The 576,716-nt window shown below is 39.4% G+C and overlaps 2 protein-coding genes across 22 annotated transcripts; one reads left to right on the top strand and one right to left on the bottom strand.

The window, feature by feature from the left end:
• The first annotated feature begins 257,193 nt into the window (after nucleotides 1-257,193).
• WDR44 (WD repeat domain 44) lies at nucleotides 257,194-371,965 on the top strand. Its single transcript, XM_036929949.2, has 20 exons — nucleotides 257,194-257,693; nucleotides 282,410-282,443; nucleotides 300,290-300,364; nucleotides 304,397-305,033; nucleotides 305,502-305,632; nucleotides 306,723-306,818; nucleotides 308,086-308,222; nucleotides 316,852-316,935; nucleotides 325,556-325,662; nucleotides 326,422-326,573; nucleotides 334,841-334,979; nucleotides 336,232-336,296; nucleotides 351,668-351,781; nucleotides 355,215-355,337; nucleotides 358,067-358,258; nucleotides 358,442-358,543; nucleotides 358,759-358,874; nucleotides 359,682-359,809; nucleotides 362,113-362,247; nucleotides 371,832-371,965. Exons 1-20 carry the CDS (start codon nucleotides 257,617-257,619, stop codon nucleotides 371,924-371,926), a joined length of 2,739 nt encoding a protein of 912 aa, XP_036785844.2. The 5' UTR covers nucleotides 257,194-257,616; the 3' UTR covers nucleotides 371,927-371,965.
• Nucleotides 371,966-372,666: 701 nt separating this feature from the next.
• LOC118934450 (dedicator of cytokinesis protein 11-like) lies at nucleotides 372,667-535,718 on the bottom strand. 21 transcript variants are annotated; one of them, XM_057495483.1, is made up of 42 exons: nucleotides 497,287-498,287; nucleotides 494,289-494,405; nucleotides 494,116-494,205; nucleotides 493,611-493,693; nucleotides 492,586-492,655; nucleotides 491,870-491,965; nucleotides 480,607-480,741; nucleotides 478,208-478,385; nucleotides 477,734-477,813; nucleotides 476,098-476,181; nucleotides 472,548-472,688; nucleotides 471,179-471,391; nucleotides 466,090-466,212; nucleotides 464,544-464,626; nucleotides 461,944-462,066; nucleotides 461,665-461,741; nucleotides 458,368-458,552; nucleotides 458,211-458,276; nucleotides 456,479-456,571; nucleotides 455,255-455,378; nucleotides 451,772-451,893; nucleotides 451,179-451,265; nucleotides 449,620-449,709; nucleotides 442,198-442,316; nucleotides 441,359-441,428; nucleotides 441,153-441,278; nucleotides 439,908-439,979; nucleotides 438,844-438,990; nucleotides 435,816-435,899; nucleotides 434,864-434,975; nucleotides 434,314-434,352; nucleotides 432,495-432,673; nucleotides 427,907-428,023; nucleotides 426,228-426,303; nucleotides 425,550-425,659; nucleotides 424,922-425,033; nucleotides 419,638-419,704; nucleotides 418,258-418,305; nucleotides 416,688-416,830; nucleotides 415,302-415,417; nucleotides 411,671-411,740; nucleotides 395,635-395,878 (listed from the first exon to the last, which is right to left on the bottom strand). In XM_057495483.1, exons 1-42 carry the CDS (start codon nucleotides 497,404-497,406, stop codon nucleotides 395,853-395,855), a joined length of 4,413 nt encoding a protein of 1,470 aa, XP_057351466.1. In that variant the 5' UTR covers nucleotides 497,407-498,287; the 3' UTR covers nucleotides 395,635-395,852. The 21 variants fall into 21 exon arrangements, 19 of the variants coding, with proteins under 19 accessions (XP_057351464.1, XP_057351475.1, XP_057351469.1 ...); XR_008995060.1 differs by lacking the exon at nucleotides 411,671-411,740 and adding an exon at nucleotides 412,613-412,833 and having other exon boundaries at nucleotides 395,742-395,878; nucleotides 497,287-497,508; XR_008995059.1 differs by lacking the exons at nucleotides 395,635-395,878; nucleotides 411,671-411,740 and adding exons at nucleotides 399,203-399,327; nucleotides 412,613-412,833 and having other exon boundaries at nucleotides 497,287-497,508.
• Nucleotides 535,719-576,716: the final 40,998 nt, after the last annotated feature.

The following is a 576,716-nucleotide window of genomic DNA, read 5'->3' as shown; positions in this document are numbered from 1 at the left end:
CTCACCAGTGGGAGGAAAAGAGTCAGAGTGGGGAGGGAGTGGAAGCACAGGACTGCTAAATAACCAGCCCTAGTAATCTGCCCCAGGAGCACAGAAACACATTGCATGGTGCACTAGATATTAAAGGAGCAGAAAAGCAAAATCCGAGATTAAGACTGTGAACAGGTTCCCACAGCCAGCTGCCCTGGGACAAAAGAAAAGAAGGTGCTTTAAAAGTCTTAAAGGGACAAGGGTTTTAATAGGTGGATAAAATCTACCTGGCACACTCAGCCCAGCAGGCTGGGAACTTTAAGGAACTTCAGGAGTGCTAATCCCCAGGTGGCAGTGCAGCTCTGAAACTCCTCACCATGATAAGCAGCCTGTCATTCCTTGAACCCCACCAGCACTGCAAGGAAACCAGTTGACCCACCATTGCTGCAGAACCAGGGAGCAGTCCTGTGTACAGCAACTACACAGCTTAACATAGAGGCTTCTCCCTGTGTGCAGCTAACCAGCCCAGACACAGAGACTACTCCCTGCATGCAGTTGAAGAGCACAGACAACAGAGATGGGCTCAGAGTTGAGGAAGCATGAAGGGGCTCTCTTCTCGTGACAGAACACACACTGCTTGCCTGTGACCCCTGCCAGTACCCTAGGCCATCCAGAAGACTGCCCAACCCAAGGCAGCTCAGGGGATTAACCCAGAGGCTCCTCCCTGCATGTGGTTGATGAGCAGACAGGGGAGATAGGCACAGAATCCAGGAAGCACAAAGGGGCTTTTTTCTCAATGGTAGAACACATGCCGCCCACCTGTGACCCCCGCCAGGGCCCTAGGCCATCCCGAGGGCCGCCCCACCCACAGCAGCTCAGGGCATTAACCCAGAGGCTGCTCCCTTCATGCGGTTGACCAACAGAGACAGAGGAGACAGGGGAAGAGAATGTGAGGCATAAAGGGGCTTTGCTCTTGCAGCAGAACACATGCTGCTGGCCTGTGATCCCCACCAGTGTCCTAAGCCAACTCAAAGGCCGCCCTGACCACAGCAGTTTAGGGAATTAACCCAGAGGCTCCTCCTGGTGTGCGCTTAACTGGCACAGACAACAGAGACAAGCAAGGCGACCGGCAAGCAGGAAGGGACTTTGTTCTCCCAGCTGACACATGTGCCACTCACCAGTGACCACTCCCATCACCATGAAAAGGCAGAAGAACCTTGTTCAGTGCAAAATACCTCAAACACCACAGGGAGGGTTTGGTGAGACAGAAATCACCAATCTTTCCGAAAAAGAATTCAGAATAAAAGTCATAAGCATGCTGATGGAGCTACAGAGAAAAATTTAAGAGCTAAGGGATGAATTCAGGAGGGAGATAACAGAAATGAAACAAACAATGGAAGGATTTAAGAACAGACTGGATGAGGTGGAAGAGACTGTTAATGGAATAGAAATCAGAAAACAGAAATACAGAGAAGCTGAGGCAGAGAGAGATAAAAAGATCTCTAGGAATGAAAGAATATTAAGAGAACTGTGTGACCAATCCAAACAGAACAATATTCACATTATAGAAGTATCAGAAAAAGAGAGAGAAAAAGGAATACAAAGTGTCTTTGAGGAAATAATAGCTGAAAATTTCTCCAATCTGGGGAAGGAAATAGTCTCTTAGACCATGGAGGTACACAGATCTCCCAACACAAGGAACCCAAGGAGGACAACACCAAGACATAAAATTTTTAAATGGCAAAATCAAAGACAAGACAGACTAGTAAAAAGAGCCAGAGAGAGAAAAAAGATCACCTACAAAGGAAAAACCATCAGGCTATCATCAGACTTCTTAGAAGAAACCTTACAGGACAGAAAGGAATGGCATGACATATTCACTGCAATGAAAAAGAAGGGCCTTGAACAAAGAATACTGTACCCAGCAAGATTATCATTTAAATTTGAAGGAGGGATTAAACAATTCCCATATATGCAAAAGTAGAGGGAATTTACCTCCCACAAACCATCTCTACAGTGTATTTTAAAGGGACCGCTACAGATGGAAGTATGCCTAAGGCTAAATAGCTGTCACCAGAGAAAAGAAAACTATACCAAAGAAAGTACATCAACCAAATACTAACTAAATGCAAAATAAAATCAGCTATCCACAAAATCTGTCAAGGGAAACACAAAGAGTTCAGAACAAAACACTTAACATATAAAGAGGGAAAGAAGAAGAAAAAGAAGGGAGAGAAATAAAGAATCTTCAGACTGTGTTTATAATAGCATAAAAAGTGAGTTAAATTAGATGGTTAGATATTAAGGAAGCTGCCATTGAGCCTTTGGTAACCATGAATCCAAAGCCTGCAACAGCAATAAGTACATATCTATCAATAATCACCCTAAATGTAAATGGACTGAATGCACCAATCAAAAGACACAGAGTAATAGAAAGAATAAAAAAGCAAGACCCATCTATATGCTGCCTATAAGAGACTCACTTCAAACCCAAAGACATACACAGACTAAAAGGGAAGGGATGGAAAAAGATATCTCATGCAAACAATAAGGAGAAAAAAGCAGGAGTTGCAGTACTTGTATCAGACAAAATAGACTTCAAAACAAAGAAAGTAACAAGAGACAAAGAAGGACATTACATAGTGATAAAGGGGTCAATCCAACAAGACGATATAACCATTATAAATATCTATGCACCTAACACAGGAGCACCTACATATGTGAAACAAATATTAACAGAATTAAAGGAAGAAACAGAATGCAATGCATTCATTCTAGGAGACTTCAACACACCACTCACTCCAAAGGACAGATCCACCAGACAGAAAATAAGTAAGAACACAGAGGCACTGAACAACACATTAGAACAGATGGACCTAACAAACATCTATAGAACATTCCACCCAAAAGCAGCAGGATACACATTCTCCTCAAGTGCACTTGGAACATTTTCCAGAATAGAGCACATACTAGGCCACAAAAAGAGCCTCAGTAAATTCAAAAAGATTTAAATTGTACCAAACAACTTCTCAGACCAAAAAGGCATGAAACTAGAAATAAATTGTACAAAGAAAACAAAAAGGCTCACAAACACATGGAGGCTTAACAAATGCTCCTAAATAATCAATGGATGAATGACCAAATTAGAACACAGATCAAGCAATACATGGAGACAAATGAAAACAACAGCACAATGCTCCAACTTCTGTGGGATGCAACAAAGGCAGTTCTATGAGGAAAGCATAGAGCAAACAAGGCCCATTTAAGGAAGGAAGACCAATCCCAAATAAATGGTCTAAATTCACAATTATTGAAACTGGAAAGAAAATAACAAATGAGGCCCAAAGTCAGCAGAAGGAGGGATATAATAAAGATCAAAGAAGAAATAAATAAAATTGAGAAGAATAAAACAATAGAAAAAATTAATGAAACCAAGAGCTGGTTTTTTGAGAAAACAAACAAAATAGATAAACCCCTAGTCAGACTTATTAAGAAAAAAAGACAATTTACACACATAAACAGTATCAGAAATGAGAAAGTAAAAATCACGATGGACACCACAGAAACATAAAGAATTATTAGAGAATACTATGAAAATGTTTATGCTGAAAAACTAGATAACCTAAAAGAAACAACTTTCTAGAAAAATACAACCTTCCATGACTGACCCAGGAAGAAACATAAAATCTGAACAAAACAATTACCAGCAATGAAATTGTATCAATAATCAAAAATCCACCCAAGAACAAAACCTTGTGCACCAGATGGATTCACTGCTGAACTTTATCAGACATTTAGAGAAGACATAATACTCATTCTCCTTAAAGTTTTCCAAAAAATAGGAGGGAATACTTCCAAACTCATTCTACTAAGCCAGCATCACTCTAATACCATTACCAGGTAATGAAACCACAAAAAAAGAAAACTATAGACCAATATTCCTGATGAACATAGATGCAAAAATACTCAACAAAATATTAGCAAACTGACTTCAAAAATACATCAAAAAGATCATACACCATGACCAAGTGGGATTCATCCCAGGGATGCAAGGTTGGTACAACATTTGAAAATCCATCAACATCATCTACCACATCAACAAAAAGGTCAAAATCCACATGATCATCTCCATAGATGCTGAAAAATCATTTGACACAGTTCAACATCCATTCATGATAAAAACTCTCAACAAAATGGGTATAGAGGGCAAGTACCTCAACAAAATAAAGGCCATATATGACAAACCCACAGCCAACATTATACTGAACAGCAAGTAGCTGAAAGCTTTTCACCTAAGATCGGGAACAAGACAAGGATGCCCACTCTCCCCACTTTTATTCAACATAGTACTGAAGCTCCTAACCATGGCACTTTGACATCAGAAAGAAATAAAAAGCATGCAGATTGGTGAGGAAGAAGCCAAACTGTCACTGTTTGCAGATGACATGATATTGTACATAAAAAACCCTAAACAATCCACCCCAAAACTACCATATTTAGTATCTGAATTCAGCAAAGTTCAGGATACATAATTAATATGCAGATCTCTGTTGCATTTCTATATACTAATGATGAACTAACAGAAAGAGAAATCAGGAAATCAATTCCATCGACAATTGCATCAGAAAGAATAAAATACTAGGAATAAACCTTACCAACAAAGTGAAAGACCTAACCTGAAAACTACAAGACACTTTTAAGACAAATTAAAGAGGACACTAACAAATGGACATTCATCCCATGCTCTTGGGTAGGAAGAATTAATATTCAAAATGGCCATTCTACCTAAAGCAATCTACAGATTCATTGAAATCCCTATCAAAATACCAACAGCATTCTTCAATGAACTGGAACAAATAGTTCTAAAATTCTTATGGAACTGCAAAAGACCCCGAATAGCCAAAGTAATCCTGAGAAGGAAGAATAAAGCAGGGGGAATTATGCTCCCTGACTTCAAGCTCTACTACAAAGCCACAGTAATCAAGACAATTTGGTACTGGCACAAGAACAGACCGATAGACCACTGGAACAGAATAGAGAGTCCAGATATTAACCCAAACATATATGGTCAATTAATATATGATAAAGTAGCCATGGATATACAATGGGGAAATGACAGCCTCTTTAACTCCTGGTGTTGGCAAAATTGGACAGCTATATGTAAGAGAATGAAACTGGATTACTGTCTAACTCCATACACAATAGTAAATTCGAAATGGATCACAGACCTGAATGTAAGTCATGAAACCATAAAACTCTTAGAAGTAAACATAGGCAAAACTCTCTTGAATATAAACATGAACAACTTCTTCATGAACATATCTCCACAGGAAAGGGAAACAAAAGCAGAAATGAACAAGTGAAACTATGTCAAACTGAAAAGCTTCTGTACAGCAAAGGACACCATCAGTAGAACAAAAAGGACACCAACCTACAGTATGGGAGAGTATATTCATAAATGACATATGTGATAAGGGGTTGAAATAAAGAGCTTATGCACCTCAACAAACAAAAAGCAAATAATACAATTAAAAAATGGTCAGAGGATCTGAACAGACACTTTTCCAAAGAAAAAATTCAGATAGCCAACAGGTGCATGAAAAGATGCTCCACATTGCTAATCATCAGAGAAATGCAAACTAAAACCACAGTGAGATATCACCTCACACCAGTTAGGATGGCCAACATAGAAAATACTGGGAACAACAAATGCTGGAGAGGATGCAGAGGAAGGGGAACCCTCCTACACTGCTGTTGGGAATATAAACTAGTTCAACCATTGTGGAAAGCAGTACGGCGGTTCCTCAAAAAACTAAAAATAGAAATACCATTTGACCCAGGAATTCCACTCCTAGGAATTTACCCTAAGAATGCAGCATCCCAGTTTGAAAGAGACATATGCACCCCTATGTTTATCACAGCACTATTTACAACAGCCAAGAAATGGAAGCAATCTAAGTGCCCATCAGTAGATGAATGGATAAAGAAGATGTGGTACATATACACAATGGAATATTATTCAGCCATAAGAAGAAAACAAACCCTATAATTTGCAACAGCATGGATGGAGCTAGAGGGTATTATGCTCAGTGAAATAAGCCAGGTGGAGAAAGACAAGTATCAAATGATTTCACTCATCTGCGGAGTATAAGAACAAAGAAAAACTGAAGGAACAAAACAGCAGCAGACTCACAGAACCCAAGAATGTACTAACAGTTACCAAAGAGAAAGGGACTGGGGAGGATGGGTGGTAAGGGAGGGATAAGGGGGAAAAGAGGGCATTATGATTAGCACACATAATGTAGGGGGTGGGTACGGATAAGGCAATATAGCAGGGAAAACAAGTAGTTTTTCTATAGCATCTTACTACACTGATGGACAGTGACTGTAATGGGGTATGTGGGGGGGATTTTATAATGGGGGGAATCTAGTAACCACAGTGTTGCTCATGCAGTTGTATATTAATGATACCAAAATAACAATAAAAATAATTATAAATAAACACAGATTTATTCTCCTACAGCTCATGAGGCCCATCTGAAATCAGTCTCACTGGGCTAAAGTCAAAGTATTGGCAAGGCTGTTTCCTTCTGAAGGTTCTAGGGGAGAGTCCTACTTACCTTTTTCAGCTTCTAGTGCCCTGCATTTCTTGGCTTGTAGACCCTTTCTCTATCCTCAGAGCACAGATTCCAACCTCTGTTTCCATCAGCATATTGCCTCCTCCTCTGTATCCTCTTTTGCTGAGCACTGTAATTACACTAGGCTCACCCAGATAATCCTGGATGATCTCCCCATATCAAGATCCTTAATTTAATCACACCTGTAAAGTCCCCTTTGCCATGTAAGGTACCATTTAGTTTCCAGCATGGACATATTGGGAAGGAAAGCATTATTTTCTGCGTACTACAGTAGATGAGGACATTGGGGTCCAGGAAGAGGTAGTGACCTGGCCCGTGTCACATATCTACTAAGTGGCAAGGCATTGCCTAGACACTATGTCTCTTGACTTTCCAACCACTATTCACTTCATAGCCTGTCTTTCTAGGGTGAAGCTCTGTGTCTTTCCAAATAACGGTTAGCTTCTCTGATAAACCATCTTGAAAAGCTTGACCATGAGAATCAGGATCTCATCCCTTTCCCAGACAATATCCATATAGTTTAACATAGCCTTCGGGACTTACTTTCCTGGTAGAAATTACAGAGCAGGTCAAGAAGTGAAGGTCAATAGGAGCAACATACAGAAGAGGTAGACCAGACCAGACTTCTGAGAATGATCCAACATAACAGAGGGTGAGCTGATTAACAGGACCATATAATCCCTTTAAGAACTCTGAAAATTACTTCGTACAAGTATTACAATCCATATATGAACAAATTAATAAGTAGCATATACTCTCTTCTATTAGCATCCATGAAGGTCTGAAGAAATAGGTATGTTTCAGCAGGAAACATACATAAAATAAAACACAAAAGGGAAGTGACTTATATTCATGGACAGTGAAACAAATGGATATAATTAAGCTTTTATCAAAACAGATGCATTTTTCTTTTAATATTTAATAAGATTTTTTAAAAAGATCTTTTGAATAGCAGTAGACTCATGGACACTGAGAAGTGACTAGTGACCACTGTGGAGGAGGGGTGTGGGTGGGTAGGTTGGTGGAGAGGATGTGGGGGATAAAAAGGCACAAAACTCCCAATCATAAGTTGGTCACAGGGATGGTAGTACAGCATGGAGAATATAGTTAATGATTCTGTAACATCCTACGATGTTAACAGATAGTAACTGCACTAGCGGGGGTGAGGATTTAATAATATGGATAACTGTTGAACCATGTTGTATACTTGAAACCAATATAAGATCATATATAAATGATACTTCAATAAAAAAAATCTTATCATACTTAAGCGGAATTCATAAGTCTCATATTCATGTCAAATTTAATTCAATGCCTTCTAACCTGGCTGTGAATGAGTGGCTGTGACTTTTCTGAGACCATACTAGGAATAATGAAACTTCCACTTTCCATTATTCTGATTACTACAGAGAAAACATAAATTCTATTTACAATAAAGAGCCATGACAAAGAAGCATTCCAACTTTTCATTACAGTTAAATTCATGCTAAATATAAAATTATTGATTGCTGTGCAGATATAAGCTACAAAGCGTAATTCTAAAGATCAATGAATTCAAAGGTGCCAACTGTAGTGAACATAAAATCAATCAATACATTTAGTGCAGAGTCTCCCTTTAGGGGAATTACCACCAAACTCAACACTTATCTCTGTGGGCAAACGTGTCCATACATAAATTGTGCATTCCTCTCTGTAGGCAAGCCATAGAAATCAAGTTTATGTATTCCATTACTAACAAAGAATTCACAATGAAAACAAAAAATAAAATGGCAGGGCCTCCAGACAAAACAACACAAAACAAATTTGATATCTTCACACATATATCTAATTCCCAAACATCAGATCCTTATTGTTTTTTCTCCAAGTTAATCAGCTACCACATAACCCTGTCACTGGAGAGAGACAATCCCTCCTTAGAGGATTCAGGCCTTATCCTTGTTTCAAACCCAATTCATACTCTCTTCAGTCACCTCAAACCCAATCTACCATGGCTCTGGGAGCCGCCAGCACCTCTTTAACAATCCTCCTTCGTCCTGTTGTGTGGGGAGAGCCTCCGTCCTCTCTCCAAGTCTCCATTTCCTCACCTGAAAGGTGGGGATCAGAAAACAATAATATCTCATGGGTTTATTGTGAGAATGAAAGATGTAACTGGTTGGGTACCTGCCACACCATGGATGATTACAAAAAGTAATTATTACAAATAATTACAAAACTAACCTCAAGAGCAACAATAATAGTCATAATGAGCTTTCTCCATTTAACTTATCTCCATTTGGATACATGAGATCCTCACACTTTCTGTGTTTCCATCAGTTTAGATACAATCATGCCTCCTCCTAATTCCAGTTTTCTCTGCAGAAGTTTTACTTGGCCAGCCCTACTGGCCAGATTGGGTTTCCCTTCTTAGATTGTCCTACGGTCCAGGATAGTATTGAAATCTTTCCCACAGAGAGCAAGAGTAAGAGTGAGAAGGTGGGGAAAGGGCAAGACACAAGCCAGGAGTCAGTTTAAAGTTTTCCCTTGCTTGATTATGAATTGGGTGTTTGGAAAGATCAATCAAGTTCAGCCTCTTCTGATTATAGAGGAGAAATCTAGGAGCAGGGAGGTTAAGTGATTTGCTCCAAATGATACAGAAAGTTAGTGGCAAAATTTGAATTAGTATGCAAGTCACCTGGCTCCCAATCCTGTGCTCCGGTGTTCTTTCCCCTACAACAAGCTGTCCTGGGGCATATCCTTGTACTTGAATAGACTCTACAGACCAGGAAGCTGCTATTCTGGGAAGAAATCAGAGCAGTAAGTTTCTTGTTAATAACTAGGAAGACTAATAAGAAACTTAATATCTCTTCAAAGATAAACATTTTGGGACCACTTAACAGGTGTACATCCCTAGCCCTTTGTCTCTCAACCGCCTATAAAACCCCTAAACAACGCACCACCCCGGGACTCTCTTGTCCCCTCCTGGTGTGAGCCAGGAGCTCTGTCTTCTCACTTTATCTCTAAATAAAAGCCTCTCACTTGCTCTCCTAAAAGAAAAAATGCTTGAAAAAGGAGACTCAGAGAGCTTGTAGTTTGGGGGATTAATTGAAGCACTGGGAGGGTGGTCCACCCAGAGAAGGCAATGGAAGCTCTGTGCTCCCCCTCCCATTCTTTCCCTATACATCTCTTCCATTGGGCTATTCTTGAGTTGTATTTATTATAATAAACCAGTAATTATAAGTGCTTTCCTGAGTTCTGTGAACTATCCAACCTGGTGGTGAGGTCATGGGAACATCTAAATTGGCAGTCAGCCAAGTAGAAATGCAGGTCACCTGGGGACCCCATTTGTGGCTGGCCTCAGAAGTGAGGACAGTCATATGGGACTGAACCCTTAACCTATGAAGTCTGGGCTAATTCTGGGTAGTAAGTGTCAAAATTAAATCAAATTATTGGACACCCTGTTGGTGTCAGGGAATTGGAGAATAAGTTGGTTAGAAAAAACACCAAGTATTTGATGTCAGAAGGAAAAAACAACAGACTATTCATAATTCATACAGTTGTTATGAGGATTAAATAAAATAATCTGTGGCATACAGTAAGTGATTCATAAAAAGCAGCTTTTACTACTACTTGCATATCTGTACTCCTTCCATAGTTCCTGAATCACAGCCGATATCTTGTGCTGGACCTGGAATCCTGCCTGGAACCTCACCAGCTTGGCTAGGTCCCTCACTCCCCATGTTACTCTAGCCACTCCTTTTCTTCTTGGATTAGATGTGTCCAACTCTCCCTACTAGTTGAAATCTTGCTGAAACTGGACCAACATCTATACCCACCCAACTATCCCAGTAATTCCACTCTGGAAATTAATCCAAAGAAAACAAACTCCCTGATTCAAAAAGATATATGCACCCCTTTGTTTATCACAGCATTATTTTCAATAGCCAAGATATGGAAGCAACCTAAATGTTCATCAATAGATGAATGGATAAAAAAGATGTGCTACATATATACAATGGAATATTACTAGGTCACAAAAAAGAATGAAATCTTGCCATTTGTGACAACATGGATGGACCTAGAGGGTATTATGCTGAGTGAAATAAGTCAGAGAAAGACAAATACCATATGGTTTCATTTATATGTGGAATCTAAGAAGCAAACCAAGCTGGACCCAAATACCTGCCCAATTCAAGATGAAATTTGTCCCGTTTCTTCAGATGCTAGGATTTGGATAGCTGGCCATCCTCCTTGGATGAGAACCTTAACCCTGGTTCAGCTCCATCTTGGCCTCCTCCCCATTCCTACTGAGTCTCAGCATGCTTCACAGCTGAGTACATATGGGTTTGACTTAAAGGGCAGAACAAGACAGTAAGGTAATGGCACTGTCCTTACTTTCAGAGGGACTTACACTCCAAAAGGTCTGGATAGTAATTTCCACAAAAATTTAAGACTATGCACGAATCTTTATTGGGATGTTCAGAAAGGTCACCTTTTGTTTAAAAGATCACAGATCTTTTCCATGTGATTCACATATTACCAGAGGGTTCTGACTTCTTTTTGAGAATCTAGATATTCTAGCAAAAAGATTTTCAATACTACACTTTCTGCTAACACCCGCAGGTGCATAGAAAGGACCACTGTGACTCCCCTGCCACAAGAATCTGCTTGTCTGAGACCACCACAGGAGTCAGAATGAATGGTACTACTCTGTTATTTTTTGTTTTAAGACTCCTAATCCAATTACCTTCAGCTCACAAAATCAACAAAAGACTTTCCTGGACAAAGATAGAAGTGAATTCATTTTGATAAGCTAAGTCTGTTAAACCCCAAACCATCATGCATATGTATCTTTCTTTATATAACAGGCTTGTTTCTAAATGCACTGCATGTGAAAAGACTTTTTAAAAATAAATTGACCCATATTTTAAGCACACCCGAGGAGCTAGCTTGCTATTTAAGGGAATCTCTGTGACTCATTCTGTAGAGCAAATAACTACCCACTAATTTCTTTGTGAAATCTGATTTCCACACATTGCTCTTACTTTAAGAGAAAAATGGTGACATATTTTCTACCGATTCCCAGAAGCACAATATCACGACCAATAGATCATGCCAGAATCTTGCCATCTCTGTACTGTAGCTATAGTCAGCTGAAAGATCTGCCGCAGTTCCTGGTCAATGACTGCTAATGCTATAGAATCTGAAAGGGCCCTAAGATCAGGCTCCCACTCTATGAGATGTCTCAAATAAGCTTCTACCCCAAGGTCAGGATTACAAAAACGACCAAGCTGGACACGAAGATATTTTTATGCCTAATTCCAAGCACATAGATCACAGATCACATACCAGATAAAGGTACGCATTCTAATCCAGAAGATAACATGCAGGCACATGTGCAAAGGTGGCCCCCAAGGGGTCCGCGCAACACTCACAAGCCAGTACGATCAACAACGTGTAAGCGGGCTTACACAGAATCCCCAGGAAACTGCAGCCAAAGTATCTATAGGAGGTGTCCTGGAGCCAGTAAGGAAAGAACCGAAGCCCAGTTCACGATGGCTGAGCTGGGGGACCTTTAAATTAGAAGGGGAAGGAATAAAGGGAGAGCTTTCACCCCCTTTCCCAGGCAACCAGTACCCTGCCCACAGCCACAGCCCTTAGCTTTTCTATTTTTCACAACTTCATACATTTTAACACTTCAGAAGCCACAGGCATCCAAATGTTCAACATTTCCCCACAACTACCTCTCGGCCTGCTCCCAGCTACCCAGTAAACAAACCCTTCAGTTTCCTCCTCTTCACTAATACATACATGACTCAAATTATGGGGATAATTTTGTCTGTTTGAAACAGCAATACACGTTAGGTGTTTATGTATATGCTCTACCCTTCCATCAAGAATGTGGGATAGCTTTCACTTAAACATATGATAGAACATAAGGAAAATATAAACACAAACTAACATTTGTGGTGAAACAAAATTTTATAACATGGGGTGGGGAGTACGGGAGGAGACCAAAGCACAATGGCTCAACTATATAACTTTTCTGGTGATCGGACTGGATATAGGGATATAGATTAGAGGATTCTCGGAAATAAATGGTCAATTTATGGCTTGGAGTCTTCCTCTGAAATATCAACTGGCTCTATCAAGCTTTTGCTGGGAGAACAGGGGTATACTTGAAATGGTTCTATCATTGGGGAGGGAGATTTCATGTTAGGTGATATATAATTAAGTGCCAAACCAAATGGCAGGCATTGTGAGCAGGTGATCAGAAACAGAAAGATCAATGGGAGTTCTAGGGACTGCAAAAGGCTTCCTGGAGCAGCCAGGGAAGAGGGTGGAATTCTGCATATCTTAATTGCTCTCTAACAATGAAGACAGAACTTTTCCCATTTGTTTTCCAACGCTTTCTAGTGATGACACATACCCTTCCAGAGCCTTGGCAAAAAGGGGGGCTGCTTCCCACCCTGTTACCCAGGGAATGAATGAACAAAATTCCAGGGAATTCAATATAAAGCTTCATATGTGGAAAATACAAACATTTGGCCATTTGGTGTCCAGAGAAACATTGCTGTATCATGTAATTTGGTGATGTAATCACACATCCTTCCCTATCTCTAAATAAAAGCCTCTCACTTTTATTTAGGGTGGGAAGCAGTGAATAATCAAATAAGTTACTGTTGTCTGTGGCCCAGGTAAACTAGCCTATAACTTGCTCAGGTGCATGACTCTCACCAGAACTGATATTCAAGAGTACTGAGGTGCATATGGGGTCACAGGCTGGGTTCCCTACCCAATCTGTCTAAACACCGTTTCTTACCCTGCCTGATCTGGCCTCCCTGACAGTACTCATATTTACACACATATCCAACACAGTCCTCACCAGAGGACATATAATAATACAAATACTGCCAATAATTTTAAAAAATAGCTGACACTTCTGAAACACTCTATGTCAAGAACTGTTCTAAGCTATTTACATATATTAAATCATTTCATCCTCATGATAAAATCCTGTAAGTATTGCCCATTTACACATGAAACAGAGGCTCAGAGAAGTAACTTGCCCTGGGCTTCACAATTAGTACATTGTCAAAGCTGCAGCTCCAGTGCAAGCTGTCTGGCTCCAGAGTCTTTGTTTTTAACAACAATGCTATACTGCCCAATCTATAGAGCCAGAGGCAACGGACTAGCCTGTATCACTTACCCAGGCAGCATGTAGCATATAGTCCAGATAGCAGGTCTATTCTCCGAACACAGACTAGGCTGCCAACGACATGATATGACTTGAGAAGAACTGGGCAGAATCTCCTGCACAACAATACCTTCCACCTTCTGCAAAAGTATCCCAAACTCCCACCAGTGGAAAGGTGCTTCCCTACTTTTTAAGGGCTTTTCCATTTTCAAGAATCCTTTATGAAAAGGTAAATAACACTGGGCAAGGTAATTCCTTAAATCATTAACAGGCATCTACAGTGTGATTTTTTTTTTAAGTTCATTGAACCTACACTCATAAGAATTGGGTTCTAGCTTTGACTGCCAATTACTACCTGTGTGACTGTGGGCAAGACACTTAACTTCTCTGGGACTCAGTTTCTTTATCTGCTCAATGGCAAGACAAACACCTGTACAACTCCCTTATAGGATTATTGCAGGAAATTAATGGTTGCAAAAGCATTTTGCAGACTTTAAAGGACAGTACAATTGTAAGGTGTTACTATGATCAGCTAAACTTCTGGTAAGATTAAAAGAATTAGGTGACAACCAAAGAAATGTATGCAGTCAGCTTAAAATGGACACACAGACAAGACACAGTTCAGACAGAATTATGGCCCAGGCAATTCAAAACTTTCAGCCTTGGCAGAAATGGCCTTCACCTGACAGTGTCTTCCAGTATGTTCAGACTTAACCATGAATCTCCACAGGTCTGGCCCTGGCTGTTCTTGGCTTTGGCACCTGTGACTAGGCACTCCCTGACTCAGAGTTTCAGACCCCAGAGTCCCAGGTGTGGCTCTAGCTTCTGGACCCTCATACTAGTTCTGGACTAGCAGTCCACTCCACTCGCACCTGCAACCCAACATGCCTTCCCACTGACTGACTCCCTCAACTCACTCAGCCCCCCACTCACACCAGCGTCATAGAACCCCACCTCCCTGCCTCAGTCAGACAGTATCTGTTAAGCGCCTACTATGTGACATATGACAGGCGCAGCATTCCCTCCACCAGGCAAGTGGTTTGTATGGCTACAGTGGGGAGCTGGAAGTGACAGGCTGGGCGCGGGGGCACCAAGATTGGGGAGAGGGTCACAGAACAGTGGGACAGAAGGTAAAAATATAGTCTTTGGCTTTAGTCTTTTGCCGAAGAGTTTAACTGCTGTAGAGAAAACTGTTGATTTAGTACCTACTCTGTGCTACACATCTGGAATATAATAGATGAAAGGCATGCCTTCTGACCACGAAGCCTTACCATGTAATGGGGGAGATGGGCAAATCAAGAGACAGGCGTCTCCCCAGGGACCTAAGTGCCTCTAAGGAAATACTGTTTTGTAAGGAACCTCTGTCTTTGATCACCAGTCTGCCCCCTAAAGGCCTTAGAGAACACAGAGCTCTAATACAGCAGTCTGAAGGTAGGTGCCATGGCTTTGCTTGAAATATAGATTTTGATAGGCTACTTTTTCTGCTATATATATTTACCCATCATGTCTTTTTTAATTTTTTTATTGGGGTATAATATACATAAAGTACACAAATCTTAACTGAATCACTCAAAAAAATTTTACCTATGTACACACCAGTGTAACTACCACCCAGACAAAGATATAAAATATAATAGCACAGATATAAAATATAGCAGAAGCTTCTGCTGTGTCACGAGATCAATCACACCCCCCATGATGAGGTTACCATTGTTTTGATTTTCATCTAATAGGCTTTTTATATTTTTAAAGCAGTGGCGAGCTCTACTTGTTTGGAGATCTCTAGCATCTAAATGCTGGGTATCTCTTGATACACTTGGGCAGCCCAGCTTCTTTATTTGGTCATCCTCAATGTGCTTAGGTTACCCAGACCCTATTTGTCTGGCTACCTCAACTCCCTCATAACAATCAGGACAATACCCAGCTGTTGCTGAAAGGAAGGACAGCCCAAACAACAGGACACAAAAAGGGCCAAGGCCATTGTTGGAACTGACAAAGGGTCATCACTTTTTTAATGGGCAAGAAAGGAGATAGCTTTGTTAAGAGGCCATGGGCTGCTAGAATAACTCCACTTAATCTGTTCCTCTGCTAATAGCATGCCTTACTAGGAGCAGAAGTAAGATGTCACCTTTACTCCTCCTCTTGGTTAAGGAATGTACCCTTATCTTCTCCACTGGATCTCAGGAGAATGGAAGTTATTATCAAAGCTTGCTTGTCTTCTATCTATAGGCTAGGAATCTGTGTCTTGCTCTAAAGGTGCACTCACCTAACAAGAATGACTGCCCCTTGCTTCATCTCTAGAACTAGAAAATGAGTATTTAATCAAACCAACACATAATAGAAGCAGTCATTACTATAATGAAGGTCTATATATGGCACAGTGGGAAATTAGAAGAAGGAGAATCTGAGTTAGAGAAGACTTCCCAAAGGAAGCTATGCTTAAGTTGACTTAAAAGAGGGAACAACCTGGGCAAAGGCTTAGATGCATGAAAGGACGTGGTATCATCAGGCGACTCATGTAGCAGTGTTGCTGAGTTAAAGGATAGATGTGGAGAGAGATAGCAAAAAGGGAACCTCGAGAAAAAGGGAAAGAATATGAAGGCCTTATATATGCCCTACAAAGAAACTTAGATTTATACTATAAGCAATGGAGAAGCACTAAATAATTTTGAGCTGAAGAGCGAGCCAAACAGGTTTGTATTTTTTAAAATATCACTCTGCCAGCAATGTCGAGAACTTCATAGAATAGGGGTGAGCATTAAGATTACTGCACCAATCGAGGTGGGACACCGTGAGGTACCTACAGGACATCCAGGTGGAGATATTCTACAGGCAGTTGAATATGTAGGTCTGGAGTTTAGAAGAGACATCTGGCCATAAAGTAAGGTTTGCCGTCATCTGTATAAATGATAGTAGTTTAGATTGCCTGGGAAGAGAGCACAGGACAGAGAACAAGGCTTAGAGTCTTCAGAAACAACAACATTGAAGATCCCAGCCAAGGAAGAGGAGCTAGAGAATGAAGTAAGAGATAAGAGAAAAGAAAAGCAAAAAAAAACACAAGAGTTTCACAGAAAACAAAGGAGGGAGGATTCTCAAGGAGGCATTGGTTAATATTTCACATGCTGTTACTGCTACAAGACAAAAACAACTACACATTGGTCTGGCAATATGGAGGTCACTGGTGACCCTAGTGAGACCAGTCTCATTGCTAGATCACCCTACATTCAGTAGTGAATCGGGAATGAGGAAGCAGAGGTAGGCAGTTTAGAAGCTTAGCTGGAGCAGGAAGACAAGAAATCGAATAATGAGAGGCGTATTCTGTTATAGACAGAGTGTATCACCCCAAAATTCATATGTTGAAATCCTAATCCTCAAGGCGATGGCATTTGAAGATGGATGGGACCTTTGCAGGTGATTGGATCACGAAAGCCCTCATGAATGTAATTAATGCTCCTTTAACAGAGGACCCAGAGAGCTCTCACCCCCTCTTTTTTGTGAGGACACAGTGAGAAGACAGCCATCTGACGAATTAAAAACTCTCAAGAGCGAGAGCACTCTGGCATGAAAGGGTCTACTGAGCCTTTACAGATAGAGCCAGAAAAGGACTGAGTCCTGAGACAGGAAGTTCTGCTTCCCCAGCACCAAGGCCAGTTCACAGAAACAACTTGTCCCCCAGACTCAAGAAACAGGGCACATTTATGAGGGATCTCAAGAAAATGAAGTTTTCCACATAGGCTCCAAATAAGGAAGGTGGCTAAGCTGGGAAAGTCTGGGAATAGGCGGTTACTCTACCAAGCAGGTTACTCTACCAAGCAGGCTTGTGGATTGGTTGTTGATGATAGTCAGACACTGGTCACATGCAAGGGGGATGCAGTGACCCTGGGGACATTCTAGATGCTTGTTGAAACTATTTCATCCAGGTACATGGAGTTTTGGATTAGCTATGGCCCATACCTATTGACTGATGACCTTCCCTTGTTGCTCTTCCTCATTCTCTGGCCCTTAATATCACTTAATTTAGGACATTTCAGAATTTTTGCCATGTCACATCTATGAACCACAAAGCAGGCTCTCACCAGACACAGAATCTGCTGGGGCCTTGATCTTGGACTCAGCCTCCAGAATTGTGATAAATAAATTCTTGTTAATAAGCCACCCAATCTACGGTATTCTGTTATAGCAGTCCAGACTGACTGAGACAGAACCATAGTTAAAAGAGGTTGTGTATAAGTCAGACCTGAACTATTGCCAGAAAGTATTGTTCCACTAAAAGTACTATGAAAGGGAGTTAAGCATCAGATAAGAGATTGGCCAAAATAACTTTAAAGGCTTAAACTCAGAGATTTTATGTGATAAAGGGTGGAGCCTCCAGCATAAACGTTTCTCTCAGGTTCAGAGGAGCTTCCTGAACTCTCTAGGTGGAACAGAAGAATTAAATACTTAAATAATACATTTATCTTTTGCTATAAATATAGAGTAATGAATGGAAAGTGAGAGTGTGACAGAAATCATTTTTGAGGCCTTCGATTTTTATGTCTATAAGGTTAAACAAAAACACACAACCTATGCTAAGGGAGTATACAAATTATTACTGTCCCTAGGATTTTACCTGATTTGTGTATAGATAACTTTTTAAAAATCCCTCAGGGTAACAATTTACTAACAGAAAAAACAAGTCAATTGGAATGGCCTATAAATAAACATATTACTTATTAAGTAAATTTTACTCCCCGGTGCCTCAAAACATCTTAAACATCTGCACAATGTGGGTTGGAAAGCTATGTATTAAAACTGACAGTTAAAACACTCATGGAAGAGTCATATATGTATGCTCAGCCAATCAATACTGAACACCTACTATGAGCCAGGCATTGCTCTAGTCATTGGATGTTAAGAAAAAATAGACACATCAATTTGTGTAATTCCTTCTGGAATCTGATCAAAACAGTTGGAAGAACTACTGTCATTTCCAAACTATTTGGATTTGTAGCCATTTCTATTCTAAGGCTATATTTATCTTACTAATAAAGACATGGAGTATTAGAGCTGGAGGGACCTTAAAGGACTATCAGCCTATCCTATCCCATTTCACAGATGGCAAAGTTGAAGTGCTGAGAAGTTTAAAATAAATTTTTAACTATTAGAGCCAGGGCTAAAACCCAGAATTCATTAATGCCAATTCAGTCCTTGTCTACCAATGAAAATTATATCAACAAAACCACATCTCTTCCCAACACCTACATTTGCTTCCACCTTTTCTGATCAGCTTTGCAATAATAAATTCTCCATTTTTCTCTAAAATAAACAGCAAGATTCTATGACCCATGGGCACTTGTTCCAGGTTTAAAACATTGAGCTTAAGGATTTCAGACATCGCTCATCAGTGTGGGGGCGAGGGAGGGGCAGCTGGCAAAGATCTAGCGTTGGGCATTTAGCTAAAACGTCCAAAATTCCAGGAAGATACTGGGGATGTTTTATCTCTGTTGTCTGGCTGCTAGGGAGGAAAATGTGTTGTCTTAAAATTTCTATTCAGAATTTTAATTAAGTTGTGGCCTGCAGCAAAATAGAAAAACATTAAAAGCAAATGCTAGTGTCTTTTTGTTTATTTTATGAGCTCTCATCTCTAACTGGTTCTCACTGAAATAATTAAATGTCTTTTCAGCAAATGGACTGTTCAGGCTATTTGGTTTAATGTTTCTTATAACCTGGCAAGTATGTGCTTTATAATTCAGCTGATTTCTGCTCTTCCCCCATCCCCTACCCCCACTACCACATCCACACTTTTCTCCTCTCTCCCTATGTAGGCTGGCTTGAAGGTTTCTGAGGATTAGAACGGCATTAATACACCTGTAGGCCAAAGCACCCTCACACAGACTGGTGGAGATTTTTGGAAGCAGAGCACACTGCATTTGACATTAATGGGTCAGAGGTTCATCTAGGATGAAATTGGGGTAAGTGGGGCAGACACACAGAGTAGTCTAGGAGACCTCTTGGTCTAAGACTGATGCCTGAAATTGCATCTTTACTGACCCATCATATTGCACAAAGGGAAAATGGCTTTTTAAAAATTATAGAATCCACACAGAAAAGGAGACAGCAGAATTTACCTAGAGAGTGTGTTGGGGAGGGGGGAAAGGGATGCTGTTCTTTTGTTTCATAAAACACCATTATGGACCCTTTGTGGACAGAAGCATAAGCCCAGTGCATAGTCCAAAATGAGGAGATATAGTCAAAGAGGGTCGAGTTGCCTATACAGCTAAGTAGAAAAGAGGTCTTTCTAGGGATGAAGAGATTGTTCTTGTGCATGGTTTTTTGCTTCCTCTGAACTGAGTCCCACCTCAGAAACAGGAGATAGAAAGGAAATGAAAGAGAGCCTACAGAGATGTTAGAAAACTAACTGTAATTCTAATGGCTAACTTTTAATGTGTGTTTACTATGTTTTTCCAGGAACTGAGCTAAGTGCCTTTCCTCAATATCTCATGTAAGCTTCCCAACAGTCTTATGAAATAGGAACCATTAGTCTTCTCATTTTACAGATCTTAAAATTGTGGTTTAGTGATATTAAATGACTTACCGAAGGTCTTACAGCTACTAAGTGGCAGAGTTAGCATTCTTATCTGTTACCCCCACTGTTGGGTAAACGGCAGAATTTCCAGAATTTCCTGCCTTGCCTTAGTTCCTTTACATATCAATAGGTGTTTACCACTACGGCTTCCTGCAGCCTCTGGGGCAAGGGGTGGAGAGAAAACAGCCATTTTCTCCTCCCCTCTGTTCCTGGTAAGTAATTGGTCTGGTGTCTGCCACTCACCAAGGACCCACAGTGGCTGCAGGAAAACGGAGCACAGAGCAGGCTTTGCTAGTGGGGACCAGGGAGAAAGAACCTGGACAAACGGAGCCAGTTTTAGGAGACAGAGCCTTGGCTGGAAGAGACAAGTACAGCTGCAGCAAGAGGAGACAAATGGAGCTGCGTCTGGAGAAGACGGATGGTGCTAAGCATGGCTAGCAGATGTAAGGATAAAAGACTTTCTCCCAACCTACCCTGTCCGTTGATTTATTTTGGTTTCACCAGTTTCATAGGATACTCACTCCAGGCCAGGAACTTCCCCTGCCCAGAGCCTCACCTGTCCTTGCCCAAATGAAAGGGGAAAATGATGTGAACATGTAAAAATCTGACCTAAAAATTGTTAGACTTATTAAATTAACCTGAATAATAATGATGGTGATAATATAATGCTGGTGAAAGGTGAAAGATATTGGGTACTTATCTTGGAAAAGTAAGCCTTGGGACACTTATGCCTCACACAATGGAACAAAATAGAGAGTCAAGAAATATTTGTTGAATAAATGGATGGATAAATGAGTGAAGGCTAATCATTGAGACCATTTTATCATTCTGTGTCCCTATAAGCTCCAAGTCTCTATTATGAACTGAATCTTTTCATATGAGTTTTAAATACACTGAAGTTTTGAATATTCAAAATTAATGTATAAAACATGGACATATTTGTGCTTAGATAAATAGGATATAGAAAAATCTTAAAGTAAATAGCTCTTCCAAGTCCCTCAATGTCTTGAGAAGGGGAAATTTGTTGCAGGGACCAGCCATCCAGGGAAGGAAGAAGAGTTAAGAATGCCAAGAAAAAAAAGAAGAAGAAGAGTGCCAAGAGAACACACCTATATTTATTGTGGTATTATTTACAATAGCCAATATATGGAAGCAACCTAAGTGTTCATCAATAGATGAATGGATAAAGAAGAGGTGGTGTATGTACACAATGGAATAATACTCAGCCATAAAAAAAGAATGAAATCTTGCGATTTGCAACATGGATGGAACCGGAGGGTATTATGCTAAGTGAAATAAGTCAGACAGAGAAAGACAAATACCATCTGATTTCATTTATATGTGGAACCTAAAAAATCAAACAAATGAAGAAGCAAAACAAGCAAACTCATAAATACACAGAACAAACTGGTGGTTGACATAGGAGAGAGGGGTTGAGGGATGGGGGAAATAGGTGAAGGGGATTAATAGTTATAAACTTCCAGTTATAAATTAAATTATGGGGGTGAAAAGTACAGCATAAGAAATACAGTCAGTATTATAATAACTATATGGTGACACATGGTAACTACACTTATGGTGAACATTTTGTAATGTATATAAACATCAAATCACTACATTATATACCTGAAACTAATATAATATTTATGTTAACTATACTGCAATTAAAAAAAGGAATGCCAAGAAGAAGAGTGGTATAAGCCAAAAGAGAATTGACAATTTTCTAGACCTACAATGTACTAGGGCTTTTTACATACTGTAACTATTTTAATCCTCACAGCTATCCTGGAAGGCAGGTATTATCTCCACTTTATAAATAATAAAATTGAAGCTCATAAATTAAGTAACTTGCCCAAAGTCTCACATATAGGAAGTGGTGGAGCTGAGGTTTCATCTGTGGTCTGACTCCTTCTAGAACACTCACTGCCTCTTAAGTAGAATTGAAAACAGAAGGGCATTTTAACTGAGTGAGGAAACAAAAAGGTTTCAGGTTTAGAAAGACAAAAAATATGATGAAGTACTTATGGAAAGGCCCAAACCAAGGAAAACAAGATTTTAGGAAATTGAATGACAGACCTTGACTGAATGAGATCATCTTTAGGAAAGTGGTGAAGCCTGAATTCTAAATTATCTACTATGTTACCCATATTTCCTCATTTGATAATTGTAGCAATTCAATCTGGAGCAAAAAAGTGATGGCTAGGAAGGACCAGAACTAGCAATGCAGGATGGTAAAGAATAAAAATATCAATGTCCTCTAAGACCCCTGCTCAGAGACCTTTCCTCAGCCTTTGGATGGTAGAGGGGAATGGCAGGCTTGCTATCAGCCCCAAACATTTACCTCCTCACCTCTCTTGAATTTATCCCTGATAATCTGGTCTTACATACACAGCTACCAACAATCAGTTTTTTGAAGCCTCAGAGCTATTGGTTTTCCTTTCAAGTCATGCAAGTCAAATCTAAGCCTTGGAAATAAACACTGTTCTCTGCATCTCAAATACCCAGGCCACTTGTGTTATTCCAGGTCCTCTAAGAAGCACATGTCAAAATAGGATTAAACATGGGAATATTTTATTAGAAAAAATGACTATCTGAAATAAAATAGGGAGGGAGTTGTTTTGGAAGCCTGACCCTGAGTGAGGGAGAGAGGAAAGAAGTTTTGAGGGAAGCAGTCTAGACTACCATGTGACCTATGGAAGCTTCTGTAAATTCTTAAGCCAACATTGGCCAACAAAGGAGTCCACATGTCTCCCAGGAGTGTGCTTGTATCCCCACTGTACTCAGTCATGAGAGGGAACAGACCACAGGAAGTACCAGAACCCAGCAGCTGGGACCCACAGTCAATTACACTTCCTATTATAGATGGTCTGCCAAGCACACTCTAATGGGCCCCCACACAACTGCTGTTCATAATTATTCCCCCAATTCTCAGCATCCAAAAGGAAGCCTTTCCTGACCCCAACCCCATGTTAGACAAGGTAAACTTACTTTTTATATGCTCTCATAAAATACATTTCTTTCTAGAAAGGAGATATAAAAAACAGAAAACAATAAAATGGAAATAAGTACACATCTATCAATAATCACCTTAAATGTAAATGGACTGAGTGCACCAATCAAAAGACATACAGTGGCAGAATGGATAAGGAAACAAGACCCATCTATATGCTGCCTATAAGAGACTCATTTCAGACCCAAAGACATATACAGATTAAATCTGAAAGGATGCAAAAAGATATTTCATGCAAATAATAGGGAGAAAAAAGCAGGAGTAGCAGTACTTATATCAGACAAAATTGATTTCAAAACAAAGTAACAAGAGACAAAGAAGGACATTACATAATGATAAAAGGATCAGTCCAACAAGAGGATATAACCATTATAAATATGTATGTACCAAATATAGGAGCACCTAAATATGTAAAACAAATACTAACAGAATTAAAGGGGGAAATAAACTGCAACACATTCATTTTAGGAGACTTTAACACAACACTTACACAAATAGATCAACCAGACAGAAAATAGGTAAGAAAATAGAGGCACTGAACAATATAGTAGATCAAATGGACTTAACAGATATCTACAGAACACTCCATCCAAGAGCAACAGGATACACATTTTTCTCAAGTGTACATAGAATGTTCTCCAGAATAGATCACACAGTAGGCTACAAGAAGAGTCTCAATAAATTCAAAAAGATTCAAATTGTATCAAGCAGCTTCTCAGACCACAATGGTATGAAACTAGAAATAAATTACACAAAGAAAACAAAAAAACTTACAAACACATGGAGGCTAAAAACATGCATTTAAATTATCAATGGATCAATGAACAAATTAAAACAGAAATCAAGCAATGCATGGATGACAAATGAAAGCAAAAATACACCCCAAAGGCTGTGGGAAGCAACAAAGGCAGTTCTAAGAGGAAAGTACATAGTAATACAGGCTTACCTCAAGAAAAGAGAGCAAACCCAAATAGACAGTCTAAAATCATAATTAAAGAAACTAGAAAAAAAAGAACAAATGAAACCTGAAGTCAGTAGAAGGAGGGACATAATAAATATCAGAGCAGAAATAAATAAAATAGAGAAGAATAAAACAATAGAAAAAAATCAATGAAACCAGGAGCTGGTTCTTTGAGAAAATAAACAAAATAGATAAACACCTAGCCAGATTTATCAAGGAAAAAAGAGAGTGTACACACACAAACAGAATCAGAAAAAAAAGAAGGAATAATGGATACTGCAGAAATACAAAGAATTAACAGAGAATAATATGAAAGAAAAATTATATGCCAATAAATTGGACAACTTCCTAGAAGAATACAACCTTCCAAGACTGGCTCAGGAAGAAACAGAAAATCTAAACAGATGAATTACAAACAATGAAATCAAATTGGTAATATCAAAAACTCCCCCAAAACAAAACTCCCAGTCCTGATGGTTTCACAGCTGAATTCTACCAAACATTTAAAGAAGAGCTAGTACCCATCCTTTTTTTCCTATATAAGTATAATTTATATACAATCTTATCATGGTTTCACATAAACAACACTGTGGTTTCAACATTCACCCTATTATCAAATCCTCAGCCCCCTATTGCAGTCACTCTCTATCAGTGCAGTAAAAAGTCATGGAGTCATTACTTGTCTTCTCCATGCTGTACTGCCTTCTGCATGACCTACCTATATTATAATTGCAAATTATAGTGCCCTTTAATCCCCTTCTCCCTCCCTCCTCACTCACCCTCCCTAACCCCTTCCCTTTGGTAACCAATAGTCCCTTCTTGGTGTCTGTGAGTCTGCTGCTATTTGTTCCTTCAGTTTTGCTTTGTTTTTACACTCAATAAATGAATGAAGAAGTCATTTGGTACTTGTCTTTCTCTTCCTGGCTTATTTCACTGAGCATAATACCCTCTAGATCCATCCATGTTGTTGCAAATGAGTACCCATCCTTCTTAAAGCAATCCAAAAAGTAGAAGAGTAGGGAATACTTCCAAACTCATTCTACGAGGCCAGCACCACTCTAAAACCAAAACCAGACAAGGATACCACAAAAAAAGAAAATTACAGACCAATATTCCTGATGAACATAGATGCAAAACTCCTCAACAAAATATTAGTAAACCAAATACAAAAATACATCAAAAGGATCATCCATCATGACCAATTGGAACTTATTCCAGGGGTGCAAGGATGGTACCATATTCATAAATCCATCAACATCATCCACCACATCAACAGAAAGAAGGACAAAAATCACATGATCATCTCAATAGATGCTGAAAAAGCATCTGACAAAATTCAATGCCCATTTATGATAAAAACTCTCAATAAAATAGGTATAGAGGATATGTAACTCAATATAATAAAGGCCATATAAGACAAACCCACAGCCAATATCATACTTAATAGCAAAAAGCTGAAAGATTTTCCTCTAAGATCTGGAGCAAGACAAGGATGCCCACTCTCACCACTTTTATTCAACACAGTACTGGAGGTCTTAGCCATGGCAATCAGACAACACAAAGAAATAAAAGGCATCCAAATTGGTGAGGAAGAAGTTAAACTGTTGCTATTTGCAGATGACATAATATTATACACAGAAAACCCTAAAGAATCTACCAAAAAACTGCTAGAACTAATTACTCAATTCAGCAAAGTTGCAGGGAGCAAAATTAATACAGAGAAATCTATTGCATTCCTATATACTAACAATGAATGAGCAGAAAGAGAAATCAGGAGAACAACTCTATTTAAAGTTGCATCAAAAAGGATAAAATACCTAGGAATAAACCTAACCAAGGAGGGGAAACACCTATACCCTGAAAACTACAAGACACTCATGAAAGAAATTTTAAAAGATACCAATAAATGGAAATGCATCCTGTGCTCATGGATAGGAAGAATTTATACTGTCAAAATGGCCATCCTGCCTAAAGCAATCTACAGATTCAATATAAACCCTATCAAAATACCAACAGCATTCCTCAATGAACTAGAACAAAGAGGTCTAAAATTCACATGGAACCACAAAAGACCTGAATAGCCAAAGCGATCCTGAGAAAGAATAAAGCTGGGAGGTTATACTCTCTGACTTCAAGTTCTACTAGAAAGCCACAGTAATCAAAACAATTTGATATTGGCACCACAACAGATCCATAGATCAATGGAACAGAATAGAGAGCCCAGATATAAACCCACATATCTATGGTCAATTAAGGAGCCATGAATATACACTGGGGAAAAAACAACCTCTTCAACAACTGGTGTTGGCAAAACTGGACAGCTACATGTAAGAGAATGAAGTTGGATTATTGTCTAACTCCATACACAAAAGTAAACTCAAAATGGATCAAAGACATGAATGCAAATCATGAAACCATAAAACTCATAGAAGAAAACATAGGCAAAAGTCTCTTGAATATAAACATGAGCAACTTTTTCCTGAACACATCTCCTTGGGCAAGGGAAACAAAACCAAAATGAACAAGTGAGACTACATCAAACTAAATAGCTTCTGTACAGCAAAGGACATCAGCATCAGAACAAAAAGGCATCCTACAACATGGGAGAATATATTTGTTAATGATAAATCTGATAAGGGGTTACCATCCAAAATATATAAAGAACTCAGATGCCTCAACACCCAAAAAAACAAATAACCCAATCAAAAATGTTTTGAGGACCTGAACAGACATTTCTCCAAAGAAGAAATACAAATGGCCACCAGGCACATGAAAAGATGCTCCACATCAATAATCATCAGAGAAATGCAAATTAAAACCACAATGAGGTATCACCTCATACCAGTTAGGATGGCCACTATCCAAAAGACAAGAAACAAATGCTGGAAAGGGTGAGTAGAAATGGGAACCCTCCTACACTGTTGGTGGGACTGCAAATTGGTGCAACCACTGTCAAAAGCAGTATGGAGGTTCCTCAAAAAACTAAAGTAGAAATACCATGTGACCCAGTAATTCTATACCTAGGAATTTACCCAAAGGAAACAAAATCCCTGATTCAAAAAGATATATGCACCCCTGTTTATTGCTGAACTGTTTGCTATAGCCAAGATATGGAAGCAAATTAAGTGTCCATCAATAGATGACTGGATAAAGAAGAGGTGGTACATATGACACATATTGTACAATGGAATATTATTCATCCATGAAAAGAAAAGAAATCCTACCACTTGCAACAACATGGATGGAGCTAGAGGGTATTATGCTCAGTGAAATAAGCCAGGCAGAGAAAGACAAATACCATATGATTTCATTTATTTGTGGAATATAAAAATCAGGGAAAACAGAAGGAACAAAATAGCATTAGACTCATAGACACTGAGAAGTGACTAGTCATTACCCAGGGGAGTGGAGTGGGTGGGCTCAAGGGGAAAGGGGGACTGCTGGACCACTGTGATATACATTTGATACAATTTTTACAAATATATATGTCCTTTCTTTCATAGAGCTTGTCTCAGTTTGCACTTATATATTGATCAGTGTGATTATTAGACTTAGGACTATCTATCTCTCTTGCTAAATTTTAAACTCCGTAAGAGCAGGGACCGTGACTGCCTTGTGCACTGCTTAATCCTTAGTCCCTACCACAGTGACTAATAGTAGATGCTCAATAAATATATTTTGAATGAATGGATGTGAATGAATAAATGTCAAAGAACAAATTTGAGTTACATAATCAGTTCTAATCACAAACCTACTGGAAGCTATGTAAGGCCCAGACCAGGACAAAGGAAACATCGTTTGAAGAGGTGAGAGTGAATAGGGAGTGTTCAAGGTAAAGATGGCAACAAAGGCTTCTTAAACTGATGTGAGCAAATACAAGCTGTGGCTAGTGCTTGCTAGGCCAAACCAACTGAGATTCATGTAAGAGAAATTAGGGTAAAAGAGAAAGAGTGAATGTGCTTGGGGAGTAAATCAGATCATAAACATAAACAAACCAAATCAGCACCCTCTTACTTGAGCAAGAAGGCTTCTCCAGGAAATGTGAAATCAGGGCTGTAGCCGACACACAGGGAGCCAGGGAAATGGAAACCATAGTTAGGGAGAATCCCAGTCACCCAACCCACAAAAGCCTCAAGGAGCTCTCCAGACAAGTGAGGTTGTGTCCACAAGATCTTTGGATCTCGGCCAGGGTAGCTGAAGTCTTCTCTGGTAGCCTCTCCTCGTCTTAAAGGGAGCACATCCTTTGATAACTAGGGCAGAGTTTATGGGGTGGTAGTCATAGCTTAACAACTGCATCTGCTGACAGCGTACAGTCCTCCAGGACCACTTGAAATTTTACCTTTCTAAGCCACAGCTTTCTCCTTTCAAAAAAAGGCATAAAATTTAACCTCATAGGATTACGTTAGGATTAGAGAGAATAATACGAGATTACTTATAGTAATATGTAATGGGGTCTAATGTGGTTCCTTGCAAACTCAGTATTTTTGCACCAAAAAAACAAATTAAACTTAAACAAAGCAAAATCTTGCCTGTGATTCCACTGATGAAAAAAATAGCTGTGGACACACAGTATACAGAAAATGCTTAGAAAATCTTGTTAGAACTGACAATCCCTGATCTAGTTGACTCAATATTAACCAGAAGGTGTAAAAAATCAGAGAAGTCTAGGATCTCTGAGCTGAGGGGGTCCTTCAAGATTAGTCCAGACTGCATTAATGAGCTGTAAGAATGCTGGGGGAAATCGCTCTCAAGATCCTATGAATCTGTGCATCTTCACATAAAATGTGACTTTATTCCACATCCAGGATAGCAGGGATAGAGCTAATTTCAGCCTGGGACTAGGGTATAAACCCATGCGTGTTTGTTATAAGAGTCATGCTGGATTATTAGCATAATGAGTCAGCCAAAGCTACTGAAAAATCACATAAAAAGTTAGTCTGTTCTAATTTCTCCTTGTAATTGAGTTGTTATATGGCCCTAAATGCCCAGTCTTGTTCTGTTCTTTATTTCACTTAACCTTTCTGTGTCTCTTTCATCATCTGTAAAATCTGGGCGACAAATACTTACCTGTGTATAAAGCCATGTTTGCTTCATCAGTATCATTCACAGCATAACACACCACCTCTTAAGTCAAAACAATAATGCTTTTGTTAAAACACATTAACCGCAAAGATAGACTTCAACTGAATTTGACGATTATTTCTTGGAACCCAGCACAATGGGAACAATGACTCCTAAACACTGGTCCAGAGATGGGGACTAGTCCCTAACGATATTTCTCTTCCACAATTTTTTTCTTGGCACTGATATAATTTTTATTTTATGGTGGCTGTTGTCTCTTTTTAACACCCTCACTTAGCAAAACAAAAAAATGGCAACTCAAGGTCAGTCCTTTTTTCTTCTTTTAATTTTTGTTGGTGTGTTAACTCAAAATGTATGAGAAATGCTAAACCACTTACTGCCTACTTAATATGATTAATCCAGTTTATAGTTTAGTCAATAAAATTGCTTAAATTTGTTATTTAGAAGTTTCTGTTCTGAGAATTGTTTGTATTTATAATTAGAAGTTCCAAAAAAAGAAAGCACATTTTGAGTTCAAGCTACTACTAAAACGAACAACAAAATAAGCAAAGCCAATCATGCCCTAATGGTGCCTGGCATTGTCTTGCCAATGGGTTTCAGCCCCTGGCAAGTTCACTATGGATTCAATGTGACCAAAGAAATTGACAGCAAAACCTTCTTGGGGTGAAAGGGTTATACCCAACTTTATTTCCAGGTGGCAGGTCAGTCATTAGAATCCCATTCACTCAGAGCGAGTCTGCATGCAGCAAGCCGGTCTCTGCCTCTGGGCCCCTCTGCACAGCCATCCTCTGGGCCGCTCTGCACAGTTGTCCCACACAGCCATCCTCTGGGCCTCTGTCCTCAGCACTGCTACCACTCCAGCCTCTGCTCTGCTCTCCTGCAGCCTTGCAGCCCTGCCACCGTGTCGCGCCCAGAGCACTGGGTGGAGCTCTTTATATAGAGTCAACAGCCATGTATTGCCCACAGGTGTGCAATGAGCTAGTCAACCAGGGCCAGGTGAGAATCCTGGCCACAGGAGCTCTCATTTTATCCACTGGCATGTAGAGCACCCTCAATAAATATTTGTTGAATAAATCAATATATTATCAAATGAAACAAATACAAATTCAAATAATACCTAGCCAGCAGCTACTGAAGAAGAAAGACTGATAAACAAGAGGAAGGTTTTCACTCTTTGATCAGGATAACATGGAAAATGGCTTTTCTATTTTAATTTTTTCTTTTCAATTAGTCATAACTCCTAAGCATTATGTCCTCTGGCTAAGAAAAGCCAAGAGGAAATAAAAGAGGTGGTCAGAGGGAAATGAAAACATTTAGTAATTTAGATTTACTGAAGTTACATACAGAGACTTTAGAAATCACCCAACTCATTCTCTTCAACTTACACATAAGGAAACAGGCTCAGAGAAACGTGCCAAGTTGCTCATGTTTTGGAGTTGGAATCATGAAAACAAAACCAAGGTACTTCTTGACTGGTAGCTACCATGGGGGAGGGGTTGGAGTGGGTGGGTGAAACAGGGGATAAAGAGGTTCAAAATCTCAATCATAATGTAAATTAGTCACAGGGACGAAAGTACAGCATAGAGAACATAGTCAGTAGTACTGTAACATCTTTCTATGTTGACAGATAGTAACTGCACTAGTTGGGGGTGAGGATTTAATAATGTATATAACAGCTGAATCACTATTTTGTATACTTGAAAGAAATATAATATTGTCTTTCAACTATATTTCAATAAAAAAGTAAAAAACAAACAAAAGCTAAAAAAAAAAAACAAGCTACTTCTATGTAGTAGCAGTATACCCTGATTGCAGGGGAAAGATAAGCATTGTTTAAAGACCTCTTGAATACTCAAACTATGAACTCAAATTTTTTTAAATAAATTCAAAGGACAGAGGAAACAGACATAATGATAGAAAACATTCACATTAGAATTCATGGAGGAGGGAAAGTATTCTGGGGCTAGTGGGTTGTAGAAGCACAAAGGTCCAGAGACTACAGTGGGTATGATATGTTTAGGGAATGGTATGGGACAGTGAGTTACAGTAATGTGTGACTGTATCTGCTATCTTCAGGGCATCTCCTTTGATAGCATTCATCAATACTTGAGTAGCAAAGAGCTCTTACTATTGACCAGCCACTAGGATACAGAGATAGTTTTGCTCAACTTAAACTCACTTTAAAAATTATATCCACATTATCACAAAGATATAACAATAAAATACAAGATATCATATGTACAAGGCCATTCAATGCAGCATTATTTGTAATAGTAAAGGACTGAGAACAACCCCAATGTCCACCAATCAGGGACCTCTTGAATAAAACTATGGTACATCCATAAAATGGTACTATATAACTATTTTTTTCAATAAAAGAATGAGATGAGGAAGATTTCTATATACCGATATGGCATATCAACAGAATTAGGGAGAAAAGCAAGGGTAATACCAATGAGTATAATATGCCACCTTTTGAGTGGCCTATTTTAAGGGGAAACACATATATACCCCACATATACACATTAACTTATATTTTCAAAAAGAAACAAAAGAAGGACAAAATATAACTAATAAAGATACTTATCTACAAGGGGGAGGAAGGGACAGGGTGGAGCAAAAAGGATGGCCTTGAGACCTCTTTAAATACACCTTGTTATATACTTTGACTTTGGAACAAAATTAATCAAAAAGAAAATACATTCCTAAAAGTAGAAAGCAAACTGAAACAAATGAGCTGAACTTTATACTAAATTGGTGACAAACCCATACAGAGAAAATAATTATTTCAACTTGACTTTAAAACACAGAATCTTGACTGTATATCCTCTCTCTTACCTGAGGGTTTCAGCCCTGAGCAAGTTTACTCTGGATTTGGTGAGACCAAAAAATGACAAAGGATCATTCTTGGGGTAAAAGTGTTTATACCCAGCTTTATTCTTGTGGTGGCAGGTCAAGTGCTAGAATTCTATCCACCTGTGGGCCAGTCTGCATGCAGCAAGCTGGTCTCTGCCTCGGAGCACCTCCACCTCCTCACAGCCCTGCAGCCCCAGAGCACTGGGCAGAACTCTTTATGTAGAGTCAATAATAGCCCATTTCCAACACATGTGCAGTGGGCGAGCAGAACAGGGTCAGGTGAGAATCCTGGCCATGGAATATCCATTTTCTCTATAATCCCTAATCTGATATATTCTGATTACCACAACCACAAAGAAATTCTAAACCGCATTCAGTAGTTTTATATTTAATGGTTATTTTGTTATTTTTATTTTACAGGAACTGTAGGGAAAATTGAAGTTCCTATGGCCAGGATCCTCACTTTAACATAAACTACGTGATGATATAACTGGCCTGCTGCTAGGCTACTGCTTCTACCCCGATAGGCAATAAACTCTTTTGACTGAGTCACTATAAAGAGCTCTGCCCAGTGCTCTTGGAAGAGGTAGAGATGAAGGAGGATTACAGACTGTTGGATGCAGACATAATTCTAGTGCTCTACCTATCTCTGGGAGAACAAGTGGGGTAATAAACACTTTCATCCCAAGAACGTTCCATTGTCATTCCTCAGTCTCACTGAAACCATAGTGAACTTGCCTGGGGCTGAAACCCATTGGCAAGACAGGAACTATTATACACAGCTATGTTAATGCTATCAAGAACCAAGATGTGCAAAATAAGAGAAAGGAGATGCAAATGTAAATTCAAAGTTATGTAAAAACCCTATAATCTTAAATTTAATTTGGAAATATCACTTGTAGGGAAAATGGAAGTTCCCTTGGCCAGGATCCTCACCTGACCCTAAACTGCTTGATGATGTAATTGGCCTACTACATAGGCTAATGCTTACACACCCATTGGCAATGAGCCATTATTGTCAGTGTTACTATATAAAAAGCTCTGCACAGTGCTCTTCCCAGAGGCAGAGACAGATTGCAGACTTGTCCGAGGCAGATGTGATTCCAGCACTGACCTGCTGCTGTGAGAACAAAGCTTGGTATAAACCCTTTTACCCACAATGTTCCATTCTTGTTATTTAGTCTCACCAAATTCAGAGTGAACTTGGCTGATGCAATCCCCCTCAGATGAGACAGCACTGTAAACTTATTTTTTAACAAAAAAGTTAATTTTTAGCACTGTTCACTAAAAAGTCCTAGAAGCAATGACCATATAATGAGCACCCTGACACACAACTTGTAACCTCTGAAAATCATTCTCCACTGAAATCAAACCAGGATTCCTTGGAGAAATGGCTGACTCCAGGTCTGGGGTAGGGACTATACTAGTAGAGCCTGGATTCCTTCTCATGCTAGAAAGCAAGGAAGCTAACATCAACTACTGTGGTCATATCAAAAGGCCTCAGGAGTCAACTTTAAAAGGGCTCCCACTGGCCTAATATGGAACAACTTGAGTATCAAAGTGAGAAATCACTGCAATTTATTGAGACACATCAATTATGTAGAAATTTATAAATTTATAATGAGCTAATAAAAACACATTAATCAACATTGGCGCTTACTAGGACACCAAGTCATTCTGAGAACTGACAAGCAAAATGCAAGAATCAAGCAGTTGTCCTACCTTTCCTATATGAAATGTATTTCAAGATAGACACATAGTTGATGTAGAAATTTCTTCTTTGAATTCTATCTAATAAATGGAGAAGAAATGACAACATTGGAAAATCACTTTCTCCTACCTCTAAAGGAATAATGGATGTAGGAATGATCATCAGTGGCTGCTAAAATCATTAAGCTAAAGGTTGATGGAAAACTTTATAATGCAGATATCAGGCAGACACCACCTGAACTCCAGTGTTCAAATTTAAAAAGTGAGACATGTATACATTATAGGCCTCCTGATATGATGATGCAATAAGGGATAGAGAGCACTACCCATGAGAGATTTTTAACTTAGAAGTGAACCCAAATCTAATCAAATATCCAGAAAAAAATGATAGTCATGAAAACAAAGTTTCATTTGTCTTTGAGTGAAAGAGCAAAACAATTCTCACAGCTGAGGCCACTTAAGTGCCCCAACCCCTCTCGTATAGACTGTTCAGTGTGCCCCACATTCTGAACCAAATCCTGTTCACTTATTAAGGAGAAATTAAGAAGTCTGAGTTTCCTAACTCAGATGACTGCATGCAGTCAACCTGGCCATTGACCCTACTCTAACATTGTGCCTTGTATCCCAGCTCCAGTTACTAGCTGTCTGCCTTAGTCTCTGTGACTGAGTTCTTGAATATATTTCTGTACCTCCATGAGTATGTTAATGATTTTTATTTTGAACTCCCTTTCAGGAAGATTCATGAGGTTTATGTCATCTTTCTCAGGAGTTGTATTAATAATTTTACTCTGAACCAGGTTCCTTTGGTGCTTCATATTTGTATGTGGCACACTTTAGTGTCCAGAAGCTCTACTCTCTGGAGCTGCTCAGCCCCTGAAGCAATGTTGGGAGTCATAGGGGAGCGGTATTGGTGCCTTGGAGGAGGAAAGAGCTGTTTCCTGATTCCCAGCTACTATGCCTGTCTCCATTGCCTGATCCAGTGGACCAAGCACACAGGTATAAGCCCCTGTGCTCTGTGTTTGCAGCTGCTATAGACAGATCTTCCCTCTGGCTGGCCTAATGTCAGGGTAGGGTTTGCCGGTTTGTGAGCCAGGTGGGGCTGGCCAGGAGAAAGGTGCAGTAGGCTGCGTATCATGGAGGGGGTCGTTGGAGCTGTGTAGCCAACCAGGGAGCTGGAGCACCTGAAAATCATGAAAGCTCCCAACCTGCTGGGCAGAGTGCACCTTGACTATTTTGTCCACCTGTCCTTCCTCCTGAGCAGTAAGCTCTGTACAATCCTTGCCCCTTTAGCAGCCCTCTTGCTAAGGGTTTCCTTGTTAGGAACTCTTTCAGACTGCCCACTTTTCTTTTGTCCCAGAGCAGCTGGATATGGATCCCTGCTTTCCACAAGCAGCTGGAATCTCAGTCTCTCCAGGAATTCTGCCTGTCTCAGCTTTTCAATCCCCTAATCATGAGAGTATCATGAAAGCACCATGAAATGTAGGTTTGTGCTCCCAGAGCAGATCTCCAGAGTTAGCTATTCAGCAGTCCCAGGCCTCCACTCCCTCCCCACTCCATTTCTCTTCCTCCTGCCGGTGAACTTGGGTGGGGGAAGGGCTTGGGTTCCACTGGGCCACAGCTTTGGTACGTTACCCTGTTCCGTGAAGTCTGCTCTTTTCTCCAGGTGTATGCAGTCTGGCACAGTCCTTTTGCCTGTTTCTCTTTCAGGATTAGTTGCATTAGTTATATTTTCATATTATATGCAGTTTTAGAAGGAAGCCTCTGTCTCACCTCTCACACCGCCATCTTTAATCCCCTCCACCAATATTATTCTTTACAGTGAAAACCTGAAAGCTTTTCCTCTAAGATCAGAAAAAAGAAAAGGGTGCCCACTCTCCCCACTCTCATTAAACATAGTACTGGAGGTCCTAGCCATGGCAATCAGAAAACACAAAGAAATAAAAGGCATCTAGATTGGTAAGAAAGAAGTTTAACTGTCACTGTTTGCAGATGACATGATATTGTACATAAAAAACTCTAACGAATCCACCAAAACACTATGAGAACTAATAACTAATTTCAGCAAAGTTTCTGGATACAAAATTAATATGCAGAAATCTGTTGCATTCCTATATACTAATGGTGAACTATCAGAAAGAGAAATCAGGAAAACAATTCCATTTACAATTGCATCAAAAAGAATAAAATAACTAGGAATAATCCTAACAAAGGAGGTGAAAGACCTATACCCTGAAAACTACAAGACACTCATGAAAGAAATTAAGGAAGACACCAATAAATGGAAATATATCCCATCCTCATAGATAGGAAGAATTAAAATTGTCAAAATGGCCATCGTGCTTAAAGCAATCTACAGATTCAATGCAATCCCTACCAAAACACCAGCAGCATTCTTCAACAAACTAGGGAAAATAGTTCCAAAATTCATATGGAACCACAAAATACCCTGAATAGCCAAAGCAATCCTGAGAAGGAAGAACAAAGCTGGGGGATTATTCTCCCCATCTTCAAGCTCTACTACAAAGCCACAGTAATCAAGAAAATTTGGTACTGGCACAAGAACAGACCCATACCCTAGTGGAACAGAATAGAGAGTCCAGATATTAACCTAAGCATATATGGTCAGTTAATATATGATAAAGGAGCCATGGATATACAATGGGGAAATGACAGCCTCTTCAAAAGCTGGTGTTGGCAAAACTGGACAGCTACATGTGAGAGAATGAAACTGGATTACTGTCTAACTTCATACACAATAGTAAACTCAAAATGGATCAAAGACCTGAATGTGAGTTATGAAACCATAAAACTCTTAGAAGAAAACATAGGCAAAAGTCTCTTGAATATAAACATGAGCAACTTTTTCCTGAACACATCTCCTCAGGATTGGTAAACAAAAGCAAAAATAAACAAATGGGACTACATCAAACTAAAAAGCTTCTGTACAGCAAAGGACACCATCACCAGAACAAAAAAGCATCCTACAGTATGGGAGGATATATTCGTGAATGACATATCCAATAAGGGGTTAACATCAAAATATATAAAGAGCTCTGAACACCCAATAAGCAAATAACCCAGTTAAAAAATGGGCAGAAGATCTGAACAGACACTTCTCTCCAAAGAAGAAATTCAGGTGGCTAAACAGACACATGAAAAGATGCTTCACATTACTAATTATCAGGGAAATGGATGTTAAAACCACAATGAGATATCTCCTCATACCAGTTAGGATGGCCATCACCAAAAAGACAAGGAACAGCAAATGCTGTTGAGGATGTGGAGAAAAGGGAATACTCCTACACTGTTGGTGGGAATGTGAATTAGTTCAACCATTGTGGAAAGCAATATGGAGGTTCCTCAAAAAACTCAAAATAGAAATACCATTTGACCCGGGAATCCCACTCCTTGAAATTTACCCAAAGAATACAACTTCTCAGATTCAAAAAGACATATGCACCCCTATGTTTACTGCAGCACTTTTTACAATACCCAAGGTATGGAAGCAACCTAAGTGTCCATCAGTAGATGAATGGATAAAGAAGATGTGGTACATACACACAATGGGATGCTATTTAAACATAAGAAAGAAACAAATCCTACCATTTGCAACAACATGGATGGAGCTAGAGGGTATTATTCTCAGTGAAATAAGTCAGGCAGAGAAAGACAAATACCAAATGATTTCCGTCATTTGTGGAGTATAACAACAAAGCAAAACTGAAGGAGCAAAACAGCAGCAGACTCACAGACTCCAAGAAGGGACTAGTGGTTACCAAAGGGAAGGGGTGGGGGAGGATGGGTGCAGAGGGAGGCAGAAGAGGATTGTGGGGTATCATGATTAGTGCACATGTTGTGTGTTGGTGTCATGGGGAAGACAGGGTAGCACAGAAAAGACAAATAGTGACTCTGTGGCATCTTACTACACTGATGGACAGTGACTGCAATAGGGTGTGGAGGGGACCTGATAATACGGGTGAATGTAGTAACCACAATGTTGCTCATGTGAAACCTTCATAAGATTGTATATCAATTATACCTTAATAAAAGAAAAAAGATCATTACAAATGAAAAAAAATTATACATGTCTTTGAAGCCTCTTTTAATCCATGGATTCTCTCCCTTTCTCTTTTCCTTACAATTTATCTGTTGAAACACCTAGGCTATGTGAGTAATAGAATCTCCCAGTCTGGATTTTGCTGATCAGTATGCCAATCTATTGGTATTTTAAAGAACTTTGCCTTCCCCACTTCCCTCTCATCTTCCTAGGGCAGGCTTGCAGCTAGAGGAGCTCTGTGGGAGCTCTCCTCACTGCACTCTCCTGCATGACTGAGTGAAAGAAGGTAGGGCACCATCTTGCTGTCTGGGTGGCTAGCTGACAGCAGATGGACTAGTGCTAGTGTGCTCCACAGCGCGTCTGTCGGCCTCCAGCGCCCACCTCATTCTTTCCTTTCCTCTTGGTGAGAAGTGCGTTTTGACTCCTGAGACCTGGAAAAGTAGAACAGGAAGCATGCAGAGTGTCAGGAAACACCATTCCCTTGCATTGCTGGCCAATTTCTGGGGGTGAGTTTGGGGGATTGAGCAATATACAAAACCCTAGCTGAGTTCCTAAATACGGGCCAGGCTGATTGGGATCCAAGGGATTTGATATCTTTTAAAGGTATTTTGTATGTTTAAATATATTTTTAAAGCTTCAAAGACAAAATAAGTTTAAAATCATAAATGCAACAATATGTCAGTCATGGTCTGAGTTAAGTCGAGATTTTGTAGGCCCACCTTGAACCCTAATCAAATATAGCATTGTTTCTATGGGAAACCAAGTGCCACATTCCAAACATCCTACTTAGAAAATGTGGGAATAGATCCCTTTTATAAATTTGAGGGTTGCCTGTGTGGACAACTGTAACATCATAGATTCCAGTTTATGCAAGCAGGAACCTGAAATTATCTTCTTGAGTTTTTTTCCTAAAGAGGGTCTACATATTCTTACCCTCAAGAATCTCCTCAGATGACTTAAAGCATCATTTCTTTGTCTATATCCAAATCACAGAAAATAATGGTTCCTTTGTGATCTAAAAGGAAGGCCAAGGAGATTATTGTTTCAGGAAGCTAATCTGATCACCATAGAGAAAGTCACAATACTCACTAACCCTCTAAAAACTCTAGAAACCAACACTGTTGTTATACAAACTGACCATGTCTCCAGGGGAAACACCCCCCCAAAGTCTTTAAATTCCCAAGCAATATATGGAATTATTCAGGACATAAATGTGAATTAGTGGCAGCTGGGAAATTTTTAGATTTTGAAATGTGATAGTCTCCATTTGCTTGTATCCAGTTAGTAGTCTCCGTTCCACTTTAAAAGCATCACATCAAAGATAGAGGCAAAAATGTAATAATAACAAAAAAAGACTGATTTCATTCTGGAGCCCCATGGTAATGATTCTTTAGTTTCTTAAACTCACTACAAATTACATTGGGTCTAAGAAAACCAACGCATTTTGTAAGGCCTTTCAGATAAGGCAAACAAAGGTATTCAGCCACGGCTCATTCATATTCAGGTTTCTAGGACACTCTGACTTGATAATATATTTCCATACAACGTAGTAATAGTTAAATCAAGGGTCTACTGAGGCTTGAGACTCCTGTAACAGAGCCACAATTTAAAGCAACACGGCCTTTGAGTGCTGTAGCAACAGCATTTGCTATCTTATTTTAATAAGCCCCAGGAGATGTTCTGGAGGTTTCCATTTTACTAAATTTTCACTTCAAGTTCTAGCTCTGCTTAATATTCTTGTAATATGAGAAGGGAGCAAAAGACTTTAGCAAAGCTAGGAAGATTCAGAATTTGCTATGGGAATACCAGGGAGTCCAGGAGAGTATGTTAGGATGGAAATATAAATATGTTATGCTCGCCCTATTTTAGTGTGTTATAACACATAACACAAAAATGTTGATACTTAAAAGACTATTTGGCATGTGTACTTAATAATCTAATCCATGCATTAAAAGAAAAATATTTAGTGACTAAAACAAATTACATCTTTTGTGATCAACATGAGTGACATGATATTTATATCATAGTACAAAGAAGGCCTCAAAGCCAGAACTTTAGACTGTAGTAATTACATTTAAGAGTTGAACAAAAAATTATACTTTTTAAAAGATATATTTATATGATTTTGCACATAACAAAAAAACACATTTATTTCAAATACATATGGAACACTTACAAAAAAACTGACCCTCTAATAGGCAATAAAACAAGTCTCAAAACACACCAAAGAATCAATATCCCACTGACCTCATTAGAGAAGAATAACAAGAATAACTTTAAAACATACATTGGAAATGAATAACACTTCTAAATGACTCATGGGCCAAAAAGAAGAAGTCATAATGGAAATCAGTCAATGCTCAAAACAGAAAGTGAAAACCAAAGGGATATAGCTAAAGCAGGAGTTATTAAGTAAATTTATTCCTCAGATACTTATCTGAGAAAGATGAAAACAATTAGTAAATATGATATACAATGCAAGAAGTTAGAAAAATAAGGAAGTAATAAAGATTGCATGTTAATATAAAATAATTTCTTAAAACCATAAAGATGAATAACAAAACCAAAATCTTATTCTCTACAAAGACTAATAAACCTGATGAAGAGACTCAGCAGAAACTTTAGGCTCCTCAAGCATACAGCTGATTTTGCCCTCAGGATATTTTACAGTATCTGTCAAGACTGGACTGAAAAGTAATGTAAAGCTCACTATATACAGATCAGACCTTGAGACCCACCCAGGAGGTGGTCCCTACAATGAACACATTTAATAAAATAGAGGAAAAGATGGAGAAAATAGATGAAAAGATGGAGAATCTCATCACAGAGTTGAAACACACACACACACACACACACACACACACACACACACACTCTCACATCTTCAAATAACAACTCTAAAATTGAAAAATATAATATCCGAAATTAAAAGATCTAAGGGTAGGGAAGAAAAAAAACACTGTCATTATATACAAATGATATGATTGCATTGCCTACATATGAGAAACTAATAAGAGCTTTCAGCAACATTGTTTTGGGTAAAAGATTAATATAAAATTATCTGTTGCATTCCTATACACAAGCAGCAAACAATATATGAATTAAAAACAAGATAAAACTTTTAAATAGCAACAAAATTATAAGATACCTGCAATTGTTTATTTTGTGTGTCAACTTGACTAGACTAATGGATGCCCAGATGACTGGTAAAACATATTTGGGTGTGTCTGTGTGAGTGTTACCAGAAGAATCAGCAGTTAGAGTAAAAAAGATCACCTTCACCCTGTGGGTGGGCATTATCCAATCATTGAGAGCCAAATGGAACAAAAAAGGCAAAAGAAAGGCAAATTCTCTCCTTCAGCTAGGATGTCCACTTTTTCCCCTGCTCTCTGACATCAGAGCTCCTGGTTATTGGGTCTTCAGACTCTGGAACTTATACAAGCAAACAGCCCAATCTCAAGCCTTAAGCAATTGACCGGAAGTTATTCCCTGGTTCTCAGGCCTTTGGACTCAGACTGAATTATACCACATGCTTTCCTAGCTCTCTAGTTTGCAGATTGCAGATTGTGGAACTTCTTGGGCTCCATAACCATGAGAGTCAATGTGGGTAAAATTGTAATATTTCCAGACTATCTCACCTGGCTTTAGTGCAGGGATGGAGAGAAGTATGGCTTTTGGTGCATCTGCATATCAATAGGCATTCCTCAGGGGGTGGAGAAAGGTTCATCTCCATATCAATGTGTAATTACTTGGGCAACTGAGAGCTTATCTGAACCTGAGGTTAGGAGGGGTACTTGTTTTGCTTCTGCTGGAGCAGGAAAGAGAGAAGACCCTGGACTGCAGTTTGTAAGCAATAAACGGGTTTTAAACTTTATTTCTCCCTTTGACTGATTTCGGTTTTAGACATATTTTGTCCCAGGATTTCCTCTCCCTGGAGTTACAATCAATTCCTATAATAAGTTTCTTCTTACATATATTTATACATATCCTATTTGTTCTGTTTCTCTGGAGGACCCTGAATATATAGTATCTAGGAATAAATCAAACAAAACATGTACACTACCTTGTGGGGGAAATAATAAAACTTTACTAAAAAACAAAAGAACTAAAAAAAGAGCATACTGTACCACGTCCATGAATGGAAAGGTTCAATATCGTTAAGATGGTCAATTCTCCCAAATTAATCCTTAAAGTCAATGCAATTCCAATCAAAATCCCATCAAGATATTTTGTAGAAAATAAACAGTCTAATTGAAAAATGGGCAGAAGACCTGAATAGACATTGTTCCAAAGATGACATGCAGATGGCCAACAGGCACATGAAAAGATGCTCCACAGCACTAATCATCAGGGAAATGCAAATCAAAGCCACAGTGAGATTTCACCTGACACCAGTCAAGAAGACTGAAATTATGACTTGAAAGATAAGAAATAACAAATGTTGGAGAAGATGTGGAAAAAAGGGAATTTTTGTACACATTGTAAAATGCTGCACCAACTATGGAAAACAAGTATGGAAGTGCCTCCAAAAATTAAAAATATAACTACCATATAATCCAGCAGTTCCCTTGTGGGTATTTATCCAAAGAAAATGAAAACACTAATTCAGAAAGACATATGCATCCCTATGTTTATTGCAGCATTATTTACAGTAGCCAAGATATGGAAGCAACCTAAGTGTCCACCAATAGATGAAAAGATAAAAAAGAAATGGTATACATGTGCAATGGAATATAACTGAGCCATAAAAAAGAATAAAATCTTGCCATTTTGTTACAACATGGATGGACCTAGAGGGTATTACACTGTGTGAAATACATGAGACAGAGAAAGACAATTACTAAATACTGTATGATTTCACTGATATGTGAAATCTAAAAAGCAAAACAAACAAAATAAAGCAGAAACAGACTCATAGGTACAGAAAATAAACTGATGATTGCTAGAGGGGTGGGGGTAAAGAGTTGGATGATATAGATGAAAGGGATTAAGAGGTACAAATTTACAGTTATAAAATAAGTAAAACACTGGGATGTAATGTATAGTATAGGGAATGTAGTCAATAATACTGCAAAACCTTTGTATAGTGACAGATGGTAACTAGACTTATTGTGGCTATCATTTTGTAACATGTACAAATATCAAATCACTATGTTGTATACATGAAACTAATTTAATATTGTATGTCAATTGTACTTCAATTTAAAAAGAAGATTTTTTGTGGAATTTTACAAATTGATTCTAAAATTCATATGGAAGAAAAAAGAGTGAAGAATAGTAAGAACATTTATGAAGAAAAGCAAAACAGAAGGAATTTGCTTTACATATTTTACTATAGAACTAGTCATGACAGTATGGTAATGGTACAGAGACAAATATAACCAAATAGAAAAGTACAAAACAGACCCTCACAAACTGGACACACAGCAGAAGTGACATTACATATCAGTGGACAAAGGATGGACTGTTCAATGAATGGGGCCAGTTATCCTTTAGAAAACAAACTTCAGTTTCTACCTTGTGCCATACACAAAAATAAAGTCCATGTAGATTAAAAAACTTAAATGTGAAAACTAAACCTAAAAAATTTTATAAGAAAAGAGACTATATTTATGACAGGGTAGGGACTTCTTTAATGGGACACAAAACATACAAAAACATACAGGAAAAGAGTTATAAGTTTGACTCTTTGAAATCTAAAATGTATGCACACTATAAAAAATGAAAACACAAACTACAGAGAAAATATTTGCAACTCACATAACAAAGGATTTCAAAAATACATAAGAATTACAAATCAATAGAATCCAACAGAAAAACAGGCAAATAATAATAGCTAAAACGTATTGTGTACTTCCTATTAGTCACTGTTCTAATTGCTTTACTTATATCATTTCATTCAATCTTTAAAGGACATGAATTGATAATTCATGGAGGTGGAAAACCAAATGATCAATAAATTTATGAAAATATATGTAATCTTGCCAATAATTATTAAAATAACAGAATAACTAAATTAAAATAACTAGGTATTTCCTAGCCATTAGGTTGACAAACACTGTAAAACCTGACATTATTAATGGTTGATGTGAATGTAAAACAGTATTAACTCATATACCAGTGCTGGATTTAATCTACCAGTATAATTACTTTAAATTTGTACAATTACATCTAAGAGCAATTTGTCAATATCTGATAGAGTTGAAGATGCACAATTCCACCCCTGTATATTCCCTAGAGAAACTCTTGCAGAGCACACAACGTACAAGAATGTTCATTGCAGCAATAGCAAAAAAGAAGAGGAAAGAAGAGTAAAAACCTAAATGTCCATCAACAGGAGAAAAGATAAATTTTAACATTCATACAATGGCATTGCATTTTACTCTAGTGAGATGAATGAATAAAACTCCATGTATCTGCATGAATGAATTCAAGAAGAATGGTGATGTTTAAAAAGTAAGTTGCAGAAGGTTAAATATGGGTGGTACCATGAGCAAGGTTTAAAACCTATAAAAGAATGTTGTTTATGGATATAGTCACAGGTGTTCAAAGTACTAAAACCTACATAGGCATGATAAATATCTAACTGAAGATTCTGGACTGCTGCTGAACAATTCCAGGGAGCATAATTCACATTGTATTCCACAGAATTGTATTCCAGGGAGAGGCATTCATGGACTGGAAGGGAGCAAAGAGAAGTGTCCAGGGGGCTTCTGTATGAGGGGAGGCACTCATGCAGTAGCACAATTGCTGAAAACAGAACCAAACTGTGAGAGAGACCAAAAGAAAGAGCAACAGTGAGATGGGGTATACTCATCATTGATTGAATTAATTAAAAGCTATTTTTCTTGGATTTTCTTCCAGAATCTTTATTAATTTCATTCTTCCTATGCATATTACACTCCTACAGACCCTACCCTTACTCCCCAGAGCAACCCAGATGTTTCCAGCCTGTGTGTTCCCTAGACCTCCCTCATGCTGGGTCCCTCCTTACTTTCAATACTTAGGGGGAAAAAGGCCCTAATCCCAGTCCAAGTACTACTGGAATGCCCTGCTCTTTCCACAGCTAACATTTATCATGCACTTAATTATGTGTCTATCATTGTTCCAAATATTTTTTATTCATTATCTCACTGCATCCTCATACCCAGAAACCTCATGAGGCAGGTTCTATTTTTGTCCCCACTTTCAAGATGAGGAAATTGAGGTCTAAAGGTTAGTGGGCTTTCTCAAGGCCACACTGTTACAATAAATAGTGGTCCCTGCTTCGTCTAATGACAAAACTCTGAGACTTCAGATTTCTTCTTTCCAGTAGGCTCTTGATCTGAGGAACATCTTGCTTTTTGTAGTCATTCAGTCCTCTGTCCCATATAGACCTCTGTTCCATATACACAGAATGCAGCTTTTTTTCCATTAATCCCCCTAAACACCACAGTCAAAAGAATATTATGCATGGAACACTTTTGAAAGGAAGGGATCACCTTACTCATAGTATAATAAAAACTTAAGTTGAATATTATACATCCCTTGCACTCCCATTATACTGAATTGTCCAACTTTATTTCTGTTTCCTATTTGTCATGTTTGATTTTTTCTCCACCCTTCCCTTTCTCTTTACCCCCTGTCTGATTACTGTCACCCTCCTTCCTCACACCATCTCCACCAATCCCCGTTTTTCACAGTCAACATTTAGTATAATGAGAAATTTAATCCTTTGTTTTATTCTCCCTTTCAAACAATGCCAAGGGCCAGGGTGAGGGATGTGTGGTTCACTATTCAAACTCAAATATGCCATCAAGAGGTTTTTCTGAACGAGACATCTTCCCAGACATGAATAATGCCTCTTTTCATGATGCAAAAATGTCTGCAGTCAGTTCTTGTCTTAGAATGATTTTCTTTTTCTTCTCACCATACCATCACCCATGAGATTTATTACCCTCTTTATTTCATATGATTTGCATCACTCGATTTTATGTACCTGATTTGAAAATCTAACATTAAACAACAATTTTCTCAAAGCAGACTCCATAAAACCACTGAACCATCTGCCTGACTAGTGTTACAGGTTGAATTGTGTGCCCACCTCCAAAATCATATGTTGCAGTCCTAAGCCCTAGTACCTCAGCATGTGGCCTTATTTGAAGTTAGGGTCTTTACAGAGGTAATCAAGTTAAAATGAGGTCATTAATGATTGGTGGGCCATAATCCAATCAGACTGGTGTCCTTAAAAAAAAAAAGAAAATGTGGACACAGTCACAGAGTGAGAACAATGTGAAGACACATGGAGAAGAAGATCATCTACAAGCCAAATCCTTTGTTCAGGGTCCTCGGAGGAAACAACCCGGCTAACTCCTTGATCTTGGACTCCTGGCCTCCAGGACTATAAGACAATGAAGTTCTGTTCTTTAAGCTATCCAGTGTGTGGTACTGTGTTGTGGCAGCTCTAGTGAACTAATACACTACAAATTCTTCAGCTTGGAATTCAGAGACCTCCAAAATGTGGTCCCCACCGCTCTCTTCAGTCTTCTTTTCCCGTATAGCTCTTCAACCACTGGGAGCTCCAGACAAACTGCACGACTTGCTGTTCCTGCCCTTGGCTCTGCCCCCTACCATGCGCATGCCTGTACTTAGGATCTGCCCTCTTCGAATGATGCATACCTGTGGCCATCTACCTGTCCTTTAGGGTCCATCTCAAATACCACCTGCTTCATAAAGACTGTCCTGAGCCACCCACCTAGAAACTCTCTGAAATCAACCATACAGATCTGGATTTGAATCTCACTGATTACTAGCTGTATGACCTTGGACAAGATGCTGAACTCAGAGTTACCCGTGGGCATGAGAAAAGTTGCTCACTCCAAATGGTAAGCATGGTAGAGACTGAGTGAAATGCTGACTATAAGGCACTTAGCACAGTACTTGGTACAGAGAAAGCATTCTGGAAATGCAAGCTTTAATTATTATTTTTTATTTGTCCGAACCCCAATGACACCTTACATAAACCTATTTTATGCCACCTACCATAATCTGTCTTGTTTTGTTAGTGGGATTAATCACTACTGATGTAAAACAATCATTCACCATCTCCTGCAGATTCAAAAGAGAGCTATCAATCTGTCAGTCCTCACTGTATCCAGGCCAGGTGAGGTTTCCACCCATGAATAAAATTCAGCCTCAGGCTCCACACCTGGTGATGCCCTTCCAGCCATTCCTTTGAGTGTCAACTCTACAATCCTTCTCTGTATTCCCCCACCCAAAGGGACCCATAGTCTTTGGTTTCCTGGAGGCTACCCAGGAGGTTTTCATACCAGAATCACTTAATAAGCTTTGTATTATAGTTTGCTGTCAGTTAAGAACTCCAGCATCAAAAGAGACTGGGCTTTATCCCCAAGGCCATGGTTGTAAACTGTCTGAATGACCTTGGGCAAATTATTTGACCTCTCTAGGACTCACTTTATTTATCTGTAAAATTAAGATAACAATACTACTTAATAATACTACTATTTAATAGGATCCTGTGAAGACTAAAGGAGGCCATCTGGGGAAACGGTGTTTGGCACCACTGAGCGCTCTATAAAAGCTTGCATTATCATCATATTTGTTATAATTCTTAGTAGGTTATAAACTTGAGAACACGAAATATGTGCACATAGTAGACTCTATAAAACTTTGTTAAATTAAGTTCTGAATTTTGATGTAAACAAACCTGAAATGCTTATATCTACAGCATTTATCTGGAAAAAATAAAACATGTTCTGTCTATACGAAGTTAGAACAGAGAAGTACAATTTTTTAGATAACAACAAATTGAAGCTACAACACCATATAGATAAATAAAATTGTGCCATTTTGCTATTCATGAAGAGGACCAATTAAAAATGTTGAATAAATAATTCCCTGGGTTGTTTGATTTGATCATCATTTTCAAGTTAGGAGATAATACCACTTGAAAATTTGTTATTGAAGTATAGGCGATATGAAATAATAGTTTCAGGTGTACAACATGGTGATTTGACAGTTATATACATACAAAATGCTCACCAGAGTAAGTGTAGTTACCAGCTGTCACCATTAGAGACCACTTGAAATTTTAATTGACTTTTCCAGGTGATCTGAGGCCAGATCTGGTAACATGAATTAGCCGCCATTTTTAGCATTATGTTTTTATATTTGGCATTGTTAATGCACCTTTCATCTTACAGGGCTTTAAGAGTAAAAAAGCCTTTATGTATAATGGTACAAACCCAGGGTAGAAACTGAGCCAGGGCAGTTGATCAGTAGAATGGGGGTCTCTGGGCTACAGCGTTCCAAGGCCCTATGTGAAAATCCAAACCATTAAGATATTTTTAAAACTTTGGTGGATAAAGCTGAGAAGAAAGAAAGACAGCAACAACAAAATCATTTCCAAGCTACAAGCAGTTTCTTTCTAGAAATTGGTGGCATGGCCCATGTCCCTTTAAAGCAGACTCTCTCTTTGTTCTAAGAAAAAACACCCAAATAGGACCTTCACAGAGACCTTAAACAAAGACCCTCTTCTGAAATGGAAATGAGAATTCAATTTCCCCATTCAGGGGTGATAATGTTAAAGGTACCCTTTATTGGAAGCAGAGCTCTGGCTCTGAAGACCAGGATACTTTGGGAGAAAATGCATCTTGGGTGGAAGAGGGAGAGGTGGCACAGTGTTGATTCCCTGCCTGGTTGCCTGGACTCATTTTAGGTCTTGTGTTTAGAGGAATGGGTCAGAAGTTTACTGCAGCTCTTTTCAGAGGAGATTTTATAAGAGTGTATGCCTCAGATGAGCTGCTTTGGGGGCCTAGGTGACAAAATATGGCAGAGCTGGTAAAAGGACAATTCTCTTGTCCTCTTCATTCATTCATTCATTTATTCAAGTATTTATTGAAAGTCTACTTTGCACTACACTCTGTGCTAAGTATCACAGAAATAGAGTAGTGAACCAGATGTTCTAGGTGCCTCTCTTTGCATCCCTTGCATTCTAGTGGTATCCTATTCATCTATTGCGGCATAAAAAATTACCCTAAAATTTAGGGGCCTAAAACAGCAAATGTTTATTATCTCAGTTTCTGTGGATTAGAAATCTGGTTGTGGCTTAGCTAGATGCCTCTGTCTCAGGTCTCTCCCAAGGCTACAGTCAAGGTGTCAGCTGGGGCTACAGTCACCTCAACGCCTGATTAGGGGACAAACTGCTTCCAAACGCACTCACAGGACTGATGGCAAGGCTTCTGATTCTCCTTGGCTGTTGGCTGGAGATTTCTCTCCCTTGCCACATGGACTCCTCCATTGAGCTACTAAAAAGATGATATCTGGCTTCCCCCAGAGTGAGGGCTCATAGAGGAAATGAGGCAGGAAGGAAGTCACGGTCTTTTTGTAACCTAGTCTCAAAAGTTACATCCATCACTTTTGTGAGATGCTGTTCATTAGAAGCAAGTCACTAGGATGAGCTACATGCAATGGTAGGAGGTTACACAGGGCATTATTGCCTGGAAGCTGGGATCCTTGGGAGGCATCTTAGGGACTGCCTAACCAGAGGTACAGTCAAACATTTCTCTGGCTGCCCCATAATAACTGGTCATTGTGAATGTATCTTCTACAATTTTATTCCAAACTCGTTTTTGTTGGTATGTAGAGAAAATATACTCTTTTTTAGGTATAGGTATCATTCATTATCAGAATCTATTCAATGCCTAAAAACATGCTGGCTAAGAAATTTTCTAAGAGCAGGAACCTATGGTCCATTGTTTTAAAAGAAATAAGTATGTCCCCAGCCCTCCCAATAATTCCAATTTCCTCAAATACCACTAAAGCACTCTTAGCTACCTATGTAACCATCCATCAAAGGTTTCAACACACTACATAAAGCATTTAAAACAGTAATTATTTAATTACTTCACACTTATTGACCTCATTCATGTGTATGTTTGCATGCAATATGCACTAACTATCCATCATCAGATGCAATTATTTTCCTCCTACATTGCAACAACCACATAGTTTAATGTAAATAAACAAAATATATTAAAGATATGTCATTACATAAATGTTACAAATGACATTTGGCAAAATAAAATAAGTCTAGTGGTACTTTTTTTAATTGAAATATAATTGAAGTACAATATCCTGTTAGTTACATCATAGTGATTTGATATTTTTATACATTATGAAATGACCTCCACAAAAAGTCTAGTTAACATTTATCATCATATGAAGTTATTACAATATTAATACAATACAAAACAAAGTATAGAAATAAAAACCAATATATATGGGACTTTGATATATGACAAAGGTGGTGATTCAATTCAGTAGGAAGGGGCAATATATTTAATAAAATGAGTCTAGCACAATTGGCTACCCATCTAGAATAAAATTAATTTCAACTATCTCCAATACCCCACTTTTAAATGTAAATTTCAGACATAGTAAAAACATGAGTTTAAATAACAAAACAAGAAAAATTACAAGAAGTTTTACGCAAATATATGTTTAACTTGGGCACTTTGGAAATCTTTTAACTGAGATAGCACACCAGAAACTATAAAGGAAAATTTTAACATATTGACTATATAATTTTCTTTTTAAACATTTCTATGGGGGAAATACCATAAACAAGTTTAAAAGACAGATGATATGCTGAGAAATAAACTTACAATGCTTATGCCAGATAAGAGTTTAAAATCTGTAATACTCAAACAGTTCCTTCAAACTCATAAGACATAAAACAAACTAGGAAAATGAACAAAGAACATGAAGTGCAAATGCAAACGGTCATTTAACAATAGCACTTTGAGAAACTTAAATTTTTAAAAATCATAATGAGGTATTTCTCACCCACTAGGTTGGTAAATATTTAAGTACTAACACCTACTGCTGCAGGATGGGGAAAGAAGAATGTACTTTCATAACACTATGTTGATATGACTATAGCCTTTTGGGAACCAATCTGGGAATATCTATCAAAGTTAAAACTATACATACACTTTGTCCCAGCAATTCCACTCCTGTGAATCTACCTTAAAGAAATATAAATACCCATATAAGAAAACTTGCATAAATGCATGCACAAGTATGTTTACAGCAGCATTGTTTCTATAGTGGTAAAAAAAAAAGTAGCAAAAGGACATCCTTCCACAGAGAAATAACTGAATACATTATAAATCCACACCATGGAATATTGTGCAGACATTAAAAGGAGTTAATTAATCTGTACCCATATACTTGGAGAGATTTTATTGTTGAGTAAAAAAAGCAAGAGGCAAAGAAGTATATAACATGATACTTGTTTCAAAATGAATAATGACTTTTAAACCCCTCTATGTATATGTCTATTTATGTTTAACATAGTTATATGAACCCGAAGAGATGAAGGATATACACTCTCAGCAAAAGCCAAGAACTTAAAATTGCATTTGTGTGTAAATACATACAAGAAATGAATGAAGAGATGATAATCAACATATTTAATGGTGGTTATCAGGGTGGTGAAATTTCAGGCAATGTTTTATTTTATTCCTTATATTTTTCTGCATTTCATCTTTGCACTTTTAACAGTAAACTTGTATTAGTTAATTAATCAGAAAAAGAATAAATCTATATTCATTGAATAAAAGACAGTTGGAAAGAAGAAAGTAGTGTTCAATTTTTGAACAGCTATGCATGGATGGATTTGAAAGTAGCTAGAAACAGACAGAATAATGTAAAAGCTATTGCAATAGTCTTGGGGCACTATGGTGACAATCTGGGCTAAAATCATGGCTAAAAAAAACAGAAAAGAGGAGACATATTCAAAATTTATTTTACATGAGGGTCTGAGAAGGCTTGACAACTTGGAGGTGTATCTGTGAGCACACCACTCCAAAGCTTTAAACCAGTGGCATATGGGGGAGGTTCTTTTTAACCTTATTGAGGTATGATTAACAAATAAAAATTGTATATATTTAAGGTGTACAACTTGCTGTTTTGATATGCATAGACATTGTGAGATGATTGCCACAATCAAGATAATTAATATACTCATCACCTCACATAGTTACCGTTTTTAAAATTTTGTTCGTATATGTGTGTGGTAAGAACACTTAAAATCTATCTCCTTATAACAACTGTCAAATATATGATATAGTATAATTTACTACAGTTGCCCTGCTGTACATAGATCTCCAGAGCTCATTGATCTTGCATTATTGACACTGTAAGCTCATAACATCTCCCCATGAAGAGAGGCAGGGAAATTCTTTGGTTGTGTGGGTCTATGGTACCTTTGTCCGTGGCACTGAGGTTTCGGCTTCCTAATATCTGGTGAGTTTGTTCCCATCAGCAAAGTGAGCAAGGGTATGTCATTTTTCTATTCACTAACAACCTCATCAGTCCTCAGTTTAACACATTTCCTTTGCTCAAAGGAGAAACGGGGGAAGGTTTTGTTTTTGTTAAGTGGGGTAGGGAGTACTATAGTGGAATTTGCTTGGGGCCATTTTTATCAATTAAGGCAGAGTCCAAATTCTAAGTCGTTAACTACTCATGTATGCATGGATAAGCATATGGGTATTTATAGATACCTGCTTCTTCTATCATCTTACCTATCTGTATACATACCTATCTATTTAAACCATCACTTGTTCAAGATATTTAAAGTAGTTATTAAATATATAACAGTTTGTACTTTCAAAAGAGCTGCTGCTTGAAAAAGAAGTTCTTTCAGCCTTTACTTTCAGGCCATGCCTCCCTGTCTGTAGGGACGAGGAAATAGCATCGTCAATCTAGTGACTTTGGCTAACTGAAGAGCTAAAGTGTGTCGTCTGAGAATCATTCCAATCTATCACTGAGCCAATGATGGTGAAGATGGCCAACAGCCCACATCCCTTGTGCTGCAGCCAGTTCAGTCAATAAATGCTTGCTGAACTGGAACGTTATGGTTAATGTCAGCAGACACTGAACAACTCCTATTTCAAAAGCAGATCTAAAAGGAAATAATCATCCCTAAAGTGCTCCAAAGTCAGGAGCCCTGGTCACAGCTGAAACTTTTGTTTCTGCCTAGCATGCCTTTTCCACATCCCCACTGGCCCCTGCTTCTTCCTCAGGAAGACAGCTTGATGTAGTGGAGCCAGAGAAGCTTCAGTTCAAAGCCTAACTTTGACATTAACTAGACACTGACTAGCTATGCGGCCTCAGATGAGTCACTTAGTCTTTCTGAGCCTCAGTTAGACTGAAGCTGCCAAATGAAATAGTAATTACCTGGGTCACAGCATTCACTGAGCGCTAAGTGCAAAACTCCTAGCTCTGATTAATGTTACTTCACTCTCTTCCCCCTTCTCTGCCTTGAGAAAGCCTATTTATTCTTCAAGGCCCACTAAGCATGGCATCTTCTTTGTGACACTTACCCTCACCCTCTCTACTGACTCAGTTCATCACACCCTCCTCTGCACATTCAGAGCACTTTCATCAGATCCCTTTGGAGTACTTACCACATTTAATGGTTTACATATCTGTCTTGAGAGATTAGAGGTTTTTGTGAGGGTATGGCCTATATCATTTTCAGTTTAATATGCCCCAGTATCTGGTAATAGGGCCAAGGCCTGGCATATAATATATGCTCAGTAAATACTTGCTGGATAAGTATTCAACTATAAGCAAGGAAATTGTATCAGTTCAATAGTTCAAATAGATCTGGTGTCATGACCTCGTTAGGTGTCATACTTTGGGGTTTCGGTTTGCTTTTGCATCACTCATCTACAGAGTTCTCCAAGAGGGTAAATAGACCTCTTGGCAAAAGAGGAACCAGTGTGTCTACTTTATTTAGATTTTCAAAGGCCTCTTTGACAACTAGGCACAATTCCAAAGGAAACACTTCCTGCAGGCAGAGAACTGCCCCTGCAGCCTCTCCACCTGCACAGGCTGAAGCCCTGTCCTTTGCAGTGTGTCTTTCGTATCACTTCCTTCAGGCAGTCTTTTCTGATTCCTCCAACCTCATGAGGCTCCGCCCTTCTCTGAAAGGCAGTGGCATTTTGCCTGTCCTCCCTTGGGGCACACAGCATAGTTTTCTTTAGATACATAGAGCACTTTGACTATGCATATAATCCCCCCACCCGACCAAGAGCAAGAGGCAGTAATTGGATCTTATTTCTGATGTCCCTGCAGTGCCTAGGATGGGGCTGTACACAGATTATGCTTATACTATACAATCAACAGATTGGTTATATAGACAAGTGCCCTGCTGAGTGGAAAACACAGCACATAAAAGCCCTACATTCACGGTCAAGGGTGAATCTCCCAGGAACATAGATATAAGAGAAGGAGAAGAGGAAAATAAGGAAACCAGCTTTTTGTTGAATATCTGCTCTTTAAGCACTTTAGGAAAATGGATTTGTGCTTCTGCTGTGTGCTAGGCTCTGTGCTATGTATTTTGACATACACCGTCTCATCTGGTACTCCCAACAACAAAGACACGCGGTCTGGCCTCTCCCCATTTTTTTCCTTTCAACAGATGTGTATATTAAGCACCTTCTATTATTTCAGACCAACAGCCAAGGAAAAGGCCCCAAACCACAAGAGCTTCACAAGATGAATGGGAAAGACATCCATGTAAACCGACTATCTCAATACAGAACAATAATGAAATATTATATAAAAGGCATTTGAGAAGGTTCCATACTTAAGGAATCAAAAAAAAAGCTTAGTATGTTTGTTATCAAGATAACCTTTAGAAGTCCAGTCACTCTCCCTGAAACCCTTTCCTTCCTCCATTTCCTTTTTTCTCAGCTGATGACCTAGTTTCTTCGCTGTGATGATAAAGACCATCCTGTATGAGCAATCAAGCTGCCTTAAGGTCCTTCTAAAGCCAGGCCTCAGATAACCTGGGGATCACAAACTGAAAGCCTACACAGGCCAGGCAGGCCATGTCAGACTGTGAGGGCAGGTTCCTGGTGGATTGGAGAGCAAGCCCTACATCTACAGGGAACACCTAACTTCTCAGTGCCAGCTGATCATAACCTTGCAGGCCCAGCATAGCAGAGCTTCCAGATTCTCTAGAGAAACCAGAAATCTTGATTTTCTAATGTAAAATCGTCTGGTTTCTTTTTTGAGAGGCATCTCTCATATTTATTGATCAAATGGTTGTTAACAACAATAAAGTTCTGTATAATATAACAATAAAGTTCTGCACAATCATTAATCAACCCCAAGCCTAATTCTCAACAGTCTCCAATCTTCTGAAGCATAACGAACAAGTTCTTACATGGTGAACAAGTTCTTACATAGTGAATAAGTTCTTACATGGTGAACAGTGCAAGGGCAGTCATATCACAGAAACTTTTGATTTTGATCACACATCATGAACTATAAACAATCAAGTCAGATATGATTATTCATTTGATTTTTATACTTAATTTATATGTGGATCCCACATTTCTCCCTTAATTTTTTAAATAAAATGCTGAAGTGGTAGGTAGATGCAAGATAAAGGTAGAAAACATAATTTACTGTTGTAAGAGGGCAAATGTAGATGATCAGGTCTGTGCCTATAGACTAAGTATTAATCCAAGCTAGACAAGGGCAACAAAACATCCACGGATGCAGAAGATTTCTCTCAAAACAGGGGGGGGTGAGGTTTTAAGCCTCACCTTTGTTGATCCCCAATTTCTCACCTGATGGCCCCCCTGCGACTGTGCCTGTGTTAGGTTGTTCCTCCCTTGAGGAATCTTACCCATCTCTGGCTAACCAGCCGTCTTCCAAGGCCATACAGGGAAATATAAAGTTGGTGAGAGAGAAGCAATATTCTTTGAAAAGGTTAGCTCTTTACTTCTTTGCAGATTTATGCCCTGTGGCTTCTATGCCCAGCATTTGTCTTGAGGTATCTTTACCACTTGGAAGAATTATGATACTGGTTAATTTTTTATATGAGGCACGAATTCTACTAAAGGGTTGTAATTAGGAAGGAAGAAGAAAAGCTTTAGAAGTAGCAGATGGAAGAAAACATGGGAAGATTGATTATTTCTTTGACATAACGTCTTGTAGAGTAACATAAGCATGTATAGGTTTTAAAATCGTCTGGTTTTTAATTGTTGATTCAAGATGCTTAGAATGCTATGTATGCCAAGTAAAACACCAGTCCGTGCTTTCTAACACAAGCAAATCAATACAAAAACGTAACCATGCTGGACTTGACCTCAGTATACTGCATCTGCTAAGCTGTCTGAGACTCTGCCCTTGAAAGCGCTGCCTGCATCACTTTTTGCTATACTTACCCTTTGTGCTGGCACCAGTGACTTCTTTTGAGACAAGCCCAGGGCCTTTTCTCAGTCCTTATATGCCTTGATCTCTATAGCACTTCAGTCAGTATTGCTCTTAGTACTGCCTCAGCAAGGCCAAGTTTGAATCTTTGTCTCCACTGCTTCTGCTTTATACCCAACCACCTCTCCATCTCCTGGACAGAAACTGTGGGTATCTGCCACATTTCCTAATTGGTTTCCCGGCATTGTGCTTAAGCATCTTGAATCCTCCTTCAATACTGTATTCCCCAAAACACAGATGTCATCATGTTGATTCCCTACTTAAAGCCCTTCACTAGTTTCCTGCTCTCTTCCAGCATGATGTCCAAGGCCCTTTGTAACTCAGCCTCTACATAGGTCTCTAGCCTCATCTCTTGACACTCCACCCCTTAATCCCTACTCATAAGTCAGCCAAGCTACTGCATCTCTCTATAAATGCCAGGCTCTCCATGGCACATATTGCTTCCTCTGTCTGAAAAAACCTAGTCCCAACCCCCTTCTCCTGGGAAACTCCAACTACTCCTATGACCCTCAGCTCAGATGTCAGTCTCCTTTGAAGCAGGCCTACCTATACCCCCAAATGTTGGATGCTCCCTTGGCACCATCTATGAAACGAGCAGAGCATTTATTTCACTACTGGAATTGGCTCCTCTGCTAAATGTTAATTTCCTAAAGGATAGGAACTTATTTTCTAAAACCCTGTGTCCTCACCCTCCAGCTTAGTGCATTGCATCACACAGAACCAGCACTAATATATGTTTGCCAAATGACTGTGGATTTCCTGTCGATTAATGAGGGTCCTAAACAAAAAAAGCACTCTTCCCGGAGCAGCTTGGCATGAGACAAAACTGGCATGGGACATAACAGAAGAGGCTCTATAGGACTTAGATGAGAAGAAGAGTATAGAAACCCAGAATGGACCAGAACAGCAGCGAATTCCAAACCACACAGAGCTAAATGTTCCCCTCAATTCCTTGGTGAAGAGGAAACTGGAAATTAACATTAGAATCCAACAATACAGGATCTGTGGTTTAATACAGATCATTATGCTTCAGTTTAAATTACACTAAATTCTATATAATCCTTGCCTACATTGAATCATTTCAGCTAGATCTTTTTGTCTTCAAGTACTGCTAACAGGATTGCATGAATCCCACGTGGCAAATGCAGTTAAGATTTTGGTGCCCAGAGTGGGAAGGCCAAGGAAGGAGCTGGTTTTCCCAGATGGAGCCTCCACGAGGCTTATTTCCACATGGGAGTGCAACCAGGACATTACAGCCATTATGGCATTTGCTCCTCACAGCTGCCCTGAGCACTAAGCAGAGAAGGTAGAACATAAATTATTCCCATTTCACAAATGAGGAAACAAAAACTATGAGGTTAAGTGACTAGATTTTTTTCCCCTCCTGCTTGGAGACCCCAAGCCTAACAGCAGCAGTGTTAGCAATATTCCTGCACCTGCTTTAACCTAGTCCTTCCCATGGTAATCCCCAAATTTCAGAGCTAAAAGGCCTCAGAAATTACCTGGTTCAAGCCTCTGTTTCTCAGAGAACTCATGTTTCCAGAGCTTCCATCAGCCTGAGGGAAGAAGAGCAACAGGAACTGGCTAGATACCAGCTCCCTAAATTCCTTGATTTCCCCAGAGGGGCCCCTGGGGGCATCATATGCTCTTGCTGGCCACTGAGGTTTTCTTCTACAGTTGCTGGTATCCATCTGCTCTACTCGTGGCCTTGGCTCAGCTCTGCCAATGCAGCCCCGAGCCTCAGTGTATTCAGATGACATTCAGAAACTGACCTGCAGAGCAGTGGTTTGACTTGCCCTAAGACTCCCAGAAAGTTAGGGGGCATAGGGAGGACCTGACATTAGTTTTTGGACTGCCCATGCAGTTATATCTACTACAGCATGCGAAACAGAGCAGATGCTGGGACAGTATCTTACAGATACTTACGGTGTACTCAGAGAACACGATCTGATCACATTAAGAGCTTTTGCCACTGGTGCCTTGAGTATCAAATGTTCAGATACGGCACTCTTGGTCAAAGGTGTAAAATAGAATCTTAGCATCCCTTAGATCATGGAGAAATTTTAAATTCAAAAGGACTGTCCAGAAGGATAATTAAAAATACAACTGGACGCCCAAATAAGAAAATTAGAGGTAACATGTTGCTCTGGAAAGAAGGTGTTAGACAAACCACAAAACAGTGTATCAGCAAAACAACTTCTCTTCATTGTAGCACCGGCAACCACTGGCCACAGAAACAATGCACATGCTGGCCCTGGGGGAGCCTGGGGGTGGGGGCAGTCAGCCCAGCACAGGGAAAGGGCAGGCCAAAGAGGCAGAGTTCAGCTGAAGGGAACTGATGACTACAGCTCTAAGCAGGAAGTGACAGAGCCTTTAGTCAATCTGGAGAGATAAACTGTGTCCTCATTAATTTCTCTTTTTTATAGTCCAGTAAGCACTGTCAAGTGTCTTAAAGCAGATCGTGACAGTGGCTCTGGGCCCTGCAGTGCTACAGAAAGGCAGTGTTGGCGGCAAGTTCCCCCGAGCGTGTGCACGTGTGTGTGTGTGTGTTGTGAGCCAGGTCTTGCAGGGCTATGTAATAGATATTTTATAGATATAAATCTCTATAGAGGGTTGCATGTGTGTGTGTGCTTTTATATATATATATATATATATATGCATATACAATATGTGTGTGTTTATATGCACAATACAATTTATGGTATATATACATGTATATATATATAAGTTATCTATAGGCATTTTATCTATAAAATAACCATTAAATAACCCTGCAGGGCCTAGTTCACAGTGGACACTAAATTAAGTTGATAGAATGTTAGCAAATATTTATTGAGCATTTTTCATGTATTACCTCCTTTAATCCTCCCAAGTAACCCTGTGAAGTTTGCTGACTGTCACTACTCATTTTACTGCTTGCACAGAAAGGTGAGGTGACTTGCCCAATGTCACACAGCTTGAGTTGGAGATTTGGCTTCTAGTTCCAAAGCTGAAGCTCTAAACCACCATGTCAGAAGGCCTCTCCATCTCTGGATTTTATTTCTGACTGAACACATCCTTCTCTACTTCTGAAAGAAACTGAAACACAATGAGTTTTTTCCATTTTGTAATAGTACAGCTTCCATTTATTGAGTATGGACTATATGCCAGGCACTGTTCAAGATACTGCATTATTTCATCTAACGCTTACAACAAACCAATGAGGTATGTACTATTATCATCCCCAAGTTGTGAATGAGGATATTGAGGCCCAGAGTAGTAAACTATTTGTTTGGAGTCACACAGAGAGAAAATGGCAGGCCTACCTGAAAGTAATGTGAGAAATTGCATAAGGAGTCTCCTTTCTTATAGTCACACTTGGTACAATCAACCGGTAGTATGCTGATGAATGTTTAACAACTGGCTGTCCAGAGAAAAAAGAAAGGTCCCTTAGCTCCAAGCAGGCAATACACAATAAGCACACTCCCCCCTGTCTCTCCCACTTAATGCAGCTATAAAACCTGGGCAGATTCATGGAGCAGCTATTTGAAGATGCTGAAAAGTAAATAGTAGCAAGCAGATTGAGGATGAAAACCAGAATCCAAAATATCACCAAATTAATGGTGTGTTTACCATTTTGTCCTTAGTCTAAACACAACACATCATGAAACCCAAAGGTGGGCATCAGCATGAAGAGAGAAAGCTCCAGAAGAAACTCTCTAGTCCTGTCTCAAGGGTGGGGAAAAGAAACTTCTAATGGTCAAATAGGTTTTTTTTTTTCTCTCTCCATTCTCTCATGGCATAAGTATCAAGCAACCCAGTGGCAATGGTGGCAGAGGAGACTACATGGTGAAAACCTTCCTGTGACTCCAAAAAGGTGGGGCAAACTCCATTGCACAGAAGTACATAGCAGAGTCAAGGAACTAAAGCCCCTGATTTCTGGCTGGTAGACCAATAAAAGGAGCCCCAGGGAGCCATAAAGTATTGAGAATATTGTAGAGAGAGAGGAACTCAGGAAAGTGACCCTACATAAGGTTTTTTATAAACTCCTGGGCTCACCCCTGACCTGTACACATGTGGATCTGATCCTAATCACCCTGAACCTAATGACCATGCCAAGAACTTTAAGAAATGAAGCTGAAGAGAGATCACTGTCCACATCTTACACTGACCACTGGGTAACATACAATGGGGACGGATCCAAATAGCAATGCCAAGCCTTTGAAAATAGAACAGAAAATTGAAACTATAGCTCACAGAGGTGGTTTAGAAATTACAGTCCAAACCTAACCAGATTGATGGACTGCTAAAATATTAACATATTTCATAGGACTTAAACAAAGACCTGGAGTCTTATAACATAACAGCCAAAACATCCAGGATGCAATTAAAAAAATACTTGGCATACAAAGAATGAGGAAAATCTCAATTCATATGAGAATACACAATCAATAGATGACAGTGTAAAAATGGCACAGATGTTGTAATCATCTAACAATAACTTTAAAGCAACTATTATGAAAATTCCCCTGCAAGCAATCATGTATGTTTTTGAAACAACTGGGAAGATGGAAGTCTAAAAAAAGAAATAGAAGATATAAAGAAAATCTAAATGTAAAATTTAGAAGTAAAAAATACAGTAACCATAAAAATGCACTCTATGAAATCAGTAGCAGATTGGAGATGACAAAGGAAAGAGCCAGTTAACTTAAGACAGATCAACAGAAATTATCCAATCAGAATCAGAGAAAGAAAAAAGATTGAAAAAATTAACATCCCTGATTTATACTGTTTGCTGATTTCCATAGTGAAAATCCTGGCCAATGTCAAGGTATCAACTGGACATCACTGAATGCAAAGTTGGAGAGAGATGAACATAATTGCTTCTTACCCATAAACATCTCTCATCCCCCAAGGCTACTGGAGTCTATTGAGTCTGAGCCTTCTGACCACACACACCCTGAGGCTGTTGATCTCCCTTTTACAGGCACTCCCAACCCCATCTGAGTTATCCCTGGTGTTATTCCTTCACCCTGATTTCACCCTACACTAAGCATGTTATTAGGGCATAAAAAAGACTCCCAGGGGTCAGTCCCTCCTGTTTTAAGAGATGCCCCTAGGTGTGAGACAACATTTCCCCAAGAGGGCAATGAGCTAAATGAACCCAGCTAAAACCAGCAGTGTTGCCCAAACTAGCAGCCTGATGGCTAACACAGATAAAGTGTGAAAACAGAACCTAGATGAGCACCTCCAGGGTAGGAGCATAGCCTACATGAGTGACAAAGCAGGACTTAGAATTAATTCTTGGGTTTCATCTTGTCATTCTTGAGCCTTTAATCAAAGGCTGCTGGGGCATTCTGAATGCAGCACCATATTAGGATTATGCAGCACCCTCAAGAAAGGCTGGAAAATGAGGTAAGCTAGAAGTTTCGAGGACAGGGATCCTATTTGGTGTAAGAGTTGATTGTTTGGCAAAGAGCAGTTTCAGGGTAGGGGCAGTTGTGAGATCTTCCACAGGGTTTAACTGCATCCAGGATCTAAGATCCAGAATCCCTGAAATGGCTTATGAGTAGTGGATCCCCATTGTTTGGGATCACAGATACTCCAAAAAGGCCTCCTCTAACCTGTCTTAATCGTACATATTAAGACACAAAATTCCAAAGAGAACAGATGACTTTCTCAAGGTCATGCAACTAATGAGCTAGAACAAAAAAGGAGGTCTCCTGATTCCCAGTCCTGTGGATTTTTCCTGATGTCACACTTCCTCTTACACTTCCTTCCATGAACAATATTTATCTGGCCAGTGGTAGCAGGGATGAAAAAGTCTTTGTGTGGTTTTGAGGAGAATTAAAAAACAAAAAACGAAATAGGCCATTTACAGTTGACTCTGATGGCATGAAGGAGGAGTTCAAGCTAGTGGTATGTTGTGCAAGCTAGAGAATGGAAAGTCTTACGGAATCAAGGAATTTGGATAGGCCCCTCTGAGAAATGAGCAGGCACACCGCTTTGAGAAGTGCTCAGGGTGCAGCTGCTGTGTTATTACGGAGCTGCTGCGAAAGCTTAGCTCCCAAGGTGGTGAACATATCCTGGGTGCTCCCTGCCACCACCCTGCCTCTGCAGCTTACACTGCCAAGTCTGGCCAATTGTCTGACAAGGCAGCTGTGTGTGTGCCTGTTAATTACACTGTGGGGCACCAAAGCGCAGTGTCAGGCAGCTGCCTAGAATATCAAATGGCTGCTAGTGGGAACAGGCAGCTAGAAGGACTCTCTTCAGGGAGGTCCATTCTGCAGCTGACTTCCCCTCCTCTCACGTCTGCCAATGCAGCCCCCTTTAAGGTCCTATTATGAAGAATGCAATGATATATTTTCACAGTTAGGTTAGAATCCATAATGGAACCAGTGTTGCTGATCTTTCTGACATGCCTGGATTGAATGAATATAAATGCTATCTTATATTTCTATGTCTCTAATAATGTCCCCTTGAAATCATCATACCTTTTGAATTAATATATTTAGCTAATCTGATCAGAATTAGTTGGAAGCATTAAAGCTGCTTCCAAAATAATGACAGCTAACATTTATATGGGGCTCCCTATCGCCAGGCACTTTATATAGATTAATTCATTTACTCCTCACAGCAACTCCAGGTAGGTATTATTGTTATCACCATTTTACAAATAAGGAAATCAAGACTCTGGGGTTAAATAACTTGTCTAATATAACACAGACAGCACACAGCAGAGCTAGTATTCAAACCTAGGCCACATGGTGCTTCCATGCTTTTAACCACTACACCCTACTGCCTCAAACAAAGCTAATGGTCTAGGCCCACCATTCAATACTTCCCTAGCATCTGTAATGTGCACGTATTTGGTTTTTATGGTCTAGTTGCTACCTTTGGAGTCAAAACAATATGTATTTTCTGTGATTCTGCTAAGTACAAGGAAGGAAATTTCACTTCTGAATGGGGTGATTGAATAAGGCTTCATGGAGGAGGCAGGTTTTGAGGTGGATCTTGAAAGATAGGTTCAGTTTTGCCTGTCAGAGATTAGGAGAGTCAAAGTAGATGGGACGTATCAGGCAAAGCCTCCAGTGGGCAAATTCACGCAGGTAGGAATGTTCATAGGAAATAAGTAAAGCTGTGAAGCTGGGTTATTGGTTGTGTGCCTGGATCACAAAGAGATTTGGCCCCAGTGTGAAGGATGGACTGATATGCTAGTGATAATGATAGAGAGGAGGAAGAGGAAGAGGAAACGGTGGAGTGCACATTCGGGTATGTACATGTGTGTGTGAATGTGTGTTTCTGTTTTGGTGTGCAATAAGGAGAAACTAGAGAAGCTGATGACCATTTATTCACAACTGGTTTTCTCTCCCCACTGCTTCCACTGTGATTTTATCTGCCCAGCACACTACTAAGCAAAGGCCTGATGTTGCTGTATTCACAATTCTCTGCAAGTTGAAACTCAGATGACTAAATTTTTGTGCTCCCCCCAAAACAGAACTAAACATCCTATAGAATTCTAATGACTAACTGGATGTTTTAACTTACTGAACTCCTGAAATGTATCCACAGTACTATATTTTCCACAATTTTAAAGCTTGCTTCATTTTAATACTCCCAACTCTTTTTTTAAAAAAAGGAATTATTTATATGGAGTAAAATTCACCTTTGTTTCACTGGTTCTGTGAGTGTTGACAAACCACCAATAAAATCAATGTGTAAAACAGTTTCATCACATTTCAAATTTCCTTCATGTGGCCCCTTTGTAGCCAGCGCCTGCCCTATCCCACAGCTCTGTGTTCTGTCCCTATAGTTTTGCTTTTTCCAGAATGGCATATAAACAGAATCACAGTATGTAGCAATTTGAACCTGGCTTCTTTCACATAGCATAAGGCACTAGACTTTCATCCATATCATCATGTGAATCAGGCATTCATTTTTATTGCTGAGTAGTATTCCATTTCATGGATATACTACCATTTTTTTAACTGTTCACCAGTTGTGAGATATTTGGGTTGTTTCCAGTTTTCAGCAATTATGAATAATGCTGCTACAAACATTTGCATACATGTTTTTCATCTCACTTGGGTAAATACTAATCTGATAAAAGGCTTGTACCCAGGAGATATAAAGAACTCTGAAAACTCAATAGTAGGGGTAAAAAGTAGCCCAATTTTAAAAAAAGAAAAATATTTGACTAGATGCTTCACCAAAGAAGATATATAGTTGGCAAATAAGCAAACAAAAAGATGCTCACTATCATAAGTTGTTAGGGAAATGCAAACTAAAACCAAACAATATACCACTGTGCATCTATTAGAATATTAAAGTTTTTTAAAACTGACAATGCCAAGTACCAATGAGGATGGAGACCAACAGAAACTCTTAAACATTACTGATGGAATACACAAAGTTACAGCCAATTCAGAAAACAGTTTAGCAGTTTCTTATAAAATTAAACATAAACACACCATATGATCCAGCAATCCCACTCCCAAGTATTTACCAAAGTGTTTTTAAATGAATGTTTTAGGATGGAATTTGCTTCCTGCCTTCTTAATTGGAGTAGCATTAATATAATCTTATTTTTGGTTGACTTGAGTTTAGCATTATGAACACTATTGGATTATACTGGGATACTACTTTCATGTCCACCTTCCCAAAAAAGCTTAGTATCTCTTTTACACTACTTTAAGGGCTCAATGTTGAGAATATATCTAGAGAGGCAAGATAGCTCCTGTTCTTAAAGGCAGAGATGCACTCCAGGGCTACTGTGGCCCACATGGCAGTTTGCCCCATCACTCAACAGCCTCAGACTGTTGAGTTTTTCTCAATTCCTGTGTATGTCCTTTCAAATGGCCACCCTTCCTCTGCATTCAAACTTTTTATTGTAATTTCTCCTGGCTTTTAGTGGACCTGCTACTAATAGCCTCTATCAAATTTACTGTGGGCCAGCAAGCCAGATAATGAAGTCTATTAGAATTGGTTACAAAATAAGGTTACTGATTAAAGTTAGGATCTGCCTGCCTCTCCTGATGCTTACCCTACAGGGTAAAGTCCATGGTCTTTGTGATAGTTCTTTTGAACTCTCCAAGGCCTGCTTTTGTTTCCTTCCAGGTCTGGCCATCTTCCAGAGAGGCCAGTTAAGATTGCTGGAAGTCTAAACTACAGATAAAGGGTATGTTACTATAGTTCACATCTACCTAGTCTAATCTGTTGAAATATTTGTTCTATCTTCGTGCTAGACAGAAGGACAAGTGAGCCTTACAATCTAGGGGAACTAGATTTGCATAAACATTATGTAGTTAGCAACAGAACAATAGAGAACAAGCCATAACCCAAAGAGCAAGGCCTATTAGAACAAGAAAAAAATGAAGATAAAATAAATGCCAAGTTCTGCCGCCCACACTCAGACGCCTCTGTTGCTCACTAAAGACTACCATATTTCAAAGAAAGCGCAAAGTTCTTAAAAAGTGCACATATCCCACTTCTATCCATCTTGACTGAAAGCCATTTGACAGAAACATCAACACCTCACTATAATGTGCAATTGTCCTCTTAGATTTGAATGGCTTTGTGGCTTCACAGAGGGACTCCATTACAACTAAAATTTAGCAGTAGAAACAGTTGTTCTAACAGATGCTTTTTCCCCACTCCCATCTTGTTAGAGAAGAGAAAGTCTTCAGAAGAGAAAGTTAAAATAAAGCAAGCATTTACCTTTTAAAACAACTTCTGCTCTACCAAAGCCACCTGGGCCTTCTGCTGGCTTTAAAAAAAAATCATCAGGCTTTGGGCAAGGTTTGCTAGAAAAAGGAATCTAAAACTCATCTCTGCTTTGTGCCAAATACATTGTCTCAAATACATCAGTTATTTCCATTCCAAAGAAAGGTTCAGTCACTTGCTGAATAAAGTAACTTTCCACAGCACAGGAAATGAGGTGATTGGATATTCTATCAGATGGGCAACTGAACAAACAGGGCTCCAAGTGGCTAATGTCACAGGGATGAAAGCACCCAGGGGAATAAGGAGGCTTCTGGGTTTCAATGGCCTTCTCTCCATCAATGTTCAGCACAACTCAATTGCATTTCCCCCATGATAGCAGCACTCTTCCAACCAACCCCTAGATAATAATCTATTCTAATATATGCAGTTTCTTCAGAAGGACACAATTTATTGGGACACTGAGCTATTTATTTCCTTCCATTCCTTTAATTATCTCTCTTTAACCTTAGTCTGTAAAATATCGCTCTCTTCCTTGGGTAGTTCCAGGCAAAGAGGCCAAACACTGAAAGAAATGCATTTCTTTTATTTCTATGGAAGACTTTAGAAGGTTGAGAATATTATTTTGTCAGTTTTATTTTAATGAAAATTGACTATACCATTTTCCCTTCCGAGAAACATCATTGCCAATCTCTGCTTCTAATGTAATTGCATGCTTAAAAAAAAATCTCTAAATAACTTTGTGTCTGTGAAGTGCTTCATAGCATTCACCACTCATAAAAAAGGGTTCATTTCTGTTATCTGCATTTAGGTAACTCTATGCAACATCAGTTCATTCAATTAAATAACAATATTTTATACTTAGGGGAGCAACCATTCTTTTGTGGGTTGAATACTACCCCAGTCAGGTCATGCTTTCTTCAAAACCCTTAAATTGTGTTAAAGAAATATTGTCAGTTCTCTTCAGTGTGGTTATGTTTTGGTGTCCTGGTTATGTTTTTCTTTTTTTTAAAGAATCCTTATATTTTAGAGATGCATACTGAAATATTTAATGTGACATAATAGGATGTCTGGGATTTCCTTCAAGATAATATGACAGAAATGGGGCACACAGATGAAACAAGAGTTGCTGTAAGATCACAGCTGCTGCAGGAGGGTGATGGCTCCATGAGGAGTTGCCATATTGCTCTGTTTACTTTTACATATGCTTAACATTTTCCATAGTAAAAAGTCAAAAACATTTTGTCACTCTAATGCCTAGAGAAGCAGCAACTCCTTAGTCTGTCTTTCAAAGCCTTGATTAAGCTTTGCATTTGAAAAGTTAATTTTTAAATCTAATCTCTCCCTATTCCTACTCAAGCAATCCATACACCAACCAAACGGGACGACTGACAACTCGCTGAACACACCCAGTACATCCCCACTTTTGAATTTTAGCACATTTTATCCCATCTGCCAGGAAGGTCTTACCCTCCCCACCTCTATTTCTACCTGTCAAATTTCATCCAGTCCCATATCAAATACCAGCTGTTACATAAAGACTTTTATCACTCACCCATGAGAAAGCAATTCTCTCCCCACCATATTCCCTTTGCACTGTCTGTTAAAGTAATTATTAAATGATTACCCCATTAAGTGATATATAAATGTAATGGTAAAGTATACAAAGAAAATAATGATTTGGTGTGGTTCAGTGTCAAAATGGTATTATATCAAAATATTATTGAATAGTCACCTGACATATAGCACTGTGATTCATTCTCAGAGCATTATATAAAGAATATAATTTGGTACCAAATTAAATATATTTTCATTTACCTTTTAGTCAAGAATTTGAATGACGAAAGGGAAAACATGATATTATCAATGAGCATTTTCTAGCTGCCCATCCAAAAATGAGATTTCCCAAAGACTACTCATAATCATTTGTATAGAAACAGTTTCTATCACTCCAGAGCCTTCAAACTAAGCCTCAAAATGGATATAGATGGGACAGACTCAGACCAAAAAATGTACTCAGATTCTTTAAGAGTAAGCACATTTTACATGGGAAATTTTCTCATGATATAATATTGAAGAGCAGGATACTGAACAGTGTATATAATATGATCTTGATTTTGTAAGAAAAAAAGACATGTTTCTATATATACATAGAAAAAGAGAAAAAGAAAATACAATATGTTAACAGAAGCAATCTCTAGGTAATGGAATGATAGGTGATTTTTCCTTCATTTTGTTTTTCTGTATCTCCAAATTTTTTTAAAGTGAGCAGCTATTATTTACTTAACCAGGTGGAAATGATGGTTAAAAAGTATACTTGGAAAATTAAATCAGTATGTCCTTACCAAATAGAGTAAATATTTACATCTGAAATGATAGAACCATAAAAACACTAGAAGAAAATATGCATGAAGTTTTTAATAATTCTAGGAAGGGAACGACCTAAAATGCCTATAACCCAGAAGCCATAAAAGCAACTATTGATTAACTTGACTATATAATCTAAAAATACTGCATCAAAGAGAAATTATCAGAAAATCAAAAGACAAACCGGAAAAAATAGCAACATGCACCAAAGACGAAGGGCTACTTTCCTTAATATATAAAGTGCTCCTACAAATCAACAAGACTAATGTCAACAATCCAATTAGAAATTGGGCAATGGCACATATCTGGTAAGTGGCAAAAGAGGTATTCAGACCCAGGCTTGCACAGGTTCAAAGACAGGGCTTTTTCCACTGAACCTCTTTTTGAACCTCATATTTATAAGTTAAATTTTAAAAACCTATTATTACTGCTTTAAAAAAATGGGGCAATGGATAAGTATAGATAATTCACAAAAAAAGGTAATACAAATTTCTCTTAAACATATGAAATATGTTCAGTCTCATTCAAAAGGGAAATGCAAACTAAATCTAGAATATATAGATCTATAATATATCAGATAAATAAAGAAAGATAAAAAATTTTTATAACACATTCTGTTACAAAACTGTGAGTAAATAGATATTCCCATGCACTGCTGATGGGATTAATAATTCTTTTCTCTCAATGGAGACAATTTGGCACTTTCTGTCAAACTAAAAATACATCCAGCAATTCCCTTTCTGAGGATTTATGCTCCAGATGTACTCCAAGAACAAAAAGGACTTTACAAAAGTATATATTAGCTTTGTAATAGCAAAAGATTGGAAACCATCTAGATGTCCCTTAACAAATTATGGTTCATCTAAACAATGAATCAGCCATTTTTACATGTACTAAAAATACATTGAACAATTCCCTTTGTGGGGATTTATGCTCCAGAAATACTCCAATATGTGCAAAAAGGACTTTACAAAAGTATGTATTAACTTTGTAATAGCAAAAGGTTGAAAACCATCTAGATGTCCCTCAACAAATTATGGTTCATCTAAACAATGAATCAGGCGTTTTTACACGTACTAATAGGAACTGCCTGCAAAATAATGTTAAATGAAAAAAGTTGGGTATAGAGAGTATATAAAGTATGTTATTGCTTTTATTGTATAAGTGCCTAGAATATCTTTGGGGAATAAACAAGAAATTGGTAGTAGCTATTGCTTCTGGGGAAGAAAACTGGATGGCTGAGGTTAAAGCCAGGAGAAAAGCTTTTTATACTTTTTGAGGTTTTTTTTTAAAAACATTTATTTAATTTTACTGCTTGGGTTTTGTACCATATGCATGTGTTACTTATTTAAAAATTATTTTAAAATGAATAAAGTTTTAAAAAGTAGGTATATAGCGACACTAGCTCAAAATATCCATGTCTCAACAAGCTTTGGATGAATGTATGAAAGCTTAAGCCTGCAGATGGAAGGCAGGGTCACTGGTTCCTTAGAATACAGGAAGAGAATGTTAAGCTATCATAGATGACTTAAACAAAGATGATCTGAGAGCATGTGTAAGTTACGAGGGAAGAAAATCCAGAAAGCTCTACAGATATATGGTAAGAAACATTCAGCAAGACTCATGAATAGAAGGGATAAAAAACTTAGAAAGTTATACTGTACCATAAGAAGGACTGAAAGTATGCTATCTGAAAAGATCACATGATACTAATGACACTGAGGAATAATAAGAGAAATTAAAGAAGACAGCTTTCCCGTGTATTTGATATAGATATAACCTGTTTAGTAACCATGGCCCAATTTATTGATCCAGGCTGTTTCTATAACCAATAGGCAGTTCTTTGGTGATCTGTGGTTAGGCATGCCATGGAAAAACCTGTGCCTTTTATTCCCCCTGGGAATCAACCCATCGCCAGCGTGCACATGTACACACGCGCGCGCGCGCACACACACACACACACACACACACACACACACACACACACAGCCACCACAGTTCAGCAAGTGCTTTATTTCCTTTGTTGTTTTTGCTTCTGCCCTCTTGACCCCAATGCCATGCTGATGAGTCATCTGACATCACTGCCTTTAACCTTTGCTATTTATGATCCTCACTAGAGTCTAACCCCTCGGTGCTCCCCTACCAGACCCACCCAGTCTGACCAAGGAACAAACCAAAAGAAGTGGAACTTAAAAGGGAAACTGTAGCCAATTAGAACCAAGCTGGTCAGTTTGAGGACAAAGAGCAGACAGGATCTAGGGCAAATTGCTTAAACCTTCTAAATAAGCAAATTAAATATTACTGAAGAAACAGTAGTTTCTTTCACATGAACGCGAAGGCATCAGAAACAGGAATTAAGAACCACAAAAATCATCTAACTTATAAAAAAACAATAAATAAAATCCCCTCTGCTAGGCCGCTGATGAGTATTCTAAGTGAAGTGCTGTCTGAAAAGTGCAGAGTACAGGTTACACCTCAGGCCACCGGGAAATGCACAAAATACCCTCTGTGGACCACCATAAACTGTTTAAACAAGCTGGCAGTATTTCATTTGGCCTCATGAGAACAAACTATGAGTGTATGTTGTATATTTTCCAAAAAAATAATTTAGAATATTTATTATATCCTGTCTGCATTTTATGTGTCAATTCCTACATAGTTTCTGCTATTGTTTTCTGTTTCCATCAGGAACGCTAACCAAGTAGAAGGTCGAAGCAATCAGTAGGAGCCTTGACATAGTCTCTCCTGACATCTAGTGGATGGATACCAGACCCCACAGCAAACAGAGTATTTTCAAAGGATCAGTTTTGGTAAAGTGATTCAATCTCTCTCTCATGCTTTCTAAAGATTATCTAAGATCTTCTGATCATATTTCAAGGTGAAAAGCAAAACTAAGTGTCTCCTTCTGATGGGCCTGAGTTACACATTTACACTAGTTATGTTTGTACCCACCAAATGGCCATGTTTTTTGTTTCTCCTTAGGATGGTTACTAATTCCATAAGCTCTCTTTTCATAGGCATCCAAGATAGCAGGGCCTAGTAATCAAAAGCATGGGATGGCCTCCATATTCATTTTCTGTGGTTGCTGCAACAAATCATCACAAATTTAGTGACTTAAAACAATGTACATTATCTTATAGTTTGTAGGTCCCAAGTCCTAAAATCAAAGTGTCAAAAGGGGCTGAATTCCTTCTGGAGGTCCTAGGGAATAATTCATTTCCTTGTCTTTTACAGCTTCTAGAGGTTGCCCACATCCCTTCGCTCATGACTCCATTGCTCCATCTTCATATTTCAGGATATATATCTTAGTGACCCAATCTTCAATGACATGGTAGCATTTGTCTTGGACTAGGGTCCAGTTTGCAGCAATTAAATTTTAAGGACATTCCTGAGGGGGTAAGCATTGCTCTACAAGAGAACATGACCTTTATTCCCTAAAAGCTATGTTTTTCACTCAGTAGCTTTTGAGATATATAGGGCATTATACTGGGGCTCAGGAAATCAGGCTCCTATTTCTAGATCTTTTACCTAACATGACACTTAGATGGATTAAGCAATGTCCTAACTGACATGGCAAAGACACCAGACAATTCCTATCTATCTCCCCACCTCTCCTCCAATTGTTTCTTGAGGCCTGAATTTGAAGGAAAAAGGGGGGAAAGGTAGGAAGAAGGAAACCATTTTTTCAACAAATGGAGGTAAGACTTAATATGAAAGTAATCCTGGGAAAAGATGACACTGATTCTTCAATGCAAATAAGAAATTACCTACACAAGATCCTATCCTGCAAACACATTTTGATAAGCCAGAAGAAAGAGACAGTCTGACTGTCCGAGGGGCTGGGGGCATGAAGTTGTGGCAGGAAAAGAGGCTAAGAACACCCATAACCTCGTTAGCTTTATGAAGGTGCAGATGGCTGTCCCATGTGAGGAAATGGGGGTTTTAAGATCTTCAGAAATATTAAGACAAACACAAAAACCTTATTGCTCCTGAGACAGTAACTCTGGGGATGGATGGCATGTGACAAGACATTCACTTGCCTCTCGAGGAAGGCCCTTTCACAAGATTACAGCCACCTAACCCTCCACTTCTGCACCTTTCCAGTGAAGCAGCACTGTGAATAAAAAAGAATGCTGTTCCCTTTAAACAAAGGGGAAATAAATGTGGGCAAGGCTCATCCAAGGCCACTGGTGTGGCCACAGAGAGACAGCCAGAATTGGTAGGAAAGTTAGAGAATGATAATCAGAAAGCAAGGTACCAGTTGCATCATAAAGAGAAGCTGACTGCAGGATGACAGGCTTTCACTGATTACAGCTTTTGGCAAAGTTCAAGCAAAACGAAAAGCTGACACCCCCTCCTAAAGGGAAGTCAACATGGAGTGGAGAGAAGAGAGGCATTTCAGTCTTTCCTTGGCATGGCATTTAGTACATACATTTGATGATGGCCTGAAAAGCAATATTCCTTTTCCAAGCCTCATGCCTACCAAGGCACAAGGGTCACAGCTTCAAAGCATCAGTAGATCTTTAGCCATCCCAAGATGGCTCCATTTCATACACAGTCTAAAAGGTTTTGAGATCTACTGAGATGTTGAGTTCTGGGGCAATTTAAATGGGAGAAATTGTGCTTTCAGGGTATCCAACTCTTTCATAGGCCAACAGCCAGGCCTAATATTGTGAGAAACCAATCAACACTGAGGAAGCAGTATGGGTTCAGTCTGCACAGTTACTCATCCTGACATTCATGATTCAACACACTAATGACTCTAAAGTCCAGAATCACAGTCAGACCTCTAGGTGATAAAGGTAAACAAGCTGCCATCCAGGAGAGAAGGACAGACATCCACAAAGACAGTAAAAGTGTTAAGTGCCATAAAAGCAGTATGAACAATATGCTACACAAGGTCAGACAAACCAGAGATCATTTCTGCCTTGCGAAGGAAAGGAGGAAAGACACGGGGAAGATGAACTCAGGAGGAGTTTGCTTCAGAGCTAGAACACTGAAAGGTGAGAGTCCTCCATATGAATAGGATTATTTATTCTCTTCCATTATTTTGCTTTTACTTCAGTGAGTGTAGTTTGGCCCAAGCCCCAATACCTGCACCATTCTGCTATACACTCTGCTTGGGGCTTTCCGTTCTCCTCTTAGTCTGTTCCCACCTATTATTGCCAGCTTCCCTGGCTCTCACTCCTGTCACACCTCTCCTATCTCTTTCTTGATGCTTAAAACCACCCGTTGCAACAGTACCTCTTTGACACATTAGTATAATACATGATGCAAGTTGCTTACATCAACACACAACGTTCCCCTTTAACAAGATCTTAGTCTTCTTGCATCTGACAAATGTTCTATAACTGAAGAGTTGAGAATGAAAGAGTCCAAGTTTAAAGAAGCAACAAGCTACCACCCCAAACAAAGAAGGGAAAAGAGGCAGTTTTTGCTCCCCTCTAAACTTAGAAGCCTGTAAAAGTGGAGTTAGGATAAAAATATCCTTGTTCTCCTTGGGATGCCCAAGTCAAGAGGAGCAGTCCAGCCAAGTATCAAAGACATACAATAAACACTAAAGTAAATGTTATTTCACCTGAAAAATGTCTGGTTTGTTTATCTATTTACTTGTTTATTTTAAATATATTTATGTTCTATTTACAGTCTCCTTGCTTCTGAAAGAATTTGATACAAAATAAAGTTTAAAAAAATAATGTACTTGAAGATGGTTAAAATACAGATAAAAATAAGTATGAAACTCTAGTAGAAATATGAAAAGAGGATTGACCAGGAACCAGGGATGAAATAATTCATAACTGAGCATACAATTTACTTCTGAGCATCCTGAGAACCAAGACCAGCTAAGACAAGACTCAGCCCCCAAAAATCTATAGCTCCTACTGTCTCAACAACTTATTCACAGAAACAAGCATTTTCCTGTTACTAAGATGGCATTTTTCTTAGAAGTTCTGAGTTAAAAGAGAATGAGTATATTGCAATCATTTTCAACAAATCATCCTCTGAAAGAGGCAGAACTGCTTTATGTGACCATTTCTTAATTCTTCCTCTGGATAAAAGTCACAGGTATTCATTTGCAACAACATGGATGGAGCTAGAGGGTATTATGTTCACTGAAATAAGCCAGGCGGAGAAAGACAAGTACCAAATGATTTCACTCATGTGTGGAGTATAAGAGCAAAGAACAAACTGAAGGAACAAAACAGCAGCAGACTCACAGAATCCAGGAATGGACTAATAGTTACCAAAGGGAAAGGGACTGGTGAATGGGGGAGAAGGGAGGGATAAGGGGATTAAGGGGCATTATGATTAGCACACATAATATGGGGGGCACGGGGAAATCAGTATAGCACAGAGAAGACAAGTAGTAACTTAAACCATCGTACTACGCTGATGGACAGTGACTGTAATGGGGTATGTGGTGGGACTTGATAATAGGGGGAGTCTAGTAACCACAATGTTGTTCATGTGAAATCTGAGCATAAGATTGTATATCAATGATACCTTAAGAAAAAAAAAAAGAAGGCGGAATTACATCATTGTTTCCTTGAAATTTTACTTTTTTTTCCCCTGGAATGTTTTCCAAATTATTTTCATGATTGGCATTTATCTTAGGCCCCTTGTCAAAATTAATGTTTAATTTCAGGAAGAATTATTTGGCTTGTTTTCTCCACATTGGATGTTGAAATCGCTGCTTTTGTAACCACTGTCGAATAATGGTTTCCTCATGAATATATCACATATAAATTGTTGTTCACATTTCAGAAGAGAAAAAAAAAGTCACAGGTATTGTGTCCAACTGTATTTAGAGAATCTGAGGGAGTGTGCACTTAATATTTTAGTGACTGTCACTCAGATATCTTCAACTATTCTTTGACATAAGCTGCCAGGAAGTCATTTTGAGATGTTCTCTGGTGAGGACATCAAACACAATATTGGTGCTGAGGTAGGGGGGGTTGGTCATTTTTCCTTTATATGTCAAAGTTAATACTTTCCCTATGTATATATATTTTTTGGTATCATTAACATACATGACCTGAGCAACATTATGGTCACTAGACTCCCCACATTATTAAGTCCCCACCACATACCCCATTACAGTCACTGTCCATCGGCATAATAAGATGCTATAGACTCACTACTTGTCTTCTCTGTGCTACACTGCCTTTCTTGTACACACTCCCTACATTATGTGTGCTAATTGTAATCGCCCTTTTTCCCCCTTATGCCTCCCTTCCCACCCATCCTCCCCAGTCCCATTCCCTTTGGTAACTGTTAGTCCATTCTTGGGTTCTGTGCTTCTGCTGCTGTTTTGTTCCTTCAGTTTGTCCTTTGCTCTTATACTCCACACATGAGTGAAATCATTTGGTACTTGTCTTTCTCCACCTGGATTATTTCACTGAGCATAATACCCTCTAGCTCCATCCATGTTGTTGCAAATGGTAGGATTTATTTCCTTCTTATGGCTGAATAATATTCCATTGTGTACATGTACCACATCTTCTTTATCCATTCATCTACTAATGGAAACTTAGGTTGCTTACATTTCTTGGCTATTGTAAATAGTGCTGTGATAAACATAGGGGTGCATATGTGTTTTTCAAACTGGACTGCTGCATTCTTAGGATAAATTCCTAGGAGTGAAATTCCTGGGTCAAATGGTACTTCTATTTTAAGTTTTCTGAGGAACCTCCATACTGCTTTCCACAGTGATTCAACTAATTTACATTCCCACCAGCAGTGTAAGAATGTTCCCCTTTCTCCACATCCTTGCCAACATTTGTTGTTGTTTGTCTTTTGGATAGTGGTGATCCTTACTGGTGTGAGGTGATATCTCATTATGGTTTTAATTTGCATTTCTCTGATGATTAGTGATGTGGAGCATCTTCTCATGTGCCTGTTGGCCATCTGAATTTCTTCTTTGGAGAAGTGTCTGTTCAGATCCTCTGCCCATTTTTTAATTGGATTATTTGCTTTTTGTTTGTTCAGGTGCTTGAGCTCTTTATATACTTTGGATGTCAACCCTTTATCGGATATGTCATATATGAATATATTCTCCCATACTGTAGGATACCTTTTTGTTTCACTGAAGGTGTCCTTTGATGTACAGAAGGTTTTAAGCTTGATATAGTCCTACTTGTCCATTTTTGCTTTTGTATCCCTTGCCCTGGGAGATATGTTCATGAACAAATTGCTCGTGTTTATGTCCATGAGATTCTTGCCTATGTTTTTTTCTAAGAGTTTTGTGGTTTCATGACTTACATTCAGGTCTTTGATTCATTTTGACTTTACTTTTGTGTATAGGGTAAGACAATAATCCAGTTTCATTCTCCTACATGTAGCTATCCAGTTTTGCCAACACCAGTTGTTGAAGAGCCTGTGCTTTATCCATTGTACATCCATGGCTCCTTTATCATATATTAATTGGGCATACATATTTGGGTTAATATCTGGACTCTCTATTCTGTTCCACTGGTCTGTGGGTCTGTTCTTGTGCCAGCACCAAATTGTCTTTATTACTGTGGCTTTGTAGTAGAGCTTAAAGTTGGGAAGTGAGATCCCCCCTGCTTTACTCTTCCTTCTCAGAATTGCTTTGGCTATTCACAGTCTTTTTTGGTTCCATATGAAATGTAGAATGATTTGTTCCAGTTCGTTGAAGAATGCTGTTGGTATTTTGATAGGGATTGCATTGAATGTGCAGATTGCTTTAGGCAGGATGGCCATTTTGACAATATTAATTCTTCCTAGCCAAGAGCATGGGATGAGTTTCCATTTGTTAGTGTCCTCTTAAATTTCTCTCAAGTGTCTTGCAGTATTCAGGGTGTAGGTCTTTCACTTCCTTGGTTAGGTTCATTCCTAGGTATTTTATTCTTTTTGATGCAATTGTGAATGAAATTGATTTCCGGATTTCTCTTTCTGCTACTTCATCATTAGTGTATAAGAATGCAACAGATTTTTATGTATTAATTTTGTATCCTGCAACTTTGCTGAATTCTGATATTAGTTCTAGTAGTTTTGGAGTGGAGTCTTTAGGGTTTTTCATGTACAATATCATGTCATCTGCAAACAGTGACAGTTTGACTTCTTCCTTACCAATCTGGGTGCCTTGTATTTCTTGTCTGATTGCTGTGGCTAGGACCTCCAGTACAATGTTGAATAAAAGTGGGGAGAGTGGGCATCCTGTCTTCTTCCCGATCTTAGGTGAAAAGCTTTCACCGTCTCACTGTTAAGTATGATGTTGGCTTTGGGTTTGTCATATATTGCCTTTATTATGTTGAGGTACTTGCCCTCTATACCCATTTTGTTGAGAGTTTTTATCATGAATGAATGTTGAATTGTGTCGAATGCTTTTTCAGCATCTATGAAGATCATGTGGTTTTTGTTCTTTTTGTTGATGTGGTTGATGATGTTGATGGATTTTCAGATGTTGTACCATCCTTTCATTCCTGAGATGAATCTCACTTGACATGGTGTATGATCCTCTTGATGTATTTTTGAATTCGGTTTGCTAATATTTTGTTGAGTATTTTTGCATCTATGTTCATCAGAGATATTGGTCTGTAATTTTCTTTTTTGGTGGGGTCTTTGCCTGGTTTTGGTATTAGAGTGATGCTGGCTTCATAGAATGAGTTTGGAAGTATTCTGTCCTCTTCTGTTTTTTGGAAAACTTTAAGGAGAATGGGTATTATGTCTTCTCTGAATGTCTGATAAAATTCAGCGATGAATCCATCTGGCCCGGGAGTTTTATTTATGCGTAGTTTTTTTTATTACCGATTCAGTTTTGTTGCTGATAATTGGTCTGTTAAGATCTTCTGTTTCTTCCTTGGTCAGTCTTGGAAGGTTGTATTTTTCTAGGAAGTTGTCCATTTCTTCTAGGTTTTCCAGCTTGTTAGCATATAGATTTTCATAGTAGTCTCTAATAATTCTTTGTATTTCTGTGGGGTCAGTTGTGATTCTTTTCCTTTCTCATTTCTGATTCTGTTTATGTGTGTAGATTCTCTTTTTTATCTTAATAAGTCTGGATAGGGGTTTATCTATTTTGTTTATTTTCTCAAATTACCAGCTCTTGGTATCATTAATTTTTTCTATTGTTTTATTCTTCTCAATTTTATTTATTTCTTCTCTGATCTTTATTATGTCCCTCCTTCTGCTGACTTTGGGCCTCATTTGTTCTTCTTTTTCCAGTTTCAGTAATTGTGACTTAGGCTATTCATTTGGGATTGTTCTTCCTTCTTTAAGTAGGCCTGGATTGCTATATACTTTCCTCTTAGATCTGCCTTCACTGCATCCCACAGAAGTTGGGGCTCTGTGGTGTTCTTGTCATTTGTGTCCATATATTGCTTGATCTCTGTTTTAATTTGGTCATTGATCCATTGATTATTTAGGAGCATGTTGTCAAGCCTCTATGTGTTTGTGAGCCTTTTTGTTTTCTTTGTATAATTTATTTCTAGTTTTATACCTTTGTGATCTGAGAAGTTGATTCATAGGATTCCATCTTTTTTAATTTACTGAGGCTCTTTTTGTGACCTAGTATGTGGTCTGTTCTGGAAAATGTTCCATGTGCACTTGAAAAGAATGTGTATCCTGCTGTTTTGGGGTGTAGAGTTCTATAGATGTCTGTTAAGTCCATCTGTTCTAGTGTGTTTTTCAGTGCCTCTGTGTCCTTACTTATTTTCTGTCTAGTGGATCTGTCCTTTGGAGTGAGTGGTGTGTTGAAGTCTCCTAAAATGAATGTATTGCATTCTATTTCTTCCTTTAATTCTGTTAGTATTTATTTCACATATGTCAGTGCTCCTGTGTTGGGTGCATAGATATTTATAATAGTTATATCCCTTTCTTGGACTGACCCCTTTATCATTATGTAATGTCCTTCTTTATTTCTTGTTACTTTGTTTTAAGTCTATTTTGTCTGATACAAGTACTAGTACCCCTGCTTTTTCCTCCCTATTGTTTGCATGAAACATCTTTTTCCATCCCTTCACTTTTAGTCTCTGTATGTCTTTGGGTTTGAGGTGAGTCTCTTGTAAGCAGCATATAGATGGGTCATGCTTTTTCATCCATTCTGTTACTCTGTTACTCTGTTACCATGAATCCAAATGAAACCAGAATAAAACACCTAATGTATAAAGAATGGAGGAAGAAGAATAAGAAGGGAGAGAAACAAAGACTCATCAGACTGTCTATAATAGTGTAATAAGTGAGTTAAAGTTAGATGATTAGATAGTAAAGAAACTAACCTTGAACCTTTGGTAACCACTAATCCAAAGCCTGCAATTGCAATAAGAACATATCTATCGATAATCACCCTAAATGTAAATGGACTGAATTTAAATTTGAAGGAGGAATTAAACAATTACCAATCAAATGGCTGGCTGCTTATCACCATGAGGGGCTTCAGAGCTGTGTTGCCACCCAGGGGATTAGGGTACCTAAAGTTCCTTAAAATTCCTGGCCTGCTGGGCTGAGTGTGCCAGGATGATTTTGTCCACCTGTTAAACCCTTGTTCCTTTAAGACTTTTAAACTGCCCGCTTTTCTTTTGTCTCAGGTCAGCTGGCTGTGGGGACCTGTTCACAGTCTCAGTCTCGGATTCTACTTTTCCGTTTCTCTAATATCCAGTACACCATGCGATGTGTGTTTGTGCTCCCGGTGCAGATTACTAGGGCTGGTTATTTATCAGTCCTGTGCTTCCACTCCCTCCCCACTCTGATTCTTTTCTTCCTGCCGTTGAGTTGGTGTGGGGGAAGTGCTCAGGTCCCACCAGGTCGTGGCTTTGTATCTTACCCTTTTCATGAGATGTTGAGTTCTTGCAGATGTAGATGTATCCTGGCTAGTGTACTGCATCTTCTGGTCTCTCTTTTAGGAATAGTTGTATTTGCTGTATTTTCAAAATACATATGGTTTTGGGAGATTTCTGCCACCCTACTCATGCCACCATCTTGAGAAAACAATTCAGTATGTTTTATGTAACAGAAATGTGGGGGCCACAGTGGAAAATCAAGGAACATGAAACACATTTTGTCACTGATGCTGCTTGTTGGTAGGACCAATTTTTGTGTGTGTGCCTATTTTTTACTTTTCCAACAAGAGTGATTATTCTGCTCAAAATGTTAAGAGAAGCTAGAAACTCTCAAGGCAAGACTATGCCCTATGATTCCATTCTCTGGAACTTTTCTACCTCTTTTTTCATCAAATTTTGCCTGCCATATTTCTGTCAGTGCAATTCTGCTTATTAACAGTTATCCTGTAAAAATAGTTTTAGTTGTCCAATAAAGATGCAAATAAACAGGTAACTATTAATCAGTATCTCCAGAAAGCAGATTCCAATGTATTACCAAGAGTACAAGTACTATCAACACCTTAATTCCAAAATCGTCCTGGAGAATCTTTGGGTCAACAGTCCCTGCCTTAGTAATATACACTCAGCTTGACCTTGAAAAGTGACTAGACTACAGGGCTTCCTGTTGAGCAGTATTTCTTCTCAATGGAGGTAGAAGTAGAGAGTGTAAAAAACAGTGGTATAGCAAACAGAAGGTACAGGGGTGGTAGGTGTAACTGTGTCTTCTGTGAATGAAATTTAACAATGAATCTATTTATTTGTGTCTCCAGCAATAATTTGAAGTCTCATTCCCATATCCTACCTTGCACTCAATCTTTCAAATGGAACATAAAATTGGATCCATTCCTCATACCACAAACCAAGAGAAATTCCAATGGATCAGAGATTTCAATGTAAAATTGAAACCATTTATTAAAAATGAACTTTTTCTCAGTGAGGGGTTGGGTGAGAGAAGTGAAGGGGATAAAGAAGGACAAACTTCCAATTATAAATTAGCCACAGGGATGGAAAGTATAGCATAGGAAATATACTCAATAACATTATATCTTTATGTAGTGACAGTTGGTAATTACACTTATCACAGATGAGCATTTTGTAATGTATATAATTGTTGGATCATTATGTTGTACACCTGAAAAAAATTTAATAGTATTATCCACTATACTTCAATGAAGAAAAGAACTCTTGCTTACCTCCTTAGCCAAAAATGTGGTGTATCTTTACCTTCTTTCTCCAGTAAAGAGAACTAATATTAGGTTGTCTGTAAGATGGTAAAATATACCTTATTAAAACCTGTAATTAATAATTACAAAGCAAATTTGGAAGAACAAACAAGAATATGCAAGAAAACCTTGAAAAATAAGAGCCCAGGAGAGGAGGGCACTAATACAATCTGATAATAAAATATACCATAAAGCCTCTATAAATAAAATAGAATCATCAGACAGACCAAGAACAGAATAGGAAGTCCATAAAGAGACCCAATTACATATGCAGGTTTAGCTTAAAATAACAGTAGCACCTTAAATCAGAGAGGAAAATATGGGTTTATTAATAAATGGTACTGAGATAACCAGACAGCCATAAGAAAAAAGATAATATTGGATCTACTCCTCATACAACAAACAAGATAAATTCCAACTGGACAGAGATTTAAATGAAATGAATAAACAACATCAGTACTAGAAAATATGGGTGAATTCCTCTATAATCTGGGAGTGAGGAAATCTCTCCCAACTACGACTCAAAATCCGAAAGCAAAAAGGGAAGATGAATTTAATTACATAAAAGTTTTTTAAGCTTTTGCATGTTAAAAGTCATAAGCAAAGTAAAAAGATAATAGAAGATATTAACATCCTGTCCTGAACTTTAATCGAGAATAGAACATCTTGTCATATTAGACAGGAAGGAAGCTATCTAAGACTACTAGGACCATGTCCAAAGGTCTCAGAAGCCAGAGGGAAAGGCCCCAGTGGCCAGAGATGGAACAAGTACAGCATCAATGACAATATTAGCTTCAGTAGACTGAAGCCCATCAAATATATTTAAATCCATGAGTTCAAAATTAGGTTAAAGTAAATATAAAAAACGGTAACTGTTGAAGGATGCTATAAACCAATTCCTTATTTTGAAAGGTGGTAAATAAGGGGAGGAACACAAGCATTTTATCCTGCCTTTCCTACATACACTAGACCTCAGGGTAACCAGGTAATATCTATAAGGAAGTTGTATTCTTTGTAGAAGTAGTCCATCTAATAAAGGAAGAAATCGTGTTAGAATCAGAATATCCCCATTTTGCAACCCCTAAAGAGTTAGTGTATCGAAGTATTGATCATCCCTGGTGGGTGACTAACATTCTCAACAAACAGACCTTATGTGCTTCTTGATGGAAAATCAACAAAATCACACAGTGGATAAAAGGACCAAGGATCCAGTTTTAGCACAAAGGATCCAGTTTCTTCCACAAATAAATGACATTAAATTAAGAGATGGAGAGGGAACTATAGATTAAAAGCATTAAGACACCTAGGAAACATGCACAATGTGTGGTCCTTTTTCTATTCCTATGTCAAACAAGCAATGGGAGAAAAGGGTACTTATGAGACAATTGGAAATATGAACACTGACCTGATATTTGATTATATTAAGGAACTATAATTTTAAGTACAATAACAGTATTGTGGTTAATTTCAAGCATCCTTGCCTTTTAGTGTCACATGGTGAAATATTACTGATAAAAATTTTATCAAATGCAATTCATCAAATATTATTTGCCTCAAAATAATATAGGTAGGAAGAAATGGATGAGGGTAGAGATGGAACAAGACTGGCCATGAGTTGATAATTCTTGAAGCTGGGTGGAATACATGAGGCCTCATTATTCTAGTGGTGGTGTGCTGAAGCTGCCTAGTATCTGCTCACAAGGGCCTATTTTCAATTTTCAGGAATTTTGACATCACACTGGTAACTGGAAACTGGCCATGGTGGGAGTATTTATATCATGGAAACCAGCATGTATTATAAATCATCTCCCTCCCTGAGAGCCAGAGGGTAAAAATTTTTCCAGCACACCACTTCTGATTTGTCTACTTCTGTACATTTTTTCATTCAACAAATTATTTATTGAGTACCTACTATGTGCCAGGTACTGTGCTAGATGTTGAGCATATAGCAGTCAACAAAAAAGACATCATCCCTATTTATATTAATTTCCTAGAACTGCTAAAACAAAATACCATAAACTGGGTGACTTGAAACAATAGAAATTTATTCTCTCACCATTCTGGAGGCTACAAGTCCTAAATCAAGGTGTTGGCAGGGCCATGCTCCTTCTGAAAACTGTAAGGGAATCCTTTCTTACCTCTTACTAGCTTCTAGTGGTCGGCTAGCAAACTGGTGTTCCTTGCTCTGCAGCTACATTAACTCTAGTCCCTGCTGCCATCATCTCACAGCATTTTCCTTGTTTGTGTCTTCACATGGTCAACTTCTTATAAAGACACCAGTCACATTGGATTAGAGGCCCGCCCTACTCCAGCATGACTTTGCAATGTGTTCTTTCACATACAACAACGATAACAGTACTATACACAGCAGTAACAGTAGTACGATTCCGTTCAGGCTCCCAGACCAGATTCCAACGTGTGTGTATGTGTGGGAGGGGGTCTTCCCATATATAACAACAAGCAATTCTTGAACACCAGCAGGGTGTCAGAGAACTCAACTCGATTCTGATGCTATCTGCCCACAGACAGCACCCAATTCCCTAGGTTAAGGGCTCCGTCCTACAAGACTGCCCTCCACCCCCAGCCCCAGATGCCAGTCACAAACCCCAGGCTGTTACCCGTGCTTCTGACCTACCAGCTACAGATTGGAGGTTCCCACAACCTCCCCTTTAGGCTCCATTAATTTGCTAGAGGGGCTCACAGAACTCAGGAAAACACTTACATTTACCAGTTTAATAAAGGTTACAAGTTAACAGCCAGAGGAAGAGAGAGACACAGGGCAAGGTCCCAAAGAAAGGAGCTTCTATCCTTGTGGAGCCTGGGGCCTGGCTTGGTGGCACGTGGAGGCATTCTGGTTCCCCAAGCATAGAAGCTCTCCCCAACTGAGAAGCAGGATCTAAGAGAGTGATAAGCTCTTCTCAGGGGTTCTTGGAGGGCTTCATTGCATAGTCACAATTGACTAAATCATTGGCCATTGGCTGATTCAACCTCCACCCCTGCCCTTGGGTGGGGTCCAAAAGACTCCCACGAACATGACAAGACACCCATTTGACCTTTAAGACTCTGCAGTGTTTTCAGGAACTCTGGATGAAGATCAAATATACCTGGGTATGCAAATATCTCTTTGAGATCCTGCTTTGAATTTTCTTTTGTACATGTTTTAATATTCCAACAATAAAACTTTTAAAATATGTAAATATTAGGAAAAGGGCTGAGATTTAGGGAATAAAATGATTAAAAAGCATAACACCAAATTATGTTACAAGTGGGTTTTTTATAGACAGTAGTTAAACCCAATGTTTAAATAGTCAATCTTTTCAACAAGTATTGATTTTTATCTAGGAATAGAAGCAATTAAAACTAAATGAGATTTTCTAGGTGAAATTGCCTTTTTCAATATAAACATAATTGATTACATGTATCAAATAGCAACCCTTCACTCTAGCACACAAATCAATGAAAGTAAAGTATTTTCTTCTCATATTCATTTCAAGCACATGCTTGTTCTCTCTATTATGTGTACAGGAACAAACACTTGAAATGGACTCCTGATGTTTCTTTTGACTGTGAACACTGAATTGTAATTAAGATGCATACACTTTGCTCCAATATTTGTATTGTCTCAGTATTTGTAAGGATGTCAATTCAGTTTCAAAGGAATTGTGGTTATTAGACTTAAAGTGGCCCTTTTAGTCTTTGTGTTTTGCTTGACTTTAAGTCAGTATAAATTAGCATAAAATAGGTAGTGAGTGATAGGGTTGAAATATGGTTATTCTTTTCATCTAATGCATTACAATGGAGGAAAATAAAACAATCATTAGTGGGTAAATGAGAAATTGGATGGAAGAGAAACCTGTGCTCTGTGTTTCAATAGTTGAGAACAAGATGTATGCTTTAGAATTATGAATATTTGTTTCCAGAGAGAGTCTTTTCCAAGGCTGCCCTATATTTATATGACTTGGCTCTACATTTATTAATTTCCTATAAATTGTAAGTAATAATATGATTCTAGAACTGTATTTGTTTGCTATTCTTGGTCTTGCATCCCTTCAATGTTTATGCATGCCAATTCACATGTAGGTCTAGGGCGTTCACAGAATTGGTATTAGAATTCATGCCTTCAGCAACTTTTTTCTTAGATTGGACTATATATTTGATCCACATTCCACTGGACACCTATTAGGATTTGGCGCTACAAAATGGCTGCAGAGATCTCAAAGCTTAATAACCTGGGCAAGCAAATGCAATTCAGCCGGACCACACAGTGGACAATGATGTCAATAGGTCCTATCAATAACATGGCCCGGGTTCCAAACACAACCCAGAGCATGCTGGAGGCACTGAGTTAGCCACGGGGAGAAGAGAGCAAGCTGATGGAGAATGCATCATGCACACCCCTTCCAGTCTTTGCCTACTAGTGCATCGCAACCCACTGAGGAGTATTGCCCTCCACTGCATAATGGCAGGACTAAAATTAAAAAGTAAGATGGAGGTAGATGCAGTAGAGGATAGAGAAGAGATCTGTGGACCTTGTAAGTCTGGCCTGGAGAATGTCAGCATATAATTTTGGGGGGTATGTGTAGTGGAAACTAGCTCTAATTCTTCTCCCAGGGGACAGACTTGCCACCTGTTCTCTCCTCTAATTATCTTTGATCAGGCTTATGCAGTAGGAAGTTATGTTTCTGTGGCTGTGATTGGGCCCAGGACATAGCTAAGTCTATAATTACTAGCTGGTTAAATCAGAGCTCTTCTGGAATTTAGCAGCCATTTGTGTAAACTGCCTCAATATTTTTAGACTGTCCTTTTATACTTCTGTGAGAATTCAGAGATGAAGTAGTAGTTAAGGAGAAGCAAATTTGTCAGTGAATTCACAAATGTGAAAGATGAAGAGAGCTATCCACAAGCAAGAAAAATGAATTTTCATTGTAGAGAGAAAGTAGATGCTTGATAACTATTCGTGAGGTAGAAAGATACGCCTTTAGGGGTACTTCCGATTTTAGAATCCCAAAACTTTAAAATGCATTCTTCCAATTAACCACTGAGAACAAATACTAGGTGAGGTATAGCTATCAGAAAACCTGGAATTCAAACCCCAACTCTTCCACTCATTTTCTGACTGTGTGATGGTGTGGATAAAGTGAAGGTTCCTATGGCCAGGATTTTCACCAGGCCCTGGTTGGCTAGCTCACTACACACGTGTGGGCAATGCGTCATTATTGACTCTATATAAAGAGCTCTGCCCAGTGCTCTAGGCGACATGGTGGCACAGCTGCAAGGCTGCAGTAGAGCAGAGGCGAGGCTGGAGTGATGGCAGCACTGAGGACAGAGGCCCAGAGGCAGAAACCAGCTTGCTGCAGGCAGACTCGCTCTAAGTGAACGGGATTTTAGTGACTGACCTGCCACTGTGAAAATAAAGTTGGGTATAACCCTTTCACCCCAAGAACATTCTGCTGCCATTTCTTTGGTCACACTGAATCCATAATGAACATGCCCAGGACTGAAACCCATTGGCAAGACAGATGGGCTCCTCTGTGATCCTCAGATTTCTCAAAAATAAAAAAAAAATTCATAATTACACCGCATGACTGTTGTGAAAATTAAATGAAATAACAGAACATTTAGCACAGTCCTTGGTACAGTAATATACTCAATAACTGCTTGGTAATAATAATGATAATTCTCATTGTTGAAGTAAATTGGTTTTCTGGGCTCTCTAGAAGGGTGATTCCTTTGCCCATATCCCCTCTCATCTCCATCCAGTTGCTAAATTAGAATTATATGGCAGAGTCAATAAAGGGAACTCTTTCAGGCTGAAGTAAGAGAGCCCTGCTCCTCCTTGAGATTGAGAAAGGCTATTCCCAAATGGTGTGGTTTTTCCTTCCTCTATACTGCCCCTGAAATGGTACCGTTGATGAGGTTAAAGAAAATGGGGCATAAACAACAAGCTAATTATTTCCAAAGGAAATGAATCCTCATATAATTTAATGCAGGTGGTGCTTAATAAACAGTCCTTTCACTGAGTAAACAAAAGAGGGAAACTGAATAATTTACAGGCATCTAGGTGAAATAGCTTATGGTGCCTTATGCATGTATATCTTAAAACCTATATTCTGTTTTACTGCTCACCTCTCAGATATGTGTCATTGGAAGAGTCTGGCAACACAAACATGAAAATATCCTTAATCAAGTGCAGATGTGTAGACCATGCACTTCGCCTAGAGAGGTGGATGAAAAAGCACTGGAGTCACTTGTTTATGCACTTGGGCAGCTGTGAAGTTGGACCAGAGCCACCGATTCCCCACTGAAACAAAGGAAGCAAACTGTTTTCAAGAAAATAACGCCTAACACTTCAGCCAGACAGTTGCCTCCAAATCTTAACCTCCTTAAAGAACACTGTAATAATGATAGCTGTATGATTAAATGACATTTGGGAAGATTACCTCTGGGCATGTAAGATGTTTAACTTCCCTCATTTGAAGCCACCAGGACTGTGGTCATTTACTCGGGCTTTAAAGGGCAACACCTGACATTTGTTCTTTGGTGGATTTCACAGGCCACTTGTAAGCTTAAAGGTTTTGCCTGTTTAGATCGGGTTTTATCATAGGCTATTTACAACTTTATGCTCTGTCTCACAGAAATGTCAATGTTTGCCTTTGCTCTGAACAGGGCATAGCAACTCCAGGTTTGTCCCTGAATAGCTCTGAAAATAGAGGATCCTTGGCTTTACATCTATGTTCTTAACCCGCCATGAACAACCAGTTTGAAGCATTCATTTTCACTAAGGGTGCTCTGTGGCTGCTGGGTGACTGAGCAACAACAGTCTCCTTTGGGAAACACTGAGTGGTCATGAATTTGTCACATTGGAAATTGCCAGCATCTTTTCCTTTATTCTTTTCCTGGTGAAAAACAAAACTCATATTTTAATAATAAGCTTGAGAAATACATTTTCTATGGATTCTGTGGAAATAACTATCTCATTCGGTATGTGAAGTTGAACCTCAGCTGGGCTTGAACTGCAGCTTGGCAGGCCGCTTGTTGACTCCCTCGGGAATTTCTTAGAACAGTTGTTCTAAATCCAAATTGTTTCCACTGTTCTCAAGTCCCCAGTCATACCCCAGCTGTCCCCCCTCGCAGATGACCTCACTACTTCGCTGCAAAGACCATGGCCATGTAGGCTCCCTCATTTCCTTCTTCCTTCAAACTGCACAATGCTTGGTGCATTTGCTGTTCTGCACCACAACCCTTCTGTCACCAAGAAAGCCATATCTCTTTTTCTTGCCAAGGCTGTGTCCTCTACTTGGACACCTGATTCCATTCCCCTCTTCACTCCCAAGAGAAATCGTTCCCTTGGCTATTTTTAGTGGCTCCTTCCCTGCGATCTATAAGCACGTTCAGGACTCCTCTTTGACCCAAGTTACCATCCATTCTCTCACCTTCCTTTCACAAGTCAAACTTCTCAAAAATGTACTCAGTGCTCACTGACTCCTTTCTCAGTATTAGTTCACTCCCTAACTGTCTTGCCAATGGATTTCAGCCCCAGACAAGTTCACTATGGATTCGATGTGACCAAAGAAATGACAGTAGAACGTTCTTGGAGTGAAAGGGTTATACCCAACTTTATTATTCCCATGTGGCAGGTCAATCACTAAAATCCCGTTCACTCAGAGTGAGTCTGCATGCAGCAAGCTGGTCTCTGCCTCTGGGCCTCTCTGACCCCACAGCCATCTCAGTCTCTGTCCTCGGCACTGCCACCACTCCAGCCTCTGCTCTGCTCTCCTGCAGCCTTACAGCCATGCCACCATGTTGCCCAGAGCACTGGACAGAGCTCTTTAGAGTCAGTAGCAACATACTACCCATACATGTGTGGCGAGATAGCCAACCAGGGCCAGGTGAGAATCCTGGCCACAGAAACCTTCATTTTATCCACACTCCACCCCTCCAGGATTCTTGCCTCTCAATCTATGTGCCCTCAATCCTCTGCAATGGTCCCTGTGCAAGGAAGCTGGAACATTGTAACCAAATTCCATAATCTACAACAATATACAAATAACAAAAATTACAACAAATTATAATAACCCTCAAGCCTGATGAGATCCATTGCCACCAAGTGGTCATCCTGGCTGTATTCAAACCAGTTCTACTCAAAGGAGTTAACCAAAAGGACTATGGGTGGGCCTTACAATACCCACCTTCTCCAGCCTCTCCAGCAAAGTGTCTTGGAGACACACAGGCTGATCCTGTTGTTTTGTCTCTGGCTTCTGCTTCATCCTCAGCAACTGGAACCACTGCTCCAGTCCCAATCACTGCCACAGCTCCAGTCATCCAATTTCTTTCCATCTGCTCCTACCTTTTCAAACCAACCCACATCTGGGTCCTCATGACCTTCACGGGGCCCTTTAAATTCTTCCTTAGAGAAGCAGACCATATTTCCCTTTGTGCTTGAGCCTGAGGATAGAAGCAGAGCATGGATCACTCCACAACCTGAGGAGGGGGCTGCATTGCTCCTGAAAGAACATGCAGTTGCTGAGTCCTTCTGGCTTCCCACTAGCTTTCAACCAGGTGGCGTCTCAACTGAGGAGGGGCCACCCCCCCCACCTGTTCATCAAACCTCCACTCCTCCATTTCTGGGGCTAATAGCTCCACTACGTCCTTCACCTGCCGCATGGCACTGGCAGCCTGCACTCTTGTGCTGCTGCTGCTTGTGCGGCTCCTTCTCAGGCCTCTGCTCCCTCTTGTGCTGCCTCCTCTTGGGTCTTCCCTACTTCCACAGCACTTTGTAGTGACCCCATCCCAGGCAGCAACAAATTTTCTTTCTCTTGGGGTGGACCCCAGTCCCCCACCCCTTCACAGCACCACATGTCCACAGGGGGACACTCGAATGTCTCCCTGTCCATAGGTGTAGCCCACTGAAGCACCCCTCCCATAAGGGCAGCGTGTCTTTTTCCTTGGTCAACAATGAACCCTGCCGACTTCACCAATTGTCTTGCCAATAGGTTTCAGCCCCAGGCAAGTTCACTATGGATTCAATGTGACCAAAGAAATGACAGTAGAACGTTCTTGGAGTGAAAGGGTTATACCCAACTATATTTCCACAGTGGCAGGTCAATCACTAGAATCCCGTCCACTCAGAGCGAGTCTGCATGCGGCAAGCTGGTCTCTGCCTCTGGGCCCCTCTGTCCTCATAGTCATCTCAGTCTCTGTCCTCGGCGCTGCCACCACTCCAGCTTCTGCTCTCCTGCAGCCTTGCAGCCCTGCAGCCGTGCCATCGTGTCGCCCAGAGCACTGGGCAGGGATCTTTATATAGAGTCAATCACAACGCATTGCCCACACGTGTGTGGTGAGCTAGCCGACCAGGACCAGGCAAGAATCCTGGCTACAGGAACCTTCATTTTATCCACACTAACCCCTTACCACCCACCTTCCACCCCACCACTCTGTTACACTCTATTACCACTGCTGTCTTGAAAGTCAGAAATGACCAAATAATTGGCAGATTCAATGGCTTTTTCTTGGAATTCACCCTGCTTGACCTAGCTGAAGCTTTTACCAATGTTGACCACTTCATCCCTCTTAAAACTCTCTCCCTGACTTCAGTGAAACTGTCCTGATTTTTCTCCTACCTCTTTGACTACCTCTGGTTTGTCTCCTTTGTTGATTCATTTTCCTCTCTCTGTCCCTTAAATGTAAGCATTCCCCACAGGTCCTGTCCTTGGTCTTCATCTTTTCTATTCTCCCTCTTTTGATGAATTTACAAATTCCACAGGTTCAGTTATCTTCTCTATGTGGATGACTACCTAATCTCTATCGTTTATTCATGTATTCGTGCATCAGTTACTTACTGAATGCATGCCACATAGGTAGAGTGACTGTACAATTTATCATTCTAACTGGGACATTTTGAGTATAAAAGAGGCACTATTAAAATTTACATCAAGCAACAGGCATAAACCCAGATCATCCAGGCAAACTAAGACATATGGTAACTCAAGTATTGTGAAGCTACAAAAGTAAATCATAAAGACATCTTGCCCTCAAAGAACATTAAGTCTATTAGAGTGATAACACATGATCATACATAAACAGAATACTATTAAAACATGATAGAGACAATGAAGGTTCCTATGGCCAGGATTCTCACCTGACCCTGGTCGGCTTCCTCACTACACACATGTGGGCAATATGTTATTATTGACTCCAAAGAGCTCCGCTCAGTGTTCTGGGCTGCACAGCTGCAGGAGAGCAGAGGCTGGAGTGGTGGCAGCACTGAGGACAGAAACTGAGACGGCTGCGGGGACGGAGAGGCCCCGAGACAAGAGACTGGCTTGCTGCATGCAGACTCTCTCTGAGTGGACAGGATTCTAGTGATTGACCTGCCACTGTGGGAACAAAGTTGGATATAAACCCTTTCACCCGAAGAACGTTGCATTGTCATTTTTCAGTCTCACTGAATCAAGAGTGAGCTTGCGCGGGGCTGAAACCCATTGGTGAGACAATACCCTAAGAGAGGTCCAGATAAAATATACTAGATTTTCAGGGTGAGAGATTTATTTTCATCTGTCTTGCCAATGGGTTTCATCCTCGGGAAAGTTCACTATGGATTCAATGTGACCAAAGAAACGACAGTAGAATGTTCTTGAGGTGAAAGGGTTATTACCCGGCTTGTTCTCCAGGCAGTAGGTTGAGCACTAGAGCCTCTGCCTCAGCCCAGAGCACTGAGCTGAGCTCTCTATATAGTGCAGTAATAGCTTATTGCCTCTGGGTGTGGAAGCGGTAGCCTAGCAACAGGCCAGTTACATCATTAGGTGGTTTAAGTCCAGTGAGAATCCTAGCCATAGGAACTCCAACTTCCCCACATCATCTTAAAGAATCAGGAAAAGCTTTGTGAAATGACATTCAAATAGCCCTTGGACATATGAAGGTGGTGGTGGGTGAGAGTTACAGATGTAAGGAATGGTATGAGCAGGACCCCACTTGTGGTTGTTCAGTGTGTGTGCTGCAAAAAGAGTGCCACATCTAAGGGGGCACTGCTCACATTGTTGACATCTTGATTATTTGGAAATTTTCATATCTTAATAATTTTTTATTCCTCCAAAGATGAGTGACTTGTATATTTATTATGAAAAATTTCTAGAAGAAAGGAAGATGACAGGAAAATGCCATTTTCTAACATTCAGTACATTATGACAACTTTCTGACAGATGGAAGTAAAGTGTTTTGAGGGAGAGACTTCTTTTGATACTTTACACCAAGATTCTATGTGGGCTAGAGGTGATCCTGAATATGTGCAAAGGCCTAAAGGAAAAAATTATGGAGCATCAATTGGACAGAAAATACATCAGTCTAACTAAAGCATGGGGTGCATGAGAAGACAGGATGAAAATCTTGGAAACCTGGATTCAGACCAGATTGTGGAAGGCCTTGAGTGTCAGCGTAAGAAAATCGGAATCTAGTCAATAGGCACGGGTCAAACTAGTTTCAAGAAGTTACCTTCAGAACTATATATAAAATACTTTAGAGAGACAATCACTGGAAGTGGAAAAACCAGTTAGAAGGTTTTGGCCAACGTTTTCCACAGCAGCTCTGGAACGAACTCTGTTTCTTCTGAATTTGAACACCAGACAGCAAGATAACAGAAACAGAAAATTACATGGTTTAATTCAGCCCTACCATCTCTCCATAGCTCTTGTACATTTCTCCCTGAGTGACCTGTCAATGTTTCATATTACATACCCAAAATCAAACCCATTATCTTTCCCCTCAAAACTATTTCTGCAGTAGATACCACCACAAAATAAAAGTGGCTTAAATAGAAACTTCAGAGGCAGGCAACCCAAAGTTAGTATAGCAGCCCATGAAATCTTCAGGGATCCAGACTCCTGGTGTATATTCTGCCATTTTTAGGGTATGAATCTTCAAGGCCCAAGATGAATGCTAGAATTCCAGCCATCACATCCTTGTTCCAGACAGTGTGTTGGAGGAAGAAAAGAAATGGTGATGGTGATTGCTACTTTTTTAAGGAGACTTCTTGAAAGTATCACATGACACAGTCACTTTTACTCATCAACCAGAGAACTTAGTTACACGAAGACATGCATGGAAAGCTGAGAAATAGTGCTTTTTAGCTAAGTGACAATGTGCCCAGCTAAAAATCCAGTTTCTGTTATTAAAAAAGAAAGGAAGAATGGATATTGGGAGGTAACTGGCAGTGCTTACCACACAAGGTAAAATCCATAAGATTGCGGGGCAGAACAATGGAAAGGAGGTGTCAGGGATGACAAGTTTTCTAGTCTTGGTGGTCAGGAGAAGTTTTTGTTTATTTGCAACTAAACCTAGTCCCAATATATTTCAGAGTAGATTTATGTATTTTAAAGAAGAACTTTAAAATAGTTTCCCCATTTGGAGCAACTCAGGAGACACTACTCTTTACACTGTCCCATCAGCAGGTTTGGTTATAGCTACACATATAAATTAGAACTAGAAGAAAGCCATTTGGAGTTGTGGCCCTAATATACTGCATTAGCAGGAATCACAATCTACATCATCAGACCTTCAAACAGATGTTGTAATAAAATAACCATCTTTTATTATGATCATGCCTTCAAATTATATTTCCAAGGATTTCAAATACATTACTGCTTCTTATAATTTTAACCTAATATATATGATAGGCATATGAGTTACACAGGAGACAAGTAATTTAATACTCACTTTATTGACAGGATCAGGAATAAATTTATACTTATGGTCATAGGGTTTCTCAGAGGGCTTCAAGCACCAAGTCCTCTTCTGGGCTTTCTAGCAGGCAAGCTCATTTCTCCTAAGCATGTTGGTGACCCCAGCCTTCCCTTCTATTACCCTTCTGAAGGGGCTTGGGTATGCACTGTTAACCATGGACAGGACTGAGATTAGGTCTGGATCCCTCAGTATACCCAGTATAGATCTACATGGGCCACATAAGATGATTCAAAACATTTTCAAAGACCCATCACCCAAAAGTATACCCAAAAGATGCTTCTGGACTGTTCAAGAACCAGTACCAAGAAGGAATGAAAGATATGTTGCAAAGGGAACTTTTCTACTCTGGACTTGATCAGCAGATACAGGAAGGGAGGGAAACAGGGAGCAAGAAAGGGACAGGGAGTACAAAAAAGGGGCTAATTTTGTGTTTTGCTTTGCTTTGCTTTGGGGCTTAAAAAATGTGCTGGACATAAACAATATCTTAATGAGGCAGGTCAGTATTTACAGTCCTTCGAACCCCATTTAACCTTTCTGTGCCTCATCTGTTAAGCATGTTGGCCAAGATCACATACCAAATCAGTGACACAGTCATCATGAGGCCTCAAGTGCCTGGTTCCCAGTTTCATATTTTAAATAAGCCAAGTGACAGAAGAGGGAGAAAAACTGGGTCAGAGAAACAAAATTGGCCTGAAAAAAATATGTGTTTCAAAATAAAGCCAATTATACAAAGACATGACATTTCTCATTTAAACAGAAAAATAAGTCAGGGTCCTAAAATCTGTCTTTTCCAATGGACATACAGAGACATGATTCAAAGGTGAGAAGGGCAAAATGATGGATCTACCATCGTTTGTTCTTCCACCTGATGAAGCTGTTTCTTGGAGTTGGGAAAACAAGTTAAGTAATTGACTAATACAACATAGCTATGAATGTCCAACTAAGCAAGAAGGTGTATATGCTGAGTGAAACATGTATAACACCAAAGACATATTTAAAATATTAGTTTTTAGTATCTATCCTTTAGATCCTGCTCATCTACATTGTTTCCACCATAGGTTAGGAGGAACACCGGGGTTGGGGTTGGGGTTGAGGACAATAACTACCACGGCTTCTAGTGCTTTGATGAAACCTCAGATGTGAGGCCTTCTGGCCAAGAGTCTGTGATTTCATGTTGTTGGAGCATTCACTGTATTGCTGAGGGTTGCAGCTTTCTGTAAGTTCGCTCTGGCTGACCCAAGAAAGAAGGCATATGCAGATTTCTACAGAAATGATGACTCTGTGAAAGACTTTGAGGAGATGAAGAAGGCTGGTATCTTTCACAGTGCAAAGTGATTTGGGAATGTAAGCAATTTCTTTGGGTTGAGTTCCATGGAGGTCAGTTACTGACCTGTATTCCCTAACTACAAAACATGAATATTTGGGCTAAGGAATAGTTCCTCTTCATAAATAGTTAACAAACAAAAAATAAAGATAAAAAAATGAATTGTTTCCACCAATTTCTTCTCCTGTTTCCTTAACTTTAGTTTCTAAATTTTTAATCCAGCTTTGATACCTGCCTCTTATCCCATAAATCATGGTGCCCCATTCATGATAATTTCTGAACTTTGGTTTTCTGGCCCAGTTATCAATTCTGCTAAGCCTTTGACTTTTGTTCTCTCTCTCTATTTTAAACACACACTTGGGCATGTGCACGCACACACACATATACACATACACACATACACACAGAAGAAGAAGGAACTCCAACTGGTTAGACAGTTTTCCAGTACTTTCCATCAGGTGCCTGGGGAATATGGAAGAGGTCCAGTTTTTCTTATGCCTGGGACTAAAGCACTGTGAGGAAAACAGTAATGGGACCAAGTAGCTTTACTCAAGGCAAAACTGACTATAAAGCCAAGGCAAAGTTGCTAGAATGAGTGCGAGTGCACCTGTTTGCCTCTGCTTCTCTACCCTCCATCAGCTCCCCTGGACTCCAGCAAACTTCCCGGTTTTCTCCTACAACTATAGCTGTTCAGAGACAGCAGGACTCACAACTGGGCTGGGACGGGACAGGAGACAACCAGGCAGATAAATATTGTCAGGTCCTCCTTTAACCAAAGTGATTCTTCTACACCAGAGAGCCCCTCTGGTGTACTACCCAGCATTCCCAGCTGTTATATATCATGGGTATAACATCACTGCATTCCAGGGTATAGAGAATACAGGAATGCTGCTGATAAAACTGTAACTTCAGAGTGTCATATGCTAGGAATGGCCCAGTACACCAGGAACAGGGAGGGCCTGCATCTGGCCCACTGAGACCCTCTCTGCTGTTCCCCAGCCCTGACCCACACCACAAATCCCAGGCCAGAAACTTGAGTACTGGCCTCCCACACACAAGTCAGGGGCTATAGGCCAGGAGCCCAGTTGGGGAGCTTGACTTCTGCCTCAAGCACACCACATAACTTGTCAGGCACATAGGTGAACCTGGGAAGACTTGCCTTTGCTCACCCTGAAGGGATAGATTCCTTGGAGGAAGCACTCACTCAGGATTACCCAGCACCACCATCCCCATTATTCTCAGATCAATTTGTTTGCTCTGATCACCTTGAACGTGGACTCTGGGCTCCATACCCTAATGTCAACACCCCTACTTAACCTCCTTCAATTTTGGTGATATGTAGGGACCCCCTGCAAGACCAGAGGTTTGGATCTCACCTAGTTTTTGACTTTGCTTTATTTGTTTGTTCTTCTAAAACTGAAATTGGGTTATTTTATTTTCATTGCAGAAATACTATATACTCACTGTAAAGAATTTTTTTTAAAAATCAGCCAATAAAGAATGGTATAAAGATGAAATAAATTATCCATGATCCCACGACCTAGATGATGCCCTCTTCTAACGCAGCTAAGAATTTCCTGATCAAACCCACCCATCCATGTTGTACCAGACTCTGATATACTCCATGAAATTAGGTTTGGTCCATTAGGCACAGAATGAGAAGACCCAAAACTTTGGTCATGAACAGGCTGAGAGTATTTGGATTTTCTCTCTTTCTCATTGTGGGCTGGCCACAAGGTATAACCCACAAGGTTGGGTCCATCTTCCTCATCAGCATTTAAGGACTAAAGCCATGTTAGACACCTAGAGCATACACCTGCAATATGTAAGCCAGTGACTTCAGTCTACTGATGTGGATCTGTCCAGTCCTCCCAAGAGCAAACACATTCAGACAATTTGAGATCCTCCAACAATGTTTGGGAGATTGAGATGTGTGTATACACACACACACACACACATACACATACTTACAATTACATTAAATATTCATTTGTAAAGTGGCTTATATTATGCAACTCACTTTAGATTGCCTGATTTTTTTTTAGAATTTCTCATGTTTATGATTGAATCTAAAATTTTCAAATAGATGTTTTTATTTTTCTAGAAGCAAGTATCTGTCAATGGCAACATATTTAAAGTTCAAACTTTTACAACTTTTTTCTTTTAAAAAACAGGACTGCTTTTAATGTACCAAGACCCCAATGAATTTTAGTTTGTTTTCATTACTCTCCTCCATCTATTCAAGTCTTAAAAGGCTGGAATTCAAGCCCCTTGATTCTAGAGTAAGGGAAGAGCGCCACCTCATGGCAATATTTTGAAGTACACAAAGAAAATGCCGGTAAGCTCTCTGAACCCAATTTTCTGTCCTTTCTCACTCCACCTGTAAGATTTTTAGAATTATACTAACAACTTGTATGGGAAAGGGATTTTTGAAATGCAGACTATGTCCTCCAACAATATGCATATCCTCTTCCATAATATGTTCAAAGTGCCAAAATGGCTAAGGCTGAGTTAAGATTAAGCAAAACCTTTCACTTGGTCATTTGCACTGAATATTGGATAAGAACCTGCACTTAAACCAGTAAAACAACTGGAGCCTTTTTTAACTGATACCAATCCAACATCATCATTCGTTTAAAATCATGTTGAAAATGACACATTTCTAAAATCCACCAATGTTAATATAACTCAAATCAGAATTTGTCCTCAAGCATTTCTTTCTAAGAAAAATTGGTCTCATGCTATTTTTATTTAATTTAGTGAAATCTATAGGTTGGTTTTCTTTTCCAGTTTGAGAAAGCACTAGGTTTCACAAAAAATCTGAAATGGTATTTTCTAGTATTTTCAACATTAATACCAAAGTCATATTCCATTAAGGAAAAAACTGTTTCTTATTCATTCATCCAACAAAAATGTACTGAGCTTTTAGCTACACCTAGGCTCTGGGGACACAACAAAGAAAAAGCCAAATATGGTCCCTGCCCTGACAGAATCTATGGTTCTGAATATTGTTCAAGATAGAAAAGAAAGAAGGAGCAAAACTCTGACCCAGGGATGTCATCTAGATTTTTTTTTTAATAATGTACTAACTTCAAATAAGATTTACTAGCATGCACATTCTTCAGCTAGGTTTCAAAAAAAGTAAATTTACAATCTTTGCAACTCTACTGACAGAAAGTAAAACCTATTAATTCCAATAGGGGGAAAATAGGATTGTATTCTAGAGTCAAATTTTACCAGATCCCATTTTTCTCAGTTTACCAAAACAAGGAAATTAGAGAGAACTGGGGCTGCCCCGGAAGCTACCCGGCCATGGGTATCTTGCCTTTGGAATCTGGAATTCCTTGCTAAGCTAGAGGCAAGCTGGAAGTAGCTCAGTCTGACCCAGATGAGAACTTCCGGTAAATTCCTCCTTGCCTTTTTATGCCTGTGATCCTTGGGCGCCACCCAAATTGCAAATTCTGGCTAAGCATCAACAATCCAACTGTTTTCTCAATGCTATTCCTCTCTTCCTCCCTTCTATATCCAATTTCTTGCTAATTCTCTTTCTCCCAACATTACCATTGCACAGTCTGGAACTCTTATTCCGTGGTAAACAAAGTCCTCTCCTATGTCTGCCACTTCTTCCCTGAATACTCACGCCACCTCCTGTTGCTCTTTGAAAGCTGGCCAAGTCCTATATAGCTTATCTCAAAGGTCGTTTTCTTCCTCAGCTTGCATACTGGGCTGCTGTGGGGGTTAGGGAGAGCTGTGTTACCATTTTCCTTACTCCCTCATCACTGCATGTTCCAAACCAGAGGTTAACAAACATTTCCTTTAAAGGACCAGATAGTAAATATTTTAGGCTTTGTGGGACATACTGGATCCGTTGCAACTACCTGGCTCTACTGTAGTAGTTTGAAAACAGTCATAGACCATATGCAAACAAATGGGCATGGCTGTGTTCCAATAGAACTTTTTCTACAAAAATACATAGCAAGGGAAAGCAGTACGGAGGTTCTTCAAAAAGCTCAAAATAGAAATACCATTTGACCCAGGGATTTCATTTCTAGGAATTTACCCTAAGAACACAGCAGCCCAATCTGAAAAAGACAGATGCACCCCTATGTTTACCACACCACTATTTACAATAGCCAAGAAATGGAAGCAACCTAAGTGTCCATCAGTAGATGAATGGATAAAGAAGATGTGGTACACATACACAATGGAATATTATTCAGCCATAAGAAGAAAACAAATCCTACCATTTGCAACAACATGGATGGAGCTAGAGGGTATTATGCTCAGTGAAATAAGCCAGGCAGAGAAAGACAAATACCAAATGATTTCACTCATCTGTGGAGTATAAGAACAAAGCAAAAACTGAAGGAACAAAACAGCAGCAGACTCACAGAACCCGAGAATGGACTAACAGTTACCAAAGGAAAAGGGACTGGGGAGGATGGGTGGGAAGGGAGGGATAAGGAGGGGGAAAAAGAAAGGGAGATTACAATTAGCATGTGTAATGTGGGGGGAGGCACAGGGAGGGCTGTGCAACACAGAGAAGACAAGTAGTGATTCTATAGCATCTTACTATGCTGATGGACAGTGACTGAAATGGGGTTTGTGGGGGGGACTTGGTGAAGGGGGGAGCCTAGTAAACATAATGTTCCTCAAAAAAAAAATACATAGCAAGACCAGATTTGACCCAAAGGTAGTTTGCTGACTTCTACTCTAAACTGCTAATCTTTCACACTTGTGCAAAACAAAACAGAACAAAAATCCCTTCTTAAAACAAGTAGTGACCCTATAGCATCTTACTATGCTGATGGACAGTGACCGCAATGGAGTGGGGGTGGGGACTTGATCATATGGGTGAATGCTGTGACCACAATGTTGCTCATGTGAAACTTTCATAAGATGGTGTAGCAATGATACCTTAATTTTTAAGGTCCCTTCTTATTTGAAAATCACACTAACAGTATACCCCATCTTACCTCTCCTTGCTCCTGTCATGTACCCAACCCCTGGTTCAGCCATTTTTATTGAGGAGTTTAGCATCTGGTTGACAATCTACCTATAGTCCCACGGTCATCCTGGATAATTTCTAAATCCATAAGGATGGTCAATATAACACCATGACTTCATGGTATCCTGACATCGTCTGTGCCAAATGACTTTCACCTCCATTCCATTTCAACAACCCACTCTTTTGGGGAATATTACACCTTTGATACTGTCAAACCTATTTCTCATGCTGAGCACAACTCCTGTCTTACAGACTTTCTGACTCTTCTCTCTGCAATATATCTGCTCTTTGGCCTCAGAATCCCTCCACTTTTTCCCAGTTAGTTGGCCCCCACTTGGCCTCACTTTTCCACTACCCAGTCTGGACACCATGATCAGTCACTCTCTGGTTGTATCCTCAATCCCCTTGCTCCCTTTCCTTTCCACTGCACCTCTTTGACTGTCAAAACCGTACCTCACTCCTGAATTAATTCGGTCATCAGACTTCTTTCATCATACAACCAAATACCTGAACACAGCTGGAGGAAACTATACCAGTGTATTAATTTGAGCCACTATAATCTCATAATTTTAAATCTTAGCTGGGCCCTCACTAACCCTAGTCTGTCTTTTTTTTAATGGTCTTCATTTAACTCCCTATCACATTTATCTTAGGCAAGACAACATGGGCTGTAAAGAGACAGCAAGTGTGGAAACCAATCAGACTCGAGTTTGAAATCTGGCTCCACTATTTACTAGCTGCACAGTCTTGAGCAAGTTATTTAACATCTTTTCACCTCAGTTTCCTCATGAGTAAAACAGAAATAATAATACTCATGTTATATGTTAAATAAGATTATGTATGTAAAACAATTAACACTGTACTTTACACCCAGCAGGTGCTCTATAAATGATAACTATTAATAAGTGCTCACATTCAGCAGGGGACTATACCTCCTACTTCACTAAGACTATTGTTTCTTAGCCTGACTTCCTTAAAACGCAGAGCAATGGTTTATATGCTGTTTGGTTGAACCACATGAAAGTGCTGAAATTCAAACCAGAGGTTTTGGTTCAGCCTTATCCATTATTACAATGCAATCCCAGGGAAGCAGGAAGGAGGGAAAAGGGGGAAATAAAGGGATGTAAGTGTCAGTATGAAAGTACATTGGTATCACGCTCAAACTCAAGGGACCATTTTCCGAGAGATCTTAAATACATGACTTGCATCTCAGATCAGTCGACAGGGAGGATGATAAAAGAATTTAAAGGCTACCTCTCTTTCTTTATTGACCAAAGCTTTGCACCACTGGGCTGTTTGAACCCTTCTGCATTTCCAGGCTATACCCCAGGGTCTCATGAGGTCTCAAGCTTCAGCATCCACAGGAAAGCACCAGGGCATGTGGTGAGAAGCTGACAGGTTGACAGGTGGTACCAGTGTAAGTTCATCAGAGCCCACTCAGAGAAGGGGCTGGGTGGGAAGCAATAGCCAAAGGCCCCTGGGACAATAAGGCTAAGAACATCTGAACTGGTGAGTAGAAGTAGTTGGCAAACTGTGAATGCCTCTGATTCCTTTTCACTTTGCACTTTCCTGTAACTGTAATTCACCCTTTCTTTTGGTCAGAGAAAGGGATAACCCTCTTCCTTGTTTAGGGCTAACGCCTTCTCCTCCACCTCCCCCATTCTTCCCACCCCCACCTGTGATCTCAATTTCAGTCCCTTTTCCCTCCCAGGACCTTTTACCTTCAACTTTTCTCACTCTACTGATCCTTTCCCCTCTACCTATACACCTTCTTAAGTCTTTCATTTCCTTAAAATATTCTTCCTTTGTTTGCACAAGCTTTTAGCTACTTCCTTTTCTCTGCCCTTTCTCAAAATAGCTTAAATGAGTAATTCAGATTTACTATCTCTACTTGCTCACCTCAGAACTACATGAACTGATCTCATCTCTCTTCCAAAACTTTGCTGAGGCCACCACTGACCTCCATATGGCCATGTCCAATAGACACAATCTAGCGATATCTGTTTTGGTTTCTCTGCAGCATTTGGTCCGGTTGATCCCTCCATCCTTATGGAAACTCTTTCTCGGTTCAGTTACCATGCCACTATTATTTGCTGCTTCTCCCAATTCTTTTACTGGCCTCCTTTCTCTCAGCCTCTATCCAGTCCTTAAGTGTTGGTGCTCCTGAGAGTTCTTTCCTCAGCCCCCTCCTCCTCTTCTCCACACACTCTCCCTGAGGACATCATCCATTCCCTGGATTTCAAGTGTCACTTTTGCTGATGACTTCCAAATTCATACCTCCAGCCAGACCTCTCCCTCTGCTCTCATCTTGGAAATGCCCACCAAGCAGCTGGATCCTTCCACTAGAGCGAGATATATCCAACTGCGTGGGGGGCTCTCCCAAAAGGCACCTCAAACTCTACATGTTGAAACATGAATCATTATCTTCCCAATCACTTCCACCCTAATCTTGCAGATAATACCTGTCCTCCCCATTACACTTTTCATTTTATTCAAAGATGAACACTTCAGCACTTACTCTATGCCATACAGTGTTCTAGATGCTTGCTCTGGTGCCTCTGGCTCACCATACCCCAACACTTGATATCCTGGTCCCTTCCATTTTGGCTACCCTTCACATTCTCTATCAAGGGAGGGTTTGGGCACTGAGAACCAGAATCATTCATACAAAAATATCTTGGACTCGTCCTGGCACCGCTAAGGTCAGCTGAAGGATCTGGGCCAGAATAGGGCTGTAGGCCAAAGGAGCATACCCTCCCTACCACCCAGTAAGGGCATATGGGGACATGCAGTGGGGAATGGAGATGAGGATAAGGAATAGTGACCTGTTCAGCATGGCTCTTGTAACAAGCTGTACCTACTCCTGTGAACAGGCACTGGGCACTACATTAAATGTGTCACCAACAACTTCAGTCATACCTGTAATTCAAAGACTGAGTCCCAAACTTCCCAGCCTGGCATATCTTCCATCCCATTCTCTTTCTTTAGTCTTCCTTACACTGACTGTAAATAGTCTTTCTCTGTATTATGTCCTGGAATTGGATACACATAGTTGAATCCCAAGTCATAGTTTTGGTACTTTCCAGTTAAAACTCCGCTGCTGATCCCAGCAATGACCTGACCTAGCTATCCTGGCTCAACAGTTAACACTCAAGAACAAATTACTGAAATGGGGTGGTGGGGGGAGGTTAGGCAAGATTATGACGTGCCTTGAATCCTTGAATATCAGTTTATGAACTATGGACTTAAACTAATAGGAAGTAGGGAGCCTGTAAAATTTCTAAGCAGGAAAGCAAGAGGATGGAAACAAAAGCAGTGTTTTCAAACCTAGTAGAGTAAGAGTAGTGTAGTGAGGATAGAGGAAGACTGGAAACAAGGAAGTCTATTAGAAATCCTAGTTCAGGAATCCAGAAACAAGGTAATCAGCCAGTCCAGTCAACCACACCTACCTCATCTTTTCATGCTTAAACCCTTGTCAAACAGAATCTAAGTGGGAGCCCTCAGCCAGCATTGGAGAACACATGGCCGTATTTAGAATAAGTTCAGAACATCACAATGAAATAGTTATCTCTATAGGTCCCTCTTTCAATGGTTAAAATTTTAAACAGAAGTCCTTTGCCACTTCAACTTAAATGTCCAAAGTGTCCCCTTCACTTTGAGGACTAAAATTTGGGGCTATTTACTAGGGCACTGTCAATAATAGAGGATAGTTATCTACTGGATTGTTCATGCCTTGCTTTGCAAAGTGCCTTCCACTGGGCTCTCATTGTAAAATTGAATTATAAGATTTTTTTTAAATCTCTCTAAAGACTCACATAGCTTCCACACATATGGCCCTGAAAAGGGAATATTAATTCGTTATACCTCCAGATATGACAAAAATTAATATAAAAATATTTATAATGATATTTGACCGGTCAACTCCAGTTTTATTTACTCATGTAAGGAAAGAAATTTTACTCACTTATCCCTATAAATAACTGACTTCTCACTGAAATCTTACCACCAATGATCCATAGCTACTGTAAGCAAAATATAAAATGTAGGGGTAGAAAGAGTGGTAGACAATCTCACAGCCAAAGATTATAAGCTTTTAATAGGTACTAGGAAACCAATTTGATAAACTAATTCAACTAAAAAGATAATTAGAGTTACAACAGAAATATCCATAATTCACCAAAACAAAATATCTTGTACTTGAGAGACTAAATTAAATAAAGATATTGGAACACATTTTTTTACCTCAGCTGTAATGCACACAGGATGCATGGTATCTAAAGTCTCAGAAATATTTTACATTATGTACAAAAAATTAGTATGAATCAGTTTAATAATATCATCTGGATATAGATAGAAATAATTTCAATTTCAATTTTTAAAAATAAGATCAGCTAGCACATCTCCCTTGATCACTACACAGCAAAATAGAGCAAGGCTATGTCCAATCCAACAAGACTGGATCATAATCAAATGCCACATAAAATAAAGAGTTATGAAAATGGAGCATTTTAATTGTTTAATACTAAGTTTTAGATGATCCAAAAAGCATTTAAATTATTAGAAAATTGAAGAGCAAATCAAAATCCAAAGCATGACCTATGATTTTTCTGTCCATGCTAATGCATATTATTAACTATTTTAAGCTTTATTATTCTTAAATGTAAGGGAAGACACATTTCTGAACATTGACAATTAGTGTGCCTGTTTCCTATCAGTTTTCTGAGAGGTCCTGAAGATAAGCTGCATGTAAATTTATCCTGCCTCTAAAAGGTCAGAAGTGTAGTATGGTCTAAGGTTGTCGACACTGTTTGAAATGCTTGAAATTTTTAGGTCAACCAACAGATGTAACAAGTGGTATAAGTGGTGGATAAACCCTATATCTGTGTCTCAGGGTAGGCAACCTGGCTTGTAACCATGCCTATAGAAAAGGAACTCTGATTCATTCACTTTCACTTTAGGATGAATAAAATGAAGTCAAAATAATAGGTGATTTCAGCATGGACAGAGAGAGTGAGAACAGGTTTCTTAATAATTATTTGATCTTTATTTTTCATCAATCAAAAATGTATTGAGGGGCTAGACTGTGCTTAGTGCTAGAAGGAAGGTAAGGTGAACAAGATACAGTCCTTTCTTCCATTTACCAGTGGGAGAGTAAATATATAAACAGATGACTATGATACAAAATAAGTGCCATAAGAACACAAAGCCTCATTAGATTTCAGGGTGGAAATAAATGACTGTTATTTAAAGAATAATATAACAAAACCTTGAAAATATAAAAAACCCTCTAGTTTATCAGTATCCTCTATTAAAGGAACAAACCATGGACACTATAAGTCCATTAAAGGAGGATTAGTGATATTAGTCACTGGGCAGATGAATTCAACATCATCTCTCATTAGGAACAAAATCTTCCAGATTAGGCCATCCTGGAGAGTAGGTGATCGCTTGTCATGGAGTACTTTCAGAGTCACCAGAAAGATCCCCCACTTTAAAAAATTTTCCCTGGAGACCAAACTGCAAGACTCTTTAGGGATTCCCTACTTTGGTTATTGCATTTCTAGGAAGTAAAAGGCAAATACTTCTTGTAGGAGTAAGACATGAACTGTTACCAATAGCAATTAGCTTCTCTTGAACATGATAGATAACTGAGTGAGAATGACTACTTGACACACATATGACTTACTAAGGGCAATGGGAGAGAATTTGGGATCACGCAGAGCTATTTAAAAAGCTAGATGACAGCATAAGAACATTGCATGATGAGAGCAAAGGGCATCTAGAGGGAGGAGAAAAGACCTTACACTAGTTTCACAATTTTCCCAAAGGCCAGCCTGCTTCCAGACGTATGAAACAGACAAACTACTGCCTAATTATAACAATTCTACACACTTTTTCTAAAGATGTTCTTGGTATTGGAATTATTTTTATCTGTAGCTCAGTGAGACTGGGAAAGATGAAAATGTACAAAATAAACCCCAAAATCATATGATTTTTAGATGAAAATGTAGGTGAACTTTTTAAATAATTTTGAGTGGAAACTGTCTCTCTAAACATGGCACAAAACCAGAAGCCATATATATAAAAGAGTGATATATTTGACCAACCAAAAATAAATAAACAAACAAACTTGTACGACTAAAAGAACCACAAAGTCAAAAATAAACTATGTCTCATTCCTAAAATATATGGATAACTATTACAACTCAATAATAAAAAGACAAATACCCAATTTTAAAATGGGTAGAGAGACTTCCAGTTTCCAATCAGGCGCATAAGGAGCTTGGAAGTCATTACCTAAACCTAACAAGGGAAAAGCTGACCAAACTAAAAAATCAACAACTCTTCTTAGCTCCATTAGAGAGGTAAAGTCCTAGGGCAAAACACTGCCCTAAAATTGGAGACAGTAAAAGATGAATACAGAAAATCACAATGTACTAGGGCAGGAATCCATAAGCAGAAACCACTATGGGAACCAGTACCGGGGTAAGAAAACCTATACTATTACTGACAAATTCCTGGAGGCTCAAGAGCAGACAAGTACGAGAGTTAAAAACTGCAGGGGCCCCAAATCATAGGGGAACCTAATTTTGTAAGTTTTACCACCAGAAGCTCTATCAGGTTCACACAGAGACTATCAAGAGATATTCTCTTCCAACAGAGAAGGAAAAAAGTAACCACTTTGAAATAAACCAAAAGATTCTGTTCTTTTTTTTTTATTTCTTTTTTACTGAAGATTCTGTTCTTCTTAATAAGGCCTGCCCTCAAAATAAACTATTCTACCAGAGCTTAACCTATTGGAGTCTGATTATCAGAGTCTAACCAACCCAGAGAAAGGGAAAAATACAACTCCAGCCCACTCTGGACATCCTTTACCATCAAAGGGAGAAAAACTAAGAAGGACTTGTGAAATTCACAGCTCAGGTGCATAGGCTCACTAAGAGCCTGAAACCTAATCATACTTCCAAAGAACACTCTCCCTCTCCCCACAACTTACCACCACATTGCTAAAGACATATTTACCAGAGATCCTTTTACCCAATACATCATGCCCAGCTTTCAGCAAAAAATTACAAGGCATACTAAATGGAAACAAAACAAAACAGTTTGAAGAGACAGAGCAAGCATCAGAACCAGACTCAGAGATATCAGGAATGTTGGAATTAATGGGCCAGAAATTTATAACAACTATAATTAATACGATAAAGGCCCTAATGGAAAAAGCAGACACATGAAAGAACAGGTAGGTAATGTAAGAAGAAAGATGGACATTCTAAGAAAAGAATCAAAATAAAATGCTAGATATCAAAAAAAATTGTAACAGAAATGAAGAATGCCTTTGACAGGCTCATTAGTAGACTGGGCAAAGCTGAAGAGAGAATGTCTGAGCTTGAGAATATCTCAATAGAAACTTCTATAACTGAAAAGCAAAGAGGGGGGTAAAGGCCAGAATAAAAAAGAGACCAGAATATCCAAGATCAGTGGGACAACTACAAAAGGTGTAACATATCTCATGAGAATACCAGAAGGAGAAGTAAGAAACAGAAGAAATATTTGAAGCAATAGAGACTGAAAATTTCTCCAAATTAATATCAGGCACTAAACCACAGATTCAGAAAGCAGGACAAATGCCAAAAAACTACACTTAGGCATATCATATTCAAACGTCAGAAAAATCAAAGATAAATGAAAAAAAAACTTTTTTAAAAATCTTATCTATAGAGGGGCGAAGATAAGAACTTCATCTGCCTTCTCAGAAACCATCCAGAGAATTGAATGGAATCCTGGAAGTGTTAGGAGAAAAAAGCCACCAACCTAAAATGCTGTACTCTGTGAAATTATCCTTCAAAAGTAAAGGAGAAATAAAGACTTTCAAAGACAAACCATAATTGAGGGAATTTTTTTCCCAGTAGGCCTGCCTGGCAAGAAATGTTAAAAGAAGTTCTTCAGAGAGAAGGAAATGATACAGGTCAGAAATTTAAATCTACATAGAGAAAAGAAGAACATTGAAGAAGGAATAAGTGAAAGTAAAATGAAAACATTTTTTTCTTATTCTTATTTAATCTAACAGACAACAGTTTGTTTAAAAGAATAATAGCAACAATGTATTCAATTACATATACATGTATATATAGCTTATGTACACATATATGTATACATACTTATATATGCTTACATATAAATTAATGAATGACAAGCAATGACACAAGGGACAGGAGGAAGGAACTAGGTTTATTTTGTTATTAGAAGGTGCTCACACCACCTGTGAAGTGGTATAGTAGTGGTATAGTCTACTTACTTGAAAGTAAGCTTGAATTAGTTGTAAATACATATCACAAACTCTAGGGTAACCACTAAGTAAACCATAAAAATAAGTATACCTAATATACTGAAAAAGAAAATGGAATCATATTAAATGCTCAAATAAAACCAAACAAGGCAAATGGATAAAGATGTGGTACATATACACCATGGAATATTATTTAGCCATAAGAAGAAAACAAATCCTAACATTTGTAACAACATGCGTGGAGCTAGAGGGTATTATGCTCAGTGAAATAAGTCAGGCAGAGAAAGACAAGTATCAAATGATTTCACTCATCTGTGGAACATAAGAACAAAGCAAAAAATGAAGGAACAAAACAGCAGCAGAATCACAGAACCCAAGAAGGGACTAGCAGTTTCCAAAGGGAAAGGGGTTGGGGAGGGTGGGTGGGGAGGGAAGGAGAAGGGGATGAAGGAGCATTATGATTAGCACACATAATGTAGGGGGGTCACGGGGAAGGCAAAACAGCACACAGAAGACAAGTAGTGACTCTATAGCATCTTACTACGCTGATGGGCAGTGACTGTAATGGGGTATGTGGGAGGTACTTGATAATATGGGTGAATGCTGTAACCACAATGTTGCTCATGTGAAACCTTCATAAGATTGTATATCAATGATACCTTAATTTAAAAAATACAAGGGATAAAAAGTATAGAAGACAAAAAATTAAGAACAAAGAAAAGGAGGAACACAAACACAAATATGGTAGATATTACTCCAACTATATCAATAATCACTTTAAAAGTCAGTAGTCCAAATACACCAATGAAAAGGCAGAGATTGTCAAAGGGGATGAAAACACAGACTTAACTATATGTTGTCTACAAGAAACCCACTTTAAATACAAAGGCACATATAGGTTAAAAGTAAAGGAATGGAGCAAGATATCATATATATGCAAGTAATCATATAAGAAGATGTTCAACATCATTACTATTAGAGAAATGCAAATTAAAACAACAAAGAGATTCCACTATACACCCATTAGAATGGCCCAAATCCAAAATACTGACAACACCAAATGCTAACAAGGATGTGGAGCAACAGGAATTCCATTAATTGCTAATGGGAATATAATATGCTGAAGCCACTTTGAAAAACAGTTTTGCAGTTTCTTACAAAGCTAAACATACTTTTACCAAATAATTCAGCAGTTGTGCTGCTTGTCATTTACCCAAATGAGTTTAAAACTTATGTCCACATAAAAACCAATATATAGATGTTTGTAACAGCTTTGTTCATAATTGCCAAAACTTGTAAGCAACCAAGATATCCTTCAGCGGGTGAATTTATAAACAAACTGTGTTACATCCAGATAATGGAATATCATTCACCACTTTAAAAAAAAGAGCTGTCAAGCCTGAAAAGACATGGAGGAAGCTTAGATGCCTATTACTAAGTGAAAGAAGCCAATCCCAAAAGGCAACATACTATATGTTTCCAACTATATGACATTCTGGAAAAGGCAAAACTATGGAGACAGTAAAAAAGATCAGTGATTTCCAGGGATTGGGAGGGAGGATAGGAGAATAGGAGAAGCATGGAAGATTTTTAGGGCAGTGAAATGATTCTGCATGAGACTGTAATGATGGACACATGTCATTATACCTTTGTCCAAATCCACAGAATGCACACCACCAAGAGTTACCCCTAATGTAAACTATGGACTTTGGGTGATTATATATCAATAATGGTATGGGGTGTTGACAGTGGGGAAGGCTGTGCATGTGAAAACAATTAAAACAATAACAATATAGGGGAAACATTAAATGAAATGGGTAAAGTGTGCTAACATCCTTGTGGTGGTTGGCAGGGCAGGACCACTGAATAACTTGTTGACTTTATTAGAAAAAGTGTATTTAAGTATGCATCATAAAATACTAAAGGATAACTTAAAAAGACAAAAATACAATATATAGCTTCTAATCCAGCAAAAGACCTAATGGGAACACAGAAAGATTTGTTAATCCATCAGAAGATTGGAGAGTAGAACGTGAGGAGGAAGAAAGAAGCAAGGAACAACAGTTGGTCAGCAGAATCTAAATTGAGTAAAAAGAAGTAAGTCCAACAACAAATGCTGGTGAGGATGTGGAGAAAGGGGAACCCTCCTACACTGCTGATGGGAATGTAAACTAGTTCAACCATTATGGAAAACAATATGGAGGTTCCTCAAAAAACTAAAACTAGAAATACCATTTGACCCAGGAATTCCACTCCTAGGAATTTATCCTATGAAAATAAGATCCCTGCCTCAAAATGACACACGCACCACTGTTTATCACAGCACTATTTACAATAGTGGAGAAATGGAAGCAACCTAAGTGTCCATCAGTAGACCAATGGATAAAAAAGAAATGCTACATATACACAATGGAATATTATTCAGCCATAAGAAGAAAACAAATCCTACCATTTGCAACAATGTGGATAGAGCTAGAGGGTATTATGCTCAGTGAAATATGCCAGGCGTAGAAAGAGAAGTACCAAATGATTTCACTCATATGTGGATTATAATAATGAAGGAAAAACTGAAGGAACAAAACAGCAGCAGACTCACAGAACCCAAGAATGGACTAACAGTTACCAAAGGGAAAGGGACTGGTGAGGATGGGTGGGAAGGGAGGGATAAGGGGATTAAGGGGCATTATGATTAGCACACATAATGTAGATGGGGCCACAGGGAAGGAAGTATACCAGAGAGAAGACAAGTAGTGATTCTATAGCATCTTACTACACTGATGGACAGTGACTGTAATGGGGTATTTGGTGGGGACTTGTAATAGGGAGAATGTAGTAACCACAATGTTGCTCATGTGAAACCTGAACCTAAGATTGTATATCAATGATACTTTAATTTTAAAAAAGGAGGAAAATAAAAGAATTTTATATAAATAAATATATAAAATTCAAATCGACTTTATTATATATATATAGTATATACACATATGCATTATATATATGTATATATATATATATATATAAAATTACATACATATATATAAAATGACACAATTCATATGAAGTTCAAAAAGCCCAGAAAACAGTACTGTATTGTTTATGGGTACCTAAATGATAAACACAAAATTTGCGATAGGAGTTAATCTCTGGAAAAGGGAATAAGATCAGTAAAGGATATATAGGGGATTTCAACTGTACATTTTCATTTCTGTTTTATATATATGTTTTTTAAAATAATAAGACATAATATTAAGATTTTATGAAGGTGGGTGGTAGGTGCCCAGGCATTCATTGTTTTATTTTCTATTCTTGTCTCTGTGTTTTAAATAATTCTTACTTTTAAAAAAATGAGTTAAAAAAATAAAAGCAAGACAATAAAAAATGTCTATGTATATATTTTATATGCATAATTAAAATAATATATATGTTGGAATAAGTATGCAAATATATGTACTTAACTCTAAAGGATAGAACTGCAACCAGGTTCCACTACCTGTTAAATATTGCAATTTTTTATTTTGTTTTGTTTTACAATGAGCATGCATTACTATGGAAGGCAGTAAAAAAAAAGGTTTTTTAAGAAGGGACAATAAAAAAGAAATCGAGTCTGAACACAACTTTAGTCTTCATTAGGAAAACTCAAAGCAACAACAGTTAAAAGAAAAAGGAAAAGAATATTCTGGCAAATGTTTTCAAGCAAGCCCTCTCTGCATTTAGTGTTATACTACATTATGTCAAAATGCTGGAAGAAGCCATTTACAAATCAACGCAAAATATAGATACTTTCTTGTACTCTGGCTCAGCATTTCATTATTGCACTGGACAAAAATGAAAGAATAATATGTGGTAATTCTGATTAAAGCAATGCCTATGCTGTCCTATGGCAGCTGGTCTTGAAGATTCAGCCATTCTTAGGCTGTAATTGGATAATGCTGGCTTTGTTGATTTGTAGAAGGCTAATCTAGGCAGTTTACAGTGACAACAAAAACGTTAGATTGCTGCTATGGTAACAAGAGGAAAAAAGCAAAATGTAAGGAGAGACTGGAACAGTCCTGTTTCTCATGCCAGTGGCAGGTACCATTTATTGTACATTGGGTTGCAAATATGTTTATCTTTAATATAAATATTATATATTTGCAAGTGTAAATATAGATCAGGAGTGAATATACGATAACATGCATTTTGTGTGTGAGGGCTAGTTTAAAACAAAAATCAGTTTTGAGATGCAAATTTTGTGCTATGTGAACACATATTGAACAGAAATATATCATATGCAACAGAGATATAGGATAATTACACTCTATCAGGATTACATGCAAAATCATTGTGAACATGTTTTATAAAATATACCCATGCCTGGGTTCATTATCTTTAATGGAAAAGGAGAATTGCCATAATCATAACTCCCAATCCTGTTGCTGAGATGAAAAATGAGTCACATGCTATCTGTTAGAAGAGAAGACCAAAGGAAAAAAAAAAAGGATTTGTATCAAACAATACAATGTCAAATACTTAGGTTTTTCCAACATAGGTAGTACATGTCTCATTCAAATTTTTTAAAGTCTAATGGCCAAGGTTTAAAAGGAAATTTTAGATTAGCATTTCCCAAAAATGGATATGGAAATTACCCAAAATGGGCCCCTCAAAAAGGAGACAGAAGAGAGTCTACCATGGACCTCTAAATAACATTTTGATTCACCTAGAGGGAAAGTCTCTGCCACAGGCCCTAAACCTGCAGGAACTGACTCCAAGTTAGAAACCGCTGAGAAATTTGGCCACATTTTTTAAAACTGTAAATATGTATAACCTTTGAATATAGTTTAGTTTCCAGGAAATTATTCTACAGAATCTCAAAAGAACACAGAGATGAAAGCACAGTGATGGTCATTGCAGTATTGTTTGTGGTTTTTTGCAATAGCTAAAAGTTGGTAGCAATCCAAATAGTCACCAATGGGGATATTTCAATAAATCATGGTACATGCACATAAGAACACACAATATACATATATATATGTATATACTTTTAAATGGCACAGATTCATCAGTATCACCATGAAAAGATGCACCTGCTATATTAAGTGAAAAAGTATGCTGTAAAAATGCTGTGTTGAATATGATCCCATTTTCATTGTTGGTACCTGTATGTAAGGAAGAAAAATTAGAGGAATAAACTGTAAACTGCTGACAGTGGAGGCTATGAGGACTTTCACTTTTCAGTTTATGTATTTCTCTAGCACTTGAGAATCTTGTGTAATGTACATATATTAATTTTGCAATCAGAAAAAATAATTTAAAAATTATTGTTAAGAGACCAAGATTTTGTATACATACAAACACACACATACACTCAAACTAGTTTGAGCATTTTAACTGTCTTAAGCTCAAATTGATCAAAAATATGTGTACAAAGAAACTAGGCTTTACAGGCTTGATTTTTTTTCCTTAAGATACTGTTATGGACTGAATTGTGCCTGTCAAAATCCATATTTTGAAGCCCTGATGCCCAATAGCTCTGAATGTGACTGTATTTGGAGATAAGGCCTTTAAAGAGCTAATAACATTAAAATGAGGTCATTAGGGTGGGCCATAATCCAATATAACTGGTGTCTTTATAAAAAGAGATTAGGACACAGACCTGCAGACAGAGCACAGAGACTCCATGAGGACACAGCAAGAAGGTGGCCATCTGCAAGCCAAGGAAAGAGGCCTCAGAAGAAATCAATCCTGCTGACACCTTGATCTTGGACTTCTAGCCTCCAGAACTGTGAGAAAATAAATATCTGTTGTTGAAAATACCACCAAGGCTATGGTGTTTTGGCAGCCCTAGTTGATTAATACAGATGGTAAGCTGTTAAGGGAAATTATAAAAAGCTTATAGATCTACAGTTTAAAACTTACTTTATAAAAACATGAATGACCCTTGAAAACATGCTAAGTGAAAGAAACCAGTCACAGAAGACCACGTATAATATGATTACATTTATATGAAACGTCTAGATTAGGCAAATCCATATGAACAGAAAGAGATTAGTGTTTGCCTAGGCCTGAGGGCCTTGGAGGGAACTTAGAAATGGCTGCTAATGGCTACAGGGTTTCTTCTTGGGGTGTAGAATGTGTCCTAAATCTGATTGCCACACAGGATGTAGATCTCTGTAAACATATTAAACTATTTAAGTTTACATTTTAAATGGGTGAATTGAACTGTGAATTAAATCTTATGAAAGCTGTTCTTTAAAACTTACTTTATAGAAATAGACTATCACAAAATTAAAAATGCAGAAGTAACATAGACAGATGAAATCAAAATTATTATTGTACAATAATTTACTGAACAAATAAATTTAAAAACCTGGGTGAAATGGATTATTTCCCAGGAAAATTTAAAGCATGAAAATTAACTCAAGAGATTGGAAATAAACCAATTACTATGAAAGAAATTTAAAATGTTGTCAGAACACCCCCACAATGTATGAGACACAGAAATTTCAGATAAATTCTGTCAAGTCTTCAAATACTGAATAATTCCAATGTTATTTTACCTGTTTCGTAGCACAGAGAAGAATCCAAATTACCTTCGTCAAATTTCAAAGAAAGCTTGAGCTCAATCTCATTTATGAATATTAATGCAACAATACTGTACAAAATATAAGCAAATATAATTAGATAGCCCATTGAAAGAATAATGCACCAATGACTGAGTGGGTTTATTTCTGGAAGGAAAATTTTTTTAATATTAGGAAATCCATTAATATAATTCACTATATTAGTAGATAAAGACAGAAAAGTAATATGATCATTTCCATAGATGCTGAAAAAATATGGCAAAACTCAACATCCATTGCTGATTTAAAATACTCTTAATAAACTAGGGATATATACTTGCTGAGCATTGTGGTATTTTAAAATAGTTTGATACATAAACAGACAAAGAGACATAGCAACAGAACAGAACACAGTCCAGAAATAGAACTAGATATATATGGGACTTTAGGAATAAAAGCCACATTTCAAATGGTAGAAGAAATGGTTGTATTCAACAAATGGTGGAGTGACAACTGGCTAGACATACGCTAGATCCCTACCACATTCCTTGCACCAAAATAAATTCCAGATGGAATTAGTTTTTAAGAAATTAAAACATATTAGAAAAAAATCAGTTGGATATGTTTATGACATTGGAATAAGAAAGGCCCATTTATACAAGATACAAAATACAATAAGTCATAAGGAAAAATTTGACCACATTAAAATTAAATTTTGCTACAGGGAAAAAGCATTACTTACCTCAAAATAATTCTAGATGGATAAAAGATTTAAACATTTTTTTAAAAATAACATGGAAGTTTTATATATATATATTTTTTATTTTGGTATCATTAATCTACAATTACATGAAGAACATTGTTTACTAAGCTCTCCCCTTCACCAAGTCTCCCCCACATACCCCTTCAAAGTCACTGCCCATCTGCGTAGTAAGATGCTGTAAAATCACGACTTGTCTTCTCTGTGTTGCACAGCCCTCCCTGTACCCCCACACACTATACATGCTAATCGTAATGCCCTCTTTCTTTTTCCCCACCCTTATCCCTCCCTTCCCTCCCATCCTCACCAGTCCCTTTCCCTTTGGTAACTATTAGTCCATTCTTGGGTTCTGTGATTCTGCTGCTATTTTGTTCCTTCAGTTTTCCTTTGTTCTTATACTCCACATATGAGTGAAATCATTTGGTACTTGTCTTTCTCCGCCTGACTTATTTCACTGAGCATAATACCCTCTAGCTCCATCCATGTTGTTGCAAATGGTAGGATCTGTTTTTTTCTTATGGATGAGTAATATTCCATTGTGTATATGTACCACATCTTCTTTATCCATTCATCTACTGATGGACATTTAGGTTGCTTCCATATCCTGGCTATTGTAAATAGTTCAGCGATAAACACAGGGGTGCATCTGTCTTTTTCAAACTGGAGTGCTGCATTCTTAGGGTAAATTCCTAGAAGTGGAATTCCTGGGTCAAATGGTATTTCTATTTTGAGCATTCTGAGGAACCTCCATACTGCTTTCCACAATGGCTGAACTAGTTTACATTCCCAACGGCAGTGTAGGAGGGTTCCCCTTTCTCCACAACCTCGCCAACATTTGTTGTTTGCCTTTTCGATTATGGGGATCCTTACTGGTGTGAGGTGATATTCATTGTGGTTTTAATTTGCATTTCTCTGATGATTAGTGATGTAGAGCATCTTTTCATGTGCCTGTCGGCCATCTGGATTTCTTCTTTAGAGAACTGTCTATTCAGCTCCTCTGCCCATTTTTTAATCGGATTATTTGCTTTTTGTTTGTTGAGGCGTGTGAGCTCTTTATATATTTTGGATGTCAATCCTTTATCAGATCTGTCATTTGTGAATATGTTCTCCCATAGTGTAGGATACCTTTTTGTTCTATTGATGGTGTCCTTTGCTGTACAGAAGCTTTTTAGCTTGATATAGTCCCACTTGTTCATTTTTGCCTTTGTTTCCCTTGCCCGAGGAGATATGTTCATGAAGAAGTCACTCATGTTTATGTCCATGAGATTTTTGCCTATGTTTTATTCTAAGAGTTTTATGGTTTCATGACTTACATTCAGGTCTTTGATCCATTTGGAGTTTACTTTTGTGTATGGGGTTAGACAGTGATCCAGTTTCAATCTCTTACATGTAGCTGTCCAGTTTTGCCAGCACCATCTGTTGAAGAGACTGTCATTTCCCCATTGTATGTCCATGGCTCCTTTATCAAATATTAATTGGCCATATATGTTTGGGTTAATGTCTGGAGTCTCTATTCTATTCCACTGGTCTGTGGCTCTGTTCTTGTGCCAGTACCAAATTGTCTTGATTACTGTGGCTTTGTAGTAGAGCTTGAAGTTGGGGAGCGAGATCTCCCCCCACTTTATTCTTCCTTCTCAGGATTGCTTTGGCTATTCGGAGTCTTTGACGGTTCCATATGAACTTTTGAACTATTTGTTCCAGTTCATTGAAGAATGCTGTTGGTAATTTGATAGGGATTGCATTGAATCTGTATATTGCTTTGGGCAGGATGGCCATTTTGACGATATTAATTCTTCCTAGCCAGGAGCATGGGATGAGTTTCCATTTGTTAGTGACCTCTTTAATTTCTCTTAAGAGTGTCTTGTAGTTTTCAGGGTATAGGTCTTTCACTTCCTTGGTTAGGTTTATTCCTAGGTATTTTATTCTTTTTGATGCTATTGTGAATGGAACTCTTTTCCTGATTTCTCTTTGTTTTAGTTCATTGTTAGTGTGTAGGAAAGCTACAGATGTCTGTGTGTTAATTTTGTATCCTGCAACTTTACTGAATTCCGATATTAGTTCTAGTAGTTTTGCAGTGGAGTCTTTAGGGTTTTTTTATGTACAGTATCATGTCATCTGCAAATAGTGACAGTTTGACTTCTTCTATACCAACCTGAATTCCTTGTATTTCTTTGTTTTGTCTGATTGCCACGGCTAGGACCTCCAGTACCACGTTGAATAACAGTGGGGAGAGTGGGCATCCCTGCCTTGTTCCCGATCTCAGAGGAAAAGCTTTCAGCCTCTCGCTGTTCAGTATGATGTTAGCTGTGGGTTTATCATATATGGCCTTTATTATGTTGAGGTACTTGCCCTCTATGCCCATTTTGTTGAGAGTTTTTATCATGAATGGATGTTGAATTTTGTCGAATGCTTTTTCAGCATCTATGGAGATGATCATGTGGTTTTTGTCCTTCTTTTTTTTTGATGTGGTGAATGATGAAGATGGATTTTCAAATAACATGGAAGTTTTAAAACATAATCCTAAAGTGGGCAAGAACTTTCCAAACAGGGTGAAAAATCCAGAAGCTATAAAGAAAATATTGACAAACTTGAATGCATAAAAATGTTAAAGGTCTGCATGGAAAAAACACTATAACCAAAACCAAAAGATGTGCAGGGCAAAGATAAGCTGGCAATTAATATCACAGATACAGCACTAGTTCCCTTAATATATGAAGAGTTCCTACAACTCATAAAGAAAAAGACCAATAGGAAAACAGGCAAAGAATATGGGCTGGCAGTTCACAAAAAAGAAAAAAGAAAAAAAATTGCATTTAGAATGCCAAAATTACTTAAGTTCACTCATGAAGAGGTACACACTTAAAATGAGATACCATTTTCACTTATTAAATTGTCAAAGATCCAAAATATTTTTTTATTAAAGTAACATTGATATACAATCTTATGATGAGTTCACATAAACAACACTGTGGTTTCAACATTCACCCATATTATCAAGTCCTCACCCCTCTATTGTGGTCACTGTCTATCAGCAGAGTAAGATGCTATAGAGTTATTACTTGTCTTCTCTGTACTGTACTGCCCACCCTGTGATCAACCTATATTGTGAGTGCTAATTATAGTGCCCTTAATCCCCTTCTCCCTTCCTGCCTACCCTCCCTGACCCCTCCCCTTTGGTAACCACTAGTCCCTTCTCATAGTCTTTGAGTCTGCTGCTGTTTTGTTCCTTCAGTTTGGCTTTGTTTTTATACTTCACAAATGAGTGAAATCATTTGGTATTTGTCCTTCTCCGCCTGGCTTATTTCACTGAGCATAATACCCTGTATATCCATCAGTGTTGTTGTGAACAGTAGGATTTATTTTCTTCTTATGGCTGAATAATATTCCATTGTGTATATGTACCACATTTTCTTTGTGTCTATTCATCAAAGATCCAGGAGTTTGATAACACTATTTTTGATAAGGGTGTGGGAAAATAAGCACTCTTACATTTCTGATGAGAGTGTGAATTGGTGCAATCAGCATAGAGATTTATTTAACAATATCTACTGAAACTTAAAATAATTGACCCAGCAATTATATTTTAGAGAATTTATCCTACTGTTATACTCCCACTTTTACAAAATGACCTATGTACAAGGGTATTTACTGCATCACTGTTTGCAATAGCAAGGGCTGGAAACAACCTAATGTCCATCAAATGGGGACAGCCTAAATAAATAAAAGATCTACCCAAGTGATCTCTACAGAATACATGAAAAATGGTAAAAATGGCTATTCATGAGAAAGGAAACTGGGGGGACTGGGGATCAGTGATTAGAAAGAGATTTACTTCTCATTTTATACATTTTTTAATACTCTTTGAGTTTTTTACTATGTCCATAATTTACCTATTTTTAAACTATTTATGTATTTAACAAATATGTAGAAATTAGTATGTGCCAAACACTATCAGCTTTCCAAATATCAATTCATGTATCCTTCAGAACAACCCTTTGAGGTAGGCCTTACGGTCATCTCTATTTCACAAGTGATGAAGCCCAGGCACACAAGCTCATGTTATGACTCCTGTGGCACTTTGGTCACTGGGGGATGATTCCATTAAAAAAATGTTGAAAATTATATTTTGCAACTGCTTTTGTATTTAAAAACAAACATAATCTGGACTGGATTCATTTTTATATATTAAATAGTTTTATATTTACTTTTCTTCTGATTGTAAGAGGAATTAAGCTTAAAACATGTCACAGGCTAAAAGTACAATAGGTCCCAGGCGCCATCCCTCCTGCAGTGCAAACCACAGTGGTAAGTTGTGTGTGTTGCATGGAATCACCTAAAGATAAATTAAGTGAAAAAATCATGTGTACATATTATGTGTTTTTTAAAAAGAAGCTTTATACACACACACACACACACACACACACACACACACATATATATGCAACCTCTGGAAAAAACTTTTTTGAATGTCTGGAGAAAAAGACCGGGCCCTGGGAGCCTGGGGGACTTACTTGTCATTGTATGTCCCTTTGTGCTCTTGCATATTTTTTTTTACCATGAGCATATATTTACAGCTGAGGAAACTGAGGCTCAAACAAGGTTAAGTAATTTGCCCAAGGTTACACAGATAGTAAAGAAACTACCAGAATGTAAATGTGAACAACTATTCAGCCAATCAATAATACATCACCATTCCTAAGTATAGACTTTCTACTGTATCCCTGTTAAATTTCATCATTTTAACTCACAGGACCAGTTGGCCAGAGTCTTTTTGTATCATGATTCTGGATCCATTGCATTCAATGGCACACACTGAAATCTGCCAAGCACGCTTTGTGTGTGTTTATCTAAGTTATTGATGAAAACGTTTCACACATGACAGGACTTAAGCATAGCTCTTCCTGTGAAAGTAGGCAATACATCTCTTTGGGTAATGAACCACCGATCCAGTTGATTGTACCACCTGTCATTCCAGTAGCATCCCCCATCTCCCTTTGCCCAGAGGATATCTGAAGATCCATTTTACTGCAAAGTGTCCACAGCATTCCCTTGCTTGCTAAGCTGCTCCAAAACCCCTTTTACAGCAGGTATTTAAAATGAATAAACAACTGGTTTCTTTACTATGTTCTGCAGGTTTATGAAGTTTACAACCTATGCAATTAAACAGAACTCAAACATAAATGCTTTCCTGCACCCCCAAATTTTTTATAACACATTTGAACAAGACGTTTTAAAAAACAGATATATAATCAACCCACCACCACCCAAAATAACCCAGGCAACTGAACACAGCAGCTGGCAAAAGGACAGATGTCTCTAGCCATGGGGGGAAGAGAGCTAAATGCATACCTCAGGGAGTTACCAAAGAAGCACCCTCTTTAAGTGCCCCTTGCTCTATTTTAGGCTACAACACACTAGCTATAGTCAGTGTTGGAAAAAGAACTAATTTGCTGGTTTCCCCTATAATCACACACTTTGGCGTTAAATGTTTGTAAAGTTAACCTAACTGAACACAGTTGCCAAGTTTCTGAAAAGTTTACTATAAAACAGATTTACTGAATAAGTAATTCATTTTTTCATTTATTTGCCTACCAAATTGCAGCCACAGTGCTCCGCAAAGAATTTTGTCCCCTGGTTATTTTAAATTTTTTAATTACACTTAAAAATGCAGCAAAATTTTCAATTACATATTTTAGAGGGAGAAAAATGTGATGAACACTAAGATCATAAATAACATGTTTTACTCAAAATGTCACAGAATGACTAAAAGTGAAAACAAAGTAGAATGTCAAAGATTCTGGTAATAGGATTACTATTTTTGTAATGTGATGCTAATTTTGCTTCACATACTGTTCTAGTATGAAAGCTCAGTTTTGCACTATTTCTAATATTTTCCTGTTTTAGATTTACCACTCCCTTTTCAGACCTCTTCATCGGATGAAATCTGTATGGTTTATTAAAGGATTTGTTTTGATAGGAAAAAGTAGCTTATGTAAAGTAGGTCTGTTTAGATATGCAGTTGACTGGCAACTGGTTAATTCAAAAAATGATTAGTAAATTAAATTGTGACTATACTACTCCCAACCTAATGGTTAAAATGGTGGTGCTACTCTCATTAAGATATGCTATTGTATCAAAATAATGTTTACTGAGATTGATAAAATGTTGATCACAATTGGGTATTACCTCTTTGCTGTCATTTATCATTCCAGGATAGAGTGATAATAGCTAGCTTTTATTGAGCATTTACTTATAATACCAGAGCCTGTGGAAGTGTTTTACATGTACAGTTGACCCCTGAAGAAAGTAGAGGGGCTATACGCAATGGCTCCCACAAAGTCAAAAATCCATGTATAACTTTTGACTCCCCAAAACTTAACTATTAATAGCCTACTGTTGGTTGAAAGTCTTACCAATAACATAAACAGTTGATTAACACATATTTTGTATGCTATATGTATTGCATACTATATTATCACAATAAACTAAGCTAGAGAAAATAAAATGCTTTTTCTAATTGTTGCAAATCTCCAAAAAAATTCCAACATATTTATTGAAAAAAGTCCACGTATAAGTGGGCTTACACAGTTCAAATCTAGGTTGTTCAAGGGGCAACTGTATTATCACATTTAAGGCTGACAACAATCCTGTAAGGTAGAAAGCATTATTAACCATTTGATAGAAGACTGAGTCACAAAGGAGCTAAGTAATTTGACAAAGATCACATAGCCAATAAGTGAAAGAAGCTGATATAACGCCAGACTAATTTCAGAGCCTGAACTCAACCACTTCACTGGAAGAGGACTTTGGCATTTCTGTTGATGATGGATGGGGGGGCAGTAGATAGAATAGCAGTAGCTTTGTTTTTTTAATCAATCAGTAATGAATAAGAGACACCTACATCCTTAGACTGGACTTTGTCAATATTCTATGCACCTGTAAATGGCTTTTACATAGGTTACAATCGACCTAACCGCACCCCCACCGCAATACTTCAGTTTGATGCCTTTAGGATAAGTGACCTAGAGTGCATTGCTGTAGAGAAGAGGTAGTGGGATGGGAAGAGAAATGGGAAACACTGTTTTACTGCAGCTTGCCTGAGGGGTATGGCAGAAAAGGCATGAGGTACATTTACTGGGAGCACATTAGTCTAGAGCTCATAAGATTCAACTCTCTTTTGCATATATACTATTAAAAATTCTCACACAGCTAAGAATAACAATCTTCATTCTATACTGTATTCAATAGAACACAGTTATAACTAGATATGTTAATAGACCTAATACTAATATTTCAGATTATTGTTTTGTAGTTAAGAAATCATATTAGAAAATAGGGATTCTAAAATGATGATCCTGACTCTTTTTTGAGTGATATACTAATAAAAAATAGACTAGCCAATTGAGCTGTATCCTGACCTCTGAATTACATGCAGGTTATTCCCCACCCGCTCTCCCAGTTTCCAAAATAATCTTTCTTCTCTATAAGGTTTGTCAAAGTCCATCTTGAATAACAATTGACAGATTATCACAAAACCAGTCCTACTTTTCCCCTAAACTATATACAAATTACTTATTTTTCACTCTCACTCCAAAAGAAATAAATCTCTCATCAACATCCAAAATCAGCTACTGCTTTTCTGTTGTTTCTCTTGATATAGGGGTGGTAACAATTGTTATTATTTCTGGTATTAGTCACAGTCTTCCAAAGAACAGCAAGGCTATAATTCATGCTTTAGTGCAATTGGTAAATCAGGCAAGTGTAAAATAGCAGAAGCCCATAATTTAAATCCTCTTTGGGGTTCTTAACCTAAGTCTCTGACATTTGAATTAGGATCAGTAATATATGGCTAAAATTAAACCATGAAGCAAGCTATATAAATTACCATAAAGTCTATCATCCAGAAACACATAAATTAAGAAATAAGATTGAAACTTTTAATTCTTAGCATTATACCTTAATATAGTATATACCATTCTAAATAAGTGTATATTGTTTTCATTTACACTGCTACATAGAGTAAGTCCTTTTGATCTAAACTAAGCCAGTAAATTTCATCTGACAAGTATTCCTTTGACAACATATTTTTCCAATTAATGAAATTCCAGAAAGCATTTTCATGTTATCATATCTACACTCCATTTATCCTAATAGGAAATTATATCTTGTTTTCTTTTAGTTGTGATTTAAGTCTAGACTTCTTTCTTTCCTATCCTCTCCTTTTTCCCTTTGATGCCTGTTTTCTAAGAATCATCCATAAGTTAAATTTGCATGAGGTTGAAATATTGCTTGTAAACACAAGAATTACCAGACTACTTCAGATGAGTCAGACCCTGACTCTAGGTCCCCAAATTACATATAAATGGCTGTCCCACTGGGGTGGAAATGAACATTTCCCTTTTCTTCTTCTGTCCCTGGGACCCTCCTCTTCTCCTAGTTCCCCTTTGTTCACTGCTACATTGCCTACCACTAGCTAGTACCTCTTCTACTAGTCCCAGTCCCATCTTGCCTCAGTGCTGGCTGGCAAATGGAGACTGGTAAAAGAAAGGGATGCTACTAAAGAGATAGGGAGGAACTAACATTCCTTGAATACTTTTTCGACAGTCACTGGGCCGAGTATTTTATACCTGTCATTCTCACTTAATTCTATAACAGTCTACAAAATTGGAGTTATTATCCTCATTGGAAAGATGGTGAAACTGAGGCTAAAAGACCTTTAAAAATGTGCCCAATACTTACACAGTTAGCAAAGGTCAGGAAAGGAAACAAGGGGAAATTTAAAAACTGAAGGGAAGTCAAACTCTGCTCACCTTACTTCTTACAACCTCTCCCCAGCCTTCAACGCCAGGGTTCATCTTCCTGGGACCAGGAGGCCTGTTGCCTCCAGCCTCATTGTCTCAATGAGCCTTCAACTATAACTCTTAATATTATCTTAAAATTAATTCTTAAATATTACCAGCAATAAAGTCATACATGCAGACAAATGAAAGTAAGGAAAGATCTTTGGACGTCCACTTCCAGGAGTATGGAGGACTAGACTTCCTAAAAACTCTCCTGCTACAAAATAACTAGAAATTCGGTAGGTTTATTTTTAATCTTTTTGATGTATAGCATAACTTGACCAGCAAGATATAAGAGGAAATTTCCAGAGGTCAAAAATAAAAATAAGCTTATAGCAGAAGAGTAAGCAGATGTTAATGCTAAAACAGCCCGTGGTATTTTTGCACTTGTCAGTAACCAAATTCCAAGAGATTTTCCAGGGAAATTTTCAGAACTTATGAAAGTCATGAATCCTCAAATTCAGAAACTATGAACCATAAACAGGACTAAAATTAAAAATTACAAATTTTAAAGGAAAAACACAGATTTTTTCCCTCCCTGTACAGGGAAAAACCTCAGTTCAGTCTTCCTCTTGGCCTGGGAAAAATCCACTTTTTCCCTCATGTGTTTCTCCTTTACTTTTACATAGATGCCATACTCACACAGCACTTCACTTCTGATGTGTCTGGTCACTAAATGTATGGACGTGACCAAGCAATTTTCTGTGATGTCAGCTGGGTGTCCTATAACTAACTCAATTCTAACACTAACTATCTGGAGATAGTGTCCAACCCCATAGGTTAAGGGCTCAGTCCCACAAGACTATACCATCTACTTCGGATGCCAATCACAAGTATTAGGCCCCCAGGTAACCTACAGCCTCTGTCCAATTTGGCTACAAACTGGAGGTTCCCATGAGCCCCTCCTCAGGTTTTTTATTTCTAATTTGCTAGAGCAATTCACAGAATTTAGGGAAACATTTACTTATGTTAACCAGTATATTAAAGGATATGATGAAGGATACAAATAAACAGTCAGATGAAGAGATACATAGGGCAAGGTCTGAGAGGGTCCTGACCATAGGAGCTTCTGTTCCTGTGGAGTTAGGGTGTGTTATCATCCTGGTATAGATGGGTTCACCAACCTGAAAAGTCTCTGATTCCCCTACAAATGGGGTTTTATAGAGGTTTCGTCATGTAGGAATGATCAATTTTTTTAAAAGTATCATTGATGTACAAACTTACAATTGTTTCACATACACAACACAGTGGTTCAGCATTCTACTGTCTTATCAGCTCCTCACCCCCTCCATTATGGCCACTATCTATCAACATAGTAAGACCTTAGAGAGTCCTTAATTGTATTCTCTATGCTGTGATACAGTTCCTGTGACCCACCTATATTGTGTTGTGAATTGTAGTGCCCTTAATCCCCTTCTGCCTCCCCAACCCCTCTGCTTTCGTAACCACTAGTCCCTTCTCAGGGTCTATGAGTCTACTGCTATTTTATTCCTTCTGTTTTGCTTTGTTTTTATACTCCACAAAAGAGTGAAATCATTTGGCATTTGTCTTTCTCTGCTTGGTCTATTTCACTGAGCATAATACCCTCTAGATCCATCCATGTTATTGCAAATGGCAGGATTTGTTTTCTTCTTATGGCTGAATAATATTCCATTGTGTATATGTATCACATCCTCTTTGTCCATTCATCTACTGATGGACACTTAGGTTGCTCCCATTTCTTGACCATTGTAAATAGTGCTGCGATAAACATAGGGGTGCATATGTCTTTTTCAAATTGGGCTCCTGCATTCTTAGGGTAAATTCCTAGGAGTGGAATTCCTGGGTCAAATGATATTTCTATTTTGAGTTTCTTGAGGAACCTCCACACTGCTTTCCACAATGGTTGAACTACTTTACATTCCCACCAGCAGTGTAAGAGGGTTCCCTTTTCTCCACATCCTCACCAACATTTGTTGTTGTTTGTCTTTTGGATGGTGGCCATCCTAACTGGTGTGAGGCAATATCTCATTATGGTTTTAATTTGCATTTATCTGATAATTAGCGATGTGCAGCATCTTTTCATGTGCCTATTGGCCATCTGAATTTCTTCTTTGGAGAACTGTCTGTTCATATCCTCTGCCCATTTTTTAATAGGGTTATTTGCCTTTTGGGTGTTTAGGCATGTGAGTTCTTTATATATTTTCGATGTTAATCCTTTATAAGATAAATCATTTACAAATTCTCCCATACTGTAGCATGCCTTTTTGTTCTGCTGTACAGAAGCTTTTAAGTTTGATGTAGTTCCACTTCTTCATTTTTTATTTTGTTTCCCTTGCCTGAGGAGATGCGTTTAGGAAAAAGTTGCTCATGTTTATATTCAAGAGATTTTTTCCTATGTTTTCTTCTAAGAGTTTTATGGTTTCATGGCTTACATTCAGGTCTTTGATCCATTTCAAGTTTACATTTGTGTATGGGTTAGACAGTAATCCACTTTCATTCTCTTACATGTAGTTGTACAGTTTTGCCAATACCAGTTGTCAAAGATGCTGTCTTTTCCCCATTGTATATTCGTGGCTCCTTTGTTGTATATTAATTGACCATAGATGTGTGGGTTTATATCTGGGCTCTCTATTCTTTTACACTGATCTATGGGTCTGTTCTTGTGGTAGTACCAATTGTTTTGATTACTGTCGCTTTGTAGTAGAAATCGAAGTGAGGGACCATAATCCCCCAGCTTTGTTCTTCTTTTCTCATGATTTATTTGGCTGTTCAGGATCTTTTGTGGTTCCATATGAATTTTAGAACTCTTTGTCCTCGTTCATAGAGGAATGCTGCTGGTATTTTGATAGGGATTGCACTAAATCTGTAAATTGCTTTGGGCAGGATGGCCAGTTTGACAATATTAATTCTTCCTATCCATGAGCATGGAATAGATTTCCATTTATTGGTGTCTAATTTCTCTCATGAGTGTCTTGTAGTTTTCAAAGTATAGGTCTTTCACCTCCTTTGTTAGCTTTATTCCTAGGTATTTTATTACTTATGATTCAATTATAAATGGAGTTGTTTCCCTGATCTCTTTCTGCTAGTTCATCGTTATTGTATAAGAATGTGACAGATTTCTGTGTATTAATTTTATATCCTGCAATTTTGCTGAATTCAGTTATTAGTTCTAATAGTATTTTTGGTGGAGTCCTCAGGGTTTTCTATGTATAATATTATGTCATGTGCAAACAGTGACAGTTTAACTTCTTCCTTACAAATCTGAATGCCTTTAATCTCTTTGTGTTGTCTGATTGCCATGGCTAGGACCTCCAGTACTATGCTGAAAAAAGTGGGGAGAGTGGGCATCATTGTCTTCTTGCCAATCTTAGAGGAAATGCTTTCAGCTTTTCACTATTAAGTATGATGCTGGCTGTGGGTTTGTCTAATATGGCCTTCATTATGTTGAGATATGTATCCTCTATACCCATTTTCTTAAGTTTTTATCATGAATGGATGTTGAATGTTGTCAAATGCTTTTTCAGCCTCTATTGAGATTATCATGTGGTTTTTGTCCTTCTTTTTCTTCATGTGATGTATAATATTGATTGATTTATGAATACTGTACCATCTTTGCATCCCTGGAATAAATCCCACTTGGTCATATGGATAATCTTTTTGATGTATTTTTGAATTTGGGTTGCTACTATTTTGTTGAGAATTTTTGCATCTATGTTCATCAGGATATTGGTCTGTAATTTTCTTTTTTTGTGGTATCTTTGTCTGGTTTTGGTATTGGAGTGATGGTGACCTCATAGAATGAGTTTGGAAGTATCCCCTCCTCTTCTACTTTTTGGAAAACTTTAAGGATGGTGGGTATTAGCTCTTCTTTAAATGTTTGATAAAATTCAGCCATGAAGCCATCTGGTCCAGGAATTTTGTTGTTAGGTAGTTTTTTTATTACCAATTCAATTTCATTGCTGGTAATTGGTCTGTTCATATTTTCTGTTTCTTCTGGGTCAGTCTTGGAAGGTTGTATTTTTCTAGAAAATCCATTTCTTCTGGTTATCCAATTTGCTAGCATATAATTTTTCATAGTATTCTCTAATAATTCTTTGTATTTCTATGGTGTCCATTGTGATTATTCCTTTTTTGTTTCTGATTCTTCTTGTATGTGTATACTCTTTTTTTCTTAATAAGTCTGGCTAGGGGTTTATCTATTTTGTTTATTTTCTCAAAAAATCACCTCCTGGTTTCATTGATTCTTTTTGTTGTTTTGGAATGATTCATTATTAACTCCATTTCCAGTTCCTCTCTCCTCTCTGGATAATGGGAGGTAACGCTGATGGCTTGAGATTTCTGGTGACAAGCATTCAACCAGGAACCATCCAGAAGCCCACCCAGAGTTGCCCGCTTAGTAGAACAAAAGATGCTCCTAGTGCTCTTATCAGTTAAGAAATTATAAGGGCTTTGGGAGCTCTGTGCCAGTGACCAGAGGAAGAGACAAAAATATATATATGTTTTCCATTATCTCACATAAATCTAAACACATTGCTATCAAACATGAAAAGCAAACAAAATATCTTCAAGTAGCCAGAGAAAAAAGATAGATTATTATAACGGAACAACAAACTGGCAGCAAGAATCTCAATAGCAACAGTAAAAGCCAGAAGAAAATAAAATATCTTCAAAGTGCTGAAAGAAAATATTGTTAGCTTGGAATTATATAGCCAGCAAAACTATCTATCAAGAGCAAGGACAAAATAAAAACACTTTCAGACAAGTGAAAAAGCAGTTTTAACCAACAGACCTTCACTAAAGGAAATTCTAATAAGTAAATTTCAGAAAGAAGAAATATGAACCCAAATGAAAGGGCTGATATTAAAGAAGGAATGACTTGGAAGAAAACTGGAAAACATGTTGTCAAAGCTGAACAACCACTGACTGTATGAAATAATATCAATGATGTATAATTTGGATAAGGTAGAGGTATAATACTGACAATAGTAGCAAGTAAAATGTGGGGAGGTTGAATGGTGTTAAAACATCCTAAAGTTCTTATTTTGTTTTTGAAAAGGGCTAGGAATGTTTGTTTTGGTAGTAAAGATATTTGTTTGGTCGAATATGCACATTAGAAATTTAAGGTAACACTGAAAAAAATGTTTAAGTCTCAAATTAAAACAAAACAGTTTCAGTCAAACCAAAGACAGGAAAGTAGAAAAGTGGAAATGCAAACAAGCAGAACAAATGACATACAATAAGAAAAAAAATGCAAATGTATCAGTCAATCTAAAGAAATTTCAGAATAGAGATTTCCAAGTCAGACTAAAAAGAAACCCAATGTTTCCAGAAATATGGGTAGATGTACTTTTTCCTATTACTCCAGCTAAGTACAACTAAAAATCCTGGGCATTATATATAAAACAAATATAGGAAGGCTGTGAAAGGTAGAAAGAAGAAGGCAAAAGGGAACTTAGGATCCAAGAAACAATAGGATGATGACTTTCCTGGGTTCTTTTTGCCTCATTTATGCCAGACCTGAAGATGAATAACGTGGCACCCCAGAATTACAATGGGCACAAATACAAAAAGCTCTCAGAAAAGGTTGTTCTCTCTGTCTAAAGGACCAGGAAAGGGGCAGCCTCACAAGACAGAAAACTTTCAGAGAACAACTACTCTGTGGCAGCCAAACATCACAGACAAACAAGGCTGTAAAATACTCTCTCCAAGGTGGTGTCAGAGAAGGCTGAGTAGGGTGGCAGGGCTTTCATTTCCGGTAGGCGATGAGAGACATCCCTCCACACCCAAAGGTAGAAGTAAAGACCACCTGGGGAGCCTGGCAGGAACAAAGTGCACTTTGTCCTTCCTGCTGGGGTGGTGTCAGAGGAGGCTTGATGCAGAGTCAGGATAATCACCACTGCCCAGTGGTAAAGAGGCCACTCATTGCCCTGACTGAGTCATCATTGGATCATGTGGTGATCAAGTAGGGAGGTATGAGAGGACACCTAGGGGGAACCAGAATTCTTACCCCCACCTAGCATTTGCAAGGAGCAAACTTCTCTTCCACAATTGTGAACAGAGGCCAAGTGTGGAGCCGGGACTCCTATAACCCATCTGGCAATAACAAGACACTGCCCCTCTCTCCTTGACAGAGTGGGATCAGAGGAAGCCACCTAAAAGAGAAAGTTTAAATAAGATCCAGAGTCTCATAACATAATACCGAAAATTTCTGGGTTTCAATTTTTAAAAAACTCCACATACCAAGAACCAGAAGGACATAAAACTGAATTAAAAATAGCATCAGTAGATACCAATACCAAGATGACAAAGATAGTAGAATTGTGACAAAATGTGTAAAGCAACCATCATAAAAATGCTTCCACAAGTGATTATAAGCACACTTCAAACAAATGAAAAAATAGAAAATTTTAGCAAAGAAATAGAAGAATAAAAAAGAACCAAATAGACTATTTGAAACTGAAAAATACAGTAAATAAAACAAAAATTTCACTTTTTTATTTGTGAAATGAATGGACTAGATAGCAGAATGGGGGTATGGGGTACAGAGGAAAACATATCAGTGAATCCAGAGACAGAATAATGAAAATTGCCCAATCTGAACAAGAGAGAGAAAAATAGATGGAAAAACAAAATGAATGAACCTTCCTGAGACTATAACAAAAGCTATAATAATTTATGTCATGGAATCCCAGAAGACAAGAAAGAGGGCAGGGCTGAAAAAGTACTTAAAGAAATAATGGCTGAAAAGTTCTCAAGTTTGGCAAAAAGACATAAACCTACAGATTCAAGAAGTGAGTGAACCCCAAACAGAATAAACTCTAAAGAATTTTACACCAACACACATCACAGCCAGACTTCTGAAAACTAAAGACAAAGAAAAAATTCTTAAAGGCAGTAAGAGAAATGACACCTTACGGATGTGCGAAACACAATTTGAATGATGGTGGATTTCTCTGAAGCCATACAGGGGCAGAAGGAAGAAGTATGACATATGCCACATGCTGAATGAAAACAACTGTCAACCTGAATCCTACAACCAGGGAAAACAGCCTTCAGGAATAAAGGGGAAATCAAGGCGTTCCTAGATGAAGGAAAACTAAGAGAATTGTCACCAGCTGCTCTTTCCTAAGAGAATGGCTTAAGGACATTCTCTAAATGAATAGGAAATGCCTTTTTTTTGGTATCATTAATCTACAATTACATGAGGAACATTATGTTTACTAGACTCCCCCCATCACCAAGTTCCCCCCACATTGCAGTCACTGTCCATCAGCATAGTAAGATACTGTAGAATCACTACCTGTCCTCTCCATGCTGTACAGCCTTCCCCATGCCCCCACACACTCATTAGGCATGCTAATCATAATGCCCACTTTCTTTTTCCCCCACCTTATCCCTCCCTTCCGACCCATCCTCCCCGGTCCCTTTCCCTTTGGTAACTGTTAGTCCATTCTTGGGTTCTGTGATTCTGCTGCTGTTTTGCTCCTTCAGTTTTTTCTTTGTTCTTATACTCCACAAATGACTGAAATCATTTAATACTTGTCTTTCTCTGCCTGGCTTATTTCACTAAGCATAATACCCTCTAGCTCCATCCATGTTGTTGCAAATGGTAGGATTTGTTTTCTTCTTTTAGGAAATGCCTTTTTTTTAATAAAAAAAAAAAGAAGGAATCTTGGAACATCAGAAAAAATACGGCAAGTAAAATTATAAGTAAACAGAATTTACTTCTCCTCTTGAGTCTTCTAAATTATTTCGGACAATAAAAGCAAAATTATAACCCTGTCTGATGTAGTTCTGAATTTATGTAAAGGAAATACTTAAATCAAATATACTGTAAATAGGTAAGTGTAAAAGTACATAAAGGGAGGTTAAGTTTTTTGCACCGCACCGGAAATGGTTAAATGAAGACACCAACAGTCTATGATAAATTATGTATATATAATATAATACCTATAGCAATACTAAAAAGGATACACAAAGAGATACACTGAAAATCAATAAATTTTATAATTTTACATAAGTTAAAATGGAATTCTAAAAATGCTTATGTAACCCACAGGAAGAAAGAAAGTAAGAAATCAGGGAACTAAAAAGAAAGAAAGAAGAAAACAAAAAATAAAATGGCAAATTTAATTCCAAAATAAAAACAGTTTAAAGTTAAATGGTATAAATGTACCAATTAAAAAACACAGTAAGTCATGAAACCATAAAACTCTTGGAGGAAAACATAGGCAAAATTCTCTTAAACATGAGTGACTTCTTCATGAACATATCTCCCCAGGCAAGGGAAACAAAAGCAAAAAAGAACAAGTGGGACTATATCAAGCTGAAAAGCTTATGTACAGCAAAGGACACCACCAAGAGAACAAAAAGGCATCCTACAGTATGGGAGAATATATTCATAAATGACAGATCTGATAAAGTGCTTACATCCAAAATATATAAAGAGCTCATGCACCTCAACAAACAAAAAGCAAAAAATCCAATTAAAAAATGGGCAGAGGAGCTGAATAGACAGTTCTCCAAAGATGAAACTCAGATGGCCAACAGACACATGAAAAGATGCTCCACATCGCTTGTCATCAGAGAAATGCAAATTAAAACCGCAATGAGATATCACCTCACACCAGTAAGGATTGCCACCATCCAAAAGACAAACAACAACAAATGTTGGTGAGATTGTGGAGAAAGGTGAACCCTCCTACACTGCCGTTGGGAATGTAAACTAGTTCAACCATTGTGGAAAGCAGTATGGAGGTTCCTCAAAAAGCTCAAAATAGAAATACCATTTGACCCAGGAATTCTACTCCTAGGAATTTACCCTAAGAATGCATTAGCCCAGTTTGAAAAAGATTTATGTACCCCTATGTTTATCGCAGCACTATTTACAATGGCCAAGAAATGGAAGCAATCTAAGTGCCCATGAGTAGATGAATGGATAAAGAAGATGTGGTACATATACACAATGGAATATTATTCAGCCATAAGAAGGAAACAAATTCTACCATTTGCAACAACATGGATGGAGCTAGAGGGTATTATGCTCAGTGAAATAAGCCAGGCAGAGAAAGACAAATACCAAATGATTTCACTCATCTGTGGAGTATAAGAACAAAGAAAAAACTGAAGGAACAAAACAACAGCAGAAACACGAAACCAAAGAATAGACTAACAGTTACCAAAGGGAAAGGGACTGGGGAGGATGGGTGGGAAGGGAGGGATAAGGGGAGGGGGGAAGAAAGGGGGCATTACGAATAGCATGTATATTGTAGGGGGGTCACGGGGAGGGCTGTGTAACACAGAGAAGACAAGTAGTGATTCTACAGCATCTTACTATGCTGATGGACAGTGACTGTAATGGGGTTTGTGGGGGGACTTGGTGATGGGGGGAGTCTAGTAAACATAATGTTCCTCATGTAACTATAGATTAATTATACCAAAAAAACAATACACAGACTGGCAAGTGGATTAAAAAATGTAACCCAACTATATATTATCTACAAGAAACTCAAACTGTAATAGAATTGTAAAGTTGAAAGTAGAAGGATGAAAAAGATTGTATCATGCAAACAATCAAAAGAAAACAAGAGGAGCTCTATTATCAGAATATATATACAGAAAATATATATGCTAATATACATAGGAATATATATGGTATATATAATAGATAATTTTATTATTTACAAATTATATAAATATATATATAAATATAGTAATACCTATATGACAGAATATAATATAAAAGATTTCAGAGATAAAAGATTTAACTAAGACAGAGAATATATTATATAACGATGAAAGGGTCAGTCCATCAAGACATAACAATCATAAATATGGAATACCAAACAACAGAGCTTCACAGTATGTGAAGCAAAAACTGATTGAACTAAAAGGAGAAATAGACAAATCCACAATTATAGCTGAGGACTTCAACACCCCTCACTCAATAATTGACAGAATAACTAGACAAAAAATCAGCAAGGATATAGAAGAACTCAACAACACTATCAACCAGTGGGATCTAATCAAATAGAACACTTCACGCAACAGTGGTATACACATTCTCTTCATGTACCCATGGAACATATATCAAGATAGGGCCTATCCCAGGCCATAAAACAAACTTCAACAAATTTAAAATAATTGAAATCATGCAGAGTATTTTCTCTGATCTCAATTGAATCCAACTAGAAATCAATAAGAAAGATAACAAGAAAACCTCCAAATACTTGGAAACCAAGCATCACACTTATAAACAATCCATAAATCAAAGGAGAAACTTCAAGGGAAATTCTAAAAATTGATGTTTAAATGAGTTAAAATGAAAACACAACCATTCAAAATCTATGGAACACAGCTAAAGCTGAGAGAGAAATTTATAGCACTAACAATATACAATAGAAAAAGGTAAAGTCTGAAATCAATAATCTAAGCTCCCATCTCAAGTACCTAGCAAAATAACAAAATAAATCCAAAGCAAATAGAAGGGAAGAAATAATAAAAAGCAAAAATCGATGAAATGAAAAAAAAAAAAAACCTCAATGAAACAAAGATCTGGTTCTTTAGAAAGATAAAAAAAATTGACAAACCTCTAAGTAAGACTGACAAAGAAAAGAGAAAAGACATATTATATTACATAAACTGCAGACATTAAAAGGATAACAAGAAAGTACTATGAACAATTCTAGACATAAACTTGCCAATTTAGGTAAAACAAACCAATTCTTCAAAAACATAAGTTAACACAATTCACCCAATATGAAATACATCATTGGAATATCTCTATAAGGAAATCTAATTGACAATTTAAAAGAGTTCAATTTTTTAAAATCTTGAGGTCCAGATGGTTTTACCAGACTATTCTACCAAATTCCTAAAGAAGAATTAAAACCAATTCTATACAATCTCTTCCCAGAAAGAGAAGAGGCAGAGACTTTTCCCAAATCATTGTATTGCCTTTAATATATATAGTACAGAAAATATAGTACAAAATATAGCACAAAAAGAAAAACTATTGGCCAATATCCCTTATGTCTATAGACGCAAAAATTCTTTAAAAATTTTCACAAATAGAATTCAGTAATATATGAAAATAATTATATCATGAACAAGAAGAATTTATTCCAGGGATGCAAAGTTGGTTCAGTATTTGAAAACCAAGCAATGTATTCGTCCATATTAACAAGATAAAGAAGAAAAATCACATGACCACATCAATAAATACATAAAAAGCATTTGACAAAATCCAACACCTATGAATGAGGAAAAAAATCTCCTAAAAATAGGAATAGGGGAGAACTTTCTCAACTTCATAAAGAACATCTACAAAAACCCTACAGTTATCATAGTTAATGGTGAGAAATTAGATGCCTTCCCCCTAAGATCAGAAACAAGGCAAGGATATCTGCTCTTAGCACTCCAGTTCATCATAGTGCTAGAAATTCTAGCCAGTGCAAAAAGAAAAAAAGAAGAAAAGAAATAAAAGGCATATAAACAGGAAAGGAGGAAACAAAACTATCCTTATTTGCAGATGACATGATTGTCTATGTAGAAAATCCCAAGGAATCTACCAAACAACTTTTTTTTTTCTGAGACAGCAGGAATTTATCACGGACATTTCTGTAGGCTAAAGTCCAAGAACCAGGTACCAACAAGATCAGTTAGCTTTGTTCCTGGCTTGCAGACAGCCACCTTCTTTTTTTTATTATTTATTTATTTATTTTTAAATTTTTTATTAAGGTATTATTGCTATACACTCTCATGAAGGTTTTACATGAAAAACACTGGTTACTACATTCACCCATATTATCAAGTCCCCTCCATACCCCAATGCATTCACTGTCCATCAGTGTAGTAAGCTGCCACAGATACAATGTTTGACTTCTCTGTGCTACACTGTTTTCCTCGTGACCCCCTACACCATATATACTAAACATAATACCCTTCAATCTCCTTCTCCCTCCCTCCCCACCCACCCCTCCCACACCCCTCCCCTTTGGTAACCACTAGCCCCTTCTTGGAGTCTGTGAGTCTGCTGCTTTTTTGTTCCTTCAGTTTTGCATCATTGTTATACTTCACAAATTAGGGAAATCATTTGGCCCTTGTCTTTCTCTGCCTGGCTTATTTCACTGAGCATAATATCCTCCAGCCCCATCCATGTTGTTGCAAATGGTAGAATATGTTTCCTTCTTATGGCTGAATAGTATTCCATTGTGTATATGTACCACCTCTTCTTTATCCATTCATCTACTGATGGACACTTAGGTTGCTTCCATTTTTTGGCTATTGTAAATAGTGCTGTGATAAACATAGGGGTGCATATGTCTTTTCCAAACTGTGCTGCTGCATTCTTAGGGTAAATTCCTAGGAGTGGAATTCCTGGGTCAAATGGTATTTCTTTTTTTTTTTTTTAGATAATTATTTTTTATTGAAGGGTAGTTGACACACAGTATTACATTAGTTTCAGGTGCACAACACAGTGATTCAACATTTATATACATGATAATTCTAGGTACCAGCTATCACCATACCAAGTTGTTACAATATTTTGACTATATTCCTTATGCTATACATTGCATCCTGGTTACTTATTTATTTTACAATTGAAAGTCTGTACTTTTTTTTTTTTTGTGAGGGCATCTCTCATATGTATAGATCAAATGGTTGTTAACAACAATAAAATTCTGTATAGGGGAGTCAACACTCAATGCACAATCATTAATCCACCCCAAGCCTAATTTTCGTCAGTCTCCAATCTTCTGAAGCATAAGGAACAAGTTCTTACATGGAGAACAAATTCTTACATAGTGAATAAGTTACATGCTGAACAGTACAAGGGCAGTCATCACAGAAACTTTCAGTTTTGCTCGTGCATTATAAACTATAAAGAGTCAGTTCAAATATGAATACTCATTTGATTTTTATACTTGATTTATATGCGGATACCACATTTCTCTCCTTATTATTATTATTTTTAATAAAATGCTGAAGTGGTAGGTAGATACAAGATAAAGGTAGAAAACATAGTTTAGTGTTGTAAGAGAGCAAATGTAGATGATCAGGTGTGTGCCTGTAGACTATGTGTTAATCCAAGCTAGACAAGGGCAATAAAACATCCACGGATGCAGAAGATTTCTCTCAGAACAGGGGGGGTGAGGTTCTAAGCCTCACCTCTGTTGATCCCCAATTTCTCACCTGATGGCCCCCCTGCGACAGTGCCTGTCTTAGGTTGTTCCTCCCTTGAGGAATCTTACCCGTCTCTGGCTAACCAGTCATCTTCCAGAGTCATACAGGGAAATGTAAAGTTGGTAAGTGAGAGAGAAGCCTTATTGTTTGAAAAGGTTAGCTTTCTACTTCTTTGCATATTAATGCTCTGTGGCTTCTATGCCCAGCATTTGTGTTGAGGTATCTTTACCACTTGGAAGAATTATGATACTCGGTAAATTTGATATGAGGCACGAATTCTATTTAAGGGTTGTAATTAGGAAGGAAGAAGAAAAGCTATAGAAGTAGCAGGCAGAAGAAAACATGGGAAGATTGATTATTTCTTTGACATATCTTCTTGTAGAGTAACTTCAGCATGTATAGGTATTAAACTACTAATTAAATTGCACACACACATTAACATAATAGGAATATAGTTACATAACCAAAGCATATCTGTAATTACCAGCCATCTCCAGTGAAACCAAGAAAACCAGTTAGGCACCTTAGGCATTTGTGAAAACTTATCTATGATATGGTGGATATTGTCCAACTGAACTTGAACAGTCTGAGAGAAATCAGACAAATTAAAACAACCCATTCCTGGGGACTGTTCACATCCCATATGTTCTTTTAACAGTAAATAGTCTGTAGTTGTAAGATTTTGGAGCGCTACAATTTGCACTTCTCCTAATTCTTGGTTGAGTTCCAACAGTATAGATACAGTCAAATTTGTTGTTTTACTGTATGCACAGGCCAGCTTAGATATCTCCTTCTTCATTCCCATGGCAAGTCCAGGAACTGGTGGGACGAGGGCATCTACACCTGTAGCAGTGTGTGGATCTTTGTTGGGGTTTTTTGATGATCACTTTTTGGCATGAGTCTTCCAGAGAGTGCTGATGTTGGAAGTTCTTTTTCATATCGTATCTTAGTTGATTTTCGGGGTAGCCAAACTAGGCTTTGATCCTCTGTATAAACACAAACAGGCCCTTTGCCTATGCTTTTATATGCCCTTTATACCCTTGTGTAGAACACATTGGACGTCACCACACAGGAACTGCCTTTTTTTTGTTGTTATCATTAATCTACACTTACATGACGAACATTATGTTTACTAGGCTCTCCCCGATACCAGGTCCCCCCTATACACCCCTTTACAGTCACTGTCCATCAGCATAGCAAACTGTTGTAGAATCACTACTTGTCTTCTCTGTGTTGTACAACCCTCCCCTTTCTCCCACCCCCCATGTATGCTAATCTTAATACCCCCCTTCTTCTTCCCCCCCCTTATCCCTCCCAACAAACACATCCTCCCCAGTCCCTTTCCCTTTGGTACCTGTTAGTCCATTCTTGAGTTCTGTGATTCTGCTGCTGTTTGGTTCCTTCAGTTTTTCCTTTGTACTTATATTCCACAGATGAGTGAAATCATTTGGTATTTCTCTTTCTCTGCTTGGCTTGCTTCACTGAGCATAATACCCTCCAGCTCCATCCATGTTGCTGCAAATGGTAGGATTTGCCCTTTTCTTATGGCTGAGTAGTATTCCATTGTGTATATGTACCACATCTTCTTTAACAATTCTTCTATCGATGGACATTTAGGTTGCTTCCAATTCTTGGCTATTGTAAATAGTGCTGCGATAAACATAGGGGTGCATTGGTCTCTCTCAAACTTGATTGCTGCATTCGTAGGGTAAATTCCTAGGAGTGCAATTCCTGGGTCAAATGGTAAGTCTGTTTTGAGCATTTTGATGTACCTCCATACTGCTTTCCACAATGGTTGAACTAATTTACATTCCCACCAGCAGTGTAGGAGGGTTCCCCTTTCTCCACAGCCTCGCCAACATTTGTTGTTGTTTGTCTTTTGGATGGCAGCCATCCTTACTGGTGTGAGGTAATACCTCATTGTAGTTTTAATTTGCATTTCTCTGATAATTAGCGATGTGGAGCATCTTTTCATGTGTCTGTTGGCCATCTGTATTTCTGTTTTGGAGAAGTGTCTGTTCAGTTCCTCTGCCCATTTTTTGATTGGGTTATTTGATTTTTGTTTGTTGAAGCGTGTGAGCTCTTTATATATTCTGGACGTCAAGCCTTTATCGGATGTGTCATTTTCAAATATATTCTCCCATACTGTACGGTTCCTTTTTGTTCTATTGATGGTGTCTTTTGCTGTACAGAAGCTTCTCAGCTTAATATAGTCCAACTTATTCATTTTTGCTGTTGTTTTCCTTGCTCGGGGAGATATGTTCAAGAAGAGGTCACTCATGTTTATGTCTAAGAGGTTTTTGCCTATGTTTTCTTCCAAGAGTTTAATGGTTTCATGACTTACATTCAGGTCTTTGATCCATTTTGAGTTTACTTTTGTATATGGGGTGAGACAATGGTCCAGTTTCATTCTCCTACATGTAGCTGTCCAGTTTTGCCAGCAACATCTGTTGAAGAGACTGTCATTCACCATTGTATGTCCATGGCTCCTTTATCAAATATTAATTGATCATATATGTCTGGATTAATGTCTGGATTCTCTAATCTGTTCTATTGGTCTGTGGCTCTGTTCTTGTGTCAGTACCAAATTGTCTTGATTACTATGGCTTTATAGTAGAGCTTGAAGTTGGGGAGAGATGTCCCCCCTACTTTATTCTTCTTTCTCAGGATTGCTTTGGCTGTTCGGGGTCTTTGGTGTTTCCTTATGAATATTTGAATTATTTGTTCCAGTTCATTGAAGAATGTTGCTGGTAGTTTCATAGGGATCGCATCAAATCTGTATATTGCTTTGGGCAGGATGGCCATTTTGACGATATTAATTCTTCCTAGCCACGAGCATGGGATGAGTTTCCATCTGTTAGTGTCCCCTTTAATTTCTCTTAAGAGTGACTTGTAGTTTTCAGAGTATAGGTCTTTCACTTCTTTGGTTAGGTTTATTCCTAGGTATTTTATTTTTTTTGATGCAATTGTGAATGGAGTTGGTTTCCTGATTTCTCTTTCTGTTGGTTCATTGTTAGTGTATAGGAAAGCCACAGATTTCTGTGTGTTGATTTTGTATCCTGCAACTTTGCTGTATTCCGATATCAGTTCTAGTAGTTTTGGGGTGGAGTCTTTAGGGTTTTTTATGTACAGTATCATGTCGTCTGCAAATAGTGACAGTTTTACTTCTTCTTTACCAATCTGGATTCCTTGTATTTTTTTGTTTTGTCTGATTGCCGTGGCTAGGACCTCCAGTACTATGTTAAATAACAGTGGGGAGAGTGGGCATCCCTGTCTAGTTCCCGATCTCAGAGGAAATGCTTTCAGCTTCTCGCTGTTCAATATAATGTTGGCTGTGGGTTTATCATAGATGGCCTTTATTATGTTGAGGTACTTGCCCTCTATTCCCATTTTGCTGAGAGTTTTTATCATGAATGGATGCTGAACTTTGTCAAATGCTTTTTCAGCATCTATGGAGATGATCATGTGTTTTTTGTCTTTCTTTTTGTTGATGTGGTGGATGATGTTGATGGATTTTTGAATGTTGTACCATCCTTGCATCCCTGGGATGAATCCCACTTGGTCATGGTGTATGATCCTTTTGATGTATTTTTGAATTCGGTTTGCTAATATTTTGTTGAGTATTTTTGCATCTACGTTCATCAGGGATATTGGTCTGTAGTTTTCTTTTTTGGTGGGTTCTTTGCCTGGTTTTGGTATTAGGGTGATGTTAGCTTCATAGAATGAGTTTGGGAGTATTCCCTCCTCTTCTATTTTTTGGAAAACTTTAAGGAGAATGGGTATTATGTCTTCCCTGTATGTCTGATAAAATTCCGAGGTAAATCCATCTGGCCTGGGGGTTTTGTTCCTGGGTAGTTTTTTGATTACCGCTTCAATTTCGTTGCTGGTAATTGGTCTGTTTAGATTTTCTGTTTCTTTCTGGGTCAGTCTTCGAAGGTTGTATTTTTCTAGGAAGTTGTCCATTTCTCCTAGGATTTGCAGCATGTTAGCATATAGGTTTTCATAGTACTCTCTAATAATTCTTTGTATTTCTGTGGGGTCCGTCGTGATTTTTCCTTTCTCGTTTCTGATACTGTTGATTTGTGTTGACTCTCTTTTCCTCTTAATAAGTCTGGCTAAAGGCTTGTCTATTTTGTTTATTTTCTCAAAGAACCAGCTCTTGGTTTCTTTGATTTTTGCTATTGTTTTATTCTTCTCAAATTTATTTATTTCTTCTCTGATCTTTATTATATCCCTCCTTCTGCTGACCTTAGGCCTCATTTGTTCTTCTTTTTCCAATTTCGATAATTGTGACATTAGACCATTCATTTGGGATTGCTCTTCCTTTTTTAAATACGCTTGGATTGCTATATACTTTCCTCTTAAGACTGCTTTTGCTGTGTCCCACAGAAGTTGGGGCTTAGTGTTGTTGTTGTCATTTGTTTCCATATATTGCTGGATCTCCATTTTGATTTGGTCATTGATCCATTGATTATTTAGGAGCGTGTTGTTAAGCCTCCATGTGTTTGTGAGCCTTTTTGCTTTCTTTGTACAGTTTATTTCTAGTTTTATGCCTTTGTGGTCTGAAAAGTTGGTTGGTAGGATTTCAATCTTTTGGAATTTACTGAGGCTCTTTTTGTGGCCTAGTACGTGGTCTATTCTGGAGAATGTTCCATGTGCACTTGAGAAGAATGTATATCCTGTTGCTTTTGGATATTGAGTTCTGTAGATGTCTATTAGGTCCATCTGCTCTACTGTGTTGTTCAGTGCTTCCGTGTCCTTACTTATTTTCTGCCCAGTGGATCTATCCTTTGGGGTGAGTGGTGTGTTGAAGTCTCCTAGAATGAATGCATTGCAGTCTATTTCCCCCTTTAGTTCTGTTAGTATTTGTTTCATATATGCTGGTGCTCCTGTGTTGGGTGTATATATATTTAGAATGGTTATATCCTCTTGTTGGACTGAGCCCTTTATCATTATGTAGTGTCCTTCCTTATCTCTTGTTACTTTCTTTGTTTTGAAGTCTATTTTGTCTGATATTAGTACTGCAACCCCTGCTTTCTTCTCGCTGTTGTTTGCCTGAAATATGGTTTTCCATCCCTTGACTTTTAGTCTGTACATGTCTTTGGGTTTGAGGTGAGTTTCTTGTAAGCAGCATATAGATGGGTCTTGCTTTTTTATCCATTCTATTACTCTGTGTCTTTTGATTGGTGCATTCAGCCCATTAACATTTAGAGTGACTATTGAAAGATATGTACTTATTGCCATTGCAGGCTTTAAATTCGTGGTTACCAAAGGTTCAAGGTTAGCCTCTTTAGTATCTTACTGCCTAACTTAGCTCACTTATTGAGCTGTTATATACACTGTCTGGAGATTCTTTTCTTCTCTCCCTTCTTATTCCTCCTCCTCCATTCTTCATATGTTGGGTGTTTTGTGCTGTGCTCTTTCTAGGAGTGCTCCCATCTAGAGCAGTCCCTGTAAGATGTCCTGTAGAGGTGGTTTGTGGGAAGCAAATTCCCTCAGCTTTTGTTTGCCTGGGAATTGTTTAATCCCACCATCATATTTAAATGATAGTCGTGCTGGATACAGTATCCTTGGTTCAAGGCCCTTCTGTTTCATTGCATTTAATATATCATGCCATTCTCTTCTGGCCTGTAGGGTTTCTGTCGAGCAGTGTGATGTTAGCCTGATGGGTTTTCCTTTATAGGTGACCTTTTTCTCTCTAGCTGCCTTTAAAACTCTTTCCTTGTCCTTGATCTTTCCCATTTTAATTATTATGTGTCTTGGTGTTGTCCTCCTTGGATCCTTTCTATTGGAGGTTCTGTGTATTTCTGTGGTCTGTTCGATTATTTCCTCCCCCAGTTTGGGGCAGTTTTCAGCGATTATTTCTTCCAAGATACTTTCCATGCCTTTTCCTCTCTCTTCTTCTTCTGGTACCCCTATAATACGGATATTGTTCCTTTTGGATTGGTCACACAGTTCTCTTAATATTGTTTCATTTCTGGAGATCCTTTTACTCTCTCTATGTCAGCTTCTATGCATTCCTGTTCTCTGTTTTCAATTCCATCAATGGCCTCTTGCATCCTATCCATTCTGCTTATAAACCCTTCCAGAGTTTGTTTCATTTCTGTAATCTCCTTTCTGGCATCTGTGATCTCTCTCTGGACTTCATCCCATATCTCTTGCCTATTTCTCTGCATCTCTGTCAGCATGTTTATGATTTTTATTTTGAATTCTTTTTCAGGAAGACTGGTTAGGTCTGTCTCCTTCTCTGGTGTTGTCTCTGTGATCTTTGTCTGCCTGTAGTTTTGCCTTTTCATGGTGATAGGAATAGTTTGCAGAGCTGGGACGAGTGACGGCTGGAAGAACTTCCCTTCTTGTTGGTTTGTGGCCCTCCTCTCCTGGGAGAACAGCGACCTCTAGTGGCTTGTACTGGGCAGCTGCGCGCAGACAGGCCTTCTGCTTCCTGCCCGGCTGCTATGGAGTTTATCTCCGCTGTTGCTGTGGGCGTGGCCTGGCTCGGGCTGCTGCTCCAAAGTGGTGGAGTCCCTTTACGAGGCATTGGGTTCTTGCAGGTGTGGATGTGGTCTGGATGTTGTCCCGTGTCCTCTGGTCTTTATTCTAGGAAGAGTTGTCTTTGTTATATTTTCATAGATATATGTGGTTTTGGGAAGAGATTTCTGCTGCTCTACTCACGCCGCCATCTTGGCTCCCTCAAATGGTATTTCTATTTTGAGTTTTTTGAGGAACCTCCATATTGCTTTCCACAATGGTTGAACTAGCTTACATTCTCACCAGCAGTGTAGGAGGGTTTCCCTTTCTCTGCATCCTCACCAGCATTTGTTTTTCTTAGTCTTTTCGATGCTGGCCATCCTAACTGGTGTGAGGTAATATCTCATTGTGGTTTTAATTTGCATTTCTCTGATGAATAGTGATGTGGAGCATCTTTTCATGTGTCTGTTGGCCATCTGAATTTCTTCTTTGGAGAATTGTCTCTTCATATCCTCTGCCCATTTCTTAATTGGATTATTTGCTTTTTGGGTGTTGAGGCATGTGAGTTCTTTATGTATTTTGGATGTTAACCCCTTCTCGGATATGTCATTTACAAATATATTCTCCCATAATGTAGGATGCCTTTTTGTTCTGCTGTTGGTGTCCTTTACTGTACAGAAACTTTTTAGTTTGATGCAGTCCCATGTGCTCATTTCTGCTTATGTTTCCCTTGCTTGAAGAGATGCATTCAGGTAGCAAAGAACTCTTAAAACTAATAAGTGAGTTCAACAAAGTTTCAGGATGGAAGATAAACACATAAAAATCTATTTTATTTCTATATGCTATTAATAGACACAAAAATAAAAAACACAATGCCATTTACAATCACTCAAAAAAAAATAATTAAATGCTTAGGTGTAAATCAAACAAAACTTGTATATGCTAAAAATTACAAAATGCTGAAAAAAGAAATCAAAGATCTAAATAAATAGAAAGACATGTTCGTGCATTTCCAGACTCAACATAGTAAACAAGTCTATCTTCTCCCAAACTGACATATAGGGCTAGTGCAATTGCTATCAAAATCCAAGTAAGATTTTTTTATAGATATAGACAAGATTATTCCATAATTTATATAGAGAGATAAGTAAGTAGAATTGCTAAAACAATTTTGAAAAATAATAAAATGGGAAGAATCAGTCTACCATGTTTTAAAACTTGTTACATAGCTACAATAATCAGGACTGTGTGATATTGGTGGATGGACAAACACATAGATCAATGAAACATAGACAACCAGAAGTAGACCCATACAAATATGCTCAATTGATGTTTGACAAAGGTGCAAAGGCAATTCAATGGAAGAAAGATTGCCTTTTTCAACAAATGATGCTAGAGCAGTTGGTCATCAGCAAAATCTGAAACTCAGTCTAACTCTCATGCCTTATACAAGTATTAACTCAAAATAGATCAAGGATTTAAATGTTAAATTATAAAACTTCTAGAAAAAAAATGAGAAAATATTTGGGATCCATAGGTAGACAAAGAGTTCTTAGATTTGGCACCAAAAGGAGGATCTATAAAAGGAAAAGTTAATAAGTTAACCTTCATCAAAATAAATAACTTTTGCTGTGTGAAAGATCCTATTAAGAACATGAAAAGACAAGCTACAGAATGGGAGATAATATTTGCAAACCACATACATGATAGAAGACTAATATAAGGACTGTATAAGGAACTCACAAAGTTCAATGGTAAAAACAAGCAATTCATTAGAAAATTGGCAAAAAACATGAAGAGACATTTCACTGAAGAGGATATGCATACAGATGACAAGAAGCACATGAAAATATGTTTAACATCATTAGCCATTAGAGTCAAAACCACAATGAGATATTAGTACACATCTCTTAGAAGGGCTAAAAGACAATGGCAACATCCAAATACAGGTGAGGATGTAAGAAACTGTACCATTCATATGTGCTTGGTGGGTATGTAAAATGGTATAGCCACTCTGAAAAACAGTTTGGCAATTTCTTAAAAAACTTAACATGCAACTATCATATGACACAGCAGTTGTACTCCTGGGCATTCATCCCAGAGAGCTGAAAACTTAGGTTCACATAAAAACCTGTACATGAACATTTGTAGCACTTTTATTACAATAGTCAGAAACTGGGAACAACCCAGATATCCTTCAACAGACAAACGATATATTCATACTATGCAATAATACTCAGCCAAAAAATGGAATGAATGTCACTTCACATCTAGTAAGATGGCCACTATAAAGAAAAGAAAAGAAGTGCTAGTGAGGATGTGGAAAAATTGGAACTGTTGTACCGTTTGCGGTATTTTAAAATGGTGCAATCACTATGGAAAACAATATGAAGATAACTCAAAGAATTAAAAATAGAACTACCATATGATCCATCAATCCCACTTGTAGGTACATATCCGAAAGAATTGAAAGGAAGGCCTCAAAGAGATATTTTCACACCCCTGTTCAGAGCAGCATTATTCACATTAGTCAAGTGATGGAAGCAACCCAAATGTCTATCGATGGACAAATGAATAAACAAAAGGTGATATATACATACAATGGCATATTATTCAGCCATAAAATAAGGAATGAAATCCTGTCACATGCTACAACATGGATGAACTTGAAAGATATTATGCTAAGTAAAATTAGCCAGTTACAGAAAGATAAATACTCCCAGATTCCACTTACATGAGGTAACTAAAGTAGTTAAATTCATGGAAACAGAAAGTAGAATGGTGGTTAACCAGGGACTGGTGGGGATGGAAAATGGGGACTTGTTGTTTAATAGGTATAAAGTTTCAGTTTTGCAAGATAAAAAGAGTTCTGCAGATTGGTCGCACAATAACTTGAATGTACTTAACACTTCTGAACTGTACACTTAAAATTGGTTACAATAATTTTTTATGTATATTTTACCACAATTAAAATTTTTTAAATACATTCATCATACAGCTTTAACCTTGTGTCTCATTTACAATAACTGCCTACATAGGATACTATAAATTTTAATTATACAAACCCAGCAATTATTCTGAACAATTGTATTGCACTATTTTGCCCATGTTAAGAAAAAACATTAATTTGTTAAATGTATACATTTAAAATATACTACAATTTTTAACCCTCATCTGACATTTATTTTTTTATATACCCCCAAGAGTAAAATTGACCAGAGCATCCTTGCTCCTCCTCACGCACCCCTTTTCAACTACCTTTCCTTTTCACAAAATTCATTCTAATTTTTCACCTTCCTATTGCCCCATCCCACTTCTTTCTACAGAATTCGCAGCCTAGAGGTCCTCAACTCAGGAGCTCCTTTCATTTCTGCCTCCCAACCCTACTCACCCTGCATTCATCTTATTGAGCCAGAAGTGCAGAACAGAGAAGCTGCCACTAGCTGCTTAGACTTGGGGAATTTCTAGTCCTGTGTGTCAGGAACTGGCATGGAATGTTCTAGAATTGGGGTAAGAAATAGACAGCAAAGCTTTCAGAACAGACTTTTGTATGAGGTTGAAGTCAAAGCTTAGGAACTACCTCCAAATTGAGGAGGAAACAGTTACTAGAGTTGGCTAGAGATCTCACTAAACCATGGTGGGACAGGTCCCTTTGCTTGTCCAAAACACAACCACAGTCACTGTTAGAAAAACCACATAGCTCACAAATAAAGGGACAATTGATTGGGTCAGTGCAGTACCCCTAACAAACACTAGTCCCTAGCAGAAGACAGGATAGGTAAATACAGATTCCACTTAGGTACACCATCAACTTGCATACCAGAGCCTGGGCCAGAGAGGCCTGCTCTGAATCCCCACTAAGCATGTCATTCCAAATTCTTCTGCAGTTGATAGGGGAACTGCCATAGTTTCATGTGTGTCTCTGGCCAGTATGCTTCTCCCCTCTCTGTGACCACAAACGCAGCTTCAGGGGGTATAACCTGTGCAGTCACACAGATACCCCACTCAGAAGGGCTCATACTTGATTTAATGCTCTGCTATGGCCTCCTTGAAAAAATTCTTAATAATTTTATCTTCGAACTTATATTTTAGAAGTGAAGTTCAATGGGACAATGGATCATGCATGTGAGCAGAGAAGATACGTGGAAGAAGGAAAAATACTTCATGATTTAGTACCTTTAACAGCAATTTTTCTTGCTTTTGCAAAAAACATTTTTATTTTGCATGGCACCTAACCAATTAGGTAGCCAGTGCTGCATGACCACCATATTCTCCCTGCAAAACATATCAACAACTGCCTCAAATCTGTGAGCCAGATACTCCAGCTCTGCTCCAAGAAACCTGGAACTTTATGGTACTTTGTGCTTTTTTTTCCCCTCTGTTTCACAAAATACATTCATCAAAGGGAAATTAGAAACACAGTTACTCAAAAGAAAAATAAATAAATATCATTGCTAATCCCAAGATCCAGAGAAAACCATTCTTAATATTTTGGCATTTATCTTGTTTATATGAGCATGTACTCATTTTTATAAAAACAAATTATTAACTCACACATTTTTTTAGTAGTTTTCTCTTTTACTTTAATATATTAAAAACATTTTTCATGTCACTAAATATATATACTATTTTTATTTTTAAAAGGAAAATGTGATTTTTCTAATTATAATAATAATATTAGCTCATTAGGAGAAAGCATAGGCAATAGAGAAATATATAAATAAGAAAGTTAAAATTGTACTTAATCTCACCATCCATAAATAATCACCACCAACAATTTGAAACAGATACTTTGAGACTTTCTTCTACATACATATAAATGCACATGTATGTATTATATACATATTTAAACAAAAATGGGATCACACTGTACAGTTCCACAATCTCTTCTATTTTCCTATAGAATATGGATATATTTCCATGTGACTATAGATCACCACATACTTTTACATAATTGAGATTATCCTACATAATATTCTTCATCCTGATTTTATCTCCTAATAGTATAACTTAGATGTCTTCCCCATTCCAATACATAGATTTCTCATATTTTTAATGACTGACCAGTTATTAAACTAAGAGTTATTAACACTCATTGGGTAGATTTATTATAATGTAAGCATTCCTCATATGATAAACATTTAGGTTGTTTATAGTTTTTCAATCTTTAAAACAATACTATGATAAACATTTTGTTATATGTGTGTATATGAGTGTCTATTTTTGGACTCTTGTCCAATTATTTACTTACAATAAACTATTAGATGTGTAACAGCTGGATTAAAGGATAATGAACATGAAATTTACACTTTACAGTTCACCTTGAGCTGTATATGTGTAGCTTCTTTATTTTTTTCTATCTAACATTTCTCAAAAAGCCCTTTCCCTCTGGATGATACAGGAGTCATGCAGGTATAAACTTGTCAATTAAAGATATCTGTAACTCAAAATTTACAAAACAGTATTTTTCTAATTCAAATAAACTCCTTTGGGTACATGCTCAGACTTTTAAGGTTTCTCTCCCTTCTCCTTCCCAAGATGTCCTCATGGCAATTGGGGGTGGGACCTGGCCACTGGCTGTCTTTTAGCTCTCTGCTTGTCTTTCAAGTCATGTTTCCTCTGGGTACCTTCCAAAGCCCATGGGAGTTAGTGCTGGTGTCTTTATGTAGTCTGGTCTTTGAGACTAATGTCTACCTTCTTGGCTCTATCATTTGGCAACCCCATCACAGTTTATTGGTAAGGAGTTCCTACACAGCCATAACTACTGTCCTTATGACTCATCTTTAGAGGCTGGTCACCCACAGCCTCACTTGGTGTCATCTCATCCCAGTGGCATTTAGGGGGTAAACTGGCCCATGTCCCAGTAACTTTCCAGAGCCTTCTCCAAGTGCCAGCTTTGCCAATCTTAGTGCCCAGGGAAACTAGGGGATGATTTTTTTATAACTCACTATGCCATCATGCCATCTGTAACCTCTTATCTGGGTGGCATCATGTTGGATATGATATTTCTCTAGGGGAGCTTACCATTTTCCAGCCTGCAGCTGGGGCTGGAAAGAACGGGCTCTACTGCTCTAAGAATCTTCCAAACTTATTTGGGATCATCCCCTTCTCCTTCCTAGGCAACCCCCTTTATGAAACAGAAAGGGTTATATTTTACTTCTTCTTCCTATCTGGACAAGACAAAATATCCCTTCCTTCTCAAGGTGGCATTCAAGTTCTCCATTCCCTGGAGGCTTAATAATAGAAAGCTATCAGATTACCAAAATGGAAATACTTTGAAAGGTTTTTCTTAAAGATATCCATATCACATACCTTTTAAGGTCTTAAGACATAACTGAATTACCCTACAAAATATAATTCCAATTTAAACTCCCAGTAGCACAATATGAGATGCCCTTTCCATAATTCTTCAACAGTGGGCACTAACCTTGGCCCACCTGTTGTGCAAAATCTTGTTGTCTCAATCTTTTAGTTTGCATTTTGTGCAAAGTCTTATTTCAATCTTTTAGTTTGCATTTGAGTTTTAGTGAAGTTGACAATTTTTTTGTTCATTTGTGAATTTCATGCTCATGACCTTTGCCCATTATTCCACTCATCTTTTCATATTTTTCATACTGGTTTATGAGAGCTCTTTACATAATGAAAATATTAACCTGAGTTTGCCATTTGTCTTTGTAGAGAAAATGAAAGTTCCATGGCCAGGATCTTCACCTGATCCTAACCTTCTCACACACTGTGTATGTGCAATGATGTAATACTTAGCCTACTGTGCAGGCAGATGCTTGCATACCTGTTGGTGATAAGCCATTATTGGTTGTGTTGCTATAAAAAGAGCTCTGCCCAGTGCTAGAGGAGAGCAGAGCCTAGAGCAGAGACAGAACCTAGAGCAGAGGCAGTGCCTGAAACAGACTTGCTACTTGCAGACTGCCCCAGAGGTGGATGGGATTGCAGTACTCAACCTACCACAGTGAAAATAAAGCTTGGTATATCCCCCTTTTTCGCCCAACATTCTGTTGTCATTTTTCAATCTCACCAAATCCAAAGTGAACTTGTCCAGAGCTGGGAACCCCCTATGGCCTGCAGCTATAGTTTTAATTTTATTTATGATATTATATGCTTTTCAGAATTTTTTAAATTTTTATTAAGTCAAATCTATCTCTTCTTTTTTCCCTTTGTTTTCTGTTTTTGTCTTTGTACTTTGAAGGGCCTTCTACACACTGGTTATATGCATACATACATTTCATTCTGTACTTTAATGTTTTAATGTTTTTACTTAAGTATATAATATATTTTAAATTTATTTTGGTGCAAGATATAAGGCAAGGCTCTTCACTTCCCAAATTATTAACAAGTCATCATAACATTATGGAGATCTTTGTAAAGAAGAAAAATACAGTGCTCTTGATTGTCCAGAATACTGTGGCTTCAATGTAGTAACTATAACCACCATAAACTTCCTTTATTTTCTGACATTACACCAATTCTAAGCAACCTAGGTCTAACCAAAGTTTACTCTCCTAGGCACATACTCATCTGGACTTGGGTGAATAGCAAATAGAAAGGAACCTTGCCACATGTATCTTGGTGAGGCAGAATATCTGATAATGCCCTCTTCTCTGTGTCACACACCCTGACCATTTTCCAAAGGCCAATCACTGGGATTCCTCACAACTTCCTGGCCAGAGTTGCACTAGTCTTGAAAAATTCCCTGTATCTCAGCTGTCACTGTATCATTCCTGAGCCACCCCAGAGATGTTTATTTTAGAAAGCTTACAAGTGCAAAGGAGAAATTCCCTTTGGCTGACATATCTCCAAGATGCTGGACAAAGTATTAATTATCTTGGAGTGGAAAACCCCCTGAACTATTAAGAATGTCAACCAATTACTGGATTTCCCCCAGTTTTCCACCATCACCCTAGTAACCCTACTAACAGAACTTCTCAAAAGGGAAGGCTTTTACCAAGACCCTGACTACAGCCACACAATGAAACCTCTGCTTACCTCTGCCTTTATCCTTGCCTACCCTACCCCCAATATGCTCCTAAGTTATTAAAACCAACCTCCAGTTCCATGAAGAGAATCTTGAATTACATGTTTCCTCCGAAGTATATTACCTTACTCCTATGCCTACTTCTTAAAGAATCTAACATTGGTTGAGATTAAGAACATAGTATGGAAACAGGAATTCCTGTCTTCTAGCTATAGACATATTACTTCAAAGTCCTCAAGTCCCTGCCATGTTAGAGTCAGAAGACCACTGGCTAAAGTAACTAGGTAAATCAGAAAACTGTTTTGACAAATAAGGAGGGTGTATTTGTAGAGATATTTGTTTCCCATCCAATATAGATAGGATTGATAACCAGAGGCCCTATCACAAAAGCCAGAATACCAGGGTGTCCCAGAGACTTCTCTACCTCCAAGAGATCCCCTGACCTAAAAATCTGTATCCACCTAATATCATGTGGAATTGTAATAGTACAATAGGGAACACAGAATAACATTAAGCAGAGCAAGGCATGGCTGAGGTGCAGAGCTACCCTGGGCATCCTTTGAAGAAATGGAAAGCAAAGGGAGGATAAATACTCTTCCCAAAGGACCTTTCATATCTCTAAAAAGAGAAGCCCACACATTAGTGATGCACTTCTGCCACAGGTAAATCCCACAGTCATCTGGAAAAATACCCTCCCACACACCCACACTTGAGAAACATACACCCAGATCAAGGATGCACTAATTCAAGGAACACTTACTAAGCATTGTTTATGTATCATATACCATGAGAGAAGGTGAGGATGCAATGATAAACTAAACAATCATGGCTCCAAGTCCTCACAGTTTGGGGTATAGCGAGGGTAGAAAGATACTAAACACATAATTACAATAAAGTTGATCACACTGCTAAGATTCAGAAAACACAGGATAGACCCATAAGGCCCAAAGGGCTCCTATTTGGGTTCACTCCCTATTTCAATGTGTGGAGGCGGGGGGAATCCCCCCACACCACCAAGAAATGCTTGGAACACCAAGTGTATACTACAATTCAACTCAATTCTGACACTATCGACCCAGAAATAGCATCACAGCCACTGGTTGAGGGCTCAGTCCCACAAGACTGCTGCCCCCACACACAATTCAGATGCCAGTCATAAGCTCAGGTTGTTACCTACACTTCTAACCAAAAGGCTACAATTTGGAGGTTTCAACAACCCCCTCAAAGTTAGTATGCCAATCACAAGTCTAAGTTGTTACCTACAGATCTGACCAAACTGGATATAAATCAGTTCCCACAACCCTGTCTTTGGGTTCAATTAATTTGTTAAGGCAGCTGACAGAATTCAGAAAATCTGTCTACTTACTAGATTACTGGTTTAATATGAAAGGATGTAATTCAGAAACATCAAGATGGAACAGATGCATAGGGCAAGGTATGGGGGAAGGGCATACCATTCTCCCCAACCTGCCATGTGTTCACCAACCCAGAAGCTCTCTGAACCCCCTCCTTTTGGGCTACTTGAAGAAGGAAGGTTTCTACCTCTCCACTACAGTCCAGCCAATGAAAGGCTGTAACAACTCAGCCAATGAGAAGCCACGATATGTGGGACTCCTAGTTTCTTCCAATGGACTTTTTGCTAGAACACCTCTCCTAACTCAGACCCTTCCTCTATAAAAGTGTTGTCCTCTCCTTTTTTGTCCGGACATGCCTATGGTTTGGGCAGCTTGCATGTCCTGAATTGCAAGTCTCTGCTATTCCTGAATAGCATAACTTTTTCTGGTAAAATAACTTTTATTTTTAAGGTTAACAAAATTTATCCTCAACCCAGCTAACATAATGACTGTAAATGCATATCTGACCATGTAATTTCCCAGTGGTTCCCCTCCACTTGCAGAATAAAGTTCAAACTTTAAAATAGCATGCAAGGCCATCCATGTTCCAGCCTCCTCTTCTTTCCCTTATTCCTCTCCACTGTGCCTTGCATTTTATGTCCTGGCAATTCAAACTGCTTGTAGTTCTCCACTTGCTCCCTGCCACTTCCCATCTCTCTGGCTTGCTGGTGCTCTTCCCTCTAAAAATGAGTTAGCCACCCCCACCTCCTTCATCTGCCTAATTCCTACATATTCTTGAACATTCAGTTTACGTAATATCGCCTCCAGGAAATCTTCCCTGGTACCTCTTCTCCAAAGGCTGGATTAAAGATTTCTCATACATCCTCCTACAATGCAGAATGTAAAATTCATGGATTTTAGTTCATTGTATTATAACTATGTTTTTGGTGCCAGTGAACCCATTTGACCCTTTGATCTCAGCTCTCTAAAGGGAGAGTCTCTGTGTATTTCCAAGGTTTAACCCTATGAGGCACACAATAGGCCCTCAATAAATGCTTGCTAATTAATAAACTGTCCTATCATTTGATTGCTAAATCACTCCCCCAGCCCCAATCTAACAATGAAGAAATGTCTTAGCAAAAGGGAAAAAATCTACTACAAACTCACTCAAAAACACATTTTGAGAAACTTGGCAAATTTGTCTAAGACTGGTCAGCATTGTGCATACATAGCTTCTATACCCAAACATTTGGGCAAAAGAACATCTTCATTGCATGAGCTGACTATTGTAACAAAGAATAACTTGTTTCTATATAATTTCTTGTTGTGATTGTCTGTTTATGTTTGTGTCTCCCACAAGACTAAAAGCTTCTTAAAGCTCCACACCCAGGACAATGCTTGACACATAATAAAGCATTCAATAACAATCTGTTGAATGACTATGTAAGACATACATTTGTGAAATAAAATGAAATTGTGTTCCCCACAGTGATCTCACAGACAGAGCCATGCGAGCAGGCTGCACAGGCCCAAACCAGCCAGGTTGGCTCCTGCTTGTGCTGGAAGGGTGCCCTGCAGCCATACTTGCCTGGGTCACAGGACTCACAGCCCCTGACACTCACCATGACCAGAAAAAACCCAGCCTGGAATGCCCAGAAGATAATTCTGGTTCTTCTGTCCCTAGTAGAATCCTTTAGGGGAATAATTAGCAGACCTAATCACTGCTTCCTCTCACACATAGACAGCATCAGAATATTCATTATCTGTTCTTTTACAAAGCTGCCCTGATGTATTGATTAACATAACCTCTTCCCTGCATTGTAAAAAACAAAAGTATTTACGGTGTTCCCAGACAAAAGGGCTTTGGAGCAGTTTATCAGGACAAGCTGATGGGCTGCTCTCAAGGAATGGTCATCAGGAAGATGCTGCATAAATGTTTTCTTAAATGAAATGGTCATGTTGATTTCAGATGACACTTTACCAAATTCCTCTTCTCCCTCTCCTTTTTCCACCTAAAAAACAAATTATTCTTGTCCTTCAGGGTTCAGCTCAATTGTCAACACTGTCTGTCTCTGCATAAAGCAGAAATAATCACTTCCTCCTCCGGGCTACCATACATTATACATATGGTTCTTGTAGCATCTATTACACTGTACCACAGTTAGTTAAGTTTAAGAACCATCACCCACTAGTTGTGAACTCCTCAAGAGCACGAAATACATTTTATTTACATTTGTATCTCCACATGCTGTACCTAAAAATTGAAGGCCCTAATTAAAAGTTTGTCAAGTTAGACTGAAGACAAGATGTAGGGAAAATGGAAGTTCCATGGCCAGGATCCTCACCTGATACCCATTGTGTACATGCAATGAGGCAATACTTAGCCTACTGCACAGGCACATACTTGCATACCTGTTGGCAATAAGCCATTACTGCCAGTATTGCTACAAAAAGAGTTCTGCCCAGTGCTAAGGGCAGAGGAAAGCAGGAGAGCCTAGAGAAGAGATCCGAGAGAAAAAAGCAGAGGCTGGGAGTGGAGGCAGCTCCTGGGGCAGAGATGGATGTGATTCTAGTGCTTGACCTGCCACTGTGAGAATAAAGCTTGGCATGGACCACTTTTTACCCCCAACTTGCCACTGTCATTATTTGGTCTTACTGAATCCAGAGTGAACTTGCCTGGGGCTGAAACCCTCAGGAGAGATAGGGGGTAATAGTAAGAATTGAAAGGAAGAGCTTTGTGTTGTAACAAATGGTAGAGAGCAAATCGAATGAAATTTCTGAGTGAAAGAGAGGAAAGAAGTACAGAGAAAATCAAGGATGATTAATGTTTTAAACCTGAATGACTAGAAAAAATTGAGACATTTGAACCTGAATAACAGAAATAAAGGAAAGGGTACTAAGCAAAGGTTTGGGCAGGTGAGGGTAATTAGGCCTTTACATGCAATTTTGAACATGTTGAGTTTAAGGTTCCAGGAAATATCCAGCCAACATTTGAAACCCAAATCTGAATTTACAATGCAAGAGATGCAGTCTTAGCAGTCATCTATGGTTGGAGCTATTTAAGATAAGTGACAAAAAAAAATTCACATTCCCACATTGGTGTCCAGTGAAACAAGAAAAAGAGTGAATACTAAGTTTTGGAGAGGATAAGACTACTCATTTGCTGATGATAAGATGGTTTAATTGGAAAAGTATAACATAAAAACTGATAGAATTATAGGAGTCAAGATAAAAGATGAATACACAAAAACCAATTGCTTTTGGTATAATGATAACTAGATGTCTTGCCAATGGGTTTCAGCCCTGGGCAAGTTCACTATGGATTCAATGAGACTGAAGAATGACAATGGAATGAATGTTCTTGGGGTGAAAGGGTTTATACCCAACTTAATTTCCATGGTGGCAGGTCAAGCACTAGAATCCTGTCCACTCAGAGCCAGTCTACATGCAGGAAGCCTGTCTCTGCCTCTGGGCCTCTCTGACCCCACAGCCATCTCAGTCTCTGTTCTCGGCGCTGCCACCACTCCAGCCTCTGCTCTGTTCTCCTGCAGCCTTGCAGCTGGGGCACCATGTCGCCCAGAGCACGGGGTGGAGCTCTTTATATAGAACCAGGAGCAACGCATTGCCCATACGTGTGTAGTGAGGCAGCCAACCAGGGCCAGGTGAGAATCCTGGCCCTAGGAACCTTCATTTTATCCACACTCCACCACTCCAGGATTCTCCTCTCAATCTATGTGCCCTTAGTCCTCTGCAATGGTCCCTGTGTGAGGAAGCTGGAACATTGTAGCCAAATTCCATAATAACATAATACAATACACAAATAACAAATTATAATAATCCTCAAGCCTGAAGAGATCCATTGCCACCACGGGGTCATCTTGACTGTGTTCAAACCAGTTCTACTCAAATGAGTTAACCAAAAGAATAATGGGTGGGCCTTACAATACCCACCTTCTCCAGCCTCTCCAGCAGAAAGTCTTGCAGACACACAGGCTGATCTGGTTGCTTTGTCTCTGGCTTCTGCTTCATCCTCAGTAGCTGGAACCACTGCTCTGGTCTCAATTGTTGCCACAGGTCCAGTAAGATTCTATTTGACTTTCCATCCAATTTCTGTCTGCTCCTGCCTTTATCACATCAGCTCATGTCTGGGTCCTCATGACCTTCACGGGGCCCTTTAAATTCTTCCTTCAAGTAGCAGACTGTATTTCCTTTTGTACTTTGATTGCTTGAGCCTGAGTATAGGAGCAGAGCACAGAGTGCTCCATGACCTGGGGAGGGGGCTGCACCTCTCCTGGAGGAACCCACAGTTGCCAAGTCTTTATTTTCTTTCGGGCTTTCCACCAGCTTTCAACCAGGTGGGGTTTCAACCAAGGAGAGGCTGATGCCTCCAGCACCAGCAGGGCATCCACCCCCAGCTGTTTGTCAAACCTCTGCTCCTCCATTTCTGGGGCTGAGGGCTCCACTACATGCTTCACCTGCCCCATCACACTTTGCAGCCTGCACTCTCATGCTGCTGCTTCTCGTGCCTCTGCTTATTCTTAAGCTACCATTATATCCTTTACCATTTCCACAGCACCTCATAGTGATGCCATTTCAGTCATCAACAAATTTCTTACCTCCTCAATGGCACCTCACAGCCAGCATTCTTGTGCTGCCCCATCTCATATCAATACCATTTCATTTTTCAATGAATCCACAGCAGTTCTCAGCTTGCAGTCTCCTGCTGTCATTTCTTGTGTCTATTTCAGAAGTGTGTTCTTCTCATCTGTAGATTTTAATACTGAGAGAAGCAGCCAACCCACAGTCCCTGCTGCCTCACTGGCACTCTGTTTCTCAAAGGACCTACTTACTATACCAAGGGCCACCCCTACTGCCTCATGTGTCACCTCCACCTGCCTCCAGTCCTGGGGTGGGGCCCAACCCTCCAGGAGGAAAGCCACCTCAGATCACATACCCACTGGGGGACAGTCGACTGTCTTCCCATTCACAGGGGCAGCCCACTGAAGCACCCCTCCCATAAGGGCAGCCTGTCTTTTTCCTTGGTCAACAATGAATCCTGTTGATGTTGCCATTTGTCTTGCCAATGGGTTTCGACCCTGGGCAAGTTCACTATGGAGTCAATGTGACCAAAGAAATGACAGTAGAACATTCTCAGGATGAAAGGGTTTATACCCAACTTTATTCCCATGGTGGCAGGTCAATCACTAGAATCCCATCCACTCAGAGCAAGTCTGCACACAGCAAGCCGGTCTCTGCCTCTGGGCCTCTCTAGCTGCACAGCCATCTCAGTCTTTGTCCTCATCTCTGCTCTCCTGCAGCCTTGCAGCTGCACCACCATGTCACCCAGAGCCCTGGGCTGAGCCTTTTATATAGAGTCAATGACAACATATTGCCCACACATGTGTAGTGAGCTACCCAACCAGGGCCAGGTGAGAATCCTGGCTACAGGAACCTTCACTTTATCCACATTCATTTATATTGAAAATCTGTTTTTAGTGTAGACCTTCATCAATGATTTTAGCTAAATAATCTGGGTAACTTGTTGCAGCTTGTACACCAGCACTTGCCGCATCACCTTGCACTTTGATGTGAAGGAGACAGATTTCCTTAAATTCATGAACCGACCTCTGCTAGCTTCTCACTTTTCTTCTGCAGCTCCCTCAGCTCTCTCCACCATCTCAGAATTGAAGAGAGCTGGGGCCTTGCTCTGGGTTAGGCTTTGTCTGTGAATCCTGTGGCTGGTTTGATCTTCTATGCAGGCCACTAAAACTTCCTCCATATCAGCAAATAGGCTGTTTCACTTTCTTATCATCCATGTGTTCACTGGATAGCACTCTTCATGTCCTTTAGGAACTTTTCCTTTGCATTCACAACTTAGCTAGCTGTGTAGTGCAAGAGGCCCAGCTTTTGGCCTATCTGGGCTTTTGACACGCCTTCCTCACTAAGCTTAATCACGTCCAGCTTCTGATTTAAAGTGAGATCCATGTGACTCTTCCTTTCACTTGAAAAGTTAGAGGCCATTGTAGGATTATTAATTGTCCAATTTCAATGTTGTTTTATCTCAGGGAACAGGGAGGCCAGAGGAGAGGGAGAGACAAGGGAACGGCTGGTCAGTGAAGTGATCAGAACACACACATGTATTAAGTTTACTGTCTTATATGGCTGCAGTTCACGTCACCCAAAACAATTATGATAATAACATCAAAGATCCCTGAGCACAGATCACCATACACATATAATAATAATGAAACTGTTTGAGATATCGTGAGAATTACCTAAATGTGATATCAAAGACACAAAGTGAGCAAATGCTGTTGGATAAGTGGCACTGATAGACTTGTTCAATGCACCGTTGTCATAAATCTTCACTTTGTAAAAAATGCAATAACTACAAATTGCAATAAAGTGAAGTACAATAAAATGAAGCATGGCTATATTTTAAACATAGGATATCTATGGATCAAGGAAATTATCCACATTAATGAAAAGCCAGCCTCAAAGGCAATCTGCTCGTCTGGAACCATGTGTTATCTATGACACAAGCACTGCACTTGTATGTGTGCTTTCAAACTCTCTTATTGGTGGCTTTAAGGATAATAATAGCAAGTGTTCAGTATGCACTTTAATCAGCTTTCATGGGATTTGGACATGTACTAGGGGTTTTCCTTCTCCTTGGGGACTGAGTACATACTAACCATTGCAGGATTTAAAATCATTTCTTCCCACCTCAATGCAGTAATTTACAAAGAGGTGATATTCAGTCCCCTTAGACATTCATACTGATGTATTTATGTATTTAGGAAAGCTATCCACTTATACTCTAAGTTATCACTTCTAAGCTGACCGTGTATTTACAACGTGAACCTGGGAAATATTGCTTCATAAATCAGAGTGTTTTGAAAATGGATCATTTGAGAAGGTAAGCACAGAAAGAGGAAATAATGTCCACTTTGATATTGGTATTACCACACCAGAATTATTGACACACTTATGAAACCTTTCATACTTTATTTTACTAATCTCAACTGGCTAGCTAAAAGCTTTATTCATATATAATTATATACCATGATTTTAAAAATAACATTAATATTTTGGTGTTTTTCTTAGTGGGTGGTATATTTTACAGCTCTTTTCCCCTATGTTGTCCTACTCATCCTGTTAATACGAGGTGCCACTCTGGAGGGTGCATCCAAAGGAGTTTCATACTATGTTGGAGCACAGTGAAGTTTTACAAAATTTATGGAAGCTGATATAAGACTTGATTTGGATTTCAAATTATCTGAGAGGTAAACCTTAAAAACAAATACTGAAAATCTTTGGTTGCATATGAGCATCATAATGTCATAGCTTGGAAAAAATATGCAGTTAAGTTAGTGTTTCTGTCTGCTAGGATGTCTGATTTAGCTACTTAACATGATCTTAATACTCTCTTATTGGAAGTGAGATAATAATTTTCAGCAATAGGATTTTAGAAGTCATTTTATCATAGAACCGATTATATCTGACCAAAAGGATTTGGGGTTTATTAATCTGAAAAAGAATATTACATGCATGAATACCTACAAATTGATGGCTAGCACTATGTGGCTTACTGGATAAACTCATGGTAGATTTCAAGATTTAGTTGAAAGTTTAATGGTCCAATATACATCTTGTCTTCAAAAGTTAATATCCCAAAAGTGAGATCAGTGTTTCCCTAATAGGTTATGAACTTAAAACACAAATTTGAAATGGACAAAGAATTCTATAAATAAGTTACTTGTCCTGAGACATAATATGTGCCACGAACATGAATTGGATAACCCTCTTTCAACTTTAGTTCGCCTCCAGATAAAGGCTGTGTGTGTCACGGGTACATGAAATCTTTTACTATTTTGGCTGCAGAGAAAATTTAACACCAAGTGTACCTTATGTACTATGGCTCTATTGATAGAGCCTTAGAGTGCATATTCACTTTTTTAGGAGTCACATCACATTCTTGGCACACATTAAGTTCCTGGTCAGCTGAAGCCCTGCCATCTCATGTTGAAATCAAGAAACACTATGTTACTAGTATCTACCATACTAATAGTGCTAACCAAAATGGATATGAGTTTTAGTTTGCTATTAGTATTCTTTGTGGAAGTCTTCCTAATTTCCAACAACTGCTGTTTTCTAAACACTTACAATCCAGATATTTAATTATTTGTTGGAGAACTTTTTCAGTAAGCTTGTCAAATTGATCAGTTTTTGGTCATACACATCTACCCTTTACCTTTATGAAAAATGAAATGTCAATCTCTGGCCTTTGGTTACCTTTCTTGTGCCCAAATAATTTTCATTCAATAATTAACTACAACAGCACTGAATTATTTGAGAACCATGAACTTTTGTTGTTTTAGTCTTGGAGATTAACATATTTTGATGTATCCACAAGCCACTTGTTTATTTCTTTATTTATGTTGGGCTTCACATCTTTTAACTTTGTTTGTTAATCTCCTCCAATTGGAAGACCACCTTTGTTGGTGGATAAGAAACAAATAAAATGGAAGTTGGGATACATCATCCTCTCTGTTAGGTTATTAAATAAGATATGTTAATGCACTTTTGAAATGGTAAACTATTACAAATATGAGCACGCAAATATTTCCATTATTGCTGTCATATTATACCATATTATTATAGATGCGATACTTTTTCTAAGAAGTAGATCCTCCATATTCTTTAAACCTATTAATTTTGAGCACAGTTGAAAAGTCCCTTTGATATTCTTTAAGTGACTTTACAAGCCTCAGGTCACTTGGGCTTTCCAGTTCCTTGAAACTCTCCTGAAAAATTGGTATGACTATTTTATATTGGTCTGTGTCTCAGTGTCTCTGTTATCTTTAAATCATCAGAGCTAAATGCAAAGCTGCTTGTGAAACACACAATTTCATCCTCCCACTGTCCCACCTCAACACAAGCACTTCCCCCACTGCTTCTTTGGGTTCGCTGGCAATGAGAATTTTTTCTTAGATTATTTTCTTTATTTCTGTCAAGCCATAGGATCATAGGTATATATACATACATATTTTTTTTCTTGGGACATAGGATCATAGGTGTATATATACATATATGTGTGTATATGTATATATCCCTCATATATATATAAAATATATAATAAAAATATGTATTTCATTTTCTTTAAATATCTGAACTCTACTGAGATCTCTGAAAGGATAAAGAACCACACAGATTTATAGCTAGAGGGGTCTTTAGGTCTTCAGTGATTATTTTACTAATGCCCTCTGTCTTGCCAATGGGTTTCAGCTCCAGGCAAGTTCATTATGGATTCAATGTGGCCAAAGAAATTGACAGCAAAACATTCTTGGGGTGAAAGGGATACACTCAACTTTATTTCCAGGTGGCAGGTCAGTCACTAAAATCCCATTCACTCAGAGCGAGTCTGCATGCAGCAAGCTGGTCTCTCCCCTTCCCTCTGGGCCCCTCTGTCCGCAAAGCCGTCCTCTGGGCTTCTCTGCACAGTCGTCCCACACAGCTGTCCTCTGGGCCTCTCTGCCTGCACAGTCGTCCCACACAGCCATCCTCTGGGCCTCTGTCCTCGGCACTGCCACCACTCCAGCCTCTGCTCTGCTCTCCTGCAGCCTTGCAGCCCTGCCACAGTGTCATGCCCAGAGCACTGGGCGGAGCTCTTTATATAGTCAACAGCCATGTACTGCCCACAGATGTGCAGTGAGCTGGTCAACCAGGGCCAGGTAAGAATCTTGGCCACAGGAACTCTCATTTTATCCACACTCCACCCCTCCAGGATCCTCTCCTCTCAATCCATGTGCCCTTAGTCCTCTGCAATGGTCCCTGTGCAAAGAAGCTCGAACATTGTTCTCCAGCCTCTCCAGCAAAAAGTCTTGCAGACACACAGGCCGGACTCGTGGCTCTGTCTCTGACCTCTGCCTCTTTGATCTTAATGGCTGGAACTGTTGCTCTGGTTTCAGCTGTTGCCACAGCTCTAGTAAGATCCTATTTGGCTTCCTGTCTAATTTCCTTCCATCTACTTCTGCCTGTATCAAACCAACCCACATCTGGGTCCTCGTAACCCTCAAGAGGCCCCTCAAATTCCTTCTGTGAGTAACAGGTCTTATTTCTTTCCGGGTTCTTGTTGCCTCAACTACTGTATGTGTCACCTCGCATTTTGTAATCACTGCCTCAAGGCGGGCTGCCCTGTCAAGGAAGACAGCTTTCCCATCTCTGATCCCGACAGAACAATTCCATCCACCCCTAAGTCCCACAGCCACTGTCTCAGCCTGAGTATAGGGGCGGAGCATAGAGTGCTCCACAACCTGGGGAGAGGGCTGCTCCTCTCCTTGGGGAACTTGCAGCTGCTGGGTCTTTATTTTCTTTACAACCACTGGGAGTGCTTTCAATACAGGTGGGGCCAGTGCCTCCAGCACCACCCCTTCATCCTTCCCCAGCTCCTCCATTTCTGGGGATGATGGCACCTTTCTCTCCACTTCCCCAAGTGCCTCCTCTGCTACAGTGCCTCGCAACAATGCCAGCTCAGTCTTCAGAAGGTCTCTTACCTTCAGCTCAATGCTTTGCAGCTGACGTTCTCATGCTATCTCAGCCTATGCTTCCCTCAGGAGTTCGTCTTTTTCCTTGATGGCCTCTTCCTCCTTCAGAACACCTGGCAGCACTGCCGTCTCGTCTCCAATGGCACCTTGCTGCCGGCACTCTCTTGCCGCCTCCTCCTGCATCAATGCCATCTCCTTCCTCAGGGAATCCACAGAGGTTTGCAGCTTGCATTCTCATGGGCCATTTTTTGGGTCTCTGTGGCCTTTTTTAATACTGTGAGAAGAAGCCAACCCACAGTCCCCGCTGCCTCCCGGGCACTCTGCTTCTCAAAGGATCTGCTTACTATACCAAGAGCCACCCCTACAGCCTTAGGTGTCACCTCCTGTCTTGCCAATGGGTTTCAGCCCCTGGCAAGTTCGCTATGGATTCAATGTGACCAAAGAAATTGACAGCAAAACGTTCTTGGGGTGAAAGGGTTATACCCAACTTTATTCTCACAGTGGCAGTTCAGTCACTAAAATCCCATTCACTGAGAGCGAGTCTGCATGCAGCAAGCCAGTCTCTGCCTCTGGGCCCCTCTGTCCGCACAGCCTTCCCGCACAGCCATCCTCCAGGCCTCTCTGCACAGTCGTCCCACACAGCCATCCTCTGGGCCTCTGTCCTCGATGCTGCTACCACTCCAGCCTCTGCTCTGCTCTCCTGCAGCCTTGCAGCCCTGCCACCGTGTCGCGCCCAGAGCACTGGGCGGACCTCTTTATATAGAATCAACAGCCATGCATTGCCCACAGGTGTGCAGTGAGCTAGTCAACCAGGGCCAGGTGAGAATCCTGGCCACAGGAACTCTCATTTTATCCACATGATAAACACAAAAGTCAGGATAGTTACCACTGGAGGGTAGAAGGGTGGTATGATCAGGAAGGGGCACATGTAGGCTTTAGAAGACTGGTAACATTATATTTCTTAAGCTGAGTTGTGGGTACTTGGGTGTTGATTGCATTGTTATTTATAATAGTTTTTCATTTGTGTATGTGTTTTATACAGATGAAAATGAAAATTAAGATTCCATATTTTTACAATTAAACTATTTTCTAAGATTAAATTTAAGTGATTTAGTTTTACATTTAAAATTTAATTCTAAAATTATTTTCTAAAATTAAAAATTAAGAACATATTCTTTAAAATATCAAATTATTTTCTTTTGTAGGCTTGGAAACATGCTGCACTCATATATTTCACCCCTTTTCAGTGGCTTGGGGTGGCTTAGTTGCTTTATCATCTCACAGTAAGTTCAATAACAACTGCTTCTCAGAAGCCATTATACTTTGTTTGACAAACTGCCTCACGAGTGTGTTTGCTGGATTTGCTATTTTCTCTATCTTGGGACACATGGCTCATATATCTGGAAAGGAAGTCTCTCAAGCTGTAAAATGAGGTATGTCATGCTGTGTATTATTAACTATGAATAATTCCATGTACCTCACTTAAGAAACACTAATATATTTTATAGCAATTTACTTAAAGCATTCAAGATTTAGGGTATTGCATTTTCTTCTGCATTTCATCTTATACAATTTAGTTGTTTTAATGTTGTAATAATTCTTAAATGATCTGAGAAAGGACTATGTTAGGGAACCATAATTTAAGAAGATGTTTTTTCCAAGTTTTCTTTAGGCCTTAATATGAACTACTTACTACACAATTAAAAGTATCAGGCATCATGCTAAGCACTATACATCCATGTATGTATATATATGCAATACATATATACGAATATGTGAGTGACAACACATACAAAAATTCCTCCATATACAATTACAGTATTGAGTTTGCAATTTTTAAAACACATCAATGTCATATAGATAGAAACTGAAGTGACTCTGATTGTCCAGCTGTGTCCAGGTTTGAAGGAATCTGATCAATGAACTTCCTAACTTTAAACACATTAGCTAGGGATGCTTAGTTAACTGGTTAAAGATTCTTAGGAAGAGTTCTAAGGTTCTTTAAAGTATGAATTACTCATTAAATTTTGATTTATCATTTGATGTAGGGACTGGTGAATGAGAATAGAATATTAGGAAGTGACAGAGCCTAGGGTAGAAGCTAAATATTTCGGGAAGGTTGGAGAAACTTAGCATACTTAAAACTAAATAATACACAATATAACTGAATGGTTTTTTTAAAAAAGGATCTCTGATGGTAACATACATCAAATAGAAAATAAGATTCAGTTTATAGTTTTATTATATACAATTTTTCAGGTGCCCATACACTAATTAAAGTAGCACTACATATAATGATTCTGGGTAAAGATTTGGAGACACAGTTGAAGACTAAAAAGTTAGTTCCATAAATCTTTATTAGATGGTGTAATTCTTTTAGAATTTTTAGGCTAAGTAAAGGTGACCTGACTTAGGTTTCTGGAGTTTCAGACAGGTACTAGTCTTCATTAATGTTAAAAAAAATGAAATCAGTTAAACAAAATCATTGAAATAGCTAAAGATTTCCTCTGTGAAAAACGCACCATTTACAAAATTTATCTAACTTAACTCATGTCACATGTTCACATTATCACATCATAGAAGAACCAAGTCAAATATTTTTAAAGGTGAAAGTGAAATAGTTGCTAAAGAATTTATATCATGGATTGGGGTACCAAATTATGATGAGATTTTTCTAGTATCATCTTCTGAAAATGTCCAAATATGTGAATTCCCTTGGCAACTAACTTACAATGCCATATGTTTTTCTTAGGTTTCAATTTGGCATTCACTGCTTATGCAGAAGCTCTAGCCCAACTACTGACTTGCAGTTCTGGGAAGATTTACACACATTTCTACTGAAATAATATCTAATTGTTGTGTATGGGGGTTTGGGGTACGATGGGAAGAAGTCCCCTTCAAGAGCTGACTACAAAGAGTTTGTGTGACTTTCTTCACAAGCTTGTAAAGTACAGACCTTTACAATTACTAGCATATTTTAGGGTGCTCAGTGACAGCTCCCATTATCACACAGATTCAACAGTGGCTAAGACAGAGTTTTCTGCATAATGGCAAATAAAACATCAAATCCCATCGAATACAAAATGGAGACATCTGCAGGATTGTAAATCATTACACAAAACTGTTTTTCACACTCAAGTGAAATTAAAATCACTATCTCAACTATATTTTTACTGTATTTTATGTAAAAAAAAAAAAGCTTTTGCACTGTTTTTCTCTATTGCGCTTGCATTCCTTCCCCAGTAATATGTATTAGCCACATACAACCAATTCTTTAAATGTGAGTAGGCAAATTGATAAGAGTCTGGATTTTGTAACTGACTTGGCATTCCCTCTCCTTCTAAACAATAATTTATATGGTATAAACACAGACAAACAAATGAATCCACTCAAAGTGGATTCAAAGCCTTTAATCAGTGTCTACATCATCAGTATGGTCTGTAAGCCCTTCGGTGGACGTTGAGCTATCTGATGCACCACTGGCAAGTAGATGTTCCAATTCAGTCAGCATGAGTTGCATGATCCTGAGGTCTGCCAGTATTTGCTCCAGCGTGGCTTCTGAATCAGGATAATTACTTAAACTATCCTGAGAGAGACTCTTGGCTAAAAGGCTATCAGTGTTGCTCTTAGTTGACCCAGAAGAAGAGGACGACGGCCTTACTGGGGCGAGAGAAGTAGAACTTGCGGGTATTTCACCATTGTGTGTCTGTAAGGGAAAGACATTACACATATGTAGTTTACTGAGTTTAGCAATTTCTAATACTACCAAATAACATGCTGAGTCTTGGTTACCAAAGTGACCTGACTGTCCTCCCCTAAGGATCAGAGATTAAAAATCTGTTGAATGACTACACTAAAATATGAAGGCAGCCTTTTAATGCCTAAATACCCTAGCCTTGGCTTACATTTCTGAGCAGCCCAGTCGGTCTATGTTTTTACCGTGTCTGACTCATATCTAAAAGTACTTCACTTGCAACTTTAAATATCACCAGGAAACCCACATTTTGACTGGAATTATTTGTGAATGCTCAAAATGCTCTCACAAAGATGGCAGAAAAGGAAAATACAGCAGAGGAAGGCAAGTAGTGACATGGGGGGCAGTGGAAGCCACAGATAGAGAAGGTACACACTCTTAAAGTGGGAGGTGGTGGTAGGGAGTGGGCACTTTCAGCTCTTCAAGTGGGTGAAAAGCGGGCAGTATCGCTTAGTGACGGGGCTTTTTATGATGGACCCGGGCCGTCGAATGGTCCGCCAACGTGAGGGAAGTGTGAGGGTGAAGAGTAACCATCTGGGGCTCTCAGGAGCGAGAGAGGAATGAATTGACCTCCCCTTAACTTTACTATTTTACTACCTTTCTACTCTTAGACCACCCCCCAATCCCCGCCCACCCTCCACGTATTCATCTAGCTTCACCTAATTCCAGTTACACTTTACCTCAAAACAGCATTTACATAAATAGAACAAGGCTATGAAAATGACGCTCAGTAAGAACAGGAGGATGCTCATGGTGTCTGCTCAGGGTCTCCCTCTTATCCGGAATGTAGGCACCCGGATGGCAGTTGGTTGGAAAGCAGGGGGACCCTAGCTGTCCGGTGAGGGGAAGGCGCGGTCCAGTCACGCTCTGCCTGGTGTAGCTGAGGGGCGCTTCGGCTCCTGCAGCCTACAGGGTGCCTGGCCTCACAGTGAGCGTGCGCGTGGGGGTGCTCGCGATGTCACAACGTGACGACGTCAAGCCGGCTGGCCGGAGACCAGCAGGCAGTTTGTAGCCTCGCGCTGGCGGTTACTGGGTCAGGTAGTTAAGAGAGGGGAGTTAAGGCATGATGGGGGAGTTTGGGACTCCCGGGAAGCTGAAACGTGGTAGAAATAGATTCCAAACTGACTGGTGAAATACAAGATTTTAGAAGTACTCCTCCCTCCTTTTATTCCGTATGGTATGTCTGTCTTTGCCTCTGCCACCACACTGTTCATTTCAAAAACACGTTCAAAAACAAGATAGAAATGCACTGTAGAATGTACCCACTGTTTGTAAGCCTTTGCCGGGAAATTCCATGCACCTATCACTATTACAGGATTCACTCCAACTCTGTTCACATTAACACAATTATGTACATTTGTGTCATTGTACAGTTTAAAAACTAATTGCAGGGACATTTTCCAATAGAATTCTCACCATAATTTTGTTCTACAGGTATTTTTAATGCCGTGTCCGCTTTTGGAAATGCAGGAACAGATTCAGGTGTTAAGTGACCTTATTTGAAAGTAGTAGCACAAGCAGGACCTGAATCCAGAGTGGCGTCTTGAGACAAACGCTACCATTTCCTCAACCTCATCTCCATCCTTAGGACCTCTGGTTTCACTTGCTGACTTGTGAGCATTAAGTATTGAATATTTTCCATCCAAGAAATTGAACAGTATGTTTGAATTAGTATTAATGACAGGTTACAGATACAGGAAGAATTGTACTAGACAAGTTAGAAAATGTTCAGGAAATTCAGGTAAATGTACAAAATGACCCTGAACTAGAAACTCAGAAGTGAAAACAATAACCAGGGTAATCTCACAGTGAGTGTCAAACTGAAACCCATTAACTCTGGGGAATAACATCTTCCTATAGGTAGGGAGGAAAGGAATTACATTTATACATTTTCCATATCAGACTTACTTCCCGATTATGAGTTTGAAGATTAAAGATAAATTTCTTCAATAAGTATTTATTTAACACCCATGCAAAGGGCACACACTGTGATATATTCTGGGAATAGGATTATGAGAAAAGATAGTCTCTGCTCAACTGAAATGTGTGGGAGACAGACATTAATACCCAAAGAAATGAATGTCAAAGTGCTGATGAGATGAGTGAGAGCAAGAAGTACATGGAGCTTGTAATAGGGTATGGAATGTAAAGGAGAATGAAGTTCCTGGCTTTATGGCTTGCTCGTTGGATGGATGGGAAATAACCACATATGGGGTTACCCATCATGAATTTGGTCTAGGCTGTGCTGAGTTTGAGGGGACATTGAAGTATGAAATAATTGATCTCGGGAAGATAACTGAAGACATAAATTTGTGAGACATCTACATATAACTGATAGCTAATGCTCTAGATATGGAAGAAATTATCTCCTGTCATTGTAGGGCATACAAACAGAGAAGTTAGGATAGAGCATTCAATGATTTTAATATTTAATGGCTGGGGGATAACACCACGTTGGTATGTTATTGTGGTTATCTTGACATCTGAGTTTCTTGTTTCATCAGATAAAATTGAGTGAACTCCTGCATTCACTTACTTCTCTGTTCATGTTTCCCTTTAGCTCTTTGAGCAGAAGGACAGCTCTTTTAAAGTCCTTGTCTAGTAAGGCTGATGCATGTATGCCTTCAAGAATGATTCCTGGGGATTTATTTTGTTCCTTTGAATGAGCCATGGTTCCTTGTCTTTTTGTATGCTTTTTGATATTTTGTTGAAAATGAGGCATCTGAACAAGTGCCCATCTGTCCCAGTCTTTGAAGAGTGACATGGAAGCCCTTTACCATTCAGACCACCACTGAGCCTTAGAAACAGTCCATGGTGAGTGAAGGATTAAGGTCTTCTGTGATCTTTTCTTGGCATGTGTCTTCTCTGAGTCTATGTATACACTTTTTAAAATTTTATTTCCCCAACTGCTTTTAAATATCTTAATATTCCAAAACATCTCATCCTAGGTTCTTCCTGAGGCCTTAGAATTCCTATTGTATTCCTTCACTTGCAGTGTCTTGACCCCAGACATATACATGTCTGCAAACCCTACAGTTTTTACATGTCATGATGCACTCTGTTGCCTTCCATGATGTCCAGGTTGAGATCTAAAGCTTTCTGCTCAACTGAGCTCTGAGTTGGGCAAAACAGAAACCAGTCACTCAAACAGCCCACAGGCCATCCAAAACTTTTAAACAATTTTTGCTCTGCTTCTTCAGTCCAATGGATGGAAACAGGAATTGGGCTGCTACTTTCCAGCCATACCTCTTCCAAGGTAAGGGTGTGCCAAGGGTGAGCAAAAGGACTACAACATTTCCTACTGTTTTTGATGTAGCTTTTTCTTGACTGGTGGATCTCTTGGTTGCTGTAGATCTTTGACTGGTTTACAGAGATCCTATAAAGGCTTTTGTCAATCTGAAGTTGTTTATTTGGTATTTCTATGGAGGAAATAGGGTCTGGAGTTTCCTAGTCCACCATCTTGCTGACATCACCCACTAACCATTGATTTCTAAAATATCACAACTGGTAGAAAAAATTGAAAGTGTAGAATCTCCCAAACTGTGGGAAACTAGAAATGAATAAATAATAAAGGAATGGATGTCACACATATCATTAACTTTTAACTTTGCTACTTCCCGTTAATTAAATGTCAATTTTTCTTTTCTTTCATTTTCCATTTATCATTGATAATTTGACAATCCCCTCCTTTGTTTCCATAATTCAGGAAACAATAAGTATCTTTCTAAGGTTTGGACTTAGAATCGTCACTTATCTGACTTACTGTTTAAACCAGGTATAGTCACTTTTTAGTATCTATGTGTCAAACTGAGAGTTCCTGCCTCTATACCATCTTCCAAACTTGTAAGGAAATTTGTTAGCTTTGTACTATGATCACTTTATACATATCTAGGGCTGGCTCTTGCTTGTCTCTTTTGTCTTCCTTTTCCTCTGTTTTTCTATATTTTGGGAAAAATTAATGTGTAATTGATCAACAATTTATTTTGTTACTATATGAACACTAAAGAAATGCATTTATTCCAGATAAACAGTCAAGAACTTCCAAATAACAACAAAAAAGAGATTTAAGTGTTTCTGTTTTGTTGTATTAAATATGTTGGCTTTCAGTTTTTCTGACTAAAACTGTAAATCAAGTGAAAAATTTTAACTGTGACTTCAAACAATGGCATAGGTTGGTAGGTAACAAATTAAGTAGAAAAGAGAGACTCAAAAGTTTTTGGGGTGATTTCAAGGGTAAAAAGTTTTATGTATTGTATTATAAAATGTTTCATGTAGTATTCCAAATAAATAGATGGCACTTTGGACAAATCAGAGTGATTTAATTCTAGTTTCATAACAATCTTCTTGTTTTCTCCCCAATTCTACCACCATGTAAAAATAATAAAAATACAGTATTCTAGATAGTTCAAGACTTGAGTTTAATTTATGAAGGTTTAAGATATTTAAATTTCCTACTTTGTTTTATAGGTCAAGTAAATAGTCTAGTGTTTTCACAAACAGTTTTGAGTTACCACAATATAAAATTCTGTTGAACCAAATGAATTTGCAATAATGGATATACAGTCATGGAGATATTGCAGGTTCAGTTCCAGACTGTTGCTCTTCAGCAACAAGAAGGTGGGGGGGACAAACAGGACCAGCCTGTTATCCCCGGAGCTGAGCCAGAGGGCAAGTGTCAGCAGCTTGGACACCCTCCCCTGAGATCCGGGGAAAAACAAAACCACACCAAGCCAGGAGATGTGTCAGCCTCAAGGGCGCAGCAAAACTCAGCTTTATTCCATCAGAGGCTTAGTTATATAGGGGAAGATAAGGAAGTAACAGAAACCAATGGGAATTGATCATCTCATCTGTCACTAGGGTCTTTAGGCAGGTTTCGGGTTAGGTGGGGAGGCGGAGTTAGGGCCAAGAGCGCACGCGCACGCGGGAAGCTAGTTAGGCCACGAACGCGGAGGTAACGAGGGAGGATGGAAACCTCCAGTCTGTGGCCGTCACAGGCCTAAAAGAGGCAAAAGGTCCCAACGCCAGACCACTGCAACAAAGTGAATATCACAATAAAGTGAGTCACAATGATTTTTTTTGGTTTCCCAGTGCATATAAAAGTTACATTCACATTATACTCTAGTCTGTTAAGTATTCAATAGCATTATATCTAAAAAAAAAAACATGTACATAGCTTAATTAAAAAATACTTCATTGCTAAGAAACGCTAACCCTCATCTGAGCCTTTAAGAAGTCATCATCTTGTTGCTGGTGGAGTGTCTTGCCTCGATGTTGATGGCTGTGGACTGATCAAAGTGATGGTTGCTGGTTTCAGTGGTTATGGCAATTTCTTAAGTTATGACAATAATGAAATTTGTTGCATTATGGACTCTTTCTTTCAGGAACAATTTCTCTGTAGCATGAAATGTTGTTTGATAGCACTTTACTCACAGAACTTTAAAAGTTGGAGACAGTCCACAAATCCTGATACTATTTTATCAATTTAATTTACATAATATCCTAAACCCTTGTTGTTATTTCAATAATCTCACAGTCTTCACCAGGAGTAGATTCCATCTCAAGAAAACACTTTCTTTGCTCATCCATAAGAACCAACCCTTCACCCATTCAAGTTTTATTATGAGATGCAGCAATTCAGTCACATACTCAGGCCCCACTTCTAATTCTAGTTCTCTTTCAATTTCCATCACATCCACAGTTACTTCCACCACTGAAGTCTTGAATCCTTCAAAGTCATCCAAGAAGGTTGGATTCAACTGCTTCCAAGTTCCTGTCAATGTTGATATTTTGACCTCTTCCCATGAAACACAAATTTTCTTAATGGCATCTAGAATGGTAAATCCTTTCCAGGTTTTCAATTTACCTTGCCCAGATCCATCAGAAGAATCACTGTTTGTGGCAGCTATAGCCTTATGAAATGTATTTCTTAAATAATAGGACATGAAAGACAAAATGGCTTCTTGATCCATGGGCTGCAGGATGGATTTTGTGTTAGCACTCATGAAAACAACATTCATTTCATTGTTCATCTGCATCAAAACTCTTGGGTGGCCAGTTGTATTGTCTATAAGCAGTCATATTTTGACAAGAATCTTTTTTTCTGAGCATTAAGTCTCAACAGTGGGCTTAAAATATGCAGTAAGCCGTGTTGTAAATGGATAGGCTGCCATCCAGGCTTCATTGTTTCATTTAGAGAACACAGGCAGAGTAGATTAAACCTAATTCTTAAGGACCTAGATTTTGTAATGGAAAATGAATACTGGCTTCAGCTTAAAGTCACCAGCTGCATTAGTTTCTAACAAGAGATTCAGCCTGTCCTTTGAAGCTTTGAAGACAAGCACTGACTTCTCCTCTCTAGCTATGAACATCCTAGATGGCATCTTCTTCCAATATAAGGCTGTTTCATTGTCTTGCCAATGGGTTTCAGCCCTGGGCAAGTTCACTATGGATTCAATGTGACCAAAGAAATGCCAGTAGAATGTTCTCAGGGTGAAAGGGTTTATACCCAACTTTGTTTCCACAGTGGCAGGTCAATTACTAGAATCATGTCCACTCAGAGTGCCATCCACTCAGAGTGAGTCTGCATGCAACAAGCCTGTCTCTGCCTCTGGGCATCTCTGCCCCTGCAGCCATCTCAGTCTCTGTCCTCAGTGCTGCCACAACTCCAGTCTCATCTCTGCTCACCTGCTGCCTTGCAGCCATGCCACTGTGTTGCCCAGAGCACTCAGCGGAGCTCTTTATACAGAGTCAATAACAACATATTGCCCACATGCATGAAATGAGCTAGCCAACCAGGGCCAGGTGAGAATCCTGGCTACAGGAACCTTCACTTTATCCACACTCCACCCCTCCAGGATTCTTGCTTCTCAATCTATGTGCCCTCAATGCTCTGCAATGGTCCCTGTGCAAGGAAGCTGGAGCATTGTAAAAGAACCATGGGTGGGCCTTAAAATACCCAACTGCTCCAGCCTCTCCAGAAGAAAGTCTTGCAAACACACAAGGCCAATCTTGTGGCTTTATCTCTGCCTTCTGCTTTGACCTCAGTGTCTGGAACCAGTTGTTGCCGCAGCTCCAGTCATCCAATTTCTTTGTGTATGCTCCTGCCTGTTCAAACCAACCCACATCTGGGTCATTGTAACCTTCATGGGACCCTTTAAATTCTTCTTGTGAATATCAGACCTTATTTATTTCCATGCTCTGATTGCTTCATCCTCTCCTAAGTCACTACTGTACGTGTAACCTCACTTATGGGCTGCCCTAAATGAGGGGCAAGAATGGCCACTAGAGAACGGAGATCATAGGAAGATGGTGGCGTGAGTAGTTCAGAGGAAATCTCCTCCCCAAAACATATATATTTATGAAAATACAATAAATACAACTATTCCTGAGACACCAGTGGATGCAGTACAACAGCCAGGATACATCTACATCTGTGAGAACTCAGCATCACATGAAGGGGGTAAGATACAAGTCGCGGCTAGGCGGGACCCAAATACTCCACGACCCCAAAACCCAGCAGGAAGAAAGGAGCCTGAACAGGGAGGGAGTGAAAGCCCAGGACTGCTAAACAACCAGCTCTAGAAATCCGCACCCAGAACGCAGACACAAGGTGCACGGGGTGCTGGATACTAGAGAAACGGAAAAGCAAAACCTGTGGACAGGTTCCCGCAACCGGCGTCCCTGAGAAAAAAGAAAAGCGAGTGCTTTCTGCAAGTCTTAAAGAGACAGGGACCCCATAGCTGGACAAAGTTGTCACAGCAGTTGGAAATACCGGGGACACTTAGGCGCCCTAAACGGAGGCAGTGCAGCTCTGAAGCCCCTCACAGGACTTGGCAGCCTGCCAGTCATTCCTCCAACTGGCGTGGACCCCAACACACAGGCCCAGTAGCAGGAGAGTGGGAGCGCACACCAGGGGTGGAAGAGCTAGAAGGAACTGAGAGCAAATCCAAGTGCCGCAGGGCTAGCCCGCAGCAGTGTGACCGAACAGCCCGGGCGCAGCTCGTGCGCACCAGCAGCAGTGAAGCCAGAGCCCAGTAGAAGCCTGCGCGGAAAAGCCCTGCATGCACCGGCAGTGGAGCCAGAGGGAGCAGGCACGCTCCCAGGAGCCGAACAGAATCCCAGCCCAATGCACAGCTGCCTGGGCCAGACCCAAAGGCCACTGCTGCCACACAGCTGCCCGGCAGTGTCGCCGCTAGCACGGAGGAGCGCACCTGGCGTCCCTGCCACTCCCCGAAGGGCTCTGCACTGCTCTGACAGACACCCCGCACACAGCAGTTTAGAAGATTAACCTGGTGGCTGCTCCAGGTGTGCAGGTAGCCGTCACAGGCAGCGGAGAAGGGCAAGGCATCCAGCAAGCAGGAAAGGACTTCTTCTCCCAGCTGACGCACCCACAAACTGCCTACAGCCACTGCAATCACCATGAAAAGGCAAAAAAATCTGGTCCAGACCAAGATACTTACACCTGAGAAAGGATCTGCAGAGGCAGACCTAACCAGTCTCCCTCAAAAAGAATTCAAAATAAAAATCGTAAACATGCTGACAGAGCTGCAGAGAAATATGCAAGAGTTAAGGGATGAAGTCCAGAGGGAGATTACAGACGTCCGGAGAGAGATCACAGATGTCTGGAGGGAGATTACAGAAGTGAAACAAACTCTGGAAGGATATATAAGCAGAATGAATAAGATGCAAGAGGCCATTGATGGAATAGAAACCAGAGAACAGGAATGCATAGAAGCTGATGCAGAGAGAGATAAAAGGATCTCCAGGAATGAAACAATATTAAGAGAACTGTGTGACCAATCCAAAAGGAACAATATCTGCATTATAGGGATACCAGAGGAAGAAGAGAGAGAAAAAGGGATAGAAAGTGTCTTTGAAGAAATAATTGCTGAGAACTTCCCCAAACTGGGGGGGGGAAGTAGTTACTCACACTACGGAGGCACACAGTACTCCCGAGAGACGGGATCCAAAGAGGTCAACACCAAGACACATAATAATTAAAATGGCAAAGGTCAAGGACAGGGACAGAGTATTAAAGGCAGCCAGAGAGAGTAAAAAGGTCACCTACAAAGGAAAACCCATCAGACTATCATCAGACTTCTCAACAGAAACCTTACAGGCCAGAAGAGAATGGCATGATATATTTAATGCAATGAAACAGAAGGGCCTTGAACCAAGGATACTGTATCCAGCACGATTATCATTTAAATATGAAGGAGGGATTAAACAATTCCCAGACAAGCAAAAGTTGAGGGAATTTGTCTCCCACAAACCACCTCTATAGAGTATCTTAGAGGGACTGCCCTAGATGGGAGCACTCCTAAAAAGAGCACAGAACAAAACACCCAACATATGAAGAATGGAGGAGGAGGAATAAAAAGGGAGAGAAATAATTACCAGGCTGTGTGTATAATAGCTCAATAAGTGAGTTAAGTTAGAGAGTAAGGTAGTAAATAAGCTAACCTTGAACCTTTGGTAACCACAAATCTAAAGCCTGCAATAGCAATAAGTACATATCTTTCAATTATCACCCTAAATGTAAATGGACTGAATGCACCAATCAAAAGACACAGAATAATAGAATGGATAAAAAAGCAAGACCCATCTATATGCTGCTTACAAGAGACTCACCTCAAACCCAAACACTTGCACAGATTAAAAGTCAAGGGTTGGAGAAAGATATTTCATGCAAACAACAGAGGGGAAAAAAGCAGGTGTTGCAATACTAGTATCAGAAAAAATAGACCTCAAAATAAACAAAGTAACAAGAGATAAAAAAGGACATTACATAATGATAAAGGGCTCAGTCCAACAAGAGGATATAACCATTATAAACATATATGCACCCAATACAGGAGCACCAATATATGTGAAACAAATACTAACAGAATTAAAGGAGGAAATAGAATGCAATGCATTCATTTGGGACACTTTAATACACCACTCACCCCAAAGGACAGATCCCCCAGACAGAAAATAAGTAAGGACACAGAGGCACTGAACAACACGCTAGAACAGATGGATCTAATAGACATCTACAGAACTCTACATCCAAAAGCAACAGGATACACATTCTTCTCATCGTGCACATGGAACATTCTCCAGAATAGACCACATACTAGGCCACATAAAGAGCCTCAGTAAATTCAAAAAGATTGAACTCCTACCAACCAAGTTTTCAGACCACAAAGGTATAAAACTAGAAATAAATTGTACAAAGAAAACAAAAAGGCTCACAAACACAAGGAGGCTTAACAACATGCTCCTAAATAAGCAATGGATCAATGACCAAATTAAAATGGAGATCCAGCAATATATGGAAACAAATGACAACAACACAAAGCCCCAACTTCTGTGGGATGCAGCAAAAGCAGACTTAAGAGGAAAGTATATAGCAATCCAGGCATATTTAAAGAAGGAAGAACAATCCCAAATGAATAGTCTAATGTCACAATTATCAAAATTGGAAAAAGAAGAACAAATGAGGCCTAAGGTCAGCAGACAGAGGGACATAATAAAGATCAGTGAAGAAATAAATAAAATTGAGAAGAATAAAACAATAGAAAAAAATCAATGAAACCAAGAGCTGGTTCTTCGAGAAAATAAACAAAATAGACAAGCCTCTAGCCAGACTTATTAAGAGAAAAAGAGAGTCAACACACATCAACAGAATTAGAAAAGAGAAAGGAAAAATCACGACGGACCCCACAGAAATACAAAGAATTAGGAGAGAATACTATGAAAACCTATATGCTAACAAGCTGGAAAACCTAGGAGAAATGGACAACTTCTTAGAAAAATACAACCTTCCAAGACTGACCCAGAAAGAAACAGAAAATCTAAACAGACCAATTACCAGCAACGAAATTGAAGCGGTAATCAAAAAACTACCCAGGAACAAAACCCCCAGGCCAGATGGATTTACCTCGGAATTTTATCAAACATACAGAGAAGACATAACACCCATTCTCCTTAAAGTTTTCCAAAAAATAGAAGAGGAGGGAATACTCCCAAACTCATTCTATGAAGCCAACATCATCCAAATACCAAAACCAGGCAAAGACCCCACTAAAAAAGAAAACTACAGACCAATATCCCTGATGAACGTAGATTCAAAAATACTCAACAAAATATTAGCAAACCGAATTCAAAAACACATCAAGAGTATCATACACCGTGACCAAGTGGGATTCATCCCAGGGATGCAAGAATGGTACAACATTCGAAAATCCATCAACATCATCCACCACATCAACAAAAAGAAGGACAAAAACCACATGATCATCTCCATAGATGCTGAAAAAGCATTCGACAAAATTCAACATCCATTCATGATAAAAACTCTCAACAAAATGTGCATAGAGGGCAAGTACCTCAACATAATAAAGGCCATATATGATAAACCCACATCTAACATCATACTAAACAGCGAGAGGCTGAAAGCTTTTCCTCTGAGATCGGGAACAAGGCAGGGATGCCCACTCTCCCCACTGTTATTCAACGTGGTACTGGAGGTCCTAGCCGTGGCAATCAGACAAAACAAAGAAATACAAGGAATCCAGGTTGGTATAGAAGAAGTCAAACTGTCACTATTTGCAGATGACATGATACTGTACATAAAAAACCCTGAAGACTCCACTGCAAAACTACTAGGACTAATATCGGAATTCAGCAAAGTTGCAGGATACAAAATTAACACACAGAAATCTGTAGCTTTCCTATACACTAACAATGAACTAAAAGAAAGAGAAATCAGGAAAACAGTTCCATTCACAATAGCATCAAAAAGAATAAAATACCTAGGAATAAACCTAACCAAGGAAGTGAAAGACCTATACCCTGAAAACTATAAGACACTCTTAAGAGAAATTAAAGAGGTCACTAACAAATGGAAACTCATCCCATGCTCCTGGCTAGGAAGAATTAATATCACCAAAATGGCCATCCTGCCCAAAGCAATATGCAGATTCAATGCAATCCCTATCAAATTACCAACAGCATTCTTCAATGAACTGGAACAAATAGTTCAAAAATTCATATGGAACCGTCAAAGACTCCAAATAGCCAAAGCAATCCTGAGAAGGAAGAATAAAGTGGGGGAGATCTCACTCCCCAACTTCAAGCTCTACTACAAAGCCACAGTAATCAAGACAATTTGGTACTAGCACAAGAACAGAGCCACAGACCAGTGGAATAGAATAGAGACTCCAGACATTAACCCAAATATATATGGCCAATTAATATTTGATAAAGGAGCCATGGACATACAATGGGGAAATGACAGTCTCTTCAACAGATGGTGCTGGCAAAACTGGACAGCTACATGTAAGAGAATGAAACTGGATCACTGTCTAACCCCATACACAAAAGTAAACTCCAAATGGATCAAAGACCTGAATGTAAGTCATGAAACCATAAAACTCTTAGAATAAAACATAGGCAAAAATCTCATGGACATAAACATGAGTGACTTCTTCATGAACATATCTCCCCAGGCAAGGGAAACAAAGGCAAAAATGAAATAGTGGGACTATATCAAGCTAAAAAGCTTCTGTACAGCAAAGGACACCATCAATAGAACAAAAAGGTATCCTACAGTATGGGAGAACACATTCATAAATGACAGATCCGATAAAGGATTGACATCCAAAATATATAAAGAGCTCACACGCCTCAACAAACAAAAAGCAAATAATCCGATTAAAAAATGGGCAGAGGAGCTGAATAGACAGTTCTCTTAAGAAGAAATCCAGATGGCTAACAGGCACATGAAAAGATGCTCCACATTGCTAATCATCAGAGAAATGCAAATTAAAACCACAATGAGATATCAGCTCACACCAGTAAGGATCGCCATCATCGAAAAGACAAACAACAACAAATGTTGGTGAGGTTGTGGAGAAAGGGGAACCCTCCTGCACTGCTGGTGGGAATGTAAACTAGTTCAGCCATTGTGGAAAGCAGTATGGAGGTTCCTCAGAATGCTCAAAATAGAAATACCATTTGACCCAGGAATTCCACTTCTAGGAATTTACCCTAAGAATGCAGCACTCCAGTTTGAAAAAGACAGATGCACCCCTGTGTTTATCGCTGAACTATTTACAATAGCCAGGATATGGAAGCAACCTAAATGTCCATCAGTAGATGAATGGATAAAGAAGATGTGGTACATATACACAATGGAATATTACGCGGCCATAAGAAAATAAAGAGATCCTACTATTCGTAACAACATGGATGGAGCTAGAGGGTGTTATGCTCAGTGAAATAAGCCAAGCAGAGAAGGACAAGTACCAAATGATTTCACTCATATGTGGAGTATAAGAACAAAGGAAAACTGAAGGGGGGACACAGGGAGGGCTGCGCAACACAGAGAAGACAAGTAGTGATTTTACAGCATCTTACTACGCAGATGGACAGTGACTGTGAAGGGGTATATGGGGGGGACTTGGTGAAGGGGGGAACCTAGTAAACATAATGTTCTTTCTGTAACTGTAGATTAATGATACCAAAATAAAAATACTAAAAAAAAATTTACAGCAACAAAACTTACAAAATATTTCTTAGGAAGGTTTCTTGTATGTACTTTGTCTAATGAATAAATAAGAAAAGTTTGGAATTAATAAAAAATGGCCACTAGAGGCCCAAAGAGGGATGCAGGAGCTGTTTGAAGCACAGTTCTCATCCCTGCAGTAAAAGTCTCTTCATCTGGACTACAGATGGCAATTTTTATGCCTAGCTCCCGTAACACCTGTTGGAGCTCTGCATACATCTGCCATCTAGTAGGGGATGATGGTAGATCACCCTGATTTGGCCACACAATATGAAGTGCATCAATCAGCCAATTGAGGAAGGAGTGATTTCCTGGGGTCTGATGTGAATTTCATAATTGCTGCCTCAAGGCAGGCTGAACTATCAGGGAAGCCAGCTTTCTCGTCTCTGACCCTGACAGAACATTTCAATACAACCCTAAATCCCACAGGTGCAGGAGCCAAGCTGATACTGACTCCAATTGCTTCTGCCTAAACCAGGAGCCCAAGTCCACCAGCTCAGCCTGAGTATAGGGGCAGAGCATAGAGTACTTCATGATCTGGGGAGGGAGCTGCTCCTCTCCTTGGGGAACTCTTGGCTGCTGGGTCTTTATTTTCTTTACAACCACTGGGCATGCTTTCAATAGAGATGGGACCGGTGCCTCTGGCACCACCCCTTCATCCTTCCCCAGCTCCTCCATTTCTGGGACTGATGGCACCTTTCTCACCCCTCTCCCAAGTGCCTCCTCTGCTACAACCTTTACCTTTTCTATAGTGCCTCGCAGCGATGCTAGCTCAGTCTTCAGCAGCTCTCTTACCTTCACCTCAATGCCTCACAGCTGGCGTTCTCATGCCACCTCTTCATGGGCTTCCCTCAGCAGTATGTCCTTCTCCTCTATGGCCTTTCCCTCCTTCCGAGCACCTGGCAGCATTGATGTCTCATTCTGTAAGGAATCTTTTGCCTCCTTCACTGGACCTCACAGTTCACATTCTCACATTGCCTCTTCTTGTGGTTTTTGAAGGGGTCCATCCTTTTCCTTCATGGCCTTTACCTCTTCCACAGTACCTTGTAGTGGTACCATTTCAGTCATCAGCAAATTTTTTACCTCCTCAACGGCACCTCACTGCCGGCCTTCTCATGCTGCCTCCTCTCGTATCAATACCTTTTCATTCTTCGATGAATCCACAGCAGTTTGCAGCTTGCATTCTCATGCTGCCATTTCTTGTGTCTCTTTCAGGAGCATGTTCTTCCCATCTGTAGACTTTTTTAATACTGTGAGAAGAGCCATCCCACAGTTCCCACTGCCTCACAGGCACTCTATTCCTCAAAGGACCTGCTTACTGTCCCAAAGGCCACCCCTACTGTCTCAGGTATCACCTCCAGCTGCCTCCAGTCCTGGGGTGAGGCCCAGCCTTCTAGGAGGCAAGCCACCTCAGACCACATACCCACTAGGGGACAATCAGCTGTCTCCCATTCAACTGGGCTCCCATAGGGGCAGCCCACTGAAGTGCCCCTTCCATAGGGCAGCCTGTCTTTTTTCTCAGTCAACAATGAATCCTGCCAACATTGCCAATTGTATTGCCAATGGGTTTCAGCCCCAGACAAGTTCACTGGATTCAGTGAGACTGAGGAATGACAATGGAATGTTCTTGGAGTGAAAGGGTTTATTACATGGCTTGTTCTCCCAGGTATAGGTCAAGCACTGGAATTACATCTTCATCCAACAGTCTGCAGGTCTGTAATCCTCCTTCCGCTCTGCCTCCATCCAGAGCACTGGGCAGAGCTTTTTTATATAGTGACTCAGTCAATAATAGCTTATTGCCTATGGGTGTGGAAGCAGTAGCCTAGCAGCAGGCCAGTTACATCATCAAGTAGTTTAGGTTCAACTGAGGACCCTGGCCATAGGAACCTTTATTTTATCCACAACTGGATACATAACACTATCACAGTGCCTGGCACATAGGAGACATTCAATAAATATTTATTAAATGACTCAGTAAGTGAAGTAAGCAGTAGCAACATGGTACATATTAATATGCAGGTATTTCATGAATATGTACAATTATGTGTATTGATTTCCCACACATAAAATAATTAGATGAGTGTGACAATACAGTCTCATTTCAATCAGTTAGAGGGTATTGCTCAAATATTTTAATGTGCATGTAAACCATGAGCATTTCATATTCACATAAGAATAACACAAAAATTCTTGTGAGGGCTTTGTAGATGAGCTATCAACGTAAGTGTTCTTGCCCTTCTAACATGTGCAGCTTGTAAATAATCCAATCAAGAACAGGGGTAGTCATTTCCAAAGAGACCCTTAAAACCCTTGAATGCGATGATGGTCTGCTTACATTGTATCATCTTTTAAATTGCTTCTTATTTTTTTCAATAGACAGTACTTTGTCTGAGTTAATCCTCTTACATCCAAACACAGAGACACACAGACATACACACACACAGGATTGCATTTGTATCCATAGCCTTATTTTATTAAAAAATAGAATGTTCTTTATGCTTTACAATTGCATCTCTATCATTAAAAGTATAAGAAGTACGTTGGAGACGCTTCTCTCTCTGAGGTCGCCTGCACTTTCTAAGTGTGTAACCTTTTAATCTTAAACTTTGTCTCTCCAAACCTTTCAAGGCGCCTCTCCTTGCTGAGGTTGCCTGCTGCACTTCTCTCTTTAAGTAACCTTAAATAAAACTTTCACTCTGCTTCAAAAACAAAAAAAGAAGTACGTTGGAGTCAGAGGTCATGCTCAACAGTGGCATTTAGGGGGCTGGGAAGTAGGGAGATGACATAGATGAGTTTCAGAGGGAACTTCTGAGGCACAAATCTTATGATATTTCTTAATGCTCCACTGGCTAAGTGTCTGTTGCTGCCCAAATCAAGAATTTCATTATCTGATGTTCTGTAAGCCCTTTACCCTGGTAAAATTGACAACAGAAACCTACCCAGTCAAATTAATTAGGTTTTTCATTGACTTTTCAGCCTGATATAACTTCCCTTTCAATATGATGGAGAGTGTTTTCAAGGAACAAATTTAAGTAAGAATCATATAAACTTAATTTGGGAGGCTTCTGATATCCTTTGGCCAACTTTCAGTAGATTGGGCTGTGATCAGTTAAAGGAGAAAGAAAAGTTAGAGCAGGATATGTTCTCCAATTGAAAGTAGTTTAAAATGTGCTATCAGGGCAATTTGGTAGTTGATTTGGTTTATATGATTTAATTAAAAGGCAACAAACCTTTAGTGGCCATCCTTTCATAGTAACACTCTTGTACTTCTAAGCTGCCCACATCAAATCACCTCACATTACTAAAATTACCAGCTCACCATGAAAAAGAAGTACAGCCTAAAGTAAGCTAAAGCCATAGAATGTTAGTCCAAGAAGAATCCTTGGCTATTCTGTAGTCCAAGGGTTTACAAAGACTTTTAACAATGAAAATGTTTCCTCAAGCATTGTTTAAAATGGAAGCCATAAATAAAAAATAGATGGTAATGGTAATGATTATAATAGCTAACATGTGAGTATTGTTAGCTATATGCTAGCCATAGTTCTAAATTCTATGCATGTACTGATTCATTTAATCTTCACAAAACGATATATGAACATCCTTTTTTTTAATAAATGAGGAGAAAACACAAGAGGGTTAATAAAATGCTAGTAAGTGGTAGAGCTAAAATTGAAAGGCTGGTAGGCTGGTAGTTTGCGCCAGTGCCCACTAGTCACCATTGCTTCTCTAGGATAAAGGAGAGCTCTTCAGTTTAGGAGGAGAACAGAGTCCCTGTTTTGATGTCCCCTAGAGGGATGTCCCCAAAGTGGCCCCCTCCCTGTAATTTAACTCCCCACCTCTGGAATTTACTAGATGACTAAGCAACCACCATCAAACAGAAAAGAACAAAATTTATTAAAACACTTTCTAGGACTCCCAGAGGAATAAGGGCTTTCCCAGCCAGAGGTTGGTAAGTGACAAGGTAATCAGAAAAGGCCTACTTATGGGAGGAAAGTATTTATTCATTAATCAGGGATGAACTGCATTTCTAAGGAGTCATCAGTCAATTGGTTGGATTTGAACCCTAACTAGGACTCTCATGTGCTGCTAAAAAAGGGAGTATGTATTACTAAATTTATCACAAGATGTCAGAAGGGATAAATACCAACTCTAACACCACAAAGAATCTCAGAGGTCAGTTAAGGAGCTGGAGAACTGCGGAGAGGTGAGTGGGCATCCCTTGAGTGAATGGGATTAATGAGAACCAGACATTACAAGTTAGCGGGCCTTTCTCATTACAATCAATCATCCACGCCCTCTTTTCTCCCATCAAAGAAATAGTAGGTCTCTTTGCAGAGGATGGGAGGCCGGAGGCCGGAAAGGTGAAGCTCTGTGTTCAAGTTTTACATCCAGGTTAAACTTAAACCCAGCAATATTACTCCCAAATGTGGGCTTGTTTTGTTGTTGTTGTTTTTACTGTTGTTAACTTGAAAATATCTTTGGAAAGAAACTTTCTGGGAGTAGGTGGAAAGGTTCATACAGTTGGTAGATATTATTTTATTTTAACAAGCGTCTCTTCCATACCAGTGATTTGCATTTGTTTAAATCATGGCCTTGTCCATATCTAATGATGTAAAGGACAATATTTAGATTACATATCATACAACTGAAATTAAACTTCACTTACAAAGGGAAACCATTATTGGAGAACTACAACAATTTTCTTTCTTACCACTGATTAAAAGATCTCATTTACCCTGTTACTGGCATTTGGGTAATACAGCAAATTAATTTTAAAATGTGTCAAATTAGCACAAACACTTTCAGACAAAAGTCATCCTAGTATTACTGAAGATATACTTGATTATTGGAAAAAAACCTTTAAAAGAAACTGTGTCCTTGATTTCTTCACAAGCAGAAAAGCAGTAAACTGATGGGCTAATTTGATCACATCTTCCTATAAAATATCAGAATGAGACCAAAATCCCAGTGCAATTTTACAGGTTAGAAATATTGTATCTATTGTATTCATCTCAGAAATACCATTAAATTTCTTATGTGCACATTTAACAAAAAGGCCATAAGGATTTGTACAAGTGGAGCCATGTTTATTTCACTTTTTATGTTGTGAGATATTTGCATCCATAACAGTGCATAAAATCACATATGTAAAGTTCAAAGATAATTATAAAGCAACATCTGAGTAACCCAGGTAAAGAAATAGAACATGTCAGTGCCTGAGAAACCCCTTTTGTTTCTCTCACCAATCACATCCCCTACCTCTCCCCTGGAGGTAACCATTATGCTTACTTTTATGGTAATCATTCCTTTGTCTTTATACTTTTATTATCCGTGTGTGCATACCTAAATAGTATAGTTTATTTTTGCATGGTTTTGAACTTTTATAAATGTAATATTCTCCATGTTTTATTCTGTGCTTCTTTATTTCATTCAATGTTATATTTGTAAAATGTATTCCAATTACTGGATCTACCATTAATTCAATTGTTTTCATTGCTGTATAATATTGGATGGCCTGAATATATCATAGTCATATTAGTCAGTTTTAACAAACAACCCCAAACCTTAAGACCTTTCAAAAAAAAAGTTTTGTTTTTCACTCACATTATGTTTCCTTTGCAGTTTTCTTGCCCCTCTGCTTTATGTCTTCATTATAGGACCCATGTTGAAAAAGCAGACAGGGGAAGATGGAAGTCTACACAAGGACTCAATGCTTCTGCTTGGAAGACGCAAGTAACACTTCTATTCACATTCTTTGGCAAATCACATAGCCAAGCCTGATAGAAATAGGATGGTAAGTAATATCTGCCCTAGGGACAGGCCCAGTAAGAAGCAGTAGATAGTATGTTGACTATAGTGCCATCCATCAAAACAACTTACTTATCTATTCTATCGTGGATGGATTTGGGTTGTTTTTCCTTTGGGGCTGTCATGAACAATGCTGCTATAAACATCTTGGTATACAAAGTTTCTGTAGGGTATACACCTAAGGGTCATTTGATAAATCATGGCACCTGCATAACTTGAACTTTTCTAAGTAATGCCAAACCATTTTTCCAAGACAAATATCTCAACCTATTTTCCCACATCATTATATAAGAGTTCCTATTTCTCTGCATCCTTACAAACACTTAGTATGGTCTTTATGAGTAATAGTATCTCTTTCTTGTCTTCATTTGCATTTCCATAGTTATTAATGAGCTTGAACATATTTTCTATGTTGAAGAGCATTTGTATCTCCCTATTTTGTGAAGGTGAATGAATATATTTCCAACTTTTTATTTCAAAACAATTTCAGATTTACAGAAAATTTGCAAAAACAGTGCACAGTGGAGAGGAGCCAAGATGGCGGCATGAGTAGAGCAGCAGAAATCTCCTCCCAAAACCATATATATTTTTGAAAATACAACAAATACAACTATTCCTAAAAGAGAAACCAGAAGATACAGTACAACAGTCAAGCTACATCTACATCTGCCAGAACTCAGCACCTCACAAAGTGGGTAAGATGCAAGCTATGACCCTGCAGGACCCAAACACTCCCCCCACCCCAGCCCACCAGCAGGAGGAAAGGAGTTGGAGCAGGGAGAGAGTAGAAGCGCAGGACTGCTGAATACCCAGCCCTAGTAATCTGCACCAGGAGTGCAGACACACAGTGCATGGTGTGCTGGATATTAGGGAAACAGAAAAGTAAAACCTGCGAGCGGGTCCCCACAGCCCGTGTCCCTGGGACAAAAGAAAAGCGAGGGCTTGTTGAAAGTCTTAAAGAAACAGGGGCTCCACACCTGGATGGATTGTCCTGGCACACTCAGCCCAGCAGCTGGGAATCCCGGGCAACTTCAGGTGCCCTAACCCCCTGGGCAGCAGCGCAGCTCTGAAGCCCCTCATGGTGATAAACAGCCTCCGGTCCATTCCCCCTCCGGCACGGCCCCGCCATAGAAGGGGAGCAGCCTGACAGCGGTCGCACCCACAGCAGCTGCCTAGAGCCTCCTCCGCAGCCACCAGGCCAGACTCAAAGGCCTTGCCAGCATGTGGCAGCCCAGGACAGACAAAGGAAGCTGGGACAGGGTGCTAAGGGTAGCCGTTCTCATAGGAGCACACACCCGGTGCAGCTGCCACTCCCTGCGGGGCTCTGGGCTGCCCGGACAGCTGCTCCAACCCGGTGGCTCAGGATAAAACCAGAAGCTGCTCCCCATGTGCGGGACGTTGTTTTGCCAGCTGACTCATGTGCCAAATGCCTATGACTACCTCTATCACCACGAAAAGGCAGAAGAAATTGATCCAGTCCAGAATTACCCAGACAACCCCCAAGAGGGAGCCTGGGGAGATAGATTTAACCAATCTTCCTGAAAAAGAATTCAAAACAAAGGTCATAAACATGCTGATGGGCCTGCAGAGAAATATTCAAGAGCTAAAGGATCAAGTAAGGAGGGAGAATACAGAAATAAAAAAATCTCTGGAAGGATTTAAGAGCAGATCGGATGAGGTGCAAGAGGCCGTTAATGGAATAGAAATCAGAGAACAGGAACACTGAGAAGCTGAGGCAGAGAGAGATAAAAGGATCTCCAGGAATGAAAGAATATTAAGAGAACTGTGTGACAAAACCAAATGGAACAATATTCGAATTATGGAGGTAACAGAAGAAGAAGAGAGAGAGAAAGAGATAGAAAGTATCTTTGAAGAAATAACTGCTGAAAAATTCCACAAACTGACAGAGAAAATGGTCTCTCAGACCATGGAAGTCCACAGATCTCCCAACACAAGGGACCCAAGGAGGACAACACCAAAACACATAATAATTAAAATGGCAAAGACCAAGGACAAGAACAGAGTATTAACGGCAGACAGAGAGAGAAAAAAGATCACCTACAAAGGAAAATACATCAGGCTATCATCAGACTTCTCAACAGAAACCTTACAGGCCAGAAGAGAATGGCATGATATATTTAATGCAATGAAACAGAAGGGCCTTGAACTAAGAATACTGTATCCAGCATAATTATCATTTAAATATGAAGGAGGGATTAAACAATTCCCAGACAAGCAAAAGTTGAGGGAATTTGCCTCCCACAAACCACCTCTACAGGATATTTTAAAGGGACTGTGCTAGAAGGAAGCACTCCTAAGGCTAAATAGATGTCACCAGAGAAAATAAAATCACAGCAAAGAAAGCAGACCAACCAAATACTAACTAAAGGCAAAAAATAAAATCAACTACTCACAAAAGCAGTCAAAGGAAACACAAAAGAGTACAGATTAAAATACCTAACATATAAAGAATGGAAGAGGAGGAATAAGAAGGGAGAGAAATAAAGAATCATCAGACTGTGTTTATTATAGCTTAATAAGCAAGCTAAGTTAGACAGTTGAATAGTAAAGAAGCTACCCTTGAACCTATGGTAACCACAAATCTTAAGTCTGCAATGGCAATAAGTACATATCTTTCAATAATCACCCTAAATGTAAATGGACTGAATGCACCAATCAAAAGACACAGAATAATAGAATGGATAAAAAAGCAAGACACATCTATATGCTGCTTACAAGAGATTCACCTCAAACCCAAAGACATATACAGACTAAAAGTCAAGTGATGGAAAAAGATATTTCATGCAAACAATAGGGAGATAAAAGCAGGTGTTGCAGTACTAGTATCAGACAAAATAGACTTCAAAACAAAGAAAGTAACAAGAAATAAAGAAGGACATTACATAATGATAAGGGGGTCAGTCCAACAAGAGGATATAACCATTATAAATATATATGCACCCAATACAAGAGCACCAACATATGTGAAACAAATACTAACAGAATTAAAGGAGGAAATAGAATGCAATGTATTCATTTTAGGAGACTTCAATACACCACTCACTCCAAAGGACAGATCCCCCAGACAGAAAATAAGTAAGGACACAGAGGCATTAAACAACACACTAGAGCAGATGGACCTAATACACATCTACAGAACTCTACACCCAAAAGCAGCAGGATACACATTCTTTTCAAATGCACATGGAACATTTTCCAGAATAGACCACATACTAGGCCACAAAAAGAGCCTCAGTAAATTCAAAAAGATTGAAATTCTATCAACCAATTTCTCAGACCACAAAGGTATAAAACTAGAAATAAATTGTACAAAGAAAACAAAAAGGCTCACAAACACATGGAGGCTTAACAAAATACTCCTAAATAATCAGTGGATCAGTGACCAAATTAAAATAGAGATCAAGCAATATATGGAGACAAATGACAACGACAGCACAAAGCTCCAACTTCTGTGGGATGCAGCAAAGACATTTCTAAGGGGAAAGTAGATAGCAATCCAGGCCTATTTCAAGAAGGAAGAACAATCCCAAATGAATAGTCTAAAGTCACAATTATTGAAATTGGAAAAAGAAGAACAAATGAGGCCCAAAGTCATCAGAAAGAGGGACATAATAAAGATCAGAGAAGAAATAAATAAAATTGAGAATAAAACAGTAGAAAAAAATCACTGAAACCAAGAGCTGATTCTTTGAGAAAATAAGCAAAAAAGATAAGCCCCTAGCCAGATTTATTAAGAGAAAAAGAGAATCTACACACATCAACAGAATCAGAAATAAGAAAGGAAAAGTCACGACGGACCCCACAGAAATACAAAGAATCATTAGAGGATACTATGAGAATCTATATGCTAACAAGCTGGAAAACCTTGAAGAAATGGACAACTGCCTAGAAAAATACAACCTTCCAAGACTGATACAGGAAGAAACAGAAAATCTAATCAGACCAATTACCAGCAACGAAATTGTATCTGTAATCAATGAGGATTTAATAATGTAGGTCACTGTTGAACCACTGTGTTATATTCTTGAAACCAATATACAATTGTGTATTTTTTGTACTTGAACTGTACATGGGCTATACAAATCAACCCATACTTAGTTGGCAAACATGATCCTATGGAAATGATTCTCCCTGCCAGTTTGCAGAGAACAATTTGGCAACATGCACGGCTGTAGGAGATGGCATTCGACTGGATATCAAGCAGGAATTCAGGTAAAAAATGAATACAAGCCAGCTATAAATACCTTCTAACCCCTGCATCAGTGTCCTTTATGGGAATCACTTCTGGGAATTTAAATTATATTGCATAAACCTAAAGTCCACCCTTTCCAAAATGATCATTCTGATTGGTCTCACCCTATGGTCTAGAATATCCCTATTGTTGTTTTACAAATGGTAGAGCATCTTAGATTTTCATTTTATAATAAACATTTACCCTGTACCTGGTATTTGTTCTGTTTCTATATACATCATCTCATTTAATTCATGGTTAATCATTGGAGAACCAGGATTTTATCCCAGGCAGTCAGTTTTCAGCATCCACACTCAACACCTCTCCAAGACAACATCTCTTAGCAACTCTTAAACTAATGTCTCTCCTCATGGATATTCTGATTGTAAGTCAAGGATAACTGCCTCCAGACCACGCTGTTTCATCTAAAGGAATCCTATTCTTTGGTAGGATTTTCATGAGGCAATTAATATTTTGATGGTTTTACATTTTTAATTGGTGATTCTTTCATGAGGGTCAAATTAAATTTGAGAAATCCATCTCCCATCACTGCCCCAGTTCACTAATTTCCCTCTGCTGTCCCTATCCATTGCTTATTTATCTTTGGTGTTTCTTTACGCAAATATAAGAAAATAGTAATACATACCCTCATTTCATATTTTCCTTACAAAAATGTTGAAATACAATGAATACTGTACCAGCCCTTGCCTTTTCCACATTCTAAGGTATGTTGGAAATCTGCTATGTCATTTTCTTTTACACTTGCTTTGTGTGTGTACCTTAATTTATGGAACTAGTTCCATTTTGAAGGGCATGAATTTTTTCCATCCTTTGTTTTTATTATAAATAATGCTGCAAAGGGTTATAGAATGTAGAATGAATATGTAAATCTTGTACATACCTTTATGAGAGAAACGTAGGCTACTTTTTGATGACTCTTCAATGTTTGGCTATACAAATCAACCCCAGGAAGTGTTTGAAAACAGGCAAAATGAGCAAGCTCTAAAGTTGCCCTACCACCCTCTACCTGCCATTACCTCCGAACCTTGTTCTCAAGGATGAGTCATCTAATAGTTTCACATAATTTAAGATGCTAAAATGGTAGCCGCTTAATGTCTGGAAATGGCAATGTCTTTCCAAAGGGATGATTACTCAAAATGTGATCTCAGACAACTTGATGAAGGGTGGGGAAAGAGATTTGGGGTTAGTTACAGGGCTTTCCTGCTGTCTTACTACCTATGTCTACACAAGAGCACACTCCACCAAATTATAGAAGATTGTTCTAACCTTTAGTGGTCAGCATTTGCTTGTGTTATAGGAATTCAGTGATTTCCTTCTTGAAATCACTTCAACAAGTATGGCTTGGGTTTTGTCTTTGCAAGACCACAACATAAAGGATACAAACTAGGTCTCAAATGATTATTCTGTTCCAGTTTTATCAATAAGATTATATGCTCTGGGACTGATGACTTTTTGCAAATGGGGAAGACAAAATTGCTTGAGAAGTTTCTCTCAACAAAATATAATTAACACTCTTCTTTTTTCTTCAGCCCCTTCATGTCCTACCAGCCAATTTCCTGAGAAGCTATGTGTCATAAGCTCAGGATGGTGATCCAAGTGGAAAAATAACAAAATAATGAAGAGCATGGTTTTGGGCACCCACTGCCTGGATTCAAAGCCCACCTTTATAACTAACTATGATTTTGAACAAGGCACTCTCTGTGCCCTTATTTCCTGCTATTTAAAAAATACACTTAGTGGTTGTTGTATTGGTGAAATGATATGATATATGGAAAGTAGTCAGTGCAGATTATGAGTTCAATACCTGTTAACCATTTTTATTTTTTTATATATTCACTAGTCTGTGAAGTCTCTGAAGCAAGGCAGGAACTATAAATTTATTTCTGTATTCCCACTTCTTAACCAAGTATTACATACATAATAAGTGATAAATGAATGTTGACTAAATGTATGAATAAATAAAGGAATGAATGAACTAAAGGACACCAAACCTTCCCTCAGGTAGGTAGAAGTCTGGTTGTTATACCTCCCATCACCCTGATGATCAGAGAGATGAATATTTGGGTAGAGTCATCTTAGAAAACACCATTCCTTCGATCCTGTTTGGCCAATAAACATCATCCTTCATGGCAAGACAGCCACTTCTGGGGACTATATATGACTCAGGATGTAGTGTGAATTAAAATTGTCCAAACTCCAGAGAAGACATCTATCATGCTCCTTTAATTATTATTATTTTTGTTCCAAAGTAGATATACTGATTCCTCTATCCCATGAGCTACACAAGTATTCTTTAAAGGAAATGCTCTACTCACCTTCAAATCTTAAGTATATACAAGATTCAATTAAGAACTTCATCCACAAACCCAGGTTCTCCCTTCTCTGAAATTCTACCACACTTTCAATCAGACCCACATACTTGTTCTCTTTAGGCCTATTCTCAACTGCATCTTACATTTCTTCAGTCAGGACTACATGAACAAATGATCTGTCATGACTTCATACAGGTTTGTTTTTTTTTAAATATATATGTGTATGTGTGTGTATAGATACACACTTTGTTTTCTACCTTAGTAAAACTTTTAATGTAAATACATTTGCAAATTTAGGAAGAAAAAATGTCTTTGTCAGATTTTGTGTCCAGTCACAATTTTCAGTTCAGAAAACACAGTCATTATAGGGATCATATGTAATTGTTACCCTGTCAACTTCTCCCCTCTCTTCAATAAAACCCTAATGATTTAGCTAGCAACCCTATTGTACACGTGACTCTTAACAAAGGTGACTTCAAATTAATTTCAGTAGCAGGTAGGTATAATTACTATCTGACAACTAAATAACTAGAAACAGATAGATAGATGATAGATGATGATGATAGATAGATGATAGATAGATAGATAGATAGATAGATGATAGATAGATAGATAGATGATAGATATATAGATTATAGATAAACAAGCAATTCTTATGTCTAACATAGATGTAGAGGCAGGTGGTTGAACAATCAGGATTTTAAAAGGTAAACAAATGGTGTTTGTATATTATTTACCCTTGCACAGAGCTCAATTTAAAAAGTCAAGTGTGTTCATTGTTCCCCAGAAGTAAAACAGCAGTAACAGACTTAATCTTTTAAAGTCAAATGCCCGCTTGACATTTCCACTTGGATGTCTCACAGACATCAAAAATTGAACATCCCCTACATGGATCTCTTGTTTGTTTCCATCTCATACTGGTCTTCTTCCTCTAAGTAAATGGCATCACATTCCTCCAAGCTAGAAACCTAAGAGTTAGCATTAATTCTGCCATGTCTCCTACACCTACATCCAATCCGTTAATAAGACCTGTGATTCCACCATCGAAATATATCTTGAGCCATCAATTTCTCTCCATCTCCATTGACACTGCTCTCATCCACACCACTATCATTTCTTTTCACAACAGCATCTCTGTCTCCGTTTTCCATTCTTATCTTATCCCATAACCGTTCTACCCAGAGAAACAAAAAACTATCTCGTAATATAAATCAAGTCACTCCCTTGATTTAAATCTTTCAGTGGCTTCGCATTGGACTCAGACTAAAAGCCAAAATCTTTACTGAGACTTGGAATTCTCTGCAGCATGTTGCCCCTACCAACTTTCTAACCTGATCACCTGCCCCTTTTCCCCTTGCCCACTCTATTCTGGCCACCTTCATGACACTTTTTCTAGTATTTACCCACATATTTATAAATAAACATGCTTATACTGCTATTCGCTGATGATTCACTTTTATATATTATCCATCAACTTCCTCTTATAAAAGATGGGGGCACAACCCTGACACACTCTTTTCACTTCTTGTGAAGAACAAACCATCTGCCCCGTCCATTATAATTCTGCTTCCTCTGTGAGGAGTTCTCTTTCCACTATTATCATGCCAGTATTCACATAGCCAGCTTCTTAATTTTAGATCTAAGTTTAAATGTCACCTTCTCTAATGACCCAATCTAAAAGACGTACATTTCTTACTTTCTATCTTAGCTCTTTGTCCATTGCATTCTGTACAATTTGCAATTCTTTTATTTGTACTTTCATTTTACTTTTTTTTTCAGTCTCCTTGACTTGAATGTAAACTTAATGAAGAAGGGATAGTAGTTCTCATTTTCCATCATCTCCACCGTTTAACATTATGCCTGACACACATTGAAAGTGATCAAATATTTTTTCAGAAATAATTGAATAATTGAAAGCATCATACTAAAACTAAAAAAGTCTGCTTTTGATATCTCCCATTGCAAATGAAAAACAAAGAACAAAAAAACTATAGATGAAAAAAATATATGTAGCCTTTGTATTTATAAAAAGGCCACAGGCATACCAATATTTCATCACACTTGTCCTAATTCTGACTTAACCTACATTTGTTTTAATGTATTCAATAATGTTCCTAAATAGAAAAACAAAGATTTTCCTGAGTCTGATGAAATATAATTGGACACAGGGACTGGACAAGGGTCAGGGAGAAATAAGTAATTTAAAGGATCCAAGGGAAAACTTTCATATGTAAGAGCAATTCTTTAAAAAATTGAAAAGCATATTTATTTCAGAATAAATTTTAGTAAGTAGTGTTATACATCAAAAAATAAATAAATTTCTTAAGGAATAGGTTTGACTTTATTTACAAATAACTGTAATTTTCCTAAAAAATGGAAAAAGTAGCTTTCCTTGAAGAGAGCAAGCTTATTTTATGTCAGAAAATGTTTATGATGGGTCCTTAATGTCAATAACAAAAAATATAATAGCACCATCAACATGATAAAGACGCATTTGTTAACATGACTAGTTGAACACTAAGATGTTCTAGAAATGAAATTTTGGGCTAATTGTCCATTACTTACCACAAAAACTTCCAAAGAGTGCTTGCTTTCTGAGGAAACAGCATGCATGCTTGACATCTTATCGCATTCTGCTCATGAATCAGATTCTGGAGGTCAGGCAACACTCCCATACAGAACTTGTGAGAATCTCCCACTGATTTCAAAGTCACCTTTACACAGAGGAAAAAGTCCATGCAACATAGGAGAAAGAACCATACAAAAGTGGTAAAATATAAACCTGTAACTATTAACTATCTACCTACCTATCTAAGAAGCAAATAAATGTGGTATTTACTTATTTCTATATTTTTATCTTGCTTTCTAAATGTTGTGTTTTAAATTTAGTATATTCACATTAGTTCTATAAGGCTTATAATAGAAAACAGTGGTCCCCTGCTCTTCTCCATTTCCCAGATTCCTCACCTCCATAGGAAATGTATATCTATGTTACCTGTCCCTTTTGGTATTTACCTCCATGATTGCAAAAAAAAAAAAAAAAAAAAAGCTTGCAATGTTTTTTGGATTTTCGGTTTTATATACATTTTTGCCATCTTCCTGCTTCTTCTATCACACACACACACACACTTCCCCATGTCCCATCCTCACTATAGATTTCTATTATTAATTTGGGTTAAATCAGTATTCAATGCTTGAATTACGTAACTACTAGGACTATGTAACTACTCTTGATAGAAGAGGGATACAGGGTGGTATAATTGCCTTTTTTTTTCTTTCACAATTTTTAGTTTCCTCCCCTCTGCCATGATTTACCATTTTTTTTCAAATCTGCTTTCCAGTTTCCAAAATTGTGTTAACATTTCATCTGCTCTGCTCTTCCCTTTCTCCCTGTGGATTTATGTCTTTTTATCCTATTAGTGGAGTTTAGGAAGGAGCAGAAATTAGTGCATGTTCACTATGCTATGTTTAGCTGGAATTTGGCATTGACTTTCTTGATATATCAAGGATAAACTGTAGACAAAATCATTTCATGCCCCGTTACCATTCTGAAATGAATTTGTCAATTATTGCCTGAGCTCAACTGGTTCTAATAATGGCAAAGTTGTATGTTAAAAATCTTTGTAAGGGTCAGTTATGTCTACCCAGTTCTTACATCACAGCCATACCTTACTCTTCATCTCCAAGAGAGCTCACAAATGTTTTCTGGGGCTGATAGCAGGACCAGATGAAGGACTATATATAATCTTTTTACTTTCATTCTGCAGACTAGGAAGAGTTACTCACAAATACTCTTTATGAAAAATAGTTATAATACCAATTACTAAGCAGGTAGCATGTCCTTAAACAGTAGCCTGAGATTTCTCTTGTCTTACCACTATTTCCAGGAGCTCCATGTCCCTGAACATATGGAATCCTAGGACCAGCCTGGGGGTACATCCAATCCTCTAAGTACTTCACAATTGCTCTTTCCTGAGTGTTTTAGGAGCTGTGGCTAAACGGTCAGCAATGGCAACAAGACAGAAACTGAGGTAGTGTGAATGTGCTTAGGGCAGTACTGCCTGCTTCCCATTGTCCTGTTGAGTCAGAAGGATTATGTAGAAATGATATAGGCTGGACAGGAAGAGAGCTGGGACATATTTAAAGCTTTGAATTGACACCAGAGAAATAGCCTACTATAGAGACGGACAATTTCAGTTGTTCTGCCCAGAAGTAGGATGCATAGAGTCATCCAACTGGGGCTGACACTGATGTAAGTGTTGACACTGCTCTTCAGCACTCCACATCCTCCTCAGAGCTTTTTGTCCACATTTGCTTTCATTGCTTAAGTAACTTTGACATGAGTAAAAATCAATAATGTTAAACTCTTTTAAGTTGAATATACCTCAGCAATGCTTCTCTACAAATCATCTATTGTTTAATTAAACACACTAAATGTCTCATCATATCTAAAATGCTTTTTTGAGGGCAGGTAATTTACATTGCCATTATCTCTCTCATAATAGCTTGACAATAATCTGTGTAAGTATGAAGGTGCTACAAACACAGGAAGTAGGAGATGTATATGAGTCTTAAATTGTTTTAACAGATACCTTTAGAATTTCACTTTGCCCCAGCCCTTCACTGAAACAGACGCCAAAAGTCATTTTGACCTAAAAATCCTCAAATTTAATAGGACTGACATTGCTGATCACTTTTTTTCTCGAACTTCTCTCTTTCCTTGCCTTCCTATGATTCTCTATTCTTTTTGTTTTACTGCTACAATCTGATCACAACTGCTCAGTGTTCCCTGGCCTTCTCCTTTATTCTCTTGTAGTTTAAGACCCTGTTATCCCACATCTAGAATACTGAGTTCGATTCCCATCTGGCTTTTTGCCACCAGTACTTCCCTACATGTTATTACAATTACATTTCAAAAATACAAACCTGCTTATATCACATCTTTCCTCAGAAACCTTTAACATGCTCTCCAACATTTAAAATGTAAAATCATGTTTCTCAATATTCTATAAAATGATCCTAGTACACACTCTTAATTTTATCTAATACTGATCTGCCCTATCAGTCCTGGCCACCCAACCCAAAAACTGTTTGCCCAAATTTACCACTCACTTTCTTAACTATATTTTTGCTTATGGTGTCTCTCTTCTAATCCATAATGCCTCACCAGCTCCCTTCACTCACACATTTCTATCCTTTAAAGATCCTACTCAATGTCAACCTCATAAAGAGGATCTCCCAAATCAAAGTTCATCTCCATCAGCCCTAGTGCCTTCCCTTCATGTTTTTTGGTAAGTATAATGAGTCTTGAATTGGAAGATATGCTCGAGTTCCAATAAAGTATAAGCTCTTGGATGGCAAAGTTTAATTTTCTAGGCCTTTTTCTTCTCTCCCTTCCTTATTTAATACATAAATGCATTCTTTTCATTAATAGAAATAATCAGTTCTGGAGGATCCTTTGGCACTAAAATGGAATTATTACAACTAAAGCAAAACAAAAAGCTAGCAAAACAACTTTCCAATGGTTTATACCCAGTTATTATTGATGGAACTTTCTAACAAATAAAGGATGGGTAGTGTTTTGTTTACCAGGAGAAGCATTGAACCAACTGCCATCATGTTATATATTTCAAATTGCTTTTCTATCATGGAGATTAATTTTTAAATTTCTTCTCCCTTGGTACCTACTTAAAGTTGCACTTCTACCTGTGATACAGGAAAACCCAAAGTACTGACTCTTGTCCAAGGTCCTAGTTTCATGAATCATGGTGTATACAGTGAAGCTCATATGACACTATTTTTTTTTTTTTTAATAATTATTTTTTATTGAAGGGTAGTTGATGCACAGTATTACATTACATTAGTTTCAAGCGTACAACACAGTGGTAGAACATTTATATACATAATTCTAGGTTCCAGCTATCACCCTACCAAGCTGTTACAATATCTTGACTATATTCCTTATGCTATACATTACATCCCGGTTACTTATTTATTTTACCATTGGAAGTCTATCCTTTTATTTTTTATTATTTTTTTTTTTTTGTGAGGGCATCTCTCATATTTATTGATCAAATGGTTGTTAACAACAATAAAATTCTGTATAGGGGAGTCAATGCTCAATGCACAATCATTAATCCACCCCAAGCCTAATTTTCGTCAGTCTCCAATCTTCTGAGGCTTAACAAACAAGTTCTTACATGTAGAACAAATTCTTACCTAATGAATAAGTTACATAGTGAACAGTACAAGGGCAGTCATCACAGAAACTTTCGGTTTTGCTCATGCATTATGAACTCTAAACAGTCAGTTCAAATATGAATACTCAGTTGGTTTTTATACTTGATTTATATGTGGATACCACATTTCTCTCTTTATTATTATTATTTTTAATAAAATGCTGAAGTGGTAGGTAGATACAAGATAAAGGTAGAAAACATAGTTTAGTGTTGTAAGAGAGCAAATGTAGATGATCAGGTGTGTGCCTGTAGACTATGTGTTAATCCAAGCTAGACCAGGGCAATAAAACATCCACGTATGCAGAAGATTTCTCTCAGAATAGGGGGGGTGAGGTTCTAAGCCTCACCTCTGTTGATCCCCAATTTCTCACCTGATGGCCCCCCTGCGACTGTGCCTGTCTTAGGTTGTTCCTCCCTTGAGGAATCTTACCCGTCTCTGGCTAACCAGTCATCTTCCGGGGCCATACAGGGAAATGTGAAGTTGGTAAGTGAGAGGGAAGCCTTATTGTTTGAAAAGGTTAGCTTTTTACTTCTTTGCATATTTATGCCCTGTGGCTTCTATGCCCAGCATTTGTCTTGAGGTGTCTTTACCACTTGGAGGAGTTATGATACTCGGTAAATTTGATATGAGGCACGAATTCTATTTAAGGGTTGTAATTAGGAAGGAAGAAGAAAAGCTATAGAAGTAGCAGGCGGAAGAAAACATGGGAAGATTGATTATTTCTTTGACATATCTTCTTGTAGAGTAACTTCAGCATATATAGGTTTTAAGCTACTACTTAAATTGCGCACACACATTAACATAATAGGAGTATAGTTACATAACCAAAGCATATCTGTAATTACCAGCCATCTCCAGTGAAACCAAGAAAACCATTAAGGCACCTTAAGCATTTGTGAAAACTTATCTATGATATGGTGGATATTGTCCAAATGAACTTGAACAGTCTGAGAGAAATCAGACAAATTAAAACAACCCATTCCTGGGGACTGTTCACATGCCATATGTTCTTTTAACAGTAAATAGTCTGTAGTTGTAAGATTTTGGAGCGCTACAATTTGCACTTCTCCAAATTCTTGGTTGAGTTCCAACAGTATAGATCCAGTCAAATTAGTTGTTTTACTGTATGCACAGGCCAGCTTAGATATCTCCTTCCTCATTCCCATGGCAAGTCCAGGAACCGGTGGGATGAGTGCATCTACAGCTGTAGCAGTGCGTGGATCTTCGTTGGGGTTTTTTGATGACCATCTTCTGGCATGAGTCTTCCAGAGAGTGCAGATGTTGGAAGTTCTTTTTCATATCGTATCTTAGTTCATTTTCGGGGTAGCCCAATTAGGCTTTGATCCTCTGTATAAACACAAACAGACCCTTTGCCTACACTTTTATATGCCCTTTATACCCTTGTGTAGAACTCATTGGAGGTTACCACACAGGAACTGCCCCCTTTTTTTTTTTTTTTTTGCTTTGTTTTTGGTATCACTAATCTACACTTACATGACGAATATTATGTTTACCAGGCTCTCCCCTATACCAGGTCTCCCCTATAAACCCCTTTACAGTCACTGTCCATCAGCATAGCAAAATGTTGTAGAATCACTACTTGCCTTCTCTGTGTTGTACAGCCCTCCCTTTTCTCCTACCCCCCATGTATGTTAATCTTAATACCCCCCTACTTCTCCCCCCCTTATCCCTCCCTACCCACCCATCCTCCCCAGTCCCTTTCCCTTTGGTACCTGTTAGTCCATTCTTGAGTTCTGTGATTCTGCTGCTGTTTTGTTCCTTCAGTCTTTCCTTTGTTCCTATATTCCACAGATAAGCGAAATCATCTGGTATTTCTCCCTCTCCGCTTGGCTTGTTTCACTGAGCATAATACCCTCCAGCTCCAACCATGTTGCTGCAAATGATTGGATTTGCCCTTTTCTCATGGCTGAGTAGTATTCCATTGTGTATATGTACCACATCTTCTTTATCCATTCATCTATTGATGGACATTTAGGTTGCTTCCAATTCTTGGCTATTGTAAATAGTGCTGCAATAAACATAGGGGTGCATCTGTCTTTCTCAAACTTGATTGCTGCGTTCTTAGGGTAAATTCCCAGGAGTGCAATTCCTGGGTCAAATGGTAAGTCTGTTTTGAGCATTTTGATATACCTCCATACTGCTTTCCACAATGGTTGAACTAGTTTACATTCCCACCAGCAGTGTAGGAGGGTTCCCCTTTCTCCACAGCCTCGCCAACATTTGTTGTTGTTTGTCTTTTGGATGGCAGCCATCCTTACTGGTGTGAGGTGATACCTCATTGTAGTTTTAATTTGCATTTCTCTGATAGTTAGCGATGTGGAGCATCTTTTCATGTGTCTGTTGGCCATCTGTATTTCTTTTTTGGAGAACTGTCTGTTCAGTTCCTCTGCCCATTTTTTCACTGGGTTATTTGTTTTTTGTTTGTTGAGGTGTGTGAGCTCCTTATATATTCTGGACGTCAAGCCTTTATCGGATGTGTCATTTTCAAATATATTCTCCCATACTGTAGGGATCCTTCTTGTTCTATTGATGGTGTCTTTTGCTGTACAGAAGTTTTTCAGCTTAATATAGTCCCACTTACTCATTTTTGCTGTTGTTTTCCTTGCCCGGGGAGATATGTTCAAGAAGAGGTCACTCATGTTTATGTCTAAGAGGTTTTCGCCTATGTTTTCTTCCAAGAGTTTAATGGTTTCATGGCTTACATTCAGGTCTTTGATCCATTTTGAGTTTACTTTTGTATATGGGGTTAGACAATGGTCCAGTTTCATTCTCCTACATGTAGCTGTCCAGTTTTGCCAGCACCACCTGTTGAAGAGACTGTCATTTCGCCATTGTATGTCCATGGCTCCTTTATCAAATATTAATTGACCATATATGTCTGGGTTAATGTCTGGATTGTCTACTCTGTTCCATTGGTCTGTGGCTCTGCTCTTGTGCCAGTACCAAATTGTCTTGATTACTATGGCTTTCTGGTAGAGCTTGAAGTTGGGGAGTGAGATCCCCCCTACTTTATTCTTCTTTCTCAGGATTGCTTTGGCTATTCGGGGTCTTTGGTGTTTCCATATGAATTTTTGAATTATTTGTTCCAGTTCATTGAAGAATGTTGCTGGTAGTTTCATAGGGATTGCATCAAATCTGTATATTGCTTTGGGCAGGATGGCCATTTTGACGATATTAATTCTTCCTAGCCACGAGCATGGGATGAGTTTCCATCTGTTAGTGTCCCCTTTAATTTCTCTTAAGAGTGACTTGTAGTTTTCAGAGTATAAGTCTTTCACTTCTTTGGTTAGGTTTATTCCTAGGTATTTTATTTTTTTTGATGCAATTGTGAATGGAGTTGTTTTCCTGATTTCTCTTTCTGTTGGTTCATTGTTAGTATATATGAAAGCCAGAGATTTCTGTGTGTTGATTTTGTATCCTGCAACTTTGCTGTATTCCGATATCAGTTCTAGTAGTTTTGGGGTGGAGTCTTTAGGGTTTTTTATGTACAGTATCATGTCATCTGCAAATAGTGACAGTTTGACTTCTTCTTTACCAATCTGGATTCCTTGTATTTCTTTATTTTGTCTGATTGCTGTGGCTAGGACCTCCAGTACTATGTTAAATAACAGTGGAGAGAGTGGGCATCCCTGTCTAGTTCCCAATCTCAGAGGAAATGCTTTCAGCTTCTCGCTGTTCAATATAATGTTGGCTGTGGGTTTATCATAGATGGCCTTTATTATGTTGAGGTACTTGCCCTCTATTCCCATTTTGCTGAGAGTTTTTAACATGAATGGATGTTGAACTTTGTCAAATGCTTTTTCAGCATCTATGGAGATGATCATGTGGTTTTTGTCTTTCTTTTTGTTGATGTGGTGGATGATGTTGATGGACTTTCGAATGTTGTACCATCCTTGCATCCCTGGGATGAATCCCACTTGGTCATGGTGTATGATCCTTTTGATGTGTTTTTGAATTCGGTTTGCTAATATTTTGTTGAGTATTTTTGCATCTACGTTCATCAGGGATATTGGTCTGTAGTTTTCTTTTTTGGTGGGGTCTTTGCCTGGTTTTGGTATTAGGGTGATGTTAGCTTCATAGAATGAGTTTGGGAGTATCCCCTCCTCCTCTATTTTTTGGAAAACTCTAAGGAGAATGGGTATTATGTCTTCCCTGTATGTCTGATAAAATTCCGAGGTAAATCCATCTGGCCCGGGGGTTTTGTTCTTTGGTAGTTTTTTGATTACCGCTTCAATTTCATTGCTGGTAATTGGTCTGTTTAGATTTTCTGTTTCTTCCTGGGTCAATCTTGGAAGGTTATATTTTTCTAGGAAGTTGTCCATTTCTCCTAGGTTTCCCAGCTTGTTAGCATATAGGTTTTCATAGTATTCTCCAATAATTCTTTGCATTTCCGTGGGGTCCGTCGTGATTTTTCCTTTCTCGTTTCTGATACTGTTGATTTGTGTTGACTCTCTTTTCTTCTTAATAAGTCTGGCTAGAGGCTTATCTATTTTGTTTATTTTCTCGAAGAACCAGCTCTTGGTTTCATTGATTTTTGCTATTGTTTTATTCTTCTCAATTTTATTTATTTCTTCTCTGATCTTTATTATGTCCCTCCTTCTGCTGACCTTAGGCCTCATCTGTTCTTCTTTTTCCAATTTCGATAATTGTGACATTAGACCATTCATTTGGGATTGCTCTTCCTTTTTTAAATATGCTTGGATTGCTATATACTTTCCTCTTAAGACTGCTTTTGCTGTGTCCCACAGAAGTTGGGGCTTAGTGTTGTTGTTGTCATTTGTTTCCATATATTGCTGGATCTCCATTTTGATTTGGTCATTGATCCATTGATTATTTAGGAGCGTGTTGTTAAGCCTCCATGTGTTTGTGAGCCTCTTTGTTTTCTTTGTACAGTTTATTTCTAGTTTTATGCCTTTGTGGTCTGAAAAGTTGGTTGGTAGGATTTCAATCTTTTGGAATTTTCTGAGGCTCTTTTTGTGGCCTAGTATGTGGTCTATTCTGGAGAATGTTCCATGTGCACGATGAGAAGAATGTGTATCCTGTTGCTTTTGGATGTAGAGTTCTGTAGATGTCTATTAGGTCCATCTGCTCTTCTGTGTTGTTCAGTGCTTCCGTGTCCTTACTTATTTTCTGACCAGTGGATCTATCCTTTGGGGTGAGTGGTGTGTTGAAGTCTCCTAGAATGAATGCATTGCAGTCTATATCCCCCTTTAGTTCTGTTAGTATTTGTTTCACATATGCTGGTGCTCCTGTGTTGGGTGCATATATATTTAGAATGGTTATATCCTCTTGTTGGACTGAGCCCTTTATCATTACATAGTGTCCTTCTTTATCTCTTTTTACTTTCTTTGTTTTGAAGTCTATTTTGTCTGATATTAGTACTGCAACCCCTGCTTTCTTCTCACTGTTGTTTGCTTGAAATATGTTTTTCCATCCCTTGACTTTTAGTCTGTACATGTCTTTGGGTTTGAGGTGAGTTTCTTGTAAGCAGCATATAGATGGGTCTTGCTTTTTTATCCATTCTGTTACTCTGTGTCTTTTGATTGGTGCATTCAACCCATTAACATTTAGGGTGACTATTGAAAGATATGTACTTATTGCCATTGCAGGCTTTAAATTCGTGGTTACCAAAGGTTCAAGGTTAGCCTCTTTAGTATCTTACTGCCTAACTCAGCTCGCTTATTGAGCTGTTATATACACTGTCTGGAGATTCTTTTCTTCTCTCCCTTCTTGTTCCTCCTCCTCGATTCTTCATATGTTGGGTGTTTTGTGCTGTGCTCTTTCTAGGAGTGCTCCCATCTAGAGCAGTCCCTGTAAGATGTTCTGTAGAGGTGGTTTGTGGAAAGCAAATTCCCTCAGCTTTTGTTTGTCTGGGAATTGTTTAATCCCACCGTCATATTTGAATGATAGTCGTGCTGGATACAGTATCCTTGGTTCAAGGCCCTTCTGTTTCATTGTATTAAATATATCATGCCATTCTCTTCTGGCCTGTAGGGTTTCTGTTGAGAAATCTGACGTTAGCCTGATGGGTTTCCCTTTATAGGTGACCTTTTTCTCTCTAGCTGCCTTTAACACTCTTTCCTTGTCCTTGATCTTTGCCATTTTAATTATTATGTGTCTTGGTGTTGCCCTTCTTGGATCCTTTCTGTTGGGGGTTCTGTGTATTTCCGTGGTCTGTTCGATTACTTCCTCCCCCAGTGTGGGGAAGTTTTCAGCAATTATTTCTTCTAAGATACTTTCCATCTCTTTGCCTCTCTCTTCTTCTTCTGGGACGCCTATAATACGGATATTGTTCCTTTTGGATTGGTCACACAGTTCTCTTAATATTGTTTCATTCCTGGAGATCCTTTTGTCTCTCTCTATGTCAGCTTCTATGCGTTCCTGTTCTCTGATTTCAATTCCATCAATGGCCTCTTGCATTCTATCCATTCTGCTTATAAACCCTTCCAGAGTTTGTTTCATTTCTGCGATCTCCTTTCTGGCATCTGTGATCTCCTTCCGGACTTCATCCCATTTCTCTTGCGTATTTCTCTGCATCTCTGTCAGCATGTTTATGATTCTTATTTTGAATTCTTTTTCAGGGAGACTGGTTAGGTCTGTCTCCTTCTCTGGTGTTGTCTCTGTGATCTTTGTCTGCCTGTAGCTTTGCCTTTTCATGGTGATAGGAATAGTTTGCAGAGCTGGGACGAGTGACGGCTGGAAGAACTTCCTTTCTTGTTGGTTTGTGGCCCTCCTCTCCTGGGAGAACAGCGGCCTCTAGTGGCTTGTGCTGCGCAGCTGCGCGCAGACAGGGTTTCTGCTTCCTGCCCGGCTGCTATGGAGTTAATCTCCGCTGTTGCTGTGGGCGTGGCCTGGCTCGGGCAGCTGCTCCAAAATGGTTGAGTCGCGTTGGAGCAGGAGCTGCTGGGAGGCTATTTATCTCCGTAAGGGGCCTCCCTGCTCCCTGCAGCCCAGGGGTTAGGGTGCCCAGAGATCCCGGATTCCCTATCTCTGGATTAAGTGACCCGCCCTGCCCCTTTAAGACTTCCAAAAAGCACCCGCCAAAACAAAACAACGCCCACCAAAAAAAAAAGAAAAAAAAATTTTTTTAATTAAAAAAAAAAAAAAGTTTTTAATTAAAAAAAAGAAAAGAAAAAAAAAAAGGCTGTCGTTCGTTTTTCTTTATTCTGTGGTGCCAGCCTCAGGCCTCTGCTCACTGGTCTTTCTGCCCTGTTTCCCTAGTATTGGGGTCCCTATCTCTTTAAGACTTCCAAAAAGCGCTCGCCAAAACAAAACAGCAAAAAAGCAAAAAAAAATGGTCGCGCGCTTTTCTTATGCCCTCTGTCGCCCAGCCTCCAGTGCCTGCTCACTGTTCTTGCTGCCCTGTTTTCCCAGTATCGAGGGCCCTGCACTCTGGCCCGGATGGCTGGGGCTGGGTGTTCGGCAGTCCTGGGCTCCGTCTCCCTCCTGCTCTGCCTGCTCTTCTCCCGCCGGGAGCTGGGGGGAGGGGCGCTCGGCTCCCGCGGGGCCGGGGCTTGTATCTTACCCCCTTCGCGAGGCGCTGGGTTCTCTCAGGTGCGGATGTGGTCTGGATATTGTCCTGTGTCCTCTGGTCTTTATTCTAGGAAGGGTTGTCTTTGTTATATTTTCATAGATATATGTTGTTTTGGGAGGAGATTTCCGCTGCTCTACTCACGCCGCCATCTTCCCTGCCTTCCCCCATATGACACTATTTTTAAAACAGTTTATTGAGATATAATTCACATGCCTTATAATTCACCTATATAAAATCCACAATATAATGTTTTTAGTATATTCAAAGAGTTGTACAACCATCAACACTATCAATTTTAGCACATTTTCATTAACTCCCAAAAGGAACACCATATCCATTAACAGTCTCTTCTCATCTACCCCCACCAACCACAGCCTAGGCAACCAATAATCTAATTTCTGTCTAGATCTGGCTGTCTGGATATTTCATATAAATCGAAATCATAAAATACACGGCTATTTGTGTCTAGTTTCTATCACTTAGCATAATGCTTTCAAGGTTCATCTGTGTCATAATGTGTACCAGTATTTCATTCTTTTTATGGCCAAATCATATTCCATTCTACGGATATATCACATTTTATTTGCTCATTCATTAATTTATACAAATTTAGACTGTTTCCACTTTTTGGCTCTTACGAATAATACTGCTAGGAACATTTGTATAGAAGTTTTGTGTGGATATATATTTTTCAATCCTTTAAGTGAAATTGTGGAGTCATAATATAACTATATATGTTTTACCTTTTGAAGAGCTGCCAGAGTGTTCCCCAGAATACTATACCATTTTATATTCCTAGCAGCTGTGTAAAGGGTTCCAGTGTGCCCACATCCTTGATAACATTTTTTTATTATCTGTGTTTTTTATTATATTCATCCTATTGGGTATAAAACAGTATTTCACTGTGGCCTTGATTTGCATTTCACTAATGAATAGGGATGTTGAGCATCTCTGCATATGCTTCTTGGCAATTTGCATATCTACTTTGGAGAAATGCCTTTTGAAATCCTTTTCCCATTTTTAATAGGGTTTTGTGTCTTTTCGTTGTTGGATTATACAAATGCTTTAATTTTCCTGTATAAATGTTCTTTATCTAATATATTGTTTGTAAATATTTTCTCCCATTCAGGACATTGTCTTTTCACAAAGGCACAGTGAGGAAAGTTTCCCACAAGTTTTTTTTTAATTTGATGAAATCTATTTTTCTTTTGTCACTTCTACTTTCAGTCGCATATTTAAGAAGACTTTGGCTAATCAAAGGTGACAAATATTGAAGAGTATATTTTATAGTATATAATTTTAGCTCATACATTTAGCTCAATGATACATTTGGTGTTAATTTAGTGTATGATTTAAGAAAGGAATCCAACTTTGGTCTTTTTATGTATATGAATATCCAGTACCATTTTTAGAAAAAGACTATCCTTTCCTTCATTGAATTGTCTTGAGACCCTTGTTGAAAATCAATGTCCCATAAAGGACTGGATTTATGTCTGGACTCTATTCCATTGATCTATCCTTATACCAGTACCACACTGTTTTTATTACTGTAGCTTTGTAGTAAGCTTTGAAATCAGGAAGTATGAGTCCTCCAACTCTGTCCTTTTTCAAGATTGTTTTGTCTATTCTGCATCTGTGTCATTTCCACAAAAATTGTAAGAACAAGTTGTCAATTTCTGAAAAAATAAAGTTGAATTTTGATATAAATTGCATTGAACCTATAGATTTGGGAGATACTGCCATTTTTAAAATATTAATATTTCTGAACCATGAATATGTGCTATCTTTTTATTTATTTAGGTCTTCTTTAAATTCTTTCAACAATGGTTGTATTCTTCAAAGTAGAAGTTTTACACTTTTGTTAAGTTTATTTTGAGGTATTTTATTCTTTTTGATACTACGTTAAGCGGAATTTTGCTCAATTACATTTTTGGATTTTTTTATGTTTAGTATATAGAATTGCAATTTATTTTTATGTAGTGATCTTTTCTCCATAGTCCTGCTGAACTCAATTATTAGTTTGACTTAGTAGACTTAGTATTCTTCAGGATTTTTCTATTTACAAGATCATGTCATGTGTAAGTACAGATAGTTTTACTTCTTACTTTCTAATCTTGAGTTTCTTCTGTTTATGTTTATTACTTAATTGCCCTGGCTAAAACCTACAGAGCAATATTCAGTAAAAATGGTGAAAGCAAATATCCTTGTCTTATTCCTGCTGTCCTGATTTTGTAGGGAAAACCCTAATCTTTCAACCTAAAAAATAAGGTTAACTGTGGGTTTCCTATAAATAGTCCTAATCAGTTTATGGAAATTCTCTTCTAATCTCAGTTTATTGAATGTTTGTATCATGAAACCTAGTTCAATTCTGCCAACTGTTTTCTCTTGATCTATTGAAATGGTCAGGTGATTATTAATATGTTGTATTACAATGATCAATTCATAGAGTAAACCAACCATGCATTTCTTGCATAAGTTCCACTTTGTCATGGTATATAATTATTTTTATATGATTCTAAATTCACTTTGCTAGTATTTTGTTTAGGGTTTTGGCATGTATACTCATAAAGAATATTGGTCTTTTGTTTTCTTGCTATGTCTTTCTACGATTTGGGAATCAGGACAATAGAATGAGTTTGGAAGTGTTTTCTTCTATTCATTTATACATTTAGAGAAGGATTGCTGTTAATTCTTCTTTAAACATTTGATTCAGTAGTAAAGCCATCTTGCCCTGGGCTTTTCTTTGCACAAATTTTAACATGCTAAATCAATATCTTTATTTTCATTAAGTATATTCAGATTTTTCTATTTTTGTGTTGCTTATGATAGTTTTTGACTTGCTAGGTTTTGATCATATTATATGTTATCTAATTCATTGGCATGCAATTATTATAGCAGTCCCTTATAATGCTTTTTATTTCCATAATATCAGTAATAATGATCTCTTTTCAATCCTCAATTTAATAATTTGAGTTTTCTCTCTCTTTTTTTTTTGGTCAGTCTAGCTAAAGCTTTGTCCATTTTGTTGATTTTTTCAAAGAATCAAATTGGTTTTGTTTATTCTGTTGTTTTCTATTCTCTGGTTTATGTCTACTCTTTATTATTTCTTTCATTCTGCTTGCTTTGTGTTTTATCTTCTTTTCCAAGTTCCTTGGAGCTTAAAGTTAGATTGCTGATTTTGAGAGCTTTCTTCTTTATTAATATAGGCATTTATACTTGTAAATTTCCCTCTAAACATTACTTTAACGACACCCCATATATGTTAACATGTTTTGTTTCCATTTTCATTTACCCCAAAGTTTTTGCTACTTTCCCTTGTGATTTTTTTTTAGCATAACATTTATTTTTATTTTTTTGGTATCATTAATATACACTAACATGAAGAACATTGTGGTTACTAGATTCCCTCCAATATCAAGTCCCCATCACATATCCAATTACAGTCACTGTCCATCAGCATAGGAAGATGCTGTAGAGTCACTACTTGTCTTCTCTGTGCTATACTGCTTTCCCTGTGCTCCACTGCTTTCCCTGTGCTCCCACCCCTACATTATGTGTACTAATCATAATGCCCCTTTTTCCCCTTATCCCACCCATCCTCCCCAGTCCTTTTCCCTTTGATAACTGTTAGTCCATTCTTCGGTTCTGTGAGTCTGCTGCTGTTTTGTTCCTTCAGTTTTTGCTTTGTTCTTATACTCCACAGATGAGTGAAATCATTTGGTACTTGTCTTTCTCTGCCTCATTTATTTCACTGAGCATAGCACCATCTAGCTCCATCCATGTTGTTGGAAATGGTAGGATTTGTTTTCTTCTTACAGCTGAATAATACCTCATTGTGTATATGTACCACATCTTCTTTATACATTCATCTAGTGATGGATACTTAGGTGGCTTCCATTTCTTGGCTATTGTAAACAGTGCTGCGATAAACATAGGGGTGCATATGTCTTTTTCAAACTGGGATCCTGCATTCCTAGGAGTGGAATTCCTGGGTCAAATGGTATTTCTACTTTGAGTTTTTTGAGGAACTTCCATACTGCTTTCCACAATGGTTGAACTAATTTACATTCCCACCAGCAGTGTAGGAGGGTTCCCCTTTCTCCACAACCTCACCAACATTTGTTGTTCCTTGTCTTTTTGACACTGGCCATCCTAACTGGTGTGAGGTGATATCTCATTGTGGTTTTAATTTGCATTTCCCTGATAATTAGCAATGTGGAGCATCTTTTCACATGCCTGTTGGCCATCTGAATTTCTTCTTTAGAGAAGTGTCTGTTCAAATCTTCCGCCCATTTTTTAATCAGGTTATTTGCTTTCTGGTTGTTGAGGCCTGAGTTTTTTTTATATATTTTGGATGTTAACCCCTTGCAGGATATGTCATTTACAAATATATTCTCCCATACTGTAGGATGCCTTTTTGTTCTGCCATACTTTTACATTTTAGTGATCAGTTTTAAAGATTGGTTTGGAATTCAGACAATGTTCTTAATTGACAAAACGAGAGCCATTTAGCTACTCTCAGAATAAGCTTCAGAGTCTGCTAACATATACTCACTTAACACAAATTCACTTATTTATCAAATGAGAATAGTGTTGTAAAACAACTTGTATATGTCTTCTTGAGTGCTAGAAGTACATTTCAAAAAATCTGAAAAGTCACTTTTCTAGCTAAAAGATTTAATTAGAAATAAGATGTGTGAACATCTCCCTCAAATGAAACTGGGTTTTATTGGAGCTGGGCTAAATACTGGGTGGCGTAGCCAAAAGAAAATAAATCCATCTCCAAAATCCAAATAGCATAAGCAATTAATTGTAATCAGGGACAGATAAGTGTCATAGAAAAAGTAACACTGGAGCAGGGGTTTTAAAATGAGTATGTTTTCACAAGGCAAATGGTGTATGAGTGGAATCCCAAAGGAATTCCAGGCAGGTGAAACAGCATGAACAAATACAAGGGTTATCTAAGTTTATTAAAGAATCAAAGACTAGGAATTAGTGTAGTAGGGCTAGAACATAGGACACATGATAAGGAAGCAGGAGCAGATTGGATGCCAAGATTCAGGTATGGGCTCAAGCCAAATTGTAAGTCTTTAATGCCAAACAAAGGAACATTTGAGTTGGAATTTATATAATAGAGAGGCCCTAAAAATGTTTAGTCAAGGGAATTACATGCTGAAAGTTATGTTTTAGAAAGAATTCTCTGGCAGAAATATGGATAATAGATTGGGGATGGAAAACAATAGAGATATGGAGGCCAATTAGGAAGCTGGCAAGAAGAGCTAGGAATTTGAACTAGGGAAAGAGGAGTGTGAGTGGAAATTAAGGAAGATAAGAGTTTGAAAAGTACAAACAACAGTGGGAGAAGAATTTCACATTGGGAGTATGAGAAAGGAAACAACCAGCCGTAAGTCCTCAGTTACCAGCTTGATTTACTTAGTAGATAGCACTGTGTCTTTTGTCAGAAAAATGAATGTATTTAGAAGGAAGTATGGGGTCATGTTCACAGGGTAATGACCTCAGTTTGGGACAATTTGTGTGACATCCAGCTGGATGAACAGGTCTGGAGATAGGACTAGAGATACGGTATTTAGGAGTCAACGATGGGTAGAGATACGGTATTTAGGAGTCAATGATTGGAGGGTAAGGCCACCCACAGAAAAACTGCAGGGAGAGAAGAGGGTTGAAAAACCTTAGAGGACATAAGTTTTTAGAGGAATTAGAGAAAGTGGAACTGGAGAGACTGAAACAAAGCTGGCCACTGCAGGGGAATCTGGAAAGAGCGGTAAAAGTATAGCCAAGAGGAAAGAACTCCAGGAAGAAAGAGATTGTGGTCTCTCTTTGTCATACTTTGGGATGAAAGAGATGTTTGCTCAGACCCCATCTTCCTGAATCCTCAACCACCTGTCTATACCCATATAATCTTTACAAATTACATATATACATGCAGTACCAAGAAAACTCCAGAAATATCCACACTCTTATTAGCTCAGACCCTGACCAATACCACCTGACGAGCCCCTATTCACTGAGCTGTGCTGAACCTGCAAAAGCTGAACTCCTTTTGGCCCTGGGCTCAGGAATGAGATAGAGGCATACTCAGGGTCCAGTCCTTGGCGCTATGGCCTTGACTCCATGCCCTTGTCATTTGACCACAAATAAAAGGTGTGAGAAAGCAAACTCACATAAAGAACTTTGCCTCCTGGCCACAGCTTCCCACTCTCTTTCCTGTACCACCACCCATACTGGCCAGCATTTTACTGTAACTGGGTTTAACCCAAAGCTATCCACAAACTAGGCCAAAGATGTACCTCCATTCTGTTACCCATATTTAGCCATAAGCAGCTAAATTGTCCAACATAGTTCACCAGAGAGAAGATTTATGAAACATCCATCAGAAAAAAGCAAACAACGCTGCAGGAAAACATAATGTGTCTCACACTTGCCTTCTCTTTGAAACACATACCAATTTAAAGGCCCTTCTGTTTTCAGAATAAATCCTTGCTCCCAGAGAAAAAATAATGTTCTAACAATACATTTATTATGGCCTATTCCCAGCAGAAAACAAAAATATATATACTATTTTATGTACAACCATCTTCCCTCCTCTACTTCATAAGTTTTCTTATCATGAAATATTTCAAACAGTCAGAAACGTAGAGATAAAAATAGAATATATAATCACCACCCAGCTTAAATAAACCTGAACTATTTTCCATTTCTTTTGTATCTTAAATATCACAGCGGTGTAGCAACTTATATGTTATCTCCCCAATTCCATTCCCCATTCAATGCTGAGGTCGATAAATATAATTCTGATTTTTTACATATATTAGCTACATATGTATTTATCTCTAAAATATGTGTGAATGCTTTATATTTTAATTTGCATAAATGGTACTTTGCGGTGCATATAATTCAGGAATTTTTACTTTCATTATCATTTAGTATCAAATATGTATGATTTCCCTTATGATTTGCTTGTTATTTAGCAATTCATATTTTTAACCTCCAAACATATGGCTTTTAACTGTCATATATTTTTAAATTCATCCTTCAACTGCAATGTGTTCAGAGAAAATTTCCTGCATGATATCAGTTCTTTGAAATGCATTTAGATTTCCTTCAGGATCTAGTGCGTAATAATTTTTGTAATATATGTGATCTTGAAAACCATATATATTCCATATTTCTTCTCTGAAGTAATGTGTGTGCATAAGATCAAGCTTATTGTTTGCATTTTTTGAGTCTTCTCAATACTTAACTATTTTTCTGTCTGCTTGATGTACCAGGTTCAGATGGATATGTGTGAAAATCTCCCACTGTAATATAGATTTGTCCATTTCTGTTTGTAAATCTGTCAGTTAATACTCTCTCTATGTATATATTTTTAATACTCTATATACTTTTGAAGTTATGGTTTTCTCAGTGCATGAAAGCTCATACCAGTTACATATTCTTGGTAGTTTGATCCTGTTATTATGATATGATGTCCTCTTTTACCTCTGCTAATGCTTTATGCCTTACATTTTATCAAAAGAACTTCTCCCATCCTTTCCCTTTTCTCTCACATGTAGTCTAAATCCTGAATTTTTTGTTTTATTTTACCATATTTGAAGCCTAAAATAATACACTATTTAATTGTGTACATTTTCAATGTTAGATAAATGAAATTATATTCTTTTGTAACTTCCTTTTATCACTCAAGATTATGGCTAAGAGATTCATCCATGTTGTTGCTTAGCATCATTTGTTCATTTTCATTGCTATATAATGGTTCATTGCATGAATATAGAATTGATCTATTTCATAACAGATACACATTTGTCTTATTTCCAGATTGTGACCATTAACAAATAGTACAGTTCAGACCATTTTTATAAACATTTCTTGAAATGCATACATTAGAGTTTCTCTCAGGATTTGGCAAACTATTTCTGTGAAGGTCTAGATAGTAAATATTTAGGCTTGTGGCCCATACATGGTCTCGGTGGCATATTCTCTTTTTTTCCTCCAACTCTTTAAAAACAGAAAAAACATTCTTAGTTTGCCGTCCTTACCAAAACAGGCTGCAGGACATACTTGTCTATGGCCTTAGTTTACCAATCCCTGCAGAGTAAAAAGCCAGGAATGATATAGATGCCAAACTTTTATATTTTTGCCAACATGGGGAATATAAAATGGTATCCATTGCCATTTTAATAATGAGACCAAACATTATTTCATATCTTTATTGGCCACTTGGGTTTCCTCTTCTGTGGAGAGACTTCCTAGTCAAGACTTTAGCCAGTTTTCAAGTGGACTGATTTGTCTTATGTCCTGCATATTAGTCCTGCCTGAGTTACAAGTGTTGCACATGTCTTTTCAGTTTGTGCCTTATTTGCTGAATAGAAACACTGAAACTTAATCTAATTTATCTACCTTTTCTTCAGTCCATGTACCTCTTGTCCCTTATATTGTCTTCTAAAGTTTTATTATTAATAATATCAGCCTGCAGTTCTTAATATACCTGGAATCTATTTTTATGTACAATGTGCATGGGAGTACAATTTCATATCTTTCTATTACAAATTCCATTCCTTCCCTCCTGAACTGGAATGCTCATTCTGTCTTACATTAGGTTCTCATGAAATTAATGCTGCAATAAGAAATGGCCTCCAAATCTCAGTGACTTACAGAGTTTATCTCTTGCTTACATTACATACTGATAGCGTGTCAGCAGTGGGTCTCATCTACATTTCTACTTTTTATGTCAGGATTCAAACTGAAGGAGCAGTCCCTATTTGGAGCATGACACTTTTTGGCAGAAGGAAAAGAATTGTCAAACCATGCAATGAAATTTCTGTCATTATAGTTATATAGTTTCCATGGTTAAAGCTTCTGTCCAGTGTGGTGTACATCTGCTCACATTTTGTTGAATAAAACAAGTTAGATGGCCAAGCCGGACATCAGTGTGGCTGGGGGAAAGGACACATTCCCCTCGGTATAGAGGCATTCCAAGTTATACGGCAACAAGTGGGCACATATAATCCTCTTAGAGAGAGGAGAGTAATTTGGGGGAATAGTAATACAGTTTACTACAACATATGTGTGAATCATTTTCTGGGCTGTCTATTCTGTTCCTCTGGTCAGGTTATCTGTCCCTGACTGTCATAATTAGCTAAGCTTCTTAACTAGCATAGTTTCATAATAATTATTGCTATCTGATAAGGCAGAGCACTGCATCTTATTATTTTCTTTTAGCAGTGTCTTGACTATCCTTGGCCTTTGCTCTTCCATACGAATTTAAAACTCACTAGCAATATTTTACTAGTAAAATTTCATAAAATATAAAATACTTATATTTTACTAGTAATAGTAATAGTATATTTTCAGACATATTCTATTGGTTTCTGGTGAATATAAGTGTACCTGGTGGATTTTTGTGTCCAAGAAATTTGGCAACCTGTTTATCAATTCTATTAATTCTGCAGATTCTTTTAGTTTTTATGTAATCACATCAAGTACAATGACAGTTTAATATACCTTTATTAATATATCCATTTTCCAACTTTATATTTAATTTTGTTTTAGGTCTCTCTATTATATGCACAATATAATTTATTTTTCTCAAACCCAATCTGATTCTCTTATTTGCTTCTCTTTTGATTATGATATATTTCAGTGCATTTCACCCACTCTCTTTTGTGTTTTCTTTTTACAATCCCTTCTTAACAATTCATTTCCACACTTTACAGCTTTTTTTAACTTATAAATTTTTCCACGAACCTTTCTCTTTCCTGTGGCCTCCTGAAATATATGGATTGCATTTCTATTTTATAAAGAGACTTTATATTTTTGCATATATCCTTACCCAAAAAGAAGTTTCTAATAATATCTAACATTATTGAATATACCTTTTCTCCTCCTCACACACACACAAAAATAGTCTTGACTTGCTTTGAGTAACCACTGAACATATTGAAGAGTACCAACTCAAATCCCATTGTTATTATTGTCTAATATTTTAGTTCCTTCTTTCATTTTAATTGTAAAATGTTTTCAATTCCATACTAAATTTAATTTGCCAATAGCAAAATCTGTGGTGCTTGCCACTGTTTCATGAATTACACACTTTTACATTCACTTTTATTCTTACCTCCTTTAGGGTGTCTTTCAAAGACAGTCTTTGTGTGATTACGCATCCTAATCTCTGTATTTTTTTAATGTCTTTATTTTTCTTTGCTCTTTCAATGGTAGTTGGACTCACTATAGTATGCCATGGACTTCTGGCATCTCTTCATTCCAAAGAGAAATCCAGTTTTTAAATTACTCTTTTACAGATCATGTCTTCTATGTACGGTACTTTTAAATTTTTTCCCTGTACCTTAATATTTGACAGTAATATTCTGCAGTTTCTCAAGTTGTATCTATCTATGAATTTAATTTTATTTATCCTGCTATTTAAAGTCTACTTTTGAGAGTACAACTCATGCCTTTCTTCAATTCTGGAAATTGTTTTCAAAATCTCTTCAAATGTTTCTGTGCCATTCCCTTTATTCTTATTTTCTAAGTCTTATTAGATTTATAGTGGAGTCTGTCAATCTATTTCTATTAACTCATGTTCCATAATTTTTATATCCTTATTTATGTGCTGCATTCTGAGTAAATTCCTTGGTCACATAATCCATTTCATGAATTCCTTCTTCACTTATGTCCAGTTTACAGTTTATCTTGTTTACTGAATTGCTAGTTCAATAATGATATTTTTCATTTCTAGAATTTCTAATAGGATTCTTTTTATCTTATTCTCTCCCCCAGTTTTATTGAGATAAAAATGACATATTACATTGTATAAGTTTAAGGTGCACAACATGATGATTTGATATATGTATATATTGTGAAATGATTACCACAATGGGTTTAGTTAACATCCATCACCTCATATAACTTGTTTCCTTGTAGAGAACTGTTAAGCTCTACTCTTTTAGGAAATTCCAAATATGCAATACAGTATTAACTATAGTCACCATGCTGTCCATTACATTTCCGGAACTTAACTTGTAATTGGAAGTTTGTACATTTTGACTACCTTCAGCCTATACTCCTACCTCCCATCCCCCACCTCTGGCAACCACAAATCTGATATCTGTTTCTATGAGTTTAGTTTTTAGATTCCACATATAAGTGAGATCATACAGTATTCATCTTTCTCTATCTGACTTATTTCACTAAGCAAAATGCCCTCTATGTCCATCCATGTTAGCGAGATGGCTTATTTTCTTAAACCTCATGAACCAACCTCTGCTAACTTCAAACTTTTCTTCTGCAGCTTCCTTGCCTTTCTCTGTCTTCTTAGAATTGAAGAAGGTTAAGGCCTTGCTATGAATTAGGTTTTGATTTCAGGGAATGTTGTGGCTGTATTTTTTCCCCTTTAACAATGTCATCTATTTTTATCATGTAGTTGTATAGGTTTGACTTTCTTTTTTGTTGTTGATATACTTTTTCATTGAAGTATATTTGATATACAATACTATATTGGTCTCAAGTATACAATATAGTGATTCATCAGTTATCTACAACATACTGGTTCAACAGTTATCTCCATTATTAAATCCTCACCCCAACTTGTATAGTTACTGTCAATGTAGAAAGATGCTACAGAACTATTGACTATATTCGCTATGCTGTACTTTCATCCCCATGACTAATTCATATTATGATTGGGATTTCCTGCCTCTTTATCTTCTTCACCTATTTCATCACCCTCAACCCCTCCACCATGGGAACCACCAGTCCCTTCTCAATGTCTATGAGTCTACTGCTATTTTGTTCATTTTGTTTTGCTTTTAGATTCCACACATAAGTGATATCATATGGTATTTATTTTCCTCTGTCCGGCTTATTTCACTGAGCATAATAACTTCTAGGTCCATCCATGCTGTTGCAAATGGCAGAATTTCTTTCTTTTTTAAGGCTGAGTGATATTCCATTGTGTATATGTACCACATGTTCTTTATTCATTCATCTATTGATGGGCACTCCGTTGTTTCCATATCTTGGCTATTGTAAATAATGTGGCAATAAACATATAGGTGCATATATATCTTTTCAAATCAGAGATTTTATTTTCTTCAGGTAAATTACTAGAAGTGGAATTACTGGGTCATATGGTATTTCTATTTTAAGCTTTTTGCTGTACCTCCATATTGCTTTCCACAGTAGCTGCACCAATTTACATCCCCACCAACAGTCTAGGAGGGTTCCTTTTTCTTCACATCTTTGCCAACACTTGTTATCTTTTGTGTTTTGGATAGTGGCCATTCTGCCTGGTGTGAAGTGGTATCTCATGTGGTTTTGATTTGCATTTCCCTAATGATTAGAAAAAATGTGGAGCATCTTAACATGTCCCTGTTGGCCACCTGTATTTTTTCTTCAGAAAAATTTCTATTTAGGTACTCTGCCCATTTTTTAATCAGGTTATTTTTTTCTTGTTTTGAGGTATATGATTTCTTCATATATTTTGGATTATAGCCCATCTTCTATCCAGACCACTAAAACTTTCTCCATATCATCAATAAGGTTGTTTTGCTTTTGCTTTCTTATTACTCCTTTGTTCGCCAGAGTAGCACTTTAATTTATTTCAAGAACATTCCCTTTGCAGTCAGTTTGGCTAACTCTTTGGTGCAAGGGACTCAGCTTTCATCCTATCTCAGTTTCTGAGATGCCTTCCTCACTAAGCTTAATCATTTCTGGGTTTACTTTAACGTGAGAGACACGCAACTCTTCCTTTCACTTGGACACTTAAAGGCCATTGTGAGGTGTGATTAACTGGCCTGATTTTAATGTTGCTGTATTCCAGGGCATAGGGAGACCTGAGAAGAGGGAGAGAGACAGGGAATGGCCAGTTGGTGGAGCAGTGAGAGCACACACAGTACTTATTAAGTTCATCATCTTACATGGGCATAGTTCGTGATGCCCCAAAGCAATTACAATAGGAACATCAACAAACGCAAATCACAAATCTTTTGTGCATCTTGAATTAAGATTTCCCAGTCCTTAAACTAATCATCTTGTATACAGCTATGAGACTGCTAAATATGGAGATTATAATTATGTTTGGAATCTCACTTTTCTTGCAACTTAGGTCACCTCAAGGTATGCAGTAGCGTTCTTACACAACCCGGACCTGCTATACCCACTTCCAGCTCCCCCTCACTCACGTATACATATATAATGTATCGAGTACAAGCAGCTGAGACCAACAAAAGCATGTTGTTGACCTCTTAATGTGTACAACTGCCCAGGAAACGAGAGCTTTCATTTCTAATGTGACTCTGTTATATGTGAGTGAAATAACCCTGACTGATTGCTCAGTCACTCTATCTATCCATTTTGCTTCCTATGGGCTTCTTGCCATGATGAGGCAATTACAGTGAAGCAATCATCTAACATCACGTTGTATTCTGAAGTCCTAGTAATATTCCCCTTACTCTCTAACAACTCTATTTCTGTTGAAATTGGAAATAGATTACATACCATTCTAGGGGGAAATTATTGTTTTTAACTTCCACAGAAGAAACTGAGTATCAATTTTTGAAGATTTTTCATAATAACAATAATAGCTACCATTGAGCAACCTAATTGTTTTACATATGTTATCTTATTTAATTCTCACATCATTCCTAGGACACATAATTATTATCATCTTCATTTTATAGATGAAGAAACAGGCTTAAAAATGTTAAGTAAACTGAAGCCAAAGAGAGTGAGAGGTATTGGATGTAAACTTCAATCTTCTGACTCCAGAGCTAGAACTCTGAGTCACCGTATTATACTGCTGGCCTTCCACTGACCAGTCCTGTTTTCAGATGCACTAAAAAAACCCTTCCCTGAAGATATGCCTGTTTATCTACAACATTCAGAAAACTTTTCTATAAACCCAAAAACATACAAAGGTAAATGCCATATTGTGTTAGGTTTACATATTTATGTAGTAAAAATGTAAACAAGGAAATGATAAACACAAAAGTCAGGATAGTTACCACTGGAGGGTAGAAGGGTGGGATGATCAGGAAGGGGCACATGGAGGCTTTAGAAGACTGGTAACATTATATTTCTTAAGCTGAGCAGTGGGTACTTGGGTGTTGATTGCATTGTATTAATAATAGTTATTCATTTGTATATGTATTTTATACAGATGGAAATGAAAATTAAGAGTCCATACTTTTATGTATTAAATTATTTTCTAAGATTAAATTTAAGTGATTTAGTTTTACATTTAAATTTAATTCTAAAATTAAATCACTTTCTAAAATTAAAAATTAAGAACATATTCTTTAAAATATCAAATTATTTTCTTCTGTAGGTTTGGAAAGATGCTGCCACTCAGATATTTCACTCCCTTTCAGTGGCTGGGGGTGGCTTAGTTGCTTTATCATTTTACAATAAGTTCAATAACAACTGTTTCTCAGATGCCATTATAGTTTGTTTGACAAACTGCCTCACTAGCGTGTTTGCTAGATTTGCTATTTTCCGTATCTTGGGACACATGGCTCATATATCTGGAAAGGAAGTCTCTCAAGCTGTAAAATGAGGTATGTCATCGTGTATATTATTAACTATGATTAATCCAATGTACCTCACTTAAGAAACACTACTATATTTTTATAGCAATTTACTTAAAGCATTCAAGATTTAGGGTATTGTATTTTCTTTCACATTTCATCTTATATAATTTAGTTGTTTTAATGATGTAATAATTCTTAAATGATCTGAGAAAATAGAACTATGTTAGGGAACCATTATTTAAGAAGACATTTTTCCAAGTTTTGTTTAGGCCTTAATATGAACTACTTACTGCACAATTAAAGTATGAGGCACCATGCTAAGCACTATACATCCATGTATTTATATATATATACAATACATATGTATGAATATGTGAGCGACAGCACATACAAAAATTCCTCCATGTACAATTACAGTATTGGGTTTGAATTTTTAAAACACATCAATGTCATATAGATAGAAACCCAAGTGACTTTGATTGACCAGCTGTGTCCAGGTTTGAAGGAATCTGATCAATGAACTTCTTAACTTTAAAGACATTAGCTAGGGATGCTTAGTTATCTGGTTAAAGATTCTTAGGAAGAGTTCTAAGGCTCGTTAAAGTATGAATTACTCATTAAATTTTGATTTATCATTTGATGGAGGGACTGGTGAATGAGAATAGAATATTAGGAAGTGACAGAGCCTAGGGTAGAATCTAATTGTCCTGAATCCTAGATGAGTTTTCTGGAAGGTTGGAGAAACTTAGCATACTTAAAACTAAATATTACACAATATAATTGAATGGTTTTTTTAAAAAAGGATCTCTGATGGTAACATACATCAAATAGAAAAGATTCAGTTTATAGTTTTACTATATACAATTTTTCAGGTGCCCATACACTAATTAAAGTAGCACTACATATAATGATTCTGGGTAAAGATTTGGAAACACAGTTGAAGACTAAAAAGTTAGTTCCATAAACCTTTCTTAGATGGTGTAATTCTTTTAGAATTTTTAGGCTAAGAAAAGGTGGCCTGACTTAGGTTTCTGGAGTTTCAGACAGGTACTAGTCTTCATTAATGTTAAAAAAAATGAAATCAATTAAACAAAATCATTGAAATAGCTAAAGATTTCCTCTGTGAAAAACGCACCATTTACAAAATTTATCTAACTTAACTCATGTCACATGTTCACATTATCACATCATAGAAGAACCAAGTCAAATATTTTTAAAGGTGAAAGTGAAATAGTTGCTAAAGAATTTATATCATGGATTGGGGTACCAAATTATGATGAGATTTTTCTAGTATCATCTTCTGAAAATGTCCAAATATGTGAATTCCCTTGGCAACTAACTTACAATGCCATATGTTTTTCTTAGGTTTCAATTTGGCATTCACTGCTTATGCAGAAGCTCTAGCCCAACTACTGACTTGCAGTTCTGGGAAGATTTACACACATTTCTACTGAAATAATATCTAATTGTTGTGTATGGGGGTTTGGGGTACGATGGGGAAGAAGTCCCCTTCAAGAGCTGACTACAAAGAGTTTGTGTGACTTTCTTCACAAGCTTGTAAAGTACAGATCTTAACAGTTACTAGCATATTTTAGGGTGCTCAATGACAGCTCTCATTATCACACAGATTCAACAGTGGTTAAGACAGAGTTTTCTGCATAATGGAAAATAAAACATCAAATCCCATCGAATACAAAATGGAGACATCTGCAGGATTGTAAATCATTACACAAAACTGTTTTTCACACTCAAGTGAAATTAAAATCACTATCTCAACTATATTTTTACTGTATTTTATGTAAAAAAAAAAAAAAGCTTTTGCACTGTTTTTCTCTATTGCGCTTGCATTCCTTCCCCAGTAATATGTATTAGCCACATACAACCAATTCTTTAAATGTGAGTAGGCAAATTGATAAGAGTCTGGATTTTGTAACTGACTTGGCATTCCCTCTCCTTCTAAACAATAATTTATATGGTATAAACACAGACAAACAAATGAATCCACTCAAAGTGGATTCAAAGCCTTTAATCAGTGTCTACATCATCAGTATGGTCTGTAAGCCCTTCGGTGGACGTTGAGCTATCTGATGCACCACTGGCAAGTAGATGTTCCAATTCAGTCAGCATGAGTTGCATGATCCTGAGGTCTGCCAGTATTTGCTCCAGCGTGGCTTCTGAATCAGGATAATTACTTAAACTATCCTGAGAGAGACTCTTGGCTAAAAGGCTATCAGTGTTGCTCTTAGTTGACCCAGAAGAAGAGGACGACGGCCTTACTGGGGCGAGAGAAGTAGAACTTGCGGGTATTTCACCATTGTGTGTCTGTAAGGGAAAGACATTACACATATGTAGTTTACTGAGTTTAGCAATTTCTAATACTACCAAATAACATGCTGAGTCTTGGTTACCAAAGTGACCTGACTGTCCTCCCCTAAGGATCAGAGATTAAAAATCTGTTGAATGACTACACTAAAATATGAAGGCAGCCTTTTAATGCCTAAATGCCATAGCCTTGGCTTACATTTCTGAGCAGCCCAGTCGGTCTATGTTTTTACCGTGTCTGACTCATATCTAAAAGTACTTCACTTGCAACTTTAAATATCACCAGGAAACCCACATTTTGACTGGAATTATTTGTGAATGCTCAAAATGCTCTCACAAAGATGGCAGAAAAGGAAAATACAGCGGAGGAAGGCAAGTAGTGACATGCGGGGCAGTGGAAGCCACAGATAGAGAAGGTACACACTCTTAAAGTGGGAGGTGGTGGTAGGGAGTGGGCACTTTCAGCTCTTCAAGTGGGTGAAAAGCGGGCAGTATCGCTTAGTGACGGGGCTTTTTATGATGGACCCGGGCCGTCGAATGGTCCGCCAACATGAGGGAAGTGTGAGGGTGAAGAGTAACCATCTGGGGCTCTCAGGAGCGAGAGAGGAATGAATTGACCTCCCCTTAACTTTACTATTTTACTACCTTTCTACTCTTAGACCACCCCCCAATCCCCGCCCACCCTCCACGTATTCATCTAGCTTCACCTAATTCCAGTTACACTTTACCTCAAAACAGCATTTACATAAATAGAACAAGGCTATGAAAATGACGCTCAGTAAGAACAGGAGGATGCTCATGGTGTCTGCTCAGGGTCTCCCTCTTATCCGGAATGTAGGCACCCGGATGGCAGTTGGTTGGAAAGCAGGGGGACCCTAGCTGTCCGGTGAGGGGAAGGCGCGGTCCAGTCACGCTCTGCCTGGTGTAGCTGAGGGGCGCTTCGGCTCCTGCAGCCTACAGGGTGCCTGGCCTCACAGTGAGCGTGCGCGTGGGGGTGCTCGCGATGTCACAACGTGACGACGTCAAGCCGGCTGGCCGGAGACCAGCAGGCAGTTTGTAGCCTCGCGCTGGCGGTTACTGGGTCAGGTAGTTAAGAGAGGGGAGTTAAGGCATGATGGGGGAGTTTGGGACTCCCGGGAAGCTGAAACGTGGTAGAAATAGATTCCAAACTGACTGGTGAAATACAAGATTTTAGAAGTACTCCTCCCTCCTTTTATTCCGTATGGTATGTCTGTCTTTGCCTCTGCCACCACACTGTTCATTTCAAAAACACGTTCAAAAACAAGATAGAAATGCACTGTAGAATGTACCCACTGTTTGTAAGCCTTTGCCGGGAAATTCCATGCACCTATCACTATTACAGGATTCACTCCAACTCTGTTCACATTAACACAATTATGTACATTTGTGTCATTGTACAGTTTAAAAACTAATTGCAGGGACATTTTCCAATAGAATTCTCACCATAATTTTGTTCTACAGGTATTTTTAATGCCGTGTCCGCTTTTGGAAATGCAGGAACAGATTCAGGTGTTAAGTGACCTTATTTGAAAGTAGTAGCACAAGCAGGACCTGAATCCAGAGTGGCGTCTTGAGACAAACGCTACCATTTCCTCAACCTCATCTCCATCCTTAGGACCTCTGGTTTCACTTGCTGACTTGTGAGCATTAAGTATTGAATATTTTCCATCCAAGAAATTGAACAGTATGTTTGAATTAGTATTAATGACAGGTTACAGATACAGGAAGAATTGTACTAGACAAGTTAGAAAATGTTCAGGAAATTCAGGTAAATGTACAAAATGACCCTGAACTAGAAACTCAGAAGTGAAAACAATAACCAGGGTAATCTCACAGTGAGTGTCAAACTGAAACCCATTAACTCTGGGGAATAACATCTTCCTATAGGTAGGGAGGAAAGGAATTACATTTATACATTTTCCATATCAGACTTACTTCCCGATTATGAGTTTGAAGATTAAAGATAAATTTCTTCAATAAGTATTTATTTAACACCCATGCAAAGGGCACACACTGTGATATATTCTGGGAATAGGATTATGAGAAAAGATAGTCTCTGCTCAACTGAAATGTGTGGGAGACAGACATTAATACCCAAAGAAATGAATGTCAAAGTGCTGATGAGATGAGTGAGAGCAAGAAGTACATGGAGCTTGTAATAGGGTATGGAATGTAAAGGAGAATGAAGTTCCTGGCTTTATGGCTTGCTCGTTGGATGGATGGGAAATAACCACATATGGGGTTACCCATCATGAATTTGGTCTAGGCTGTGCTGAGTTTGAGGGGACATTGAAGTATGAAATAATTGATCTCGGGAAGATAACTGAAGACATAAATTTGTGAGACATCTACATATAACTGATAGCTAATGCTCTAGATATGGAAGAAATTATCTCCTGTCATTGTAGGGCATACAAACAGAGAAGTTAGGATAGAGCATTCAATGATTTTAATATTTAATGGCTGGGGGATAACACCACGTTGGTATGTTATTGTGGTTATCTTGACATCTGAGTTTCTTGTTTCATCAGATAAAATTGAGTGAACTCCTGCATTCACTTACTTCTCTGTTCATGTTTCCCTTTAGCTCTTTGAGCAGAAGGACAGCTCTTTTAAAGTCCTTGTCTAGTAAGGCTGATGCATGTATGCCTTCAAGAATGATTCCTGGGGATTTATTTTGTTCCTTTGAATGAGCCATGGTTCCTTGTCTTTTTGTATGCTTTTTGATATTTTGTTGAAAATGAGGCATCTGAACAAGTGCCCATCTGTCCCAGTCTTTGAAGAGTGACATGGAAGCCCTTTACCATTCAGACCACCACTGAGCCTTAGAAACAGTCCATGGTGAGTGAAGGATTAAGGTCTTCTGTGATCTTTTCTTGGCATGTGTCTTCTCTGAGTCTATGTATACACTTTTTAAAATTTTATTTCCCCAACTATATTTAAATGCCTTAATATCTCAAAACAACTCATCCTAGTTTCTTCTTGGGGTTTTAGAATTTCTATTGCATTCCTCTACTTGTACTCTCCTGACCCCAGGCATCCACATGTATGCAGTCACCTACAGTTTTTACATGTCATGATGCACTCTGTTGCCTTCAATGATGTCCAGATTGAGATCTAAAATATTCTGCTCAGGAGATTCTCAAGAAGGCAGCGTGAGTAGGGTCACAGAAATCCCCTCCCAAAACAATATATATTTTGAAAATACAATGAATACAACTATTCCTTAAAAAGTGACTGGAAGATACAGTACACGAGCCAGCCTACATGTAAACATATAAAACACCTAATATATAAAAAGTGGAGGAAGAAGAAAAAGGAGGGAGAGAAATAAAGAATCATTACACTGTGTTTATAATAGCATAATAAGTGAGTTAAGTTAGACAGTTAGATAGTAAAGAAACTGCCTTCGGTAACCACAAATCCAAAGTCTGCAATGGCAATAAGTATATATCTATTGATAATCACCCTAAATGTAAATGGAGTGAATGCACCAATCAACAGACACAGAGTTAGAGGCAGGCTAAAAATGGTGGCATGAGTACGGCAGCAGAAATCTCCTACAAAAACCATATATATTTTTGAAAATACAACAAACACAAGTACACCTAAAAGAGAGACCAGAAGATACAGTACAACAGCCAGGCTACATCTACATCTGCAAGAACTCAGCATCTCACGAAAAGGGTAAGATACAAAGCCATGACCTGGTGGGACCCGAGCACTCCCCCAATCCCAGCTCACCAGCGGGAGGAAAAGAATCAGAGTGGGGAGGGAGTGGAAGCACAGGATTGCTAAATAACCAGCCCTTGTAATCTGCACCGGGAGCACAGACACACATTGCATGGTGTACTATTAGAGAAATGGAAAAGTATAAAATCCGAGACAGAGACTGCGAGCAGGTCCCCACAACTGGTTGCCCTGGGACAAAAGAAAAGCGGGTGCTTTTTGAAAGTCTTAAAGGGACAGAGGCTTAACAGCTGGACAGAATCATCCAAGCACACTCAGCCCAGCAGGCTGGAAATCCTAAGGAACTTCAGGTGCCCCAGCCCCCTGGGGGGTAACCCAGCCCCGAAGCCCCTCATAGCAATAAGCAGCCTGCTATTCATTCCCCTGCCAGCGCTTCAAGCAAATCAGCTGACCTGCCACAGTGGCGGAGCAGCGGGAGAGCAGACCCGCCCACAGCAACCACCCAGAGTCTCCTGATAGCACACAGCTAACTGGCCCAGACCTACAGGCTGCTGCTGGCACGTAGCTTCTCAGCACCAACAGAGGTATCTGGAGCAAGGCACGAAGGGGCGCCATTCTCACAGAAGAACACACCCGGCATACCTGCCGCTCCCCGCAGGACTCTGGGCTAAAACAGCAACTCAGGAGATTAACCCAGAGACTGCTCCCTGTGTGCAGGTAACCAACACAGGCAGTGGAGAAGGACAAGGCAACCAGAAAACAGGAATGGACTTTGTTCTCCCAGCTGACACACATGCCACCTGCCTATGACCACCTCTATCATCATGAAAAAGGAGAAGAATCTGGTCCAGTCAAGAATCACTCAGACAACCCCAGAGAGAGAGGTTGGGGAGACAGATATAACCCAACTTCATGGGAAAAAATTCAAAATAAAGGTCATACCCATGCTGATGGACCTGCAGAGAAATATGCAAGAGCTAAGGGATGAAGTCTGGAGGGAGATTACAGAAATGAAACAATCAATAGAAGGACTTAAGAGCAGACTGGATGAGGTGCAAGAGGCTGTAAATGGAATAGAAATCAGACAATAGTGTTACAGAGAAGCTGAGGCAGAGAGAGATAAAAGGATCTCCAGAAATGAACGAATATAAAGAGAACTGTGTAACGAATCCAAATGGAACAATATTTGCATTATATGGGTACCAGCAATGACATTGAATCAGTAATCAAAAATCTACCCAAGAGCAAAACCCCCTGCACCAGGATTCACCACTGAACTTTATCAGACATTTAGAGAAGACATAATACCCATTCTCCATAAAGTTTTCCAAAAACTAGAAGAGGAAGAAATACTTCCAAACTCGTTCTATGAAGCCAGCATCACTCTAATACCAAAACCAGGCAAGACACCACAGAAAAAGAAAACTACAGACCAATATCCTTGATGAACATAGATGCAAAAATACTCAACAAAATATTAGCAAACCGACTTCAAAAATACATCAAGAGGATCATACACTGTGATCAAGTGGGATTCATCCCAGGGATGCAAGGATGGTACAACATTCAAAAATCCATCAGCATCATCCACCACATCAACAAAAAGAAGGACAAAAACCATGGCACCATTTCCATTGATCCTGAAAAAGCATTCATCATAAAACCTCTCAACAAATGAGTATAAAGGGCAAGTACCTCAACATAATAAAGGACATATATGACAAACCCACAGCCAGCATCATACTTAACAGTGAGAAGCTGAAAACTTTCCCCCTAATATCGGGAAAAAGACAAGGATACCCACTCTCCCCACTTTTATTCAACATAGTACTGGAGGTCCTAGCCACGGCAATCAGACAACACAAAGAAATAAAAGGCATCCAGATGGGTAAGGAAGAACTCAAACTGTCACTGTTTACAAATGATGATATTGAACATAAAAAACCCTAAAGAAGCCACTACAAAACTACTAGAACTAATATCAGAATTCAGCAAAGTTACAGGATACAAAATTAATACACAGAAATCTGTTGCATTCCTATACACTAACGATGAACTACCAGAAAGAGAAATCAGGGAAACAATTCCATTCGCAACTGCATCAAAAAGAATAAAATACTTAGGAATAAACCTAATGAAGGAAGTGAAAGACCTATACCCTGAGAACTACAAGACACTCTTAAGAGAAATTAAAGAGGACACTAACAAATGGAAAATCATCCCATGCACTTGGCTAGAAAGAATTAATATTGTCAAAATGGGCATCCTACCAAAAGCAATCTACAGATTCAATGCAATCCCTTTCAAAATACCAACAGCATTCTTCAACGAACTGGAACAAATACTTCTAAAGTTCATATGGAAACACAAAAGACCCCGAATAGCCAAAGCAATCCTGAGAAGGAAGAATAAAGCAGGGGGATCTCGCTTCCCAACTTCAAGCTCTACTACAAAGCCACAGTAATCAAGACAATTTGGTACGGGCACAAGAACAGAATCATAGACCAGTGGAACAGAATAGAGTCCAGATATTAACCCAAGTATATATGGTCAATTAATATATGATAAAAGAGCCATGGATAAACAATGGGGATGATAGCCTCTTCAACAGCTGGTGTTGACAAACTGGACAGCTACATGTAAGAGAATGAAACTGGATCATTGTCTAACCCCATACACAAAAGTAAATTCGAAATGGATCAAAGACCTGAATGTAAGTCATGAAACCATTAAACTCTTAGAGGAAAACATAGGCAAAACTCTCTTGAATATAAACATGAGCAACTTCTTCATGAACATAACTCCACAGGCAAGGGAAACAGAAGCAAAAATGAGCAAGTGGGACTATATCAAGCTGAAAAGCTTCTATATAGCAAAGAACACCATCAATAGAACAAAAAGGCATCCTACAGTATGGGAGAATATGTTCATAAATGACATATCCAATAAAGGGGTGACATCCAAAATATATAAAGAGCTCACACACCTGAACAAACAAAAAGCAAATAATCCAATTTAAAAAATGGGCACAGGATCTGAACAGACACTTCTCCAAAGAAGAAATTCAGATGGCCAACAGACACATGAAAAGATGCTCCACATCGCTAATCAGCAAGGAAATGAGAATTAAAACCACAATGATATATCACCTCACACCAGTTAGGATGGCCACCATCCAAAAGACAAACAACAAATGTTGGCGAGGATGTGGAGAAAGGGAGAACCCCCCCTACACTGCTGGTGGGAATATAAACTAGTTTAACCATTGTGGAAAGCAGTATGGAGGTTCATCAAAATGCTCAAAACAGATTTACCATTTGACCTAGGAATTCCACTCCTAGGAATTTACCCTAAGAATGCAGCAATCAAGTTGGAGAAAGACTGATGCACCCCTATGTTTATTGCAGCACTATTTACAATAGCCAAGACATGGAATCAACCTAAGTGTCCATCAGTAAATGAATGGATAAAGAAGATGTGGTACATATACACAATGGAATATTATTCAGCCATAAGAAGAAAATTAATCTTACCATTTGCAACAACATGGATGGAGCTAGATGGTGTTATGCTCAGTGAAATAAGCCAGGCAAAGAAAGACAAGTACCAAATGATTTCTCTCATCTGTGGAGTATAAGAACAAAGCAAAAACTGAAGGAACAGAACAGCAGCAGACTCACAGAAACCAAGAATGGACTAAGAGTTACCAAAGGGAAAGGGACTGGGGAGGATGGTTGGGAAGGGAGGGGTAAGGGGAAAAGGGGCATTATGATTAGCACACATAATGTAGTGGGGGGAGGATGGGGAAGGCAGTATAGCACAGAGAAGACAAGTAGTGATTCTATAGCATTTTACTACGCTGATGGACAGTGACTGTAATGCGGTATGTGGTGGGGACTTGATAATGGAGGGAATCTAGTAATCACAATGTTGTTCATGTAAGTGTATATTAATGATACCAAAATAAAAAGGTTTTCTGTTTAACTGCACTCTGAGTCACACAAAACAGAAACCAGTCACTCAAACAGCCCACAGGCCAACCAAAACTTTTAAACAATTTTTGCTCTGCTTCTTCAGTCCAATGGATGGAAACGGGAATTGGGCTGCTACTTTCCAGCCATACCTCTTCCAAGGTAAGGGTGTGCTAAGGGTGAGCAAAAGGACTACAACATTTCCTGCTGTTTTTGACGTAGCTTTTTCTTGAGTGGGGGATCGCTTGGTTGCTGTAGATCTTTGACTGGTTCACAGAGATCCTATACAGGCTTTTAGTCAATGTGTAGTTGCTCATTTGGTATTTCTATGGAGGAAATAGGGTCTGGAGTTTCCTAGTCCACCGTCTTGCTGACATCACCCACTAACCATTGATTTCTAAAATATCACAACTGGTAGAAATAATTGAAAGTGTAGAATCTCCCAAACTGTGGGAAACTAGAAATAAATAAATAATAAAGGAATGGATGTCACACATATCATTAACTTTTAACTTTGCTACTTCCCATTAATTAAATGTCAATTTTTCTTTTCTTTCCTTTTCCATTTATCATTGATAATTTGAAAATCCCCTCCTTTGTTTCCATACTTTAGGAAACAATAAGTATCTTTCTAAGGTTTGGACTTAAAATCGTCACTTATCTGACTTACTGTTTAAACCAGGTGTAGTCACTTTTTAGTATGCATGTGTCAACCTGAGAGTTCCTGCCTCTATACCGTCTTCCAAACTTGTAAGGAAATATAGTTAGCTTTGTACTATGATCACTTTATACATATCTGGGGCTGGCTCTTGCTTACTTTTCTCTTTTGTTCTTCCTCTTCCTCTCTTTTTCTATATTTTGGGAAAGATTAATGTGTAGTTGATCAAAAATTAATTTTGTTACTATCTGAACACTATAGGAATACATTTATTCCAGATAAACAATCAAAAACTTCCAAACAACAACAAAAAAAGAGATTTGAGTGTTTCTTTTTGCTTCATTACATATGTTGGCTTTCAAAGTTTTTCTCACTAAAACTGTAAATCAAGTGAAAAAAAATTAACTGTGACTTCAAACAATGGCCTAGGTTGATAGGTAACAAATTAAGTAGAAAAGAGAGACTCAAGAGTATTTGGGGTGATTTCAAGGGTAAAAAGTTTTATGTCTTTTATTAGAAAATGGTTCATGTAGTATTGAAAATAAATAGATGGCACTTTGGACAAATCAGAGTGATTTAATTTTAGTTTCATAACAATCTTCTTGTTTTCTCCCCAATTCTACCACCATGTAAAAATAATAAAAATACAGTATTCTAGATAGTTCAAGACTTGAGTTTAATTTATGAAGGTTTAAGATATTTAAGTTTCCTACTTTGTTTTATAGGTCACGTAAATAGTCCATTGTTTTCACAAATAGTTTTAAGTTATCACAATATAAACTTTTGTTGAACTAAATTGTAATAATGGATATACAGTCATGGAGATATTGCAGGTTCAGTTCCAGACGACTGCAACAAAATGAATATCACAATAAAGTGAGTCAAAATGATGTTTTTGTTTTCCTAGTGCATATAAAAGTTACATTTACATTATACTCCAGTCATTAAGTATTCAATAGAATTATATCTGAAAAAAACAATGTATATAGCTTAATTACAAATACTTTATTGCTAAAAAACCCTTATCTGAGCCTTTAAGAAGTCATCATCTTTTTGCTGGTGGAAGGTCTTGCCTCGATGTTGATGGCTGTGGACTGATCAAAGTTATAGTTGCTGGTTGCAGTGGTTGTGGCAATTTCTTAAGTTATGACAATAATGAAATTTGTTGCATTATGGACTCTTTCTTTCATGAAAAATTTCTCTGTAGCATGAAATGTTGTTTGATAGCACTTTACTCATAGTAGAACTTTAAAAGTTGGTGACAGTTCTCTCAAACCCTGACACTGTTTTATCAACTAAATTTACATAATATCCTAAACGCTTTGTTGTCATTTCAATAATCTCACAGCACAGTCTTCACCAGGAGTAGATTCCATCTCAAGAAAACACTTTCTTTGCTCATCCATAAGAACCAACCCTTCACCCATTCAAGTTTTATTATGAGATGCAGCAATTCAGTCACATACTCAGGCCCCACTTCTAATTCTAGTTCTCTTTCAATTTCCATCACATCCACAGTTACTTCCACCACTGAAGTCTTGAATCCTTCAAAGTCATCCAAGAAGGTTGGATTCAACTGCTTCCAAGTTCCTGTCAATGTTGATATTTTGACCTCTTCCCATGAAACACAGATGTTCTTAATGGCATCTAGAATGGTAAATCCTTTCCAGGTTTTCAATTTACCTTGCCCAGATCCATCAGAAGAATCACTGTTTATGGCAGCTATAGCCTTATGAAATGTATTTCTTAAATAATAAGACTTGAAAGTCAAGATGACTTCTTGATCCATGGACTGCAGGATGGATTTTGTGTTAGCAGTCATGAAAACAACATTCATTTCATTGCCCATCTGCATCAAAACTCTTGGGTGACCAGGTGTATTGTCTATAAGCAGTCATTTGACAAGAATCTTTTTTTCTGAGCATTAAGTCTCAACAGTGGGCTTAAAATATTCATCAAGCCACATTGTAAATGGATGGGCTGCCATCCAGGCTTTATTGTTCTATTTAGAGAGCACTGGCAGAGTAGACTTAACCTAATTCTTAAGGACCCTAGATTTTTCTAATGATAAATGAGTACTGGCTTCAGCTTAAAGTCACCAGCTGCTTTAGTTTCTAACAAGAGTTTCAGCCTGTCCTTTGAAGCTTTGAAGACAAGCACTGACCTCTCCTCTCGAGCTATGAATGTCCTACATGGCATCTTCTTCCAATATAAGGCTGTTTCATTGCCTTGCCAATGGGTTTCAGCCCCGGGCAAGTTCACTATGGATTCAATGTGACCAAAGAAATGCCAGTAGAATGTTCTCGGGGTGAAAGGGTTTATACCCAACTTTATTCCCACTGTGGCAGGTCAATCACTAGAATCCCATCCACCTCAGAATCCCATCCACTCAGAGCAAGCCTGCATGCAGCAAGCCAGTCTCTGCCTCTGGGCCTCCCTGACCTCCACAGCCATCTCAATCTCTGTCCTCAGAGCTGCCACCACTCCAGCCTCTGCTCTCCTGCAGCCTTGCAGCGCTGCAGCCATTCCACCATGTCGCCCAGCGCACTGGGTAGAGGTCTTTATATAGTCAATAGCAACGTACTTGGCCACACGTGTGTAGTGAGCAAGCCGACCAGGGCCAGGTGAGAATACTGGCCATAAGAATCTTTACTTTTTCCACACTAGAAAATTCAATTCTTTAATTTAAAAAATTTTTTTAGTTTTGAAATTCAATGAAAAAAACCTATTCACGATAATAGCAAAACTATTAAACACTTAGTAAGATATGTAAAACCTGTACGAAGAAAACTATAGAACCTCACTGAAGCACATACAAGAACATCTTTAAAAATGAAAATGCATACCAGGTGCCTGGATGGGATGTTGTAGTATCTTATTTCTTTGTTGTTATTGAAGTATAGTTGTATACAATATTATATTGGTTTCAAGTATACAACATAGTGATCTGACAGTTATCTGTATTATTAGATGCTCACCCCAACTAGTGAAGTTACTATCTGTCAACATAGGAAGATGTTACAGAATTATTGACTATATTCTCTATGTTGTACTTTCACTCCTGTGACTAATTTACATTGTGATTAAGATTTTGTCTCATTATCTCCTTCAGCTATTTCACCCACCACCTCAATCCCTCTCCCATGATAACCACTAGTCATTTCTCAGTGTCTATGAGTCTATTGCTTTTAGTTTTGTTTTGTTTTTAGATTCCACTTATATGTGAAATCATATGGTATTTGTCTTCTCCACCTGCCTTATTTCACTTATCATAATACCCTCTAGGTCCATTCATGTTGTTGCAAATGGCAAGTTTTTTCTTTTTAATGGCTGAATAATATTTCATTGTGCATGTACCACATCTACATTCATTAATCTACTGATGGACACTTTAGTTGCTTCCATATCTTGGTAATTTTAAATAATGCAGTGGTAAACATAGGGATGCATATATCTTTTCAACACAGAGTTTTTGTTTTCTAAATTCCTAGAAGTAGGATTATTGGATCAAGTGGTATGCCTATTTTCAGTTTTTTGAGGGACCTACACACTGCTCTCCATAGTGGCTGCCCCATTTTATTTTGCCACCAACAGTATGGGAGGGTTCCCTTTTCTCTACGTCCTCGCCAACAGTTGTTAGTTATTTTTTGGATAGTGACTACTCTGACTGGTATGAGGTGATTTCTCCTGTGGTTTTGATTTGCATTTCCCTGATGATTAGCTATGTGGAGAATCTTTTCATGTGCCTGTTGGCCATCTGTATGTCTTCCCTGGAAAAATCTATTCAGATCCTCTGGCCATCTGTATGTCTTCCCTGGAAAAATCTATTCATATCCTCTGCCCATTTTTTTTTTGAGAGGGCATCTCTCATATTTATTGATCAAATGGTTGTTAACAAAAATAAAATTCTGTATAGGGGAGTCAATGCTCAATGCACACTCATTAATCCACCCCAAGCTGAATTCTCAACAGTCCCCAATCTTCTGAAGCATAATGAACAAGTTCTTACATGGTGAACAAATTCTTACATAGTGAATAAGTTCTTACATGGTGAACAGTACAAGGGCAGTCATCACAGAAACTTTTGGTTTTGATCACACATTTTGACTATAAACAATCAGGTCAAATATGAATATTCGTTTGATTTTTATACTTGATTTTTATGTGGATCCCACATTCCTCCCTTTATTATTATTATTATTATTATTTTTAATAAAATGCTGAAGTGGTAGGTAGATGTAAGATAAAGGTAGAAAACTTAGTTTAGTGCTGTAAGAGAGCAAATGTAGATGATCAGGTGTGTGCCTGTAGACTATGTGTTAATCCAAGCTAGACAAGGGCAATAAAACATCCACGGATGCAGAAGATTTCTCTCAAAACAGGGAAGTGAGGTTCTAAGCCTCACCTCTGTTGATCCCCAATTTCTCACCTGATGACCCCCCTGCGACTGTGCCTGTCTTAGGTTGTTCCTCCCTTGAGGAATCTTACCCGTCTCTGGCTAACCAGTCATCTTCCAGGGCCAAACAGGGAAATGTAAAGTTGGTAAGTGAGAGAGAAGCCATATTGTTTGAAAAGGTTAGCTTTTTACTTCTTTGCAGATTTATGCCCTGCGGCTTCTATGCCCAGCATTTGTCTTGAGGTATCTTTACCACTTGGAGGAATTATGATACTCGGTAAATTCGATATGAGGCATGAATTCTATTTAAGGGTTGTAATTAGGAAGGAAGAAGAAAAGCTATAGAGGTAGCAGACGGAAGAAAACATGGGAAGATTGATTATTTCTTTGACATATCTTCTTGTAGAGTAACTTCAGCATGTATAGGTTTTAAACTACTAATTAAACTGCGCATACACATTAACATAATAGGAATATAGTTACATAACCAAAGCAGATCTATAATTACCAGCCATCTCCAGTGAAGCCAAGAAAACCAGTTAGGCACACTAGGCATTTGTGAAAATTTGTCTATGATATGATGGATATTGTCCAACTGTACTTGAAGAGTCTGAGAGAAATCAGACAAATTAAAATAGCCCATTCCTGGGAACTGTTCACATCCCATATGTTCTTTTAACAGTAGGTAGTCTGTAGTTGTAAGATTTTGGAGCGCTACAACTTGCACTTCTCCTAATTCTTGGTTGAGTTCCAACAGTATAGATCCAGTCAAATTTGTTGTTTTACTGTATGCACAGGCCAGCTTAGATATCTCCTTCTTCATTCCAATGACAAGTCCAGGAACCGGTGGGTTGAATGCAGCTACAACTGCAGCATCGCCTGGATCTTTGTTGAGGTTTTTTGATGATCATCTTCTGGTAAGACTCTTCCAGAGAGTGCTGATGTTGGAAGTTCTTCTTCATATCGTATCTCAGTTCATTTTCTGGGTAGCCAAATTAGGCTTTGATCCTCTGTATAAACACAAACAGACCCTTTGCCCACACTTTGATATGCCCTTTATACCATTGTGTAGAACTCATTGGAGGTCACCACACAGGAACTGCAATTTTTTTTCTTTTTTTAAGAGAAAGGAATATTATTAGAAAAATGTACCTCCATAGCCGATCATCTGACACCCTTTAAGTGATCAAAATTAAGGATATTTAAAGCATGCATTAATTGTTGATTTACAGTTAGTTTTATCCTATCAGGGAGTAATCTCCCTTTTCTTTCTTTCTTTTTTTTTATCATTAATGTACACTTACATGAAGAATATTATGTTTACTAGGCTCTCCCCTATACCAGGTCCCCCCTATAAACCCCTTTACAGTCACTGTCCATCAGCATAGCAAAAGGTTGTAGAATCACTACTTGCCTTGTCTGTGCTGTACAGCCCTCCCCTTTCTCCCACCCCCACATTATGCATGCTAATCTTAATACCCCCCTTCTTCTTCCCCCCCTTATCCCTCCCTACCCACCCATCCTCCCCAGTCCCTTTCCCTTTGGTACCTGTTAGTCCATTCTTGGGTTCTGTGATTCCACTGCTGTTTTGTTCCTTCAGTTTTTCCTTTGTTCTTACACTCCACAGATGAGTGAAATCATTTGCTACTTGTCTTTCTCTGCTTGGCTTATTTCACTGAGCATAATACCCTCCAGCTCCATCCATGTTGCTGCAAATGGTAGGATTTGCCCTCTTCTTATGGCTGAGTAGTATTCCATTGTGTATATGTACCACATCTTCTTTATCCATTCATCTACTGATGGACATTTAGGTTGCTTCCAAGTCTTGGCTATTGTAAATAGTGCTGCAATAAACATAGGGGTGCATCTGTCTTTCTCAAACTTGATTGCTGCATTCTTAGGGTAAATTCCTAGGAGTGGAATTCCTGGGTCAAATGGTAAGTCTGTTTTGAGCATTTTGATGAACCTCCATACTGCTTTCCACAATGGTTGAACTAATTTACATTCCCACAAGCAGTGTAGGAGGGTTCCCCTTTCTCCACAGCCTCGCCAACATTTGTTGTTGTTTGTCTTTTGGATGGCAGCCATCCTTACTGGTGTGAGGTGATACCTCACTGTAGTTTTAATTTGCATTTCTCTGATAATTAGTGATGTGGAGTACCTTTTTATGTGTCTGTTGGCCATCTGTATTTCTATTTTGGAGAACTGTCTGTTCAGTTCCTCTGCCCATTTTTTAATTGGATTATTTGATTTTTGTTTGTTGAGGCATGTGAGCTCTTTATATATTTTGGATGTCAACCCTTTATCTGATCTGTCATTTACAAATATATTCTCCCATACTGGAGGGTTCCTTTTTGGTCTATTGATGGTGTCTTTTGCTGTACAGAAGCTTTTCAGCTTAATATAGTCCCACTTGTTCATTTTTGCTGTTGTTTTCCTTGCCCGGGGAGATATGTTCAAGAAGAGGTCACTCATGTTTATGTCTAAGAGGTTTTTGCCTATGTTTTTTTCTAAGAGTTTAATGGTTTCATGACTTACATATGTTTGGGTTAATGTCTGGAGTCTCTAGTCTGTTCCACTGGTCTGTGGCTCTGTTCTTGTGCCAGTACCATATCATCTTGATTACTATGGCTTTATAGTAGAGCTTGAAATTGGGAAGTGAGGTCCCCCCTACTTTATTCTTCTTTCTCAGGATTGCTTTGGCTATTCGGGGTCTTTGGTGTTTCCATATGAATTTTTGAATTATTTGTTCCAGTTCATTGAAGAATGTTGCTGGTAATTTGATAAGGATTGCATCAAATCTGTATATTGCTTTGGGCAGGATGGCCATTTTGATGATATTAATTCTTCCTAACCATTAGCATGAGATGAGTTTCCATCTGTTAGTGTCCCCTTTAATTTCTCTTAAGAGTGACTTGTAGTTTTCAGAGTATAGGTCATTCACTTCTTTGGTTAGATTTATTCCTAGGTATTTTATTCTTTTTGATGCAATTGTGAATGGAATTGCTTTCCTGATTTCTCTTTCTATTGGTTCATTGTTAGTGTATAGGAAAGCTACAGATTTCAGTGTGTTAATTTTGTATCCTGCAACTTTGCTGTATTTCGATATCAGTTCTAGTAGTTTTGGGGTGGAGTCTTTAGGGTTTTTTATGTACGGTATCATGTCATTTGCAAATAGTGGCAGTTTAACTTCTTCTTTACCAATCTGGATTCCTTGTATTTCTTTGTTTTGTCTGATTGCCGTGGCTAGGACCTCCAGTACTATGTTAAATAGCAGTGGGGAGAGTGGGCATCCCTGTCTAGTTCCCGATCTCAGAGGAAAAGCTTTCAGCTTCTCGCTGTTCAGTATAATGTTGGCTGTGGGTTTATGATATATGGCCTTTATTACGTTGAGGTACTTGCCCTCTATTCCCATTTTGCTGAGAGTTTTTATCATGAATGGATGTTGAATTTTGTCAAATGCTTTTTCAGCAGCTATGGAGATGATCATGTGGTTTTTGTCTTTCTTTTTGTTGATGTGGTGGATGATGTTGATGGATTTTCGAATGTTGTACCGTCCTTGCATCCCTGGGATGAATCTCACTTGGTCATGGTGTATGATCCTTTTGATATACTTTTGAATTCGGTTTGCTAATATTTTATTAAGCATTTTTGCATCTACATTCATCAGGGATATTGGTCTGTAATTTTCTTTTTTGGCGGGGTCTTTGCCTGGTTTTGGTATTAGGGTGATGTTGGCTTCATAGAATGAGTTTGGGAGTATTCCCTCCTCTTCTACTTTTTGGAAAACTCTAAGGAAAATGGGTATTATGTCTTCTCTGTGTGTCTGATAAAATTCCGAGGTAAATCCGTCCGACCCGGATGTTTTGTTCTTGGGTAGTTTTTTGATTACCGTTTCAATTTCTTTGCTCATAATTGGTTTGTTTAACTTTTGTCTTTCTTCCTTGGTCAGTCTTGGAAGGTTGTATTTTTCTAGGAAGTTGTCCATTTCTTCTAGGTTTTTCCAGCTTGTTGGAATATAGGTTTTCATAGTAGTCTTTAATAATTCTTTGTATTTCTGTGTAGTCTGTCGTGATTTTTCCGTTCTCATTTCTGATTCTGTTGATTTATGTTGATTCTCTTTTTCTCTTAATAAGTTTGGCTAGAGGCTTATCTATTTTGTTTATTTTCTCAAAGAACCAGCTCTTGGTTTCATTGATTTTTGCTATTGTTTTATTCTTCTCAATTTTGTTTATTTCTTCTCTAATCTTTATTATGTCCCTCCTTCTGCTGACTTTAGGTCTCATTTGTTCTTCTTTATCCAATTTCGATAATTGTGATGTTAGACTATTCATTTGGGATTGTTCTTGCTTCTTCAAGTGTGCCTGGATCGCTATATACTTTCTTCTTAAGACTGCTTTCACTGCGTCCCAGAGAAGTTGGGGCTTTGTGTTATTGTTGTCATTTGTTTCTATATATTCCTTGATCTCTATTTTAATTTGTTCATTGATCCATTGATTATTTAGGAACATGTTGTTAAGCCTCCATGTGTTCGTGAGCCTTTTTCTTTTCTTTGTAGAATTTATTTCTAGTTTTATACCTTTGTGGTCTAAAAAATTGGTTGGTAGAATTTCAATATTTTGGATTTTGCTGAGGCTCTTTTTGTGGGCTAGTATGTGGTCTATTCTGGAGAATGTTCCATGTGCACTTGAGAAGAATGTATATCCTGTTGATTTTGGATGTAGAGTTCTATAGATGTCTATTAGGTCCATCTGCTCTACTGTGTTGTTCAGTGCTTCCGTGTCCTTACTTATTTTCTGCCCGGTGGATCTATTTCTGGGTGATTGGTGTGTTGAAGTCTCCTAAAATGAATGCATTGCAGTCTATTTCCCCCTTTAGTTCTGTTAGTATTTGTTTCACATATGCTGGTGCTCCTGTGTTGGGTGCATATATATTTAGAATGGTTATATCCTCTTGTTGGACTGAGCCCTTTGTCATTATGTAGTGTCCTTCTTTATCTCTTGTTACTTTCTTTGTTTTGAAGTCTATTTTGTCTGATATTAGTACTGCAACCCCTGCTTTCTTCTCGCTGTTGTTTGCCTGAAATATGGTTTTCCATCCCTTGACTTTTAGTCTGTACATGTCTTTGGGTTTGAGGTGAGTTTCTTGTAAGCAGCATATAGATGGGTCTTCCTTTTTTATCCATTCTATTATTCTGTGTCTTTTGATTGGTGCATTCAGTCCATTAACATTTAGGGTGACTATTGAAAGATATGTACTTATTGCCATTGCAGGCTTTAAATTCGTGGTTACCAAAGGTTCAAGGTTAGCCTCTTTAGTATCTTACTGCCTAACTTAGCTCGCTTATTGAGCTGTTATATACACTGTCTGGAGATTCTTTATTTCTCTCCCTTCTTATTCCTCCTCCTCCATTCTTCATATGTTGGGTGTTTTGTTCTGTGCTCTTTCTAGGAGTGCTCCCTTCTAGAGCAGTCCCTGTAAGATGTCCTGTAGAGGTGGCTTGTGGGAAGCAAATTCCCTCAGCTTTTGCTTGTCTGGGAATTGTTTAATCCAGCCATCATATTTAAATGATAGTCGTGCTGGATACAGTATCCTTGGTTCAGGGCCCTTCTGTTTCATTGCGTCAAATATATCATGCCATTCTCTTCTGGCCTGTAGGGTTTCTGTCGAGAAGTCTGATGTTAGCCTGATGGGTTTTCCTTTATAGGTGACCTTTTTCTCTCTAACTGCCTTTAAAACTCTTTCCTTGTCCTTGATCTTTGCCAATTTAATTATTATGTGTCTTGGTGTTGTCTTCCTTGGATCCTTTCTGTTGGGAGTTCTGTGTATTTCCGTGGTCTGTTCGATTATTTCCTCCCCCAATTTGGGAAAGTTTTCAGCAATTATTTCTTCCAAGATACTTTCCATGCCTTTTCCTCTCTCTTCTTCTTCTGGTACCCCTATAATACAGATATTGTTCCTTTTGGATTGGTCACACAGTTCTCTTAATATTGTTTCGTTCCTGGAGATCCTTTTATCTCTCTCTATGTCAGCTTCTATGGGTTCCTGTTCTCTGGTTTCAATTCCATCAATGGCCTCTTGCATCTTATCCATTCTGCTTATAAATCCTTCCAGAGTTTGTTTCATTTCTGTAATCTCCTTTCTGGCATCTGTGATCTCCCTCCAGACTTCATCCCATTTCTCTTGCGTATTTCTCTGCATCTCTGTCAGCATGTTTATGATTTTTATTTTGAATTCTTTGTCAGGAAGACTGGTTAGGTCTGTCTCCTTCTCTGGTGTCTCTGTGATCTTGGTTTGCCTGTAATTTTGTCTTTTCATGGTTATAGGAATAGTTTGCAGAGCTGGGACGAGTGACGGCTGGAAGAACTTCCCTTCTTGTTGGTTTGTGGCCTTCCTCTCCTGGGAGAACAGCGACCTCTAGTGGCTTGTGCTGGGTAGCTGCTCGCAGTCAGGGCTTCTGCTTCCTGCCCGGCTGCTATGGAGTTCATCTCCGCTTTTGCTGTGGGCGTGGCCTGGCTCGGGCAGCTGCTCCAAAGTGGTGGAGTTGCGTTGGAGGGGGAGCATCCAGGAGGTTATTTATCTCCGTAAGGGGCCTCCGAGCTCCCTGCGGCCCAGGGGATTAGAGTGCCCAGAGATCCCCGGATTCCCTACCTTCTGACTAAGTGTCCCGCCCTGCCCCTTTAAGCCTTCCAAAAAGCACCTGCCAAAGCAAAACAATGATGACTAAAAATAAATAAATAAAAATAAAAATAAATAAAAAATTAAAAAATAAAAAATGGCCACTCATTTTTCTTTATTCTCCGGCACCAGCCTCAGGCACCCACTCACCGGTCTTTCTGCCCTGTTTCCCTGGTATTGGGGTCACTATCCCTTTAAGACTTCCAAACACCGCTCGCCAAAACAAAACAACAACATCGACAAAAAAAAAATGGCCACTCGTTTTTCTTTTGTTCTCCGGCGCCGGCCTCTGATACCCGCTCGCCAGTCTTGTTGCCCTGTTTCCCTAGTATTTGGGTCCCTGTCCCTTTAAGACTTCCAAAAAGCCCTCACCACAACAAAATCACAACAACAACAAAAAAAATGGCCACTTGCTTTTCTTTTGTCCTCCGGCGCCAGGCCTCCAGTACCCGCTCACCGTTCTTGCTGCCCTGTTTCCCTAGTATCCAGGGCCCCGCGCATGCACTGTGTCTGCGCTCTGGTCCGGATGACTGGGGCTGGGTGTTCAGCAGTCCTGGGCTCCCTCTCCCTCCTGCTGTGACTCCTCTCCTCCCACCGGGAGCTGGGAGGAGGGGCGCTCCGGTCCTGCCGGGCAGGGGCTTGTATCTTACCCCCTTTGCGAGGTGCTGGGTTCTCGCAGGTGTGGATGTGGTCTGGATGTTGTCCTGTGTCCTCTGGTCTTTATTCTAGGAAGAGTTGTCTTTGTTATATTTTCATAGATATATGTGGTTTTGGGAGGAGATTTCCGCTGCTCTACTCACGCCACCATCTTGGCTCTGCCCTCTGCCCATTTTTTAACTGGGTTATTTGTTTTTTGGTGTTGAGTCATGTGAATTCTTGATATATTTTGCATGTTAACCCCTTATTGCATATAGCATTTATGAATATATCCTCCCCATACAGTAGGCTGCTTTTCATTCTATTGATTATTTCCTTTGCTGTAAAGAAGCTTTTTAGTTTGATCTAGTCCCAAATGTTCATTTTTGCTTTGGTTTCCCTTGCCCAGGGAGATGTATCCAGAAAAAAGTTACTCATGCTTGTGTTCAAGAGATTTTTGCCTATGTTTTCTTCTAAGAATTTTATGGTTTCATGTCTTATGTTTAGGCCCTTAAACCATTTTGAGTTTACTTTTCTGTATGGTGTTAGACAGTAATCCAGTTTCATTCTCTTGCATATAGCTGTCCAATTTTCCCAACACCATTTATTGATGAGACTGTCTTTTCCCCATTGTATATTCATGGCTCCTTTATCATATATTAATTGACCATATACATGTGGGTCTATTTCTGGGCTCTCTATTTTGTTCCATTGATTTATGGGTCTGTTCTTGTGCCAGTACCACACTGTTTTGATTACTATACCGTTGTTGTATAGCTTGAAGATAGGGAGCATGATATCCCCAGCTTTGTTCTTCTTTCTCAAGATGGGATGATGCAGTGTCTTAAATAAAACAATTCTCCCTAAATTAATGTGCAAACCTAATGTAATTTTTATCAAAAACCAAATGAAATTTTTGGAAATGTTAAAAATTAATCCTAAAATTCATCTGAAAAGGCATATTCTAGCAATTATTGAAAAAGAATGAGAATGGATTTACTCTACCAGAAAGTAAAACTTATATAAAGCAGCAATAATGAATGTAGTCAAGGAACACATCTATGTATTTCTGGGTATTTGGCATGTGATAATAGTGGTGTTTCAAATCAGAGGGTTCAAATGATTCCTCAGTAAGTGAGGTTGGTACAGTTTCTTATTTATTTGGGGAAAAATTTAGAGTCTCTACTTTGCACCATATACAAAAAATGAATTCCAGATGGATTGAAGATCTAAACATAAACAAGAAAATATAGAAGAAAGCACAAAAGACTTCTGTAACCCAAAGGCTATCAAATGAAAGAACAATAGATATGCCTGCATACAAATGTAAAATTGACAACAAATGACAGCATAAATAAAAATCAAGCATTTTCATTAAAAAACTAATAAATGCAACTAGAACAGAATATGTTAATAAATTAGGGGATTAATATACTTAGAAAATAAAGAGTTGTCTCATATCAATAGGAAAAAAAAGAATCCAAAGAGAAAACAGGCAGACAATTCAAAGATGAGATGCACAAACTTCCAATAAAACATTTCTAAATGTTTGGCTCCACTAATAATCAAAACATGCAAATAAAAACAATGAGATCTTTCCTTTTTACTATCAGGTTGGCAAAAAAGAAAACAGTCAAACACTTGTTAATATCCAATGCTACTGATGAGGGTATGGAGAAAGGGACTCTCTTACAACCCTTATTGGTGTGAGTGATTGTAAATTGCTTCAAACTTTGGAGAAGGCAAATTATTGATTATTGAACCTCTATAATAAATTATATTAAAATGTTAATTATATATTTAAATATCTGTTACAACTTTTACATATATACCCAATTATCCAGCAATTGCATAGTGTGCCTATTAAATATTCTACTTCCTTCAGTCAGACCAGTCATCTAAACCTCTCATTTATCATAATTTCTGAATTCTCATACTGCTCTCTTCCTCTTCTAAGATAATGAAATCTCTCACTTTTCTTACTCTCCCAAATCCTTCCACTGTGTCCTCTGAAACTCAGTTTTGTATCAACATTAAACTTTGCTGTATCCTCACCCTCTTCCCTAAATGTTCCCTTCACTTTCTTCTACTCACTGAAATCTCACATTTCCCTAAGCACACTGATTTCCCTGAATCCCTCTCAGTTGGAAACTGGTTCTCTTCCACAGTAAGACACACTGCTAGACTTGTAGTTATAGTGCCATCCCTGTTGCCCACTGTCCTCACAGCTTTTTCTAATTTATTCCTCCTTAAGAATCACCAGTTCCACACCTTGCTGCTGTCATCTAGCAGCAGTTATCTATGACTTTGCCATCAGTCTTACATCTTGCTCTCCAAAACTACTGCTGTAATTCTTGGTAAATTTATATTCACATGGATAATCATTGAACCCCCTCTAGTCAATCAGTTCTTGACCTTATTACATCCAACGTTGTTTTTCTGCAGACTACCTCAGCTGCCCACTACCACTGCCATAGCCTAGCCCCTGTAATATATAACTGAACCACCTCTCAGAGTGACGCTGGAAATTCAAAGAGCAATGCCTTCAAAGGACAGCCCACTCCCTCTGGTCATCTTTCTGAGGAATGTTCAAAAATGGTCCACCCCACCAAGGCCTTGCCCAATACTTTGACTGTTGTGAGCCCTATGTTTCTCAGGACAAGTGATTTGCTGGGTAGCTGGCTGTCCAAAAAAATTTTTAATCAAAAGAGCCCTGCGTTTAGAGTTTGTCAATTTTCTGATGTAAATATTCCCAATAAGGCCAATTTCAAGCTGCCAACATTTTATAACATTTTAATATAATTTATTATAGAGGTTCAATAACATCGATTTCCTGAAAATATAATCATCAGACAATAGAAGCTGGTTCCAGCACATCACTGTGTGAAGCAGCATTCACAGATGACTTTGCCCACAAACTCCCTCAGAAGGGATCCTTACAAACTCTCAGGGAAATTGAAGATAGGCTATGTCCAGAGATGCTGCCTCTCAAATCCTTTATTTAATAATGGCAATAGTGCCCTTTCCTTAGATAGCAAGTAAGCGCTTGTTACTCAACTTTTTAAAAAATTAACCAAGTACATTATACGTAGGTGGTTAATATATAAAGGGAAAAAACATAGAAGTTTTTAAAACAAAAGGCAAGATAGTGATTACCTCTGGTGGTGAGGGAGGGGATGCAATTGAGGAGGAGCACATAGGGGCCTTCAAAGATATCGATATTATGTTTCTTAAGCTGGATGGTGGGAACACAGGTGTTTATTTTATTATTATGCCTAAGCTTTTTTATGTAATATATATTCAATAGTTCAAAATGTTTAAATAATAATAAAATAGGAAAAAAGAAACAAAACACTTAAAATAAAAATGATGTATTAAAATAAAATGCAGTAGAATATTTTTATGTAATCTTCAATTGGGAGGGACTTCCTTAGCAAGACTCCAAACCCCAAATCCAAAAGATTGACAGATTTGGTTACATCAAAATTTTAAATGTCTGTACAACAAAAGATAACCCAAACAAAGCTAAGAGACATGTAACAGAGTAGGAAGGAAATTTTTCTATTATGTGAGAAAAGGATTGATAGTTAAGATACATGAAGAGACCCTACAAATCAATGAGAAAAAGAAAAACAACTCATCAGAAAATTGAGTAAAGGATATCAACAGATAACTCAGAGGAAAAAAATACAGATAAACATATGGAAAATATTCAACCTGACTAATATTTTGGGAAAAAAACAATAATGAAATGCCAATTTACACCTATCTTGTTGGCAAAGATAAAAACAATTGATGATATCCAGTGTTGGTGAGGGTGTAGAGAAACATTAGTGAGAGTGTAATTGGGTACATTTTTATTAGAGGATGATCTCGTTGTATAACAAAATACTAAATACATTTTTCAACCTTGAAATTCCTCTTCTAGTGTGGTAGCCTTCAATATACTTGCATAGGTGTACAAAGTAAAGATGCAAGAATAAAATGAAATGCCCAGCAATAGGGGACTGATTAAATATATTAAAAGAGATTCATAAAATAGAATATATACCTCTGCTGAAAGAAAGAAGCACAGAAAGGTGTCTCTAGTGTACTGTTACATTTTTTAATAAGCAACATGCAGATCAATAGTTATGGTTTGATTTTATTTCTTAAAAAACTGTATATGTGCATGTTTATATATATAAATGTCATGTATGTGCTTTTTTCTATGTGATTGTATATGCCTATATATATATATGCTTATTTCTATATGCTTTTTCATTCAAAATATTTTTCTATACTTTTATATCTATAGATCTAGATGTAGATATGCTTTTTGATATGTTTTTATATAAAATGTATCTCTACTTTGTAAAAATATGCTTTTATATAAAGCACCTATATATCTAGATCTAGATATATAAAAACAGAAAAATATTTTGAAGGAAACTCACTGAATATTAGTTATGGTTACCGTTTATTGAGGAATATGACTGGGGAGCAGTCTGGAGAAAGACTAACAATTAGAACATTTAACTTCTGCATTGTTTGAATTTTTATAAGCATGTATCTAAAGAGTTCTGATATAATTGTAATACAAAAGGTTAATGTGTAAACAGTTGGTGAGGAAAGTGTTACAAAAAGTACATTTTATAATTTTTAATTTAGTATAGCTTTGACTGGGTCCTCTTTTAAGAGTAATCCAGATTACTTTTGTCAAAGCAGTTTATGGATAGTATAGGATTACAAACACAAATCACAAAATGATGCTGTGATTCCACTCCCACATGCTCTACAGAAGTTATAAATAAACCTTCTTAAGTTTTTCCTAAGTATTTCTAGCAGTAAGTTCCCAGAGGCTATCTCACATATGCTCTGTCAATGAGTCTGCTTTGCTGCCACGTGGCACCTGCCATTTGTCTCCAGTAATGATGTCTCCTGTTCCTTTCACCACACAGAGAGGTGGTACGCCAACAGTGCCCATGAAGGCCCCATGAGCTGAAGTCTGAGGGGAAGGGCTTATGCTGCTTGTCAAAGACACTGAAGGTGCCACTGCCAGCAGAGCTACTGCCAGTGTTGCTGCCACCATCATCATCATCTCAGTACCTCTCTTTCCCTCACCCCCACATCCAATTTATCCATAAGTTCTCTGGGTTCATCCTCCCAAACTTATCTCAACTATGCCAGCTTCCTTCCAAGACTGCTATTATCACCCTGGCCCAAGCCACACCATATCTTATTTGTGTTACTGCAAATACCCTACTCACTAGTCTCTCTGTTTCCATTCTTACACCAGTCCAACACATTTTCCACAACAGTAGTAAGAATAATCCTTTAAAATGTAAATTAGGTCTGACTATTTCCCTTCTCAAAACCCTTCAGTGGCTCTCCATCACACTTAGATTAAAACTCTGACTCTATTATGACTTACTAGATGATAAGTGATCTGGACCCTGACTACCTCTAGAACCTCATCTTGTACCACTGTCTCCTCGATCAATCTGGTCCAGCCACACTAGCCTCCTTTCTGTTCCTCAAACATGCCAAGCTTCTCCTACGTTTGTGTAATTATATTTGCTGCTCCCCTTGCCTAAAATGTTCTTCCCCCTTTATTTCATATGGCTGCCTCCTTGTTATTCATGCCTTACCTTAAACGTCCCCTCTGCAGAGGGCAACCCTCCCTGACCTACCCATCCAAACAGGCACCCACTCATTCTCTATCACATCACTCTCTCTAATATTCTGCACGGCACTTCTCACTGCCTGAGGCTGTTTCCTTAGTCCATCTCCACCAGCCAAACCCCCAGAATCTATGATCCAAGAGAGAAAGGACCTTGTCACCTGTTTGCCACTGTGTGCCCAGCACCTAGACTCGTGTCTAGTACACAATACAGGCTCTCAGTAAAATTTGGTTGAATGAATGAATCACTATCACCAGTACTGCCAGTATTCTTGCCATTTTCCAAGTTGTTAATTCCTTGTGCTCTTAATACTGTACTGAGTTTTAGAGGACACCATTATTTTAGCTTTTACTCCTTTGTAGCTCCTTAGACCTAGGTCTCAAGTGTGGCAAATCAGATATGGCCACATGTCTGACTCCCTGGGAGCTGAACCCAGGGGCAATTTGACTAATACGCACATGCTGCACCCAGAACCACTCCTTCCCCACCACACTGGCCAGTATTGTTGACTCAGCCCTGTGTAGCTCTATGTTCTTGTCCACTAGAGCAGCAGTTCTCAATCTTGGCTGCACAAAGATTGTGCCTGGCTGAGGAAGTTTAATAAACATTAAAGCCTAGCCAGGTCCTACCCTCAGAGGTTCTGATTAATTGGTGTGGTATGCATCGTGGGCAGATTACTGGTAGGTCAATTTAAGTCCTCTAGACTTTCCCCAGATTGCAGTGAGTAACAACTTTAGGCACACTCTAAGACCCCTGCTGCACAGACATACTGCCACACACTAATACTGAAATAATAATACAATAATATTTTGGCCAAACCGGTGTTCTGAATATCCGTTTCCTAATCTCATTAATTGAGGCACTTGTACGAAATGTAGTACCTGTTTATTGTCACCAGAGGGCTGTCAGGTAAGATAAGCAAAAGAGGAAGAATCAAAAATTTCAAACTTCACAGAATCCATATCCTCCCACGGATCCTATCATTTGGATGAATACAAATCTAAATTTTATATTGCTTGCCCTGATCACTTTTCAAATGTCCAGTTCTGTATATTTCAAGTGTATCCAAGCAATTTCTTTCTGATTATCCATCACCTCACATATAAGCAATCACTAAAATCAAACACATGCCTCCCTAGACTGACTTCTGTTTCTGTCAATGGTGTTTTTATTCTCCCAGTCACTCTAACAAGAAACTCCGCACTCTCATGCCTCCTGTTCCCATGTTTCTCCTCCCTCCATGCTCCAAGATGATTTTACTTCCTAAGTATTTCTCACATCCATTTTTCTACTTTATCCCCATTACCACGGCCTTAGTCCGTATCCATAAAACTTCTTGCTTGATTTTAGAGTTGTCCACTCCGTCCTTAACACTGCCACTAGAATGAGCTTTTAAAACCAAAAAGCTGATCATGATCATGGCAGTCTCCTGCTTAACAGCCTTCAGTGGTTCCATATAAAATAAAGTACAAATATCTCATTAGGACCCTTTAGAATCTGGCTCCTGCCTATGTCTCCAAATGCATCGTTTGCAGTCCCTTCTGTTGCATGCTAAGATTTGATGTCTCCAAACCTGCAATTCTCCAGTTCGTGCCTTTGCAAGTGCCATTTCCTCTGCCTATAAAGACCTTCCTCCTATTTTTAACCTGATGACTTACTCATCCTTCAAAATTCAACAGTGGAGCTTCCTTCTCTTTCCAGGCACTCAGGTGCCAACTGGGCATTGCGATTTTTCAGAGCTCTCTAAGTGATTCTGACATGTATCCAAGGCTGTGAACCACAGTTACCATATGTCTCTAACACTACACTGGATTTCAACCAGTTGTTAGTGTATCTGTCCTCCTTTGTAAACTCTTAAGTTCTTTGAGGGAATAAACCATGTCTTACTCAATTTTGCAATCCTACTCCCTGTGAAGAATAGATGAATGAATGCATAAACCCTACAGTACTATAAAAATACAAGTTTCCATTAATATTTTTGTCATCTCATAACCATATAAAGTTCTCTTTTGTAAAAATATGATGTGGCATTACCTTATTAGAACATAAGAATTCTCTTTCTGATTTAGACTAAAAATTGTCACCAAAAGAGTAAAAAAAAAATCATTGTCCTCGCTAGAAAATACCTCAACCTGCTCCAAGATATGCCTATAATAATTCTAGTTTCCTGTAATAATTTATTATAAAACCAGTATAGATGAATTAATAACCTCTTTAATAGCTCTTTAAAATTTTGGCTAGTCCTTTTTTGTGGGGATAAGTTTGCTGTTGGCATGCAGCAGCATTCCAGGGCCTGGTAGTAGACACAGAGTGCAATGAAGACACCTAAAATTTTCTTTTTTAGACTGAACTCGATCCTGGGACCAAGGACAATTTATCCCCAGAGCAGCTTCCCTAGATGCCTTCATTACACCATCACATTCTTATCAACAGCTGCTTAGCTAAAACATCCTGAGGACAGCTCAGCCAGTCCAGCCCAAAAAACTTGAAGACATTTCTGGGATTAGAAGAGAGACAGTCGAGAGACCATGGAAATAGAGGACATCTGTTGTTGTCATTCCACAGCAAAGAAGAAACCAGAAAACATTTCACAACCAAAAGATGCCTTTATCCTAGGTAGGAGTGCCTAACCACAATCTGGAGGTCTCTGGCCACAGGGATACGAGAAGGCCTAACCTGAGTTGGCTCTGGGACATGCATTCTCCTAATTTTCACCAGGACTATTTCTCCTTTCCAAAAGAGCAGGGACCTAAATATTTGATAAGGCCATGACCAGCAGCAAGGTGCAATGTATAGTCAGACCAAGAAAGCCAGAGTTCAAAAGTAGTTGGAATATATATCAACAAACTCCTATGTAGGAGCATAACCTAAAGCTATAGACAGCCAAAAGGCTAGTTGTTGCCTCAGCCCTAGTCTAAGGAGAACTGTTTGGGGGATAAAAATGGCACACATTCTTCCTATTTTCAGGACTTCAAGGGTGAGCATCTTCTTCTTAACTGAAAACTCTATTGGTGTTGCAGATGGAATGAAATGGACCTGGACATCCTTTAGCTGAGCGCCTCATTTTTTTCTCTACAAACCAGCTCCCTTGGTCTATCCCAGATGCAAGTGAACTTTCCGCTGAGAGGAAAATTGGGGGGAAAGCTATTAACGTTTGTAGTGATGGCAAAGTTGTGCTCAACTTTGCACAGATTGAACTACTAATTAGGTCCTCCCAGTATTCACCACTAATACTCTCTACAGTACAGAGGAGCAACAATAGACACTAGACCCTGACCTTGAAGTCTAATTTTTCTAATTAATTTTCTCTACTTCCTCCTTCCAGTCCCAGATTATAATATCAACTTTAACTTCCTTTTTGGTCTTCCTAGGGGCAAAATCCTTCGTCATCTGGCCTTCAACAGACATCTGTGTCTTAAGGTTCCTGGCTTCAGATTGAAACAGCACTAACTTCCTGACCACCACTCATCACCCATTTGGTCAGTTTCCCATAGGCTGCTCCCAGGATGTTCTGTTTCTATCTTCTTCTCCCTGCTGGGAACAGAGACCCTGCACCCACACTGTTCCTGGTCCCTGACCCCAGGGTTATAGCACCCTTAATGGGCTGCAGTTTCTCTCTACTGCCTCTCACCAGACTCTCTCCCTGGCTGCTGTACTTTGCAGCTTCCATCATATATTCAGTACCCAGCTCTCTTAAGCCTTGGGGCAGTCTCCCGACACTCAGGGAAGGCCAAGCAAGCAGAAACCTGAACTATCCCTGCTTCATAGAGAGCAATTTATAGTTATATGATATGTGGATGTTTGCCTGAAATTAGGTTTGATTAAAGGGTTTCATTTCTAATAAGGAGAATAGCTTCAGCACTATTGGCTTGAACTAAACCTAAAACATGCTGCTTTAAAACTCAAGAACAAATAATTCAGGCAATACAAACACATCTTTTAACATCTTTAAAAATGATGACAGGTGGTAGTACACATGTGTTTTGACATTCCCCGAAATTCACTTTCTCATACAATTGATAAAAGCACTTAAATAGACAACTTTAATAGCTCTAAAAATGTTATCAACTTATCATTCCTATTCCATTTTTACTTTTTCTAAGTATAATATTTAAGGTATCTTAGTCCAAGAGAGATGGTATGGTATAGTGAAAAGAGCACCAAATTAGGACTCTGTATTTGTCTCCATTGCTAGACTGTGAGCTTCTGGAAGACAAGAACTAAATTGTCTTATTCATCTTTGCATTGTCCTCAGCACCTAGAACAGGGCATGACACCGAACTTTAATTTTTAAAGGAAACATAAATTCACTATAGATAACTAGGAAGAGAATAAATTCAAGTAGTTTATTTACTTATATCTTTCCATAATCCATAGGAAAATAGCCTATCTTTCCTAGTGAACAAAATTAAGTTGGCACTTTAAGATACATTTTTATACCTAGGAAATTAACATGTTTAAAATGCATAAAAACTAACCATCACTAGATTGTGACAAAAACCATATCCTCACAAGGATCCAGAAATCTCTTGTCTGCAATTCTGAAATCCAAAAAGCTCTGGAAACCAAAAGTTTTCTTGTATTTTTAGTAGCTTATTTGATAGTCAAATTGATCTATCCTAAACTTATTTAGCAGTAGTATCTGACCTGAACAAATGAGGCTATTTACTGGTATTTATTTATCACAGAAGAACAATGGTTTGCTGCAATAAATAATACCATATTTGATTATCTAGTGTTTTCCCTGAACTCCCTGTGATGCCAGGGTTCTTGTTCACGAAGCTGAAGAATGAGCTTCACAAACACTCAAGGTAGGAGAGCAAGGTACAGGCTTTTATTTAGAGATAAAGTAGAAAGGACAGAGCTCCCGGCTCATGCCAGGAGGGGACAGGAGAGTCCGGGGTGGTGGGTTGTCTAGGGGTTTTATAGGCAGATGAGGATTTTTTGAGAACATGAAAAAAAGCTTAGGGGTATGGGCTTATTAAGTGGTCCCAGGATATTTACAATGAACTTAATACAAGTAACCTCCTGCTCTGTTGATTTCTCCCTGAGATACCAGCATCTTGGTCTGGGGGCATATGAAACAAGGCCACCTGCTCAGCCCCCAAGGTGGGCTGAGGCATTTTTTGCTAAAGAGTAAGTTAAGTGCAATCTTATCTTTAAGGTGGAATCCTTCTTGTCTTTTACTGTGTTATGGCTTGGGCTTGCATGCTAAATTAGTTTGCCCAGTTTGCAAAATCACTTCATCAGATCTGAAGGAGGAAAGACAGCACATAGGCCTGGGCCTTTCAGCATGTTAAAGTGAATCTTACACATGATTATAAATGATTAGCATAAAATAAACATGTGCTACTCTTCTTTATCTGGGGTACACCAACTGATCTCACTGAAGAATGACTCTAGCGCTGAATGTTTAACACAGAGTTTTAGTAGGGGGCTTCCTTGCATGTAGTTACATTGCTCTGACTGCAAATATCCTACCTTGCTTTTTCCGGAGGCCCTCACCCTACTCTGTCTAAGCCCATGGTCCCTGTCTCACCTGGGGTGTTACAGAATATACAGTATATTGCATTTGGTTTTACACAAGTCTACCAGACAAGGCCAAAACTTTTCTCAGTTTCTTTACAAGGACAAATCTAGATCCCCATTCCAGCTTCTTTGAGGCCACACCCCTGGTCCCAATCCAGTCCTTTAGCCATCATCTTGAGCAATAGTTGAGGCTGCCCAAATAACTCAAGAGAGGCTTCCTGTCATGTCAGTGGGAAAAATAAATGTGCTTCACAATTATATAGAAAGTCAATATTACCACTTTCGTGGTCAATGAGCTGTTACTTAAGAAAGAACATCTTTGTCTTTTAAAAAGTACCTATTTTCATCACTGGACACTAGCCAGTTGAGGATCAGAATTAAGTTACTAGCTCTTAGCCTTGTGACAGTATCTGTTCAATATATATTTACCATTTGACTGACACACAACTTGGCTAGTCTATAAGGATTCCTCTCACATTAAGTGTGGGTAGCCACAGGGTGGATAAAGAGTAACCAGAGGCCTTACACTGGCTCAGCTCCAGCAGTAAATCCATCATTACTCCATGGAACTGGCACACACCCCACGTATACCTCATGGACCCCACCTCTGGCCGGCAGGATCGTGTCTAGGGGTTTCAGCTGGAGACCTTGCAGTAAACAAGGAGGGTTATTTCAATAACGCTAGAGGTGGTGGACCTGCCTACACCCTACGGGTGGGATATTCTGGGCTTGAATACATTAAGGCAACGTAAATGGAAACAACGTTTCATGACAGCATTTCCCTAAATATATATTTTAAAAAAAGCTGACTCAAAATCACCCCGTTGAAACTGCCTCTCTTTGAAACTGCAGTTGGTGGGTAAAGAGCTCTGCCGAACCCTTCCTACGTCGGGCGCTTTCCCTCAAAGCCAGGGAACCACTCCGCTCCTGCGCAGCTTTCTAGACTCCTCCCCTCAGGAGGCTCATTCCCACCCTTTCGGCGACTTCCGGCCCTCACTGAACGCCTCAGCGCGCTTGCGCCGATTTTATAGGCTTTTCAGGTAGAAGAAATCCGAGCGTTTTCTCTCCAGAACCGCCCCCGCCTCTTTGCCCCGCCCACGCATTACCGGGCCCCGCCCCTCCCGAAATCTCGCGAGGGTTGGTGCGCGTCCGTATTTTGCAGGCAACTGGCTTTCACAGCTGCTGTAATTGCAGTTGCTGGAGAAATTGGAGCTGCTGTAGTCGGCGCGCCCGCCCTCCCCCATTGAGGAGAGCCACCGCCTCTTCGCTCGCTCTCCTTTTACACCTGAAGCCCAGAGCGGCGGGAGCCACTGTCTCTGGACCCACCGCCGCCTGCTGAGGAGGCTGCTCTGCGGGTCATTTGGTCATTTTCGACAGCTTGGCAACTGACGGCGGCCCTCTGCCCCTACCCGGCCCTTCACTCTCAATCGTCTGCGTCCTCCTCATCCTCGCCCGGGACCCACCTCCCCACGGTCTCGTCGGGGTGGAGGACGACGAGAAGAAGACGAGAGTCACCCTCCCTCCAGGCGGCGCCAGCCCCCTCACCCGCGGGTGTGTCCTATAAATGGCGTCGGAAAGCGACACCGAGGAATTCTTTGATGCCCCTGAAGATGTGCACCTAGGGGGCGGCTACCCTGTAGGGTAAGTAACGAGCTATGGACCGGAAGCCGGGCGCCCCAGTCCCCCAGCTTCGCGTGTCTCACTCGGGCACTTGTGAGTCGGGAAAAGGGGAATCGCCCACCTCGGGCAAATCCCCTCCATTCTCTAGCAAACAGCCCTGGGCCAGGGAGCCCTTTCTCTTCTGGGCCAGCTTTCTTCCAGGTGAGACAGCTTGCGTCGCTGAGAGCCGGCGGTTTGTATTTGCGGGGTTCAGAGTTTACGTTTCAAACATCCGTTTCTGCCTTGGGGACCGTAGAGGAGCAGGGACAGGATAAATTGCATTTTCCGTTTTTTTTTATTTTCTTTCTTTTGCCTCCAACTTGCCTATTCTTTTCAAGCGTGGCTATAACTATTTGCTGTCCTCTTCGTTGCACGGAAGAAAAGGAGCAGGGGAAAAGTGGGGTATTTACTTAGGAAAGTCCTGTCGCTGAGGTACTTTAGATCAGCAGTATTTTATTAAAATAGCACCTTACCGCGAGGCAAAGGAGATCGAAGACAAGGTCTTTACCATTAGGAAGAATGCGGTCTTAAAAGGGTAGCCGGACATCAGTGTACACAACCGACTACAGAGACACAAACAAGTGCTGAGTAATCTGGTGGTTGAAAGGAGAGCCACAGCTTTGTGCGCTTTATCTAATTCTGCAAGATGTTTTAGTGCTGATTAGTATGGGAGATTGTGAGTAAGGAAGTGCAGAAGTTGGAATGCTCCACTTAACTGGGACTCACCCAGTCCTCCACTTTTCAAAGTTGGAATATAAGGTTCAAAGCGATTTCTCGAAACTCTTCCATGGACTTGCCTGGAACTAAAGGCTGTGAAATATATTTTCATGCTTTAAGAACTTGAGAATTGGTAAAATTTGTATATTGATGTAAATAACTAATATTGTTCCAGGAGTTCATCTGCCTTCAATTCTGAAGCTTGCCCCATGGAAGAATACCTTGTTTGTTGCATATAAATTATGCATACATTCTAGAAGTCGTTCTAAAATCTAATATATATTACATATAACATATACTAAAAACGTTACAGCAACAAAATCAGATATGTACCGTGGTGAATCGTAGATGGGTATCTCCACCAACCTTCAAATCACTATTAAGGGATTTTTGGATGGCAATGGCCAATCTTAAGATGGCACTGAATCTCCTTCAAGTTCAATATCTGAAATAAATACATAGCTAGATGGTAGAGGATAGAAAATACATTTGGATTTCCAAATACATTGGATTCCCTTGAAATTAAATTTCGTTTTTGTGGTTTTCCTCTCAAAATAATGAATTGTCAGTTCAGGTTAAATGAAAGACCTGATCCTTTAGTGTTTTTGTGTGTTTATGTGGAGTGGGGGGAGGGAAATAACAATTCATGTATATGATTGTATTCAGTTTAGAACTGTGGGACTATTGTTTCATTTCAGTGAATAAAACAAATTGAGTTCTGAAGGACAGTTATATCAGGACCTGTGTAAACAAACTACCTAGTCTAGTACCTGGCACAGTGAAAGAACTCAAACGTTCATTCCCTTCTCCTTCCTTTCTTGGAATTAGCAAATTTAACTTCACACTGTGCTTACTTTGAGAGGAAGTACACATAACTTGGAGTTATTTAACTTACCCAAACCCACTGAGTCATTTTGATAGAATTGATAGTTGCTTCTTCCATCATGGGATCATAAAGTTTCTCAAGCACTTGGACTTTTGATACTAATTGAAAAATAATGACGTCTCTTGGGACCCAGCTGCCTAATTTTAACTCTCACCTGCCCAAATAGTGAGTCTGTTGAGCTCTGTGGATAAAACTATAAGGTGTGTGAATTTCATGACGCCATTTTGTATTAGTGAGGGTATTTGGAAGAGAATTAGACTCATCTGGAGAACAGCATCTGCAAAGAAGTAGCAGTACTGGGAGGATGGGGAAAAGATTGGCGTCATTATCATTTCCTCTCTCTGTTGTGACAGGTTTTGTTATTTGTGTAAGGTACTGTGAGGAGACTTGGTTGGGTTACTAACAACCTAGAAATACAGTGAGAAATCTTGATTTGTAGAAACAGATGGTGTCACTAGATACCTGGTCATCAAGAAATACCTTTTGTCCCTCAATATGTCCCTTGAACTGGAGTGGCACACTATACAAACTTCAGAGGCTAGCAGACTGAATTTGGGCACTGAAAAATCTTTCTTACTACTGGGTGTTCCACAGGATACAGACCATTTCACCAAACTGTAGTAAACTGAGTAGGCAGTTGAGAGTTATCTCATAGGTTTTGTTAATCAGAATTGAAATACACAATCTGTTTCCTAAATTGATTTCTTCTGTTCCTCCTCCAATGGTGTCTTCAGTTTTGTTTTTCTACTCTTTGAAAGCAAACTTAGTAAGTTAAAACTCAGCCTAGGTTTTTATAGAATGACTTGATTCCAGTGGAGCCTACTTTTTCACAGTAGCAGGCTATCTCCACTTGCCCAACTTTGCAATATATACCACATTTATAATGCTTCATTTTTTAAAATTAAAGTATCATTGATAATACAAGCATATGTTGGTTGCAAATATACAACACTGGTTCAACAGTTACCCTTATTATTAAATCTTCATCCCCTCTAGTGCAGTCACTATCTGTCAACATAGTAAGATGATACAGAACCATGAACTCTATTCTTCGTGCTGCACTACCATCCCCGTGACCAACCTATATTGTGATTGTGAATTATTGTGACCCCTAATCCCATTTCCCCTTCCTCTCCCCCTTGGTAACTGCTAGTTCCTTCTTGGTGTCTATGGGTCTACTGATATTTTCTTCCTTCTGTTTTGTTTTGGTTTTTTATACTCCACAAATAAGTGAAATCATTTGGTATTTGTCTTTTTCCACCTGGCTTATTTCACTGAGCATAATACCCTCTAGATCCATGCATGTTGTTGCAAATGGGAGGATTTCTTTTCTTTTTATGGCTGAATAATATTCCATTGTATGAATATACCACATCTTCTTTATCCATTCATCTATTGATGGACACTTAGGTTGCTTCCATATCTTGGCTATTGGAAATAGTGCAGCAATAAACATAGGGGTGCATATGTCTTTTCAGGTCAGGGATCTTATTTTCTTTGGGTAAATTCCTAGAAGTGGAATTACTGGGTCAAATGGTATTTCTATTTTTAGTTTTTTGAGGAACCTCCATACTGCTTTCTACAGTGGCTGTGCCAATTTACATTCCCACCAACAGTGTAGGAGGGTTCCCATTTCTTCACATCATCACAAGCATTTGTTGTCTCTTGTCTTTTGGATGTTGGCCATCCTAACTGGTGTGAGGTGTATCTCATTGTGGTTTTAATTTGCATTTCCCTGATGATTAGTGATGTGGAGCATCTCTTCATTTATAATGCTTCAATTTGATCGATAGTTTAGGTCAGGTTTCCTTATTCTTACCTGTTTTTACATATGAGGAACCTTTGGTTCAGAGAGGTTAATGAATTTGTCTAGGAGACGCAGTTCATAAGTGATAGCTGGGATTTGAAAGTAGTTCTTCAGACTCCCAGTCCAGTATTTTTTTCCAGTACATGTTAGCTGCCCCACACTGTGTGTGTGTGTGTGTGTGTGTGTGTGTGTGTGTGTGTGTGTGTGTGTTTAAGTGTGTAAGTATAAAGAAAGAAGGTATCCTCCAAGAGTTCTGGAGTAAAATGTTTTAGGATCAACTTGCTGAATGGAGCTGATGCATCTACTTAAAACCAGCAGCCCAAACTTTTCAGTTCTATTGGCCAGAAATTCCCACTTTCTTTTTCAGGAATGTGTATTTTGTTTTGTCAGATAGGAATTTTATAAGGTCGTAGCATGCTGCAGCTAGAAGAGACATCTAGTTAAACTCCTTTGTATAAAATGTAAAAACCAAAGCCTAGAGAGGGAAGGTGACTTTTCCAAGGTGCCACAGCAAATGAATGGCAGAGTTAAGACTACAATCTAGATTAATTTCGAAGTCTAGTCTTGTTTTTGCTACTGTGCTCTTTGATAAAGCAGGAAAAGGAGGAGGAAGTGTGGTATAGTAGAAAAAAACCCTGTACTATGAGTCAATTCGTTTCCTCATCTTTAAATTGAAATTACACTCTGAGAACCCTTCCAAGTCTATCACTATGTTGAGGTTTAATAGTGTGCTTTCACCGATAAGCTTTTGTTCTTGGGAAATCTTAACATGATTTTTTATTTTAGTTTTTGGTTTAACAACTGGATGGTATTTGTTATGTGATTCAAGACCTGTAGGTTTGAAATTAAATATTTACTGAGTAAATTATATATAAGATGAATGCACCTACTAGTTTGTGTGATTTATATATACACATACTAAAGGCTGGCACAAAGAACATATTATAAAAATAAATGCCACATTCTTAATTTTTTAGTGGCAAACAAAATATCTTTGAGGCTTTGGAAGGAAGGATAGAATGGTAACATTTTTAGAGTAGTAAAGGATCAGAGACCATTTAGCCTAGCCCTTACATTTAACTAAAAGAGAAACCTAGGCTCAGATAGGGGAAGTGACACATTGCTGATCAGTGGCTGACTTGGAACTAGAACCAAACTCTCCTGATTCCTCATTTATACCATGCTGCCTCCTCTGTGGAAGGAGGGAAAGTATTGCTGGGTATCCCAGTCTAGGTCTGTGGCACTTACCCTGTTAGTGGGGCTCTTAAGATGGTCTACTTCTATCTAATGTGATTCTGTTTTTTCATGCCTTGCTCTCAGGATATTAACTGTTCTAGGAACCTAACTTTTGCCCACTAATTTTCTCCAAGTCAGGATGAAAAATGGTGGCAGAACAGCTGAGCTAAAGCCAGTGGTTGTTGTATTTTATTTTGTTTTGTTTTGTTTTGTTTGTTTGTTTGTTTTTAGGAGTCTGGTTAGTGTCAACCACAGTCTATCATTTTAGATTGGGGTAAGGATGAAATTTCTATTTTCAAGTCATGAGAACTGACATCAAACTGTCCTAAAGAATTGGGCTAGAAAACAAAAAGTTGCAGAGCAGCTTCTCACTTTACTTAGGCATCAGAAACATTTCTGCCTGAATTCAAAATTGATAGAAATTTCAATTGAAAAATATTTGTGCAATATGGGTTATTTTAGGAAACATTTCTTAAAAATGGCTGTTTATGTGTTGCTGTTTTTAATTATAGATTATATTTAATCATGGCTTCATAGGTTATATTTGATGCTGTTGGCTTTGTGGATTGGTAGAAATGTGTTTTGTCACATCCATGTAACATACTGAAGTTAAGGAAAAACCTTCTTCATATTAATTAGTAAATTCAAGTTCTAAATTTAGTGGCTTCCAACTGTCAATGGGTGATTCATGGAGGTAGGACAGCCAGTATGGCAATTTGGGGGCTCAGTTTGAATCTGTACAAACTCCTGTAAACTGAAAAGTTTATTCTGCTCTTGTGATACCTACTGCATAAAACAGGGTAGATAAATCAGATTTTTTAAATGTTGAAAACCTAGATTGTTTTACAATGTTGACAGTTAGGTGGTGGTACTACAGAACAAAATAATTTCTAGTTGTGGCTATTAGAAATTTATTGCATAACCTTTACATTACATAACAATCCATGCGTTCTCTTCAGTTCATTGTTTTGGCTTTGACGAAGTCAGGTGAATTTGCCAGGCAGTCTCCTTGAAAATGCCGTTTGTTTCCTCCTCATACTCTGCCTGCGATTCTGGCAATTACTTCCAAGAGTAGTGTAGGTAGAGGAAGAGAGTGGTGACAGGGGTGGTGGTCACAGTCCAGTATCAGGGGTAGAAGTGGAGGTGGTGAAAATAGCGCTAAGCAGCCATACAGAGACTAGGTCATAAGGCCACTTACTGGGGCATGGATAACTTGAGATAAGACAGATCACACATTTTGTATTGTTTCCAATATACAACTACAGAGTGAGAATTAAATAACCCTTTCTGTAAGAGATTAATAGCCCATGAGAAGTACCTCCAACTAAATTCAAAGTAATAAAAACTAGGTACTTAATGATGTCCTACTGATATTTAACTTGAATTAATAATTAACCTACATTTCTGTTTTCTACCCAGAACTAAACTAATTTCTACAAACTTCAACAAGTTCTCTTCCCCTCTAGCTATCAGATATTATTCTGCTAACCAGCTAAACCTTTAATTGGATGCTTTCCTTAGGCTTAAGAGCAGAACCCTATTCTTTTATTTCAAGCTGAGCAGTCTTTGTGTTAGTCCATTATCTCATTATTCAAAATTGAGGAAAAAGTATGTAAGACATAATGTGGGCCTCATACCTGATGGCAAACTCAATGTTTTTCCACAGTCAGTATACAAATTTATCTTGGATAAAATAGCAACTAACCTATCAGTTATTCTTCTAGCTCTTTTGCTTTCTCTCAGATACTAGGATTACCATATAATCAGGTTCTGCTAAGGCTCTTCAGGTCTTAACATTTTATTACCAGCTCCAGCTGTCTGGCATTTTACAGTTTGGCATTCCATCAGGGTCAGTTTAGTTTTAGTCCACAGAACCTTTTTGTCTGCAAACATTTTAAACATACGGAATTTAACAAGAACACATTTAGGCAACAATTTCCTCATACTAATTTTCTCAGTTCCATCGTTAGTCATTGTCTTGAAGATTGAATACATCGCATCACTGGCATCCAGTGGCCACCCCTTTGCAATATAGCTAGAATAAATTTCAAGATAAAGATTAAAATATATTTAACAAATATATTTACAGGTGTGATCTAAGACTTGATATCATCATGAGCTAGCTGAAGTGACTTAAAAGCACCTTGAGTCATCAGTAACTACCAAATAATCTGGCTTCTAACAAAAATGATTTCTGTAAGCTGCAGAAAGAATGCTTGACCTTTATATTACTTCATTCTAATTTGAGACATCTGTTTAGAGATTTAATAGACAAGGTTATCTTTCTTTTGCAGCCTTTGAAGAAATAAGAAAGGTAGAGACTGAATAGTTGCATGGGTCTTTATTATAAGTCTATTTCCTTGACAAATACATTTTTTATCTCTTAAAAACCTCAGAATTCAAACAACTGAAATAGTTTTAAATTGCAAATGATTGCTTGTCTTGCTAAAAATAAATGTTAAAAAATAATTAGGGTATATAGATTGTTTATGTATTAGTCTTTGTGTTTGTTTTTGGTCTCGTACTTGCTAATATTATATTACATGCTGTAGTCATTTCTAACTGCACAATCTCTTGGGTTAACTGAATTGGAGGTGGTTAATCTGTTAATGATTCAACCAATTTGGTATCTGTTTCTGTATATAACAATAATAGATGTAATGTCTTTTTAAAAATCAAAGTAGAATTTTAGTCCTAAGATACTGTGTGTGCTTTTCATAAAGTGTTTGTCTTTCTGAATCAGAAGAGTATGTTGTCAGCTTGCAAGTTTGTGAAATGAGTAAATTAAATCTTTCTGGTTGAAGTTTTTATTGCAATCATGATTTAAATGGTTGCATTTTAACACTAGTGTATCGTATTCAAAACTGTGGTTCAATTCTGATAATACCCCAAGGGGAACTTTAATTGCACAAATAGGCTTAAGATCAGAAAAATTTTTATTTTCTCCACAGGGCACTAATACTTACATTTTTTAAAAGGAGAGAGGTGGAAGGATAAAATGTTAAAACAAAACAAAAGCATAGTCAAGGGGGAAGCATAAAATTTTTGGAAACTTCAAACAGAAACCTTTAACAATATTTCCCAGTAGACAGCCTGAACAGAGGAGGCCATACCTGTATAAAACCTACTTAACAACTACTAATTGTTATAGACTATTCCAGTACAAACTCATTGAACTATGGGCATTCTTATGAACCACAGGTTAGGCTTTCTAGAGAACCAATAAATAGAATGTAGAGAGCTGTATTCAAACTCACTTTCTCAGAAGCAGACATCCTGATTACTAAGTACGCTCAAGAGAAGAGGTGGGAGTGGTCTTCTGGCATTCTCTTGAACTGGAAAGACTAGTCATCGATGAAATTAATACCCATAGTCCTCTTTTAAATTTGTTCCTGAAAGTCTATATTTAATTAAAATTGGAACTGAAGGAATTTTTTTTTTTGGTTCTTAGTAGTAGCTAACAATTTGTGGGGGGGGGTTGATATCATTAATCTGCAATTACATAAGGAACATTATGTTTACTAGACTCCCCCCATCAACAAGTACCCCCTGCAAACGACATTACAGTCACTGTCCATCAGCATAGTAAGATGCTGTAGAATCACTGCTTGTCTTCTCTGTGTTGCACAGCCCTCCCTGTGCCCCCCCATTATACATGCTAATTGTACTGCCCCCTTTTACCCCCACCCACCCCATATCCCTCCCTCCCCACCTCTCCCCCCCAGTCCCATTCCCTTTGGTAACTGTTAGTCCTTGCTTGGGTTCTGTGAGTCTGCTTCCGTTTTGTTTCTTCAGTTTTTTCTTGTTCTTATACTCCACATAGGAGTGAAATGATTTGGCACTTGTCTTTCTCCACCTGGCTTATTTCACTGAGCATAATACCCTCTAGCTCCATCCATGTTGTGGCAAATGGTAGGATTTGTTTCCTTCTTATGGCTGAATAATATTCCATTGTTTATATGTACCACATCTTCTTTATCCATTCATCTACTGATGGACACATAGGTTGCTTCCAATTATTGGCCATTGTAAATAGTGCTGCGATAAACATAGGGGTGCATATGTCTTTTTCAAACTGGGCTGCTGCATTCTTAGGGTAAATTCCTAGGAGTGGGATTCCTGGGTCAAATGGTATTTCTATTTTGAGCTTTTTGGGGAACCTCCATACTGCTTTCCACAATGGTTGAACTAGTTTACATTCCCACCAGCAGTCTAGGAGGGTTCCCCTTTCTCCACATCCTCACCAACATTTGTTGTTGTTTGTCTTTTGGATGGTGGTGATCCTTACTGGTGTGAGGTGATATCTCATTGTGGTTTTAATTTGCATTTCTCTGATGACTAGCGATGTGGAACATCTTTTCATGTGTCTGTTGGCCATTTGAATTTCTTCTTTGGAGAACTGTCTGTTCAGATCCTCTGCCCATTTTTAATTGGATTATTTGCTTTTTGTTTGTTGAGTTCCGTGAGCTCTTTATATATTTTGGATGTCAACCCTTTATTGGATCTGTGATTTATGAATATATTCTCCCATACTGTAGAATGTCTTTTTATTCTATTGGTGGTGTCCTTTGCTGTACAGAAGCTTTTCAGCTTGATATAGTCCCACTTATTCATTTTTTCCTTTTGTTTCCCCTGCCTGGGGAAATATGTTCATGAAGAAGTCACTCATGTTTATCACTCATGTTTATATCCAAGAGATTTTTGCCTATGTTTTTTTCTAACAGTTTTATGGTTTCATGACTTACATTCAGGTCTTTGATCCATTTCGAATTTACTTTTGCGTATGGGGTTAGACAGTGATCCAGTTTCATTCTCTTACATGTAGCTGTCCAGTTTTGCCAACACCAGCTGTTGAAGAGGGTGTCATTTCCCCATTGTATGTCCATGGCTCCTTTATCGTATATTAATTGACCGTATGTGTTTGGATTAATATCTGGACTCTCTGTTCTGTTCCACTGGTCTGTGGCTCTGTTCTTGTGCCAATACCAAATTGTCTTGATTACTGTGGCTTTGTAGTAGATCTTGAAGTTGGGGAGCGAGATCTCCCCCACTTTATTCTTCCTTCTCAGGATTGCTTTGGCTATTAAGGATCTTAGGTCATGCCATATGAATTTTTGAACTATTTGTTCCAGTTCATTGAAGAATGCTGTTGGTATTTTGATAGGGATTGCATTGAATCTGTAGATTGCTTTGGGCAGAAGGCCATTTTGACAATATTAATTCTTCCTAGCCAAGAGCATGGGAAGCGTTTCCACTTGTTAGTGTCCTCTTTAATTTTTTAATTTCTCTTAAGAGTGTCTTGTAGTTTTCTGGGTATAGGTTTTTCACTTCCTTGGTTAGGTTTATTCCTAGGTACTTTATTCTTTTGATGCACTTGTGAATGGAATTGTTTTCCTGATTTCTCTTTCTGTTAGTTCATCGTTAGTGTATAGGAAAGCAACAGATTTCTGTGTATTAGTTTTGTACCCTGCAACTTTGCTGAATTCAGATATTAGTTCTAGTAGTTTTGAAATGGAGACTATGGTTTTTATGTACAATATCGTATCATCTGCAAATAGTGACAGTTTGACTTCTTCTTTACCAATCTGGATGCCTTGTATTTCTTTGTTTGGCCTGATCACCATGGCAAGGACCTCCAGTACTATGTTAAATAACAGTGGGGAGAGTGGGCATCCCTGTCTTGTTCCCGGTTTTAGAGGAAAAGCTTTCAGCTTCTCGCTGTTAAGTATGATGTTGGCTGTGGGTTTGTCATATATAGCCTTTATTATGCCCTGTATACCCATTTTGTTGAGAGTTTTTCTCATGAATGGATGTTGAATTTTGTCAAATGCTTTTTCAGTGTCTATGGAAATGATCATGTGGTTTCTGTCCTTCTTTTTGTTGATGTGTGATGGATGATGTTGATGGATTTTTGAATATTGTACCATCCTTGCATCCCTGAGGTGAATCCCACTTGATCATGGTGTATGATCTTCTTGATGTATTTTTGAATTCGGATTGCAAATATTTTGTTGAGCATTTTTAAATGTATGTTCATCAGGGATATTGGTGTGTAATTTTCTTTTTTGGTGGGGTCTTTGCCTGGTTTGGGTATTAGAGTGATGCTGGCTTCATAGAATGAGTTTGGAAGTATTCCCTCTTCCATTTTTTGGAAAACTTTAAGGACAATGGGTATTATGTCTTCTCTATATGTCCAATAAAATTCAGTGGTGAATCCATCTGGACCAGGGGTTTTGTTCTTGGGTAGTTTTTTGATTACCAATTCAATTTCTTTGCTGGTAATTGATCTGTTTAGATTTTGTTTTTCATCCTTGGTCTGTCTTGGAAGGTTGTATTTTTCTAGGAAGTTGTCCATTTGTTCTAGGTTTCCCAGCTTGTTCGCATATAGATTTTTGTAGTATTCTCTAATAATTTTTTGTATTTCTATGGGGTCCGTCATGACTTTTCCTTTCTTGTTTCTGATTCTGTTGATTTGTGTAGATTCTCTTTTTCTCTTAATAAGTCTGGCTAGGGGCTTATGTATTTTGTTTGTTTTTTCAAAGAACCAGCTCTTGGTTTCATTGATTTTTTTCTGTTGTTTTATTATTCTCAGTTTTATTTATTTCTTGTCTGATCTTTATTGTGTCCCTCCTTCTGCTGACTTTGGGCCTCATTTGTTCTTCTTTTTCCAGTTTCAATAATTATGAGTTCAGACTATTTATTTGGGATTGTTCTTCCTTCTTTAAATAGTTCTGGATTGCTATGTACTTTCCTCTTAAGACTGCTTTTGCTGCATCCCACAGAAGTTGGGGTTTTATGCTTTCGTCATTTGGCTCCATATATTGATTGATCCCTGTTTTCATTTGGTCATTGATCCATTGATTATTTAGAAGCATGTTTTTAAGCCTCCTTGTGTTTGTGAGCCTTTTTGTTTTCTTTGTACAATTTATTTCTAGTTTTATACCTTTGTGGTCTGAAAAGTTGGTTGGTAGGAGTTCATTCTTTTTGAATTTACTGAGGCTCTTTTTGTGGCCTAGTAAGTGGTCTATTCTGGAAAATGTTCCATCTGCACTTGAGAAGAATGTGTATCCTGCTGCTTTTGGGTGTAGAGTTCTGTAGATGTCTGTTAAGTCCATCTGTTCTAGTGTGTTGTTCAGTGCCTCTGTGTCTTTACTTATTTTATGTCTGGTGGATCTGTTGTTTGGAGTGAGTGGTGTGTTGAAGTCTCCTAGAATGAATGCATTGCATTCTATTTCCTCCTTTAATTCTGTTAGTATTTGTTTCATATATGTTGGTGCTCCTGTATTGGGTGCATATATATTTATTGTGGTTATATCCTCTTGTTGGACTGACCCCTTTATCATTATGTAATGTCCTTGTTTATCTCGTTACTTTCTTTGTTTTGAAGTTATTTTGTCTGATACAAGTACTGCAACACCTGCTTTTTTCTCCCTGTTGTTTGCGTGAAATATCTTTTTCCATCACTTGACTTGTAGTCTGTGTATGTCTTTGGGTTTGAGGTGAGTCTCTTGTAAGCTGCATATAGATGTGTCTTGCTTTTTTATCCATTCTGTTATTCTGTGTCTTTTGATTGGTGCATTCAGTCCATTTACATTTATGGTGATTATTGAAATATATGTACTTATTGCCATTGCAAGCTTTAGATTTGTGCTTATGAAAGGTCCAAGGGCAGTTTTTTACTATCTAGCCATCTAACTTAACTCTCTTATTGAGCTATTATTGACAAGGCCCTTCTGTTTCTTTACATTATATATATCATGCCATTCTCTCCTGGCCTATAAAGTCTCTGTTCAGAAGTCTGATGATAGCCTGATGGGTTTTCCTTTGTAGGTGACCTTTTTTCTGTCTCTGGCTGCCTTTAATACTCTGTCCTTGTCTTTGATCTTTGCCATTTTAATTATTATATGTCTTGGTGTTGTCCTCCTTGGGTCCCTTGTGTTGGGAGTTCTATGGGCTTCCATGGTCTGAGAGACTATTTCCTTCCCCAGCTTGGGGAAGTTTTCAGCAATTATTTCTTCAAAGAAACTTTCTATCCCTTTTTCTCTCTCTTCTTCTTGTACTCCTATAATGTGAATGTTGTTCCGTTTGGATTGGTCACACATTTCTCTTAATATTCATTCATTCCTGGAGATCCTTTTATCTCTCTCTGCCTCAGCTTCTCTGTATTCCTGTTCTCTGATTTCTATTCCATTTACGGCCTCTTGCACCTCATCCAGTCTGCTCTTAAGTCCTTCCAGAGATTGTTTTATTTCTGTATACTCCATCCCTACTTGCTCCTTTACCTCTTGCATATTTCTCTGCAGGTCCATCAGGATGGTTATGACATTTATTTTGAATTCTTTTTCAGAAAGATTGGTTATATCTGTCTCCCCAGGCCCTCTCTTGGGGGTTGTCTGGGTAATTCTTTACTGGACCAAATTCTTCTGCCTTTTTATGGAGATAGAGGTAGTTGTAGGCAGGTAGCACATGTGTCAGCTGGTTGAACAAAGTCCTTTTCTGTTTGCTGGTTGCCTTGCCCTTCTCCGCTGCCTGTGTCAGTTACCCACACTCCTGGAGCAGCCTCCGGGTTAATCCCCTATGCTGCCATCGGGGGTTCACCGACAGGGTAGCCCAGAGCCCTGCAGGGAGTGGCAGGCAAGCCAGGTGTGCTCTCCTGCGAGAGCTGCGCCCCTCTTCCTGTGCTGGGCAGCTGCGTGCTGGCAGCGGCCTTTGGGTCTGGCCCGGGCGGCTGCACACCAGGAGGAGATTCTTGGTGGCTGCTGAGGGTTCGGCCGCTCCCTCGCCCCTTGACTGCCACCGCGATAACATGCGGCTGCTCCCAGGTTGTTGTGTTGGTATGGGGCATGCACGCCTGCTCCTGGGCTGCTCTGCTGCCACCAGCGTGCACACCCGCTCTCAAGCTATTGGGCCGCTGTGTCGGGGTCTGCACTGGCCGGGGGAACGACTGGCAGGCTGCTTATCACCATGAGGGGCTTCAGAGCTGCGCTGCCGCCCATGGGATTAGGGCGCCTGGAATTCCCCAGGATTCCCAGCTGCTGGGCTGTGTGTGCTGGGACAATTCCATCCAGCTGTGAGGTCCCTGTCCCTTTAAGACTTTCACAAAGCACTCGCTCTTCTTTTGTTCGAGGGGAGCTGGTTGCGGTGTCCCGCTTGCAGATTTTGCTTTTCTGTTTCTCTAATATCCAGCACACCGTGCACAGTGTGTCTGCGCTCCCGGTGCAGATTACTAGAGCTGGTTGTTTAGCACTCCTGCGCTTCCACTCCCTCCCAACTCCAACTCCTCTCCTCCTGCCAGGGAGCTGAGGTGGGAGGAGTGCTCAGTTCCTGCCGGGCCGCAGCTTGTATCTTACCCCCTTCGTGAGATGCTGAGTTCTCACAGATGTAGATATAGCCTGGCTGTCGTACTGTATCCACTGGTCTCTCTTTTAGGAATAGTTGTATTTGTTGTATTTTCAAAAATATATATGATTTGGGGAGGACATTTCCACTGCCCTACTCATGCCGCCATCTTGGCTCCTCTCAATTTGTGTGTTTTTAAAAAATTTCTATTTCAAAATAAGTTTACCCATGTCAGACTGAAATGGCACGTGGTTTGAACCAGCCCTAGTTCCATTCCACTCACCCCCAGCTTTCTCCTCTTTTTACCCAAATGTCATTTGTACAGAGATTTGCTAGCATAACTTATTGTCCCTTACAACTGAGAAGCAATAGTGATGAAATGTAATGGCTGGGTATTTGGGGAGGAGTAAGGGAAAGACCAGTTAAATTGGAAATAGTGGAAGCATTGGTAAGTGGGATTGATTAAGCATCACAGGTTGATAAAACTAGTACCTTTCTGAGTGAAAGTGAGTAAGTTTGTTAATATTTTGCAACTGGTATTTTATCTTTATTGGGTTGGCTTTAGAGATTAAGGCTAATGATTGACATCAGTCTTTTTTCATTTAAGGGAACTTTATTTACTATCCCTATTAACTCTTTCCATATTTCCCAGCATAGACAGATGTCCACAGTTGGTGTGTTTACGTGGCGATAGGGATGGTGAATAGACATGCTCTATGGTGTTACACTTCTCTTCATCATTTCTTCTACTTTTAAACTTCCTGGTTCTCTCAAATCCCCGAACAGACACATGCACACACACACACACACCCCAGTTCCCATAAGAGTGAAATGAAGGGGACTGAGAAGGCAAGGATAGTGGTGTGGATTTATGGGGCCTTTGTAACTTGGGGACCTTGTGTACTCAGTAAATATTAAATGTTAATAGTGAAACCTTTGTGGAGAAAGACAAAATACCAAATGATTTCATTCATTTGTTGAGTATAAAAACAAAGCAAAACAGAAGGAACAAAATAGCAGTAGACTCACAGACACAAGAAAAGGACTATTGGTTACCGAAGGGGAGGGGTTGGGGAGGTTGAGTGGGAAGGCAGAAGGGGATTAAGGGATACTATAATTGTCAATCACAATATGGGAAGACAGTGCAGCATGGAAAAGACAATGACTCTAACATCTCACTATGCTTATAGACAGTGCCCACACAAAGGGGTGAGGACTTGATAATATGGGTGAATGTTGAAACCACTGTATTGTTTATGTGAAACCATCATAAGATTGTAAATTACTGATACTTTAATTTTTAAAAATAGTGCAGACTTCGGAGGTGTTTCAGTTATCCTGCAGTTATATGAACTCCTTGTTACCAACGTTTTTTTTCTAGGGACGAACGTGTGTTCACAATTAGGAAGTATAGTCCTACATGTTGTTACTTGTAAAGAATGGTAATACCATATTGTCAACTCATGTTGGGCATTATCTTCAAAGTACTTTCATTCACATTATCTTTTCTGATTATCCTGCAGTTCTGTGAGATAGAAGGACAATTTTTGTGAGATGGGTAGGAGTAGTAGTCCAATTTTGCAAATAAAAAAAGCCATAAAGGTGGATAAAGGACAGCCAGAAAAAGAGGAACTTCACATATTTGTGGTAATTAGCTGGTGATTTTGAATGGAGATGTAAAGCATTAGGTTCCTTCCTATATTCCTTTTGTGAACTATAAACATTTGTGATGTTATATTTTAAATTTGAATTCTGAACAGGGAGGCTAGCTCTCCTACTATTTAGGTATATATAATCTACCATTTTAAAAAAACAGTATTTTTATCCTCTTCTTAAGCTTTTACTGGTATTGATTATGGTGAGGTAGCTAGCTATGTCAGAAAATGACCTTGTTACTGAAAGAGCTGGAATCCCAGACACTACTCACTACATTTCAAAGGGTATTCTTTGTTACTAAGAGGAAACCCCTCAAGAAGTGAGCTACTGCTGATTTGGTCTTATGTGCCTCATCAAAAAGTCTTGATCCCAGATTTTTCTTTCTATAATTGTTTTGTAGATTGTTGTCAGTTGTTTAGTTAGGCCACAGGTTCTGGGGGGGGGGGGACGGTTATAACTCTGATTCATATTTTTGACTACAAGCCCCTAATTGGAAACACAATGTTTATTTTTTTCTTTCCTCCCCTTCAAAGATGTTTTCCAGCAGTCACAATGAATGCATGTGGTACTTAGAAACATTTTCCTCCTAATTAAACCTCTGTTAGATATCAAATTAATGGTAAAATGCATTGCTAGTAGCCAAGTAATTAGAAAAATTATGTTATTAGTATTTAAGATATAAATAAGATTGAGTAATCTTTTATGATAAATAATAAACTTGGTCTAAAGAATATTTTATATAGGTAAGCATTCTAGGTAATTTTGAGACAGAGACCATGGGCTTAGACAGAGTAGGGTGAGGGCCTCCAGAAAAAGCAAGGCAAGATATTTACAGTCAAAGCAATGTAACAATGTAAAGTCCCTATCAAAACTCTGTGTTCAGCATTATGCAAAGTCAAGGTCACACTAATTCTCTAGGGTAAAGATACAAGACTAGGAATATAGACATCTTCACTGAGATCATTTGGTAGTATGCTCAGTTCTAACATCTGTGACAGAAAATCCACCGTTGTTACTTTGTGTCCAAATCTTTTAAATGTAGCTTACTGCTATATGTTTCTTGTTGGGTTGATTTGGTTTCTACAAAGTAAATGAATGCTGTTCTCAACATTACTAAATTAGAGAGGTTTAGCAAGTTCCGAAGTCAAGCTAACAGAGTTAATAAAGTGTGTTGCTTGTGTATTTATACCTTTCACTAAAATTGTATTGAATGCACTATTATTATGTCAGAGTTTATAAAGGGCTTGACATTTTGCTTCCTATGGAAACTTGATGGGCAACTGTTAGGTCAGTTGCAGTTATTGTCATTAGATCCAAATCCCAGTGACTGGTGGTCACCTACCTTTGGGATTAATGATCTTATATTCTAATGAAATTTTGCCTCAGATATCTGAAGGTTATCACTGGATCAGGTCAGAGTTATGAAACAAGTAATTCTGTACCATACCACAAAATCATCAGAGCAACGTTTTAAAGCCATGTAAAATTTTAAAATAATATGTGTAAATATTACAATGCAATGGTACTGAACACATATACCTTAGATGGAAAAGGAAAACTCCTATAATTAAAATGCTGAATGGATAGGAACTGAAGAAAATATCTGTCCCACATTATTTTATATTCAAACGTGATCTTTGTTAGTATAAACTCACCATATCCAGTGCATGAAAATAACTTTCTTGTAGAAAACAGGATTATGAATTAATGAATTAAAATACTGTCTGTATTGAAAGTTGCTGAAATACTAATTTGGAAATTGTGTTCATATTCAAAACCTAAGTGGAAGCCACACTAAAAGTAATTTTAGTATTTCATCTGTAACCATGTAGGGTTTTTTTTTTCTTAGACTACTTGTTTATAGCAGACTTTATTTTGAAGCTGTTTCAGAAATTGCTTGTTTTTCAATTTCAGAAACTGTGCTGTGAAATCAAGGATTTTCTGTGTTTGTAATTAGTATTAATATGTTGGAAGGTTTTTTTAATGCTATTAGGTAATCAAGGAACTTTAGCCCTTTAAAGCTAGTTTTTGTTCAACTTTGTAAGAAGCACATTATTTAAATTAAGTTTTGTTAATCAGATATTTAAATACGTCAAAAATATTTTATTTAAAGATACTCTATGATAAACACTCTTGAAATGAAAAATGAACTTGTGAAATTCTCATTTAAGTTTGTTAGGTTTTATTTAAAGTGGTGTATACCACCAATACTTAAATATGTCTACCTGCTGCTTCAGAATTTTCTTAAAGATTTCTCTTTTGTGTGGGGTTTAATAAAAGTCATTTTATGTAGGCATTTGGACCTTTTCTGACCTTTACCTATAAAAAGGAGGAATGTAATTTGCTCTATTTGGTATCAGCAGAAAAATTTGAAGAAATATTTTTTCTAGTTAACCAGATGGATCAAAATATCACGGACATTTCCGCATGCATGTGGGCATGTATGTGTTGGATTATGTCCATGTTTCCTATAATATGTCTCAATTTTAAGGGAAATCAGAGGGTATAAAATTTAGATCATTAATCATGGTATAGATTACATCTTCATTTCTAGAGTAAAGAAGGGTCTTAAAATAGAATTTCCTAAAATTACAGGAACTCTAAAAAATCTTGTTTAAAGATCTTGTAGCTGGTTGGTTGGAAAGGCCAAGAACAGGACTTAATTTTGACCTCTAGTCCCCTATTCCTCCTGTCCCCAAACTCGAACATGAATAGTTGTTTTCTTTAGGCACACAATCACTCTGAAATAGTATGATGTTATCTCTACTTTGAAGTTAGAGACTGTTACAGAGAAAATTGAGTGGTTGTCTAGGGATACTGAAGATTAGTGACACCTCACATATCTGGCACTGCTTTGGTAATGACGATTCTCTGGTACAGCTGGAAATAAGCACATTGAAAGAGCCTCTGAACAATCAAAAAAAGTGCCACAAGGTCCTCAATAAAGTTATGTACAAAAATTTTCATGGGAAGACCCTCACTCAGAATCTCTGGATTCCTCCTTTACCATACAATTCCATTTTTTAAAACCTGGTTTCCTGGCTCAATGGAGATTCAAAGTAAAAATTAGAAGGGGAGGGGGTGAAAGCTTTTAAAGACAGGCATATGGCCAGCTGTAAGAAGTGACCATTTAAATCAAAGAAGGAGGCACAAAACTGTAAAACACAGACATTCCAAGCATAATAGCCTAGGGTCCTGTACTGTGAAGACAGATAAATCCTTGCACCCTACAGTCTCTGGATTACATTAAAATTATAATATATTAAAATACAGGGTATTATTTTAGCATGATAATTACTCCAAATTAGAAAGGAATTGTATATCCATTATTTAAGAAGGTAATTTCAAGGGAAAGATTACTGAAACTGCAAGGCTTATAGTCCATAATGTACTTATTTACAAGCTGTTCTTGAAATTTGAAATTAAGAAATAATGCAAATACTTTCAGAAGACTGACACTCAGAGAAGTTTCATCTCTTGGGCAATTTTATATGTGGAACATTTCATTATTTTATTCCCTGGCAGTGCCCAATCAATTAGGTGTTACTTGTACTGCCATTATTAAAGGCAGATCAGGATTCAGAGCCTTTGACTTAATCATTTGAGTCCAACCCAAGAAGCAGTGCTCATTGCCTTTACTTGTTTGTTCATTCATAAAACCAATTAGAATATTTTCATAGCCGCCATCTTTTAAGACCTTACCCACATGGAGGCTATATATCAAAGTATTTGAGACAATAGGCCCTTAGAGTCAGACTGCATGGGGTCAAATTCTAGCCCTACAATTTGTGAGCTGTGCAATTTAAATGACCCAGTCTGATCCAAGCCTCAGTTTTTTGTTGTGTAAAATAGGGAAGGTAATCTGACTACCTCATAGGAAAGTTAGAAGGACTAAAGCTAAAGCAAGTCAAGCCGTAGCAGTTTTTGGCATATGCTTAGTAAATGATTACCACTGTTTTATTAGTATTATTAGAAGGCGGGCCTCTATTAGGAATGCTTCCTGTGGGAATACTAAATAATGACTTACTGTTCTTAGGTGAAATGAATTGTCCTTTTCTTCGCACATGATACAAATCATTTTAGCCAAATTAGCAAATTATAAATATGTTTTCACTTTTTATTAGATGCCCTATAAATGTTCTATAAATGGATCAAAAAAATGTGCCACAAAAGAATTCTGTTCTTACTACCTGTTAAAGACAGTTTTAGGCTTAATTAGACTGGAAGAAGCTATGGTAGTCTGAAATGTTTTGCTGCCTAACAGGACCTTAACAACTTTGTAACATTTAAAATCTTTCAAACATGAGTATCTTTTGTTCCTAGTTTTTTGTTTAATGATATCACAGAAGTGCAAGCACGATCCGATTTTGGTCACTAACTCAATATAATCTGGCTTTTTTCATGTTCCCTCCCTGTTGCTAAATGGGCTGGAGGCTGACGGCTGTATGGCGTCTTTTCTGTGCTCCAGAAATTATTCTCAGTCTCCCCACTACTGAAAGACGGCCAAGTGCCTTGGAGAAACTTGGTAATTCTCATCATTTGTGAGTTTCTATGGAGCAATTCAAAGCTGCTGAAGAAACTAACACTTGTTCTGTGTGCCCCATGTGCTTTCACTTAATCCTTATGGTAGCCCTATGGAGTAAATGGTTTTACCTCCCTATAAAGAGGAAGAGGAGATTGAGGCTTGGAGAAATTAAATGATTTGATTAAGGTCACACATAGGATAAATGGTAGAAAGAATATTCAAGCAAAGTTCCTCTGCTCAGAAGCCCAGGCTCTTTTCATTACTTCTCCTTGGCTCTCAAAAGGAAGTAATAAATTATTCTTTATAGTTTGTACACAGCTATATGTATGGGCCCACCAGAAACAATCTGGAATATTTCCATGTGTGTCAACAGTTGGTCTATAACAGATCTGGTGAATCAACAGCCAGAAAGTGCTCTTCATGAAACCAGTTACATACAAGATCTAAACATGACCCCCTAATTCTGTGTTTTTGACAGGTGAAAAACCTAGTCAGATTTCTCAAACTGAGGGTCACGGGGTAGGTGGATTTTCTTTTTGTTCCCTTCTCTAACTCATATGAGGCTTAATTTTACTTAAATCTTACGTCTTCCTGCCTCTTACAGCAGATGATTTTTTTTCCCCAATATTCAGAATATGTGCTACATGGAAATTTGAGCCCCTTGAAGATTTTGGGTTTTTTGTTGTTGTTGTTTTGATTGCACTTGTATTGTTTTAGATATCCTTTGTATGGTATCTTTTTTCATTTTTAAAAATCAGGAAAGCCTTCATACTAATCACCTGGATAAACAGGATTTTGTTACATAGCAGAGCACTATAGGTTTGCTAGGGAATCCAAATACTTGGGAATATAAAAATTTTCATTTCTGGAAATTGTCCTTTGTTCACATGAAATTAAATTGTCTGGGCACTGCAATTATATGGGCAGGCAATATTTTATTCAGCTACCTTTTTTGTTTTTCAAACAAGCTTTAAAAAACCCCTGACCTAGAATTGTGTCTTAATCATTTTCGTATCTGCAGTCCCTGATAGATAGAAGGTATTCCATAGATGTTTGCTGGGTAAAGGCGTTGATTTTCTGGAGTAATATTTTTATTGCACTAAGTTTTGATTAGAGGTCAAGAATTCCTACACCAAATATGGATTACTCAATTTGACATATGAAGAGCACCGTAGTAGGACTCCATGCTTCTCTTCGTTCTGCCACTAAATATGTGTCTTTGGGGAAAGTTGCTTAATTTCTTGACACCTTAGTTTCTTTATCTGTAAAAAAAAGGCTGTGTGATTAGGTGATCTTGAAGGTGTTAAATTCAACACAAAGTTGTATCATCTCTGTGATCATTGAATTTTACCAAAAAAATTTTAGAGATGAAATAATAGTAATCATTTACAGGTGTTTCTTACTACATAACCTTGAAATATAATAAGTGGCTATAAGGGTGTGTCTACCTTAGGCTTTCAAGTATATGTCAAACTGTTAGCATTTGAAAAAAAGAAATGTGGGGTGGGGAAGGGTGGAAATAATTGATGAAAACTTATTCTTTAATATTATATCTAAGAGTAGTCCATGTTTAAGAGTTAGAGTTTTGCTCAAGTTGAAGAATAAGCTCTGAACAAAAATGGGTATCTCTCTTCAAAAGCAATGTAAATGTCTGATGTGTATAAAACTTTTGCATGTCAAATTTGTGAAAATTAAAAAAAAACACTCACTTTTGGCAGAGATAGGCACTCAGAGCAGTGGGAGTGTAAACTGGTACAACTATTCTGGGGGACAATTTGAAAGTTTCTCAAAATGCTGAAAAGAGTGCATAGCCATACCTCAGAGATACTGGGGATTCAGTTCCAGAGCCCTGCAGTAAAGTGAGCAATCACAATAAAGCAAGTCAAATGATTTTTTTTGGTTTCCCAGTGCATGTAAAAGTTATGTTACACTATACTGTAGTCTGTTAAGTTTGCAGTAGCATTATTTATTTAAAAAAACAAACATACCTTAATTTAAAAATACTTTATTGCTAAAAAATGCTAACCATCACCTGAGCTTTCAATGAGTCATAACATTTTCGCTGGCAGAGAGGGTCTTGCTTTCATACTGATGGCTGCTAACTGATCAGGGTTGTAATTGCTGAAGGTTGGGGTGGCTGTGGCAATTCTTAAAATAAGACAACAGTGAAATTTACCATATCAGTTGACTCTTCCTTTCACAAGCAATATCTCAGTAGCATACAATGCTGTTTAATGGCATTTTACCCACAGTAGAACTTCTTTCAAAATTGGAGTTGATCCTCTCACACCCTGCCACTGTTTTATCAACTAACTTTATATTATATCTTAAATATTCCAAATCCTTTGTTGTCATTTCAGCAATTTTAACAGCATCTTCACCAGTACATTCCATCTCAGGAAACCACTTACTTTGCTCATCCATAAGAAGCAACTCCTCATGCATTAAAGTTTTATCACAAGATTGAAGCAATTCAGTCACATCTTAAGACTCTACTTCTAATTCTAGTTCTCTTGCTGGTTCCACCACATGTGCAGTACTCCCTCCACTGAAGTCTTGAACTCCTCAAAATCATCCATGAGGGTTGGAATCAACTTCTTCCAAACTATTAATGTTGCCATTTCAACTTGTCATGAATCACGAATGTTCTTAATGGCATATAAAATGTTGAATCCTTTCTAAAAGGTTTTCAATTTACTTCACCCAGAGCCATCAGAAAATCATTATGGCAGCTATAGCCTTACAAAATGAATTTCTTCAATAATAAGACTTGAAAATTGAAGTGACTTCTTGATGCATGGGCTGCAGAATGGATGTTGTTAGCAGGCCTAAAAACATTAATCTTGTACATCTCCATCAGAGCTCTTGGGTGACCAGGTGCATTATCACTGAGCAGTCATATTTTGAAAACAATCTTTTATTCTGAGCAGTTGGTCTCAACAGTGTACTTAAACTACTCACTCAGTCAACCATGTTGTAGATGTATGTGCTGTCATCCAGACTTTGTTCTTGCATTTATAGCACACAGGTAGAGTAGATTTAGCATAATTCTTAAGGGTCTTAGCATTTTCAGAATGGTCAGTGAGCCTTGGCTTCAACCTAAGTCACCAACTTCATTAGTCTCAAACAAGAGTCAGCCTGCCTTTTGAAGCTTTGAAGCCAGGCATTGACTTTTCCTTTCCAGCTATTGAAAGTCCTTGATGGCATCTTCTTCCAATAGAAGGCTGTTTCATCAACTGAAACTGTTGCTTCATGTAGCCACCTTTGTTAATAATCTTAGCTAGATCTTAAGGATAACTTGCTAAAGCTTCTGCATCAGCACTTGCTACTTCATCTTGTACTTTTCATGTTATGAAGATGGCTTCTTTCCTTAAACCTCATGAACCAACCTCTGCTAGCTTCAGACTCTTTCTGCAGCTTCTTCACCTCTCTCAGCCTTCTTAGAACTGTAGAGACTTAGGGCCTTTCTCTGGATGAGGCTTTGGCTTAAGGGAATGTTGTGGCTGGTTCGATCTTTTATCCAGACCACTAAAACTTTCTACATGTCAGAAATAAGGCTGTTTTGCTTTCTTATTCTTACATGTTCATAGAAGTAGCCTATTTAGTTTCCTTCAAGAACTTTTCCTTTACATTCACAATTTGGCTGTTTGTCTCAAGAAACCTAGCTTTCAGCCTATCTTGGCTTTTGACATACCTTCCTGATTAAGCCTAATCATTTCTGGTAAAAGATATGCCTTTTACTTGAACCACTTTGGTTATTAATTGGCCAGATTTCAATGTTTTCACTCTTCTTTTTACTTGAACCACTTTGGTTATTACTTGGCCAGATTTCATTGTTGTGTGTCAGGGAATAAAGAGGCCTGAGGAGAGGGAAAGAGATGAGAAAACAGCTGGTCAGTGGAGCAGTCAGAACACACACATTTATTGATTAAGTTTGCTATTTTATATGGGCTCAGTTTGTGACCCCCCCCTAAAACAATTACAATAGTAACATCAAAGATCACTGATAACAGACTACCATAATGGATATAATAATAATGAAAAAGTTTGAAATATTGCAAGAATTACCAAAATGTGACACAAAGTGAGCATTTGCCATTAGAAAATGATACTCATATACTTAGACTCAGCACACATAATGCCATTAGAAAAGTGATACTCATATACTTAGACTCAGGGTTGCCACAAAAAAATAAAGTAAAGCTCAATAAGACAAGGTATACCTATATGCTTCTGATTTGCAATTCTACTTCTAGAGAAATTTATTTTAAAGAAATTTATCATGCAAGAGTGCAAAATTTTGTTTACAAAGATACTTACTATAGTGGAAGACAAAAGAAACTCAAATCTCTAGGTGGTAAAGATTATGGGTCATTATGTTTTCTACATTTTCTACATGTACAGAAAATTTTTTTCAATTACAAAATATATATATGTATTTGGAAACATGGGCTTGTCGTCAATAAGTATATAAAAGTATTTCTCTTCTCACCTCCACTATTCATTGCCTCCTTGCTTTTATTTCTGAACAGGTCTCCAGGAAAGGTTGGGATTTCAACATTAAAGGTAAGTTATGCTTTCTGAAAGTTACGTGTTTCTACAAATCGCATATACTTTTCATTTGCTACTCTTGTTTACATAATTTTTCTCTCTCTTGCTTTTGCTTTCTGTCACTTTTTGCTAAATAATACTGTTACTGCATCCTATAAGGTGAGATTAGGTACTCTAGAAATAGCTAAATATTATGCTACAAAGAAGGGATGGTAAGTATCTTTTAGATTTCCACTAATTTTTATTTGAGTGTGTGTGTTTTATCTGAAAAAGTAATACTTGAATGACAGAAATGTAGAGTAACCAAAATACTTGTATACATTTAATAGGCACATGTATTGATATCATCACTATATATAAAAATTAATCCCAACAGTCAATCCAAGTAGTGGAGTTCCGTATTGAAATGTTATGCCCATGAGAGCCATTTTAAGTACAAGAACATTACCAAACACAACTATTTACATCAAATAGTATTTACTGTACATGTATGTTTGTGTGTGTATGTCTGTATAGTCTCAACATACTCCTTTTTTTTTCAATTACAGTGTCTGTAACTTCTATTTATGCACACTGGATGTTGATCTCTTTGATAAAATTGTGGTATATTCATATGGAATAGTCTACAGCAGTGGATATGAATGAATTAGTATGCAGAGTAGCATAAATAAATTTCAGCACCTTAGTTGGGGGAAAACAAGTCACAGAAAAATACATGCAGTAAGATTCCATTTATATTAAGTTAAAAGGCATGCAAAATGAAAGGATATATTGTTTAGAGGTACAAAGTTTAGGGTATCAGTCATCTGTGAGGAGGAAAAATGTAATGGGGTGGACAAGGATATATAAGAGATTTGAAAGCTAGTGATGATAATGTTCCTTTTTTTAAACTGAGTTCTTAAGAAAGGTTATTTCATAATTCTTTATTCCTTATAGTTTATAGAAATCCTCATATTTACTCTAATAAAAACAATTTTAAAAATAATATGTGGACATGATTTAAATTGACTCAGTGTAAAAAGTGGATGGTTGAACATGTAGCTTCCCTCCCATCCCTCATCCTCTACCTCCCAATCTCCATATCCAGAGACATTTGCTGTTTATGCTTAACAGTTTTTAAAGCCACTTAACTCTAAGATATTTTTAGGTTATAACAAATAGGTTTTGGGAATTTGCTTTATCTCAGAATTATAGGTTGTCTTTAACTTGAATAATGTTAGACAGAAAATGTACATATTTAATACATATGAAGTTGGATATTGTTATTTTTTACTTCTTATTTTGAAATAATTATAGATTTCACAGGAAGCTACAAATATAGTTCAGAGAAGTCTGTGTATCCTTCACCCATTTCCCAGAGGTTATATCGTAATTTTAGTACAGTATTGACAGGTGGAATTTACAGTGGTAGAATGTGAGTGTATAGTCCTATGTCAGTTTATTACATGTGTATATTTGTGTAACCACCAACAATCAAAATGTAGATCTAGTTCATCAGCACAAAGATCTCCCTTGCACTACCCCTTTATAAAGTCCCATCTTTCACCTCCCCCACATCATCCCTAACCCCCAAGGCCAGCCACTAATCTGTTTACATCTATATAATTTTGTCATTTGAGAATGTCCTATAAGTGGAATCATTTAGTGTGTAAACTTTTGATACTGGCTCAGAGGATTGTGATCCATCCAGACTGTTGCGTGTATCAATGGTTTATTCCTTTTTATTGTTAAGTAGTAGTCTGTGGTATGGGTGTACTCATACTACTGAGTGCATATCATGTGTAACAGCATATCAGTTTATATCAAAAATTTGATGAAGTCTCAAGTTTTGATGATTTTACAGTCTCACAGAAGAAACTCATACAGTAGGATAATATATGAGGTATTGATGTTTGTAGAATAAAATAGACTCTAAGTGCAACAAGGAGTTTGGAGGAGGAAAGAGGAAATAGAACAATCATGAGAGCACTGTTACCTGGAATAGCAGAGAAAAGTGTCAGGAAGAAGGTAGAGCTTGTGCTAGGCTTTGAAAATTGGGAAAGATTTGCACAGGTAGATGGAAACTGAGAAAGCATTGTGTATTAGTCATTAGTGTGAACTAACTAATATGCAAAGGCATGGAATTTTCTGGGAGCATTGAAAGACTGGTGTGACTGATGTAAATGTTCCTTGTGGATTGTTGGAAAAGTAAATTGGGGCCAGATTTCAGTGAGCCTTGAATGTAAGGTTAAGGATTCTGGGCTTTAAATTTTTGAAGCACAACATTTAGAAAGTAAATTTTTATATGACTTACAGTTGTGCACGCCAAGGTTTTTTGCTGGGGAATTAATGAAATATAAGTGGTAGAAGGGCGAAAGAAAGTTTGGAGGAAAGAGACTAAGTGCAGATAGAACTGTTAAGAGGCAGAGTGCCAAGACATGAGACTCTGACAAAGGGCTAGTGTTGATAGGAACTAATGGATGGATGTGACAACTGTTTAAAAGTTGTTGCCTATTGTTTTTTCTCTTCTCAGCAAAAAAGATTATGGCTCACATCTCTAAGACATTTTTTTAAATTTCACTTCGTTGACTAATAGCTCCCCCTATATCACTACTAAAACTAGAAGTGAACAGAATATTTTAGCTAACATAGTAATACAGATTTATTTGAAGGTAGATCACTTAAGTACAAATGATTGTGAAACTGAGTTAATCTTTTGTTCAGTGTGCTTATTAAAATTAAAAAGCTCAAGCTCACATCTTATAACAATACTATGAGGACAATACAGGCAGCTCCCTAATATCCAATACAGATGGAGGGAAACACTGATGTGAATCGCTAGAAATTGAATGACCTACCCTAACATTTAAGCCTGTTTCTGAGGTTTTGATAGGTAGGGGTTAGAGAAATGACCTGGTAGTGGAAAGCAAGGATGTATCCTTCTGTATTCTTCACAGTAGTTACTGTGCTTTAGTAATGGGACAGCCCATCTCCAGAAGGAGATAATAAATGAGAACTGACTCAAGTCTAAGTTGGTATTGGTTGTCTGCAGTCACTTGTCAGCTTCCATTACTTTATCTGCAAAGCCTGACTAAGATGCTAGGGAAAGAACCTGTATCTTATACACCCCTGGAAGATAATCATAGATAACTATGTATATACCAAATCAGGTTTTACTAAAAAATCTTATGATCAACTTCTCCAGAGATCCTCTGGTATTTGCCATATCACTCCTTTAAATTTGTGATGTAACAGCAGTTTACCTTATGGGAGTTGATATCTTTCAAAAGTTCAAAGTCCAAGAGAGTTTTGCTAAAGCCAAATAAAAAAGAAGTCTAAACTAATCTCTGCTTGGCAGTTTAGGTCAGTGTAATCTGTCATCTTTGTAAGTACTTAATTAAAGCAAGTTAAATTGAGGTACAGGAATTATTAGTGTGCATCTTTGTTTAGGTTATCTTAAATATCCATGGAATTAGTTGTGCTTCTGATTTTCCTACTAATGAACAGTTTTTGAAGGATAACTGGATAAATATACTTAATTCATAAGACAGTTGAAGGTGTTATGCATTAACTGTTCCTAAGACCCATCCACTTTCAAATATTCTCTCCTTCATCTTGTCAAGATTATCTTAGTAATAGTTTTTTATTAGAATTTTTCTCTACTTTAAAACCAGAATTTGATTAAAGGATATATAAACTTAAGATATGTGTATTAACTAAAAAAAAAGAGTATGCATTATTCAACATTCATTCAGCAAACGATTACTTTTGCCAGGCACTGTTTTAGGTACTAGGTAAGTAGTGATAAAACAAAGTCCATGCTCTCTTGGAGCTTCCGTTCTAGTGGGGAAGGCAGAAGACAAAAAAAATTTAAGGGGGTCAATTCAGAAGGTGATAAGTGCAAGAAGAAAAGAAAAACAGGATAATGTGACAGAAAATTATAGGGGAAAACTTCAGGAAAAAACTTAATGAAATGGAGTTAAGCCATTAAGTCATCTACCTGATAGAGTTCAAAGTATGGTAATAAAGATACTCACTGGACTTCAGAGAAGAGTAGATAAACTCAGTGAGAACTTTAACAAAGAGATAGAAAATATAAAAAAGAACCAATTAGAATTAAAGAATACAATAAATGAAATGAAAAATATACCAGAAGGAATCAACAGCAGATTAGAGGATGCATAAGAACAGATCAGCAACATGGAAGACAGGGTGATGGAAAGCACTCAAGCTGAATAGTGGGGGAAAAAAGGTAAAAAGAAATGAAGATAGGGTAAGGGACCTCTGGTACAATATCAGATATCCTAACATTTGCATAATCGGAGTCCCAGAAGGAGAAGAGAGAGAAAGAGGTGGAAAACTTATTTGAAGAAATAATAACTGAAAACTTGCCTAACCTAGGGAAGGAAACAGACATCTAGGTCTGGAACACTGAGAGCTCCAAACAAGGTGAACCCAAGGAGGTCCATACCAAATCACATAGTAATTAAAATGTTAAAGATCAAAGATAGAGAGAGAATCTTAAAAGCAGCAAGAGAAAAAGCAGTGAGTTATATACAAGGGAAACCCCATAAGTTTGTCACCTGATTTTTCAGCAGAAACACTACAGGCCAGAAGGGAATTTAGTTAGACTCATGAAGAAAAAGAGAGGACTCAAAAATCAGAAATGAATGAGGAGAAATTACAACTGACATCACAGAAATACAAAGGATTATAAGAGACTACTACAAAATATATGCCAACAAATTGAAATGCTGAAAGGATAAAACCTAAAATAAAAAATACTCTACCTGCCCAGGTCTAATTAATAATTGAAGGAAATAGAAAGAGCTATCACAGGTAAACATAAGTTAAAAGTTCACCACCACTAAACAAGCCTTACAAGAAATGTCAAAGGGACTTCTCTAAGAAGAAAATAAAAGGCCATAACTAGAAGCAAGGAAATTATGAAAGGAAAAAATTTTATTGGTAAAAGCAAACATTTAGAAAAGGTAGTATAGATCAATTGCCTAAGAGGTAGCATAAGGTTAAAAAGACAAAAGTAGAAAAATCAGTTACATCTAAAAATTAAAGGAATCATTAAATAAAAATGTATAAAAGATGAGTGTATCCGTAAAATGTGGAAGAAGGGGAGCAAAAAAATGTACTATTAGAATACACTTATAAGTTTGAACTTAAGTGGCCATCAGCTTAACATAGGTTGCTATGTATATATGTCATATATGAGCTCCATCGTGATACAAACCAAAAAATTATGATACACAAAAAATGAGAAAGTAATCCAGCTGTAACACTAAAGAAAGTCATAACACAAATCAGAAGAGAGGAAGAAAGGATCAGAGAAGAATGCAAAAACAGCCAGAAAACATTTAACAAAATGGCAATAAGCACATATGTGCCAATAACTACTTGAAATGTAATAGGACTAAATGCCCTGTTCAAAAGACATAGGGTCACTGAATAGATTGAAAAACACCCATCTGTTTGCTGCCAACAGAGACTTACTTCCAACCTAAAGATACTCACAGACAGACTGAACTGAAGGGATGGAAAAAGATATTCCATGCAAATGAAAATGGGAAAAAGCTAGAATAGCAGTACTTGGAGCAAACAAAATAGACTTTAAAACAGTGTAAAAAGAGACTAGGACATTATATAATGATTAAGGGCTTAATCCAGAAGGAAGATGTAACAATTGTAAATGTCTACATACTCTGCAGAGCAGCACCTAAATATATAAAGCAAATAGTAACACACGTAAAGGGAGAAATTCACAGTAAAACAATAATAGTAGGGGACTTTTAATGCCCCACTAGACCATCCAGATAGAAAATCAGGAAACAGTGGCTTTGAACAACACATTAAAACAAATGGACTTAGCAGATATATACAGAACATCCCATTCCAAAACAGCAAAATACACATTCATTTCAAATGCACATGGAACATTCTCCAGGATAGATCACATGTTAACTGACAAAGCAAGCCTCATTAAATTTAAGAAAATTGAAAACATGTCAACCATCTATTCCAATCACACCAGTATGAAACTGGAAATCAGTTACAGGAAAAAAACACAGGCATGGAGACTAAACAGAATGCTGCTAAAGAACCAATGGATCAATAAGGAAATTCAAAGAGGAAATCCAAAACACTTGGAGAATAATGAAAATAGAAATACAATGGTTCAAAATCTTTGGGAGGCAGGAAAAGCAGTCCTAAGTGCTACAGGCCTACCTCAAGAAACAAAAACAATCTCAAACAATCTAACCATATACCTAAAGGAAGTAGGAAAAGAGAAACAAAGCCTAAAGTTAGTAGAAGGAAGGAAATAATAAAGATCAGAGCAGAAACAAATGAAATGGAGACAAAAAAAATACAAAAGATAAGTGCAGTTAAGAGCTCATCCTTTCAAAAGACAAAATGGATAAACCTTTAGTCAGACTCATGAAGAAAAAGAGAGGACTCAAAATCGGAAATGAATGAGGAGAAATTACAACTGACATCACAGAAATACAAAGGATTATAAGAGACTACTATGAAATACATGCCAACAAATTGTGCAACCTAGAAGAAATGGGAAAATTATTAGAAACATAATCTTCTAAGACTGAACGGGGAAAAAACAGAAAATCCAAACAGACTGATTACTAGTAACAAAATTGAATTGGTAATCAAAAAAAAATTCTGAACAAACAGCACCAGAACCAAATGGCTTCACAGGTGAATTCTACCAAACATTTAAAGAACAGTTAATGCCTGTTCTCCAACTATTCCAAATAATTGAAGAGGGAAGAAAGCTTCCAAATTCATTCTATGAGGCCAGCATCACCCTGATACCAAAAATAAACACTTCAAAAAAAGAAAATTACAGAACATACATGCAAAAATTTTCAACAAAATATTAGCAAACCGAATTCAAAAATGTGTGAAAAAAATCATTCACCACAACCAAGTAGGACTTCTTCCATAGATACAAGGATACTTTAATAGCCACAAATTAATCAATGTGATATACCACATTAACAAAGGGAAGGATAAAACTATATTGTCAAGAGAGATTCAAGATGGCAGTGTGAGAGGTGAGATGGAGAATTCCTCCCAAAACCACAACTAGTATGAAAATATAGTTAATTGATACAACTAACCCTAAAACAGCAACAAGAAAGACGGCTGAACCAGACTGCATACAGACCTCACAAACAGAGCAGACCACACGAAAACAGGGTAACATACAAAAGCCTTAATCCGGCGGGACCCAAGCCCTTCCCCCACCCCAACTCACTGGCAGGAAGAAGAGAAACGGAGTAGGGAAGGGGGGGTTGAAGCCTGGGAATGCTGAACACCTAGCCCTGGAGATCTGCTTTGTGAGCAGAAACCTATACTGTGTGGTGCTCTGGATGTTGGGGAGCTTGGACAGGTGGAGTGCTTGAGAGACTGAGATTCCAGCCATTTGTGGAGGAGGGGATCCACATCCAACTGCTCTGTGTCAGAGGAAAGGCAGGCAGTCTGAGAGGCTTCCTAGCAGGGAGAGGGCTGCTGAAGGGGCGGGGTTTTCACGGGAGAAGGGAGAGCTGGCAAGGTTGTCTGGGTGCGCTCTGCCCAGCTGGTTGGTAACTTTGAGGAGCTTCAGGCACTCCATACCCCTGGCTGCCTACTTAGCTCCAAGGCCCCACACTGTGATACATAGCTTGCTGCACCTTCCTCCTAACCTGCCAGCACCAGTTCGCAAACCGGCAGTCACTGTACTAGCATCAGGCCAGTCAGAGGGAGGCCCCGCCTACAACAGCTAGAGACGCAAAGCACAAAGGCTTACACCTGTGTGCTTGGTCCACTGGCTCTGACACTGGAGAAAGGCAGCGCAGACGGAAATCAGGAAACAGGTCTTTCCTCCCCCCAGGTGCCAGCTCTGCTCCCCTATGACCCCCAACCTCACTCTAGGGGTTGAGCAGCTCCAGAGACTGGAGCTTCTGGGCACTAGTGGGCAACACACAGAAATATAAAACGTCAAAAGAACATGGTTCAGACCAAAATCTCACAAACCCCAGAAAAAGGGCCAAATGAAACTGAACTCACCAATCTTCCTGAAAGAGAGTTCAAAATAAAAATCATAAACATGCTTATGGGGGTACAGAAAAATATTCAAGAACTCAGGAACAAATTTAAGTGGGAGATTCAATCATTAAGAAATTCCATATCTGAAATGAAACATACAATGGAGGAATTTAAAAGCAGATTAGATGAAGTAGAAGAGATGGTAAATGGAATAGAAATTAGAGAATAGGAATACAGAGAAGCTGAGGCACAGAGAGAAAAAAGAATCTCTAAGAATGAAAAAATATTGAGAGAACTGTGTGACCAATCCAAACGGAACAGTATTTGCATTATAGGGGTACCAGAAGAATAAGAAGAGAGAAAAAGGGATAGAAAGTGTCATTGAGGAGGTAATTGCTGAAAACTTCCCCAATATGGGGAAAGAGATAGTCTCTCAGGCCATGGAGGTGCACAAATCTCCCAAAACAAGGGACCCAAGGAAGACAACATCAAGACATATAATAATTAAAATGGCAAAGATAAAGGATAAAGACAGACTTTTAAAAGCAGCTAGAGAGAGATAAAAGATCACATAGAAAGGAAAACCCATCAGGTTATCATCAGACTTCTCAACAGAAACCTTACAGGCCAGAAGGAAGGGGCATGATATATTTAATGCAATGAAGCAGAAGGGCCTTGAACCAAGAATACTCTACCTGGCAAGGTTATCATTTTAATTTGAAGGAGAGATTAAACAATTACCAGATAAGCAAAAGCTGAGAGAATTTAACTCCCACAAACCACCTCTACAGTACATTTTGGAGGGACTCCTACAGATGGAAGTATTCCTAAGGATAAACAGATGTCACCCAAGAGATAGACAAAGAATACAGAATATGATTCATAGCATACAAACAATGAAGGAGGAAGAAAAAGGAGGAGAAAAAAAAGAACCTTTAGGTTGTGTTTGTAATAGCATACAAAGTGAGTTGAACTAAACTGTTAGATAGTAAGGGAATTACCCTTGAACCTTTGGTAACCACGAATCTAAAGCCTGCAATGGCAATAAGTACATACCTATCAGTAATCACTCTAAATGTAAGTGGTCTGAATGCACCAATCAAAAGACAGAGTTACTGAATGGATAAAAAAAACAAGACCCATCTATATACTGCCTACAAGACACTCACTTCAAACCCAAAGACATACACAGACTGAAAGTAAAGGGATGGAAAAAGATATTTCATGCAACTAACAGGGAGAAAAAAAGCAGGAGTTGCAGTACTTGTATCAGACAAAATAGACTTCAAAACAAAAACAGTGACAAGAGGCAATGAAGGATATTACATAATGATAAAAGGGTCTTTCCAACAAGAAGATATAACTATTATAAATATGCACCCAACACAGGATCACCTACATATGTGAAACAAATACTAACAGAATTAAAGGGGGAAATAGAATACAATGCATTCATTTTAGGAGACTTCAACACACCACTCACTCCAAAGGACAGATCAACCAGACAGAAAAAAAGTAAAGAGACAGAGGCACTGAACAACATATTAGAACAGATGGACCTAACGGACATCCACAGAACACTCCATCCAAAAGCAACAGGATACACATTCTTCTCAAGTGCACATGGAACATTTTCAAGAATAGATCATATACTAGGCCACAAAAAGAAGCTCAGTAAATTCAAAGAGATTGAAATTGTACCAACCAGCTTCTTAGATCACAAATGTATGATTACACAAAGAAAATGAAAAAACCCACAAACACATGGAGGCTTAATAACATGCTCCTAAATAATCAATGGATCAATGACCAAATAAAAACAGAGATCAGGCAATACATGGAGACAAATGACAACAATAATTCAACAACACAAAATCTGTGGGATGCAGCAAGGGCCATGCTAAGAGGGAAATACCTTGTAATTTAGGCCTACCTCAGGAAATAAGAACAATCCCAAATGAATAGAATAAACTCACAATTAATGAAACTACAAAAGGAAAAACAAATGAGGCCCAAGTCAGTAGAAGGAGGGACATAATAAAGATAAAGGATAAATAAGTAAAGTTGAGAAGAATAAAACAATAGAAAGAATCAATGAAAGCAGGAGCTGGTTCTTTGAGAAAATAGACAAAATAGATAAACCCCTAGCCAGAATTATATCAAGAAAAAAAGAGAGTCCACACACATAAATGGAATCAGAAATGAGAAAGGAAAAATCACAAAGGACACCACAGAAATACAAAGAATTATAAGACAATACTATGAAAAATTATATGGTAACAAACTGGATAACCTAGAAGAAATGAACAACTTTCTAGAAAAATACAACCTTCCAAGGCTGACCCAGGAAGAAACAGAAAATCTGAATAGACCAATTACCAGTAAAGAAATTGAATTGGTAATCAAAAAACTGCCTAAGAACAAAACCCCGTCAAACATGTAGTGAAGACCTAATATAGATCCTCCTTAAAGTTTTCCAAAATGTAGAAGAGGAGGGAATACTCCCAAACTCATTCTACGAGGCGAACATCACTCTAATACCAAAACCAGGCAAAGACACCACAAAAAAAGAAAATTACAGACCAATGTCCCTGATGAACATCGAAGCAAAAATACTCAACAAAATATTAGCAAACCGAATTTAAAAATACATCAAAAAGATCATCCATCGTGATCAAGTGGGATTCATCCCAGGGATGCAAGGATGGTACAACATTCAAAAATCCATCAACATCATCCACTGCATCAACAAAAAGGACAAAAACCACATGATCATCTCCATAGATGCTGAAAAAGCATTCGACAAAATTCAACATCCACTCATCATACAAACTCTCAACAAAATAGGTATAGAGTGCAAGTACCTCAATATAATAAAGGCCATATATGACAAACCCACAGCCAACATAATACTTAACAGCAAGAGGCTTAAAGCTTTTCCTTTAAGATCGGGAACAAGACAAGGATGCCCACTCTCCCCACTTTTATTCAACACAGTTCTGGAGGACCTAGCCACAGCAATCAGACAACACAAAGAAATAAAAGGCATCCAGATTGGCAAGGAAGAAGTCAACCTGTCCCTCTTTGCAGATAGCATGATATTGTTCATAAAAAATCCTAAAGAATTCACTCCAAAACTACTAGATCTAAAACCTGAATTCAGCAAAGTTGCGGGATACAAAATTAGTATACAGAAATCTGTTGCATTGCCATACACTAATGATGAACTAGCAGAAAGAGACATTAGGAAAACAATTCTATTCCCAATTGCATCAAAAAGGATAAAATACCTAGGAAATAAACCTAACCAAGGAAGTGAAAGACCTATACCCTATAAACTACAAGACACTCTTAAGAGAAATTAAAGAGGACACTAACAGGGATTCTCTTGTCCCCTCCTGGCATGAGCCAGGAGCTCTGCCCTTTCACTTTATGTCTAAATAAAAGCCTCTACCTTGCTCTCCTACCTTAAAAAAAAAAAAAGAAGAAGAGGACACTAACAAATGGAAATTCATTCCATGCTCTTGTTTAGGAAGAATTAATATTGTCAAAATGGCCATCCTCCCCAAAGCAATCTACAGATTCAATGAAATCCCTATCAAAATACCAACAGCATTCTTTAGTGAACTTGAGCAAATAGTTCTAAAATTCATATAAACAACAAAAGACCCCAAATAGCCAAAGCAATCCAGAGAAGGAAGAATAAAGCAGGGGGAATTAACGCTCCCTGACTTCAAGCTTTACTACAAAGCCACAGTAATCAAGACAATTTGGTAATGGCACAAGAACAGACCCATAGACAAGTGGAATAGAATAGAGAGCCCAGATATTAACCCAAGAATATATGGTCAATTAATATACAATAAAGGAGCCATGGATATACAGTGGGGAAATGGTAGCCTCTTCAACAGCTGGTGTGGGTAAAACTGGACAGCTACATGTAAGAGAATGAAACTGGATAATTGTCTAACCCCATATACAAAAGTAAACTCAAAATGGATCAAAGACCTGAACGTAAGTCATGAAACCATAAAACTCTTAGAAAAAAATATAGGCAAAAATCTCTTGGACATAAACATGAGCAACTTCTTCATGAACATATCTCCCCAGACAAGGAAAACAAAAGCAAAAATGAACAAGTGGGACTATATCAAAGTAAAAAGCTTCTGTACAGCAAAGGACACCATCAGTAGAACAAAAAGACATCCTACAGTATGGGAGAATATATTCATGAATGACATATCCAATAAGGGGTTGACATCCAAATTATACAAAGAGCTCATGCACCTCAACAAACAAAAAGCAAATAATCCAATTAAAAAATGGGCAGAGGAGCTGAACAGACATTTCTCCAAAGAAGAAATTCAGATGCCAAGAGGCACATGAAAAGATGCTCCACTTCACTAATCATCAGAGATATGCAAATTAAAACCACAATGGGATATCACCTCACACCAGTAAAGATCACCAGATCACCACCATCCAAAAGACAAACAACAACAAATGTTGGCGAGGTTGTGGAGAAAGGGGAACCCTCCTACACTGCTGGTGGGAATGTAAATTAGTTCAACCATCGTGGAAAATGGTATGGAGGTTCCTCAAAATGGTCAAAATAGACTTACCATTTGACCCAGGAATTCTGCTCCTAGGAATTTACCCTAAGAATGCAGCAGCTCAGTTTGAAAAAGACATATGCACCCCTATGTTTATCGCAGCACTATTTACAATAGCCAAGAAATGGAAGCAACCTAAGTGTCTATCAGTAGATGAATGGATAAAGAAGATGTGGTACATATACACAATGGAGTATTATTCAGCTATAAGAGGAAAACAAATCGTACCACTTGCAACAACATGGATGGAGCTAGAGGGTGTTATGCTCAGTGAAATAAGCCAAGTGGAGAAAGACAAGGATGTAATAATTTCACTCATTTGTGGAGTATCAGAACAAAGGAAAAACTGAAGGAACAAAACATCAGCAGAATCACAGAACCCAAGAATGGCCTACCAGTTACCAAAGGGAAAGGTACTGGGGAGGATGGGTGGGAAGGGAAGGAGAAGGGGTGGGGGAGAAGAAAGGGAGGCTTATGATTAGCATGTATAATGTGTGGTGGGGCACAGGGAGTTCTGTGCAACTCAGAGAAGACAACCAGTGATTTTACAGCATCTTACTACAATGATGGACAGTGACTAATGGGGTATGTGGGAGGGACTTGGTGAAGGGGGGAGTCTAGTAAACATAATGTTCCTCATGTAATTGTACATTAATGATACCAAAAATTTTTTTTAAATGGGCAGAGGAGCTGAACAGACACTTCTCCAAAGAAGATATTCAGATGGCCAACAGGCGCATGAAAAGATGCTCCACTTCGGTAATCATCAGAGAAATGCAAATTAAAACCACAATGAGATATCATCTCCCATCAGTTAGGATGGCCACCATCCAAAAGACAGACAACAACAAATGTTGGTGAGGATGTAGAGAAAGGGGAACCCTCCTATACTGCTGGTGGGAATGTGAACTAGTTCAACCATTGTGAATAGCAGTACGGGGGTTCCTCAAAAAACTCAAAATAGAAATACCATTTGACCCAGGACTTCTGCTCCTGGGAATTTACCATAAGAATGCAGGAGCCCAGTTTGAAAAAGATATATGTACCCCTATGTTTATTGCAGCACTATTTACAATAGCCAAGAAATGGAAGCAACTTAAGTGTCCATCAGTAGATGAATGGATAAAGAAGATGTACAAATACACAGTGGAATATTATTCAGCTGTAAGAAGAAAACAAATCCTACCATTTGCAGCACCACGGATGGAGCTAGATGGTATTATGCTCAGTGAAATAAGCCAGGCGGAGAAAGACAAGTATCAAATGATTTCACTCATCTGTGGAGTATAAGAACAAAGCAAAAACTGAAGATAAAAACAGCAGCAGACTCAACCCAATAATATAGTAACAGTTACCAAAGGGAAAGGGACTGTGGAGGATGGGTGGGAAAGGAAGGAGAAGGGGGAAAAAGGGGCATTACGATTAGTACACATAATGTAGTGTGGGGGCACACAGGAAAGGCAGTATATTACAGAGAAGACAGGTAATGATTCTGTAGCATCTTACTACGCTGTTGGACAGTGCCTGTAATGGTGTATATAGGGGGGACTTGATAATAGGGGGAGTCTAGTAACCATAATGCTGTTCAAGTAATTGTACATTAACGATATAAAAAAAAGTGTCATCTCAATAGATGCTGAACACACCTTTGACAAAATTCAACATCCATTCATGATAATCTCTCAACAAAATGTGTATAGAGGGAACATACTTCAACATAATAAATGCCATGTATGACAGACCCACAGCTAACATAGTGGTAAAAAACCAAGTTTTTCCTCTAAGATCAGGAACAAACAAGGATGCCTACTCTTAATCATTTTTATTCAACATAGTATTAGAAGTCATAGCTACAGCAGTTAGACAAGAAAAGACATCCATTTTGGTAAGCAGTAATATTGTTAGTATTTGCAGATGACATGATACTGATACATAGAAAACCCTAAAGATGCCACCAAAAATCCATTAGTTAATAAATTGAATTCAATAATATCACAGTATACAAAGTAAATACACAGAAACCTGTTGAATATATACAAATAATGAGCTATCAGATGAAGAAATAAAAAAACATTCCCATTTACGATTGCATTAGATAGAATAAAATACCAAAGAATAAATCTGACCAAGGAGGTGAAGGACCTGTGTACTTCAAAAACTGTAAAACATTGATGAAAGAAATTGAAGATGACATACATAAATGGAAGATATTCCATGATCATATGGATAGGAAGAATTAGTATTGGTGAAGTGTCCATACCACCCCAAGCAATCAACTGATTGAATGCAATTCTTATTAAAATAACAATGATGTTTTTTCCAGAGCTAGAGCTAATAATCCTAAAACTTGTGTGGAAGCACAAGACCCCAAATAGCCAAAGGTGCCCTGAGAAAGAATTGCAGAGCTGGAGGTATTGTGCTCCCTGCTTTCAAACTATACTATAAATCTATAGTAATCAAAACAATATGGTACTGCCACAAAAATAGATACACATAGATCAGACACATATAGAACGAAATAGCCCAAAAATAAACCCATACTCACATAGACAATATATGACAAAGGAGTCAGTAATATACAATGGGGGGAAACAGTCTTTTCAATAAATGGTGTTGGGAAAACAACAGCTACATGCAAAATAATGATACTGGATTACTGTCTTATACCATACACAAAAATTAACTCAAAATGCATTAAAGACCTAAATATGAGACCTGAAATTATAAAACTCCTAGAAGAAAACATAGGCAGTACACCGTTAAACATCACATTAGTAATTTTTTTATGGCTATTTCTCTCCAGTCAAGGGAAGCAAAAGTAAAAAGAAAAAAGTGGGACTACATCAGACTAAAAAGTTTCTATGCAGCAAGGACACCATCAATAAAACAAAAAGGCAGCCTACTGTATGGGAGAAGATATTTGCAAATGACATATCTGATCAGGAGATAATATCTAAAATATATAAAGAGCTCATACAACTCAATACCAAAACAAAGAAACAATCCAATTAAAAATGGACATAGGGCCTGAATAGACATTTTTCCAAAGAATAATTAGAGATAGGCAGAACACACCTGAAAAGATGCTCAACATCATTAACTTTAGGGAAATAGAAATCAAAACCACAAGAAATTGCCTCACACCAATCAGAATGACTAGTATCTAAAAAACAAGAAATAATGAGAGCTAGGATATAGAGGAAAGGGAACCCTCATACACTGTTGGTGGGAAAATGTAAATTAGTGCAGCCAGTATGGAAAGCAGTATGGAGGTTTCTCAAAAGAAAAAAACTAAACTAAAACTAAATAATATGACCCAGGAATTCCACTTCTGGGAATTTACCCAAAGAAAATAAACCCACTATTTGAAAAAGATATATATACACCCCTGTGTTTATTGCAGCATTATTTAGCAAAGATATGGAAGTGACCTAAGTGTCTATCAAGTGATGAATGGATAAAGAGGATGTGATATGTGTGTATACACACAACACACAACATGGAATATTACTCAGCCATAAAAAATGAAACCTTGCCATTTGCATCAATAAGGATGGACTTAGAGGGTATTATGCCAAATCAAGTAAATCAAGGACAAATACCATATGATTTCATTTACATACAGAATTTTAAAAAGACAAAACAGAAATAGACTCATAAACACAGTGAATGGACCACTGGTTGCCATAGGAGTGGAGGGGGCTAAGTCAAATAGGTGAAGGGGATAAAGAGGTACAAATTTCAAAGTATAAAATAAATTAGTCACAGGAATGGAAGTACAGCATACAGAATATAAACCAATAATACTGTGATTTCTTTGCATAATAATAGATGGTAACTGCCCTTATGGTGAGCATTTAGTAATGTATATAGTTGTTATATCACCATGTTGTTCATCTGAAACCGATATTATATATCAACTGTATTTCAATAAAAAAATTTAACAAAGTAACCAAAAGAAGTTAAGGGAGTAAGGCTTAGGTGGTCGGTGAAGCCTTTTCTGATGTAGTAACACTTCAGCTGTGACCCTAAGGATGATAAGGAACCATCCAGTTGGCCAAAGTGTAATTGTGGGATTGTGGTGGGAGAGGCAGGTGAGAAATACAGAAGGTATTAAAAATGTAGGCAGGGTCCATGTGTTAGGCCCTCATGGATTTTGGTGGAGAAGAATCTATAATAAGATTGGTTGTATTCCGCAAATGCTGAGAACAATTCAATGAAACAACTTTTCAGCTTGCAGATATTGGAAGTCCTACAGAAATTTCTCTTAACACATTAAATCTATAAATTATAATTTTTGGAGATATTTTATCATGGAGCTTATGATCATATCCTAATACTGGTATAAGTGCTACCTATATACATCCTTATGTGGCTTAGGTCATTTATCTGTAAAAAATGGTTATGATGACCTTCTAGCAAGCTCTGTGATATGCACCAAGAATACAAAAAGTTTTTTTTCTCAGTGTCAGTGGTAGCATTCAAATTACTGTACTTCTATAAATGTAAAGACAATTTAAGGTGGAGAAGAATATTGTGTTAAGATTGTTTTACTTTACCCGAATTTTTTTCCAGCAGAAATACAGTATCCATTTCTACCTTCTCTAACCTCCCAAATATATATATATATGTACGTATGTGTATATGAATGTATACGTAGATATATATGTATTTTTGGTGGGTTTAATTTTTTTCATCTGTTACTGTTTTGGGGACTTCAAGATTTCACTTCTGGTTAAGTCCTGATTTTTTTTAATCTAAAGCCTGTAGAGTGTTTAGGAAAACTTCTCTGAGTGGTTTTCTGGGTTATATACTTCTATATTTATGTATATTTATGGAAAAATACTTTGGGAAAAATAGCAATACTGATTCAACGCTTTGCTTAAATCCTTATTCTTTTTAAGCTACAAAAGAAATACAAAGAAGTAGTCCTTATATTTCTGTACAGTTTTTAATGTTAAAAAGTTGGGCACATTTAAAGGAAAATATCCTATTACAATAGAAAACAGAAAATTGCTGATTGGTGGCTTTCTTATGCAAATCACATTGTCCTAGTTGATATAAAGTCTGTGCATCTGTCAGTATATGAGTATCTAAGCCCTTAGTGGGCCTTTGCTTCATTAATGCTGTATTTCCTAATTTGGTACCCATTTTAGGTAGAGTTTTAAAGAAAAGATGTCATCATTTGCTCTGTTTCTTTCTTTTTTAAAATAGGAAACAGAGAGCACAGCATACAAAGTTGGAAATGAGTCCCCTGTACAAGAATTGAAACAAGATGTGTCTAAAAAGGTTGGTAAGATATAATGTCACTATTAGGCTAGCACATGTCATATTTGTATGGTATATTTAAAGTAGAGATTTTATTTTAGTGCTGTGTACGTGGTGGATGTTCAGTAAATATTCCTTGAATCTGTTGAATTTGTGACTGAAGACACATCAGGCATTTTAGAAGTCATTTCATAATAAAGCTAATTGATCATTTGCTCTTGAAACAGTATTTTGAAAGCTATTTTGTAATATGTTTATAATTTTTATGCTTGTATTTTTATTATAATAACCTGTAGCTACTGTTGAGATTACTACCAGGAGTTAACTGTATTGAAAAGCTCAGTACAGCAAACTCTGATAACTAACTTCAGGAGTTAGAGTGTTCAAGAAGTCATTATTCTAATAGTACCTTTGTTGCCTTTTAAAGAAGTGGTGCAGTGAAGCTTTAGAGTTTGGCTTACTAGAAGAGACTGAGCACAAGATAAAAATTTTGACAGTGAGTGGTTGATAAAACCCCAGGAGAAAGGATGGTGTGTGTTCATTCATTTATATACTACTTCTGATTGTTTTCTGTGCCCCAGGCACTGTTCTAGTAAGTGAGTTTTAGAGACCAACAAGATGATACATTCTTTATCCCAAAGTTTCTCAACAGCAACACTTCGGGCTGGGTAATTATTTGTGGTGGAGGAAAGGGGAGACCGTTCTGTGCATTGTCGGTTGGTTAGGACCATCCTTGGCTTCTATCCACTAGATGTCAATAGATTCGCACCCATTCCCACCCCATCGTAACAACCAAAAATGTCTCCAGACATCACCAAAAGTCTGGGGAAGGGACCAGGTGAAATCATCCTCAATAGAGAGCCATTGTTTTACCCTTATGCAATTTAGAAATTTAATGGACTGCATATTTTAATATTGGTTTACTTTTTCCTTTAAAAAGGAAAAATTTCTCTTTTGGGAGAAATGCTATTATGTATCAGCAAAAATAAGATAAGAGTGGTACCTTTTTTTTTTAATCACAAATTGCCTACGATTCTACACTGTAACAAACAGCTGTCTTGATTTTTCTGCAATCCCCTTTGGTTCTCACCTATTTGCATACTTTTTTTTCTAATTGTAGTGTAGATAAAAGTTTATATTCTACCTTTTCCTCTTACCTTTTTTAGATTGTCATATTTCTGCACGATTTCAGTACTTAGTTTTCATCTGATGCATCAATTTTCATCAAGGATTTGATACATTAAAATTTTATTACTACTTATTGCTGAAATAAATGTATTACCATATTTATTACTGAAAACTTAAAAGATTTCTATTTTGTCCACTAGAGCTTTTCTTTCCCTTTTTAATGTTTTTTTCTTAATGACGTTACAAATGGGTAACTATAGTTAGTAGCAAAAAAAATGATTTTTAAGGAGAGTTTAGAAACTGAAAAAAATGGTGAATAAACACTGTGAGGCAATTGAGTAAGGCTCAGAATGCTAGGTATCACTTTTTAAATTCTAACCTTTTCAGTTGGTTTTACTATCACATATTAAAGATAAAAGCTGTCCTTTTATGATAAATGATAAACCCTGGTCCAGGACACAATCCCTGTTCCCAATAGCCTACATTTTTGTAGAGGAAATTGGATATACACAAAACTGAATATAAAACGTACTCAAATAAACTTATAAACTATTATTAAGAACACAAAGGAAGACTTGACTTCCTGCTTGGGCGTAGGAATGGGAAAGTAGCATCTATGCTGGTTCTTGATGAATGGATAAGATTTGGGCAGGCAGAGGTGAAAGAGGAAAGGCATAACCAAATTCTGGGAGATGAGAAATGTGCAGAATGTTCAAGGATGATGATTCTAGAGACCAAACGTTCATTATACTTTATGTTATTATAAAACATCAGGTTTTTATTTTACAGTCACTGGGAAAGCAGTGAGTTTTTTGAAACAGGGAGGTGCTACTGAAACAGATAGTTGCTTTAGCATGATTACTTCTATGTTGAGCTTGAATCTCTGTTTTCTTGGTCTTTTCCTGTTTGCTACCTCTTCAAACCCAGAAAAAAAAAATAACACTAGGCACTGTAAGTTGGTGCTATGGTGGCATATCAAGAAGTCTAAAACATTGTCCTTGTTTTCCAAGAACTGATCGTCAGGTGTGGAGAAAATAACTTCTACAGATCTAGCCTATATACTACCTTGTATCTATAATATAGTTCATGCTATAATGAACAGTAAGAATGATAGGAGTTCAGAGAATAGTTTCTTCTCAGATAAGGAATTAAGGAAGACTAATGGTTTTTAACATCATTTTGACACCTCTTATGGTATAAGCCTTTCCATTATGCATAGTGATTATTTCAAACCTCTACATTCTCTACAGGCTCACTATGCCCACGTGCATCCTGCTCACTTTCAGCAGATAACCTTGTTTCCTACTGTACATAGACACAGAGGCTCAGAGCTTGAATTCATTCCTTTCCATCATCTCCTTTCCCTTACCGTAAACTTGTTTTCATCTTTTACATCATTTTCATGTCGCTGAGTATTTAGTATTCTTCTCATTTCCCTGTCCTAAGTAGCATGGCATAATACAAAGAACGCTGGATTTGGGGGAAATATCTGAATTTCAGTTTTGACTTTGTAGGTTATTAGCTGTGGGACCTTGGGCAAAATTCTCAGTGCCTTTACCTCATATTCCTCTTCTGTTGGGGATAATCTAGCTGCCTCACAAGGCCTCTGATGATTAAGTAGAAAATCTGTGTACTGGGTTTAGTACATAGTAGACTCTCTTTCCGTTCTTCTCTAGAACGTTGTTATCTTCCTTAACATTGGCTCCTTCCCCTCAGCGTATAAAAATGCTCAGTCATTTTCTTGCAGCCCCTTCCATTTACAGCCATGCTTTTTGAAAATATAGACTATGCTGGTTGTCTTTATGTCTTCGCATCTTCATTCTTAAATCTGTACTAATCTGGCTTTTGTTATCCCTAAGGTACTCAGTGCCCAGTAACCACCTTATTTGTCAATTAGTTAATACTGATTCTAGTTAATATTCCTCTGGTAAAAGTGACATAGGTCGAGAGTAATAATTTGAAGGTTGAGAAAAGTTAATATATGGAACATGCTGGGAAATCAGGGATGAATATTTTTGAGCAGCAGTAATATCCATTTGAAGTTAGCATGAATTTGTGGTAAGCCAGATCAGGATGGTTCTGTGACACGTACTGTTAACTTTCTGGAGCCAAGGAATTGAGAAAGCAGAAGTCATCCATGGTTGAGCATGGTGGAAAGGAAGTGAGCTAGGAGATTTTATGTGTTAATAATGACAGGACTAGGTAGAAAATACATTTTCTTCTAAATATTGTTAGAGGGCATAGAAAGCATGTCTGTATGTTTTAGCTACAGATTAGAAACAAAAGGAGAAAATGTCAAGGTGAGCCAGAGTTTAAACTCTTTTCATGGTCCTGCCATCTCTGAATAGTGGGGTATTAGGTGTAGTCTGTTTAAGGATGTTAATCTCCCTCAATCTGCTGGCTTTTCCTGTCATAGGCTTGAATTCAGAGCTAAACAACTTGAATTCTTATACTAGGTAGTTGTGATTCTCATGGTTTTGTTAACTAGGCTCAAACCTGCAGTCTGTTGCTGCAGCTAACTTGGCATAAATGGGTAAATGATCTATGATATGAAGAGTCTGCATGTAAATTTAGTTTTGAACTTTATTTCATAGGATTGGTTAAACTTTTGTGATCACACATACTAACACAGATTCCCTATTATAATGGTTGCGGGTGCAAATTTTGGAACCAAACTCCCTGGGTTTATGTCAGCTTCTTCACTTATTGGCTCTGTGACCTTGGATAAATCACTTGATCCCTCTATGCCTTAGTTCTCTCATTTGTATAATGATGATAGTAAGAGTGCTGTCTCATAAGGTTGTTGTAAAGATTAAAATATGGAGAGTATTAAGAACAATGCCTGGCAAATAGTATTATATAAATGATTAGCTAATCTTGTAAAAGGCTTCATTTTTTAAAAACTTCTTTTTAACCTTTCATCAGATTATTGAAAGTATTATTGAGGAGAGTCAGAAAGTACTGCAGCTTGAAGATGACTCTTTGGATTCTAAAGAAAAAGGACACTCTGATCAGGCTACTGCCAGTCCTCTGGTGGCTGGAACAGATCTTAGCAATATACCTGGACTGTTAGCCGTAGATCAAGTACTACAGGAAGATTCCAGAAAGGCAGAGAATCAGAATGTATTTGAAGAAACTGAATTAGAATCAAAAAGATGTTTACCTTCTGATGACACCTGTGAGAAACCAGTAGATGAGACCACTAAGTTAACTGAAATAAGTTCAACTAGGCAGCTAAATGTGCCTGAAACTGAAACAGAAGTACTGAACAAGGAAGTGATGGAAGGCAAAGAAAGTGATGTTCTAGAACCTGTGTCCTCAAGCTCCTTACCTACTAAAGATTTGGCTGCCCTGGAAGAAGCAGCACCTGCCAAACCCCCGAGACAGCTTACTCCAGAACCTGATATAGTGGCAAGTACAAAGAAGCCTGTTCCGGCGCGCCCTCCCCCTCCAGCTAACTTCCCACCTCCTAGACCCCCACCTCCATCTCGACCTGCTCCACCGCCAAGAAAAAAGAAAAGCGAATTGGAGTTTGAGGCTCTTAAAACACCTGAACTAGATGGCAAGTATTAATTGAGAAATAACTGTCTTTGTGGAGTAATTTTAGAATTGAACCATTTAACTTTCTGATTTTGTTTCAGTTTGTACATTGTTTCAGTGCTATTTACAGCCAGACTATGACCAAATTATAAAAATTATTTTAGGAGTTAAAAGTGGAGATGTTTACATTGGTAATAAGTTGCATTACTATATGGAAACATTTCAGCTGACTTCAAACTTTCAAATGTGTTACTATTGGCAAACCAGCAGGGTGAGTGAAAAGAACATAGGATTTAGAGACTTAAGATTTGAATTCAAGCCCTAAATCTCTTAATTTTTAAGTTGTATAGAGCTGAGTAATTCAAATAACTTGTTAGAAACCTGATTGTTATAAGGATCAAATAAAAGTTAAAGTGCTTTGCAAACTATGTATAAGGTCCTATATAAATATTAGTTATTGCTGTTATTATCATCATTATCATCATTGCAGTTCCCAAAGAGAATATTACATCTGATACTCTCCTAACTACAAACATGGCTTCAGAAAGTACAGTCAAGGATTCTCAGCCTTCTCTTGATTTGGCAAGTGCTACCAGCGGAGATAAAATAGTTACTGCCCAGGTTGGTGAATTCATGTTATATTTGATCTAGGCTTTATCAGCTTTCTGCAACTGGCTGGTTAATTGTTGAACCTTCTTCCTTGTCCAGGCCAAATATTTTCTTGTCCCCAAAACCTGGCCTCCTTAACATCACTTGTCCAGCTCTGCTACCAAGTAACTTGGTGATTCTAACAAGCTATTTGACATCTGAGTCTCAGATGCCCTATTGATTAAATGGGTGGGGAAACCTGTCTTGAAGGTTTTTTGCAAGGATGAAATGAACTAAAGTATGCCAAGTGCCTGGCATATACTAGGCATTCAAAAAATGACAGATGGTGCTATTATTATTATTGCTATTAATAAACACCAGCTACAGTCTTCATTTACCTGACCTATAGTGGTCAAAATTGGGGACTATTGTTTTTTATAATTTCCTTAATCATGAAAAAGAAACTTTATATGCCAGGCTCTATGTCCATATATGAGGCAATAGAAAGGACTTGATAACATGAATTTTTATCATAGCCAAATTCTGGGGCTTGAGAGTTACTTAATGTGGTAGCTGTGGTCAAGGCAGTTTAGCAGACTGGGAGATAAGACTAACTGTAGTCTTGTCATAGCCTTAGAGCAGAGGTTGACAGTAGCCTGTTTTTGTAGGGTCCCAAAGCTAAGAACAGTCTTTACATTTTTAAAGGGTTGTTAAAAAAAAAAGGGAGTATGTGACAGATACTATATCTGAAGCAAAAAGCCTAAAATATTTACTATCTGGCTTTTTACAGAAAAATTTTTTGCCATATGTACAGCTCTGATTAATGGCAATCTTAGTGCTGGCATTCTTCTAGTATAGAACTGCTTTGGGGCTAGGTTCAAATAGAATATTTTTTTGCTTTCAAGACTAAGATACTATTTCATGGCAGCAATAGTTTTGATACCTAATGTCTTTCAGCATGCTGGGAATAAAAAGGGACTGAAATGGAGTGTTCCATTTAAATTTTCTGTAGACTCCATTATCTGAATTATGGAATTCTTTAGAACCGTGTGTGGTAATGAATAATTGAATATTTATAGAAATTGACTCAGTCTATTTTCTGTTTATAAAATTATCATTTTAGGAAAATGGAAAAGCTCCTGATGGGCAGACAATAGCAGGTGAAGTGATAGGCCCTCAGAGACCTAGATCCAACTCTGGGAGAGAGCTTACTGATGAGGTATATAATTATACATTTTTTTGTTCTTAAAAACGTAAAATATAAGAATCATAATGAGAAGATGAAAAAGTTCTTGAGAATGAATGGTGGTGATGGTTGCCTGGCGGTGTGAATATATTTAGTGCTGCTGAACTACACAATTAAAAATGATTAAAACGGTAAATTTTGTATTATGTATATTTGTGATATAAAATATTTTTAAGTTTATTGTTAGGCAAAAGAATCATAATGTTGAAGAAAAATTAAAATCGAAGATTGTCTTAGTTTTTTTTTTAATATGCTATAGTTTGCAACTCTGACTTAAACTTGCCTTTTGCACAATTTTATGATGAAATGAATGTCACACAAGCAAGGCCTATATTGTACAGAAAGTGAGCTTAAAAAGAACTTGATAATATAGATACATGTTTTTATACATGTTAGATATATAGTGTATACAGACTCAATGCTTACTTCTTAGCATTATGATTTAGTATATATCTATTAACCAACTTACTCAGAATGATGTTTTGAAGCAAAATCTTAATTTTTGTTTCTTTTAAAACAATACATTTTAAAAAAATACTGTACCTTGGGAAATTTTGGCATTTCTTCAAAATATTAAACATCAAGTTACAATGACCCAGCAATTCCATTCCTATATATGTATCAAAGAACAATGAAAATATATGGCTTCACAAAAAATGTACACAAGTGTTCATAATAGCCAAAATGTAGAAATAACCCAAAACATCCCATCATGGATGAATGGACAAATAAAATATGATATATCCATCCACATAGACTATTTTTCATCAATTAAAAGGAATAAAGTTCTGATACATGCTGTAGTATGGATGAACCTTGAAAACATGGTGCTAAATGAAAGAAGCCAATCACAAAAGACTATATACTGTATGATTTAATTTATATGAAATGCCTAGAATAGGCAAATCCATAGAGATAAAATGTAGATTAGTGGTTGGCAGGGGCTGGGAGGAAAGGGGAATGAGGTGTGTCAGCTAATAAGTATGGGGTTTCTTTTTGGGGTAGTAGACATGTTCTAAACTTAGTGGTGATGGTTTGCACAACTCTTATACTCAAAAGCATTGAATTCTATGCTTTAAATGAGTGCATTTTGTAGTATGTGAATTCTGTCTCTCTAAAAATAATAAAATTATTGTACACAGTACTGAATGTATCCAGAAAGCCCTTAATCTAAGTTCTTGAGGATTTTGTAGACTCAAAAAGACAATTAAATTATCTTGGTGTTATTCTTTTGCCTCAGGAAATTTTAGCCAGTGTAATGATTAAGAACCTGGATACTGGAGAAGAAATACCTTTGAGTCTTGCAGAAGAGAAACTACCAACAGGTATTAACCCTCTCACTCTACACATCATGAGAAGAACTAAGGAATATGTAAGGTATGACCTAATGTTATTATTTATTATTTGTAGTATTTCAGAGTGCTGAAGATTTCTGTTCATGAACTATGACAGTCTCTAATTGGGTTTCATTCACTCTTCTTTTTTTAAATTTGGATTACACAGAGTTAGTTAATGTGTGTATTCTTAAACTTTGTTCTCTCTCAAAACTGTACAATTACTTGAGAAAATAGTATCTTAAATCCCACAGTACTTGGTTTCTTTTAAAATTATGTTAGAGATGGGGCGGAGCCAACATGGCGGCATGAGTAGGACAGTGAGAATCTCCTCCCAAAAACATGTATTTTTGAAAATACAACAAATACAACTAATCCTAAAAGAGAGACCAGAAGACACAGGACAACAGCCAGACTATATCCACATGTGCGAGAGCCCAGCGCCTGGTGAAAGGGGTAAGATTCAAGCCCCGGCTGGCCCGGCGGGACCCGAGCACGCCTCCCCCCAGCTCCCGGCAGGAGGAGAGGAGTCGGAGCGGGGAGGGAGAGGGAGCCCAGGACTGCTAAACACCCAGCCCCAGCCATCCGCACCAGAGAGCAGACACAGGGCATGCGTAGAGGGCTGGAAACTAGGGAAACAGGGCAGCAAGACCTCTGAGCGGGTTCCGAAGCTGATGCCCCTGTGACAAAGAAAAGCGAGTGCTTTTTGAAAGTCTTAAAGGGACAGGGCCGCAACAGCTGGACGGAAATAACACAGGTCACAGCCAAGCAGCTGGAAATTACAGGGAAAACCAGGCGCACTAACCCCCTGGGCAACACCTCTGAGACCCTTCACGGAGGTAAACAGCCAAACAGCCCCCCGTCCATTACCCCTCCAGACGCGGCGAAAGAGAAGCAGCCTAAGGCTGGCCACGCCCTCAGAAAGGGAGCTTCCTCCATACCGGCTGGGAAAGACACAAAGACCCAGTCTACACGCAATTACCTAACACAACCACTAGGGGTCGCAGTTGTCCCAGTAAAGAAAGGCCAGTAGCAAGTGAAAAGTTTAGCCCTCCCAGCTGACAGTCAGTAGCACCTATCAACATGAAAAGGCAAAAAAATATGATCCAGACAAGACTAACCCAGACAGCTTCGGCATCTGCTACATCTTCCCCTAAGAAGGAACCTGGGGAAATAGATTTAACCAGTCTTCCTGAAAAAGAATTCAAAACAAAAGTAATAACCATCCTGATGGACTTGCAGAGAAATATGCAAGAACTAAGGAAGGAGAATACAGAAATAAAACAAGCTCTGGAAGGACCTCAAAACACAATGGATGAGATGCAAGAGACCATTAATGGACTAGAAAACAGAGAACAGGAACGCAGAGAAGCTGATGCAGAGAGAGATAAAAGGATCTCCAGGAATGAAAGAATTCTAAGAGAACTGTGTGACCAATCGAAACGGAACAATATCTGCATTATAGGGGTACCAGAAGAAGAAGAGAGAGAAAAAGGGATAGCAAGTGTCTTTGAAGAAATAATTGCTGAAAACTTCCCCAAACTAGGGGAGGAAACGGCCTCTCAGACCACAGAGGTACACAGAACTCCCATGACAAGGGATCCAAGGAGGGCAACACCAAGACACATAATAATTAAAATGGCAAAGATCAAAGACAAGGACAAAGTATTAAAGGCAGTCAGAGAGAAAAAAAAGGTTACCTACAAAGGAAAATCCATCAGGCTATCATCAGACTTCTCAACAGAAACCCTACAGGCCAGAAGAGAATGGCATGATATACTTAATGCAATAAAACAGAGGGCCTTGAACCAAAACTACTGTATCCAGCACGATTATCATTTAAATATGAAGGAGGGATTAAAACAATTCCCAGACAAGCAAAAGTTGAGGGAATTTGCCTCCCACAAACCACCTCTACAGGGCATCTTACAGGGACTGCTCCAGATGGGAGCACTCCTAAAAAGAGCACAGAACAAAACACCCAACATATGAAGAAGGGAGGAGGAGGAATAAGAAGGGAGAGAAATAAATAATCATTAGACCGTGTGTATAATAGCTCAACAAGCAAGTTAAGTTATAGAGTAAGATAGTAAGGACGCTAACCCTGAACCTTAAGTAACAACAAACTTGAAGCCTACAATAGCAATAAGTACATACCTTTCAATAATCACCCTAAATGTAAATGGACTGAATGCACCAATCAAAAGACACAGAGTAATAGAATGGATAAAAAAGCAAGATCCATCCATATGCTGCTTACAAGAGACTCATCTCAAACCCAAAGACATGCACAGACTTAAAGTCAAGGGATGTAAAAAGATATTTCATGCAAACAACAGAAAAAAGCAGGTGTTACAATACTAGTATCAGACAAAATAGACTTCAAAATAAAGAAAGTAACAAAAGATAAAGAAGGACATTGCATAATGATAAGGGCTTAGTCCAACAAGAGGATATAACCATTATAAATATATATACACCCAACACAGGAGCAAAACATATCTGAAACAAATACTCACAGAACTAAAGGAGGAAATAGAATGCAATGCATTCATTCTGGGAGACTTCAACACACCACTCACCCCAAAGGATAGATCCAGCAGACAGAAAATAAGTAAGGACACAGAGGCACTGAACAACACACTAGAACAGATGGACCTAATAGACATCTACAGAACTCTACATCCAAAAGCAACAGGATGCACATTCTTCTCAAGTGTACATGGAACATTCTCCAGAATAGACCACATACTAGGCCACATAAAGAGCCTCAGTAAATTCCAAAAGATTGAAATCCTACCAACCAACTTTTCAGACCACAAAGGCATAAAACTAGAAATAAACTGTACAAAGAAAGCAAAAAGGCTCACAAACACATGGAGGCTTAACAACACGCTCCTAAATAATCAATGGATCAATGACCAAATCAAAATGGAGATCCAGCAATATATGGAAACTAATGACAACAACAACACAAAGCCCCAACTACTGTCGGATACAGCAAAAGCAGTCTTAAGAGGAAAGTGTATAGCAATCCAGGCATATTTAAAAAAGGAAGAACAATCCCAAATGAATGGTCTAATGTCACAATTATCGAAATTGGAAAAAGAAGAACAAATGAGGCCTAAGGTCAGCAGACGGAGGGACACAGTAAAGATCAGAGAAGAAATAAATAAAATTGAGAAGAATAAAACAACAGAAAAAAATCAATGAAACCAAGAGCTGGTTCTTCGAGAAAATAAACAAAATAGATAAGCCTCTAGCCAGACTTATTAAGAGGAAAAGAGAGTCAACACAAATCAACAGAATCAGAAACAAGAAAGGAAAAATCATGACGGACCCCACAGAAATACAAAGAATTATTAGAGAATACTATGAAAACCTATATGCTAAAAAGCTGGGAAACCTAGGAGAAATGGACAACTTCCTAGAAAAATACAACCTTCCAAGACTGACCCAGAAAGAAACAGAAAATCTAAACAGACCAATTACCAGCAACGAAATTGAAGCAGTAATCAAAAAACTATGAAAGAACAAAACCCCCAGACCAGATGGATTTACCTTGGAATTTTATCAGACATACAGGGAAGACATAATACTCATTCTCCTTAAAGTTTTCCAAAAAGTAGAAGAGGAGGGAATACTCCCAAACTCATTCTATGAAGCCAACATCACCCTAATACCAAAACCAGGCAAAGACCCCACCAAAAAAGAAAACTACAGACCAATATCCCTGATGAACGTAGATGCAAAAATACTCAACAAAATATTAGCAAACCGAATTCAAAAGTACATCAAAAGGATCGTACACCATGACCAAGTGGGATTCATCCCAGGGATGCAAGGATGGTACAACATTCGAAAATCCATCAACATCATCCACCACATCAACAAAAAGAAAGACGAAAACCACATGATCATCTCCATAGATGCTGAAAAAGCATTTGACAAAATTCAACATCCATTCATGATAAAAACTCTCAGGAAAATGGGAATAGAGGGCAAGTACCTCAACGTAATAAAGGCCATATATCATAAACCCACAGCCAACATTATACTGAACAGCGAGACGCTGAAAGCTTTTCCTCTGAGATCGGGAACTAGACAGGGATGCGCACTCTCCCCACTGCTATTTAACATAGTACTGGAGGTCCTAGCCACCGCAATCAGACAAAACAAAGAAATACGAGGAATCCAGATGGGTAAAGAAGAAGTTAAACTGTCACTATTTGCAAATGACATGACATTGTACGTAAAAAACTCTAAAGACTCCACCCCAAAACTACTAGAACTGATATCGAAATACAGCAAAGTTGCAGGATACAAAATTAACACACAGAAATCTGTAGCTTTCCTATACACTAACAATGAACCAATAGAAAGAGAAATCACGAAAGCAATTCCATTCACAATTGCATCAAAAAGAATACCGAGGAATAAATCTAACCAAAGAAGTGAATGAGGTATACTCTGAAAACTACAAGTCACTCTTAAGAAAAATTAAAGGGGACACTAACAGATGGAAACTCATCCCATGCTCATGGTTAGGAAGAATTAATATCATCAAAATGGCCATCCTGCCCAAAGCAATATACAGATTTGATGTAATCCTTATCAAATTACCAGCAACATTCTTCAATGAACTGGAACAAATAATTCAAAAATTCATATGGAAACACCAAAGACCCCGAATAGCCAAAGCAATCCTGAGAAAGAAGAATAAAGTAGGGGGGACCTCACTCCCCAATTTCAAGCTCTACTATAAAGCCATAGTAATCAAGACAATATGGTACTGGCACAAGAACAGAGCCACAGACCAGTGGAACAGACTAGAGACTCCAGACATTAACCCAAACATATATGGTCAATTAATATTTGATAAAGGAGCCATGGACATACAATGGGGAAATGACAGTCTCTTCAACAGATGGTGCTGGCAAAACTGGACAGCTACATGTAGGAGAATGAAACTGGACCATTGTCTAACCCCATATACAAAAGTAAATTCAAAATGGATCAAAGACCTGAATGTAAGTCATGAAACCATTAAACTCTTAGAAGAAAACATAGGCAAAAACCTCTTAGACATAAACATGAGTGACCTCTTCTAGAACATATCTCCCCGGGCAAGGAAAACAACAGCAAAAATGAACAAGTGGGACTATATTAAGCTGAAAAGCTTCTGTACAGCAAAAGACACCATCAATAGAACAGAAAGGAACCCTCCAGTATGGGAGAATATATTTGTAAATGACAGATCCGATAAAGGGTTGACATCCAAAATATATAAAGAGGTCACACGCCTCAACAAACAAAAATCAAATAATCCAATTAAAAAACGGGCAGAGAAACTGAACAGACAGTTCTCCAAAATAGAAATACAGATGGCCAACAGACACATGAAAAGATACTCCACATCACTAATTATCAGAGAAATGCAAATTAAAACTACAATGAGGTATCACCTCACACCAGTAAGGATGGCTGCCATCCAAAAGACAAACAATAACAAATGTTGGCGAGGCTGTGGAGAAGGGGAACCCTCCTACACTGCTGGTGGGAATGTAAATTAGTTCAACCATTGTGAAAAGCAGTATGGAGGTTCATCAAAATGCTCAAAACAGACTTACCATTTGACCCAGGAATTCCACTCCTAGGAATTTACCCTAAGAATGCAGCAATCAAGTTTGAGAAAGACAGATGCACCCCTATGTTTATCGCAGCGCTATTTACAATAGCCAAAAATTGGAAGCAACCTAAATGTTCATCGATATATGAATGGATAAAGAAGATGTGGTACATATACACAATAGAATACTACTCAGCCATAAGAAGAGGGCAAATCCTACCATTTGCTGCAACATGGATGGAGCTGGAGGGTATTATGCTCAGTGAAATAAGCCAAGCAGAGAAAGACAAGTAGCAAATGATTTCACTCTATGTGGAGTATAAGGGCAAAGGAAAAACTGAAGGAACAAAACAGCAGTGGAATCACAGAACCCAAGAATGGACTAACAGGTACCAAAGGGAAAGGGACTTGGGAGGATGGGTGGGTAGGGAGGGATAAGGGTTGGGGAGAAGAAGGGGGGTATTAAGATTAGAATGCATAATGGGGGTGTGTGAGAAAAGGGAGGGTTGTACAACACAGAGAAGACAAGTAGTGATTCTACAACCTTTTGCTATGCTGATGGACAGTGACTGTAAAGGGGTTTATAGGGGGGACCTGGTATAGGGGAGAGCCTAGTAAACATAATATTCTTCATGTAACTGTAGATTAATGATAACAAAAAAAAAGTAAGAAAGTAAGAAAAGGGGGATTACTCACTGATAGGATAAAACTAACTGTAAATCAACGATTAATGCATGCTTTAAATATCCTTAACTTTGATCACTTAAAGGGTGTCAGATGATCGGCTATGGAGGTACATTTTTCTGATAATATTCCTTTTCTTAAAACAAAAAAAAAGCAGTTCCTGTGTGGTGACCTCCAAGGAGTTCTACACAATGGTATAAAGGGCATATCAAAGTGTAGCCAAAGGGTCTGTTTGTGTTTATACAGAGGATCAAAGCCTAATTTGGCTACCCAGAAAATGAACTGAGATACGATATGAAGAAGAACTTCCAACATCAGCACTCTCTGGAAGACTCATGCCAGAAGATGATCAGCAAAAAACCTCAACAAAGATCCAGGTGCTGCTACAGCTGTAGCTGCATTCATCACCCTGGTTCCTGGACTTGCCATGGGAATGAAGAAGGAGATATCTAAGCTGGCCTGTGCATACAGTAAAACAACAAACTTGACTGGATCTATACTGTTGGAACTCAACCAAGAATTAGGAGAAGTGCAAGATGTAGCACTCCAAAATCTTACAACTACAGACTATCTACTGTTAAAAGAACATATGGGATGTGAACAGTCCCCAGGAATGGGTTGTTTTAATTTGTCTGATTTCTCTCAGACTGTTCAAGTACAGTTGGACAATACCCATCATATCATAGATAAATTTTCACAAATGCCTAGGATGCCTAACTGGTTTTCTTGGTTTCACTGGAGATGGCTGGTAATTATAGATCTGCTTTGGTTATGTAACTGTATTCCTATTATGTTAATGTGTGTGCGCAATTTAATTAATAGTTTTAAAAACCTATACATGCTGAAGTTACTGTACAAGAAGATATGTCAAAGATGTAATCAATCTTCCCGTGTTTTCTTCCGCCTGCTACTTCTATAGCTTTTCTTCTTCCTTCCTAATTACAACCCTTAAATAGAATTCGTGCCTCATATCGAATTTACCGAGTATCATAATTCCTCCAAGTCATAATGATACCTCAAGACAAATGCTGGGCATAGAAGCCACAGGGCATAAATCTGCTAAAAAGTAAAAAGCTAACCTTTTCAAACAATATGGCTCCTCTATCATTACCAACATTACATTTCCCTGTATGGCCCCTTAAGATGACTGGTTAGCCAGAGACGGGTAAGATTCCTCAAGGGAGGAACAACCTAAGACAGGCACAGTCGCAGGGGGACCATCAGGTGAGAAATTGGGGATCAACAGAGGTGAGGCTTAGAACATCACCCCCCCTGTCCTGAGAGAAATCTTCTGCATCTGTGGATGTTTTATTGCCCTTGTCTAGCTTGGATTAACACATAGTCTACAGGCACACACCTGATCATCTACATTTGCTCTCTTACAACACTCAACTATGTTTTCTACCTTTATCTTGCATTTACCTTCCACCTCAGCATTTTATTTTAAAAAAAAAAATAATAATAATAAAGGGAGAAATGTGGTATCCACATATAAATCAAGTATAAAAATCAAACGAAAATTCATATTTGACCTGATTGTTTATCGTTCGTATTGCGTGATCAAAACCGAAAGTTTCTGTGATGACTGCCCTTGTACTGTTCACCATGTAAGAACTTGTTCGTTATGCTTCAGAAGATTGGAGACTGACGAAAATTAGGCTTGGGGTGAATTAATGATTGTACATTGAGCATTGACTCCCCTATACAGAATGTTATTGTTGTTAACAACCATTTGATCAATAAATATGAGAGATGCCCTCTCAAAAAGAAATAAATAAATAAAATAAAATAATGTTAGAGACAGTATTAAAATATATTGAGGCTAAAACACCATGTGAGGTGAACACCTGGTTTTCTGAAACCTTGCTGTAATGATCAGAAGTTTCATAAATAATTGTATTGTCTTTGTAAGGTCATAAAATGGCATTAGAGTGTGGGATTGACTTTAATGAGAGATGTGTGTAGATTTAAAGAATAATTTTTGTGAAAGGAAAGCTTTTTAAAGTAAAATAAATATGTGATATGCTTAATGAGCAAAGAGGAAGATATTTTCAAGTTAACTTGTCATTTCTATGCAGCACATTTTGCCCAGCAAAAAGCCTTGTTTGTAGTAAGTTTTTCATAAGTTCCTAAATTGTATTCACTTGCATTTTGTACATTGCTCCTTGCATAGCAATAATATTCTTTGATGTCTCAATTCTAAATTCTCAAGGCATCATTTAAATTAAAGTTTTTTTAAAACATGTTAACATAGGTTTTTTTCTTATTCTGATTAATTACATAGTAAGTATACATAGAGATTTTTGAGAAATATAAGGGAAATGCCTTCTTTTAAAATGACTTCTTCCCCTTCTTGTAGTAATGACGCAGCACAGTCAGATGACGAAGAGAAATTACAGTCTCAACCAACAGATACTGATGGTGGAAGGTTAAAACAGAAAACGTGAGTTACAGTACTATACATCCCTTTCCTTCATTTTAAGCTTTTATTTAAAAAATATAAGAACTATTTTAGATATGTCCTCTATCCAGCTTATACGTCTGTCTACCACCACCACTCCCTGCCCTTAGCCAGTAAATTTTGAGTTCCCTGAGGCTGTGCTGGTCATTTTTATAATATCCAACATATACTAAATGTTTGAGACATTTTGCATCATGCCTGTATTATTTATCTGAAAGTAGGTACCATAAGTGTTAGTAGAAGAATGTGGTCATCCTTGAAGTTACCTTTTCCCCTTCTCTTCATTTCTGCAGATCATAGGTCTTTTAAACCCAACTACACAAGATTTTTCCTGACTACCCAATGCATACTAAATGTCTTCTTTTCCTCAATATCAGTGATATCTGTAGTCTATATAACTTATGTTTGCTCTTTATTATATATTATCTTAAAGTACCTTCTGATTTTAAAAACAAAATAAATGCATGTTAAATAACTAAACTGTACGTTGCAAAAGGATTCATCATGCCATCCTTCTATTTCTCCTACAAACCTCTAGCACAATGGTGGGTATATAGATTTTGCTTGATTACACAGAAGTAATTTTAAGTGGCAATAGCTCAATCTGAGGTGCAAAGCAAATCCTTCACTATGGTCTGATCTTTTCCTTACATGTATCAAAAAGAGCATTGAGAATTCTTTGAAAAGCTGTACCCACATGCACATGTCTAATAACAGATATTTGGATATATCTGGAGCTTGACTGTCTATCAGTGGCAACTCTCAGGAACCAGAGAATTAGGAATTATTCAAGAGACAAACATCCAGGATAGGAGTCACTTACTCCATGCATTAAAGCTGACCATTTTTCTCAAAGACAAACTCTCTCAGGTTTATTCAAAGCCATTGTACAGTTGACCCTTGAACAACACGGGTTTGAACTGCATGGGTCCACTTTATATGTGGATTTTTTTAATGAGTATATTGGAAAATTTTTGGAGATTTGCAACAATTTGAAAAACCGTTTCTGTAGCTTACTTTATTGTAAAAATACAGTATACAATGCATATAACATACAAAATACATGTTCATCAACTGTGTGTATTATCAATAAGACTTCCAGTCAACAATAGGCTATTAGTAGTTAAGTTTTGGGGAGTCAAAAGTTACACACGGATTTTTGACTGGACAAGGTGTCAGCACCCCTCACCCCCCCACATTGTTGAAGAGTCACCTATACTTAAATAATTTTTTAAAATCTGGTCATCTGGTGTCTGAGCTCACAGCAAACTATGACAACATGTAAGTCAGCACATAAGAATGTCAAGTAATATTCTGATCATAAGAGAGGAATAAGAAAAATGATAAAAGGACTCATACGTATAACACAACCATTCCATATGACAGCACTTTCAACTTTTTCTCATGTCATGACACACACAGAACACAGTAATATTTGTAATGAATGCTGGAATAAACTGATGAATCAGCTGATGGCCAGAAGAGACTGGCCTAGAATTCTGGTTTCCAGGGCCCTGTCCTGTTGCCTTGAAGGCTGGTGGGGAACTAATATTATGGCCCACCTGCAATCCATTTGAAAGACTGAATGTATTAACAGTGAAGATGGTAATTGGCCCTATTTACTGAGGAAAGCAACTTACCAAACATTAAGTGCTAGTGGAAAAGCTACAAAAGTATAATTTAGAAATGTTGTCATCCAAAATGATTAAAATCTCTATTTTCTTCCTTATAGTAGTAGTAAACCAATAGTTATCCAGAAAATATAACTTCAGAGTTATAGGTACTAAAGGCCTTTTAATATGTTAAAAATGTTTATCATCTTTGTTTTCTGATTATCAAATTAATGCAGAAATGTGTAAAATAGAAAATGCAAGCTCATATTCTCACTCCTAAAAATAATCATTGTTAATAAATAGGTGTATTCCCTATAGAGTTTTTTTCTCAAAAAGTACAATTATACTGTGCCTATAGTTTGTCACCTTGCTTTTTAAAAAAATATCTAATGTGGAGGAGGAGCCAAGATGGTGGCATAAGTAGGGCAGCAGAAATCTCCCAAAACCATATATATTTTTGAAAATACGACTATTCCTAAAAGAGAGACCAGTGGATACAGTACAACAGCCAGGCTACATCTACATCTGTGAGAACTCAGCATCTCACAAAGGGGGTAAGATACAAGCCATGGCCCAGTGGGACCCGAGCCCCAGCTCCCCAGCAGGAGGAAAGAAGTCAGAGCTGGGAGAGAGTGAAAGCCCAGGACAGCTAAACAACCAGGTCTAGTAATCCACACCAGGAGTGCAGACACACAGTGCATGGTGTGCCGGATATTAGAGAAATGGAAAAGCAAAATCTGTGAGCGGGTCCCCAAAACCAGCTCCCCTGGAACAAAAGAAAAGCGAGTGCTTTTTGAAAGTCTTAAAAGGACAGGGACATCACAGCTGGACGGAATCGTCCCGGCACACTCAGCCCAGCAGCTGGGAATCCCAGGGAACTCCAGGTGTCCTAACCGCCTGGACGACAGCACAGCTCTGAAGCCCCTCACGGCAATAAGCAGCCTCCCAGTTGTACCCCCAGTCAGCGCGGCCCCCGACACAGTGGCCCAGTAGCCTGAGAGCGGCCGCACGGCCTCCGCTGGCAGCAGTGGCAGCACAGTGACCCGGGAGTAGCCCTGTGCACCGGCGTTGACGGAGCAGCTGGGGAGCAGCTGCATGCACCTGCGGTGGCGGCAGAGCGGCCCGGGAGTGACCGCGCCCCCAGCAGCTGCCCAGAGTCTCCTCCCAGGGTGCAGCTGCCCAAGCCAGACCCAAAGGCCGCCACCAACGCGCAGCTGCCTGGTGCAGGCAGAAGAAACCGGGCAAGGCGTGTAGGAGTGCTGCTCTCACAGGAGAGCACACCTGGCACACCTGCCACTCCCCGCAGGACTCTAGGCTACCCTAACGGCAACCCCGCCCACGGCAGTATAGAGGATTTATCCGGAGGCTGCTCCAGGAGTGCGGGTAACCGACACAGGCAGCAGGGAAGGGCAAGATGACCAGCAAACAGCAAAGGACTTTGTCTCCCAGCTGACACATGCGCTACCTGCCTACAGCTACCTCTATCTCCATGAAAAGGCAAAAGAATTTGGTCCAGTCCAGAATTACCTGGACAACCCCTGAGAGAGGACCTGGGGAGATAGATTTAACCAATCTTCCTGAAAAAGAATATAAAATAAGTCATAACCATCCTGATGGACCTGCAGAGAAATATGCAAGAGCTAAAGGAGCAAGTAGGGTGGAGAATACAGAAATAAAACAATCTGTGGAAGGACTTAAGAGCAGACTGGATAAGGTGCAAGAGGCCATTAATGGAATAGAAATCAGAGAATAGGAATACAGAGAAGCTGAGGCAGAGAGAGATAAAAGGATCTCCAGGAATGAAAGAATATTAAGAGAACTGTGTGACCAATCCAAATGGAAAAATATTCACATATAGGGGTACCAGAAGAAGAAGAGAGAGAAAAAGGGATAGAAAGTGTCTTTGAAGAAATAATTGCTGAAAACTTCCCCAAACTGGGGGAGGAAATAGTCTCTCAGACCATGGAAGCCCACAGAACTCCCAACAGAAGGAACCCAAGGATGACAACACCAAGACATATAATAATTAAAATGGCAAAGATCAAAGACAAGGACAGAGTATTAAAGGCAGCCAGAGACAGAGAAAAGGTCACCTACAAAGGAAAACTCATCAGGCTATCATCAGACTTCTCAACAGAAACCTTATAGGCCAGAAGAGAACAGCATGATATATTTAATGCAAGGAAACAGAAGGGTCTTGAACCAAGAACACTGTATCCAGCACAATTATCATTTAAATATGAAGGAGGGATTAAACAATTCCCAGACAAACAAAACTTGAGGTAATTTGCCTCCCAAGAAACACCTCTACAGGATATTTTAAAGGGAATGCTCTAGATGGAACCAGTCCTAAGGCTGAATAGATGTCACCAGAGAAAATAAAATCACGGCAGAGAAAGCAGACCAACCAAATACTAACTAAAGGCAAAAAATAAAATCAAATACTCACAAAAGCAGTCAAAGGAAACACAATAGAGTACAGAATAAAACACCTAACATATAAAGAATGGAGGAGGAGGAATAAGAAGGGAGAGAAATAAAGAATCATCAGACTGTGTTTGTAATAGCTTAATAAGAGAGTTAAGTTAGATGGATAGATAGTAAAGAAGCTACCCTTGAACCTTTGGTAACCACAAATCTAAAGCCTGCAATGGCAATAGGTACATACCTTTCAATAATCACCCTAAGTGTAAATGGACTGAATGCACCAATCAAAAGACAACAGAGTAAAAGAATGGATAAAAAAGCAAGACACATCTATATGCTGCTTACAAGAGACTCAACTCAAACCCAAAGACATGCACAGACTAAAAGTCAAGGGATGGGAAAAGATATTTCATGCAAACAATGGGGAGAAAAAAACAGGTGTTGCCATACTTATACCAGATAAAATAGACTTCAAAACAAAGAAAATAACAAGAGATATAGAAGGACATTACATAATGATAAAGGGGTCCATCCAACAAGAGGATATAACCATTATAAGTATATATGCACCCAATACTGGAGCACCAATATATGTGAAACAAATACTAACAGAATTAAAGGAGGAAATAGAATGCAATGCATTCGTTCTAGGGGACTTCAACACACCACTCACTCCAAAGGACAGATCCACCAGACAGAAAATAAGTAAGGACACCGAGGCACTGAACAACACACTAGAACAGATGGACTTAACAGACATCTACAGAACTCCACACCCAAAAGCAGCAGGATAAACATTCTCCTCAAGTGCAGATGGAACATTTTCCAGAATGGACCACATACTAGGTCACAAAAAGAGCCTCAGTAAATTCCAAAAGATTGAAATCCTACCAACCAACTTTTCAGACCACAAAGGCATAAAACTAGAAATAAATTGTACAAAGAAAAGAGAAAGGCTCACAAACACATAGAAGCTTAACAACATGCTCCTAAATAATCAATGGATCAATGACCAAATTAAAGCAGAGATCAAGCAATATACGGAGACAAATGACAATGACAGCATAAAGCCCAACTTCTGTGGGAAACAGCAAAGGCAGTATATAGCAATCCAGGCCTATTTCAAGAAGGAAGAACAATCCCAAGTGAGTAGTCTAAAGTCACAATTATTGAAACTGGAAAAGTAGAACAAATGAAGCCCAAAGTCAACAGAAGGAGGGACGTAATAAAGATCAGAGAAGAAATAAATAAATTTGAGAATAATAAAACAATAGAAAAAATCAATGAAACCAAGAGGTGGTTCTTTGAAAAAATAAACAAAATAGATTAGCCCCTAGCCAGACTTATTAAGAGGAAAAGAGAATCTACACACATCAACCGAATCAGAAATGAGAAAGGAAAAATCATGACAGACCCCATGGAAATACAAACAATTATTAGAGAATACTATGAAAATCTGTATGCTAACAAGCTGGAAAACCTAGAAGAAATGGACAACTTCCTAGAGAAATACAACCTTCCAAGACTGACCCAGGACCAATTACCAGCAAAGAAACTGAATCAGTAATCAAAAAACTACCCAAGAACAAAACCTCTGGACCAGATGGATTCACTGCTGAATTTTATCAGACATACAGAGAAGACATAATAACCATTCTCCTTAAAGTTTTCCAAATAATGGAAAAGGAGGGAATACTTCCAAACTCATTCTATGAAGCCGGCATCACTCTAATACCAAAACCAGTCAAAGACCCCACCAAAAAAGAAATTACAGGCCAATGTCCCTGATGAACACACATGCAAAAATACTGAACAAAATATTAGCGAACCAAATTCAAAAATACATCAAGAGGATCATACATCATGATCAAGTGGGATTCATCTCAGGGATGCAAGGATGGTACAACATTCGAAAATCCATCATCATCATCCACCACACATCAACAAAAAGGATAGAAACCACATGATCATTTCCATAGACGCTGAAAAAGCATTCAACAAAATTCAACATCCATTCATGATAAAAACTCTCAACAAAATGGGAATACAGGGCAAGTACCTCAACATAATAAAGGCCATATACGACAAACCCATAGCCAACATCATACTTAACAGTGAGAAGCTGAAAGCTTTTCCTGTAAGATCGGGAACAAGGCGGTGGCGGGTGGAGGGGGGATGCCCGGGGGGGGGATGCCCACTCTTCCCACTGTTATTCAACATAGTACTGGAGGTCCTAGCCACGGCAGTCAGGCAAAACAAAGAAATACAAGGCATCCAGATTGGTAAAGAAGTCAAACTGTCACTATTTGCAGATGACATGTTATTGTACATAAAAAACCCTACAGACTCCACTCTACAACTACTAGAACTAATATCTGAATTCAGCAAAATTGCAGGATACAGAATTAATACACAGAATTCTGTTGCTTTCCTTGTTTCCAAAGGAAAACCTGAAGGAACGAAACAGCAGCAGAATCACAGAACCCAAGAATGGACTAACAGTTACCAAAGGGAAAGGGACTGTGGAGGATGGGTGGGAATGGAGGGATGGGGTGAGGGAAGAAAGGGGGCATTATGATTAGCATGTATAATGTTGGGGGGTCACGGGGAGGGCTGTGCAACAAAGAGAAGAGAAGTAGTGATTCTACAGCATCTTACTACGCTGATGGACAGTGACTGTAATGGGGTTTGTGGGGGGGACTTGGTGCTGGGGGGAGTCTAGTAAACATAATGTTCCTCATGTAGTTGTAGATTAATGATACCAAAATAAAAATAATAAAAAATGATGTCTAATATGTAATAGACATCTCTTCATATCAGTACCAAGAGCAAATATATTGAAGTATTTCTATCAGCCAGATTGGCAGTTCAGTGCTGTGGATACAGTAGTTAAAAAGACAATCATAGTCTCTGCCCTCATTGAGCTTCCAGTTAAATAGGAGAAATAGACTCTAAACATGTAATTACACATATAAGTCTAACCACATTTGAGTGATTGCTATAAAATAAATGTATGAGCAGCTATGGGAGTATCTTATAGGAAAAGCTGTTCTAAAGAGTCAAGGAGGGCTTTTTTGAGAGAGAGCTGTTTGTTCTGAGACCTAAAAGATGAGTAGAATTTAGCCAGAGGAGGAGTGTTCAAGGCAGAAATAACCTCACATGCAAAGTCACAGTGACTAAGACCTTGGTATGTTCAAAGAGCTGAGGTTTGCCTCATTTATTTTATTGCTTTCCATTGTAAGGGTGTGCCATCACTTATTTATCTGTTCTGTTGGTGAAAATTCAGTTTTTCTCTACTTTTTATCTATTCTAGCCAATGCTGCAGTAAATATATGTGTATATATATATATCTTAGCAACTTTTTCAGATACTATCCTTTAATATCATGAGCTCCCATGAATTGATAAAAGTTTACCATGGATTTGTAAATTTTATTTTGGTTTCAAATATCATGTAGTGTTCTTTGGTTTTTTTAATAGTATAGGAAATTTGAGACTTAGATAATGGAAAAAGCAATAAATACATCCTATTTATGGAGGCTTGAGATGCATACTTGTCTTATGTTGTGTTTGGGAATACCTGCTGGGAAAGCTCAGCTTCCATATTGCATGCAAATATCCAAACTGAAAGAGAAGCCACAAGGGGCCATCTTAGGTGAATATCTCTTCACAGTTTCTTTTTACTGGTAAAAATGTGCTTTTCAGGATGATCCTCTAAAGTAGTCTACTCAAAGCAAAATCTCACTGCAGATTCATGGGCTCACCCCAGACCCTCTAAATCAGACAGCCTGGGGATGGGTCTGGATATCCACACTTTAAACCTTCCCCTCTCACTCCATCCCTCTCTGTTGCTCCTCAGCAACAAGAAGGCGGGGGGGACAAGCAGGACCAGCCTGTTATCCCCAGGGCTGAGCGAGAGGGCAAGTGTCAGCAGCTTGGACACCCTCCCCTGAGATCCGGGGAAAAACAAAACCACACCAAGCCAGGAGATGTGTCAGCCTCAAGGGCGCAGCAAAACTCAGCTTTATTCCATCAGAGGCTTAGTTATATAGGGGAAGATAAGGAAGTAACAGAAACCAATGGGAATTGATCATCTCATCTGTCACTAGGGTCTTTAGGCAGGTTTCGGGTTAGGTGGGGAGGCGGAGTTAGGGCCAAGAGCGCACGCGCGCGCGGGAAGCTAGTTAGGCCACGAACGTGGAAGTAACGAGGGAGGATGGAAACCTCCAGTCTGCGGCCGTCACAGGCCTAAAAGAGGCAAAAGGTCCCAACACCTGTCAGTTGATTATTATTCACCATTGAAAACCAGTGCTCTAGAGTGTATGATATTGTACATTGGGGGGAAGTGCCTATATTTCCTTTGTAGCCATATTGACTTGAATATATTTAGTCCGTAGAAAAAGGGTTTTGAATACTCAAAACCTACTAATTATGTAAAAAGAGTTATTTCAAAATAATGTATTTTAACCAATCACAGCTAATGAGATTAGCTGGGAATTGTTGAACTTTCACAGTTAATTGAGTTAACAAGAAATAATTTTGGGTTTTTATATTTTTGACAAGGACTCAACTAAAGAAGTTCCTAGGAAAATCAGTAAAGAGAGCAAAGCACCTTGCTGAGGAATATGGTGAACGTGCTGTAAATAAAGTAAAAAGTGTTAGAGATGAAGGTAAGTGAAGTAATAGAGCTTATCAACTGAAAAATTGATTTGTAATCATCTAAATTTAATTTATAGTTTATAAGAATCATTGTTTTTTATTGAAAGTAACAAACCTTTATAGCTAATACCTTAGGATTTCAATAAATCATGTTATTCTCACTGTCAATTTGATGCATAAGAAGAAAAATGAATTTATGCATCTCAAACATGAATCTGTACGTACTTTGTGACTATGGCTACCTGGAAGAGTTGAGCATTCATTGATCAGTTGTAATTAGTTTTGTAAGGTTATTTACTTTTTATAAATATTTTTAAATTTAGGTGATTTTTTCTGAATTTGCAGAGATGTTAACTTCCTATCCCTTTACGTAAATGTGCTCAATTTTTGTTTTGTATAATAAACCCTTACATAACTGATTATTCTCTACCAGACACTGTTCTAAGCGTTTTAACCTGTATTAACTCATTTAATCCACATAAAAACCCCATGGGATAAGTACCATTATTATCCCCATTTGATAGATGAGAAAGTTGAGGCACAGGAAGATAAAGTATCTTGCCTGTAGTCACACAGATAATAAGTTATGGAGCTGGATTTGGACCTAGGCAATGGTGTACCAGACTCCATGCTCCTAACTACTATGCTATTTAGTAATAGATTTTGCTTTTCCATTTAATGAATTTTCTTGGAAATCAGTAGACATGAGAATATGATAGTAGTTATATATACAGTAGCTAATGATTGATTTCTGTTGCTTTTCTACTTAGTGTTTCATACTGATCAAGATGATCCTTCATCAAGTGATGATGAAGGAATGCCATACACAAGACCAGTTAAATTCAAAGCAGCCCATGGTTTCAAAGGGCCTTACGATTTTGATCAGATCAAAGTGGTCCAAGATCTTAGTGGTGAACATATGGTAAGCAACTTTTTTATTTTTCAGGATTGACTCTGTTTTCATTTGGAGAAATGCTTTGGCTTCTGTAAAGCTGATCTCTTCTTATGTATGTAATTTTGCCAGCCTGACTCAAGAGTGAATTGATGTTAATATGAATTAATGAGTAGGTAATGCAGAGTCTATCTGAATTATTCAAGAAGTGACTTATTGAATAAGTAAACTCCTAGTCTTATATCATTAAGACAGCTGTTTAAAAGTATCAAGCTTTAAAGTAGTTAAATTAGAGAAGAGTCTATCACTTTGAAAAATGTTTAAAATATTCCCTGGTATATTTTAAGTAATTTAAACAAGTATTTCAGAAACTCAATATATTTTGTAAAGTACAAGCTAAAACAAGAAGACAGGTACAGCTACAAGTTCTCAATCAGAGTTAAAATGTACCAAAGTGGGGAAAAAGATGGCGGCATGAGAAGTGAGAGAGAAATCTCATCCCAAACCACATATAATACGAAAATACAGCAAATACAACTATTCCTAAAAGAGTGACCAGAAATAAGATTGCACCAGCCAGTCTACATCTGGGAAAAGACAACATCTCACAGAAATGGGTAAAGTAATAAAGCCCTGACCCGGCAGGACCTGCACTACCACAACCCCAGCTCACCAGCAGGAGAAAAGAGAATCAGAGCAGGGAGGGAGTAGAAGCCCAGGACAGCTAAACGCCCAGCCCTAGAAATCTACTCTGGGAGCACAAACCCACACTGCATGGTGCTCCAGAGATTAGAGGGGTTGAAAACCAAAGTCAGAGACTGAGACTACAGCTGCATGTGGTGAACAGGATCCCACAACTGGCTGCTCTGGGAGAAAAGAAAGGCAGGTGCTTTGAAAGACTTCCCAACAGTGAGAAGGTTGCTAAAGGGGCAAGGATTCAGGAGAAGGAACAGGTGGACAAAATCATCCTGGCACATTCAGCCCAGGTTGGGAACATTCAGGAGCTTCAAGTGCTCCATCCCCCTGGCTGGCAACACAGCCCTTAGGCCGCAATAAGCAGCCTGCCACTCCATCCTCCCCACCAGTACCAGCGCACAAACCCACTGCCCTCGCCATCGCTCCAGACAAGCCAGAGGGCAGCCAGCCCTGTCTACAGCAACTACATGGCTTAACTCAGAGGCTGCTCCCTGCATGTGGCTCACTGGCCCTGACAGTGGAGGCAGGCACTGCAGCCAAGAAGCAGAAAAGGGCTTTGTCCTCCTGGCAGGCACCAGCGCTATTCATCTGCAACCCCCACCATCGCTGCAGGCCAGCTAGAGGGCAGTGTCGCCTATGACAGTTAAGGGGATTAACGCAGAGGCTCCTCCCTGCACACGGCTCACTGGCCCTGACAGCAGAGGCAAGCACTGTCTGGGAAGGAGGAAAGGGCCCTGTCCTCCCGGCAGGCACCAGCGCCACTCACCTGCGAACCCCCCTCCATTGCTCTAGGACAGCCGAAGGGCAGCCCTGCCTACGGCACCTTAGGGGATTAACACAGAGGCTGCTCCCTGCTCACAGCTCACTGGCCCTGACAGTGGAGGCAGGCTCTCCAGACAAGAAGCAGGAAAGGGCTTTGTCCTCCCAGCAGGCACTGGCGCCACTCGCCTGTGACACCCGCAGTCGCTCCAGGCCAGCCGGAGCACAGCCCCGCCTACGGCAGCTTAGGGGATTAACACAGAGTCTGCACCCTGCATGAGGCTTACCGGCCCTGACAGCAGAGACACTCACTGTGGCTGGGAAGCAGGAAAGAGCTTGCTCTTTAGGGTAAATACCATCACTGCTTGCCTGCGACCACTGCCATTGCTCCAGGTACTGGACAGGTCCAAAGAGCATAGCTTCTGGGTACTACAGGGTGCCAACTACACAAACCTAATATTTCTCAATATCCAATAGGATTATGAAAAGGCACAAGGACATTGTTCAATCCAAAATCCCTCAAACACCAGAAAGAGGGCTCAGTGAAACTGAAATCACCAGTCTTCCTGAAAAAAATTTCAAAATAAAAGTCAATAAGAATGCTAATGGAGCTACAGAAAAATATTCAAAAGGCTAAGGAACGAATTCAGGAGGGAGATAGACACCTTAAAAACTGCAGTAGCTGAAATGAAACATATGGTGGAGGGATTTAAAAACAGATTAGATAAGGTAGAGGAGGCAGTACATGTAATAGAAATTAGAAAACAGGAATACAAAGAAGCTGAGGCACAGAGAGAAAAAAGGATCTCTAGGAATGAAAGAATATTAAGAGAACTGTGTGACAAATCCAAACAGAATATAAGGGTACCAGAAGAACAGGAGAGAGAAAAGGGGATAGAAAATATCTTTGAATAAATAATTGCTGAAAACTTCCCCAACCTGGGGAAGAAAATAGTCTCTCAGACCATGGAAGTACACAGATCTCCCAACACAAGGGACCCAAGGAAGATAACACCAAAACATAAAATAATTAAAATGGAAAAGATCAAGGACAACTACAGAGTATTAAAAGCAGCCAGAGAGAGAAAAAAAGTTCACCTACAAAAGAAAACCCATCAGGCTATCATCACATTTCTCAGAAGAAACCTTACAGGCCAGAAGGGAATGGCATGATATATTCAGTGCGATGAAACAGAAGGGCCTCAAGCAAAAAATACTCTACCCAGCAAGAGTATAATTTAAATTTGAAGGAGGGATTAAACAATTACCAGATAAGCAAAAGGTGAGGGAATTTACCTCCCACAAACCATCTCTACAGTGTATTTTAAAGGGATTGCTCTAGATAGAAGTGCTCCTAAGGCTAAATAGCTGTCACCAGAGAAAATAAAACCACAGTAAATGAAGTAGACTAATTAATAACTAACCAAAAGCAAAATTAAATCAGCTACCCACAGTCAGTCAAGGGATACACAAAGAGTACAGAATATGACACCTCACATACAAAGAGTGGAGGAGGAAGAAAAAGAAGGGAGAGAAACAATATCTTCAGATTGGGTTTATAATAGGATAATAAGTGGGTTAAGTTAGACTGTTAGATAGTAAAGAAGCTGCCCTTGAATCTTTGGTAAGCATGACTCCAAAGCTTGCGATAGCAATAAGAACATATCTATCCATAACCACCCTAAATGTAAATGGTCTTAATGCACCAATCAAAATACAGACAGTCACTGAATGGATAAAAAAACAAGACCCAACTATATGCTGCCTACGAGACTCACTTCAAACCCAAAGACATACACAGACTAAAAGTGAAGGGATGGAAAAAGATATTTCATGCAAACAATTGGGAGAAAAAAGCAAGAGTTACATTACTGGTATCAGATAAAATAGACTTCAGAACAAAGAAAGTAATAAGAGACAAAGAAGGACATTATAGAATGATAAAGGGGCAAGTCCTAAAAGAAGATAAAACCATTAGAAATATCTATGGACCCAACACAGGAGCACCTACATATGTGAAACAAATCCTAATAGAATTAAAGGGGAAAATATAATGCAATGGATTCATTTTTAGGAGACTTCAACACACCACTCACTCCAAAGGACAAATCAACCAGATAGAAAATAAGTAAAGAGACAGAGGCACTAAACAACACATTAAAACAGATGGGCCTACCAGACATTTACAGAACACTCCACCCAAAAGCAACAGGGTGCATATTCTTCTCAAGTGCACATGGAATATTTTCCAGAGTACATCGCATACTAGGCCACAAAAAGAGCCTCAGCAAACTCAAAAAGATTGAAATTGTACCAACCAAATTCTCAGATCACAAAGGTATGAAACTAGAAATAAATTGTACAAAGAAAACAGAAAGGCTCACAAACACATGGAGACTTAACAACATGCTCCTAAATAATCAATTGGTCAATAGCCAAATTAAAACAAAGATCAAGCAATATATGGAGACAAATGAAAACAACAGTGCAATGCCCCAACTTCTGTGGGAAGCAGCGAAGGCAGTTCTAAAAGAGAAGTATATAGCAATCCAGGCCTATTTAAAGAAGGAAGAACAATCCCAAATGAACAGTCTAAATTCACAATTAATGAAACTGAAAAAAGAACAAATGAGGCAAAGTCAGTAGAAGGAAGGACATAACAATGATCAGAGAACAAATAAATAAAATTGAGAAGAATAAAGCAATAGAAAGAATTAATGAAACCAAGAGCTGGTACTTTGAGAAACTAAACAAAATAGATAAAGCCCTAGCCAGACTTAGCAAGAAAAAAAGAGTCTACACACATAAACAGAATCAAAAAGGAAAAAGGAAAAATCACTACGGACACTATAGAAATACAAAGAATTATTAGAGAATACTATGAAAAATTACATGCTAACAAATTGGGTAACCTAGAGGAAATGGACAACTTTCTAAAAAATGCAACCACCCAAGACTGACCCACAAAGAAACAGAAAATCTAAACAGACCAATTACCAGCAATGAAATTGAATAGATAATGAAAAAACTACCCAAGAACAAAACCCCCATACCAGATGGCTTCACCGCTGAATTTTATCAGACATTTAGAGAAGAACTAATACCCATCCTCCTTAAAGTTTTCCAAAAAGTAGGAGGGAATACTTCCAAACCCATTCTATGAAGCCAGCATCACTCTAATACCAAAACCAGGCAAAGATACCATGGAAAAAGAAAATTACAGACCAATATCCCTGATGAACATACATGCAAGGATACTCACAAAATACTAGCAAACTGAATTCAAAATACATCAAAAAGATCATACATCATGATCAAATAGGATTCATTCCAGGGAAACAGGACAACATTTGAAAATCCATTAACATCATCCACTACATCAATAAAAAGACAAAAATCACATGATCATCTCCATAGATGTGGAAAAACCTTTGACAAAATTCAACACCCATCATGATAAAAACTCTCAACAAAATGGGTGTTGAGGGCAAGTATCTAAACATAGTAAAGGCGATATATGACAGACCCACAGCCAACATTGTTCTTAACAGTGAGAAGCTGAAAGCTTTTCCTCTAAGATCGGGAAAAAGACAAGGATGCCCACTCTCCCTGCTTTTTTATTCAACATAGTACTGGAGGTCCTAACCATGGCAAAGACAACACAAAGAAATAAAAGGCATCCACACTGGTAAGGAAGAAGTCAAACTGTCACTGTATGCAGATGACATGGTATTGTTCATAAAAAACCCTAAAGAATCCATTCCAAAACTACTAGAACTAATATCTGAATTCAGCAAAGTTGCAGGATACAAAATTAATACACAGAATGTATTGATTTCCTATACACTAACAATGAACTAGCAAAAAGTGAAATGAGGAAAACAATTCCATTCACAATTGCATCAAAAAGAATAAAATACCTAGGAATAAACCGAACCAAGGAAGTGAAATACGTATACCCTGAAAACTACAAGACACTCTTAAGAGAAATTAAAGAGGACACTAACAAATGGAAATTCATCCCATGCTCTTGGCTAGGAAGAATTATTATTGTCAAAATGGCCATCCTGCCTAAAGCAACCTACAGATTCAATGCAATGCCTATCAAAATACCAACAGCATACTTCAACGAACTGGAACAAATAGTTCTAAAATTCTTTCGGAACCGCAAAAGACCCCAAATGGCCAAAGCAATCCTAAGAAGGAAGAATGAAGCAGGGGGAATTGCACTCCCTGACTTCAAGCTCTACTACAAAGCCACAGTAATCAAGACTATTTGGTACTGGCACAAAAAAAAAAACCCACAGACCAGCAGAACAGAATAGGGAGTCCAGATATTAACCCAAACACATATGGTCAGTTATTATATGATAAAGGAGCCATGGATATATAATGGGGAAATGACAGCCTCTTTAACACCTGGTGTTGGGAAAACTGGACAGCTACATATAAGAGAATGAAACTGGATCATTGTCTAACCCCATACACAAAAGTAAACTCAAAATGGATCAAAGACCTGAATGTAAGTCATGAAACCATAAAACTCTTAGAAGAAAACAGGCAAAAATCTCTTCAATATAAACATGAGCAACTTCTTCATGAACATATCTCTCCAGGCAAGGGAAACAAAAGCAAAAATGAACAAGTGGGACTATATCAAACTAAAAAGCTTCTGTACAGCAAAGGACACCATCAGTAGAACAAAAAGGCATCCTATACTATTGGAGTATATATTTATAAATGACATATCCAATAAGGGGTTGACATCCCAAATATATAAAGAGCTCACATGCCTCAACACCCAAAAAACAAATAACCCTATTAAAAAATGGGTAGAGGATCTGAACAGATAATTCTCCAAAGAAATAATTCAGATGACCGATGGCACATTAAAAAGATGCTCTATATTGCTAATCATCAGAGAAATGCAGATTAAAACCACAATGAGGTATCATGTCACACCAGATAGTATGGCCAACATCCAAAAGACAAGTAACAATTGCTGGCAAGGATGGGGAAAAAGGGGAACCCTCCTACACTCATGGTGGGAATGTAAGTTAGTTCAACTATTGTGGAAGGCAATATGGAGGTTCCTCAAAAAACTAAAAATAGAAATATCATTTGACCCAGGAATCCCACTCCTAGGAATTTACCCAAAGAATACAAGTTCTCAGATTCAAAAAGACATATGCACCCCTATGTTCATCGCAGCACTATTTACAGTAGCCAAGATAGGGAAGTAACCTAAGTGTCCATCAGTAGATGAATGGATAAAGAAGAGGTGGTACATGTACACAATGGAATATTATGCTCAGTGAAATAAGCCAGGCAGAGAAAGACAAGTATCAATTGATTTCACTCATCTGTGGAGTATAAGAACAAAGCAAAAACTGAAGGAACAAAACAGCAGCAGACTCACAGAACCCAAGAATGGACTAGCGGTTACCAAAGGGAAAGGTATGGTGAGGGTTGGTGGGAAGGGAGACATAAGGGGATAAAGAGGCATTATGATTAGTGCCCATAATATAGGGGGGCACAGTGAAGGAAGTATAGCACAGAGAAGACAAGTAGTGACTCTATAGCATCTTACTATGCTGTTGGACTGTGACTGTAGTGGGGTATGTGGTGGGGACTTAATAATGGGGGAATATAGTAACCACAAGGTTGCTTATATGAAATGTTCATAAGATTGTTTATCAATGATATCTTAATTTAATAAATGTACCAAAGTAGATATAAAGTGTACAAATTATATCGTAGTTACCCCTGAAAATTCTAGGAAGGCAGAGAAGTAAGTAATAAACTCAGCACTGGATAAATAATGCAAATAATGCTGTGAGTCCTTGATCAGGGAATCTATTATATGTTTAGATATTAAAAGTTATCTTAACTGGAAGGAAGCATTCGTAATCCTATCAGATGGCAGCCAGATTGGAATTTAAATTTTGATGCTTATAATCTACACATAAGATGTGTGAGTTGATTATAGTATCTTCCTTCAGGAATCTGTTTGCTTATACTGTACTGATTCTCTTTCATTATTTCCAGTTTTCAGTAAAATCTCATTGTAGTATGCTCCAAATGACAAATTTCTTAATTTACTTTGTAGAAATGAATGTTCTTCCAGTAGATGAGCTGTGCCCTCTAACATGGATAATCTTTTTGATCTGCATAGATGTGTGTTATAATAATAGTTATAACAGTATTTGTTGTAATACAAGTAGGCGATTCCAGTTTAAGGGTTCACATTCTTTAATAGGCCCACAACACACACACACACTTCCCTACTGTTCTCAGTATCTGTCTGGGAATTCTTAGCCATATACTGTGAAACCTTGTTTCTGGAGAGAAAAACAGGACGAGACCACACCATTCCAACACTTCTAAATGCCCAGTGCTCTGAAAGTCCCTGCTAAGGTGGGCCTTACAGTTTCCTCAGCCCTGGTCAGGAGTTGTCAGTGCTATGCTCAAGGCTCTGCTCCCTTCTATCCCAGCTCCTCTTATATTCAGCTAGGAGACAGATCCTAAAATAGGATTTGAGCCTTTGAATGGAAGATTTCTGGCCACCTCAGAACTCCCATTTCCATTAATATACAAACAAGATTTGGGGTCTTAAAGTTGTTCATTTAGATCATGGCAAACTGCAACGATCTTATCCCACCATTCTTCTAAAAGTTCCTCCTTGCAGTGGTAATGGCACCTTTGGACTGTTGGCCTTTAGTGGTGTTAGTAATGTGACATTATTTTAGTATGTATAATTTGGCATAATTTTTTACTTTGGCTTAAAAATTATATCTCAAGTTTCAAAGTAATTAACTTTGAACATGCTTTTGTTTTCAAAGGGAGCTGTTTGGACCATGAAATTTTCTCACTGTGGCCGATTACTTGCCTCAGCTGGACAAGACAACGTAGTAAGAATATGGGCTTTAAAAAATGCTTTTGACTATTTCAACAATATGCGAATGAAATACAACACTGAAGGTATTTTTCATTTATTTGTGGGCTTTAACAATCCAGAAACATCTGGCATTTTTTCATTTCAGGTATAATGCTCTCTTATCTGGCAATCATTTGCAACAACCATTATTTTCCATAATTGCCATAAACCTAAAAGTAAGAGAAATCAGCAGCAAAAAGCATCTAAACCCAGTGGGATAAGCTACCACAAAGCTTTTGAATTTATCCCTTTTCAGGTGTAGTGCAGAGTTAATCTCATCAACTATTGAGAACAAAGTTACTTTGTTTCCCCTGACACCCTTAAGTTCTAACCTAGGTTAAAATGAAATTATATGATTAATGTAGAAAAAGAATGAGAGTAAGTAAAATCCAGTAAGTAAAATGTGATTAAGGAAATATAGCCATAGAAAGTAAATGTGAATTGTCAATACATAGAAGGGTATGTGAAAAATTGGTTAAATGGAGAAAGAGAACCCTCAAAAGATGATGTATGTACACAATGATTACAGCTATGTAAAATATTTCTGTAAGTTAACGGGAACATATGTAGAATTGATGTAAATAGGAGCTTTAAGTTTATGGGATTTTTTTTTTGTAATTATTTAACTGCAGTAAATTTTCTCCACAAAACCACTCCTAATCAACCAAGGCTGAAAACAAGAAGTTAAAGGACAGGGGAAAGGAGAATTAGAGGCAGCCATGGGTAGGAGTATATATAGCCAAAGCATCAATTTGAGGAACAGAAATCTAGGGAGATAACACTGAACTGGCAAGCAAGGCCCTGTACACTTTAGTAGTTTTGTGGGTATTGCTTGCATTATGTTATAATACATAATCAAAGATAATAATGAGTTGACAGAAGTTTAAACTGTTCACTGTATGTTTCTTTTATCGCCCTGCCTGGAACAGAAAGACTGTTTTCAGTGGTCCTTGAGACTTACCCCAGCCCAGAACCTTTTGGCCCCTTAATGTTCATCTTGCTAGTTGTTATAATTAACAAGAATTGTATTCACTGTGAAAATGAGGATTTAACACTATTTTATTAAATTGGAGAAAAGGTGAAGCTGTTTTACAATGACTTTATATAAAAATGATAAAAACAAGTATTTGGTGCTTAAAAAGTTAAGGCTTTCCTTCTTTAGAAAAATGTGTTTTTCCAGAATGTTAAATTTTATGACTGTTAATTAGGTATTACTGTGTTGTTATTTCTGATAGATGTTTTGTGTGTGTGCACATGTGTGCATTCTTTTTGTTAAAATTATTATGTTGTTTTTAGGACGTGTGTCCCCGTCACCTTCTCAGGAAAGTCTAAGCTCATCAAAATCTGATACAGATACAGGGGTATGTTCATTATCTTATGGTTAATATTATCAAATACTGTGTGATTTGTTTACTATAAAGTACCTTATCAGAAATTACAGTTGCATGAAAGCACTTAATTAAAATAAAGATGCATTGGAAACAAGAGTTTCTTCTATTAAAATTGGTAAATGAAAAATTCTGGGGTTTAAAGGATGTCAGACAGTGAATAAAATTACTCAAGCTACCAAATTACTAATGTAAACTTAAATAAAACAAAATTCCCTCTCCTGAGGTCCATGTTTGATTTTTTTATTAAATCGTAGATAAGTGAAGAGGAAATTAAAGAAAAAAGATTCTGAAATATTTTAATTTTTCCATCCTTTAGGTTTAATAAATGCTTTATGATTGTTTTAGGTAGTTTAAAATACCTTAATTTTCATTTGGTCTCAGAGCTAGAAGGTTATATAGCCAGTTTTAAACCTAAAAAAACAGAATTCAAAATATTCTAAGCTGTCCGCTCTGCTTTTAGTGTATTGAGGTAGGCAAAGGTGATGTAAACAAAGAACTTAAAATGTCCACTTGCTCAACAATATTTTCCTGGAATTCCATTGGCTATGCAGTATTTGTCACCAATTTTTCTCTACTCTGTTGTCCATGGTTCTGTTTTCCCTTGTTCTCTTCCTATATCCCTTTGTGTCTTCCATTTCACCCCCTTAAATGTTGCTGTTTCTCAGGGTTCTGTCCTTGGCCATTCTCAGGAGACATACCACTCACTGCCTCTAGTCTTGAACTGGCTTTAGGTCCATAATTCTTACTCCCTTTTAATAGCTTTATGTTTTATGAACAGAAATGAGATCCTGTTATGCATGCTGCTCTTTTCATACAACAGTATATATAAGATCTCTCCACCTACATGTTCTTCAAGCACATCAATTAATAGCTTTAAAACTGAACTCCCTCAACAAATGTTTTTTGAGTGCCTGTTACATGTGCCAGACAGTGCTAGATCCTGCAGAATCGTAAGAGACATATTCTCTGGCCTCAGGGACCTTGCTGACTAGTGAAATAGATATATCCACAGTTACAGTATTGGATGGTAATATTCTACAGAAGGTACTGCACAAGTATAGGAGTTAGCCTTATGAATCAGGGTGTCAGGAAAAGCTTCCTGAAGGCTTTGATGTTTGAGCTAGGAGTTAACTGTATGAGAGAAGGAAAGAAGGGGCATATCAGAGCTAATAGCAAATGCAAAGGCATGGAGGCTGAAACAGCATGGCATGTTATAGGTACTATAAGAAATTCCATGTGGCTGGAGCAAAGGGTGCATGTATGAGAGTTGTAGGAGAGGTAGGCAGGATTGGGATTTTAAATGGCCTTTTCTGTTAAACCAAGACATTTGAACTTCATCCTGCAAGCTTCTGGAGAATCCTTCTTTGAAGGATTTCAATCAGAAGCTTAATTAAAATGTTCAGATTTTTAGAAAGACCATTCTGGTAGTACTCTGAAGGATACATTGGACAGAGGCTCCAGCCTAAAGGCAGGGAGACCCACTTAAGAAGCCATTAACCCAGCAGAGAAATGGGTACTTAGATTATGACAGAGGATGATAGCAGTGGGTCTGGAAACCATGAAGATGAGCTGAAGAGATATAAAAGAAGTGGGATCTCTAGCATGTGGTGACAGGCTGGCTGGGGTGGTACATGAGTAGTCTACGATGATTCCCAAGTGTCTGGCTTGAGTAACTGACTAAATGTTAATAGGCACTTACATAAATATTTTTATTATTTACCCACAGCTCTGTCTCCTCTTTTGAAATTTCTTTAATGGGATCAGTGTCCATATCTTTTTAACTCAGTCAGAAACACTCTCTTACTTTCTCTTCCTTACACACATATCAGATTAGCTACAAATTCCTGTCCACTCTACTTGCATGTACAGCTGCCCATGGAATCTGTCCCCCAGCCCCCATTGTCACTTATATCATCTAGACCTTTGACACTCATTTAAATGTTTCCTCTAGCTTTCTAATTAGTTTTCCCATCTCTGGTCTCTACACAATTCATGTTCTATACTGCCATCAGCTATATTTTTCCAAAATACAGATCTAACTGTGCTATTATGTGGTTCAAAATCTCCTGGTGGCTCCTTGTCACCTACAGAATAAGGTCCTTCCTACTAATATTGCTTCATCTTACCTTTCAGACTCAGTTACTAATTGCCTAGTGCCTGTGCATCTTACTTGCCATGCTTTATATAGGTCTATACCCTAAACATTCCTTCGCTTTTATGTCTTTGTCCATATGCCATATGCCTTGCTGGGACTGCCCTGACTGTGCCCTTTCCTTACGATGCAAAGCCCTACTCATCCTTCCAGATTCAGCTCAAATATCTTCCCTTATTATTTTCCCTGAATCAAGCAGGCATAATTGTTCTTCATTTGTGTTCTGACAGTACGTCATATGTACTTTGACATTGATACTACCACATATGTCTTTCTTGGCAGTTTTTCTCACTGACTAGGCTCTGGGCTCATTTAAGGCAAAGACCTGTGCTTCACAGATCTTTGTATCCTTGGAACCTAACCCCATGCCTGACTGTGGTAGGCCTGAATTAGTGTTGAATTCCTCTTTCTTTGCCTTGATTTCTGTTTCCCTTATGTGGATGTCTGCAGTCTCCCTCCTTTCTATTCAAAGCTTGCCCAGTCTTCAAGGCACATTTCCTCCACAAACTCTTCACTGACTAGGGAAATTTTTAACAGTTTTAGGGGGGAAAGGTTTGCTTTTATTAGTTTAATTCACCCTAAAGTTTCCAGGCATTGATTACTCTTAAAAACAGGGACTCTTTATACCATCTTATATTATGCTTATTTCAACAATCATACAGATCCTTAACTACTTCCATCTATCACTCTACCCCAACCACCAGCAAAACAAACAAACCCACTACCTACCTTAACTCCCAATCTTGTTGGAATAGAAGGCCTTTTAAATGAGGGACATAGTAATTCTTTGACACAAAAAAAAGTGACTCCATGAGCTTGTTTTCAGGAGTAGTTGATACCACTTATACCTGTTTTCAGGAAAAGATCGTTTGGGGTTTCTTTCACTTCAGTCATTCTGTTGGGGACAGTTATAAGTGGCCTCTATTTCATAGGCCTTTGGAGTTTGGTATCTGGTATTATCTCTGAACCTAGTGCTAGCTCCAGTGGGGCACAGTAAGCACAATAGGATTCATTTTCCTGATGTGTTCTTTTTTTCTTTTTTCTCATAATAGTGATATATTTATCTCTTGAACTACATTCTCACTCTTGTCTTCTCAGCATCCATGTAAAACAGAATGAATAAAAGTACCTAAGGTACAATTGGGCATACAGAATGACACACCAGGATCACTCACCTAGTCATTGGTCATGCCAAGCCTAGAATTCGGGCTGTTAGCAGTTTCTATTGATGTCCAAAAGTAGTTCAAGAAATGTAAGAAAGGAAGAGGGGCATGCTTAGTGTGCTCCGTTATGTAAAAAATTTGTAAATTTTCTTCTTGACACTAGAAGTCTTGAGTATGCTTTTTACTTAGATATTAATACTTTTCTTGGGTAAATTTATGTTTAGTGTGCTTGATTAGTGGAACATCGTCAATAAGGGTGTTACAGCATTTAACTGCTGCTTAAAAATTTTTGTGAGGAGGTTGTAGGAGAGGAAACAGATTTCCTTTACACTTCTTAGGTTCTGCAGCCAGGATCTACAAAACAACCTGACACAAGACAGATTAACAGGAGAAACAGTTTATTGCATATGCATATGGAGGCCTTCATAGAAAAATAGTTAAGACCCAAAGAAGTGGTTAGACCTAGGGGCTTATTTCGTTTTAACAAAGAGCAATAAGTTTACAGAGAAGTGACAAAACAGAGGAAAAGGGGTTTAGGCTTTTAAGGGTGGTGAATTGTGGAAAGATAAATATATTGGGGGAAACTAATGGGAGATAAGGGTTATTTAATAACGTTCTGTTTATGCGGATCTGGCGCTATCTCCAAAGATAACATTCCTCCCTGGCAACGGAGGGGTGAGGGGGAGACACTGTCACAAAGGAAATGTTATGCTCCGCCTTCAGGTAGAATGGGGGAGGGCAGGGACTTTTTGTGTCTGTTTCTTCTCACTCGCCTTCAACTCAAAATAATCCTTATGCAAAGGGACAAATTTTGAGATGATAAATTCCAATTCCCCTCAGGATCATTAGAATCTGAAACCTGGATGAAGAGAGTTAACTGTAAAAGAGTGAGAGGTAATTTTGGTGAAATTGTACATATGGAGCATTTTATTAAAAATATGCATTTGCTTAGATTTGGTTCTGTAAACAATTATTAATTGCCTACAGTGTGTTAGGCACTGAAATTATAAAGATAAAATGGATAGTCCATGCCAAGGAACAGTACATGGGGTAAGACAGACAACAACAATAATAATAAATGTTCAACACAGAGACTAAGTTACCATTTTACCAAAATAACCAGTCTTTGGACAGTGTGCTTAATGTCAGTTAATTTTTTAACAGCCATACCATACCATCTCTTGAGTTAGAAACTCTGATCACTTTTTACCTTCTTCTCTCCCTCTTAAGTCTGCTCATTCATCAAATCCTGCCTGCTCAGTCTCAGAAAAGTCTTTGGAATCCGGCCATTCCTTTCATTTCCACTTCTATAATCCAGGCCTTTATCTGGACCATTGTAGCTGTTCTCCCATATTCCAGTCTTTGTCAGCAGAACTACTTTCCTATAAAATAAATCTGATCGTATTACTCTTCTGTTTAAGCACTCCTTTAGGCCTTTTTTCCTGTAGAATTAAATCCAAATTCCTTAGCATGATTCAAAGTCGTTCAGAGATCAGCCTGACCTCAGCTCTCATTGTTATTTCCCACCCTTCCCTCTCATAAACCATATGTTCTGAGCCACTCAGTTGTTCATTATTGTCCCAACAAAAATGTCAGGCCCTCTGTTGATTCCATGTATTTATACACACACTTTCCCTTTGCCTGGCAATTTCATTTAAGACTCAAGTTTCTTCACTGAAGCATTCATTCCTTCATCTACTGTGTAATTACTCATACGTCCCTCGCTGTCCCCATTGTACTTCACCCATATTTCTGTAAAAACACTTACTACACTGTATCAGTTGATGTAACAACAGCTAACATTTTATGAGCCCTTACTGTATGCCATGTACTCTGCTAAGTCCATTTTATGTCTTACCTCATTTAGCCTCAGAGCAGCCCTGGTACTGTTGTGAGGTACTGTTAAGAACCCTGTTTTACAGATGAAGAAAAGAAGACTTAGAGGTGTTAATTAACTCAGCAATTTCATACAGTTGGTAGATACAGCACCAGAATTAGAACCCAGCTCTGAACTGTCTCTAGAGCTTATGCTGTTAATAACTATGCTTCACCAGTTGGCATCTTAAAGTGTGACACTATGTCTTCCTTTAGTCCACAAATACTTATTGAATGCCTACTATGTGTTAATCACTGTTCTAGGAACTAAAAGTAATGGTACTGAACAAAAGATACAAAAATATCTGTTGTTTCAAAGCTGAAATTCTAGTGGTGGAAGTCAGAGAAATGCAGTAAGTAGATTTTGCAATATGTAAGAAGGTGATAAATTTCATGGAAAAAATAAAACAGAAAAAGTGGGGCTACAGGGAGTAAATAAGGTGGACAAGGAAAACTTCGCCAAGAGGTTGTCATCTGAGCAAAATCTGAAGGGGTGAGGGAGGGATCATAAGGCAGTCTGGAGGAGAAGAGCATTTCGGGTAGAGGGAAAGGCAAGTGATACTGCTGTAAGGAAGGAGTTCTGGTATGCTTAAGAAACATCACTGAGGCCTAGGTAGCAAAAGCCAGTGAGCAAGGGGGACAGCAGTAGAAAATGAAGTCACAGAGGTGTGGCTGGAGCAGTCATAACATGTAGGCAATTGCAAGGAGTTTGACTTTTGCTCTGAGTAAGATGGAAGCCATGGAGGGTTTTTGAAAAGAGAATGACAAAATTTGACATATTATTTTAAGTCCCTGGTTTTTTGTTGTTGTTGTTGTTGTTGTTATCATTAATCTACAATTACATGAAGAACATTATGTTTACTAGGCTCTCCCCTTCACCAAGTCCCCCACACAAACCCCATTACAGTCACTGCCCATCAGTGTAGTAAGATGCTGTAAAATCACTACTTGTCTTCTCTGTGTTGCACAGCCCTCCCCTTCCCCCCACCCCCACACATTATACATGCTAATCGAATACCCCCTTTCTTTTTCCCAACCCTTACCCCTCCCTTCCCACCCATCCTCCCCAGTCCCTTACCCTGTGGTAACTGTTAGTCCCTTCTTGGGTTTTGTGATTCTGCTGCTGTTTTGTTCCTTCACTTTTTCTTTGTTCTTATACTCGACATAAGAGTGAAATCATATGGTATTTGTCTTTCTCTGCTTGGCTTATTTCACGGAGCATAATACCCTCTAGCTCCATCCATGTTGTTGCAAATTGTAGGATTTGTTTTCTTCTTATGGCTGAGTAATATTTCATTGTGTATATGTACCACATCTTCTTTATCCACTCATCTACTGATGGACACTTAGGTTGCTTCCATTTCTTGGCTATTGTAAATAGTGCTGCGATAAACACAGGGGTGCATCTGTCTTTTTCAAACAGGGCCGCTGCATTCTTAGCGTAAATTCCTAGAAGTGGAATTCCTGGGTCAAATGGTAAGTCTATTTTGACCATTTTGAGGAGCCTCCATACTGCTTTCCACAATGGTTGAACTACTTTACATTCCCACCAGCAGTGTAGGAGGGTTCCCCTTTCTCCACAACCTTGCCAACATTTGTTGTTGTTTGTCTTTTGGATGGTAGCCATCCTTACTGGTGTGAGGTGATATATCATTGTGGTTTTAGTTGGCATTTCTCTGATAAGTAATGATGTGGAGCATCTTTTCATGTGTCTATTGGCCATCGGAATTTCTTCTTTAGAGAACTGTCTGTTCAGTTCCTCTGCCCATTTTTAAATTGGATTATTTGCTTTTTGTTTGTTGAGGTGTGTGAGCTCTTTATATATTTTGGATGTCAACCCTTTATCAGATCTGTCATTTAGGAATATATTCTCCCATACTGTAGGTTACCTTTTTGTTCTATTGATGGTGTCCTTTGCTGTACAGAAGCTTTACAGCTTGATGTAGTCCCACTTGTTCATTTTTGTTTTTGTTTCCTTGCCTGGGGAGATATGTTCATGAAGAAGTCGCTAATGTTTATATCCAAGAGATTTTTGCCTATGTTTTTTTCTAAGAGTTTTATGGCTTCATGACTTACATTCAGGTCTTTGATCCATTTTGAGTTTACTTTTGTATATGGGGTTAGACAATGATCCAGTTTCATTCTCCTACATGTAGATGTCCAGTTTTGCCAGCACCATCTGTTGAAGAGACTGTCATTTCCCCATTGTATGTCAATGGTTCCTTTATCGTATATTAATTGGCCATATATGTTTGGGTTAATGTCTGGAGTCTCTATTCTGTTCCACTGGTCTGTGGCTCTGTTCTTGTGCCAGTACCAAATTGTCTTGATTAATGTGACTTTGTAGTAGAGCTTGAAGTTGGGAAGTGAGATCCCCCCTGCTTTTTTCTTCCTTCTCAGGATTGCTTTGGCTATTCGGGTCTCTTGTGGTTCCATATGAATTTTAGAACTATTCATTCCAGTTTGTTGAAGAATGCTATTGGTATTTTGATAGGGATTGCATTAAATCTGTAGATTGCTTTAGGCAGGATGGCTATTTTGACAATATTGATCCTTCCTAGCCAAAAGCATGGGATGAGTTTCCATTTGTTAGTGTCCTCTTTAATTTCTCTTAAGAGAGTCTTGTAGTTTTCAGGGTATAGGTCTTTCACTTCTTTGGTTAGGTTTATTCCTAGGTATTTTATTCTTTTTGATGCAATTGTGAATGGAATTGTTTTCCTGATTTCTCTTTCTGTTGGTTCATTGTTAGTGTATAGGAAAGCCACAGATTTCTGTGTGTTAATTTTGTATCCTGCAGCTTTGCTGTATTCTGATATCAATTCTGTAGTTTTGGAGTGGAGTCTTTAGGGTTTTTTATGTACAATATCATGTCATCTGCAAATAGTGACAGTTTGACTTCTTCTTTACCAATCTGGATTCCTTGTATTTCTTTCATTTGTCTAATTGCCATGGCTAGGACCTCCAGTACTACGTTGAATAACAGTGGGGCGAGTGGGCATCCCTATCTTGTTCCCAATCTCAGAGGAAAAGCTTTCAGCTTCTCGCTGTTCAGTAGGATGTTAGCTGTGGGTTTATCATATATGACCTTTATTATGTTGAGGTACTTGCCCTCTATACCCATTTTGCTGAGAGTTTTATCAAGAATGAATGTTGAATTTTGTTGAATGCTTTTTCAGCATCTATGGAGATGATCATGTGGTTTTTGTCCTTCTTTTTGTTGATGTGGTGAATGATGTTGATGGATTTTCAAATGTTGTACCATCCTTGCATCCCTGGGACGAATCCCACTTGGTCGTGATGTATGATCCTTTTGATATATTTTTGAATTCGGTTTGCTAATATTTTATTGAGTATTTTTGCATCTACGTTCATCAAGGATATTGGTGTGTAATTTTCTTTTTTGATGGGGTCTTTGCCTGGTTTTGGTATTAGGATGATGTTTGCTTCATAGAATGAGTTTGGGAGTATTCCCTCCTCTTCTATTTTTTGGAAAACTTTAAGGAGAATGGGTATTATGTCTTCCCTGTATGTCTGATAAAATTCCGAGGTAAATCCATCTGGCCCGGGGGTTTTTTTCTTGGGTAGTTTTTTGATTACCGCTTCAATTTCTTTGCTCGTAATTGGTTTGTTTCACTTTTGTGTTTCTTCCTTGGTCAGTCTTGGAAGGTTGTATTTTTCTAGGAAGTTGTCTGTTTCTTCTAGGTTTTCCAGCTTGTTAGCATATAGGTTTTCATAGTAGTCTTTAATAATTCTTGGTATTTCTGTGGAGTCTGTCGTGATTTTTCCATTCTTGTTTCTGATTCTGTTGATGTGTGTTGATTCTCTTTTTCTCTTAATAAGTTTGGATAGAGGCTTATCTATTTTGTTTATTTTTTCAAAGAACCAGCTCTTGGTTTCATTGATTTTTTTCTATTGTTTTATTCTTCTCAATTTTGTTTATTTCTTCTCTGATCTTTATTATGTCCCTCCTTCTGCTGACTTTAGGCCTCATTTATTCTTCTTTTTCCAGTTTCAATAATTGTGATGTTAGATTATTCATTTGGGATTGTTCTTCCTTCTTTAAGTATGCCTGGATTGCTATATACTTTCTTCTTCAGACTCCTTTCGCTGCGTCCCATAGAAGTTGTGGCTCTGTGTTGTTGTTGTCATTTGTTTCCATATATTCCTTGATCTCTCTTAATTTGTTTGTTAATCCATTGATTATTTAGTAGCATGTTGTTAAGCCTCCATGTGTTTGTGAGCCTTTTTGTTTTCTTTGTACAATTTATTTCTAGTTTTATACCTTTGTGGTCTGAAAAGTTGGTTGGTAGAATTTCAGTCTTTTGGAATTTACTGAGGCTCTTTTTGTGGCCTAGTATGTGGTCTATTCTGGAGAATATTCCATGTACACTTGAGAAGAATGTGTATCCTATTGCTTTTGGATGTAGAGTTCTATAGATGTTTATTAGGTCTATCTGTTCTAGTGTGTTGTTCAGTGCCTCTGTGTCCTTACTTATTTTCTGTCTGCTGGATCTATCCTTTGGAGTGAGTGACATGTTGAAGTCTCTTAAAATGAAGGCATTGCATTCTATTTCCTCCTTTAGTTCTGTTAGTATTTGTTTCACATATGCTGGTGCTCCTGTGCTGGGTGCATATATATTTATAATGGTTATATCCTCTTGTTGGACTGAGCCCTTTATCATTATGTAATGTCCTTATTTATCTCTTGTTATTTTCTTTGTTTTGAAGTCTATTTTGTCTGATAGTAGTACTGCAGCAGCTGCTTTTTTCTCTCTGTTGTTTGCATGAAATATCTTTTTCCATACCTTGACTTTTAATCTGTGCATGTGTTTGGGTTTGAGGTGAGTTTCTTGTAAGCAGCATATAGATGGGTCTTGCTTTTTTATCCATTCTATTACTCTGTGTCTTTTGATTGGTGCATTCAGTCCATTTACATTTAGGGTGACTATTGAAAGATATGTACTTATTGCCATTGCAGGCTTTAGATTCGTGGTTACCAAAGGTTCAAGGTTAGCTTCTTTAGTATCTTACTCTCTAACTTAGCTCGCTTATTGAGCTGTTATAATCACTGTCTGGTGATTCTTTATTTCTCTCCCTTCTTATTCCTCCTCCTCCATTTTTTATATGTTGGTTGTTTTATTCTGTGCTCTTTTGTGTTTCCTTTAACTGCTTTTGTGGGTATTTGGTTTTATTTTTTGCCTTTATTTAGTATTTCGTTGGTCTGCTTTCTTTGCTGTGATTTTATTTTCTCTGGTGACATCTGTTTAGTCTTAGGAGTGCTCCCATCTAGAACAGTCCATCTAAAATACCCTGTAGAGGTGGTTTGTGGGAGGCAAATTCCCTCAACTTTTACTTGTCTGGGAATTGTTTAATCCCTCCTTCATATTTAAATGATAATCGTGCTGGATACAGTATTCTTGGTTCAAGGCCCTTCTGTTTCATTGCATTAAATATATCACGCCATTCTCTTCTGGCCTGTAAGGTTTCTGTTGAGAAGTCTGATGATAGCCTGATGGGTTTTCCTTGGTAGGTGATCTTTTTCCTCTCTCTATCTGCCTTTAAAACTCTGTCCTTGTCCTTGATCTTTGCCATTTTAATTATTATGTGTCTTGGTGTTGTCCTCCTTGGGTCCCTTCTGTTAGGAGTTCTGTGTACTTCTGTGGTCTGATCGATTATTTCCCCCCCAGTTTGGGGAAGTTTTCAGCCATTATTGCTTCACAGACACTTTCTATCCGTTTTTCTCTCTCTTCTTCTTCTGGTACCCCTATAATGCGAATATTGTTCCTTTTGGATTTGTCACACAGTTCTCTTAATATTCTTTCATTCCTGGAGATCCTTTTATCTCTTTCTGCATCAGCTTCTATGCGTTCCTGTTCTCTGGTTTATATTTCATCAATGGCCTCTTGCATCTTATCCATTCTGCTTATAAATCCTTCCAGAGATTGTTTCATTTCTGTAATCTCCCTCTGGACGTCATCCCTTAGCTCTTGCATATTTCTCTGCAGCTCCATCAGCATGGTTATGACCTTTATTTTGTATTATTTTTCAGGAAGATTCGTTAGGTCTCTCTCCTTCTCAGGGGTTGACCCTGTGATTTTGGTCTGTATCAAATTCTTCTCCCTTTTCATGGTGATAGAGATAGTTTGCGGAGCTGGTGCATGTGTCAGCTGGGAGAACGTCCCTTCTTGCTGGTTTGTGGCCTTCCTCTCCTGCGAGAACAGCGACGTCTAGTGGCTTGTGCTGGGCAGCTGCGTGCAGACAGAGCTTCTGATTCTTGCCTGGCCACTATGGTGTTTAGCTCCACGGTTGCTGTTGGCGTGGCCTGCCTCAGGCTGCTGCTCCTATATGGTCGAGCCGCGTTGGAGGGGAAACAACCAGGAGGCTGTTTATCTCCGTGAGGGGCCTCCTACCTGTGCTGCTGCCCAGGGGGTTAGGGCACCTGGAGTTCTCCGGGGTTCCCAGCTGCTGGACTAAGTGTCCCGGGATGCTTCCGTCCAGCTTTGGGGTCACTGTCCCTTTAAGACTTTCAAAAAGCACTCCCTTTTCTTTGTCCCAGGGGCACCAGCTGCGGTGACCCGCTCACAGGTCTTACTGTCCTGTTTCCCTAGTCTCCAGTACCCCACGCACACACTGTGTGTCTGTGCTCCAATGCAGATGGCTAGCGCTGGGTGTTTAGCAGTCCTGGGCTCCCTCTCTCTCCCCGCTCTGACTCCTCTCCTCCCGCCGGGAGCTGGTGTGAGGGGCGCTCGGGTCCCGCCGGGCCAGGGCTTGTATCTTACCCCCTTCGTGAGGCGCTGGGTTCTCGCGGGTGTGGATGTAGTCTGGCTGTTGTCCTGTGTCTTCTGGTCTCTCCTTTAGGAAGAGTTGTATTTGTTGTATTTTCAAATATATATATGGTTTTGAGAGGACATTTCTGCTGCTCTACTCACACTGCCATCTTGGCTCCACCCCCAAGTCCCTGGTTTTTAAATACAGAGAATAGATTATAAGAACATAAGAAATGTCTTGCTTATTTTGGTATCTAAACTAACTAATGCAGTATCTGGTGTGTAGTTAGTGCTAATAAATATCAAAGGGCTTTGAAGTTTTAATAGCATTTGAACTTTAAAGTGACATTTTAAAATAATGAAAATGTTTGGATATGATTAGATATCAGATGATACAAATGGCATTTTTTATGTGTGATAATGGTATGGTAGTTGTATTTAAAAGAGGGCTCTATTACACTTACAGAGTATTTGCTGATAAAATCAATGGTGTATTTATACATATAAATAGATACATATTTATATAGAAATATGAATATCTCCCTATAGATATCTACTCAGAAAAATATATAGAGGTAGATAATATATTTTACTTGGTAACTCTGCCCTTAAAAATTCTACCTTTAAAAATCTATCGTAAAGAAATAATCACATATGCCCAAAGATGTAAGTAAAACGATTTTCATTTTAGTGTTCTCATAGTAGCTAAAATTTGACCAATGTAAATTTTTAACAGTTGAAAAATAAAAACTATGGTATAATCCATACAGTAAAATACTATGCAGTCCTTAAGTTGTTTTCAGAGACTATTTAATGACATTAAAAATATTCAAAATAAAGTGGTAAGTGAAAAAAGCAGAATAAAAATTGGATACAATATTATTCCAATTCTGACTAAATATATCTGCAAATGTTTACAGATAAAAAAGCTTAAAGAAAATACCCTAAATTATCATTACTAATCATCTCTAGGTGGTAGGATTTTAGGTCATTTTTATTTGATTCTTTATACTTCATATTTCTAAATTTTTCTTTTAATAAACTTACCTAGTTCTATAGAAATAAATAAGATACTGTAAAGATCTTCGGTTTATAGACCTTTTGACTCAGTAATACCCCTTATATTAGGAACAAAATAATAATCGAATAGAGATAAAGATTCATGTTCCAGAATGTTCATTGAATTCCTATTTATATTTGCAAAAAAATGTAAATGTCTAAATGACCAACAAACTGGAGAACCATGGCACATCCATATGAAGCTAGTAAATGTTTTCAAAGAGTGAAATACAGAAAGTGCTCATGGTATAAAAAAGGAAGATACTGAATTGTGCATGCAATTTGATTTCAGTGATTTTCTTTTAATCAAAGATTGAAGATAATGTTAGCAGATTATGGGTGGTTTTAATTTTAGTTTTTCTCCTTTATTTTTCTGAATTGTGTACACTGAGCATGTCGTTACAATAAAAAAAATGTTTACTTAGGATTTTGGGGGAAAAATAGAGTACAGAAAGAAGAAAATGAATGTTTATGGAGGAAAAAGATCTGGAATCACTGCTTGAGAAAATATGCTAAGGAGTTAGTGAAATGTAAATGGTTATTAAACAAAAGTTGAATTTTATGTAAGAGGGCAAGCCTGTTTAGTTTTATGTCTTGCAGCAGTGCTCACTAGGCTGGTGGCACAATTCAGGAAATTGGCTTTAGTCATCTAGGTTAGGATTGCTTGGCAGAAGATCGGGGCATCCAGTTGCTGTTGTGCCTCCACAGTAGACATGAAGATGTTTTTATGAACTGTAAAGTTCTAGACAAAAAGTAGTGGTAGTTTTTATCTATCCCCTAGAGGCCACCTGTCCTCCTTATTCTTCTTAAACTTACTGACTGCTCTTCTGTGTCCACTCTCCAAACCATCTTTTATGTTACTGCCTAGCATTCTCTATATAAAGCACTGGTCAGATAATCGGTTTTTTCCTTTTCAGAAACCTGTGTTGACTCTTCATGGCCTTAGAATGTCTGAACTTTTAAGCCACAAATTTGAGGTGCTTTGTGATCTGGTCTCAAAGTACCTTTCCACCCTAATCCCCTACTGTATCTCCATATACTTTTTTCCTATCCTCATCATCCTAACTACCTTTCCCTAAATATGCAAGGCTTAGCTAATACTCCATATGATTGCTCATGCTGTATCCTCTAAAACATTTGGGGACAACCCCTGAATTTATAGTTCGATGACTTGTATTTCTGCTTTGGTTCTGCTGTTTGAAGGTGACTGTGTGACCTTTAATATGTTGCTTTAACCTCTTTGAGCCTCAGTTTTTTTCTTACTCTCTTCATCTTTATAAAGTTAATACCTCACAGAGTTGTTAGGATTTATTCAGATAATGAATACAAAAAAAAACATGTTGAAAACTAAATGCATGGCACACATGTATGGCATTATTTTGTGCATACTTCTGTCAGGATGCTTTTGACTTCAAGTAACAGAAATCCAACTGAAAATGCTAAACAATGAGAAAGCAAGTCTGGAGGTAAGGTGGTTCCAGGACTGGTTAATTCAGCAGCTGAGTAGTGTCATCAGAGACATAAGATCCTACCATCCTCCTGCTTTACTATTCTTTATCTGTTCTCTTGAGCTTGTTCCCCTCATGGTAGTAAAATGGCTACTACAGTCTTAGTATCATATGCAGATGACAATGCTCAGATGAAGGTCCCTTTAGTATGCCCCCCCTTTTTTTATTAAGGTATCATTGATATACACTCTTATGAAGGTTTCACAAGAAAAACAATGTGGTTACTACATTCACCCTTATTATAGAGTTCCCCCCATACCCCATTGCAGTCACTGTCCAGCAGTGTAGTAAGATTAGTATGCCCCTTTTTAAGAGTGAAGAAATCTTTCTAGAAGCCTCACACACACACACACACACACACACACACACACACACACACACACACACACACACACCACAGAAAGAAAAAACTTTTCCCTCATGCCTCATTGATGAAAATTAAAGCACCTGCCCATGCCTAAACCAGTCATCTTTGGGAAAGGGGATGAGCTCATCTTGATTAGTTTAAACCAATCACAAGTCACCCCCTTGTGCTGGCACCCACCTCTCCTGAATGAACAGATGCTCAGAAAGACAATGGCACCTCTGCTAGGGAGGGAAAGATTGTGATAGCACAGTGTTTTCAGGGATGATCCTGTTTTTTTAGGGCAAGTTGGTGAAGTATTTCAGTAGTAAATTCAGCCTAAAGGAGAGTTTGCTTTTGGTAAGTCAGGATTTCAGTCAGACATCATACAAAATGATGAGAGAACAGATGGGGTGGGAAGAATATGAAGCTTTTCTTTTTCTAGCTTTAACATTTGTCTTTATGTCTAAATAGGTATGCAGTGGAGCTGATGAAGACCCTGATGATAAAAATGCACCATTTCGGCAAAGGCCATTTTGCAAATATAAAGGACATACTGCTGATCTCCTTGATCTTTCATGGTCTAAAGTAAGAAATTCTTATTTGAATTGTGTGTTCATTCTATCGTGAAAACAAATGTTTTATTTGTATGATTGTGACAGTTTTTATTGTCACACTGTCAAGTATTTGAACATTTGCATATACTTTGTGGGAGTTATCTACAAATTAATCAAAGTTACAAAAAAGAAACATGTTAGGCTCATAAGATAATGTTTACTTTATGTTACTTAACAGATTCTGTCTGGATTTGCCGATATACTTGTGCTTTTTGCTTCTTTTATAAAATAATTTTGCAAAATAACTATCCTTGGCAAAGTGGGTATGACTTCAGTTACAAATATGAAGTTAGATCTATCTAATCAGAACTGCTTTGGTACTAATCTGCTGCATCATGAAGTTACTAATTTATGTGAAATCATTAATGTTTAACAATTATATTCTATGAATGATGCTAGGTCTTCATGTTGTGATTTTTTTCTTTAGAGCAAAATTATTTCAGAAGTAGAGGGGCCATTTTGCCATTGATAAGTATCTTAGCAGTTTTGTGGAAATTTAGGGAGATATTTTAAGTTCTATTTAAGGTGTCTGAAGCATGAAGCACTTTTTGGAATTTTTGCTTAATACTTTACACTTGCTTTGTATTAAAATTTGTCAGTAATTAGAATCTAAAATATATTAAGAATTTGGCAGAAGGGAGAGTAATTTTTAAAAGATGAAAGTTGAGAAAAGCCTGAGTTAACAAAATAATATCAGGGATACCAGTGTGCCCATATATTTTACCTACATAAGGAGAACCTCTTGGATCTCAAAGATATCACTGGTATATACTGGCCAATCAGGCTTTCCCTGAACTCCAGCTTTGAATCACTTTATTTATGAAGTGCTGCTCCTATCATACTTGTTTAGGTGTTGTGGATGCCTTTCATAAACCATAAACCATCTTATATAATGCCTTTCTATAATCTCCTAGAACAAGCTTGGGACTTACTTCGCAGTCTCGTTTTAAACTGAGGCCTAGTTGTGTCTTTATGCTCTTTCTCTACCCTGTGCAAAATCTGACTGAATTGTCAGAAGATGGAAATCTAAAGTATCCTTAATCTGATCATTTTATTAATCTGGAATAAGACCAAATCTTTTACTACTGTTTCTCTTCAGTATTTAGCACAATAAATGTTTATAGTGGGTTTTCTATTTGTTGAAGATTTTCTTCAGGCTAGGTAATATCAAATTTGTCTGGAATTTACTTTCTTGAAGCAAACCAATATATTTTTCTGAAATGTAAAACTAACTGGAAGAAATTAGATCTCTACTGACCACTGTATCAATTTGGGTTTTCCAGAGTAACAAAACCAAGAAGATACACATAACATAAAGAGGTATATTTTAAGAAATTGGCTCACCCAGTTGTGGGGTCAGGCTAGTTGAAATCTGTAGGACAGGCTGGTAGGCTAGAAACTCAACAAGAGTCGTGCTACAGTCTTTTTTTTTATTATTAAGGTATGATTGATATACACTCTTATGAAGGTTTCACATGAAAAAACAATGTGGTTACTACATTTACACATATTATCAAGTCCCCACCTGTACCCCAATGCAGTCACTGTCCATCAGTGCAGCAAGTTCATGCTACAGTCTTAAAGCAGAATTTCTTTACCAGGAAACCTCAGTTTTTGGTTTTAAGACCTTCATATGTCTGTATACTCTTTTCTTAAACTTTGTTTTTACATGTACATATCTAGGTATTATTTGCAACAGGATTCTAAGCTCTTCCAGAATGGGGACCAAATCTTATTTTACTACTGCTTCTCTTCAGTATCTAGCACAATCAGTTTTTATAGTGGGTTTTCTATTTGTTGAAGACTTATTTTGTGCCAGGTATCAAGAATCACCTTGGTAATTCTTACACTAGCAATCTTGACAGGTAGATGATGTTTCATTTTGTACATGAGTAGACAGGGACTCTGACCTGTCCAAGATTACAAAACTGGTCAATGGGTAGAACTTAGATTTGAACCTAATTTCTTTGACTCCCAATATCATGCTTTATTCAAGAAAATTATTTAGTTTCATTTATTCAGTAAGTATTTATTGAACAGAAATCTCTTGGTGTATTAGAACAAGTCTTAACACATCTTCAGCATCACTTTTAGGGATGTCTTCATGTTTCATATGCTTAAAGCAATGGATTATTGCAAGAATCAAACAAAAAGTCAGTTTTAACGAACAGCAGACCATAGCTTAGTTTTTATACAGTTGTTAATCAACAGGAAATATCCAACAAACTACATACACTCTTCAAAACTTCTGGGATTGAGTGGATCTTGAAAATAAAAATAATTGTTATTAGATGTTTCACAAGTTATCAATCTTTCAAGATTTTATTTTTTAATTGTGAGGTACACCATCTATTTTAAAATAAAATGTGCACTTTTTAACTAGCCCAAAATAGCATATATATCAGTACAGTAACATATCCAAATCAGTATTTGCACTTAGTGTTTTTACATTCAAAGATTAAAGATTCCTTTTCAGCAAATAACAAAGCATCTACTTAAGCACTCTGCAGAAGACTGTAGTTGTTAGAGCCTAGACCTAGAGCCTGGCTACCTGGGTTTAAATTCCATCTCTGCTACTGATGAGTTTTGTTGTCTTAGACAAATTATTTAACCTCTGTGTGCCTCAATGGTATTGTTTGTAAAAGGGCAAAATAATGTACCTACCTTATAGGGTTGCTCTATAGTGTTAAGAACAATGGGTCAGTTCTCCCCTTAATAGATTATGTTTAGAAATTAAAGAGCTTCTGCCATCTGGAAGCTTTTGACAGGTAGATGTTGGTTCCTGGGTGATGAGCCATCACAATGCCTAAATCATTGCACTACCCTCTTCTAGTTTTGAAAACTCTGTGATCTATTCTGAGAGCTTTGACAATTTCTCTTCTCTAATTTTTTTGCCTAGGGTGTGACAGGTGCACAATAACTTTTCGTTTCCCTGCTGCATTATAGGGTAATCTTTTTGAAAGCATTTTAAGTGACAATTAGGGAATCGATGTGAGGTAAAATTTACCAGTGTTGTCAAAGTGAAAGTAACTGAACTGGAGTGGCAATCCAATGAATAAATGGCTTATACTCATAGCTAACTTCCGATATATGCAGACAATAACAACTGAGGCACACCTTAGTCCTCTCTTCATACCTGGCAGATTTCTTTTGATAAAATCGTAAGATTCATCCTAATTTCAGAATAGGTAGTGTGGAAAAGTCTTAGAATCAAAGAAATAACAATATTTTACTATTTGGGGAAAAATGGGATCTTCCAAATGAATTGGATAATTTCTTTCAGATGCTGCATATAACAATAACAACAAAACTATTGAGGTACATAAAACTGAAAGTTAACTTTTATTGTGTAAGTAATTTTTTCTAATATGGTGATAAAATGAGCAATGTCAATTTCTCCATAGAACTACTTTCTGCTTTCTTCTTCAATGGATAAAACAGTCAGGTTATGGCACATTTCCAGAAGAGAATGCCTTTGCTGTTTTCAACATATAGATTTTGTCACTGCCATAGCTTTCCATCCAAGAGTAAGTGTTTATATATTTTTTGTTACACTGTAAGAGGTGATGGAACCTGGTTTCTCTGGAGGGCAATTGAACTATAGGAAAAACAAATTAATAGCTGCACAAATAAGGGCAACTTAATTTAGTGTTTCACTTTTGCTTTAAAAATGGGAAAAGAAATATTTTGCTAATCTGCATTAAAAATTTGGAACGTTATAGTCTAACTATAAGGCTGAAAAGCCATCTTAAATCTTTAATAAGACATGGCAGGGTAGAAATAAAGTATCGTATTGAAGATGAAAGATAAGGAGATGAAGAATAAGAGACAGCAGGTGGATAAATAAGAAAGGAAACATACAGGCAGGAATAGTTGTGGGAAGGTTGGAGAGGGAAGACAAAGAGGAAAAGGTTGAAAGATGCAAAGACCAAAATTCATTACAAGATGTACTAAATTCCTATTTAACGTCTGGAAACATTCTTAATCTTTAGATTCCTTCTTACTCATTTTCCACATAGAAAATCCTTTAATATCTTTCCTCTGAAAAGAAAGTATTTCATATGATTTCATCCAAAGGAGAAAAATCTACTACCATGGAATTGCCAACCTGGCTTATGTCCTTACAGGATAGAGTCAGTAAATGAGTAAGGCTAAATTAGTTTTAGTTCTTTGCAACTATAAACACAAGGGAAGTCACATGTCAGTGCTACTCCACTAGTTAGGCTGAAATAAATGGAGGACTTGAGCTGACCGTAGTTCTCCTCCCCTATGCTGATGTATGATCACATTTCCAGTCCTGTCCCCCTCTCTCTCTGTTTAACACCCATTGCCTTTTTAATGCAATACTTCAGTTATATTCACATTTCTTCCTCTTTTTGCCCAGAATACCAGAAAAGAACAATTCTTTTCCTCAGTATAATTTCACTCAACAGGCAGACTTATACACAATAATAATTCTGAATCATTAGAAGACTTGGTTAAGAACTTTTGCAGATTAAAAAGGTTTAATTTATGTTAGTACCTTATCAGTTTTGACCATCTAGCCTTTCAAGGCTTCTTTCTGAATAATACCCCCATCTGAATAAGTCACCCAAAGATTTAGCAAAAGGATGGATTAACCCCTCTTGGCAACTGTGAGCAAAATCCTGCCCTCAATCTTTGTTTTAACTGAAATGTGTCAGGGTGGCCAGAGAGAGGTGTGTTAGATGGTGATAGTTACCTATGTAGTACTTTATGATTAAAGTTTCTGTTTAGTTAGTAGTTTTTCTATACTTTTATTTGGTTTCATTTTGTAAACTGAAAAGCCCCCTTATTTCTAAACTTCTGAGGACCCAGAGGATTTTTGAGAGGGCATAGAGGATGGAGTGGTGGTGACATTTTCTTAGGACTTAATATGACTCTGTTAAATAATGTTACCTGGAAGGAAGTTAGCAGAGTTATGAAACAAATAGCAAAATGCAAATGCACACACACACATATATGTATATAAATAATATTCTGAAGTTTAAGACCAAGATGAATTATTTTCACTTGTTCAGCTCCTATAGACATTGAGTAAGGCCTGCTATACTACAGTCAGAAAAATGTCCATCCTGTGTAGATTGTCTTTGACAGGCTTCAAAGGTGTGTAAGAAAAATAATCATGAGCAGAGAAGAGAATCTGTTTCTTGGTTTGGCATCCTAATTATTTTACCTTTAATTCTTATGTTATCAAAAATTAGATCAGCTTAGGTGATCATTTTGCAGTATATACAAATATCGGGTCATTTTCTTATATACCTGAAATTAGTGTGATGTTACATGTCAATTATCTCAATTTATTAAAAAATTAGACCAGCTTAGTGGTAGGCCTGGTTTGGTTTAGAGCAGGGGTTCTCAGCCTTGGTACTTTGACATTTTAGGCCAGATAATTCCTTGTTGTAGGAGGGAAGTCTGTCCCATGCATGGCAGGGTGTTTAGCAGCATCCCTGGCCTCTGCCCATTAGATGCCAGAAACACCCCACTCCCAAGTTGTGACAATTAAAAATGTCTCCAGATATTGCTAGTTGTACCCTGCAGGGCTAAATTGCCCCCCTGTTGAGAACCTCTGGTTTGAGATTGGGAATTTAAGTAGTGAAGTTGATTTCCTGCTGACATGGTGTCAGAGTTCAGAGTTCAAAAACAAAAAAATGACTGGTTCTGTGGGCTGACATTACTTTTATTCAAGTGTTCCATGTATCCCAGAGGCGGGTATAGGCCAGCATATTATTATAAGATAGTTTTTCCCAAAGCATGGTCTTTGAAGGTGCTAGCCCAACTAGATATTCCTGCCTGATCCTCTCTCAATGCCCCCTTGAAAAAGCACATGGTTAAGTAAGTTGGAAAATACTACCTACTTTATTCCCCTTTTGGAGATTTGGAATGCATGTTAACTTAGAATCCTGTTTAACTTTAACTTAGAATTTCTCCAACGTGTTTGAACCCTTCTCCTACACAATATACACTCAAACACATTATCTACTGGTATCTGTTACTTGGGAAATGCAGTTCAAAAATATGATAAAGTGATTAGAAAGTCATTTCTCCAAAATGAATACTGAGGTTTCTAATTGTTGCTAGTGAATAAAATAATACTTGCTTAAAGAATACTTGAATATATTGTGAACAAGAGCTACATATTTTAAATACTATTTCAAACAGGCTTAATATTTGAATGTGCTAATGAATTTTTCTTGATCTGGTAAAATTAAAGCTTTCTTTTTTGCCACATTTTCAGGATGACAGGTATTTTCTAAGTGGTTCATTGGATGGAAAGCTCCGCCTTTGGAACATACCTGACAAAAAAGTGGCTTTGTGGAATGAAGTAGATGGTCAAACAAAATTGATCACAGCTGCAAATTTCTGTCAGAATGGCAAATATGCAGTGATTGGGACATATGATGGCAGATGTATTTTCTATGATACAGAGGTAAATCATGATCTTTTGTAAATTACTTAAATACTTAGAACACTTTTGTAATCTTAGGTAAGCTGGTGTATCTCCCCTGTGCTTTGTCAATTGGGGCAAATACCATGTCTGCCTGAAATTTGGATCAGATGACCTTTGAGGTTCCTTCTAATTCTTACTTTTTAATTCGTGATTTCTTTTTAGCATTTGAAATACCACACACAAATACATGTCCGATCTACCAGAGGGCGCAACAAGGTTGGAAGAAAAATCACTGGCATTGAGCCTTTACCTGGAGAAAATAAGGTGCTAAGTATTCAAAACTATCTTTCTCCACACTACATATAAAGTCCTGAAAGTTAATTCTTAATATCTTGGCTAAGAATGCATTTCCTTCCCTATAGAGTACTGCTTTCTGTAGTTTTGAGGCATATTCTGTAGTGTGTAACACCCTTTTTTGGTTGTATCTTAACTTAGATTAAAAGATAGTATATTTACCTTTTCTTTTTATGTATATTTAGATACTGGTAACCTCTAATGACTCCAGAATCAGACTGTATGATCTTAGAGATTTGTCACTGTCCATGAAGTATAAGGGTTATGTCAACAGCAGCAGCCAGATCAAGGCAAGTTTCAGGTAAGTTGGCAATCAGAAATTCCCAAAACAGGTCAGAACATCTCCCTTCTACTCTCACTTTTCCTTTAATCTATACCTTTTGTCTATATGGAATTTTTAGTTTCTTTGCACGTTAAAACTGGTAGCTAATGTTATCATCACACAGGTCTTAATCTTATCCACCTGTTTGATAGATAGAATTGTCCCTATTGTACATGAAGAAATCAAGACCCCCAAAATTTCCTAATGTCATACAGGATTAGAAGGTTCCCAGCTCCAGAATTTGTGCTTTTGTACTTTCATGTAAGCTTTTTAAGAAGGTACCTCCCACCCATGGTCTTGATCCTTTTTAGGTACAGAGCTAATAAAGTACAGTGTCCTGTATTTAAACCATTACCTATCATTATTGGAACTCTTCATTGGAGGTCTGGAGGCTATCCTGAAATACCAGCCCCTTCTTCCTTACGGCCCTCTTTCTTTCAGCCCCTTTCTTATCAGTCCTCCTTTCCTCAATTACCCAGTAACTATCCAGTAACTAAATTAGTAAAGTACTCTGCTTCTCTCTTTCATCTCTTTAAGTAGGTGTTTCTCCCAGTGTGGGTTAACCAGCAGCAGCACAGTTACCTAGAGCTTTGGTGAAAATACTAATGCTGCTGGCTCTCCCATCAAACCTACGTGTTCAGAACCATCCAGAGTGAGTCTAGGAGTCTGTATTTCAATAAGCTCTCTTGAGTGTTTTCTTAGGCATTTTAACGTAGGAAGAACTGATAGAGGGAGACCTAAAAAAAAAAAAGACTTTGATTTTTTTTCTTTCTTCCCCAAATTTAGCCATGATTTTAGTTACCTCGTTAGCGGCTCAGAAGATAAGTATGTTTATATCTGGAGTACTTACCATGACCTAAGCAAGTTTACTTCAGTCAGGAGAGACCGTAATGACTTTTGGGAAGGTATCAAAGGTAAGTAAATGCCTACTGTTTTGTATCTTTAAAGTTAAAGTGGAAATGTCCTGGAAGTAAATTTCTACAGGCATTATTTCAGAGAGGCAGTTTAGCAATTATAACTGCTTTTGCTTTGTACATGGCTTTGATTTTTTTCCCTTACAAATGAAGAGTTTATGCTTGTCTAATTCCAGAACTTCTATGCAGTGGTTTGTTTGTTTTTGTTTTTTTAAGAAATATTTTTGGGTATGCATGTATGTATTTATTTATTTATTGCCATTGAGCATTAAAAGTTTATTTGAAGACACTCTTAAGAGAAATTAGAGAGGACACTAACAAATGGAAACTCATCCCATGCTCTTGGCTAGGAAGGATCAATATTGTCAAAATAGCCATCCTGCCTAAAGCAATCTACAGATTTAATGCAATCCCTATCAAAATACCAACAGCATTCTTCAACGAACTGGAATGAATAGTTCTAAAATTCATATGGAACCACAAGAGACCCCGAATAGCCAAAGCAATCCTGAGAAGGAAGAAAAAAGCAGGGGGGATCTCACTTCCCAACTTCAAGCTCTACTACAAAGCCACAGTAATTAAGACAATTTGGTACTGGCACAAGAACAGACCCACAGACCAGTGGAACAGAATAGAGAGTACAGATATTAACCCAAACATATATGGCCAATTAATATACAATAAAGGAGCCATGGATGTACAATGGGGAAATGACAGTCTCTTCAACAGATGATGCTGGCAAAACTGGACAGCTACATGTAAGAGAATGAAACTGGATCATTGTCTAACCCCATACACAAAAGTAAATTCAAAATGGATAAAAAATCTGAATGTAAGTCATGAAACCATAAAACTCTTAGGAAAAAACATAGGCAAAAATCTCTTGGACATAAACATGAGCGACTTCTTCATGAATATATCTCCCCAGGCAAGGGAAACAAAAGCAAAAATGAACAAGTGTGACTATATCAAGCTGAAAAGCTTCTGTACAGCAAAGGACATCATCAATCCAATAGTATGGGAGAATATATTCATAAACGACACATCCAATAAAGAGTTGACATCCAAAGTATATAAAGAGCTCATGCACCTCAACAAACAAAAAGAAAATAATTCAGTTAAAAAATGGGCAGAAGAGCTGAACAGACACTTCTCCAAAGAAGAAATTCAGATGGCCAACAGGCACATGAAAAGATGCTCCACATCACTAATCATCAGAGAAATGCAAATTAAAACCACAATGAGATATCACCTCACACCAGTAAGGATGGCCACCATCCAAAAGACAAACAACAACAAATGTTGGCGAGGCTGCGGAGACAGGGGAACCCTCCTACACTGCTGGTGGGAATGTAACTGAGTTCAACCATTGTGGAAAGCAGTACGGAGGTTCCTCAAAAAACTCAAAATAGAAATACCATTTGACCCAGGACTGCCACTCCTGGGAATTTCCCTGAAGAAAACAAGATCACAGATTCAAAAAGACATATGCACCCCTATGTTTATCACAGCTCTATTTACAATAGCCAGGACGTGGAAGCAACCTAAGTGTCCATCAGTAGATGAATGGATAAAGAAGATGTGGTACATATATACAGTGGAATATTATTCAGCCATAAGAAGAAAACAAATCCTACCATTTTCAACAACATGAATGGAGCTATAGGGTATTATGCTCAGTGAAATAAGCCAGGTGGAGAAAGACAAGTATCAAATGATTTCACTCATCTGTGGAGTGTAAGAACAAAGAAAAACTGAAGGAGGAAAACAACAGCAGACTCACAGAACCCAAGAATGGACTAACAGTTACCAAAAGGAAAGGGACTGGGGAGGATGGGTGGGAAGGAAGGGATAAGGGGGTGGAACAAAGAAAGGGGGCATTACGTGGTGGTGGGGCCACGGGGAGGGCTGTATAACACAGAGAAGAAAGTAGTGATTCTGTAGCATCTTACTATGCTGATGGACAGTGACTGTAATGGGGTATGTGGGGGGGACTTGGTGATGGGGAGTCTCGTAAACATGTTGCTCATGTAATTGTAGATTAATGATACCAAAATAAAAAATAAACTAAAAAATAAAGTTTATTTGGAGGTTCAGAGTTGAAAAGAAAGAGTACACTTCTGTAGAGATGCAGGCACAGCCAGAGGGGCTTGCCTGGGTTTTAAATGGTTTTTAGTTACTTATATGTTAGTTTTAAAAGATATTTGCACATAACGTACACCATTGTATTTTTTGCTTATATTTTTTGCCTTGATGTTTAGAATCAAACTTACTAGTTATCCTGAAACAAATTTTTTTCCCAGCACATAATGCAGTTGTTACATCAGCCATTTTTGCTCCAAACCCAAGTTTGATGCTCTGTCTGGATATGCAATCTGAAAAATCAGAAGGGAATGATAAAGGTGAAGATACTGAAGTTTTGGATACCATGTCCTCTGGTAGGTACTCCTATTTGTCCTACATTTTTTTCTAGGCAGCACTTGGTAGCCTCATTGACTTAGTTTTGGGTATTATGAGATTTTCTTGATTATGAAGAATATTTCTTGTTTACAACATAATGGTTTTCAGATACGTGTTTCTGAACATTTTAGTAACATATTTCTTGCAAGTTTCACATAGTTAAATTCACCTGGGAACTAAAAATGAAAATACTGAGAGTTCATAATTTTTTGTAATGGGCAACTGTTCTTTTGGAAAAATGCAAACAAGACATACTGTCTTCTCTAGACTGTAACCTCTGAGTTGTAGTGTCAGTCCCTAGCACATTGCTTATTACATGTAGATAGTAAGTGCTTAATAAACACTCGGTGTATAAAGGAATTAAACCAAAATGAAAGCAGTATTCTTTTCTGCTTGCCACAAGTTTATAGCTTCTTGAGATAGGAAGCTGTTTACAATCCTGTAATTTCTCGGCATTTGCAGCATGTGCTTTGAGAATGAGGAGTAATTCCAGTTACATAAAATGCTCAGGTTATGAAGTGAAAAGAAAGCATCAGCAAGTAGTCCTGTTCTTTTTTTTTCTTCATCTTGGTGATCATATTTATTGAGAAGGTTAGATAAAAATTAAAATGCCATTTAGCTTAAGAATTTGTGATTTATTTGAAAATCAACTCATTTCAGGAATAGAGGAATGCTTGGTCATTTCTTTGTCTCAAAATTTATGCAGCTTTCTCTTTTTGAGTATCTCCTACATTTAAAGAGGCAGTCATACAAAGTCTCCTGTATTCCACACAGGAAAAAATTCTTTGTTTCAGCCAATTCTCAGTGGAGGGGCAACTAGTCCAACACCGTCTCCCTGGAAAAGAGCATCGAAATAATTCTGTTTTGTTGATGTATGTCTCTCTTCATATGTGTCTTCATCAGTTTCTATAATAGTCACAGTGTCGACCTCGGCAGCACCGGGCTTGGCTCCACACGGCCACCGTGAGGGCGCCACGGCGACTTATAATGAAGAATTGCTCAAAACTACATTTCAGATGATGATCATGGGAAGATGGTGGCGTGAGTAGTTCAGAGGAAATCTCCTCCCCAAAACATATATATTTGTGAAAATACAACAAATACAACTATTCCTAAAAGAGACACCAGTGGATGCAGTACAATAGCCAGGATACATCTACATCTGTGAGAACTCAACATCACATGAAGGGGGTAAGATTCAAGCCGCGGCCAGGCGAGACCCGAATGCTCGCCCACCCCAGAACCCAGCAGGAAGAAAGGAGTCGGAACAGGGAGGGAGTGAAAGCCCAGGACTGCTAAACAACCAGCTCTAGAAATCCGCACCCGGAGCGCAGATACAAGGTGTACTGGGTGCTGGATATTAGAGAAACGGAAAAGCAAAACCTGAAGGCAGGTCCCCGCAACTGGCGCCCCTGAGACAAAAGAAAAGCAAGCGCTTTCTGCAAGTCTTAAAGAGACAGGGACCCCATAGCTGGACGAAGTCGTCCTGGCACACATAACCAGCAGCTGGGAATCCTGGGGAAACTTAGGTGTCCTAAACCCTGGGGAGGCAGTGCAGCTCTGAAGCCCCTCACAGCACTAAGCAGCCTGCCAGTCATTCCTCCAACTGGCACAGACCCCAACACACTGGCCCAGTAGCAGGAGAGAGATAGCGCGTTCCGGGGGCAGCTGCGCCGGAAGGGACCGGGAGCAGATCGCATGCACCAACGGCGCCAGAGGAGACCAGGAGAGGCTTGTGCGAGCCTGCAGCAGTGGCAACCAAACAGCCCAGGTACGGCTCGCGTGCACCGGTGGTAGTGGAGCCAGAAGAGCCCGGTAGAGGCCTGCACGGGAGAGCCCCGGACACACCTGCAATGTATCCAGAGGGAGCAGGCACGCTCCCAGGAGCCAACCGGAATCCCAGCCCAACGCACAGCCCCCCAGGCCAGACCCAAAGGCTGCTGCTGGCACACAGCTGCCTGGCAGGGGTGCCGCTATCACAGAGGAGCGCACCTGGCGTCCCTGCCACCCCCCGCAGGGCTCTGGGCTGCTCTGACAGAGACCCTGCCCACAGCAGCTTAGGAGACTAACCCGGTGGCTGCTCCAGGAGTGCGGGTAACTGACACAGGCAGCGGAGAAGGGCAAGGCATCCAGCAAGCAGGAAAGGACTTTCTTCTCCCAGCTGACACACCCACAACCTCCCTACAGCCACTGCTATTACCATGAAAAGGCAAAAAAATTTAGGCCAGTCCAAGATAGTTCAGACAACACTTGAGAGAGGAGCTGCAGAGACAGACCTAACCGGTCTCCCTGAAAAAGAATTCAAAATAAAAATCATAAACATGCTGACAGAGCTGCAGAGAAATATGTAGGAGCTACGGGATGAAGTCCGGGGGGAGATTACAGACGTCCGGAGGGAGATTACAGAAGTGAAACAATCTCTGGAAGGATTTATAAGCAGAATGGATAAGATGCAAGAGGCCATTGATGGAATAGAAACCAGAGAACAGGAACGCATAGAAGCTGATGCAGAGAGAGATAAAAGGATCTCCAGGAATGAAACAATATTAAGAGAACTGTGTGACCAACCCAAAAGGAACAATATCCGCATTATAGGGGTACCAGAAGAAGAGAGAGAAAAAGGGATAGAAAGTGTCTTTGAAGAAATAATTGCTGAGAACTTCCCCAAACTGGGGGAAGAAATAATTGCTCAGACTACAGAGGCACACAAAACTCCCAAGACACGGGACGCAAAGAGAACAACACCAAGACACATAATAATTAAAATGGCAAAGATCAAGGACAAGGACAGAGTATTAAAGGCAGCCAGAGAGAGTAAAAAGGTCACCTACAAAGGAAAACCCATCAGGCTATCATCAGACTTCTCAACAGAAACCTTACAGGCCAGAAGGGAATGGCATGATATATTTAATGCAATGAAACAGAAGGGCCTTGAACCCAGGATACTGTATCCAGCACGATTATCATTTAAATATGAAGGAGGGATTAAACAATTCCCAGACAAGCAAAAGTTCAGGGAATTTGCCTCCCACAAACCAAGTGTACAGGGTGTCTTACAGGGACTGCTCTAGATAGGAGCACTCCTAAAAGGAGCAGAGAACAAAACACCCAACATATGAAGAATGGAGGAGGAGGAATAAGAAGGGGGAGAAATAATCATCAGACTGTATTTATAATAGCTCAATAAGCGAGTTAAGTTAGACAGTAAGGTAGTAAACAAGCTAAATTTGAAGCTTTGGTAACCACGAATCTAAAGCCTGCAAAAGCAGTAAGTACATATCTTTCAATAATCACCCTAAATGTAAATGGACTTAATGCACCAATCAAAAGACACAGTAATAGAATGGATAAAAAAGCAAGACTCATCTATATGCTGCTTACAAGAGACTCACCTCAAACCCAAAGACATGCACAGATTAAAAGTCAAGGGATGGAAAAAGATATTTCATGCAAACAACAGAGAGAAAAAAGCAGGTGTTACAATACTAGTATCAGACAAAGTAGACTTCAAAATAAAGAAAGTAACAAGAGATAAAGAAGGGCATTACATAATGATAAAGGGCTCAGTCCAACAAGAGGATATAACCATTATAAATACATATGCACCCAATACAGGAGCACCAATATGTGTGAAACAAATACTAACAGAATTAAAGGAGGAAATAGAATGCAATGCATTCATTTGGGGAGACTTTAACACACCACTAACTCCAAAGGACAGATCCACCAGACAGAAAATAAGTAAGGACACAGAGGCACTGAACAACACACTAGAACAGATGGACCTAATAGACATCTATAGAACTCTACATCCAAAAGCAACAGGATACACATTCTTCTCAAGTGCACATGGAACATTCTCCAGAATAGACCACATACTAGGCCACAAAAAGAGCCTCAGTAAATTCCAAAAGATTGAAATCCTACCAACCAACTTTTCAGAACACAAAGGTATAAAACTAGAAATAACTTGTACAAAGAAAGCAAAAAAGGCTGACAAACACATGGAGGCTTAACAACATGCTCCTAAATAATCAGTGGATCAATGACCAAATTAAAATGTAGATCCAGTAATATATGGAAACAAATTGACAACAACACAAAGCCCCAACTTCTGTGGGACGCAGCAAAAGCAGTCTTAACAGGAAAGTATATAGCAATCCAGGCATATTTAAAGAAGGAAAAAGAAGAACAAATGAGGCCTAAGGTCAGCAGATGGAGGGACATAATAAAGATCAGAGAAGAAATTAATAAAACTGAGAAGAATAAAACAATAGAAAAAATCAATGAAACCAAGAGTTGGTTCTTTGAAAAAATAAACAAAATAGATAAGCCTCTAGCCAGACTTATTAAGAGAAAAAGAGAGTCAACACACATCAACAGAATTAGAAATGAGAAAGGAAAAATCATAATGGACCCCACAGAAATACAAAGAATTATTAGAGAATACTATGAAAACCTATATGCTAATAAGCTGGAAAACCTAGGAGAAATGGACAACTTCCTAGAAAAATACAACCTTCCAAGACTGACCCAGAAAGAAACAGAAAATCTAAACAGACCAATTACCAGCAATGAAATTGAAGCGGTAATCAAAAAACTACCCAAGAACAAAACCCCCAGGCCAAATGGATTTACCTCGGAATTTTATCAGACATACAGAGAAGACATAACACCCATTCTCCTTAAAGTTTTCCAAAAAATAGAAGAGGAGGGAATACTCCCAAACTCATCCTATGAAGCCAACATCACCCTAATACCAAAACCAGGCAAAGACCCCACCAAAAAAGAAAACTACAGACCAATATCCCTGATGAATGTAGATGCAAAAATACTCAACAAAATATTAGCAAACCGAATTCAAAACTACATCAAGAGGATCATACACCATGACCAAGTGGGATTCATCCCAGGGATGCAGGGATGGTACAACATTCGAAAATCCATCAACATCATCCACATCAACAAAAACGACAAAAACCACATGATCATCTCCATAGATGCTGAAAAAGCATCTGACAAAATTCAACATCCATTCATGATAAAAAACTCAACAAAATGGGCAAAGAGGGCAAGTACCTCAACATAATAAAGGCCATATATGATAAACCCACAGCCAACATCATACTGAACAGCGAGAGGCTGAAAGCTTTTCCTCTGAGATCGGGAACAAGACAGGGATGCCCACTCTCCCCACTGTTATTCAACGTGGTACTGGAGGTCCTAGCCGTGGCAATCAGACAAAACAAAGAAATACAAGCAATCCAGATTGGTAAAGAAGAAGTCAAACTGTCACTATTTGCAGATGACATGATATTGTACATAAAAACCCTAAAGACTCCACTCCAAAACTACTAGAACTAATATCAGAATTCAGCAAAGTTGCAGGATACAAAATTAACACACAGAAATCTGTAGCTTTCCTATACACTAACAATGAACTAATAGAAAGAGAAATCAGGAAAACAATTCCATTCACAATAGCATCATAAAGAATAAAATACCTAGGAATAAACCTAACCAAGGAAGTGAAAGACCTATACCCTGAAAACTATAAGACACTCTTAAGAGAAATTAAAGAGGTCACTAACAAATGGAAACTCATCCCATGCTCTTGGCTAGAAAGAATTAATATCGTCAAAATGGCCATCCTGCCCAAAGCAATATACAGATTTGATGCAATCCCTATCGAATTACCAACAGCATTTTTTAATGAACTGGAACAAATAGTTCAAAAATTCATATGGAACCGCCAAAGACCCCAAATAGCCAAAGCAATCCTGAGAAGGAAGATTAAAGTGGGGGGATCTTGCTCCCCAACTTCAAGCTCTACTACAAAGCCACAGTAATCAAGACAATTTGGTACTGGCACAAGAACAGAGCCACAGACCAGTGGAACAGAATAGAGACTCCAGACATTAACCCAAACATATATGGCCAATTAATATACGATAAAGGAGCCATGGACATACAATGGAGAAATGACAGTCTCTTCAACAGATGGTGTGGCAAAACTGTACAGCTACATGTAAGAGAATGAAACTGGATCACTGTCTATCCCCATACACAAAAGTAAGTTCAAAATGCATCAAAGACCTGAATGTAAGTCATGAAACCATAAAACTCTTAGAAAAAAACATAGACAAAAATCTCATGGACATAAACATGAGTGACTTCTTCATGAACATATCTCCCCAGGCAAGGGAAACAAAGGCAAAAATGAACAAGTGGGACTATATAAAGCTAAAAAGGTTCTGTACAGCAAAGGACACCATCAATAGAACAAAAAGATATCCTACAGTTTGGGAGAATACATTCATAAATGACAGATCCAATAAAGGATTGACATCCAAAATATATAAAGAGCTCACACACCTCAACAAACAAAAAGCAAATAATCCAATTAAAAAATGGGCAGAGGAGCTGAATAGACAGTTCTCTAAAGAAGAAATCCAGATGGCCAACAGGCACATGAAAAGATGCTCCACATCGCTAATCATCAGAGAAATGCAAATTAAAACCACAATGAGATAACACCTCACACCAGTAAGGATCGCCATCATCGAAAAGACAAACAACAACAAGTGTTGGCAAGGTTGTGGAGAAAGGGGAACCCTTCTACACTGCTGGTGGGAATGTAAGTTAGTTCAACCATTGTGGAAAGCAGTATGGAGGTTCCTCAAAATGGTTTTTGACCCAGGAATTCCACTTCTAGGAATTTTTGCTAAGAATGCAGCAACCCAGTTTGAAAAAGACAGATGCACCCCTATGTTTATCGCAGCACTATTTACAATAGCCAAGAAATGGAAGCAACCTAAATGTCCATCAGTAGATGAATGGATAAAGAAGATGTGGTACATTACACAATGGAATATTACTCAGCCATAAGAAAAAAACAGATCCCACCATTCGCAACAACATGGATGGAGCTAGAGGGGATTATGCTCAGTGAAATAAGTCAGGCGGAGAAAGACAAGTACCAAATGATTTCACTCATATGTGGAGTATAAGAACAAAGGAAAACTGAAGGAACAAAACAGCAGCAGACTCACAGAACCCAAGAATGGACTAACAGTTACCAAAGGGAAAGGGACTGGGGAGGATCGGTAGGAAGGGAGGGATAAGGGCGGGGAAAAAGAAAGAGGGCATTATGATTAGCATGTATAGTGCGTGGGAGGCACGGGGAGGGCTGTGCAACACAGAGAAGACGAGTAGTGATTTTACAGCATCTTACTACGCAGATGGTCAGTGACTGTGAAGGGGTATGTGGGGGGGAGTTGGTGAAGGGGGGAGCCTAGTAAACATAATGTTCATGTAATTGTAGATTAATGATACCAAAATAAAAAAAATAGTCACAGTGTCTTCCACTTCTCCCAGTATCATATTTCAATGTTGATTATAAGCATGTAATCTGCCTCGAAGCTCTCCACCCTTTCTCATTTTCACATAAATTTGCTCATCTGCTGAGCCTCATGAGATCCACAAGCTCTTCTACGGTGCTGCGAGTCTGTTGCTGGTCTACATCGTGCACCATGTTTCAAACTCTGTTAGTTCTTAAGAGTATGGGTAAAACCATATCAACTTGAACCAGTTGTTAATGAAAATAAGTTATTACTAAAATCAATTACAGAATATTATTAAATGTGTTTTCTCACTCTAAAGACTACAACCAAGACGTTTAGAGAGTTGTGAAGACAGAGTAGATACAGTGTATATGTACAAATGTACTTCTAAAAGTATTTGAATGTTTCAAATTTCTCAAGTATTTTTTTACATTTAATCTAACTTAATTTCTGTTATGGTATTATCTATATTATACAGTACAATACCTGCTGTCTGTGAAGAAAAATTTTGATAGCAAAGATGAATTTCAGTCTAGCACTTCTTTTAATTAATTAGAAGATCTAAAATGAAGTTGGACTTATTAAACCTCTATTAAATTCCTGTTTTGCAATATTTCTTTTCTTTCTCTTTCTCTTTTTCTTTTTTTCCAGGATTAAGTCCAGCTTCTCTCTTATAACTTAAAATTATTTGTGTTTTCTTTTCTCAGTGATACCTTTCTGTACCTTATACATAATTTCCCCTACACATTGTGTAGAAAATTCTAGCTTTTAAAACAATTTGAGGCAAAATGAAAAGTACTTTTTTTTAAACTCAGAACTGTACCATATTAACAAGGTTCAATTTATTCACAGGATCTTTTTTAAAGAGGCACAACTTTTAACGAATTATTCTCAAATTTGCATTTGCTATTTTGTACCTATCTAGGTATAACATAGGAGTAAATTCTGAAACTCAAGGTATGAGATCATAAAACATATCTGATTGACCTCTCTCTTTATTCCTGAAATATTTGGCAGTTTAAGCTTCAGTTTTCCTCATGTGTAAAATGGTGATAATACCTGGATTATAAGGTTTTGATAAGAAGTAAAGATAGCATATGTAAAATGCTTGGCATGTAGTAGACATTATCATCGTAATATCATCGTCGCTATTACTGTATCTTACGAAGCATTGATATATACATGCTGAGTTATTTTCTTCTCTAGCCTTTCACATATCTCTGTGTTCTCTGCTGCTGGTACTGCTGCATAGCACTACTTTGAGGTATACCAAAACGGTGGTAAGGAATGCTCAAAGGTTTAAGATACATTTTTAGCGTAACACATAAAAGTGACAAATCGTTGTGTCTTAATTCATGCTGTATGTTACTTCACAGTTAAAGTTTGGTGATTATTTTCCTCCTTACTAATCAGTCCTTCGTAAGTCTACAGTATTTGTACATTAAATAGAGTTAGTTAGCACTGAATTTTGTTTGTTAAATGCTTTTACTGGCAAATGTAAGAGGTAAGCATTTTTGCCATTAGGATAGCTACACATAGCTCTTCAGTACAGACCTGTAAAGGCAAAAAGTGTTGTCAGTGTTCATATAGCAATCCTGTATACTTGATTTCATGGCAGTTTAAGTATGTCTCTGTACAATAAACCAACCACCTTACAGTCAACCTCATTAGAGACCCCCTGTTAGCAACAGACTTGCCCTGCTGACCCCACTTGCCAGCATTCCAGTCCTGGGGCTGAATAACACACTAGCCTCTGGCCATGAAATGAAACATCAGTTTAGAGACCTAGGCTGCCCAGGAGTGAATCCAAGCCTCAAAGAACTGTGGTCTCCCCAAGCCTGGGAAAGACCAGCTAAGACAAGGTAAGTGAAAGTGAGGCTCAGAGAAGAGGGAGAGGTACAGGAGGATGAAAGGATTACAGAAGCAAGCTAAAAGAGAGACTGAACTTGAAAATATGGGTGAATGTTGTAACCACAATGTTGCTCATGTGAAGCCTTCATAAGATTGTGTATCAGTGATACCTTAATAAAAATTTTTTTTAATTTTTAAAAAAAGAGCATTTAGCACATGGAAGAAAAGAAAGAGAGAGACTGAAAAAATGAGAAGAGGATCTCCCCCTGGCCCTCCAACAGGTGTACAGTCATGGGCATGTGATAATTATGACAGCAGGCTTCATATTCCTTTAAAATCAACTGAAAATTATTTTTTATGCTTTTAAGGTATTATGAAGATGGATAACACAGAAGTTCTTCTTTCTGCCGACTTCACTGGAGCAATCAAAGTGTTTATTAACAAAAGGAAAAATGTATCTTAATTTGAATTGACATTTAAAATAAACATATCAGTAAGTCTCTATATGTATCAAAATGGAAAAAAAATAATATAGTGTTTCAGGCTAACATCCCTTTTTTAATTTTTATTTGCATTTGTTCAAATATATTTTTCTGAGAGGCAGTGTTAATGATCTAGTAAACCCTAGACTGATAGACTAGAAAGGACTGTGGCTAGAATAACATTGCCAAACATTAGGCTTTATGTTTTGTTACATTTGTGTTTTTGTTATATAATTGTGAACATGCACAGGTTTCTGCATGAAAATATATTAATATATTAATCACATGTGTGCGCCTTTTGGTTACATGCACTAAATCTAACAGTTAAATTATTTCAGTGGCTCTTTGGCCTCTTATGAGGGGGGTCTTGTTTCTAGCTTAAACAATTTCTTTTGCACAAAATTTCATTTTTAAGAAAAGCGATATCTTTTGACTGAGTTATTGTTTTGAAAATGTTATATAGGTTTTCAGTAGGTCAGCAGCCATGTGTAAATGGTTTTTATAAATTTCTCAACTTGGGGACAAGATTTTGTGTATGTGTGGTCTAAATTACGGACTTAAGATTCTTTTCTTTGTATGTGTATATATAATTTTTTTTTTTGCCACACTGGAGCACAATGTTTCTATGTAAAGAATTCTTTTCATTCTTTATCCATGAGCACCAGGCTTTGCTCACTTAAAAAAATTAAGCCGCATTAAGGAATGAGTCTTCTTTTTTACAATAATGTAAAAATGAACTGTTTACATTTTTTTAAAGCATTGTAGTTTGAAAAATTAAGCTGTTTTGTTTTGTGTTGTTGAATTTGAAAGCCTTTGTAAATATTGATATAATGTACCAATGAAATAACATCTGGGGCAGTGGGACCCTGATCATGTTGTTGATGGTTAGCATATGTTTCTGAAAATAAAAAAGTATTATTAAAAGTTGGTCGCCAACACTTGTTAAACATGTGGCTTTATTTTCAAATGACTTTGGTAAATTGAGGAATGTAAGAAAACAAAGTCTTGTTTTATAATTTGATTTTTGGCTATCAGAAAATCCAGATTTTGGATTCCTAAATTGTAATGTATTAGCTACATACATTTAAGAAAAAATATTGTTTTAATTCTAGTTCTAAGATGAACACTATTAGTTCATCTACATGTTTGTGATCTGTCCTACATTTGTTTTCAAGTATGTAAAGAAGCTGAGGAGCCACAATCCTCCCCTACTTAATCAGCATGGTCTTGGTGTGTTCTGAATTTTCTAATTCACTGCACCTTGTTTGCCTTGGTTTTACCTATCCTGCCTTCTTCCTCTTGTCAGCGTTGTGTTCTTTGCTTGCCCTCTTTCCCCCTTTCCTTACTGTGCTCTACCTCTCTCTCTGTGTTCACTCTTCCGTATTCCATCTACCTGGCAAGAGTTGTTACACCATTGACTTTCTAACTACTCAGTTTCTTTAGTCTCAAGGTCTGCGTGGCAGTGTCATTGGTCTGGTGTTTCAAAGAACTTGTCTTCAACTCTTTGAAGCTGGTTGGCCTCTATGGACTTTCACTGACTTCTGCCCAAGGACTTGGAGCCTGCTGTGTTGCTGGTTGTTTCAGCTGCAGATGATTGGGGTGTTGCCATAGGAATATTTCCTGATAGATTTTATGTGGTTTCTTGAACAAAAAGGGAAAAAAATTGTTGTGATGCAAGCTTATGAGAATAATACTGACAGAAGTTTAGTTTTTAAAATGTTTGCTATCACTATATAAGTACACTGCAAAGTTACAAGTCTTTGAAAGGTAGCATCAAGTTGTATACAAAGAAAAATTGAACAACATTCCTCCGTGAAATGAGCATTAGAAGCTCATTATAAATGGTGTGAAAAGAGCACAAATTCTAGGATCAGATAAACTTGGATTTGGTTTCCTCTGTTAGCAAACGCCTTGGGAAAGTTGTTTATCCTATTTTGATTTCTAGTTCTGTATCTGTAATATGAGAATACCTAAGTGAAATTGTAAAGATTTGCCGAGACATCATGTCTGTGGAAAGCTTGTTGCCTAGTCAGTAGGTGTACTCAGCAACACATACACTTCTCATCACTTCTCCCTAATCCCCGAGTGTCCTCCTAGACCAAAACAAAGTATGTGGAAGTGCCTTCTAGGCATTGGGATATCATGGACAAATAACATTTTAGGGATTGACACAGGTGACCAACATTTTTTGGCCAACTCAACACTTTTTTTAACTGCCATCATCTGTCACCTCCTCATAAAAGAGAGAACATTTTAATACTAAAAGACAGGCATAATCTTATCAGCTTAGAGCAACGAACAGTCTATTAAAGTGAATAAACACAGCTTTGGAAAAAAAGCAACCATAGTCCCTTATGTTGCAATTTCTCCTTCAGTGAAAATTTCATTGTGGACTTGATATGGCAGACTGACGACCACTGTGCTAAAGGAACAAGTTTAAAACCACATCTCATTAAAAGCTCTCTGAAGAATCATATTGAGCCTTTTTCCCTTGACTTGTTTATGTTAATTGAATTAAAATATTAATGACTCAATGTAATTTACATGACTTTCTCTCCAAACTATGCAGCTAGGCAATGGCTTTTTTTTCTTTGAAATACATGTCTAACATTAATATATCATCCCCCAAATTCCAATTTCAGTGGTATAGTTTTGAGTCAGAGGCCAGATTCCCGACTGATATGAAACAAATTGAATACCAGAATATTTTTTTAAATACCTTTATTATCATGGGAATTCATGGTAAAGGCATGTTTGGGATTTAATGTTTCTCCATAAGGTCTCAAAAGAAAAACGCTTCTAATTTCACTAGTTTCTAGCTTCCTGACTGATTTATTCACTAAGCAGATGTTTACTGAACACCTACTATGTACAAAGCACTGCTGGGACTAGAGAAGAATAAGGCACCATTCCTGTGCCAGAGGAGCTCAGTCTGGTGGAGAAGGTGGCCACTGAAACAAGTAAGAGGCCTGGAACTGTCTTGTGACTGTGGCCCTAGAAATGACCCTTCTTGCCCTAACCCTTTCTCTTTACCCTTCCCAGTAACTCACAGCAGCCACTTGATTCTCAAGCCAATCTTTGTTCATCTCATATTAAAAGCAGCAGGGATATACAGGTAAAAGAGTTTATGAGTAAGCTATAGGCAAGGCAGAGAAAATGGACTACCCACTGTGTCAACATTTTCCCTGGTCTCTGGCCTCCTCCCAGCCTAAAATTGTCTTCTTTCCCCCCAAGAAATCTTAACTGTCTTTTGTTTTGAGCTAACTCCTGCTTAACGACCCCCATCCCACCCCACCCAACTGCTCTCCTGTTCCCTTCAGTTCTGAAACTTGACCTGTTCCCTGGATTTGAGTCACTGGTCTCCTAGAGAACCCAGGCTCCCCCTGTTATCCTCAGCCACTTTTCTGGTGTCGGCCCGTGCACATGAAATGTATTCAGGTCGATACAACAGGGCTAGTATGGAGGGGTTGTGGAGATGAGGAGAGTGAGCCACTGCAAAGTCCCAGACACATCAAATGCCATCGTGTCGGTCATCTAATGTAGTCCAAGCAGACAGTTTGCTTGTACATCCAGCTACCCTGCATTACTTTTTTTAAGTAAAATTTTTAATTTGGAAGAACATTAGATTTATAGAAAATTTGCGAAGAAAATACAGAGTTCCCATATACTTCTTACCCTGTTTCCCCTAATGTTAATACATTACCACAGTACGTTAGTAAAAATTAAGAAACCACTCTAGTACATTGTTACTAAGTAAACTCCAACTTTATTCAGATTGCATCTAGTCTTTCCACTAGGAAAAAAAGTTCTTCCTTTTCAGTTCGAAGGTCCAATCCAGGGTACCATATTGCATTTAGGCATATTATGCTTTCTTCAGAAAAGTTTGCAAAGAGTTCATGTATCCCCTGTACCACTTTCCCCTATTGTTAACATCTTATGTTACTGTGGTACATTACATTAAGAAACCAACATTGGTACGTAACTCTTAACTAAACTCTACACTTCATTCAGATTTCACTTGTTTTTTACCTGATGCCCTTTTTCTATTCTGGGATCCCATCTGGGATATGACATTACATGTGGTTGTCAGGTCGTTTTAGGCTTCTCTTTGCCGTAACAGTTCTTAGACTTTCCATGCTTTTAATGACCTCAACAGTTTTGAGGAGTACTGGTCAAGTGCTTTGTTAAATGTCCCTCAGTTTAGGTTTTTTGGATGTTTTTCTCAGAATTTAACCAAAGTTATAGGCTTTTTGGGGGAAGACCACAGAGGTGAATTGCTCCTTTCATTTCATCACATTAAGGATACATGCTATCAACAGACTTATCACCTGGCTGAGGTAGTGTTTGTCAGGTTTCCCTACTACAAAGTTCCTTGTTTCTCTCTGTGAATCTACTGTGGAAGTAAATCACTAAACAGCCCAAACTCAAGGTGTAGGGAGGAGTTAAGGCCCACCTCTCTGAGGGGCAAGTATACAACTTATTTGGGATTGTTATATACAGGAGATAGGCTTCGTCTCCCTCATTTATTTACCAATTCAACCATTTATTTATGTTAGCATGGACTTATGGGTATTTTATACTTTGAATTATAATCCAGTACTGAATTATTTTGTTAATTCAACTTGTTTCAGCTTTAACTATTGAGAATTCTTTAAAGTTGGTTTCTGTGTCCCTTGGATATGTCCCCCCCCCACTTTTTTTTTGAGCATTTCCTCTTTTTCTGTCACTCCAAGATGGTCCAGGCTCATCATGTATATTTCCTACCCCAACCATTTACCCATTTATTCAAAGAGCCCTGTTCCTTTTATTGGAGGAGGGGTATTAGAAACCAAGGTCTAGGTGGTACATGTGCTCTTTGCTACTGAGGTGCTGTTTCTCTTAGGCTCTCAGTTGATGGAGCAAAGAAATAAATGTGTATATACTAATATCTGTATTTACATATATCTATAAATATCTGCATAATTAACATTAAGTGATTTCTTACTGATGTCTCTGACTAATCCATTAACACAGGTATTATTCTAGCTTCCTCCTCTTGCTTGTCAGTAACCACCTTTTCCAACAGTAAGAAACCTGGCTCCCACCATTTACTACCCATTTACTTGTTTGTTCAATTCCAGCATAACATATCTATCTCACAGTTTCAGAATTGCTAACCTGTACCCTCATGAGAAACAACTTTACCAGCTAGATTAGTGTTTCCATACAGACCTTTATCTTTGGTGTCATAGTTCTTAGTCACAACACCATTTTCCACAGTTACTTAGGTCAGTGCCTTTTCTCCCCACCCATACTACCTTTTTAATATTAGACTCATTTAAATTGCTTGTCCCTCTAATAAAAGTCTGTTGGGATTTGATGATGTACATGCCATACTTAGTTTACTAAGCAGTGGCATTCCTACCTTGCTTTCAGATGCTTAGCATTACCCTAAAACTGTTTCACAATTTTGTCCTGTTGGCTGCACTGAAGTTTCACTCATTCAGCAAACATGAAGTGGTTAGTCTTTCAAGACCTTGAGGGGGTCTAATAGGCAAAACAGACAAGAATGATGATTCCACCCAGACTCTGTTTACATGATTAAAGGGCTCATCTGATTATTTTTTCTCTCTCAATACCAAGCCATTTATTGAGGGGGCAGAGGAATATATATATATATATATATATATATATATATATATATATATATATATATATATATATATATATATATATATATATATTTGAGAACTGGGTTTCTACTTAACCTGATACAGTAGAAACCCAGTTCTCAAATTCAACATGCAAGCAGCTATTAATTACTCCTTGCCTAAATATAAGCAGAATTCCAAGTTATCAAAAAAGTGAACTCACTTGAAAATTCACAAACTTTGATGAAATCTTGAGGAATTAGAAATTCATTAACAGGTAGGAAGTCCATTCTCTCAGTCATCTCTAGTTTAGTTATGAATAAATAATCTCTCCTGATGAAAAGACAGAGGTAGAGCCATTTTAATAGATACTCAAGTTGGAATATATTGGTCATTGGGATTCATGCTATGGCTCTTCATAGAGGCTAGCCTAACATCCCATAACTTGGTTGCAGTGAGTCTGCCTGCATTAGTTTGCTAGGGCTGCAGTAACAAAACAAGACTGGGTACTTAAACAACAGAAATTTATTTTCTCACAGTTCTGGAGGCTGAAAGTCTAAGTTCAAGATGCTGGCAGGTCTGGGTTCTGAGGCCTCTCGGCTTGCAGATGGCTGCCTTGCTGCCTCTTCACATGGCCATTCCTCTGCACATGTGTCCCTTGTGTCTTTCTGGATGTCCTAATCTCTTCTTACAAGGATACAGGCGTGTTGGATTAAGTCCCACTTTCAAGGCCTCATTTTAATACCTCTTTATAGGCCCTATCTTCAAATACAGCCATATTCTTAGATATTGGGGGTTAGGGCTTCAACATTTCAATTTTGGGGAAACAGTTCAGTCCATAAAGCTGACCCCAACAGTCATTTTATTTAAATCTAAAATGTGATAAAACTGTAGTATCAACAGGAAACAGGGAAATTGGAAATAGTAAAATTAATTAGCCTGCAGCTGTTTTTTCAGGCCCTGTGTTTACAGTTATACATGAAATACATCTAAATCAGACAAGCTCAAAGATGAAGCAAATTGACAGTGTAGAATGTCAGGGCTTTATATATATATATATATATATATATATATATACACACACACACACACACACACATGTAATATAATAAACGTAATGCAGATACTAGAGTGTCTAAACTCTGGACTTAATCCTTCACATGCACTGTTTAAAACATTTTAAACATCTATATTGATATCTAATTCACATACCATAAAATGTACCCATTTAAACTGTATAATTCAATGGTCTTAGTTGTACAACCATCACATATCCAAGTTTAGAACATTTCCATCACCCCAAGAAGAAATCCTGTACCCATTAGAAATCACTTCCCACTGCGCACTTCCCTTCACCCAGCCCCACTAATTTACTTTATGTCTGTATGGATTTGCTTATTCTGGACACTTCATATAAACAGAATCGTATGTTCCCATTCATCTCTGACTCCTTTCACTTAGCTTAATATTTTCAAGGTTTATCCATGTTGTATCATGTTGTTGGGCTTTTCTGTTTACCATCTTTGGCCATTATAAATAATGGTGCTCTGAGCATTTGTGCACAACTTTTTGCATGGACATTTGTTTTCATTTCTCTTGGGCATATCCTTAGGAATAAGATGGATAACTTTTAACTTCTTCAGGAACTGTGGAGCTGTTTTGTACAGTGGGTACACCATTTCACATTTCCACCAGCAATGTATGAGGGCTCCAGTTCCTCCACATCATGCACATGTTACTGTCTTTTTTTTATTATAGCCATCCTAGTGGATGTGAAATCCATTGTCATTGTGATTTTGATTTGCATTTCCTTAATAACTAATGATGTTGAGCATCTTCATGTGCTTGCTGACCATTTGTACGTTTTCTTTGGAGAAATCTGTATTCAAATCTTTTCCCCATTTTTTTTGTTTGTCAGCGGTATTTTTGTTATTAGGGTATCATTGATATGCAATTACATGAGCAACATTGTGGTGACAATGTCCCCACCACATACCCCATTACAGTCACTGTCCATCAGCATAGTAAGACGCTACAGAGTCACTACTTGTCTTCTCTTTGCTATACTGCCTTCCCCATGTCCCCCCAAACACATTATGTGTGCTCATCGTAATGCCCCTTATTCCTCTTCTCCCTCCTTTCACCCCCTCCAGTCCCTTTCCCTTTGGCAACTCTTAGGCCATTCTTGGGTTCTGTGAGTCTGCTGCTGTTTTGTTCCTTCAGTTTTTGCTTTCTTCTTACACTCCACAGATGAGTGAAATCATCTGGTACTTGTCTTTCACCCCATGGCTTATTTCACTGAACATAATACCCTCTAGCTCCATCCATGTCGTTGCAAATGGTAGGATTTGTTTTCTTCTTATGGCTGAATAGGATTCCACTGTGTATATGTACCACCTCTTCTTTATCCATTCATCTACTGATGGACACTTAGGTTGCTTCCACGTCCTGGCTATTGTAAATAGAGCTGTGATAAACATAGGGGTGCATATGTCTTTTTGAATCTGTGATCTTGTTTTCTTCAGGGAAATTCCCAGGAGTGAAAGTCCGTGGTCAAATGGTATTTCTATTTTGAGTTTTTTGAGGAACCTCCATACTGCTTTCCACAATGGTTGAACTAAGTTACATTCCCACCAGCAGTGTAGGACAGTTTCCCTTTCTCCACATCCTCGCCAACATTTGTTGTTGTTTATCTTTTGGATGGTGGCCATCCTTACTGGTGTGAGGTGATACCTCATTGTGGTTTTAATTTGCATTTCTCTGATGACTAGCGATGTGGAGCATCTTCTCATGTGCCTGTTGGCCATCTGAATTTCTTCTTTGGAGAAGTGTCTGTTCAGCTTCTCTTCCCATTTTTTAATTGGATTATTTGCTTTTTGTTTATTGAGGAGCGTGAGCTCTTTATATAATTTGGATGTCAACCCTTTATCGTATATGTCATTTATGAATATATTCTCCCATACTGTAGGATGCCTTTTTGTTCTATTCTTGGTGTCATTTGTTGTACAGAAGCTTTTTACTTTGTTATAGTCCCACTTGTTCATTTTTCCTTTGTTTCCCTTGCCTGGGGAGATATGTTCATGAAGAAGTTGCTCATGTTTATATTCAACAGTTTTCCCTGTTTTCTTCTAAAAGTTTTCTGGTTTCAGGACTTACATTCAGGTGCTTGATCCATTTCGAGTTTACTTTTGTGTATGGGGTTAGACAGTGATCCAGTTTCATTCTCTTGAATGTAGCTGTCCAGTTTTGCCAACACCAGTTGTTGAAGAGGCTGTCATTTCCCCATTGTATATCCATGGCTCCTTTATTGTATATTAATTGACAGTGTATGCTTGGGTTAATTTTCTTTTTCTTCTTTTTTTCTTTTGGTATCATTAATCTACAATTACATGAAGAACATTATGTTTACTAGGCTCCCCCCTTCACCAAGTCCCCCCCACAAACCCCATTACAGTCACTGTCCATCAGCGTAGTAAGATGCTGTAGAATCACTACTTGTCTTCTCTGTGTTGCCCAACCCTCCCCTTGCCCCCCCCCACATTATACATGCTAATCGTAATGCCCCCTTTCTTTTCCTCCGCCCTTGTCCCTCCCTTCCCAACCATCCTCCTCAGTCCCTTTCCCATTGGTAACAGTTAGTCCATTCTTGGGTTCTGTGATTCTGCTGCTGTTTTGTTCCTTCAGTTTTTCTTTGTTCTTATACTCCATATATAAGTGAAATCATTTGGTACTTGTCTTTCTCCACCTGGCTTATTTCACTGAGCATAATCCCCTCTAGCTTCTTCCATGTTGTTGCAAATGGTAGGATTTGTTTTCTTCTTATGGCTGAATAATATTCCATTCTGTCTGTGTACCACATCTTCTTTAACCATTCATCTACTGATGGACACTAGGTTGCTTCCATATCTTGGCTATTGTAAATAGTGCTGCGATAAACATAGGGGTGCCTCTGTCTTTTTCAAACTGCGCTGCTGTATTCTTAGGGTAAATTCCTATGAGTGAAATTCCTGGGTCAAATGGTATTTCTATTTTGAGCTTTTTGAGGAACCTCCATATTGCTTTCCACAATGGTTGGACTAATTTACATCCCCACCAGCAGTGTAGGAGGGTTCCCCTTTCTCCACAACCTCACCAACATTTGTTGTTGTTTGTCTTTTGGATGGTGGTGATCCTTACTGGTGTGAGGTGATATCTCATTGCAGTTTTAATTTGCATTTCTCTGATGACAAGCGATGTGGAGCATCTTTTCATATGTCTATTGGCCATCTGAATTTCTTCTCTGGAAAACTGTTCAGCTCCTCTCCCCATTTTTTAATTGGATTATTTGCTTTTTGTTTGTTGAGGTGTGTGAGCTCTTTATATATTTTGGATCTCAACCCTTGGGTTAATATCTTGACTGTCTAGTCTGTTCCATTGGTCTATGGGTCCGTTCTTGTGCCAGTACCAAATTGTCTTGATTACTGTGGCTTTGTAGTAGAGCTTGAAGTTGGGAAGCAAGATCCCCCATGTTTTATTCTTCCTTATCAGGATTGCTTTGGCTATTCAGGGTCTTTTGTGGTTCCATATGAATATTAGAACTATTTGTTCCAGTTCGTTGAAGGACACTGTCGGTATTTTGATAGGGATTGCATTGAATCTGTAGATTGCTTTAGGCAGGATGGCCATTTTGACAATATTAGTTCTTCCTAGCCAAGAGCATTGGATGAATTTCTATTTATTAGTGTCCTCTTTAATTTCTCTCAAGAGTGTCTTGTAGTTTTTAGGGTATAGGTCTTTCACTTCCTTGATTAGGTTTATTCCTAGGTATTTTATTCTTTTTGATGCAATTGTGAATGGAATTGTTTTCCTGATTTCTCTTTCTGCTTAGTTCATCATTAATGTATAGGAATGCAACAGATTTCTGTGTATTAATTTTGTATCCTGCAACTTTGCTGAATTCATATATTATTTCTAGTAGTTTTGGAGTAGATTCCTTAGGGTTTTTTATGAACAATATCATGTCATCTGCAAACAGTGGCAGTTGAACTTCCTTACCAATCTGGATGCCTTTTATTTCTTTGTGTTGTCTAATTGCCATGGCTAGGACCTCCAGTACTAAATTCAATAAAAGCAGGGAGAGAGGGCATCCTTGTCTTGTCCACAATCTTAGAAGAAAAGCTCTCAGATTTTCACTGTTAAGAATGATGTTAGCTTTGAGTTTGTTATATATGGCCTTTATTATGTTGAGGTACTTGTCCTTTATACACATCTTGTTGAGAGTTTTTATCATGAATGTGTGTTGAATTTTATCAAATGCTTTTTCAGCATCTATGGAGATGATCATGTGACTTTTATCCTTCTTTCGATATAGTGGATGATGTTGATGGGTTTTCGAATGTTGTACCATCCTTACATACCTAGGATAAATCCCACTCGGTCATGATGTATGATCCTCTTGATGTATTTTTGAATTCGGTTTGCTAATATTATTGTTGAGTATTTTTGCATCTATGTTCACCAGGGATGTTTTTCTTTTTTGTTGTGTCTTTGCCTGGTTTTGGTATTAGAGTGATGCTAGCTTCATAGACTGAGTTTGGAAGTATTCCCTCCTCTTCTATTTTTTGGAAAACTTTAAGGAGAATGGGTATTATGTCTTCTCTAAATGTCTGATAAAATTCAGCAGTGAAGCCATCTGGTCAAGGGGGTTTTGTTCTTGGGCAGTTTTTTGATTACCAGTTCAATTTCCTTACTGGTAATTGGTCTATTCAGATTTTGTGTTTCTTCCTTCCTGTGTCAGTCTTGGAAAGTTGTATTTTTCAAGAAAGTTGTCCATTTCTTCTAGGTTATCCAGTTTGTTAGCATGTAATTTTTCGTAGTATTCTCTAATAATTCTTTGTATTTCTGTGGTGTCTGTAGTGGTTTTTCCTTTCTCATTTCTGATTGTTTATGTGTGTAGATTCTCTTTTTTTCTTGATAAGTCTGGCTAGGAGTTTATCTATTTTGCTTATTTTCTCAAATAACCAGCTCTCGGTTTCATTAATTCTTTCTACTGCTTTTTTTTTCTCCATATTTTTTTTTGGTATCATTAACCTACAATTACATGAGCAACATTATGGTTACTAGACTCCCCCCATCATCAAGTCCCCACCATTTCTATTGCTTTGTTATTCTCAATTTTATTTATTTCTTCTCTGATCTTTATTATGTCCCTCCGTCTACTGACTTGGGGCCTCATTTGTTCTTCTTTTTCCAGTTTCATAATTGTGAATTTAGATTAATTCATTTGGGATTGTTCTTCCTTCTTTAAATAGGCCTGGATTACTATATACTTTCCTCTTTGACTGCCTTTGCTGTGTCCCACAGAAGTTGGGGAGCTGTTGTTTTCATTTGTCTCCATATATTGCTTGATCTCTGTTTTAATTTGGTCATTGGTCCATTGATTATTTAGGAACATACTGTTAAGCCTCCATGTGTTTGTGAGCCTTTTTGTTTTCTTTGTACAATTTATTTCTAGTTTTCTACCCTTGTGATCTGAGAAGTTGGTTGTTACAATTTCAATCTTTTTGAATTTACTGAGGCTCTTTTTGTGGCCTAGTATGTGGTCTACTCTGGAGAATGTTCCATGTGCACTTGAGAAGAATGTGTATCCTGCTACTTTTGGGTGGAGTGTTCTATAGATGTCTGTTAGGTCCATCTGTGTTGTTCAGTGCCTCTGTGTCCTCACTTATTTTCTGCCTGGTTGATCTGACATTTGGAGTGAGTGGTGTGTTGAAGTCTCCTAAAATGAATGCATTGCATTATATTTCCCCCTTTAATTCTGTTAGTATTTGTTTCACATATGTCGGTGCTCCTGGGTTGGGTGCATAGATTTTTATAATGGTTATATCCTCTTGTTGGACTGACCCCTTTATCATCATGTAATGTTCTTCTTTATCTCTTGTTACTTTCTTTGTTTTGAAGTCTATTTTGTCTGATACAAGTACTGCAACACCTGCTTTTTTTCTCCCTTTTCTTTGCATGAAATAATCTTTTTCCATCCCTTCACTTTTAGTCTGTGTATGTCTTTAGGTTTGAAGTGAGTCTCTTGTAAGCAGCATATATATGGGTCTTGCTTTTTTATCCATTCTGTAACTCTGTGTCTTTCGACTGGTGCTTTCCATCCACTTACATTTAGGGAGATTATCAATAGATATGTACTGATTGCCATTGCAGGCTTTGGATTCATGGTTACCAAAGGTTCAAGGACAGCCTCTTTACTATCCAGCAGTCTACCTTAACTCACTTATTATGCTGTTATAAACACAATCTGATTATTCTTTTTTCTCTCCCTTCTTTTTCTTCTTCCTCCACTCTTTATATGTTAGGTGTCATATGCTGTACTCTGTGTTTTTGTGGATAGCTGATTTAATTTTGCCTTTGGTTAGTATTTAGTTGGGTCTACTTTGCTGTGGTTTTATTTTCTCTGGTCACAGCTATTTAGTCTTAGGCACGCTTCCATCTAGAGCAGTCCCTTTAAAATACAGTATAGAGATGGTTTCTGGGAGGTATATTACCTCAATTTTTGCTTATCTGGGAATTGTTTAATCCCTCCTTCAAATTTAAACGATAACCTTGCCGGGTAGAGTATTCTTGGTTCAAGGCCCTTCTGTTTCATTGCATTGAATATACCATGCCATTCCCTTCTGGCCTGTAAGGTTTCTGCTGAGAAGTCTGATGATAGCCTGATGGGTTTTCCTTTTTAGGTGATCTTTTTTCTCTCTGTAGCTGTTTCTAATATTCTGTCCTTGTCCTTGATCTTTGCCATTTTAATTATGTCTTGGTTTTGTCCTCTTTGGGTCCCTTGTGTTGGGAGATCTGTGGGCTTCCATGGTCTGAGAGACTATTTCCTTCCCCAGCTTGGGGAAGTTTTCAGCAATTATTTCTTCAAACTTTCTATCCCTTTTTCTCTCTTCTTCTGGTACCCCTATAATGCAAATATTGTTCCGTTTGGATTGGTCACACATTTCTCTTAATACTCTTTCATTCCTAGAGATCCTTTTTTGTCTCTCTGCCTCAGCTTCTCTGTATTCCTGTTCTCTTATTTCTATTCCATTTACTGTCTCCTCTACCTCACCTAATCCGCTTTTAGATCCCTCCATTGTTTGTTTCATTTCAGTTATCTCCCTTCTGAATTCATCCCTTAGTTCTTGAATATTTTTCTGTAGCTCCATTAGCATGCTTATGACTTTTATTTTGAATTATTTTTCAGGAAGATTGGTGATCAGTCTCACCAAGCCCTCTTTCTTGTGTTTGAGGGATTTGGGATTGAACCAAGTTCTTCTGCCTTTTCATAGTCCTGGATCGATGGGAGTGCTTGCAGGCAAGTGGCACAGGTATCAGCTGGGAGGACAAAGTCCCTTCCTGCTTCCCGGTCACCATGCCTGTCTCAGCTGTTTGTGCTGGTTTACCACATGTAAGGAGTGTCCTCTGGGTTAATCCCCTAATCAGCCATGGGGGGTGACCCTCGGGATGGCCTAGGGTGATGGCAGGGATTGCCAGTGAGTGGCACAGGTTCTGCTGTGAGAACAAAGACTTTTCCTGTTTCCTGGTCTCAACGCCCATTTCCACTGTCTGTGCCAGTTAACCACATACAGGGAGCAGCCTCTGCATCTGGGCTGGTTATCCGAGCACAGGGGGCAGCCTCTGCATTAAGCTGTGTAGTTCCTGTCGGCAGGGCTGCCCTCCGGCTGGTATGCAGCAGTGACTGGGACAGCCAGTTTGCGCACACGTGCTGGCGGGTAGGAAGGAGCAGCAGGCTGCTTATCGCGGTGAGGGGCCTCAGTGCTGCATTGCCAGCCAGGGGGATAGGGCACCTGATGCTCCTGAAAGTTCCCAGCCTGCTGGGCTGAGTGTGCCAGGATGATTTTTTCCACCTGTTCCTTTTCCTAATCCCTTGTCCCTTTAGCAACCTTCTGACTGTTGAGAAGTCTTTTAAAGAGCCTGCTTTTCTTTTGTCCCAGAGCAGCCAGTTGTGAGAACCTGTTCTCAGTCTTAGTCTCAGACTTTGCTTTTCAGCCCCTCTAATCTCCAGAGCACCATGCAGTGTTGGTCTGTGCTCCCAGGGTAGAATTCTAGGGTTGGGTATTTAGCAGTCCTGTGCTTCCACTCTCTCCCTGCTCTGATTCTTTCCCTCCCACCGGTGAGCTGGGGTGGGGCGAGTGCTTGGGGGATCATGGCTTTACACCTTACCCTTTTCCATGAGATGTTAACTTGTCCCAGATGTAGAATGGCTGGTGTACTGTTACTTCTGGTCACTCTTTTAGGAATAGTTGTATTTGCTGTATTTTCAAAATATATGTGCTTTTGGGAGATTTCCGCCACACTACTCATGCCATCATCTTTTCTCTGCCTCATCTTTTGCCCATTTTTTAATTGGATTATTTTTCATTTTTGTTACTGTTGTAAGACTACTTTATATATTATGGATAGAAATTCCTTAATCAGATAGATGATATGCAAGTATCTTCTCCAATTCTGTAAGTTGTCTTTTCACCTTTGTGATGTGTCTGTCCTTTGAAGCACAAATCTTTAATTTTCATATATATATTTTTTTATCCTTTTTGCTTTTGGTGTCGTATTTAATAAGCCATTGCCTTATCCAAGGTCACAAAGATTTATTCCTAAGTCTTCTTCTACAAGTCTTAGTTTTAGCTATGTCTATGATCGATTTTGAGTTAATTGCATGTTGTAAGAAAGAAGTCCAACTTTATTCTTTTGCATGTGGTTATCCAGTTGTCCCAGCACTGCTTCTTGAAAAGATTCTTTTCCCACTGTATTGCCTTGGAATTCTTGTCTAAAATGATTGTAATGTTAGGGTTTATTTCTGGACTCTCAATTTCATTCCATTGATCTATATGCCTATCTGTATGCCAGTACCAAACTGTCTTGACTGTTGCACCTGTGTAATGACTTTTGCAATTGGGAACTATCAATCCTTCATCTTTGTTCTTCCTTTTCAAAATTGTTTTAGCTACTCTGGGTCATTTGCATTTCCATATGAATTTTAAGATCAGTTTGCCAATTTCTGCAAAAACTTGGAATTGAATGGGGAAAATTAACCCTTATTTCTCTGATAAAAAAATACTTTTAATGTACTTCTGACGAGTTCACAGGAATTTGAAAAGTGTGTAGGAACCAAGTTTTAAGCAGCTGGTTAAGGCTAAGCAACATAGGAAAAATTTCAAAGCAAATGATTTTCAGATGATCACCTGGGTTGCCTTGAACCATTTATAATATGCTTCAGATCTCAGACATTGAGGAAGGAGTTATAATTATGATTTCAATCATTGTATTGCATATTTTCTGAGTTCCTACTATACTATATACAGTACCTATACTAGGTACTATAAAGAATAGAAAGATAAGGCATAGCCTTTTCCTTCAAAGGTCACAATTAGAACACCCTTTATTAATAGAAAGCTTTGCTCACTATTAGAATTAATAAAGCCTTTTCAGATTAATACAAGGACATAAACAATATGAGAATCTGTTGTACCTGTTTATTCAACTTTCAGTTTTGTGGGAAACCTAATTCTTAGGAGGCTTCAGTAAAAAGCTAGAGAAACCAAGGCTTAAGTATTATTTACATACAAAATATTACCCTCTGAGCAGCATTTGTAGTAGAGCCAGGTTACATATGCTGATTGCTGGCTGGGACTAATAGCAAAGCTTAGGTGTTAGGATTCAGTTGCTGACATAACTGATCTACAAGCTGATACAAATTTCATAAGAAATCTCTTTTAATTTAAAATTTTATTTGTGTATAGTGTCATATCATCTGCAAATAGTGAGTTTTACTTCTTCCTCACCAGTTTTGGTACTGTTTGTTTCTTTTTCTTGTCTGACTGCTGTGGCTAGGATCTCCAGTATGATACTGAATAAAAGTAGATAAAAAAAGAACCCTCCTACACTGTTAGTGGGAATGTAAATTGGTGCCACTACTGTGGAAGCAGTGTGAAGTTTCCTCAAAAAAACTAAGAAAAAAAAATACTGTACAACCCAAAATTCCACTTTTGGGAATTTACCCAAGGAAAACACAATCACTGACTCAAAAAAATATATGCACTCCTATTTTATTGTTGCATTATTTAAAATAGCTAAGATATGGAAGCAACCTATGTGTCCATCAATAGATGAATGGATAATGAAGATGTGGTACACATACACAGTGGAATATTATTCAGCCATTAAAAAAATGAAAGAAATCTCACCATTTACAACAACATAGATGGACCTAGAGGATATCCTGCTAAGTGAAATAAACCAGGCAAAGAAAGACAAATTCCATATGATTTCACTTATATGTGGAATCTAAAAAATACAAAATGAATGAAACAGAAAGACTCAGGCACAGAGCTAACAGATGGGTGGTTACCATGGGGGGAAGGGTTGGGGTAGGTGAGTGAAATAGGTGAAAGGGATAAAGAGGCACAAAATCTCAATTAAATATAAATTAGTCACAGGGATGAAAGTATAGCATAGGGAATATAGTCAGTAATACTGTAATTAATTTTTCTGTGCTGGCAGTAAGTACACTTACTGGGGTGAGCATTTAATAATGTAGATGACTGTTGAATCACTGTTGTATACTTGAAACCAATATAATAATGTATATCAACTATAATTTTTAAATATCAATTTAACTTTAATACATGTTCATTGTAGAAAACTCGACATATGCCAAAAAGTATAATACCCATAATACTGTAATTCAGAGATAACCAGTATTAATATCTTACTGTACTTTATTTTTATGAATACATATTTTAAGAGTATATAATTATACAAGATAATTGAATAATATTCATGCTACATATCATGGACAATCAGTGATTGAGTTCTACCCATGTTTTTTCATGGTGCATAAGTGTTCCATCTATGGACAATTTAAACAATTTACTGAACATTCAGATTATACCTGTATTTTATTACTGTGAATAACAATAGAAGATACAGAGGTAAATATCTCTGTCAGAATTTCTAATTATTGATTAAAGATGGTAGATCCCTAAAATGAAAGTATAAAGCATGAACTCTTCAGGATAAGCAGTATCACATATTATACAAATCTTTTGCACAGTAATTGGGAGCTCCAGTTTATAGTCCTGGTTCTGGTGGTCTTGTGACTTTGGGAAAGTTAAGTAATTCTCTGAGAGCCCAATAAAATGAGGTATTTAGATAAAATTCCTTCTAATTCTAATGGTCTATGTGCCTGCCAGCATTCCTTCAGAGGCACCGTAGCTAAGGACTTACTTTCTTGTTCATTTATTCACTCAACAGATATACAGGACCTGAGATATGCAAGGTACTCAGAGTTTATGTCCCCTGCAAAGTCAGAGCCATATCCAGTATGTTGAAGTCAACCCTGGGAGCTCATGTCCAGAGATGGGATTCCTGCCAATAGAATTGACCGACAGGAGAAGGGAGGATGGGTAACAGAGATGGCTCGCCTTTGCCCACATGTCTATAAGGCCAGCCACGACCCCTAGCTATATCAACCCCTCTGCCTTTACTTGCATAGCTTCATTTGTTTGGGTCTTGAAAGTTTTTCACCCTGGGGAGGAAAAACTGGTAAAGCTGGTATCAGTTAATTTTCCTTATCACTCAGCATATACTAACAGTTGAGTAAAAAGGAAAATAGACCACTGAAAAAATGTTGGAAGATACCAGGAAGAAAGGAGAGCAGATATGGGAGATGGGAAGACCCTGAAACAAACTCCATGGACCTTACATTTTTGCCTGGGGTATTCCTAGCTGTGTCATATATATTAGAGGTCATACCAAGGTAATGAGCCTCTGGTATATGAAATGTTAGCCCAGATTGGTGATAATGAATTGATGTCTCACAGCCCAATCCCAACAATAACCAAAACTACCAGAGGCAGGCACTAGTGGTCCCAAGTGAGAGCTTCCTTGAGAGCTACCTGCAGGGAGTCAGCGGTTCCTGGCTCTGGCTGTATTGGGCCCACAGGCAGCTAGGAACACCAGTAAGGCCAAGTCCATCCCTGGTCTCACCCAACTGCCAGGACAGGTCAGCCTTTGTGCTGTTCTGTCTTTGTTTTTGCGCTAACGTAACTTCTGACCTGTGACACCAGAATGGCACAATCAGTGATTGAGTTCTACCCCTAGAATTTCTTGTTACAACTGACCATACCTCAAATCAGTATACTGAGAAGCATTTTCCCTAATGTTTTTTCCCCAAAAAGCATTAATCAGCTGTATGAGTAAATATTGTCTCCCCTAGATGGTGGTACTCAACATATAGAATATTGCAGTGCATATTATTCATTATCTGGATAAGAAGACCAAAAGCATAACTTAAAATTGCTAGGAGAACAAAAGGCCTTAGATTTTCACGATCCCTAGGCTGGAAGGAGCAAGGAAGAATATTGCAGCAGGTGGCAGTACTTAGCTTCTGGGACCAGACCAAACAGAATCAAAAAGCAGGAATGAACTCTGCTCACCTGAACTCCCAAATTTCACATATATTTTAGTGAGTCATGGAACTAACAAAAGTGTTTGATAAAGCAGTGCAAACCAGAACTGAAACTATTTGCTAAAAATGTTGAATATGAGTAAAACCTAACAATTAAAACAATGGCAAAAAAACTTTAAATGGAATTTCACTTTGGTAAGTCATACTCCATAATCAGGAGTCTTCTAAAAGGTGAGTTTGGGATAAGACAAAAAAAAAAAAAAAGACACACTTGGTCTTAATGAAGCTCTGTGTGTGACAAGAGCGAACCCCAAAGTTTGAGGCAAGACAGACTACAGAGGTAGCAACAGCTGGCACAGACACAGGTGGCAATGGGAGTGGGAGGTGGTAGAAAGCCTTCAACCCCTGGGAATCAAGTTGAAATAGATACAGAGGAGAACGAATCATTACACATCATTGTTGATTATGGATTGACCCGTAGGATTATATGAGTGTCGATCACAGGGCCTTACACCTAGAGGTGCTCAACAAATGTTCAGTCTGAATGGTCTTCTGCAGTGCACAGTATGTGAAAAGGTGAGAGTAATGGCAGAAAAGAGATTAGAAATTCTGCGTGACATCATTGGCTCAATTTTTGCCTTGACGTGGGCATTCACTAAATCAAAGGAATAAACCATTAGGGGTTGAGTTCAGTCAGGCAAGCTTTCATGCAGCCCCAATTAGGGAGAGGATTTACTTTAGCTTCGTGAATATAAACAATTACATGAAAGCATTATGTTCTCATGCATTAACGTCAAGAACAGGACATTTTGTTTCTCCTTTTTCAACATCTTTTCCCTTCAGCACTTACCAAATTCTGGTCCGTCTGGTTGGCCCACCTTCCTCAGAAGCACCTGGGAGCTTGTTAAACATGCAGATTCCTAGGTCACACTGAATCAGAATTTCTTGGGGGAAGGAGGGAGGAACTTATTTTTAACAACTCTCTAGGATGGATTTGCACCCTCAAGTAGAAAAATCCCTGGACTAGGAATGGAAGTTGAAGCAGCTCTTTTGAGGCCAAGAGGCAGACAAATCGGGCCATGGATTTGACCGAGGCCAGCAACCAGTGATGGGTGTGTTGGTAAATGTTTACAGTCCGCTCTCCAAAAGGAAGCCCCGATTTGTGACATTTGTCGTTTCCATCCTGTAAATACTCTCACCATAGCCAATTTCAAGCTCATTGTGACGTAGTCTAATGTGGACTTGAGATGTCAGTGATACTCTTTTACATAGTATTTCCACCAGAGATAATGGATGCCAATAATCTCAAGATCATAAATAATAGTAAAAGGTAGGAAAATAATTAGGAAATGATAAGTTTAGAGTATCTATTAATCTTTGTCTTTATTATCATTTATCTGTGGTTTAAATTTTAAATAGCATTGTTTAACCAAAGGCTTGCACATTTAATGACTGGCTCTTACAGACATTATAAATTGGCACCAGCTCACCACTACCTGCAGCCATTTCTGAGAGGCACACAATCTTCTTTTGGCCTGTGGGACATGGCACATGAGCAATCTCAGAGGACTTGCCATCTGCCAGTGAAAAAGGAGCAGGGCAAGGGGAGGGTGGAGGCAGGGCTGTTTAAGGATAGGTTTTGCCAGTAACCCAACTCCATGAATGGCTATTGGTTTGTTCAGTCCTCTGGGCCCTGTGTGGCCACACGGAACCGACAAGGCAAATCCTTTAGCCTCAGAGGCCTGCCCTAGAGCCTGAGCACAGAGAGACAGGCCACAGGGGGGTGGGCATGTGTGTAGCCTGCAGCCCACATGCAAGCTGCCCTCTACATCTTATACTCCAGCCCAGGGTTTCTTGAATGTGTCAAGTGCAGACAACCTGCACCAGGTGAGGGGAGGCAAGCAGGTGAGCTTCGAATGCAGAGACCTGGGCCCCACTCCAGGCCTGAATCAGAATCATGAGGAGCCAGGCCATGGAACTCACTTATTTACAAATTCACCAAGCAATTCTGATAAGCACTAAAATTGTAGAATCACTGGGTTGGAGCAGGTATAGTTAAAGATAAGTACACATACCCATGAAGGGACATGAAGACTCTCCAGGGCATATACAGACACATACTTTTAAAGGAATCAGTTTCCGGAGCCTCTACTTCATTATGTTCTCAGATTTCCTTTAATCCACCTGTCTGAGGAAGGTGCAAACTGCAGAATCGCCTTTCCTGCCCTCTCCCTTTCATGATTGCCTGTGTCCCCCTTGACAGACAGAAGAGCATACTTCTCATCCATCCCAAAACTTAGTGTGGGGAATGGAAAGAGGGTGTAAAAACCTCCATAGAGACAAACAGGGACAACGCAAGACACTGATGGCGGGGCTGAGGAAACGAGTGACTGCAGTAATGGGGTAGCTTATCTTCTAGGTGGTCAAGTGGTTTCCAGGTCTTTGCTTTCAATGAAATTGAAGGAGTACCTACTTGTCAGCTAACCATTAAAAAAACTTTCTAAGAGAATGAAACTGGATCACTGTCTAACCCCATACACAAAAGGAAATTCGAAATGGATCAAAGACCTGAATGTAAGTCATGAAACCATAAAACTCTTAGAAGAAAACAGGCAAAAATCTCTTCAATATAAACATGAGCAACTTCTTCATGAACACATCTCCCCGGGCAAGGGAAACAAAAGCAAAAATGAAGAACTGGGACTATATCAAGCTGAAAAGCTTCTTTACAGCAAAGGACACCATCAATAGAGCAAAAAGGCATCCTACAGTATTGGAGAATATATTCATAAATGACAGATCTGATAAAGGGTTGACATCCAAAATATATAAAGAGCTCATGCACCTCAACAAACAAAAAGCAAATAATCCAATTTAAAAATGGGCAGAGGAGCTGAACAGACACTTCTCCAAAGAACAAATTCAGATGGCCAACAGACACGTGAAAAGATGCTCCACATCACTAGTCATCAGAGAAATACAAATTAAAACCACAATGAGATGTCACCTCACACCAGTTAGGATGGCCACCATCCAAAAGACAACAACAAATGTTGGCGACAATGTGGAGAAAGCGGAACCCTCCTACACTGCTGGTGGGAATGTAAACTAGTTCAACCATTGTGGAAAGCAGTATGGAGGTTCCTCAAGAAGCTCAAAATAGAAATACCGTTTGACCCAGGAATTCCACTCCTGGGAATTTCCCTCAAGAAAACAAGATCAAAGATTCAAAAAGACATGTGCACCACTATGTTTATCACAGCTCTATTTACAATAGCCAAGAAATGGAAGCAGCCTAATTGTCCACCAGTAGATGTGGCACATATACACAATGGAATATTATTCACCCATAAGAAGAAAACAAATCCTACCATTTGCAACAACATGGATGGAGCTAGAGGGGATTATGCTCAGTGAAATAAGCCAGTCGGAGAAAGACAAGTATCAAATGATTTTATTCATCTGTGGAGTATAAGAACAAAGCAAAAACTGAAGGAACAAAACAGCAGCAGACTCACAGAACCCAAGAATGGACTAAAAGTTACCAAAGGGAAAGGGACTGGGGAGGATGGGTGGGAAGGGAGGGATAAGGGCGGGGAAAAAGAAAGAGGGCATTACGATTAGCATGTATAGTGCGTGGGGGGCACGGGGAGGGCTGTGCAACACAGAGAAGACAAGTAGTGACTCTACAGATCTTACTATGCTGATGGACAGTAACTGTAATGGGGTTTGTGGGGGGGACTTGGTGAAGGGGGGAGCCTAGTAAACATAATGTTCCTCATGTAATTGTAGATTAATGATACCAAAAAAAAAATTACTAGGTTGGTAGGAGAAAACTGTTGCAGGTGATGGATGTGTTTATTACCTTGATTATGGTGATGGTTTCACAAATACATGCAAAATCAGACCTGTCAAATTATATACATTAAGTGTATAAAATTTTTGTATATCAGAAAAAAAAACTTTGGTAGATGACTACTATTTGTGTGTGTGTGTGTGTGTGTGTGTGTATGTATATACTTGGAAAGGGTTCAAAGGATTGAGTGGCATTGCTGTAACAAAATTCTCATCTACTTAAACTGGTGAAAAAGATCCCTTAATGCTTATCTATAAAAGGAAAGAAATAGGATATATGAACTAATGGAAAATGGTACCATACACCTGATTTAGAGCCATAGTGTTTCCAATAAAAATTTATTCCTCATGTTTAACAATTATTGATTCAAATCGTTACATTTATGTTGATGGAGTTTGTAGCAATAAAAAGTGTTAACATTTGGAGCACTATGTCACAGGAAATGAAAAATACAAGTTTAAAGTGTATATGTTTTCTGCAAAGAAGTATGATAGGCTGATCAATATAAACACTTTCAAGAATAAAAGTATATTACATTGGGATAAAAATCTGGGAGAAGAATGAGACTACAGGCATACCTCAGCTATTTGGTAGCTTTGGCTCCAAACCACCACAATAAAGCGAGTATCGCAATAAAGCAGGTCAAATGAATTTTTTGGTTTCCACTATATACGAAAGCTACATTTACACTATACTGTAGTCTATTAAATGTGCAATAGCGTTGTGTCTAAAAAAAACAATGTGCATACCTTAATTAAAAACACTTTATTGCTAAGAAATCCTGACCATTATAAGCTTTCAGTGAGTCAAGATCACTGATCGCAGATCACCATAACAAATACAATAATGACAAACTTCTCATATTGTGAGAATTACCCAAGTATGACACAGACACACGATGTAAGCAAACGCTGTCGGAGAAATGGTGCCAGTACACTTGCTTGACACAGGGTTGCCGCCACAAACCTTCAAATTGTTTTAAAAAATGCAGTATCTGTGAGGTACAATAAAGCAAAGCACAATAAAATGAGATGAGCCTGTACAGTAGTCACCCCTTATCTTCAGGGGTTACATCCAAGCCCCCCCAGTGGATGTCTGTAACCACGGGCAGTACCGAACCCTATATATGCTGTTTTTTGCTGTATGTACAATACCTGTGATAAATTTTTATTAATTAGGCATTTATAAGAGATTAACAACTAATGATAAAATAGAACACTTATATTGTAATAAAAGTTGTGTGTGGTCTCTCTCCCTCAAAATCTCTTCCTGTACTGTGCTCATCCTTCCTGTGATGGTGAGATGATAAGATGCCTACATGATGAGATAAACAGAGGTGAACGATGTAAGCATTGTGATGCAGTGTTACGCTATTGACCTTCTGATAATTTTTCTGAAGGAGGATCATCTGTTCCCAGTGGGTAACTGAAACTATGGAAAGCAGAACCGCAGATAAGGAGGAACTACTGTATGTGTTCAAGGAGAAAAGGGAATGATGTATAATTTTCACCTGTTAAGGAGGAGCTTGTCTATGCGGTTTTGAAAGGAATAATGGTAGCTGTCAAATTATGGTTGAATCTTATGGTATATAAAATATATCTTCAAGCTGCTATTTTTTATTTTTGGTATCATTAACATACAATTACATGAGCAACACTATGGTTGCTAGACTCCCCCCATTATCAAGCCTCCTCACATACCCCATTACAGTCACTGTACATCAGCGTAGTAAGATGCTATAGAATCACTACTTGTCTTCTGTGTTGTACAGCCCTCGCTGTGCCCCCCCTTACATTATGTCTGCTAATCGTAATGCCCCCTTTTCCCCCTTATCCCTCCATTCCCACCCATCCTCCCCAGTCCCTTTCCCTTTCATAACTGTTAGTCCATTCTTGGGTTCTGTGAGTCTGCTGCTGTTTGGTTCCTTCAGTTTTTGCTTTGTTCTGATACTCCACAAATGAGTGAAATTATTACATCCTTGTCTTTCTCCACTTGGCTTATTTCACTGAGCATAACACCCTCTAGCTCCATCCATGTTGTTGCAAGTGGTACGATTTGTTTTCCTCTTATAGCTGAATAATACTCCATTGTGTATATGTACCACATCTTCTTTATCCATTCATCTACTGATGGACACTTAGGTGGCTTCCATTTCTTGGCTATTGTAAATAGTGCTGCGATAAACATAGGGGTGCATATGTCTTTTTCAAACTGAGCTGCTGCATTCTTAGGGTAAATTCCTAGGAGTAGAATTCCTGGGTCAAATGGTAAGTCTATTTTGACCATTTTGAGGAACCTCCATACCATTTTCCACGATGGTTGAACTAATTTACATTCCCACCAGCAGTGTAGGAGGGTTCCCCTTTCTCCACATCCTCACCAACATTTGTTGTTGTTTGTCTTTTGGATGGTGGCCATCCCAACTGGTGTGAGGTGATATCTCATTGTGGTTTTAATTTGCATTTCTCTCATGATTAGCCATGTGGAGCATCTTTTCATGTGACTATTGGTCATCAATTTCTTCTTGGAGAAGTGTCTGTTCAGCTCCTCTGCCCATTTTTAAATTGGATTATTTGCTTTTTGTTTGTTGAGGTGCATGAGCTCTTTATATATTTTGAATGTCAACCCCTTATCAGATATGTCATTTATGAATATATTCTCCCATACTGTATCATGTCTTTTTGTTCTATTGATGGTGTCCTTTGCTGTACAGAAGTTTTCAGCTTGATATAGTCCCACTTGTTCATTTTTGCTTTTGTTTCCTTTGCCTGGGGAGATATGTTCATGAAGAGGTCACTCATGTTTATGTCCAAGAGATTTTTGCCTATGTTTTTTTCTAAGAGTTTTATGGTTTCATGACTTACATTCAGGTCTTTGATCCATTTTGAATTTCCTTTTGTGTATGGGGTTAGACAGTGATCCAATTTCATTCTCTTACACGTAGCTGTCCAGTTTTGCCAGCACCATCTGTTGAAGAGACTGTCGTTTCCCCATTGTATATCCATGGCTCCTTTATCATATATTGACTGTATATGTTTGGGTCAATACCTGGACTCTCTGTTCTGTTCCACTGGTCTGTGGGTCTGTTCTTGTGCCAGTACCAAATTGTCTTGATTACTTTGGCTTTGTAGTAGAGCTTGAAATTGGGAAGTGAGATCCCCCCGGCTTTAATCTTCCTTCTCAGGATTGCTTTGGCTTTTCGGGGTCTTTGTGGTTCCATATGAATTTTAGAACTATTTGTTTCAGTTCATTGAACAATGCTGTTGGTATTTTGATAGGAATTGCATTCAATCTGTAGATTGCTATAGGCAGGATGTCCGTTGTGACAGTATTAATTCTTCCTACCCAAGAGCATGGGAAGGATCTCCATTTATTAGTATCCTCTTTAATTTCTCTTAAGAGTATCTTGTAGTTTTCAGGGTATTAAAGCTGTTATTAAGAAAGAAAATTGGGAATAGGGTTGGATGTATGGTATTTTGAAAAAATTACTGACTGTCCCCCTCCCATTCCTAAAAATGTTCTGAGAAAATGTATTGGAGAACAAAGTATTACAAAAATGGGCTTTTTTATAATTGAAAACTTTTCAAGGATTTCTTTTAAATGACGGTGTGTACCAGGGAGCAGCTCTGCCATTAGCTTTATGATTTTGGACAAATAGCTTCCCCCCTTCCTGGGCCTCAGTTTCCCTGTCTGCAAAATAAAGGATTGGACACAAAGATATGTCAGCTCCATCCAGCTCTGACTGGTGATCTCGCCACTGATTCACCTATTGTTTTTATTTTCCCTTCACCTATCTGTTCGGAGGCAATTGTGTAATTTCATTCATCTCCACTAGAGGGCAGCCAAAGAAAAGAGATGAGGCTCAAAATAGTTAACTTGTTCTTTGCAGTCTGTCCTGACCAAAAAATAAAATCCATTGGCAGAAGAAATTGATGTTACTTGGACCAAAATGAAATTTGGATTTCTGTTTATTTCATTTGCCTTATATACTGTGCTCCTACATTACACAAAAAAATTATGAGAGGTGTTTTACATAGTTTTCTTTTTATTCAATATAACGAAATCAAGGGTATGCTTGCCTTGTCCAGACTGCCTAGCCCCAGCTAAGAAATTCAATATTCACTCAATTTGCAAGCACACCCCTTTCCCATTCTTTTTACTGGGATTTCCAATCAATAATTTTGATCAAGGAACTTCATTGACTTCTGTTGGCTTGCCACAAAATTTCTAGCTACTGTAGACAGCTCTAAACACCTTTCCCTTTACTCTCCAGAAATTATCCTGTACCCCAGATATGCACCTTTCCATAAAAATCCCATAAACCTGGTCTTGGTGTTTGCAGGGCTGACCCAGCTGTGCTGGGATAGAAAGAACCGCAAGCTGGAGTCCAAGTTCAAAGATCTTATTGCACAGAGCTCCTTGGAGAAATGGCTGATTTCAGGGCTGGGCAAGAAAGGCACAAGATGAGCCTGGAACGCACTGTTATGCCAGAAATTAAGGAACTGCTCAAAATAAATGACGGGGGTATGTCACAAGGACAGGAACCTGCTTGAAAAGGCCATAGGCCAAACGTGACAAAATTGAGAACTGAAGTACCATAATGAATTATGAAACATCAAAAAAATGGAAAGCCATGAATCCATACCAATAATAAACAGATGAATACAGAGCTAAATACATAATATGGAGGAGAAGGGAGGGATCATGTTTACAGCAACTGGTCAAGGTGAAGGAAGTGCTTGAGTTGGAAAATCAACATTTTACAAATACCGTGTTAAATATTGGTCAGACAAGAATCATCAAGAGCTTTTGATAAGGAGTAGGATATATGCACGGTCTTAAGTACTACCACACAGATTCCTTGATAATTGCATGACAATAAAGAAATTGGACGAAACCTTGACTGAGTGATCACAATTCACATCACCGGTGAGGTGCAGATGGACATGTGCCTCTAGATTTGAGACCCTGGGAAGGATCCAGCATCACCTACGTAGTATATTAGCTAAGAATGCATCACCTGAATCTAATCATGAGAAAACAAATCCCAAAGAAGGAATGGTGTGCTGAAGAAAACACAAAGGGGGTTGGGTGTGGGTGATACTGGCTTGTATTCCTCAAAAATGTCCATGTCGTAAAAGACAAAGACTGGAAATGTTCCTAGATCAAAGGAGATTAAAGAGACATGATAATTAAATACATACCTGATGCTATCCTGGATCTGTATGGGAGGGGGTATAATGCCATAAAGGACATTATTGGGTCAATTCACAAAAGTGGAATGCAATATTAGATAACAAAATTGTGCCAATATTAAATTTACTGAAGTTGATAACACTATTGCGGTCAAGGAAAAGAATACCCCTATTCTTATGACATACACACTGAAGCATATGGGGATAATGGGCCATAAATTATGTAACTTATCCTCAAATAGTTCAGAAAAAGAAAATAATTTATATACAGAGAGAGCATGAACAAATGAGCTATAATGGTAAAAATAGGTATTCTCTGTACCATTCTTTTTCTTGCAACAGTTCTGTAATTTTGAAATTACTTCTAAATGTAAAAGCTTACAATGAAAGATGTGGTTGCAAAACCTGACCACGCCTCTTAGATATCTATGACAACAAGCAACATACACGACTTCATAGCACAGGCAGTTACCAATCACTGAGCACTTACAATGGGTCAGGCACTGTGGTAAGCTTTTTACCTGCATTATCTATCCTCAAAACAATACTAAAATACTTTGAGAGAGGTTTTGTCCTGGTTGTATAGATAGGGAAACTGAAGCTCAGAGAAGGTAAGAAACCTGCCCAAGATCACCTACTTATTAAGTGGCAGGGTTGAGATTTGAAACCAGGTCTGGTACTAATACCCCATTTCCAAAGAAGAGTACTTAGTCACACTTTCTTTTTTATTTTTACAGAGTAATTATGATGTTCTAAAATTATTTAATTAATTAATTTAACAGTGTAGTAATTTCTTTTCTGCCTTCCCTCTCTGCCCACAAGGGCAGAAATCTGTGTCAACTTTGTTTAATGATATATTCCAAAGCATCTGGAATAATGTCTGAAACGCAGAAGGTACTCAGTAATGTTTTTATTTATTTTTTTATTTTTGGTATCATTAATATACACTTACATGAGCAACATTGTGGTTACTAGATTCCCCCCATTATCAAGTCCCCACCACATATCCCATTACAGTCACTGTCCATCAGCATAGTAAGACACTATAGAGTCACTACTTGTCTTCTCTGTGCTATACTGCCTACCCCGTGCCCCCCCTACATTATGTGTGCTAATCGTAATGCACCTTATTCTCCTTATCCCTCCCTTCCCACCAAAACCCCCCACGCCCAGTCCTTTTCCCTGTGGTAACTGTTAGTCCATTCTTGAGTTCTGTGAGTCTGCTGTTGTTTTGTTCCTTCAGTTTTTTTTTGTTTTTTGTGTTTTTTTTGGTATCATTACTCTACAATTACATGAGGAACATTATGTTTACTAGACTCCACCCATCACCAAGTTCCCGCCACATTCCCCATTGCAGTCATTGTCCATCAGTGCAGCAAGACGTTGTAGAATCACTACTTGTCTTCTCTGTGTTGTACAGCCCTCCCCGTGCCCCCACATACACACTATACATGCTAATCATAATGCCCTCTTTCTTTTTCCCCCCTTATCCCACCCTTCCGACTTGTCCTCCCCAGTCCTTTTCCCTTTGGTAACTGTTAGTCCATTCTTGGGTTCTGTGAATCCTCTGGTGTTTTGCTCCTTCAGTTTTTGCTTTGTTCTGATACTCCACAAATGAGTGAAATTATTACATCCTTGTCTTTCTCCACTTGGCTTATTTCACTGAGCATAACACCCTCTAGCTCCATCCATGTTGTTGCAAGTGGTACGATTTGTTTTCCTCTTATAGCTGAATAATACTCCATTGTGTATATGTACCACATCTTCTTTATCCATTCATCTACTGATGGAGACTTAGGTTGCTTCCATTTCTTGGCTATTGTAAATACTGCGGCTATAAACATAGGGATGCATCTGTCTTTTCCACACTGGGCTCCTGCATTGTTACAGTAAATTCCTAGGAGTGGATTTCCTGGGTCAAATGGTATTTCTATTTTTAGTATTTTGAGGAACCTCCATACTGCTTTCCACAATGGTTGAACTAAGTTACATTCCCACCAGCAGTGTAGGAGCTTTTCCCTTTCTCCACATCCTCGCCAACATTTGTTGTTGTTTGTCTTTTGGATGATGGCCATCCTAACTGGTGTGAGGTGATATCTCATTGTGGTTTTAAATTGCATTTCTCTGATGATTAGCAATGTGGGGCATCTTTTCACGTGCCTGTTGGCCACCTGAATTTCTTCTTTGGAGAGGTGTGTGTTCAGATCCTCTGCCCATTTTTAATTGAATTATTTCCTTTTTGTTTCTTGAGGTGCGCAAGCTCTTTATATACTTTGGATGTCAACCCCTTTATTGGATGTCATTTATGAATATATTCTCCCATACTATACGGTGTCTTTTTGTTCTACTGATGGTGTCCTTTGCTGTACAGAAACTTTTTACTTTGATATAGTTCCACTTGTTCATTTTTGCTTTCCTTTCCCTCGCCCGTGGAGATGTGTTCATTAACAAGTTGTTCATGGGGGAGGACCCAAGATGGCGGCGTGAGTAGGACAGTGGGAATCTCCTCCCAAAAACATATCTATTTTTGAAAATACAACAAACAGAACTAATCCTAAAAGAGAGACCAGAAGACACAGGACAATAGCCAGACTACATCCACACCTGCGAGAACCCAGTGCCTGGTGAAAGGGGTAAGATACAAGCGGCACCCTGGCGGGACCCGAGCGCCCCTCACCCCAGCTCCTGGCAGAAGGAGAGGAGTCGGAGTGGGGAGGGAGAGGGAGCCCAGGACTGTTAAAAACACCCAGCCCTAGCCATCTGCACCAGAGCGCAGGCAAAGTGCATGCGTGAGGTGCTGGAAACTAGGGAAGCAGGACAGTAAGACCTGTGAGCAGGTCCCACAGCCGGCGCCCCTGGGACAAAGAAAAGCGAGTGCTTTTTGAAAGTCTTAAAGGGACAGGGACCCCACAGCTGGACGGAAGCATCCCGGGTCACAGTACAGCAGCTGGAAATTCCAGGGAATTCCGGGCACTAACCCCCTGGACAACAGCTCTGAGACCCCTCATGGAGGTAAACACCCAAACACCCCCCATTCATTACCCCTCCGGGGCCCTGCCAAAGCACAGTAGCAGCCTGAGGTTGGCCACGCGCACAGCAAGGGAGCTTCCTCCATACCAGCCAGGCAAGATACAGAGACCCAATCTACACGCAATTGCCCAGCACAAGCCACTAGGGGTCGCAGTTGTCCCAGGAAAGAAAGGCCAGGAGCCAAGTGGAAAGAGGCTTGACTCTCCCAGCTGATTGACGCGTCAATAGCACTCCACTGAACCTATCAACATGAAAAGGCAAAAAAATTTGATCCAGACAAGACTAACCCAGACAGCTTCGACATCTTCTACATCTTCCCCTGACAAGGAACCTGGGGAGATAGATTTAACCAGTCTTCCTGAAAAAGAATTCAAAACAAAAGTCATAACCACGCTGATGGACTTGCAGAGAAATATGCAAGAACTGAGGAGGGAGAATACAGAAATAAAACAAGCTCTGGAAGGACTTCAAAAACAGAATGGACGAGATGCAAAAGACCATTAATGGACTAGAAAACAGAGAACAGGAACGCACATAAGCTGATACACAGAGAGACAAAAGGATCTCCAGGAATGAAAGAATTTTAAGAGAATTGTGTGACCAATCGATTCAGAACAATATCCGCATTATAGGGGTATAAGAAGAAGAAGAGAGATAAACAGGGATAGAAAGTGTCTTTGAAGAAATAATTGCTAAAAACTTCCCCAAACTAGGGGAGGAAATGGCATCTCAGACCACAGAGGTACACAGAACTCCCATGACAAGGGATCCAAGGAGGGCAACACCAAGACACATAATAATTAAAATGGCAAAGATCAAAGACAAGGACAAAGTATTAAAGGCAACCAGAGAGAAAAAAAAGGTCCCTACAAAGGAAAACCCATCAGGCGATCATCAGACTTCTCAACAGAAACCCTACAGACCAGAAGAGAATGGCATGATATCCTTAATGCAATGAAACAGAAGGGCCTCGAACCAAGAATACTGTATCCAGCATGATTATCATTTAAATATGAAGGAGGGATTAAACAATTCTCAGACAAGCAAAAATTGAGGGAATTTGCCTTCCACAAACCACCTCTAAAGGGCATCTTACAGGGACTGCTCTAGATGGGAGCGCTCCTAAAAAGAGCACAGAACAAAACACCCAACATATGAAGAAGGGAGGAGGAGGAATAAGAAGGGAGAGAAATAAAGAATCATCAGACCGTGTCTATAATAGCTCAATAAGCAAGTTAAGTTAGACAGTAAGATAGTAAAGAAGCTAACCCTGAACCTTTGGTAACCACAAACTTAAATCCTGCAATGGCAATAAGTACATACCTTTCAATAATCACCCTAAACGTAAATGGATTGAATGCACCAATCAAAAGACACAGAGTAATAGAACGGATAAAAAAGCAAGACCCATCCATATGCTGCTTACAAGAGACTCACCTCAAACCCAAAGACATGCACAGACTTAAAGTCAAGGGATGTAAAAAGATATTTCATGCAAACAACAGAGAGAAAAAAAGCAGGTGTTGCAATACTAGTATCAGACAAAATAGACTTCAAAATAAAGAAAGTAACAAAAGATAAAGAAGGACATTATATAATGATAAAGGGCTCAGTCCAACAAGACGATATAACCATTATAAATATATATGCACCCAATACAGGAGCACCAACATATGTGAAACGAATACTAACACAATTAAAGGAGGAAATAGAATGCAATGCATTCATTCTAGGAGACTTCAACACACCACTCACCCCAAAGGATAGATCCACTGGGCAGAAAATAAGTAAGGACACGGAAGCACTGAACAACACAGTAGAGCAGATGGACCTAATAGACATCTATAGAACTCTACATCCAAAAGCAACAGGATACACATTCTTCTCAAGTGCACATGGAACATTCTCCAGAATAGACCACATACTAGGCCACAAAAAGAGCCTCAGTAAATTCCAAAAGATTGAAATCCTACCAACTAACTTTTTAGACCACAAAGGCATAAAACTAGAAATAAATTGTACAAAGAAAGCAAAAACACTCAGAAACACATGGAGGCTTAACAACATGCTCGTAAATAATCAATGGATCAATGACCAAATCAAAATAGAGATCCATCAATATATGGACACAAACGACAACAACAACACAAAGCCCCAACTACTGTGGGATACAGCAAAAGCAGTCTTAAGAGGAAAGTATATAGTAATCCAGGCATATTTAAAGAAGGAAGAACAATCCCAAATGAATGGTCTAATGTCACAATTATTGAAATTGGAAAAAGAAAAACAAATGAGGCCTAACTAAGGTCAGCAGTTGGAGGGACATAATAAAGAACAGAGAAGAAATAAATAAAATTGAGAAGAATAAAACAATAGCAAAAATCAATGAAACCAAGAGCTGGTTCTTCGAAAAAATAAACAAAATAGATAAGCCTCTAGCCAGACATATTAAGAGGAAAAGAGAGTCAACACAAATCAACAGAATCAGAAACGAGAAAGGAAAAATCACGACGGACCCCACAGAAATACAAAGAATTATTAGAGACTACTATGAGAATCTATATGCTAACAAGCTGGAAAACCTAGAAGAAATGGACAACTTCCTAGAAAAATACAACCTTCCAAGACTGACCCAGAAAGAAACAGAAAACCTAAACAGACCAATTACCAGCAATGAAATTGAAGTGGTAATCAAAAAACTACCCAAGAACAAAACCCCCGGACCAGATGGATTTACCTTGGAATTTTATCAGACATACAGAGAAGACATAACACCCATTCTCCTTAAAGTTTTCCAAAAAATAGAAGAGGAGGGAATACTCCCAAACTCATTCTATGAAGCCAACATCACCCTAATACCAAAACCAGGCAAAGACCCCACCAAAAAAGAAAACTACAGACCAATATCCCTGATGAACGTAGATGCAAAAATACTCAACAAAATATTAGCAAACCGAATTCAAAACTACATCAAAAGGATCATACACCATGACCAAGTGGGATTCATCCCAGGGATGCAAGGATGGTACAACATTCAAAAATCCATCAACATCATCCACCACATCAACAAAAAGAAACAGAAAAACCACATGATCATCTCCATAGATGCTGAAAAAGCATTCGATAAAATTCAACATCCATTCATGATAAAAACTCTCAACAAAATGGGCATAGAGGGCAAGTAACTCAACATAATAAAGGCCATATATGATAAACCCACAGCCAACATCATACTGAACAGCGAGAAGCTGAAAGGTTTTCCTCTGCGATCGGGAACAAGACAGGGATGCCCACTCTCCCCACTGTTATTCAAATAGTACTGGAGGTCCTAGCCACGGCAATTAGACAAAACAAAGAAATACAAGGAATCCAGATTGGTAAAGAAGAAGTTAAACTGTCACTATTTGCAGATGACATGATATTGTACATAAAAAACCCTAAAGACGCCACTCCGAAACTACTAGAGCTAATATCGGAATTCAGCAGTTGCAGGATACAAAATTAACACACAGAAATCTGTGGCTTTCCTATACACTAACAATAAACTAATAAAAAGTGAAATCAGGAAGAAAATTCCATCACAATAGCATCAAAAAGAATAAAATACCTAGGAATAAACCTAACCAAGGAAGTGAAAGACCTATACCCTGAAAACTATAAGACACTCTTAAGAGAAATTAAAGAGGTCACTAACAAATGGAAACTCATCCCATCCTCCTGGCTAGGAAGAACTAATATAGTCAAAATGGCCATCCTACCCAAAGCAATATACAGATTCGATGCAATCCCTATCAAACTACCAACAGCATTCTTCAATGAACTGGAACAAATCGTTCAAAAATTCATATGAAAACACGAAAGACCCCGAATAGCTAAAGCAATCCTGAGAAGAATAAAGTGGGGGGATCTCACTCCCCAACTTCAAGCTCTACTACAAAGCCACAGTAATCAAGACAAATTGGTACTGGCACAAGAACAGAGCCACAGACCAATGGAATAGAATAGAGAATCCAAACATTAACCCAAACATATATGGTAAACTAATATTCGATAAAGGGGCTATGGACAGACAATGGGGAAATGACAGTCTCTTCAACAGATGGTGCTGGCAAAACTGGACAGCTACATGTAGGAGAATGAAACTGGACCACTGTTTAACCCCATACACAAAAGTAAATTCGAAATGGATCAAAGACTTGAACGTAAGTCATGAAACCATAAAACTCTTAGAAAAAACATAGGCAAAAAACTCTTAGACATAAACCTGAGTGACCTCTTCTTGAACATATCTCCCCGGGCAAGGGAAACAAACGCAAAAATGAACAAATGGGACTATATCAAGCTGAAAAGCTTCTGTACAGCAAAGGACACCATCAATAGAACAAAAAGGTATCCTACAGTATGGGAGAATATATTCGTAAATGACAGATCCGATAAAGGGTAGACATCCAAAATATATAAAGAGCTCACACACCTCAACAAACAAAAAGCAAATAACCCAATTAAAAAATGGGCAGAGGAGCTGAATAGACAGTTCTCTAAAGAAGAAATTCTGATGGCCAACAGACACATGAAAAGATGCTCCACATCGCTTGTCATCAGAGAAATGCAAATTAAAACCGCAATGAGATATCATCTCACAGCAGTAAGGATGGCTACCATCCAAAAGACAAACAACAACAAATGTTGGTGAGGTTGTGGAGAATGGGGAACCCTCCTACACTGCTGGTGGGAATGTAAATTAGTTCAACCATTGTGGAAAGCAGTATGGAGGTTCCTCAAAATGCTCAAAATAGAAATACCATTTGACCCAGGAATTCCACTTCTAGGAATTTACCCCAAGAATGCAGCACTCCCGTTTGAAAAAGACAGATGCACCCCTATGTTTATCACTGCACCTATTTACTAGCCAAGATATGGAAGCAACCTAAATGTCCATCAGTAGATGAATGGATAAAGAAGATGTGGTACATATAAACAATGGAATATTACTCAGCCATAAGAAAAAAACAAATCCTACCATTCGCAACAACATGGATGGAGCTAGAGGGTATTATGCTCAGTGAAATAAGCCAGGCGGAGAAAGACAAGTACCAAATGATTTCACTCATATGTGGAGTATAAGAACAAAAGAAAGCTGAAGGAACAAAACAGCAGCAGAAGCACAGAACCCAAGAAAAAACTAATAGTTACCAAAGGGAAAGGGACTGGGGAGGATGGGTGGGAAGTGAGGGATAAGGGCGGGAAAAAAAGGGGGCATTACAATTAGCATGTATACTGTGAGGGGGGATGGGGAGGGCTGTGCAACACAAAGAAGGCAAGTAGTGATTTTACAGCATCTTACTATGTTGATGGACAGTGACTGAATGGGGATGTGGGGGGGACTTGGTGAAGCGGGGAGCCTAGTAAACATAATGTCCTTCATGTAATTGTAGATTAATGATACCAAAATAAAATTTTTAAAAAAAGAAGTTGTTCATGTTTATATTCAAGAGAGTTTTGCCTATGTATTCTTCTAACAGTTTTATTGTTTCATGACTTACATTCAGGTCTTTCATCCATTTTGAGTTTACTTTTGTGTCTGGAGTTAGACAGCAATCCACTTTCATTCTCATACATGTAGCTGTCCAGTTTTACCAACACGAGCTGTTGAAGAGACCGTCATTTCCCCATTGTATATCCATGGCTCCTTATTGTATACTAATTGACCATATATGCTTGGGTTAATACCTGGACTCTCTATTCTGTTCCACTGGTATATGTGTCTGTTCTTGTGCCAGTACCAAATTGTCTTGATTACGGTGGCTTTGTAGTAGAGCTTGAAGTTGGGAAGCGAGATCCCCGCTGCTTGACTCTTCCTTCTCAGGATTGCTTTGACTATTTGGGGTCTTTGTGGTCCCATATGAATTTTAGAACTATTTGTTCCAGTTGTTTGAAGAATGCTGTCAGTATTTTGACAGGGATTGCATTGAATGTGTAGCTTTCTTTAGGCAGGATGGCCATTTTGACAATATTAATTCTTCCTAGCCAAGATCATGGGATGAGTTTCCATTTCTTAGTGTCATCTTTAATTTCTCTTAAAAGTATCTTGTAGTTTTCAGGGAATAGGTCTTTCACTTCCTTGGTTAGGTTTATTCCTAGGTATTTTATTCCTTTTGATGCAACTGTGAACGGAATTGTTTTACTGACCTCTCTTTCTGTTAGTTCATTTTTAGTGTAAAGGAAAGCCACAGATTTCTGTGTGTTAATTTTGTATCCTGCAACTTTGCTGAATTCCGTTATTAGTTCTAGTAGTTTTGGAGTGGAGTCTTTAGGGTTTCTCATGCACTATATCATGTCATCTGCAAATAGTGACAGATTGATTTCTTCTTTACCAATCTGGATTTCTTGTATTTCTTTGTTTTGTCTAATTGCCAAGGCTAGGACCTCCAGTACTATGTTGAATAACAGTGGGGAGAGTGGGCACCACTGTCTTGTTCCTGATGTTACGTGAAAAGCTTTCAGATTCTCGCTGTTAATACGATGTTGGCTGTGGGTTTGTCATATATGGCCTTTATTTTGTTGAGGTACTTGCCCTCTGTACCCATTTGGCTGAGAGTTTTTATCGTGAATGGATGTTGAATTTTGTCAAATGCATTTTCAGCATCTGTGGAGATGATCATGTGGTTTTTGTCCTTCTTTTTATTGATGTGGTGGATGATGTTGATAGATTTTCGAATGTTGTACCATCCTTGCATCCCTGAGACGAATCCCATTTGATCATGGTTTATGATCCTCTTGATGCATTTTTGAATTCAGTTTGCTAATATTTTGTTTTTGCATCTATGTTCATCAGGGGTATTGTCTGTAATTTTCATTTTCTGTGGGGTTTTTGCCCTTTTTTGGTATTATAATGATGTTGGCTTCATAGAATGAGTTTGGGAGTATTCCCTCCTCTTCTATTTTTTGGAAAACTTTAAGGAGAATGGGTATTATGTCTTCTCTGTATGTCTGATAAAATTCCGAGGTAAATCCATCTGGCCCAGGGGTTTTGATATTGGGTAGTTTTTTCATTACCGCTTCAATTTTGTTGCTGGCAATTGGTCTGTTTAGATTTTCTGTTTCTTTCTGGGTCAGTCTTGGAAGGTTGTATTTTTCTAGGAAGTTGTCCATTTCTCCTAGGTTTTCCAGCTTGTTAGCATATAGGTTTCATAGTATTCTCTAATAATTCTTTGTATTTCTGTGGGGTCTGTCATGATTTTTCCTTTCTCATTTCTCACTCTGTTTATGTTTGTAGATTCTCTTTTTCTCTTAATAAATTTGGCTAGGGGTTCATGTACTTTGTTTACTTTCTCAAAGAACCAGTTCTTGGTTTCATTTATTTTTTTTCTATTTTTTTATTCCTCTCAATTTTATTTATTTCTTCTGTGATCTTTATTATGTCCCTCCTTCTACTGACTTTGCACCTCATTTGTTCTTCTTTTTCCAGTTTCAAAAATTGTCACTACAGACTATTCATTTGGGATTCTTCTTCCTTCTTTAAATAGGCCTGAATTGCTATATACTTTCCTCTTAAGACTGCTTTCGCTGGGTCCCACAGAAGTTGGGGCTTTGTGTTGTTGTTGTCATTTGTTTCCATATATTGCTTGATCTCTTTTAATTTGGTCATTGATCCATTGATTATTTAGGAGCATGTTGTTAAGCCTCAATGTGTTTGTGAGCCTTTTTGCTTTCTTTGTACAATTTATTTCTAGTTTTATACCTTTGTGGACTGAAAAGTTGGCTGGTAGAATTCAATCTTTTTTAATTTACTGAGCCTCTTTTTGTGGCCCAGTATGTGGTCTATTCTGGAGAATGTTCCATGTGCACTTGAGAAGAATGTGTATCCTGTTGCTTTTGGATGTAGAGTTCTATAGATGTCTATTAGGTCCATCTGTTCTAGTGTGTTGTTCAGTGCCTCTGTCTCCTTACTTATTTTCTGTCTGCTGGATCTATCCTTTGGAGTGAGGGGTGTGTTGAAGTCTCCTAAAATGAGTGCATTGCATTCTATTTCCTCCTTTAGTTCTGTTAGTATTTGTTTCACATATGCTGGTACTCCTGTGTTGGGTGCATATATATTTATAATGGTTATATCCTCTTGTGGGACTGACCCCCTTATCATTATGTAATGTCCTTCTTTATCTCTTGTTACTTTCTTTGTTTTGAAGTCTATTTTGTCTGATACTAGTACCACAACACCTGCTTTTTTCTCCTTGTTGTTTGCATGAAATATCTTTTCCATCCCTTGACTTTTAGTCTGTGCATGTCTTTGGGTTTGAGGTGGATCTCTTGTAGGCACCATATGGATGCATCTTGCTTTTTTGTCCATTCTATTACTGTGTCTTTTGTGGTTCCATATGAAGACAAACTTTACGAATATTGGGAGTATTAAACAATATGAAGAAAATAAGACTTTTGATAGTCTTTGCTATAAATTTTGAACAAGTTTGCAACTTTTGAGAAGAGGTCCTATCAGTTCCATCAAAGTTCTGGGAGTTATGAATCTCTCATCCTCACAGAACAAAGATAGGGAGGCCTCTTACTCCGCATGCGTGTGGTCAGACAGAAAACAGCCAGGCCATAAGGTATACTCTGCTTGCATCTATAAAACACCTGTAAGGCACAAAATTACCAGAAAATTTTTCATAACTTAAGACAGAGTTTTTAAATATGGGTGGTTTCCAATTTTTTTCAACTCCTGGACATTGGCAAGGAAACCCTTCTTTTCCCAGGGTGACCGATTTTCCATGCCATTGGAGATGGAAATGTGATGATGATATCTCCATTCTAGGAGCCCAAGAGATTCTTAAAAATACTGGGGCATTGGCAGGAGGTAGAAAGTTAACACTAGACCAGACAACAAGGAGATCTCCAGCGTGTTCTTACGACATCATGCTGGCCCCATTTTAAGGAGGTAATAAAAAGAAAGAATGAGAAAAAAATATCTATCAGCCAAACAGAAGTAAGAGGTAGTCATCAGAACAGTGTCATGTTTTGCTAACCACATACTCCCGGTGTGTCTGGCTTAGTAGGTATTCAGGAAATGTTCATAACATGGTGGACTGTCAGCTTTTGGTGCATTAACAACTCTTTAAATCTCAGATACTTATGAAAACAAATCTTTGTTTCTTCCCTGTGGCTGTGGACCTACAAGGCTCAGCTAGCCTGGCTTCCTAGGCTGGGGTTCATGTTTGCTCCTCCATCTAGGACTGGTGTCAAACAAAAGCAGCTACCTGTAGCATGCTTATCTTTCAATGGATGGCAGGAGTACAGAAAGGAAGCATAATTACATCTTGCCCCTTAAGGCCTCTGCTCAGAGCTGATACACTCTCGTTTTGGCCCATGAATATGGGTCAAATGGAATCATCGGTCAAAACAGGTCACATGACGAAGGCCAAAGTCAACAAAATGGGGAAATCTATTCTACCTACTCCACTGGGTGGGATGGGCAGCCAGGCTACACGGCAAAGGGTGCAGATATGTACCTCTACTGTAGGGAGAAGGTAGAGACGAGATGAGGAATGTAACATTCCAGACCCTCTTGTCCGTACACCAGACCAGAGTCAAGGTGGCTGTGAAGGCCTCTTCATGTTATTCTGATTATAATTATTCATGCATTTGTGGCTTATTTAACTAAGACGATCTCTTGAACTAGATAAGAGCTTCTTAATGGCTGGGTGGTGTCAGGTTTCGCTTGTCACTGAATCTAGAACCAAACCAGTACAACGTTGTGACAGATCTAAGGGTAACATCAACAGCCCATATCCCTGAATGGTATGAGATTTCTCTGGCTCCTTCCTTAGTCTCCTTCCAAGCTTGGTGTAGTGGATAGATGCACGGACCCTTGAGATAGCTGGCCTAGATCTGAATCCAGACTCTGCTACTGACCAGCTATGTGATATTAACTTCCCTGTGAACCTCAGTTCCCTCATTTTTAAATGGGAATAATATCGATATCATAAAGCTATTATGAGGATTAAGAGTAGGCTCGTACTTGTATTTTTAAGTTTATTGGGGTATGATTCACATACTATAAAATTTACCTACTCCAAGTATATGACTCAATTATTTTGAGTAAATTTCCAGAGTTGTACAACCATTATGAACCACTTTTTGAGCATTCCCATCACCTCAAAAAGAGTGGTGCCCGTCTGCAATCTCTCCTCTTTCCCAGCTCCAGCCCCATGTCTTGCCACTGGGTTTCAGCCCTGGGCAAGTTCGCTATGGAGTCAGTGTGACCAAAGAAAATGACAGCAAAATGTTCTTGGGGTGAAAGGGTTATACCCAACTTTATTTCCAGGTGGCAGGCAGTCACTAAAATCCCGTTCACTCAGAGCGAGTCTGCATGCAGCAAGCCGGTCTCTGCTTCTGGGCCCCTCTGTCCACACAGCTGTCCCACACAGCCGTTCTCTGGGCCTCTCTGCACAGCCGTCCCGCACAGCCGTCCACCGGGCCTCTCTGCACAGTGGTCCTGCACAACCGTCCTCTGGGCGTCTGTCCTTGGCACTGCCACCACTCCAGCCTCTGCTCTGCTCTCCTGCAGCCTTGCAGCCCTGCCCCTGTGGCACGCCCAGAGCACCGGGCGGGGCTCTTTACACAGAGTCAACAGCCGTGTATTGCCCACAGGTGTGCAGTGAGCGAGTCAACCAGGGCCAGGTGAGAATCCTGGCAACAGGAACTTTCATTTAATCCACACCCCACAATAAAATAATGAGTTAATATTTGTAAAGCACTTAGGATAATGCCTGCCATCTACAAAGATGTACGTTTGTTAAATAAACAAGAAGCATCTGAATAGGAGAAAGGAATACAATGCAAGCCTTGAGATCAAATATTTTTATTTACTGGCACAATGAAAAATGAACTTGGGCTGCATTTTAATCACAACAAACTTAATACTTCATGAAGGGATTCTGCAGCTTATTTCTTACTAGCATTGAATTCTGTTTTCCTTCATAAGCCTTTCTGAAAAGCAAAGGCCAGGTTTCCATAGTAAATCAGGCAGGTCGAAGCAATTAACTGCACTACTTAGAGGAGGGGAAAGAAAACAAATTACCTGTATGACTCAGATGGAAGCAAGCCCAATTTCTCGCTTTTGATTTCTCCCACCAATGTTAACTCACACTACAGTTATACGGTTCTTACTTTTCAAAGTACTCTCACATCCGTTATCTTTCTACTTCATCAACAACCCTGCAAGACCACTGCTTTACCTTTCTTCTTTCTTCAATCCTAGCGATGATGATTTGTACCGAGAGGCAAACATCTGAAAAATGAAACCACAAAGCGCCTGACTAGGGAAGCCAGCTGGCCTGCCTGGACACTGTATAGCCTGACAAGACATGGGTATTCAGGCAAATTGATTAAATCGTAACTTGGATTAAACACCTTGGGTATTTTAATAGAAGTATTGTGCATAAGATGAGAGTTCCTGTGGCCAGATTTCTCACCTGGCCGTGGTTGCCTAGCTCACTGCACACCTGTGGGCAACACATGGCTGTTGACCCTATAAAAAGAGCTCTGCCCAGTGCTATGGGAGCGCCACGGTAGCAAGGCTGCAAGGCTGCAGGAGAGCAGAGGCTGGAGTGGTGGCAACGCCAAGGACAGAGGCCCAGAGGATGGCTGTGCAGGACGACTGTGCAGAGAGGTCCGGTGGACGGCTGTATGGGACAACTGTGCAGAGAGGCCCAGAGGATGGCTGTGCGGACAGAGAGGCCCAGAGGCAGAGACCAGCTTGCTGCATGCAGACTGGCTCTGAATGAACGGGATTTTAGTGACTGACCTGCCACCTGGAAATAAAGTTGGGTATAACCCTTTTTACCCCAAGAACGTTTTGCTGTCATTTTCTTTGGTCACACTGAATCCACAGCGAACTTGCCCGGGGCCGAAACCCATTGGCAAGGCAAGTATGAAAGAAAAACTTTCAAAACATAAAAATAAAACCACAGAGTTTAACAGACAGAAGAGAGCTTAAGGGCTAACTAGTCCACTCCCCTTACTTTATGGATCAGTCTCGGTGAGTTCACAAGCTCACACAGTGGCCAGACCAGCTATGCCATCCAAGTTCTTAACAGCTCATTCGGGGCTTGTCACTCTGCTGCCTCTGACTAGTTGATTTTTGTGTAACGTTTTCTTTAAAATGCTACCAACTGAATTTTAACTCTTCGTGTTTACCTTGAAGCACTGGGTGAAAAACGATATGGTATCTAGCACTGTTAGGGAAACTTCAGTAGCAGTATTGCCTTCAAGAAGGGCCTGATGAAAAATGTCTGCTTCGGTTGTTGCAGAACCTAGGATAAAAATTAATTAATTAAAACTGCCCGACACAGAGGTTCACAAACAGTTTTAAATGATCCCCTCTCCCCACAGACTCAGAGAGAGACAAGCAAGAAGAAAGGAGGCTCTCAAAACCTGCAGACCTACTGAGTTTCACTGTCTTTCTGCCTTAATCAAACACAATCCTGATTAATCCATTCCACTCATTTTTATTTTGGCTCCGTATCAACAGCTCTGCAACACATAATAAAGCGCCCACTTCTTTGGAGACAAGATTTCAGTGATGAATGGCAGTGATGTAACTTGGAAATAACACAGGAGGCACTTTGGGCTGGGCTGATTATCATGTGTGCAAAACAGAAACTCAGATATATTACATACAGAGGGGCCCTATGGCCGGATGTTTTCTATTATGCCAGTAATTTGAAACTTGTTTCTAAATCCAAAGGGAAACGAAGCATGTAGGCCAATGGAAGGAATCAGGTTCCCTAGATTTTCACAAGTGACAAGCACAAAGTTGAATGCTGTAAGACTTGCATTTTTTTTTAAAGGTCTTAAGGCTGTTAGCTCAGGGTCCATCTGCTCAAGACATTTGTTTTTATTATTAGCCCTTATCACAGAGCTAGTCTTGCTGGTTTCCTTTTCTGCAACCTCCAGAGGTCTACACCGAAATCAACGTGTTCTCACTCTTTGGCTTTTTACTAGTATTTGCTTTTCAGAGCACAGCTTCGATTTATATAACCCTCCAGCTTCCCCAGCTGGGCAAGATTTCTCCCCTTGTCCTATTCGTCTTGTCAATACTTCAACCTGTGTAAAATATACCTTTGTCAAAATTGTACTTGCAGTTCTTTCATTTCTGCAGTCAGCTTAGCATGGTAATCCCTTAAAGTCATTGAAAAAGCAAGTATTATATACACTAGCAAATGTCATATATACTACATTATGTTGAGATGCCATTATTGGCATTAAAGTTTAACAGGAGGAATGAAGGACAGTCAGTGTAAAACAGTATGAGGAGAGCAACAATTAAGTGGGAAAAGGTTTAATACTGCACTAAGGAGAAAAGCCACCATTACCTAAAATTGCTTAAACAAATCCATGCATATTTTATTTGACATTCATATGATGAAAACATTATTTATGACCACTTTCAAGATATGCAAATGTATCTACAGATGTGAAATCACTTCCAACCATACTGGTGAGCTAAGCTGGGACTTCTCCAACGTTAAATAGCATTACATGTCTGTTTTAAATGGGTACCCTACACACAGTTTCACTTACTGTGATTAAGTGTAAATGAACTTTCCAGGCTACTAAGATGCTGAAGCCGGGCCTGCATTACTCCTGATCGGTTTCGAAGAGCCGGCATGGTTTGCGATTTTCGGTCTACTCCAAAGTGTCTTGACAGCCAGGCATCATGCACCCTAAAACAAATTTTAAAGTTAGGAAACAGAGCACTCTAATAATGCACCTTAATGTTAGGTTTGTTTAAACTAATAAATGATTTAGGTTTCCACACACTGTATTATGCTTAATTGCTTTGCTTTAATAAGGGGTCCCTGGAAATTGTATGAAGTTTTAATGTATGCAGAAATAGCTTTAGCCACAGGAATATAAAGGATTTAGGAAGAGTTTCTCACTTCCCTCCTTTTCCTCAAAAACACTAGAGTAAAGTGGCCCATGCTCTAGTAAGATTCAGTCTTACTGAGGAGGTGAGGAAGAGCAAGAGTCAGAAAAAAACAGTGAGCAATGATCCTCAGAGCTGAAATGAGGCAGGGAGAAATCCTGGAGTTAGATGTTCAAGAATGAATGCGTCTTACTACGCTGATGAACAGTGACTGTGAAGGGGTATGTGGCGGGGGGGGGGACTTGGTGAAGGGGGGAGCCTAGTAAACATAATGTCTTTCATGTTATTGTAGATTAATGATACCAAAATTTAAAAAAATGGATGCGAATCTAATCTGGACTCGAGTTAAGCTTGGATCACAAGTTTCTACTCTGTGAACGTATTTATGGCTAGGTTTTGCAAATTTGTTTTCCTTTAATTTTAGGGTTCCATTAAAAAATTACAAGTGGGTCATACAGGAACTAGGGAACAAAAAGAGTTTATCCATCCTTTAATAAACACAGTGGGAGAGTAAGCAGAATCTTAGACGTTAAGACTCCTGGTGATAGTTTTCATGGGGAAAGACAATGGAAAATCATCACCTGAGTTACCTATTGTTAGTTCCAAAGACTCACCAATAAGCCCTGTCCAACTACCTTGTTAGGTTTTGGAAGTGCCATAAAACTTAACTTTAAAAAAAGGACTCTATTTGAGTTCCTTTACTAACTAACTCTACCCCTAGAATAGATAATCTTATTGAAATAAGTAATCTTTTTCTTACGGTTCCTCAACCATTCTTTTAAGTATTCATTTCCCAAGCCACAGCAACAAGAAGAAATAGATAATACACGATTCGTGTCCCAATTGTTGTTGGGGATTTCGATTAACCCTAGTCAAGGAGGTGAATATTGATAGGTTGTAAATAAAACCACAGACCTTACAGCTGTCCTCACATCACAATTTCGTGCCTTCCCCCGGATCTAGCCCTTTCTCACATCCTTCAGAAAACACAACCACCTGCTCTAGGGCTAGAACAGAAACTCTGCATATCCATCTAACCATTACCCTTTGGAAAACTAAAATCAGTTCACAGGAGTTTAAACTTTGACTTGAGATATGTTCAATAAATTGTTATCTTCTTGTTAACTCAACTTTAAAGATTGAGGGTTAACACAGCAGTTAAGACTGCCCTCTGTTGGAAGAGAAGGAAAAAAGTGGAAATTGCAATGCGATGGGATATTTTACCTTGCTATGTTTCTTTTCCCCGTGTATCTAAAATGAAACAGACATACTCTAGAAAGAAAAATAATAACATGTTAGTAAGATATTACCATGCTCTGCATTCTAACAAGTAATATTTGAAACTCGTGTTACAAAGACTGGCCTATTTAAATCCTGCTGCAATAATATATGTTTTGGTATACAGAAAGAAATGCATACATAAACAACATTCCATGTCTATGTTGACTGGCTACAGTTACATTAACACCAAAACGCCCTACATCTTCATATACAATTCTAATCACATAAAAAGAAACGTGTCGATGCAAACCATCTTTTGGGCACCATAATGTATCATAGCAAAGATCTCTACCTTAGTCATTCATACCAAAAAAGGTTCTTAAACCCTAAAAACTGGGGCAGTTGCTGTATGTTTCAAATGGCAGTGAAATACTTTCTGTTACTGAAAATCTCAAACACATACATAAGCAGGGAGGACAGCGTACAAACTCCCACATTCCCAGCACCCACCAGCCCCAACAATTACCAACTTGTGGCCACTCTCGAGAGCAGGAGACCCGTTCAGGACAGGTTAAACCTCTATCCAGAACAGGAGGTCCCCTACTCTCCCCTCCAGTCTCCCTATCTTCTGTATTTATTTTGTATTTTTTAAAGCAAATCCCCAACATTATATATACATCTACACCTTCACTAATAAATATTTCAGTATAGTTTATTTTTTCTAAAAATCTAAGTGCAAAATTCTGAAAGAACTAGTATCTATGCATTGATTAATTGATTATCCTTTGTGTTCTGACAGACATACAATATCATATGGGTGTGCTATTTACTTAAAAATTTCTTACATTTCATTTTAACTTTTCTTTTAGCTTTCAATGATGATGTAAAAATGACTCAGCAAACATTACAGGACAACCTCACACCTCCACTGAGGAAAAAAGACTAGGTTTTCCCTGAGTGCTTGGAATGGAGGTACGTTCTATGTACATGCATTTCTGAAGTGGGTAAAATTACTCAGCTCTACAGAAGAGTACAAGTTCCAATCATTTAAGCTACTCCATTAAGCCAGCCTCTGCTCCAAACGAGTGATTTAGGACAGCTGATGCCACTCCCAGTTTTCCAGATCACTTCTGGTTTCATAGAAAGACTCCTGCTGGGCTGTAAAGATGGCCTGTTATTAGCTAGTTTCTATAATATCACAAGTATTCCAGCTCCATGTTTTCTTTTTCTGCTATCGATGTGTGAAGAACCTATATGCCCACCTTCCTGCTATGTTATTAGTGATAAGCTGTTGAAAACGGAAAAAAGGTAATTTACTATGTATAAAAGCTAAGCTCCCCCAAATAATGGGAAAAGTTTTGAAAATAAGTTAATGTCACTTACTCTAGTAGTATGAGAATGTTTATGAGCTCCTGAGGAGATACTTTATTCCAGTAAGTTAAGAGAGTATCTGAAAATGGAATAAATAAAGTGTTAGATCTAGAGATCATCGGACCAAGTTATCAGTGAACCCCAAAGTACCAATAACCTAGCTTCACTAACCATCAACACATGGTCAGTTCTGACTCATCGAGATCTTCTCCTATCTCACTGCCCAATACACACCCGGTATTCTTTTGCATTGATTCCAAATATATAATTTACTCTGTAATTATCTCAACTCCAACAATTATTTTTACTTTGTAAATGTTTTTTAGAGTGGCTTATTCTAATCTATCATCCTGAAGACAGAAAGGAAATAGACCTGGGGTTTTTAATGAACTTCCTGAACTTTAATGCAAACGTACATGTTTATGGGCATTTTTCCAAAGAGAGAGCTAAGGACCTTTGCCTGCCACTCAAACGGCTCTGTGAACCAAGATGTTTGAGAGATTTAGACTTTAGAAGAAAAGACAGGTAGTGGTTCTTTTCCTCTCTTTGCCTTTGAACTACCAATTCCGAAATCGTGGCAATAAACACACACACACACACACACACACACGGAGTTAAAAACAAAACAACAGGCCTCAAAAAATGGAGCTGCTTATGCTAAGCCCCATGTCACCAAACCAAGACTTAGTTTCTGCTCTCTCAGAAATGGAATCTTAAACTAATCAATCAGAAATAAACTGATCAGCACTAGCACTAATCTTGATAGAGCCCTGACGTCCCCTAAAGGAAAGTAACTTTGCAATAACCAACTGCTCTTTACTGCCTAATATAAACTTCCCTGTTCCCACTCACTTTTGCCTATAAAAGTCTTTCACTTTGTACAGCTCCTTGGGGCTCCTTTCTACTCTGCTAGACTGGATGCTGCTTTATTCAAATTGATTCTTATTCAAATAAAATGTTTTAACATGCCTCAGTGTATCTTCTAACAACATACCCACACACGGAACTATTTCAGATATAAAAATCCATCCGTGGAACTGATCCCATATACTCTTTTCACCTGTATCTTTATTTCCAACATGCCCACTTACTGAGATTTTTTTTAAAAAGAAAGAAAATATTGCCACCACTTCAATTTCCATTCCTTTTTAATGCTAGTTATAGAACTAATGGTGTCAGCAGGCCCTTCCCTAAATGGAAGACTCTTGCGGGTATCACAAAAGTAGGCAAATGTCAGCATTGCCAACCCAGTTCAAGTCTCTGCAAGACAGGGAAGTTAGACTAGGCAATGTTGACTATATGCGGGGGTGGGGGGTGAGGGTGGGGATTTTGACTTTACTTCCAATTGTTTCTAAAACCCTGAGTATTGATAGGTTTCACTGATTATACAATACTGATCAAGAAAAGTGCTCAAATACAGTCAAACTAGATTTGTTTAAAAACAAAGTGAGTGAGGACTTCTGGTGCATCCACCGGTTCCTCCCACTCCCCCCGCGATACCTTTCCGCTTGGAGAAGCCCGAGGTCTCCCAGAAGTCACTGGGTTTCCTGTCTCTCCTCAAGCACACCGGCAGGCGCCAGCTTCCTTCTCAAGTGCCGGCTTTCCCCACCAAGAAAAGCCGGGTGCCTCCTGTTCCCCAAAACCTGCAGAACTTTCAGGCCATCCCTGAGCACCTGAGCACCCTGCCCGACCCTGGGACCTGAGGCAGCTTCATAGAAGGTCTGTAAAAGGGGTGAAGGTTTCTTCCCTGCCGCGGCTCCGCTCTATAGTCAGTGGCTCCTCCGCCATTTTTCTGGGCGGTACGTTCGCAAGCCACCCGGTCTCAACTGTTCCAAATCCCAAATCCGTGAGACACAATGGAGGCAAGGGACAGGGCTGGAGATGACAGTAGAGATGTGAAGAAACCTCCACAAAGAGGTGAAATGCAAGAAACGGTATGTGCCTTGACATCTAACAATTTTGAAGAAACCTGGCGGAAATTAAAAGAGGTCCATGACAAAAGTCTACACTGTTTGCAGACAAAATTAACCAATTTGATGAAAGAGCAAGCGACAAAAGCAAGGGTACGCTACAAAGCCAAAATCAAAAGACTGACTGTACAACAGCAAGTTTCCAATGGAATCATTCGTGACTTACAAGATCGGTTAAATGCAAAAAAATGTAAGTTCTGTACAATGAATGAAACACAGAGGAATACACTGCAGCAAGAATTTAATGATATCCAAGAAAAACATACTAGGCTGATGGCTAAGCTGACTGCAAAAAGGGATAAATTTAAAGAAGAAAATAAAAGACTTCATGAAAAACTAAAAGTGTATCAGCCACACCTTCATGCTTCGTTTTCTGACGACTCCGATTCTGATACTCAAATCGCTGTACCCGTTAGAGCACTTTCCTCAGGCCAGACGCTTACATCTGGAACTCACGGGCATCTGCCTGTCAAACTGGTACAGCAATCAAATACTGAAAAGATGGTGTCCGGAGGAAAAATGGAAGTGCAACACAGTTCAAACTCTCCAGTTCCTTTTGATAGTTGGGACCTCTTTGGGGTGCCAGAGACGCCCTTTGAAACAACATCCCCTAATACCAGAAAGCCTGCCTCAGGAGGCAGTGCCAACCAGCAGTCAACCAGAGATTCTCCTTCAACATTGACACTTGGTCCTCAAAGGGAGTATGGACTTCAAGGGGTCTCCCACTTGCCAAAGGTCAAGCTCAGCCAGTCTGAAAGGAAACAGATCTCCACACAAGGTGAAATACAGACTGACTTCTCTTGTAGCCTTTCCAGTATTTCTAGTGGAAGCCTAGAGCTCTTATCAGAAGAAAACCCAACTATTCTAGTATCGGAAACTTCAGAGGAAGATACACGTGGTTCTGATAGAAGGACACGTCCTCCTCCACAAGAAGAGGCAAAGCCCTCTTTAACTGCATTTCCTTTTGACTCTACTTGGAAATCTAGTGGGAAAATATCAACAACTGGTGACAGTCAACACAACATTGGGCTTCCGGTGAGAGATGGCAGTTACCAGAAACCTTCCAGGAAACAATCAGCTCTGAGGGAGAAGACTGACGAATCTGCAGGTGCACAGTGTGGTGCTGATAAACCTCAAGGGGATACCCAAACTTTCAACGTGACGTATTCATTAAAGAGAAAAGCCAAGTCACAGTCACGGAGGTAAAAAGTAACTTTCCCTCACCTCTTTTCTTCTACAAGAGGACAGTCTTCCTATCAGTTCGGACTGTGTAACTGATCATCTTTGACTCTATTCTATTTCTCAGGATATAACAAGCAATACGACCTAAAAAAGCCTGGCAAATGACTAAGACTTTGAAACAGTGAATTATTGCCAGTTAAAACAACTACAAACAGAAGGAAATTCATTCTTCAGAATCCATCCATTTCCATATGAAAGTATAAAGTCTCCCATCGTTGTTGAAATTAAGTTGCTACTGTTGATAAACCAATAAAGAAGAAAACCAAGAAAAGACCTGAAGGTTGTGGACTTTTGGAAGAGTTCACCATTTAAATGCCTACAGAGTGACTAAAATATTTACTGCACAAGACAGCTGCACAATATATCCATTGAGAAGGATCCAGAAGCAGATGCTTTTTCACAATAAAGTGACTGTTGTAACTTTACACTTATCACACAACATGCCTTCATATATACAAGAAAGGGACTGTATACAAGTTACAAAAAATGTGCTTCTAAAAATCAAAAAGCAAGAATAGAAGAAAGAAAAACCTAATGAACAAACATCAAATATTTAGCAAGCAAGATCGACATTTACAAGAGGAGGAGGAAGTTTGAAGTTCTCAAGAAACGAAGTTCTGGTTTTACCCATGACATCAAACAAAGCAGCCAGAGACTTCTCACAGCGTGCAGAGTTTTGGTATACAAGTGTGTGCGGGTGTGTGCACGTGTGTGTGTTAGAGTGGAGAACTAGTCAGCGATGCATCTCCCATTTTTTTCCTTTTCTCTCTCCCTCCCCCATCCTCCTTTCTCTGGGCTGTGGTGGTATTCACTATTTTTTTTTTTGTTTTCCTTTTTTTTTTTTCCATGTGCCTCTTGGGTCTTTTTTTTTTTTTTTTAATTTATTGAGTGAAGTTATGTACCACGAAACTCACCCATTTTATTAAGAGTGCACAATACAACAGTTTATAGTACACTCAAAGAGTTGTAATGCCATCACTACAGTCTTTGAATATTTTCATCACCCTTAAAAGAAACCATACTTATTAGCAGTCCCTTCCATCCACATTCCCCCACTTTCACCTTGTAGGGTGACAAAAACAGTCAGCTGTGGCTGTAGTTGCTAACTAATCCATCATCTCCTGGAGTGAAATTCCACTAGGGGTAGAAAATCATCTTCCTTTAACTGATTTCCTTCCTAAAACATGGAGGGCCATCACATAGTCTCAATATAATTTTTTACTTTTACTCTTAAGTCATACATTCTTAGAACCTAAAGATTCTATTTATTTTTGTGTTGTACTAATAAGCTTTAGAATTTAGTATTCATATCTAGCTATTTATTTGTCTTAATGTTTCACAGCTAATTAGCTAACTTATTTTATGATTTTATGTCCTGCATTACTACAAGAGATTTAAAGCAAGTAATATTTACCAAAAAAAAAAAAAACCCAAAAAAACAGGAAAATAGAAAATACGTTAAGGTATAATGATTACAATGGTTGGAACCCAGGTGCTTTTATGTTTTTCATTTCTGCCTACATTTTTTTTTTGAGTAAAAATATAGGATAAGTAAGAAAAGGGAGGAAAAAAGGGAAAGGGGAGAGAAAAAAGAGGGAAAAGGGAGGGAACTGTGGAAATAAATGGTATTTAGGAGTAAGATAGCCTTTCAGTAATAACAGTGGCATTCTTAACCCTCAGAGAATGCTTATTGCCTTTTTCTTTGCTTCTGTTCTTCCAAATCCTGGGTCAAATAAAAGCCAAAGTATTAAGTATGACTTTTGGTTATTATTTCTTTCTGTTTACATTGGTCATTTAATGCATTATATGCTCTGCATGAAAAAAACGTTTACTACTCCTAAAATGATTGCCTCATTTTAGAAATTTTTAACAACTAAAAAGGTTTCAAAGAATCAAACCTGTATGACCAAAACAAATCCATTTGAAGTTAAAATACAGGAACATTTGAAGGTCAGTCTTCAAAGACCTGCCTCTAGTGTGCATATGTTCTGCATAGAGATGATGGCCGGGTATGTTAAACGAACCTGTGAACCTATGAGGGTGGAAGTCTAATAGACTCCATGCTTAATATGCTAGTAACTCACCTTCAGAAATCATCTTTACTATATACAGATAGCACATCAAGAGGCTTCTAATTTCATATTGATCCAATCGGTTATACTGGGATATACTACTCCTTGTAGAACTCTGTCGGGTCTGTAATAGAAAGACAGGACTTCCGTCAAACAATATTGGCACTGTAGTTTCCCATAGCCTTTGTCTCAGTAACTATTTTTTCATTAGTGCTGTGTGTGTCCATCAGCGTAGTAAGATGCTATAGGGTCATCACCTGTCTTCTCCGCGACCTACCTCTATTATGAGTGCTAATTATAGTGTCCCTTAATCCCCTTCTCCCTCCCGCCCCACCCACCTTCCCCACCCCCCTTCCCTTTGGTAACCGCTAGTCCTTTCTTGGAGTCTGTGAGTCTGCTGCTATTTTGTTCCTTCCGTTTTTGCTTTGTTGTTATGCTCCACAAATGAGTGAAATCATTTGGTATTTGTCTTTCTCCATCCAGCTTATTTCACTGAGCATAATACCCTCTGGCTCCATCCATGTTCTTGCAAATGGGAGGATTTGTTTTCTTCTTATGGAGAGCCTCTTACTTATATAAAAAGAAAGACTGCTGTAGCCTACCACATCACTAGGGTTATCCTGTGTTTTGGGGTTCTTACGTTTTCACCCGTGCTGCCCTGATCTGGAAATCCTGTCATTCCTTCGGGGACAAGGGAACCTCTTGAATCTTCCCTCTTAATTCCATGTCCGTTTTGAAAAGACACGTAAGCTGGAAAAAAGCCAAGTCCTTGTTAGCAGTGGGTCAAAATATTTAGTCAAAGATATTTTTACAAGTAAGTGTTAGGTTAATTTAAGTAAAGATACATTAGAGAATAGAATAAATCTTGGTCATCTAAAATGAGAAATATCAAAACACCGCAAGAAACCAACTAAAGGGCGAGCAATTTTTTACCTCTTGAAACCCTTTTTCTATGTGTGAAACTACAAGAAATGTCCTGGAAGTAATAAATTAAAGCCATGCAATTGGAGAGAGAATTTTGTAGAGAAGGAAACTTGGGCCCCAAAAAGGGAAGTGTTTTGTCCAAGACTGAAGACAGGTGAGAGGCCAGGAAACTAGCGTTCTTCTTGTTATCCTCTATTTTCTCAGTATACTAACCCACAGTTTAAACTTTAGACAAGTGAAACCTAAGCAAAGAAATGTGGCTGTAAGTGTGAGTCAGAATTTAAACTATAGAAGAGATCATGCTGTGTATAATTTTTATTGTGAAATATTTCAGAAATACAGGGTACATTTCTGAACAACCATGCAACACATAATCTTTATAGGACTTAATTACCAGTGTCTTTGTCAGCGCTCAGACTCCCTCTATTTGTCGGTGAAGTGAAGCCACATGCAAACTCATCCCTGGATGCCTATAACACAATGCAATACCTCTGTCATTTCAACAGATCCCATAAGCTAGGGTAAGAAATCGCAATTAACAGAACGAGATGGTACCCTAATATTTGAGAAAGCTCACTGTGAAAGTCAATCAGCTATCAGTACTGGTATTCAGGTGATATCACCTTAACAAGTAGATATTACCATACTCTCGTAACTATGACCCCAAGCCAAGTGACGTAAGTCTAGATGGCTGGTAAAAGCTGCCATTGGTACAGAGTAAACAGGATTCAGTTCCCCTCCTTGGAGCCAGGGGCAATACTAGAAGGAGGGGTATGGCTAGAAGCCCACTGCAAAAGAAAAAAGACAAGTAAAATATTTCCAAATATCACTGTCCAATGTTGTGGAGTAAGCATAAGCATGAGTTACTGTATTTGTGAAGAAAGACCAGCCTTTACACCTAGGTTAAGGATGCAGATTCCACATTTGGCTGACTTCCATAATTGGAAGCTACAGGTAATGCAGCTCTCACCGAAGCTTAAAAGCAGCTTTCTCAGGAACCCAGGGCAGGCTTGACAAATCAACTGGACATCTCATAGGGAAAATTGCCAAAGGGAGCTGGAAAGGACACAGTTTAACCTACCACCCCACAACGTAACATGACTACTGAAAGTGCAAAGGTGACATTAAGCCATAGACAACATGGAGTGAGGGTGGGACAGGAGTGAACACTCCTACTGGGAAGACATTACAGTGTACAATTTTGAGCATATTTTAATAGGGTGACTGGTAAAAGGGAGCATATCCAGAAAAGTATAACCAAGAGTCTAAAGGGTTTGGAATGACACATCAAGTGGAGATATCTGGCCTGCAGAAAGCTTAGAAGGCACATTTGGGTGGAATGATCATGTGGCGGTGGGAATAGATGTGGTGTTGTTCTACATATCTCTAGAAGGCAAAACTAGGATAAGTGGATGGAAAACCTGTTAGGTCTAATGTGAGAAGGAAAGTTTTAATTGTTAAAATGGCAAAAGGTTTTGCCAAATGGGAGATTGATCACCTCCAAAGTTCCTTTCAACTCCAATATTCTAAGGGGGGGGAGGGGGGAAGCACAGATCAATTGTAATGAGCTAAGAGCAACTCTCCAAGAAGTGCCAAAAGGAGGCTGTCAAAGGAAGGCAGAAGCAAAGGAATACAGTTTAATCCCTGGTGCCTAACACTTTGTTAGTGCAGAATCGTTTGTTGACTTTTCAAGCTGAATAAATACCTGAAGCCATATAACAGCGGCAAATTTTCAAAACAAAACTTTGGGTAGAAGGGATTCCTGGTGTTTCCTTGGACCTCATTGCTCAGTGCGGTCCCTGAACTAGAAGCAGCCAAAAGCTTGTTAGAAACGCATAATCTCAAGCTCCACCCCAGGCCTACTGAATTAGAATCTGTTTTAATAAATTCCCCAGGTGATTCACATAAATGCGCATCAAAGTTTGACAAGTGCTGCTCTTGGAAAAAGTGAAAGTGTACATTTGGAGTAGGAAATGAACTATTAAGATTGAGACCATACAGCCACTTGACCCCAATTCCAAACAGAGTTGAGAAAACAGGGTAAAACACCAATAGAAACACATTACTACTTACAGAATTAGGCATGGCTGCACAGGAATACAAGGTATCTCGACCTGCCAAGCGCTGTATATTTTCCAAAAGCAGTCCAACAAATGGGAGGTACAATTGTGCTATTTTGGCTTGCTGGTTCTGAAAAATGATCAAAAGCTTAAAAGGTCTATAATTTGTATATTTTACAAATAAAGCTGGGTCCATCTATCACTTTAAAGATTCAAAGTCAGTGATTATCCACAGCAAATTAGAGAAGTGTGTGTCTATTTGCACTTACAGTCTCAAAACTACCACAGAGCTTTCTTGGTATTTGGATTATTTATACATGATACAGGGTCAAATCCCATCCCTCAAACATAACCACATCAAGTAAAAGGCAAAAGTCTATTTTTAACAGCAGTTGACCTATAAAGCAGATAGTATTAGTCCCACTCCTTAACTCCAGTGAGTTTCGTTAGCACTTACTCACTGCTTCACACACACACACACACACACACCCCCGTGCATGCATGGATGACAGATGGTCGATATACATTAGCTGAAGGAATGAATAAATGGAAGAAGTGAAAAAATGATGAGTTTCTATAGTCATTCAAGAAATACTTTGTTTTGATTAAGGCACTTAAGAGAATGTGATCTTCAGCCCCTACATCAAATGTAAGACTTGGCAGATCAGTGTATTTGTGAATAAAGCTGGCCACTGGTCTGAATGCACTACCTCTTACACAAATTTACTTATTGCTTTACTCAGCTATGGACATTCCTCATCAGATAGGTACATACACTGAAGGCAGCAAAAACAGTGGCTGTGATGGCACAAGAGTTGCCCTCCATGTTTCAGGACTCTGGAAGGTCTGTCTGGAGACTTAGACTATCTAAGGCCCCCAGGGCACAGTGGTCAATCTATAGAATACAGAAGATCAAAAGTATCTCCTTGTTGCTTTAGTTTGCATTTGCTCTTGATGTTGAACAATTCTTCCGTCTGTTGATTGGCCATTTGTACTTTTTTGTGAATTTCAGGAGCCCTTAACACACTTACTTCTAACATATCACCCTGCCAGTAATAGTCTCTTTTGCTAGGAGATGCTGGTTCAGTAGATCTGAGCTGGGTCCTCGGAGTCTGTACCAGATGATGCTAATGTGCACAGAGGTTTGAGCACGACTGATCTAGTCCAACTTCCTGCCCAAGGCAAGAGTGGCCCTTACCTGCATCCCTGACAAATGGTTTGTTTTGTTTTGTTTTTCTCTCTGCTCATTTTTTTTTCGGTATCATCAATCTACAATTACATGAGGAACATTATGTTTACTAGGCTCCCCCCTTCACCAAGTCCCCCCCACAAACCCCATTACAGTCACTGTCCGTCAGCACAAATGGTTTGTTTTTAAACTACTTAAGCTCTCCAGCGTTTTCACAGGTTCTGTTAGGAAGGCTGGTCAGCTGCTTTCCACCCTGTAGTTCTTCCTGCTAGGTGAAGCTCTGCCCTTTGGAACTACAAAGAGTACGTCTTTCGCTTTTACGTGGCAACCTTTCAGATCTGGAGGCAGTTACCATGAATTGTCTTAATTCACTCTTCACAAGGCTAAAGAGTAGCCCTTATTACTTTCCTGTATTGTTCCCATGGCTGTTTCAGGATTTTTCACCACATGATTGCTCTTTATGATGTTCTCTAGTTTTGCAGTGTCCCACTTAATATTTGAGAGGCAGTACAGGCTAGTGGTTAAGGGCACCAATTTTAGACTTCAGACCCACGTGAATTCCAGCTCTCCCATTACTAGTTCCTTGATGGTGACCAAGTCAAATCATGGTTTTCTCTTCGGTAAAATGGGGATAATACAAATGACATTAATTCATGTGATGTATTTAATACAGTGTATATATATATATATATATATATATATATATATATATATATATATATATATATATATGACATATAGTGAGTTTCACGGCTATTATTAGTGTTATTGTTTCTAGATGGGAGTCCATTTTAGTTCCAATAGTGAGTGATCACTAGGGAATGAGGTACTATAGGTGACACACAGGAACACAGGAAGACATACAGTCAGTGCAAAAGAAAAGTTTTGCCTCGAAAAAGACAGAAAACAACCTAAGAGCCTATGAAAAGAAGACAGGTTAGATAAAATAAGGTACATCCATATGATGGGACACTAAGCAGATTTTTTTTATAATGTAATATCTAATTTCAGGATGTATTATGAAATGAAAAAAGAAGTCTGCATAAGGGTTTCTATTATATATATATATATATATATATATATATATATATATATACACACACACACACACACAAATATATATATATATATATTACATATAGGGTTATGCATGCCTGAAACAGAAGTCTATAAAAACTGGTAACAGCTGCTTCTGGAGAGTGAATTGGGCCATGGAGGTTAAGGAATGGGAAAAGAGGCATTCTGATACACTTTTTTCCTCCCACTGGGTATATGGATTACTTTTGGGAAAAAAATTAAAAAGGTAAAAAAGATTTGCCAACAACCCAAGAAGAAACTGCAATTCTCTTAGGTGTCAACATCATTTGCCAGGGGTACAGGAACTAATAGAGACCCCAGGACAGATGTTAGAACGTACATACTCTTGTTCTGAGTAGGAAAGATGTCTCATGGTAATTATAACAAGTTAGGACATCTACCAAAGCAGTTTACAAGTAGCTCATAATAGGGACTGGTGACCTCTCCACCATTTCATTAGAAGAGGGGCTGAGGATTAGTGGTGGTGGTGGTGGTGGGTGGGGAATCTAGTCTCAAAGCAGCCTTTCGACAGGAAGCATTTCTTTTCTTGACTGTTTATTTCTTTGGGGTCACTTTTGGAAACCAGTGGACAGTATGGGGGCTTTAAGCTCCCCCCTTTACCATCCCCTTGGCATCATCGTTAATGATAAACGTGTTACTTGAATGTATCTGACAGATGACCTGTTGCTCAGGCCACCTGTGAACTCTTTGAACCAAACAGAGAAAGGAACTGAAGCTTTGGTTAATCAGGCCCAAGAAGCAAAATTCTATCGGAGAGACTCCTGTACTCATTTTAATACCTGTCTGAAGCTTTTGAACAAAGATGAAAGGGCTTGAGAAGTCACTGAAAGAATAACAAGCTTGGTATTGCAATCTTCCCCGTAGTCTAAAACCTCAAACACTGAAACAGACATAATGTGTAACTTATTTACATATTAATAGCTGCATGCATGTGTGTATGTGTACATACACTGCTCTCAGAATTTTAAAAAGTAAGTAACATTCAAACATGTGATGTAAAAGGATTCAACTTCTAGGTAAGACACTAGTGAACTCCCATCTTCCTCCACTTCATCTGAAAAGGTAGGGGCTAAAATGTACAACTTTGTGCTTCAGGGAGGGGAAGTTCATTTTGTACTTCTCCCATGAATCCTCTGAAATCACAGCTAAAGATACTTCTTCCACGTGGCACAGGACCCTTTTCCTACTACTAGGCATTAGCAGCAGTTAGCCAGAACCCAGCAGTAACGGGCATTTTTAAAGGCTTGATGAAGCTTGGTTGGATGGGTTAACTTTGAGGACTTCTTTTCATCTAGATATATGATACCAGCTACCGTGTGTTAATATCCACATCACAAAAGAGAAAATGACATGTAACAGAGCATACTACACTGTGTGGGAATAATAGACAAAGGCATTGCAAACTCAAGTAAGTCATGAGCAACTTCTTAAAGTTAAGAGTTTAAATTTACTTTTGGAGAGAATCCCATGAAGAAGACTAGCAAAATTTGTACATAAAAAAATCTTTGTAATTAAAGAAATATGACTGAATGTAGCTGGCAGGCATTTTCTGTTTAGTCAGGACAAATTGGGAAAACGACGGAAAAGGAATAAAATCCATCTCCAACACATCTTTCCAAAGTGATTACAGTAATAAGTGTGGTTTCATTTGTATCTGAATGTAAAATCAAAGGGACAGATCATTAACTGTGAATCAACAGGTTACCTTCAGCTATTTGTAGCAGGTAAGTAAGTACACTAGGCTATTCTAAATCCATACACTTTGCAGTCTACTTTTTAAGCGCCCAGGGTTTAATGTTAGTAAGATCTGAGCATGTATGTTGAAGGTGCGGCATATAGCAACCACAGCTATGGCCGCACACAGAGACCGTGTGTATGTAAGGTTTATAGCCACGCCCACATTTCCTCAGTGAGAAAAACTCTGTATAACGTATTTTATGTATATGAGATGCTTAACATGTCTTATTATTAATCACTTAATAATCAACAATATATTTGTTTAGGGATGTACATTTGAGCACATATATTAAGGTATGTATTTAAAAGAATACACATGGCTACAACCATAATGTTTTTAAAAATCATAATTCGTTTATGTAACAAACCATGAAGCAGTTATATCGTTCTTTAAACATGATTGGAGGAACCAGTGTTTTCTTCTTCAATAGTTAACCGAACAGTATTTTTAAAACCTAATTTGCAAAACTAAGCTCATCAATGCTCACATTATGTTCTTTACTGAAAACTTTTGTCTTTAAGGTAGAATCTTAGCAGAAATTTACTGTGATATTGATGATTACGTGGACATTCTTACCTTGTGCTGATATCTAGTATCAAACGCATGCTTTATCAACAGATTCTTTATGACAGAGATAGCTGTATATCTGATCTCGTAATTGTCTTGAAGAGCAATGGAGGTTTCCCTCAGAAGTAGACCAACCAAGAAGTGGTGTTTGCAATACTCATCTGATAAACTGTACTCAAGATTTGAATCTGCAGTACAATGAAATTTAAAGCCCGTTTAGAAAAGTATTAAAAATTACAGTAGCATTAAAATACTATATTATTTAGCAATATGTCATCATGCTAGCCAGAGCTGTAATTTTATTATTACTGAATCTGAACAAATTATGTTATCACACAGAATGAGCATGCAAAATTTTACAAGACAGAAGCAGTCCTAAATAGGGCTAGATGATACCCTTAATGAAAATTTCGATTGGTAAGACAGTCCCTAAGGTTCTTTTTTCCCCTAAATTCTTTTTAACTCTTAGGAATCTCAGGATAGAACGCAGAATGAAAGAACACTACATTTGACAATGCCTTAACACATTTCTTTGTATTTGAAGAGACTGCTACAACTACAAATTGGAGTAAGTCTATACAAGTTAGTTTACCTGTATGTTTATACTTGTATAATAAGAACAGGAAGAGAAACTAGACAACAGAGTCACTCTAACAGTATTAACTGTTGACCATTTGTAAATGTTACATAGTGTTGCATCCCAAATGCAATGGGATACAAGAACAATAAGAAAAGTAGCCTCATCTCACTCCAGTTCATCATCAAGCAAATACAAATCTTTTACTTCATAAAATCACCACTTCAAATGGTATCTTTCACTCCCTTTTAGATGCTTAGTCCCTTTTAAATCCCAGCTGATAATACCCTGGTTGGGAATTGCCTTCTAACGACTCGGAAGGGATTGTGACCAAGTTTAGTAATCTCTACGGTACACTTCTACTACATTTTCTCCCCCGTGTCCTTTGATTTACTTGGGCCATAAAGCTGAAGGATATGTTTTCTATTTCTTTTTTGGCCTCTTTGGCACTTACTATAATGCTGTGTATCCAGTTAGGACATAATAAATGCTATAAACAATCAGATTTAATCTTCAGTCCTGATGATCTGCTCACTCTTTCTTTTCCCTGACTTCCTCATAGCTATCAAAAAATATTGGGCCGAGGATTTCAACTATACTTGCTCAGAATCTATTCAGAGGATGGATGAATGAGGGTGCTTGTTTTTTTTTTTTTAATATTTGTCCTCCATTTTCATGGGCTATAATTCGATCACTAAAACCACTGCTCAGCAGCTACTCCCCTAGAGACTGAGGCAGCTGATTTTCTTCCTGACTTTGGTCATGCTCTTCTGTGAGTTCCAGCACTTTCTATGCACAAGGACCCAGGTGGCCTCATTGGGGTAGATTTTGCAATAGTGTTAAGTTTTTCACTTCAGTGATTTGAATAAATCCGATCAGGTAGTTTCATCCACACCTTCAAAACAGTGGCCAAGCAGTCACTGAACAGGGTCAAAGAGAAGGGAGGCAAGCCTGGGAGAGATGACACACACGCTTAAAGAACAGATACCCGCCAGTCCCCGTGCCGGCTTGAGCAGAAGCTTGTTTTCTGAGGATGGTGTTTTAAAGTGGATTCCTCTAGAAATCAACGCTCAAGCTTACTTTAAAAGTGAACAAATAAACCGCCTCCTAGGCTTTCTGGGTACATTAACTAGAGCCTCATTTTGGCTAGGAAGAATTTGAAAAGCAAATGAAGCCCCCATCCATCTTAGCCATTCATTAAGTCAATGGTTTTTAAAGACAGCAGACTAGAGTGAACCGAGTTAAACCTACCTACTGAAGTCAAACGGTCCACCGCAAATGAAAAAAAATCTAATTAATATATGAAAAGAAAAGGGACAAATAAAAAACACAGTAACATAAGAATAGTGCTACACAACAAAGCATTCATTAAAACTAGCAATGGACATAACTGAAGGCATTTCATAAACGTAATACATACATATTACTGTTTTACTCTGACTTTATACTCCCCTCTTGATGCTTTCAGAAATGCACTTACATGTTTTTTTCTTAATTCAGTCCCACATAAGAGTCCAAACATACTACAGAGAGCAACTTCACTAGTATCTGCAGACATCTGTGTTTAATCAACAGTCTATGGAACACACCCAATTTCTTCATACTATGAATACTACCCCTGACATGATGAAGGAAATGTAGAATACCATTAATGAACCTATCTTCAGATAGTAACAATTCTGGGGTTACCTTTAAATCGACTGGTTTGACTAGAAAACCTTACACTACACTAACTCTAGCACAAAAAAGAAAAAAAAAAAAAGAAAAACAATTCCAAATGATGGAAAATGCAAATACCTACCTTGAACTCGCTGAAGTTTAGGTTTTGCAAATGCCATTGGCAAATTCAGAGGAATGTAATGCTCATGATTGCAGATTGTTTGCAGAAATTCGAACTTGTATTCAGCCAGAACCTAAATGGCAAGAAATTATACATGAACTCAAACTCAGTAGGCGTTTACTATTTTAATAATTAAATACGGTGCATTAATTTTCAAAACAGAAGTGTTTGGTATTTTAAGCATACCTTGAGATGTGACCCACAGAGGAAAGAGTTAACAGCAAACCCAAGATTGCTCTCCCTAAAAAGGCCTGCTTGCAAGATTGGTCATTGGCTGGCATTTGGGAAACTGAATTTTGAAATGTTCCCTACACGATAAGGTTGTGCCTTCTGCGCCAGTCTGCTCCAACTATTTGCACAAACAAACAATGTGACTTATGGTGAACACCTGCTTTCCTTTCTGACAGGCTGGAATTTTAACCAGCCTCCCATACATGACCAGCCCTCAGTAAAATCCCTAAACTCTTGAGTCTCAAATGGGCTCCCCTGAACAGAAATATTGCACCAATGTGGATGCGTTTTGAATGCTGGAGACAGGATGTGCTCTGTGTGACCCTTTGCGGGAGGGCAAGTGGGTGCTCAGGGAGCCTGCACACAGGTTGCTAAGGCCTCCACTTGACGTCTTTTCCCCTTACTGATTCAGCTGAGCATACTTGCTGTGTCACTATAATGAATCTTAGCCATGAGTACAAGTAAATGTTGAGTCCTGAGTTTTTTTAGTGAACCACTGAATATGTGGGTGGTCCTGCGGACCCCAAAACACTACCTGATATTCCCTGCTTTGAGGTACAGCTATACTCAAAGTACCTAAATGAAACAGCAATTGCAAATCCTCCAGAGGAGAAAAAAACGTCACTCTTGATCTCAGGTGCTGATGTCTGGCATCCACTACCATTATGTCTTTTCAACTTACCTTAGGATCTTTGGGGCTGAATCCAGATATATAGTCATTTATCAAATTGAAAACAAATCCTCTATCCATTAGCGTGAAACACCGCTATAGAAGCCAAATCAAAATGAACAGTTAGTTATATAATTCTACAAGTTTGTCGAGTGTAAGTTTTTTAAATTTCTAAGTTTTTAAATATGCTCCAATATTAAGGGAATGACATTCTCGCTTGTACAGGTAATAGAATAATAGCTTTCAGAGCCTGGGTGGCCTTAAAGGAGATAAAGCACAAGTGACTCGTTGGAATTGGGACTCAACTATAATTCTCAAAATTTTGTGCATATATACACAAATATATGCATGTATCTATATACATATATGTATGTATAAGCACCCATAAACATATATACACATACATGTAACCTATTTAGCTACGCTGCATCTCAGTCAACTCTCAGAGCTCAAAATGAAGTGTAGAGTGAGTCACTTAGCTATTCAAAGTATTATTTGCTTATGTAAACATTTCAGATGCAAAGGGAAGGTTTCTTTGTGTCCTGATTAAGTCTTGGCCGATTAAAATATTCTTCATCCCTGACGGCCCTAACAGTTGTTTGTATTTGCCTGCTGTCATTCTCCTGGTTAAGGTTCTCATTACCCTGCAACTGAACAGCTGCAGTTAGCCTCCTAACCAGTCTTCAGGCCTCTCTAATCTTTCCATCCATCTGCTTCCAGATTCATCTCTAAGTCCTAGCCCTAGTCATAATTACCTTCCCTCCAAAAGCTTCAATAGTTCGATGTTGCCTCTAATATTCCTTAGCTTGGCATTCAAGGACATTCATGGTCTTGTCCCAACCTACATTACCAGTTTTATTTCCCAATACAGCTCATCTACTTATCAGCCCCTCAAGATGCACGGTGCGTTACCACCTCTGAGTCTCTGCTCATGCCAGGCCTAACCAGCAATTCTCACGTGTACCTAATCCTGCACATTCTGCAATGTCCTGATGAAGTCCCATCGTCCTCAACCACCTTGGTCCACAGGTCCCTTTAAACACATTATTCCATACTAGCTTGTATTTTACTTATTATTTTCCTGTGTTTTCACCTAGATAGGACACTAAGAACTCTTTTTCTTTATGTTCTCATAGTACCTAGACTATTCCTATGAAATTGAAAGAACTCAGTATCTGATGAACCAGCTCTTTGTATCTCACTTCTGTGTTTCAGACAATGCGTTATGTTCTAGAGAAACACAAAGACGAATAAGGCATGTTCTTTATTCTTGTCCAGTGACAGAGACAAAAAAAATAGTTAAAATATACAGTACAATAAGAACTACCATAGAACTATGTAAATGACTAAGATAAAGAACAGAAAGGGTGATCAACACCGCATGGGAAGGTCTTAGGGAGGAGGGGAGCCTAAGAGATGAACGGACTCAGCCAGGCTCATCAGTGGGGTCGGGGTGAGGTGGTCGGGGGGTGGGGCGAGGGGACTGGCCTCCTAACTGGTTGCCCAGGCCCTGGTCTTTTCCTCATATATTTTTCCATCATGCCAGCAATAAAATTATCCTCGAAAATCTCTGCCCATTCTCCACTGCATGCAAGATCAAAATCTGCATTTCTTAGCCTGACATTCAAAGCCTTCCGTCATCTGGCACCAGATGGCCTTTCCAGCTCTACCTTCCACACATCCTAAACTCTGCAGATGAATTTCTTGCTCATCCCTAAACAATTCCTGAGTGCATGTATCCCATCTTTGCCCGTGGATCCTCTACCTGGAACACTCTCAAAACTCTTGTCTTGGGGAACTGTTCTTCTAGTCTCTGTTCACATTCCCCAGTCCTAATCCCTCATTCTCTTGCTTTCCTATGGCACTTTGTACTTTCAGTACATAACAGTTATCACATTTTATCTTATATATGTGCTTATTTGTGATTACAGGGACAGCCTCTCACATCTTTGAGATCTTCCTCACAGAGAAGACAGGCAAATGTGTGTTGACCTGAATTAAATAAATGTGCTATTAAATCAACTATGTTCTACTCCCTTTACATAGCCAACTTCAAGTTTAAACTCCATGGCAGAAACTGAGATTTTACATTTCAAAGAATCTCAATCCTTAAGTTTACCTTAAAAAGTGTATGGTTTCTGATACACAAAAAGTTTATGTAATAGTGTTAAAACTTCATTTTAATTTTGGCCAAGGGAGGTCTTATATCAGAAAATCACAGTCTGGAGATCTGAAACCTACTTGTAAATTCTTAATAGAAAACAAAGTTATGTTAGACAGTAAAGCTGCTTGGATGGATTACTGACCATGAGGCTGTTAACATAAGGTTGAGACATGGTGTGAAGAGCTGGGAGGAGAGAGTGGAAAGAAGCGTGTAAAAACTAAGCACATTACAAACCCATGCACCCTCTCTGCAGCCAATCAAATGTTACCACCGCTTTATAGAACAGCTGCATTCTAGCACTGCCCCTTACATACTGACAATAACAAAATGTAACAGCAATATTTGTGCTATCTTCCACAAATGTAGGAGTTTCTGGTAGCTCTCAAACAGAATGATCTCACTTACCAAAATTACCAATTTTCCTCCTGACGTATCAGCAACATGTAGACTGCACTGACATCAGCCAGTAATAGGTTGCTTTAGTTTAAGAGGTGCCAACTCAAAGGCCAACAGGGGTCAGAGAAGCCATTTAAATGCATAGAGAGAGTCAGGGGGACACCACAGAGTGGTGGGGATCGTGGCAGTCTAGAAAGTGCGTGTCCCATCTGTCTGAAAAACGCTATGTAACACTAGCAAAACAGGCCTTCTGATTAAGCCACCTGTGCGGGACCTCTGGTTTAATTAGCCATTTTGACGGTAGGGGTAGTGGGGAAAGAGATCCAAATTTGACTCTTTCACTTAATTGCAATTTAGTCAAAAGCTTCTCCAGTAGCCTTATAAAGACCTAGCCAAGCCTCTGGAAGGTAGGTAATTATTTTCTTTGGTTTTAAAGATCGTATTTGTGAAGAATAATTCCTTACCATGTCTTTAACTCACCTTTAGGAAGCTGGCCAAACTATAATTGACATTTCTAGACTCATCAGGGATCTCCGCATAGCGAATAGTCACATGGGGAATTATTGCAAGGAGCAATGAATGTAAGACATGATGATACGCCTCAGGAAATCTCTGGCCTCTGGGAAGCTTAAATTAAACAGGCAGAGAAAAAAGAGTTGCAGAAGGTCTAAATCATTTACCATTTTTATTTTTAAACACATTCTATATATGAATGTGTTTTCTAACTGCAGTATAATTTTTCTCCCAACTTAAAAATAACACCGCCAATTCAATGTATATGTTAGATCACTTGCAGGAACTATCGGGGCCTCTAGTAATATAACTGACTGGAACCATCAATGAGAATAGGTCACTCTGACACAACTCTAGAATCATGTTCCTGAGATGCGGACACATCCCAGTTTTTCATTCCACTTTTTTTTTTTTCTGAGACACAAAGCAGACACATAGCCACGCATCTCAATTTCAGTGAACCCATTCTTGTGAAAGTTCTGACAAATAGGAGGTGAATATTTTTTACTTCACACGTCTTAGTGGTACACTTCCCGTAACTAAGAAACTTTCGTTGTACTTCTCTAAAAGAGTTTTAAAATGCAACTAAATGTGTACACCACGTTCCAGAAACATAACTAGTGTGTAAATCAAGTGTTTTTAACTTTATACACGCCTTGGACCTTTCTGAGAGAAAGGCTGTTTCTCATTTGGTACCTACTCTTCCTCCAAATGAGTGCTTTCAACACAGACATTTTTAAACTACAAGACAAAGGAAAAGCTTCAAACAGAATGCATTTTACATGGAAAATAATTAATAGGAAAGGGTCTATATGGAAGTCTCAGAAAATGAGACTTTGAAAACACAGGAACTGTCAGACCTCAGGATATATTTATACAATATATCCACTGTTGTTGTCTCATTTTAAGCAAAATTGAAGAAGCTAAGGGTTAAGAGCCCTTCAACACAAGAGGACCTGCATGTCATGGCTACCTGTGAGTAAGATTAGCCTTCTTCGTCTACATTAAATATCATTCTTGATCCTACTTACCTTAATTTTATTCTCTTCCAACAAGTATGTGGCCATAGACTTCACAATAATTTCAAAGAAAAACCATGAGTACTAAAAAATAAAGAAAGAAAATCAGTTTTTCATACTTACCCAAGTCCTTGAAGCTTAACAAAATTTGTCAAATCCATTTGGCTCCTCTCTCTGACCTTGAATAATATTTTATTTATTTTTAATTGAAGTACAGTTGGTACACAATATTACACTGGTTTCAGGCATGTAACATGGTGATTCAACAATTATATACATTATTAAATGCTCGCTGTGGTAAGTGTACTTGCCATATGTCAACACACAAAGCTATTACAGTGCATTAGTGACTATATTCCCTATGCTGTACTTTCATCCCCATGACTAATTTATTTTACAATTGGATTTTTTGCCTCTATCCCTTTCACCTATTTCACCCATTTTAAAGTGACTGCAATGCACTGTCAAAGTCCTGCAGAATACCTTGGCCAATTGTGTGGGCAAAAAGGTAATACTGTAGCTCAGGGCCAACTGGTGATGTACTAAGGGCATGTGCTGAGCATCTGCCTCGGTAGCGAAGGGCATTTATCACTGCCATTGTTCTGGTTTGCCTATACATTGTGATAAGAGTAAACCAACTTTTAATTTATTATTGCTTGTAAATTCTCTGCAGACAATGAATCTCATTACTGCCTGCCCTCAGTGGGGGACCCAAACCTGCCCTTGGTACAACACGGGGGCCGGCCGGAGGACCATAGTTATTTGTGTAAATGTAGTCTGAAGAGTAGAGAAGGCTCAAGCAGATATATCCTAAGATACCTGAAACTGAAATTCTACCATTAGTAGAAATAGTAACAGTGACAGTAAGAACCACCATCTGAGTGCCTACGATATGCCAGAAATAATGTGTTAAAGGCTTTGCTTACATTTTGGAAATAAGGAATCGGACGCTCAGGGCTGCCAGGCTCCATGTAACGAAACTATTAGTTACAGGATTCTAACCGAGATCTAACTTTCTTTTACCCGTTTCTTTTTATTACACATTCGACTGAGGGCAAGGAGTAGGTAGGGGCGGGTGTGTGAAGAGAATGAAGAAGGTTCTGTGGAGAATGTGAGGGAAAAGGACACACGGGCAAACTGGTGAGGGAAGGGGCGTCACATGAGAAAATGATTAAAGAGTGAACCGAATGGGTTCCAGTATCTGGCTGGTGCGTGTCCCTGGCTGCTTTGGTTCCCTGTCGTGCCCTATTTCCTTACCTTTAGTAGTTTGTTTATTGCTAAAAAGTCTGCAGACTGTTTCAATATTGCTATCATCGTAGTAGCCAGAGTTTCATGTATCAGCTGGGCCTGAGGGGCACTCGGTTTCTCAGGTCGGAAGCTATACTACAAAGGAAAATGAAACATTAAGACAAAATTCTCATATAAAATAAAGTGCTCAGAAAGAACACACTTACTCCACAAACCTTTATGAAGGATCTTAAATAACTATCCAAGCCTTCTTCGTGGCACTTAGAGACAATATGTAAGAGAACCCTGTAACAACATTCACAAAAGTTAACAACTGTGTCAGGCTAACAGTTAATTACCATAATTTGGTTGTTAGATACGACCATCATGTCTAGCTCTAGAAATACCTAACACTGCCTGAATAATTAAGAGTGAGGTGGAGGTGACGGCAAAAGACGTAATGTTAGACGCTGGGTCTAACAAAGATCTCGGCGTCTAACATGCACAGGGCCTTGTGAAACATTCCTTGGTACAAAAGACAGCATATCTTCATTTAGCAACCGGGATGGTTCATCTCCTCTCTGAATCTCTGTGTACATGTCAAGTATGGTCATAGCAACCATGTAGTTAAAGAGCGCGAATGACTGAAAAAACTTCTAGTGGACAACACGGGTCTAGGGCAATGGTTCTCAAACGCTGCTGCATTATGGAATCACCCAGAAAACTTAAAAGAAAAATACTAGCACTGAGTTCTGTCCTCAGAGATTCTGGCTTAGGTGGTAAGAAGAATGGTCTGGGCATGGACATTTCTGAAGGCTCTGCAGGGTGATTCAAACACGCAGCAACGTTTTACAACCCCTGGTCAAAGAGAACACACTAAGTTTATCCTACGGCTTCTGGTACCACCTAACCCTGGGGATACAGAAGTGCCCCAGTCTGAGAAGCACCAAGTCAGAAAAAACTGATATTGGATTTCTGATGTTTGGGTTTCTCGTTTGGAAGATAGATTTATATTTCAAATGAAGAAATGCAAAAAGAAACAAAAGTTGCCTCTTTGTATGGTCCCGAAACTCACATGGTACAGTTGATAGGAACGTCATCTTCAGGGGTCATATTTGTGAGAACTCGGAAGAGTTGCATAAGAATTACAGGTAGAAATTGTATCATGACCTGGATCTCCATGGCATGCAAACACTAAAACGAGGCATTATTAGTTATGGAAACAAAACAGAGATATGATATAACTTGCACATGTGAAACAACAAAACCTTAAGTAATGAGAAATACATTCACTAGAATACTCACACTTAAATGTGAGCTTCATGGGATACAGGACTCTGTTCATTACCCACATATCTATTTTGGCACTCAGATTTTGCTAGCTTACTTATTAAGTACTTTACCGGAGATAACCAGGGTAACTGGCATAAACGGGTTTTGGAATGAAAACAACCGACTCTTGGTAAACCAACACTCCACTGGGGTGGGGAGCAGATGTGTTTGCAGGCACTGGAGACGGGCCTACTAGGCCCCAGCAGGCAGGGTGTTTTACAGAGGAATGCTAATCTGATGACAAGTTAGGTGGGACTCAGTAAAGTGTGTTTCCATAGTAATTCGCTTCACACTGGCATCATCTGCAAAACTGAGGCCGTTCTGCTTCCCAGCACCCTCGTGATACATTTCTTCAAAGTACTAACACTCTGTTCTCTAGTGACAGGTGCGTCATCAGAAACAAGAATAGTGCTGCTACAAACAGAGATGATACAAGCAGCAAAATTTGTAAAGCTTTTTCCTTCTTCTTCCCTTCTCTCCACATTCATTCTTTCGTTCATTCATGTCATCAACCAGCCAACCAGAAAAATGAAAACAAATCTCACCAGCCACCTTCCGCATCCAGTCAATATTCCCACTATGGGAAATGGCACACATGGATGAGACATGTCTCTGCACCTCAGGAGCTCAGTACTTCTCCTTCACAGTCTCTCCCTTACTTTTTGTTCCATCTTTCCACCTTACTCTCACCATCACTTTTCAGGCCGCTATCACCTATAGCTGAGTCATCTCAACAGTGAGCTCTTAGATCTCTGCGCACCTTCTCTTCAACCAGATGCATAAGGCAAGATACCGTGCTCAAGGAACCCATGGTCTACTCTTCCACTTGTTCCTTCCCTTTGTCTCCTCTTCCATCCTTAGCGCCATCACACTTTTTTCAAAACCCTCTCACCTGTGGCCAAGATAGTAATTTCCTAGTAGGCCTCTGTACAGTTCCACTTTATTCCCAGTACATCCAACGCTCACTTCCATGTTAATCTTCCTCAAACTTGGGTACATCAGACCACCTCCCGCCAACATTTTCTGATGCCTCCCTCCCCATTACCTAGGGGCCACTTCGCTTCCCACAGGACACCTGCCAATGCCTGGAGACGTTACGGATTGTCACAACTGGGGGATGCTCCTGACCTCTAGTGGGTAGAGGCTAGTGGTACTGCAGAACATCCTACGGTGCCCAGGACAGCAACTTACAACACAGAACTAACCTGCCAAAAAGGTCCACCATGCCAAGGTTGAGAGAGTCTGATCTAGGATATTTGCTTCAAGTTACTTAGGGCCTAACTTAACGTCTTTAGCCTTAACAATCATCCTTCACAAGGCCAAACTGGTGTCTTGACTGCTCCTTGAATAAATCATATGCATTCCTACCTTTGCACATTTGTTCAGAGTTTTTAGCCAAACTGTAGCCACCCTTCAAAGTCAAGTTCAAACTCCCACTTCAGTGAAGCCATTCATTCACGCACTCAACAAAGGCATGCTGAGTGAACTTCCAAGTGCCAAGCACATCCCCAAAAAGCAAGGTCCTTACCATCAAGCAGTTCAGTCTGGGCGGGGGGAAAGAACATGGAGCTGAATCGTTGCAATACAAGTAATCAACAGTACAAGAGTGGTGTGCACAAAATGCACAAACGAAGGAGCAACTGAGTCTGCAAGTGGGCAGGGAACATCCAGTCAGGCTTCAGAGGGGAGGAAGACTGACGGACAAGTATAGCGTTAACATCAGGTAGGAAGGAGAGATGGGCATTCCACGCAGAACTGCTCTCCCCGCACCAGTATAGCTCCTCTGTCATTTATGCTCAACACAGCAGCCAGCATATTCTTTTGGAATGGCAAGCCAGATAATGCCATGTCCCTATTGTTAAAAACAAAACGAACCGCCATGAACAAAGAGCTGCCGAGGGCTTCCCATGCCTACAAGTACCTGGCCCGTATCTCCGAACTCATCTCAGGCCATCCCCCGACCCTCACTGTGCTCTAGCTACACTGTGTTCTCTTTTTTCCTGTCCTTCAAACATGCCATCACAAGGTTTACACCTGCTGCAATATGTGGTTATCCTTTTACACAACTGTATTACCTATGGTGTCTTCCCCTCATCAGGTTCTTTACAGCTTGAAATGTCATCTTCTTAGACAGGCCTTCCCTGACAACTCCATCTGGAGTGCGCTCCTGTCATGCTGAATCCCATTAATGTGTTCTATTTTCTTCACACCATTCATCGCAATCTAAAACGACTCCCTTATCGTCCGTCTACCCCAACTAGACCAGGTAGGTTGTCTGAATTTTCCCCCAGTATATTCCTAGTACCCTGTACCACATCCGGCCCACAGTAAGTACTCTGTAAGTATTTGGTGAATGACAATCCAAACGAATAAAATAAGGAACCAAAGCAGAATGTCAAGATGGAAGGCCACGAGTCTCAGTGGCTCCTCAGTTCCCTGAACCCTTAGCACTTACAACCCGGATCAAGCACTTGACGTTGAGTCACATATTGCTTTGGACTATCATTTGTACTGCTGATTTATACTGTCATTTGACCTATCTCTGTCTCTCCAAGTGGTTGTAAGATCCCTGTGGGCAATGACCCTAAGTTATTCTTCTCTGCAAGCCCCACAGCATCTAGGAAAATAATACATAATAGGAGCTCAACAAACGGATGTTAATGAAATATGTCATTCACAGGGACAAGAGATAGATGGCAAGTTTGGTAGAAAAAACATGGGACTAGGAGTCAAGAGACACCTATCAGAGCCTTGGCTCAGCTCTGATACTAGACAGCTGCATGACCACAGGCAAGTAACCTCTACTTAGGTGTCACTTTCCTCATCTGTTAAAAGAACAAGAAATCTTAAGAATCCCCTTCAGCTCTAACATTCCACACAGGAGTTTGGCTCTGTCTATAATCACATGACATGTCACTGACTGTCACTAGAGGGCAAGCACAGGTCACGTAAAGATCAGAAATTCCACACCCTTAAAAATGCAAATGACATCAAGACAATTTGGTACCCGCACAAGAACAGTGGAACGGAATAGAGAGGCCAGATATTAACCTAAGCATATATGCTCAACTAATATACAATAAAGGAGCCATGGACATACAGTGGGGAAATGACAGCCTCTTCAACAGCTGGTGTTGGCAAAACTGGACAGCTACGTGCGAGAGAATGAAACTGGGTCACTGTCTAACCCCATACACAAAAGTAAACTCAAAATGGATCAAAGACCTGAATGTACGTCGTGAAATCATAAAACTCTTAGGAAAACATAGGCAAAAATCTCTTGAATACAAACATGAGCAACTTCTTCCTGAACACATCTCCCCGGGCAAGGGAAACAGAAGCAAAAATGAACCAGTTGGGACTACATTCAAACTAAAAACTTCTGTACAGCAAAGGGCACCATCAGTGAAACAAAAAGACATCCTACAGTATGGGAGAACATACTCATAAACATCAGGTAGGAAGGAGAGATGGGCATTCCACGGAGAACTGGTCCCCCTGCACCTATCAGGGGTTGACATCCAAAATATATAAAAGGGCTCACGCACCTCAACAAACAAAAAGCAAATAATCCAATTTAAAAATGGGCAGAGGATCGGAACAGACACTTCCCCAAAGAAGAAATTCAGATGGCCAACCGGCACATGAAAAGATGCTCCACATCGCTAATCATCAGAGAAATGCAAATTAAAACCACAATGAGATGTCACCTCACACCAGTTAGGATGGCCAATATCCAACAGACAAAGAACAACAAATGCTGGTGAGGATGCGGAGAAAGGGGAACCCCCCTACAACTGCCGGTGGGAATGTAAATTAGTTCAACCATTGTGGTTAGCAATATGGAGATTCCTCAAAAAACTGAAAATAGAAATACCATTTGACCCAGGAATCCCACTCCTAGGAATTTACCCAAAGCATACAAGTTCTCAGATTCAAAAGACATATGCACCCCTATGTTTATCGCAGCACTATTTACAATAGCCAAGATAGGGAAGCAACCTAAGTGTCCATCAGTAGATGAATGGACAAAGAAGAGGTGGGACATACACACAATGGAATATGACTCAGCCACAAGAAGAAAACAAACCCTACCATTTGCAACAACATGGATGGAGCTAGAGGGGATTAAGCTCAGTGAAATAAGCCACGCGGAGAAAGACAAGTGTCAAATGATTTCACTCATCTGTGGAGTGTAAGAACAAAGAAAGAACTGAAGGAACAGAACAGCAGCAGACTCACAGAACCCAAGAATGGACTAACAGTCACCAAAGGGAAAGGGACTGGGGAGGATGGATGGGAAGGGAGGGATAAGGGGGAAAAGGGGGCATTACGATTCGCACACATAATGTAGGTGGGGGGCCACGGGGAAGGCAGTATAGCACAGAGAAGACAAGTAGTGACTCTCTAGTATCTTACTATGCTGATGGTCAGTGACTAATGGGGTATGTGGTGGGGACTTGATAATGGGGGAGTCCAGTAACCATAATGTTGCTCGCGTGATTGGATATTAATGATACCATATTTAAAAAAATGCAAATGCCTTTTTCTCTTCCATTTTTTAAATATAATCACATGACTAAATCACATGCAAAAGAGACATGAAATGAGTGTATGAAAATGATGTTCTGTTCCATCCCATTCTGTTAAAACTTTTATAAAGCTTCCCCACTGGAAGAAAAAGCCAAAGATCTTAACAGACTAAGCATTCATACACAGAGCTGGAGTTGCAGACACTACCCAAAGGAAGGATTTCAAAGTTAGATGACTATTATACTTCTAAATGATCATTAAGGATAATAGTAGCCACCATTCATCAACTATCTCCCTGCTTCCGCCCTTCCAAGAGTGTATTTTCAATATGGCGGGCAGAATGACACTTAAAAAGTAAAATCACATCATGTCACTCTGTTCAGAGCCCTGCAAAGCTGCCCATCTCACTGAGGGTTCAAGTCAAACTCCCCATTATGGCCTCTGAGGCCTTACCCAACCAGCTTCCCAGCTCCCTCTTATATGTCATATCCTATCACTGCCTATGCCAGCCACACTGGAATTCCTGTTGTCCCTTCAACACATCAAGCACATACCTCAGGGCCTTTGTATTTGCTGTTCCCATCTCTCCCCCAGAAGTCCACATAGCTGGTGCCCTCATTTCCTTCAGGCCTCTGTCAAATGTCACTTTACCAGAGATCTTTTCTAACCCTTTCTCTAAAACAAGGACCCCTTACTCTCCTTATTCTTCTTCACTGTGTTTTTGTTTTCCTTTCTCCTTTGGAGAAGGGGGGTGTGTTTTTTTTTCCTACAAGTTTTATTACACGGACTTTGGCCAATTTCTACCATTTCTCTTTTGCATGCTCCATTTTTCTGTCTTCATATCTTGATCTTTTTTAAAATTAAGGTATAATTGAAAATACACTCTTATGTAGGTTTCATATGAAAAACATGTGGTTACTACATTCACCCTTAGTATCGAGTCTCCCCCCATACCCCATTGCAGTCACGGTCCATCAGTGTAGTAAGATGCCACCGAGTCCCTATCTGTCTTACCTGAGCTACACTGTCTTCCCGGTGACCCCACACACACCATGTGCACCAACCATGATACCCCACAAGCCCCTTCTCCCTCCCTCCCCACCCACCCTCCCCAGCCCCTTCCCTTTGGTAACTGCTAGTCCCTTCTTGGAGTCTGTGAGTCTGCTGCTGTTTTGTTCCTTCAGTTTTGCTTTGTTGTTATACCCCACAAATGAGGGAAATCACTGTTTTTGTTTCCTTTACAGCACTTATTACCACCTGACATCACACACACACACACACACACACACACACACACACACACACACACACACACGCAACCGACCCTTAAACAACACAGGAATTAGGGGCAATCACTGTGCAATCAGAAATTCATATACGACTTTTGACTCCCCGAAAACTTCACTTCTAATAGCCTACTGCAGAAGCCTTACAGACAGCATAAAAAGCTGATTAATACAGATGTTGTATGTTATATGGATTATATACTGTATTCTCACAATCATGTAAGCTAGAGGAAAGAAACATTTTTTTTCTGTCACAAAGCTTCAAAAGTTTTCCAATCATCTATTGAAAAAAATCCACATAAGTGGACCCACGCAGTTCAAACTCGTGTTGTTCAAGCGTCCACTGTATATTCATTTGGTTTATTGTCCATCTGCCTCCACAACACAGTTAGGTTCCTTGACCACAGGGGCATTGTTTGTTTTCTTCACTTACATTCCCAGCACTTGGAACAGTGCCTGGCCCACAGGAAGCACTCAAGAAAGTCATACAAAATGAATGAGAGCTCTACAGCAGACGCGCTACCTCACTTGAGCCTCACAACCACCCTACAAGCTGGCAAAGTAACTTGGCCAAGGTCAATCACAGAGCTACTAAGTGCAGATCTGGAACACAAACTCAGTTTCATGGTTCCAGAACCCCTACATGTTACCTCACATTATACTACCTCTCTGAAAGAAATCAACGTTTTTATATCCTGAGAAAAATGTTAGGTAATAACATAAAAGGGAGATCCCACACAAGTCAAAATTCCTCAGACTTGCCATGGTTGATCTACTAGAAGCAGCCACCGCAAGAATCAGTGTCCCTGCGGTCCTACGACATGCACTTCAGTCCTACCACGGTAGGGAATAAATGGAGTCTTGGGTTTTCAATACATTTGAATTAATTACGGTGTCGCTTAAGACTCTCTCCTGATTTTTTCTCTTTGGTTGGTTGGCCCTTTCGATCGACTTTCACCCATGGACACGGGAATCACCTCACGTTTTATTCCAAGCAAAAGTGACTCTGTTTATCCTGGCCCTTTTCTACACAGCATTCTCCACCCTTACTGGGAGGTCAGCAGGAAGTGTAGACCTGAAAAATCAATTTATGGAACTGAAAGGTTTTCATGAGATTTGCAAAAAACATGTTGTCGGATTCTGGCTCTAACATGTTCTTCCTAATGTAGCGACTCTGCTGTCTGCTCCTCAACAGCCACTTGATGAGAAGACACAAAGTGTTCTCTTGAGGACACACAGCCGAAAGTCCTTGTACATGTTAGTTTGATTTCTTTCCCCCACATCAAAATGCGGCAACAAGAAGACATGAGAAACAAACCTTTTGCAGAAAGCTGCTGTTCACTTACCTTTAAATATTTAATGAGCTCCCCTGGAACTTCTTTCCAGCCTGACTGAACCAGCTGGCAGTGATGGAAGAATTTGTGCACATGCAGATCCTGAAAAACAGACGGATGCAGCCCTATGCCATGTGATTCCTTACCCTCGGAACCAGGCTCTCCACCTCTCCCTCCTCTCACATCTCGCCAGCCCACCTATCCGGGCATTCTAACGCCCAGCCTCGGCAGCTGCAGCCACCGACACGTGTGTCCACATCCCCTAGTCCCCTTGACCATCACACAAAGCCAAACCAGGCCAATTCGGCATGTACCCAAGCACACCGAGTAGGCCACAATGTCTGCAAAACTAGTTACCCATTCCGTTCGCTCCTATTTTGACTAGTGTGGTCTCCGAAGTTGGGCTGCTTCTACGTTTTGATGAAATGAGCAGGAAGAGAGGTCTGCACTGACAGGTGAGGAAAAGCTGGCAGGGAGCTGCCAGAACAATAGTCTCGGTGCCCAGTCCACTGCCAGGGCACTTCACCGGCAAGCGGCCAGCTGTCCTATATGGGATCTGTATACACTCACTTTGTGGACAGCTTGGACTGTGCCAGGAATTGGAATAGTGAGATTTGGCTTTGGACCTGCCTTCTCTAGTTATTATCTGTGTGAACTTGGGTAAAACAGCTAATGTGACAAAGCTTCGGCTTCTTCATGTATGATGAAATGGAGAAGTGGGCAGGGGGAGCTGAGAGCCACGCCAAGGACTGTGGACTTCATCTCCTCCAGCCATGCCTTCTCAAACTGTGCTTGAGGCTTCCCACAGACATCTGACTCTAATTTCATGGATGCTGACGCTTGGAGGAAACCGTACCAGCCATCCATGATCCCCTGATAACAGGTTTCTGTGTTCAACTCCAGTCTAACCAGGAGAAAAGCATCAGACAAATTCCAACAGAGGGACATCCTACAAAATGCCAGTACTCTGAAAACCTGACACGGCCATCAAAAACAATGAACACCTGAGAACTTGTCATAGCCACGAGTAGCCTAAGGACATGTGACAATCACACATAAAATGCTATCCTGGATAGAATCCTGAAACAGGAAATCAGGGCATTAAAAAGTAAGAACTAAGTTGAATAAAGTGCAGACCTCAATTAATGATTATGCATCAGTTTTGGTTCATTCATTTTAACAAACATGCCATACTAATGTAAGATGTTAATAACAGGGGAAACGAGATACCGGGTATTTGGGAACTGTCCGCACCATTCCCACAATTTCTCTGTAAATCTAAAATTATTCAAAAATAAAAATAAAATTCAGTTTTAAAAACGGCAGTGAGAGCCTCCACATTCTTTTCTGAGTTTTGTGGGGCTCAAATCAGTTACTGGGAATGAAAGGACCTTGTAATTTGAGAAGAATTATAAAATTTGAGCTATTATGAGTGAGAATGATGTTATTACTAATGAGAGAGTCCTTCAGGCCACAACTTCTCTAAGGCTGGAGGACTCGAATGTAGTCCGTTTTAATCCAGACATATACTTGAGTATTAAAACGGACCAAATTCCAAGGATGCAACTTACTTGAGTGTAAATGGTAGACTCTAGGTGGCTTTTAATCTTCAACAAAGGCTTTGCACCATCTACCCACTTAATATCCACATTAGACTGCTGCAAACAAAGGACAGACATGAGTTTCGGTAACACAGCAATGGACAGACAAGAAATACATGGCACCTTTATGCATTTCAACATTGTTTTTCAGAATCAAGTGGGTTAGTTTCACACAGGGAATTATTGGAGAAAATAACCTGCCTTTACAATAAATGTATCCCTAAGTCATTTTGAATTTCCAATTCTTTGCAGGCTGATAACTTTTAAAAACAGTAAAAATGAATTACTAACTAAATGAAATCTTTTAAATGATGCACAGAATCCAAGTCCCAGTTTTTAAAGTTGTTATATGAGAACCAACAGACGTGAGGTTTCCTGGTCAAACGTTATAAAGGTTCCTAAACACTCATTTCCCCATGTTAGCTTTGTGGTGGACCAGCATCAGCCCTCAGACCACACTCTGAGCAGTGATCAACTAGACAAAACTATCAACCAGACCAACAGACTGCTACTCTTTAAATATTTCACCACGATTACTTCAACAAATGCAGATACTTCCCTACCCTTCTTGATTCGCCATCATTCAGATTCAAGTAGCCCGGGGGAAGATTGGCTGAAACTGGCAGCTGCTGCTCAAATGTGATGATTCTACCGTCCTTCAGCAAAGGGAACCAGGCAAAGCCGACTGCCAAGACAATAACCAGCCATGAGAAGTGAAACTGCAAAAGCAAGTAGCTGCACAATCGCCCGACTTCGGGGACCCGGGCAGGCTGGTGATGTTTCTGAGGCTCTGTTTGTGGGAGTCCAGGTGTGGAGCATGAGTACCAGGGAAGTAAACATTACTGAGAGACCAAAGTAAGATAATATGTGAAAGAAACACTGTAGAATTTTTAAAGTGCACCAATATCATTACCTTTACGCGTTGGGGGATTAATTTTTGGTAGACTTAAACAGTCTCACTTAGGAGGACAGAGTTGCATATCGGAGACAATTTCAGACAGCCATCACCATGTTCCAAAGTCTCTTACTGCAGCCCTGAGGTAAGGGACTGTGGAAAATTAAGGCCACAAGTCAAGGTTACATTCCCTATTTATACTAGGCAGTATTTAGTTGGGCAGTTTCCCTTGTTACAGAAGGGAGAAGTGTAGGAGGAGAGCGCAGCCAAGGCATAGTGTCTACAACTTGAATCCAGAGAGATTTCCCCCAGTTTCTACACTTCCTAACAGTTCTTCCCAAAAGAGCCTCTTAGCTCTCTATTGGAACACTCATCATGTTCTAGCTAAAAAAGCCAGAGCCACCTGGGTTGCTCAGGTTGAGAAGTGTCAGTATTCCCATTATAGAGATTACTCTGGGCTTCAAGTGTCTACAGCTCCGCTGAAAAAAGGCTTGCTCTGGACTGAGTTTTGGCATATGAGAGAGGGTGTTGGCTGGAAAGCACTTTATAAAGCCACTGCTTTCTGACTCTGTAAAATTCTTTGTGTGAGTGAGTGAGTGAGTGAGTGAGTGAGTGAGTGAGTGTGTGTGTGTGTGTGTGTGTGTGTGTATACTGTGAACACAGAAGTCAACACAAATCTGGTTAGAATGTTTTCATTCACGTGTGTAATTTGGCAAATGCTTTAATTCTTAGAGGAAGACTAACATGTTGCTTTCTTTAAGTAGATTAAATGGCTTTCTCAGACTCTGAAACATGCCTGAAGGGCATCTTCACTAGTACAACTTCAGAAACGGTTTACCCAGAACCCTTCTTTTATAAAAAGCAGAGGGAAGTAACACGAGCAGAAGAACCGTTCACAAGGACTCTGTCAGAGCAGTTATACTGAAAATTAGACAAATGACAAAAGGTTTCCACTCCAGAAAATAGGAAAATGTATTTCCTATTCTTAGGCAACACTTTTCCTCATAGAAACTTTTATCAGATACCATACAATTTATCTATTTAAAGCATGCAATTCAATGGTTTTTAGTATATTCACAAAGCTGTGCATCCATTGCCTCTAATTCCAGAACTTTTATCACCCCAAAAAGAAACCCCATAGCCCTTTTTCCCCTTTCCTCCTGTCCCCAACAACCACTGATCGACTATCTGTCTCTACGGACTTGCTTAGGCAACATTATTGCCCTGTGAATTAATCAGAACATGGCCAGAGGTGACTCTCAGTCAAAACTCACATAGACCACTTGGAAGCTGCAGTAGTACAGTGTCAAGTGCATGACATCTGGCGCAAAGGTGTGAGGCCACTTTAAAGGCTGGACAGTTAAAAGTGATGAGGGGCAACAGAATCACCGTCTCCTGCTCCACTGAGCATCTTGCCCACTGCCTAGAATTGGCAAAAGGAAATAATAATTTGTCTTTCAGGAAGTGCACTGTCACGTGTTTCACAACGTTCTGCCAGGTTTCCTCTCAACCCTCAAGGTCCCCAGCCTGAAGGAACTGCACATCCTACGGGGAGAGAGAACAGGACCACATGATCCGCAAAGGGAACTTGCCAATATTCAGCCCTGCTGCCCGCAGGGCACTCAGATGTCTCACTGGCACCTCAAACTCAACATTAGTCGAAAACCTACCCACAATTCTGCTGCTTGGCAATTCCTTCTTCCCAGTTTCAAACCTTCAGGGCCAACTTTGAATCACGACTCTAGCGGCCAACCATTTGCCAGCTCCACTATATTCTGCCGCAATTCCTTTTTTCTCCATCCTCCGGTCTACTAACCTGGGCCTTTGAAGTCACCCCGTAAGTGACAGTCCTTCCTTCCTTTTTCCTGTTCCAATGCACCGCACCCATTGTGTTGCCGCCTGCTCAGATTTTCTGCAAAATAACTCTTACTGGTGTTTATAACGCTTCAATATTTCCATACTGGTGACAGAATAAAATCAAGTCCACAGCCTGGCATTCAAGGCTCTCCACAACCTGATGCGCCTCCTTTTCAACCTTCCTCCGATGACTCGCCTCCAGCACCCTGTGCTTCAGTCCTCTTGAACTACTTGAACTACTACTTGGGGTTCCCCGTCTGTATTCCTTTGATACTCTCTCTCCCTCTGTCCAAGCTGTACCTTTAGCCTGGAATCCTCTGCCTCCTTGCCCTCAGTGCATCATCAAATTCTACCCTGCCCATTAAAGCCTCATCAAAACACCATCTCCTCCTGGAAGCCTTCCCAGAGTCTCAGCCACTTGTCCCTCCGCTAGCGGGAGGAATAACTCGCTCTTCTCTGAGATCACATGGCACTACTTTCTTGATAACTACTACTTTCTATCTTGTATGACAGTTGTCTACACTGGTCTCATTTCCCTACTGGATCATACGCTCACTTAAGATGAGCTCTGTGCTGGATTCTCCACTGTGTTCTCCACAGTACCTACCATAAGGTCTTGCACGTAATAAATATGCAGACATATTTGCTGAATGAACAATGAATGAATGAATGAATTTAAGACTGATCCGGGCCAGCTGGGAGCTCCATCCCAGGGCATACTGACATCTCCATAGTAGGTGTGGCGCAGGCCATGTTCGAAAGGCCTTGCACGTTCTCCTGTGCTCTCCTAAGTTTCCCACTGGTTTAGCTAAAGCCTTGCCGAATGGGGCCAGGACAGGTGCTTACTACTAAGGCTTATTCAAGTTCTTCGTTAAATCTGCTCTCTTCTCACCAGAACCATGAGGCCCCCAACCACCCTGCCTCTGGCTCTGGGCTCACTTCCCTTCCTCAGCGGGCAGACCTGGAAAATTCTGGCTGCTGGGCCATTCTACATAAAAGGAATACCACAAACACTACATCACAACATGTGTCTCCCTCTGAGAAGGGCAGTATTGCTTTATGTTGCTTACAGAAGTCCAAGCACACTGGCGAGCATTTAGGAATGACATCTGGTTAAAATGATGATAAAGTGAACACATAACTCAGGTTTCACCAATGAAAATTTTAACTCAGAAATGTACTTTTGGGTAAGGGGTAAGAACTAGTCTGTAGTTTGATGAAAGGAGGTGACATTCTGGACAATTCCATCTCAAATAGCCGCAGAGAGAGACTTAACTATAGAGAGCACACGTACCTGGAGTTTCAACTGTGTCCTGCTTTTTGGTTGTTCCCTTCGTGCTAATTTCACAGCTTACATGGTAGAAAGTGAAAAGCACATGATGTTTTTGATGCAGGTGAATGGGAAGCTCAATTTTAACCTGAAATCACAGCAAAGATGACACAGAGGGCTTTAAAATGTCAGGCTGGACTGTTAGACCCTGAGTTCAGTTTTACTGTATTTTGTCCAATGACATTCACTTTTCTAAATGACAGGCCAAGCAGTCAGAAACAAACATCATTTGAAAGGACTCTAACTGTGTTTCCGGTCAGTTTCAGCTGGACAACGCTATTCTCCCAGCTTGTGAGGGCTGGCTTATTACTTCTCCTGGAGAGCCCAGTGGGTTCTCCGAGATTTCCACACTGCAGCAGGATTTTTCTAACACAGTGGATCAAAACCACACCCTCACAGCCCAGGGATACTATGTAACTCAGAGTCTATGAATGCAATCCACTTAAAATGTGCTCTGAATCTGAAAGGATATTTCCCTAGGTTCCGGAGACGTGCGGAACCTGAAAGCGGTCTGCAGATTTGGATAAGCCAGATACACGCAGATGACAAGAGGCTGTGACAGAGACATGAAGAGAGATACTGGGAACTACATAGAGATGTGGAGATTGACAAGTAGGAAGAAGGGAGGAAAGGCAGGCACAGAGTCAGAGAGGCAGCCTGAGGAGGGACCACAGAGACTGGGAGACGTCCACTCTCCTTCGTCTACCCAGCACTGCCCAGTGGGATTCTGGTGGCCCTGCCGGGTTGCTATGTCTCTTGAAACACTTCACGTATGGGGAGCCTGCGCACTCCCACACAGCCACAGACGGGAAGAGCTAGAAGGGCCTTCAGAATATCTCTTCCAAATTTCTTAAAGCTGAGGAAATGGAGACTCAGACAGGGGAAGTGACATGCTCCACGTCATGGAGCCAGTTGTTGCCAAAGCTAGGGCTAGAATCCCAGGTCCAGTCTGGTGTGTTTCCTATATTGCTCTCTCACACGAGAGCCCCTTTGGCCTGTGGGCCGCTCAGTCGTCCACTGTCACCACAGGGCACCAAGCAGGCAGTGGCCCTGGGTTCTCGTACGCTGTTCTCTTGCAATAGAACATTCAGGGGTTGAAAGTGAAGAAAAATTCATGGAAGTGATGTAAAAGGAGAAAAGAAACACAACCCCAGCGTTTCACAAACGTCAAGAGTAATGTGATTTTACCTCATCGTAGAACTCTGGATTTTGGTTGTGATGCGAGACGACAGCATAAGCATTTGTGGTAAAAACAGATCCTGCAGGTTTTCCATAAATACACTGCAAAAGAAGGAAACGGTCACCACTCCCCATGTAGGTCTTTTAAACATGATGCTATGGAACCACATACAGTTAGAGGCATCTGTGAGCCTAAGGCCACGGCCAAGCCACCCGGCTCTCACCGTGAGCTTGTAAATTCCCAATCATTTACAGTCACTCCGGACATTGCCTAACTTGGTAGCACGGACGCTTCCGAATTTACAGCCGTCAAAGAAATAATTTCAAACTAGTGGACAGGAGAGGTTGAATACAGCTAAACTCGGGAAGGGAAAACTCTCAGAGCAGGCCTGCGCAGCTGACTTCCCTCATGCTACTTGCTTTTCTTCATATGAGAGGCTCTCCCCTTCGGCCAGTTGGCAACATTTGCTCACTGCTTACTGGGCACTGATGGTAGGGCAAGGTGAGGAATGAAAAACAGAAACAAACAGCAGACACATCCCTAGCCTAAAGGGATTAAAGACTGAATGTCCGCTAAGCTACAGACAAGCTTACCGTTCTCTCACTTTATGGGCCACATTTTAAAAGTCTATGGCTTTCGGTTATACCAATAAAGTAAACGTGAGGCTTTCTATGGTTCCATGGAAAGATCCAATTTCACTTCCAGTGTGAGCTGTTCACTTCTCTAGGCCTAATAAAGCTCAAGGATGAATACAGAGTCAGCATGCCAAGGAACTAACTGAGACTCCATGAGAATGAATGTGCAGCCAACTCTCCTTAAATATGGTCATATGGGCAATTTGCAGGAACTGCTGAGAAGTAACCTAAGAATCTTTAGCATACAAAAGGGTACTGCATGGGGCAAAGAGAACAGTTACTCCCACCTCCACTGACAGGAAAATAAGAGAAAATACGCCTAATTGGAGCCAGCTAATCCTTAACTTAAACTGCTCTGTGAAAAAAAAATAATCTCTTCTCAAAGGTAAGGGCTATTCAACATTCCAGCCTCTTTCCCCAGGTGGTCTGAGTGGAAGACTAGCCATCCATCTGTCTGATGTAGGCTCAAGCTAGAGAAGCAGGGAGCCAGACAAATACTTCATGATGGTTAGATGTTCCCTGGCTTACTTCTTTTCGGGCCTCTGATTAACGGTCTAAGGACCTGTAACGTGAGGGGACTTGGACATGACAGGTATGTCACGGTCGCTGTATCAGACAACAGGGAAATTCTGCTTTTCATAGATCACTAAAATTCAGGTTTGGAGGCACCAATTGGCCAGTCACAGAGTATAAGTCCTATCTCAGATCAAAGCTGTCATGCTGTGCTTCTGTCGGCTCAAAGCCTGTTCAGGTTTCAAGGAGAAAGGAGTTTATAGCCCCCTGATGGTACCATTATAAACTGTCAGGTCACAGTCCTTGTGACTGGGCATCAGATCAATGTAAACTCAAAGTGGAGCAAAGGCAAAAATCTGGCATATGAAGAGGCTTCCCCGTTTTTAAAGCTAAATGCTCCTACTTCATTTGTTATTTCTTAATATGTAATTAATCCTCATAGTTGAAGAGTAGAAAAGACAGTATTACATCTGTCCCTTTAACACGTTTTCTTTTTGACATTTAAGCAAATTAAACCTAGCAAATAAAACTACCAAGTACCAAAATCTCTCTCTCTACTAAAAATGGATGCTTATCAACATCACCAACAAACCTTCAGAGGGCCACCATCACTTTCATCTGAATCCCGGAATTCCATACAAACAGCGATGTTCCTCGCCTAAAATGATTAATTATTTAAAATGAGCCGCAAAATGAGAAGGTTATAAATAACAGTTTACACCCCAAAATGTAGAGTTCGCACTGTTTACCTTGGCAAATGTTTTCTGGCTATCATATTTTAATTGCAAGGGATATACATACAGATGGTTTCTGTAAATAGTAAATGGATAACAATATTTTGTCATTTCTGGAACAAACTCTTCAACCTCCACAGTAATATTTTGACAATTCTTTTCAAAAGGCTTCAGGGGCACATAGGAAGAAGTAATACAATCTACAGCAGGGGAAAAAAAAAAAAGAAGGCAAAGATAGTACAATGTAGCGATCATTAACATATTCCAACATTTATAAAAATACATACTGACTGTCCATCAGTACATGAATGGATAAAGAAGAGGTGGTACATACACACAATGGAATATTATTCAGCCATAAGAAGAAAACAAATCCTACCATTTGCAACAACATGGATGGAGCTAGAGGGGATTATGCTCAGTGAAATAAGCCAGGCAGAGAAAGACAAGTACCAAGTGATTTCACTCATATGTGGAGTATAAGAACAAAGAAAAACTGAAGGAACAAAACAGCAGCAGACTCACAGAACCCAAGAATGGACTAACAGTTACCAAAGGGAAAGAGACTGGGGAGGATGGGTGGGAAGGGAGGGATTAGGGTGGGGAAAAATAAAGGGGGCATTACGATTAGCATGTGTAATGTGGCGGGGGGCAGGGGGGGCACGTGGAGGGCTGTACAACACAGAGAAGACGAGTAGGGATTCTGCAGCATCTTACTACGCGGATGGACAGTGACTGTAATGGGGTTTGTGGGGGGGACTTGGTGAAGGGGGGAGCCTAGTAAACATAATGTTCTTCATGTAATTGTAGATTAATGATACCAAAATAAAAAATAAAAATGCAAATACACACACACACACACACACACACATTCTGATTGTGTTTTCAAAAAGTGATTTAGCAAACAGAAGTCTCAGTGATTGACCGGAAAGTCATACAACCACTTTAAGAACCCAAAGGGGCAAGGTGGAGTGGCCTGATGCTGATTTTAGTGGAACCCTTCAAACCAGACGTGGATTGCAATTTCATTCTCAATGTAGAGGTAGAGTGATTTGCCAAATATAACACATCATAATTTTCACAAATTTAAACTCTGCAAAGAAATCCATCACAGTTTTCCTCCTGTGGCTGCAATTTAGTTTTCACTGCAAATTTTTATTGGTATCAGGGAAATATCAGTAAATTTACGCCTCCAATTAGCTCATGGCCAGTCACTTTGAAAAAGTTAACTTGGTGCGGGTGCAAATTTTCACCTAAGACATAATGGAAGCCTTTTGAAACGACAGATCTTATGATGTGTTACCAACGAAAAACTCAATACTCCCAAACGTGAAAAACACAGAGCCTCCAAGAAGTGTCAGCAGCATGTATTGAAAAAGCCACCGTAGTCACACACAAAGAAAGATTCATATACTTAAGGGGCTCTAAGCCTGCTTGTCCTTGCTGTAGAGTAATACTGATGGAAAAAGAAGACCCAGAGGGGGGCGGACCTGAGGACACGGTATTTTTTTGCCGAGTTTGGTTTTCTCCAAGCATCACAGCAATACCTACTTACAGCACTGTCTGGAGATATAAAGGCACAAAGAAACAAGTGGTTGCTCCACTTCCCAAAGATAACTACCATTACTATTTTGGCATATTTTCTCCCAGTCTTCTCTCTATGCCCGTTTTATTCAATAATATTAAAAAATCCTACTGTATTTCTAGAACTTCATCCTGGGTGTTTTTGGCATTTCATCTGATGTCTTGTGCCACAAGCTCCTTAGAAACATCGTTTCTCATGGCTGCACAAAGTTTCACAGTGTAGGTGTCCTGTAACTACCTTAACCACAGTGACAGTGTTGAACTCTGGTTGTTTCCAATTTTCCCTCGTTACAATAACACTGTACCGAATATCTTGATACATATACTCCTGTTTACATTTCAAGCTATTTCATTCAGACAAAGTAACGCATTGTATTCTTAGACGTTTTAAAATGTAAATTGGGTACCACACCCCTGCTTAGTCTTTTAGTGACTTCTCATTGCCCTGGATTAAAATCCAATCTCTTAAGGCATGTCTACGGTCTACACAATTCCCTACATGACATGATCCTTCCTACTTCTTCTCCTATCTCCATTGTTCCCAACACTCACTACACTAGAGCCTCGCTGGCTTCCTTTCTGTTCATACAAACCAAGCTTGTTCCCACCTTAAGGTCTTCCTCAGTCTGGAACATATAGTCCCAACCACCACATGCTGTTTCCTTCTCCCCCTCAGTTTCTGAGCTGAAGAGAGGCCTTCCTTGGCCACCCTTTTAAATGCAGCTCACCCCAAACAAAACCTGAAATTACTTGTTTGTTTTCTTGTTTATTGTCTGCCACTCCTTCTAGACTTTAACCTCTGCAATTTTAAAGCACCCAGTAGGTATTCAAGAAATGCTTACTCGATAAATGCTTATTCCGTGAATGGATGGACAGACAGAATCTCAGAACCGGAACGCCTTAGTTATGAACATCTATGGATATCTACTGCCAAAATGTACTCCTACTCGTGATAGGTGACGGTGGCTGGCCAAAACCTAGCCAGCATCAGACAGCTTCACTTTGAACATTTTTGCAATTTGACAGATGAGCAAAAACAGCTTGCTGTTTTCATTGGCATTAGTGGCATTATTACTGAGATTTGCATTTTCCAAATACGTATTAACCCCTTCATTTTATTTTCTGCAATGTGTCTTGTGTGTATTTTTCTCCTGGGATCTTAGAGTTTTGTCTTTAGATAAGAAAAGAAATTCTCCCCTTTCTTGATCCCTTAGCTGATGAAACTTAGACAAGGCAAAAGGCTGCAGAAACGGACTGGGAAACACTCACATCATACACATGAAACGGTATCTGGTAACATCAACTTAATTCATGTGCTCATCTGTACTATTCACCATGTATACTGGGTTGAATAGTAACCCCCCCGCCCCCGACAACACACACAAATTCATGTCCACTGGAACCTCAGAATGTGACTTTATTGGAAGTAGGGTAAGTAGTTAGGATCAGGTCACACCATTTTAGGGTAGGCCCAAAATCCAGTGGCTGGTGATTGAGAGCTTTCAGAGGGAGCACAGATAGCCCTGTGACACCTGATTTTGACTTCAAGCCTACAGAACCATGAGAGAGTACACTTCCACCATCATAAGCCACCCCAGTCTATAATACTTTCTTGCAACAGCCCTAAGAATTCAATACACCATGTAAACTTCATAAAATTACTGTAAAGATAAAAACCTGAGATTCAAACATGCCCGTAAGGCTTACTTGCAATGCATGAATCCTTACTTGATAAATCCACAGGAACACACTCTACTGTGATGTTCAGCTGCCCAGGAATAATCTGCAGTTTGGTCTTCTCTGGCCTAGGTGCAAAATAAGAGTATTTTACAGTTACAGCTATGATTACTAAATGCACTGGTTACTCTCTCACCAAACTTCCAAAGGCCTCCAAATCTAACTGCCCCAAAGCATTCGGTTTCTCCCATATATGACCCACGTTCATCATTTTAGTAGATTATAATTCATCTATTACGTTGACTTACTGCAGTAACTCCACACACTTACTTCTTGTATTCTGAGAGCAACTTGAGAATGTCCTCATTTGAAAGCTTGCTACTGTCTTGTTTATAAAAAGGAGAAAATCTCCCATCCAGATCCAGAGAGCCTTGAGTATCTTTGAAAATGGGTCTAAAACAGCAAGAGAAGAGGGCTTTTTTTTTCTTAATACTAAAGTACTGACAATTTAACACAAGATTAGTCCTGGGAGGATAAAATGGTGAAACTTTGGAAACTAGGTTGGCACTTCTCACGAAGGTAAGCATACACATCCCCTCTGATCCTGCAATTCTACTCGTAGGCATGTTTCCACATTAATGTTCAGGGCAGATTTATTTGTTATAGCCCCAAACTGCAAACAATTCAGCTATTCATCAACAGTGAATGTATAAACCAATGGCATAGGCATACAACAGAATACTACTCAAAACTGTTATTTGGTAGACTGACACATACAGCAATACAGACGAATCTCGAAAATGGACTGAGCACAAGAAACCAAATGCGAGAGCGCATGCTGCGCGATTCCATGTGCGTCAAGGTCTGCAACAGATCAAAGTCATCTTTAGTGGTAACAAGGAGACTGGCGGTGGCTGTCCGGGTAGGGGTCAGGAGAGCCGAGTAGACGGGGGCAGGAGGAAACTTTCTGGAGTGAGAGGCATGTTCTGTATCTGGGCTGGGATGGTAGTTACATGACTATAGACATTTGTGAAAATTCATCAAATCAGTCATATAAAACATGTGCATTCTGATCAAAGGTAAAATATATCTCAACAGAAGTTCACTGAAGTTAAATGAGATCTTTAAGATCAATTTACACAGAGTCTACAGTATTTATGTGGAGTTTCCGACGTGAATTTGAATTATTCTCTCCCCCTCCCCTCCTCCCTCCCATTTTTAAGCAGCTATTTTACTGCTAAAATAGGAAGTAACGTGTAAGCACCTAACACAATGGAAGCAGCTCCAGCCAGAAACGCAGTTCTCCCAGGCAAGCTTCTTACAACGGTTACACATTAACCATTCCTACTTCTGAGCATACCTCTTTCATTTTCAGTAACCAGGTTTACGAGACAACTTTTAAATATCCCAGCCAAGCCTTCGCAGAGTGAGTTCCTGCTACTGGTGATATCCAAAACAATTTAGGAAGGAAGAGATGGCTTCATTCCTCATCTGAACTGGGTATCAAAGTACCCGCCTCTTAAGAAGGTACACATTAAAGTACTTAGACCCCTGCCTTGTACAGAATTAGCACTTAAGAGCAGTAAATAGTAACAACCGTGGCAGCAACTGACTTTCCAGGCTGGAGCGTCACTAAGTTTGCTGGTATCTATAAGCTATGGTTCACCTTCTACAATGCCAAAACATATCAACCTCTGCTACTCTTTGCCATTCACCTCACCTTTTTATCAGCCTGCAAAACAAGGACAACGTGCCTTTTCATCTACCAACATACCATGCATGTTGAGAACTTCCAAAAAACGAAAATGACGGAAGAGCTAATTAACTTACAATCTCCCTCCCTTATGCTACTCCCCAACACCCACTGAACATAACTGATTGAATTCCCCAGGACGTGATGCCCTTTCCCCAGAAGTTCCAGTGAGCTAGCTGTACAGGCCTTGCCACAAACAAGCCAGTGAACCTGTATTTCAAGGGGGCATAATAAGCAAGAAACACACTGTAAGTTATCACTCTGTGTTGACTGGCAAGACTTGGGGAAAAAAATAATGTAACCTAAGGGATGTGGTGGATAACACGTCGCCAGGAAGGAAGAGAGTCTACTAATTATACACTTGCACTTAACAACGGCATTCTTGGCCTTCTAATTTTTCATACATTTTCCAGAATCATTCTAGGATGGGTTTTCGAAGCGTAAACCGGGCCGACTCTGAAACAGTGGGCACACTGCACATAATTCACTAGAGTTTCTGGTTTTCTGGAAAAAACTTCCATCACTTCAGCAAATAAGCTCTGCTTTAAAATGCAATAAAAATACGTGGTGTCAGCCCAATCAGTAACCCAACCCAAAGACAATTTCCCTGAAGCAAGACATGAAGAAATGAAGAGGGTCTTTGATGCACAGCACACTCTGAGAGAAAGAATCCTTATACCCTGTTGGGGACTGAACGCTTGTGGCCCCCACCACCAAAGTTCCTATGTTGAAATCGAATCCCCAAGGGGATGGTACTAGGAGGTGGGGCCTTTGGGGGGTGCTTAGTTCGTGAGAGTGGAACCCTCACACGTGAGATGAGTGCCCTTTTAGGAGGCCAGAGAGCTAGCTCACTTCCTTCTCACCAAGTGAGGACACAAGAAGCCAGCTATCTGAAACCTGGAACAGAGTCCTCACCGAACCCGACTGTGCTGGCACCTTGATCTCTGACTTCCAGCCTCCAGATTTGTGAAAAATAAATGTTTGATGTCTAAGCCACCCAGTGTGCTACAGTTTGTTACAGCAGCCCGAACAGACTGCTATCACAGACACCCCCCAAGTGTCCCGTGGCATAACTGGCTTGTCGGAAACAGACTGCTGAATGCTGCTGGTGGGGACAACAGCCCTCAATTCCACCTATGAGTGTGAGCAGAAGAGTCAGGATTATATCTGTACAAACCTGGCAGCCCAAGCAAAGGGCATTCTGTACTGTCCAAGGCGGCTACACACTTGCTTAGCTGTCCTGTACACCTTCTGGGCTGTCTAGGGTCAGAAAAGAAGAACATTTGCTTATAGACGTTCAAACTACCAGGGACTCACCCAGAAAAATTAATTCCCCAACTTACTGATAGGCAACGTCAAAATCTAGAAGAACAAAAGAGAGACAGCTACAAGTAAAACACAATATGCGTCAGTTACCCACTTTCCAAGCACAAAGTGTTTCTTGAAGGTTTTGTGTTTTTCATCAACAGAGACTTCATCAAGATACCAGGAAGCAGACAAAACAGATGTAGGGCACATTTCATACCAAAGACCTCTACTGGGAAAATGTTAAGCTGTTTTAACGTGTATTTCCTTTCATCCATGAGAAAACAGACACGCATCATTCTTGGGAGAAGTTTGCTGTAGATACAGCTGACCTTTTTTACGCCCAAGATAAAAGCCAAACGACCAAGAGTCAATGCAATGAGTTTAGTGTGGGCAAGAGCTGCTGTCTGAGCAGGCACGGACAAATGCCAAAGGAGATTAACCACCTATAGAGTCTAAACAGGCTGTGAAATGCTGCTGGATGCGTATCCCTAGGGACACACAATACTAGAGGCTTTTATCTATATATTGTTGAGACTGTTTTCTCCCCCAAATTAGTCACATGTCTCCCCAGCATCTTCCACTTCATAAACACTATTTGGATACACAGCCAAATGCCACGTACAACAGACTGACTCTTCCTAAGACTCAGCAGCTGGAGTGCTGCTAATGAACTGTGCCAGGAGCGCCGTCCCTCTCCGGGCCTCAGTCTACCCATTTATAAAATGAGCGGAGAGGATTAGACCAATCGTTCCCAAAAGTTCGGGTTTCCTGACCCAGAAATTTGGATGATCATTCAGGTTGCCGACTCTTAAGGGTTGCCCTTTGAAGACATTATAGACAGGAAAAGAATCCCTATTATTGAATATGCCAGCGCTTCGTGAGCGACAGGTGTAACGCTGAAAAAGTACGAAGGACAGAAATCGCAGAATGAGGGATCACCCTTCGAACTGGATACACTGAGCTTCATGATCGTTCACTATCTTCTCTTTTCTCATTTTATCACAGGAGTACATCTGAGTACAGACTGGCATTTGGGAACTACAGGACTGAATCATCATCTTTTCTCTTCCAGCTCTGACATTCTAGGGCTTGTACGTAGGGCTGGGAGTAAAGAGAGGGGCTATTGCCAAGGATACGGTGTCAACGAGCAGATGTCGCCTAAAAGCCTTTAGCTCTTATTTTGATAAGCCGGCAGAAATCAAAATGTCATGTAAACAGAACATAAATGAGAAGGGGAAGAAAAGACATACCCAAGCTTCAGCATGCATACTAGCAGAGTATACAGTATTTCCAGAATATGCTGCATGCTGAGTAAGTTTGTTTAAAAAGGTTATTGACAATACCATTTAAATATCAGGGAGAGACAAATTCCTTATTAATAAGCTGAAATGTTCACAAACGATCTTCATAAATACCTTTGTTGGGTCTGAATTTTTGATGTAGGGCTCTGCGCAGTGCGTAATGTTTCCCTGGAGCACCTTCTCAATTCTTGCAACTAGGAAAATTTCAGGATGTGGATTTGTCACTGAGAAAATTCCCTGGAAAACAAATCCTTCCATTATTTAGCCTTTTCTTTGTCACATCATGATACAGTTGTTTGGTTTATGATTCCTGGTAGCATGTTTAGCATAGAATGCTGATATTCAACACAGGATCATGTCCCAAGACCCTGGAATTAGACAGCATTTTCTTTCAAAGCTCCTGATGTTTGTTCCTTTTCAAAGTGGATTTTCTATTTGGTCACCAGCTTCAGATCTATGAGTCCCCAAATGCAGCTGTCACCGTTGCTGCTTAGCCTCTTGCATTTGGCTGTGTTTGCAGGGTGCACGCATTCTTAGACCTAATTAATGTAATGTGCACTGTTTGGCTCAATTGGCATGTGGGAAAACAAGAGTGCATTGCTCAGGTGGAACGGGATATGTATTTTTTAAATGTAGCTGCAGGAAACTCCAGAGCAATTCACTCACATTCAGTTAATACTAATGGTAGCTAAGAAGGAAGAAAATACTTTACTGCTCTGCATAACATAAAAACTAAGTCATCCCTATAGGAAATACTCCTTTGTTTTCCGTAAAAGCCCTGACGCTTTCAATGGAAAAGTAGGGGAGACAAAGGATTGAAAGCTCACTTTGTTCCCACACACTTAATTTCAGGGTACCGATTTAGACACAACCCAAGTTACGGGAGTTTTTTCTGAATGCCTACAGGACCACTGTGTCATCAGCCCCTGTCCAGTTCAGCTCCTCCCAAATAGTCTGTTAGTTGGTTGTATCTGTTATTAGTTGTTCAAAGGAGCTCCCCACATATGAATTCAAGTGGAAAAATCCATCACTGGGACTCCACCAAGTTTTATTTTTCTACTTGGTATAGTACCAATTGTGTTGAGATAGTACATGCCGGTTTTCAAAGCATTTCAGACACATTATCTCGTCTGTTCCGGATAGAAGCCTCTGAAGGAGACAGGAACGAATTGCATGGATTAAATCAAGTAATGTCCATGAGGTACCTGGATATTACTGGAGTGGCCCGAAGCATCTCAAGGTCACAGAACTCGATTTCCGGGGTACTGTGAGGTGGAGCCGTGGGCGGCAGAAAGTGTGCTGAGCAGCACACCTTGAGTGTGATCTCATCCTTCACGATTGTCACCTAACTCTGCTGGATGACTTTTGGGCATTATCTGACTTGGTCTTCATAAAACCCACTGAATGCAGGTACTACACTATACCCATTTTACAGAATAAGAAACCGAGGCTTAGAGAGGTTTCGGCAGCAGTAAGTGGGTGAAGAAAACCGGAGCCAGGGCTTCTGGGCTACACAGCCCATGCTCTACTTACTGCCTTGAGGCCTTGAGGCCCACGCAGCCACCTCACACAGTGAGGCTGGATGAGAACAGTAATACCGAGTATTGCTGCAGCTAGTGTTCACTGAGCACCAATTTTCCCCCATTCCCAGTACCCTGGTGATCTCCCCACACTGAAGTCAACAATTTTCAGGAAGCTGACAACTGACGAGAGCAAGCTGCTTTCATTTGTTCATCTGTGATCATGGTTACTGCTGCTCCTACCAGCAGTTGTCCTGAGCAGACGCCGCGGGCCTGGGGCAGCGCCGAGCACCGGGCTGGCACACCTTGGCGCAGGCTCACTGTAGCCCAGGGCACACCTAAGGACGCCGATGCACAGAGAGGTTCGCTTTTTAACGGACCAGGGCTTCCAGTGCAGGGGGACACTCTCTGGGGCTGTCTGGCCTCCTGTCCCAGCAGCTCCTAGCCCTCTCCCTCCCCCAGAATACAGAAGCGGAGCCAGAGAGCACCCACGAAGCCTGTGTGGGCCGGGAGTCTGGCCCTCCAGGACAAGGCCTCTGACCCAGACCTTTTTTCTCACCAGCCCCCCACAACGGGGGGCTCTTATCCACTTCACGGCCCTCTCTCCCCCCTCTAAGGAATGGTTCAGGTCCCCCCCACTCCAGTCCCCAGCACTTACACAGCCCCCAGGGCATGGCAGGAAGGGGCACAGTCGGGGGACACTCCACACCCTTTCACCACCCCAGCCACTGCTGCCCTCAGCGGGGAACCCACAGAGCCACAGGGAGGTGGACTCCCAGGAGTCGGCGGCTTCCCCAAAACCCCAATCCAACGTCTGACCATGGGGGACAGTGGGGGTCTGAGTTCTGCCAGTGTATCTGCAATGAAACTGCCAGGCAGTGAAGAGTAAAATGACTGGTCACAGTAGCTGTCTGGTGTCAGGGAGGCAGCACGACTCAATGGACCCAACTTTCTCCTGCTGTTCCTGTGGCCACCCTGTTGCTTCTCGGGAAGCCCCTGGAATGAAAGACTCCAAGGCGTGGATGGGGAGTGCCTACAATGGCCTCAAAACTCACTGTGCGCTAGGCCCTGGGAGCTGCCACTTCCTAAAGATAACGCTGCCACTTAAAGAGCCTTGCTGGAAGGGTCGGGCCTGCCAGACAGCCCTTTGTGGAAATGCTGGGAAGCTAGGCCATCTCTCCCTCTCTAGGGTGACATGGGAGCAGTACACACAGGGGCAAAAACCTGGGCTTTGGAGACTGCCAGACCTAGGTTCAGCTCCTGTTCCTCATCGTATTAGCTCTGTGACCTCAGGCAAGCCACCTGACTGCTCTGTGCCTATTTCCTCATCCGTAGAACAGGGACAGCGACAGTACCTACACCTACTTCACTACGGTGTTGTGAGAATTGTAACTTCACTCAGATAAAGGGCCTAGAGAAACACAATGGGAGAAATAAGTGCTTAAATTGTTACTACTGCCGAAAAACTAATGAGCTGAGATTAGTATTCAGATCTGCTAATAACCCTCAGTCTCTCTCCAACATAGTACTTCCTCCTCATCCTAAATGGGAAGAAGTTGAGGGAGAAAAAAAAAAAAAAAACTTCTTTAAAATAAAATTCTCAACTACTTGAAATAAATGACCACTTCCCGGTATCTTGAGTCTATTTGAAAAAGGGTGCAAAATGGTAAAGTTGTGGGAGGCCACAACCCAGCATTCTCACCTTTCCAGCCCTCATCTATTCCTCTGAGGCCTCTCTCCAGCCCCACACCTTCTATGCAGTCCTGAGTGAACTCCCAACCACTGACCCCTCCTCACGTTCCAAACTCCTCCACTATCATTGTGCTATGTACTTCCTTACTTGATTACACATTCTGCCTCACACTGGTAACTGAGGTCCTTCCAAGCAGACCTAAGCTTCAAATCCTGCCTTTACCACTACTGGCTACAAACGGTGGGCAGCTGACTTCACCTCTCTCACAGGCAGTTTCCTCATCTGCAAAACAGCAACAACTACACGATTTCACAAGGCTATGACAATCACACGAGACACCGATGGAAAATTCCGGCATACGGAAGATACTCAGCAAAGGTTGGTTTTTCTTCCTGACCTAGATTACAAGTGGGATGACACCTGAATTCACAATTTAAACTTCTTGCCCTGAACACAAAGCTGAGTCCATGGAAGTAAGACAGTAAATGCACCATGGCTTTAAAGGACTTACTTGATATTGTGTGGGAAATTTTAAACCAAAAATTTCAATAGCAGGTTCTCAAATACTTACAATAAATACTGTACTTGCTCAATCTCTGTTAGAAGCAAAGACCGTCATAACGGAATGTTCACGTATGTGACGATAGGCTGAGTAACAAACAAAGGGGCCCTAATGGGGGAAAAGCTACCACAGATCCATAGCCCAAAGAAGGTGTGACGACACAAGTTAAACTCTTCCAGTACCATGCGGCAACCTGTATCAATGAGCCTAATCTTGAACCCTGAAAACCCCAGTGCTTGGAATTTACTCTAAGGAGGTAATTCAACAAAGGAGCTAATAACATATATGTGCAGGGATGTTCAATGGAGCATCATTTAGGATATCCAAAGATTAGAAAGATCCTGACTAGCTAAATCAATGGAATACCATATTAGCCTTTAATAAGAATGTAATGGATCCAGAGACATTGACACAGGATGAACACGACGTTAAATGAATACAGTCGATACAAAACAGCATGAACATGACAGTTTCTGTAAGAGTATACATACTGTACATGTGTTTATATATACACAACAGAGATGTCTAGAAAGATGTTCACCAAAAGGTTAATGATTATCAGCTACGAGACGTGATTTTTAATTTCTTCTTTATGTTTTCTGTATTGTTTGAATTTTCTACATAGTAGTGTATTTACCTTTATAATCAGAAGAAAAGAGGAATGCTTTTATTTCGGGAAAAACAAATCTCACAGTGTGAGCTGCTTTGTTCCCATCTGCCTCTTCCCACTTTCATTCTTTGCCACACTCCAGTTTCCCTTCAGTTGCCAAACTCTAGAAGGCAGACCGTCAATTCGGCTCTGCCCATCCTCTTATGGCCTCCAGCCTGGCCAGAGGTCAAAAGGCCAGGAACTGTTGGGCTCCTTCTAAAGGGGATTCTTTGCCTCAGACAGGGCTGAAGAAAGCAGCATTTCAGCTGTGACACAGCAGTTCCCCTCCCTTTGCTTTTCAGCCAAAGCTCCTTTTATAAAGAGCCTCTATGTGTCATTAAAACTACCTACTCATAATGGAAATGGGAATTAGGGATGAGAGGTTATTATAGGGTCAGTTCTGTCTTTCTTCAAAGAAGTGAGCCTTTCAGGCACCTATTGCCCTGCTCAGAAGTATGCATATGGGTGTGGCGGGGGAGGGGGGGTATATGTGTGTGTGTGCGGGGGTATCTGTTATCTGCATTCCATCGCACAAAATACTTCCTTTGAGACTCACATTATGGCCCCACTGAAAATGTCACATCACCAGTGTATGACTAGCATTATTTGCTGGTTTCCATTTCTGCCCTCCAACTTCAGTCGCCAGGAAAACACCTATACCGAGACCTACAAGAGGTGGAATGCCCCTGAAGACACCGGCCTGAAACTCTGACGTAATCCTAGGGTGCTTCTGGTTCTTATTTTGAATATATCACCAAGGCTAAAAGATCATCGCTTACCTGCTTTATGTAGCGTAAGTGAGATTCAGCAATTCCATGAATGACAGACTCAGGTGAGGAACCTTTTGCATTTCCATCACTGGCCGGTTGGGTTGAAGCACCCCACAGCATCTCACGGACAGATGGGGGGTTCAGGTCTATGTGGAAGTCAGCTGAAATCTTACAATTGTTCTTTATATCGAATAAGGCAAGACTGATAAAAAACGGTTCAACCTGGGGAGGAAAATACCATTTTTAAACTAAGACTTTTTTTAGGGGCGATGGGAGGAGGGACACAAATTACAAAACAGCTTCTCTTGTTCCTCAAGTTTCTGTGATTACAGTTCTTTCCTGAGTTCAGCATTTAGCTAAAATTGCGTTACGGCTCATCTGCATATAAGAAGAACATTCTAAAATAACAAGACTATCAACTTTTAACTTCTGTTAAATTTTACAAGTTGTAAATTTGTTTTAAATGAACAGAAATCAGAAGGTACATTTAAGGAACATCATCTGTGACATGAATACAATTCAATTCTCTATACGTTTACTGAAATTACCTAAGAATAATGCCAATGTTCTAGAGTAGAAATACATCTTCCCTGCTGTTATGATACGGCTTACTGGATTTATACATCTCATAAGAGCTAATATCAGTCAACATCAAATTACTTGACAAAAGCTTTGCCCCATCAGCAGTTCTGGAAGACATGATTCCTCTCTACAGATGGCATTTGAAAGCTGGTCACAAAGAGAAATTTCATGCCAGATGGCATAAAGATTAGCCCTGTACACACAGCGAGTCTGCTCGTACATTTCAGCTACGTGGTGGAAAATAAAATCACTGTGGATACTGTTCAGAGATAAAACTAGGACCAAAAAATAAAGACGACCCTTTGGAGATTCTGTATTTCTAGTTTCAAGTACTTCCGAGCAATTCAAATGATCCACGACAGCTAATAATTAGAATTTTCTGTGCAGAACCAAACGAGTTCCCTCTGTGAGAACAGCGAGTGAGGCTAGCTTAACATCACAGCATCTGGACCCCCGCATGGCTTTGGTGCCTCTTTCTCATTGCTATGGGCCAGTTTCACAGAAGAAGTCAGATTCTCTCATAGGATTCACAAATTCTGAGGGTTTTCTGGGTCCTGGGGCTGTGTCCCTCTTAACGTTAAGAACCCACTCTAAGGCTCAAGAAGCCTCTCAAGATGAAAACGCATTTATATTTTGGCAAAAGAAAGAGACGTGTATGGAAATGCTTCCATGCCAAATTCATTACAACATGTAGCAATGGAATTTTCATCCCAGAAGTTGGTTCTCAGCGGTAAAAAACAAGGGTGCTTCCTTAATGCACTGTTTTAAGGGAGGTGGAAGGTGAAGTCATACATACGTTCGTGGGCGGTCCCTTGGCATTGTCTCCAACTTGACCCAAGACATTGAATGTTAAATCATGGCAATTTACTTGGAAACGTTTATTGCACTTTTCCTCAAATGGCTTTATATCGGGTTCAATTCCTGAAAAGTCCAACCTCTACAAAACAGATTAATATGAATCACTGAGCCCCCAAAAAAACACAATTCATATTAACATAGACCTATCAGTCAAAACTGCAGAATCTAACAGTTTTCTGTCTATTCTTCATTTGAATGAACCTTTTCAATTTTTGCATTCAACAAGCTTTCGTGGAGCTCTTACACTAAAGTTCAAATACTGACAGAGAAATCCTAGAGGGAGACGATGAGACTCTGATCTCAGGCATTGGAAAAGTCACAAGTCTGCACGATGGTCTACAAAACCCTACACAGCATGACACCCTACCTACTCCCACTCCTCTCTGACCTCATCTCCTACCACTCTTGCCTTCCCTGTTCTCTCCTCCAGCCACACTGGCTTCCTTGGCCATTTCTCCAGCACACCAAGTACACCCTCACCTCAGTGCCTTTGCACTTGCTGTTCTGCCAGGAACCTTCCTCCCCCTCCTCCCCCAAGTAGATGCATGGCTTACTCCCTTCACTTCATTCAAGTCTCCAGTCAATTTGCATTTCCACAGAGAGACCTTAAGTTCCTATATAAAACTGCACACTCTGACAATTATAATTCTCTCCTTGATTTAGTTCCCTAACATTACTTTTTTTTTGTATTTTCTTACTTGTTCATGGTTCGTCTTCCCCAAAGATACATGTTCTAAGATGGTAGGAATTTTGTTTCTTTTATGAGCTGTGCGGGACGCAAAAGTGACATGAATGGATTTGGGAGGCATCAAAAACAACCCAATGGTCTCTAACTTGGATGATTCAGTAGAATGTAACATTACAAACTCAGCTGTGAAATACACATAATAGCAGATATGGGGGAGGGTGAGTAGAGATGATGAGTTCAGTGTGGGATGTGTTGAGTCTGAGGTGATGGTAGTAAGTGGTTGGAAAAATAAGGTCTGGGTTCAAGATCTGCACTCTGGAGTCAGTGGCAGCGAGGCCGTGAAACAGGACAAGGCTGGAACCCTGGGGACCACCTACTTTTAAATGATGAACAGAGGGAGAGGTGTCTGCTTAGGGAACTGATAAACACTGAACTCAGCTTCTAACAGAGCTGGGGGATGTATCGGGCTGCCACGCAGATTTTTTTTCTTAAAAAAAAATTTGAAATAGCAATAATTAAGTTTTAAAAAAAGATATTGGGAGTCAAGGCATTCCTCTCAGCAGGGGAGGAACCTGCCCCTCCACAAAGACACTCCTAGAATCCTCCTGAGCTCACACAACTCAGGCAATCTGAGTGCTTGTGTTCGTTCTGAGTAGACTTACATGCTGTTCACAAATGGGAGGAAAAGTAAAGATAGTGGGACAACTTACTCTATTTCCATTAAGACCAGAGACAGGGCAGACAGGAAGTGATTAGGTGAATCTGAGCAGAATATACTGCCAATACAGAAAACTCAAGCCAACAAACGCAAGAATTTCTCTCAATCGCTTAAGTTCTTCAAGCCAAAACAGGTGTTGTGCCTGCAGAGTCTCTGGTAATTACAGCCATTCTGACATAGCCTGTATCACTGACAAGAATCCTCCTTAAAAGGCCCTGTGTAATATTCTTACCTGAAAGCATGATTCTTTTCCCCGCTCTGAGTCTATTTATCTACAAAGGCAATACAAATGTGTGGGACTAGACAGCTCCCTCTTGGATACTTATCTGTGGAGCGAGCGGAGACAAGTCACTGCCATGGAGATCAATTCTAATTTCCGCCCCTTTATCTGCTCTCCTCTCTATCTTACTCGGAGAGTGGAACGTGAAGAGAACTGGACGAAACCGCCCCAGGCCCCGTATCCTTTCCCTTCTGAGGCCTGCAAGGGCAGATATTGGGACGGACACATGGCCTTCCCCAGGAGCTCAGACTTGGGGCTATCCATCCCCGGCAGTCAGCCAGTGTTTTCTTTGCGCTCTAAGGTCCACGGTAGAAAACATCTCTCTAAACGTCAAACTGTGGCCCAAAGAGAAGGGTGGTATCATCGGACGGCACATCACTTAGAAAAGGTCGTTGACACATACAGCATAGATTTCTTGGTGCTGAGACTGCCTTCCGTAACCAACATTAAACTCAGTTTTTTGCCCTTCAAGTTTCATTGCAGCTGTGATTTTTCTCTCACTACAGCTCACTGATAACTCAAACACAGTATCACTTCAGTTCCATGACCACAAAAACACTACACCACAAATTTCTTAAAGATGCTGGATTAAGTGTCAACCACCAGTCAGTTGGTTTCTTTGTATAGCCTGAGGTGTTCAATTAAGAGCCCAATCATTGGTGGGCGGAGAAGGGAGGGGGTGGAATCCAAGGCTCAGACTTGTTGGAAGGAGTAAATTTCTGACTGCCTCGGGACTGACATCCCCAGGGTCTGCTATATACTTTTTAAAAAAATTACGTAACTTACACAAACAAGATACTACTGCTATGGAAAAAAGACCAAACATTTAAAAAACTTTTCCCCAAATAATTTTATTTCTTATATAGTATTTTCACTAAGGAAAAATGTCTGTGTTCTTTATGCACTGTATATTTTTTCCATTTCAGACTAAAAAAAACTGTAATGAGAAAAACATGAAGCAAAGAGTAAAAAAACGAAATGTCTTCCCCCAATTTTTATATTTTCACTGAGACAAAAACTATAATGGTTATACAACACATACTTTTCTATTTCAAAATAAAAACCCATAAGAGTTTTAGTTAGAGGTCTCATGTAGAAAGAGTGAAAACAGAAAATCCACCTTTCCCTAAATAATTTCATTTTCTCCTGAGATACGTTACCGTTAGGAAAAATGTTTGTAATATTTATATACTGTAGAATTTTTTGCTTTAGATGAATCAGCAATTTAATTAGAAAATGTCATGAAATTAAACATTAACTGCATGTATCTTAGTACAAAGGGTGCCTAACTCTCATGGAAGAGGTTAAAATACTCATGCACGTGAACCTGCACTTCCCTGCTTCCCTGCTCTGCTTTCCACTGAAAAGCCAGACATGAAAATTTTACCAGTTCTACAGACTTACATCAAAAATGGAAAATAAATCACACGTCTCATATGACCCGGGGTTCTTTACACTGCAGATACTCGCTGCTACTAGATCACAATTGCATTTAATGGGTTAAAACAGCACTGAAACCATCTTTAAGGGTTCTTTACCCATGTTGAGGGTTGAGATGAAGGGAAAAGAATATTGAGAACAGGCAAAAAAACAAACATGTTCAGTCCCAAACTATCTATGTGCACGTGACAGTCCTGAGTGCAGCTAGCTGTTAAGCTACCTGTTCAAAGTAAACGAACAAATACAAATGTTGCCCAGTGATGCTAAACATCAGTGATTTTATTCAACATTTCACAGCTACTGTGTATCTGAGTAAGTAATAATTCTAGGATTAGGATTATTTTAAGAAATATCGTTAGTACCTGAACTTCCGAATCAAAAGAAAAGAGATTCTGTCTTCCATCTCCTCTACTGAGTTTGTTTAGCTGTTCAGTTTCTCTTCCATACTGAAATTTAAAAATACATACATACATATATATATATATATACAGATATATATATATATACACACACACACACACATACACACATACACAAACATTACTTCAATTCCTTCAAAATGGTATTAAATGCCATTTAAATATCTAGTTTATTTGAAACTAGCAATTTGACACAGCTTCAAAAATACTCCTATTCTCCATTTCGATATACTTAAGAAAAATAAAGAATGCTTGCCGGGCGACAGTCACTATCACTACGACCCACGAAAACTTACAGATCCGGTACCTATACTTTCTATGTGCCTCTGATAACACCAAGAATATTGTTCAACCCACAGTAATACAAAAAAGGAATCCAAGAGACTTTGGATACAGAAGCGAAATAAACAAGAGAGAAGGTACTGGAATATTATGTGCAATTCTCATTTCATTCCGTTAGCAAAAAACAAAATGGGCTGTACAGTCTAGAATGACAAAGACTCAAGAGGGGATACGTTAGCATCTGCACTATCATAATAAGTTTAGATCAGGGGATCATGAGTTTGTTCCTAAATTTTGGAAAATAGCTTTGAAGTTCAAATTAGAGAAGGGTAAATTTAAAGGAGAAAAAAATAGCTTCTAAACTGGTGTACTTAGTAGTACAGCAAGAGCAATAGAGTAAAAACGTAAATAGGTTTAACAAGGATTTAAATGAATAAATGGCTTATAGCCTTCTAATATATTATAGTACAGAGTCCACAGAGTAAAATATGTAACCTACTAAGACAAGTAGGACAATCACCTCCACATTTTTTTTTTTTTTACTTTTCCTAGTTTAATAAAGGATCCTGTAAAGGATACGAGTTAATAGCCAGACAAAGAGATACATAAGACAAGGTCCCAAATAAAGGAGTCTCTATCCTCACAGACTTCAGGGCCTGGCTCGGTGGCATATGGAGGTGGTCTGGTTCCCCACGCGTGGAAGCTCTCTCTCGGACAGAGAAGTGGGATGCAAAAGGGCTCTACACTTTCAAAACTGGCTCACTTCCAACTGCAAAGGGCAGAGTGATTAACACAAATGATGTCTATTCACCAAAATCTTTACCTGATGAAATTACCTGTATACATATTCATACGTATTGGCATATATAGAATGTCTACGTATTCTGTAATTTACATATAAAGAATATGATTAGGAAATCAACATGTACAAGTCATTAGATTGAATATTGTGTTCAATCTGCATCAACAGCCCCCTGAATGAAGAATAATTATTTTATAAATGGCAAATAGTAATTAAACTGAGTAAGAAGTAACAGAAAAAATAAATAAAGTCATGAAAGTCTAGAAGTACTTCTTGGCCTTTGGGAAACAAGTTAAGATTTTCTCAACTGTTAGTTGGCACTCACAAGTCCAACTTTAGGAGTGTAAACCTCCGTTACAATCTCAACCTGTTTCAATACCTTGCTGTGGTTTTTAACTTAGAAGTCACATGGCCAAACGGAAGCCGGCATTAAAACTTTAATAGCTAATCCTGCTTTGCCTCACTTGGAGACAAGTTGCCATAAGAAAGATGTACCTTCATCAGTTCCGGATGCATGCTCCTTTCCAAACTGGCCATGATGTTCTCGGCTTTTCCTTGGCTGCTAGTTTCATCATCTGCAAATTCATTAAAAGCAGATGTTCCAAGCCATGCAGACCATTACCAATCACCTAAGAGGAATATCCTAACCATTAATCCCACCCCATCCTCTCCTACTAGATTTACTGCAAAGAATTTTGATCACGAAAGCATAAGGAAAACTTTAATGGGCTTTAGAAAATCTGCCATTCTGAAGTCCCTATCCGTTTCAGTCTGGTTATATTTCATGTGTCAGAGCCCATGAAGCATCAACTGAAAAAAAAAAATACATCAACCTGCATAGTCCTTTTTAATGAAGAAGTAGGTCAACCTTCAGGATTAAGAGTTCTACATTCACCCTACACAAAGGACATTCCTATGGACTTAAGACAAGGGCTTCACCTCAGTAATGATTTGTTTAAAAATTCTGACCTTGTGCTGTTTCTACCGTCTCTTTTTTCTCTTGCACTAAACTGTCCGTATTGATCTGAATGATCTTTTTCAAAGTTATCAACCACTCCTCCATTTCCTGCTCAGTTTCAGCAGCCAGATAATGGCTGTACTTATCTAACATCTTGAGTTCAAAAGCATGACGGCGCATTTTCGGGCACTAGAAAAAAAAAAGAAAAGACGTGTTCAGTTAGTTTAGTTGCCCTTTTAATATTAGGTCTCTCGTTGGATTGTTTTTTAACCTCAGCTCAGCACATATGTCAATACTTCCATGAAAGAACTGCTTCTTTCAACAAGAAATAGAAATTCCAAGACGACAAATGACCATGTCAAACATTTGTATTCCCCTCAGTACTGAGCAGAGTGGTATATGCACGAAGTTGGCCTAAATTACTACCTGTTGGGTGAGCGTTACCACTCAGGGCCTTTTGACATCCTTCACATTTAGATAATCAAACTACCACCATGAAAATAAGCAAATGTTTTACTATTTCCACACTGCTTACAGTTTTCCTTGCGTATCTACAGATTGCCAAAATCAGCCCTTAAAAACAAGCTTACATGTGACCTGAAACACATCTGGTCCTTGCTTTATATCACACCACAAAATGCAATATCGATACCTAATTCACTTTACCATGCATAACATGAAATGCATCATAGCAGCATAAAAGATTGCAACTGGTTCACATTAAATGGTGGCTCTCACTAGAAAATATGCAAGTGGCCTATCCTGAAATACTAGCACATGAGAGAAAAAAAAAAACAGCCTCCTCCTTTCCTCAAACACAATGACACATTTTCATATTACCACCTTCTCTATCATGACAAAACAAATGATGCCCTCTCCCCCCACTCCCAAATATCTCAGCATTCATTTCAAGAAAAGTTCATGAATCAATAATTGTCCACTGCATGATCATTATTCAAGAAAGAACCACAGAAGTTCCTCCTCCTCCTCTTCAAATCATAGTAACTTATGCAATTAAACTGCTGCAGCAGCAAGTAATAGATTTATAGATTTTCAAATATTTGGGACGGAAGAATCATAAATAGGTAGAGAAAGCAAAGCCTGGGAACTAGAAGGGAAGGTCAACACACTAGAGCTAACTGAGAAACTCTGAGAATTGGGTATGCCCTCTTTCTTCCGGTAAGACAAGAAATATACTATATATATTAAAAAAAGAAGGCACCTTTCATTCACACGGATCTTTTTATTTTTAAGACTCTTTTTCATCTGATCCTCATGACGATCTCATTTGATAGAGTAAACAGGTATTGTTAATCCTACTTTATAGTTTTGAAAATTAAGATTCAGGTAAGCTGAGGGCGCCGAACTGATCTATCCACTGCCTCCTAATCAGCCCACGGCTCCTTCTAGACAACCACGCCGCCCTGACTCTATAGTGATGGCTCCCACCTCTTGGTCAATCAACTTCCTATTAGATCACCTCTCTGCCTTCTGTTTCCAGCCCATCTTTGGTCACGCCCCCTCAGTAATGCAAATAAGGAAACATCTGTGAAGCCCTTACTGTGTACACACCACGGCTAATTATTACAGGGGACACAGACTTGAATAAGACATCATCCCTATAACCCTAAAAGGAATGTGCAGAATTAACCACAAATTCAGAGTGTGATTCAGTTCTATGATAGGAAACAGCAAAGAGGTAGCATTTGTTTCCATTCAGAGGGCCTGAGAGTGAGGAAGAAAACCGAACACGCTTCATGCCGGAAGGCCCATTCGAGCTGAGTCTTACAAGATACGGCCCAAACAGGAACAGAAGGGGAAAGTCTATGACAAGCAGAGAAACCAAAATAAGGCAGGCACATACATGTGAAACTGTGGAGTGCTTAGCCTAGTGCGACTAGAGCACAAAAATGCGTGAGGGGATGTGTGAGGTTAGAGAGCAGGGTAAGGCTTAATCGCTGCGGGCCTGCAGTGCCATACGAAAAGCTTTCAGTCTCGCTCTGCAAGCCAATAAATCAAGAGCCAAAGGGTTTGCGTAGACAAGTGAAGGACCTCATCTATGTCTTTGGAAGGTGGACAGGCATAGAACAACAAATCAGAAGTCAGGAAGGAAGGCAAGACTCTAGGCAAGAGAGAATAAAAGGGAAAACGGGAGGAGTGGCAGCAAGAATGGGGAGAAGGTACGAGATTTCAAGAGGCACTTTAGAGCCAGATACCCAAGGACCATGAACACTTGACTGCTAGCACAGAACACGAACGGGGCACTGAAGAGGATTCTGAGGTTCCTAGTACGAAAGTTTCTGGTGGATGGAGATGCCATTAACCAAGACAGAAAAATGCTGAGGTTCTTGATAGTCAGCCAATAAACATCTTCGAGAAAGGAAAAGAAAGATTCTTTCTATAGCCCTACCTGAACAACGTCAATGCAGGCGTCCAAGTAGATGCAACCTTTAGATTCTTTTGAATTTTTCTCATCTTTATAGGAATTGAGAATATATGAACCATCAGGAAGTTGAGTTAAGTAAAAATACCGTCTCTTGAATACCTATGGTGGAGAAAAATCAGCAATAATTTATCTGCTACGTATACATTCCACTTCAATAGTTTTCTTTGAACTGAAAACCTTGAAAGGCTCGCCACAGGCATTATATCTGGACAATCTTCAGACAACTCTCGAGAAGTCACCAGGAATTATAATTACTTGCATTTTCTTTTAAGATGGAGAATATGAAGTCAAGTGATTTACTCTCAGTTAAATATCTAGAGAAGTTTTAACACTTCAAAGTTTATAAAGCATTTTTCTATCTGGTTTACTATCCATTTCACTAAGGCATCCTTTTCCCATTTACATTGCAAACCGTGACAGGATTCTTACCATTTCATTCGCATCACCACAAATCCAAGCATGAATATAAAAATATGTTCACACATACACACACACACTCCTCCATTGTATGTTCACTGCTCGCCTGCCTGCCCATACCATACTCACCTCTGCGTTCCAGTGCTCCTGCTTCTGCCAAGTCCAGCTTATAATACATTCACAGGGCAACACTGAGAATCAGTAGTTGCTGAACGCCCTGAATGCTGAGATTTGAGTCAATAGGCCCGATAGGTTTGTGCCATCCATTTGAAATGCAAGATTCACAAGTTAAGGAGTAGCTTGTTGCTACAATTCACAGCGAAACCCATTATTCCCAAGGGGAAAAGGAGGAAGACAATCTGGTTCATTCACGCTGCCCCTTTATTCTCCCTTAAAGAGTCTTCGACCTGATGAAGCAGGTTTAAAAAGGCAGGGGGAAAAAAATAATTATCTACAAAAAAAAAAAAAAAAAAAGGCAGGGGGTTGGGATTCAGAGTTCCTATGAATCTCTGCTTCTTTCAATAAGCCACAAGCTACACGCTGTGTCAGGCACTTGTTCTATACAGTAAAATTCCCCAGGATGATGGATCTAAAATTTCAGGGTGGGAATGGGAATAGAGACTAGGAAAGCAACTCTTGGTTACTGAGAAAATACTTCCCTATGCTTCCTGCCTTACAGAAGTTGGCTTTAAGATTTCAGCAGGCCATTTTAAATCACCCATCCGATTACCTAGTATGATCTCTGACTCTTTCAAGAACTTTTAATTATGGAAAGAGTATTATCTGGCAAGAAGTGTCTTGAAAACTACTTAACTTCTGGAAAAGTACATGAAATATCAACAGTTTCTCTCTCCATAATGTAGGCAAAATGCGGAAACGTTAAGGGGTATTTCTCTATAGGAAAAGCAGTAAAAAGAAATTATGTGCTTGTAACTATTTTTGACTTGTTTAAATATCAATGATTTTGGAATGAATGATAAAATATACTAGTGTAAGGAACGAAACAACAGGTTAGACTGGTAAATGCTATTGCTTTTATTTCAGGGAGTAGCCATGTGGGCTATATGCTATCAACAGAAGGAGTCCAAGCAAAAAAATGCCGCTTTGTTTTTCAATGCCAATCAAGTAAACTGTTGCTACATTCAGATGCAAAGGTATAGAAACAGGGTGGGTGAGTGTGTGTGTGATCTCATACTATGAAAATACATATATATATTCTCATATTTGATTCACCTACATTTAAGTTTACTGGAGCTATAACTGAAGAAGTCTAGATATCATATACAAGGAAAATGTTAATCATAATGGTGATTTTATATATATATATATAAAAAATATATATATATATATATATATGTTTTCTTATTTGCATGACAGTGGTTCACATCTGTTATTAAAATGGAACCAGAAGACCTAAAATCCCCTACTGAGTCAATTTCACGTGCACAAAACACCACTTTTAAAAATCACAATAATTAAACATGACAAAAATTAAAATACTTTCCAAACAAAAATTAATTTGAAAAAATTACAACCAGATTAGAACCTGAACTATGATCCAATCTAAAACTCAAAGTTTATAGATTCAGTGCTACAGTTTGTAGAATCCACTCACAGCATCTCTAGCCAGGAAAAAAGAGAGGGCCAAAGGAAGGGGAAACACAGAGCAAAAACATTCACGGCACAGAGTCAAATTATATACTCTGTGAAATTTTTTTCATGTACAGATGCCTCACCAAGCAGAGACATTGTGTGGCAGCCACCACTTCCAAGATCAGCAGAGCACATCATTACAAGTAGAGACGGAAAGGGATCTGAAATTACAGTAAGTTACTTCCTATAACATTGCAATTATGTCTAAATGTGACACTGAGGTAGGTAGTGCATGAATCTGGAAAGGCAGCATATGTGTGTAAGTTATATGACGTTGATTCTCGTCCAGCACCCCTGCTCACCAGCAGGGAAAGTGCCTTCAAAACTCTGCTTCTCTGTTTCCTCACATGTAAAATGATCTTACAGATCATCTGATCTGATCCCGCCGTTTCTTTTATGACCTACAAATATTTTACTGAAATTGAACAAATAACACAGCAGCCTTTCGAGGCTTGGAGTCGTCCTCCCCAAGTGATTTCCTACAGGCTAGAAGCACACAGTTTGTACCATAAGGAACTATTTTAAAAAATCATTTCCATTGAAATTAGACTCTGCCCCTGTAACAACAGATCTATAAGATCTCGAAGATGTCTTCTCATTCTAATGTTCTGTATGTTGGGTTTCAACTTCTGGGAACATCAGTAGAACTGGAATCAGAACCCTATGACAGTGACAAAGAGAATCTTCTAAGGTGCCTCTCAAAGAAGAAAGGGACATCCTACAACTCTCCTGTGGAACTAAAAGGGAGATCAGATACATGACTTCCCTGACATTTTTTAGATTTCCAAGCTGTTGCTATCTAGGGTACAGGTCTACATTGTTGTTTTTCAATTTCAAAAAGAAGACAGCTATAGTTCAAAAAGAATTACGCCATGTACAACAGTGGTAATTACATCGTATCTTTCATCTGAAGGCCTCAAGTCCTTCACAACCAATAGCTAATTATTTTAACATCACTTGGGGATCAGCAGCCTTACCCACATTTTCCCTGACGTCAAACTGAGAGGCTAAGAGCTCCCTCGGGCACATCAGTAGGACTGGAGTCAGAACCCTATGACGGCGACAAAGAGAATCTTGCCCAAACCCTCCAATGGCTTCCCATCAAGGTTAGAGTAAGACCCCAAATCCTCACCACAGCCTGGGATGACGTCCGGGATCTGGCCTCACGTTACCTCTTGGACTTTCTAATGATGCTGCTCCAGCTACACTGGTTTAGTAAGCTCCTTTGGGCCTTTGCACTTTCTGTTCCCTTGGCCCGGAATCCTCTTCCCCCACATAGCCACTTAGTTCACTGTCTTACTTCCTTCAGGTCTTTGCCTGAATCTCACTTCCTCTGAGAGGCCTTCTGTGACCGCTCCCCACCCTCATCACGGCACCCCATTTTTATCTTTCTCAGACCACAATCACTACTCACTGTTCAAACATACCTTATTCATCTATCTGTTTATTTGCTGTCTGTCTCTTTTAGATTGTTACCGTCCATGTCTCATTCACTGTTGTATCCCTAGTACCCAGAACAGTGCCTGGACTCAAGAAAACTTTATAAAACAAGTGATGAATGAAAGAGTAATTCATTCTCCAGGTCAGACGGTCTCGCAGTTTCATCAAGACTGGTATTTCTCTGTAATGACTATATTCCTCCTCCTCCTCCTCCTATTTGTTCCCCTACATGGTGAACACAGCTGAAAACTCCCCACCTTAGTGAGAAGCATGGATCCCGATAAGTGGTAAGTGGCGCACTCAGACCACCCAGAAGAATCAAACAGAGAGGAAGCCAAGGAGAGAATTCTCTGGGATCAGGTCCTGCCAAGTCTCCTGAAGGTCCTCAGCTGTCTGGAGGACAACCTTTTGAATATTTACTGCATGACCCTTTCTGGAGCAGGAACAAAGAAAGGCCTTTTGTCAACTCAGTTGAACCAAACATCGAAGGCAGGAAGCTTTGAGCACCTAATATCCTCAAATTAGGAGAGCCATGTATCATTTTATATAATAAATCCCAAGACTTGTTTACCTAGAGAGTAGTTATTTACTGCTAAATTACATGAAACAGCAGCCCTGAGAAGGAATGCCCTAAAGGCTATTTAGCAAAGCAGGTAAGCCAGGAGCAATGTAGAAACGGGGTGGGGGAAACTTACTTGTTTAATGTCTCAGAGCAGAAAAAAAAAAAAAAAGAGGAAGCAAGGAAAAGGAGAAAGCAGGAGCAAGAGACATACTGGGTCTCGGAGCTGTTTCTAAGCAAAGACGAAAGAAACGATAGGGAAGAGAACCCCATGGCTTATCAGAAAACCGAGTTGCAGTTAATTACACCAGCATGTCAGGAACTTCGTCCTGCTGAAGAATCCCTACCAGTAGGTTGGCAACCTAATATAGAACTCATCTCTCTCCACCATATCATTTTACATTCCTATCAGGTTTCACTATATCACATAGGTCTACTCTCCGGGAAACCGGTTAAAAATCCTATAGCTTTTCTTAAGTAATTCCACCATATCTGAGTACTGGAGATTTTTTTAACTACTGAGCTTGAAGCAAAGTCTAGCAGGAAGGGTCTACAATCCACCTTCTCATTACAGACAAATTATTTGGTCAGCTTTATTTCTACATGTCATGCCCCTGCTCAGATTGCCAATGACCGCAAATTACCCACATGGTAAAGCTCACGTGCCTGATCAGGCACTCAATATGCTCCCACAGTCCTACTAATGTAAAATAACCACTGCCCTCATCTGTGGGGTGCTTACTACATTATAGTCCCTGGCTAAGTACTTTCCTCATATCGTACCTTTCAATCCTCATAAATAACTTTGTGTGGTAATTATTATTATCATCTCTGTGTTACAGAGAAACTGAGGCACAGAGAGATACCAAAGGACTAAACCAACTTTATCTCCCGACTACCCAACTCCACCTAACACACCTGCCCTGTGCGTGCTGCCTACCACACCCACCTCCTTTCTGAGTCCCTCCTTTTGAGGTCCCACCTCCATCAAGAAGCCTTCTCTGAGCCCAGATCGCAATCATCTGGACTCATATAGTACTTGGTCTCTGTACCACTTTAAAACAGTGTTTTTATTTTATGTCTCATCTCCCCAAATGGGTTTTAAGCTCTGCATGTTACACTTCTCTCTACCCTCTGCAATGCCAACACTTTATATTAATAACATATTCTATATACATGTCTGGTGATGAACTCACTGATTCCTAATAGTGTCTGGCACATAAGCAGCCCCTAATAAATGCGTTCAGACAGTCACCAATGAATGGGGGAAAACAAAACATAAAACACAAGTTAGTGAGAAATCCCTTACCCACAGAATGAGTGCAATTCCTTTTGTTAGCTGTTAGAGACAGTCTGGTAGACTTGAGAATACAGTGCACCAACATAGCAAAAATAAAAGATTTTTCTCTTCCTTTTTCCAATAAACAGAGTGACCTTGGCCTCACAGCAATTATTTTATTATCTTAGGTGCTTTCTTAGGTAAAATGCTCTTTTGATGTGTTGTTCTCCCACTGCAGAAGGGAAAAAACCCTCCCATAACAGTTGAAGAATAAGTGAGGACTTTTAGTCTCTGCATATATAACAGATGGCTCTCTTTTGTGCAGGAAAAAAAAAAAAGGCACCAGAAGTGAGTCATACATACATCAAGCAGCTGAACTTGCAACCCTGATAACATACCAAGACACTTCGTTTAATTGCTAGAATGGGGAGGGGGCAGCTAGAGGAATGTGACCAAAGTGAGCCAAGAAGATGCATGAAGGTGGGTGTCCCAGGGGCTGGCCAGGAACCTGCAATAACTTTTTTTTAATGAAAAACCACTCTCCAGATCAGATTCTTCCTTATTCCATATACCATTAGATCCCTTAGGAAACATAGTTTTAAATACCAGGGGAAGGTCATGTGCAATATCACAGCTACCTAGTCCTCATTAAATTCCTTCACTGATACGGAAAGCAGTTGAAAAAAGCAGATGCCTCTTGCAGCTACCTGAGAAAGACAGAATGAATGTAAGGGAATCGGTTTCTGTTAGGACAGTTACACAGGGATCATTTATTAGTCTCTGTACCGTAAACTCCTCTCCAAAATTTTTCCAGGAATTTTAGAGTGGCACATGGGGTGCGTTCTCATTAGCTAAAAAGTACCAATCATGGAAATTAATCACTCATGACACGGCTTGTCTTGTTTTAACATGAACACCAAGAAAAAAGCAAGCTATGAGCTCTGAGTAAACTGGTCACTGCGCCCAGACAACCAACAGAGCTTTTGCAAGACTTGCACGATGCCAACATCCTCCTCGGTGAAAGGAGGTACTCGGGTACCGAGAACCATGACTTAAGAGAGTAATCCACTAGCAGCCCTCCAGTGGCCTGGGTTCCTAGTGGCTGGTTTCTCAGTCAATGACAGGGGTGCCCAGCAAGCAAGCACTTCTGGGGAAATATGACAAACTGCAGAAAAGGATGCAGACTCTCTCTTGATAAACAACTGACTAGAGCGGGTGGAAAGGTGTGTACTACTGGGGAAAAACAAATTTTTAGTCCATAAATACGGGGTCTTGCATCTTCCAATATGAAGAACTCAGTTCCTTCTCTGGCCCCTTATACCTAGAGCCCATCACAACTGACTGGAATGTACAGTTGGCCCTTGAACAATGTGGGGTTTGGGGCACCGACCCCTTGCACAGTAGCCTACTGTTGACAGGGAGCCTCACCAATAAGATGAACAGCCGATAAACACCTATTTTGCACGATATATGCATTCTATACTGCATATTACAATAAGCTAGAGAAAGGAAACTACTTTCAAATTGTCTCAAATCTTCAAAAATTTTTCAAATATATTTATTGGGAAAAATCCACATACAAGTGGACCCATGCGGTTCAATCCCATGTTGTTCGGGGGTCAATTGTACTTAAACTAAACTGTCTGACAGCTAGCTAGGGAAGTTCAACTTTCTAAAGGAGCCCATACATGAATTACTTTGGCTACATTAATCCTATCACGTTACAGGTCATGTGGCTGCTTTTTCTCAAAAGACCTCATAACCAGGAGTCTTCTGATTTTCTGTTTCATCTGTTAGACTTTGCTGAGTCTTTCCTCACCCTCTTTCCTTCATTTTTTTTCTTTCTACCTTCTCTCATGACTTCATTTTTCCCTTCATTGCTAGTAGATCCCTTTATCTCTGACAGTCAAAGTGTCTGGGGAAAAGACTCCAACTTGTTTATAAGAACCATGAAAAGCTGTACATAATTTCAAACTTTCCAAGGGATTCTACATAATTTTTTTTAAATGCAGACATTTTAAAATGATAAAGACCCTTCAAACTTACACCTCACTTTAAAAGGCATCAAGCTGCCCTGCTTCAATCCCTGTCAACCCCAGAGGGAACTGCAGGCCAATGTCAAGCCACCACACACCAAGAAGGTGCAGAAAAAACGGGAGGGAAAACGCATGGCTCCTGTCGGCTGTTATTTGCCAGTGAGTCATGACTAATACCGAGATCCCTCCCCTGTGAGTTTGCAGGGGCTATCAAAGCTTGAATTTTCTGATAGAAAAGGTGTTCGGCTCTCAACCCTGCGAGCTCTAGCCTTGTCGTGCTCCCTGCTAAAGCTACTGAAGCTTCTCACCAGTGTGGGCTGGAGGTCCTAGCAGGCAGGGGACTCCAGATGCACCAAGGGTAAAACCGCCACCAGCATCGGGAAAGTGACTCAGAAGACGGCGTGCCCAAATCACCCTTCCGTGTGCGGAGGAGATGCATTAATATTCTTCACTTCAAGGACTAACACAGTGGAAACACGTATATAGAACTGTTCCTTTCAGAAGGTCTCAAACTGTCAGCCCTTTGCCTCATATTTCTCTCTGCCTTTCCCAACTCTCCAAGAGCGGGGTCAGCTGCTCATCGCACTGTTAGGGTTGGCCTCCCTCCTAGGCCTGAGCCAATCCAGGCCTGAAGCAGAAAGAATGTGTATGACGCCCCCCATCCTGCAACAGATCACCTAGAAGTGCAAGCCCCCTGCCCACCCCCAACCCCCGCCCCATGCACCTCAGTTCACAGGGCTGGACTTCCGCTTCAGCCCTCATTCCAAAGTCCAGCCTGGCAACTGACTACAAAGCTGCTCTCCACGCCCCACACTCTGCCGGCCTGCTCGGCATGTTCACATGCCCTCCACTTCCAGAGAGGCAGAGCACAGCAAATGCTCCACGTTTCACCTAACTCCAACTATGCTGAACTAACGAGCAGTTGAAACACAATTCCCACAGGAGAAAGGTATCTTGGCAAAATCCCTGACACCGTGAATGGAATCTGGCTGAACCTTCCCTCTCATGCCCATTCTGACTGTGATAAACCCTGAAACACAATGCTACTGCTCTGGCTTAGGAGGTGGAACCAGGAGAATACAGGATATATATATATTCAGCCTCCAGAACTCCAAGATGGAGATGCATAATCCATAATGGAGAATAGCTGGGACAAATGAAATCGGTAACCAGAGAGAATTCCCAAATCTCATTAGGGCCTACTGCAAATCATTCCCCATTCATCTTTTTAAAGAGCTACGTGGCACATACGACCAATTTGGTTTATTCTTCTTTTCCTTCTTTGGCCTACTGTTGGGTAAGGGTTTTAAAAAGAAATGTGGGGGGTTTTTTGGGTATGTGAATTTTATCTCACTAAAAAAAGATAATAATAATAAGTGGCCAACATATGAACAGCCGGGGATAAAAAGAGGCAAAGCAACAAGCATGGCTCAGCAGCAGCAGCCGCAGAGCAACAATTAGCTGGAGACAAGCAGCAGCTGTCCTCTTCAGCCAGACCACGTGGTTACCAGGTTGCCTCAGACCCACCACCCACTTCATGAATTTATGGTTCCTGCCTGACCCCTGTAAGTGGTGGAATTTGCAACCTCCATAACACACAAGCTAAAGAATCAATCTTTGATTACCTGACTGAACTAGTTTTCTATTGCCACAACAGATCACCACAAACTTAGTGGCTTCCAACAGCACAAACGCATTACCTCAGTTCTATCTTAGAAGTCCGGCATGGCTCTCCCTGGGCTAAAATCGAGGTTGTAGCAGAGCTGTATTCCTCTCTGGAGGCTCTGGGAGAGAATCCATTTCCTTGCCTTTACCAGCTTCCAGAAGCTGCCCACATTTCTTGGCCTGTGGCTCCTTCCTCCACCTCCGAAACCAGCAACAGTCTCTCTCTCTGATCCTGCTTCTGTCCTCACATCTTTGTCTCTCCTCATCTGCCTCTCTCTTCCACTTATAAGGAGCCCTGAGATTACACTGGGCCCATCTGGATAATTCAGGATATCCTCCCTCTGCTGATTAGCAATTTTAACTCCCCTTCACCACGTAAGGAAACCTTTACAGTTTCCAGGGATTAGGGCATGGCCGTCTTGGGGGTAAGGGTGGTGGGGGGGGGGGGCAATTATTCTGCCCACATCAACCAATGTGTATTTCACGAATTTATCAAGAAAATTAAAAGCATGTGCTTTTACAGACAACTTCATTTCGATTTATAAATATGGGCTTCTAAAAGCAGTTACATGTAGAGCAAATTTTAATTTCAAGGCCTTAGGATAAACTCACTATTGAAAGGAATATTGTGCTGAACTGTTTTGTAAGGACATTAATTCCCCAATGTCTTGTTTCATGAATCCAGATTCCCACACATCATATTTACTTCTTAATCTGGGGCTGTAGCTTAAGTATGAATAAAACATTTTAATATTTTGGGAATGTTAGGGGAAGGGAGTGGAGGAACCATTTTCTGATAATCTGCACAGAATTATAACCTTCACACATGCTGATAAATCTGATAGGAAATATATTATAACAAAGAATGGGGTCTCGCTCATTCAGCTAGTGAGCACTGACAGTATGCTGATTAAGAGCATAGGTTCAGGCATCAGCCCGCCTAGGTTCAAATCCCACCTCTGGAAACTTGGGGCTCTGTAACCTTGGATTAACCATTGAATTTCTTTGTGCCACACTTCCCACATCTGTAAACGAAGAATAATAATAGTACCTATATCATAGGGCTACCATGAGGATTAAATGAGATACAGAATACAAAATACTCAGGGTGGTGTCTGGCACGCAGTAAGTCTGCAGTAAATGGATCTTCTTATCATCACCATGTGGTGAGGCCCCAAGCATAGGGGCAGGAGACATACAGGAAGCGTACTACAACTTGGTTTCATTATTTTCAGGGCTTGAAAATGAGAGTGAGGGCAGGACATGACCACTAAGTGGAAAACAGCAGGCAAAATATTAAATTGAGATAAAATTTGAGTCTCCCCTTGGTAGACACCCATGGTTTCTGCTTGCAGGCTATGAGAAAGACAGAATGACCTTCAACACTTAATGGAAGTGTGAATCATCCTTAGCAAACCACATGATACTATACTGAGTATCTGAAAGAACAGTTTTTGGTATCACAGAATAATTTGTTTTTCTGCTCAGAATCTTCAAGTAGCCTGTTAGTTTTACCCTTGGATTTTTAATGGCTCTTCACAGACTCCTGAACAAAAGCAAAGCCAACCTCGTGTCTGAGGCATTCAAGGCCCTGCACAATTTTATCCCCCTCTACGTTTCCACCCCCATCTCACGTAAACCCTGTACACAAACTCATTATTCAGGTCAAACTGCCAAGCTCTCATTCTAACAGCACTGAAGTATCAGTCTGTGTATTACTTTGGTATGTTTCTTATTTAGTCCAGAGGCTTTTGGAGGCCAGGAACTCCATCTTAGATATCTGTATTTTACCCACAGTGACCAGCATGTAATAACAAGCACCTCATTAGTATTTGCTAAATAAATGGACTACCCTATCCCTCCATTCATCCCATCCATTTCCCCCACAGGAACCGTTGATGCCCTTGGGTTTCAAAGCTCTTTTCTTCGCTCAACTGACAGCCTCCTTCTTTAAACTTCCTGATTCAGAATAATAATTACATTTCCTTAAAAAGCTGCACTTCTAAATGTATCCCAGAGTTTCAGATTTGGAAAATTCTATACACCTGTGAGAATCCGCTCATTAAAAGTTTGTGTGCCAGGGCTTTTGTAAAAATCTTTGAAAAAGTATTGTTTCCAGACAGGCTACTGATGACAACATCCTTAAAATGAGGAAGTAATATAATAATTACTTCTTACCTTCATGGTAACCGTGATGGTGCTATTTACATTTGCTTTATGCAACCAGCCTTGTCTTATCACACCGCCTTTCTGAGAACATAAAGAAGATGAATCCTGAAATAGAGTAAAAACCATCAGTGAAACAGCAGCCAGCCAGCCATCTAACCAAACATTTGGGGGCACAAACTAGGCCCTGCCCCATTTTCTACCAAAAGCATCAAGTTCCCTCTCCCCCACGTGAAGAGATGCCTGATTCAACTTGAAATCGTTGACTATAGAATGAAAGGCTCTGCGCTGCGCACACGGTTAGGCACGCAATATTTACTGAGTAGTATGGGCTGTCTTCTGGAAGAGTCTTCTGTATTACATAAACAGCCGAGCTGCACCTCAAAATGTCACGGACATCCGCGCCATCTGTCCCAAGAGGGATCTATCAGGCAGGGGAGTCCAAATGAATCACCACACCACATGCCCAGTGTGGGGAAAAAGCAACTCCACAAGCATGTCCCACAGGTGGAAAAACATGTTTATATACGAATCGTAGCCCATTTCACTTGATCTTTCCTGAACTCCATTTGGAAATGTAACAATTTTTTTTTTAATTTTTAAAAACACTCATTGAGCTTGAAAGCTGGCCACAGATTATTCAACAACAATTCTTTCCCTCATCTTTTCTCAAGGAAATCTCAGTGAAGTGACCTGGAAAACATCAGCACGGCGGCCCCCATCTTTACCTCATCTTTCTCACAGTCCTCATCAATCTCAAATACATGATTGGGAATCTTTTCTGGTCTCAGAGACTTGCTGAAAATGCAAGAGAATTGTCTTAGACGCCGAAGAGAACAGACAAAAAAACACAAGGAAGCCGAGTAGACTTCTTTCTTTCACAACCAAGAAAATGCCAAGGCACGAGGACAAACTCTTCTCCCCTTCCCAAATCAGATTTTCCCCTCTGACTAAACTATGTTATCTTTTACGTAAGGGCCCTACGTGTGCAGTCAGCAGCAACACTTTAAGTACGCCAAGATACTTGCAGGGGTCGGGGGAGGGGACGGAAACTGCCAGAGCTGTTAGTGGTGTGGCAGAACCGTTATCTTTCCCCAGGTCAAAAAGCCACTAGTGTAATTCTGGCTCTTGCATCTGTTTGCTGTATGAACTTGGTCTGGTCACCTTAGGAACTGTTTTCTCCTCTGGGGAAGTGCTTTAAGAATTACGAAAAGGCTACGGTCTTATTCCTCCCCAAGATTCTCTTCTGGGGTTAGCAGTATCATAGACGAGAAAAGGGAGGGCTCCAGTAGACTGAGTGACTGGCCCGAGGCTAGTAAGTGGCAGAAATACAATTTGAAGCCTGACAGTCTGGCTCCTGGGCCAGTGTGCTCAGGACGGGCCCACAAGTCAACTTCCAGAGATGCACTTTTGTCAAGGGAGGTCTGGGGTCATCAAATTGAACCTTGTAGTTTCCTCACTGACACCACTGGAAAATGCTCACTGCATTATCCAGAATCGAATGAAGATGACTTGATGGTCAACATACATACACCAAAGCCAAAAAGTGAACTCACACTTTTTTGCCAAGAATTTCAGTGAGCCAAGTTAAAACATACTCAGTCACCCCCAATGTATTTACCAAATATGCTTGGGTGTTTGAGGCTCTTCTTTATTATAAATTAGAACACAGGTTTCACAAGTGGCTTCAAAAAAAAAGGTAAAATGTTTAATCTCTCTCCTATTGAAGGTTTCCCTTGAATCCTAAACTTACCATGGCAACATTCGAAAGTCCCCAGAGAAGTCTTCATACTTGTAGTTTACCACATGCCAATCTGTGCTATAGGTTTTAATACACTGAAAGAAAACAGGAATCTTTTACTTGAAATGTAGGGAGAATACACATATATCCAGTTTTTTAAAGTCTAGTAATAAGCTGACAGGCATTTAAAAATCATCTGGGAAATGGTGGTACTGGGATCTTCCTTTGGGGATTAAGTGTGTCTCCCCAGACCAACGGCAGCTATAAATCCCAATCCCAATAGGCCCTTTTGAACTTGAACTCCAAGACCAGAAAGTATTTAAATCCAAAAGAAGAAAAACAAAGACCATGTGCTGCTTGGGAGAGTACATAAGCTGTCTCCTTGGTAGCACATCACACAGACTTGTTATGTAGGTCAGCTGAGTTACAGTAATTTTATTTTCCACTTATGTTAAAGAAAGAAAATTTATCTGGATACGATGAATGTTCCCCTGGGGCCTGCCTTTGAGGGTCTTACCTCTTTGACAAACAAACTCTGGGCCCTTTCCTCAGCATCTTCTGGTACAGTGGACTGCACTGTTCTGCGCTGACGATTTATCACTGAGATCTAAAAGACAAGGAACATTCTTGCTGTAAGAACTGGCTTGCAAAGAACAGTTCTTCTCTTTAAAGACATGTTTTTGAACTCACAGATATATCTTCCATCGGAAACATAAGCAGGTCTCTGAGGGGGTCGCTGTAAATCTGGGTTTTTCGTTGGGCGATAACATTCTCATAGTCCAAGGGCTCAACAATTTTGGTCTTTTCCTTAATAGAAGACAAAAATAAAGTTAATACAGTCAAACTCACACGAGATGAATTCCTCTCCATGTGCTGAAGATTCCTTATTTCACAAAAGAAGGGATTATTGATGGTAACAAGCACTTAAAGGAGTCACTTTCCCAAGAGAAATATTTTCCATGACTTTACACACACCACAAACACATACACCCACGAGCTTTTCTGCTCAAGACAAGAGTTCTGGAGAGATAGCACTGCACTCTGCCGATCCATGTGCCTTCCAAGAATTTAATGAATTTAAGGTGAAACAAAAATTGGTACATTTAGAAGCCTGTCAGTTGATATTACTGACTATGAACTATTCACTTGTTAACTGAAGTGGAGGAATAGCAACATGTATGTGCCTCTGCTATACGAGGGACGCCGTCCAACGGATGGTACCAGGGTCCGGCGGAGCTGGAGCAAGCATGGGTCCTGGAGATGCTTGATCCAGTGGGCAGGGCATGAAAGGGTGAGGTTCCAGGTGGCAAAGTCAGTGGATCCTGTCAGACTTCCAGGCGACCTGGCCATTGATAGTAGGGCCCCAGCCTGAGGCTAAGGTTACAAAGAGCAAGGTCAGTGACTCTGAGAAATGAGGGTACGATTTATTAATAAGAGTAATCATAGTTAGCATTTACTGAACTATTTCTATAGGCCAGGCACTGTGCCAATGCTTTCTCTACATTTTCTCATGTGATACTCGTAAGAACACTATGAAATAGGTTTACTCTTCCCATTTTACAGGTGAGGAAAACCTGGACTCGGTCAGGTTAAGTAACCTGGCCCCCTTCAGATCCGCCACGCAATCCTCGGTCTGTGACTACAAAGGCTCTGTTCTTTCTACCTCATGAGCTTTCCCTCTCCTCAGAAATACACGAAGGTACTGATGTGCAAGACACTGACCTTGGAAAAGGTTCTCACCACCTACCTTCCTACCATCTTTTCCTTCAATGAACTTACCACCATCTAATACACCGTCTATTTTACCTCTCCGCCTATTCGAGGGCAGGGATTTTCCTTTATTTTGTCCACTGTCATAACTCCAGCACCTAGCCCAGTACCTGGCACGTGGCAGGCATACAATCCTTAACTGTTGAAAGAACTTTGGCATATTCAGATTCTACCAGTGCCATGTCTCGACACACTATTGTAAATCAAGGTGGGTATATATTAGTGATTCCTAATAATAATCTTTTTTAATTGAACTGTTTTTCTTAAAATTTTTATAATAAAAACTGCATAAAGAAAACCTGAATGTAAGATATACTAAATCTTAGTTTAGTATCTTAGTGGAATTAGAGTTGTATTTACACACACAGTATTTGAAGCGGTCCCCAGTATAGTATACGCACACAATCCTCTGGGAGAACAGTTTTTATACATGGCTCATAGTAACATCACAGCTATAACGCAGTTCCGTATCTGAAGGGCCTCTCTGAGTTCCCTCTACAAGATTAAAGATTAGAGTAAGCCACTCTAACCCATGAGCATCAGTGTTCAACAAGTCTAAGGTTCAACAAGTCTAAGGGATCCTAGTAACAAAACACTACGGAGATTCCTCATGAAATTCAAACTAAAACTACCATACGATCCAGCAATCGCACTTCAGAGTACATATCCAAAGGAAATGAAATCAGTATCTCAAAGAGCTTTCTGCACCCCCATGTTTACAGCAACATCATTCACAATAGCCCAGATAGGGAAAAAACTGAAGTATCCATCAACAGATGAATGGACGAAGAAAATGTGTGTGTGTGTGTGTGTGTGTGTGTGTGTGTGTATTTAACTGCATATATGTATGTGTGTGTACGTACACACATACAACTAAATATAATTCACCCATGAGAAAGACGGGCATCCTGCTATTGGCAACGACATGGAATGAACCCGGAGGGCATTATGATAAGTGAAGTAAGTCAGGGAGAGAAAGACAAGTAATGTATACTATTATTTATATGTGTGTAAGTCCGGGGAAAGGAAATCCCGGGGCAAAATGCCTCTAAAAACCGAAATCAGTCAAAGGGAGAGATAAAGTTTAAAGCCCGTTTATTGCTTACAAACTGCAGTCCAGCGCCATGTCTCTCTCCCCTGCTCCCCTGTTCCCCTGCTCCGGAAGGAAGGAAGGAAGCAAGCAAGCAAGCCAGACAGCCCCTCCCCTTCAACTCTCAGGTTCAGACTCGCCCTCGGTTGTCCAGTTAATTACCCACTGACAAGGAGATGAACTTCTCTCCACCCCCGAGGATATGCAGATGCACTAAAGCGAGGAGAGATACTCTGGAAATGTTGCAATTTTACCCACAATGTGAAATCTGACACACAAAAAAGGAGAATGGAGTAATTAAAGCCCTCTTGCCAAGGGCTGGGGGATGAGGGAAAAGGGGAGATGTTGGTGAAAGGGTACAAAGTTCCAGTTATAAGATGAATAAACTCTGAAGAGCTAATGTACAGCATGGGGACTATAGTTAATAATACTGTGCTGAATACTTTAAATTTGCTAAAAGACCTTAAGTGTTAACAACAAGAAAAGTAACTATGTAAGGGGATAGACACGTTAACTAACTTGATAGCAGCCATCATTTCACAGTGTACACATATATTAAATCATCACCCTGTACACTTTCAAATACGTACAAGTTTATTTTTTCAATTGTACCTCAGTAAAGCTGGTGGAAAATATCCTAACAAAAATATACTTTAAGTCTTAAATTTAGATTTGTAGACCCATGAGATCAAATCAAGCTGATCATCTCTATCACATCTATGAACACTAGCGCCAAATGAGTGGAAATGGAAAATATTCCTATTTGGGAACTTAGATTTTCTGAAAGTAAAATTTGAGCCCTGCCCCCCACCCCCCACCCCCACACACCTTGTTCCAAATCCACTGTGTTTTCATGGACCCAAGTGAAAGGACGCTGTGACCGCATGTTCCACGTCTAATATTCACAGTCTGCAATTTCTCAGAGCAGTTAAATGCATAAAGCCCCATCTAAGGCAGCAAGCCTTCCTCAGGCACTGAAAATGCTTTCCAAGTCTTGCTTTTAGTGCCAACTACCCTCTCAACGCACACTGAATAAAACAGTCTTCAAGTTTCAATGTTTAACCTGTTGATTTAGCACCTGTTAATCTCTCTGTACAATAATTTCTCAAGTGCCTGCTCCAAGTAACTTTGAAAAAGAAATGCAAAATCCTCCTTAAGTTTTCTAATGGAGTTGTCCGATTAATACGAAAAAGCGTATGTCCAAATGAATCATTTTTTAAATGCACAGTATGAGCCTTCTGAAAATGAAACTTACAGCTCTCTCCATGTGTTTTGGAAGCCATATACTCATGTTAGGAAACAAGGTTTCCCCTTTTCATTTAAAACTGCTGAAACTAAGCGCTCTGGGTCTTCATTCGTCTTTCCTTCGTCAGGGGTACCCTGATTGTAGAAAAAGTTGGAGTGGCTATTCTGGGTCCCACAAAGGTTCCCCTAACAGAAGACCTAGGTCTGTGAATCAGGCTTCATCTCTATAATAAAAGGATGAAGGACTGAGTGCCCCCCTCACCTGCCTTCGATCTCATCGTTTTTCTCCACCGCTCTCCCCAGCAGGCATTAAAAGCACAATTCAAACTGGAAGATGAAGAGAGAAGCTACAAGAGGAGCCAGCACCAAAAAACCATACCCTCCATTTCCCTTCCAGGAGCATTCAGCTGTAACTCTGTTGGCAACAGAGACTTGGAGAACCTTCACTTTTTAGAATTATCATGATTTCACAGTGGCTTTGCCCTGCACTCTAGAACATATCCCTTATCTAACTTTCCTATTCAGCTTTATCATTTATTATTAGACGTATAGCTAAATAAATAAAGCTGCTATCACACACAACAAGAGTCTTTCTCTCAGGTTTGCTATGCTTCCTTCCTGATAGTAGTTTACGCACTGCCTGGCCTGAAAAGGTGCTTTTTCAGAACTCAAGAAAACTCTTTGTCAAAATAAATGCTACTTAATAAACAGTCAAATCCAACAGCAAGGTCCCACTGTGTACGTCTCTACGGTCATATAGCCGTGTCAAGTAAAAGGCAAGGCATTTAAACAATCTGGACAAGCAAGCATGTTTCAGTCTTCTCTTCCCAAGTAGTGACAGGAAAACTGTCAACCTCAATCTGGAACCGATGCAGTTTTCACCATGAAGAAAACAAAACAAAACAAAACAAAAAAACCACCGGTTTGCCTTTGAAAGTTCTCATTCACTAAGCAGTCTTGAAATAACTTGCTAGTAAGATAATAATTATGTTTCTTGGTTGTTGTTTCACTTGAAGATTGCTTTGCAGTCTTAAGAAGCACTTTTAATATATATCCTACCTACTCCTTACCAAATTTTTCTTACCTATTTCTACCTCTCAAGTAGAGAAGGCAAATACCATCACCTCAACGTTATGCATGAAATTGGCTCAGGGGCTTAGGTTCAGCTGTCTACATCCAGCAGCAGAACCAGAATTCAAAGCTAGGTCTTCCAACTCCTGCTCATTTTTCTTACCAGTGTTTCTGAAAATCAAACTTATTCACGAACAACCTTCAAGATTTTGGACACACCTTCTGTGCTATCCTACACTTTATTTTTTGTTCAAATCAAATCTCTTCTTCACGGAAATACATGTATTGAAATAGTAAGCTTTCTACCGCCCCTGCAAAGGAAAAATGGGTATTTTCCTAATTTCTAATAAAGTTAAATTCAAAATCTCAGTCCTGGTGCCGCAGTGTGAACAAAATGCACTTCTTCCAGGCTGACTTCAGCTCACTAAGGACCAAATCTAAATGGACGTCCAGGTTGTAAACCCTAACTGGGAAGAATGCATGATTCTACAAACTGAGGTGACCTTCCCATTTCTAACACAGAAAAGACAGACAGCAGTACAGATTTGGTTACAGTCTGCTTCTTGGTCCAAAGAAAGGAAACTATGGATCCTAACTGGGAGTCACTGACAGAACCAAATACTTAAGACTTCACGATTTTGTGGTGGTTCCTCTACATTTGCTAGACAGAGGAATGACCTTTCGTGATCTTAACTATGTATGTATAAATAGAAAACCATGCATGAAATCCTAAGATAAATATGTACGTGCATGTATAAATTCAGCCATCCCAACCATTCATGTATTTAAAAGCACACATTCCTAGCAAGCTTATTTATGCTATCATTAGAAAATTGAATCATATCATTTCAATTTCATTTAAAAACCAATATAATCACATAATATTTCTCTGTCAACAAATGCAAAACAGCCTGGGTTACTTCTGCTTGGACATTACACCAAAGGTCATTAGTTTACCGGTAAATCTTTTACTTTAGAAACTAGTTCTCCTGAAGAATTCTAAGAATGTCTCTTCTGCAAATCTAAAGCGAACACTGGCTTTTTGCAGAATCTCTCCTGTAGCACACTGAGAGGGAGACCAGAGAGCAGGCAAAAAGCTTAGCAGTGGGGCACAGGGCCAATTCAAAAACCTCCCTGCATGGCCGTGACTCCCACCCCATTCTCCAAAGGCGGTTTCAGGGCGAGGAGGAGCATGGCCGCCACGGGTTTAAGAAAGAGGGTAATTTAACCCAAAAGTTAGAACTTCAGTTTATAGTACTGCGATTAGACTACTATTTTCATGACATCTGAAGATATTCTTCCTGAAAGTAACACCCATCTTGGGTAAGAAGTACATACTCAAAAAGACAGGGTTACTCAGCGAGTGTCTCCTTCCCATCACTCCTCCAGCTCCCTCCCTTGGGAATTTCTCCAACCACCCCCACCCCCCCATCCCCTAGGTACTCAGCTCCCCTTTTGTTTCAGACATCTGTAGCGGAGTTTAGAGTGCTTTCTCCACAGAGAATATCCTAAAATAACACTTTGTACTCAAAATGGCCACTGCGGGCATGCAATTTCCAGCAATGCGGAAAAGAAAGCGAGTTTGGTGTAAGGCACATTTATCAAGTCCCTCCTAAGGTCTAGGCCCCGCGCTAGCACCTAGTACTGCAAAGATGTAAAAGAACCAGACCCTGCTCTGGGAAGCTCACAGCCTAGTGGGCAAGGCAGATAAACCCGAACACTTCAAGTTGATCACAGAGACTGCTGTAACCTAAAGCCCCACTGGGCTTCCGTGCATATCTGTCTTGCCCTCTGATAGGCTTATCTTCTTCCCACAAAGCAACTGCACAAGCGGTGGACATGCTGAAGTGTGGGAGCCCATCTATTCACATTCCTATCAATCATTAGAACTTCGCCTGTTGTGCATCTGTGGTGTCGGGTCATTTCATCTTGTCTTCTACTTTTGTTGATAAACTCTAAGATCAGAGACTAGGTAACGGTTGAGAGTGGTGCGTGAGGAGGAGGAGCAGCAAATTCGCGCTGGGACTAACAGAGGAGTGAAATTTCACCACTGAAGAGTACAGATTTCTACAAGGGGACCCTCCAGGCATGGCAACAAAGGAACCAGAACTGCAAGGACTTTCACATTGAAGTAAACAGTATCTGACTTTGCTACGGTTCTGTCTTTTCTAAATCACATGATTACATTTCACCAGGTCATTTTTCCCCCCCCTTTCCCAATAGGAACTCCAAGTACTGAAGAAGCTTTGAGTTGATATAATCTGATGATGATGCTAGGGGAGAGAAGCCCATCTTTTCAGTCAGTACCACCCAACCTGGCAGAAGAGACATGAACATATTTTAATAAAAACTGTTTTTCAGGGCAAATCTTGGCATGAAAACCCACATACAAATTGTATTTGAGACAATGACCTTTCTTAAAGCAGTGGAACAATCATACTTTTCACAAGACCATTTCATTCCTAATGCCCACCTTGGCTCAAGTTACTCCTGTCATGGCCGGACCTCCAACCTCTCTCTCCTACAGCCTTTATTGTCTTTATCAAAGTCTGTGGCATTTACTCATATTTAGCACCTAGCTCCTTTGTGTGCGGTTTGCCTATCAGCCTCATCAGCTGGATCATTAACCTGCCAGGGGGCGGGGTGGGGGGGCAGTGCCTTTACCACTTATACTGAGAGTGACTATATACCAAGTTAAGCATTTTATATACCTAGTCACTGATTTCATTCTTTCCAAAACCCTGCAAGGGAGGGTCTTTCATTAAGCCTATTTTACAGACGAGGAGACTGAGGCTCAGGCAGGTCCAGTGTCACACATTAGCGAGGTGGGAAGCAAACCTCTGTCTGATGGACTCCAGAGCCAGTGCTCTTAACCATGACACACATAAACCTATGTGCACTGAGCTTACCAAAACGGAAATACTTCCCCACCCTCGCTCCTACCACGTCTTTTGTTTCCTTGGATGGCTTTTGCATTTTAGGATTTGCTAACGCTTGCTCAAACCACACTATCATCTTTAACAAAATGAGATCTTGCCTTCTCCCACCCTGATGATACTGAGCATGACAGGTTAAGAGAGCTTGTAGTGTAACTGGATAAGGAGTTTTACATTTCTAAGCTGTTGCTTCCAATTTAGCATTTGACATCGATGAGCAAGGGATTAGCACCTCAGGTCTATTACTGCGGGGAAAAGAGTGGGCAGATTCAACTTCAAGAGGGTAAGAATCAAATTACAAAAAAACAACAGTAAGATACTGTCAAGGGACCGTGTCTAATTCACGTCGGTACCCTCCCCAGGACCTAGAGGAGAGCCGTGAGAACAACAAAGCCAGAGGCCTTTGTAGTTCATGAGGGATAAGCAGCTAGATAACACAGAGACTGACCTTACACGTTCTTCGCCTTCCAAGCCAAAGTGGCAGCACACAAGGAGAAAGGGACAAGTCACTGCTAACACTTTCAAATTGATTTTCAGATCCCAGTTTTAACTTAGGAACAACTCACTGTTCCAAGAATCAGCAAAATGAGATTTTAAATGTATTTAAATCTAACATAGAAACAATGAGGAAAAAATAAAACTCATTTTCCTCCTCTTTAGAGTCTTCACATACGGAGAAATCTTCCTAAATGCCAAACTGCTTCCCTCTTCCAAGTCTATTTAGCTACTTATATAAACTCAAGGACTCTTTTTAAAAACTGACAATGAATTTATACATTTTTTTTAAATCACAAAATAAAACAAGTCTGTATACATACATGTAAGTCCGGGGAGAGGAAATTCCGGGGCAAAATACCTCTAAAAACCGAAATCAGTCAAAGGGAGAAATAAGAAGCTTAAAACCCATTTACTGCTTACCAACTGCAGTCCAGGGCCATCTCTGTCCTCTTCTCCTGAGGAAGCAAACAAGCCAGCAAGCCAGCCCCTCCCCTTAAACTCTCAGGTTCAGACACTGCCCTTGGTTGCCCAGGTAATTACACACTGTCACGGAGAAGGAGATGAACTTCTCTCCACCCCTGAGGATATGCAAATGCACCAAAGCCAGGCGACGTATTCTGGAAATGCTACAATTTTACCCACAGGCCACCCCGCCAGAAATCTCACCTTACAATCTACTCATTCCCCTTCTTCCGCAATGGTCCCTGGGTGAGAAAACTGGAGCACTGTGACCAGACTAATGACACAACAATAGCAACAGCAATAAAATTATGACAATCCTCAAGCCAGAGGATTCAGTTAGGTTCAAAGTTCCATGCAGATTAAGTCCATAGCCCGTCCATTCCAGCTGTCACGCAGCAGCTGCAGCCAGGGGGCACGGCCAAGCCACAAGGACTGCAGAAGCAAATCACCGTGATTTTAGGGGGGCCACGTCTCCCCATCATTTCTAGGGATACACAAGAATACACAGGAGGCCAGCTCCCAGGCCTTTTCCCCAAGGTGCCAGAAGAGCCAGCCATCGCCAATCCATGTGTTGAAATGTCCAAGGCCACATCTATTTTACTCCTAATTGCTGCACCCATCCTTGCAATGCATGTCCAATAAAGTGGGTGCCTTGATCGCTCTCAGTCACCCGCGAACCGGCCATAGGCTGCAAAGAGACACTCGCGGCCCCTCTTGGTGGCTTGCTGATCTGCACGACGTGCAGGGCACTCCTTCTGGGCTTGGCTGACTTCTACGAAGGTCAATGGCAAGCCCCCCCACCGAGGGGCTACAGCCCACATTGTCTTTTGCCCCGCGTGCAACAAACATTGATGTAGCCATGGGGCCACATCAGAGGCAGGCTTTCCTTCTAGCCAGAGCACCTGGGCCAATGCATCTGCTTCATCATTCCCTGGGGATGCCAAAGGCAAATGGCCAGTCACATGATATACGGTACGTGTCTGCCACACCTCTCCGTGGTCTTTGGGTCCAGTCTCTCACCCACCCCGCGATGAGATAGGTGGTTATTGCCTTGGTTGGAGCTGTTCCGGCGATGGGCTCCGTAGCCAGCAAGGCGTGGTACACAGCAGCCAGTTGCTTCTCTATCGAGGTGACCCGGACCCTCTGCTCCTTTCCATAGTTGTGACCAGGCCCCGACTGGCAGCAGGAGCAGCAGCAGTGGCAGAAGCAGTAGCCTTAGTCTCGGGCCCCGGGCCGGGGTCGCCACGGCCAGCAGCGGTGGTGGTGCCTCCGCGACTACACGAGTGTAGACACACATCCCTCGGTGCGAGCGCCACTTCTCCCCATCATTTCTAGGGACGGCCCTCCCAAAGGTCGCACCCATTATAACATTTCGGGTTCAGAGGAATCCTGTCCACTACCGCCAGAATGTAAGTCCGGGGAGAGGAAATCCCGGGGCAAAATACCTCTAAAAACCGAAATCAGTCAGAGGGAGAAATAAGTTTAAAACCCATTTATTGCTTACAAACTGCAGTCCAGGGCCATCTCTGTCCTCTTCTCCTGAAGAAGCAAACAAGCTGGCAAGTCAGCCCTTCCCCTTAAACTCTCAGGTTCAGACACCGCCCTTGGTTGCCCAGTTAATTACCCATTGACAAGGAGATGAACTTCTCTCCTCCCCTGAGGATATGCAAATGCACTACAGCCAGGGGAGATACTCTGGACATGTTACAGTGTTGCCCAATACATATGATTAGTTCAAACTCAGCTAACCAGTGCTTTTCATGACAGCCAACTCAAATATTACGCAAATAATCTAGATGACTACAAATTAAGAATTTTGATGAGCTCTACACCCCACAACTTCATTTTAACCAATAATTATAACTTTACACCATATGCTGACTGACAGGTAGGAACTGATTTCAATTCAATCACTCCTGGCTTTTGGGGTCCACTTTGGGCTAATACGCATTTAAATGACTCAAAGAGAAGACAAACGAGGTAAAATGAAAGCAAAGTCTGGAATAAATTGAGACAATGGCAAAGTATCTTTTGAAAACTGGAAAAAAACCACTGTTTCTATTCTTCAGCAAAGCATTAATTGACAAAAGAAAAAAATGCACCTTGGCTATACATAATGGCTTTCTTTCTAACAAATCAAAAAATTTAACAAATTCCCAGACATACAAAAGTATTGCAGATAACTCATTCATGCATGACGAAATCTTTCTGTGCCCGCTAACTAATTTATAACCTGCCTTGGATCCAGGTGCACACTGCACACTTGGAACACAAAGAAATCTCGACTTCTTCCTGAGTTTTATAAACAGAACCATTAACATACCTCACATTCTTAAAACAGAACAAAATGTGAAGTGCACTGACGTTCTATAGCTATGTGGATTTAGCCAGCTAGATTAATAACATTCAATGAAAACATAAAAACCTAAAGGTCCTGTTTGTGTCATCTGAACACAGCAACACAAGTCCATTTAGTCACAAAAGCTCAGTAATCTGTAAAGCAGCCACACAAGCCTTTTCCATACTGGTCCGACCACTGGTCTACCCACCCGTTAATCTGCTCCTGATAATGCAATAAAGAAAATCAGTGGGCCCCATTGTGAAATTCAACCTTAAGGGGCAAAAATGCACCTCTCTACAAATACTTTCGTTTTCTATAACTGGCCATGCTGGATCTACCCACGAACTGAAATTCTCTGCCTTTTTTGAACCTATCATATCAGTATTTTCAGTCTATGCCACTTCATGAGATAATACATTCTGAAAGCTACTTGAAGTAAATCAAGTGATTGTTCCATTGACTTTTCTTAAGGTTACCTCTTTAAAATGTCAGGAGAGGCCACAGTTCTCGGTATTGTATTCCAGGATATGGTGACCTGATCTGTATTTATCCTATTTACCCACTCGTGATTAACCAGGCACACCTGGGTTCTGTCTTCAGGGGAAGCAGGAGACTTTACGTGGTTGGTGGAACTCTTCCTGACCATGCCCCACATTGCTGCCCTGTTAGCCCTCACGCACCCCTGGGGGAGTGTTCTTTGGTGTCCAGTCTACAATCACTCATGTTGCTTTAACAGAGTCTAATCAAGCTCAGAGTCTGCCCTCCTATTAGTAAGTTTCAATTATTTCCCCAGCTCTTGTTCATCTAAACTTAGCTCTCTCCCTTTCCTGTTCACATTATCCAGCCTTAGGGGATCTCACTGCAGTACAGCTTGTATAGCTTGGCATCTCTGAACTTTTCGGAAAGGGTGTTAAATCAAACCAGCATCCTCGGGTACCCACCCTTTGGGTGTTTAGCTTTTTTACACATCTTTCTCTGAAAAAAAAAACAAAAACAAAAAAAAACCGCCTGCCCTATCTGTTATCTTAGTTTCCCTCTGTAAACCAATTCCCCTTCCTATGACCAACACCCCCCACCCCATCACTGCAGGTATCATTTCAAAGTCTTAGGAGCTGTCCCCCCCCTATGAAAGCTTTTTGAATGTCTTAAGTAAATAGCCTTGAAGTGATAAAATGTTCTAAAACTGATTGTGGTGACAGTGGCACATATCTGTGAATATAGTAAAAACCACTGAAATATACACTTTAAATGGGTGTCTCCTATGGTATGTAAATTATAGCTCAACAAAGCTATTAAGAAAACTAAAAAAAATAAATAAGTAACCTATCCACTTTCACTTCCTGATACCTAAAAAAATCCCTCCAATATTTAGTAAGAGATGAGCTCCCAGGACAGGAACCATGCTGCTCCTCACTAGAACAGTTAGGTGTCAGGGTCTGAGGACAGGACCCTCCCCTGCAGCCAGACGCCAGTGACCGGCCTGGTACAAAAGTGAGGCTTGCTGCCGTCATTCCCCGAGGGCTCTTCTGGAGCTCTTATAAACAGAAATGCAAAACACACGCCTTAGATCTGTAAGTCCCTGAGTATGGACCATGTGCAAGGCAGTGGGCTACAAAGTTGAGAAAACCAGGTTGGGCAAGATGTGGGCCCTGCCCTTCACAAACTCATAGGCTTGAGGGAAAGACAGACCCCTAAACAGTTAAAATACCATGTGCTGAGGACCTTGACTGGGGACAGAGGAGGGCTTGTGGGGATGCAGGTGAGGCAGAGAGTAATTCCCCTGCTGAAGGAGGAGCGAGGAGATAGCACACGCGCAGTCTTGAAGGACTGAATATGAATAAAAATGCCCAGGGCAGGCCAGGAGAATAAAGGCATTAGAAGAGCGTAAGTAACTGCATGGATAAACAAAAGCCTGTGTTCAGCGAGTCTGGGGACGTTCAGAATAGGAATAAATAGGATGAGCTGGAAGACACGTGTATGGAGGGCCACGTATGCCAAGGCAACGAGTTTGGACTGATTCCTGGTGTAGGTGATGGGGAGCCAGCAAAGGTTTTTAAGCAAGGGAATGACAGGAACAGATGTTTTACTCATACTTATGCACTGAAAGCCAGAAGGTCAGCGCCAATGGAAACTAATCCATAAAATGACAGCATAGGCTGAAAATTTGCCCCATTGTCTACATTTTCCAGGAGCAATACACTGAATTATGGAAAACTACTCATTATACTTGTATACAAGACTACAGAGGAAAGTAGAGTGAGACCTCTGTTTATGTAAAGAGCCCTTCTTTAAAAAACAGAAATAGACTTGCATCTTCCTTGTGAGACAGAGATTAGCCTAAACATCTCATTTTGAAGAGATCAGCTGCCAATCTGCATTTAATTTATCTCCAACACCTCTCAATGGCTAATTTGATCCAAAATGGTTAAACTTCTGTAGAAACGTAGGTTGGATCACAATTGTTTTTTGGTTTAAGCCCCTAAGTGGCTCACCATAGCAAGCAGGAAAAAAACTCAGTTTAGCAAGGCTTATGTATCTGGCCTCCAGCGCAGGCCCTCCAACCGCGGGGGGCAGATCCCCTAATGGACCCTGTTATCCCACCTTTGCTGATCCTGACCCCTCCCTGCCAATTCTCCACCCCCACCCTAAACTCACCATGCTGCCGATCTGATCTGTCTAGGTACAAAGGACCACCCCTCCTACCCAGTGCCACCTCCACCTCAAACCCAAGGCTAATCCCTGTTATTTCTGTCCCCATCCTAGCCCTATCACGAGGTACTAAGGCCAGGGCCCATCCATTTCCTTTTCTGTCTCTCCCCGCAACTAGAAGGAAAACTGTGATTACAGAGTCTTGTCTTATTCACTGCTCACCATTTTATCTTGAATGATGAAAAGAACAGATTATGAATCCATTTTCAGTATCTTTCTAACCCTCAGGACTACGATCTTCTGCCTCTTCCAATTTTTCAAGATGACCACAATCTACAAACCACTCACTGAAATACGTACAGCTGGGTGACTGACCAAAGGAGCCCTACTACTGAACATTGTAATAACATGACTCATCATCACTCATTAATTTCTCTTTTGGTCGATTCGCAAAGTCATATATGAAGTTTTCATAGAACCGGGCACACCTACATGAAGAAATGTGTCAGCAGACAGAACACCATGTTGCTTGTGCATTGGAATTAAACCTGAAAGTTAATGACTCAGGCAAAACCCCACTTGTGCTGGTAATAGTTTTCCCGCTGCCAAACTTCCTCCCTCCTAAGAGGGATTCTCTGGAATCCTCCCTCCCTTGAGCTCCCATTTACTGTGTGTGCTGAACATGCCCACAGGTACATTTTCTTGCTCCCTCCCCTGAAACGAATCCAAAGTGCAAGCCCTGTCACACATGCCCGGAAGCACTAGCAAGGAGCAACGCCCTCATCTAAGCATCCCCATTTTGCAATGCTCACCCACATCCCACGCAAAGCCATCCTGAGACCTTAGACTGACAACAGCCGTGCCTCTACAGGCCTCTACCTATATAGCCTCTGGCTAAACCACTGCCATCATGACAAGACTGTGTCTTTTCTAGGAATGAATCTCTAAACCTTCTCCCCAGCAGTCCTCTCAACTAGTCTAACATAACCCTTGCCTGTCTTTCAGTACTAACAGCGCGTTCCTGTCTTGCTTTCATTTTCAATTCAGTCTGGACCTTGTGCCTGGCCTGATGCACAGGCTGATACACGGGCTGTGCTGCTGAATCACGTGTCCCCACCTTGATGTAACAATGTGCACATAACTCTACATCTTTCAACACTTACTTGGAAGTCAACCCCTTTTCGGGTGCTACTTTCTCCATTCCCAAAGTGGCCCCTAATCTGGGGTGTTAAGTGATCGTTGGATGGGCTGCATGAGATGTAAAACTCTGAAATTATGGAAAATGTTGTGTATGCGTACATCTATCTAAGAAAAGGCTCCAGAGCTTTCCCGAATCTCAAAGTGTCTGATCCAAGAAAGGTTAAGATCTGTCTTTCTAACTTCATATAAATAGGTCACATTATTTTCATGTTAAGATTTATTGGTTTCATGTAATTACAAAAGTAATGCATCTTCAGCGTGATCAAAACTGAAAGTTTCTGTGATATGACTGCCCTTGCACTGTTCACCATGTAAGAAGTTATTCACTATGTAAGAATAAGAACTTGTTCGTTATGCTTCAGAAGATTGGAGACTGTTGAGAATTAGGCTTGGGGTTGATTAATGATTGTGCATGGAGTCCCCTATACAGAATTTTATTCTTGTTAACAACCATTTGATCAATAAATATGAGAGATGTCCTCTCAAAAAAAAAAAAAAAGTAATGCATCTTCAATGAAGAGTTTTTAATCCAAAAATATAAAGTAAACGTCACTTTGAATCCCATCCGTAGATAACCAGTTATTATTTGATGTTCCTCCATCTCTTTTCTATTTTTTTCTCCTTCCAAATTGGGATTTTGAGAAGTTACAGTGTTCCAAAGAACATAAGAGAAACCTTGGCATATAAAGAATTTGGGACTATTGTTCGAAAAGTCCTTTGGTTTCCAAGACTCATCCACCTTGGAAATATTTACTGAGCACTTGCTCTGGGCATGACAGACTACTCCAAGGAGAAAACAGGCAAATCCTTATACAAGTTCTCACACACATGGTGTTAAATATTCTAGGAGTTTCAATAGGCCATGTGAGGCCCCAGCCTAAGAAAGAGAAACTTTTAGCCTAACATGACTGGACCTATGCTAACTGAAAAAAAAAAAAAAAAAAAAAAATCACAACAATGATGTAATTATAGACTTAAAGAAACACAAACCTTTAGAAGTCAAGGTTTCTTTAAATGATAGTTTTCCTTTATAACCAAAATACAGGCGTCCTCTAAAAATACATACATTTAAATAATACGTAAGAATAAAAAAACTACATAAAATAATAAAAATAAATACATATGAGGTGGGACTACATAGGAAGGTCCTGGTCAGCTCACACGGCTCATAGACTCATTCTGAGGGAAATTCCCTGTGTTTTGAGCAATGACATTGAGGAGTAAGTGTGTGGCCTCCTCAGGTGTTTGACTGTTATTCAAAGGCCCCAGCACTTGTTTGCATGTGGAATTCCACTGTGTTTAAGGAGGAAGGTCAGTGTAATTACCTCACCGCCACTGCTTACAGATTGCCCAAGCAAGATAATTCTGGCAAAACAGGATTATTGCTTCCCTGATTTAAATACATACATAAGTAAAGGATGGGTTAACAGAAGGATTTCTTGCCGTTTAGGTCCACTTGTCCCACATTTTAAATCATATCCCATTTTCAAGCAGGAAAGCAAATAAACCTCTTCCTAGAATTCAAAGCAGAGCCCAGTGAAATGCTTAACAGCTTTCTCTCTCATCGCCCCATCCCTTGCTAAGCCACCGAGCCTCTTCTTTTCTTTCCTCTTTCCTCTGACCACTGGAGGATTTTGTGAGGAGCAATCAGGCCCAGCCCGGTAAGCCTCCCTGGAAGCTGGGAACACAACCGGCATCTACTGCAGAGATGGCAGCGTCTGGCCAGGTCCGAGGCTCGCCCCTGCTTTCTCAAAAACGCCACAGCCTGAGAGCAGCCACCTGCAGCTGTAAGCAAGGTAGGTAGGTGGTGGCTGTCAGGCAAACCGGCGGAGGCAGCCCCTTGCAGTGCCTCCGCACCTTCTCTCCCTCGGGGACCCGTGGTCAGAGCTCCTTTTGCGAGGTCCGGGGGTGGGGGTGCGGAATAAACGGACTGTCAGCTGAGCGGAGAAGCAAGAGACAAGAGCCCTCATCCGCTCAGAAAGCAAGAGCCACGCTCAGTATTAGGAGGAGGACTTGAACGGGTGGCTCAACGGGATACTGCTCCGGGACTCAGTGTGTAGCAGGAGAAAGACAGACTACTCCAAGGCTACAAAAAAGACTTTGAAAGCTTTTTTATATATACTTTCCTGAACACTGAGGCTGGAGGCCAGACCCGATGACCCTAGGTCCCTGTGCTCTTGCCAGCAGCTGCCGCCACGATGTGGTCGTGGTTGGTCGTGGCCTGAGAACCACGGCACGGCTGAGGGCAGAAAGGTTTCCGACAAGATGCCTGCCTCGGCGGCTAGGTTTTTCACTACTCAGAGGCCTTTTTCCTTTCTTTCCTGTTTGTGGACTGTTGAAGGCACCAAAATTTCACCAGGGAATCAGTAGGTGCTACTGCCCCACTTCTACAGGAAGTGGTAGAAAGTGACAGTCATTTTTACTGATGAGGGGAGAATACTTGAAAGTAAACATGGAAAACAAAGATTTATGGATTCTGAGTGGTGGAACTATGGGTGATATTATTCTTCTTTTTCCTTTTCTGTTTCCCCAGTTTTTTCTAGCACAGACAAGTACTGCTGATATCCAAAAGCACATATCAATTTTATTTGGGGTTTTATTCTGGTAAAATATACATAACAGAATTTACCGTTTAAGTGTGTACTTCAGTGGCATTAAGTACACTTAACATTGCTGTACGACCATCGCCGCCACCTGCTTCCATTGAACACTAACTCCCCCGTCCCACTTCCTCTCAGCCCCTGGGAACCTCTCATCTGCTTTCTGTCTCTATGAATTTGCCTAGTCTGGGTACCTCACACAAGTCGAAATATACAATACTTGACCTTTTCTGTTTGGCTTCTTTCGCTTAGCATGTTTTCAAGGTTCATCCACATTGTAGCATGTGTCAGAATTCCATTCCTTTTAGGAGCCGAATAATATTCCACTGTACATATACACCATGTTTTGCTTATCTGCTGATGGACATTTGGGCTGATTCCACCTTCTGAGTATTGTGAATTATGCTGATATGAACACTGGGGTGCAAGTATCTGTATGAATCCCTGATTTCAGTTCTTTTGGGTATGTACCTAGAAGTGGACTTGCTGGATCACATGGTAATTTTATATTTACATTCTCAAAGAACTTGCCAAGCTTTTCTTTTTCTGGCCAAGCAGCTACATCATTTTACATTCCCACCAGCAATCCACGCGGGTTCCACTATCTCCACATTTTCTCCAACACTTGTTACTTCCCATTTTTTAGGTAACAGTCATCTAATGGGTGTGAAGAGGTACCGCACTGGTTTCAATTTGCATTTACCTAAGGACGCTGAACGTCTTTTCACATGCTAGTGTTGGTTGGCCACTGGTATATCTTCTTTGGAGAAATAAGTTCTTTGCCCATTTTGAAATCAGGTTTTTGTTGTTGTTGTTGTTGTTGAGTTTTTCGTATTAATCTTTTATCAGTTATATGCTTTGCAAATATTTTCTCCCATTCCCTGGATTGCCTTTCATTCTCGACAGTGTCCTCTAGCACACAAAAGTTTTTAATCAAGTTTATTTTTTAGAGAAGGTACAGGTAAAGTTTTTAGGGAGCAGACACCCTAAAGCATAGATGGGAAGGGAATCTTTATACCCCTCTTTTCAGACTTCCCTTCTGCAAATAAAGGAACAAGAACTGAGGTCTTCTCAATGAGGTAACTCCTAACTCCTCCCCCAACTTGGCTCCCGCTCCCCACTGGGCACCACCTCATGCTGTAGGACATTTGTGTACTAATGGGAGTCCCAGAAAGCGAAGTCAGGCTGGGTGTGGCAGGTGAGCCCAGTGGGGCAGGCGGGATGGTGGGGACAGGGCAGAAAACGGGGCACATTTGTTACTACTGAATGGAAAGGAACATATAAGTCATTATTATGAAAACTGACACCCAAGGGCAGTTCCCATCCTCTCCAGAAGTGATTCCACTTGTAAATTGCAGGCATTGCCTTTCTTGTGTCTCGGCCCTTTTTTTCCCTCCCCTGGGCAAAATGCGGCTTCTAAACAACTATTTATCACATGGGAATTTATACTCCAAAAATACTTGGAAAATAATCAATTTCTGCAGGCAACAAGAAGAAGAAACACAGCTCCATTTTTCTCTGGGAATGGCTCTGGAACCTTGAAATGGCTGTACCTCGGTAGCTTATGTGAATATATTTAAGTCTGAATTTTGTGACTATTCTGAGGCTGAACTGTTGAATATTCTTACACTAAAGGTTAGAAACGCTGGGCAGGTCCTGCAGTCTTGTTATTTGCTGCTCTACAAAGGAAGCATTTGTTATCAAAGTTCTTCTCAATTATAGATCCCTGACCTACCCACGGCTGTTGTTTCCTAAGTAGACCAATATCTTTGACTTTTTCCCTTAACTAGGAAATCTCAAACCCCATGGCAGGGGAGAGCATGAACTGTGTACGGCACATGCATTCATTCAGCAAAGAATCAAATGAGAAGGGTTATCTGTAGGAAGGCCTTCGCCTAGCCATTCCAAAACAACTTGCTTAGAAGTTTCAGTGTTAAATAACCTTTATTCTTAGGAAATCCTTTTTCAAGGATTTAAATCTTAAGGGGAAAAAAACCTTTCCACTCTTTTAGCATATGCTCCTACATTCCACCTTCAAAGCCATTTCATCTTGGGGGTGGGGGTGGGGGGAGGGTAGTCAGGGAAAGGAAAAGTACAAGAGGAGAAAGAAAAGTAGCTCTCTCTACCACGATTCCAACATTTATTAAAAGCTTGCTAAGCACCAGGTGCTGGGCTAAATGCATTACATGTTATCGCATTTAACTCTCACAATAATCCTAGGTAGAAAATACTATCATTGCTCACATTTTATAAATGAGAAAACTAAGACTAACAGAGGTCAGGCAACCTGGACACGTGAGTGATACAGTCAGTGTGGTGGACAGAATCCTAAAATCCCCTGTAACATCCCTGCCCCCATTCCACTCGCCCTGTATAATCCCCTCCTCTTGAGTGGAAGCGGGAATCTGTGAATATTGTGGGATGTCACTCCTGTTATTACATGACTAATAAAATGACCCTGAGTTCATCAAAAGGGAGATGGTCCTGGGTGGGCCTGGCCTAACCTGGTGATCCCCAAAAGAACGACTGGGTCCTTCCTGGAGAGAGACAATCACTTGCTGGCTTTTTAGAAGCAGACTGCCATGTTATGAGAGGCCCACATGGCTAGGACCTGAGGGCCATCCTCTAGCAGCTGACAGCCATCCCCACTCCCAGCTGAGAACCAGCAAGAAAACAGGACCAGTCAGCCCTACAACCACAGGAAACTGAACTGTGCAAACTTGAAGGAGTTTGGAAAAGGCCTCTGGATGAGAACACAGTCTTGCCAACACCTGTGAAACCCCGAGGAGGGGCCAGCCCTGCCCATACTTCTTACCCAGAGAACGTGTAATATGAGAAATTATCTTGAGCTGCTAAGTTTGTGGTAATTTGCTGTGGAGCAATAGAAAACTAATACAGTCAGGATTCAAACCAGGGCTGCTTAACTGTAGCAGTTTCACAAATTTCTAACCATTTTTAACTCCTCAAAAGGAATAGAGACATAAATTTCTACTGAACAGGGATGGTTAGATCTTTACCTTTTCTAATGTGATTTTCAAGTTTTAGAGATGTTTTTATCACATTCTAGTATAGAAACAAATTGATTGATTCAATAAAAAAAAACTGCTCAATCACAGTGTGATAATAGGTAAGGTGTGAAATAAAAGTAGGATGGAAAACATAAGATTTTATTTACCAAAAACATCTTGTTGTAAAAAGCAGGCTTGGCTTTTTGCAAGAGCTCCAGGCCGTGCTATTTACAAATACTTTCCTTTTGCCTATTGCGTGATCTGCAAGATCTGTCAACACATTACCTCTTTTAAGAGGGCCCAACTGCAAATTCAGCGAACAGGGGAAGCCAGTGAATTCTCTGCTAGAGTGAATTAAATTAAAAGAGAACCTCAAAAAAATAAAACACTGTGGTGGCTTCTTGCAGGGCATCAGTCAACAACTCAACGTTTGAGGTTCTTCCCCACACAAACTACCCCCCGGGAGCAAATGAGATGAACAATAACAGGTAACACTTGAGGCCAAGTGTTCACCGTGGATTATTTTATTGAGGCCTCACACTTACCTTACGAAGGAGGAATTAGGATCATTGTCACTCCCATTTTACAGACAAAGAAATTGAGACTTAAAAAGGGTATTCTTTCCCAATTTTCCACAACCAGAAAGTGGCACTTCAACCTGAGTTCGCGTTCTCACTCACTTTGGCGTATCACCCACACTACTACTGCTGCTCTCCAACTAGATACTCCTTCCGTCCTTCACCGTACCTGGCAATAGGCCTTCACAGAGGAACGCTCAATGAATGTTTGCTGGTAATGATAAAGAATGAGGCCAGCGCCTGAGGGACTAGGTGAGGCATCCAGACCTTTCATCATCATCCTGAGAAGATGGGTGATGTGGAGAGGTCAGCTGAGATGGGGTAAGGAGGCGGGCTGGACGCTGCCCCATTTATGTGGGTGCCAGTCTTAAGTGAATAGGACGTAGAACTCCAAACATATGTTGACTAAACCATATACAGAAGACTTGATTCTGGCCTTAAGGTAATAACAAGAAAACTAGCCTAGTTCTCCAGAGTTTTCTTCCTTTTGGAAAAGATTCTGCTACACATCTGGAAGTGATTTTCTAACACTAGTTCCAATGAGTCATGTACAATATTAAGCAATGATTCCATAGGGTGAGCCCTGATCTGTTTTTTTATTAAGTGGCATCCACTGAGGTCAATGACAGGCAAAGGCTGACCCAGACTTGGAGAACCTCACCCTCCACAGCCCCATTTTATATCGTCAAGAACGTGGCTTTTAAGAGGCACAGGAATGCAATCCATCTCCCAACAGTAATGCAAGACTTGCTCTAGCACACTTAGTTTCCTTTCACTGGTCCTATGCAGAAGATGGCTCCAAAGGCTGCTTGAGGAGAGAAGCAACCCTAAGTTGCTGGCAGAAGAAACATCATGGGGGTCACAGGTAAACATGAGGCAGTCAGAAATGCGGGGGCTTAGGATGGGGTAGGCTCCCTAGACAAAATGAGACAACCTATGGTACACAGCGTACAGCTGGCACTCAGACCCATAATGCGGCCAGCAAGAATTTCCCCAAGGAGTATTCTAGAAAGGACTGCCAACCTACCCCTTTCCCTTTCTGCCACATCCTAATATAGTGACTCCAAATATCAACTTTTAACCCATATCATTTTGGTTTCCTAATGTGTAAATCCTCCAATATTGGTGTTTAGAAGTATAACTTAAGTCCATTTCCCGTGCCCTCTGACATCTGGATTTCTTTCAAGTTATAATGAAGGAATGAGTCATGTTCTTTCAGAAACTAAGGAGCCACGTACAAAGGCTATTTTGAACCTTTCAGGTGACAAGGGTACTTATCTTGTTCCCAGAAACAATTCACTAAACGGCTTCCTCAGGGCTGAAGGAGTTAATGCAACTTCCCAGAACGATTTTCTCTCCCGGGCACCAAAACAATCTGATTTTAAATGGCACAGGAGTTATAAAAACCTAAAAAAGCCTTAAATCCTACCTTAACAAAGGATATGAATTAGTGGGTGGTCATTTGCATCACAAAGGGACTGTCTGCTTTGCCAAAGGATTCCAATCAAGTTTATTCAAAAATCAGATTCCCCTAAAGTGTGCTAAATGATCTCATTTGCACAAGGCCCGAGAGTCGTGGGGCAAACACAGCTGTGACAAAGGCTGAATTTGATTAGCAGGTACCTCGTCGTGATATTGGTGGTTCACATCACCGTTTCATTGGCGAGGTGCATTGCCTCGAGGGTCACACAGTGAGGAGTCAACATTAAAATTTCTGACTCATAGTGCCTCCACTCTAACGACAGAACTGCTCTGCTTTTCCCTAGCACTTTTCATCCAAAGCCTTCAAAGGGATCAATCCCCGTTTACTACTACTCTTCATAATTTTATGCCACACAAGGTAGCGAGAGAGCTGGAAATGAAACCTTCCAAACTACATGGGCTGGGGAAACAAAAACTTAGAACCATTGGATCGACAGAAAAACTGAAGGTTCACATAAGCACAAAAGGACTACATTTAAGTTTATTTTTTACAAAAAGAAAATATTTCTTGCACCTTATTTTTCAAAAACAGGCTTTTTTTCAAGCAGTTTGAGGTTCAGAGCAAAACTGAGCAGAAGTACAGAGAGCTCAGTTCGCATGTATCCCCTGCTCCCACACATGCACAGCCTCCCCCAGCTGTCAACAGCCCCCACCAGAGTGGCACACTTGTTACGATGGATGAACCTACACTGACACATCATAATCACCCAAAGCCCCCAGTTTACCTTAGGTTCACTGTTGGTGTTGGACATTCTTTTGGGTTTGGAGAAATAGACGATGATCTGTATCTACCACTGGAGAATCACAGAGTAGTTTCACTGCCTTAAAAATCCTCTATGCTCCACCTATTCATTGCCTCCCTCCCCCTCCTACTTTCTAAGTTATGAAGAGGAAATACTCAAAACTCAGTTTAAATGCTGAAAGGGATAGAGGGGATACATTAAAGGAAAATGCAACAAATTCGTTTTTATATGGCACTTTTAAATCATGATCAGAGTGGGGTTTGGAAAGGAGTGAGAAATGTGGTAGGGAGAAGACAGAAGCAACAAAAAAGAAATGAATTCTAGGATGTGCATGCTGCTAGGAAAAAGACACACGGTTGAGAGGGGAAAACAGACCCTGCTCACCAAGATGCCCGCTGTAATCTAATTATCCAAAATGTCAGAGGCAAGAACTTCTGTTTCAAAGCTCCTCACTCATCGGTAACTCTCCTACCCGTGTTTTTGAAATCCACAAGAAGTCTAAGATTATTTTTAAGGAAAGAACAAAGATACAGCATGTTCAAAATCAGGAAAATTGCACCAAGAACCCCTTGCAATATCGATGCATGGCACCTATTAATTAGCTTTATTTGAAATGTAAGTTCCTCTTGTGATTAACAGTATTAATGTTGGCCAAGGATGACTACAGTCAGCAACCTGAGACACATTTCACATGCAAGAAAGATGACAGCAATTTTAGTTTACATTTCAGAAAATTCACGGTAGGCATCTCTGCCTGTCAAAAATTATAAAGGTAATATAAAACATATAGATGCATATGATATGCAAGCATGCATGTGGTATGTGTGTGTGCATACACACACATAAACCCTTCGAAACCTCACTTTATAGAGAATGCCTTGAGTTCAAAATTTGGGGGATACTTAAGCAGATAGGAATGAAAAGCCAATGGGAATTGAAGTCTCTAATTTCTGGACCACCCTAATGTTATTGACTCAACAGAAAGAAAATGTGGGATGTGCAAAGCAATAGGCAAGAAGCTGCGGCATTATAGGAGAAATTATCTTAATAACAATAGCATTGTGCAAACTACTACACAGGTACTACAATGCCACATAAACTTTTTATGTACATCCCATAAATACAGCAAGTCTGAAAGAATGGAACATGTCTTGAATTCTACTTTTTCTGACTATGAAAATAATACAGTCAATGTAAAACAAATGAATAATCATTTAAAAACAAAATATAAAGAATAAAATTTACTCATAATCCCAGACATACACACTGTTAATATTACCTATACACACAAACATCATAAATCCCCACACATACTCTGAGAATGGTTTCTTTGAATGTAACAATAATAGCTAACATTTATTCAGTGCTTCCTGTGTTCCAGGCTTTGTTCTAAGTGCTTCATTTTATTATTTTACTCATTCCTACAGCAACCTTGTGAGGTCAGTTTTATCATCTCTGCTTAACAGATGAGGAAACTGAGGCACAGAGTGATTAACTAAACTCATTTGTATCACACACACATTACTTTGTAAAAAATACGACCACATACTTTGCATGCTGTTACATAAACCTAAATTCTTCCCCATGTCAATAATAAATGCTGATGTCATTTTAATGACTGCATAGTTTTCTGCTGTCTAGATAAACACTTGCCCAATCCCTCACTCTTGAACATTTGTTTCAATTTGGGGGTTACTTGTTTTGCTATTATAAACAACTCTGCACGGCCCTGTGAGGTCAATATTCCCGTCTCCATTTTACAAATGAACACAAGGAAGTTCACAAAGTTAAACAGCCTGCCCAAGGCAACACAGTTGTCAGCCGAATAGCCGGAACATTCTAGCACTCTGACTACTACTGTGCATTAGCTCTTTCCACTCTCCTGCCAGCTCCTTAAAGCACTGACACTCTAATGACCCAGAGAGGTTGTCAGCAACTACAGTTAAGAGGCAGAATGAAATCAATCCTCTCTAAAACTAAAGAAATAGCGGTATAGGCTGAAAAATGTTCTCCCTTCACCCCCCAGAATATGCCTCCATCCTCATCTCTGGAATTGCAAATGTTACCTTATGGTGAAAGGGTCTTTCCATGTGTGATTGAGTCAAGGGTCCTGGGATGTGGAGATCACCCTGGATTATCCAGGTGGCCCCTAAATGCCACCACAAATGACCTTAGAAGAAAGAGGCAAAAGGAGATTTGACAAAGCTGGAAAGAGGAGAATGCCATGTGATCACAGAGGCAGAGACGGGGGGGGGGGGCGATGTAGCCACAACCTAAGGAATGCTGGCAGCGACCAGAGCTGAGAGAGGTAAGGAAGGGATCTTTCCCTTACACTCTCCAGCGGGAGTGCAGCCCAGTGGTATTTATTTTGGACTTCTGGCCTCCAGAATTCTATGAAAATAAATCTGTTGCTTTAAGCCCCCCAGTCTGTGGTAATTTGTTACAGCAGCCACAGGAAACCAGTACAACCAGGAGGAGGCGGTTAGCCTGCAGAAGGAGCAATTTGAGGCAAATCGGGCAGGATGGCCATTAGACCTAGGCCCTGCAGGAGAGACAGGATTCCCTTTAGGAGGGAAGGGCTGGGGGTGGGGTGGGGGTGTACTGCAGGAAGGAAGAGTCAGCCTCAGCAAAGGCGTGGACGGGAGAAAACATCGCGTGCATCTGGGAAACAGCAATGATCTGGCGTGGTGAGAACACAGGCCACAGGAAGAGATGTGGTGGGAGAAGAGATTCGAAGGGGGTACAGGCGCCTTACTGGTGGACAGGAAGGAAGGCGCGTGAAGGCCCGCTTGGAAATCTGGTGCAAATTTACAGTAACGTGGGGCCAATGCAGGTAGAGCTGGTACTTTTTACGGGTTTGAGGATTTTATAATTTTCCCTCATCCTCTCCTGAGAGGCAATAGAGTGGTGGTCAACTTCTAGCTATTTCAAGATCGGAAGTTTTTTGCTCACTGTCAAGATGGTCCACCCTGACTTGTTAAACCCCTAGGGACACACAGACAAAATGCTGCCTAAATGATTTCTCCAGGGAGGCAGCAAGAAATGTGACGGTGGGGTAGACCGGCTCAGCTCCACCTGGTGTCAACCAGGAGGGTGCTCCTGCTCCCTAGCAAAGTGACTCTTGAGATGTACCTGGGCGCTTAAAACGGGTGTGGTTTCTGCCAAGTATTACCCCAGCAAAGCAAAGTCCTGCATTAAACTGAGCTACAGGAACTTTGTCTCTCATGCGGAAGGCTTCACTTCTGAAAGGTCTACTAAGCCAAAGGCCTCTCTTTCCCAACTCACCCCAGCAGGAAAAACAAAGTGACGTAAACTGGGCTCTGTAGCTGTAATGCTATCATTTCTTAAACTCTTCATTCCGATTTCATAATTCTCCAGATAGAACCTCCACTTCTTTTAGTTGGAACCCAATCCAAACCCAGGACATTTTAGGGGACAACCTTGCCAGATACGTAGCTCCATGACATTCCCTTGGCATCCAGGCCATTGGACTTCCAGAAAAGGCACCCAGCCATCACTAGCTCAGGCCTTTGGAATTTTCCATCCTTGGCTAAAGAAAAGGTTAAAAAAAACAAACCATGGCTCTGTCCCATGGACAACACTTTCTGACCAAACACTGAGGAGAGAGGGAAGGAAGAGGTGAGGGAAAAGATGAGAAGGGAAGAATGGGAGTGTGCCCACAGTAGAATGCAGTGCCCCAGCTCACGGAGGAAGGGAGAAAAGGGCTGGCTATGGGAGAGTAATGGTGGGAGGGCTGGACCAGGGAGCCACATGTACAGAAGACTTTCCTGGAAGGTGGCCGCACACAGAGAGATGAACACCACGAGCAGCAGCTGAAGAACATCAGAATGAGAGGACAACAGTTAGTGGGTAGTAGAAAGGGGAAGAAAGCAACTCTGTAGGGAGAGGACATCACTAAGAGGAAGCCAGCCCCAGTGGGGGCCACACTCTGAGAGTCTCAAGGGCCCAGAGGGGCAGCCTCCAATAGCTACCATTCCTGTCCAGCCGGTTTTGCTGCCTGAGGAAAGATGAGTTTGGGAACAGGTGAGATGCTGCGAAGACGATGGAGTAGGGCAGGCCGAGCTGGCACCTGAGTCCCCCCACCCTTAGCTCTCAAAAGAAATACGGCCTCTACAGCTTTCCAGTGGCCACAAGTCTCTGACCTCCATCTAAGTTGGAGAACTGGGCTCCAGTCAGCATCTGCAGTGGAGAACTGCACACAAGTATTCTCTACATTCCTTAATTAATTGCTTTGGGGTCTTGATTTATGCAAGCTGACAATGTGTACTGCCCTCCATCCCCTGAATCAATGTCTACTCCCATTTATTATTTGTCCCAGACAGAACTGTTCCATTTATCTAGTACAATTTCTAAAGGGTTTGATTTCTTCCTGTCTGAATCTAAAAATATACTGCTACCCTCATTAAATATCGTTAATATTTTAATCTCTGATCTCTTGGTCTATTATAATGGAACACACACAAAGAAAAACCCTTCCTTTCATCTTAACTCTTGTTTAATCCTTTAGTTTCCTCAGACTAAGTCCTTGTCTTGCTTCCCCACCCCCACCACCTTGTCCTAAATAGATTTACTCCATTAAAAAGAAATCAGTAGAAATAGATTTTCTGCTTCTCTTTAATTCAAGCACCAGTTCTAAAAGCATTTCCTTTGGGATTTTAGCATGAACTGAAGGAAAATAACTATCTTTTCCCTCAGCAAAGGCAGCTATCTCCCACAGCTCAGCACAGCTCGCTCTCTCTCTTTCTCTCTCTCCCTGTCCAACAACACCCTTGGTTTCTAGTTCCTTCTGGTATATACCACAGCCCCAGATGTTCCCGAGCTCTAAGACGTCAATCCTGTCACGCACCTCAGCGCCTGAATGCTTACTACCCAAAAGCTATGAAGGTCAGATGAGGGCCAGTAAAAAAGAAAGCAACAGATCAGTAAAATAATATGAAATATAATATAATAGGCCAGGTTGAAGGGAAAAGAGTCTATAATTTGGAGAAAATGAACACAAGTTTCTAGAGATTTAAATAGGACTACAGTTAATACCCTTTCGCATTTTATGGATTAGAGATGAATAGTATATATTTTTTATTTATAGAAAAAAAAATTAAGATAATTCCATTGAAAACACATCAGAATTTTTAAAAATTGAGACGGCTTATAAAGAGAATTGAACTGTTTTCATATTGAGACAGGGAAAAGGGAAAATGGAACTGGACAAAGTGAAGATAGTTAATGTGTATTTTGTTTCTACAGATTTTTACACACTATCTGGGAGACTCCCAACCTTTCACATAATAATTTTCAGTGCATTACAGCCAGGTCAGCTATCCAAGGGCCTGAAAAAAGACAGGCCAGGCCTCAGAGAAGTACTGCTATGGCCAATTAGCATTGATTTAAAAATGGAACGTAAGCCACGTCCAGGATAGAGTGCTTCTTCAGGGCAGTCAAGCTCTCTGCCATCAGCTCATCATGGACATTATATAGATTGGCCAATGCAAATGGGATCGGCCAGGAAGCTTTTGTGATAAGTATCTCTCTGAGGACAGTCACTGGATTTGGTGAAGAGAGGAAGTTTTCATTTCTCTCATTTGAAACCCTCATGAAACCAGAAGGAATCAGAGAGATTTTCCAGGCCAGAATTCTCTCAATTGAAACAAACCATCGTGAAACCAGAAGGGATCAGAGAGATTTTCCAGGCCTTCCCTCTGCTTCTCTAATCATATGTTTTAGAAATCCATCTCTGGGAAAGTGTCCTGCAATTACCTTGGAAATGCAAGAAGGCCATGCCCGGCCTAACTTGACCTTCAGGATGGGCAAAGTGTCTCCCGCACAGGACGCATGAGCAGTGTCTTGGGGCCTGCCTGCCAAAGTGGTATTCTCTGTGACGTGAAACCATCCCTTGCTCTTTTAAACACACACACTTGCCTCACAACCCTTACCTCTTTACTGTTTTCATCAGCTGAGGGTGGAAAATTCCATAGGCCCAAGCTGGCTAAGTGCCTACTAAGCGTCTGGCCAGCTCGTATCCTGAAACACCTCAAGTCTGAAAGCAGTGCCCACTTACAAGAACTCCAGACTGAGGGAGTTCTGTGGGGGGAAAAAAATGTTCTAATTATGAAGAATTTAAGAAAACATCCAAATTGAAATTGCAGACTGCGAGCCTGTATTGCTTTCTTTCAGCCAAAATTCTCAAAAGGGATTGTGCTTCCTGATTCTAATTCTGTGAAGACTTCCGCACCTGGCTAACAGTTTGCCAGTCTATCAGATCCCTGTTCCTCCGCCACCCTAACATCGGTATCCGGGCTTAGAACTCAGCTGAGTCCAGAATTCCACGTTTCCCCCAGCAACGCCCATGCGGCAGGCAGAACAGTGTTTACCAAAGATGTCCACATCTTGATCCCTGGAACCTGTGATATGTTCCCTTACATGGCAAAGGGGGCTCTGCAGCGGTGACTCAGTTAAGGACTCTGAGATGCACAGATGATCCTGGATTATCCAGGCAGGACCAGTGTGGTCATAAGGGTGCTTGGTTCTCAGGGAAGGAGGGAGGTGGAAGAGTTGGAATCAGATGTGACGACACGAGCAGTGTCAGGGTGACATGACGGGGAAAAGGCCTGACCAGCCACTGTGGACCTGAAGATGGAGGAACGGGCCATGAGCCAAGGAATGCAGGCGGCCTCTAGAAGCTAGAAAAGGTGAGGTAATGGACTCTCCCCTAGAGCCTCTGTAGAACCTCCAGAACTGTGAGATGACAAATCTGTGTTGTTTTGAGACACTAAGTTTGTGGCAATTTGTTAACAGCAGCCATAGAAAACTAATGGGCCATGCATCTAGACCAACCCTTGGCAGGGCCACCGGCTGGACCTCCTCAGCCCAGCACTCTGACTCCTCTGAGTTCTCTAAGCAGATTCACCCCTTCAGTCCGCACTCCCACTGTGCTGAGCTCAAGCTGTTTTACGATCAACGTGTGGGTAGAGCAGCCCTCCCCAGGACCAGCAGCAAGACCAGAACTTTCTAGAGGAACTGGGCAACTGGCTGGAAAACCAAAGCAGGGGGTTAGATACAGGGGAGGGGGTCAAGACAAGGACACCACGACTGGGACAGTGACATAAGGGAATAAGGAGGAAGATAAAAACCGGAAGGATAAAATTTCCGGTCACTATCCGGAAATGGATGGTAAAGATAGGGCAGAAGAGCAGTCTATAGGACTTGAGGCCCAGAACCCGAGCTCTGAATCAAGAGTCTTCTGCTGTCCCCTGCTTAGGCCCAGGCTGGTCTCTTGAGCCTGGAATCATCATGCTTTGGACACTGCAGTGGCTTCAGCTGCATGCAGAGACAGGAGAGAAGGAAGCAGGGAGACAGCCAGGCTTCAGTTACAGAACTGAATCGAGAAGCCTTATGGGATTCTCTTCTGGCTCTCTTGGTGAGAAACTCTGCCAGACCGTTTCACTTGGAAGGGGCAGGCAGAGGCAAAGTTCCTCTGCAAGCAGTCATGACAGTCACTGGTCAGGGAGGAGCAACTGTCCCCTTGGGTCAGGTTAGCAGTGCTCCACAAGCAACAGAGCATGACTAAATGCTGCTGGGCAGAGGGGGGAGCTATTCCTATGAGCTTGCAAATAATGATTGAATTCAACCTTTCCAACAGTTGATTCAGAGCCTTCTGGACTTCAGTTACTTCTTGGTGGTAAGTTAGGCACCTTGAGAAGGTGGCATTCCCTCCTTCAAGTCTCTAGGAAACCATTTAATGTGCTGAAGCATTAGGAACTTGTTGACCTATGAAAATAAACTGGTTATGCCAACAGCACTCTACCGCTCACTGTGAACACTGAAACCAGGTCCTGCAAGGCATACAGCTGGCAGTTTCTCAAGCGGGAAAACTAAGCTAATATAAACGGCATGGAGAGACATATATACGTTGTTATTTTTGGACAGCACTAACCCACTCGAAAAAAATCATAAAAACGGTTCCATGAAAGTGATGCCAGGTACCTCTGCAGAGCCAGTGTTCTGGAGATTTTTTTTTTCCAATGGAGTTATTCAAACAGCAGGGAAACCAAGAGCGGCCAATTGCAAACAGTTCTCAAGAATCCTCAGGCTTACTTTGGCAAAGAAAAAAATCTATATTGACCTTGCCCACATTGCTCAGTAACAACCCCACCCCTCTTGTTTTTTCTTTGGTCCTCACCTCCCGCTGAAGAGACCTAAGCTTCTGCAGAAATAAACACTGCTTCCCAATAGAAAGAGATCATCACCAAAGCCACATAAAAAGAACTTCCGCCACCTGATTTGCTGCAGAATCTGGCCCAGGAGCTAGGGGTTCTTCACCTGATTCCTCCAAAAGGACTCGAGGCACCTGGAGTTCATTTCCCGTTCTGTCATTTCGTAAATATGGATGACTACAGCCTGCCTCACTTGAAACCATGCCTCTTTTCCCCACGTGCAGAAGGGGGTGGAGGGAGGGGGAGACACCAGTGCAGTGTTTAACAGTGATCTGCAAGAATATGCGAGGTCAGACACCTAACAGCATTTTTAACTCTTCATAAGAGTGGGGCCATCAAAATACAGGGTCTTGTCATCATCTTAAGAACATTGTATACAAATGTATTCCCTAGCCTCCTGACACACTTCACTGCAACACTTCAAATAAAGATGTTCTGTCTCAGAGGCTTGGAAGAACACTTGACTTCTTAGTTACATCTCCCCCAGTGAAATATTTCAGTCAGTAGGGAAGGCAACATGATGGGATGCTGAAGTAACAGAGCACCTTCAAACCTTTCTCAGCAGCTTGAAACATACGCAGCCCAACACAAGCTGTCTCAAGAAAAGCAAAAATACAACTTCTTGTGAGTGATAAACTCAATGGACAATAAAAACAAGGTGAAGAATTGCAGGAAATCATTAATAGCAAATTTGGGCGTGACTGTGTGAGGTCATACATAAGACAATAAAGCACATGTCCCTGGAACAGCTGGCTTATTTTCCACAATATCAACTCTGCTGGAAACCTGTACACATGATTCCTAACAGAACTTATTCTGCTACCACAAAACCAGAATAGCCAAATATAAAAGTACATTAATTTCTTAGGAGACCTTTAAGCTTTAAAATTTTTTCCACTCAAATACACGTTTCCAAAATAGATCTTTAAAAAGGTATCTGAACTTCAATATTCGCTTGATTCCTTTAAAAAATGCTGTAATAAACACAGAGAAGACAAGTAGTGAATCTACAACATCTTACTACACTGATGGACAGTGACTATAATGGGGTTTGTGGGGGGCACTTGGTGAAGGGGGGACCCTACTAAACATAATGTTCTTCATGTCATTGTAGAGTAATGATAACAAAAAAAAAAAAAAGGCAGAAGTGGGAAAGAAAAAAAAAATGCTGCGATAACCCCTATGTTTATCGCAGCACTATTTACAATAGCCAAGAAATGGAAGCAACCTAAATGTCCATCAGTAGATGAATGGATAAAGAAGAGGTGGTACATACACACAATGGAATATTATTCAGCCATAAGAAGAAAACAAATCCTACCATTTGCAACAACATGGATGGAGCTAGAGGGTATTATGCTCAGTGAAATAAGCCAGGCAGAGAAAGACAAGTATCAAATGATTTCACTCATCTGTGGAGTATAAGAATAAAGGAAAACCGAAGGAACAAAACAGCAGCAGAATCATAGAACCCAAGAATGGACTAACAGTTACCAAAGGGAAAGGGACTGAGGAGGATGGGTGGGAAGGGAGGGATAAGAGAGGGGTGGGAAGCAAGGGGGTATTACGATTAGCATGTATAATTAGCATGTAGGGGGAGGCATGGGGAGGGCTGTGCAACACAGGGAAGACAAGTAGTGATTCTACGCTGATGGATAGTGACTGTAATGGGGTGTGGGGGGGGGTACTTGGTGAAGGGGGGAGCCTAGTAAACATAATGTTCTTCATGTAATTGTAGATTAATGATAACAAAATTTTTAAAAATGCTGCACTATCGACTTGATTCTCGAAAGTGAGGATTAATGAGTGTAAGGGATGTCAGTAAAGTTTTGACAGGGATAGCAAAGAGCGTTGAAGTTCTACATTTCCATACAGAGCCCAATTCTCCTCTATCCATCCCTTTGCATAAACCCACCCTGAACAGCCTGTCACAAAGGTGAGTGCTTCTGCCAAGGGCCCTGCATGCACATTCCCCAGACTGGAGGCCCTTCCCTTGTCCACCGTAAGATGCCTGGGAATAGTAATGAGAGCCACCAGTCATGAGTGCTTTCCATGTGTCAAGCCCTGCTCTAAGGGCTTCCCGTGCAAAACTCGTTTAAGCCTTTCAACAAGCCCTTGACTTGAGAGGATGATCAAGACACAGGAAGGTTAAATAACGGGCACAAGGTCACTGAGCTAGTAAGTAGCTGAGTCGAACTTTGAACCTGTGCTACGTCCTACCAGGGCCCACTTGTAACCACTCCGCTCTGACAAGCATGAGCTTCTAGGCAGTGGAGCTAACTGAGCCTGGCTCGTTGCCCCAGTTACTGATCTGGGAGCCTTCAGGGTAGGGCCCCGCAAGAATCATGGCATCTGGCTCTAGGCTGACACAGGCACAAGCCCCTCTGCACTCCTGTCAAAAGCTCAAGGGCACCAAGAGATCTAAATCCCAAAGAGGTATGTGTCATAAAGTCACCATTAGGTTTTACAGAAAAGGCGAAATGGTTCTAGCTCCTTCTCCCTCGTGTGGTTTCTGGCCTCCCCTTCCATGTTAATAAGAGCTAATCATTTTCAACATGCCTTACTGGCCATCCTGTATCTCAGCAGAAAGCAAAACCAGGTAGGTTCCTGACTCCTCTGAACTGAATTCCAACAGATAGGCAAGGGGGCTTCCTGAGGTTGGGGCACTGGGGATTTTGGAAGGTGGCAAGCACTTCTTATAGTCCATAGAGGTCTCAGAAAAGAATGGCAAGGAGAGCTACACGTGGCTGCTATATACAAATTTCTCAGTGTTAAGTTACTAATCATTTACTTTCTCCATTCCCATAAAAAATAAAAAAAATTAAAAAGAAGCCTCTGTGGTCAAATGTGGGAAATGCCATAGAGATTAACACTGCTCATCAGCGAAGACCTATTTAACATTGTTGAAGCCAAAAAGAACCAAACTCCGGAAAAACATTAAGGATCATGAAAAAGAGCGTGGGGTGTGGGGGTGGGGTGTGAGTGCAGATGATGAACTAACTGAACTTGCAAGGCAGAACCACCAGTCTCCTGCCCTGTGCTTCTATCTTGTCTATTTCCGTTATTTGCATACATCTAATCTCCCTTCCTGCCAGTGAGTTACTTACAGGCAGGAAACATCCTATTCGCCTGCCTCAGTCACCTGGGGAAGGAGGCCTATGGGCCTCGCAGCCCCAACTGCTTGAACCCTGGCAGGTCGAGCTGCCCGGGGGGTGACCTAACTTCCCAGAGCCACTCTAACTGGAAGTCTGGGGCTGGCCTCCAAGCCCATTCCTCCCAGCCCTGCCTCCCACTTCCCAAATCACCCCCAAAGGTGCAAACCTCTTTAATCAGCTAATCTCGCCTACAATCTCATCTCATCTGGGTCAGCTCAGTCCCTGGCTCTTCCTCCCTTTCCTGATTCCATTTGGAACACTTTCTTCTCCCCCAAGAACCCTAATCTTTTGCCGAAACAACAACACTACACTACATGCTTAGCCTCTCCCTAGAATGTTCTCTGCAAGCACCCTGCTTCACTGAAACCTAGCTCTGCCCCGCCAACCCTCTCGAGAGTTGGGGTTGCTCATTTTCTTTTCCCTTTCTCTATCACCAAACAAACTTCCCCTGCTGTTCACCCAAACTGAGAAGCCTCAGTCGTCTTGACTCCATCTCCAATCTCTCTCCCTTCCACTTCTTCCTCCCCCATACTCTCCCTTCAAAAATCACCAAATCCTGTCGATATTATCAGTGAAACAAACATCTCCTACGTCTTCACCCTTATCTCCATTCTCACTGCCTTAGTTAAAGCCTTCGTTATCTCTGTCCAGAACTGTGTAACTATATTTTAACTAGTTACCCAGCCTCCCAACACCTTATCCATCCAATATATTGTTGCCAGCGTATTACCTGCTGGGTACCAACAGCATTCCAGGCACTGTGGGAGGCACTGGGAATAGAGATGAATACACAGTCCCTGACTTCTTGACCCATGTCCAGAATGGGTAAGAAACCCCATCTCCTCCACTGGGTTTTGTGATAGACCCTTCTAGAACACTTTTTCCCCCCCACCAGATCTCTTTCTTTAAGCTTTACGAATCACTTTATACATCAGACACTTTCCACATATTACCTTCTTTAATCCTCACAAGAACTCCGCTAAGTAGGTAGAGCTGTTCATCCCCATTTCACAGATGAGGAAAATGAGATCTGGCTACTTGCCTTAGTTCACAGTGTAAGCAGGTGACAGAGGTCCGATTCAAGCCCAGGGCTCTGCCTCTCGAATTCAAGGATACTGCAACCTTGGAAGAGACCCCGAATAGGGTGACACTGATCAGGGAAGAATCCTGAAACCAAGTCATGTGAAGAATGAAGGCTCTTTGGCTTTGTGAAGAGTGGCTTTAAAAATGACATGGTGACTGCCTCCAAATATTTGAAGGGTTGTCATGTGAAAGAGGAAGCGAACATATTCTGTGTGGATCCAAACTGCAGAGCTAGGCCTGGCTGGTGGTAAACTTACGGAGCCCAAGTCCATGAACCTTTTCTAACAGAGTGGTCTAATAGGCAGGGAGTGTTTAAGGAGAAACTAAATAACCGTTTGTCAGGGGCCCCTGCCTTGGGTGGGCAAGAGGTCTAGATCAGTGCTTCTGTGCACATCAGAATCACCTTGGGTAGTTTTTAAAAATACATTAAAAATGCCTGGCCCCAAGATTTTATACAGGATCTTGCGCAAATTATGTCTATTTCATTCAAAGTATAATGGAAAGCCACTGGAGGCCTGAAACAGGAACAAAATTCCAATTTACATTTTTTTTTTAATTTATGAAGCTGCTTTGTGAACAACAGACTATAGGATTAAAGAAAAACAATGCAGAACCAATGAGAGCGCACTAAAATTATTTGATTCTTAACCCAGAATATTTTTTCAATAAAAAAGTCAGTCCAGAATTTAAAAAAAAAAAATGCCTGGCCCCACCCCAGACTTATCAAAACAGAATCTTGGGGGTGGAGATGGTTATTGCAAGAATTACAAATAAGGAAATCAGTCTGTAAGAAGGTTCTCTCAAACCCTCAAAAGAACACAAATGGCTACTCAACATAATGAAAAACTGTCCAAGAATAATCAAAGAAATGCAAATTAGAACAGAGATGTACTATTTATCAGATGACAAAGATTTAAAAATATTAATAAATAACCAGTGTTGGGATGGAAGATGGGAAATAAACACTTTCCATATTCTGATGAAAGAGTAAATAGTAACAACTTTCTGCAGAGCAATTTAGCAGCATGTGTAAGAGGGGTTTTCAATATTCAAAATGTTTGAGCAAGCAATTCCAATGCCAGAAATTTATCCTAAAAGGACAATCTGGCAAGTTTGAAAATGTCTGCTCAAAGATGTTCATTCAGTTCATGTTTATACCAGCGCTGCCCTAAAGGATTTTCTGCAGTGATGGAGATGGTCCTTATCTGTGCAGTCCTGTGTAGTACACATGTGGCTATTGAGCCCTTGAACTGTGGCAAATGCAGGTTAGGAGCTGATTTTTGTAATTAACTTACACTTAGATGTAAATCACCATAGGTGGCTAATAGCTACTGTACTGGACAACTCATATTTATACCACCACAAAACTAGAAATTCTCAAAACAGCAAACAATAAAGGATGATTACCTATGGTACACCCACAGTGGAATTTCTGGCAGTCATTCCAAATGATCATGCAGATTTATATTTTTGATATGAAGAAATGTTCCTAAGATCTTGGTAAGTGAAATCATTTAAGCTTGTGATATATTTCTTCAATCCATGTCTTCATACACATATACACACACACACAAAGACAGAAGTTTCAACATATATACATTAGAATGTTAACAGAGTCCCTCTGAATATATGATAATTGTTTGTTTTTCTAACTTTTCTACAACAAACATGCATTTATTACATAATAAAGCAATAAGCATTGTTTTAGAAGGCTTACTGATGATGGGAAAAGAATCAACCCAGAAAATTTGTTTAACATGTTCATCGTAGGAAACAAATTCTACTATTTGGTGCTTCAAAGAGGGATCAGTGAGGTGGCCTCTGGTTTCACAGTCAGTAAACTCTGCAGTGCGCTTTTGGGACAGATCCTCCAGGAATGACTTGCCCTGGGGGTTTCCTAACCTGGAGAAGCGAACAGGAGTAGTGCCTCTCAGTTCATTCAGAGCAGAGCTAAGTCTGAGAACTGGAAACGCTTGGCTTTATTCCACCGTGTTGCTTTGTCCTATATTAAGAACCTTCCACAAATTCCCCTGGGAAGAGGGAGCGGAGCAGGGGAGCTGATTCATTTTCAGGCCTTCCCTAAATGTGAACCTCAAGAACATTCCACGCAAAGCTAGGTGTGTGTGGCAGGTAGGGGGCGTCCACAGCTGCACACGGTTTTCAGCCATTCTCAGCTTTTGGAGAGCTTTTCTCTACTAGAGTTACATGAAATCTGGTCGGGGCCAGCCAGGGAGTGATGTACGCACCGTCCTGCCTCAAGGGGCTAAACCCGTAATATCTAGCAACGCTTTCCTGATCCTTTGGTGCACAAGGAATTGAGGGTAAGTTCAGCAGCAGCAAAACAGTATTTAAACACCTACAAGATGACTTTCCCAAGCTGACACAATGACTCCTCTTAAGAGCAGCCAGAATACAACAGGTGTTATCAAATGCCTTTGTTCCCCTTGAGTTACAAATAGCTATATTCTGAACTGTAACAAAAACAGCAGGAAAACTCTGCATGTTAAATGTGTGTATACGTAAACACCTGTTGATCACATACACTCTCAGTTATAATATTCCTCCCCAAACCTCTCTTGAGAGATCTCTGCCGGTGGTTAATTCTGTAATTATCCCTTTGCCTGGGTTAAAACCGACCGTAAAAATGCCAAACTTACCAGAAAAGGCAGCAATGAAGTAGGGTCTCTATCTGCTTCGTTACGTAGTTAATAAACCCGTGGAAGCACTAATATGTGAACAAAGGGTTGAACACACCACTACATGCTGTTTACAGCCCAGGCCTTCTGAATTTTTCAAACAGTGAGCAAAACTGAACAATGTTAACAACATGCCAGCAAAGGGTGTAATAGTAGAAAAAAAAAATCTAAACAGGAAATACCGTCTATTTCTCCACCTTGAAGGGTTTTCCAAGTTTTCCTGAGAGATGCAGCACATGAAAGCTTGTCCTGCTCCAGGAATTGCTCCATAGTAAAGTCCTATGGATATGGGACTGCATGTTCAAAGCCCTAATGTCAGTGTCCTGGGTTTATAGTAGCAAGTGTAACTCCCACCTCAGCTGTCCCTAATAAACACTTTGGGGCTTAAATCAGCAAAGAATCAGAAGTTATGGTGGCAGCTGCAACATGGTCCACTTGCTCTCCAACCACCCGTGGCTTTGCTAACTTTGGTTAACAGCTCTGTGTCAGAAAAGCAGGGGCCAAGAAAGAGAGCCTTTTAGGAGAATCCACTCCATTTAATGACTGTTTCCTTATTTATTAATTGAGTGAACTGCTCAAAAATAGCACTCACTAAAGTGCTATGAATAACCTAACATAGATTTGTGTACATAATCTGAATGTCCTACTGACAAATACATACACAGAGACCCAACCCAGGTGGGAACTAATGAAAGTCATCACATTCCCTTCTGATTACAGGGCACCTAACATTGTGTCTTGCACACAGTAGGGGCCCAACAGATACTGATTTAGATTCCTAGAATCTGTTCTCCACTCACAAAATCTCAAAGTGGATCACAGACCAGAGTAGTAAATAAATATCATTCCTGTGCCTTGCGTGGTAAAAATCTGTGGCCTCCGTCCCAAGTCAGCTAGGCAGGCAGTGGCTCCCAAAAGAGTCTCCCCCTCCTAACAGGTTTTCCAGCTTTGCCACAAAGTCACTGGTTAGGAAGGGTCAGGTGCACCTGTGCTACCCCAAATTATTTTTAAAACTAGAAATTTAGGCAAGAATGCTAATGTTAACTTTTTGCCGCCGAGGGTGGCAGGTCAGACGCTGGTCACATCCCAGTGGAGGTTTGCTGTGTCCCATTTATTCTCTTCAGGCCATCTGTCTGTCCACTTCACAGGCTCCCTTCACACGCTGTGGTAGAGGGCCAGCCACCAGTGCTGAAGCAAAGCTTGCTTTCTTCCTGAATTTAGGAAAGCAGTTCCTGTGCTCGGCGGACTGAATCACTTAATCATCACCCAAGACTAGAGCCCTGGTATAAATGCCCTGCAAACAGCTTGCCATCGTCCCTAAACTGGCTGTTGATGACAATCAAGGTTCCAATCTGACCCCAACAGGACCTCATTCTAAAGTCAGTGGGACACACAATAACCCAAGTCCATTAAAACAACATTAAAGGTATGGGTTTAGCTGTGCTGAACAGCGGGATTAAACTTTCAAGGATCCGGCCACAGAGAGAGAGATTTCTTTAAAGTCACTTGGCTTTGCACAGTTGTAGCTATTGAGGATCAGATCTTTATCTCAAAGGTACCTATTTTACCTTTGATCCTCCTCCAGAACTACCAGTAATGTGAACTTTCCCCACTGTTGGGATCAGGCCCCTAGCCTCCCTTTAATGTTGCTTTTATCGCAGATTCTACAAGATCAACAGAAAAATTACAAGGAAAAGCTGTTAAATTCCCTTCCGATGGTAAGTTGTTTTAACAAAAAGAGCCCACTCTTAAAGGGTGAAATTCAAACACGGCAGACGACACGCTCGCGGTAAGGAGAGGAAACGGAGACAAAAACGAGCGAGTAAAAACCCCCAAATCCAAAGTAACAAAACAAACGCTAATTAACCAGCCTGACTGCTTATTTAGGGTTCCCTTGCTAGTCCAGAAAACTGACGACGAGCGCCTCAAAAACAGGAGGAGCCAGTGCCCATTAGCACCCGTCCGCCTTCCTCCCGAGTCAGACAATCAAGATGGGGCTAAGAGTGCGATGGGAGAGCTCCCAGGGGGACAGAGCGCTTTCAAATCCCCATCCCCCAGCCCTGCCGGCTTGGAGGTACCCCTGGCCCTGGGCGGTGGGGCTGACTCCAGGTCCTCCATCCCTGGACTGGCACAAACCATCTTCCCCCAAACCCCACGGCCCCACCTCCTTGCCTCTGGAGCGCTCCAGGGTCCCTCGCCTGGCAGCGGCCGAGCCCTCACACACCTGCCCCGGAACCCCCTCCCTCCGCGGCAGCAGCACCCCTCACACACCCTTCACCTCCCTCTCCCCAGCAGCAGGAGGAAGTCGCTCGGCTTCCTCTGTTCTCCTCGCCCGCGGAGCTTGGGCACGCGGGGCTTTCTGGGTGGGGTTCTTTTTTGTGTGCACGGTGTGTGTGTGTGCTGTGTGTGTGTGTGTGTGTGTGTGTGCGCGCGCGCGCGAATGTGCCTGTGCAAAAGGCTCATCGCATCCTTCCGTCTGAGCTGCCTCAGGTGCCCGCGGGAGGGAATCGCGGTATTGTCGATCCCTGGTCCCCGCTCTTTGTGCCGCGTCTAGAGCAGCGCGAGGTCCGCTCTGTAGCTCACTCCCCCGGCCGGGGCTCCAATTCCCAGCGCCCGCCTCCAGCGCAGCCCTCCGAGCCCCCACGGCCCGTCGGCGTCCAGCAGGGCGCACGCCTCCCCGCGACCGGCAGCTGCGGCGCTGTCAGCGGGCGCCTGGGACTCGGACCCCAGCAAGCGGCGGCCAGGGCGAAAACTTCACGGAAGCGGAGAAAGCGAGCGCGTCGCGCACTAGGCGGCCGCCGCGAGCGCCGTTCAGGACCCGAGCCCCAGCGCGCGGGAAAGCCACCCGGTCGCTCCCGCCCGGAGCGCGTCCCCCAGGGCGCCGCGTCCCCCGGCCACTCACCAGCACCACGGAGCCCCGCACAGCCTCCGACACGCTCTGCCGGAGCTCGGCCGCCGTGCCGGGCTTGCTGAGCCGCTTGGTGAATTTGCGCACTTCGGCCATGGCAGCGGCGGGCGTACTCACTGCGCCGGGCCGGGGCGGCCGCGGCCGCTGCTGCTGCTACTGCTGCTCCCTCTGTTTACACGCCGGCCGACCGGCCACATCGCAGCTCGGCGGCGGCGCGGCTCCCGCTGCTCCTCCTTCCCTCCCGCTGCTCCTCCCTCGTTCCCTCCTTCCCTCCTTCCCTCCTCGGCTGGCTCGCCCCCTCCCCGTCCTGCCCCACGGCGGCGGCGGCGGCCTCTCCCTCCCCTGGAGAGCGAGCTTCGCTCGCGACCCGCCCGGGGCGGAGGGTGTGTCTGGAGAGGAAGGCTGTGTAGAGGGGGAGGGAGCACTGCGGGGGGAGAGGGGAAGCGAGGGTCACGAGGGAAGAGGGGGGAAGTGGCAATGGCTCGGGCTCCGCCCGCAGCTGAGGTGCTGGTGCAGCAGCATCCGGGAGGGGAGCTCTGGCTGCTTCATTTTGCGCGCGCGCGGTGGTGTGTGGGTGGGGTGGGGTGGGGTGGGGTGGGGTGTGTGTGTGTGTGTGTGTGCGCGCGCGTGCGTGCGTGTGTGCGTGCGTGTGTGTGTGTGTGTGTGTAGGTAGATAGGTGGTGGGTAACGAAATGTATCCAAGCGTGGGGCGTGCTCTACCCCAGTGCCCGTTTCCCGCCTCAGAGGTTGCAGTGCCCGCAGGAGGGCTGGGGACTCTCGTGTCCCCACACTCCGCAAGCCCCCAGGGCCGTGGCGGCGAGGGGCTGGGAGACTACGTGGGGCGGCCGCCTATTGTGTTCACGCCGGGAAGGGGTCGCGCGGTGTTGAAGGAGGACGGGCGGTTTTCTGGCAGGAGTGGCTCGCCAGGGTCCTCTCCTGACCACACACGGTTTCCTTAGCCAGTGGTTAAGACTCCTCACGGGGCAAACTCTGCGACAGAACCCACTCCCCCACCCCACCGGCCCTGAGGAGAGCTGCGTGGTGGGGCAGGTTGTCTAGTTCGACAGTGACTGCGCGCCGGGTGGGTGGAGCTGGGATTGGGAAGACCATTGCCTGGAGTCTGGAGGACTTACCCAGTGTTCTAGAAGCGTTTACGTGTGCCCTACTATCACCTTTCCATTTCCTACTCCTTTCCTTATCCTCTTCACCTTCCAAGAACCAAAGAACATCTTCTAACCAGCTGTAAAACAAACATGCTTAACACAGGAGCGAGAATGGGAATCTTGAAGGACTAGGAACCTTGTAAAACCTGCCCAAGTGCAAAGTGAGAGGCTCTGCTGATCATGGCAATTTTCTGTCTGGTTTCATCGTTTGTTGAGAGTTTGAAAATGGCCAGTGACTTTGCTTGGGGTATAGGGCACAGCCACAGTACCTAGGGAAGGCAGGCCCAGCTCCAGGTGATAAATTATAACTGGTTTAAAAAAATGATGATCATCTCACTCTGCTTTCCTAGAGGAATGGTCCTGACTCCGATTCAGTATGGGCCAATGGAATATAAAAGACAAATGTGGGAGGAGGGCTCCTGAGAAAGTTTTTACCCCTTGGTAAAAAGAGATGGACAGGGAGACCTCTACTGCCCACCTTTCTTCCTGACAGGAGTATTTTCTTGTGATGCATCTACCCGTGGCAGCCATTTTGCAACCATGAAGGAAGGTCAAGATCATTGCAGAGAAGCCAATCCAGAATCTGGACAGCACTGAACTGTAGGACCAACCCTAGTACAGTACTGCCTACCTCTGGGTTCCGTTTTCTGTGATAAAAGTAAACCCTTTAGGTTTACGCAACTTTCAGTTGAATATTCTGTTACTTTCAGCCAAAAGCACCCTTACTACTAGAGATTCTTCTGTTGCAGCCACTGAAAGTACACGGGGTTGAACAAGAGAAGTAAAGTCCCTCTTCTGGTAGAGCTTACATTCTAGTGTAAGCAAATGAACGTGTTAATTTCAGAAAGAAAAATACCATGTAGAGAATTAAGGTGCTATGACAGGGAGTAAGTAACTGGAGTCAGGGACCTAATTTAGAATAGGAGGTCAAGGAAGGCCCCTTCAGCAAAGGGAAAACAGCTGAATCTTGAAGGAAAGAAAACAGCCAGCAGAAATCAGCACGTAGAGCACTCTAGGTAGAAGGAATGACAGGCATAAAGGCCTGAAGAAGGGAGCTGATTTAGTGTGTTCAAAGCCAGAAAAAAAGCCAGTGTGGCGGGAGCACAGAAGGAAAAAGATGGTATGAGACGGAGTTAGAGAGGCAGGCAATTTCTGCAGAACCTTGTGAGCCATCAGAATCGTATGTCAAACTGCTGGTGCACAAACACCATCTGGCCATTGTGCAAGCTCCACACTAATTCCTGACACTGTAGGTTTCACTTTTTCGCTTCACGGCTTCTGTTTAATTACATAAACATTGAGCATTGTGCTATGCCCTGAGGGAGGATGCAGGACGAATTAAAGACACTGTCCGTTCCCTTCAGGAAAAAAAATGAAAGTCTAGTAGATAATGTATTTCTCATACCAGGTAGCGCGCGAGGGTGATAAGGACCATACGTATCTGAGGTAAAGAGTCAGGTGAGATCATATCCCGTTAGGGTCTGTAGAGACTTCCTAGGGAAAGGGTATTTGAGCTGGCGCTTGAAGCTGAGTGGGATTTGGACATGACTACACTCACGTAATAAAGGGCAATTGTAGGGACAATCCTACAGTTTCTGATGGAGTGTTTTCCTGGGTGATTTCTTGTCCACACTTGCTAAATATCTTTGATTTCATCACAAATTTACCTACTATATGTAAACACTATCCTAACTGAAACTGAGATACAAGAATTAGAAATGCCATTGAATCCTTTGACCTAGAAATTCCACTTCTATGAATCCTACCAAATAAAAACGCTCATGTGAACTGAGATCCCTGCATAAAGATGCTCACTGTATCAATGTAATAGAAAAGCATTAGAAGCAACCTAAATGCTCATCCGCAAGGGACTGCTTTATCCTCAATCCCTAGACCAGTGCCTGGCACATAGTAAGTGCTCAAAAATATATGTTAAGTGAATGAACAAATAGACATAAATGATACGTTCATACTTGGGAATTCTGTAGAGCTATTTAAAAAATGAGGTATATATATGTTTGCACTTACACGGAAAAAGCACCAAAAGACATTGATTAAAAAGCAAGTTGCAGAACATTCTATTTGTGAAGAAAATAATGTATGTGCATGTGTATCTATGTCACTATACATGAGCTAACAGCAGGGGCCTCATGGGTGGGAAGTGGCAGTGGGGGACATTTTATCTAAATGCTGCGGACTCTCAGATTTATACATCCACCTTCAACCACCAGACTTGTGTATGCAATTCATCATCCTTTCTCAGAGGTCTAATAGGTATCTTAAATTAAGCATACCCAAAACATAACGCCTATTCTTTCTCCACAAATCTACTCTTTATATAGTTTCCTCTCTCAGCATGGGACAGTTCTCTTCTAGTTTTTTCAGACCAGAAACCTTAGAGTCATCTCTTCTTTCTTACCACCCCCTACCCCACATCCAACCCAATAGAAAATCCTGTTTACTCTGCCTTCAAAATACATCCAAGATCCAACCACTTCTCACTGTCTCTACCTATACCACCCCAGTCTCAGATGCCAGCATTTCTTGCCTAGATTATTTCAATGGCCTCTCAACTGACCCCCTGCTTTCCCTCTTGCCCTCCTATAGTCTATTTGTTAACATACCAGCCAGTGATTCTAACCAAACCCCCTGCCCAGTTTTACTTAGACTGGCCTACAAGATGCAATTATACTAGTTATCTCTTGTCATGCAACAAATTACCCCCAAATTTAGCAGCTCGAAACAACACACACATGTGATCTCACAGTTTCTGTGGATCAGGAATCTGACTGTGGCTTAGCGGCTCCTCCGGATCAGGGTCTCTCGATAGGCTGCAGTCAAAGTGTGGGACCAGAATATCTCACAAGGCTGTGATCAGGGTGTCGGTTGAGGCCTCCCTCATCTCGAGGTTCAGCTGGGTCAGCATCTGCTGCTAAGCTTACTCAGTGATTGTCGGCAGGATCCAGATCCTTACAGGTTACTGGACTGAGGGCCTCGGGTCCTGCCACCTGGGCTTCTTTATAGGGCAGTTCACAAAGTGGCAGCTGGCTTCATCACAGTGGGCAAACAAGAGTGAGAGACTACCAGTAAGTGGAAGTCAAGGTCTTTTAAGAACCTTATCTTAGAAATGACATCCTCTCAGTTTTGCTGGATTCTAATCATCAGATCCAGCCCACCATCTGGGGAGAGAATAACAAGGGTGTTAACACCATGAGACCGGGATCCTGGGGCCATGTCAGATCTACACGCCTTCAGTCTACACGGCCAGTCTCACTACACCTCCTTTCCCACGCTGCGCTGGTCTCATGTCCTACTGATCTTCCCCACCACGCACTCTGTGCTCGAGCCACACAGGCCTCCTCGTGGTTTGTAGACATGCCAGGCATTGCCCATCATCAGGGTTCTCCACTTACTGTTCCCTACCTGGAAAGCTCTTCCCCATGTAGCTTCATTGCATATTCCCTCAGCACCTCTAGACCGTGCCCAGCGTCAGCTTCTCAGTTAGGCCTTCCTTGACCTCCCTATTTAAAATGGTAAGCCTTATACCATTCCTATCTAACGTACCCTTCTTGATGTTTCTCCAAGCACTTATCACCATTTGATGTGCTCTATATATGTTTACCTAGTTATTTTGTTTATCGTCTGTCTTCCATATTCAAATTTAAGTTCCATGAGGGCAGGATATTTTGTCTGCTTTGTTCACTGTTTTCCCTTCAAGTGAATATTCTGCCCAACAGCAATTTAATTCAAGCCACATATGCAATTTTAAATTTACTACTAGCCACATTAAAATTCAGTAAAAAAAATCACCAGTGAAATTAAATTTAATAGTATATTTTCTTTGACCCAATATATCTAAAAATACAGTCAATATTCAAGTTATTAATGAGATTTTTTTAAACAGTAAGTCTTTTGAAATCCAGAATGTATTTCACCCTTACACTGCTCAGATGCTAAGTTCTCATCAGAAATCTATGATCTGTATTTAGATTTCAAAATATTAGCGTTGAAAGAAAGAGTAGATTCATGCATCCAAGTTATTCAAACGTTTTCCAGTCACTGTATCTCATATCCATTTTTTTACTTAACTATAAAGTAATCAAGTACAATTACAACTTCAGTTCCACAGTCACAGGACGTACATTTCACATGCTGAATAGCCATGCGTGGCTAGTGGTTACTATATGGGACAGGAGACGCCTGCAACAGTGCCACACACATAAGGGTCACTCAATAATTAATGTAGACAAGTTTATCATGTGAGGCTTTTCTAATAAGAATTTATTCATGGTTACTTGGATAAGATAAATAAAGCAGAGCGAAAGCAATCATGATGCCATGCCAACTTCTCTGTGTTGTTGAGGCCTTTACAACGAGCAAACTGTAATGGTGAAGAGCTGTATAGTTTCCAAAGCACATTTATAGCCATTATCTCTTTCAATTCTCACAAATATCTTGAGAGGTAGAGCCAAGATTATTTTTCCCATTTTACAGATGAAGAAACAGTGAAAGACAAGTCATACAGTAGGTAGAGCCAGAAATAGAACTTAGGTCTTCCAGTTTTCTTTCACATATACCATATAGTGTCAAGCAACCCGAATGGCCCCAAAAGAAACTCCATCTTTTGTTCGTTATGAATCTGTCACCCATGAATTTATACTGATAGTGTCAGATTGGATACAATAACATATGCTATAAATGAGTTTCTGTTTTGTTTTGTTTTTGTTCATTTTCATTATTATGAGTATTTGAAAAAGTTAAATGCTCTATTGCAATTGCAAGACATTTTAAATAATATAAGCCTAACTGAATATAGAAACACCCTATTGCACCACTTGGAATAATGAGAGTTTTTTTTTTTTTTATTCTCTAGACAAAGCTGCGCGCTTCACCCGTTTTTTTTTTTTACTTTTTCTAAATTCACTACCTTCAAATGTGCAATAAAAATAATCTACCCATACACAAAAGTAAACTCGAAATGGATCAAAGACCTGAATGTGAGTCATGAAACCTTAAAACTCATAGATGAAAACATTGGCAAAAATCTCTTGAATATGAACATGAGCAACTTTTTCCTGAACACATCTCCTCGGGCAAGGGAAACAAAGGCAAAAATGAACAAATGGGACTGCATCAAACTAAAAACTTCTGTACAGCAAAGGACACCATCAGCAGAACAAAAAGGCATCCTATAGTATGGGAGAATATATTTGCAAATGACTTATCCAATAAGGGATTAACAACCAAAATATATAAAGAACTCACATGACTCAACGCCTAAAAACAAAATAACCTGATTAAAAAATGGGTGGAGGACCTGAACAGACACTTCTCCAAAGAAGAAATTCAGATGGCCAACAGGCACATGCAAAGATGCTCCACATCGCTAATCATCAGAGAAATGCAAATTAAAACCACAATGAGATACCACCTCACACCAGTTAGGATGGTCAAGATCAAAAAGACTACGAATAACAAATGCTGGCAAGGATGTGGAGAAAGGGGAACCCTCCTACACTGTTGGTGGGAATGTAAATTAGTTCAACCATTGTGGAAAGCAGTATGGAGGTTCCTGAAAACACTAAAAATAGAAATGCCATTTGACCCAGGAATTCCACTCCTAGGAATTTACCCTAAGAGTGCAGGATCCCAGATTAAAAAAGACATATGCACCCCTATGTTTATCGCAGCACTATTTACATTAGCCAAGAAATGGAAGCAACCTAAGTGTCCATCAGTAGATGAATGGATAAAGAAGAGGTGGTACATACACACAATGGAATATTATGCAGCCATAAGAAAGAAAACAAATCCTACCATTTGCAACAACATGGATGGAGCTAGAGGGTATTATGCTCAGTGAAGAAAGCCAGGCGGAGAAAGACAAGTGCCAAATGATTTCCCTCATTTGCGGAGTATAACAAGGAAGCAAAACTGGAGGAAGAAAACAGCAGCAGAGCAGCAGACTCAGACTCCAAGAAGGGATGGAACTAGCGGTTACCGAAGGGGAGGGGTGGGGGAGGGCAGGTGGGGAAGGAGGGAGAAGGGGATTGAGGGGTATTATGATTAGTAAACATGGTGCGGGGTGGGGGGGATCATGGGGAAGACAGTGTAGCACAGAGAAGGCAAATAGTGACTCTGTGGTATCTTACTATACTGATGGGCAGTGACTGCAATGGGGTATGGGGCGGACACGATAATGTAGGTGAATGTAGTAACCACATTGTTTTTTCATGTGAAACCTTCATAAGAGTGTATATCAGTAATACCTTAATAATAATAATTTTAAAAAATACCCTGAGGATGCTTGGAATAGAGTAGGGAGGGCCTAAAGAGCAGCATACCAGGATCAGGCATCTCAGGGATTTAATTTACACAAAACTCCAGACTCCAGGGCTGGCAAAAAAAAGTCACAGATCTACGGAGTGACACAAGGCTGAACACCAGCAGCTGAAGCCAGGAGCCTAGGAGCAGCTGCAGAAAGCATTGCAGGCTGAAAGCCTCTTCCAAGTCCCTCCGGCAGTAGTAAGTAGACCAGCTAATGATCTGTACCTGAGGGCTGAGTAGGTAGATGTGTCCCATGTTCCCATAATTTTGTCCTGATCTCTGAATTTCATTATATGCCTTAACTTTGGCTTCCCTGGTTGACTTCCCTTGTTTGATTCTTCATCTTTAATGCCTCCCTCTCCCCAGCTCTTTACTTTCTTAGGGACTAAGGTCTGTGATCAGGAAATAGGACAGAAATGAGGCTGACTTCTAAGACTGTCAGTGAATAAATGAGAAGCCAAGGGGTCTGGAATAATAAAGTAAACCCAAGATTCCCAGAATCAAGCACAACTTCAAACAAAAGACTACTGTATTACATCGGATAAAAAGAAAGACATACAACTTTTTTTAAAAACATCATATTTCATGCAGAATCTATGAAAGCACAGGATGAAGAATTCTACTTACATGAAACTTCATCTGTACAAAAATATTGCAAATAAAAATGCTGAAAATTAACTATTCTGAAATGTTAAATTCCTTGATTGCTTGGGTTTCTATCTATACTTATTTTTCTTAACTGACTTTGCATTTTAAAAGTGCTGTTGTTTTATTTTTCTTATTTTTCTTTATCGATTTTATGGGTAACATGTTTATAATAATGAATGCCATGGTCATTCATTCTTCAGAGAGATGAGTGATGGAACCTTGCTCTTACACTTAATGCCATCAAATGAAGCAAAGGCAGAGAATTGGAAAGGAAATACTGACACCTAAATATTTGAAAAGGCAGGATATTATTCACAGATCAAGGTAACAAAAATAATTCTCAGACACTGAAGGATTCCAAAAAGATAATTCCTATGTGTACTTTTTGATACAAAACCTTGAAAGTATTCTACAGTTCAAGAATGAACAAAATTGAGAATGTAAAAACAAGGAGGACCAAGTGTTAAAGGACCAAGAATGAGTCGTGAATTTGTTTAAATGAAAAGGTTTAAGTATGTGCAATAAAATGCCTGCTGTATTTCCAGGCTATTATCCATCCAAAATCTGGAAGTGGTTGAAAGTTTGTTGGTAATTTTCTCTTCTTATATCTTCTATTAATAAAATTGATGATTAAAAAAGACCAACAGGTATTTCTCCAAAGACATGCAAATGGTCAACTAGCACATGAAAAGACACTCAACATCATTGGCCATTAAAGAAATGCGAATCAAAACCACAATGATATACCACTTCCCACATACTAGAATGGCTATAATTGACAGAAAGGTGGGTGGGTGGGTTGGGGTGCAGGAAAAAAGGAAGGAAGGAAAGAAAGAAAGAAAAAGAAAGAGAGAGAAAGAGGGAAATGAAAGAAGAAATGAAAGGGAAGGAAGGGAGGAAGGGAGAAAGGGAGGGAGGGAGGAAGGAAGGAAAAAAGGAAAGGAAAGGAAGAAAAGAAAAGAGAAGAAAAGAACAAGTTTTGGCCAGGATGTACAGAAATTGGAATCCGCATTCATTGCTGGTTGGAATGTAAAATGGTGCAGCTGCTATGGAAATAACATTCTGGAAGGTCCTCAAAAAGTTACACATAGAATTATCATATGATCAAGCAATTCCAATCCTAGGTATATATCCAAGAGAAATGAAAGCATATGTCCATACAGAAACTTGTACATGAGTATTTACAGCAGCATTATTCATAGTAGCCAAAAGGTGGAAACAACCCAAATGTCCATCAGTAGATGAATAAACAAATTGCAGAATAGCCATATAATGAAATACTTTCATCCATGAAAAGGAATGAAGTACTGACACATGTTACAGCTTGGATGAACCTTGAAAACATGCTAAGTGAAAGAAGCTAGACACAAAAGGTCACATACTGTACGATTCTATTTATATGAAATACCCAGAAGAGGCAAATCCGTAGAGACAGAAAGCAGATTAGCAGTTGCCAGGGGTTGGCAGAGGGGGAAATGGGAAGTAAATACTTAGTGGGTACAAGGTGTTCTTCTGGGATGATGAAAATTTTTGAAACTAGAGAAGTGGTGGTTGCCCAGCATTTTGAATGTACTAAATTGTACATTTTAAAATCAATAACTGTAGAATATTATTTAACCTTAAAAAAAAAAAAGAAATCCTGTCACATCCTACAATGTAGATGAATCTTGAGGATATTATGCTGGATGAAATAAGCCAGTCACAAAAGCACAACTACTGTATGATCCCACTTATACGAGATATCTAGACTGGTCAAATTTATGGGAACAGAAAATAGAGGGGTGATTGCCAGGGGCTGGGGGACGGATGAAATGGGAAGTTGTTCAATGGGTGTAGAGTTTCAGTTTTCTTAGATGAAAGGGCTCTAGAATCGGTTACACAATGAGAATATAGTTAACACTACTGAACAGTACACTTAAAATGGTTTAGAGGGAAAATTTTATATCATGTGTTTTTTTCACAGATTTTTAAATTAAAAAATGGTTAGGGTATGTTATATGAATTTCAGTTCAATTAAAAATACTACAGCATTAATTGGGCACAATAATTCACAATCACAATATAGGTTGGTCACAGGGATGGTAGTACGGCACAGAGAATACAGTTAATGATTCTGTAACATCTTACTACGTTGATAAATAGTGATCACACTAGAGGGGGTGAGGATTTAATAATATGGGTAACTGTCAAACCACTGTGTTGTATATTTGAAGCCAACATAAGATCATATATCAATGATACTTTAATAAAAAGAAAAAAGCACATTTATCATCATAACACATACATTTTTAAAGAGGCAAAAAATACTACAGCAAAAAAACAAACAAACAAACAAAAAAAACAGGTGTGGTGGTAGACGAAACAAGATTAACAGAAAGCCAATAATTTTGAACCTGGGTGATGGGTACATGAACATTCATTACACTATTCTTTCTGCTTTTGCGTATGTTGTACGTAAAACTTTCCATAATGAAATATAGAGAAGTTGTCCTTGGAAAACTGTAGTAATATAATACATACTGTCTTCAGAAATTTCCTTACGCTGAAAGTCTAAAGTTAACAATACCCTGATAAACTGCTCATGAGTGCTGGTTTGGAGTGGACAAGGCAGCAAAAAAAGACTGCCAAGGAAGCCAGAGGGTGTTGGGAATGAGAGTGTCTAAGGGAACACATTCATACAGTTGTTCTTTTTCTTTTTAATTGAGGTATAGTTGATACACAATATTATATTGGTTTCAAGTACACAACACAGTGGTTCAACAGTTACACACGTTATTAAGTCCTCAAGTTGTTCTTATGTGATAATCTGCCTTTTCAAATGGTATCCTGTGCCCCCAAACTGAAAACTAAAAACTTTTGAAAGTCTGTAAAAGATCACCAGGAGAATGAAAACATGAGAGGGAATTCATGCATAGGCAGCATTTACCAACTAAACATCATACCGAAATATATTGTCCTTCCCAGTGACTGAAGTTTCTGCGGCATTCAGAATTACATATTAAACATGTGCACCACCAGGGTGGGCACACTGAGCAATTCAAGAGAATGCCAATCACATCCTAGACTATGTAAATGGCGCCCCCTGGAGATATGTAGGGACAGTCTGTTCAGCCATATCCAAGTGGCCTTGTGCTGCATGAACTCTTTCTCCTCACTCCCCAGAGATACTTTAGTTGAAAGAAAAGTTACAAACAAACAAAATCTTTCAAAAACAGAGTCTTAGATGGCTCAAACTGAGTCTGAATCTAACAGAGTTAGAATAATTACAAGTGAATGTAAACCATTAGAGCCTTTGATTTCTAAAAATTCAGGAGCTGAGTTATTTAGAGAGAAACAAAAATCATTTGTGAAACAGCTGAATTAAAGACGACCTAAATATTGGAAAACAGGGCATTTGTGTTCCTCCTTTTGCTCCAATGAATCTATCCAAAATGGTTTCTTTACATTAAGCTGCAACTAAAACAAAATCCCACGGAGTGGTGATTATGTGGATACACATATATATTCACATATACATGTGAGCGTGTTTTATTATTAGCAATTAGAGCTCAGTAAAGTTGAATATGTGTGCCTATATACAACAGATACTTATATACTATATATATATATATATATATGTATATATATATGCTTGTGTGTGCGTGTGTGTCAATGTTGGCATGGCTGAAGGCTCGGTCTTTGGATGTCTTCTCTAGCTAGTCCTCGTACTCCTTTGATGAGCTTATACAGTATTCATGGCTTTATATGCCATCTGAACCAGCACTCTCCAATAAACATCTCAGCCACATATATTACTTAAAATCTTCCAGTAGCATTCAACAAGTGAAAAGAAACAGGCAAAATTAATCACAAATTATTTTCTTTAAACCATTACAGGGTTTCCCCTGCTTTCCAAAAGAAGAGTGTTTCATATAAGCCCAAACAGCATAAAGCAAAGAAGCAATTACCATCACTTCATATGGAAAATTTTTTGAGCATTCCCAGATCCGAAAGCAACCTCTCTTAGGCTGATACCTTAGGACATACCTTGCTAGCGGATGCACAAAATAAATCGAGAGAAAGCACAGCTGCTCACAGACAGGGCAAAGCTATGGGAATTGACGCTGAAATGCTCAGTGTGGTTCCCAGGGAAGGAGCTTGGCGGTGGCACTGTGGCTGCGCAGGGTGCAGGCTGCCTCTATGATGGCTTGCTGGAAAACCAACGCAAGTGCCATTTTCACTTTTTGCCTTTTTTCATAAAAGCAAAAATCCTCTTCGGATTTCTTTCGGTTAGCGAAAACAGGCACTCATGTACGCCATTCATAAAACTGAAGTGGTCTTGTGAACTTTCAAAGAGCCGGGGCAGGGGTACCTGTGTATCCAAAATATAATCTCAACATGTGATCAATACAATGATTGCGATATTTCACTTTCTTCTGTATTGTATTTGAAATCCAGTGTGTATTTTACACTTACAGCACATCTCAGCTCAGACTAGCCATGTTTCAGGAGAGGGGGTGAGGTGTTCAATAATCACATGTGGCTAGTGGCTACTACATAGATAGCACAGATCTATGTGCTGGCAAGTTCCAAATTTACTTCTCCAGCTCAGATTCTCCCGCGAACTGTAGACTTGTACATCCAAGTGTCTACTCAGCTGCCCTACCTGGATTTAGTATAGGCATCTCAAACTTAGTATGTCCAAAACGAAGCTTCTCATCTTGCCCCAAACACATGCTTTGTACGTCTCAGTCAATAGCGACTCCATTTTTCCAGTTGTACAGGCCCCAGACCTTGGAACTATCCTAGACTCCTTTCTTGCTTTCACACCCTGTATCCAGTCCATCAACAGATCCTGGTGGCTCTCGCTTTAAAATATAAGACCATCTCACCACCTTCACTGCCAATACCCTGGTCCAAAGCACCATCATCCCTTCCCGGGTAAAGCATCAGCCTCCTAAATGGTCTCCTTGCTTGCAGCCTTGGCACATTCAGTTTGTTCACAGTATAGCAGCCAACATGATCCTGTTAATGTGAAAGTCAGATCACAGCAGTCCTCTCAGAACCCTCCATTGGCCCAGCAAAAGCTGAAGTCCTTTCAGTGGTTCCCACCCTCCAGGGACCTCTTTGCCCTCCTCCCTGCTCTTCCCCTGGTTGTCTCACATCAGGCCTACTGGCTTCCTTACTGTTTCTCAAATACACCAGCCTCAGGACATTTGCACTTGCTGTCCCTCTGTCTGGAATGGCAAAGCACTTGATAGAGAGACATCTCTTTACCCCAGACATCCGCATGGCTCCCTCACTCCCCTGCTTCCAGCCTTTGATGAAATGCCACCTTCTCAATGAGGACTGCCCTGAACATCCTATGTAAAACTGCAAATCCCACCCCCACCAAGACTTGCTATTTTTTTTTCTCTTGCCTGTTTTATTTTCTCCCCTATGTATTTTGTTTAGTGTTTGTCTCTCCCCAATGGAATATGAGCTCTCTGTGAATGGAGCTGTCTGCCTGTTTTATTCACCACTACATCCACAGCACCTAGAGCAGTGCTTGGCACATCATAGGTTCTCAACATGTATTTGTTGAATGACTGCATGATGTAAAATTCCTATTCAGCTTCAGTGTTCATGATATGAAGAAAGTATATGATAAAACCACACAAAAGTGCTGTTCTCATTTTTAAACATTGCTTTTTGGTATGTCACATTTTATAACAAAACTTCAAAATACAACATATCTGAGCTTAATATACATTTTGTTCTTAATACAACACAAATCATTTAATCTTCTACATCTGTTTTCATAGGTATTTTGTTATCTTAGAAACATTTGGAAAGCATGTGAATCAAACTGTAATTGTTTCTTGCAGAAATTCATCTACCAGTAAAGCATTTTTGTTGTTTGGCTGTCCACTTCACTTTGCATATGGTGGCGTTCCTGACAGAGTTCCAGCCACGTGTTATCACTTTAAGTGTCCCTTGGTCAAATACTTGTGGGAAATGCTGTTTAGTCTATTATCCTATAGAAACTACTCCACCTCCTTGGTCCTTTACTGAATCATCTGGATGTCCACCAGCTCAGTGACTTTATATGGTCACTTGCTCTTCTTGTCCTGATTTGTGAATGCAAGGAAAACCGCATCTCTCTCTGTCAAGTGCTTTGCCATTGTGTTGCTTTTCCACTAGTCATTAGGGAGTCATTTTTTATTTTTCCCTCTTCAAGGCTTCATTTGCTTGTATCTCATCCTTAATGGCTATTGACTTTGGTTTCATATTTCTCTTGAAATGGCTGAAAATGTCTTCCAAGTCGGTATATTTTTGACTTCTTGCCCTCCTCCATGTGAAAATCTTTCTGAGATTTTCTTTCTCTGCAATTGTGACCGGTAGTCCATCTGAAATTCAGGGGCAGGGATCATACTAATGGTCAAATTCTTTCCTCATACCCTCTTTGCACAAGCTGAAACTGTGCACAGATATATAATATGCATACATATTATTATGCATATATCATACCTGTGTGTACACATTTACATATTTGTTCACTGTGACAGATTTTGAATAGTTTGTCAATTAGTATTGTGAGTGATTAAAATACATTACACCATATATACATAGCGCTATGGTCTGAATGTTTGTGTCTCCCCAAATTCATATGTTGAAATCCTAATGCCCAATGTGATGGTGTTAGAAGGTGGGGCTATTGTGGGGTAATTAGGTCATGAGGGTGGAGCCCACATAAATGGGATTAGTGACCTTACAAAAGGCCCTCACAGAGCTCCCTAGCCCCTTCCACCATGTGAGGACACAGCTAGAATCCTGCGACCCCAAAGAGGGCCCTCACCCAACCATGCTGGCACTGTGATCATGGACTTCCAGCATTGAGAACTATAAGAGATAAATTTTGTGTTGCTTATAAGCTACCCAGTCTGTCATAATTTTGCTATAACAGCCTGAACGGACTAAGACACACATACACTTATATACATAAACATACATATATTCATATACACACGCCTATGTGTGAATATGTATGTGTGTATATACATACAAAAAGTCTGTGCATATATTTCCCAAGCAAGTTTTTGTTTTTCTACTTTTGCTACATACATAATTATCCATAAACGATATATAGTGTCTCCCCTCCTTTTCACTGCCCGTCTTCTAAAATGAGTGGGCTGCCATGGCCCCTTGTTCCTCGGCTGCCTACCTCGTGGACTCTCTTCACTGAGACACACACCCGTTGACACAACGTTCCCACCCGCAAGTCATCCCTGTATTCAGTAACCTTCCCTCGGTCCTCATTACCTGATTCCGCATTGTTCCTCGTCCCCTCCCTCTTGAATCTCTTCTCTATTAAAGGCTCTTGTGGCCTGGTCCCTGTGACTAGAGGAAAGGGTGGGGCTCAGGGCTAATGCCCTGCCTGGCCACACTCCCTCTTTGCCTGCTAGTTTCCTGTCCTGACCTCTGGCTCCCCACATCCTAATGTGTATTTCTAGTTGGATGTTCTGCTGTTTCCTGAAGCTGGACATATCAGAAATATAGCTCATCTTCCACAAAACCAGCTTCCCTAGCTTTTCTTTTTCTGTCAGTGACATCATCCCCAGACATGAAACCTGAGTTGTCTTTGACTTCTCTCACCCACTTCACACCCACACTCTATCAATCACCTAAAATTGTTGATTCTTTTTAAAAAAATAGTTTGAATTTACGAAATATTTCAAGCATACAGAAAAGAGCAGAAAAGAAACACTTATTAACCACTGCTCACATATCACAAATCTTAATATTTTGCCATATGGGCTTCAGAGTTATTCTCTTCTCTTTTAAAATGTTCTTTCCCAGTTTTATTGAGATATAATTGGCACACATCTCTGTATAAGTTTAAGGTGGTGATGTGACTTACATATATTGTGAAATGATTACCACAATTTTAGATAACATCCATCTCCTCATATGGTTACAAAAAAAGTTTCAGAGCTTTTCAATAAAACTTTATTAATACATTTGAAATCTCCTCTATCCCTTTCCTTAATCCTATTCCACACTCCCTTAGAGGTAATCACTATCTAAATTCTGTGTATAACTTCCGTGCAAGGTTTTATACTTTTACTACACAGGCATTTGTCTGTTAACAACATACAGTGTCGTTTGGCGTACTTTAAATTTTTACATAAATGGTATATTGTACATACCATCCTACAGCTTGCTTTTGTAATTCAACATCATGATTCTGAGTGTTTGCTATATTAATACATGTATATCTAGTCCATTCCTTTGAATTACTATATACTATTCCATTGTATGAATATACTACAATTATTTACCCATTCTCCTGTTGACTTATAGGTTATGTCTAATTTTTTCTGCCATTCTGAACAATAATGGAATGAACATCCTGACACATGTTGCCTTGTGCACTTATGTAAGAGTTTCTCTGGAGTTTGTATAGCCAGGATCATCCGCCCCTTTTCCAATTGGATTTTTTTTTTTTTTTGGCCATTGAGTTATATGAGTTCTTTATATATTCTGAATGTTAACCCCTGATCAGATGTGTGGTTTGCATGTATGTTCTCCCGCTCCATAGATTGCCTTTCCATTCTGTTGACTGTTCTTTTTGCTGTGCAGAAACTTCTTAGTTTGATGTGGTCCCACTTGTTCTTTTTTTTTTTTTTTTTGCCTTTTCATATAGGCCTCAGGTTCAAATGTCACCTGCACAGAGAGACCATGCCTGACCATTCTATCTAAAATACCAACAAACCTTCCCATCTAGGCCCTTGCCCCATTTGACACTATGTTATTTATGTTTTACATTTGTTGTGGCTGTTTTGTTGATTTCTGACAACAGAATGCTGGCTCCATAAGGACAGAGACTTTGTCTTGTTTTCTGCTGTATCCGCAGCACCTAGAACTGCATCTAGAGCATACGGTTCAATAAATATTTGTGAATGAATGAATACATCTGTAGAAAAATTAGTAAGGAAATGTGCTCAAAATGGTAACTGTGGTAATCATTGGATGGAGGGATTAGAGGTGACATATATATTCATATTTAAACTTGCCTGTATTTCCTAAAAGTGTGTACATAGAGCATGCATTATGTTCACAATCAGAAAATATGGTGTTACATTGGGTTGTGTATTCTAATCTATGTGATTAAATAACTAACACATATCGAACTGACTAAGTGCCAGACACTCATCCAAGTGGCTTACAAGTATTAACGAATTTAGTTTTCATAATAACTCTATGGAAGAGGCACCATTATTATGGTAATTTTACAGGTAAGTAAGCAGAGACATGGAGAGCTAGTAGATAAAGGCATCAGGATTCTAAGTCAGGCAGCCTAGCTCCAGAGTTTGTAGCCATGAACATCACAGTGCCTGAGTTGAAAAAAAATTAAAAAATCAGATGACTATGTAGTCTGATCTCTTCAGACCTAAGTCGTTTCAAAGGGAGTTGCAGAAGACTCCCAAAGAGAGATAACATAGTGGAAATGAGGCAAATTGGGATTTTATACCCATCTGTGTTTCAAATGGCAGGATAAGGGGATTCAGTGGAGAACACTTTTTTTTTTCCTGATAAGAAAAATCCAGGCACAGAAAAGCAGAGCCTGTGCACAATGGTAATACAAACAGTGGTCTTTCTTTCTTCCTTCTGTTTTTGGTCATGGAAGGGAAAGATACAGACGGTTGATGGGGTACAGAGAAAACCATTTAAATGTTTTCTGAGACTGCTAGAAAGTATTACAGTTAAGGTTCTTTGGTGAACAACACCCTAAGCATTGTGAGTGAAAAGAAGAGGGAGTCGAAGTGTTAGGTTAAACTGTGCTTTATGATACTGGACGTTGAATGACAATGACACATTTGTGCTTGGCTGCTTGTGTTTCATCAATTCTTGCTATGAACCGCATACTGCCTCTTTCTAAATAGAGATAAATCACTATTAACAATATTTTGTTGTAATAGAGAGTTTATTTTAGAGAGAGATCAAAACTATGGGAGAAACCCACTCATATTTTTTGACCCAGTTGTCTACATCTACATAGAGGCAGGCCGTTTGGACCCCAAAGACATAACCCGTCATCATTTGAGTCACCTGAATGACACGGTAGGTCTTAGGAGAAGAGAGACACCTTTTGAATGTCTTTACTTCCAAATCCAAATGTATATAATGAGCAAATACAACAGTCCAAATGAGATTCCTCTTGTTTTTGGCGTGTGCTGGTTTTGAATTAAAGGCATACTAAAAGCTAGGAATTTGAAGGACTCAGTGAAGGATGGAAGAAACTGACTACATTGACAATTGTTTTGAAAATGAAACCCCTTGGACTGTTCCACAAATCCTACTAGGATAACTGCTTAACTATTTAGAAAAATATCTATCATCATTCCACTCCATGCACATTAAAGAATTTTAAAAAAACGTAAAAGGGAGAAAAGATAAGTGAGTATGTGAGATTATAACGGTGAACTAGAAACTCCCGTCCATTGTGGGTGCCTCCATTTGCGAAACCCATGTGAGAGCGCTGTGGGCATTGGATATATTTACTCCTGGCTGCACATCATCGTTCAAACAGCATTTCTAGTCAGATGGCCAGATTTAGCCCATAAAAATATAGCCTGCCTGGTTAACTTTGAATTTCAGATACTATTATTTTTTAATAGTATTTGTTGTTTATCTGAAATTCAAAGTTGACCAGGCAGCCTGTATTTTATCTGACCACTTTACTTTGTATATTTGTGGCATTTCCAAGTTCATAAGGCCTGTCTCAGATTCTCAGTGTCCCTTGCAGCTAGCCTGCAAGCAGGTGACACCAGCTTTGCTCTCAGGAGACTTAGATCCGGCTGTGAGGATGGTAATTAAACCAGGTTCCCTACGGAGCTTCCATTTTTGCTGACACAGGTGATGAAAGGAAGGCTTCTGCTTTTTTTTGGTGCTGGCAGCAGTGCAGGGCAGTGGGTTTTGTATAGTGAGGTTCAAGGCCACCATATATATACAACTGAAGGGCATGTCTCTTTCTTAGACTATGATATCTTTTTCATCAAGCTTGTTCTGTGACCTAGTTTGGGGCATCGTTTCTGGCAGTTTAGCCTTGATTATGCAGTCCTCCCAATGATTCTGTGAAAGGCTCACTATCTTTTAATAAACTTTTCTGCTAAATCTTCCAGAGTCATCTTCTGTTGCTTGTGACTAAGAACCGTGACTGATGGACAGTCTGTATCAGGAGTCTTAAAATGTGCATATCCTCTGAGTCCCCATTCTGAGACACTTATCTAAGTGTGCACTCTTTTAATGTGAACAAAAGTGCCTGCACAAAGGTGTTCATCTAGACGTTATTTAAAAACAGAAAAACTGGACATGATCTGAACTTGTAACGTGAATACTTGAGTAAATTGAGGCACATCTAGATCCTAGGACACTGCAATCATGAAACAGAATTGTTAGAGGAATATTGAAGGACATGGAAAAGTATTATAGCTAATATTAAGTGATAAAAATCAGGATAAAAATTCACGTATGTGATGTGAACTCTATCATGGAAAAAAAAAAGGCAGGAAAAAATGTTGGACAAAAATTTGGCCCAAATTGCTCTGGGTCATCAGCTTATTTTTTTTCCTGCTTTTTTATACTCTTTAATGCATAACACAATGTATAAAAATTACTCTTCTATTCATAAAAAGAAGTCTCTTCTCTAAGCCTATTGGACAACAACCTATACTCCACCAGGCAAATACATTTCCTTTGTGCAGACAGACTGGCTGGTTTCTGTGGGGGTGGGCATTGCAGAAGCATGGGATTGTAGGAATGACAAAAGAGCTCACTGCCTCTTTCAATACCATTTACAAGGGAGCTCCTGGAGAAATATCCCAAGCCTCTTGGAGTACATGACTCTGAAAGTTTCACTTGTTTAGAAGCCCCTCACTCCCTTCTGGGAATCCCTGCTGCATGAGGAGGCAAAGTCTAAATATTCTCTAGCTATTTGGATCTGGATATTATAATTGAAATATGCTCTGGTTAACAGCTTCAGCACAAGGACAAAAAGTTCTGTTTCTCAAGCAGAGGTAAGTGAGCCTCGGGAAGAGGGAGGTAGGGGGTGGTATGGAGGAGTCATACGTAAAGCAACAAGGTGCATTTTCCTGCAGTGTCCATTTTACTAAATGAGTAATTTAAACACTCTTTTTTAATTGAAGTATAGTAGATATACAATATTACATTGGTTTCAAGTCTACAACACAGTAGTTTAACACTGATACACATTGTTAAATCCTCACCCTGACTAGTGCGGTTACTATCTGTCAACATAGGAAGATGTTACAGAATCATGGGCTACATTTTCCATGCTGCACTTCCGTCCCCGTGACCAATGTTTATTATGATTGAGATTTTCTGCCTCTTTATCCCGCTCAGGTACCTCACCCACCCACCCCAAACCCTCCCCCATGGTAACTACCAGGCCCTTCTCAGTGTCTATGAGTCTATCACAATTTTATTTGTTTTGTTTTATTTTGTTTTTATACTCCACAAATAAGTGAAATCATATGGTATTTGTCTTTCTCTACCTGGCTTATTTCACTTAGCGCAATACCCTCTAGGTCCATCCATTATGTTGCAAATGGCAGGATTTTTTTTTTTAATGAATGAGTAATATTCCATTGTGTATATGTACCACTTCTTTAGCCATTCATCTATTGATGGACACTTAGGTTGCTTCAGTATCGTGGCTACTGTAAATAATGCAGCAATAAACATGAGGATGCATATATCTTTTTGAATCAGGGATATTGTTTTCTTCAGGTAAATTCCAAGAAGTGGAATTACTGGGTGGTATGGTATTTCTATTTTAAGTGTTTTGAGGAACCTCCATACTGCGTTTCATAGTGGCAGTGCCAAATACATTCCCACAAGAGTGTAGGAGGGGATGATGAGTAATTTTTTCTTTTTGGTATCATTAATCTACAATTACATGAGGAACATTATGTTTACTAGACTCCCCCCATCACCAAGTTCCCCCTACATACTCCATTACAGTCACTATCCATCAGCGTAGTAAGATGCTATAGAGTCACTACTTGTCTTCTCTGTGTTGCACAGCCCTCCCCGTGCCCCCCCTCATTATACATGCTAATCATAATGCCCCCTTTCTCCCTTCCCCACCTTATCCCTCCCTTACCCACCCATCCTCCACAGTCCCTTTCTCTTTGGTAACTGTTAGTCCATTCTTGGGTTCTGTGAGTCTGCTGCTGTTTTGCTCCTTCAGTTTTTCTGTGTTCTTACACTCCACAGATGAGTGAAATCATATACTACTTGTCCTTCTCCGCCTGGCTTATTTCACTGAGCATAATACCCTCTAGCTCCATCCATGTTGTTGCAAATGGTAGGATCTGATTTTTTCTTATAGCTGAGTAATATTCCATTGTGTATATGTACCACATCTTCTTTATCCATTCATCTACTGATGGACACTTAGGTTGCTTCCATATCTTGGCTATTGTAAATAGTGCAGCGATAAACATAGGGGTGCATCTGTCTTTTTCAACCTGGAGTGCTGCATTCTTAGAGTAAATTCCTAGAAGTGGAATTCCTGGGTCACATGGTAAGTCTATTTTGAGCATTCTGAGGAACCTCCATACTGCTTTCCACAACGGTTGAACTGATTTACATTCCCACCAGCAGTGTAGGAGGGTTCCCCTTTCTCCACAACCTTGTCAACATTTGTTGTTGTTTGTCTTTTGGGTGGTAGCCATCCTTACTGTTTGACATGATATCTCACAGTGGTTTTAATTTGCATTTCTCTAATGACAAGCGATGTGGAGCATCTTTTCATGTCTCTGTTGGCCATCTGAATTTCTTCTTTAGAGAACTGTCTATTCAGCTCCTCTGCCCATTTTTTAATTGGATTATTTGCTTTTTGTTTGTTGAGGTATGTGAGCTCTTTATATATTTTGGATGTCAACCCTTTATCGGATCTGTCATTTATGAATATATTCTCCCATACTGTAGGATACCTTTTTGTTCTATTGATGGTGTCCTTTGCTGTACAGAAGCTTTGCAGCTTGATATAGTCCCACTTGTTTATTTTTGCTTTTGTTTCCCTTGCCCGGGGAGATATGTTCAAGAAGAGGTCACTCATGTTTATGTCCATGAGATTTTTGCCTATGTTTTTTTCTAAGAATTTTATGGTTTCATGACTTACGTTCAAGTCTTTGATCCATTTTGAATTTACTTTTGTGTATGGGGTTAGACAATGATCCAGTTTCATTCTCTTACATGTAGCTGTCCAGTTTTGCCAGCACCATCTGTTGAAGAGACTGTCATTTCCCCATTGTTTGTCCATGGCTCCTTTATCATATATTAATTGACCATATATGTTTGGGTTAATGTCTAGAGTCTCTATTCTGTTCCACTGGTCTGTGGCTCTGTTCTTGTGCCAGTACCAAGTTGTCTTGATTACTGCAGCTTTGTAGTAGAGCTTGAAGTTGGGGAGTGAGATCCCCCCAACTTTATTCTTCCTTCTCAGGACTGCTTTCACTATTTGGGGTCTTTCGTGTTTTCATATGAATTTTTGAACTATTTGTTCCAGTTCATTGAAGAATGCTGTTGGTAATTTGATAGGGATTGCATCAAATTTGTATATTGTTTTGGGCAGGATGGCCATTTTGACAATATTAATTCTTCCTAGCCACGAGCATGGGATGAGTTTCCATTTGTTAGTGACCTCTTTAATTTCTCTTAAGAGTGTCTTGTAGTTTTCAGGGTATAGGTCTTTCACTTCTTTGGTTAGGTTTATTCCTAGGTGTTTTATTCTTTTTGATGCTGTTGTGAATGGAATTGTTTTCCTGATTTCTCTTTCTATTAGTTCATTGTTAGTGTATAGGAAAGCCACAGATTTCTGTGTGTTAATTTTGTATCCTGCAATTCTTCTTTACCAATCTGGGTTCCTTGTATTTCTTTGTTTTGTCTAATTGCCATGGCTAGGACCTCCAGTACTATGTTGAATAACAGTGGGGAGAGTGGGCATCCCTGTCTTGTTCCCGATCTCAGAGGAAAAGCTTTCAGCTTTTCGCTGTTCAGTATGATGTTGGCTGTGGGTTTATGATATATGGCCTTTATTATGTTGAGGTACTTGCCCTCTATGCCCATTTTGTTTAGAGTTTTTATCATGAATGGTTGTTGAATTTTGTCAAATGCTTTTTCAGCATCTATGGAGATGATCATGTGGCTTTTGTCTTTCTTTTTGTTGATGTGGTGGATGATGTTGATGGATTTTTGAATGTTGTACCATCCTTGCATCCCTGGGATGAATCCCACTTGGTCATGGTGTATGATCCTTTTGATGTAGTTTTGAATTTGACTTGCTAATATTTTGTTGAGTATTTTTGCATCTACGTTCATCAGGGATATTGGTCTGTAGTTTTCTTTTTTGGTGGGGTCTTTGCCTGGTTTTGGTATTAGGGTGATGTCAGCTTCATAGAATGAGTTTGGGAGTATTCCCTCCTCTTCTATTTTTTGGAAAACTTTAAGGAGAATGGATGTTGTGTCTTCTCTGTATGTTTGCTAAAATTCCGAGGTAAATCCATCTGGCCCGGGGGTTTTGTTCTTGGGTAGTTTTTTGATTACCACTTCAATTTCATTGCTGGTAATTGGTCTGTTTAGAATTTCTGTTTCTTCCTTGGACAGTCTTGGAAGGTTGTTGTCATTTGTCTCCGAATATTGCTTGAGCTCTGTTTTAATTTGGTCATTAATCCATTGATTATTTAGGAGCATGTTGTTAAGCCTCCATATGTTTGTGAGACTTTTTGTTTTCTTTGCACAATTTATTTGTAGTTTTATACCTTTGTGATCTGAGAAGTTGGTTGGTAGCATTTCAATCTTTTTGAATTTACTGAGGCTCTTTTTGTGGCCTAGTATGTGGTCTATTCTGGAAAATGTTCCGTGTGCACTTGAGAAGAATGGGTAAAGACATTCAAAAGGTGTCTCTCTTCTCCTAAGACCTACCGTGTCATTCAGGTGACTCAAATGATGACGGGTTATGTCTTTGGGGTCCAAACGGCCTGCCTCTATGTAGATGTAGACAACTGGGTCAAAAAATATGAGTGGGTTTCTCCCATAGTTTTGATCTCTCTCTAAAATAAACTCTCTATTACAACAAAATATTGTTAATAGTGATTTATCTCTATTTAGAAAGAGGCAGTATGCGGTTCATAGCAAGAATTGATGAAACACAAGCAGCCAAGCACAAATGTGTCATTGTCATTCAACGTCCAGTATCATAAAGCACAGTTTAACCTAACACTTCGACTCCCTCTTCTTTTCACTCACAATGCTTAGGGTGTTGTTCACCAAAGAACCTTAACTGTAATACTTTCTAGCAGTCTCAGAAAACATTTAAATGGTTTTCTCTGTACCCCATCAACCGTCTGTATCTTTCCCTTCCATGACCAAAAACAGAAGGAAGAAAGAAAGACCACTGTTTGTATTACCATTGTGCACAGGCTCTGCTTTTCTGTGCCTGGATTTTTCTTATCAGGAAAAAAAAAAGTGTTCTCCACTGAATCCCCTTATCCTGCCATTTGAAACACAGATGGGTATAAAATCCCAATTTGCCTCATTTCCACTATGTTATCTCTCTTTGGGAGTCTTCTGCAACTCCCTTTGAAACGACTTAGGTCTGAAGAGATCAGACTACATAGTCATCTGATTTTTTAATTTTTTTTCAACTCAGGCACTGTGATGTTCATGGCTACAAACTCTGGAGCTAGGCTGCCTGACTTAGAATCCTGATGCCTTTATCTACTAGCTCTCCATGTCTCTGCTTACTTACCTGTAAAATTACCATAATAATGGTGCCTCTTCCATAGAGTTATTATGAAAACTAAATTCGTTAATACTTGTAAGCCACTTGGATGAGTGTCTGGCACTTAGTCAGTTCGATATGTGTTAGTTATTTAATCACATAGATTAGAATACACAACCCAATGTAACACCATATTTTCTGATTGTGAACATAATGCATGCTCTATGTACACACTTTTAGGAAATACAGGCAAGTTTAAATATGAATATATATGTCACCTCTAATCCCTCCATCCAATGATTACCACAGTTACCATTTTGAGCACATTTCCTTACTAATTTTTCTACAGATGTATTCATTCATTCACAAATATTTATTGAACCGTATGCTCTAGATGCAGTTCTAGGTGCTGCGGATACAGCAGAAAACAAGACAAAGTCTCTGTCCTTATGGAGCCAGCATTCTGTTGTCAGAAATCAACAAAACAGCCACAACAAATGTAAAACATAAATAACATAGTGTCAAATGGGGCAAGGGCCTAGATGGGAAGGTTTGTTGGTATTTTAGATAGAATGGTCAGGCATGGTCTCTCTGTGCAGGTGACATTTGAACCTGAGGCCTATATGAAAAGGCAAAAAAAAAAAAAAAAAGAACAAGTGGGACCACATCAAACTAAGAAGTTTCTGCACAGCAAAAAGAACAGTCAACAGAATGGAAAGGCAATCTATGGAGCGGGAGAACATACATGCAAACCACACATCTGATCAGGGGTTAACATTCAGAATATATAAAGAACTCATATAACTCAATGGCCAAAAAAAAAAAAAAATCCAATTGGAAAAGGGGCGGATGATCCTGGCTATACAAACTCCAGAGAAACTCTTACATAAGTGCACAAGGCAACATGTGTCAGGATGTTCATTCCATTATTGTTCAGAATGGCAGAAAAAATTAGACATAACCTATAAGTCAACAGGAGAATGGGTAAATAATTGTAGTATATTCATACAATGGAATAGTATATAGTAATTCAAAGGAATGGACTAGATATACATGTATTAATATAGCAAACACTCAGAATCATGATGTTGAATTACAAAAGCAAGCTGTAGGATGGTATGTACAATATACCATTTATGTAAAAATTTAAAGTACGCCAAACGACACTGTATGTTGTTAACAGACAAATGCCTGTGTAGTAAAAGTATAAAACCTTGCACGGAAGTTATACACAGAATTTAGATAGTGATTACCTCTAAGGGAGTGTGGAATAGGATTAAGGAAAGGGATAGAGGAGATTTCAAATGTATTAATAAAGTTTTATTGAAAAGCTCTGAAACTTTTTTTGTAACCATATGAGGAGATGGATGTTATCTAAAATTGTGGTAATCATTTCACAATATATGTAAGTCACATCACCACCTTAAACTTATACAGAGATGTGTGCCAATTATATCTCAATAAAACTGGGAAAGAACATTTTAAAAGAGAAGAGAATAACTCTGAAGCCCATATGGCAAAATATTAAGATTTGTGATATGTGAGCAGTGGTTAATAAGTGTTTCTTTTCTGCTCTTTTCTGTATGCTTGAAATATTTCGTAAATTCAAACTATTTTTTTAAAAAGAATCAACAATTTTAGGTGATTGATAGAGTGTGGGTGTGAAGTGGGTGAGAGAAGTCAAAGACAACTCAGGTTTCATGTCTGGGGATGATGTCACTGACAGAAAAAGAAAAGCTAGGGAAGCTGGTTTTGTGGAAGATGAGCTATATTTCTGATATGTCCAGCTTCAGGAAACAGCAGAACATCCAACTAGAAATACACATTAGGATGTGGGGAGCCAGAGGTCAGGACAGGAAACTAGCAGGCAAAGAGGGAGTGTGGCCAGGCAGGGCATTAGCCCTGAGCCCCACCCTTTCCTCTAGTCACAGGGACCAGGCCACAAGAGCCTTTAATAGAGAAGAGATTCAAGAGGGAGGGGACGAGGAACAATGCGGAATCAGGTAATGAGGACCGAGGGAAGGTTACTGAATACAGGGATGACTTGCGGGTGGGAACGTTGTGTCAACGGGTGTGTGTCTCAGTGAAGAGAGTCCACGAGGTAGGCAGCCGAGGAACAAGGGGCCATGGCAGCCCACTCATTTTAGAAGACGGGCAGTGAAAAGGAGGGGAGACACTATATATCGTTTATGGATAATTATGTATGTAGCAAAAGTAGAAAAACAAAAACTTGCTTGGGAAATATATGCACAGACTTTTTGTATGTATATACACACATACATATTCACACATAGGCGTGTGTATATGAATATATGTATGTTTATGTATATAAGTGTATGTGTGTCTTAGTCCGTTCAGGCTGTTATAGCAAAATTATGACAGACTGGGTAGCTTATAAGCAACACAAAATTTATCTCTTATAGTTCTCAATGCTGGAAGTCCATGATCACAGTGCCAGCATGGTTGGGTGAGGGCCCTCTTTGGGGTCGCAGGATTCTAGCTGTGTCCTCACATGGTGGAAGGGGCTAGGGAGCTCTGTGAGGGCCTTTTGTAAGGTCACTAATCCCATTTATGTGGGCTCCACCCTCATGACCTAATTACCCCACAATAGCCCCACCTTCTAACACCATCACATTGGGCATTAGGATTTCAACATATGAATTTGGGGAGACACAAACATTCAGACCATAGCGCTATGTATATATGGTGTAATGTATTTTAATCACTCACAATACTAATTGACAAACTATTCAAAATCTGTCACAGTGAACAAATATGTAAATGTGTACACACAGGTATGATATATGCATAATAATATGTATGCATATTATATATCTGTGCACAGTTTCAGCTTGTGCAAAGAGGGTATGAGGAAAGAATTTGACCATTAGTATGATCCCTGCCCCTGAATTTCAGATGGACTACCGGTCACAATTGCAGAGAAAGAAAATCTCAGAAAGATTTTCACATGGAGGAGGGCAAGAAGTCAAAAATATACCGACTTGGAAGACATTTTCAGCCATTTCAAGAGAAATATGAAACCAAAGTCAATAGCCATTAAGGATGAGATACAAGCAAATGAAGCCTTGAAGAGGGAAAAATAAAAAATGACTCCCTAATGACTAGTGGAAAAGCAACACAATGGCAAAGCACTTGACAGAGAGAGATGCGGTTTTCCTTGCATTCACAAATCAGGACAAGAAGAGCAAGTGACCATATAAAGTCACTGAGCTGGTGGACATCCAGATGATTCAGTAAAGGACCAAGGAGGTGGAGTAGTTTCTATAGGATAATAGACTAAACAGCATTTCCCACAAGTATTTGACCAAGGGACACTTAAAGTGATAACACGTGGCTGGAACTCTGTCAGGAACGCCACCATATGCAAAGTGAAGTGGACAGCCAAACAACAAAAATGCTTTACTGGTAGATGAATTTCTGCAAGAAACAATTACAGTTTGATTCACATGCTTTCCAAATGTTTCTAAGATAACAAAATACCTATGAAAACAGATGTAGAAGATTAAATGATTTGTGTTGTATTAAGAACAAAATGTATATTAAGCTCAGATATGTTGTATTTTGAAGTTTTGTTATAAAATGTGACATACCAAAAAGCAATGTTTAAAAATGAGAACAGCACTTTTGTGTGGTTTTATCATATACTTTCTTCATATCATGAACACTGAAGCTGAATAGGAATTTTACATCATGCAGTCATTCAACAAATACATGTTGAGAACCTATGATGTGCCAAGCACTGCTCTAGGTGCTGTGGATGTAGTGGTGAATAAAACAGGCAGACAGCTCCATTCACAGAGAGCTCATATTCCATTGGGGAGAGACAAACACTAAACAAAATACATAGGGGAGAAAATAAAACAGGCAAGAGAAAAAAAAATAGCAAGTCTTGGTGGGGGTGGGATTTGCAGTTTTACATAGGATGTTCAGGGCAGTCCTCATTGAGAAGGTGGCATTTCATCAAAGGCTGGAAGCAGGGGAGTGAGGGAGCCATGCGGATGTCTGGGGTAAAGAGATGTCTCTCTATCAAGTGCTTTGCCATTCCAGACAGAGGGACAGCAAGTGCAAATGTCCTGAGGCTGGTGTATTTGAGAAACAGTAAGGAAGCCAGTAGGCCTGATGTGAGACAACCAGGGGAAGAGCAGGGAGGAGGGCAAAGAGGTCCCTGGAGGGTGGGAACCACTGAAAGGACTTCAGCTTTTGCTGGGCCAATGGAGGGTTCTGAGAGGACTGCTGTGATCTGACTTTCACATTAACAGGATCATGTTGGCTGCTATACTGTGAACAAACTGAATGTGCCAAGGCTGCAAGCAAGGAGACCATTTAGGAGGCTGATGCTTTACCCGGGAAGGGATGATGGTGCTTTGGACCAGGGTATTGGCAGTGAAGGTGGTGAGATGGTCTTATATTTTAAAGCGAGAGCCACCAGGATCTGTTGATGGACTGGATACAGGGTGTGAAAGCAAGAAAGGAGTCTAGGATAGTTCCAAGGTCTGGGGCCTGTACAACTGGAAAAATGGAGTCGCTATTGACTGAGACGTACAAAGCATGTGTTTGGGGCAAGATGAGAAGCTTCGTTTTGGACATACTAAGTTTGAGATGCCTATACTAAATCCAGGTAGGGCAGCTGAGTAGACACTTGGATGTACAAGTCTACAGTTCGCGGGAGAATCTGAGCTGGAGAAGTAAATTTGGAACTTGCCAGCACATAGATCTGTGCTATCTATGTAGTAGCCACTAGCCACATGTGATTATTGAACACCTCACCCCCTCTCCTGAAACATGGCTAGTCTGAGCTGAGATGTGCTGTAAGTGTAAAATACACACTGGATTTCAAATACAATACAGAAGAAAGTGAAATATCGCAATCATTGTATTGATCACATGTTGAGATTATATTTTGGATACACAGGTACCCCTGCCCCGGCTCTTTGAAAGTTCACAAGACCACTTCAGTTTTATGAATGGCGTACATGAGTGCCTGTTTTCGCTAACCGAAAGAAATCCGAAGAGGATTTTTGCTTTTATGAAAAAAGGCAAAAAGTGAAAATGGCACTTGCGTTGGTTTTCCAGCAAGCCATCATAGAGGCAGCCTGCACCCTGCGCAGCCACAGTGCCACCGCCAAGCTCCTTCCCTGGGAACCACACTGAGCATTTCAGCGTCAATTCCCATAGCTTTGCCCTGTCTGTGAGCAGCTGTGCTTTCTCTCGATTTATTTTGTGCATCCGCTAGCAAGGTATGTCCTAAGGTATCAGCCTAAGAGAGGTTGCTTTCGGATCTGGGAATGCTCAAAAAATTTTCCATATGAAGTGATGGTAATTGCTTCTTTGCTTTATGCTGTTTGGGCTTATATGAAACACTCTTCTTTTGGAAAGCAGGGGAAACCCTGTAATGGTTTAAAGAAAATAATTTGTGATTAATTTTGCCTGTTTCTTTTCACTTGTTGAATGCTACTGGAAGATTTTAAGTAATATATGTGGCTGAGATGTTTATTGGAGAGTGCTGGTTCAGATGGCATATAAAGCCATGAATACTGTATAAGCTCATCAAAGGAGTACGAGGACTAGCTAGAGAAGACATCCAAAGACCGAGCCTTCAGCCATGCCAACATTGACACACACGCACACACAAGCATATATATATACATATATATATATATATATAGTATATAAGTATCTGTTGTATATAGGCACACATATTCAACTTTACTGAGCTCTAATTGCTAATAATAAAACACGCTCACATGTATATGTGAATATATATGTGTATCCGCATAATCACCACTCCGTGGGATTTTGTTTTAGTTGCAGCTTAATGTAAAGAAACCATTTTGGATAGATTCATTGGAGCAAAAGGAGGAACACAAATGCCCTGTTTTCCAATATTTAGGTCGTCTTTAATTCAGCTGTTTCACAAATGATTTTTGTTTCTCTCTAAATAACTCAGCTCCTGAATTTTTAGAAATCAAAGGCTCTAATGGTTTACATTCACTTGTAATTATTCTAACTCTGTTAGATTCAGACTCAGTTTGAGCCATCTAAGACTCTGTTTTTGAAAGATTTTGTTTGTTTGTAACTTTTCTTTCAACTAAAGTATCTCTGGGGAGTGAGGAGAAAGAGTTCATGCAGCACAAGGCCACTTGGATATGGCTGAACAGACTGTCCCTACATATCTCCAGGGGGCGCCATTTACATAGTCTAGGATGTGATTGGCATTCTCTTGAATTGCTCAGTGTGCCCACCCTGGTGGTGCACATGTTTAATATGTAATTCTGAATGCCGCAGAAACTTCAGTCACTGGGAAGGACAATATATTTCGGTATGATGTTTAGTTGGTAAATGCTGCCTATGCATGAATTCCCTCTCATGTTTTCATTCTCCTGGTGATCTTTTACAGACTTTCAAAAGTTTTTAGTTTTCAGTTTGGGGGCACAGGATACCATTTGAAAAGGCAGATTATCACATAAGAACAACTTGAGGACTTAATAACGTGTGTAACTGTTGAACCACTGTGTTGTGTACTTGAAACCAATATAATATTGTGTATCAACTATACCTCAATTAAAAAGAAAAAGAACAACTGTATGAATGTGTTCCCTTAGACACTCTCATTCCCAACACCCTCTGGCTTCCTTGGCAGTCTTTTTTTGCTGCCTTGTCCACTCCAAACCAGCACTCATGAGCAGTTTATCAGGGTATTGTTAACTTTAGACTTTCAGCGTAAGGAAATTTCTGAAGACAGTATGTATTATATTACTACAGTTTTCCAAGGACAACTTCTCTATATTTCATTATGGAAAGTTTTACGTACAACATACGCAAAAGCAGAAAGAATAGTGTAATGAATGTTCATGTACCCATCACCCAGGTTCAAAATTATTGGCTTTCTGTTAATCTTGTTTCGTCTACCACCACACCTGTTTTTTTTGTTTGTTTGTTTGTTTTTTTGCTGTAGTATTTTTTGCCTCTTTAAAAATGTATGTGTTATGATGATAAATGTGCTTTTTTCTTTTTATTAAAGTATCATTGATATATGATCTTATGTTGGCTTCAAATATACAACACAGTGGTTTGACAGTTACCCATATTATTAAATCCTCACCCCCTCTAGTGTGATCACTATTTATCAACGTAGTAAGATGTTACAGAATCATTAACTGTATTCTCTGTGCCGTACTACCATCCCTGTGACCAACCTATATTGTGATTGTGAATTATTGTGCCCAATTAATGCTGTAGTATTTTTAATTGAACTGAAATTCATATAACATACCCTAACCATTTTTTAATTTAAAAATCTGTGAAAAAAACACATGATATAAAATTTTCCCTCTAAACCATTTTAAGTGTACTGTTCAGTAGTGTTAACTATATTCTCATTGTGTAACCGATTCTAGAGCCCTTTCATCTAAGAAAACTGAAACTCTACACCCATTGAACAACTTCCCATTTCATCCGTCCCCCAGCCCCTGGCAATCACCCCTCTATTTTCTGTTCCCATAAATTTGACCAGTCTAGATATCTCGTATAAGTGGGATCATACAGTAGTTGTGCTTTTGTGACTGGCTTATTTCATCCAGCATAATATCCTCAAGATTCATCTACATTGTAGGATGTGACAGGATTTCTTTTTTTTTTTTAAGGTTAAATAATATTCTACAGTTATTGATTTTAAAATGTACAATTTAGTACATTCAAAATGCTGGGCAACCACCACTTCTCTAGTTTCAAAAATTTTCATCATCCCAGAAGAACACCTTGTACCCACTAAGTATTTACTTCCCATTTCCCCCTCTGCCAACCCCTGGCAACTGCTAATCTGCTTTCTGTCTCTACGGATTTGCCTCTTCTGGGTATTTCATATAAATAGAATCGTACAGTATGTGACCTTTTGTGTCTAGCTTCTTTCACTTAGCATGTTTTCAAGGTTCATCCAAGCTGTAACATGTGTCAGTACTTCATTCCTTTTCATGGATGAAAGTATTTCATTATATGGCTATTCTGCAATTTGTTTATTCATCTACTGATGGACATTTGGGTTGTTTCCACCTTTTGGCTACTATGAATAATGCTGCTGTAAATACTCATGTACAAGTTTCTGTATGGACATATGCTTTCATTTCTCTTGGATATATACCTAGGATTGGAATTGCTTGATCATATGATAATTCTATGTGTAACTTTTTGAGGACCTTCCAGAATGTTATTTCCATAGCAGCTGCACCATTTTACATTCCAACCAGCAATGAATGCGGATTCCAATTTCTGTACATCCTGGCCAAAACTTGTTCTTTTCTTCTCTTTTCTTTTCTTCCTTTCCTTTCCTTTTTTCCTTCCTTCCTCCCTCCCTCCCTTTCTCCCTTCCTCCCTTCCTTCCCTTTCATTTCTTCTTTCATTTCCCTCTTTCTCTCTCTTTCTTTTTCTTTCTTTCTTTCCTTCCTTCCTTTTTTCCTGCACCCCAACCCACCCACCCACCTTTCTGTCAATTATAGCCATTCTAGTATGTGGGAAGTGGTATATCATTGTGGTTTTGATTCGCATTTCTTTAATGGCCAATGATGTTGAGTGTCTTTTCATGTGCTAGTTGACCATTTGCATGTCTTTGGAGAAATACCTGTTGGTCTTTTTTAATCATCAATTTTATTAATAGAAGATATAAGAAGAGAAAATTACCAACAAACTTTCAACCACTTCCAGATTTTGGATGGATAATAGCCTGGAAATACAGCAGGCATTTTATTGCACATACTTAAACCTTTTCATTTAAACAAATTCACGACTCATTCTTGGTCCTTTAACACTTGGTCCTCCTTGTTTTTACATTCTCAATTTTGTTCATTCTTGAACTGTAGAATACTTTCAAGGTTTTGTATCAAAAAGTACACATAGGAATTATCTTTTTGGAATCCTTCAGTGTCTGAGAATTATTTTTGTTACCTTGATCTGTGAATAATATCCTGCCTTTTCAAATATTTAGGTGTCAGTATTTCCTTTCCAATTCTCTGCCTTTGCTTCATTTGATGGCATTAAGTGTAAGAGCAAGGTTCCATCACTCATCTCTCTGAAGAATGAATGACCATGGCATTCATTATTATAAACATGTTACCCATAAAATCGATAAAGAAAAATAAGAAAAATAAAACAACAGCACTTTTAAAATGCAAAGTCAGTTAAGAAAAATAAGTATAGATAGAAACCCAAGCAATCAAGGAATTTAACATTTCAGAATAGTTAATTTTCAGCATTTTTATTTGCAATATTTTTGTACAGATGAAGTTTCATGTAAGTAGAATTCTTCATCCTGTGCTTTCATAGATTCTGCATGAAATATGATGTTTTTAAAAAAAGTTGTATGTCTTTCTTTTTATCCGATGTAATACAGTAGTCTTTTGTTTGAAGTTGTGCTTGATTCTGGGAATCTTGGGTTTACTTTATTATTCCAGACCCCTTGGCTTCTCATTTATTCACTGACAGTCTTAGAAGTCAGCCTCATTTCTGTCCTATTTCCTGATCACAGACCTTAGTCCCTAAGAAAGTAAAGAGCTGGGGAGAGGGAGGCATTAAAGATGAAGAATCAAACAAGGGAAGTCAACCAGGGAAGCCAAAGTTAAGGCATATAATGAAATTCAGAGATCAGGACAAAATTATGGGAACATGGGACACATCTACCTACTCAGCCCTCAGGTACAGATCATTAGCTGGTCTACTTACTACTGCCGGAGGGACTTGGAAGAGGCTTTCAGCCTGCAATGCTTTCTGCAGCTGCTCCTAGGCTCCTGGCTTCAGCTGCTGGTGTTCAGCCTTGTGTCACTCCGTAGATCTGTGACTTTTTTTTGCCAGCCCTGGAGTCTGGAGTTTTGTGTAAATTAAATCCCTGAGATGCCTGATCCTGGTATGCTGCTCTTTAGGCCCTCCCTACTCTATTCCAAGCATCCTCAGGGTATTTTTTAAAATTATTATTATTAAGGTATTACTGATATACACTCTTATGAAGGTTTCACATGAAAAAACAATGTGGTTACTACATTCACCTACATTATCGTGTCCGCCCCATACCCCATTGCAGTCACTGCCCATCAGTATAGTAAGATACCACAGAGTCACTATTTGCCTTCTCTGTGCTACACTGTCTTCCCCATGATCCCCCCCACCCCGCACCATGTTTACTAATCATAATACCCCTCAATCCCCTTCTCCCTCCTTCCCCACCTGCCCTCCCCCACCCCTCCCCTTCGGTAACCGCTAGTTCCATCCCTTCTTGGAGTCTGAGTCTGCTGCTCTGCTGCTGTTTTCTTCCTCCAGTTTTGCTTCCTTGTTATACTCCGCAAATGAGGGAAATCATTTGGCACTTGTCTTTCTCCGCCTGGCTTTCTTCACTGAGCATAATACCCTCTAGCTCCATCCATGTTGTTGCAAATGGTAGGATTTGTTTTCTTTCTTATGGCTGCATAATATTCCATTGTGTGTATGTACCACCTCTTCTTTATCCATTCATCTACTGATGGACACTTAGGTTGCTTCCATTTCTTGGCTAATGTAAATAGTGCTGCGATAAACATAGGGGTGCATATGTCTTTTTTAATCTGGGATCCTGCACTCTTAGGGTAAATTCCTAGGAGTGGAATTCCTGGGTCAAATGGCATTTCTATTTTTAGTGTTTTCAGGAACCTCCATACTGCTTTCCACAATGGTTGAACTAATTTACATTCCCACCAACAGTGTAGGAGGGTTCCCCTTTCTCCACATCCTTGCCAGCATTTGTTATTCGTAGTCTTTTTGATCTTGACCATCCTAACTGGTGTGAGGTGGTATCTCATTGTGGTTTTAATTTGCATTTCTCTGATGATTAGCGATGTGGAGCATCTTTGCATGTGCCTGTTGGCCATCTGAATTTCTTCTTTGGAGAAGTGTCTGTTCAGGTCCTCCACCCATTTTTTAATCAGGTTATTTTGTTTTTAGGCGTTGAGTCATGTGAGTTCTTTATATATTTTGGTTGTTAATCCCTTATTGGATAAGTCATTTGCAAATATATTCTCCCATACTATAGGATGCCTTTTTGTTCTGCTGATGGTGTCCTTTGCTGTACAGAAGTTTTTAGTTTGATGCAGTCCCATTTGTTCATTTTTGCCTTTGTTTCCCTTGCCCGAGGAGATGTGTTCAGGAAAAAGTTGCTCATGTTCATATTCAAGAGATTTTTGCCAATGTTTTCATCTATGAGTTTTAAGGTTTCATGACTCACATTCAGGTCTTTGATCCATTTCGAGTTTACTTTTGTGTATGGGTAGATTATTTTTATTGCACATTTGAAGGTAGTGAATTTAGAAAAAGTAAAAAAAAAAAACGGGTGAAGCGCGCAGCTTTGTCTAGAGAATAAAAAAAAAAAAAACTCTCATTATTCCAAGTGGTGCAATAGGGTGTTTCTATATTCAGTTAGGCTTATATTATTTAAAATGTCTTGCAATTGCAATAGAGCATTTAACTTTTTCAAATACTCATAATAATGAAAATGAACAAAAACAAAACAAAACAGAAACTCATTTATAGCATATGTTATTGTATCCAATCTGACACTATCAGTATAAATTCATGGGTGACAGATTCATAACGAACAAAAGATGGAGTTTCTTTTGGGGCCATTCGGGTTGCTTGACACTATATGGTATATGTGAAAGAAAACTGGAAGACCTAAGTTCTATTTCTGGCTCTACCTACTGTATGACTTGTCTTTCACTGTTTCTTCATCTGTAAAATGGGAAAAATAATCTTGGCTCTACCTCTCAAGATATTTGTGAGAATTGAAAGAGATAATGGCTATAAATGTGCTTTGGAAACTATACAGCTCTTCACCATTACAGTTTGCTCGTTGTAAAGGCCTCAACAACACAGAGAAGTTGGCATGGCATCATGATTGCTTTCGCTCTGCTTTATTTATCTTATCCAAGTAACCATGAATAAATTCTTATTAGAAAAGCCTCACATGATAAACTTGTCTACATTAATTATTGAGTGACCCTTATGTGTGTGGCACTGTTGCAGGCGTCTCCTGTCCCATATAGTAACCACTAGCCACGCATGGCTATTCAGCATGTGAAATGTACGTCCTGTGACTGTGGAACTGAAGTTGTAATTGTACTTGATTACTTTATAGTTAAGTAAAAAAATGGATATGAGATACAGTGACTGGAAAACGTTTGAATAACTTGGATGCATGAATCTACTCTTTCTTTCAACGCTAATATTTTGAAATCTAAATACAGATCATAGATTTCTGATGAGAACTTAGCATCTGAGCAGTGTAAGGGTGAAATACATTCTGGATTTCAAAAGACTTACTGTTTAAAAAAATCTCATTAATAACTTGAATATTGACTGTATTTTTAGATATATTGGGTCAAAGAAAATATACTATTAAATTTAATTTCACTGGTGATTTTTTTTACTGAATTTTAATGTGGCTAGTAGTAAATTTAAAATTGCATATGTGGCTTGAATTAAATTGCTGTTGGGCAGAATATTCACTTGAAGGGAAAACAGTGAACAAAGCAGACAAAATATCCTGCCCTCATGGAACTTAAATTTGAATATGGAAGACAGACGATAAACAAAATAACTAGGTAAACATATATAGAGCACATCAAATGGTGATAAGTGCTTGGAGAAACATCAAGAAGGGTACGTTAGATAGGAATGGTATAAGGCTTACCATTTTAAATAGGGAGGTCAAGGAAGGCCTAACTGAGAAGCTGACGCTGGGCACGGTCTAGAGGTGCTGAGGGAATATGCAATGAAGCTACATGGGGAAGAGCTTTCCAGGTAGGGAACAGTAAGTGGAGAACCCTGATGATGGGCAATGCCTGGCATGTCTACAAACCACGAGGAGGCCTGTGTGGCTCGAGCACAGAGTGCGTGGTGGGGAAGATCAGTAGGACATGAGACCAGCGCAGCGTGGGAAAGGAGGTGTAGTGAGACTGGCCGTGTAGACTGAAGGCGTGTAGATCTGACATGGCCCCAGGATCCCGGTCTCATGGTGTTAACACCCTTGTTATTCTCTCCCCAGATGGTGGGCTGGATCTGATGATTAGAATCCAGCAAAACTGAGAGGATGTCATTTCTAAGATAAGGTTCTTAAAAGACCTTGACTTCCACTTACTGGTAGTCTCTCACTCTTGTTTGCCCACTGTGATGAAGCCAGCTGCCACTTTGTGAACTGCCCTATAAAGAAGCCCAGGTGGCAGGACCCGAGGCCCTCAGTCCAGTAACCTGTAAGGATCTGGATCCTGCCGACAATCACTGAGTAAGCTTAGCAGCAGATGCTGACCCAGCTGAACCTCGAGATGAGGGAGGCCTCAACCGACACCCTGATCACAGCCTTGTGAGATATTCTGGTCCCACACTTTGACTGCAGCCTATCGAGAGACCCTGATCCGGAGGAGCCAGCTAAGCCACAGTCAGATTCCTGATCCACAGAAACTGTGAGATCACATGTGTGTGTTGTTTCGAGCTGCTAAATTTGGGGGTAATTTGTTGCATGACAAGAGATAACTAGTATAATTGCATCTTGTAGGCCAGTCTAAGTAAAACTGGGCAGGGGGTTTGGTTAGAATCACTGGCTGGTATGTTAACAAATAGACTATAGGAGGGCAAGAGGGAAAGCAGGGGGTCAGTTGAGAGGCCATTGAAATAATCTAGGCAAGAAATGCTGGCATCTGAGACTGGGGTGGTATAGGTAGAGACAGTGAGAAGTGGTTGGATCTTGGATGTATTTTGAAGGCAGAGTAAACAGGATTTTCTATTGGGTTGGATGTGGGGTAGGGGGTGGTAAGAAAGAAGAGATGACTCTAAGGTTTCTGGTCTGAAAAAACTAGAAGAGAACTGTCCCATGCTGAGAGAGGAAACTATATAAAGAGTAGATTTGTGGAGAAAGAATAGGCGTTATGTTTTGGGTATGCTTAATTTAAGATACCTATTAGACCTCTGAGAAAGGATGATGAATTGCATACACAAGTCTGGTGGTTGAAGGTGGATGTATAAATCTGAGAGTCCGCAGCATTTAGATAAAATGTCCCCCACTGCCACTTCCCACCCATGAGGCCCCTGCTGTTAGCTCATGTATAGTGACATAGATACACATGCACATACATTATTTTCTTCACAAATAGAATGTTCTGCAACTTGCTTTTTAATCAATGTCTTTTGGTGCTTTTTCCGTGTAAGTGCAAACATATATATACCTCATTTTTTAAATAGCTCTACAGAATTCCCAAGTATGAACGTATCATTTATGTCTATTTGTTCATTCACTTAACATATATTTTTGAGCACTTACTATGTGCCAGGCACTGGTCTAGGGATTGAGGATAAAGCAGTCCCTTGCGGATGAGCATTTAGGTTGCTTCTAATGCTTTTCTATTACATTGATACAGTGAGCATCTTTATGCAGGGATCTCAGTTCACATGAGCGTTTTTATTTGGTAGGATTCATAGAAGTGGAATTTCTAGGTCAAAGGATTCAATGGCATTTCTAATTCTTGTATCTCAGTTTCAGTTAGGATAGTGTTTACATATAGTAGGTAAATTTGTGATGAAATCAAAGATATTTAGCAAGTGTGGACAAGAAATCACCCAGGAAAACACTCCATCAGAAACTGTAGGATTGTCCCTACAATTGCCCTTTATTACGTGAGTGTAGTCATGTCCAAATCCCACTCAGCTTCAAGCGCCAGCTCAAATACCCTTTCCCTAGGAAGTCTCTACAGACCCTAACGGGATATGATCTCACCTGACTCTTTACCTCAGATACGTATGGTCCTTATCACCCTCGCGCGCTACCTGGTATGAGAAATACATTATCTACTAGACTTTCATTTTTTTTCCTGAAGGGAACGGACAGTGTCTTTAATTCGTCCTGCATCCTCCCTCAGGGCATAGCACAATGCTCAATGTTTATGTAATTAAACAGAAGCCGTGAAGCGAAAAAGTGAAACCTACAGTGTCAGGAATTAGTGTGGAGCTTGCACAATGGCCAGATGGTGTTTGTGCACCAGCAGTTTGACATACGATTCTGATGGCTCACAAGGTTCTGCAGAAATTGCCTGCCTCTCTAACTCCGTCTCATACCATCTTTTTCCTTCTGTGCTCCCGCCACACTGGCTTTTTTTCTGGCTTTGAACACACTAAATCAGCTCCCTTCTTCAGGCCTTTATGCCTGTCATTCCTTCTACCTAGAGTGCTCTACGTGCTGATTTCTGCTGGCTGTTTTCTTTCCTTCAAGATTCAGCTGTTTTCCCTTTGCTGAAGGGGCCTTCCTTGACCTCCTATTCTAAATTAGGTCCCTGACTCCAGTTACTTACTCCCTGTCATAGCACCTTAATTCTCTACATGGTATTTTTCTTTCTGAAATTAACACGTTCATTTGCTTACACTAGAATGTAAGCTCTACCAGAAGAGGGACTTTACTTCTCTTGTTCAACCCCGTGTACTTTCAGTGGCTGCAACAGAAGAATCTCTAGTAGTAAGGGTGCTTTTGGCTGAAAGTAACAGAATATTCAACTGAAAGTTGCGTAAACCTAAAGGGTTTACTTTTATCACAGAAAACGGAACCCAGAGGTAGGCAGTACTGTACTAGGGTTGGTCCTACAGTTCAGTGCTGTCCAGATTCTGGATTGGCTTCTCTGCAATGATCTTGACCTTCCTTCATGGTTGCAAAATGGCTGCCACGGGTAGATGCATCACAAGAAAATACTCCTGTCAGGAAGAAAGGTGGGCAGTAGAGGTCTCCCTGTCCATCTCTTTTTACCAAGGGGTAAAAACTTTCTCAGGAGCCCTCCTCCCACATTTGTCTTTTATATTCCATTGGCCCATACTGAATCGGAGTCAGGACCATTCCTCTAGGAAAGCAGAGTGAGATGATCATCATTTTTTTAAACCAGTTATAATTTATCACCTGGAGCTGGGCCTGCCTTCCCTAGGTACTGTGGCTGTGCCCTATACCCCAAGCAAAGTCACTGGCCATTTTCAAACTCTCAACAAACGATGAAACCAGACAGAAAATTGCCATGATCAGCAGAGCCTCTCACTTTGCACTTGGGCAGGTTTTACAAGGTTCCTAGTCCTTCAAGATTCCCATTCTCGCTCCTGTGTTAAGCATGTTTGTTTTACAGCTGGTTAGAAGATGTTCTTTGGTTCTTGGAAGGTGAAGAGGATAAGGAAAGGAGTAGGAAATGGAAAGGTGATAGTAGGGCACACGTAAACGCTTCTAGAACACTGGGTAAGTCCTCCAGACTCCAGGCAATGGTCTTCCCAATCCCAGCTCCACCCACCCGGCGCGCAGTCACTGTCGAACTAGACAACCTGCCCCACCACGCAGCTCTCCTCAGGGCCGGTGGGGTGGGGGAGTGGGTTCTGTCGCAGAGTTTGCCCCGTGAGGAGTCTTAACCACTGGC

This window comes from Manis pentadactyla, chromosome X (genome assembly GCF_030020395.1).
Source record: "Manis pentadactyla isolate mManPen7 chromosome X, mManPen7.hap1, whole genome shotgun sequence".
In the NCBI taxonomy this organism is placed as follows: domain Eukaryota; kingdom Metazoa; phylum Chordata; class Mammalia; order Pholidota; family Manidae; genus Manis; species Manis pentadactyla.
This window is presented reverse-complemented; position numbering and strand designations above follow the sequence as displayed.

Bases quoted from the DNA above. Each gene is read 5' to 3' on its own strand.
- WDR44 (XM_036929949.2), top strand. From the start codon at position 257,617: ATGGCGTCGGAAAGCGACACCGAGGAATTCTTTGATGCCCCTGAAGAT. The intron at 306,819-308,085 runs GTATATAATTAT...CTTTTGCCTCAG, and splicing joins GGAGAGAGCTTACTGATGAG to GAAATTTTAGCCAGTGTAAT. The intron at 362,248-371,831 runs GTAGGTACTCCT...TATGCTTTTAAG, and splicing joins TTTGGATACCATGTCCTCTG to GTATTATGAAGATGGATAAC.
- LOC118934450 (XM_057495476.1), bottom strand. From the start codon at position 497,406: ATGGGGCTTTATGCATTTAACTGCTCTGAGAAATTGCAGACTGTGAAT. The intron at 494,406-497,286 runs GTGTGTGGGGGT...TCTTCTATTAAG, and splicing joins CACAGTGGATTTGGAACAAG to GAAAAGACCAAAATTGTTGA. The intron at 466,213-471,178 runs GTAAGCGATGAT...TTTGTTTTCCAG, and splicing joins ACTTACGCTACATAAAGCAG to GGAATTTTCTCAGTGACAAA.